Raw genomic sequence first — 576716 nt, 5'->3', positions numbered from 1 at the left:
AGGTAAATACAGTGTAAACTCCATATAATGATATCGATATATAACAAAAGCTCTCTATGATTGTTAATGTCGACAAGCTGATCGTGCGAATTTTTGCCTGCAATACGGAAATGAATATAAGAAACCACAAGTAGGTACCATTGACTGTATAAAACTTGGCACATTGTATCACCTCTCAACGATCCCCAGGAAAGGCTGGACATGTGGACGGTCCGGAGTGCGCCAATATTCATTGGTAAGTAGTATTAGTTCTCTTTATTTCCGTTGTTCTATTTATGTACTTAACTTGAAATCTTCTTCTTCTTCCTCGCGTTATCCCGGCATTTTGCCACGGCTCATGGGAGCTTGGTGTCCGCTTGACAACTAATCCCATGATTTGACGTAGGTACTAGTTTTTACGAATGCGACTGCCATCTGACCTTCCAACCCAGAGGGGAAATTAAGCCTAATTGGGATTAGTCCGGTTTCCTTACGATGTTTTTCTTCACCGAAAAGCGACTGGCAAATATCAAATGATATTTCGTACATAAGTTCCGAAAAACTCATTGGTACGAGCCGGGGTTTGAACCCGTGACCTCCGGATTGAAAGTCGCACGCTATTACCGCTAGGCCACCAGCGTTTCTTTGTTTGTTGAATTGTTAATGTCAAGTTTAACTAAATAACTATGTAGAAACCACAACGCTTGTGAACTGTAGATGTGGAAGGCAGCACCTGAGGCCCTACTGCGAAAAACGAAAAACTAAATTTCTTTCCTTCTATCGATCTATTATTATGCAAGAGAGGCAACAAATTTGGCATGAAAAGTCAATGTCAAGTTTAAGCTTTCTAATCAATCCAAATGGTGGCAGATGTTTCAACGGGATAAATCCCTGTCCTATTGAACTTATTCAACTATACCTCCTCGCCCTTGCAGAGGGTGAACAAGTCTTTTGCGACTGGCTCGGCCATGAGACCAGTGAGCACGTTGCAAGCCATCTTCTTTAAACTGATGTCAATACGCTGAAATAATAAATGGTTATTGTATTGTTACCTATGAAGGTACTTACCCCATGAATTATACATAAAGACAATGCATTTTGATTTAAACAAATGAGAGTTCTCTGAAAAGGTCCTAGTCTTTACAAAAGACTCAGGTATCTGAGCGTTTCCCAAAAAAAGTGTCCTGCATTTCATTCATGTCTTCAAAATATTGACTTCTTGGGCTCATTTTACTCAGAATCATTTGTACATTCACGCCTCATACATGAAAAAATGTGTCCCAAAATTTTGTATGAAAAATGTTTTTTCCAGTGCGTCACGTTCATACAAATAAAAAAAATTTTCATACAAGAATGTGACGATCTGGAAAGGAAATCTTTGGACACATTTTTTCATGTATGAGGCGTGAATGTACAAATGATTCTGAGTAAAATGAGCCCAAGAAGTCAATATTTTGAAAACATGAATGAAATGTACACTTTTTTTGGAAAACGCTCATCTAACAAGTTGAAAGAACTCGAGTTTTGACTTAATTATATGGGTCTGAAAAAATGAATCCAGTCTTAAAGTAAAGGACAAAGGACTCGAGCCTTAACCAACCTACTTAACCTACTACCTCAGATAAATGAGGATTCGACATGGAATAACGTACCTGCAAGATGTTAATCATGTCTTGAACGAAGTCGACATTGAGCATAGCCTTCATGCTCAGATGGTAAGTCTGGAGATTAATGTAGCACTGCACGACTAGACGCTGTGCTTCTAGTGGGTTATCTTTAACTGAAATACCAGAATATTGAGTTATGGGCACGTATAATTAATTAATTACATTAAAAATTTAATATAGGTATAAAATTTATTATACAGGGTGGAAAGGCACGACGATCCTTCCCGGAAGTATTAGGTCGTTTAAGTGATACAGAGACTATTGGTAATGGTAAGAATCGTTAATTGAGTAAAAAATAAAAATTGCAAAAATACTACTTTTTAACTGTGGTGATAACCCTATAGCATGTGCACATGACGGCTAGATTAAGGATCTCCGTCGGGAAAGCTCGGGACTTTACACTTTTTTTCCGATCGTTGACAGTATCGCAATGATGTATGAATGACGCATAAATGTCAAATAAATCAAATGCATGCAAAAATATTACAAACAATTTTATTACTTTCTTAGATAATTACTTTTTTCCAATATTTAATACTATCTTCTTTTCACATACGGTGTTCAAATGTACCTCCGTGTATTACAACGCCGCCGCAGCCCGTACCCGAGTATGTCGATGCACATGCGATATAGTGTATGCTCTTCGTCATTTATCCTCCGCAGAAAGCACCAATTAGCCTTTGTCTCATTTCGTCCGCAGTTTCACATTCCGTTTGGTTTGGTACACCATATCTTTTACACAGCCCCACAAATTTAAATAGCCACGAGCATCTAACATTTTTATTTGAAGAATATGACATTCAATAAGTATAGTTCAATGAAAATTTAATTTCAAACATCAGACGTCTTGTCTATTTCCTACCACGCAAGAAGGTTTGTTAATAGTTTGGTATTGAAGAAGTATTTATTCTTGATTTATTCTTAGTATTTCATTTTTGCAAGTTCATTTGGTGCAACTAACACAACCTACATGTAATTTTTTATTATTTTAAATAGTTTCCAATTATTCGAAAATATTTTTGTGAAACGTGTTAAGAAACTAAAACCTTTTTATCAGTCAAGGAAACCAGAGATATTTATAAGACGATTGCGTACTTTTGAGTGGTTGTCAATGTCACCATTTGAACTGTCGTTGTAAACAATGTTGTGGTTAGTATTATTAATATTAAGGAATAACATAACTATTTCATTCAAGTATTGAACAAGTGGAACCACTAAGAAAGCGAAAATCCTGCAATGATTCTTACCGTGCTGTAAGCAGACCTAAAAATGGTTAGATGGCAACAAATTAGCATAATTTCCTGTCGAATACTGATTGTTTACAAGTAAGTTCATTGACCCTGTCACCTGTTAGGGTTAGAACAAAGTAGTTTTTTGCGTGGATGTTTAAAAGGTCATAATTTAGAAACGGTTGCCCATATTAACATAGTTTCTATGGAGAAAATATAGAGCTTAGGCTAAACTATCTCCCATTTCCGGAAAGGATCGTCGTGCCTTTCCACCCTGTATACCTACTATATTTATGGGTACTTTGTCCTTTCTCATCCCATGTAGGTATTATCTACCTACAGATGTGCAAAGTTGAAAAGTTTTCAAAAACTTAATATAAATCAGAAACTTCTGTAAAAGTTCATAAAAATACAAATTATTTCTGTTTTTGTGAAATGAGAATTTTCCACTTTCAAAACAATTAATTTCATTTCCCGTTCAAACAAAATGAGAAAATATTCTACTTACAGATGTAGTGCATATTTTTTTTCCATAGTGTTTTCTCGGAATCGGAATCGTTTGTATTTGTCATACTACTTCAGTCAATCTCAGTACTTTTTGTATCGCAACTGATTGAAATAGCAAGACACGTTCGTGCGTTTCCGTAATAATACGATGGAAAATAATTATACACTACATCTGTATATAATCCAGTAACTTTGTCGAATTTTGTAACCTGGCTCTTTTGTGTCAAATCCGGTAGATCTGATTTTTTGCAGACTTGTTTATGATGTTGGCCCAATGAATAATCCAAGTTTGTGACTTCGAGCGCCGAACGCAACATTGTCAACCCTGTTTTGGGGGGGGGGGGGGGGGGTCGGGGCCGGTACGATCTTGTGGTACCGGGTCAAATCAGCTTTGATTGACCTTAGAAACAATTGTGCCAACCGGCATCGCCTGAGACAAAAGTGTATACTCACTGCACTTACTTAGCCTACGAATACAAGTTCGAAAAAAATATACATTTTGAAAGGCTTTATCTCGGAAACTATTAGATGTACAGAGACAATTCTAGTGTCTTATTGTAGCAAATTTAGTCTACTTTAAAAACGTAGGAAGTTACTATCAAAAACTAGTACTTTAGGTTTATAATCGCCCAAATCTAAACAAAAATGCGGTTTATTCCATTTTTGACAAAGTTGCGTTCGGCGCTCGAGGTCACAAACTTGGATTATTCATTGGGCCAACATCATAAACAAGTCTGCAAAAAATCAGAACTACCGGATTTAACGCAAACGCAAAATGTATAATTTTACTGTATTAATATGGATATTCTCGCAATTTTAGGCACTGTGCGCCGGATCACAAATCTATCCGAATCCGGCGCCAATCGTTTAAGCCATTTGCCTGAAGGAATAAAGTATTAATTCGCATCACTCGCTTGCTATTGTCCCATGCACTTGAGTTTGGGGCAGTCTTTGAACTTACAATTTTTGTTAATATTCCTCAGAGCTGCAAACGTCTCCGGCTCCACGAGACTGTATGCCGCCTTAGGGATTTTCCCACAGAGGGCGGCCAGAGCCCGCAGCGTGTTGATTCTGGTGTAGAACCACGCCGCTGCGTCGTCGCTTAGTATCGCTGTTGAGGACAAATGTCATCAAAAAGAGCAGCTAATAAATTGTACAATTTATAATTAAACTTGATAGTAATATCTACTCGTAAATTGGAAGCGGTGATGGTTCAGTGGATCTGATGTCCAACTTTCGATCCGGATCCGGTCGCGGGTTGAAATCATGGCTCGTAACAATGAGTTTATTGTGATATTTAAATTACCTACCCAAGGCAAACAAAGAAGTTTCTCGAACATTAGGAAATTCATGTTTTACCACAAAGTGCCTGTATAATATTGGTGTCGGACATGCGCACTGCAGAGAGCCACAGCTTGGTCATGTTGGCGACACCCATCGCTGCATCAGCCAGCAGAGCCACGTTGGATCCGAGGAGTTGGTGGCAGAAGATCAGGTCTGTTCCCGTCTCGTATAGAGCCTGAAGATATACCAGGAGCACTCGTTAAGTCGACACGTTGGGTTTTAGGCGAACTACGAATACGATGTTAGCGCACTTTTTTCATCTAGCCTAGAACTGCTAATTCTAAACTGGTTCCAAAAACATCTGATAAAGAATTGTCATGCATGTATATTTATTTTCCCAATAGGTACGCAGGTATGTAGGGTTTTCAAACTTGCATAACCAACACCGTTCCTCATCAACAGAAGCAGCAGCTGACGTGAATAAGATTTCATGATCAGTTACATCACATCACTACACCTTCTAAAACAAAGTCCCCCGCCGCGTTTGCCTGTTTGTATGTTTGTTCGCGATAAACTCAAAGACTACCGAACGGATTTTCATGCGGTTATCACCTGTCGGTAGAGTGATTCTTGAGGAAGGTTTACGTGTATTATAATTTGTTAACCCGTGTGAAGCCAGGGCGGGTCGCTAGTAGGTAACATGGGAAATAACTCATTATTAATTGCAAATGCCAGTGACAGGTTCATAATATCTATGTTTCGTTCTTAGCTTAGATAAAAAAAATGTGGTTCAGGTTAATCTCAGATACGCGTATATTGTAAAGCACGCTACATACGTCTCTGCCGCTAGAAGAGAAGGATATCTTAGTGAGCACAGCCAAGCAGTAGGGCTTCATCGCCGGCAGCGTCATCTCCAAGTATGCAAGCAGCCGCAGAATACATCCGGACTGGTATACATGAGACACGTTGTCTTCGGTTTCGACGTAGTTCTTGAGAATATTTAACACCACCGTGTGAACGTCACGGAACTCGTACGACTATTCAAATAATAATGTTTAAGGTTAGTTGGGGTTACTGATGTGCCACTGGAAAGCTTCTATACAATAAGGTTGCGAAATTTCTAAAGCATGACCAGTAATATATGATCATTGTCAAGAGGGCGCTGTTATTTTCATGTATGGGGTGACAGTTCAGTATAGTATGAAAATAGTTATTTGTACAACAAGAGATCAAAGTTTGATATTTCTTCGAGTGCTTATTTTGAGTCCCGTGCAAGTGAAAGATTCTATAATAGATTCACGAGCGTAGCGAGTGAATCTAATTTAGAATCTTGAGGGTAGTAAGGGACTCAAAAGCGCACGAGATGTAAATAACTTTGATCTCGTGTAGTACACAAAATTTTTCACACCTTAGCAGTGAGAACATACCTATTAGACAACTTGCAAAATGTAATCCTTCTTCGTCACTTAATAACTATGCACTCATGTTTTCTTAAGATATACAAACAATTATGTTTAATTACCGCAATCGAACACAAAAACAAAACGTAATAATAAATTTCAGTAAAATAATATGAAAATAACGAACATCAAAATTGACACTTCAACCGACACTTTTTTTTTGTAAAAAAAAAACTTTGTAAGATACGGTCCGAATTGTGGATACGTACTATTTGTCAACTATAGTAGAAATTCTTAAAAGTAAAATAATTAATTTTGCGTGATAATCTGTGTATTTTTTGAGTTCATTATTTTAATTGTACAATAAAATACCTAAAATATAGTATTTTCATCAAATCTTAAACTTTATTTTAATTAAATAATTATTAAGAATTCATACTCGTACGGAGCTCGTACGTGGTTTGGAACGATGAGTTCTGAAGTTTTTCGGGGGTCTATTATAAACAGTCAATATACCGTTGAATGTCGTTTGAACTTTTTTTCGTCTGTTTCTTTTTGCTAACAGTGTGAAAGGGACAGAGATAATAGAACCCAAGTATTTCGAACTTGTATTAGACCCCGCATGTTGAAATGACATTTGACTATAAAGGTGACTTGAATGTCATTTTGTCTCACTCAGTGAGCAAAATCGCATTTTGCTCACTATTTTTAAGAAGCAAAGTACCCTTGTTCGAGTTGCTGAGGTGAAAAATTAATTCCAGTGAAATTCCGCAACATGGCGCGTGATCATATATTCCTGGTCAGGCTTTACATAGGTATATTTCGGAAGCTTCTTATGTTTTTGTATGGAGATTGAAACTTTCATGTTCCAAAATAAAATTTCCTATAAAATTTTACAAAAAAAAATCTGAGTACATTTGCAGCTTTTAGGAAATTTGCCGCAATCTGTAATAGTAGTAAGCGTAAAATCTTACAATAACTGTTCAAACAAATTATTAATAAGTTCAGGGAAAAAATTTAATTTACTTTCTGTTTACTGACCTCTAAAATATCACAAAGATCCAACACCCCCGTGGAAGATCTAAAAGTCTTCTGAACTACCTCATTTTTGTACCGACATATCAGCTGATCCACCGTCCTAAGTGCTGCATGTTGTATGGCCAGGAATTTGCTTTGCATCAGTGCTAGAAGTGAGGGCCAACTGAATTGCTTGTTTTTTGTTACTTCTGAAGCACAGACCGGGTCGTCTAGTAGGTTGCTGAGGGTCTACGAAAAAGTAAGTAATTAACTAATTAGTCAACACTTACTTGGTCGTAACGATTGAATCCGCCTGAGTACCTCGAGGGAGACGCGACTAGAGTAATCAAGCTCCAAATCAATCAATCCAAAATAGCAAAAGCGGTAGGAAAAAGGTAAAAATGCCGTCAATCTAGCTTAGAAACCTTGATGGTCACATTAAGGGAACCAAGCAGCTCGCTAGATCGCTTTCTAAAATTCGAAAGTGCTTGACTTCAACCTATAAAGAATATTTAGAATAAAATTGAACACACACACTACACTGCTTACGTACCTGCAGGCAATTCTTCTGCACGTCAGGGTCAAGACTGTTCTTCATCCTCGAGAACAGGCTGCTCAGGATATTGGCAGACACCAGTTGTTCGCAACCGATCGGTTCTCTGGTCAGCTCTGATAGAACTAGTGATGCAAATTCTAGGACGAATACATCTTCAACCTGTAAGTTAAGTTGAGTTAAAAATAAACGGACTCAAATCCGTTTTAAACAAATATCAGCAACAACCTTTGACCAAATTCAAAGTACTTATATCCGTATACAGGGTGATTCAGGAGACGTGAGCAGGACTAACACTGCGCATATCGTTAATTATAAGCAACTGTTTCGTATCAATATTAGTGAGGTTAACGTTAATTTTCTAGTCGTGTTGAAAAAAAAAAGTTATTAATTTTTTTACGACATGCATGGACACCCTAAAATTAGAACACTAAACTACCGATATTCTGTGTCAAATTGAATGTCATTACTGTCATCACGGTCTGGTTCCTTTTGAAAACTCGTATCTCACTCAAGTTTGACAGTTTATTTTCTTCGTAATCAAAATGCCAATTACGGTTAAAGAGGTTTTATGTTTATCCTGTAGGGTGACCATGATTGTTGAGAATTAAATTTGCCCTCACCAAAAAGTAAAAAAATAGGAAAAAGTGTGGTTGTTTCTCCTAAATACGACGGTGATCGATCAATTATCAGTTACTGAGTGTGCAGGATTAGTCCTGCTCACGTCTCATGAATCATCCTGTATACTGGCATAATGATGGAAACGACCAAGCTGAATAATAATGGAAACTTGATGGACCAGTCAGCGAGAATCACTGTCCTTCTCCCTCAAGCGCCTGCCTAACTCCCAAAAAGCTTTAGCGCCTCAGTTTTTGAATATATATGAGGTGATGACGAGATATATTTCTTCTTCGTTGGTAAGGGCGGTCGCGCCTACGCGGAAACAAACAAGCATCGGTACGTGTGTAAATACGTACTGGATCATGCTGAGAATCTGGCTTATTTGTTGAGAGTTACCTTCACCAACATGTGCGCGATCTTCTTCACGTTCTGCGGGTCTTCCAGCACTTGCTCTGGGCCGCGCGGCAGTTGGCAGAGCTGCGCTAGAGCTTTTAGCGCGAACCTGGGGCAAACATAGATTCAGAACTTGTTATAGTCCTATGATACCCCTATGGTACAGTACAGAGGGCCTTCGTGAGACGTCGCCATCCGCTCCTGTCCTTTGCCTCACGCTCCGCGTCCCTCCAACTCAGTCCAGTTGCCCGCAGCTCGGATTCAGAACTAAATACGGCACTCAATAAAGAAAAAAATATAAAGAGAAAGTTCAACATCATATAGAATGTAGAACGTAGGTATAAGTTTTACGTAAGTATTTTAAAATCAGAACTTCGTGATGGTTGGAAGGGTGTGCAGACTACGAAGAAGAAGACGAACCTGCGAACATGTAGCTCACGGTGTTCTATGTGTGGTAACATGTAGTGGATCGCGTTCAGATTGAATAGCACGTAGCGGTTCTGAATATCTTGAGCGGAGAACTTTGTAATCGCTCGAAGTGCCTGCAAGAAAGAAATTGAAGTTCTAGGCAATTTTAATTTAGATAATGTACAAACAGCGACACTCCACTGTAGGTACATCAGTGGACCTTATTACAAAAGGCATAAGGTCCACCGACTTACAGTTAACAATGTGGGCGATGGTATACTCGTACCTACAATTATGTGTTGGTAGGTATTAGTTCCCATTTTTAAAACTTTGAGACGAAGATTTTTCTCTTTTAAAATGGAAACGACCTATATAATTTATAGTACCTAAACTTTTCGATTTTTCGAGTATATTTCCAATTTTTTGTAATCATTCCGCACAACTACCTACTTGATTGGTGTTTAGTAGAATCAAGTAGAATTAAGCCTTGATTGGTTGCTAAGATTAGGTAAATACCTAATATTGCAACATCTGTAGGTAGCAATACGGTTGTTTGGTGGGTTTTGGTCAGAGCGGAAAAACGGTTTTCAATCAACAAAGTGTGAAGATAGAGGTGCCTAACATGTTACCTGACATAGTATCTCCGGTTCAGTAGACTCCAAAAGCAGTATCGAAGTGTGAGCACTCTCCGGCGTTATCGTATACGCGTGGAAACTTAGGTCTTTCTTCTCCGGGGACCTATCTCGTCCCTTTTGCAACGGCTTTGCCATTATCAAAGAGAATGTATTATTTTACATAAATCAGTCCAAAATAAACACAATATCACAAATTGAATCAGCCGTGTGTCAAAAAGAATAGAACACTATGCTGTGTTTCTAAAGTGACATGAGTTTAAAAAGGTTGCAATTGTATTCGGTAATTTTTGAAAGGAAGTTTAGGGCGTTACAGGAGATAAGTACGGCTACCACCAGTTTTGACATTGACATAACGCTCACGTTTACGTAACTTACTTTCTATGCATCTCGCTCGTACTCGCATATGCGAGCAATAGTGGAAGCGAGATGTACAGAAAGTAAATTACGTAGACGTGAGCGTTATGTCAATGTTAAAACTGATGGTAGAGGCTCTGTACGGTTACCATCAGTTTGTCACTGACATAAACGCCGTCGAGAACGTAATTTACTTTCTATACATCTCGCTCGCACTCGCATATTCGTGCAAACGGGATGTATAGAAAGTAAATTACGTTCTCGACGGCGTTTATGTCAGTGACAAACTGATGGTAACCGTACTGGATTCTGCCTTGGTGGGGGAGTAGTAAGTTGGCGGCTTTAGAGTCTATTGGGCGTTGGATACGTTGGTGTTGGTGGTTAAGTTGTGCTCGACTTGTGCTATGGCGGTGTTTCGGGTGCTGGTGCCGCCGGTTATGAAGAGTTTGCATGGAGAAAATATAGGGGAGGATGGGGGAATTGCGGACGTGGAATAAAACCGGACAACCCAATATCTACTGAATCCCTTCCCCCGGTTAGTTCCCGATACGCCCGATCCTATTTTCTCTGGATTCCTGTTCCGCAGGATTTACTGTACTAAAGTACGTCACACTCCGAACATACGAGAATCCGACGAAACAAGAACCCAGCGAACCGGTGAAAGTGGTGAAACTAACCAAATAGCTGGCGCAATAGCAATAACCACAACTCGGTATACATGAATGTTTTTTCTTCAAATCACCCGGGAAACATAATAATGTAGTTTAAAATTTACGTATTCTATGGCGAATAAGTAAGAAGCCTAAGCAGGATGTTTTATAGTTAGGCGGGGGAAGAAACTTTGAATTATTCGAGAACATTACATTGTGCCCTACAGTATATTTAAATTAAATTTATTTGTGTTTGGAATATACTAGAACACTATCTTGTGAATGTATGTGTAAAGTTATCTCTAAAAAATATATTGAGAATTTTCAAAAAAAATATTTTAAAATTTAGTTTTTAATAAGATGTACCTAAACATCTAATTCTACAGTAGGTAGTGATTTTTTATTCAAAGGGCATAACTAAGTATACTGTAACTAAAATTCAATCAAATCAAGAGTAATAAAAATGCTTAAAATAAATAATTACAATATAACATCAACTAAACATTCGGTAATTTTCCACTATATTGTTACGCTAATTATTGTACTCAATCTAAAAAAAAAACCAGGGGATTTTATTTTTACTATTTTTTGAACAATCATAATTTTTATAATGCACCATAAAACCTGTACTTACTGAATGTTATCACAGCGTCAAAGAATCTTCTATTACTTAATACACTGAGTGTTTGACACAATACAAAGGTAAAAATGGTTAAGGGGCCACCCGAGGTTTTCATCGATTTTTGACAAGTTTTGAATCGTATCTCCTTTTTTTGCACTACAGATAGAATTATAAGACAAACGGTTATCGGTTCTTCAATCTTTTACCTCCGGTTTTGTCCTCCGGATTTTAAAAGAAATAAATGTATACTTATTTTTTTTATGATTTTTTTAAACATTGTCTAAAAAAACACTTATTTCGTATCTAGTTTGCTGTGAAGGATCTTACATATACAAAATCTACATATTTGGGTTCGTCTTTGACCTCTCGAAAAATGTGTCCAGTGTTTTAATATTAAACTAATTAACACAAAAGTTATGGCCAGAAAACCAGTTTTTTAGCCTAAAATTGTTCAACTTTGATGCCAAATATCTCGAAGAGAATGAACTTTGAAGTAAATATGGGATAATATATTGCTTAAAGTCGTTGCTGTTAATATAATAAGCTACAAAAAACATTACAAAACTAAGGCCCACTTGCACCATCCCATTAACCCGGGGATAAGCGGTCAAACCTAATAACCTAATGTCAAATTGTACTGGTAACCATGGTAACGCCAGGTTTAACCGGTTATCCCCGGGTTAGTAGAATGGTGCAAGTGGGCCTAAGGGATTCAGATCGAAGGTCATTGGCGTGGGGTAGCCCCTTAATCCTTAAATTATTTAAATGATCGGCGCGGGGCGGGAGGGTAGTCAATGGCAATAACTCAGGAGCAACGCGTCGACTTAGGATGTAGGTAGTACCTATCTTAGGAGTTAGCAAACGCTAGTTATATACAGGATGGAGAAAAATATGGGCTCCGTTTATGTAGTAGAATTAGTATTACATTTAACCTACTCGATACTGGTTTCGACCGTAATGCAAGCTGGATAGAATCCAAGATAGAGGGAAGAGAGAGGCCATTGTCATGATAGTCGTTTCCTGGGTGTTCTTGGAAGCAGATTTTTAAAACGAACTATTTTTGTAAAAATTTTCGGGTGCGGATTTCAAATGGAGAAACGGCTCGCCGTACACGAGTGTTGCCGCCGAAGACTGCACAACACCAAGGGCAAAGCTTCACGCCAGTGAGTACTATAATATTGATCGTTATTGATAAAAACAATATGACACATTATGACAGCTTTTAATTGAGTTGGCAACTGTCAAGGTAGATAAATGGCGCCATCATAGCTTTGCCACTTTCACTACTTTAGTTCTTTGAGATTTGGCTTATACGGCAAGTATCCAGGGCATACAATTCCATTAAAAAACAAAATTTTTACACAAATCTAGGGATTGACAGGGCAAGCTGCGAAGGGCGCCGCGGGCGCCCTGTGTTTGCGTCCGTAGAGTAATTGTATACAAAAAGGTTTACCAAATCTCACGCTAGATGTCGCTGACCCGACCACACAACTAGCTAACGACATTCTTATCAAGTTCATATATAAGGTGTGAAATTTATTTGTAATACATTGGCTTTATTTGTGACAGATTGTTTATTTGCTTCATTGATAAAGAACGCCCTTTTTGGTACAGTTAGGAGTACTTACACCCTGCATGTAAGAGCGCGCGAAGCGCGATGAATGTCGGGCTTAGCCCGAACTTTAAGTGCGATGGTCGCCGCAGCGACCTGTATGTAAGAGCGCGCGAAGCGAGCTGAATGTCGGGTATCGTCTTGGGTCGTCCCATTCGTTTTTCGTCAAGTTCTTAAATTAGTCCTATTCTGCTTTCGTCACTCATTCTACATTGAATGCCACCGACGATTGTGACGAATGTAGAATGAGTGACGAAAGCAGAATAGGACTAATTTAAGAACTTGACGAAAAACGAATGGGACGACCCAATACGATACCGAATGTCGGGCTTAGCCCGACCTTTAAGTGCGAGGGGCGCCGCAGACGCCCCGCGTGTAAGAGCGCGCGAAGCGTGCTGAATGTCGGGCTTCGCCCGACCTTTAAGTGTGAAGAGCCTGTGTGTAAGAGCGCCCGAAGCGCGCTGAATGTTGGGCTTCGCGCGACCTTTAAGTGTGAAGGGCCTGTGTGTAAGAGCGCTCAAAGCGCGCTGAATGTGTGAAACCTTTAAGTGTGACTAATAATGTTCATGTGCCAGCGGCACTCGGTCGGAGGGCGCAGCAGGCACCCTGTATGTAAGAGCGCGCGAAGCGAGCTGAATGTCAGGCTTCGCCCGACCTTTAAGTGCGAGGGGCGCCGCAGGCGCTCCCTGTGTAAGAGCGCGCGAAGCGCGCTGAATGTCGGGCTTCCTTTCCTTTAAGTGCGAGGGGCGCCGCAGGAGCCCCGCGCTGAATGTCGGGCTCCGCCCGACCTTTAAGTGCGAGGGGAGCCGCAGGCGCCCCGTGTGTAAGAGCGCGCGCTGAATGTCGGGCTTTGCCCGACCTTTAAGTGTAACTAATAATGTTCATGTGCCAGCGGCACTCGGTCGGAGTCCAGGACCCGCCTCCCCGACCAACCACCCTATCAGTGACTCGGAGGTATATATACGCGACAGGAAAAATTTCGATAGCGCGATGTTGAACATTCCAATTTCGAATATTTACTGACGCCAAGTTTTGGATTATATGATATATGGAAGGTAGAGTTAAGGAAATTAATCTTCATGTATCAAAAAGTGTCCGTCAAAAAACCTTAAATAGGTAGCGCTACAATACCTAGAATATTCGTTACAAAACGAAACAAATCATTGGCAGCGCACTTCATCCCGTCAATAACGTCTACGTTCTTAGCTACTCTAGCGCTACTCTGGAGATACTTGGAACTATTTCGTATGTATCCAAGTAGTAAACAAAATACCCGATGAGATCAAATTGGAACCAAATGACAAACTGTTTCACAAAAAACTAAAAACCTTCCTAATACAAAAATGCTATTACTCAGTGGATAAATTTTTAAATGATGAAAGCTAGCCGCACTACTTATACCAAAAATTATAATCAAACTAACATTGACATTCAACTTAATACGAAATTCGCTCTGACTAATTATTAATTATACATTAATTCAAAATATTAGACATAATAATAGCATGCATGGCCTGTAATGTACTTTAGTATTAAGCTAGATATAAGAAAATTTGTGTGCCCTGACAGGGTGTCATGGAAGCTTAATGTAATAACATCCCATGTACATGACTATACAAATAAACATCTTATCTTATCTTATCTTATTATTCACAGCTGACTGCTACACTTTTACAACTGTTCTACCATAAGAGATTTCACTCCTTTTACTCTATACTCCATGATATGATACTTTTGCTTCCTCGATATGTTTGTGTCTATCTATAGAAATGCTAAACTGAAAAACCGGACAAGTGCGAGTCGGACTCGCCACCCGAGGTTTCCGTACTTTTTGTTATAGCGGCACAACAGAAATACATCATCTGGGAAAATTTCAACTGTCTAGCTATCACGGTTCGTGAGATACAGCCTGGTGACAGACGGACGGACGGACGGACGGACAGCGGAGTCTTAGTAATAGGGTCCCGTTTTACCCTTTGGGTACGGAACCCTAAAAATGGCCATTATTATTTTTTTGTCCGAAAACTGAGGACCCGAGAGGCCCCTTAACCCGGATCTCAAGTGTTTGAACAAAACGGTCGCCATCTTAATTTTCTTTATTTTCGACCCGATCTTGATGAAAATCGGTAACTGAGGGTCCGAGAGGCCCCTTAACAGGAATGAAGTCGAAATTTCACAAAACGGCCGCCATCTTGATTTTCTTTATTTTCTACCCGATCTTGATGAAAATCGATATCTGACAGTCCGAGAGGCCCCTTAACACGAATCTGAAGTCGAAATTTCACAAAACGGCCGCCATCTTTTTTTTCTTTATTTTCGGCCCGATCTTGATGAAAATCGATATCTGAGGGTCCGAGAGGCCCCTTAACACGAATCTGAAGTCGAAATTTAACGAAACGGCCGCCATCTTGATTTTCTTTATTTTCGACCCGATCTTGATGAAAATCGATATCTGAGAGACCGAGAGGCCCCTTAACACGAATCTGAAGTCGAACTTTCACGAAAAGGCCGCCATCTTGATTTTCTTTATTTTCGGCCCGATCTTGATGAAAACCGATATCTGAGGGTCCGAGAGGCCCCTGACACGAATCTGAAGTCGAAATTTAACAAAACGGCCGCTATCTTGATTTTCTTTATTTTCGACCCGGTCTTGATGAAAATCGATATTTGAGGGTCCGAGAGGCCCCTTAACACGAAACTGGAGTGAAAATCGCACTCTAAGTTTGAAATCGTGTCTTTTCACCCCGGTTTACGGTATGTTTAAAACCCGAGAGTCATTTCATGCTATATATCTAACAGGTACGTTATCTGTTCTACGCATGTTCTCGCAAAAGTGGCGGCGTTTTTAAAGTAGCAGGCTCTAAATTGTTTGTTATTTATTTCAATTTCTCACAATGCACTTGTTTGATTTCCGATATTTTTACCGTTGACTGTACCTAATGTTAATATCCAGAAAGGGAAATGGGGACTACCTACGTTTGTATGAAAAGGCGATTTATGGGCGGTGGTCGTCCATATTTGTCTTAAGGCGGAAATTAACTTAATTAAATAGGCATATAACAATAAATAATATTTTTTGCTGAAACAAGTTTTAAATAAATACCTACGTAGGGGGCTATTCATAAATCACATCATTTCAAATTAGGGGGGGGGGGTCTGGACATCGGATGATGGTTGCATGACGTAGGAGGGTCATTCGAAGCATGACTTTTGGATGATTTTAAATAATATCGGTACCTATTTAACTAAACTTAAGACAAACTCTTTATTTCATTTACGCGAGCGAAGCTGCGGGCCCGTCTAGTGGAACAATAAAAATTAAAAATCATTTATCCGTATACATATTGTATTGTATGTATGTATGCTAGTATGTATTTTATGTATTTTTATTCTATAATATTATTTATGTATTTTATGAGTTGACAATACGTTAGTTTACTTTTTCTAAATATTACTGTACATCCCGTAAGTTTGTCTATCTGACCTGACTGGAGTTTTCCTCTCATCTAATCGAAGGTTAGCTGGAAGAGATCCCTTATAGGGATAAGTTCGCCTTTGTACTTCCATTACTGTAATTTATTTTTGTAAACCTGTGTTGTGTACAATAAAGTGATTACTACTACTACTACTACTACATATTTTGATTAATTTATACATTTTCAATTTTATTTTAAGTTTTAATCGTGTGTCGATAGATGGCAGTGAATATACCGTGACTACAAAATTTACTATGGCAATAGCCCTCTATACTATCTATTCTCTTTGATAATAAATAGATCTCATTGTATCTCAATTGGTCACCAGTAGTGGTTTCCATTATGAATAAAGATTTATATTTTGAACAAATCATCAAATTTTCGAATTGTGAAGGATTTGCTAAGTTACATTTATATCGATTGTTTGAAAAAAAAAACTATAGATTGAGCTTATTTTACACAGCTCACAGGAAATTCTCGGGATTTCTTTGTTCTTAATCATGAACTGACTTAAGAAATATAATTTTACATCCTCCCGACTGTATGACTTTTTCCCTAGGTAGGTAGGTCATTAATTTCCTAAAGAGCTCAATCACGGCACTGGGGATTATCGAACCGTGTGCATATGTAATACGTAATATGTAAACCCTAAATATTGATTAGAAAAAGCTTTCGGAACTGTAGGAATTGATGCAAGGAATTTTTTTTCTTCCCCCGCCTAAGTAGGTATTTAATGTGACATCGCTTTGCGAATTTTGTACTTAAATAAAGAGATTATCGAATTTCCTAAAGTCCACGATGGAAACTCTTTTTGTTTCCAGTGAGCTATAAAGCTTCCAAGGAATTCTTTTTTCACAGCCTTAAAAAGTGGCTGCATATTATGTGCAAGTTTATAAAGGTATACATTTAAATTTAAAAAACTTCTTACCTAGGTACCTACCTACTTCCCCAGGTCTAATGGACTCTATATCGGAAGAGCTCTGCCTGGACGCGTGGACGAAGAACATCCACACCACATCCGTGTATGTGGCGTCTATGGCTACCGCAATGTATCCTACATACACCTTCGCACAGATTCGCCTTTTACTGTCCCGAACTAAAAGACGCGGCTGCCGGCTAGAATGATCATTTCTGAAGGTGAGGCAGAGGCGAGGTACAGATGAAGTGCATAATTGTTTTCCATCGTATTTTCTCGGAAACGTTCGTATTAGTCATGCTCCTTCAGTCTCAGCAGTAGTCGTGCTACTCAGTACTTTTTGTACCGAGACTGACTGAAATAGCAAGACACGTTTCCGTGAAAAAAAAAACGATGGAAAATAATTATGCACTACATCTGTATGTGAACCAGGATCTATTGAGGGTGCGCCATGTTACGGAAATTTGTTGGTACTAATTTCTAGCAATGGCAACAATATTAATAATAGACAACATCTACCCTCTATGATAGTTGTCAATATTGACAATGTAAACATTGCTTTGTCTAGTTTCGTGTGAATTATTATTAGACTGCAATAATCATGGCGAAAGTTTTAGATTTTACAGAGAAAAAAGTTGTAAATAGTGTATATAGTTATTCATTGGGAAAAAAACGTGCGGGAGAGAAATTTCTTCCATTAGAAAACATAACGAAATTAGCACCTGAATTGACGGGTAAGTTTCAAACTTATGGACAAATGTCACTATAGTCAGGTCGTCACGATTTGGTTGATGTCTTGTAATAATTTGATTTGTGTATTAGGTGTATCGCATGCATCGGTATCACGGATTGCTAGCGAAGGGCGTAAGGGCGGAATTAAACGACCAAACCTAAAAAAAAAGAAAACAAAAAAAGAAAATAGATTTGGATGATTTTGATTTATGATGTGTCATACGTCGTAAAATTCACGAATTTTATAGCGTAAAAACCGAAGAAATATCCAAACATCAAACTTCGCACTTATTAAAGTTGTCGGAATAAAACAAAAATCATCTGCCAATTTCCATTGTCCCCACTATACAAATTGTTGCTATATAAAATTCAAAACGAGCGCCCTCTTGACAATACTCCCAAAGTTCTGGTTTACCTATACATCGTATATTGTCACATTATTCTGCCACATATCAAATTTATTTTTATTTTTATTTAACATCTCATTCGGAGATAACACGTTTGGGTGATGTAGAACGAATACAATTATAAGAAAATTCAATATCTAAAAATTAGGTACTTTATTTACATAAGACGAATACACTACAATAAAGAAAAACAAAACTTAAACAAGTTACTTAAAAACAAATTAGAACATGCATGAAAACACCCAAAAACTTTCTAGTTAAATAAAATAATTAACCCACCGCGAATCATTCCCGGTGCAAAAGTACCCAATACGCTCGCAGCGTTTCCGCGTTGAATTGCGTTGTACCTATACCTTTGCACCGCACCAGGAATGACCCGGAGCGGGGATCAAGTCCCCTCTCTTGCAACCGACTACCGACCTCAGGCAGGAATGTGCCTCCGAGTACCACCTCCACAGCGAGTGGAACGAACAAATAGCCTACCCAGCACGCATAATTTTGGGACATTCACTTACATAATAGTTATTTGTTTTAGAATGGGGCAAAGTAGTTGTTTAACCGCTCATGCTAATATTGATACCCGAGCAAGCGAGAGATTCCAAAATTGAACCACGAGCGTAGCGAGTTTTTCGAAAATGGAATCTTGAGCGTTGCGAGGGTTTCAAAGCACGAGGGTTAAACAAAATTTGCCCCCGAGTGAAACACAAAATTTTTCACCACACCAACCCGAAGCAAATATTAAATGTAAAATATCAAACAAAATTAAACCAAATCAAATCCAAATGAATGTTATTAAATATTTATCATCCAGAATCATCATTTAAAAGTCAATTCTGCCAGCAAACATAGGAAAACAACTCAAAATTTGCATTTGATTACTTTGCCTCACATGTGAATTACTGATAGCAAAGTGTAACTTTACTATCCGTTTTTGAAGTGCAAAGTAAGTCTTTCCGAGCTGGTGTGGTGTTTTCCGTTAACATTTTTGTTACGAAGTTTTTAGCGTCTCCGGCTTGCAGAAGCATCCCGTAGCCCCGCGCGACGTATAACTGGGTTGCGAGGGATCACACCCGCACACACGTCTCGCGTCCTCGCCCCCTAGCGGCAGGAGACGCCCCGGATTCACCATCAGGTCCACCACGTAATTAGCGCGGAGTAAGCCTGCAGGGTAGTTCTCTTCCTTCGTCTCATTTTCCTGAAACATCTATTTGTTAGCCTTCGGTAAATATACATTTATGTCTAGTTGTAGTTTGTAGCATAGGACAGTTTATGTATTGAAGGAATAACAATGGCTCTATTATACCTCCTTGCAGTACACCCGTAGGTTGTGTGTAGACTGACATTTTACTTCATTGTTCATTGTTATATAATAGTGTTTAGTTTTAAGTTTATAAAATACATATGTATGTTAGTCTGTAAGGTATTTGTAATATGGGCCTTGTTGCATGAATTAAATTTCTAAATAAATAAATAGTTGGTTTGTTTCACAGTACATGACGCTTCCTTGAAGTAGGTATATCCCTACTTATATGATTAAATACAAAAGCAGCTGTATCTGTATATTACCTCTTCACGCCTAAACCACTGAACCGAATTAGATGAAATTTGGCAGCAATTACCTACAGGTCGGTTCTGGCGGTGACAATGATAGTTTTCACGTCATCTATTCGAAAAAGGGCTTTTTCTTCCCCGCTAGGAGGGATCCCTCCTAGCAGGGAAGAAAAGTGCCACTTTGATCCCTCCTAGCAGGGAAGAAAAAGCCCTTTTTCGAATTGGTGATGTTAAAACTACTATTTTATAATCAGAAGTAGCTACTGCTGGTAATTACCGGGCCCAGCTCAGGAACAGCCACTTCGCACCAAGCATGCGCGCTGCTTCGCCTGTGTAGCGCACACGGCAAGCCGACGCGGTCAGCCAACACCTGAAATACAATATAATATCTTTTTTTTTAATAGTACTGGGGTAAAACAACTTCTGTCACTCGTTGTCATGGTTACGGTTGCCTGGGTCACTCTGTATATTCTGGTTTTATGGCACTTAAATTCAAAATCACTTGTCCTCGCACTTTTTAAACGTCAACCCAAATTGCACCCGTCAAACCGGGGTAAGTTAAGTATGCTCATTATCGTAGGCCTAACACGTTTACATGACATTACAGTGTCTACTGCACCATGAAAGTTAGTTACATTTAAATTACATTATGATACCTGATACGGCAGTATGGGTACCGCCTTTACTCACCTTGTATAAAAGTGCTCTCTCCAACGCGCCACCACAGCGGACCCATCCCAGACCTATCACACAAGAATCCAGGTCATTCTGAAACATAAAAGGGCCTTAGAACATAGACATAATTACATTTTCAACAGCTACTAAACGGAACGAACTCGCACTTAACACGAATCAATGTGTAAACCGGCGCCATTACATTCCTTCTGGCTTGTTCGTTATTCCACGCATGTGCTCCAACACAAATATTGTCTTTGCCACCTACCATTAAGTCCGACAAGTGTAAGGCCACGGAGGGCATGGTACAGTCCTTCTCTTGGGTTGTTCCACACATCTGCTCCACCACAAATTCGGCTAGCAACTGCGCTCTTTCCTTTAGCGACGTGGAAACATTTTCGCATTTTTCTCGATATCTGTATATAAATGATTAAATAAAAAAATGAAAAATCCCCTACGCAATAAAATGGAAACAGTGCTACGGTGGTGCCTCAGACTGACACACACATATAGCGGTCAAACTTATATATAACACCCTTTTTGCGTCGGGGGTTAAAAAACAACGTTTTGTGCTACATTTAATTTAACTGTCTACTAAGCCACTTTTACTGACGTAATTATGCACTGGGTTGAACAAAAATAGTCAACTTTCAAATACAGTATCCTCCTCATTTAAAGCTAAATTAGACTTAGGTACTCGTTTTTAAGCAGTACAAAAGTTAAAAAAGATGAGCTTCATACCTCACTTCTTGTGCGTCTTCTATGTCGATACATCGTAGAGATTTTGTTCTGAAATGAAATAGAAACAAAATAAATTATAAATGAATTATATAATAAGGATGTTGTAGATACCCTACACAACTGGATTGTACTTTCGAAACACGAGCTACGAGCTAAGGAAGCTTGCCAAACAGGTGCGATTTATTCCATTCCGTCCTTTTGTGGTCCATGCTTTGTATGTGGCTTTGCCGAAGGGTTAAGTTTTTCCCTTCATTTATAAATTTGTAATAAGTGAGTGTGTTAACACCAGTTCGTGTTTCTGAACTCACGGATCGCCAAATCAGAGCCACAGCTGCAGAACGTATGATATCATCATTAAGCGGAGGCCGCCGCATTCTCATCGACGTGGAATTCAGACGATCTCTATCTTACTGTATTGGAATAACAGAGACGGAGACAATAATTTTGATTTAAGGACTCACGGATCGCCAAACCAGAATCGATGCTGGAGCACGTATCCTCGTAAGTTGATATCATCGGGGAGCGGCAGCCACATTCTCATCGAGGGGGACGTAGTAAGTGACGATTTACTACGGGCTGAAGCAATGATATAAAATACAATTTATAAATAAAAAAAAACATTTATTATCAGGCATACATATAAGGACAAGGCATAAAGTCAATACGACTCTAGATATCGTCAAGTGGGTTAACTGGGAACTTTGGATATTTTATTGACCATGACCTAATCAAGCTAGTTGAAAAAACTAAGACTGATAAGTTCTGATCCTAGGATTGTAAAAAGTACACTGCTGTCAGCAACGTTCGTATAATTTGGGAATATTTCGTTTGTCTAATGTTATCCCTCATATCCCCAATTACTCTAGGAAATAGATGGTGGGTATGACTCACTCTGAACGGATTGCCGCGGCATTATTCAGAGACGAGATCCTATTTTAGTGTCCAGTGTTTTTATGTCTGCATTATGTTCTTTTCAAATAAATGTTTTTCTTTCTATTGTTACTCAAGTTTGCACATACACTGATTTTGTCCGAAATCGATGCCAGAAGCGACCCCGGGTTCGGAGACTGGGGGTTGGAACAGGGATATGAACACGGCGTCCTCGTGGGGCGGGGGTTTGTCCATCAACTCCTGGATGGTGGGGAACGGAGAGGACAGCCGCTTTTGAACGTAGAAGCCTTCCTGCAATTATAATGATCGGTGTTCACGCCAAATGGACGAGAATTCATAGCTCAATGTAAGTCATTCAGTTCGTTCATTCATTCACTGCCAATGGACGTAGGTTCAGTCCATTGCACCAGCCTGTTCAAATTGGAACCTCGTCGCGAGCGCACGCGCCGTGGTGCGCCGGTGGTAGCCGGTCGGTCATACCGGCTCCGCCATATTGTCAGTTTAAACGGTCAGAATATTCCTGAGTCGCGGCGGCCTAGGTTTATTAGTAACTACGTGTCACTAAGACGTATTGATAGAATTAAGTTACATGTGAATAACAATATAATAGTTCAGTAAATTCAGTGCTTTTTATTACCGACGCCACGTGCGCGTAACCCTGAAACGGGTCACTTCCTCACCTCAGCCGCTAGGGCAGCGGCTGTACTTCACACAGCCGGCCGGAGAGCTGGCGTCGTCAGTGGAGCGCGGCGATAGCACACACGACGGCTGGGAGCTGGTCACGGCAGAGCCACGTGTCGCCAGGTCAAGAGTATACGGAAGGCTAAGTACTAGATCATAGAAAGATAGCTGAAGCAGCCCCTATAGTACATGTGTACTTGCAGCCAGGGAAGGGCTGCAGGGACCGTGTTGGTGGCCCATGCTTTAATAGACAATAGAGAGAGGAGCTGTCGCAGCTGCCTCTGCTGTTTGTCGTCATCATTTTGGTGGTCCAGGTCAGGAGACGGCATTTATCGTCGACAATCGGTAATTTTTTTGTGGTCCTCTTTAGCTAATAGAAGGAAAGATTGCAGGCAAGAGAGGAAGGGGAAGGCCGAGGATAAGCTACATAACACAAATAATAGAATAGGTAGCTGTAATGTCGTATAAGGAAATCAAGAAGGCGGCCCTGGATAGAGTCAAATGGAGAGAGCTACACCGACGAGAGTCTAACTCTTAAATTTACGACGACGACTACGACGTTAGCTAATAGTCTAGTCTCTAGTATATGTATACGTGTAGTGTACGTACAGCAGTAGAAATACCTAAGGGGTTTAGGTTCAAATTATATTACCTACCTATTATACGCCCTTCTCGTCTTCAGGGCATTTTGAACACCTTGCAGATAACGTGTGTTCAATCGAATTGACAAAACTAGTCAGCCGATTTTAATGAATGACAATCGATTCTACATATTTTATTTTACGCTTTCCAAAAACAGAAATTCATCGAAGGTACCCTAGTTTTTAGGGTTCCGTACCAAAATGATACAACACGAACCCTTACTTAAATACAAAGCAAAAAGGATGTAATGTTGTATTGTACTATGGAAGTACCAGTGATATACATATACAGACCCGGGTATAGTCGTTTATATCCAGCCGTCCAGTATAGGCCAGCTTAGCTGAGGGATGGTGCCGGAAGATCGCCTCCAGGGTGGGCTCCCAGGCGCCCACCACGTATCTTGCTAAACGGTTTTCAACCATACTGTAAAGTAAACAGACAATGTTTTTCCGTGTAATCCCAGAACGACCCTGATAATTTGAGAAGTGCGTCGAAATCTGTAGGTTGCTTTGGCCGTTTCACAAGTCGACTATACCATACTCGAAGTATTTTCCATGCAACGACTCGCGAAGGTCCGAAAGTCTCTCAGTATTAGGCATCGGGCCAAAAATATATAATAAAATTCATAATGACATTAAATTTACAGAAAGCAACTCAATAAAAAACTCAAATGTTTACTTCTAGACCAAGCATGTTATTCTGTTGATGACTTTATGAAAGAGATTACTTAAATTTTACTGTATTAACGATCATTATTCATTATTTAGAGATTTGTAAACTTTGACCAATGTACTATTTTTTATCTAGAATTGTATTAACTATCTTATTTCAAATGTACCTTTGTGACCTGTAAAATATTTTTCCCAATAAAGAAACTGAACTGAACTGAACTGTAAATGCAAAACAAAATTAGACGGCCGGCCTCACAGGCTTTAGGTTAGTTTTTGTTCATGTCGTCTCAGAACTCTCAGACATGGGTGAATATGGTGTCGATGCATTCAGTGTAATACATACAGTTTAATAGGTAGGTACTAAAACTGACACATTCCTAATTCTGACTATAAATCTATTCGTGCATATTTGCTAGAACTACGTTTATTTAAAATAATTCACCCATACGAAAAAATTTAGAACAACTTTTAGTTAGGAAACAATCCCGAAGTCCGAAAAAAATTATCTTTCATACAAATCGAATAAATTGTATCACAAAAATGTATATTGCAACTTACAAATGCACAGCACCAAGGCGTAGATACACATCCGCTCCTACATCCGTCACGCTGGCCGTGATGAGAATGCACAACGCCGTGTTAAACCCGACGTGTTTGATGTGCAGATTCGTTGACACCATCTTAGCGCAGTGCAGTCTTAGTTAGTACAATGTAAACTCCCCCGATACTCTCTCTCGATATAACGATTTACTCCATATAACGTCCACATTTTGTTGGATATAGTTGCTTTATTTTAATATAACGAAAACTCTCTATAGCGTCAAAAAACGCCAGTTCCCTTGAGTGTCGCTAATATTGAGTTTTATCATCAGCATCATCATTGATTGTTAATATCGATAAGCTAATCGTGTGAATTTTTACCTGCGATGCTCCCATAATTACGGAAATGAATATAACAAACCACGAGTAGGTACCATTGACTGTATTAACCTTTTCGACGCCGTGTCAAACACAAAAGCAGTCACCCGGACGCCACGTCACCAAAGTGTCAAATCTGAAATTGAACTTTATACATATGCACGCAGGTCTATGTTGCTCTGTGGTCTATGACCGATTAATCAGTCTTTGGCGTTGAACCTGCGGTGCGGATATATCGGTCATTGGCGTCCAAAAGGTTAAAACTTGACACATTATCACCTCTCAACAACCTCTCAACGATACATCCTCAGGAAAGGCTGAACATGTGGACAGTCCGGAGTGCGCCAATATTTATTGGTAGTAGAGAGTTCTATTTATTTCCGTAGATCCTATATATTCCCTATTTATTGGAGGGTGTACAAGTTAATGTACGTTTTCCTTGAAAAACAATGCAATATGAATTCAATAAGCTAAATTATTATGAAACGAGCAAAGAAAGAGCGTGAACTGTAAGAGGCAGCACAGGACAGGAGCCTTCATTTATCGGCGCGAATTGTTAGTATCAAACTTAACTATGTAGACTCAACAACGCGCTATCCTATTAAACGTATTCAACTGTACCTCCTCGCCCGTGCAGCGGGTGAACAAGTCCTTTGCGACTGGCTCGGCCATGAGACCAGTTAGCACATTGCAAGCATTCTTCTTCAAACTGATATCAATGCGCTGAAATAATAAATGGTTATTATATGTTACCTATATACATACTTAACCCATGAATTTTACATGAAGACAATGCATTTTGATCTTTTTGTAAACAAATGAGAGTTCTCTGAAAAAGTCTCTAGTCTCTAAAAAATACTCGGGTTGGTTACAAGTTGAAAGAACTCGAGTTTTGACTTAATTATTTATATAGGTCTGAAAAACTCAGTCGTGTCTTAAAGGTTTGACTTAATTTTTTATATAGGTCTGAAAAACTCAGTCGTGTCTTAAAGCAAAGGAATCGCGAGATTCTGGTAGGCTTCCGTAGCTTAATTGGTTAGAAGAGCTAACGCTCGGATAGCGGAGGTTGCGGGTCCTGCCGCAAGCGTAATTTTTTTTTTTTTCCTTTAATATAAAATTTCAAAGGACTCGGGCCTTAACCAATACTACGTAAGTCACGAACCTCAGATAAATGAGGATTCGACATGGAATAATGTGTACCTGCAAGATGTTAACCATCTCTTGAACGAAGTCGACATTGAGCATGGCTTTAATGCCGACGTTATAAGTCTGGAGATTCATGTAGCACTGCACGACCAGACGCTGTGCTTCTATTGGGTTGTCTTTAACTGAAATACCAGAATATTGAGTTATGAGCACATATATTATAATAGTTACATTAAAAATTAAATATAGGTATTGTAGGTATTCCTTTCGCATACGATGCATGTACCTATTATGAACAGACGTGCAAGTTACAGAAAGCTTCCAAACACTGGGGGGCAATTTTTGAATGTCGGCCTCTCGATTTCGTGTATTTCATTCAATAATATCTAACTCCAATACTAGGCATTTAAATTATACTAATACACTTAGTTGAAAACGAGTGGTCAATACCATTAGATTCCCAATTTCTAATATTTCTATCGCTCGTATTTCAAAAATTAGCATTTTGCCATTTTCCAGCGATTTTCGAGAGACAAAATCGAGCGATCGAAATTCAAAAATCGCGTCCTGAATATAAATTTGAAACTCCTGTAAAAGTTCATAAAAATACAAATTATTTCTGTTTTTGTGAAATGAGAATTTTCCACTTTCAAAACGATTTTAATTTAATTTCCCGGTCAAACAAAATGAGAAAATATTCTATAAATTCACGTCACTCACTTGCTATTGTCCCATGCACTTGGGTTTGGGGCAGTCTTTGAACTTACACTTTTTGTTAATATTCCTCAGAGCTGCAAACATCTTCGGCTCCACGAGACTGTTTGCCGCCTTCGGGATCTTCAGACAGAGGGCGGCCAGAGCCTGTAGCGTGTTTATTCTGGTGTAGAACCACGCCGCTGCGTCGTCGCTTAGTATCGCTGTTGAGGACAAATGTCAACAAAAAAACCAACTACTAAATTATTCAATTTATAATTAAACTTGATAGTAATAAATTGGAAGAATAAGTGGTGGCTCAATGGATCTGACGTTCTACTTTCGATCCGGAGGTCGCGAGTTGAAATCCTGGCTGGTACCAATGAGTTTATTGTGATATTTAAAGTACCTACCCAAAGCTAACAAAGACGTTTGTCGAACATATTAGGAAATTCATGTTTTACCACAAAGGGCCTCGATAATGTTGGTGTCGGACATGCGCACTGCAGAGGGCAGCAGCTTGGTCATGTTGGCGACACCCATCGCTGCATCAGCCAGCAGAGCCACGTTGGATCCGAGGAGTTGCTGGCAGAAGATCAGGTCTGTTCCCGTCTCGTATAGAGCCTGAAGATATACCAGGATCACTCATTAAGCTGACACGTTAGGTACTGGGTAACTACAATGTAAGCGCACTTTTTTCATCTAGCCTAGAACTGCTTATTCTAAACTGGTTCCACAAACATTGCGAGTCACCATGTGCGATCAGTACAAGTATCTGGGTAGTATGATGCACCATTCTGGGAATGTGGATGCAACATTCAACACCGAATAGCCGCTGCTTGGCTAAAATGGCGAGAAGTGACTGGTGTTACGTGTGACAGGAGAATGCCGGTCAAACTCAAGGGTCTGGTATACAAAAGTATAATAAGGCCGGTTCTTATGTATGGCAGCGAGACGTGGGCAACGACTCAAAGACACGTGCATACCATCCAAGTTGCCGACACGAAAATGCTGAGGTGGATGTGCGGCGTTACCAGGCTCGACAGAATCCGTAACGAGTACGTACGAGGAAGCCTGGGCGTGCGCGACATTGCCGATAAAATGCAGGAGAGCAGGCTGCGCTGGTATGGTCACGTAAAAAGAAGGCCTTCGACGAAGATCTAGGGGCAGACCCAGAACAAGATGGAAGGATGTAGTGCTAAAGGACATGAGTGAGTGCAAGCTATCCGAGGACGATGTCGTGGACAGGGCGAAGTGGAGAAGGTTAAGCAGGAAAGCTGACCCCGCCACCATGTGGGATGGATAGCTAGGAAGAGAGAGAGATAATACAATAATATAGGAAATACCTATCTCATATGGAAATATTTTCTGAATAAATTAAATTCATTCATTCATTCATTTCATAGGCCTCCGGGGTCTACCTACACCTCATGGTATAATAATATACTCCGCCTGGTACTCTCTTCTCGTCTTTTCTAGGTCACCTAACTGATACAAGCCTACGTCATCATGCGACAGCGCTATATGATAATATACGATAGCGCTATATATAGCGGCCATGTTATTGTGACGTAGGCCTGTGTCACTCTGGAAAGAGAAGACCATGTTTTATTAGACTATGCTACACCTACAAGAATTATTAATTGCAAATGACACTGACAGGTTCATAATAATATACCTATCTATGTTTCGTTCTCAGCTTAGATGTCAATTTTGTGGTTCAGGTTAATCTCAGATACGCGTATATTGTAAAGCACGCTACATACGTCTCTGCCGCTAGAAGAGAAGGATATCTTAGTGAGCACAGCCAAGCAGTACTGCTTCATCGCCGGCGGCGCCGTCTCCAAGTATGACAGCAGCCGCAGAACACATCCGGACTGGTATACATGAGACGCGTTCTCTTCGGTTTCGACGTAGTTCTTGAGAACGTTTAACACCACCGTGTGAACGTCGTGGAACTCGTACGACTATTAAAATTATATTTTTTAAGGTTAGTTGGGGTTACTGATGTGCCACTGAAAAGTTTCTAAGGTTGCGAAATTTCTACATAAGTAGGTACATTTCGAAAGCTTCTTATGTTTTTATATGGAGATTGAAACCTTACTTTTCCAAAATAGAATTTTCATGAAATTTTCCAAAAAAATCTGAGAAACATTTCCAACTTTTAGGAAATTTGCCACAATCTGTAGCTAGTAGGCGTAAATTCGTTCAATAACTGTTCAAAGAAATTATTGATAAGTTCAGGGGAAAAATTAAATTTATTTTCGGTTTATACTGACCTCTAAAATATCACAAAGATCCAACACCCCCGTGGAACATCTAAAAGTCTTCTGCACTACCGCATCATTGTACCGACATATCAGCTGATCCACCGTCCTAAGTGCTGCATGTTGTATGGCCAGGTATTTGCTTTGCATCAGTGCTAGGATTGAGGGCCAACTGAATAGGTGGTTCTTGGTTACTTCTGAAGCACAGACCGGGTCGTCTAGTAGGTGACTGAGGGTCTACGAAAAAGTTAGTAAGTAACTAATTAAATTTGTCAACAAAACATACTTAATCATAACGATTGAATCTAAATACCTCGTGGGAGACCCGACTAGAGGAGGTAATCAAGTTCCAAATCAATCAATCCAAAATAGCGAAATCGGTAGGAAAAAGGTAAAAATGCCGCCAATCTAGCTTCTTTAGAAATTTCGCCATGTTGCGGAATTTCACTGGAACTAATTTTTTCATACTATATTGAAATGTCACCCCATACATGAGAATAACAGCGCCCTCTTGACAATGATCATATAATTATGTATTACTGGTGGAGTTACCAGGTGCTGACCTGATAAATAGTTAAGTATGTAAATGTGAGATTGTCAGATGTCATGCCATGTTACATGACTAAGTAGGTATATAGACAGTCCTAGCCCCAAGTATACTGTTTTGCATGGTAGATTTTATAGAAAATGTATTCTACAACATTAACTTAGTATATTTTAAGGGCACGTATTTAACCGGTCGAAATTTGGGTAGTTTAAAAAAATAGAAATGGGTACTAAAATTAATAGTGTGGCAACAAAAACGGAGCCTTAAAATATATCAATATGAGTTGTATTTTAATGCCGTTACAGCTTTTGATTATTTTTAGGCAGGTACCAAGTATTTATTTGGCAACTGAATTATTATATTGTAGACCATTTATGAAGCACAATATAAAATGAAAACGGCTACCTATCTATTAATTCAAAAATAAAGTTCTTTTAAAATATTTTGTTTGGTCATTACACGGTCAACCTAACACGCTCCTCCTCGCTTTGCTCGTCGTCGCACCTATCTGTTGACTCTAGCAGAACACAGTGGTAACTATTGAAATTAGTAATTAAAAATTTAAACATCTAATGGTATAATGGCCATTAGGTGTTTTATGATTAGAAATTTCGACTATAAATGTACTGACCATTGGTAAATTAATTTGAGGTGTTTTGTGTAAAAAGTGACCAATATTCTTTAAATTTAACTGCTTTCGTGTTAAAATACTACCTTAGCTGAAACGACATGCTCAGTTATGACTATAGTTGATTACTTAGGGATGAACAACTAAATTTTATTATCGCTTTATAATATTAGTTGCCAATTTATTATTTTAGTCGCCAACCTATCACTTTAAATTCCCTATATTTTTTTTGGGTGGCTTGATTTTGCTGTCAGTTTTTTTAATAATATGATGCTTATATTTGAGGCTAATATATTTTTTTGGCGCTAAAATATTAATGCACTGCCAAATTATATTATTATATGCCAAATGAAAGTACCTGTTTAATATTTTAGTTGCCCGGTTAATAATAAGCCTATTTTAATTTTTTGTTACTAACACTTATATATATGGGTTATGTCTGATTATTTAATTTATGCGTATCTGTAAAAAATATATGATCCTCACACTAACCTCTAAAATTCGAAAGTGCTTTTCTTGTTACCTACCTGAATAAAGAATATTTAGAATTAAATTGAACACACACCTGCAGGCAATTCTTCTGCACATCAGGGTCAAGACTGTTCTTCATCCTCGAGAAAAGGCTGCTCAGAATATTGGCAGACACCAGTTGCTCGCAACCGAGCGGTTCTCTGGTCAGCTCTGATAGAACTAGTGATGCAAATTCTAGGACGAATACATCTTCAATCTGTAAGTTGAGTTAAAAATAAACGGACTCAATTTTACCTAAAGAAAAAAAAATATTTACCTTTAAAGTAATTTTTACTCTAGCCCACCCACAACCGATTCAAAGTTCTTAGGTATATCCGTATATACGGGCGGCATTACCAAGCTGAATAATAATGGAAACTCAATGGACCAGTCAAAACCCAGAGCGAGAATCACTATCCTCCCTCAATCGCCTGCCTAATAAACTCCCAAACAGCTTTATAGCGCCTTAGTTTTTTAGTATAATTATATGACGTGATGACGAGATATGTTTCTTCTTCGTTGGGCGGTCGCGTCTGCGCGGACACAAACAAGCATCGATGAGAGTGTAAATACTTTTTGGATCATGCTGAGAATCTGGCTTATTTGTAGAGAGTTACCTTCACCAATATGTATGCGATCTTCCTCAAGTTCTGCGGGTCTACCAGCACTTGCTCTGGACCGCGCGGCAGTTGGCAGAGCTGCGCTAGAGCTTTTAGCGCGAACCTGGGGCAAACATAGATTCAGAACTTAAGTAATTTATATTCTGCCAATTTATAATTTGTATAAGTATTAAAATATAAAAAAAATATTAGGTACCTACCTATATAGGACATTATTACACAAATTGACTAAATCCCACAGTAAGCTCAATAAGACTTGTGGTGTGGGTATTTTAACAACGAAATATATAAGTATATTAATATTTATAAATACTTAACTAAGGTCACTGTGGACAAGTCCGTCTACAAGGCAAGTCCGTCAACACGTTATAACTTTTGAATTTGAAGGCGTATGCCGCTTTGGAGTAAAGTCAATTAACCAGTTGTTTTGCGCTAGTTCCGTCACTGTAAAATAGATCAACTTCAACTTCAACTCCAGAGCAATCCGCCTAAATAAGTCATTTCGTGTTTTGAACTCGAAGTCATAGTGCGACAGCAGTTCGTAAAAAATTTGTTAAAAATACTTTTTGAAAAGATTGTGCATCCGAAAGTAACTACGTAGGTACGAAAAGAACCAGCTGTCTTTATTCTATGTTTAAAATATCAGAAATTGGCTTAGTTTTGTAATTATACGTTCCTCCATTTATCACATTAAAATTTGACTAAGTTGGAAAGTCCGTCTATTGTGTACAAGGCAAGTCCGTCATATGCCGACTTTCGTTAAATCAGAGTGTCAGAATTATGTATGTTTAGTTTAGTCTTTACGTATAAGTTTACTATTTTTACTTTTGTGTGCAGGGCCGGATTAACCCTAAGTCAAAGTAGGCAACTGCCTAGGGGCCCCGCCTCGGCTTGGGGGCCCCGCCTCGGCTAGGGGGCCCTGGCGGCTCAGCGCGCACCAAATAAAATTTTGTTCCATAGGCTCAAAATTCATGAGTAAATTTTTTATTCTTATAATAATGAATAACAAATTATTGTTTTTTTTTTTCATTCTTTAAATTAATGAAATACTGTAATAAAATTGAAGCAATACGTAAAAGTTTACGAGGCGCATTCTGCGTAGGTACCTGTTGTAAAGTTGTAATTTGAGGTTTTCAGGGAAAATGGTTCGAAAAAAATTTCGAACAACCAACAACTTTTGGGTTATTTCGACTCAGAATCACGAGGATTAGATTGATTAAAACAAAGAAAAAGAAAGAGACGAAAGTGTTCCCAGTTTTTCAAAAGAATGCTCGACCTTCAGCCTCAATTTACCATTGGTTTATTGTGTTCCACATCTCCTCTACTTCAGCTTAGCCTTTGGCGTCGCTGCGCCAAGCTCGGTCTGCGGTCTCACTTTTTAATACAAAGGACATTGGTTCGTGTCTGTGCTGAACTATTTATTCTGAAGCCTGATGAAGCACGGCTTTGACTTTGCATGAAAGCTCGCCTCATGCACTCCGGACTTTTAGAACCAGATGAAGATCGATACCGATCGAGCCTTTTAACACGGTTTCACAATTTGCGATATTGTCAAAAAATTTCGCGCTCGCTGCGCTCGCGTTTATTTTTGCTTCTTTAATTGACCCTGTATCTACATGTTAGCTTGACTGGTGAATTAATAGAGGTACCTAGACCATGAAAAGTCTACAATGATTTTGATAGCATACGCAGTGCAAGTGTTATTTATACGTCATAATTTCGTAGAAGTTTTGACGTTTAAAATAACACTTGCACTGCGATTGCTATCAATATTGTTACAGGCTTATCTTGGTCTAACTCTAGTAAATTAAGTAATTTTAATATATGGAAATTCTTTATTATTAGGTTGATTCTAATCATGTGGCTCGGCGTTTGGTCTTATGGTCGGACAATGGCTGTTCAGCCTCTCAAAATATTAACTATTGAGAAAATCAACTTTGCGGCACTAGTTGAGCTTAGCTTTTAGCCTCGCTTAAAATTGGCTATTAGAGGTAGATAAGAAAGTGACGCTGAAGCTCTCATCTTTGGTATTCCACTGGGAATCGGCCTTAAGCCTAAAGGGCTCTCCCCACACTTGACGCGACGCGGAATCGGCAAAAACCGATAGGATAAAGCTTTATGTCCACGCAATAAGCGCGAAACAGACATCGTTCGATTTGGATCGGCTCGGCCGACGCCTGAAGATTGAAATTAAAAACGCAAACTTTTTTTTCCCTGTACTGAATGTGCTGTGTGCAGAATTTACTGTAGGGGGCCCCGAGCTCCGCACTGCCTAGGGGCCCCGACATGCTTAATCCGGCCCTGTTTGTGTGTATATCATGTTTTACTTGTGTTCGTATATTATGTTAATGAATTGCGTGGAATGTTATGTATCTAGTTATAAGTCTAGGATCCATGTTCCTTTCATACGTGCTAATAATTAATGAGATTGGCAGAAATAAACATAACTGACTCTGCATGATACACTCACTAGTTGAAGAAAGGTACCTAACGGCCGGATATTTTCCTATATAAACCCGAGCCGTTTGTAGCTTATTCAGAGATATCAGAGACATCAAGAGAGCTTCACTCACACTAGCCTGAACACTCTCCAGTAAATTAAATCAAATATATGTGTTTTTATTTCACACAACACATATACCGGTAAATGGAGGTATAGCGGACTTCGAGACAGCACAGCGGCCGGCGCGTTCCAGATTGCCGAGTTTCTACGCTTCACCCAACGAACCCCTCATCACTAAAGTTACAGTCTACACTCCACACAGAGATCACCAACTGTTTTTGCGACTTAAATATTATAACGAATTGATAAGGTATCAAAAAATCCTCCTGACTTTGCGCATGATGTTACTTTATTTAATTTTGATCTCAGTAAATTAACAGAAACGATTAAAATTCATTTTAAAATTACTAGGTATTGATGTTTTATTTCGGATATCAAAAAAATAATTACGTTCCATTTTCGTAGTATATTAGACTTGCCTTTGTATTAGAAAAATGGTGTTTATTTCGAATCTAAACCCTATATTAACAAGTTTAAAGTACACTTTTCGTTGTCTTGATTTGTTCTTTTTAGCCATTTGACTACGAACATATACGCACGCCATAGATTGGCTGATATCATAACTAGACGGACTTCCCTTAAACTGCACGGGAAGTCCGTCTACTCGTCGAATTTTCAAAAATACTATTGTTTTTGCTTAATTTGTGTTTGAAATGATCTGTCACTAAAGCTAAACTATTAGTTATTAAATTCTTCATCGTACGCGATTACAAGCGGTAACGTAGGTGCATAATTAACGGAAATAGACCACTCCAAAGTGAAAAAAAAAAGTATGCCGGTCTTGCCCACAGTGACCTTACATAGAATATAATCGAATAATTTTTTCTATGTGTGTGGTGACCTTAAGGGTATCTTACGTGGATCTAATTATGAGAAAATGATGGTGGCCAATTTCAATAATGAAGAAAATATATTTATAAAGTAAGAGATAGTTCAATATCACATAGGGTGTAGAACGTAGAAGTTTTACGTATCTTAAAATTAGAACTTCGTGATTGGTGGAAGGGTATGTAGACTACGAAGAAGAAGACGAACCTGCGAATATTTAGCTCACGGTGTTCTATGTGTGGTAAGATGTAGTGGATCACGTTCAGATTGAATAGCACGTAGCGGTTCTGAATATCTTGAGCGGAGAACTTTGTAATTGCTCGAAGTGTCTGCAAGAAAAAAATTGCAGTTCTAGGCAATTTTAAATTAGATTTGTGTAGGTAGGTATACTAGGTATTTGTTCCCATTTTGAAAACTTGAGATGGAGACGGTATTTCCTCGTCTTTTCAAAATGGTAACGTCCGATATCATTTATAGTAAAATTTTCGATATTCCGAGAATATTTCCAAATTTTAGATAACACTCCGCAGCTTGTTACTGCTTGGTTGGTGTTTAGTAGAATTAAACCCTGATTGGTTGCCAAGGTTAGGTAAATACCTATACCTATTGTAACATCTGTAGGTAGCAATAATACGGTCGTTAGGTGGGTTTTGGTCAGAGTGGAAAAACAAATTTCAATCAACAAATTGTGAAGATACAGGTAGGTATAACCAAAGGTATAACATAATAGGTGTTATATGTTACCTGACATAGTATCTCCGGTTCAGTAGACTCCAAAAGCAGTATCGAAGTATGAGCGCTCTCCGATGTTATTGTATACGCATGGAAAGTTAGGTCTTTCTTCTCGGCCGACCGATTATCTCTTTCCTTTTGCAAAGGCTTTGCCATTATTTTTGCAAACTTCAGCCCTTAATAAACACAAATAATTGAATCAGTTGTGTGTCAAAGAGAATATAACACTATGCTGTGTGTCAAAAGTGACATGGGTTTAAAAAGGTTGCAATTGTATTCGTTGATTTTTGAAAAGAAAAATAACTGTCATATATTCAGTATGCTCACTGTATTTGTTTAGATGTATTTTATCTTTATGGGAAGGAAGAATTTACTAGTGCGTTGCGTAGGCACTGCGGCTAGGAAGTTCAGGGCGTTACAGGAGGTCTGGATCCTGCCTTGGTGGGGGAGTAGCAGGTTGGCTTTAGCGCCTCTATGGGCGTTGGATACGTTGGTGTTGGTGGTTAAGTTGTGCTCGACTTGTGCTATGGCGGTGTTTCGGGTGCTGGTGCCGCCGGTTATGAAGAGTTTGCATGGAGAAACTGTACTGGTTGGTAGACAATACAGTAAGAGCCAAAGTTGCAGTGCGTTCATGTACAAAGAGTATTCTTATTTCGACATAGACCAACTGGTAAAAAAAATATTTTTACCGCTTCTCCCAAGTACCTAAACTTGGCTGGTCTGTAGTAAAAACATAGAGTTCCAATTATAAAGAAATATGCGAAAATAAACATGTTTCGTAAAATTTACCTGCTTAATGCTAAATAGCAGCTACATAGCCCTCTACAATGCAGTTCAGTAGTTATATATGTCCCTCAGAGTGCTTAGAAAATACTGTTCAGACTCTTCACCGCTCCTTCAACTCATTTTGGGTAGGTAAACCTATGGAAAAAGTTCAGAACCTAATGCTCTGCATAAAATCGTCAATGTTTTTGAAACTTGTAATAGTACTAGGTACTTAATTGATTTTCAGATAACAGGAGCAGGTAATGGCCTAGGCAGAGAGCTAGCGATGCAATTCGCTGAACTGGGTGCGACAGTTGTCTGCTGGGATAAGGATGCGAGGCGGAACGACGCTGTGGTCAACGAAATAAGGAGCAAGGATGGCGAGGTAAACTCCGTACCTACCTGAAGAGCTGACCTGACTGAAGGGGTGAACGCGTAGTGTTCTACTCGCGTATATTCAAGTCACTACACATGACATTTTTGGATAGCGGAGCGCAACCAAATCGTGTCATTCTCAACTCACTTTCACTTTCTTCTTCCTCGCGTTATCCCGGCATTTTGCCATGGCTCATGGGAGCCTAGGGTCGGCTTGACAACTAATCCCAATAATTGGCGTAGGCACTAGTTTTTACGAAAGCGACTGCCATCTGAGCTTCCAATCCAGAGGAGAAACTAGGCCTTATTAGGTGTCGTTCTCAACACAGTTGAGAATAATAAGAAAGAAAGGCTTATATTATCGCGTGTATTAAAATATGTAGTTAAATTACCAATTCGATTGATTTTAGATTTATCCAGAAGCATACCCAGGTATAGAATCTATCTACGACCGCTAAGTCAGCAAATACATGTAGGTATGGCAGTATTAAATTATCACTTGCTCACAATGAGTCACAAGCCGGTGCAGACTACTATTGTTTATTTGCTAAACGTTTTATTAAGCTTCATTTAACTTTTGCCTATTTTACCCTCCAGTGCTTCGGCTACACGGTGGACGTGACAGTTCGCGAGCAAGTATTCGCGCTTGCGACCCTAATGCGACGGCAGCTGACGGAGGTATCAATGGTTGTCAGTAACGCCGGTGCCCTGACCGCTGCACCGCTGACTTGTCTCCGGCCTGAGGCAGTCGCAAAGATAGTTGAAGTCAACTTGTTGGCGCATTTCTGGGTAAGTATATCTAGTGTAAAACCGTCAGCGGCGCAAAGAGACACTACGTTACCTACCTAAGAAAGTATATCTGCGTTTACCAGAACTCACCTACGACACAGCTAATAGTACAGTTACGTTACTAACATTTGAATTTTCATCGACATGGTCCGCATTCATGTAGGTACCTATAATGGCACATACTTTGAAATTTGAATGGTGATCACTTAATCAAATGGTTACTTTAACTTTCTGCCAGGTGTTCCAAGCTTTCCTGCCGAGCATGATCGAGAGACGGCGCGGCCACATCGTAGCCATCAACTCCAGCGCAGGACTCATGCCTTGCGCGGACATGGCACCGTACTGCGCAGCCAAATTCGGTCTTAGAGGTAACATAGACATAGGCTTAATACTAGCAGTTTTAAACGTAGGTAACTACTTGCCATCGGATAGGGCAGTAGTAGTAGTAAAACACTTTATTGTACAAAAATCAAAACAATACAGGAAAAATAACATTCGTCATAGGGCTTATGCCATGTGCCGATATGGCGCCGTAAAAGCCATAGGTACACATTCGTATAAGTCGTACTCTGGGCTTATTCTGTGCTCCAGGTTAACGTTGAATTCTATATTATCCATTGTATTTTGTAGGATCAATAAAAAATAGACCCGCGAGAGTAGCTGGCGCAATATAGCAATAACCACAACTAGGTATATATGAATGTTTCTTCTTCAAATCACTCGGGAAACATAATTATATAGTTTAAAATGTACGGACCTCTTCAATGGCAAATAAATAAGAAAGCTTAAGCAGGATTTTTAACAAGCTTTTATTAGGTCGACCTGTATGTAACGGAATCTAAGGTAACTAATTTAACCATCTTCCAAGGATCGTAGCGTCATGAAAATTGGCAGCTGTGTGTAGTTCTGATGACAATATAATAATATGGTACTGTCGAACTGATCTGATGATAGAGACAGGAGGTGGCCATAGGAACTCTGTGATGAAACAACGCAACCTAATTGTGTTAGGGGTTTATAGAATTGTCTCGATGAGTATTAGTTGTCTGTCGTAAGAAAAGTAGTCAGCGATAAAAGCTTGTACCAAAAATGTAATTTGTGCCAAAAACTTATTTATGGTAGGTATCATATCATAAGACAAGCATTTAATGTGGCATTGCTTTGCAAAATTTGTAAATAAAATGATAATAGAATTTTCCTAAGTCTAAAACGGAAACTCCTTTTGTTTCCAGTAACCTATAAAGTTTCCAATGAATTTTTCAACTTAGTTTCACAGGGCATAAGTCGTGGTTAAATGTGTACAAGTTTATTTAAATAGGTTTAAATTTAAATAAAAAAAACTTACCTACTTCCCCAGGTCTAATGGACTCTATATCGGAAGAGCTCCGCCTGGACGCGTGGACGAAGAACATCCACACCACATCCGTGTATGTGGCGACCATGGCTACCGGAATGTATCCTACACCTACGCACAGATTCGCCTTTTACTGTCCCGAACTTGCGCCTAAAGACGCGGCTGGAATGATCATTGAAGGTCAGGTCAATTTCATGTCTGATACTACCTACTCTTTTAATGAATGAATGAATGAATGAATGAATGAAAATCTTTATTTCAGGCAACTAATGGCCCATACATAAATACCTTAAAACTAGCATACATATTATATAAAAATATATTTTATAACTAAACTTTAAAAAACTAAACACTACATATCACATTATGGCTGATATGCATTACGCAACCCCGCAGTGTCAGGGAGCCGGCCGCGGAACCGCCGAAACTAATGTCTCATGTTACATATGTATTAGAAGCGGTCAAGAATTCAGAAATCATGCCTATAGAACGTGTTTAGGACACGAACAACGTCTACCTATTTCGATATAAGTTGCATGGAAGATCCTACTGACTGCGCCAGTGAGGTTAACGATAACAAATACGAACATACCTAATTACCTAACTATTTGTTGTAAAATCTATGAATTCCATATCCATATGTCTCATAATTTGTTCTTATCATATATATTTATTTCTATAGATCCTATTCCTACTGATGTGCGTTACGGAAAGTTAAAATTTTTGAAACGGGAAGTTTCAATTTGCATACATAATTATGAGAAGTTTCCGGAATTTTCTCGCGTAGGAATTTCCCAATTTTGGAAACATCTGTATTTGATACCAGGCAGGCATCTTCGCAATAAAATTAAATCTGGGACATGTACTCTGCCTCGGTGGTTGTGAATGCAATGCTGTATGCGACTATCTACAGAGGTTCAGCTATATCTTAAGCTATTCTCTTTTACAGGCATACGGCAAAACAATCGCATCGTCTGCATACCATCCTTCATGAAGACACTGATTGACTTTAACAACCTTATGCCGTACAGGATAAGGATCATTTTCACAGACTTCTTCAACTTTGGCCACAGAGGGTGGTTCTGCTTCTGTTGAATTCAACTCTGCCCACAGAGGGTGGTTCTGCTTGTTGAATGAGTTCCAACCTTACGGTTTTGGACTAAAGTTGTTTTTCCTGTCCGCAGGACGTTACTGCCGTTTTTCTCTGCTAAGGGTCTCCCCAGATATGTCAACGCGGAATCGGCAAAAGCTTTATGTCTGCGCAATAAGAGCGAAAAAGTCGTCGTTCGGCTTGGCTCGCATCGGCCGACGCCTGCCGACGCATCGATGGCTTTTTCGCTCTTATTGCGCAGACATAACGGTTTTTCCTAACGGCTTTTCCCGATTTCTCGTCGATATATCTGGGGAGACCCTAATGGAGCTTCTGGATATATCTGACTCTATAAAAAATAGCTTTCTATTTAACTCTTTGGCACACAAGCCTGTGGATTTACAAACTAAAGACAGAAAGGTCACTATTAATATAAAATGTTGACACCTTTAATATGCTAGCAATAATCACCTATAACACCTCTATAAGTGTTTCTAATAGCATATAAGTTTAGTTACCCTATTAGATGATAGCTATATGGTAATAAAAACCTAAATTCACAGTATAGTTAACGTTTTTATAGATGTGTATATTTCATTAGGCGTTATAGATAATTTTAATAGGTAATTATTGGTTTATGATTGAATTTAAACAATTAAATATTGTTTTAGGTATTTCAATTTGTTTTATTTTTAAACAGTAGTCATTATTCATAAACATTTCACTTATTTCATAGCTTGACTTAAAAGGTACTTGCATCACAAGTGAAACTGTCCAGATGCATTGAGACAATTTGAGAAACATGCATGGACCATCTCCAGATGGGTTTCTAAACTAAGATAAATTTGTGTAAACCAAGGTGGCATAGATCTGTCAAAAAAGAATCAAAAGCATAAATGCTTCTCCAACTCACAGCAATAAACATTTTGTCCACATCTCTCACACATTGTCATTTCCCTATGCTGTAATACATGCTCGTCCCTCAAACGCACACATGTAAATGTCTCCTCACACAAAGTGCAACTGTAAGTATTTTTATGCAGAATAGCATGTCGGGCTAAAGATGTGTGAGTGCTGAAGCTGCGGCCACAGGATTCACACAGGTGACGGGTGGGTTCTAATTTGGCTGTGTGGCCTAATATGTGTGTGTAGATCTCTTTACGGTTTGATGAGGTTATTCCACAGACTTTGCATCTAAAAACAAATAAAAAAAAACAAAATATAGATGGAGAATTTGAAAGTTATTACATTATGATATGAAATGTTAAATATAATAAGGGGCATCTAGAAAACTGTTGAATATGTGACACTATTTATTTAACACTTCTGATAAATCTAAGAAACTGATGTTTAGCAAGATAATGTTTGATAACTTAGCTTTAAATTCAACTAGCGACCTGCCCCAGCTTCACATGGGTAAACCTTAACAAATTATACACCTAAACCTTCCTCAAGAATCACTCTATTAATAGGTGAAAATCGCATGAAAATCCGTCAGTAGTTTTAGAGTTTATGGCAAACATACAAACACACAAAACAGACAGATGCAGCAGGGGACTTTGTTTTATAAGGTGTAGTGATGATATATAATATAGATATCTGCTGGTTATGAAGGTAGCTTCCATACGCGTCACACATCCCAGACAAAGTAGACCTTTCTGTGGGATGCCCTAATGTCAATTATAAATGGTAAAATAATTCAAGAAAAAATAATACCTGTACAGAGTTTTATCACTTTTATTATGTTCTTCCAGCTTATGTTTTGATAGAGCATCATCCCCAACAAAACTGTGCCCACAAATATCACAAGCCCTTTCCTGAGCCTTTATAATATGAGCCCTCGCATGACGGTACAACTGAAACCTCTCCTTAAAACACTCGCCACATTGCTTACACCGAAAATTACAACCGAGCAATGCCATGTAATCAATATGACACACACGGAAATGGTCCGTTAGCAATTCTTCACTTTGGAACTGTTTTCCGCAAGCACATGTCAGTGGCATTAATGTATTGTGGGTCATTCTATGCTGCAGCATTTTCCTTCTAGAATCACAGAGAAGACCACATTCAAGGCAAGTTCTAATGGCGTTATCACAAATACTTATGTGTTGGGATAGCTTTTGAATTGTATCAAACTTCATTCTACAAGCAAAGCATACATTTCCTTCTATCTTTGTTTCAATTTTCTTTGGAGTTTCCTTCATTAGAATTTCCTGTACTATTTCTATATCAGAGTCTAATACATCTACCTCCATGCTTAAGCCAGTTTTAATCTTATCTTTCTTTTTTGGACTAGTGTTTTTCATCGATTTAGCATGTAATATTTTACTGACTCCATCCATTGAATTTTCATTATTCCTATCCAACATATTCACTATAGATGGTATATCTTCCTTTCCTAAGTTGTGTAAGTACTCCTCTATGTTAGCAGTATTATTTAAAAACTCTAGGAGCGAATCCGAGTTGTATTCAGAGTCAGGTAGTGGCTGAATAGGCGTCTTGGTCTCCGTCGATTTTTTTGACTGTTCTTCAGCAGAAGATTCCAACCAGTCTTGTGAGCAGCGTGCATTCAGTTGGAAATTGTAGAATTCACTTAATTGTGAGACACAGGAACCACAAATTTCTTTTGGAAGCGTATCTATTGCCGAAATAGTCATTGCAAGGCAAGACTTCACGTGGAGATGGATAATAGGATCTTGAAGAATGGATACGTGCTCTGAATCTACATCAAGACATATTCGACAACAATTTTGAAAGTTTTCACTCATTATATAGGCCAAAATATGCTACGTAAAAAGATAAAAAAGGATTTTCTTTTCAATATTTTTGAATACCAAAACAAAGTTGACAGGTATGATAAGTCATAACTTGAACTTTTAGGTATTGCAATTGCAAAAAAAAAAACAATGAATTTCAAACTGTCATCTTTAAGGCCGCAACGCACTATCGCACCGCACCGCGACCTTGGTGCATCGCACCCATAAGTAAGAGCGAGAAAGAGATATCTTTTAGTGTGTTACCACTTTTATTTTTCACTGACATGACCTTGACCTGTTTTTGCAGCGAAATGCTATACATGGAAGTATTCTGTCCGCTCAATTATGACCCAACGCAAACTACCCCGCGATAGGCGGTACTTACAAACTGCTCGATTGGCAATCTCAGTACCACCGAGATGACAGTCAGTGACAAATGGCTAAATTGATTTATAAAAACAACGTTTTTTTGTAATTAAAAATATATTCATGTGTCGTGAAGTGATGCAGAAATTATTTTAGTTCATACCCAGGACAGTGGAATCACTTTTCACTTGTAGTAAACAGATAACTTCAGTAGAATTTGGAAAAAACATGACGATTTGTTTTCAATACTACCGTGCTAAGCTAAAACGTAACAACTGTATACGACTTTCATAACAACATACGACTTTTTAAATTGCGAGGATAATAGGGATGGTGTTATGCTAAATGAAGTAGACTATTTTATTAACTTGTGTTTGGTTTAGGTATTTTCTATATAATTATAAATGTAGTAATAAATTCCTTCTTACAGATTTGTATTTTCCTTTTTTATTTCATGAGATGGAGCTATAAAAAAACTACCTAGTTATTTCAAATTAATAATCAAATTTGGTATTGTCATTTTACATTACTTTCCATTCAGATTCCCACAAGATGCTATTCGCAGATAACTATGGAAAAATGCTGTCCAATTAGAGAGACATGAAATTGAGTGGATGTCTGGCAAGATATCTAGAATATGTTCTATTCATGAGATATAACCCGTGAGATAATCATACCCGGTTTCCTATATGTAGATACATTTTTCCTATCATGCTTTCACTGAATTAATTTAACAAATACACACATTATCTGAAAATGTTGATCATTTGAATCCACCCTCTACTGTCACATATATGTAGGTTCTCTCTCAAGCCATTTCCGTCAGTAGGAAAGAGCGGCAAACATATTAACTCACATTATATAGACGGGTCTAACGCGAATTATATTCAATTACCTTGATTTACCGACGTAAATCAGTTTCGTTTCGTATAATGTGAGTTAATATGTGTTCAAAACGCGAAAGTTTAAAATATTATAAGAGCGGCAAATTTAGAAAATGTAAGCGCGCGAACGGCTGTGGTCCTATACAAAATTTTAATTTTGCACCTTTTTCTACTGACAAACTTGCTTGACCGGCTATATACATATAAAATATTCTGAACTGAAAGTGGGGATTTATTGTGACTCCGCCTGTTCAAATATTTTTGACCCGATTCGTGTACCCGTGTAAATTTTGCAGACTGTATAGCCAGTCCGATTTCTAAGATCAAGTTCGCCATACATTTACTATGGCGTACTTGATCTTAGAAAAACGGACAGACAGAAATATACAAAATACTTATTATAGCGGAATACATTTATACAACAATGATATATTTACTTATGTTGAGTTAGTCTGTCATGTCATAACAACATTTTAACTAGTTATCTTTTAATCTGCATTAAATTATTATACGTGAATTATTTGACTGGTTCTTCACTGTATGGCATTAACCTATCCCTATCCAAGTCATATTCTAATCAAATATGAACCGCGAACTCTCAGCGGCCAGTACGTACAGCAAGAAGGTTATTAGCGGATTAATGTCGCTGATTGGTAGTTATTGACATTATATGCATTTCATCTACACTTAGCTATGTACCATTAGTGTAATAAAGATGACTCTTATTTTGTTTACGAGCTTTGATTACAGGCTCTGTAAACGCGTTGTCTTATTTGAATGTAGGCGTTATTGTGTATGTGTGCTAATTTGGCCCGAGAATTTGAACGGTAATGTTCCTAAAGGCGGTATCCATGGTTATATATGATCGCAGTGTTTTTGGCCCAAATATTCATATTGTCTCTTTCTCTAGCACCGCTAGACGTAGAGATAGAAGCTAAAACCATTATTTAATTTTGCGAAAATAGGGTCAGGCGAGTTGCCAGCTTATAGTCTTAATTCACTATAAATTTGCGCACTGCAGCTTCGAGCAACACCGGCTTCCGACACAAGCACTGCAGCATAGAACTGCAGTTTGCATAACAAAACGCGAAAATTTCAAATCTGTCAGTTAACTGTCAAATAAATTTAAGGACGGGCGATCGCACTGCGACGTTATTGCTAATCGAAGTATAAATAAATCTCCACACGGCACTTGAGACTTAACGCGGCGTTAATAATTAATTTGAGTTGAAAGGCCAGAGTTGTTCAACAGGCTAAGATCGATGGCGTACTCCTTGTTTACTAAATAAACGCGTATTTGCGTCACCATAGAAAACATCTACCATGGCTACTTCAGATAATAGTGACCCTAAATTGGAAGTGGAGGAGTCTCTGCTGTATTCTGCGAGACATGGTGAGCTGAAGATAGTCAAGGCATTGCTGGAAGCGAGAAAGGAGGGGAAACTGACCTTGGATATAAATTGCAAAGGTAAGTTTTGTGACATGCATTTTAGCAAAACAATAATGTTTGAGTTTATGGTAAGCGCCGTAAGCGGTTGTGTTGTTCGGGAGTTACCTTCTCTGGATTGGTTAAGATTGAATGAGAGGTAGGGAATGGTTTTGGTGGGAAAGTATGTAATGATTTTTTTTTTGGACTTGATAAAAGTAGTCATGCATGAATTTTTGTATGATTTTTGATATTTTGATTGCTTGCAAATGAGTTATTCATGCCTATTTTAAATTTGTAGAAAAACAGGGCCCCCATCCTCAGGGGGCCCCGAAGAACAGACAGTAACAGTATATATTATTACCCATAATAAATAGGAGTTCATAGTAGAAGAATGTTAGTTCATTAATAATGTTCTTTACTTTACAAAAGGGCCCCAAATTCTTACGTGCCCAGGGGCCCCAGCATAGTTTAAGATGGCCCTGGTAATATGCTTAGATTTCTAAAATTATATATAACACAGAAAAAACGCATGAAATAAAGGCTATTACTATTAACTATTACTATAACTTAGAAAACAACTTTGCTTGTATTTATTAGAACTATTATATTATATTATAATATTTAAAACTTACGCTATTTGAACACATATTAACTGTGTTGAAATATCAGTAAATAAAAACATAAAATAAATATGCCATAGACCCGTCTATAAATGTGACTATAGGATTAATAGGATAGAGTAATAAGAAACAAGACCATTTTTACCTGTAATTCTTATACATAATTATTTCTGATTAAATATTAACCTTAATGTCAAAACCAGAACGTTCAAATTGCATGAAAAAGTATTCACATATCTATATTGTAGCCTATTCCAACTTCACTCATATGTTTCCGTGATCAAGATCCACAAGCCTTCTTAACCTTTTCACTGTGACAGCAGGTTCAATATAATTGATTGATAGGTATAAATAAACCTACTTTAACCTATGTTGGCTATTTAAAAACCGTATTTCAATAAAATCACACGTCAAGATTGTTTACCATTTTTCTAATTAATGCTTAAAAAACGAGGTTAACTGTGGCAGTAAATGGGTTAAGAAGTTAGCGCTCTAAAAGATTTTGATCTTATAAAATACATGTGATATATGCTTTGCAAATTATTTCAAACTAAGATCAAATTAATTTATAGTACTAGTTTAGTATTAGTTTATAGACCCTATAAATGTGCAAATAAATGATTATGATTATGATTAAGTTTGGACATTAGTAATGAACTTTAATGGGCCTTCTCAATAGATCACTGCTTGGTTGACGTGGCACTCAAAAGGGTCACAACAATGCAATAAAATATATATCTTTTGACTTCACTTAAGAATAATAATTTACACCTTTTTAATGATAACATACTAGGGCAATTTGTCAATTACTGGCCACTAGTAACATAATTCATTTTAACGTGGCTAGTTATAGAAGGGCGGCCAGTTATTGCCTTATACTAAAATGAATTCTGTTTATAGGCGAATAGAATTCATTTTTAGTATAGGTGGTCAGTTTTTAACCGGTGGCCAGTAATTGACGATTTACTCTATATACATGTGTTTTCTTACAATGTATATGGATAACATTACTTGTTTCTTAGAACAACCTCAGCTTGATGAGTCATTGTGTTTGTTTGAACAGCAACACTCAAAAATTGCTTATTGTGAACCTTATGTCTGTGTAGTAAGGTTTAAAACTGTCAGTCAACAGTGTGGACTATGCATGGTATGTGTCCGTGATTCCGTTTCTTTGTTCTCGAGTATATCTTCCATACTAACCATTATAATCACACGCGGGCGCCTCTCCGCTTGCCTCTCGCATGAGTCTCGAACTTTCTTTTTTTTCAGGCAAAACAAAAAGCAACCTAGGATGGACGCCGCTCATATTGGCGTCATATTTCGCGCACGTGGAAGTGGTAGAGGCGTTGCTGGAAGCAGGCGCGGACGTGGATGACGTGAACGAGGCGGGCGACACCGCGCTGCACAAGGCTTCTTTCATAGGGAACGAGGTACCTAAAGTAATTGATGTTGGTAACAACATGTGGATTCTTCCCAAGAAAGTACTGCTGAGCAGTGCTATGCTCAGCAGTGGGCGACTGAAGGCTAGAATGATGAATGATGATGATGGTGATGAAGAAAGTATTGGAGTGTCTACCAATAGTGAAGCCCTTTAAGGCTCAGTAGAAAACCCAAAACTTATTGGCTTACCTGCGAGAATTGCCATCATCTTAAAATAGGCATGCAGATGGGGAACGAATCCTCTGTATGCCACGCTCCTGGTTTCTACAGGAGTTTATAACAAGATTGAAAGAGTTCACGTTATTCAAAATGAGCGTTCGATATTTTGGGCGAGCCAAGTCGTCACAGACCGAGATTTCCTCGCTAGACGACTGCTAAGGACGGAGTTATGCGACTTATATAGCTCCTTCTTCTTCCTCGCGTTATCCCGGCAATTTGCCACGGCTCTTGGGAGCCTGGGGTCCGCTTGACAACTAATCCCAAGAATTGACGTAGGCACTAGTTTATACGAAAGCGATTGCCATCTGACCTTCCAACCCAGAAGGGAAACTAGGCCTTATTGGGATTAGTCCGGTTTCCTCACGATGTTTTCCTTCACCGAAAACCGGCTGGTAAATATCAAATGATATTAATATATCTATATTAATATATATAAATATCAAATGATATTAATATATCTATATTAATATATATAAATATCAAATGCGACTTATATAGCTCCGTCCTTTAGCAATTCAGTTTAGGTCCTAAACTCCTAAACAGAATCGCAATAAGGACATCATGGTAAGGCCCCTGGTTCTAATTAGTATTTTGTATTGTTATGAGTAAGTGTTCATGCTGGCGCCATGAAACTTACTTTAGGTGATCACATCCACTTTTTTTTGTACATTGTCTCTTAGGTCACTCTTTACAACCATGGTTTTCAGTTAATAGAACCCGCTCATTCCATTATTGACCATCTGCATAGTAGGTATAATAAAAGAACATCTTGTAATACCTAACATGGTTGCAATAAACGATTATGATTATGTTACACATAGTATTGTTTAATTTTTTCCTAACAAACTGTCAACCAGGGGCAAAATAACAACAAAAAATAGTTGATCAAATCAAAGACACTGTTGTCCAGTATCCCATCTTTCTCATGAATAGTGGCAAATATAATGAATACTTAAATATCTGTCTTCTTTTCAGGAACTAGTGATCCTTCTCCTAAAACACAAAGCGGACGTGAACGTCATGAACGGCGAGGGACGTACGGCCTGTGACGTCTGCAAGACGAGAGACGTTCAGAGGCTTTTAGAGGCGGCCCAGCGCTCTGAGCGGCATGAGCGAGAGAGAAAGCTTCTGAACGCTGCGAAAGCGGGACAGATAGAGGACATACAGGCGTTGGTAAGACATATTTTTAACTTTTCATGTGATATTTGTAAGTAGAGACATTCAGAGACTTTTAGAAGCGGCTCAGCGCTCTGAGCGGCATGACCGAGAGAGAAAACTGCTGAGCTTTGCGAAAGCGGGACAGATAGAGGACATACAGGTGCTGGTAAGATATATTTTTAACTTTTCATCTGATATTTGTATGTAGAGACGTTCAGATATTTTTAGAGAGACGTCCAAGCGATCTGAGCTGCATGAGCGAGAGAGAAAACTGCTCAATGCTGCAAAAGCAGGACAGATAGGATATAAAGGCACTGGTAAGAGACTATTAAGCTTCTCCTTTGTGCTTATAAGTTCTAAGTCATGTTGTCTCAGCTGGTCTGAGCGGCATGAGCGAGAGAGGAAACTGCTGATCTACTGTTTCACATATAAAAATTAATAAGCGAATTAATCAATACAATTTCTAGGTAGTGGATGTAGTGTGTGTTAACTTGTTAAGCCTCCCTTTCCACCACCTTACATGGAAAAAATAAAACCGGCCAAGTGCGAGTCGGACTCGCGCACGAAGGGTTCCGTTAGTTCCGTACGCAAGAAAAGGCAAAAAAATCACGTTTATTGTATGGGAGCCCGACTCAAATATTTATTATATTCTGTTTTTAGTACCTATTTGTTGTTATATCAGCAACAGAAATACATCATCTGTGAAAATTTCAACTGTCTAGCTATCACGGTTCATGAGATACAGCCTGGTGACAGACAGACGGACGGACAGTGAAGTCTTAGTAATAGTCCCGTTTTTACCCTTTGGGTACGGAACCCTAAAAACCAACAGCCTAATAGGTATACATCATCTGTGAAAATTTCAACTAGCTATCACGATTCATGAGATACAGCCTGGTGACAGACAGACGGACCCTTTGGGTACGAAACCCTACGAGACAACATAAATTTTAAAATAACAATTTCTTGCAGCTAAGCAGTTCCAACCCACCTAACATCAACTGCGTGGACGCACAAGGCAACACGTGCCTGCACTGCGCAGCTTACCGCGGACACGCGCGTCTCGCCGTACTACTGCTCCAAAATGGGGTGGATACTACTCTAAAAAATAATAGTGGTAAGTTTTTAGGAGCACGAAAATACTTCATCTTCATCGCGTTGTCACCTAACATCAACTGCGTGGACGCACAAGGCAACACGTGCCTGCACTGCGCAGCTTACCGCGGACACGCACGTCTCGCCGTGTTACTGCTCCAGAATGGAGTGGATACTACTCTAAAAAATAATAGTGGTAAGTTTTTAGGAGCACGAAAATACTTCATCTTCATCGCGTTGTCACCTAACATCAACTGCGTGGACGCACAAGGCAACACGTGCCTGCACTGCGCAGCTTACCGCGGACACGCACGTCTCGCCGTGTTACTGCTCCAGAATGGAGTGGATACTACTCTAAAAAATAATAGTGGTAAGTTTTTAGGAGCACGAAAATACTTCATCTTCATCGCGTTGTCACAGCTCATGGGAGCTGCTTCGCTTGACAACTAAAGCGCTTAGTACCCTATTGACCAAGTTTTGCTTGGACAGAATAAGTAATAGAGTCAGACCAAGAAAAGTCTGCAGCGGATTTGATAGCCCACGCAGTGCACGTGTTATTTTAAACGTCAAACTTCTATGAAATTATGACGTATAAATAACACTTACACTGCGTGGGCTATCAAATCCGCTGCAGACTATCCTTGGTCCGACTCTAGTACTACCGTACAGAAAAGAAACTTCCTACAAAACCGAAGTTTGACAGTGAGTCAGGGACGAATCATGCTGTATCTTTTAATGTATGGCACGATCCCTCTCGGCTATTTAGGGTTGTCAAAATTCAAGTCATTATCTTATCTGTGGTCGTGCACGCGAAGGGACGTCAAGTTATGTCCACCCTAATAATTGCTAGGAGCAATGTTGAGCCGAACGGAGCCGAGAATGCCCAAAGGGATCAGTTTCGCCCCACTGGTTTGGAGCAAGGTGATCTGTATATGATAGTTACACATCGGTAACTCGTGGCATTTAGGTAGCACTTAAAAGATTAGTGATGAGCACACATCGGTAACTCGTGGCACTTAGACTAGTGATGTGACAATGTTCTTCCTACACGAGTCGAGAAAAAGAAACCACTAAAAAAAGGAATTAATTAAACTAATCTTTTAAGTGCTACCTAAATGCCACGAGTTACCGATGTGTAATGATGGTCCATAATGATTTATACTTATTTATTTAATTTGTTGCCCAGGTCAACTAGCGATAGACATGGCGAAAGATCAGGAAATGCGTGACGTTCTCAGTGTGAGGCCAGTGCAGAGGTTACAGCGGACGGCGGCGCGATTCGAAGGTCCCTTGCTCAAGAGGTCGCGGTTTCTCGGTTGGAGACCGGTTTGGGTAAGTTATGTTTACTATTATTTTGTACTGTATACCACTTAAATGTTCTGCGCTTGCTTTGCTTCTATTTCTTTGCGGTTCATTCAGGCATCCGAAACTACCTGACGAACCTAATCTATCTACAAATTGACTTAGTGTGACTATCGTGAAAACATTACATTTTGGGGAAAAAGCAACTAAAACTTAACGGTGTTATAGAACTTAGTACCTACACTGAAAATTAACTTACTTATTTACTTAATGGCGCAGCAATCCAAAACGAGTCTTCCGAGCATCCGAGACGAGTAAACGCCAGTGGTCTCGATCCTGCGCAATCTCCCGTCAGTTATGAAAATTAACGATTGGTTAAAATATAAAAAAACTGGTCAAGTGCGAGTCGTACTCGCGTTTCAAGGGTTCCGTACATCACACAATTTATAGCAATTTTTTTTGCGAAGGTCGAAAAGAGATAAACATATCTTATATTTTTAAACGAGCAATTCTGTGCATGGTCCTGGGTTCGAATCCCGGTAAGGGCATTTATTTGTGTAATGAACACAGATATTTATTTGTTCCTGAGTCATGGCTGTTTTCTATGTATATGTATAAGTATGTATTTATCTATATTTGTATGTTTATATCGTCGCCTAGTACCCATAGTACAAGCTATGCTTAGTTTGGAGTTAGGTCGATCTGTGTAAGATGTCCCCAATATTTATTTCTTTATTTATTTTATATATTTATTTATATTTATATTTCGGTATCTCGGAAACGGCTCTAACGATTTCGATTATATTTGCTATATGGGAGTTTTCGGGGGCGAAAAATCGATCTAGCTAGGTCTTATCTCCGGGAAAACGTGCATCTTTGAGTTTTTATGTTTTCCGAGCAAAGCTCGGTCTCCCAGATGTTAAATGCTAAAACAACAGTACAAGTACCTAATCAATCAACAGTACAAGTACCATTGTGGCTGTGTGCCAGATACAGCCTAGTCGACATTTTTTGTCTTCAATCGGACTCACGCTTGAACCTAAAGGCACACTTCTTCGGGACGCTTCAGACCTTCGGCCTTATGCAGATATCGGCCTAGGGCCTTCGCAATAGCTGTCTACACCACTTTTCACTTAAACCATTGCTGCTGCGTCCCTAAAATTACCTAAACGCATTTTTGTTCCTAAATCCGTCTCACACTTGACTGTAGATTTCTAATAGGTTTTCCTGTCATCTTTCGGTAAAGAACTATTTTGTGTATTTTTTTTTAAATTTTAGACCCAGTAGTTTCGGAGATAGAGGGGAAGGGGGGAATGGTCATTTTTTGTCTACTTTCTTGAATAACTTCTAAACTATTTATCCTAAAATTATAAAAAAAATATACTTGAGATTCTCACAATGAGCCCTTTCGTTTGATATATAACACGATATAGTTTGCTAAACTTTGTTTTTTAATTTTCTTATTTACCCCCCAAAAGTAGCCCCTATGTTAAAAATTCATTTGTTTACGTTACATGTCCGTCTTTGGGTCACAGACTTACATATGTGTACCAAATTTCAACTTAATTGGTCCAGTAGTTTCGGAGCAAATAGGCTGTGACAGACGGACAGACAGACGCACGAGTGATCTTATAAGGGTCCCGTTTTTTCCTTTTGAGGTACGGAACCCTAAAAATGCGACTGAGAATTTAGCTACGCGGAGCACACAGCACGGGATTAGATCGAGTTACTCCTAAACTGAAAATCATAATTCAAGACCAAAAAAAGTAAGACAATGCTACTATTAGGTAAGACAATGCCAATTGCCACTGCAATAATTTGTTTGTAAAATAGTAAAATCCTTTTTATAATTAAACACGCTAAGATAATTTATTTATTGGTAATTTTACTCCTACGATTTAAAAAAGTACTTTTATTTACTTATTTTTGCATAAATACAAGACGCGCTAGTAAAAAGTGGCAACATTGTCTTATTTTTTTTGGTCTTGAATTACGATTTTCAGTATAGGAATTTCATGATCTGGCGGATATTATGATAGGCCGACGACATTTTCTACCTACTTTCTTTGTAAGGCGGTGCTCCAACGCGGCGTGCTGCTGTACTACGGGTCGCGCGCGGAGGCGGCGCGGGACACGGGGCGGTGGCGCGCGCGCAAGTACCTGGACGGCGCCACCGTGAGCGCGCCCGCCGCCGAGCCCGCGCTGCTGCTGCCCGCCTTCAGCGACGGCGACCAGCACCGCCTCGCCGTGCCGCAGCTGCCCAACCAGGACGTCGCCGCCACCAGGCAGGTCAGTTCGGCTAAACTACCGAGGCAACAGAATAAATAATAGTACTAGGTACAGAAGATTCACGTTTTAACAAAACGCGTCTGATACGATTAGGACAGATATGACCGCTAGGTGGCGCAAGCGCCACGCGCGGCCTATGGCTAGCCACCAAAATTGGTGTGGGACGGATGCACTTATAGCTACTCGTTGCGACGCGACAAAATCGCGGAGTGAGCTACGCCTGCCGAGGCCTGTGCCCAAGTCTAGACACTTTTCCTACCGCTACCTAGACTCAAGATCAATTAAAATAAAGTTACTATTAATAGCGAAATCCACAGAAAGTAACTCATTTTCATTGTTTTTGAGTGTTTTTGAGTGAGCACAAAAAAAAACATATGAAAACAATGCTATGAAAACTAAAACTACTTATGGATTCTACGTCGACACATCGCTAGCGCGATGTGGGAATCGCGGCGTGCGGTACAGCGACATCTAGCGGACCCTCCGGTAAGCTTTCCCATATGAGTTCGGGGCGCGCGCCACACAGCCCTGGCGCACCAGACAGGTGGAACAACTTTAACATTAAAATAAAAGAACCGACTTCCCAACATAATGTGCCGTCATTTTGTGGCTTTCATCCGCGGCTTCACTTCACCAAACGCACGTTTCTTTTAAAAATAAACACCTTTTTAGGTGTTATAGTTGCAGAAGAGTTCCTTCGATTTTCATCGTCAGAGCCTTGATGAAAATGAAACTTGTGAAGTACAATCCTTTCACCCATCCCCAATCCATCCAATTTTCCAGCAGTGTTAAAAAATAGGCGAACTTATATTTTATAAAAGATCCTGACGAAATGAGAATCTCTTTACTTATATACTCCTAAAGCCCAAGGGCCTACCTATATTATCTCTTCAGTTCGGTGAAATTTAAACCATATTCAATTGGAACAGTTGCATTTCTTATCTTTGTTAAATTTTCTAGCAATTAAAATTCAACTCTATTCCCTGCACTATAGGTTCAAATTTCAGTGGCAAATTTTGGGTTTTTCATTTGTATGACTGGGCCTTAGGAGGTTAAATTGAATATCTTGATGTCAGGACTTTCAGGCTCCAATTTCACCACGGTGACAGGTGCGACAATTGTAAAACATCACTGTTGCTGACGTCACAGGCATCCATGGGCTACGGTTACCGCTTACCATCGGGCGGGCCGTATTCCTGTTTGCCACCATCATTGTTTTATTAAAAAAAACTTTATTATATCGGAAAAAAACAGATATTTCTCTTGCTAAGTTTATGACAATTGTCACAAGAAACACTACAATTGTCACGAAATTCCGACATATAACTCATTACCTGTCAAGAATTACCTACAATTCTTCTAAATCTTGACAATTGTCAGAAACTTCACAAAAGAAATATCTGTTTTTTTCCGATATAATAAAGTTTTTTTAAATAATACAATGATGGTGGCAAACAGGAATACGGCCCGCCCGATGGTAAGTGGTAACCGTAGCCCATGGATGCCTGTGACGTCAGCAACAGTGATTTTACAATTTGTCGCACCTGTCACCGTGGTGAAATTGGGGCCAGGTCTTTCCTATAATAGGTATACCTAACTTTCTTAATTTTTGTTTCAGTCATGGATAACAGCTCTCAACGAGCATATAGCGTATTCGGGGCACTATCTCTGGGCGGGGGCGTCGCCTGACACGGCTAAAGAGGCCACCGAGGATATGGAGGATGAATGCAAACCCTTAGGTTAGTAAACCACATGTTCAGATGCGCATAAAAGGTTTTCCTTTATTGTGGAATGTCTTATATTATATCAATAAGGCCCACTTGCACCATCCCACTAACCCGGGGTTATGCGGTTAAACTGTTAACCCAGTGTCAAATATACTGGTAACCATGGTAACTCTAGGTTTATCTAGTTAACCCCGGGTTAGTGGAATGGTGCAAGTGGGCCTTAGTAAATAAATGCAGCTAAATGATTTATTATTAGCCCCTGCCCACAATTTCGTACTAAACTGTTCATCATATAAAAAGTATCCTTTGGCCATTAAAAATTATAAATTATCTGTGTGCCAAATAACACCCAAATACATTTAGCAGTTTTGACGTAATCCAGCAACAAAAATCTAAACATTCGAACTATAAAATATAGCATTTAATATAACAATTAAGATAAATTATGTTTTGTATGTCACCTTTCCCAGGTTCTATGCAAGACGCCCTGACCGCCGCGACCAACAGTCTCGCGCTACTCGACACGCAACTACGAGAGTGTGGTGCTATAGTCGCAGCTCTCGATAAATCGGTCAACGTTGGCAATTCGTTGCACCACTCCGCTTACATGGTGAGTTACGGTCAGACCACAAAACAAAGAAGTAATAGAAGTGAAACGTACATCTATAGCGTGTGGCATGATTTTTTTTTTTTTTTTTTTTTTTTAATTTATTTAGGAAACAAACAGTCGCATACAAATATGTTTAAGCTTGCAGATATACAATAAAGACCTATAGTTCCATTAAATATAAAATAATGATATTGATAATAAGTAGAAACAGGGCTAGTTCGGTTCTGCCTATAAGTAGGAAGATGCACAGAAGTAACAATTGGATACACAACTCATAAAGTACCAAGTATCGATCATGCTTACAGACGTAAGTACATACATTTCATAAGACTGTAAAACTATGACTTTTTTTTTTCTTTTTTTTTTTAAACTAAGTATGTAATAACATTAAACTGTTATGGAAATATTTGGCTCCGCAGACCACTACTATATTTACCGAAAGACAATGAGAAGATATCTAGATTTATGAAGTTAACATTATAATTTTGACAGGCTCGTCTAAAGAAAGTATTTTTGGCGAAATTAGAACTACAAAAGCTGATATGGAATGTTTGGGGGTGACGAGTGGGAATACGACGCGGCAACTTAAAAACAATTTTTTCAAGAAGAGTGGGAGAATCAATGAGGCTATTTAGGAGTTTATAAAGAAACATTTGATCTATAAATACACGTCTTTTTTCTAGTGGCCCAAGACCACGACGGTGTGTGCTATTCTCTGACATGTTTAAACCGTGGCGGAAGTGGAGCGACTTTAATAACTTGTTTTGAATTTTTTCAATTCTTTTTATATGAACGGTATATTGAGGGGTCCAGACAACGCTACCGAATTCTAAAATGCTGCGAACATAAGAGGAGTATAATACTTTTAAGGTGTTTGGATCTTTAAATGGGTGAGATAGTCTAAGTATCAGACCCAATTTCTTGTAGGCCTTCGTGGTGATGTGGTCTATGTGTGAAATGAAATTGAGCTTAGAATCTAAAATAATGCCAAGATCTCGAATCTTTGTGACTCTATTTATGACCTTTCCTGAAAAATTATAATTGAAAAGAAGCGGACTACGTTTACGAGTGAAAGTAATACAGTTGCATTTGTCAGGGTTTAGAAGTAATTGGTTATAACCGCAATATGTGGCAAAGCTATCAAGATCACGTTGCATGTCCAGGCAGTCGTTCTTTGTTTCTATGATTTTGTAAATTTTTGTGTCGTCTGCATAGACTAGATGTTTAGAACTAGAAAACGATGAACCCATGTCGTTAACATATAGGATAAATAACAGCGGTCCTAAATGAGAGCCTTGAGGGACCCCTGAATCGATGGTTAAGTATCTGGAAGTATAGCCCCTCAGTGATACCGCCTGGCATCGGTTTTGGATATAGGATTCAATCCACCTGTAGAGATCGCCGTGTATACCGAGTTCGTATAATTTGTGTAATAACATAGTATGGTTAATTTTATCAAAAGCTTTTGAGAAATCGGTATACACGGCGTCAACCTGATGACCGTTGTCAATAGCGTTCAGAATAAAATCTGTGAAGGTAATGAGATTCGTGTCGACACTACGGCCACGAAGAAAACCGTGTTGGTCAGGAGAAATTATACGAATGATACAACTTGCCAATTCGGAGGTCACTATTTTTTCAAGAATTTTGCCAAATATGCATAATTTAGATATGGGTCTGTATTGTGTCACATCATGTTTATCTCCGCTTTTGTGTATTGGTGTTATTAAAGCCGTTTTCCAAACAGAAGGGAAACAACCCTCGGATAACGATTTACGGAAAATAATAGTGAGAGGAGTAGCCAATTCCTTACTACAGCGAGAGATTAAAATAGGATGAATACGGTCGAGACCCGCTCCCTTATTTGTATTAACCTGTTGGAGATGTTTAAGGACAAGTGTTTTATTTATGTTAATCGAAGAGATATCTACCGGACTATTGTTTGTGTAAGAATTAGGAGAGACTGGGTGCACGGTACCTTTAACAAAAACTGAATGGAAATAATCATTAAAATAATTAGCTACTGTCTCGCTGTCAGTAGAGGAGTTGCTTCTATAATACATACAGTCTGGGGTTTTGTTTGCGGAAAACTTTGATTTAATAAAAGACCAAAAATATTTAGGACAATTACGAATATTTTTCTCGGCAAAAGATATATATGAATTATAGCAATCCAGTTCCATTTTGTGTTCTCTTGTTCTTAATAACTTGAAAGAAAGATAATCTAAAGGGTTTTTGTAAGTTTTCCACCTGGTGTGCATTTTACGTTTTTCTCGACTTAATTTCACTAACGCCCGGGTATACCAGGGGGGACGATTACTAGAGCAGTTTGTCTTACTAAGAGGAACATACTTTTTTATAAGAGTGTTCAAGATTGAGTAAAAATAAGTGGTAGCCAGTTCCGTATTCATATTTTGCATCAGGGTCCAGTTAGTGGAAGAGAGAGCGTCACGCATTTTTTCGTAATTTGCAGCATAAAAAAGCAATTTCTCTCTAGGGGGATCATGTGCGGCCGAAAGAAAGGAAATCTTGATATCAATGTCGAGAGATTTGTGATGGGAGTCCTCAGGGGTTAGTGGCGTCGTACAATGCGTAATAGAGCAAGACAAATCGCTTAACACTAGGTCTAAGATCCGATTGTTTACATTCGGGCACCAGTTAAACTGTTTTAAACCCGAGAGGTTTAAGAAATCGGTGAGTAAGGTTGCAGTCGCATTGTTGTTTGTATCAATAGTTAAGCTTCCATTAACAGGTGTCCAAACGGCATGACTAATATTAAAATCGCCTAGAATTATGTAACTATCGTTTGGATTATTAATTATAAAATCGGACGTGGAATCAAAAAAGGTTTGCAAGGCGGCATAATGTTCACCGCCGTGAGGGAAATAACAACAAACAATGAATAACTTAGCGCGCTGTGCGGCAGCTGTGGGCCGGCGCGCGCGCGGCGGCGGCGCGACGGTGCCGGCGCTTTCGATGCTCAGCCACAGCTCCTCCTGGCGCGGGCCGGAGCGCATGATTAAGCCTTATTGTACTCAGTTTCACCACAGACTATTGTCAGTCGTGTGTCAATTCAGTATGGCGCTTTTGAGATGTCAGATGTGAAAACGATTCCAGGAAAAATTAGAAATAATTACAAATATGCCGCGCTGCTCCATTTTGGAGTGTAAAAACGCTAGCCGAACAATAAATGTTAGATATGGAGGCATTTCATATCATCGGTAAGTATTATTTCAAGTAATATTTCAATATTTTTTACATGTTCGGTTTCCGCAAGGATTTTTGGATTGTTTAGTGCAAAAATCAAATTTATGTAAATGAGTTAAGGTTGATAGATATCAACCTTATCTCATTTGATTTTTTGAAGTAGATACTTAGCGTCAAAGTCATGCACGGGTGCGCTATTCAGCCACAGTGCGAGGACCATATCAAAAATGTTATCGATGTCGATGTTCGTATAAATACACAGTTCGATTTGTTTATGTTCATACATGTTCTTAATAATTTATTTTTGTTTTGCCGGTTACATATCAGAATACCGAAAACTGATTTACCTAATGTTGAATCACCTATGCTTGATTCACCTATTTTTAAATTACCTATCGATCATTTTACCTAAACATTGACTGACCTAAGTTTATAATACCTAAGCTCAAATAACCTAATGGACGAAACACCTAATGCACGATATACCTAATGCACGTTTTACCTACTGCACGTTTCACCTAAAGCTATTATACCTAATGCACGAATCACCTATAGCTGATATACCTAATGGACGATACACCTAAAGCTGATATACCTAATGAACGATGTACCTAAACTTGATTTACCTAATGGACGAAATACCTAAAACTGTTAAACCTATCGCACGAAATACCTAAAGTTGATATACTTCCTGAACGAATTACCTAATTTCGATATGCCTAATGCACGGAATACCTAAAGTCTATATACCTAGTACAAAATTCATATCATTTTGCCGAATGATCAAGTGGCAACTCCACCCAATAAATCGTATGATTTCCCAACCTTACAGTAGAAACTGTTTGTTTGGATAACAATTTAAAAATACACTTTTTGAAACGCTACTTTTTAGGTAGTAGAATGATTTCGTTAGTCTAATACAAAATTAGTTATGTTATCTTATCTTATCAAAAACTAAAGTTAACATCATGACGATGAATAAAAGTCGGTTTTGGCACTGTTTGGTCGTAGTTAACCTAACACGCTCCTCCTCGCTTTGCTCGTCATCGCACCTATCTCGACTTCTTGTATGTCCTAATAATATTCTACTAAACAATAATTATATTTTTGATTTTAGGTACATATTTCGTTCATTAAGTGCATCGACTTCAGGTATTTCGTGCATTAGGTGTATCAAATTTAGGTATTTCGTTCATTAGGTATGTTAACTTTAGGTAATGCGATCATTAGGTATACCGACTTTAGGTAATTCGTGCAGTAGGTATGTTAACTTTAGGCAATTCGATCATTAGGTATACCGAGTTTAGGTATTTCGTGCATTAGGTACACCAACATTAGGTGTTTCGTGTATTAGGTATATTAGCTTTAGGTATTTCGAGTATTAGGTGTTTCAACTTTAGGTAAATCGAGCATAGGTATTCTGAGCTTAGGTAAACCAATTGTAGGTGAAACGTGCAATAGGTAATTCATTCATTAGGTGTTATGAGCTTAGGTTAACTGATCAATAGGTATTTAAAAAAATAGGTGAAACGAGCATAGGTGATTCAACATTAGGTAAATAGATTTTCGGTATTCTGATATGTAACCGTTTTGCCTCTGGATGATCATATCGAAAAAGTCGTCGCTTATGCACATTTTATATTATGTACAAAATATGTTCTTACTTACCTATTTATTGCTATTCAATGGATTATTTGATTTAAAGTTTTTCTTATAGTATTGCATCCATGGATACATATTTGTCAATTTTGTATATTAAATATGGTAGAAGAGCCGGCCGCAAAATTTCTAACCGACTTGATACCACGATGAAATGCACAATGGTTGCCCAGAAAAGTTATGCTAAGTCCGAATTCGATAGTCTGCCACGGCGGAACTTGCCGAAAGTACGAAAAAGAAGGCCACTTCCGGTGCGAAAAAAGGGGCTGATTTAACCCATCTGATACCGAGATAGTAGTTATGGCAGCAGTTAGAAATTTACATGTAGACACAGAAAAGCGAAGTCTGCCACTATTTTTTTTGCCGGAAGTGCTTGGCAGACGCTCTCAAAGGTGACCATCGGGACCCCTAAATTAACCCATCTGATACCACCATGAAACCAATGCCAGTCGGTAGGTATGAACTCTCATGTCAGGAATATATAAGTCTGCCAAGGCTTTTCCTGCCGAAACACCATGGCAGACGAGATTATGTAAGCAAGGTCGCCATCGGTTACCCTACACTAACCCATCTGATACCACCATGAAACCAATTCCATTCGGTAGGTATGAACCCCCATTTTAGGAATATATAAGTCTGCCAAGGTTTTTCCTGCCGAAACACCTTGGCAGACGAGATTATAAGCAAGATGACCATCGGTTACCGTACACTAACCCATCTGATACCGCCATGAAACCAATTCCAGTCGCTAGGTATGAACCCTCATTTCATGAATATATAAGTCTGCCAAGGCTTTTCCTGCCGAAACACCTTGGCAGACGAGATTATGTTAGCAAGGTGTACATCAGTTACCCTACATTAACCCATCTGATACCTCCATGAAACCAATTCCAGTCGGTAGGTATGAACCCTCATTTCGGAAATTTTTAAGTCTGCCAAGGCCTTTCCTGCCGAAACTCCTTGACAGACGAGATTATGTAAGCAACATCCGCATCCGTGGGACCGGTATACGTGATTACTGGAGGCTTATTTATTACTTTATGCTTTTACATATTTGTATATTATTATGTTATTAATGAAATATATTTATAATTTATTAAACCTATACCTAATACATTGGGAATTCATTACCTGCTTACGGCAGTAGTAGGGAGTAGTGGGTGAGTTCTGGCTCACTTAGCCAGGCCAACAGTCCCTCCCCCTTTTTTTCCCTTGTTGAGGCCCTGCAACCTTACCTTGAACCCAACCTAATGTCATTGTAGCTCGAATCTAACCTAATCTATTTTTATTGCTTTTAGAAAATATTCTAATAACAATTATCTACTTTTGCAAAGTTAAATGTTGAATTCTTTATTTCGCAAAATGGAATTTTAATGTGACTATAATGTATGTGCAATCTACTTAGAAACTGGGTTTAGAAATATAAAAACACACATTTTATATAGGATTATTCAAGTAATATTCTGAACATATGAGATATAGTAACATCATTACTTATTCTGTGTACAGTGGAGAAAACATGCAAGTTGACATTTTTCGTTTTAAAATAAAGATAAACTAAACAGTATTTGCCACAAACCGATGTAAAAAAAACTTTGCAGTTGTTGATTACAATACCATATCTTAAGGCCCCAGTACACAATGGGCCATCGCCGGCCATTCCAAGGGACGCATTTATGCGTTAGAGGGAGCAAATGATATTGCTATCTCATTCTACCGCATGGCTGCGTCCCTTGGAGTGGCCGGCAATGGCCCATTGTGTACTGGGGCCTTTACAATTTCTCTCCATGAACATTTTATGATACCCAACCAACCTTCCGGTTTTCGCCCGAATGAATTAAAATATTCACCAACACCATTGACATCAATATAAATGGCTATCCGATGTCAGCCAGGTTTAAAATCCGGATCTAAATTGATAATAAGCAATTTAAACAGGTGAACAGGTAGCTGAACAAACATTGGCATTTTGTTGGCTGCAAATACATTCGATTCCACGCCTATATTCATTTTATTCATATAGTGTTACACAGAACTCATTTGCTGTCAAGAATTACCGACAATTGTCGTGTTTCTTGTGACAATTGTCATTAGCTTCGCAAAATAAGTACTTAGTATTTGGCGATATAATGGAGTTTTTATTTTATTAACATGTTGGTGGCAAACAAGCACACCGCCCGTCTGATGGTAAGCGGTTACCGTAGCCTATGGAGGCCTGTAACGTCAGTACCAACTGTGATGTCGACAAGTGTCGCACCTGCCACCGTAGTGAAATAGAGGCCGGGCCCCAATTTCACATCGGTGACAGGTGCGACGAATTGTAAAATCACTATCGCTGACGTCACAGGCATCCATGGGCTACGATTACCACTTACCATCGGGCGGGCCGTATTCCTGTTTGCCACCATCATTGTATTATTTAAAAAAAACTTTATTATATCGGAAAAAACAGATATTTCTCCTGTGAAGTTTCTGACAATTGTCAAAGATCTAGAAGAATTGTAGGTAATTCTTGACAGGTAATGAGTTATGTCGGAATTTCGTGACAATTGCAGTGTTTCTGTGACAATTGTCATAAACTTAGCAAGAGAAATATCTGTTTTTTTTCCGATATCATAAAGTTTTTTTTTAATAATACAATGATGGTGGCAAACAGGAATACGGCCCGCCCGATGGTAAGCGGTAACCGATTTTACAATTCGTCGCACCTGTCACGTTGGTGAAACAGGGGCCAGGAGTTAAGTCAAAAGCTAGTAAACAGTAATCTCCTCCATAGTCCTCTCTAACTTTCAGGCAGTTTTATTAACTTCTTATGGTATCAATGTGGAGTATAAATAGTCTACTATACATATATCCCAAAAACTTTAACGTTTACGTTTTTAAATACAGGGTGACCTTAGCCATTGGACAAACCCTGAAATCCCACATAGGGTTACTTCTCAGAAATGCTCTAACGGTAATTTCTTTTTAATCAGAACAAAAGATAAAACATTAAATTATCAAACAAAAGTTAATTCCAATAATCGACAACAAAAAGAAACATACTGTATTAATCATTGGCAGTGCTTTTGACAATTTGTTTGAAAATGTGCGGCAATGATGACATTTGTCAAAAGTCAGAATCTTATTAATGTCATAAATAAAAAAGATAATCAAAACGGTCGAAGAAAGTTTTAATTAATTTAATTTAATGTAATAATTTAATAATTAATCTTATTTAAAGCTGCAACACGACTGATTAATTGACATGATTGTTCTCCCAGAAGGAGGTTCGTGGGGTGTTAGACTTTGGTACGGTCGTATACAGTGTGTTTTTTTTAAGTGGGACAGTATGGGGAAATCCCAAAGTATAAGAGATACAGGGAAACTGTCTTAGGAAACATTAGGTACTTTTTTGTGAAAAAAAAAATGGTATAGTCAAAATTTTGGTCAAGTGTGAGTTGTCCCTAAAAATGATTAATTTTGATGAAATTTTTTTTTGACGCACATCTACTCAGTTTCATGAGGGGATCATTTTATTGTATGGGAAGAAAAAAATCGGGACAGCAGAAGTTAGTCAAATTTAAGAAAATCGTTTTCATTTTTACAACCCGTGTAAATTGAAAACCACTGCCCACTGCAAGGTTTTTATTTAAAAAATATTGCCTATTCCAGTTTTACATTTGAATTTGGAACACTTTATTTGGTTTAAAAAGGATTAAAATACTTTAAGATATTCTTACGCGAGCCTTACCTTACAAATCTAATTTAAAAAAAAAACAAATTTTAAATTTGGAACTTCTTGAAACAAACAGTATTTTACTTGATATTTCATTGTTTAAAGTTAACATTATGTTAAGTTTTCGTCATGGAATTACCAAACTCGCATAAAGTAGATTTAATTGAAGCGTATTTTGTAAATTATCGTAGCTCTGTGAATGCGTTACAGTGGTATCGGGAACGTTATCCGGACCGCGATCAACCGGACCGCAAAATTTTTGACAAACTGGTGAAAAATTTAAGAAAGGGAGGCTGTTTTAAATTAAAACGGAAGAGACGAGCCACAGTAATAAATGAATTTACAACTATCGCAATCTTAGGATATTTTGAAGCCTACCCAAAAGCCTCATTGAGGGAAGCTGCTAACACTATCGGTGTGCATAAATCTACAGTACGAAAGGTATTGAAGGCTTACAAGTACAAGTGTTACATAGAAGGTCATCTTGTACAAGCATTGCTTCCAGGAGACACTGACCGGAGATTAGCATTTTGCCAGTGGTTTGTAGCATGCTCGATTAGAAACCCGTCTTTTCCAAGCCGGATTATTTGGACAGATGAATGCAATTTTTCAAACAATGGCATGTACAATAGAAAAAATAATCATTTTTGGGCACGTACAAACCCCTTCCGAACTACGGCAACCCATAACCAGGTCCGCTTTTCCTTTAATTGTTGGTGTGCAATATTAGATAATAAAATCTTTGCCATTAAAATTTACCATGGAACATTGAATAGTCAAAAATATCAGGAAATATTAAACATGGCTGTGGATTTAGTAGATATGGCAATTCCATTAAATAATTTGAATAATATCATCTACCAACAAGACGGCGCCCCTGCCCACAATAGTATCGCTACGAAACAGTTTTTAAATGAACATTTTCTTGATCGCTGGATGGGCACAAATGGCCCTATTAAATGGCCACCACGTTCACCCGATTTAACACCGTTGGATTTTTTCATTTGGGGGTACCTTAAAGGTCGAATTTATGCAGATACTTACAACTCGGTACAAGAGTTAAAAGACGCAGTGCATTATCATTTGAACAACATACATCACAACGCCTTGTCTAAAGCTACCAGAGGTGTTCTGAAACGCGCTCGTGCCTGCATTCGACAAGAGGGAGGCCACTTTGAACATTTACTTTAATGTAAAATTATTTTATTAAATTTACCTAACTTCTGCTGTCCCGATTTTTTTCTTCCCATACAATAAAATGATCCCCTCATGAAACTGAGTAGATGTGCGTCAAAAAAAAATTTCATCAAAATTAATCATTTTTAGGGACAACTCACACTTGACCAAAATTTTGACTATACCAATTATTTTTTTCACAAAAAAGTACCTAATGTTTCCTAAGACAGTTTCCCTGTATCTCTTATACTTTAGGATTTCCCCATACTGTCCCACTTAAAAAAAACACACTGTAGAGGGCGGTCTCGTGACTTCAGAAAATTCCGACTTTTGGCCTACCGCTTCCGGTCAGAAAAATGTTCGACGGCCCGGCCAAACGGTGGGAGGTAGGTGGGGGGTGCTCGACCAAATGTCATAGAGGACCCTGGCAGTTTTTGACGCCGCCATTTTTTTTCAAAATGGCTGACTTTTTTTTTTAATTTTTTCAAGTTTGTCCTAGCGCGCTGAAATTTTGGTCACGGAATCTCGGGGTCCTCTAGATTCGTATGGGAAAAAAAAATTTCGAAAAAATCCAAGATGGCGGAAAAAATGGCCCCTTTTATTTTGTATAGCAACTTTTAAACGGTGCGAGATAGGTGGGGGGTGCTCGACCAAATGTCATAGAGGGCCCCGAGACAAAATAAACTGCATTTAAAAATTTTCAAACTGGCCGACTTTTTTTATTTTATTTTTTCAAGTTGGTCCGAGCGCGCTGAGATTTGGCATGGCGAGAGATAGAAGCCTCTAGATTCCTATGAAAAAAAAAATTTTTGGAAAAAATCCAAGATGGCGGAAATAATGGTCATTTTAATTTTGTATGGCAACTTTCAAACGGTGCGAGGTAGGTGGGGAGTGCTCGACCAAATGTCATAGAGGGCCCCGAAACAAAGCAAACTGCATTTAAAAAAATTCAAAATGGCCGACTTTTTTTTTTAATTTTTCAAGTTGGTCCGAGTGCGCTGAGATTTGGCATGCGGCGATCTAGGGGGCCCAGCATTACCATGTAAAAAAAATTTTTGGAAAATCCAAAATGGCGGGCGACAAGGGCAAAATTCAAATTTCCAAGTAGGTTAAGCGAGCCCGAAGGGCGAGCTTCAGGCCGGGAGGCCGAAGGCCGACCCCGCGTAGGGCCGTCAGGCCCGGAGCTTCACCCCGAATATCCAAGCGTGCCCCACCCCCAGTAATTTTGGGCGAGGCCGAAGGCCGAGCTGCGGGAATGACGAACAAAGCAAAATCCTATACAAAAAGTGTGTTAAGCGAGCCCGAAGGGCGAGCTTCAGGCCGGGAGGCTGAAGGCCGACCCCGGCGGAGGGCCGAAGGCCCGGAGCCTCCACCCCGACTCCCAAAACGCGAGGCCGAAGGCCAAGCTGCGTGAATGCAGTTCCCCCAAGCGTTCTACAAAGTCAACTGTCTTGATAAGCGAAGCCGGCGGGCCGAAGGCCCGACGGCGAAGCGTCGAGGCTCGCGAAGGCCGAAGGCCGAGCTCCGCGTAGGGCCGAAGGTCCGAAGCGTCACACGAGAGGGGGAAGTTGGCCTACGGCCTTCGGCCTTCGGCCCGCCGTTTCGCTTGTCTAAGACACTTTTCCTATTGGGTCGTGTTTAAGCTCCAACTTCCCGCTTAAGCCCCGAAGCAAAACCAACCCTCCCAACTGTTTTAATAAGCGAAGCGGCGGGCCGAAGGCCCGACGCTGAGCTTGGAAACCCAGCGAAGGACGAAGGCCGAGCTCCGCGTGTCCCTTACGAGTTCCCAAGCACGCGAGGCCAGGCCGAGCTGCGGGAATGTAGTGCTTTCACGCGGATCTTTTCGTCCTAGCAAAAGTACAACTTTATTTCTTTTTCCCTTTGGAAAACAAACTACTACTACTACTACTACAACAAAAACAACAGCACCAACAACAAACTACAAGAAGACCGCGGGGCCCTCGGGCCCCGCGCACAGGGCAAAATCTAGTCATACTATTTATTACCTCAGGAGCTACTAACACATACAGGTTGCTCCAAAGTAAAAAAATCGTAATTTGTTATGATACTTTGTATACTGGTTCTAAATACCATTGACGTGTAAAATTGTATTGATTTTATGAATAAATTATTGAATATTGAATATAAATACCCTAATGCATGGACACCCTGTATATCAACTTGAAAGAAAATGTTCAATATTTCTTTATAGTGCGACTCCTTAGCTCGATTTAGTATGGAGGTAGAGTCTGGCTAATAAAAGATGAACCTGCAAATATGCGGTCCTGGTCTGACCCATCCTAAATCCTGTCCCATCCGGCAGAAAGCACGAAACTTGGCATGCAAACTTCAAACTTCAACATTTATTCAGCAAATAGGCCGCAAGGGCACTATTACACGCCGCTAAAGAAATTTTCACTTCAAAAAGTTTTGAGATGTAATGTGAAACCAAGTCGGTTATTTTAATCAGTGCCAGGGGGTGTTAAAACAGTATCAATAAGATATCTTTAATTTGTAATTTTTAGCGAGTTTTAGCGGTGGGCAAAGTAATCAGGTGATTTGGCATCCATACCAACATTGCCCACCACCAAAAACGGATTAGGGTTGTCACTTTCATCTAATTTACCCAACTTCGCATGTAAAATAAGGTTATGTTTGTACACTAAAGTAAGTTTATAAATATATACTGTATTTAATTTGTCTTATTATCCTTTTACTTAGATGTTTTATCCCGTTAACTAATGAAAAACACAGCAAAAATCATATTTTTGGCCATTAAACTATTGTAACAGATTTTCTCAAAAGTGACAACCCTAGCCTTTGTAAAATGCTTAGGCGAGCCTTATATGGAAATGAGCAGAAACGGGTAGGCAACATTGCCCAGCAAATTTATTTAAAAGTTTTTACACTTATCGCTAAGTTATTAACAGGGAATGGTAGGATTGCCCAAAACCAGTGATCCTTAGACATCATCATCATACGAGCTGTATTTGAATACCAAATTGACGTGGGCAATGTTGGTGAAAACTCCGGATATCTTTGCCCACCCTCTAAAACGCAAAAAAATGGGTAAAAACACGATAAAAATATTTTTTCTTCAAATAAACTGATGCGTTTGATCACAATGGACGTGCTGAGCAAAAAAAGTAATTACGATTTGTTTTTTTTTTGAGAAATTCGTGTTTTTTTTTAAATGCGGGCAAAGTTGGTGATAATGACCGGTACCTACTCTTCGAAGGCCGCAAAAATATATGACATGCTCTTATGGTTCTACAAATAAGATCGTGTCAGATATTTTTGCGGCCTTCGTTGTGTGTTGTGTAACATAAATTGCAGGTGACTGTATATTAAGAATAATTATTTTATTTAGTTTCAACGAAAGTTTCAAGTTTAGTACGAAAATACTTCAGATATACAATATGCACAAAATGTAGACCTAATCGAAATAAAACATTGCTTTTTATAGTAAATTTTTTTAAAAACATTCGATACATAGGTATACATAACAATAACCAGGCCACAGCGGTATTGGCCTTTAAGCTTTATCTCGGTCTCCAAAGCCGCAAAAACTCGCTAGTACTTCGTGCTGGTCTAGCCGTTATTTTTTCTTGAAGATTTTCAGAGAACAGCACGTACACGCATTATACATATAGACGGAACGAACGGCATAATCATAATCATTTATTCGTCGCAATCCATGGTATTACAGATCTAGGTACAAGACTTTCAGGTATTACTTATACGAATTACATAACGCTTCCTGTTAATAGGCAATATTTTAAGATAAAAGTTCTATAATATATTACAAGATTACAATTGTCATCAAAATTAATTGACGTACAGAAGTCAAATACGTTTTTAAAACGACGCAAAATGAAAATTAATCCCAATCAGTAAAGGATGAGTCTTTAAACTTTTTTCATTTTAAGCGAGTTTTGATTTGAAGGAACATAATACTTAAATTCGACTGTAATCGTATTGTTTTAAGATAGTTTACTGAGGTTTTCAACCATTATGACCCGTAAATAACAGCAAATCAAATTTAAAGGAGACGCGAGCTGATATTTATGTACCCTATTTTTTGAAATACAATTTATCTACTGGTATACTTTCTCGTGTGCGTATATGATTTAATGTCAAATCAAGCTGTCATTTTTATTTGAAGAATTATACGTGTGCTCCGGTGCAGCCCCAGCGGGCATCTGACTTGAAGAAGAATTTTGAGTGATGTCGTCAATGTATGGAAATTGTTCGAAGGTTTACATTTGAGATTGAATTTCTGTGTTGTCTTTGTGAGTAAAAATATAAATCTTGAATTGTCTAGCTTTCAAAATCACACAATAATTCAATTACTGTCAAAGACAAAATTGTTTTGCTTCTTTCTCAAACGGAACTCCATATTTTGATATTTTGATACTTTTAGTGTCGATTTGTAGAGAATAACAGCAAATTAAAAATATAATGGCATGAAGAGTCGGTACACGGTTTCTTCGTGAACAAATTTACGTGTAATAATAATAATTATAATATAATATATATTATAGTGGTTTTCCGGGTCAAGGTCCGGGTCCGAGTCCGGGTCCGAGTCTGAGTCTGAGTCCGAGTCCGGGTCCGAATCCGTGTCCGAGTCCGTGTCCGGGTCCGAGTCCGAGTCCGGTTCCGAGTCCGGTTCCGAGTCCGGGTCCGAGTCCGAGTCCGGGTCCTAGTCCGAGTCCGTGTCCGAGTCCGAGTCCGGGTCCGAGTTCGATTCCAAGTCCGGGTCCGAGTCCGGGTCCGAACCGGATCCGGGTATGAGTCCGGTTCTGGGTCCGAGTCCGGGTCGCAGTCCAAGTCTAAATCGAAATTAGAAATCACCAAACGTGTACTATGCGTCGTTGAAGAGTTTTGTTCTGGTCATCATCAGCAGTTCCACTTCATCAAATGCGACAGTTTTTAATGTAAATGCTTGATTTTATGATGAAAATACAAAAAAAAAAATATTTTATTTTTTATTTATTGGTATTCAGGATAACAACAGCCGTAAATATAACTAAGACATATTAATGCTTACATAAAAATAAGGCCAGTAACAGTCATCCATTGAGTTACATTATATAACGATTAAAAATAACAAAGATAAGAAAACAATGAGAATGTACAATACACACAAATGCTCGATACGCTAGAAATACTATAAACCGGTTGTAAAATGTATAAACCGGTTGTAAAATGTATAAGTAATCTAGTTAAAAATACCTACTTCTAATACAAAACAAAACCATGACATTGCATTAGTTGAAAATCAGACACCAGCAGACGTTCACAAAAATATCAAGATAAACATCATAATGTAGTAGTTATTCAAACTGAAAGTTTATTGTTCATAGAATTATTATAGGAGTTAGAATCTAAAAAGTACACCTACCTGAACGTACAACTAACTGCATTTCCCTGGCAACCAGGAACACATAGCTTGAAAAAATTATGATCTTATGATATAAAGAGATGTAATAAAATGTATGTATTTATTTAAGGAGCAATTAGTACCAGTACTGAAGTTAAATGTAGAAACACAATAGTAATAAAAACAGAAACTGATTTTATGTTAATTTTCTTTGAACAAAATGGAATATATATATTTTTTGAATTTATTTTTAGAAGGGTCATTCCACCGTTTCGGGTGTTACACTTGAACTCTTAAAATAAGGTTTTATTCGATATTGTAACAGGAACTAGGAGATTATAACTATTGATTCATCTACTACTTTGATAATATTTTCTTTTCCTGTACACACATAATTAAAGTATAAGAGCAATAACGAGAGAATCACTAAAAAGTAGCTGTTTCGGGCGTTACGGGAATTGGCCTATACCTTCTGACCATCAGTACCAAAATGCATAATTTAGCGAATTTTGTCAAGTAACCTCCAGTTTTATTTATGTCAAGTAATAATAGTTAGTATAGTCTACTGAAACACCGAAGTAACACTTAGTATCACTTTTCAATTAATTTTAATAAAATAAATTACCTGTTTCGGGTGTTACTCATGGTTCGTTTCGGGTGTTACGAGTACGAAGTTAAGACAGATTTATACGAAATTATGGCTCATTTTATTGAAATTATAGTCTTTTTAATAAAATCGATTAAAAACATAAGTAATAAATGCTGAAATATTATAAAATACATTAATCTTAACAATAAAAACTATTTCTCGAAAATATCATAATTATTTTTCTTTCGATGCGAATATTACCGAAAATATTCACTTAATCAAAAAATGGTCGATGGTGACACCTATTCATTTTGAAAGATCTATCCAACGACACCCCACGTCACAGGATTAAAGTCGCAAAAAAATTAAAAATATTTTGTACAGGAGCAAACCTAAAAATTTTTTTTTTTTGTAATTTTTGTGTTACTACTTTGTCGCCATGATTGATTTATGTATCCATGACAAATTGCAGCTTTCTAGCACTAACCATCACGGAGAAAAGCCGGGGACGGACAGGCGGAAAATCAACACGTTTCGGGTGTTACACAACTTCAAACTTTAAAACATACGACTAAAGCAGACGCTAAAACAACAACTATTACACATTTGCATAGGTTCACATCATAGCCTTTCTTTGGCAAAACATGTTTGGCTATAGTTAATTACGGGAAAAGTTACACATACTTTTATCTCTTTTTCGTTTCGGGTGTTACTTTGAGACCACAGTCTAGAATACTCTTCTAAAAACCGATTAATCCATGCTTTTTAATATTTTTAAAGACAAATTATAAAATTACGATATTTTACCTGGAATAACTGCGGGATATTTGTAACAGTTTACAGTTACTTTCTTTTTAATTAGTCTTGCCAATATCGCTGTATAAAATTAGTTTTACGCCTATCATTTAAACGTTGCGATCAAGTACATGAAAAACGTGTAAAAATTGTTTTTTTTTCGGTTTTTTTTTCTGACATGAAGGTTTGGTATGTTTTCTATGGAAATAGGTTAGTGTTGACTTCTTAAACTAATTTTCATTTTTGAACCCTTGGTAGCGTTTATTATGGAATGACCCAGAACCTACAAAAGGATCGGCAGTGCAGAATTCAGTGTTATACAAGTGAGGGATCCGTGATAACACGGCGTTAGAACCATAGTTAGTGGAGTGGAAGGGAACATGAAATAGAGTTGTATGTCGAGTTCGACGTCTTGGAACTCGAAACGTTAGACCAGATAATAATTCAGGGCAGTCTAAACGATTTCTAGTTATATCGAAAAGTAGACTCATATCAGTTAATTTGCGCCTAGCTTCAAGTAAAAGTAGGTTATATTCCCGGCAATTACCTTTGTACCCAGCAGATGGTTTCTTAAATTTAAAATTAAATGAGCTACAAAAATTTTTTGAATTTTTTCGATGCGGTCTTTATGAACAGCGTAACAAACTGACCAGATAGGTGATGCATATTCAAGGATGGATCTCACATATGCGTAATATACGACTTTTAGACATGACAAGCTATGAAAAGGTTTACAGGTCCTCATGACGAAGCCTAACTGCGATATGATCTGTTAATAATGGAGTCAACGTGATTTCTCATTGTCATTTTAGAATCTAGAATTACACCCAGGTCACGCACAACATCGACTCTGTTCACCGCTACGCCATTAAAGTGGTATGAGTAATTAAATGGCTTAAGACTTCGAGTAAAACTTATACACTGACACTTATTAACACTTATTGTTATCTTATTACGGAAGTAATACTCGACTAGGTTATTAAGATCATTTTGCAGGAGTTCGCAGTCTGCTAAAGATTTAACACGCATGAATACTTTTTTATCATCTGCATATAATACATGGCGTGCGGTTACAAAACATGTATTAATATCGTATATATAAGCATTATAAAAGAGAGGACCGAGATGGGAGCCTTGGGGCACGCCGGAGGGAATATTAATGTAATCAGACCTATAGCCGCCAAGAACTACAGCTTGGGAACGATTAGTGAGGTATGATTTGACCCATCTGAGCAAGTCGCCATGAATTCCGAGTGCTTCAAGCTTCATGAGAAGTATAGCATGGTTGACACGATCGAACGCTTTTTCAAAGTCTGTGTATATCACGTCGACTTGACCGCCTCCTTCCATTTCTGTTAAAACATGATTCGTGAAGCAAGCTAGGTTGGAAACTGTAGAACGTCCCTTTAGAAAACCGTGCTGTTTATCCGAGATCCCACAAGAGACAAGGGGGTAAATTTGTTTAAAAATTATGGATTCAAAAAGCTTTCCTATGGTATTGAGGATAGAGATAGGTCGATAATTCTCGATATTGGACTTTGAACCTTTTTTATATATAGGAATAATGTGGGCCCTTTTCCAGATGGAGGGGAAAATACAGTCCTTTAAAGATCGTTGAAATAGAATGGTTAGTGGGCATGCAAGGCTCTCAGCACAAGAAGATAAAAAGATAGGTGGAACGCCGTCACAACCAGGTCCCTTAGTTTTATCTAGTCGCTTTAAGAAACTTAACACGATCTCGCAAGTTACATCGATTCCGGACATTGAATCGCACTGATTGCTGCTCATAGAACTATTGTTAAGGTTATAAGAGGAGTTTGAGGTATCAAAAACACTCTCAAAAAATGTATTAAACGCATTACAGATATCCATGCCACTGTTGTAGTGATTACTACCTAAATTGAAACAATTAGGGTAATTAGAGCCTCCCCGTTTAGATTTGACATATTTCCAAAAGAATTTAGGAGAGCGCTTGATGTAAGATTCGGTGTTGTTATTAAAACGCTGAAAACAAATCTATACTTATGCCTTTAATATTTGAGGAGTTCCCTCGATTCCTTATGGATCCCATCATTAGAACTCGAGCTTGACAAAAATGTGGCTTTAAAACTTGACTTGCTTAACAAACATAACGAAGAGGAAAAATCGCCAAACGTGAACTATGCGTGGTTGAAGAGTTCTGTTCTGGTCATCATCAGCAGTTCCACTTCATCAAATGCGCCAGTTTTTAATGAAAATCCTTGATTTTCTGATGAAAATACAAAAATGTCTATACGCATGCCTTTAAGATTTGAGGAGTTCCCTCGATTCCTCATGGATCCCATCATCAGAACTCGAGCTTGACAAAAATGTGGCTTAAAAACTTGACTTGCTTAACAAACATAACGAAGACGACAAATCGCCAAACGTGAACAATGCGTCGTTGAAGAGTTCCGTTCTGATCATCATCAGCAGTTGCACTACATCAAATGTCACTTTTTTGAATGTGTATGCTTAATTTGATGATAAAAACCCAAAAATCACTATATGTATGCGTTTAAAATTTGAGGAGTTCCCTCGATTCCTCATGGATCCCATCATCAGAACTGGGTTTTGATAAAAACGGAACCAATCTGTATGCATATACATACAATCAAAAAACTAATTTTCAAAATCGGTCCAGGAATGACGGAGATATAGAGTAACAAACATAAAAAAAATAAAAAATAAAAAAAACATACAACCGAATTGATAACCTCCTTCTTTGAGATTTGGAAGTCGGTTAACAAACTAATATTAGCCCAAAATCTAAAATAAATGAAGTACCGATCACATAAAAAGTAAAAAATTAAATTAAGCAAATAAAAACAGGAAGGTATCATAAAATGTTAATGAAGAGAAATTGTAAGAGATGGTATTATGCCAACCAACAACTGCAAAGTTTTTTAACATCGGTTTGTGGCAAATACTGTTTAGTTTATCTTTATTTTAAAACGAAAAATGTCAACTTGCATGTTTTCTCCACTGTACACAGAATAAGTAATGATGTTACTATATCTCATATGTTCAGAATATTACTTGAATAAACTTATTATCCTATATAAAATGTGTGTTTTTATATTTCTAAACCCAGTTTCTAAGTAGATTGCACATACATTATAGTCACATTAAAATTCCATTTTGCGAAATAAAGAATTCAACATTTAACTTTGCAAAAGTAGATAATTGTTATTAGAATATTTTCTAAAAGCAATAAAAATAGATTAGGTTAGATTCGAGCTACAATGACATTAGGTTGGGTTCAAGGTAAGGTTGCAGGGTCTCAACAAGGGAAAAAAAGGGGGAGGGACTGTTGGCCTGGCTAAGTGAGCCAGAACTCACCCACTACTCCCTACTACTGCCGTAAGCAGGTAATGAATTCCCAATGTATTAGGTATAGGTTTAATAAATTATAAATATATTTCATTAATAACATAATAATATACAAATATGTAAAAGCATAAAGTAATAAATAAGCCTACAGTAATCACGTATACCGGTCCCACGGATGCGGATGTTGCTTACATAATCTCGTCTGTCAAGGAGTTTCGGCAGGAAAGGCCTTGGCAGACTTATATATTCATGAAATGAGGGTTCATACCTACCGACTGGAATTGGTTTCATGGCGGTATCAGATGGGTTAGTGTACGGTAACCGATGGTCATCTTGCTTATAATCTCGTCTGCCAAGGTGTTTCGGCAGGAAAAACCTTGGCAGACTTATATATTCCTAAAATGGGGGTTCATACCTACCGAATGGAATTGGTTTCATGGTGGTATCAGATGGGTTAGTGTAGGGTAACCGATGGCGACCTTGCTTACATAATCTCGTCTGCCATGGTGTTTCGGCAGGAAAAGCCTTGGCAGACTTATATATTCCTGACATGAGAGTTCATACCTACCGACTGGCATTGGTTTCATGGTGGTATCAGATGGGTTAATTTAGGGGTCCCGATGGTCACCTTTGAGAGCGTCTGCCAAGCACTTCCGGCAAAAAAAATAGTGGCAGACTTCGCTTTTCTGTGTCTACATGTAAATTTCTAACTGCTGCCATAACTACTATCTCGGTATCAGATGGGTTAAATCAGCCCCTTTTTTCGCACCGGAAGTGGCCTTCTTTTTCGTACTTTCGGCAAGTTCCGCCGTGGCAGACTATCGAATTCGGACTTAGCATAACTTTTCTGGGAAACCATTGTGCATTTCATCGTGGTATCAAGTCGGTTAGAAATTTTGCGGCCGGCTCTTCTACTAATACGAGTAGGTAAGGTGTCAGTTTTAAGCTGTCACATAATTTTACTGCCGGGTATTTGCTGGCCAGTCTAAAGCCCGCTCCACACTCTTGGACAAATCTTAAAGCGGTCTTCACATTCGACCTTTGACTAGACTTTTGACACTTGTTTGACCCATATCGTTTCAATATTTAGTATTTGACGTATCTCATTGTTCGAATACGGCTGTAAAGTCTCCTTTCGGAGTTGGACGGTCAGATGACAGTCTCTTTTGTACAAAAGAGTGCATAAGCCAATTCTTGTGATAAGTTTCCAAGCAGACCCCAGGCTCCGTGCCTGACGCGGGCCGGCTCACGGGCCGTGGCAAATTGCCGGAACAACGCTAGGAAGAAGGAAGATGATGGTTGCGCGACATGTAGCACGTAACTGAGGACGCGGACATCATGCGGGTTGTGCTAAGGAGTAACAGTTTTTATTATATACTCGCTTACAGTTATATGCGTGGTTGGTGGCTTGATTACTTTCAATACGAGCATTTTTTTATTAAAAAGTAAGTAGGTACCTAATCGTCGCCAGAAAATATAGTAATACATATGTATAAAAAACCTGAGTAGTTTACGTGTACACTAATAAGCGTTTATCGATATCACACCGAATCATGCACATCCCTATCGCATGTGTCAACCTCATAGTCGAATATTTTATCCTATCGCATTCACTCTTGGAAAAGCCATGCAAGTGTAAAATCAAAAGAGCATAAATGTCAATTTACAAAAATAAAAATCGTAGTGCATTTTCGACATAATTTTCTTTGCTGTAAAGTTCAAATTATTGAGATGGGCGAGGGCTCATAATCCTTTTCGAAATAAGAAAAATATGGCCAATTTTTGTGACAGCGTTTTGGCGACATAGGTTTCCATACTAATCCAGGCACATGCCGTTTCCCATCAGAGCGCGGCGCGCTCATTCTTTCTTCCGTGGGTCAGACTGACCGCCGCGACCAATAGTCTCGCACTACTCGACACACAACTACGAGAGTGTGGTTCTATAGTCGCTGCACTTGACAAATCCGTCAACGTTGGCAATTCGCTGCACCACTCCGCTTACATGGTGAGTTACGGTCAGACTGACCGCCGCGACCAATAGTCTCGCACTACTCGACACACAACTACGAGAGTGTGGTGCTATAGTCGCTGCACTTGACAAATCCGTCAACGTTGGCAATTCGCTGCACCACTCCGCTTACATGGTGAGTTACGGTCAGACTGACCGCCGCGACCAATAGTCTCGCACTACTCGACACACAACTACGAGAGTGTGGTGCTATAGTCGCTGCACTTGACAAATCCGTCAACGTAATTATAGGTAACACTGTACTTTGTGTTCTGTTAAATAAAAAAATAAAAAACGGTGAGTTACGGTCAGACTGACCGCCGCGACCAACAGTCTCGCCCTACTCGACACGCAACTCCGATAGTGCGGTGCTAAAGTCGCAGCTCTCGATAAATCGGTCAACGTTGGCAATTCGCTGCACCACTCCGCTTACATGGTTAGTTAGATAATAGGGGTATTATACTGTATTTAAAATAAATTATTTTACACCATGCATGAAATAAAGCACCAGATAATTATTAAAAAAACACAGATAGAAGTTATTTTTAAACACAATGTTTTAATGTTTTAATGTTTATTTGGGCACAAACGGTACAATAATACTTACAGATATTAATATTATTCAATACATGAACCAGTGAAGTTGCCACTAACTACTAACACGTATACAAAAAATAAACAACGGAATAACAACTAGAATATCCACAGAGCAAACAAACATTTGTCGGCATTGTTAATGAATTTAAAAATAAAGGAGAATAATGAGAAAAAAAATCAGTTAAAAGTTAAAATATTCTAAACATTAAGTATTCAAAGTATGTACTAAGAACCTCATGCTTAAACTTAACTAACGGAATGTTAAACATATCAATGTGTGAGAAAAGATTATTATTACACTTGCACGCTTTATCAATGAAGGAATTCGCTTTGTATTTTTTTCGCGTAAAGGGGATGTGAAAGAGTTTGTGATGTCGTGTGTTCAAACGAGGAGTTCTAAAATTAATTTTATTTATTAAATAAGGGGAGTCAATATGATTTGTCAAAATTTTATATAAAAAAGTTTGATCCTTTAATGTGCGCCGACCTTCGAGCGAAACCAAATTTCCAACGTTTGGCGGTTGATTAGATTTGTAGGCTTTATATTTTAAATGTTTACTTAGTTTTTTCTGGATTGCCTCAATGCAGTTGATGTAACATTTGTAGCTAGGATTCCAAACGGTGGATCCGTATTCGAGAACTGGCCTGACTAAAGAGTTAAACAACATCCGTAAAGTATCAGCCTCTTTGAACTCTTTACTGGTTCTTAAAACAAAACCGAGTAGCCTGTATGCCCGATTTGTTATGTTCTCTATATGGTTGCTGAATAATAATTTGCTGTCTAAATGTATGCCTAAATCCTTAACATTAGAGACTCTACGTATTATTTCATTATTTAAATGGTAATTGAATTCTATAACCTGTCGTTTTCTGGTAAAAGTTATAATATTACATTTTTTTGTGTTTAAATGTAGGTAATTTTTTTGACAATAATTATACAAACGTGTTAAGGCGCTCTTATACTCGAGTTTTACGTTTTCAAGGGGGTGAAGCAGACGCGTGGTAGAACGGGCAGGCGGGCGCCCCGCGCGGCGCACCGCACCATTCCCGCGTAGCACGTCTACGTCCTTATTCTGACGACATCGGTATTCTGAATTGTCAGTTCCGGGATTTTTAGTTCGGCAATTAATATTGAATAAGATTTATTAGTAAATTCGAATTATGATGAGCACCGAGCCCACCAAGGGTTTCGTACTTTTTAGTATTTGTTGTAATAGCGGCAACAGAAATACATCATCTGTGAAAATTTCAACTGTTCTATCACGCTAGCTATAGCTATCACGGTTCTGTAGCTATCACGGTTCGTGAGATACAGCCTGGTGACAGACGGACGGACGAACGGACGGACAGCGGAGTCTTACTAATAGGGTTCCGTTTTACCCTTTGGGTGGGGAACCCTAAAAATGGTAGGTAAGACGGTGAGTGTACCTAAATAATTATTAATTGTATACAATATGAGTGTATACTTGACAGATCATGTTTTTGTAAAAATCGATTTCGACTGGCAAAACATATTATTTTTTTGCAACCGGGTTTTTTTAACCTAATTAGACCCCGCTGAATCCGAAATTGCCGGTTGCTTGATCGAATTCTTGACTGGAAGTGAGATAGTTGATATTAAAGGTCCCTTTTTTTAGTTTTTCGTAAATAACTCTTAAACGGTGGCGCATAGCAAAAAATTTTCTTAAACATAAGTAATCTGCATAAAATTGCCTACAAGAAAGATTTCGCACAATTTTTCGCTAGGATATTGATTCAAAGAGATATTAAGGCGGAAAAGTTAATTATAATCACTTTTTGAAGGTCTCTTTTTTTAGTTTTTCGTAAATAACTCGTAAACGGTGGCCAATATAAAAAAAAAATTGTTAAACGTTAATAATCGACACAACATTGTCAATAAAAAAAGATTTAGTACATTTTAGCAGGGATCAATATTTAAAAAGATAATGAAGAGGGAAAGTTAATTATAATACATTCTAAGGTTCCTTGTTTTTATTTTTTCGTTAATAATTTGAAAAGTATGACTCATAGCAAAAACAAATTTTACACAAATAATAAACATAACATTTCCTACAAGAAACATGTAGAACACTTTTCGCTAGGATCAATATTTAAAAAGACAAAGCATCCGGTAAGTCAATTATAATCAATTTTAAAGTCCCTTTTTAGTTTTTTGTAAATAACTCGTAAACGGTGTCCCATAGCAAAATAGGTCTTTATGAATTTCTTCTGAATTATGAGTCATACTTTTCAAATTATTAACGAAAAAATAAAAACAAGGAACCTTAGAATTTATTATAATTAACTTTCCCTCTTTATTATCTTTTTAAATATTGATCCCTGCTAAAAATGTACTCAATCTTTTTTATTGAAAATTTTGTGTTGATTATTAATGCTTACAACATTTTTTTTATATTGGCCACCGTTTACGAGTTATTTACGAAAAACTAAAAAAAGGGACCTTAAATATCAAATATCTCACTTCCAGTCAAGAATTCGATCAAGCAACCGGCAAATTCGGATTCAGCGGGTTCTAATTAGGTTAAAAAACCCGGTTGCCAAAAAGTAATATGTTTTGCCAGTAGAAATCGATTTTTACAAAAATGTGACCAGTCTAAATTATTCAATTTGATTAATTTTATAGCCTTTTAAAATATGTTTACACAATTTATCAATCGTGACTGAATTCCGGATTGGTTAGATGGGTGTGTGCCTTTGCTGCCCAACTTGTTATAAAATGACAATATGACGGACGAATGTCTGAAATGTCACCGTATTTAAGAATTATTTTGCTTTTCTTCGTAAGTATGTTGAAAAACATTGTGTGTATAACATATTTGCATATTTATACTGTGGTTACCCATTTTATGAAACGTCCGCTAAACTAGCACAGGTCCGACGCTGACAGTGGTCACGGGCGTACTGGCGTGAGGAATAGGCGCAAGGTATTGCCGCGTAGGGTGTAATTTAGTAGGCAAAATGTTGAATTCATCAAATGATGAATGAAAAAATTAACGTATCGATAAAAGGACAAGCAATAATGAAGATTTACTTAAAAGCTATCGACTGAAGTAAGTTTCATATACATTTTCGTCCTAGTACTTCTAACATAAGAAGATAAAGACAGTGTTAGGCATGTTTTCAACTTAAGATTCTATCGAGAAAATAATGAGCCGTCGTGTTTCTTACAAGCAATAACGTAGTTCAAGGACTGAAGTTATACATACTAGAAAATAATGCATGATATCCTTGTAAAAGTCTGTAAATATGGTGTCAAAAAAGTGCATTTTACTACACACCGCGCCTTAAATCAGCCTGTAATGCAATACAGTCATCTTTATTTTTAACTACTTTCAATATTTTTTTATCATCTGCATAAAGTAAGCAGGTAGACGATTTAAAAACTGAAGTAACGTCGTTTATAAGAATATTGAAGAACAAGGGTCCCAAATGCGAACCTTGGGGGACGCCAGAAGATACAGGGATAAAACTGGAACAAAAGCCTTTGACTGCCACAAGTTCTATTTAATAAATCGGATAGAAATATAAAAAGTAGGTGAGTTGACCGTGACGTCACGATGTAATGTTTCATATAAATTCCATATTAGCAAATCGTTTTGACAGTTCTAAAAAAGTAACTGATTTGACTAGTAGGAAAATACCCTATTATAAAATAATAAGAATTATTATGCCCCACTGTTGGGCACAGGCCTCCTCTCATGCGCGAGAGGGCTTGGGTAGTTAGATTTTGATGAAATGCCTTTATGGTACAGGTCACGTCCATTTTATATACGGATTATTTTTGTTTAATCGTAATATTTTCCAACAGAGGTTCCAGCACGCGTGCGGCACGGGCGCCGAGGCGCTTAGCTCCTTGCGTCACTGCGCAGCGCTCGTTGCTCAAGCCAGAGACGCTGATTCCGCGCGGCTGAACCGAGAGGTATATTTGTGACGTTCTACGAGGAAAGGTACCTTATGGCAGGCGCACCGCGCTCACGTAGCACCGCAACAGTACTGAAGCGTCGTTAATAATAGCATAAGTGCCAACCGCCACGAGGTACCTTTACCCGTGGAACGAGAAAGCTGACTTGTCCGCTGGCTGTCGCGGTTCCGTCGAGACGATTTTTAGATTTGTACAGTCAATGTTATATTGATCTGGGAAATTGCAGTGCCATATTTAGCTGTAATTTCACAAATTCTCAACCTGTAGGAAATTACTAAACGTAAGACGTAGGAAATTACTAAATATACGTTGATAGTTCGTTTTTGAGAAACTTTTGTTTCTCAGTCAGCCAACGTAGCGACAGCTGACATTCACGAGGTTTAACGAATTTAATGATTATCGCCTAGGAAGAACTTTAGTTCTTCAGCCCTCTCTTCCTTTCCATGGGCCGATAAAGGTAGTTTAGAGGCCCCTGATACACAATACAATACTATTAATACTATACTGATATACCTGAATAAAAGTTCTTCTTCTTCCTCGGTCCCTCATTGCTGAGGATCGCGACCATGTATGCTACGTCTCCACAGTGTGCGATCGTAGGCCATATGGGGAGCACTGCATGTTGCCGCCAAGTCTAATGTTAGGGTAATATTAATATTGCCGGTTGCCTTACAAAAGCTGACTTTCATAATATTATATTATTATTTGTTCAGATTGAACGGAACAGGGTATTAGAAGAAGCTCTAGCAGCGTTGGCGAGGACGCACCACGCTTTAGAAATGTCTGTTGCCGAGGAACTCACTAAGGTAAGTCCTTTTTCTTATTTATTAGTCCACGTAGTACTGTCACCCTTACTGTGCATTGTTAATACGTACTCCTTTTTATACGTATTTAAAAAAAAGGGGTCCCTTTGTTTCCCATAAAGTTTTAAGTCATAATGTATTGTTTGTCATATTATCGTTAGTCATAAAACTGAAACCGTTAACTTTTCAGGATTTTCGTAAGGTTATTCTATAGATAGGTTAGGTTTGTTTTATGGCAATCCTGAAAATTTACGCGTTTCTGAGAAAAACCAATTATGACTAACGAAAATTCGGACAAACAATATATTATGACTTAAAACTATTTGGGAAACAATAGAGACCCAAAAAAAAAACATTAAAATCCTTCATTTGATATTTTGTTTTGTTGTAGAGCAAACGAAAGAAGAAAACGCCGTCTCAGAATGGTTCGAAGGAGAATTTCTTCGACGTATTTGAAGGTAATAATAAGTATTAAATTTAATGCACGAACCCTTTTGCTAAATGAATAAAATCGTATAGGTATCATTTAATCAAAATTGAAAGCGTTTTAATCTCCATCTACACCGTATATATTTTGACAGGGAACCCAAAAAAGCCTGCGTGAGTAATCCCTGATTATTATTTCGAGTCTGTCTTGTCCCATTGTTAGGCAAGGGCCCAATTTCTCCGCTAATCTCGGTCCAGTGCTGTGTCTGGCCATTAACCTTTTAACCGCCGTAGACTGATATATAAGACACAAAATCGGGCTCATTTCGCCGCGGTCTGATAAATAAGACAAAACTTCGTGTAACTTCGTACCGCCGGCGACACGAGCGTGCTTGATGAGACATTCTATGTCGGTTAAAAGGTTGAAGGAATTCAGTCCCTAGTCATCCGTGACGGGGTCTGTCATCCGAGTTCCTTATTTATAGTATTTATATATCTACAGATACGGACGATGATGATGACACCCTAGTGACAGCGGGGCTGTCCAGCCCTCTCGGGGCTTTGAGTCCGTGGAACAGTAGTCCTGATCTTTTGCGACGGACCCCTATAGGTAGTCTTGACGGTAAGCATATGACAGAATTTAAGAAAACAATGCTTTACAAAAAATACAGTTCTAGAAAAGAAGCTGATTTGACTAGTAGGAAAGTACCCAATTGTTATTTTACTAACCATCTTCGATTTTCGATGTCATTTCTTCATCAAACCCCATTATCCGCAGGAGACGTAACTCCCACAAACGAACAAAATGGCGGCTCGCCTCTATCCAGCTCTCCCACTTCTCTACACACCGCTCTAAGCCCCGCTTCTTCCCGTGGTACCCTCGTGTCCCAGGGTGGCCATGTGTACAGAAACGCGAGGTATCGGAGGAACAAGAATCCCAGGTTAGTACACAGATGTAACCCCACAGGCAAAATGGCGGCACTCACTTCTCTACACCGCGAAATAATCCCCGCCTCATCTTCTGGTACGGATGTAGTGTATAATTGTTTATTGTTTTCCATCGTACTTTCTCGGTTTGTATTTGTCATGCTACTTCAGTCGACCTCCAGTAGGTACTTTTTGTACTTTTATACCGAGACTGACTGAAATAGCAAGACACGTTCACGCGTTTCCGTGAAATTACGATGGAAAATAATTATGTACTACAACTGTACCCAGGTATAATAATATACTCCGCCTGGTACTCTATTCCCGTCTTTTCTAGGTCACCTAACTGACACAAGCCTACGTCATCATGCGACAGCGCTATATGATAATATGCGATAGCGCTATATATAGCGGCCATGTTATTGTGACGTAGGCCTGTATCACTCTGGGAATAGAAGACCATGTTTTATTAGACCATGAACTGTACCCTCTTGTTCCAAGGCGGAACGCGAGGTATCACAGAAAAAAAAACTCAAGGTACGTTTTAACTTTTAACCAATAAAAATAGCCATAAAACTATTTTCACTTTGCGTGACTTCGGGCGAGTCAATGTCGCACTTAACCCGTTTGTTACTTGATTCCCCTGATCTATTACCTGATAGAAAGAAACATATTTCATATAGAAATAGGCAATAAACGGGCAATACTCCTTGCCCATGAGCCTATTGCCGTAATTTCACAATTATAAGGTGGTGCTCCCTGCAGTTCACGCTCGCTACCGGGCGGTTCACTGGGTAATTTTGGTAATTTTTTCCTTCGTATATAAAATAAATGTTATATACGAAGGAAAAAATTACCAAGGCCTCCAGTGTGGCTTGTATTTCACCTTGTGGCGTAAAGGAAAACTTGAGCCTGAGATTTACACTTTGCGTCAACATTAATAAACACTACAGAGCGCTTCCTGTAGGCACACACGTCCATGTCGTTATACATATACATCGAACGATGTCTACTATTTTTAACCGTCGTTGGCTTGCCGGACAAAATATACTAGTATTTTCTTGGCATCCTCATACATTATTTAATTTATGATATTTATTTTCTCTTCCTGATTTAATTTATTTCTGTGATTATCGTTGTATTAATTTACTTTTTTTCATGTTTTGTTTCAGTTCTGATTCTGATTGGTCCCTTTAGTCAGTAAATGAAGGTGTGTAAAAATATAATGGCGTACGGAAGTTTCAGTATTCTTGGTTATAGCAGTAAATATAATGGCAAAAATGCTTTCTAGACATTGAATTCTTTCAATGGGTTTGTAAAGAGAAGGGTCTGATTCCGGCTTTAGGTGTGGCGTGGTTTTTTTTGCTAAAAATAATAATTTGTTATTTTTACGGTTTTTTGTTGCTGTATGAAATTATTTGAGGTTAAGCGCGTGACATGTTTTGGAGATCCTAGGTTTTTCAAGCACTAACAGTGCGAGTAGCGTTTACGACGGTGTCTAAAAACAGTGACTAAAACACTTGAGTTAAACCGTAAAATTAGCTTAATGTTATGGGACCCACAGATTACCAGTTCGCCGGACGATATCAGCCTGTCAGTTAATCGCAAAAGGTGACAGTTCCGAACAACTGACAGACTGATGTCGTCTGGCGAACTGGTAATCTGTGGGCCCCTTTAGTATATTTCACGACAGTTTTAATTCGACTATTTGAGGTCTAAAAATATCTCATCTGAATAAACTTAGGTAGTGAAACTTCTTAACGCTGTCTTAGAGAACACATGTACAAAGTATTGTAGTGCACAGTATGCCGAAACACAAATAAACCCAGTGATCAGATTTCTTACAGCAAAAAAAGGGATTGATAAATTCTTCTGGACCTTTCCTGTTCTTAAAATTGTGAGTACGGACTATTACTAGGTACTTACTAATAACTTTATTATTCATACGTATTAAGTTTTTTTTTTATCCATAGTGCTTTAAAGTTTTGTCTTTAGTTTACTTTAATAAAAGTATTTAATATATCGTTAGAATACTTTTAATTTTAGTATTATAAATATTTCAATCTTTCAATCACGTTTTTGCTGTGAGAAATTGGAGGTCAAGTATATAGTTTCTCGAATTAATCATAAGTTGACTACAATTTTATTCTATGATGCATTAATTATCAATTATTAAATCATAATATTTATTTTTTATTTATATTCTAATTTTAACACTTTGTTGTAATTATTTCCTATTTTTCCTGGATTTATCTTGCTTTTCAAGGATTGGTTGATGCGATCTCATATGTGATTTGAACAAAATTGTATTTCGTCAGGTGACAAGCAAGACTCACTAATTACCACCACAAGTTCATGGCCATAGTGAACCATATTAGTACTAGAACAAGGTCGATTTTTGTTTAATTTTTTTTTAGTAATTAGTGACTTGCTTGTCCCCTGACGATATGGTTGTAGGTACTATGTTATTTCCTTTTTTTTTTATTAATTCCATCTTATATCAATTAAAAATCCTACGTGTAGGTATAAAAAGACATTGCACAAATAAATTGAATCAACTCGACTACAACGAGGTAATTTGAAGCGCAAACAAAGTTATGCGAGCCGCGGCCGCCTGTGGTCTATTAACATGACGGCATATTCAAGTTTCTGCGCAGTTTAGTATTGCACATTTTTAGGGTTCCGTACCTCTAAAGGGAAAAACGGAACCCTTATAGGATCACTCGTGCGTCTGTCTGTCTGTCCGACCATTCCCCCCCCCCTTTATCTCTGGAACTACTGGGTCTAAAATTTTGAAAAAAATACATAAAATAGTACTTTACCTATAGATGACAGGAAAACCTATTCGAAATGTGCAGTCAAGCGTGAGTCGGACTTATGTACGGAACCCTTGGAACGCGAGTCCGACTCGCACTTGACCGGTTTTTTTTAAACCTTTTTTTTTGATAATTGAATGGCATAATAAGCTAACTTCCGATATTATTTCACAGAAACTAAAATGTAAGTTTGACTGACCAATTAACAATTATCCAGGTTTTGTGCCCATTTTGTTCTGAAAAGACTGATTGGTCGTATTTAATGGGGTAATATAACTAGCATTTTAGTGTCTGGGATGTAAAAACATCGTTTAAGAAAACGTACTTATAGTTATTTTATTTTGTTTTGTGTGTGTACCTAATATATAATATCGTAATTTTGGTGAAGTGATATTGTATTCGAGGTTCAGTGATTATCTTTAGTCTAATTTGTATTAATTTGCATTTAAATTTTGGTTATACTTTGTGATAACTTTAGTATTTTATTTTATTGAGTTACAAAACTGTTTTATTTTGTATTATGTAAAATAAATTTATTTTATAGTTAAAATGAGTTCCGTACTCCAGAATTTAAGATTGAAAATTGTGATATTCAGCGATATAGTTTTAGCATAATTTGATTTGATATTGATAATTTAAATAAAGATAAAAGCTATTTAGAAAAATTTGGGACCAAAGGATAAAAATAAAAAATATATGTATAATTTGTAAAAAAATATAAATAACGACAAAAAAAATAATGTAGAAAGCTAATTGTGATAACTTTTTTTGATAATTTACATTGCTTATTGTAAGTACAATTATTGACACGTATTTAATGATATATTAAATAAATTTCCATTCAATCATTTACTTATTTTAATTTCCTCTGTATTGACTAAAAAACCTTAAATTATGTTGAAGTCTTATTTTATCTTTCGTTTCGTATTCGACCTTTCGTGATAAGACGAAGGGCAAAATAATTTTCTAGAGAAAACTGATATTGGGACGTTGACGATACCTCGTTCATATTTCTTAATGCGTCCTTTATCACCACGACTAAGTAAACATCTCAATAAAAACTACTCATCAATAGCTAACAATGGACGTTCATTATACCAGCAATATCGTTAACATCAATACTGTTCCATACAACGACTGGTTCAATAGCCCCATAATACCACCGCCGCACATAAACAGCGATGTATGCTAAACGTAATAACATACCGCAATATTAGCTGTCCCACGTTGGGCGCCAATGCCAAGATACAAACAAGCTTACACATGCCAAGGACTTTAGGTATCTGTAATAAGGTTTCATTTCGCCTGATCTGTGCGAAAATGCTTTTCATTAGAGCAGTTCGATGCGGCGGGGGTGGGGGACGACGCTGAGTCTGCCCGAGCCCGAGCCAGTCAGTTGCGCCGCAGCTTCTGCCGAGAGCGCACGCGTTGACGCGGGGACATTACACATGACATAAGACGGATTGTGAGTGTAGCGGTTACATAATTTGTTTTTGTATCTTTTGATTGGCGGCTTATAATAAGTTCATTCAAGTTTCCATTCCATAGGATTAGTCAATTGCGATGTATACCACTAGGTATTCTCATATGTACTACGTACTTATCTAGTATGCAGCGGATTGAGATTTTTAGGTTATACCTACCGACCGCTTAGAAACAAATAGGTAACTAAGTTAGTGGGCAAAACGCGGCGCGTTAATTGTATTAGTTACTTCTAGAAATTACGATTTTCTAATTCTGCGCCATATTGTCCTGCGTAGGTAGTACCTATGTACAACCTATACTATCTACCGTAGGTATCTTTATTTTGTAAATTCTTCAACTGATATATTTTATTGAATATAACAATGTACCTACAAAAATCAATAAATTGATTTAACATGTCCATTATTTTTACCTTATTAAGTACTTGTTACGTCATTTTCTTATTCCAAGTAGGTAGCAAGTAGCTCTTACTTGTACTTTTTTGTAATATGGCTTTAGATTACCCGACTTGAAGAAGGAGATTTTCGATTCGTCAAGATCTTTTTTATTTTTTATGTAGGTAATTGTTAAAAAGGACTGAAAATATTAACAGAAATTCGCAACCTTAGTAGTGTTTTTTTTTTGTTTTTGACAATTACATGTTATGTGATCCAATATAATAGGTATAAATTATTTTTGGGTGTGTTGGTCCATGTCATCAAATGGGTATATCAACTACGCCAATCTCTTCAGTGATCAACAAGACATCAAAGAACATAGAAATGATATACCCATATATATTTAAGTCTGGAAACTCTCTTAATCAATGTCAGTAAGATGTTAGAATCTCCGACTTTTCTAATTCTATGTCTGGATAGAAGCAAATTAGCCTTTAACACCATATTATTCTAAATGCCAAAAAAACAAATCCCAACTTTTACAATAGATACTTACCTACAAAAAACAAACTTCCTAAAAGTATTACCTATCATTACTTTTCGCGATGAAATCCCAGAGCTATAAAAGGTAACCAATGAAAGCAGTTTCGACAGGATCCTTCGGTTTCTTTGCTCGTAAAGTTTTACTGCTAACATGGGCCGAATGGTCTTAACCTTCGCTTTGAGGGTCCTAACGATGATCGAAATACTGTTTCTTATTTGTTGTTGAAAATTTGTACATCTAGAGCCCCTATTCTGCACAGATGTAGTGCATAATTATTTTCCATCGTATTTTCACGGAAACGTACGAACGTGTCTTGCTATTTTAGTCTGTCTCTGTACAAAAAATATTGACGTTGACTTAAGTAGCATGACAAATACGAACGTTTCCGAAAAAATACGATGGAAAACAATTATGCACTGCATCTGTATCTATAAAGTTTTGCCGTATATTATACCCCTCTCTTGCTAATTTGCTGTAAGTACCTTCTTTCCATATTCACGGATTCGAGCGTCTGGCAGTTGTTCATTTATTTATTTATTTAAACTTTATTGCACAAAATATATACTTACCACAATGTACAAATGGCGGACTTAATGCCAAATGGCATTCTCTACCAGTCAACCATAGGGCCAAACAGAGATACCTACAATTGGTGCAGAAAGAGAAATATATTGAGTGATTTAAAAAAGAAAAGCAAACTATACTTATTACTACTTACTTTCATCGGTGTATACTAGAGAACATTAACTAAATTACCATATATCCAATCGCTTCTGTATACTTCGAACGCATGCACTTTTGCCTTTGTTTTTCAAAGTTTCCCAGTGCCTGCAAATATCAATGGCTAAAATATACGGCCACAGTGGCGAGCGTCCAGCGGCATGCTTGGTAGGACTAAGACAATTTATGTGGTATATGTATGAACATCACAAGCCTCTAGTCAGTTGTTTTGTTGTACCATCCCCTAACCGTCTCTGTCTTATTGGTCAACGTGTGCCTTTGATGTTCTTCCATCTCATTTGCGGTCTAAACCCCGCTTTTGTTTGGTTCTCGTTCCAACAAGTCTCAAACAAGCTTTATCCGTAGGTAGTGAACAAAAGTAATCTCATAATGTAAATTGGCTGCCACTTTGAAAGGTAGAAATGAGAAAAAAATACGGGTGTTTTACGAATAAAATATTAAGAGGTAAACTGATGAAGAAATAAAATTGTATCGAAAAGTTATAATGTGGATATGAGTAGGTATACACCAGAACTTTTGAATTTATGCTCATAAGTTATTCGGCACTAAATTGGCCTTAGTTTTTTCAATGTTGGCAGGGTAAATTACCCTATCGTTGACACTCCTGACTCCATCAATGGTTCGCCAACCTTATTTTAAGGTAGCAGTGTCTAGTGACTTTTTTGCAAATTAGGTGCCAATGATGATTACTTTTCCATGTCAGTCAATGGTTCACAATTCGATATGAATTTGAATAATCTCTGGGTTTGGGGTAAATCCGGGTCAATCCGAAATGTCACGCACCTCATTTCGGCTGTTTCCTGCGTCAAGTATAGAAGTGAGAAAATATTGAAGTAGCCTGTATAGGTATATAACGTTATAAAACACTGTGAACATGACATTAATTGTTGTTTTACAACTGCTACGTGGGACAGAACACCCTCGCAATCCTCTTAAATTTGCCTTAGCTAATTATTTTCCTCATTACACTGTTCCACTTATCTGTACTGCCCCCCTAATAGCATTTTCTTGTAGGGATTTTGTTGGGCCTTTGTTTACGTATTAGTTGGGCAACCGTTATATTTGGCCGTACGATTTGCTGGAGGGCCCTCGACAAAGGCCCTCCCGAAGATTCCCAACAGAGGGCCATAAGAGTAATTTTTTCGTTGGGCCTATTTAAATAAATCATACAATTATTCAACGGTGGTGGTTTTGGTTGGGCCGTGGTTGGGCCTATACACATTTGTTTGATGGTTGGTTAATTGTTACATTTGGCCGTACGATTTGCTGGAGGGCCCTCGACAAAGGCCCTCCCGAAGGTTCCCAACAGAGGGCCATTAGAGTAATTTTTTCGTTGGGCCTATTTAAATAAATCATACAATTATTCAACGGTGGTGGTTTTGGTTGGGCCGTGGTTGGGCCTATACACATTTGTTTGATGGTTGGTTAATTGTTACATTTGGCCGTATGGCTTGCTGTAGGGCCAACTGCAAAAAAATAAAAAAGGGCAATTTTTTCGTTGTGCTTCTGTTTGCAAATTCAACAATTACCCAACGGCAAGTCAGGTAGGTCGGTAGGTAGTCGTGCACCAGGTTGAAGGCCCAACACAGCTTGTCCCACAAAGGGCCAACATTGTAACTTTAACGTTGGGCCTTGTGTAGGATTCTTACAATACTACCGTAGGTAAATAGTTGTGTAATTTATAGTGTGCCTACAGTCTAATTATGTAATGGGCTTTTGTTTACGAGTCCTACAGTTACCCTACGAAGTGGTTGTGTAATACGAAGTTGGGCCTTTGCTGATAAATATTACAATTACACTACGGTAGGCATTAGTTGTATCCACATGAAGGCCCTAGGCTAGGCAGCAGTTGTTGTTAATCTTCTCTGTATCGTTTCAATTTTAGTATATGTACTGCCGAAGCAAGTACACTTACTATACACTCTAATTTGTATATATACTAACCGCACTTCGAAACTTCGTAAGCGAGATTTATGTTTTTTTAGATTTAAATTGAGAAAATGTTGGTAAAATACAATTTTTAAAATTTATGTATAAATTTTATAGTTATAGCTATTAGATTTATAAGTTACTTTTAAAAAATATTATGATTATATCCGGAATAATCGAGAAAATAACTATAACTTCGATGTTTGGAGACAGTAACGCCATCTAGTGACGCCACAAGCAAACTCAACTGGTATCGTTGGGCATCAGTACCACAGCCAATGTTGGTAAATGCGATATTTGTGCTCACTGGGCCAACGAATGTTATCGTTGTTTAGCCACCGGTACCAAAATACACAAAGGCCCATTGTTAGGCGTCAGTGCCACAGCCAATGTTGGTAAATACGATATTTGTCATCATTGGGCCATCGGATGATATCTTTGACTAGCCAACGTTACCAAAATACACAAAGGCCCATTGTTGGGCATCCGTGCCACAGCCAATGTTGGTAAATGCGGTATTCGTCACCATTGGGTCAACGAATGTTATCGTTGTTTAGCGAACGGTAGCAAAATACACAAAGGCCCATTGTTGGGCCTCAATGCTACAGCCAATGTTGGTAAATGCGATATTTGTCGTCATTGGGCCATCGTATGATATCGTTGATTAGCCAAAGTTACCAAAATAAACAAAGGCCCATTGTTAGGCGTCAGTGCCACAGCCAATGTTGGTAAATACGATATTTGTCATCATTGGGCCATCGGATGATATCTTTGACTAGCCAACGTTACCAAAATACACAAAGGCCCATTGTTGGGCATCCGTGCCACAGCCAATGTTGGTAAATGCGGTATTCGTCACCATTGGGCCAACGAATGTTATCGTTGTTTAGCGAACGGTAGCAAAATACACAAAGGCCCATTGTTGGGCCTCAATGCTACAGCCAATGTTGGTAAATGCGATATTTGTCGTCATTGGGCCATCGGATGATATCGTTGATTAGCCAATGTTACCAAAATAAACAAAGGCCCATTGTTGGGCATCAGTGCCACAGCCAATGTTGGTAAATGCGATTTTTGTCATCATTGGGCCATCGGATGATATCGTTGATTAGCCAACGTTACCAAAATACACAAAGGCCCATTGTTGGGCATCAATGCTACAGCCAATGTTGGTAAATGCGATATTTGTCGTCATTGGGCCATCGGATGATATCGTCGATTAGCCAACGTTACCAAAATAAACAAAGGCCCATTGTTGGGTATCAGTGCCACAGACAATGTTGGTAAATGCGATATTTGTCATCATTGGGCCATCGGATGATATCCTTGACTAGCCAACGTTACCAAAATACACAAAGGCCCATTGTTGGGCATCCGTGCCACAGCCAATGTTGGTAAATGAGGAATTCGTCACCATTGGGCCAACGAATGTTATCGTTGTTTAGCGAACGGTAGCAAAATACACAAAGGCCCATTGTTGGGCATCACTGCCACTGCCAATGTTGGTGAATGCGATATATGTCATCATTGGGCCAACGAATATTATCGTTGTTTAGCCAACGGTACCAAAATACACAAAGGCCCATTGTTGGGCATCTGTGCCACAGCGAATGTTGGTAAATGCGATGGTGGGCCAATACAAAATTAATGTTGGCTACGGAACGAACCTCATCCCAACGTTTTCCCTACCGTTGGCACCGTGGGCCCCAACGAAAATGCTACTAGGGCCACGGCTATCGATCGAGCGTGGGCGGGCTAATAATATGACTCATGCTCGTTTCTGGAAGGAGATTCTTCAGATCTCGTAAATTATTTTAATCTCTTACATTCTGTTAGTCGGATTTTATTTTCCAATATCTGGGAGACCGAGCTTTGCTCAGAAAACATATAAAAACTCAAAAATGCGCATTTTCCCAGAGATCTACACTTACCCCACAGCCACAGTTGCCTGTATTGACCTTATTAAAAACATTCAGCAATCCAGCAGTCTGATATTTTTGCACGCTTCGTCGTGAGATATATTGCAGTCAACTGCAGTTTATTAACGAAGTCGATCAAGCGGTTGAAACTGCTCAGTTCACCTCAACTCAACGAAACCCGGAAGCTCGCAACTGTTGCTCGCCCCAGCTCGGTTAGCTTACTCAGGCGATTAATCGCTCTAATTGGCTGAGGCGAAGATAATATTGTCTTTGGCTGAGGTTTACTTAACACTGCTGTTTGATACGTAACTGATGACTTGGAGCGGTATAAAAACTAAAAACATGATTTCTGCTAGCTCCCGTGAGCCGTTGCTAACGGCTGTCTATTAACCAAGTCAATCAAGCGGTTGAAACTCCGCTCAGTTCACCTCAACTTAACCCTGAGGACGTTCGCAACTGTGGCTCGCGATCAGTCCATATGGCCGATGTCCAAAGAAGGGGGAGGGGCATACATATCGTTAGAAAATTTGTTCTCCTGTCTTGGCGACGCCCATGAGTCTTAGGTGTCCGCTTTCTGACTTTCTCTTCCCCACCTTGCACTTCGGCATCCCTTTCAATGCCCAATGCATTGCGTCTTCAACGACGTCGACTTAGGGCAGTTAAAAGAATATTGCTGCACGAGTATAGGTATTATAACGACAATATTATTTCAAACATCGCTTACGCTTAACCTAACTTTCTTTATATCTTACTCCGTTACGTGTGGAAAGGTCAAAGTTAAGAGTATGGTTAAAGTGTAATGACTCGATTGCAGCAAACTTAAGTCAGGCGAAGAAAGTTCAATCTGCATTGCAGACATGAAATAAGTACGTTGCTATCTAAAGCTTTGTAAGCAGTTTGCATTTAAGAGATACTTGCTACAGATGCAAGTTTTCAACTTAGTCGAAGTCGCTTGCACCTTCAATCCTTAGAAATTTACTCCGTACCTCCTACAACTTTATCGTAGTTATTGGCAAATATCTTGTTTAGTGGAATTTCATGTCAATATTTTTTCGAAAGTCACACAAATTACTATAAGATGTATGTACCTTAAGGATAAGGAGAGCGCCCCTTAATATTTGTCTCAAGCTTCGTCAGCAATTACGCTTAATACTGTTTCGTCAACTCCGCTAAATCAGATAGTCAAGTAAATCCTATTACGCTTAGTGAATGCAAAGTGGTTACGTGGGTTGCTTTACTAAATGGAATGTACCTCAAGTTTAATACCATTAATATCTGGAGACCGAGTTTTGTCCGTACAATATATAAAAATTCAAAAATGCGCGTTTTCGCAGAGATTTGTTTAGCATGTTAAATACTCTATAGTTTGACAAGTTCGATGTTTTTGTATGGTGTCGGATTTTTTCGGTGGTTGAGAGAACTTGTAGCTAAATGAGTTATACTACTACTCTCTTAATTTACCACTAATCACCCTTATCACGTTACGTTAAGGCTTACTTTGGACTGTTACCAGATTCATTCGATTCCACAAGCGAATAACGGTTAATTATTTTCATACCGTTCCATTTTTGTCACTGTCTGCCCCATAAAATAAAAATCCTTCACCGCGGAATGACGGAGCAGTTCGGAACACTGCCAGGGTAGATCGATAGAGCTTGTTGGCGTGTGGTCACTTTTGTATCGTATTGTTTTAATAAAACGAAGGAAGTGAAAGTTATAATATCAGTAATTTAACTGTTTATTACGTTCCATAAAACCACCCAACTAAATACCTACCTACAATAGTTATTTGTTTTACAAGGGGGCAAAGTTGTTATTTAACCGCTCGTGCTAATATTGATACCCGAGCAAGCGAAAGATTCCAAAATTGGAATCTAGAGCGTTGCGAGGGTTTCAAAGCAAGAGAGTTAAACAAAATTTGCCCCCGAGTGAAACACAAAATTTTTCACCACACCAACCCGAAGCGAATATTAAATGTAAAATATCAAACAAAATCAAACCAAATCAAATCCAAATGAATGTTATTAAATGTTTATCATCCAAAATCATCATTTAAAAGTCAATTCTACCAGCAAACATAAGAAAGCAACTCAAAATTTGCATGTGATTACTTTGCCTCACATGTGAATAAAATGCAACTTTGCTAGCAGTTTTTGAAGTGCAAAGTAAGCCTTTCCGAGCTGGTGTGGTGAAAAAAAGAAATTCGAAATTCAAACCTAAGTCTTGGCAAGTGATTGACTGATACATGATTGTGCGCCATCAGTGGCACTTTTTTTAACACTTCTTTTAAAACTATGAAGTCTACATATATTTGACATGAAACGTGTGACTTAGCTTTAAATTCAAAGGTTTTCGACAGGTAGTGTGGTTCCCGACAAAGTACTTAGACCCTTTTGTTGAAAGCCCCATCGGAGCGGCCAATGTGCTGATAAATATCTGAACATTCACTTTTACGTTTATAACAGAGAGGTATTGTTCCGATATTGCACTGTACTTGTCAGTTTACAAGTCCATAGTATAGGAATATTATATGTATTTTGTAAATAGATTCAAGACATCCTTTAGGCAAATTTAATATGTGAGCTAAACTGTGCGAGTTGGCGCAGCGCCAGGGGATCGATACAGCTTGTTGCAGCCTTATACAATCCACGTGTTCGGCCTTTCATAAAACTTTAAGGAGAAACTAGTACAGATGTAGTGCATAATTGTTTTCTATCGTATTTTCTCGGAAACGTTCGTATTTGTCATCCCACTTCAGTCAACTCAGTACTTTTTGTATCGAGACACGTCCGTACGTTTCCGTGAAAGTACGATGGAAAGTAATTATGCATTACATCACATTTATTCCTTATTCAAATGGAACTTAAAAAAACCGGGCAAGTGCGAGTCGGACTCGCGCACGAAGGGTTCCGTACCATAATGCAAAAAAAAACAAAAAAAAAGCAAAAAAAAAACGGTCACCCATCCAAATACTGACCACTCCCGACGTTGCTTAACTTTGGTCAAACATCACGTTTGTTGTATGGGAGCCCCATTTAAATCTTTATTTTATTCTGTTTTTAGTATTTGTTGTTATAGCGGCAACAGAATTACATCATCTGTGAAAATTTCAACTGTCTAGCTATCACGGTTCGTGAGATACAGCCTGGTGACAGACGGACGGACGGACGGACGGACGGACGGACGGACGGATGGACGGACGGACAGCGAAGTCTTAGTAATAGGGTCCCGTTTTACCCTTTGGGTACGGAACCCCAAAAATTGTACATGGGACGTGGAAAGATGGAACTTCGCTCGGTTTTCTCGCTAGCTCCGACGTCGGTTATATTTGTATATAAATATTTACTGTCTTCTTCATAAGACATTATTAATAAAGAACTTAAAATAAAATATGTGTATTTCTAATTTAGTTCCATAACATTTTATGAGTCGCTTGATACTTTTACCTGGACCTCCCATATTTATTTATTAATTTTCTTATCAAGTTTCAGGTTTTATATAACTGTATAACTCATGCAGTCAGCAGCAGAATTTGCTAAGCGGGCAAGGTGTTCAAAATTACCTTCACACGCTCTTATTCTCTTAACAATAAAGTCGTGGAAAGATCATTTTGAACACCTCGCCCGCTTAGCAACTTAGTACGCAGTGCAATGTCGAATTTAATATGTGTTTACTGTGCATCACGTTTCTAACGGTTTCCGCCTAATACGCCATTTGACATTTACCCTGCAACTCCAAATTAGTATTTTTTATTTATTTAAACCGTCTAATTTAAACAGTTTAATTCACTTATTTTTCACTGTAAATCCTAGCTTGCTTCTTATGCTTGAAAATCCTAGTCCTGACATAGGCTCTTCTTTCTCGGTTAATTACACTTTTCCGCTTAAGACATGCTTTATTGTAATTCCGTTGAACTGGCAATCAACCCTCGACATCATGTACCTACAGTACACATCATAGTTTCAAACGAAATCCAGCTCCAATCTCGCTAACTAGGTAAATTGGTTTTCCATCCGAATGCTATTTTTAGCCGCCATATTGTATTCAACGTTTCCCGTGATGGCTGACGGCTGTGTCCGGTGTCAGCAGTCGGCATACCTATACAAATCTATTCTAGTGGCAATAATACAAGATGTAGTGCATAATTATTTTCCATCGTATTTTCACGGAAACGTACGAACGTGTCTTGCTATTTCAGTCAGTCTCGGCACAAAAAGTACTGAGGTTGACTGAAGTAGCATGACAAAAACATGAGGAAAATACGAAAAACATAAAAAAAGGAAATACAGTGAGTGGTTAATTGGTTATATCTTCAAATACACTGTTACTAAAGCAAATCGTTTATACAATACAGTAGTACAATACATTGAGATATCTATTTTTTTTCGCGATAGCCGCACGCCGCGTACTGCTGCACGCCGCGCTGTACGCCCCTTCGGTTTGAAAGACAATTGTCTTTCAATATTGTGTGTAACTTCATAAGATATTGTATCGTATTGGGCTAGAGTGATGATATGATTAAAAAATGTATTAAAGCTGTCCCAGTGTTCAAAGGTGATATTTCTTCGATCGTCCCAGAGAACAGATAATGTATAAAATGAGATGAAAATAAAGTATACTGGGCGAGATAATTTTAAATAGATGGTTATGTTGAATTATTGCAAAAGTATGTTCGGTCTGGTCTAGACATACCTACCGCGGGGACCGCGTGTTATCTCAATATTTTCAATATAGCTTGGGCAGTCGAATTTGCGATACCCATTACTGTAAATTGAACCAATTTGTAAGAAATTGTACATTATTACAGGTTGCCCAAACATACGCTGGCAATTTTTTTTACTCCGGTTATTACGGTTGCTTTTGTGTAAGGGAAAACCACCAATGATCGACACTTTTAGCCAGTGTTCGACATAAGTACTTTAGGTCAAAGTGACAGGAATTAATTTTGAATAAAGAAAAAAAATCGTTGTTCAAACTTAAACTATATTATTACTTTGACATAAGTGCCATGTCGAACATTGGTGCAGCGTCGATCATTGGTGCTTTTACATCGGCTCAAAATATTTTGAAAATAAAATAATACGTTACGTTTTAGTAAAATGATTGCAAGTTTAATTTTAATGTCATTTTGTAAAAGTCTTAAATAACGTTTTATTTTCTTGTTTTCATTTTGGTTGTTATTAATAAATTTATATATTAATAAGAAAGATATTCCTTATTTTGTCAACGTATTTATGTGCCAAATAGGTGCTTAGGTATAGGTACACAATTATAGTAATTTCTGTTTATAACATTTTAGTATCGGTTAGTATCGGGGTGTAGGTTTTTACTAATACCATGGTGGCAAACAACCTAACGATCCGCCTGATGGCTTAACGACCTCAGTCTATAGAGAAAATTGAAAACATTTTCGTGGTGGACATTTAAAACAAATTATTTTTCAGTAGTAATGTTTAAACAATAAAGTACTTAATGTATTTAAACGGATATATTCATTAGCGACAAGTAAATGTTAAGCAAAACGGATTTACTAAACAATTGTATAGCAACATTCGTACGTCACCCTGTATAAAAACGCTGGTTAAAATCTAGTTTAAAAGTATAAGCAAGTCAAAAGCGGGACGAAGACTTATTAATTAATTCTAGTGCTACGGAATAGCAACGACTCGTAGAACGTGCTACGTCGTAGACGCTCTACGAGATGCTCTTGGGAAATGCTAGCACAGTAAAAACGTTCAAGTAGGGCAACTTAGGAACTAACACGGTTAACAAGCAAAGCTAGAGTTGTTTTTTTGCCAATCTAAGAATATCTAACTCAACTTAAGAATCAACAGAACAAACGAAAAAGAAGTGAGGCATCATTTACTTTTTAGAGTCGGACCAAACTAATGGTGCATGGCATTTGCAAATGATAATGTGTTAAAATGTCAAATTTCTTTAGAAATATGACGCCTATAATGATCTTCCACACTTTTTTCTGTCAAACCCGATGCAGAGCAAGTACAGAGAAAGTTTATAAATTATAAAGTATAATAAATAAACTTAAATTATAATAATTATATCTCCATACAAACGTAGTCCCTATTTTAGTATTGATATGGAAAATATTTTTCTACGTTAGATTTTTTAAATTATTATAAGAGTAAGAGGCTTTTAAAAGGTTGTATGGAATTTGTTTTTCGCTCCTAACTCTTATAATAATCAATAAATTAGATGGCTAATGTAAAATTAATTGTTCAAAAATTATATCTTAGTGGATACCCGCTTTCCCAAACAAACGTACCCTATTTTCCTCCCCGAATATGAAATTATGATTTCTCTCTTTAGTACGAAAATGGGAATTAAATAAACACTACACAGACTTTGAAAGACTCGTGTTTTCGTGTGTGTCCGTGAGTGTCCGTGCGAGTGAGACGGCGAGATTTAAAACGGCGGCGTTGGAGTAAGATGGGCGATAATGCTGATGGGCAGTACAAGAACAGGTGAGTGGATAAATTAAATATAGAATAATCCCTTAATTTCTAGAATAATGTTTTAAAATAAAAATAATATTTTATTTCTATACTTTAACAAAAATATTGTAATCGTTTGAAAACCGCGTGAAACGGAAACTCCAAATAATGTCGGCCACTTTGGTCAGCAACAACGATTCCAACATGTCGGCTGCGATACGTTGTCTTGTTCTAACTATCGCTCCATCGCATTCTGTTGGGCCGATATATCGCAAACGTTTGGAGAGGCCTTAGGCACCAAATTGACTTATTCATAGGTTGTGTATGGTTCTGTTTAGTTTGGCCACAGTCTATAAAACAATACTTACAGTCATTCGACGAAGCCGTCTAGACAGAGCAATCGTGCGGGGTGCGAGGGGCGGGTCGCACGCACCCGAGCTGCATACATCGCCAATGTTAGTAGCTCGGTACTACTTACAGGGCTAACGTGTAAAAAATAAAATATAATAGAAGTAGGTATGTGAGATATTTCATAAGATTTAATAAGGATGTCTGCAGATATTCGGCTTAGCGTCACGTCTGAAACCTCAAAGGCACTTGGAGAGATTACGAGGGTTCCGCCCACACGGCCGTGCCAAGTCTGAATCTGATGGCACTTGACATCAAAGGCTGGATACTAAATGTTTTAACTTTTGAATTCGCGCATCGCCATTTCCGAATTTTATCATTAAGAATAAGAATAAGAATGATTTATTGCAGTACTGTGTACTACATACCAATTAATGCTCAAAATATTCTTTCAGACTATAAAATGTTTTTTTGTCTATATAATAGCCAGTTTTTCAACCTTACCCTGAATCGGTTACCTTCAAGTGCCTTAATATCAGACGTAAGGTGATTATATAAATAATCGCCGAAGCATTAGGTAAACTTTTAGGCACAACTATTACACAAAACCAAATAAAGGAGGTGCATCGAGTCCCACACAATAAGGCGACTGACCGGCCTAAAAACATAATTATACAATTAACCACGCGCCGTCTACGTGATGACATAGTGGCCGCTGCCAGGGTGCGCCGAGGACTAACGGTCGGACATCTGTTCGACGCGGCCGGCTGCTCTGATGCTGCGTCAGCAGCCGGCACAGTGGTGTCGGCATCTCCGATATACGTTAATGAACATTTAACTTTGAAAAACAAAATCTTATATGCTAAAGCCAGGGACATAAGAAAGAATAAAAATTACAAGTGGATTTGGGTAAGGAATGGTACTATACTGATGCGCAAAACTGATGACTCACGCATCCTTGCAATTAAGAGTGAACCTGACCTAGACCGCTTGTGACGTGTTTGTTTACATTCTCCCCTGGTTATTGCTTTGCCTCATCTGCACTGGTATTTATATCTGTATTTGTATAACTATTCCATGACCAACATAGCACTACTATTTATCACATTCAAAATACTTATAAAACAATTCATCAGTGTAAAAAACTGGCTACAAATGTCCGATCTGTTACTTATCAAGCTACATTACCACTTACCGGCTATATATGGCTACAACTTGAGTATGTACATATATTTTTTACTACCAATATTTAAAATTCTCGTTGTTTGTATAAATAATTGGCTGACACGTATAACAACATTATTGCTTACCGGGCTAGATAATAGTTACAAACTGTATATGCGTATTCATAGTTATAATAATATTACACGCAAACAATTCAATTACTATGGAATAATACTTGATTATTTTATTGTATCTGTAACTCACTTTTGGGTTGGCCGGCCGCGCTCGTACCACTGCACGCTTGCTGTTAGATTGTCTTGTGCTTTATATAAACTTTGCTTGTCGTATAATGTCAACTAAAAGTGACTTATTATTTTATTACCAAAATTGCGGTGGATTACGGTCTAAGCTGGTCGATCTTCGCCTTAATATACTTAACTCTGCGTACGACATAATAATGTTAACCGAGACATGGCTACAACCCGGGGTACTAGATGCCGAGATACTGGGTAGTGATTACATAATATACCGTCGGGACCGTGACCTTTCAACTAGTTTTAAAAAGGATGGAGGTGGGGTACTCATTGGAGTTAGAAAACCCTTACAAGCTACCCGTTATATGGAATGGGAATCTACAGGTGTTGAGGACCTCTTTCTGGTCTTACATACCCCTAACCATAACCTCGTTATTTCCGTCGTTTATATCCCGCCGGCCTCGAGTAAAGATACCTACATCAACCACCTTAAATCAATCGAAAAAATACAAGACTTAATTCCAAATTGCAAAATATGTGTTACGGGAGACTACAACTTACCTGAACTCACATGGGCTGTGGATCAAGGTCAACTGATCGCTCAAACCAATTCTACTACTAGTGAGGCCTGCCAATACTTACTTGATACTATCAATCTACTAGACTTGCACCAATATAACTCACTTACTAATCAAAACATGAAAACATTAGATTTACTACTCTCAAATATCGACTGTAAGCTTTCCCTTCCTGATACAATCTTAAGTAATGTTGACAGGCACCACCCCCCATTCCAATTCAATATTATTATACAGCCCTTTGCCCCATTGCCATCAATTGAAACCCCAAAATATAATTTTTATAAAGCTAACTATACTGACATTGCAAATGAAATAAATAAAATCGACTGGTCACGTGAGCTTAATTCATTGAAAACAAATGAGGCTGTTTTAAGATTTTACAATATTTTATATAAAATAATTGATGATAATGTTCCCTTATGCAAGAAAAATACCGGGACCTACCCTAAATGGTTCTCGCATGCTCTTATAAAAACCCTAAAAAGAAAAGAAAAGGTATGGCTAAAATGGAAAACATATAAGTCCCTTAGGGATTATAGTGAATTTTCGCTGCTACGTTCACGATGTAAATCGCTTATAACAAACTGTTTTCGCAAGTACACAGAAAACACTGAAAATGCAATGAGGGCAAATATAAAATCATTTTGGGCTTATATATCTTCGTTAAAAAAGACAAAGTCGAACTACCCCCAAACTATGTTCCTTGAAAACAGTTCGGCGAATACCCCTAAGGACGTAAGCGAGCTCTTTTCAAAATTCTTTAGTTCCGTATTTGAGCCCAAAAGCAGTTGCAATGTACGCGACTTGGACAACTTACCATGCTCAGAGTCGGCTAATATTATTCCTGACATATTTATAAGCGACTCAGATATCAAACACAAGATCCGCCATCTGGACACTAATAAAGGGCCTGGCCCGGATAGAATCAGCCCTCAATTCTTGAAACATAGTTCACCAGCAATAGTTACCCCACTTAAAATATTATTTAATAAATGTCTCCGAGAGGGAACTTACCCCGAATATTGGAAATTATCTCTCGTCACTCCCATACATAAATCTGGGTCCAAAGCCCAGGTCAATAATTATCGACCGATATCAATTCAATGCTGTATATCGAAATTACTTGAGTCTCTCATTCACGATATTATATATCCGCTTGTCAGAAATAATATAATACCACAACAGCACGGCTTTATGAAAAATAAGTCTACATCTACCAATCTGCTTGTATACTCGAACTACCTGTTTTCTTCCATGGATAGACGTGCTCAGGTAGATGTGGTGTATACAGACTTCCGAAAAGCCTTCGATAAAGTGGATCACCTGCTACTATTGCGTAAGTTAGCATTTAATGGGATTAAAGGTAACCTACTGAGGTGGTTTGCTTCCTACCTAGACAATCGTACCCAAAAAATCGTTATTAATGGTTATGAATCGCAAGCAACTCACGTAGCGTCTGGGGTAATTCAAGGATCAATTTTGGGACCGCTTCTGTACTCTTTATTCATTAACGACATTGGAAATTGTTTTCTGAATTGTAATTTTGCTATGTTTGCAGACGACCTGAAAATATATAAAACAGTAAAAAACCAACATGACTGCACTCTCATTCAGGATGACCTAGATCGGTTCCATCATTACTGCCTAGACAATAAACTATACTTGGCGTACGATAAGTGCGTTCAAATCACATTCACTAAAAATAAAAATAAAGTATTCTCTAGTTACCACATAGGAGGGGAAGCGGTCCAAAGAGTTTCACTGGTAAAGGATTTGGGAGTGACATTCGATGAAAAGTTAACATTTGACCAACATGTCCACAAAATAACGGCTAAGGCTTTTCAAATGTTAGGATTTGTTCTCAGATCAGCTAAACCTTTAAGAAAATGTTCTTCATATATGTTACTTTATAATGCTCTTGTCCGTCCTTACCTCGAGTATGCATCAGAGGTGTGGAACCCACATTACGCCGTCTACATTAATGCTGTGGAGGCGGTGCAGAAGCGTTTTCTTAGAGCCCTCCACTACAGACTCGAACATACAACAATGTCATATGACAAACTACTTGACAGGTATAAAGTGAAGACGCTGGCAAGCAGACGCCACGCCCAAGATGCCACAGTGTTATACAATATATGTACAGGTCAGTATAACTGCCCTGAGCTACTTGAGGCTATTAGTTTCCGAGCTTCTACCTATAGGACACGAAATCTGTCCCTATTCGCGGTCCCGATAGCTGCCACTAATGCTGGGGTGCGAGCCCCGCTGCGTAGGATATGTAATAATTACAACAAACGCCTAGTCTCGGTTGACATATTCAATAATACTAGAGTTAAATTTAAACGCAAAGTCAGCTCGTTACTATAACTTTAATTCTAAGCTTCTATTATATTGTGTAGCCTTGTTTCCTTTGTTTCTTTGATTGTTTATTTTGTATCTAATAGCTGAAATTTATATTTATGATAAAACTATGCGTGTGTATGCGTTCACATATTTATACTTGGAACGTGTTAAGTGTCGTTATGTAAATTTTTAGTGTAAGTATAGTATAAGTCTGTTTAGTCCCGATCACACTGCTATCCTAAAACTATTGTCGTACATCCTAGTGGGAATTGTCTTAGGATGTAGGCTAGATCTAAATTTAGTAATTTTGCCTGTAAATATTAATGGCCTGTGTCTGTTTTTTTCCCCAATAAAGAAAATAAAATAAAATAAAAATAAAATACTCGAATAGCTGTTACAAAAGTGCTCTTTTTGTATATAGAAGTGTTTGTTTTTGATACTATAATGTTATATTTATATTGAGTCCCAAGCATTGCACTTAGGAAGAGTGAGCTGTAAAATAATTAGGATTTGGAAAGATAGTGTATGAAGTACGTATAAATAATATGACATGTTGTCGTTAGAGAAAACACGTCGACTTATTTTATTTATTTGAATGTATGTTTCTTAGAGAATATAACCAACGGAGACGCCATGTCTACAATGTTCAGTACAAAATATTCTGCCGTTTTTTGCGGGGGAGGGGTACATCAAATGTATACGTAACGTAAACATAGCCATGTCAGATAAACGTCAGTCCATACATGTGGTTGACCATTGGCCGCCTATTTTCGACAGAGGGGAACGCCTGACCACTCCGTTTGGTTATATTCTCTAAGGTATGTTTCGTATTTTTGCATCGTTGTTCGTTTGAATTATTCTATCCTCGGGTTGAGGTTTTCAGCAAACGTACATTACCTACACGAACCGTTATAATATATCCTGAACATGAAATGGCTCTCGAACACTCAAGGAGCTGTCTATCCTGAGTCAGGTATGTCTCTTACCCTCCTCAACGGTAATTAATGATCTAAACGACATTGACGGCCTGCTTCTAAAACTGAGTTTCTCAGCGTATATAAAATATTGTGTTCCTCTCTAGGGGCTAAAGACAAAATTATAGAAGGGATTCATTCATAAGGCTTAAATATTAGTTAAGTACTAAGTACCAAAAAGAATAGAATACGAAGTTACATATGTCTTTGGTACTACTTATTTTTACTGGCCCAACTGTCTAGCTGTTGCGAACATAAGGCGACATGTGGAATGAGCCGATTTTTATTTTAGTCTATTTTCTTTTACGACACAGACACACGTCTAAAGGATGACTTACGCTAGACCGGGCCGTGTCCGACCCGGAGCTTCCGGCGCATCGTTTTCTGGAAAGCATCACGTGATCGCCTGTCATGTCATAGAAAAGTAAGCGCCGGAAGCTCCGGCCCGGACACGGCCCGGTCTAACGTGAGTCATCCTTAAGTCAGGTCGTTTATCTTCTTCTTCACAGCGTTTATGACAGTATATGCCATAAGTACCTATTAATATTATATACGCTTTCGCTTCAGCTTTATGTGTGTGATGTCTGTGATATATAATGGATAGCTGATACTGCACAATAAAACGATGCGTCTGTAGAACGTGCGGGCGTTTGATTTATGGGCAAGGGTATACTGTAGCCTCAGTTGCGAGAAAGTACTGATTTTGGAAAATTCTTGTAGTTTAGTATAGGAATTAAATTAGATTGCAGTATTTACGAAAACACACATTTTTTAACAAACTGCAGTAATTTTAAAATTATTTGTTCATTATAGTATGAAAATCAGCGGGATTGCCTCTTACTTTATAATTTTATACTTTTTCTTTCTAAAAGCCGCAACAGACTACCGGACCGCATCGCGACCTTGGTGCGCCGCACCACGTAATAAAAGTATTTTAAACATTAAATAACAATTTAATTAATAATATAAGAAATTTTGATCTTGTATTTTATTTAATTTTCATGAATATAGTGCTAAATAACTTTAAAAACCAATTTAATATCGTACAAACGTTTAACTGTGGCTGTATAAGATTCTGCCTTTGCTCATTTACGCAAGTGTAAGGTTTAAAAAATATTTTTGGTGTATTCCTTTTGGTTCCCGCCTTATGAAATCGAGTAAATTGAATTCAACGAAAGAAATCAAGAATAATTTGTTTTTAACAATTTACTTACATCATTTTTTATAAAAAAAGGATCAACGTGGGATTAGTAAAATTAAACAATTACCAATTGTTCCAGGCGAGGAAATAAAGACACTATTTTTCCATTTTGTTTCCACCCAGTTGTTCGTGGGACGGGGACGCAGAGGAGTACACCACTTTTCTGCGCTAGAGCATAAACGTATCACTTTCTGCGCACCTTTTAGAACAACAACGACCCACTTTCAGAGCATGAGATAAGAAAATCAAATTACCTACTTGATTGTTCTTATACATGGTCAAGCAAATCTTGTCAGTAGAAAAAGGCGCGAAATTCAAATTTTCTATGAGACGATATCCCTTCGCGCCTTCATTTTTCAAAGTTGCCGCATTTTTCTACTGACAAGATCTGCTTGACCATCTATACTGTAAAAGATATAGTACCTACTTTCAATAAACAGATCTAAGAACAAACCTTCAATCGTCTCCTTCAGTCCCGAGCCACTGTGTGAATGAGATAATGCTAGAGAGAAATATATTGCCTCACCTATCTATTGGACCGTGCCGGAATATTATACTATATACTAGCGACTCGTCCCGGCTTCGCACGGGTTAACAAATTATACACCTAAACTTTCCTCAAGAATCACTCTATTGATAGGTGAAAACCGCATGAAATTCCGTTCAGTAGTTTTTGAGTTCATCGCGAACATACAAACACTCAAACAGACAGACGCGACGGGGGTCTTTGTTTTATAAACGCGGGATTCCACCAGTGTGCCACACTGTGCGGCACAAACATATTCAGTGCAAAAATACTTGTGCCGCACACTGGTGGAATGCCGCCTTAAGGTCTCTGCCCACTACACCGTATGACCGTACTATGAACGTATCAGGCACTGAATGTAACGCGATACGGCCTACTATGCCCACTACACCGTGTCCACATTGTACATAACGGGTTTAGTGCCCGTAGTATCCGCGCATCATCCCCATATAGCATCCGCCTATAATTCCCGTAGCATCCGCGTTTCATCCCCTTAGTACCCGCGTTTTATTCGCGAGAGCAATACTCGTCAGAAAGAGCCAGCGAATAGTTATTAGACTGGTAGTACGAGCAAGAAATATAGCAACGCGTTTATAACGGGCTTAGAACGGTCACCATGCGCGGTTAAAACCCGTATTCCCACCGTTTCGCCGCCTGCACGCACCGTTCTGGCAACGTTGCGTGCCATGCGCGGTGCGTTTCGGCACCGGCAAAATATCCTCGCCGACAATTTTTGACGGTCCGTGCATGGCACGCTACGGGTATGGTCGGTGACGGAACGGGCTAGTGGGCATAGTCTCATACTTTTTCATACAAAGATATTTTTTTGCCTGACTCGTTCATAGCACGGTCAATACGGTCATGGTATGATACGGTGTAGTGGGCAGAGACCTTTAAGGTGTAGTGATAAATGGTCATCGACCACATCCGTCCAGTATAGCGTGACGTGCGCGTATTATGGATAGCCTTATCCATCGTTATCCACGTGATAAAATAACTGACACTTTTTAACACCGTGGGATAGAAAGTGACGGACACCGTTTTATCACGCTGTCACGTAGACAAGAACGACCATCATATCCGTACTGGTCTTCCTAAAACAGTATTTAATTACCTCTCAGCCTTGGAGAAAATGTAATCGAATAGAGAGCTCTCTGTAAACGTGGTAACAAAGCCTTTGTGAACTTTGTTTCTAGGAAAAATAAACAGTACCTAAATCTATTACGATAAAGGCTAGATTTGATTGGAGTGCCATTTACTGATTGCGGAATAACTGCAAATGAGATTGCGTTGAAGTTGAATCGTGATCTCATGTTCCTTTATCATGATAGGTAGTACTACATCTACATCAAAGACAATCAAGATACCTACATACATACATCACTGGCTCAGTGACCCAAAGAGGATCTTGGCCTCTGACACAAGAGAGCGCCTCTCTGCCCTATTCTGCGCCACTTCACGCCAGTTGGGTATTCCGAGGGCGGACAGGTCTTTTTGGGCTTCGTCACTCCAGCGGTATCTGGGACGCCCCGACGGACGTTTTCTCACAGCACGATCCTCCCCCATCCTCTCCAGGTGACCGAGCCAGCAGCTTACGGGTTGCGACGAGCGACGACGTTACGAGATATAAAGAATCATTTAAAGCACATTTATACATTTCCCTCATAAAAATCTAGGTCCATATTTTATGAAAGAGATCTTATTTTTATTAAGTCACGCAGCGAGATGCGAGAATTTTAATGAAACACTTCAAATAAATGCGCAGTAAATAAAACGCGTAGGGGTACTATTTGACATATGAATGTATGACAAATAGAGTCCGTAGCTGATGACATTTTGCGGAAAACCTTTCATCCGTAGGTAGTTAAAATGCATAAGGTACAGTTACGAGTATACATTGACCGCTTTGCTTTAAGAATATTATCGCCATTTCAAAAGTTGAATATTTAAGGATGACCCACGTTAGATCAGGCCATGTTCGAGCCGGAGATTCCGGGGCCTACTTTTCTATGACATGACAGATGATCACGTGATGCTTTCCATAGTAAACGATGCGCCGGAAGCTCCGGCCCGGACACGGCCCAGTCTAACGTAAGTCAGCCTTTATACTTAGAAAACAAACATATTATGTAACGCGAAATATACTGAGTTAGACGTTAAAAGCCTCCTCCTGGTTTCCTCCTGGCTTAAAGAAAACCTCCTCACATTAAACCTGGAGAAAACAAATTTCATGTGTTTCGCGAAATACCAAAATACCCAACCAAAACCAGATCTTAAATTAAGAATGCATATCTGTAACGAAAATGAATATTCTTCTTCTTGTGAATGTACTCAACTTACAAAAGTGGCATCCATTAAATACCTCGGGGTCATATTAGACCAGCGACTGAGCTGGCATCCACATATTGAGTACATTAACAACCGCATAAGAAAACTTATATGGATATTTAAAATCCTTAGGCATGTAGCCGACAAAAAATTGCTGGAACAATTATACAATGCACTTGCGCAGTCAGTAATGAGCTATTGTATTGTCGCCTGGGGTGGAGGTACAAAAACAAAATTCTTGCAGGTTGAGAGAGGACAGAGATCGTTGCTTAAGGTCATGCATAAACTCCCTAGAAAATATCCAACTAGTGATTTATATAAAAAGAGTGATATCCTGAGCATGAGGAAATTATATGTGCTTCTCACTGTACTAAAACTGCATAAGACATTAAATTTTAATCCATCCCTATTAAATCGTAGGCGAAGTCACGCAGTAGCCCCTAAATGGCCAACAAAATCTTTATTTGCTAAAAGACAATTTAATGCAATATCATCACAGATGTATAATAAAATTAACAAAGCTCTCAACATCTATCCAATGCAACGGATAAATTGTAAAAGAAAAATCACAGAATGGTTACTGACACTTACCTATGATGAGACTGAATCGCTTCTTAAGGCTTAATGCCTTAAATGATAAACATAAATGCACACACAAACACACACACACAAACACACACACACACACACACACACACACACACACACACACACACACACACACACACACACACACACACACACCGAGAGATACACACATACACACACACACACACACACACCGAGAGATACACACACACAAACTTACACCCTATGTAAGACTAGAGTTAGTAAAATAGTATAAGGATAAAGTATACCTACGAATTAATTCTTGATTGTAATTATAAATTAAAAATTTAAATTATGAATTTGTAATTGTAATTATAACAAACTAACTTGAACAATATTTTTCCCTGTATGTATAATTTATTATAAATCTCTGAATATTGAATTGTAAAAATATAATTAAAAAAAAAAAACTTATATGAATTAGCTATAGGTATAGTTATAGTTATTGTAAAAATAACAACTATGTACCAATTATAATATGTATCTGGTATTAAACCTGAATCACTCCGTTTGGAAGGAGCGGTACCTCCTAACACAAGTATTGCTATACTTAACAGGAGGTATCCACCACAAATTATTGTATAAATCCACCTAGATACCAAATAAATAATTTTGAATTTTGAATTTTTGAATTTGAAAAAGCGTATTGTACTAATTCTATTAGCCACTTAGTAAGCAAAATATTCTGGCCATGAGCGCGACCTTTTCCATCAGGCGGTGGGGATTATTTCTGGAACAACAACAGGGCCTTGTGGAAATAAGCCGTTTTTGGGCCTTTCGTAAGCGTTAATTCATAAATCATAAGCGTTATTATCTTTGCTTTCATTCAGAATAAAGGTAAAAATAAAAATGAATGAATCTTTCACTTTGGTTTTTAGATAATTTTAACAAAAGTACGTGAGCTGGCTTTTGCACGAGACGAGCAACACTAACCTAGATCGCAACTCGGTCACACTATCTGTTTCTGGCCGGATATTTAAATCCAGACCAAATGCCATGTTATTCCAATCGTAGTCTTTGATGTAAGTACGGTCAGCCAAGAAAGTGGTTTACCACTTTTCGACTCTATTATCTGATTGATAGAGTGGTAAACCACTTTCTTGGTTGACTATACCTACTTGGAACGGGAGGTCGATTCTGATTGAACAATTTGTTAAGATTATGATCTTTTTGTACGACCTTGACAATCGCTCACGCTGCTGGTCTCAGAGTTGAGAGAAGTCATAGATTTGTGTCACTTTCGCTTGCACTTATTGGTGCGCGTCAATGAACTGTGAGCAAAAGCCGGCCAAGTGCGAGTCGGACTCGCGCACGAAGGGCTCCGTACCATTACGCATAAAACGGCAAATAAAATCACGTTTATTGTATGGCTCCACTTGAATATTTATTTTATTTGGTTTTTAGTATTTGATGTTATAGCGGCAACAGAACATCAAGATTCATGACTTACAGCCTGGTGACAGACAGATAGACAGACGGACGGACGAACAGACGGACAGCGGAGGCCCGTTTTTACCCTTTGGGTACGGGGTTCAAACCCTAAAATAAGCAATGACCATATTAAACAGAAACCCCCTTATTCATAAACGTCTACTAAAGTTGACAAGCCGATAATAATCGTTTGTCCCTTTCCGACGTATTGGTATGATGGAAAGGGACAAAGATTATTATAGGCTTGTCAACTTTAGTAGACGTTTATGAATAAGGCGGAAAATCTGTAAACAAAATCCCTACTTAAACCTCAATTAATATTATAAAATCAATTAATTATTCGTCGTATCAGGCCTTTTATTGTTAAAACCGCCGGTAATATTTTTTTCTCAAACATGCAATGAAATATTGATGTTATGTTCCTTATAATAGGCTGCGAAGTATGACGTTTCAGGTGCGGCTAGGACAAAAGGTCGTTAATGGAATTTCATACACATCTTGCAGGCCTAGGCCGGCAAAGTCCTCTTTTTTAATTTTCATTTCACAGATATTTGTGACACAGCATCGTGGCATTCATCCATTAAAAAAAACTAGAGGCAGTATTTGCTTTATGGTTCGTAATGACACTCTGCCACTACGCCTATAAAAAAAAACAAAAAACAATGTTTGCTATAATTTGCAGTTTTATTTGTATAAAATCAACATGAACTTAATAAATAATACATTCAATAATTTTATAATTTTAAATTATAAATTTAACTACACAAATAAAAACATTTAAAATATTTCATCTAAACGTTAGCGGTAAAAAGGTCTACTCAAACACGCGTAGTTATATTTTTTAAATTGTTATGGAGGTAAAGTTGAAAAATATTCATTCTGTTTTATTGGATTTATGGTGCGTTGTTGATTTTTTGACTTTAATATGAATTCAGACGAAATAATGAAATTAATATTAATTGTAATCGTAGGTGTTGGAATTGGCAGCGTAAGCAGAATTGATTTTAATAACTTGCTGCCTCTGCCGCCAAGTCAAAGGCGAAGTATGTATATGGTTGCTTATGGCAATTTTATTATTTGAGAAACTAAGAAAAATGGCTTACAGTTTATTAGAAACAGTTTTGTGGCATATTTTAAATGAATGTAACTACAAACTCGTCAACACTGTGGAAATTATACTTATTTACTCCATGCATAAAGCAACGATGTATGTGAAACATGATATCAACATGAAAGACTATGTAAACTTATGTGACGAAAACGACAGTCAGACGGATACAAGGCGAAAAAATCAAAGATATATGAAAATATACGGGTAGTAAAAATACACGACTCGTGTAAAACATACGCGTGATAATGATATAGGTACGTGTTGGTTATATTTTGGGTGTAGTTTACTTTTAGTTTTTTCTATAAATAAAACTTGGGTTTCGTGGATTTTTTATTTTATTTATTTTAATGCATGTTTGAGAAAAGCACTATACATACCTCGGCGGCAAATGGGGTTGCCCGCGCTCAGACCTATCCGGCCTCGCTTCGCTCGGCCGTCTATATGTCTTCGGCCGGCAACCCCTTTCGTCCCGGCCTCTGTAGTAATGTACTATTAAAGGCTTGTTTTACAGTCTCGTCGTGGCTATTTGTGTCCGTTAGGGAATCTTCGCTTTGGTTTTATAAATGTTCTGTGGGTTGTATAATAAGTACTTTTTGGCGACGAAATTAAACAAAAGAAAGTGCTAAATATAAATGTAGTACAGACGTTGACTGACATAATGTATCTACCAGTGCATCATTAATTTCCTTTTGTTCATCGAACGGTAAACTATAGAGATAAAAGCAAAACAACGTCTTCAATATTACGAACAACACTGTAGGCGCGTTACACGAACGCCCATTTCCTTTTGTCTGGCTTTCATAAAATGGCCGCTATAGCGCGGGTTGTACATTACCATAATGACTTGGTTTATTTACTTTTTTATGCCAATTTATTTACTAATCCCTCTTTTAGCTGGCGAGTTCTTTGATGGTATTAATAGTAACAAACAAACCATGAACCATAATAAGCAAACCATGAACTTTGTAAACAGACTGAAGGTTTAATACCTATAAAATAAAGTTTGGTGGAGACAGTGGAAGAAAGCGTAATCTTGTAATATACTTATGTATGAGTGGTATTACCATTATGGGACATTCCAACTGCAAAACTTTAATGTAAGACATATTAATAAGAGACAAAATATATTTGTGACTTCATTTAAGGTTACGGTTATTTTGTTTTACGGAATGCAGTTTTGAAATAAAGGTTAAAAAGTTTCTTAACACCGCTTGGTTCAACAAAGATTCAAATATTTAGTTTCAGGAATCAAAAAGCTTTGAACTTACTCGTAAGATATCAGGTTACCTTGATGTAAACGTACCTACATATTATTTAAACATAATAATTGTTACGAAGTAAAAGAAAGTCCCATAATTTTCTGTTTTCACATGGCAATCTCTATTGTTTTACGGTACTCGTAATACCTACACCTACCTTTCCTACTCTTGGGTATTTAATCTTGAAGAAAATTCAACGGTTTTAATAACACTAAAGACAGATACTTGGCACTGGATTTACCATTTCCTGGACTTGAAAAATATGTCAAATCTAGTCTACTGCATAAGGTATATTACACAGTCGAAGATTATATCATTTATATAAATGATAAAGATGCATGGCCGTCTATTAATAAATGAATTAATTATTATGAAATGTATTTGTATCGGTAGTAAATTGTAATTGTTGAATTTTGTATTTTGTAAGCTGTTATTTATTTTGTAATTTAATTTTAATTTATTTATAATGTACTTCGACGATGCAAAAGAGATTGTAAAATCCTACTTGATTAAATGATATTCTATTCTATTCTATTCTAAACGATTCTTACTAAATCGTTTAAAGTGCGTTGCCGACGAGTTGCGATTAGCATTCCCTGCATATGCAGTTGTGCAGTCTCATGAATACGGTGCAAGCTATTACCGCTGCATTCATTTGAATTAAACATCTATTCGCTATTAGAAATAAAATAACAGAATATTACTAAAGTTAAAAACTAAAATTAAAACTAAGCCTAAAAATAAAACTATAAATAGAAAATTTGCCCCAAATCGCCGTCTATTGGCAGCGTGCCCAGAAGGCTGGCAGCATTGCCACGTTGTATGGCAATTACTTAACTGATGTTTCCATGAACGATCGGCACGATTAACGTAATTCTAGAAAATTTAAATCTGTAATTAAAAAAATGAAGAATGAAGCATTTTTTACGGACTTCTTGGAATTTCAAACAAGGAGAAACTCAACTTTCAAAAGAGCCGATTTTTATTTTATTTTGTAACCTTAATTTCATGTAAAAATACGCAAATATTATAAGTAGTAGTAGTAACTAGCACGTTATTATATCTCGGTTTAGCAAAGTAACACTTTTGTTTTAATTAATAAGGATTATCGCCAAGTAATAACGCCTGATCCTATTAATTAATTAAACGCGTTCACAACGCGTTTTCAAAAAGCTGTTACGGTTGTTATGCGAGAGGCAGTGGTGGACCGGATTATAATAGGCTTGCCTGGTTGTGCCCTGTTCTATAAAACGCGACCCAATAAAACAGTTCCAGTAGTCACGTGTTATACATACACACGTGTTTAACCAACACATGTAGGTAAGGTAACACGTAGACCGAACGGAAGCGAGCGCTAATCCAGTCATCTGTTGCCTCCATAGACTACCATTTATCGACTCTACTATATAGCGTTTACAAAGATTTTCATAAGACTTCACACAGTTCGAGCAAGTCATTGTGGCTGTCAAGGGGTTCTAACTTAAATGCGAGAGTGACGCATGACACTTTAGACCAGTGGTGGGCAAACTTTTTAAGAATAAGAATTCGTTTATTGTTTACCGTGTCAAACAAGATGTTAAAATGATACATAGTCACAACGGCTACCCTGTTCGGGTATACAATATTACACAATTACAATATTATATACAGATCACTTAAATTTATAATAAGTACATCTAAAATTACACATTTATATGGGGGACCAAATAATTTAAGAGATTTCAGAGGAGGTCCAGAATTGCAGCTAAAATGCATTAAAATTTTTCGCGGGCTATATACTAATTATGTAGAAGGACCGGCGAAGGCGCCGCTGTGTCTATATCCTTGATATCTAAAATAATACGAATTGAACGTTATAACCCTGGCAATAATGCGGCGATGAATTTCACTAATTTTTCAAACAAATCGACGGAAATTTATTGAAGAATTGATAGAAAAAAAAATTGTGATTGGTCAATAAGTTTTATTCGCTTAACAAAAATCATATACCTCTTGCACGGCATTACAGATGTAGTCGTAATGCCGTGCAAGAGGTATATGATTCACGGAAACGTACGAACGTGTCTTGCTACGTATTTCAGTTAGTCTCGGTACAAAAAGTACTGAGGTTGACTGAAGTTACTTATTCAGTGAACCGAGCTTCAGAGCGTTGTGAATAACGCTCATTTCGAGGCTTAAAGACTCGAACCCTTAAGGCTCTCGAGGCTTAACGCTTAAATAAATAAATACAATTGTCAAATATAGTCGAGTCTTCAAGACGTCTTGAGGGCTCGAGTCTTTAAGTCTAAAGCGTTATTCACAACACTGCAGAAGTAGCATGATGACTACGAACGTTTCGGAGAAAATACGAGGAAAAAAAATGTTCTACATCTGTACACTAATTGAAGTTGTCAACATGCGCACAGTACAGCTGTCTTTAGAGCTCTAATCAGACTTCTATAGTTATTCTAGTTCGTCGCGTCCGATCAATAGAGTGAACAATTGGTTATATCTAGTAGATCCGTTCGTGGTCTGTGATTCCCCCCGGTAGGGTGACGGTGGGAGGGGGGCGGCGGGAAAATTAAATTTGCACACGGCGCGGTCTGTCGGGATTGCGTGGTGTTAAGAGCGCTCTTACAAGAAAAGTCGAAATAATGCAAAATTGATGATACTAGTCGACAAAATTCAGGACTTTGCGCTCATTATTAGAAACAATGAGTACTTGTTCCAGTAAAAGCGTCTTCTTATCTTTATAAATATCGTTGTAAATATTATAAAAAGGACTTATTAAATTAGTAATGATTTTTTTTCTGATGGTCGTTTCCGAAAAACCCCGTGAAGCACTGAATGGCGAGCTCTTATTTGGAAATGTTGAGAATTTTACTCTGCTAAACCTGGCTATTTTGTATTACTAATACCCTGTACTTTAGGCATATCAAACTATATTTTTCCTACATACCTTTGAGAAAGAGAAAATCAAAGTAAAACGAACTCGATTTTCTCTCCGAAACAAGTGTCAATTCCTACGAAAATCTACTTAATATCCAAGTCATTTTCATACTCAAGCAATCTGCAACGTTTGCTTATACTGTTGGTATACATTAGTGTTTATGAAATTCTACTATAATTTTTTGGCAGTTTTTTGAAAACTACTCTATATTACCGATGACGCGCGCTGCGCCAGCTCAGTGCCGCGGCAGAGCTTGTAGAGGCAGGACGTGTGTCGGTCGGCTCCGCACATTTTCAACGGCGACGACGAGGTTTTTTATCATTGTGTGCGGCGGGCGCCGTGTAAAACGCTATACTGTGTGCGTGTAAACCGCAAAGAGAGACTTTGATCCTAGCACTGTTTTTATAGTATTATAATTTATAATGGTACAGTTTAATAAACTACCGGACAGGATTAAAAATATTTGAAACGACCTGACATTCTATATGTATTTATTTGACTCAAGATAGTACTCAGGGTCTGATGATGGAGCCGGAAGGTGGTCACCGGTACCAATCAACCATGCAACTAAACCACTTCGTGTTTGGGCTCGTTTGATTCGGCTCAACAAGATCTTTGACTTAAGATAGTACTCAGGGTCTGATGATGGAGCCGGAAGGTGGTCACCAGTACCAATCAACAATGCAACTAAACCACTTCGTGTTTAGGCTCGTTTTATACGTCACAACAAGATCTTTGACTTAAGATAGTACTCAGGGTCTGATGATGGAGCCGGAAGGTGGTCACCGGTACCAATCAACCATGCAACTAAACCACTTCGTGTTTGGGCTCGTTTGATTCGTCTCAACAAGATCTTTGGCACAAGATAATACTCAGGGTCTGATGATGAAGCCGGAAGGCGGTCACCGGTACCAATCAACCATGCAACTAAACCACTTCGTGTTTAGGCTCGTTTGATTCGTCTCAACAAGATCTTTGACACAAGATAGTACTCAGGGTCTGATGATGGAGCCGGCAGGTGGTCACCGGTACCAATCAACCATGCCACTAAACCACTTCGTGTTTAGGCTAGTTTTATTCGTTTCTATAAGATCTTTGACACAAGATAGTACTCAGGGTCTGATGTTGGAGCCGGAAGGTGGTCACCGGTACCAATCAACCATGCAACTAAACCACTTCGTGTTTAGGCTCGTTTGATTCGTCTCAACAAGACCTTGGACACAAGATAGTACTCAGGATCTGATGATGGAGCTGGAAGGTGGCCACGGGTACCAGTCTACCATGTAACTGAACCACTTCGTGTTTGGGCTCGTTTGATTTGTCGCAACAAGATCTTTGACACAAGGTAGTACTGAGGGTCTGATGATGGACCCGGAAGGTGGTGACCGGTACCAATCAACCATGCAACTAAACCACTTCGTGTTTGGCTTCGTTCGATTCGTCGCAACAAGATCTTTGACACAAGTTAGTACTCAGGGTCTGATGATGGAGCTGGACTGTGGCCACGGGTACCAGTCTACCATGTAACTGAACCACTTCGTGTTTGGGCTCGTTTGATTTGTCGCAACAAGATCTTTGACACAAGGTAGTACTGAGGGTCTGATGATGGATCCGGAAGGTGGTCACCGGTACCAATCAACCATGCAACTAAACCACTTCGTGTTTGGCTTCGTTCGATTCGTCGCAACAAGATCTTTGACATAAGTTAGTACTCAGGGTCTGATGATGGAGCTGGACTGTGGCCACGGGTACCAGTCTACCATGTAACTGAACCACTCCGTGTTTGGGCTCGTTTGATTCGTCGCAATAAGATGTTTGACACAAGATACTACTCAGGGTCTGATGATGGAGCTGATGATGATAGACAGGTACCCGTCGCCACTTTCGCGCTCCATCATCAGAACCTGAGTACTACCTTGTGTCAAAGATCTTGTTGAGATGAATAAAACGTGCCTAAACACGAAATGGTTTAGTTGCATGGTTGATTGGTACCGGTGACCACCTTCCGGCTCCAACATCAGACCCTGAGTACTATCTTGTGTCAAAGATCTTGTTGAAACGAATAAAACGAGCCTAAACACGAAGTGGTTTAGTTGCATGGTTGATTGGTACCGGTGACCACCTTCCAGCTCCATCATCAGACTCTGAGTATCACCTAGTGTCAAAGATCTTGTTGAGACGAATCAAACGATCCTAAACACGATGTGGTTTAGTTGCATGGTTGATTGGTAATGGTACCTTCCAGCTCCATCATCAGACCCTGAGTACTGTCTTGTGTCAAAGATCTTGTTGAGACGAATCAAACGAGCCCAAACACGAAGTTGTTTAGTTACATGATAGACTGGTACCCGTGGCCACCTTCCAGCTCCATCATCAGACCCTGTGTATCTTCAGTGTCAAAGATCTTGTTGAGACGAATCAAACGAGCCTAATCATGTTACTACATGGTTGATTGGTATCCGTGACCACCTTAATCATCATCAGATCCTCAGTACCAGTTCGTTTTTAAACCCTCGTTGATACAAACTTTACAACCTATAGGTACCAAATGCAATGACGAAACATGTAAATTATAGGTACCTATACCTATAATTTCTTTCGAGTAATATCATCATAAGTACGAGTATGGGGCTATTCATAAATTACGTCGTTTCAAATGGGAGGAGTGGGGGGGGGGTCTGGACATCGGATGATGGTAACATGACGTAGGAGGAAACAGATTCATCCGAAGCTTGATTTTTGGATTATTTGAGGGGTGGGGGGGGGTCAAAAATCGTCAAAAATAGATGATGTAATTTATGAACAGCCCCTATGTACATTTGCACTGCATTTAGTATTTTCGTACTTACCAAATAACAGTTTTAGAACTTTAAAAGTTAAGTACAGTTAGTGTTGTTATGGTTGATTTCAATATGCTTCGCGAAGGATCAAGAATGTTTAATCCATCATTGTAGTGCGAGTGTGGTAGAAGGGATCGGCGTACTGAGCTCGCACGGCCTGCCGCAGCGCGTAAAATACCTAAACTCGCTCAACGCCGAAATGTAATAGCGCTCTTAATAAAACCTAATATGGCTACTGATTGACTTAAACAGAAGCTAACTCGATTTAGACGTACTTTAGATGTATGGCTACTTTTATAAAAGGGGTGATGCCATTATAGTTGTTCTTACTTATAAACTCATCGTGCAAATATCATATTTATTGATACCCGAGCAAGCGAAAGATCCCAAAGCGTAGCGACTGGATCAAAAAGTTGAATCTTGAGCGTTGCAAGGGTTCGAGGGTTAAACAAACTTTGCTACCGAGTGAAAACAAAATTTTTCACCACACCAACACGAGAAAAATACTAACTGGAAAACCTAAGGAATCATATCCAATTAAACGCTAAGAAATATTTATTGTTTAAAATCATCACTACACTCATCATCATCGTCAGTCAATTATACCAGCCATCTCGATGAAACAACTCAAAGTATACCTACTCTAAATCCATCCAACATTTCTTCGGTTTCAATGACGGTGCAGCCCTACCCAACCCGTTTATCTCTACCCTGCACTAGCGTCATTTATATGGACTAATGTAAAAGCGGGCGGAGCGGCGGAAAGCGCCGACATTTTAAAACGTAACAAATATAAGAGCCTCGGTAGAGAGTACCATTTTGTACCATTTGGAGTTGAAACTCTAGGTCCATGGGGTCCCAGCACGCATAAGTTGTTCGCAGAATTCGCGAAGCGTCTGGTTGACGTAACTGGTGACCGAAGAGCTGGCGGCTACCTCGCACAGCGTATCAGCATTGCGATACAGCGAGGAAATGCCGCCAGCATCCTTGGTACAATGCCTCAGGGGCCTATTTTAGATTTAAGCTAGTTATTAATTTCGTTTAGTAGTACCACTGTATATATACTGTATGCAAATAAATGATTTCCCCCCTTATAATAATAACATTAAAGAGTACAGCATGGACCCTGCTAGGGTGGGTGTCGTGCTCTTGTTGTTGCTCATTTCTATTTTTTTTATATCAACACCGTCGGATTCTATATACTCGTACCAACTTAATACCTAATAAGATGTAATTTATTTAATTTATCGTTTGGCACACATACAACCTACTTAATAAAGAATTAAAGAGCTATATTAGTCTAGAGTGTCTTGGCCCATAGAACTGACTAATTATGAGTATGTCGGGAATTGTGGGCGTATCATACTATCGGCAGCACATCAGAACCTTCAATCGTGGATGACGAGGGCCTTCAATGAAATACGATGTTCAACTCACAATCTTTACTGCACAAGACTCATTACAAATCATAGCACGCGTTACGTTTCTTATCTTAAGCAAACCAGTGGATTAGACCCAGGAGCCGCCACAGACGTCATCTTCTCCCGTTCCTTCTCATCGTGCTCCTTCTGAAGATTGATTGACAGCATAACTTCAATTGTTCTGGACTTCAATTGTTTTAAGAGCGCACTCTATGACGTCTTGGCTGAACTGCGTCGAACGCCACTCAAGTGTACGTAACACCCTAGTTTGCTCTATTTGTCAAGGTTTGCATGACAAAACGCCTCTTGAAGGCGATAGATGGCACATTTCAGCCATTCTCCGACACGGCCAACCTGACATTGTACGGGTCCCTCCGTACGTTATCCATCCCACTTCTGATGTCGGGAATTGTGGGCGTATCATACTATCGGCAGCACATCAGAACCTTCAATCGTGGATGACGAGGGCCTTCAATGAAATACGATGTTCAACTCACAATCTTTACTGCACAAGACTCATTACAAATCATAGCACGCGTTACGTTTCTTATCTTAAGCAAACCAGTGGATTAGACCCAGGAGCCGCCACAGACGTCATCTTCTCCCGTTCCTTCTCATCGTGCTCCTTCTGAAGATTGATTGACAGCATAACTTCAATTGTTCTGGACTTCAATTGTTTTAAGAGCGCACTCTATGACGTCTTGGCGGAACTGCGTCGAACGCCACTCAAGTGTACGTAACACCCTAGTTTGCTCTATTTGTCAAGGTTTGCATGACAAAACGCCTCTTGAAGGCGATAGATGGCACATTTCAGCCATTCTCCGACAAGTATTATAACGGATCCAAAACAAGGGTGATAATCCTCCCTACGCTACCCCCTGAGGGCGAGGCTCAACAGAATCTAGATTAATGTTTGCTTCCCGTGCCGTCTACCTAGGTATAAACGTTGTTAAACGCTTCGTTGAAAACTTTATTGTCTGTAATATACAACCAGCAGGCGTATTATGGATAGCTCTATTCACTTAATATATGTAGTAAAAGTCCAAATCAGCTATGACTTAACTTACTAGGGTATGAAAAGACCGCAACATAACCCGTAAGACTAAAATCAGACTGGAGTATGCGTTAGTTTTCTCAATCTTCTACGGCTCCGAATCCTGGACAATAATGCAGAAAGAAAGAGCGAAAATTAACGCATTTCAAATGTGGTGTTGGAGCCGTATGCTGCGAATTCCGTGGACCGCACGCCGGACCAATGTGTCCATACCTACTCAAGGAGCTCGGAATAACCAAAAGGCTGTCCACTATCTGCTATCAGAGAATCCTTATGTATTTCGGACACGTCGCTCGTAGAGACCCGGGTGAAAAGCTGATGGTAGTTGGTAAGGTCGAAGGGGAAAGAGGGCGCTGTCGATCGCCTACCCGGTGGTCAGACTTGATAAAAACCATCACCAGCTTGGCAATACCTGAAGCAATTTAGACCGCCGAGGACTGGAACACTTGGAAAAGCATGGTACATCGAGCAGGAAACTCTTCAAACTAGACACGACCTTCAGCAATGAAGACGCCGACTAAGAAGAGATAGTAAAAGTACGCAGTAAAAGAAGATTCGGTGTTCAAAATTAAATGCACACGCTCTTATTCCCTTTAGGGCGTCCGCTAGCTGGCGCGGTGGAGCGGATGAGCGGGTTAACGAAAAATAGTATGAGCATGAGCAACGCTATGCATATATATGCTACGATGGTCAGCCGGCGTCACACTCTTAGATAGGATCCGGAATGAGTACATTAGGGAAAGTTTTAGAGTCGCACCAATAATCGATAAAGCCAAAGAAAAACGCCTTAGATGGTACGGGTACGTCCAAAGACGCGAAGAAGACCACCTCCACTTGGCTGACGACGGTCGAAAGAGACCTCAAAGAAGCTCAAATCGACACCAACGCCGCACGGAATCGTGCTCAGTGAAGGATGCGGACGAGGAGGACCGACCCCAAGTAAATGGGACTACCGGTCTAGGGGAAAGAAGAAGAAGAAGAACGCTAGCTGGCGCGGACGCGTGCGACGGATTTTACCTACAATGACACCCGCGTGCGTGCGCCCGCTCCTATGCGTGCACCCGCGCCAGCTAGCGGACGCCCTTAAAAATTGTGTCCATATCATACCTACCTATGTACTACCAAACTACTGTTACTGAGTGTAAAGTCAGCAGCAGAAGCTGCTAAGTGTTATTCTCTTAACAATAAAGTCGCGTCAAGATCATTTTGAACATCTCGCCCGCTTAGCAACTATTAACATATTATGAAAGCATGAAGGTTAGAAGTCTCATATTCTTATCACTGTGACAAAGTACGAAGCGTCGCAAAAATCAAATTCCTGGACCGTGCCTACATGAAATGAACGACTAAAAATACTCGTAGCTTTTAACTAAATCGGAAGAAACATTAAAGGACTGCTGTACTTCAGAGATATAACGTAGGAAGACACGATTTATCAAATAAAGAGACTTCATGCCGGCGAGCGTACCTAATAGAATATCTCGAATCCAATATTTCATCGGGTGGCACTTACAAATTCAGCCTCACTTAAATGGCAACTTTGAGAGCAAAAATGTACGCATCTGAACCTTTCGAAGGTCGACTTAGGGTTGCCAAACTTCAAGTATCCGGATTTATCCTGGGTAATAATAGCCTTTGGGTAATACCTATGTGCCGTGTGATATAAGCGGTTTACGAAAACTTTATAGGTATACCTACATATTTTTTATTACTGGCTAAGTACCTATTTTATTCTACTTTTGGCGTTCTCTCTTGGTTGGCGACCAGCCATAATAAGCCATATCGGCAGGACAGTTGAGGTAAATGATTATCAATTTATTGCCTACATATTCACATAGCTGCCTAGGGTGCAGAAATCGCAAAAACGGTTGTGAATGAATGTGACTTAATACAATATTAAAACTAAAATACCTCGAAGAAAACATTTTTTGTAAGTCTTGCAGTTGGTTTTTCAACTTAGGTACTACATATTTGTACAAAACAAGACTCATCTATTCATCCCTTTCTAATTATTTATATATTAACCCTCCTTTCTATAAACACAACTGGAAAAGACTGTAGTCTATCTCGCACGCGAGATACTGTGGCGGCGTACCCACTTGTGCTAAGGCCGTTACATAGGTACTAAGTATTAAGTTTTCGAACAACACAATGTTCCCAACATCAATGGAAACCAAATCCATCACGAGCCAGTTACATTCCCGTCAAAACAAGCAAACAAAGGCCCTTTGAGTCCCTGGCGACGGGTGTGTTTGACAACCCTAGCCTTCCTTATTTCCAAAATGGCGTAACTAATATATTTTTGTGAGTAAAATAGGTCCTTTGGTAGCGTTTTCGGGAATATCGACCGCCCTTGCGACCTTGACACGGCACTTCATCTCTCAGGGTTGTGAAAGGGAATGGATTGAAAAATAATTTGATTTTCTTTTGTAAGGCTTTAGTGATAGCTCACCCAGATTTACGTTCGCGTTATTAGGCAATTAATTACCTACGTTATATAGATATAGTGTTATTTTTTTGCCTTGTCTGACGCGCAGCTTCTAGGGTGTCTGTACCTACTACCTGCTGCTGGAGTAACTTGACAGACAGCTGGACGGACGGACGGACGACAAAGTGATCCTATAAGGGTTCCGTTTTTCCTTTTGATGTACGAAACCCTAAAAACTGAGGAGTACACTGGGCTTTTTCTTGTTTTCAAGTACTTTGAGGTCGTCTGAAAGAAGTGCTTTGTCTAAGGTTTGTTAGTCCGGCATAGATTAGATAATTACATGTCGTTTATCGTAAAATGTGAGCGTAACCACAGAATAAATAATAGTACTAGGTACAGAAGACTCACTCTCTAACAAAACATGTCTGTTAAGATCAGCACAGATATGGCCGTTAGGTGGTGACAGCGCCACGCGCGGCTTATGGCTTTCCCCAAAATTGGGGTGGAACGGATGTACTTTTAGCTACCTGTAGCAAAGCGACGAAATCGCGGAGTGAGCCACGCCTTTTTTTTTTTTTTTTTTAAGAGGGGAAATGCTTTACGCATACCACCCGGCGCGGGGACGGGCCGGGATGGTTATGTGGGACTCCCTGTTGTGGGCTAATGAGACCCCAGGTTTACCCACTAAAACCCCTCTGTTGCCGCCTCGCTGCTATATGGCGAGGTCCCAGGAACGCCGAAGTACTCTTCCGCAACCTCGCCAGGAGTGAGCCACGCCTGGCGTAACTTCAATGAGGGTTTCCGCGATCGAGATTTTCACTAGATGGCAGCACCGTGACGAGAAGTCTTTTTGACAGCTGCTGTTAAAATCCACCAATAAAAAAAAAAAAAAAAAAAAAACATGGTTAAACATGATTGGTGGATTATGACAGGTAGACCTCTCGCCACGGTGCTGTCATGTAGTGAAAAACTGGATCGCGGAAACCCTCATTGTATGCCGGCAATTAGGACGTCTCTTGAATCGGTAAAAAAAAAAAAAAAAAAAAAGGGAAGCGAAGGGTCTCCCTAATGTTCTTTATGTCTATCTACTTATGTCCGATTTTTCCCTACCTAACCCTACGCATAAAAAGTACCTATTATCGTATTCTCTAAGTCCCTGTTCCTATCGATCCTTCCTGTCGACCTTGATACAGCACATAACTCCAAAGGGAAATGGATTGAAAAACGTTAATTTAATTCTCGGTTGATTTAGATTGATGCTGTTATGACGGCTTGTAAATTGAATTTTCTTGTGAATTTTATAAATTATTTTTCGAAGAATCACGCCAATTCTCGGTATTTGCGGAGTCTAACATAATATATAAGTTTTCCCTCATCATTTTTAAACTGCGCTTACTTTTTCTTTTTTTGCGTTTATGTATGATATGACTTTAATGACTTTATAAATCCGTAACATTAGACTAGGTAGTCTAGCACACAAAAGTACAATGCAAGCACAATAAAAAAAATTCACAGATTTCGTGCCTCACACGACTATCGAGCACATTGGAAATGAATCTACGGAATTCGAAAAAATATTGAGAAAAATGACGAGAAAGTCTGGATAAGGAAAAAGTTACAAAATAAAACTACAACGTTGAATGATAATTATTTTATTCTTAGACTAACACAAGTATCCTGGACATAACGCATGTGAACAAACAAATTGCAAAATTTCCACACGCGTATCCAAGTTTGAATAATTGTCGCCGTGGCGCATAAGTATAGGTACATATTTCATTTTTCGATTAATAAGCAGGATATATTAATGTTCAAAGTACAAGAAAATTATTACACGGCAAATCCGTAGTCAACTCGAGATGTGGTGATCGGCAGCGGCGCCAGCGGCCCATTTGCTGCAAGAAATGAAATTTTCTTGACAGCAGTTTGACGCGACGAGAGATGACCATAACAGCGTTTGTCTATGTTGCACCAAACCTGAGTTCCAATAGGTACTACCAGGGTTCAGCATCAGCTATCTTGGGTAATGCTCATCATGACGAATCGGGTGTCCAAAACAGCGTGTGCCTATGTTGCAACAAACCTCTCCCTCTCCCTCTCCCTCTCCCTCTCCCTCTCCCTCTCCCTCTCCCTCTCCCTCTCCCTCTCCCTCTCCCTCTCCCTCTCCCTCTCCCTCTCCCTCTCCCTCTCCCTCTCCCTCTCCCTCTCCCTCTCCCTCTCCCTCTCCCTCTCCCTCTCCCTCTCCCTCTCCCTCTCCCTCTCCCTCTCCCTCTCCCTCTCCCTCTCCCTCTCCCTCTCCCTCTCCCTCTCCCTCTCCCTCTCCCTCTCCCTCTCCCTCTCCCTCTCCCTCTCCCTCTCCCTCTCCCTCTCCCTCTCCCTCTCCCTCTCCCTCTCCCTCTCCCTCTCCCTCTCCCTCTCCCTCTCCCTCTCCCTCTCCCTCTCCCTCTCCCTCTCCCTCTCCCTCTCCCTCTCCCTCTCCCTCTCCCTCTCCCTCTCCCTCTCCCTCTCCCTCTCCCTCTCCCTCTCCCTCTCCCTCTCCCTCTCCCTCTCCCTCTCCCTCTCCCTCTCCCTCTCCCTCTCCCTCTCCCTCTCCCTCTCCCTCTCCCTCTCCCTCTCCCTCTCCCTCTCCCTCTCCCTCTCCCTCTCCCTCTCCCTCTCCCTCTCCCTCTCCCTCTGCCTCTGCCTCTGCCTCTGCCTCTGCCTCTGCCTCTGCCTCTGCCTCTGCCTCTGCCTCTGCCTCTGCCTCTGCCTCTGCCTCTGCCTCTGCCTCTGCCTCTGCCTCTGCCTCTGCCTCTGCCTCTGCCTCTGCCTCTGCCTCTGCCTCTGCCTCTGCCTCTGCCTCTCCCTCTGCCTCTGCCTCTGCCTCTGCCTCTGCCTCTGCCTCTGCCTCTGCCTCTGCCTCTGCCTCTGCCTCTGCCTCTGCCTCTGCCTCTGCCTCTGCCTCTGCCTCTGCCTCTGCCTCTGCCTCTGCCTCTGCCTCTGCCTCTATTTCTATTTCCACCACCACAAGAATGCATAGATTGTCGAATAGTGCGTTATCTACGCCCGTCTCAAACAGGATAGATAGAGTTAGACCAAGAAAAATCTGCAGCGATTTTGAAAGCCCACGCAGTGCAAGTGTTATTCTGCCGTCATAATCCCGATAATTCACAACAAACACCGATAACGAACTCTGCGAAACATGAAGTCATAAATGTCCTGTGAAAAATGTCGTTCTGACTTTTTGACTATTTTAAGGTTAGGCTACAGGGCAAACCCTTAACCCGATCGTCTTTGTTTTAGGCTCAAATTGTAGCTGACTAAATTGTCCAGAGCCGTTTTTCTCAAATTTTTGATATCATTCTTCGTTTCCAAATTATCGAGCACCAAAATCAAAAATTCGGAAAAAATTGAATTTTATTTTCACTATTTCGACCATAACTTTTTTTGTTTTTGACTTTCTCGAATAATTATTTTTGCACCTTACAGCTCTCGTGATTATGCGTCTTTTGAGCGTATTTTTTAATATCATATCTTCACAACTTTCCGAGATATAAGGGATCGCACTTTTTCGTGAAATCGGACCGTATACTGGAGCGAACGAAAAGACATTTCCAATGTCAAAAATTAAGCATGACTATTTTCATTTAATGGCGCCCTCTCGTAAGGTCTCTAAGCACCACTTGCACCATCCCACTAACCCGGGGTTAAGCGGTTAAAACGTTAACCCAGTGTCAAATTGTACTGGTAACCATGGTAACTTAAAGTTTAACCGGTTAACCCCGGGTTAGTAGAATGGTGCAAGTGGGCCTAAGCAGGTTAAAAAAGTAGACCTCCTTAACTACTATAAAACAATAAATTTGTTAATGTTAAACTAGCTTTGGAATATCAGAAATTTTTAACCAGTGGACCATGGAATCACCTGAAGTGGTCCCCGAATTTACAATCAAAACAACACTTTGTTGACTTTATTCGTCTTGGGTACTTATGTACTTCCAAACAGGTCCTTGTCAAACAAGAAATTTTGTCGAGTTCGTAATTGAAAGGTTAAGAACCACTGGTTTACAATTAGGGTGCGCTCCCAGTACTTTTTTTGCTATATAAAGGTATACTTGAGCCTAAGAAGCCCATCGCTTCTTTACTTTCATTTTTCTTCTTTTTTATATAAACTTGCAGGTTTGTCTATGGTACTAGCGAACATGGGTGCAAAATTTAAACCAATTCACACCGTCCACACTTATAAAAGTATGAAATTCCAGGAATTCCTGGTTCTCGCCATACAATTTCACTACCAGCATACCAGCAAGCATCCACCAGTTTACATAATAATACACTTTTAAGTATTTATTATATAATTAAGTGTTATAAAATGATTATAAAACTAAAATTAACTACAACTAATAAGTAAACCTAAAAATTAAAAATACCTATCAAAATTTTGCGCCCTTGGTAAGGTGCCCATCACGTAGGCAGCGTTCCCGCGCTGGATTGCTATGGCCAATCTTTGCGCGAGAAAGCTGCCTGTGGCCTGCCTTAGGCGTTTGCTGAGCGCCTTGTGGAGCCCCCGAGCCCCCCTACCCCACGGACCTTAGTGTCTGTACTTATAATGTCCAATAACATGCGTGTAATAGAATGTGACCTAATACCCTTTCCTAGGGCAACAGCAGGAATTTTCATTGTTAGGGAATGCGAACGGCGCTGTCCTTGGAGCATGCGACCTTGAAGGAAATTGTTGATATACATTTAAAACTCGTAAATGTCAGTCATGTAAATAATACTAATTTTATAGTACATAGAACCAAAATACTCCAATGTGAACCCAAGGTAAGGTTTATAATATAAAAGTAAGACAACGTAAAGAAGTGTTATTTATGTCATAATTTCATAGAAGTTTGACGTATAAAATAACACTTGCACTGGTGTGCTGTCAAAATCGTTGCAGACTTATCTTGGTCTAACTCTAGAAACTTAAAAAGTTATTAAAGTCTGTATCATGCTTACATTCCACGAGTCTTGTCATTCCGCGCAGACTCTTAGAGGTACAGTCGCCATCAGATATATCGGAGCGGCCAAGGTGTTCACAATATCTGAACACGCGCTCTAACGCCCTGACAATAGAGGCGTGTTCCGATATTTGTGAGCACCTTGGCCGCTCCGATATATCTGATGGCGACTGTACCTCCAACACTTTCCAAACGTTTGAAATCTAGAGATAAACAATTGAGAGTAGGCTTAATACTATAGAAATATTTACTTAGATAACTAAATACCTACTTTAACTGTTAATAGAAGTTTTGAATAGAGTTTAGAACTTTCTCGGCCAAAGTTATGTTATTTACTGAAGTTCCCACGTAGTTAGTTTGGAACTAAAACAAAACTTAACGGCTTTCAATAGAGACGTATATAAAATATGACTCGCGTTATACTTTAGAAAGACAAGGTTAAGTGCTTTATATTTTGGGTTTAAAGTAAATAGGCAAGGCTCATTAAGGCTATGTAAATTTTTTAAGACACAGAAAGTAAGTAACCAGCGATATTCTCTTGCGCAAGAAACGTATTGTGTTTATATACCTACTTATATATCCTTTTTTATTAAGAGAGGTTTATGTAACAATAACAAACTTTCTTTATTAGGTATTTAACAAATGAATTCAAAAATGGAAAGTAAAATTGTGTCAATCATAAACACCCACATTCAAACTTACAAAGGAGAGCTTAAGTTTAGGTATGAAACAAAATTTACTACAGTAAATTTAAATTCTGATAATGATTATTTTAATTTGACATTTATTGAATAAGAAAGGTCTATACACCTTCGACTTTGATGTTATTTCATTTGAACTCTCGAGTTTCAACGATTTGCTCGGCAGCAAATTAGTTTCAGTGCTTTGAGCCGCGTATTTTTATTGTCGATGCATTTCAATGGCTTCAAATATTAGCTTATAACATCTGAGATAGAGTACTAAATAAATCTATTTTTTACCTCTTGACTGGACTCTTCTTACTTCTCTTGGGCGAAACTGAAAGCACCTATTAAGTACCTAACCTACCGGTAAAATATACGTTTTTGCTCAAATATATACGATGTAAATGCTTAAAAACAAAGACTGTTTTTAGCATTAAATTATTTATAATTTTTAAACTTTATACAGTTATAATACTTTTTATACTTTTGTAGAGTTTATTATTAGTGTATTAGTATTTTACATTTCCTCTAATTTGCTAAATATTAGCATCACCAATCACAACTAATGTATTAAAATGACTAAGATACGTCTACGGATTAAAACTAAAATACCTACACTCGACTCTCGAGAAACAAACGAACGTGGCTACCTACGTGTCGAACCTAACAAGGTGTAAGAAAAAAAAGGTATAAGAAAAGGAATAAGAAAAGAAACTTATAAGAAAGGTATAAAAGGTATAAGGTCCACCAATGGACAGTTAAGAGTGTTGCTGGTTGTACTTTTACCATATTTTTATTACAATAGTCTTTTTAAATACCCAAAAACCATTGAATTTACCCCGGGCAAGCTGCATCGATCTGTCTTAGTGACCTTGTAGCGTGGTTACCCATGCAATTTTAATGTAAGTACCAAACTTTCTAACTCCCATAAATATAAGTTCGGGTGACGATTAATCCATTTGACAAGTTGTAGACCAATTGTGTTAACTTATAATAATTCAGCTGTGAAGCTTAAAAGTTCACGAACGTACATTTTCTAAGTGATTTATTAATATTTCTTTGTTAGCTTTTTAAGTAGGTATAGGCTGTTGTGACTAAGCAGTATAATAAAATAATAATTTTGTAAAATCTTAGTAATTATTGGAAAAATAAAGTATAATATTGACTTATGAATAAGATTCAACAAAAAATCCAATTTATTAGGTAAGTAATTTGATTCAACCCTTAGCCTGAAGCCTTATACAAGATTTTTCCATTAAAAATTAGGTAAACAAAGGTTTAAGTCGAACAAAATGGTATATTACTTGAACGCTGTAAGTCTAACGCTACTTTTGATGCTGACGGTATGTCATCGTCATTTGCTAAATTTATATCAGAGTCGGAAAATTTTATTGATCTTTCCTGTGAACATGTAAGTTCGGTTTTTTTTATTTATATGAGAGTAGACGCCGATTATGTTTATTATACTTTTTAAATCCAACTCAAAATTTGACTTGGATAAATGCCTGAACTTTGACTATGCTTGCAGGAAATAAAGTGAACCTAAATCTCTGTATGACATAAAATAAAATGATTCTGCGCTCCATAAACATTTAGCTGTCATAATAATTTCCTGTCCCCGGTAAACCTGAACACAAAACATCAAGGTTGACATGTATATCAAAATAATTTATTTACAAACAAGATATACCGGGTGTGGCCTGTAATATGAGCAAAAAATTAAACTGTAGGCTGTACTCCTCATACTGACCAACATTTGTTCAGCGACTTTTAAAAATAACTTGTTGTTTGATTTTTAATACACTTTAAGTTTATTAAGACGCAATGTATTGCGAATTTTGTTATGTTTAAGGCGTGACAAGCAACGTCAAACACAATGACATGGCGTGGCGATGGCGTCCATTGAAGATAATATTTATTTTGTATGAAAAATAGGGAGTCTATTTAGACTAATAAAATATGAAGTAATACTTCATAATTTTTAAAAGTTGTTGAACAAAAGTGTCACTGTTTGAGGAGTACAATCTATGTTTTAATTATTTGCTCGTATTACAGGCCACACCCGGTATACAGTGGTATTACTAAAAGAAATTAATAACTAGCTAAAATCTAAAATAGGCTCTTGAGGCATTGTACCAAGGATGCTGGCGGCATTTCCTCGCTGTATCGGAATGCTGATATATACGTTGTGCGATGTGATATCTAAATGTATATTAAATCTTACAGCTTAATATCAATGACAAGATTCAGCAATACATACGAAAATATGTAGCCGTTGCTATCATTTCCTGTTCTCCCGGGACTATCGACCGGTCCCGGTGACCTTGACCGCTTAGTCACCCTACCAGGAGCACGATTCAGATGTAACGCATTTGTTACGGTTTAATTTTATTTTGATTTGACCTTGAAGATCGCACTAGCTGATTGGTGTGAAATAGGGGGTAGAGTCTGGCTAGCCAAATTTTGTTGACAGATATTTCCTTGTTGCATCACCAATTGTCTATGCTTTTAAAAAAAGTTAAAAGTCTGTTGTCAATTTATGTCATTCATTCAAATTGTTCGCGGTTTATACGGCGTTTATTTTAAATAATACTTAAATAATATTAATAATGACTATACCGAGTGACGTCCGCAACCTATTATTTAAGCTCGTAAATAATTACGACAATGTGCGAAGTCGATGTGAAGCGTTTTATAACGAAAAACTGCAATGTTTACAAGTCAGAAACAATTCGCGTAGGTTGGTGCCAATGACCTTTTATTTGTGTAGACGTGTGACGTTCATAGTTGACAAAACTAAAATTTGATCCAACGATTTTGACAACTTGACAGGTTGGCGTCACCCATACGACTAACTAAATATAGGTTCCGGAACCTATATTTGATGGCTCACGATCGTGCGCCTGGTACCATATCTACCTCTTTTTACTTACATCCATGGTTGGTGCTCTATTAATATTTTGATACTTTAAGTACTAGTTCTAAATTGCTAACATTTCCCTATAACTTTGATTAAGTATGTGAATTTATTAATAACTGAATCTCATAAACAGGACAAGTGTGTAAAAGAAACGGATAAACTAGAAGTTCTGGAAAATATTCAGATTCAGATCTTTATTTGATCTTTATCAATAAAATCAAAACATTGGAACGTAATCATATGTGTTTGTCGTTGACTATACTTTACATAGTGGTAGAAATTAATGTGAGCTGACTTTGAGTGCAGTCAACGTATATTTAACTTATTTCCTTATTAGGTACCTACCTTACGTGTGCACAGAATATAAAAAATATTTTCTAGTATCAAAACTATAATTCCTACTACACACAGTGAGACCAGCCCAAGATTTTTTGAATTTCCCGCCAAAACTTTGGGTAATATTTCAGTAGCCAGACTCTATTACTGCAAATTTCTGCCGCCAGAGTGCAGCTTTAAGCTCAAGGCGATCGTCAAGGTCGTATCAAAAACAGTTCAAACCTAATAAATAAATTAAACCTAATAAACCTACCTATTTAACCTAATAAATTGTTAAATCTTAATTCGTAAGTCGCAGCACGAATTAATTTTTTTTTACTTGTTTGAACTTCGAGCAACACGGAAGGGAGGCGGCATTCGCACTATTTCCCCTCTGCCGACGTACAAGATTAGCGCGTCAATCTAATCTAGCGCGGGTAATAAAACTAGTTGCACTTGGATTTTTCACTAGACCGAGTCCAGACGCGCGCGTGAATACTGCTGCACAAAAACGCCTGTTTGCTCGGTTTTTTGTTATAAAAAGAGGTCGAGGACATCAAATTTACAAAAAGAAAGTGTTACATTTCACATGTAATATTTTTTTTTACATATCATACGTTTAATTACATTCAAACACAATTATTATATTTTAGTCTCATGTAATTGTTGGATTTATCGATTTTGCTCGCTCAGTACAAATTGCGGATCGGTCGAGCGACAAATCCGACTTCTCATCTCTCAGAATACAATAACATACTTCAACGAAAATGTGTTAGTGTGCGTGTTGTGGCACTTGTCAGTCGTCCGTACACAAAAAGAGATCGAGGTTTGCAAGATTTGTCTTTGACGTGTGTCATTTTCTATGTATTTGTGTCGTCATTACAGATTGGATTTTGTATGTAAGTGTGTGAGAAGTGCGACTGTGTGCACCTTTCCCCCCGCGAAAAATGGCAGAAAGATTTGTACGGTGAGATATCGCTAGGGCCCCTCCCTTCCGATGTGTCGGAAGCCGGTGTTGCTCGAAGTGTTTGAATATCAAGAATAAACATCGGCCAAGTGCGGTTGGACTCGCGCACGAAGGGTTCCGTGCCATTACGCAAAAAACGGCAAAAAAAAACACGTTTGTTGTATGGGAGCCCCACTTAAATATTAAATTTATTTTGGTTTTAGCATTTGTTGTTATAGCGGGAACAGAAATACATCATCTGTGAAAATTTCAACTGCCTATCACGGTTCATAAGTTATAGCCTGGTGACAGACAGACGGACGGCGGAGTCTTGGTAATAGTGTCCCGTTTTTACCTTTTGGGTACGGAACCCTAAAAAAAACAGTGTACAGTGATGTACACGCGTACCGATTTATCAACACAGCTGAATGTTGTCGAAATGTGTCAATAAAATGTGTCTCATTTTAACCGATGACACATAAAACATACCGTACATAGTACATACCTATATGTAGAATCTGGAGGCCGTAAATGTAGTAATTATCTGTCTCTTAACTTGATGTCTACAGAAAAGACGAGGACGAGTTAAGCATACTATAAAATAACTTATCTGTATACCGCTTCACATAAATATTTAGCTAAGTACCGCGATAGTCTCCCGTGCTCCCGGGACTATCGACCGGTTTCCGACCTTGAACGCTTGGGCACCCTACTAGGGCTGGGGTGCAACAAGTATTGCTTTGCATTTGCGTAGGTACCTACCGAAATTTCTTTTAATATTTGTACCTACATTCTTCAATTAGGTAGGCTTTGTGACATAATTCAGATTTAGTTTAGAAGGAATAGAGATGTACTTATTTAAAGTACTACCCTATTGTGTGTAGTGTAGGTAATAACATTAAATAAATGAGAGATAATAAATTATACCTATTGTGATTATGTCTTATGTAACTGTGTATATTGAAGATAAAGATTAAACTTTAAAATTTCCAGGCGAAAAACTCCCTTAACCAATCTACTTAAAAATTACTCGCTAAAGCTTCCAAAAGTGGAAGTTTCTAAAATGATTACATTTATCGGAAATGAATTCAGTCCCTTTCCGATGTGATCCTTCACATCGACCCTTTATATAAGTTGGGCGTACTTGTACAAGTCATTCATCTTCGTTCCACCCCTTGTATTTTATGACAGCCATCGCAGCTGGTGTTTGACTGTGGGTGTGACCTTGATGAAGAAGAGGGTAATGCATTTTAAACCTATGTAAAAAAACAAGAATATCGAAAACCCGCTGCCTTTTTGAAGCAAAATTAACTTTTCACGACATACTTATTCGTTCAACCAATAAAAGTATAGGTAATTATATAAGTAACTCTAAAAAACCCAACACAAGTCTTGGTAGGTCGATATGTAGGTGCCTAAAACCTATTATTTCGCCATTTCCTTCGTAAATGAATTCATGAACATTTCATGAATATACTGAGAGTGAATCAAAAACTTTGGTGAATACCTACATAAAAGGGAGCGTAAATATTTATTCTTCTCAACTTCGAGTTGTCGAAATTTGAACAAAGTTATAACAACAAATTCTAACAAACTTGGTAAGGTAAAGAAAAGATTCAGTAGGAACGTAAACATAACTGGATATTTTTCTCCACTTAAAACTCTTGACCACATAATTAAACTGGATTATAAGATTCCATATTAAAATATGTCCGAAAATGCTCAACTTCGTGCATAGTTTCTATGGTTCATTTGAATAAAAATCTATAAAAAATTGAGGGCAAGAAAATCTTACGTTTATATCATTATTCATTAATGCACGCTCTCAAAAGTGTTAGGTAGTTTTTGATCCTTCCTTGTCTCTTGTTGTACCAATTTTGTATAGGTACCTATCTCATACATTATACATTAGGTATATAACCCTTTTACTCCTGAAGACAATTCAACTTTCATTTCAATAAAAATGTCACAAACAAAGATATGTAAAACGGATTTTAACGTGAATTTTATTACTTTTGACGTTCCAGCACATGTAAAGAACGAATCAACATTACTATGAATTACCTATCCCATTAACTATCTAACTAACTTCTAGAACTGAACGTTATCAGTCCCCTAAAATAAAAATAAATGAAAAGCTTTCAAAGCCCTCAAGACTAAAGAGCTATTAACCTAAGTTATCAGAGGCGTGGCCCTGACAGTCGGAACATTCGGAACAAGTACTTGAGAATGGCGCGATATTCGCGATAAATTGCCTGCTTTGTGAGCCGAGAGGCCTCGAAATTGCGTAAATTGGGCAATATTTCCATTTCAAACCTGCATTTATTTAAGAGCATTTAATTGTCTTGAGGTGGAAATAAATTGGTGAGAGATAGAACCTAAAGTATCTATACCTACCATAAATTTAAGGAAAATTATATAGTTATAGGTGTCTACGTATATAACATCAGTTTTTTAATCACTTCCATGTCGAGTTTTTGTTCCAAATTAAGGATGAATCACGTTAGACCGGGCCGGGTCCGGATGCTGCCTCCGTCACTGGAGGGCTTTTCTTTAGAATGACATCCATTTCAGTTTATAAACTTGGGATTGTACCTAAGTGATGTGTAAATTTATAAATGAGTGAATGAGACATGTAGTTGGTTCTAATCCTCACTCGTGCCTTTCTCAAACTTGATACACTTATTAAGAAATGTTGTTAACACCGTTTTATCGTTTACCAGTTGGTTAAATTAGATTCGTTAGCAAAAATTCGTGGTAATAGTGAGCTGACGATTTTTGCCAGAAGGCACGTAGCGTAGGTACGTATTGGAAATGATTGTTCGGTTAACAAACCCCTCTTTTTCGATTCTAGTCACGTTCCGAGCCCAGTTTCACGTCGTGTAGTGGGTGGAACATGTAAACTGTAGTTTCAGGTACCTACATTAATTATGTGGCTTCACATATACTTATTGGATGCAGATCCGCACGCTGCTCCGGCGTGTAATTTGTAATTTATTTGCTAGAATCATGGTTAACACAGATGTAACATCGAAATATTAGTCCAGCACAATTCTGCCGACTTACGGCGTGCAAATTTTACTAAACATACTTAATTACTAACGTGCGACTGATGTTATATGAACTGGTTTTGATACGACTTTAACGATAGTCTTGGTGATTGGCGCGCATCTCACGCACGACTTTCACTTTATCTCGCATGCACTAATAAGGGGTATTACTGCAATGTTCTGCCGCTAGAGTGCAGCACTTTTATCTGCCTCTTTATCGCTCGAATATGCAAGAGTGATAGAGAGGTTAGATAACGAAATTTCGATTTGCTTGTTTCGCGGTAGACCCCCAGATTGTGATGAATTATGGTAGTGGCGCCCCCTACGCAGAGTTTCGCGTAATATTCCCTATAAGCGTGAGCGATCTTGAAGGTCATATCAAAATAAGATCAAATCCGTAAAAAAATGTTTAATCAGAATCGGTGCCCGGTACAACATCGGCAGTTATTAACCTCCGACGCAAAAAGTTTATATATGTTTGACGCCAATGTCTGTATGTCTGTCTGTCTGTGACGTCGTAGCTCTCCATCGGATGGATCGATTTCAATGCTGTTTTTTTTACGTGAAAGCGAGTTTCTTTGCGGTGGTTCTTAGCTATGTTTGATGTTTGATAAAAATCGATCTACCAAGAGTATCAGCTCTTCCAAAATAATGTAAGGCATTTTTAGCATGAAATAGATTTTTTTGCCATAGACCGTAGAGGGTAGTCTAAATTTTTAAAATAATAATTATTTACGACGAGTTTGTGACGAGTGGCGAAAGACAGGGGAGGCCTCTGCCCAGCAGTGGGACACAATATAGGCGACAAAAAAAATATTTACGAGTATCAATTAAGTTAATACTTCGCATGAGACCTAACAGTCCTTATTTTCAACTCGTGTCCTATTTAATCTAACTTCATAAACGAGTGAATATAGAACAAAGCCGAGCCAATTAAAAGTTGGCAGCGACGAGATTGGACGCCATCGATTATGGGGGCCACACGACTAGGGTTGGACCATGCCAACTCTGCATGGTATTTGCAAGGACAGTGCTGGAAATATAGCATTAATGTCAAATTTCTATGAAAATATGACGTTGATACCGACACACCCTCACTTTGTTAAAGTAGATTTATATAATTAATAAAATAATAAAATATTATTACTTGAATATTTTTTTGTAGCTCTGCTACCTTAACTACAATTTTCAATAATCCGAATTAGTTTGCCGATCAGGGCTATAACCGCGAAATACGAAGTTCGCAAATTGTGGGCAATTGGGCATATTTTGCTGTCACTCTAATTACCTTGCCTTCATTGTAGAAAAGGAGAAAGATCCTCGAGTTAGTTAACTATCTCTGTCGTGAACTATATTTCTTAGTTTATGTTTTGGAAAATACACAGGGAAAACACTATTTAAAATCTAACCCTAACTCTAAGTTCTATCAGTAGCAAAAAACTCTTTTCGCATACTTGAGCTCAACAATATTTTCCCCTTAAAAATGGGCTACAAAAGGGCAGATCTGACCTTGACCCAAATCCGGGGATTAGGCCAATTGGAACCTTACACGAAGGATGTGCTTTCTCTCGTAAAAATCTAAAAGTTCTACCTAGGACTTTTCATAGCAATAACGGGGGATTGACAAAATGAAACATCGACATAACTGCTTGATACGTAAGTACCTACCTCAACTATACAATATATGTACGTATAAAATACCTACTAACATTGTTAAAGATTAGTAGCTAACGCCAGAGATATATATAACTCCGTATAAGATAAATAAAGTCTAAGAAAAAAACGTGCCTCGGACGGCCAAGGAAAAGTCATTCTCGAATAGATGGCGCCATTACCTTTGGCCTATTCTCGGCTAGATGGCGTTAACGACACCGTTTGGTATTTAACAATTTTAACTCATATCAGTGAAAGAACATGGGTCAGTATGGAACAATAAAAAATAAGAATCATTTATCCGTAAACATATTTTGATTATTTTATACATTTTCAATTTTATTTTAAGTTTTAATCGTGTGTCGATAGATGGCAGTAAATGTACCGTGACTACAAAATTGACAATGACAGGACCCCTCTATACTATCTATTCTCTTTGCTACCGCGGATTAGTAGGAGCTTATCTTCTTTAATACATAAGCCATTTTTATGAATTTCGGGTACCTACTATACACAATAGGGTTATTTCCTCTACTTAAAATAAATTATTTCACACCGTGCACGAAATAAAGCATCAGATAATTATTAGAAAAACAGACAGCAGTTATTTTTAAGCACAATTTTTATTTAATTAATCGAATTGAAATATAAAAAGTAGGTGAGTTGACCATGACGTCATTATACTCATTTTCATATACATTTCGTATTAGCAAATCGTTTTGACAATTCTAAAAAAGAAGTGGATTTTACTAGTAGGAAAGTAACCTATAGGTATAGTATACGGAACCGCCGATATATTCTGGCTCCGTCTGTGACGGGCTTTACATCCTATACCCAGGGGCGTATTTACCCTAGGGCCATCCGGGCCATGGCCCGGGGCGCCAACCCCCAGGGGCGGCATATAGGGGCGGCATCGGATCGCATTTTGCTTTTCTTCATTGACTTCTGGGGCGGCGAAACGTATTGGCCCGGGGCGCCAAATTTCAAAATACGCCCCTGCCTATACCCACAACTGAGACCCACAACAACCCACAATCAATATATAACTAAAGACCTTGACCCAACTGAAGTTCCCGGGGTAATCCCGTGGATTTCGAGTTAATGGACGCCATACGTCACAGATGTCACGGGATTAAAGCGATTATTTAGAACACGGAAGGAATATTCATAAAACCTACATTTCATTTATAGTTGACTAACAATTTTCACAGAAATGTGTGCAATGGAGCTCGGGAAACTGGAGACTGGGAGGCCAATTCAAATTGAACAAATTGTCACAGTTATTCATTTTGTTTTGATTAAGGATGAAAATTCCTGGAAAATTCAAATGATTTTTTTGGGAATTTTACAAAATTTGGTTTTTATTGGTTTTTTCCAGTTTTATTTAGAAAAAATAAATACGTCATACACAATGCTACTGATGGTGACGAGTGATGACAGTGTCGAAGTCTATATGTCGCAGTCAAAAGTGTGAACTGGTTAAAAGAACTTTTAACCGACAAAAACAGGCAAAACTGCTTTTGACTGAGCATGTTGGTCAAAAGTAGTTTTACCTGAAAATCATTGGTTAATAGTAATTGTGACTGTTACTATCAGTCAAAAGTACTCCCAGAAATAGGTAGGTTAGGGTTATTTTTTTTTGCTACGCCCAAAAACGAAACTGTTCCTAGAGATAGGTAGGTTAGTGTTATTTTTTTTGCTACGCCCTAAAAACGAAACTGCTGCCAGAAATAGGTATGATTTTCAGGTAAAACTACTTTTGACCAACATGCTCAGTCAAAAGCAGTTTTGCCTGTTTTAGTCGGTTAAAAGTTCTTTTGACCAGTTCACACTTTTTACTGCAACATATACAATGCCAGAAACTAACATATTAGTCGTGCAACCTTAACCTACCTGTTAAGTGTTAAAGATTCCTAATAATTATGTATATTGAATAATACAGAAGTTTAAAAAAAAACTTGGTATTTTTCAGCTCAATTTATTGTTTTCGGAAATATTGTAACCGAAATTTGTATTCTTTTTCGAAAGAAAAAAAACGTGCGGTTTTGAAATGTTCCCGTATTTTTCCGGGTTTTTTCAAAGCTAGTTTTGATACGATTTTAAGTTCTTGACATCCCTTTAAAATTCTGCTTCGGTTTCGGCGCCGGTCGGACACTACTTAACTTAATAATTTTTCGGAAAGAGCTCAGTAGGTACGCTCGTGCAATACAGTGTTCACTATATTTTCTACAAGCTGTGATGCTTCAAAGCATAGTTGCAGTTGCCTACTTGTTAGTTGCCATGCCGTAGTACAAGGTTTAAGGTTATACATAATGTAGTCGATCCCGGCTACGACCGAGCTGCACTTGGCCTAATTCCGACCACCCGATGCTGTTAGGGATGCCGCAAATAATTCTGTGTTTAGTTAATCCCATACTTTAACAACTAAGATACATTTAAAATAATATTGAAATTTTCAAACAGCTTGGGTACGGTGGCAGATGTCATCTCAATTAAATTTTGCGAGATTTTGGGTTTTTAGGTTATCAAATTGTATAGGTACAGGTATATTTAGGAGAGGCCAAAATGTTCACAAAATCTGAATCTAGCGCATTGACAATACTTAGAGGCGTGTTCAGATATTTGTGAGCACTTTGGCAGCTCCGATAATATCTGATGGCGACTGTACATAGGTGTTTGTCCGTGTGTTCATGTTTAAATCTCTTATAAAAAATCACAGCTGATAGAATCTAAATGATTCATATTTTAATTCCTATTTAGATTTATACTGTCCGATTCGAACTTTAAGATACGATACTAATAGAAACGATTATGATATGGATTAGATGTGTCAGTGTCAAAAGTGACGTTTTTGTTTGAAGAATTGTCACATTTGACACTAACACATCTAATCCATATATTTTCTAGATCTATTAACTGACGTATCTTAAAGTTCGAATCGGGTCGATAGTGGCGAAAAATGGGCGAAAAAGGTTAGTAAAAACAAATCTTAAAATTGAATTGTTAGTTGACAACCCTGTTTTTCATGTATATTGTAGGCACGTTTGCAGCCGTACGAGTAAGTACCCTTTTGAGTGAAGTGGAGATTTTTCATAACTGCCCGTAGGTACACCGCAAAGGAGTGGTATGAAAAATTGCGATAAAATTCTTGGCCGTAAGTTTAGTATTGTCTAGCTTATTGTAACAATTTTGTTTGTGGTCAGAAATGTGTGTTAGTTTTAGGATCATTCCTAACGACGGATAATTCTCACGAATACCTGTCGAATGCCTAGATCTTTTTGTAGAGGTACTTTCGTTTCAATCATGAATCGACCCGTATTTCGTAAAATTTCAACTGGCTTGCTATCACGGTTCATGAGTTACAACCTGGTGACAGACAGACAGCTGCTTCTTAGTAATAGGGTCCCGTTTTTACCCTTTGGGTACGGAACCCTATAACGTACCTACCTTAGTATTTCACGAAAGAGAGAGATTTTGCAACGCCAAACTACAACGTGAGCTAGACAAGTTGATACGCATTCAAACTCCGCGCTTGAAATTCACGTCGCTTCGTTCCCGACTCGTAATGAGATGAGGGATGCTTTGGACACGGAATTTTAGATATTCGCGGGGGCATGCGGAATTTGATGCACGTGTTTTGCTGGCTGAGATGGAATACCTACAGTAAAGAGAATTTAGACTAGAGGTATATTGTCAAAGTAAATTATGTAGTCAGTACATTTACTGCTATCTTTCGACACAAATGACTAACACTTTTAGAACGCCATTTGGTTTTGATCCTTATTTTTTCACTGATATGTGTTAAATTTGTTAAATGACAAAAGTATCGCCATCTACTCGAGAGTCGAGAGTAAGCCAAAGGAAAATATGGCACCATACCTTTGTCCTATCCTGAGTAGATGGCGATACTTTTTGGCGTTCTAAAAGTATTAATCATTTGTGTCGAAAGATGGCAGTAAATGTACTGAGTGCCTACATAATTTACTTTGACAATATTCCTCTATTCCAAATTCTCTTTGCCTACAGTTACTAGGTTAGGTTCATTTAAATGTACCTACGCAAGCTCTGTGCTACTATTAGATGTAGAATTAATTTTTTTTAAATGGAATATTTGAATTTCGCGCCTTTCTCTACTGACAAAGTTGTTTGACCGGCTAAAAAGAATTTGTAGAATGTTGGCAATAGATGGTGAATTTTTTACGAAGGATTTAACACCTAAATATTAAAGTTTGATGAGAAATCATTGTGAATAAACGAGCGCTGGCAGACAGAAAATGATGAAAAATCGCGTTTCTTTAATAAGATTGAGTCCTTTTGCATTGGCGCCCAATATTTTTTATATCGGCAATATTTTTATGAAAATTTAACTACTTACATAATTATAACCTATCATGAAATACATGCAAATCTACTTATCATGACTAATATTCTTTTCTTCAATGTCCCTTACAAATTCAATACAAAGGTCTTAAATAATATTTAACCACGCGTTCGTGGGGTTCCACAAGGGAGCATCCTAGGCCCGTTGCTTTTCTTAGTTTATATAAACGACTTGCCAACACATGTTCAACATCCCATGATACTATTCGCAGATGACAGCACAGTTTTAATAAAATCAAACGACCCGACTACATATGAATCTGACATAAACAATACACTTAAGACTATCATCAACTGGCTGGAAACGAACAGACTAAAAATAAACATAGATAAAACAAAAATTATGCAATTCCATCAATCAAAATCAAAACCATTAAATCTTGACGTAAAATATAATGATCATAATGTTGAACACACAGACGTAACTAAGTTTCTAGGCATTGACATAGATAATCATATAAGCTGGAAAACACATACCTTAACGTTATGTAAACGATTAAATAGTTTTGTATTTGCCCTTAAAAGAATCGCTAAAATTTCGGATCGAAAAACTGCGTTACTAGCCTATCATGGATATGTTGGATCAATTCTTCGTTATGGTATGGTTTTCTGGGGCAACTCTATAAACAAAAAACTAGTTTTTGGTGCTCAAAAAAATTGTGTTCGCGCCATCTGTGGTGTAAAACGAACTGAAAGCTGTAGACCTTATTTCAAAGATCTTAATATAATGTCATTGGCCGGTCTTTATATTTATGAAGTGTCAGTTTTTGTTAAATTAAACCCCGATTTATTCCCATTAGTATCAGAAAACTCCAGGAACAGGCGTTTCAAGTACAAAATTAACCCAGTAGCTGGCAAAACTGCGTTATTGCGAAACGGCATACTGGGTATGGCCTCTAAAGTATATAATCATTTACCAGAAGAGTTAAAAGAGTTACACCTAAATCTATTTAAAAGAAAATTAAAGGCAGAGCTAATTGAAAAAACATATTATAAAATAGAACATTTTTTTAATGATAAAATTTAATGTAATCCTATTTAAAATAATAATTCAATAATGTATTATAACGACATGTAAGATGGAAGTCTATTTTGTATTAACTCTCTTCCTGTTTCATATTTTTTTGACTATATAACATTATACCTAATTATTTTTATTACTGTAATGTGTTTTTAGTACTGTGGGATGTAAGGGAGAACAAATATCACCTCAGTGCTCCCACCAACCTCACCTGCTCGTGGTGCATCCTGCCGGACAACAGACGAGGCTCTGGACCGACTGATGGCGGTATAACCATTTGTAAACAAGCGTAGCAAAATCCAACAGACCAGTGTCGGGCAGCAGTGACACTGGTGCGATATGTTACGCTCTGCGATCGCCAACCCGCCTGCCCAGCGTGGCGATTATGGGCAAAGCCTCCATGGAAGCACACCAAAGACCACGGCCCCCAGTTCCCGGTTGCCCTGTCGTCCGGGACCATGGCGGCGGTCTCGGTAACGGTAGGGTAGGGGGTGCGAAGAATCGCCGGGTGACGGAAGGCCGCCACAAACAACTGACCTTGGCGACGTACAACGGACGCACGCTACGGCTGGATGAGCACCTGGCACAACTCGAAGAAGAACTCGGAAGGATAAGGTGGCACATTCTGGGACTATGCGAAGTCCGAAGACAGGGGGAGGACACAGTAACCCTTGAATCGGGCCACCTTATGTACTTTCGAGAGGGAGACCAGCTATCCCAAGGTGGCGTAGGGTTCCTGGTAAACAAAGCCCTCTGTGACAACGTCGTAGAAATGTCGAGTGTGTCGAGCAGGGTTGCGTACCTCATAATTAAGCTCAATGAGAGATACAGCCTCAAGGTGGTACAGGTTTACGCACCGACCTCGACACACACGGACGAAGAAGTGGAAGATATGTACGATGACATATCGAAGGCCCTACATCGCACCACCAAGGCCCACTTCAACGTTGTCATGGGTGATTTCAACGCTAAAGTGGGAGTACAGAATTGCAGCGAGTCGGTAGTAGGATCCCATGGTTTTGGTAGCCGGAATCATAGGGGGCAAATGCTTGTCAACTTCCTCGAGAGAGAGGGGCTTTTCTTGATGAATTCGTTCTTCAAGAAAAGGCCCCAAAGGAAGTGGACATGGCGGAGCCCCGATACTATGACAAAAAACGAGATCGACTTCATCATAACCGACAAAAAGCATATATTCAGAGACGTCTCAGTGATCAACAGGTTCAACACCGGTAGTGATCACCGACTTGTTAGAGGCTCTCTGAATATCAACTATAAGCTCGAACGTGTCCGTTTGATGAAGTCCAGGCTCCGACCTAGCCTGCTCCAAACCATGGTAGGATCTGAAGCATTCCAGTCGAACCTGGAGAACCGATTCGCTGCCGTGGAAACCACAAATGCCGTTGACATAAACCAGACCCTCAAGAATGTGGTTGGAATCCTCAGGGATGAAGGTACGAGATTTTGCGAAGTACAGCGTAAAGCCGGGAGGTCGAAGCTTTCGGAGGAAACCCTCAGGCTCATGAAGGTACGACGGGAAGACCCACCTGCCACTTCGTCAGAGCGACGGGCTCTAAACAAGAGGATTGGCAAACTAGTACGACGTGACCTCCGGTGCGCCAATACACGCTTCATTGAGCAAGCGATTGAGCAGAATCGGGGGTCAAAAGTTTTTGTCCAGTCCCTTGGAAGAAGCCACCTGACGAAGCTGACCACAACTGGTGGGGCTGTTGTATCGTCCCGGTCGGGGATTCTCTCTGAAATCGAATCCTTCTATGGCCAGCTATACGCTTCGCATGCATCTCAACCAGATCCCGAAAATGAGGATTCTAGAGCCACATTGATCCGCCACTTTACCGAAGACTTGCCAGAAATCAGCACTGACGAAATCGAGATGGCCCTCAGACAGCTAAAAAATGGAAGAGCCCCCGGCGAGGACGGCGTTACAACTGAGCTTCTGAAAGCGGGAGGCAAACCTGCACTGAAGGAGCTCCAGAACATCTTTAACGCCGTTCTCTTCGATGGGAGAACTCCAGAGGTGTGGAGTAGGAGTGTTGTCGTGCTGTTCTTCAAAAAGGGAAATAAGGCCCTATTGAAGAACTACCGACCCATTTCGCTCCTAAGCCACATCTACAAGCTGTTTTCGAGGGTCATCACGAACCGCCTAGCACGAAGACTCGACGAATTTCAGCCACCGGAGCAGGCCGGATTTCGAGGAGGATACGGCACCATAGACCACATCTTCACAGTGCGGCAGATTATACAGAAGACTGAAGAGTATAATCGGCCCCTGTGCTTAGCATTTGTGGACTATGAGAAAGCCTTTGACTCCATTGAAGTTTGGGCTGTTCTGGATTCCCTGCAGCGATGCCAAGTCGACTGGCGATATATCCAAGTGTTGAGATGTCTGTACAACGCAGCTACCATGGCCGTCCAAGTCCAAAACCAGCAGACTAAGGCTATCCCCATGCATCGTGGTGTGAGACAAGGGGATGTGATTTCCCCCAAATTGTTCACAAATGCATTGGAGGATATGTTTAAAACGCTCGACTGGAAGGAACATGGTATTAACATTAATGGCGAATACATCTCACACTTGCGATTTGCGGACGACATCGTCATCATGGCTGAGACGTTGCAGGATTTAGAGCATATGCTGACCGGTCTAGCTGATTCTTCTCAACGCATAGGTCTCCGGATGAATTTGGACAAAACGAAAGTTATGTTCAACGAACGTGTTGCTCCGGGACCTATTGCAGTACAAGGGGCTGTTCTCGAGGTTGTTCAGGAATACGTCTACCTCGGGCAAATACTGCAGTTAGGAAGGAACAACTTCGAGAAAGAGTCGAATAGAAGGATACAGCTGGGCTGGGCAGCATATGGGAAGCTGCGTCGAGTCTTCACGTCATCAATCCCACAAAGTCTGAAGACAAAAGTCTTCAATCAGTGCGTCCTACCCGTGATGACATACGGAGCCGAAACGTGGACACTCACGGTAGGACTGGTCCATAAATTCAAAGTCGCTCAGCGAGCTATGGAAAGGGCTATGCTCGGAGTCTCTCTGAGGGATCGTATTCGAAATGAAGTCATCCGTCAGAGAACTAAAGTCGTCGACATAGCCCACCGGATTAGCAAGCTGAAGTGGCAGTGGGCCGGTCATATTAGCCGTAGAACCGATAACCGTTGGGGTAGGCGAGTTCTGGAGTGGAGACCGCGCATCGGCAAACGTAGCGTAGGACGCCCTCAGACTAGATGGAGCGATGACCTTCGCAAGGCGGCTGGCAAGAGCTGGATCAGAGTTGCCGCAAATCGTGCTCAATGGCGTGCAATAGGAGAGGCCTATGTCCAGCAGTGGACGAGAGTAGGCTGATGATGATGATGATGATGATTTTTATTACTTATTTAAATCAGTAATAATATGCATGCACTAGATTAAGTAGTTAACTAGGTTAAACATACTCTAATTTTCACATGCCTAACGGCCGAATGTATTAAGGTTCAGTATCATTATTGTAACATCTCATGTACCATATGTTCTTGTGAATAAATGACAATTCAATTCAATTCAATTCACAGTTTAGGTTATCTAGTCCTACAGTATGGGATTCTTCAAAAAAGTAGTGTATAGTTTTCGAAATGGTGTGCAACACGCATGTGGCACTTGCCGGCGTCCATAGGTATGCTAACCACTTACCTATATATTAGATATATTAGCCGAGCCGTGTGCTTGTTTGCCACTGTCATGGTATGTAAATAAGTATTCAATATTTCTTCTCTTTTGTCCCCAGAACAACACTCCCTGTTGCCCAATTCAGCCGTGGCGACTTCTCCCTGTGGTCAGTCCTGAAGAACTGCGTCGGCAAGGAGCTGTCCAAGATCACCATGCCGGTTGTGTTCAACGAGCCGCTGTCGTTCCTGCAGCGCATGCTGGAGTACTTGGAGTACGCGCACTTGCTACGCATGGCGTCCGAGCAGACGGACCCAGTGGCACGCATGGAGTACATCGCGGGTGAGCATATAGCTTAACGTCCTAAGGATGGTATTCCACCTGTCCAATTTCTTGGTCCAATGTCATTGCGTCTCACTCTCTCATTAAGCAAAATGTGAGACGCAAGTACACAATAGACAAAGAAATTGGACAAGTGGAATACCATCCTAACGTACCTACTGAAGCGAGTGCAGTGATTCACAGTATTTCAGTTTGGATTAATTTTTCGCACACGTATCTACATCTCGTCAACGTGGTTTCTTATATGTTCAATCAGCTTAATATGTATTTTCTGCCGCGTATAGAATCAGCACTATAAAGCGTTTAAAAAGAGTAGACGCAGAAGTCTTGGCATCCTCCTGGGGTAGATTTAGTACGGTAACTGAGACAGAAGCTGTTGAAGATCAATGAGCTGATACTGGAATGGAAAGCATTTTACAGAAGAGCAAAATAATTACTAACTTACTGGGGAAACAAGCAACAAAATGGCAGTTTAGACCATCCCAACCTCATTTTTTCCCAGAAAACTTATTTTCTAGTCATTAGACAAATGACATTATTGTGGCATGGATGAAGGATATCAGAGTTTTGCCCATTGAATTGTAACGTTATTTAACTCCACTTGCAGCATTTGCGGTGAGTGCCCTGGCTTCCAACTGGGAGCGCCTGGGCAAGCCCTTCAACCCACTCCTTGGAGAAACCTACGAACTCGAGCGCCCAGAATTCAGGGCAGTCTGCGAGCAGGTTTGGTGATACTTTTCTATTTTTATCTGGCTTTAATTTTTATCTATCCCAAAAACTCTAAAAGTTGATTGTAGTTGTAAACACTATGAGAAACATTCAAGGCAAGTCTTCTTCTTGTACCAGATGTACAGACCAGATGGACAGACCAACTAAAAGAGTTCTACTCTTTTCTAAGGAACGCCACAAACAAAGGCCGATGTTAAACATAGTGATTAATGATTAAATTCGCTTTGGGCCGATGTAGACGAATCATACTACTCGTATGAATTGTAGATCATCCGGTGATGATGATGATCAGTCAGAAGAAATGGTTGAATAATAAAATCTAATTTTATTGTTACTTCTATTTCGTATGCTACATCAGAACTGAACAAACTTGTGCTAACAGAATGTTTAAACTATCTTAGGTGTCCCACCACCCCCCAGTGTCTGCGTTCCACGCTGACAGCCCCCACTTCGTGTTCCACGGCTCCGTACACCCCAAGCTCAAGTTCTGCGGCAAGAGCGTCGAGATCCAACCCAAGGGTCATGTCACCGTTGAGCTGCCGAGGTATGTCATAATGATTGCATCATCTTATCTTATCTTATGGTTTTCGGTGGCCCTTTCGGATACACTTCCACCCATAGGGATCTTTTGTGCAATTACCCTCTAGGAAAACGTTAACTACTCAAGAGCCTATTCCACCATCTCCGTATGCCGGATGATGGAGCTCATGGGGTAGCGTTTTAAATTCCTTCGGTTCCAGATATCCTGCTCTAAAGTCCTTCATTCTTTGTCTGGCGAGGGCGTGACATTCACACATTAGGTGTTTTACTGTCTCTTCCATGATTGCAATATCACGGTTCACTGCTGAGAACAGGCCTCGTTCTTTAATGTACTAGAGGATTTGAGCTAGCGAGAGAACTATAGCTCAAAACCTAAAAGGTTGTAGTACAATGTCACATCTAGACAAGTCTTTATCATCTGAAATGTTTGTTAATACTTACTGTGGTAGAGATCAGGAACTCCGTGTTGAAGTTATATGGCTAAAATCTAGTCTAAGGACTATATTTACTTTTATATCATTTATTTACATACAATATATATACAGTGGTACTACTAAACGAAATTAATAACTAGCTTAAATTTAAAATAGGCCCTTGAGGCATTGTACCAAGGATGCTGGCGGCATTTCCTCGCTGTATCGCAATGCTGATACGTTGTGCGAGGTAGCCGCCAGCTCTTCGGTCACCAGTTACGTCACCCAGACGCTTCGCGATTTCTGCGAACAACTTATGCGCGCTGGGACCCCATGGACCTAGAGTTTCAACTCCAAATGGTACAAAATGGTACTCTCTACCGAGGCTCTTATATTTGTTACGTTTTAGAATTTCGGCGCTTTCCGCCGCTCCGCCCGCTTTTACAGTAGTCCGTTGGAGGTGGGACGGTGCCAGTGTGTCTACGCAGGTAGCATCCCACACCAACATCTGTCCCAAGCTCCAAGGAACTAAGGACACCCCATCGGGCCTCTTGCCATCATCTCTGATAATGCCAGTCGGCTCAAGAAGAGCAGGCACATTGATGGTGGCAAGAGACCGACGGATTATGTCATTAAGCGACGCATGTCTCGAAAAACGGCCTGCACTTTTTTGACAAGATAATCCGTGGTGTCCCAGTCGGTCCACGTCCGTGCCACAAGAGCATATGTGTGGCGTACACACCGAAACCCCAGGACTATATTGTACCCCGAAATGGAAAAGAAAAGAAAATATTTATTAGTAACATCGTTACAAGTCGGTTTGTAAACATTTAAAGCATTCATACCTGCAATTCATTTTTTTCAGATGGGGCGAGGCCTACACCTGGACTAACGTGAATTGTTGCGTTCACAACGTGATTGTAGGCAAACTGTGGATCGAGCAGTATGGTGCTATGGAAGTCACATGCCATGGTGGTGCAGGGCTCAAAGCGAATCTGGCGTTTAAACCTGCTGGCTTTAACAACAGGGATCTGCACCGAGTTGATGGCTTCATCACTGACCAGAAGTAAGTCCTGAATGGAGCAATGGTGAAATGCTGATGCGTGTGGATCATGGGCCAGCAATCATAAAAAAATTGCAGGATCATGATGCAAAATTACTCGTAACCTAGCGTTCAACCAGCTCAGCAGCAAGTTCAGTAGCGAGGTAGCTTGAAAACTTTTATTTTTTTATTGTCAACTAATGAAGCACTAGAACTAGTTTCATCCCACCATACTAAAAAATAAATGCCTCTTTTTTTTGCAGTAAAAAGAAAATCCGCTTCCTCTACGGCAAGTGGACAGAGTTCATCAAGGTCTGCAGCGCGGCCGCGCACGAGCAGTGGGCGCGGGAGCAGGAGGCCAGTGCCACACCGGCGCATACACCGAAGAAAGTGTTGGCTAAGCTCAACAGCTTCAAAGTGGGCGCGCTACGGTCTATGTCTATTCAAGATGTAAGTTGATTCCTCTGGTTAAACTATGCATGTGGGTGCGCGAGCTAGAAGGTCATGCCACACTGGCGCATACGCCGAAAAAAGTGCTGGCTAAGCTCAATAGGCTTCAAAGTAGGCGCGTTGCGGTCTATGTCTATTCAAGACGTAAGTTGGCTCCTTTACTAGTAGTTGGTATCTTAAGGCCAGTCTAACTACAAATATTATTACGTATATGACTGCGCGGTTAAAGTTTTGTGTGAGAGCAGCTGCCGCAGCTGTAAATTCGCTTGACATTGCCTCAATAATTGCTACCCTCAATATTAATCGCTAGCAATGCACATGGCTGTCAATAATTAGAATATTCAGCTACCTTAATTACCTTATACAAGTACTATTTTTGTGCTTCCAAAGAAGTATTAAGCACTTGCGGTTGAGTATTGATTGCCACACAATTTCAAGTTTTGGTAGAAATACCTGTAATTATTTAAATAAATATCTGTTTCAGCCTGAAGACCCAGACAATGACGAGGTACCGAAGTCAGACGACACGTATAACATCGACATTCCTGGCTCTACCACCCTCTGGGAAGCGAGGAGCCGACCCACCAACAGTGCACAGGTAAAATACCGTTTTTTCTGACACTTATAGTCACAGAGGCATTCTAGCTAAGTGCCATGAATAAAGGAATAAAAGTGAATAGATGCACGAGAGTAATAATTCTTAATGACAAAGAAAAATGCTTGTGAGACAATGTAGGTAGTTTTTTCGTAATTTTTTTCGGCGATCTTGTTTACTTGAATATTGAACTAATTACCTATACTAGAAGATCGGACGAGAAATCGGTAATAAACGTCGCCAACATTAACTTGATTATTGTCCTTATCCAAATCTGATTTTTTTACAAATCCACAACACATCTAACAAACTTTTTTCTGTCATATTCCAGTATTACCAATTCACTGAATTCGCCATGTCGCTAAACGAGGTGGAGCGAGACATGAAAGGGCAGCTCTGCCCGACGGATAGTCGGCTACGTCCAGACGTCAGGCTTTTGGAGCAGGGAGACATTGATGCCGCTGCTGCCGAGAAGACCCGGCTTGAGGAGAAGCAGAGGACAGCCAGGAAAGCGCTAAAGAAATCTCCTGATGGATGGCAAGCTAGGTAAGTTAAAATCATTGGATATTAGTAAAAGACTGATGACCGTGCGCAAAAGACAGTTGGCTGCGTCTGTTGGAACAAGTAGACATTGATGCTGCAGCTGCTGAGAAGACCCGACTTGAGGAGAAGCAGAGTACAGCAAGGAAAGAACTAAAGAAATCTCCTGATGGATGGCAACCTAGGTAAGTTCAAATCAAAAAGGGGAAAGGACAGGGTAGTTTTTATCAATCATTATCGTCGTTCCACGCAGACGCAGTCGCAGGCAGAAGCTAGTAATATATAGGTTAACTACATACTAAAATCAAAATAATAAATGTAAAATATTTCATTTGTTATTCCAGGTGGTTCAGTCAAGGCACGAACCCCTACACGAAGCAGGAGGACTGGCTCTACAACGGCGGTTACTGGGACCGCAACTACCAACATCTAAAGGACATCGACATATTCTAAGGTCTCATATTATCAGATCTACTGTGTGTAACATTTGGTGTATCACCGATGTGTAGCCATAGTTTTTTTATGCGTTCGTGCTTAAAAGTGCAGTACTATGTAGATTATGTAGGCATCGCTGCTTAATCTACATTGAAGCAATATTGATGTAGAAACAGCAACACTCGGAGTGGGAGTGGTAGGAGGTCTACATCGGTAGACCTTATTACAAAAGTATGGTATGTATATCAGCTAATGCCTACACTACACATGTTCAGATTTTAAACGTATGATATACCAATCACTGATATGCAGTCGGTAAGTTTCCTAAATTGCGAAATGACCATTTGGAAATATTCCGGAAACATCGGAAAAAACCGGGCAAGTGCGAGTCGGACTCGCGCACGAAGGGTTCCGTACCATAATGCAAAAAAAAAAACAAAAAAAAAGCAAAAAAAAAAAACGGTCACCCATCCAAATACTGACCACTCCCGACGTTGCTTAAATTTGGTCAAAAATCACGTTTGTTGTATGGGAGCCCCATTTAAATCTTTATTTTATTCTGTTTTTAGTATTTGTTGTTATAGCGGCAACAGAAATACATCATCTGTGAAAATTTCAACTGTCTAGCTATCACGGTTCGTGAGATACAGCCTGGTGACAGACGGACGGACGGACGGACGGACGGACGGACGGACGGACGGACGGACAGCGAAGTCTTAGTAATAGGGTCCCGTTTTACCCTTTGGGTACGGAACCCTAAAAAGGAAGGGATCGAAATTATCCATTTCTAAAATGAAGGTTTGCTTTGTACTTACTGAATGAAATTTTCCTGAAATTTCCGGACACATTTCCAACTTTTTGGAAAACTTGCGCATCTGTTATACAATACAAATTGTATATAGATATTATTGATCTCACTTGGTATGAGTAGGGTGCAATGAAATTGATACCTATCATATTTTAAAAATCTAAATACGCTTCGCAAAGACAGCAAAATAAATAATATCACATTATGGAAGCAATTTTCACCATATTTATCAAATGATCATTTTACATGAATAAGTACGTAATGATTTAATGAATGAAACTACGAGTATGTGAGTGACAAATATTTCTTAAGTAGGTATTTATACTTTCAAAACTACTGCCATTATTCATTTATTTTATTTCTCCTTAGTTGAACTGGAAGCAAGTATAATACAACATACTATACCTACTTTAATTTGATTCTTCCTCATTATCTAATAGATATTTGTTAAAACAGTTGACCTAACTTCCAATTTTTTTTTTAATTTAGTGACTATAAATTAAATTTTGATGTAGAAATAATAGGTTAATTATATAATACGATTGAGAATCATTAGAAAATAACATTGTATTGAATATTAAGTTAAGTATAAACATTATTTAGTCTAAATAGTAAAGAGGCGTCTATCTATACACGCGTGTATACAAATATACATATTTGATTCGTAAACACGAGAATTTCTTACTGTCTGTCTAAAATAAAATATTTATAAGGTCAATCGGGACACGTATCTCGTTTGACTTTATATTTTCACATGGGGTAACTGCGCCTATTTTACGAATATAAGTATGGCATAAAGTTAAGACTTTACATGCCCGTTTTCCCTTACGCGGTAAAACGGTCGCGATGGAAGGACCTACGCCAAGTATTTTATGGAATAATCGCACTTGCCCCAAGTGTATATAGTTTCACTGTTAATATTTTAAAGTAATGCAAACATATTAACAAATTGGAGTCAATTATTAAATAATTGTTAGATAAACTGTGGGGTTTAAGGGCATTGCTACGAGTAGTTGGATGTCCATTTAAAACTATTAGGTACAAACAGCAGAACTCCTAACTGTACATCGGTGGACCATATTACAAAACCGGACAAGTGCGAGACGGACTCGCCCACCGAGGGTTCCGTACTTTTTAGTATTTGTGGTTATAGCGGCAACAGAAATACATCATCTGTGAAAATTTCAACTGTCTATCTATCACGGCTCGTGAGATACAGCCTGGTGACAGACGGACGGACGGACGGACAGCGGAGTCTTAGTTATTGCTAACCCCCCTACCCTAACGGGACCCTATTGGGTCCCGTTTTACCCTTTGGGTATGGAACCCTAAAAAGCATAAGGTCCACCGATGTACAGTTAACATTGTGGGTGATGTTAGGTACTATCTTTAGGTATCATTCTAAAGTTGTTCTTACAAATGTTATAATGCATTGACATTGCGTTCAATGTAAATATAAAACAAAATGGTGGCGAGATGATCTCAAATATGTAGTGTTATATAATAAGCATTTGATGCTACAAATAATAGATGCAAGTTTGTATAGCTTTAACACGTACGTCGTACTAGACGTGGCTTAGGCTGCCTTTCCACTGAAGCGGAGATGAACGGGGATGAGAGGAAATGAGAGGACACGTGTGGGTATCAACCGGAGGGAGCGAATAAGAGATGTGGATTCCCCTCCACTTCTCTGCACCTCATTGGAAAGGCAGATTTATTCATTTGTGTTTAACTGGGTCTTTTGTTGTTTCAATTTGCATTTTAGTTAAAATCTATACTTTTAGCTACATAATTTATATTTTATGAAAATATTATATTTTTCATAAAATATAATTAAAAATATACATGTTGTCATCGATATAGTGACATGCCGACCTTTATTTTATTTTTTTTTGCATACAATTAGGAAGGTAGCTTTTTACCACTCTAATAATTTAAGTTTTACAATTTATTGATACACATAGTATTCTAATTTTAATTAAATGATATGACTTGATCGATATCTAATTCAGATGGAATTCATATCCTAAAATTTTAATTTGAATACGCCTGGCAGATGTAGTGAATTTATAATCCTTCTTCGTCGTATTTTCTCTGAAACATTCGAATTTTTCATGCTACTTCAGTCAGTCTCAGTACAAAAAGGGCTAAGGCAGACTTGCAGTAGCATGACAAATTTATACGAACGGGTCCGACAGTGGATGACTACGTCGACTACTGTGGGCGCAGCACGGTTCCATTTTTATCGTCTATCACTATGCGCGTCCCTTTCGCACTTACGTACTTGTTAGAACGTGACAGGCATGGTGACAAGGGATAAAATAAAAACGCGACCGTGCTAAGCCGCCTGGACGTACTTTTAGGGCTAGTTGCACCAACCACAATTAGAGTCGGACCAGAAAAAGTCTGCAGCGGATTTGATAGCCCACGCAGTGGAAGTGTCGTTTATACGTCATAATTTCATAGAAGTTTGACGTTTAAAATAACACTTTCACTGCGTGGGCTATCAAATCCGCTGCAGACTATTCTTGGTCTAACTCTAACAGTCTGAGCAGCAATGAAACTTTCCATACAATTAAATTAAGCGAACGCTAAAACGGTGACAGACGGTTTGGTGCAACCGACCCTTAGACAGTAAACTGTTTTTTGATCACAAGGTGTATTAAAAGCATTTATTTATTTATATTAAATAGTTCATCCGAGTTGATTTTGCTAAAAATAGTACGAAAAGTATAGGTATTCTAATTGTAAAGGTAGTAACTACCTGCGGGCTCAGCACGGTTCCATTTTTATCGACTATCACTATGCGCGTCCCTTTCGCACTTACATACTTGTTAGAACGTGACAGGCATGGTGACAAGGGATAAAAACGCGACCGTGCTAAGCCGCCTGAAAATATTATTTTAAGCATAAAGATTGGACATAATGGAAATAGTTAGGCAACCCTCCAATAAGAAATTGTATAAATACACTGAAAAAAATATGATCTACCGAGCACACATTAAAGTGATTCCATTAAGATTAACTGCTATTACAATATCAACTAATGTACGTACGTATGTACGTAACGTACGAACAGTAAACTTTACTGCTTGGTTCGATAGGCTCATATGAAACTGTTTAAAGCATTAAACGTTAATGCAATTTCAATTGTTTTTAACGATTTTTTTTCTCAGTGTATGGTTAGGGGCATTTAGCTAATTAATTAATATTTAATAACGAATAAGTACAATATACAGTCAAAAGCAATAAAAATGGAACGATTACCAGTATGAGAATAGAATACAAAAGATGTCTATTTTCAATGTCATGATTTGTGCTTTACAATTCTTTACTTTAGTTTACTTTGAGACAGTTTTGCTTTATTTTTTAGCTCCTTTTTTAAATGCAAAAATGTACAATAAATTCCACTATAACTTTTCTGTCGAGACTATTTCCATAGAAAATTTATAATCTTGCTAATTTATTTTTTGACTAATTAATTCCGAATTAATTGTAAACACCGAAACTTCTTACTACTTGTGTACTTTATAGTCGTGAGGTACTTACTATATGGAACCCAAAAGCGTATGCTTCTCAAACTTTTAAATAGTTCGAAGGGTTCCGTATGAGCCTACGTGCGCTATTGATATGATGAAAAATTTAGCTTTTAATGACGCACTGTGTGCTGTAAATGTCATACAATACAAATACAAAAATTTTAATTGCTTTTAGTAATTGTTTACCTACCTTATGAAGCTAAAAAAATATTAAATTAACTGTGTGCTTCTGATATCTACTCTTCAATAGAAATAATTAAAAGATTGTTGGATAATTATGACTTTAACTGAAAAAAATGATAGTGTCTTCAAACTTTTCTTTGAGAACTGCATTGTTTAAAATCGTTTTGCCTTGTTTCAAAAAAAAGACCTATAATTACAAAGAGATAAACCCACAAAATATTTAAGGCATTTTATAGGACAAGAACCGTTTCGTAAAATAAGTGTTCTAGTGTTAAAGAATTGTCTCAGTTAGTAAATAATGTGAAATACTCTTCTAGCAATAGACTGTCTCATGTGTATAGCTATGTCCTCAAAGGCAGTAAGTATTATCAAATTTATAAAGTAGCAATTTGATTAGAGTATTGTATTAAGAATAGTGAGTTAGAAACAAATTCGTCTCTTTTTCATTTAAGTACCTACACATTAACTACTACGTAGGGTTTCACGTTGACGCCTTGCGTTTTTTTCAGCGTCATATTAATCTATACAATCAAACGAGCAGTTTTTTTTCTAAAGCCGCATTTTCACATAGCACTAGCCGCCCAGACGTGCCAAGTCAAATGCAATTTTGATTTGTCAAAATACAGATTCAAATTGGAATGGAACGGGAGACCTTTTAATTACCATAGTGTAACACATTTATTACATTAAATAATACAATTTTAAACGTATTTTAAAACAGTTGTACGGTAGAAAGAAGAGAAATCTAATCTTCAAGGATGGGTATTCCACAGCCGTCTTCAGATCCAAATCTTTCTATCCTTCTTCTCGTTCCTCTAATTCTTAGAGAGACCGCTCTGATGATTGATATTTGTATTTTGACTTTGATCCAGTTGATTATTTGTGAGTATGGTTTGGACCATTTTTCACGGGGCTTAAGGGATGTTCTTTTTATGAATGATTCATATTCCGTTCCGACAGCGCCATCACAGACCTTTTAATAGGCCTCTGGGCGGCTAGAGGATAGCGTTCTGAGTGTCAAAACAAAATGTTTCCTCTTCCCATTTACTATTGGAGCAAGTGTTTCCATTAACCGAACGAACGATTGCGAACGATTTCTCGCTCAGAAATTTTCGGAACACTAAGTGAAAACGTAGCTTAAATGATTTATTGAGTTGATAATGATAACGGTTCCAATAATTATATCCATAACTTTTTAGGAGCAATATCGTTATCGATATTTTATATAATCGTCATAATTTTGGCCGCTTGCCAGTCGGTTGGACAATTATATGATAACATTCAGCAACATTTCAGTAGGAGGTATTAACGATGATTCATTTTAGACCGGACCGTGTCCGAGCCGGAGCATCCGGCGCATCGTTTTCCATGGAAATCATCACGTGATCAGCGTTCGGCGTCAACGGAATACCAAAGCGTGAAGGCATGCTATTTTAAATGATAAAAAATAAAATATAAGAAGAGTATGAATGATTACTTGGGTACTAAGTAGAGCGTGTTTGAAAACGAATAAAACAATTGGGATTAAGAGAAAAAGAATACTTTTAGGATACGTAAACATTTTCGTTTGTCTAAACATTTTCTCACTTTTGAACGCGTCACTGCTGAGCAGCAAATTAAATATTGTAGGTAAAATATATTATTATAACTAGTCAAGTAAGAATAAAATGTTAAGACCAAAGAACGGGTATAGTGACCAAAGAGATGTCGGTTGTAAATGTAGCCAAAATAGGCTTTATATTAGCTCGTGTAAAAGTTCTAGAAAGATGGTTATAAAAATATTCAAATGTGTATACCTTGAAATAAATATGATTATTACGGTATTTAATTGTTTCCTTGAACCTCGACAAAACCTCTATTTTTTGCTGTTTTTGTGTTTTATCTACCAAAAAGAGAGTTAGCGGTCCCGCATTTCTTAAATGATGCCTCGTAGACCATTGGGGAATAGTCAATAATCAGTTTTACAAACGTCTTGAGTATTTAATATGAACACATCTATCTAGCAAGGGGTTCCCTAATAAAAATCAAAAGGATTCCATCGCTTAGAACGTTTGAGAAGCACTGGGCTACAATACAACAAAAATAGCTCAACCGTTTACGGCTCCGCCACTACATTGCGCGACTGGCGACGGCGGCGGTGGCAACCACAGGTGGAAATGAAAGGTCCGATCGCTGTGGCTCGCTCCAACCTATGGTTGCCGCCGCCGCCATCGCCAGTCGCGCAATGTCGTGGCCAAGCCGATGCGATGAGTAATACATTTTACTTTATTATTATTCTAGGCACGTAGGGTCAAGTAAATAGAGTTTAAATTAAACAATTTTTAATTTTCTTCTACTTGTATATATTAAAATTCCCATTCAAAACTAATATACAAACCCTAACTTATCTATTTACAAGTTATTAAAAACAAACATCACTTTAGAAATGAAAAGTAATTTTCTTGAAATAATAAGGCAAGCTAGGACAAAAATGCAAGTAAAAAATATATTTCTTTTGTGCCTTTCATTTTAAGAAAGATGATAAACCCGTAAAATTATTACCAAATGATTCGTTTTTTTACTTCCAAAGTTATCCTATTTTATAGAATGAATAACAAAAATTTTGGGGATCCCTTTAAGACCCGTATCCGTATCGTGGTGTCGTGTTCCAATCAGGAAAAAGTAGAAGGAAAATCTAATTGACGAGAAAAATTGGCTTTTTTATGGAGTCTTTCTTCTACTTTTTCCTAATCAGAACACGATACCGATATGCCCTTAAACAAGCCTAAATGGATCCCCACTATTTTTGTTACATCCTGTATATTCAAGTCACATGGCACATCATACACATACCCACATAAGTTTCTATTATTGCACATATATACTTTGACTTATTGTTATGGAATAATATACAAAAAGAATTGATTCTTGTGATGTTAGTTAATTAAAATGATGTTATTGCTATTATAATCTACTTATGCCCAAACAAACAACTATAACAATTAATTAGGTACTTACAACCGGGCTATCTCAGGCACTAAATAATATCACTCTTATAACACTTAAAACTCTCGCGTTTTGTACAAATATTTAATTACACAAACGGGTCTACCGCGACATAATTACATTGTTTTTACCTTAAATACGGACGTTTCAGCTGAGTTGCACCAGCTGTGGTCACGGAAAGACTGGTCAATCTTTGGTCAATGGTCAAACAATGAAATTATATAGCGGTAGACCCGTTTGTGTAATTAAATAAATATCACTCTTATCTTGTTCATAATGTATTCATTATGGTATTTTGTAATAGCTGGTATTTATGATGTATTGATGTATGACTTACGTTAACACTTCCGCCAACACAAATTACATACATATTTAAGTGTACGACGTTTCTAAACATTATAAATACGTACATTAATGGACCCATTTCATTATACTAAATGCCATTTCCTGAATTTCCACAAGTATTTTCTAAATTATGTGATTTGTTTAAGATTCTCAATTACGGTAGTAGAATTTTTCATTTAATTTTTATGAAAGTGAAACACACAGTGACAGTGAGTGAGAAGAGCCATGAGGCTTCATGTAAAAATTCGTAGCATCACAATTAACCTTTAATATCACTAATATTACACAATTAGCTCACTGGTATTTGAAAGTTTCATTTACCTCCTTTGCATAGTAACTATAAGTAACTTCATATTGTCTTTCTTTGAAATTATTCCAGAACGTGCTATTTTAAAAAATCACATCGCAAATAATATCAGTTAATAATATCCAACCACACGTTATCCTAGAGTTCTTAACTTAAGATATGCGGCGCGATTCGGGAAATGAATTAGAGATTCACTAGATATGAAATAGTAAAGATATGTGACGTTCCACGGCAAAGGGTACCTTATGACGGCCGCAATAATATTGGAGCGACGTTATTATATTATATCTAGTGAATCTCTAATTCATTTCCCGAACCGCGCCGATGGTTCATGAGAACCCATTATAGTCATATTTGGTTCTATAAGAATAACGCTCAGATGTGTGTAAATCGTGGTTACTCTAGCTCTAAGAGTTACTCCGTATGGCTGCTAATGGTATACGTTGCCTTATAAACTGATACCTATAGATGTCATTAGATGTCATAATATATATTAAAGAAAAGTCCTCCAGTAGTAAAGGACGGATACGAACCGGCACCCACCCGTGCCGTGGTGGAATCCGGCCTTCGTCATTCGTCATCTATATCAGTTTATAAATAATTCATAGTATTTGTGACTACTTAAAAAACACTAATCAAAATATTTAATAAAAAATAATTTGATTTGTTACCAAAGTAATCAACGTTGCCTTCTTGGATAAATCTGTGCAAAAAATTGAACAGACTCCACAGCAATGGTAGTTTCAAGGCCTTGTTTTATTTAAATAGGCACAATTTTATCGGACATTGCTTCCTCCTAGAGCTAAAGCAATTGGAGTTTACAGTACCAGTTATCACCTCACGTTGGTATCACGATATTTAACATCCATATTATCGATTCCGACACTAACAGTTTAAACAAATAGTTAAAGGCTCCATTTATTTGTCTTAAGGGGCCCACTGATTAACAGTCCGCATGTCAGTTAGAACAAAATTTTGACAGTTCCGAACAACTGACAGGCCGATACCGTCCGGTGGACTGTTAACCAGTGGGCCCCTTTAGGAGAGGAGTAGCTTAGGTACTCGAAGTACAGATGTACCTAGTGCATAATTATTTTACATCGTATTTTCACGGAAACGTACGAACGAGGTTGACTGAAGTAGCATGACAAATACGAACGTTTCCGAGAAAATACGATGGAAAACAATTATGCACTACATCTGTACTTCATTCACTGTAGAGAAATGTATTTGAGCTTGTTAGCTGAAGTCTCATTTAAATTTAAATCAACACTTAATTTAATTATTGAGCCTCCAAACCAGAGTCCAAGAAGTCCTTGAGATGAAGTGGGACAGTTTTAGGCAGCGGTCGTAGGAACTGAAACAGAAACAATCATTTATCAAAAACTTTAAATCAATATTGTAACAAGCAGAAAATTCTGCGAACGATGCTTATAAGGTTAGATACAAATAAAAAGTGGAAAAATTCACTGTCTTGGGTGGGACTTGAACCCACGAGTACTGGATCGCTAGCCCGGTGCACTTCCATCCGAGCTACCAAGACCTTACCCAATACAGCGAATATTTCCACCATAGGGAAGCCCTATTAGCGACATCTGCAGGGTAATAAAGTAACTAGGTGAAAATGAATATTACCGAGTTAACATAGAACAAGGAGCTAGGAATGGTGATCTCGGAGTAGTTCCTCCTCACGGCATCAACGATGTTGTCGGCCGCCTCGTCCGCTGTGACGATCTTCATCAGTGTGGGGAACCGGATCTTGGGGTTCTTGCACAGGCCCGTGTCCACGATGTATGGGCAGATTACGGTGATTTTGATCTGTGAAATTGAAGCGTTTATTTTTATTGTACTTATATTATTTCAGACACCACAGAAAAGTCTCCCACAAGTCAGCTAGAAGGTGTCGATTTCATATTTTCATAACCTTCTTGATCTACATTGGCCAGAATGTCGCTGGCGTAGTGATTCATTAACGTTCGTCAAGTCTACAGCCAATAAGATTTTATGAATAGAGATTAAATAATAAAGTATGCTTTACGCTAGAAAGGTCAGAGTGCGGGCCCAGGCGTCCGGTACTACCTTTTCTATAGAAAGGATCACGTGATCACTGATCACCGTACATACGAAAACGAAAACGAAACCACTATCACGAAAATGAAGTGTCAAACGAGGCCACTATAAAATCTACTTACACCACTGTAATCCTTGGAGTCCTCCCTCAACTCCTCATGCAGAGCTTCCATCATGCCTCTAACTGCGAACTTGGACGCGCAGTACGGCACCAGGTTGCGGAGACCAAGCATGCCAGCCATCGAGGACATGGCTACGATGTGGCCGTGGTTCTTCTCCATCATTGATGGGAGGAAGCTCTGGAGCATCTGGAAGAGGTTATCACGTGTTCAATTTTATAACTATTATTTCTTCAATGGAATGTTCTAATTGAATAACATGTATAATTGACCAAAAACGATATAAATATGTTGGTATACAAGAGAAATAGTAGATAAATAAATGGATTATGCCGATAAACTACGCCTGCTGAACCACATAATGCCGGCCAGTCTGGGTGGTCTTCAATCGGAGGTATAATAAATAAAAGACTTAAAGGTACGGCTACAAGTAGCAAATAGATTGCTGCACAAAATTAGCTCGGAGCGTCGTTTCAAAGACAAAAGTTTGGTTCAAAAATTGTCAAAGCAAGAGCAACCCTCACACGGTTCTGTTCTGACCTGTAGTTGTTTATTTACTAACATCAATGAACTATACCTATAGGTGATGCGCTGACGTGGCCAAAATGCGCTCGAGTATTTAGCAAAAAGCCACCACCACCCACCACCCACCTAAGCCACCAAACCAGCCACCTAAGGGCGCACCAGAGAGTGGATCAGCTACACTCATAACGTGAATTAAAAATTGCCTACTCCAGAGCACACAGTTGCTGCGGCCGAAATCGGTCAGGAGCATCATCATCATCAGTAACATCATGAATTCATGACTCTTACCCAGAAGTGCGCCATTACGTTGACTTCCATCATGGTCCTGATGTACTTCTTGCTGTGCTGCGACAGAGGCTTGCAGGGTAGACATGTGTCGTTCATGAGTGAGTGATTTAAATGAACTATATCTTTTGATTGAACTCGCTCACTCTTCAACTCACTGATGATTTAACTCGCTCAGTAGCTCATCTATCTCAGTGTTCCTTGCGCGCTCTTTCTCACTCATGATTCGAATGAGTCGGCCGAGCGTGACGAGCGAGAAGCGAGTGAGACGATGCGAATAGGTTTCGGAGCAGTTCGGAAGAATTCGGAGGGTGTCGGGAAAACATGGCGGGATGTATCGCGTGATTCGCCATCTTGGTCGCACTTATGGCTGTGTGTATCTGATTGATTGACATATGGGTCAAACAGATCACTGTGTTATGTCTTTCCTGTAGACATACACAAGAGTTAAGGGCTATAAAGGTTAATTTTCTTATTTAACCCTTATCCACGTGAAAAGGTCCTCCTTTTATTTAGAGAACTATGATAAAAGCATTGCTTACATGCCCACAAGCTGTTAACTATTGCCCACAGGAGAGAAAAATGTACTGTTCGCGATAACACACTAGTTTTCTCTCCTGTGGGCAATAGTTAACAGCTTGTGGGCATGTAAGTAATGATTTTATCATAGTTCTCTAAATAAAAGGAGGACCATTTCACGTGGATAAGGGTTAAATAAGAAAATTAACCTTTATAGCCCTTAACTCTTGTGTATGTCTACAGGAAAGACATAACACAGTGATCTGTTTGACCCATATCCCTCTACTCACTCTTGAACAATATATTAGTCTACAGATTCACTAAGTGAAGTGAGCGAAATGAGTGATATATATCGCCGCGAGCGAAAGATATGATTTTTTTTTTCAACTCAGTGAAACGTTTTGCGCATCTCTATTGCAGGGCATGATCTCAGCGTTGTTAACCAGCATCGTGACGTCACCAACCTCGCGGCGCACGCGCTCCGCCAACGCGGCCACCGCTTTGCTGCCTGTTACGTCACACCACCATCTTACAACACCTAGACTATCGTAAGATGCAACCTGACTCTAGGCATTTTAAGCCATCGTATCTCGTACCCAGAAGTGCGCCATAACTTTGACTTCCATCATGGTTCTGATGTCCTTCTCGCTGTGCTGCGACAGAGGCTTGCAGGACATGATCCCGGCGTTGTTGACCAGCATCGTGACGTCACCAATCTCGCGGCGCACGCGCTCTGCCAACGCGGCCACCGCTTTGCTGTCTGTTACGTCACACCACCATCTTACAACACCTAGACTAACGTAATATGCAACCTGACTCTAGCCATCGTATCTCTTACCCAGAAGTGCGCCATAACATTGACTTCCATCATGGTCCTGATGTCCTTCTCGCTGTGCTGCGACAGAGGCTTGCAGGGCATGATCCCGGCGTTGTTAACCAGCATCGTGACGTCACCAACCTCGCGGCGCACGCGCTCCGCCAACGCGGCCACGGCTTTGCTGTCTGTTACGTCACACCTGAAGACATAAGCTGTGTTTTATATCAAAATAATAAGTTCTGTAAGAGTAAGTAGGTACCTACTTATATAATAATATATATACTTATACAATTTAAAATTTTGCTCGCCACGTCCCTCGGCTTACTCACTTGCTATTTTATACTAAAAATTTTATTATACTGCTGTTGTAAATTAAACGAAAATTAGATAGTTACAGTACCTATGTTTAGATTTTTTTTTCTATCGATCCAACTTTGATCTGGTAAGGTTTTGGTTGGAGTCTGCCATTGCAAATATGATCTAGTTTCCGTGAGATTATTTTTCATGGCATTTGGCTTTAAAAAAAACTTGTAACGATCAATATAAAACCTATAATTTTAGCCCCCTCTTAATTTCAGTTAATTGCTGTAAATAATAATAGGTACTATTTATCATTCCTACGAACTTGTAATCACAAGTCGCGTAATAATTTTTTAAACCACGTGTTAATATTTTCGATATTAAACTTTCGTGAGACATATTTTAAATTGTTTATACGACAACGGTTTCACTCACTTGAATTTTTAGTCGCTATTGGCGACATGTTTCGGGCCCGTCGGGGGTCCTTTATCAGGCTCGAGTACTCGCGGCGGCTGCAACCATGCAGCCGCCGCATGATGGCTGTGCAGTGCACGAGTTGCAGCCGCCGCGAGCACTCGAGCCTTTAAAATTCATGTGAGTGAAACCGTTGTCGTATAAACAATTGTTAATATTTTATCCTTATTGTATTTTATCACGCGATAAAGACAAGTACAAAAAATTTATCCATGCAAATACAACTACAGATACACTGATTTAAATTTTCCCGATTATTAAACATTATCAAACTACGTCCTGGATGCAATACTAATAAATATAACCTGTTTGAGAAGGTCGAGGAGAAAATTCACGATGGTGACCTTAAGGGTGCAACTCGGTTACTCTTCTCCAACGACACTATGGCACCTGATACACCCGAAACCGCGGCCGCTCTACAGTCCAAACACCCGCCAGGCCCTTCCACCCCTATTTTCGTGGACCCTCCATCTGACCCTTCGGCATGTCTCCAAGCCACTGACAAAGACATTTTAGCAGCTCTGCTATCGTTCCCAAAAGGGTCTGCATCCGGCCTAGACGGCATTTCCCCTCAGCATCTGATTGACCTCACCAATTATGGCAGCGGTGTAACTGGTGAGCACCTTGTCTCCAGCATTACAAAATTAATCAATCTTATGCTGATGGGAGATGTGTGTCAAGAGGTGACGTCGGTAATTTATGGGGCGAACCTCATTGCCCTCTCAAAAAAAGACGGTGGCGTACGCCCTATCGCCGTAGGGTCGACTTTACGGCGATTAGCGACCAAAGTGTGTGTCCGGCTAACACGCAAAAAACTACAAAATCTTTTTGAACCTATTCAGGTTGGCTTCGGCACACGCGGTGGCTGCGAGGCGGCGGTCCATGCCGTACGCACCTTCGTACAAAGCGACGCATGTGAGGTACTTTTAAAATTAGACGTACAGAACGCCTTTAATTCAGTGAATAGAGACACCCTGCTGAACGAAATTAAAATGACGGTTCCGGAAATTTATAACTTTTTACTACAGTGTTATCACTGTCCATCCAAATTAATGCACAAAAACAATGAGATCCTTTCGGCAGTGGGTTGTCAGCAGGGTGATCCCCTCGGTCCAGCCATATTTAGTTTGACAATTAATTCAATAATTCACAGTCTAAATTCCAAATTAAACGTGTGGTACCTTGACGATGGGACTCTAGGTGGCGATTCACAGACTGTCTTAGCAGATTTAATACAAATTAAAAATAAGTTTAAAGATATTGGGTTGGAATTAAATTTCAATAAATGTGAATTATATATTTCCGACAATGTAGATTCTTCTTCGGCATCCCAAATTATTCAAAGTTTTAATAACATCGCGCCATCCATCAAAAATATATCTAAAGACAGTCTACATCTTCTCGGAGCACCCATCTTCAATGAAGCCATCCCTCCCCTTCTGAGTAAATCTATTTCAAAATTTAGTGACTATTCGGACCGCCTTCTCAAAATTAGCAGTCATTCTGCACTGTTTATTCTAAAATTTTGTTTACTCATTCCAAAATTCACCTACCTGCTCCGCTGTTGTCCTATCTGGAAATACCCCCATCTACTCCGACCTCTTGACCTACTTTTAAAATCCCAAATTGAATCAATTTTGAACATCCGATTTAGCGAGCAGGCATGGACTCAAGCCACCTTACCGATAAGGTATGGTGGCTTGGGTACCCGTAAAATTTCAAGTGTTGCTTTGCCAGCATTCTTGGCCTCAATTCATAGCACCTCCGATCTCGCAGGTAATATTCTCAAAGCCTCTCCGGCTACAAACTGCGAGATCGCGTGCCTAGTTGAGGCGTCGAATGCTTCCCATTCAACCATTTCCAGTCGCCGTTACGACGCGGTGTTGACACATCTTGTGTCGACACCGTCTGTTTCGGTCACAATTCCAGTCGCAGAGTCGTCGCCGTGTCGACACAGTTACCAGAAATGGGGAAGGGTCGACACATGACACAAAGTGACATAAAGTGTGGTCGCCGTGTGCACACATTGTTTCGGGTTTGCGACTACTTTATGCCAAAATCATTCGTTCATTCGTTCATTTTGTTCCTGTCAAATGGAAACTGTCAGATGGAAAAATACTTAAATAAAAATAAGTGACATTAATACGCCATCTCTAAAACGGATTACAAGACGTAATTATATATTGTTTGCATTTATATTACAATAGGACTTAAATTATTATGGGGAATTAAACTGCTCGAGTGATTTGATAAACTAAGTGTAATATAATCAACGCGCCACCACATTGTTTTAGTTTAGCCGGAAATGAAATTGTTTACTTCTCAGTGCCTGTGTTCATAACTATATTATTTGAAGCATTTTTAGTACTTCGATGCGTATACTATACTTAAATAACAGAAATAACGCTTTACATACTACGAAACTTGTTAATTATGATGTATAAATATGGTTTAAGGCTGAGAAATATTGCAGTCACAAAGTAGTTGCAATGTTTCGACTTTGTGTCGACTCTGTGTTGACACATGACACGCGCTGTCAAAAGTAATAACAAAGTTACTGGTATGTTACTGGATTTGCAAAATGGCTCCTTGTGTTGATTTGTTTTCAGATATTCTCAAAGTGTAAAAATTCCGTGGTCAGAGATGGGCATTAATCGATTAACTGTTTATTCGACTAATTCATGGAATAAAAAAAGTTAATTCTCAAATTTTAATCGCGATTAGTTTAGTCGACCTAACATAGATTGAAATTGAATTAATCTGAATATTAATCGAATAAATTATCGATTAAACCTCGATTGAAAGTTGACAGGGGGCCATTTTTGTACGTAAAAATAATAGAAATGTCTTGCATGCAGATGGTAGCAAAACACTTTGTCATAAAAGTCGAGATGGGTGTCGATATATAGGTTTTAGGGAGTGCCGATTTCGAAAATAATGACCATTTTGGAATCCGAAATGGCGGCCATGCACTGTGTCATAAAAGTCGTCATGGATGTCGTTTTATACGTTTTAGGGGGCCCCAATTTTGAAAATGATGACCATTTTGGAATCCAAAATGGCGGCCATGCACTATGCCATAAAAGTCGTCATGGGTGTCGTTTTATAGGTTTTAGGGGGCGCAGATTTCGAAAATGATGACCATTTTGGATTCCAAGATGGCGGCCATGCACTATGTCATAAAAGTCGTCATGGATGTCGTTTTATAGGTTTTAGGGGGCCCCGATTTAGAAAATGATGACCATTTTGAAATCCAAAATGGCGGCCATGCACTATGCCATAAAAGTCGTCATGGGTGTCGTTTTATAGGTTTTAGGGGGCGCAGATTTCGAAAATGATGACCATTTTGGATTCCAAGATGGCGGCCATGCACTATGTCATAAAAGTCGTCATGGATGTCGTTTTATAGGTTTTAGGGGGCGCAGATTTCGAAAATGATGACCATTTTGAAATCCAAAATGGCGGCCATGCACTATGTCATAAAAGTCGTCATGGGTGTCGTTTTATAGGTTTTGGGGGGCACAGATTTAGAAAATGATAACCATTTTGGATGCCACTTTTATGACAAAATACGTAGCCGCCATCTTGGATTATAAAATGATCATCGTTTTCGAATTCTGCACTCCCTAAAACCTATAAATCGACATCCGTGACGACGCAAGTTATCTTTATTTTCAGATCTAACAAATTGCTACAGAATACAAAGGACAAAAAAGAAGCGAGGAGGTAATGAAACAAGCAAAAATACAGATGATTCCTCGACGCAATTGGGTGATTCTTAAATTGTGTCCAGATTTTTTTTGTCATAAAAGTTTTTATTTTTCACATATTACTCTCACAAGTTCCGTGACATTTCGACCTTGTAATTTTTTAAGTAAATGTTTTTGTTTATCTATGAGGATCTCACTAGAATAGTATAATCAAGGTATGTTTATATTTTATGAATGAAATAGTAACGCAAAAAAAAAGTATATTTGTGTCTTATATTCCTGCCGAAGACTTTTATTTTACCTTTTCCTTCTACACAAGTTTGGCCAAGTAATAAGAATTTAGGGCTCTCAATTTTATTTTGACTTCTACAACAGTAAAGCTACGAGGCCATGTTTGGTATCGTTTTCGTATAAATTCGCAGTACCAAATTTTGTTAAGGTATCACATTGACACCATTCCGAAGTAAAAACATATAAACTTATTAAAATACTTTCTTTTAAACTCCTCTGCACGCTTAAACTGCTGAACAGTTTTAATTTAAATTTGGTACACATATATTTTGAGTCCCGAGACAGGATATAATAAGTTATCTCAAAAATCATCCTTTAAAGGTGTGAAATGAGGTGTAGGGGGGAATTCAGAATTGACTTCTTGAAGTTAATACTGTTTAAGTTTAGGTTTGAAGTCATGTTTTTTCATCATTTTTAACTAAATCAAAGATGTAGACCATCCCAAATTTCATATAAATCGGTTCAGCGGTTATTGATTTCCCGTACAAATTTCCACGCCACTTTTCACACCTTCAAAAGATGATTTTGGTTATAAGATCTATCCTATGTCCTGTTCCGGGACGCAAACTATTTCTATACCAAATTTCAACGAAATCGGTTCAGCGGTTAAGCGTCAAGAAGAGTTTCAAAAAACCGGCCAAGTGCGAGTCGGACTCGCGTATTAAGGGTTCCGTACATTAAGTCCGACTCGCGCTTGACTGCACATTTCTAATAGGTTTTCCTATCGTCTATAGGTAAAGAACTATTTTGTGTATTCAGACGGACATACATACAGACGCACGAGTGATCCTATAAGGGTTCCGTTTTTTCCTTTTGAGGTACGGAACCCTAAAAAGATTTATTTTTATTTTGTGGAATGGTGTCAATGTGATATCTTAAATGGATTCAGCACCCCAGATTTATACGAAAACGATACCAAACACGGCCTAGCACCTTCACTGATATAGATATATCAAGATAAAATTGAGAGCCCTAAATAAACTTTCCAGAGCGGATATCTCAAAAACTATTCAACATATCGAAAAAATTGACGGAATAAACTTGTAACAAATTAAATTAACTTTCATTTTGTATAAGTGGCCATGTCGCTGAGATGCATAGTTTCCGAGATATAATCGAAAAACGGGAAAATGGGACCTTCAAAGCCCCCTCTCTCCCCCCCGCTCAAGGGCTACGGCCGGGGACTTTTGATATGTTCACCTCCTAACTTGTCAAACCGAGTTACGGAGTCAAAAATTGTGTTCCGAGCATTTCCCTCTACAACTTTTAGAGCATTCGTTGCCTGACCTAAGTAGCTTATTGAATTTCTTTAAAAACTTTTCTGTAAAAGGTTGACGGGTGTTGGGTGTTTATATGGTTTCGGTCGATTATTATCATTTGCATTGCCCATGATGACTTACTAGAATACACACGAGACACTAATAGTAGTTTGACAAACCTTGGTTTTCAAGAGGTATTTTATATTGACATTTGCTGTCACAAATTTGCTGTCAGATTTAGTCGCAAACCGCACGCAAAGTGCACACAAATGTGTCGACACCTTGTTACTGAAAAGTGTAGACACGGCGACGACACTTTGTTTCGAAACAATTCTAGACACATTGTGTGGACTCTGTTACGACACATCTGACATTTAGTTACCACTTTGTGATTCTGCGACTGGAATGGTTATATGGGTTGGCTAGCTGGACCGAGTCAAAATTTTCCGTCTCGACCGAAGATACAAAGGGCCTGGGATAACATAGCTTCAGTCTCTACTCTAAACTCACTTCTGGACACCGTGACAGGCAGGGATCGAGCGAGGCTTCTGGCTTCATCTAGGCCAGAGTCGGGTCAGTGGCTACACGCGTACCCCTCGCCTAACACCGGCACCTTTATAGACCCAGGGACGCTACGCATAGCCGCTGGTCTCCGGCTAGGTGTTGCTGTCTGCGCCGACCACAACTGCGCTTCATGTGGATCTGAAGTGGATAGCCTCGGTCACCACGGGCTCGCCTGCTCTTCGGGTGCCGGCCGCCTGTCTCGCCATTCCGCCCTCAATGACATCCTGAGAAGGGCGCTCGTCAGTGCCGGCGTTCCCGCCGCCCTGGAGCCCCAAATAGTGCGGAACGACGGTAAGCGCCCTGACGGGATGTCATTGATTCCCTGGAAGATGGGTCGTGCGTTGGTATGGGACGCCACTTGCGCTGACACGGTAGCGGCGTCCTACGTCCCATCGACCAGCAGGCGTGCTGGCGCGGCGGCGGACACTCGGGAGCGTCAAAAGGTAGCTAAATACAGCTGTCTCGGCGCTCAATACGAATTCGTCGCATTTGGCGTCGAGACGCTTGGTTCGTGGGGCAGAGGTGCACAGATGCTCCATAAGGCGCTCGGGAAACGGCTGAGGGAGGCAACGGGCGACCCCCGCGCGGGCAGCTTTCTCGCGCAGAGAATTGCCATCGCAATCCAGCGCGGGAACGCTGCCTGCGTGTTGGGCACCCTCCCGAGGGCACCAAATTTTGATAGGTATTTTTAATTTTTAGTTTTAGTTAATTTAATTGTAGTTAGTTTTAGTTTTATATTCGTGTTTATGTCTTTTAGTAATTTATATTAATAAATTTCAGAATATAAACTACACAACGGGACTTAATCGCATATTTAAGTTTTAAGATTTACCTCCGACGTTTCGAGGACGGCGTTGTCCCCGTGGTCTCGGAGTCTAAATACGCGATTAAGTCCCGTTGTGTAGTTTGATAGCTACAGATATAGTCAGCATCAAGCGTTAGTTCTAGATGAGATATATTAGATATATACATATCAACAAAGACATATGTAACTTCGTATAAGACGAATAAAGTCTAAGGAAAAAACGTGCCTCGGAATTCAAGCAAAAGTCATTCTCGAATAGATGCCGCACACACCTTTAGCCTATCCTCGGCTAGATGGCGTGACGACACCGTTTCATATTTAACAATTTTAACACATAGATATCAGTGAATGAACAGGGATCAAAATGATATAAAAATAATAAAATCATTTATCCATATATATACATTTTTTGATAACTTTATACGTTTTCATTTTGAGTTTTAGTCGTGTGTCGATAGATGGCAGTAAATTTACAGTGACTACAATATTTACAATGACAGGACCCCTCTATACTATCTATTCTTTTTGATACATATATAGTCTAAAACCCCACTAGGTACAAAGAGAATTTAGAATAGAGGCGTATCGTCAAATTAAATTTTGTAGTCACAGTTTTACTGCCATCTTTCCACCCAGGATTAAAACTTTTAGAACGCCATTTGACTTTAATCGTTGTGCTTTCACTGATATGTGTTAAATATCAAAAGGTGTCGCCATCTACACGAGTATAGGCCAAAGGTATGGCGCCATCGCTAGAAAATATGCAGGTGCACGGCCTGTGTGCTTGTGTGTCATCCTACAGCTCGTAAAAATACGAACCATATAAACCAATCATACTCGTAATTAATGTGTTCAAAGTAAGACTCGTATTATATGTATATTTACATAAAAACTAGCGACGTAATCTATGCTAAATATTGATTAAATGATACTTCCCTGTTAGCCTGCTTTAGAGTGTTTGCGAATATGCATACCTAATGGATGTTTGCTGTAGCTTTTAACGGGATCCAACATAATCAGTGTTAGAGTATGCCTATTGGCTATTATATACAAGGTGTCAAATTCAAATATGACTATTGGTGGCACCTCGTCACTCTGACGTTTGTAAAGTACAGCCAGCAGCAGAAGTTGCTAAGCGGCCGAGGTGTTTAAAATGATCTTGACGCGACTTTATTATTAAGAGAATAAGAGCGTGTCAAGGTAATTTTGAACACTTCGCCCGCTTAGCAACTTCTGCTCCTGACTGTACTACACTGACTTTTAGCTTGATCCGACTCTAAATAGTTTATGTAAAACTTTTACAACTTACTCATATCGGTGCGCCTTCCCCTTATTAGCCTTGATGACGTCCACAGTTTCCTGGTTGCCGGCGGCATTAATATCTACGCAGACGATGACTCCTCCCAGCTTCCCGAACCTCAGCGCCACCTCGCGGCCCATGCCGTGACCGGCGCCTGTGATCTGAAGGACAAATATTTTAATTCGTTTTTAGTAAAAAAGATCTTATTTTTAGTAAAAAAAAATATTTTTGATACTAATTTTTATAGCTGACTGTACTTTTCGTTCAACAGACAACTAATACTCATCGAGACAATTCTAACAATCCTAAACACAATTAGGTTGCGTTGTTTTATTACAGAGTTCCTATGTCCTCCGGTGTCCATCGTCAGATCAGCTCGGTGGTACCATGAGGGTCTCCCCAGACATATCGACGCGCATTCGGCAAAATCCGATACGAAAAAGTTTTATGTCCGCGGAATAAGAGCGAAAAGGCCGTCGACGCGTCGGCAGGCACCGGCCGATGCGAGCCGAGCCGAATGACGACTTTTTCGCTCTTTAATTGCGCAGACATATATATGTATAGCTTTTTCCTATCGGATTTTGCCGATTCCTCTTCGATATATGTGGGGGAACCCTTATATTTCATTAACACTCAACTTACATATCGTCAGGTGACAAGTAAAAGTCACTAATTCTAATTACTAAAAAAAATTAAACATAAATAGACCTTCTTTTAGTACTAATATGGTTCACTATGGCTATGAACTTGTGGTGGTAATTAGTGAGTTTTGCTTGTCACCTGACGATATGTATGTGAAGTTTCAGTAAAAAAGCTATAACTCCCTGGAGACGCTTTGTTTTCTACAAGCCCGCGGGAACAATATAGGCCTTTGTCAGCCGAAAAACGGTTCACTTAACTTTAATCTTACCTTGCCTATTTTGCATAAAACATTTCTCAGATTAGAGAAAAATGCTTGTTGTTATTGTATACCTAATATAAATTGTTTTTACATTTTACGAAAAATCTTAATCCTGCCATTATAGAAACATCTTTCAACTTTTGTCTACGTAAGTACGTATTGTAGGTACAGTCACCTGCAATAATATGTTACTCTTCGAAGGCCGTAAAAATATCTGTCAAGAACTTATTCGTAGAGCCATAAGAGCGTGTCATATATTTTTGCGGCCTTCGAAGAGTAACATATTATTGCAGGTGACTGTACCTATTGTTGCTCATATCATGAATTAACATATCCTGGCAAAGTTCCAAGTTCAAAGTCACACAATAATGCTAAAGTACATAAATTTAAATGCTAATTATTTAGATAGGTAGAAGCTGTGTTTTGCTTACGAGTTTTATTAGTATGTCTTTCCCATCACGGAATAATCGTGTTTCGGACCTTTGGGAGGCGTGCGCGGAGCCGAAGCCAACACGTAGAGGCCCTTTTGACACTTTAATGAAATGTAAGGGGTACACCGAGCGGATGCTGCCCTTGCCCGTGTCATGGGGTGCACGCAGAGGTAGCAGTTTTATTCTCTTTATTTATTTTTCGTCTTAAGTTAGGTTTGTTATAATATGAATATAAAAGTAAAATATAAAAACACTTACAAAACAATAAAAAATATATATAAACACATTATAAAAAACCTAACCTAGGGTGCCGCCGGCAGCGGGGCTTGGCCCAAGCTGCCGGTGGTCAGGGCCGCAGAGTGAGGAACCGACGTACTATACGCGCCGTGTCCAATATTACCGCCTTCTGCATCTGACCCTTGATCCAACCACCCAGCGAGAGTCTCTCTAGGTGTTGGTCGAGACTCTTCGCTATGAGACCGTTCGCTGACACAACTATCGGAACAATGATCGTCGAGTCAACATCCCAAATTAAAATATATTTGAATTTCGATCGATCGATTTCGTCACTCGTAAATCAAAGGAAAACAGCGAAATGCAAATTTTTAAAATATGAGCGATAGAAATTTGGAATCTAGTGGTATTGACCACTCATTTTCCATTCTATTAGTAGAATTTAAACGCCTAGTAGTGGAGATATTATTGAACGAAATACACGAAATCGAGCGGTCGAAATTCATAAATCGGCCCCCTGGAGGTCATTTAAAGTCGCGTATCTGACTGTCTACTGAACTGAGTTATTGCGTTTCGCGCGCGAGTCCATACTTGAAGTCGCGCAAGATGCAAGCCACGCGCGAAAACGCAACTCATGCTAGCCTAGCAGGTCTGGTGCAATCTCAATGATATAAAATAAATTACTTAAATAAAACCATTAGCCATATTTTGCTAGGTGAATACATACTAATATGTGTAGGTACATTTTATTGAAATTATATATATAATACTTAATAAGTTCTTCTATATTTTTGAGATTTTAAAACTATAAATAAAAAAAAATAACTAACCTGTAAAACTTAAAAACTAAATCTTAAAATAAGTATATAAGTATAAGTATAAGTATAATAAGGAATGGTGCCGTAGTCAGCCGTAGATGCTGGCAGCATTTCCTTGCTGTATCGCAATACTTATTCTTTGTGCAAGGAAGCTGCCAGCTCTGTCTACGATCACCAGTGACGTCTGCTATTTTACATACTTAGGTCAACCTAACTAAGTAACTTTTAGTATGACGTCAACCCCAAAATAGCAAAATGTTTATGCTATGCAATGATGAAAATAGTTATACCTACTATAATCTATGGAACACATTTTTAGTTTTTTGTATTTTTTGACAAAGCGTGTTATGGATATTATTTTTGGGTGTAGCAGCTACGACGAAGCCTGCGCTGTGGATTGAGAATTATTGTATTTTGTGGAATGAAGTTTAAATAAAAGATGAGGTTCTTTAGGGTTCCGTACCCAAAGGGTAAAACGGGACCCTATTACTGAGACTTCGCTGTCCGTCCGTCCGTCCGTCCGTCTGTCACCAGGCTGTATCTCACGAACCGTGATAGCTAGACAGTTGAAATTTTCACAGATGATGTATTTCTGTTGCCGCTATAACAACAAATACTAAAAACAGAATAAAATAAAGATTTAAATGGGGCTCCCATACAACAAACGTGATTTTTGACCAAAGTTAAGCAACGTCGGGAGTGGTCAGTACTTGGATGGGTGACCGTTTTTTTTTGCTTTTTTTTTTTTTTCATTATGGTACGGAACCCTTCGTGGGCGAATCCGACTCGCACTTGCCCGGTTTTTTTTTGTTTCGTTGCCGCTTAGCAAATTTGGATGCTAAGTGGCTTCAAAGGCTGCCTAATTTGCTAATATAGTGCCAGACTTAAAGTTGCTAATTAAGTGCCAGACTTACCAGAATAACCTCTCCTTCGATACTCTTCGGCACGGGTGGCACGACCAGCTGGTACATGGCGTATATCCAGGACACCCACATTTTGACAAGCAGCAGTAATATCTCCAAGGTGGTCACCACGCCTTCGTATATTTTTACTGCAATGCCTTGCTCGTCCGTCCTAGAAATAAGGAAAAAAGGAATTAAACCATCAGTTCTGAACCGGTAATTACCTACTTTGGGAGTAAATCAGTTTCAGTGATAAGGCTAGAAACTATTTTGAATTTGTCATAAAAATTAGTCTAGATAGTATTTTGAATTTTGACGTAAGTAAAATTAGGGGGGTGATAATAATAAGACACAATTTGTTCCATAAAACATCAGAACATCACATAAAAGAGTACAGCCGGTACAGATTGAAAAGTTTAGGAACCACTGATTTAGACAGACTGAAAAACAAAGGCTTTTTCTAATACTAGGTACCTACTTCTACCGGTGACTGTATTTAATTTAAATATTCAACATTTATTGCACAAAAGAAAATCTTACAACACAAAAGGCGGATTAAATGTCATCAGGTACAACATGATTTGATTCTATTGTCAGGTAAAGTAGAATGATTTGTACCGTCGCCATCAGATATATCAGAACGGTCCGGACCCGGGACGAGGCTTCCGACACACCTTTTTTATGACAGGTAATCGGTAATCACGTGATGCTTTCTATAGAAAACGTGAGTCATTCTTTATCATCTTTTCCATTTTTTTTATTGAACTAGGTAGGTACTTGTTTTTTCTCGGTACAACAGTGTTTACTTATAGTAGTTAATTGTTTGCTTAGCTATTTGGGTTATTCCTAAGTAATCAAGTATACTCGAAAAACGAGTTAAGTATTTATCAACGATTCGGAAAACCCTTGGGAAGTGGCGAGAAGTGTATATAATAGAAGAAAATGTGATTGAAATGTTTTCTTTGCGGGACTTTTGTTTTTTTTTATCAGAGAGCGTGATATTTTTCCTTACATTGCTTGCCTGGGAACAAACTAGCTAGGTTCGTAACCCCTGTGCCCTGTACTGTACTAGACCATCGGCGCGATTCGGGAAATGAATTATGTAGAGATTCACTAGATATGAAATATGTGTATGTAATATGTACCTACCTTATGGCGGTTGGCGCTTACGCTATTATTAACGCCGCTTCAACATTATTGCAGCCGCCATAAGGTACCTATTGCCGTGGAACGTCACAATATCTTTACATGAAATAGTAAATCTAATGAATCTCTAATTAATTTCCCGAATCGCGCCGCAAGTAATTAAATGTTGCTTTCCATGAAGGGTCCTTTTATGTTTCATTTGCAATAAGGACCTATTTTCCAGAATTTATTTTGGAATTTCTGATGGAAAGGACCTTAATGTACTTGAAGCAGGCGTGGCTCACTCCGCGATTTCGTCGCTTTGCTACAGGTAGCTAAAAGTACATCCGTTCCACACCAATTTTGGTGGTCTAGCCATAAGCCGCGCGTGGCGCTGTCGCGACCTAGCGGCCATATCTGTCCTGATCGTAACAGACGCGCTTTGTTAGAGAGTGAGTCTTCTGTACCTAGTACTATTATTTATTCTGTGCTTGAAGCATAAGGGCCCCTCTGTGATGGAAAGCCAGAAATATACCTGCTAAACTTGTAGATACCTATATCTTGTAATGTAGTTGTAGTATACAGGATGATTCATGAGACGTGAGCAGGACTAATCCTGCACACTCAGTAACTGATAATTGATCGATCACCGTCGTATTTAGGTGAAACAACCACACTTTTTCCTATTTTTTTACTTTTTGGTGAGGGCAAATTTAATCCTCTACAATCATGGTCACCCTACAAGACCTAATTAATAAACATAAAACCTCTTTAATTTTTGATTACGATGAAAATAAACTGTCAAACTTGAGTGAGATACGAGTTTTCAAAAGTAACCAGACCGCGATGACAGTGGTGACATTCAATTTGACACAGAATATCGGTAGTTTAGTATTCTAATTTTAGGGTGACCACGCATGTCGTAAATAAATTAATAACTTTTTTTTTCAACACGACTATAAAATTAACGTTAACCTCACTAATACTGATACGAAAGTGTTGCTTATAATTTACGAAATGCGCAGTATTAGTCCTGCTCACGTCTACTGAATCACCCTGTATTATCAAGCATATCGTGGTTTACGATAACCTTTTGATACCCAGAAGCAGTTGTTTTGTAGCATAACTCTTAGTTACGCTGCAAAACTTCAGAATAGATTTTAAAATATGTACAAAAATTTGTATGTGGGGTCTCAAAAGGTCCGTAGGCGCGCGGAATGCTGACAACGCATAAGCTGTCCCCATACGGAGTTCGCTAAGGGTCATCGCTATTTGTACACGAATTGTGTCTGTGTCTGGACTCTTGGACCTATCGCTAATATTTCTTTTCCGTTAATACCTATAACATTACTTTATTACTCGTGGATACTTAATATTATATTATCATCATTTTTAGTATTCATACAGATAAAATTGGTTGTAGTAGGAGATCCCAGATATGGTCGACCTTCACCAATACGTCTGACAGATGAAACTTATATTTTATGAAAGGAAATATGTTCCAGAACATAAATAAATAGGGTTGCCTAAAGAAATATGGTCAAGGCTATTTTTAATAAATTTTTGAAAAAAAAAATTTTTTCGTCAAATTTCACCGATTTGTTTAACGAACGAAATAAGTTTCAATGGAAAGTATACAACTTTTAATATTTTACAAGCAGAAACGTCTGCGAACGATGCTATTAAGCTTAGAATAAATTTAAAAGTGGAAAAATTACTGTCTTGGGTGAGACTTGAACTCACGGCCTCTGGATAGCCTCTGGCCAAGACAGTAACTTTTCCACTTTTTAAATTTATTCTAAGCTTAGTATACAACTTGTACAACATAAATCAACTAGGTTACCAATCTTTTTCCGGTCACTATTATGTGATTGCCGTGTTTAAAGAGGTGATTTTATATCGATAATTGCACTCATCTGTCTGACGCTTGAATTATACATCAAAATGGTGGTAATTTTATTGCAAATACAATGGTATAGGGTTGCCTGCGAAAATCCGGTCACAAATAAGGGTTGCCAGGCTTTTAAATAAAATAAGAAGGGAAGACTTTTAGCAATAACTCATAAACTGCTGAACTGATCAAGTTTGTTTTAATTTTATTTGAATGAGTTTTTTAAGCACTATTTTCATGATTTTTTCATATTTTTTGGACCGATGGTTCAAAAGTTAGAAGGAAAAACCTTTATTTTCTTTCTAAACAATTATTTCCGAAATGATTCACTTTATCAAAAACTGTTGTTTAAAGACCCTTATTATTTATTCTGAAAGGCCTATCCAACAACACCCCACACTATAAGGTTGAAACGATAAAAAAAATATCACACACATTTTGTTTCTTTCAAAGCGATTATTTCCGAAAATATTCACTTTATCAAAAAATGTTCTTCCAAAACCCCTATTCATTTTGAAAGACCTATCCAACGACATCCAACACCATAGGGTTGAAATGAAAAAAAAAATCCTCACATATATTTTGTTTCTTTCGAAGCGATTATTTCCTAAAATATTCACTTAAAAAATGTTTTCTAAAACCCGTATTTATTTCAAAAGACCTATCTAACGACATGTCACACTATAGGGTTGAATACCTATGTTATGAGATGTCATTTGATATGACTTTTAAAATGAATAGGGTTCTTCCAAAAACATTTTTTTATTGCGTGAATATTTTAGGAAATAATCGCTTCGAAAGAAACAAATTGATGTGAGGATTTTATTTTTCATTTCAACCCTATGATGTGGGGTGTCGTTGGATAGGTATTTCAAAATGAATTTCATCCGTCAGACGTATTGGTGAAGGTCGACCATATATCCGGGATCTTAGACTATTGTAGACGAGGATAAGCAGACATCACTTTAGTCATCTTTTCTGACCTTGGTCATAATCACAGATCAGTTTCCTGCCAGATGGCGCATGAAAAACAACTGGAGAAGACCAGGTACATAGTATGATAACGTGCCCGCAGCCGCACAGTCTCAGTTGTGCCTACGTTTATGATTCGTATCGTATTATCATGGAAGCAAAAATTTAGTTTTAGAGGTAAACATTGGCTGTTTTATAAGCTACTTAATACTAACCCAATAGTACAATTCGTTTTAGCGTTTTTAAAGAGCAGTTCATTTGACTTGATAGTAATTATTGCAGATTGATTAACTAGTAACAATGACGGAACACTGGTCAGCACAGCATTTTGTAGTATATGCTATTGAAGCGTATCGTACCAAAAGATTTTAACTAAGTACTTACCGCTAAGCGTAAATTTTGGAATATGCGGAAAAAGTTGCACTGCTGCAGTCTAGGCCGATATTTAGAAAATATTATTTTCATAAAATTTAACCAACATTCATGTACTTTTCATAAAAATAAATGGTTTAGTTTAATTTGTTTTAGTTTTTCTAATCAAGATTTGAAATCGGTAATCTGCCGCTGGACACGCTGTAGAGTGTATATTATACGGTGTCTGTGTGCGGTAGTCCATGGACACATGAATAGTGTATCGTATTCAACATGTATTCAACGCATATCCAAATTATATGCCAACTTCCTCGAAGTATTGTATTGACATGTGTTTATACACACAGTGTTGACCTACGGCGGACAACCAAATATCTGACGCGGAACATTGTGCGTACATTAGTGTCCTTTATAGTCCGATAAGAAATTGTAGAACATTATTGAGGGCGCCACTTCCTACCTAACTGTTCTATTTTTGACGTAAAGTGCTTAAACATGGCAACAATTTAGTATGATTTTTTTTGGTTAAATTTTATTTAATTTCTACTATTTTATGTCGTACCTACCTATTATATAAAAGCGGACAACATAGGTATGTATTCAGGCCAATTCGAACATGTACTGATATCAGAATGACACCTAAAGTGGAGTCCAGACGTGGTGATCAAATCGACCGATTTGATCAGAAATTAAATATGCATCAATTTCCAATTTAATCACCAATTTTAGGTTTATTGTGATAATATATTAGCCCTCTAAATTGAAAAAATGCCCCAAAACGAAAATACTGGCGTCACAAATTGGTATTATTGCGTCCGTACTCCAGTTTATCGGTAATATCGGTCATAATCGGCGGTTGAATTCGGCGAGCCAAATTGGCTTTTCGTCCGCACGGCCTGATTCGATCGGACAATTTAATCAGATTGGCGAAAAATTGACTCGTCTGGACACGCCTTAATAGGATGCCATTTAGTTATCGTGCATTTGTATTGACGCGGGCGAGACGCACGATAACTCTAAATAACATGATTCAAATATCAGTGTACGTTCGAATTGGCCTGATTGTAGGTATTTTACGAAAAAAATAACTCTTTTATCTGCAGCAACTACTTGTTGCGAATGTGAATGTGAGTTAAATAGTAGTTTGTGTTACAAGGGATCAAAATGATATATTTCCGTCAAGGGCGTACATTGAATCCTGAGCGTAATGAGGGATTCAAGTGTTAACGCCCAAGACGAAATAATTTTGATACCGTGTGACACATACTGCTTTTCACACCAACTATGAGGAAAATAAAAAAATCTTAGTGTTGACACAATCTGATGCTTAAACAGATTATTTAAGCTAAAAAAATAATGTGCAAAAAAAATGTAAAAATAGTGTGCTAAAACAGAAAAGTGTTACTTTGATCCCTCCTACCAGGGAGGAAAAGTGCCACTTTGATCCCTCCTAGCAGGGAAGAAAAAGCTCTTTTCAGAATAGGTGGTGTGAAAAATAAATAGTTTAATATCGTGCACTTAAGTCACATTTACTCATTCATTCATTAAATACTGTTTTTGCGATTATAGACCGACCGCTTAACTGAGTCGCAGGCGAGGACTCAGTTAAGCGGTTTATAGTACTCTGTGTCGCTGTGTGTGTAATATCAGCTCAACTCTCCTGCCGATATCTTTACGTTCTGCCGTTGACAAATGGAATGCTCATCTCATCTCATCAGTCATCGTGTAATTAAATATCATTTGCGGTTTTGTATAATCACACCGCAGGACTCAGCATTACATCACTTTAATCTGCGGATTAATTTCCTCCAGAGATCCGTGTCGGTGACATAATAGTTGTTTTTGTCTAGGAGTTGGATCGGTCCAACTTTGAGGTTGAGAACCAGTCTAAATTGGAATATTGTAAATGTTATTTATAACCTAATTACCTATTTTTAGACTCCAAATTAGAATATACCAAGGTTCAATAAACCAACAGATATTAACCACGTGTTCCTGACGGTATTAGGTATGTAAATGTCGTGGCTAGATGTTGGAATTTATCATTTGATGATGTGGCAATCATTTCATGAAATAATTGGTTGGCCACATGATGAAAAAGTGTGTCGGAACATATGTAAGTGGAGTTTGTGTACAACGCAAGAGTTTATAGCGACGAAAGAGCTTGTATACCGTCTTACCTTATCACGTTCAGACCCGCAATCACAATTAAAGGATCACGCTAGACCGGCGGCGCTAGCTTCCGGCGCTTCGTTTTCTATGGAAAGCACCACGTGATCAGCGATCAGCCGTCATAGAAAATGACATGTTGGACGCCTCGGCCCGGGCCCGGCCCGGTCTAGCGTGAAACATCCTTGAGTTGCTGTTAAGTTAAGATATTTCAGGCGACTTGAGCAAGATGCTTATATGCACAATTGTATTTATGCATAGCCATAAGTACCTAAGTTTAATAAAAACAACTTTATTTTCCAGGAAGTCATGGTCATGAATCTGCTAGCTACAGTATAATATAAAGGCTTCAATTAATAGGGCGTAATGTCACATGTGCGTAAAACACCTATTAAAGTCGTTGTCATTGTGACGCACGGGCAATTTAGAATTACTGGTCTTGTGCACTACGCCGCATTGTTGTCACGCCATCATAGCTCACCAGTACGGCTACCACCAGTTTTGACATTGACAGATTAACTCGCGTCTACGTAAATTACTTTCTATACATCTCGCTTGCACTAATATGCGAGTACGAGCGAGATGCATAGAAAGTAAGTTACTTAAACGTGAGTGAATATGTCAATGTTAAAACTGGTGGTAGTGCTTCAGTACGGTTACCATCAGTTTGTCACTGACATAAACGCCGTCGAGAACGTAATTTACTTTCTATACATCTCGCTCGCACTCGCATATTAGTGCAAACGGGACGTATAGAAAGTAAATTACGTTCTCGACGGCGTTTATGTCAGTGACAAACTGATGGTAACCGTACAGAAGCGGAACTCATATTTTAACATCTGTTAAGTTTAGACTACAACACTATACACGGTACACTCAGTGTATATGTTGCAGTCAAAAGTGTGAACTGGTCAAAAGAACTTTTAACCGACAAAAACAGGCAAAACTGCTTTTGTCTGAGCATGTTGGTCAAAAGTAGTTTTACCTGAAAATCATACCTATTTCTGGCAGCAGTTTAGTTTTTAGGGCGTAGCAAAAAAAATAACCCTAAGCTACCTATCTCTGGGAACAGTTTTGTTTTTAGGGCGTAGCAAAAAAAACATAACCCTAACCTACCTATTTCTGCGAGTACTTTTGACTGATAGTAACAGTCACAATTACTATTAACCAATGATTTTCAGGTAAAACTACTTTTGACCAACATGCTCAGTCAAAAGCAGGTTTGCCTGTTTTTGTCGGTTAAAAGTTCTTTTGACCAGTTCACACTTTTGACTGCGACATATACACCTAAGTATGTGGCTACCACCAGTTTGGCCCTGTCATAAACGCTATAGAAAACGTAACTTACTTTCTATGCATCTCGCTCGTACTCGCATATTAGTGCGAGCGAGATGAATAGACAGTAAATTACGTTGACGTTAGCGTATATGTCAGTTTTGACACTCTCAGGAACTCATAGTACGGGTACAACAGGTGTCTCTGTATGTACGAGTGTCTCCAATCTAATGGCTCCTCTACACGATGGGCCAACGCCGGCCACTCCAAGGGACGCAGCCATGCGGTAGAATGAGATAGCAATATCACTTGCTCCCTCTAACGCATAAATGCGTCCCTTGGAGTGGCCGGCGTTGGCCCATCGTGTAGAGGAGCCATAACACTCGCGTTTATATACAGACACTACGAGTAGGTGTATACGTATAGGTACACTGAGTGTACCTTGCATAGTGTCGTAGTCTAATCTTACCTTTATACCGGGTGTGGCATGTACTGTAACACGGGCAATAAACTGACCAAATGAGATCAGCGACTTTTTAAAATTGTTATAACTTGAAAAGACGCAGGTTTTCCCGAACGTTTTAGTTTTGTTTCACACCACCACTGGTAGAGTTAGACCAAAATAAGTCTGCATCGATTTTGATAGCACACAAAGTGCAAGTGCTATTTTAAACGACAAACTTCTCTGAAATTATGACATATAAATAGGTAACACTTGCACTGCGTATCAAAATCGCTGCAGACTTATCTTGGTCTAACTCTGGTACCTAAACTATGAATGTGGTTGCAGTAAACAATGGAATCACAGTGCGAGTATAAATGATTGTAATTTCGTACCATCATTTACCTTATCATTATATTATTTTCCTCTAGGATTATTATATTGTTATTTCAATAATATACAATTACACACATACAAAAAACATTGCGTTATCACGATAGGCTCGCTTTTATTTACCAACCCAAATGACTGAAATTGTTTTAACTATAATTATGCTTTTGTATAGGTACTTATCATAATTGGTTGTTTGAGTAATAGTAGGTAATTTTCACGGATCACGGACGACGAACCTCTATCTATAATAATAATGGTCTGGGAAAAGTAAGTGTAAAAAATAGATGATTGTGTTAATTATCTAGACCAGCGGTCGGCAACCTTTTAGCAGCCAAGGGCCACATAGTAGTTAACGGAGGTGAGTCCGGCCGTACTTTGTTAATATTTATGACTTTATGAGACATTGTTGTTTGTCACTATTACATACAAAATAGCCAAGGCGCCTCTCGGGCCGCAAGTGACAGATTCGCGAGTCGCATGCGGCCCGCGGGCCGCAGGTTGCCGACCGCAGATCTAGACTAAGTAACTCTACTTAGTATTGTCTACAGTCGTAGACGTCGCGATAATATTTATTATACTTCTGCAACGATTATAATTTCATAGAAATGTGACGTTTAAAATAACACTTGCACTGCTTGCCCTGAGAGCCATAACAAAGAGGAGGAAACAGATATGACATCTTTGACTGATACCTAGTGAAAGCCATAGATTCAATAGGTACTTATTTTACAATAATAATAATAATAAGTGTGTGTATCCCTTGCTTTTGAGTAAACTGTCTTAAAGGGGCTCTGCGCTGTTGGCTTCGGCCCCACGCATGCCTCCCAAAGGTCCGGGACCCCATGGTCCCGAGATATGGAAAGGACAAACAAATAATAATAATATGTTTATTGCTTTCATATTGGTGTTTACACAGATGTTCTTAACTAATAATGTTTCACAATATGAGACCCTGTAAGGGTATGGCAATTTTATCTAACACTAACACATAAAACAATTTTTTTAGATAATATATCGTCAACGGCATACACAATATATTTCCAACAATCATCCGTAATAGGTAAACTTCGGCCAATCAAATAATAAATGCAGGTGAAACACGATTAAATCCCATGTAAGATTTTCCCCAAATTATGGAGGGTAGAGGTAAGGAAAATACTCTTTTATGGGCGAACATTTGCAAAGATGTCCAGCCCTGCTGTCATCTATAAATAACAGTTCCAAATCTCTCCAGAGTAGCGCTAGAGTAGCTAAGAACGTAGCTTTTATTGACGGAGTGAAGTCGCTGTCAATAGGGGATATTACTGCAATGTTCTGCCGCCAGAGTGCAGCACTACCGACTCAGTAAATTCATAGACTAACTTATACATACTGTGCCTTAAACTGTTTTTTGACAAGTTTTCACAGACAATAAAATATGACATTGATGCATCAAGGCGGTTTGTTAACAAGGGTCTACCGGTAAACGCGAAAATCGAAATTTAATTATCTGCCTCTTTATCGCTCGAATACGCAAGAGTGATAGAGAGATTAGATAACGAAATTTCGATTTTCTTGTTTCGCGGTAGGCCATGTGTCAATGTGGTTTGTTTACTGTACCTATGTGCCACAAAGGTGCCACCTACGCAGAGCTTTGTCTAATATTCCCTATTATTTGAATTTTTTTATCCAATATTCTAGGTATTGTAGCGCCACCTATTTAAGGTTTTTTGACGGACACTTTGATAGATGGAGATTGTTCTCTTTACTTCTACCCTCCATCATATTTAAATTTATCAAGCGCCACTTCACTAACCCGGGGATAACCGGTTCAACCTGGCCCCAATTTCACCACGGTGACAGGTGCGACAATTGTAAAATCACTGTTGCTGACGTCACAGGCATCCATGGGCTACGGTTACCACTTACCATCGGGCGGGCCGTATTCCTGTTTGCCACCATCATTGTTTTATTAAAAAAAACTTTATTATATCGGAAAAAAACAGATATTTCTTTTGCGAAGTTTCTGACAATTGTCAAGATTTAGAAGAATTGTAGGTAATTCTTGACAGGTAATGAGTTATATGTCGAAATTTCGTGACAATTGTAGTGTTTCTTGTGACAATTGTCATAAACTTAGCAAGAGAAATATCTGTTTTTTTCCGATATAATAAAGTTTTTTTAATAAAACAATGATGGTGGCTAACAGGAATACGGCCCGCCCGATGGTAAGCGGTAACCGTAGCCCATGGATGCATGTGACGTCAGCAACAGTGATGTTTTACAATTGTCGCACCTGTCACCGTGGTGAAATTGGAGCCTGGAGTTACCATGATTACCACTACAATTTGACACTGGGTTTGACGGTTTAACCGCTTATCCCCGATTACTAGGATGGTGCAAGTGGGCCTTAATGACAGTAATAATCCTAATAATTGTCAAAAACATTTCCACTCCGTATTTACAAACACGATAGCCGGCATGCAACGTGCAAGTGTGTCAATGCTGAGATTTGCGCAAGCGTTGCCGAAACGAACGGGTTCGGTTCTCGGCCGGTGGCATTGACCTCTGTTCCGGCAGTGGAAGTGTTTATGTTGGCTGCCGAAAGATTTGGCAGAATATGGATTATAAACTATTTATATCTAATGTAAGCAATTTTGGAAACAGAGCAAAAAATGCTTCACGCTTTATCATAATCAGTGTAAGTTTGTCTACTCCTATTTATTTTACTAAAAATAAATTATTTAAAACATAAACAAACAGCTATGACATAGGGAAATAACCACGATCATCATAAATCATAGTTTAGTACCTATCCAACTAAGGGTCACTTGCACCATCCCACTACCCCGGGGTTAACCGGTTAAACCGTTAACCCAGTCTCTAATTGTACTGGTAACCATGGTAACTCCTGGTTTAACCAGTTAACCCCGGGTTAGTGAATGGTGCAAGTGGCCCTAAGAAGGGATAGGAAACAATTATTTTTTATGTTTTTTTTTTACTTGGACTGGGTCACATTTTCTTTGGTGTATGATATTGATTTCAAACAGTTTATAAGCATAGTTTCATATATTTCCAGACAGAGCAACAAATCGACGAAACGTAGATTTTCGAGATTCACGGTCTCCCTCAAGGGGTCTAACCAAGATAACAATCGAACATCGACCAACGCCAAGAAAAAAGAAAAAATAATCAGTATAACAGATGCTGCGAAAAGTCACGTACTTAACTATTTCCATGCATTGTTTAACTTTCGATCGGTGTTTTCTATTAAAGATTGTCATCTTGGCTAGGCTCCAGGTATCAATGCCGTTTATTGCACATTCAAATTCAGATCTTGGCTTCTTAGAAAAGATCTCTGCCGGCTAGTCTAAAGTGTAAGGTCGGTTTCAGACTAGCGTTTTATACGCGCTTATAAGCTCATTTTTGGAAGCGCGTATAGCGTATATAGACCAAATGTAGCGAAATATAGCGCGCGTGTAAGCGCCTAACGCCGAAACCGACGCGCAGAAAAAAACGCTAGTCTGAAACCGCCCTAAACGAGCTTAGTCTCGTAAGGTGCAACCAAACTGAAGGGTAGGTACTTACCTATCCCAAAAAACCGGGCAAGTGCGAGTCGGACTCGCGCACGAAGGGTTCCGTACCATAAGGCAAAATACGGCAAAAAAGAAACGGTCACCCATCCAAGTACTGACCCCGCCCGACGTTGCTTAACTTCGGTCAAAAATCACGTTTGTTGTATGGGAGCCCCACTTAAATCTTTATTTTATTCTGTTTTTACTATTTGTTGTTATAGCAGTAACAGAAATACATCATCTGTGAAAATTTTAACTGTCTAGACCAGCGGTCGGCAACCTTTTTTTGCGTAGTTTTAGTAGCGTAGTTAACGTTGAGTAAGTTGACGCGGGCCGCACTTTGTTAATATTTATGACTATATCAGACATTGTCGTTTCTCAATATTACATAGCCAGAGAGGCTCGCAGGCCACAAGTGACAGTTTCACGAGCCGCATGCGGCCCGCGGGCCGCAGGTTGCCGACCGCCGGTCTAGACTATCACGGTTCGTGAGATACAGCCTGGTGACAGACGGACGGACGGACGGACGGACAGCGGAGTCTTAGTAATAGGGTCCCGTTTTTACCCTTTGGGTACGGAACCCTAAAAAAAATTTTTTCTTACCCGAATAATCTATGCCGCCTTCTTCTGCTATTCACAAATGATAAGTTGAACCACATTATCACAAAACTGAAAGTTATTTACGAAAACCTCTTATCTCGAAGTTCAATAAACCTACCGATACTCAAGTATAAATAATTACGCAAATTCTGTCTGATTATTGACACACTTTTAACGATGTTTATTATGTTTAAAACACGTTTTGTTTACAATTTTTAACTAGTATGTGTTTCTTTTTCTTATAGTTCGATCTCTATATTCTCTATAAGGTAAGGTATAAGGTTCTTAGCTACATGGATAAATTAAAGATTTACTTATAGCAATCTAACTAAATTTAAGAAAATACACTGAAAAATCACAAACAAACATGACGAAAGCACTAAATTTTTTTGCAAAAACCAACGTAGGAAGCGAATGCATCATAATGTATGAAGTCTAGTTTTTTTGCACAAATGTAATCTTTTAATACAAATTTTACTGTAACAAATATTTAGTTTTGACATTTCATAAACAGTAAGTTAAATGTAGCAGTAAATGTGGTTAAGAAAATAGAATATCCTTGGCACAGCATATTCTAAGTTTTGACGATAACGTCGTAGACTCAATGTGTCAATAACTGGAGATGGGCCAAAAATCACTAGACAAACCTAGGCTGAAAGTAGGTACCTACCTCTAGGTATGTTACAAATACATGTAGGTACTTAAACAAATGAATATGTGACGTTTTCAAGCAAAAGGTACCGCTTTGTCGGTTACCATAAGGACGAAAGCTTGGATCTTAATACGAATAACCTGTCAATGCGTCCTTATGGCAAGCGACAATATGGCACCTTTTGCTTGAAAACGACACATATATTTAGGCGTTGCACGAGACGCTCAAGTCTTACGACACGCATTGTTAGCACGTTGAACTCCAAGTTACCTCATATTTACTTATGTACTAAGCTTGGAGCCAGTAATAGGAACTGATGTTAAAAACATAAAGTTAATGATCTATTCTATACAATGAATGTGCTAATTATTGAATAAAACTTGTGAAATAAGTATTTGTATAAGTAATTAAGACTAAACTTAAACCCATGAACAGAAAGAACAGTAGGATACAAAAACAAGAGTTATATTGAGAGATTATATGTGGCAATTTTAACCAACACAACGTACTATAAATCACTTTTCCGAGGTTGCACCCTTAGTCAAACCTAGCTAAACCGACCCGCCCGCGCGCAGCGGGAGACTTTCACTAATGCGCCGGCGCATGTGCAGTTGCAGTTGCACAATTAGCGGAAACGTTTCGACAATGGCCGTCGTTCTCTGTGCAAACAGTATTTTACTCCGCCGGGTTATATACCGCAACGATACCCGTCTTCAAATTGGCTGTAGAAGAAATAGTACGAGGACATGTCTAAGGCCAGGAAATTAGGGGCTACAAGAGTAGAATATAAAGGGTCAAGCCGTACCGTTTTATAAACTCAAAGCCGGAAAATCTTATCCAAGTATTTATTTATAGTATTTTTCTCAATAATGCACAAAAATACAACCTGGAAACTATTCATAACCTAAAAATACAATGTAAGTAGGATCAATTTGCCGGCCTAGGCGAGCAATGTTTTACGAAAATCCATTAGGTACCGTAAAATGGGGTGAGTTGGGTGAAATTTGACTTTCAAACGTCGATAAAATTTTATTTTTACATGTGAAAACTGAATGGTGTATATAATAAGTGGTTCGGACGTTTGTATTTTATTTGAGGTAGTTCCATTTCATAACTTTGACGATAAAGAGGAAAACCCACCTCACCCCGTAGTGCCTCGTATTTGGGGTGAGAGGGTTTTTCATACAAAGGTGATTTTGGAAGATTGTTGGATCGATTTTTTTTTATTATGCGTATTACTATAGCCCCATTTTAAATTGGAATACATTATTTCTGTAGCAGTAGCCTTAAAAACACACCTCACCCCCCTCTCAAACCTTCTCTCCCCATTCATAACCCATAGCTCCCCGCGAAACCTACTCACCCCGTTTTACGGTACCAGCGATCCTCATTTCGCCTAAGTTAGAGAAATCGTTTTAGTTATTAACGTTATAATGAGAAAATCGATTAGTTCCGCTAAACACGGTATGTTATACTTTTTTAACTTAGTAGGATTCAAAATAATTTGTTTGTATTTCTCGTTGTATACTAATAAAGCGTCAGTCATTACTTATTTTATCACAGCATAACGGATGTTTTATTTATAAATACAGTGATATATTTACTATGACGTCAACCATATTACTCTTACTACAGGTTAGTCAGGGTCAATGGAAATTGCCAAAGATCTAAATGGTAAACAAACCTATTTAGCAATATTATTTCGTGCAATATTTTGAAGGTATTAAACAATATCTACAGTTGAATACTAAGTGCATTTAATTGTTAAGTTTAATTCGTCTACACCTCGAAAATATGTCTTATTATTCATACATTTTCATACAGTAGGTATATATGAGTCGAGTTAAAAACGATAGACAATTAGACCTTAATCAAATACCTATCTTATTTTTGTCTTGCGTTAATCATTTTTCCTAACGTTGACTTGTATTATAATTATTGTGGATAAATATATTTAGGAAATACGAGTTTATTTAAACAAATAAATTATTTAAAAGTGTAACATACTTTGCATCTAGGTATTTTTGTAAATAGTTAACGCAACGTAGAATCCTTCAAACTTAAGGGGCCCACTGATTAACAGTCCGCCGGACGGTATCGGCAAAATTTTGACAGTTCCGAACAACTGACAGGCCGATACCGTCCGGCGGACTGTTAAACACTGGGCCCCTTTAGTATATATGTGACTTCAAAACCCGTTTAACGAGATCTTATACCTCATAGAAGTCACAGTGAGTACAGCTTTATCATAAATCAATTTTATGGCTCTTAAATATATGCTGCTTGTAATATACTTAATTACTTGCTGTATTACTTCTTGAGCAGCCATATTTTCTTGAAGAATACATTGTCATATTCATACTATGTATGTATGTAAAGGAAATGATGCGTTCAGTCAAAGATCATACTAGGTAGGTAATTAGTAAATACTTATACAAATTTATTGAGTTACAGTTGCATTACAGAGAAACACAGACAATGATCGGTTGCAATTAAAATATACTAAACTTGTATCGTAATGTACTATTAAATATTTGTATATGTACAGTCGCCATCAGATATATCGGAGCGGCCAAGGTGCTCACAAATATCTTCACACGCCTCTATTCAGAGGCGTATTTACAAATTTGGCGCCCCGGGCCATTTTGATTTGCCGCCCCCCTTCATCAGTGACGATAAAGTATTTTATTTAAGAAAAAAAAAACCTGCAACAAGTACCTTTGGGGTGTGAAATAAAAAAAAACTAAACATTTACCATTTACTCACATAGGCATTTACATTGTTTTCCTATGTACAAATTGGTTGACAAAATCATCAATAACGCTGTCGTAATTTAAAACGTTTGTCAGCTCAGCTTCTATATTAAGAAGAGCTAAGCTATTCAGGCGCTCTCCGCTGATAGTGGAACGTAGATATTTTTTTATTCTTTTGAGTGCAGAAAGGTGACGTCACTAATGTCACTATTCTAGATACAGATTTATATGGGCCGTTTTTGTCACTCAATGACGATGCGACCTCGTTATATTTGCCTGATCTGATCGGTGACCGGTGGGTACTGCTGGGTTTTGGCCATTGAGAATCAAGGTGAGATATGGCAGTCAGGCTGGATATAGCTAAGGAGTTCGGTCGGGTCTGGCATCGAGTCTGCTCGAGGGACTATATGTTATACAAATGGATCGCTAGCTTTCACATGAGCCGTATAGTAGACGGAAGCTGCTCCGATAGTGTGGACATTACCGCTGGCGTTGCACTAGGTTCTGTGCTGTCATTGCTGCATATCAATGATAATCATTGCTATGCAGACGACAGTAGTAGGGATGCGTATTACACAGGCCGTACCATTATCCCTCATTCTGTGGTGCTGGAAAGTCATGAAAAGTATTGTATTTGTACCTGATATCGAGAGCACTCTATCTGTACTGAGTTTCGGCATGGGATCGGAACAATTTAGTGAGATTCAATACCACGAAGACACAAGAACCGCCTGTATGTATATAGTCAGATGGGTAACAAATAATGTTAGGTACGTACGTGAAAACGCGAGCGTAGCGAGCGCGAAATTTTTTCGAGAAAATAGTAGGTACATTTTTAGGGTTTCGTACTTTAAAAGGAAAAAAACGGAACCCATATAAGATCACTTTGTTGTCCGTCCGGCCGTCTGTCTGTCTCAATATAAAGGGTCTTGACATGACAGAGGGCGGCAAAATCGACAAGGCTTGTTATTTAAATTTTACAAATAAATAGGGGAGCGACAAAATTCTGGTCGACCCTATCTGAACAGCTAATAAAATATTTTTTTGACCCAAATTTGCCGCCCCCTAAAATCTGCCGCCATAGGCTTCAGCCTACTCAGCCTAGTGGTAAATCCGGCACTGCGCCGTACTAATACTTTTGAACGAAAATGTTGCTTAATTTAGGTACTTGTTGGTAGATATTTTTAGCAATTGGTGGGGTTTGAAGCGTTCGTTTGTTTATTAATTTAAATGTCAATTAAAATATAATAAAAAATATAGCTAAGTTTGATTATAAAAGGCGCCCAGAAAAAGCCGCAAGGGGGCGGCTTCGCCGCCCCCCTGCGGCCTGCCGCCCCGGGCCATGGCCCCCTTGGCCCTATGGTAAATACGCCCCTGCCTCTATTGTCAGGGCGTTAGAGTGCGTGTTCAGATATTTTTCAGCACCTTGGCCGCTCTGATATATCTGATGGCGACTGTACCTATGTTATTTTATATTTATAGGATAAAACATAGATTATTATTTCTAAAACTTGACTATTTTTAAAAGTTTATGACATTGTTGAAAAACCCTCTCTAAACTATATGTAATATCCTATGCTTAACAAAAACATAAAATAAAAATAGTTGAATTTTAAGTACGATATAACCGTTGACAGTTATGTAGGCAGTCTCTAGGTAAATACTAAAGTGTCTTATTGCCCATGTTACGGTTCAAAATAATAAATTATGAAATGAATGTAAAGTTAGTATAGTCGCAATCAGATATATCGGAGCGGCCAAGGTGTTCACAATATCGGAACACGCACTCTAACGCCTTGACAATAGAGGCGTGTTCAGATATTTGTGAGCGCCTTGGCCGCTTCGATATATCTGGTGGCGACTGTACCTGAGCGTTTTCCAAAAAAATGTACATTTCATTCCTGTCTTCAAAATATTGACTTCTTGGGCTCATTTTACTCAGAATCATTTGTACATTCACGCCTCATACATGAAAAAATGTGTCCCAAAATTTTGTATGAAAAAATATTTTTCCAGTGCGTCACGTTCTTACAAATAAAAAAAATCATACAAAAATGTGACGATCTGGAAAGGAAATCTTGGGACACATTTTTTCATGCATGAGGCGTGAACGTACGAATGATTCTGAGTAAAATGAGCGCAAGAAGTCAATATTTTGAAGCCATGAATGAAATGTAGGTACATATTTTTTTGGAATTCGCTCACCTGTACCTACGCTACCTATGTTTTTTTTTCTAATTAAAATGATTCGGAGAATGTAGACGACACCAAAATTATCCAAAACTGGATGGCCTTGGGCCTCGGATTCATTGTCACCGGGTCAAGTCGGTCACGTAAAAGGCTAACGACTGACGCATGCGCGTGCGGCTAAATCGCGCCTGATCGCGACTCGCGAGCCGGTTGCCAAGTGACTTGTAATGGAGATTTTAACAAAAGAATTATTTATTTTATATTTGATATTAAAAATAACCGTGACCGCAGGGCTGGGTCGCTCCTCGCTCAGCGCATTGGCATTGCCATCCAGCGAGGAAACGCGGCCAGTCTTGTGGGCACACTACCAATTGCCAGCGGAATATGAGATATTTGTAGCTATAATTTAGACCGCATATTATTAAGATAGGTTTAGTTTAGTTTTAATTTGTATATTATGTTTATTAAATTGTATCAATTAAAAATATATATAAAAAAATGTACTATGTAATTAAATATTTTTTAATATATTTTTTCCTTTATGCTACGTAGGTATAGTAATTTTGACATTTGGTGTGTTTTCTCGGAAAGCCACACCCCTAATAAACCTATAAATACTTTGTGTTCAATGATGATCACCTCGATATTTCATATTTTGCACAATTTTTGAGAAACTCCCAATGGAACACCCAGGATCGTCCGCTTAAATGTTCACTCTATTTGCAAATGTATCTATTCCCCATGCCTCATTTGCCCCCATAAATGACTCACGCTAGACCGGGCCGGGCCCGGGCCGAGGCGTCAGACATGTCATTGTCTATGACGGCTGATAGGTGATTACCTATACTCGTATTCCATAGAAAACGACAAAAGCTTGTACCAAAAATGAAATTTTTGCCAAAAACGTATTCACACTTGTATCGTAAATAACTATTAAACTTGTGACGTGACGTACTGCCACATACGGCCCGATTCGAACATTAAGATACGTTAATTAATAAATCTAGACACGATATGGATTAGATACGTCAGTGTCAAATGTGACGTTTCTTCAAACAAAAACGTCACTTTTGACACTGATACATCTAATCCATATCGTTTCTAGATCTACTAAATGACGTATCTCAAAGTTCGAATCGGGCAGATAAAGGTTAATGGCGGAGACATGCGTGCGCGCCTAAATCGCCGCAGCTTCGATCAGCTCTTGCGCCGCCTGCAAATTGACTTATAAATCCATTTCCATTGGACTAGAAGGCCGAATCAGAGTGTGTATACTAATAATAGATGTTTTACGTATTGTGATGACTTTTCTTAGAATATATGTTGACGGTTGCCTAAACCTATGAAATGACCTTTTTAGGGTTCCGTACCCAAAGGGTAAAAAACGGGACCCTATTACTACTACTACTACTAAGACTCCGCTGTCCGTCCGTCCGTCCGTCCGTCCGTCCGTCTGTCACCAGGCTGTATCTCATGAACCGTGATAGTCAGATAGTTGAAATTTTCACAGATGATGTATTTCTGTTGCCGCTATAACAACAAATACTAAAAAGTACGGAACCCTCGGTGGGCGCGTCCGACTCGCACTTGTCCGGTTTTTTTAAATAGTATGTTTGTGTATCGCTGTGCTTAAGGTTAAGACGAAAGTGGAGGACCCGCGCAATCGCCTTGTCATACAAACGTAGTCCTCATTATCCTCTCTGGATATTAGCATTATAAAAAAAAATATACAATTTGTTGTCTATCAACCAGAGCTATGCCTCTACGTTACGTTACTTCGTTAGATTTTTTCGAATTATTAATTATTATAAGAGTTAGGAGCATTTCAAAATTTGTATGAAATCTGTCGGTCGTAATCTTTACAAGAATCATAAAATCGAAAAAAGTCAAAAGTAGGGGCATAGCTATGATTAATATACATCAAATTATGTACAAATATATTTTATAATGTTAATATCTAAAGAGGAAAATGGGATTACGTTTGTATGGAGAAACGGCCGCCCCGTTTCCTCTTAATACAACTGTCAAAAAGAGTTATTTTTACACCAACCTGTATAAACTTAATAAAATTATGCTTATGTAGATTTGAGTTGTATTATTAGGCTGTCTGATTACGTCTCCGAAAACCGGTTTTACGTTTTTAGGGTTCCGTACCTCAAAAGGAAAAACGGAACCCTTATAGGATCACTCGTGCGTCTGTCTGATGTATCTCTGAAACTACTGGGCCTAAAATTATTAAACAAATACACAAATTAGTAGTTTACCTATAGATGACAGGAAAACCTAGCGTGAGTCGGACTTATGTACGGAACCCTTGGGACGCGAGTCCGACTCACACTTGACCGGTTTTTTACAGCCCATCCGATGTATTAATCTTTACTTTTTTTTATTTTTTGTTTTCTTTACTTTTATGTTTCTTTTTTTTTATTTTACTTTTATAAATAGTGTTTTTCCTGGTAAAGTTTAGTTTCTGTGCACTTTTCCTTGCCTGCTACTGGGATATATTTCTTGCGAAACGAATTGAACCCTTCACATCATTATGCCAAGTGTCCTTGACCTTTGATAAAATATTACCATTAAACGTTTTTAGAATGTTTTAAAACCTGTTAACCAAAAATAAACATTATGTATATGGCTCAGATTTGAATAAATTTAAGTGCAAAAATTACTTTACAGGCATTGCTTTACAGGCAAAATAAAACTTCATAATAGGATCAGGGCATAATTCAAGATAAAACAAGATAGAAACATACTTTTCACATCACCTATTCGAAAAAGGGCTTTTTCTTCCCCGCTAGGAGGGATCAAAGTGGCTCTTTTTTCCCTGCTAGGAGGGACCAAAGTTGTATTTTTCTGTTCTAGTATACGATGTCTGATCTGACTGATTAATTTGTCTATATTTCTATTGTATAGTTGCTTTATATCGTTCTAATTCTTTCCAATTTTTAGTGTATTTTCCCCATTCCTTTTTGTGTAATATATGTATGTTTATCCTATAAATTTTGTATGTATTTATATCCTTTATCTTTCTGGTACCTTGTTGTACATTTTGCTGCATTTGTCACCCTCTTTTCACTTTCTCCTCTCATCTACTCAAAGGTTAACTGGAAGAGATCCCTCAAAGGGATAAGTTCGCCTTTGTACTTCTTACTAATTGTATGTTATTTTTGATATGTCTTTTTGTACAATAAAGAGTTTACTACTACTACTACTACGATGTTTTCTTTCTTGCATACTATTTTTTTTGGTCAAATAATACATATTTTGGAACATAACAATTTCCTCATAGTTGATGTGGAAAGCAGTATGTGGTCACACGGTATCAAAATTATTTCGTCTTGGGCGTTAACACTTGAATCCCTCATTACGCTCAGGATTCAATGTACGCCCTTGACGGAAATATATCATTTTGATCCCTTGTAACACAAACTACTATTATTGTGCTCGGGAAAAGGAAATTCCTTCGACGTACGTTTTAATTTTATTTGTGCATTAGTTTTAGTGTTATCATTAAATTTAGTTTTTAATATCATTAAGTAGCTTTGTTTATTTACCCTACAAGTGTTTTTCTTGCCCCATAGTTTATCTTATTCCATCTAACCATTGCAATTCAGCGAGGTAATGCTGCCAGCGTCTACGGCACCTTGCCAAGGGGTGATTTTTTATTGTAGTTTACGTTTAGAGATGTTTTATTTTTATTAATTTAGGATACTTACTATAATTTAGTTACTTTTAGTTTATAAGTTTTTATACAATATTTATATTTATTTGCTTAATGTTTCAATAAACGAGCATCAATTAAAAGTAAAACCAACATTCAAAGCGAGATTCATTCGTTGGCTGACAACCGATTACTTAATTGCATACTTTTTGTATATACCTATTTGCTATGGTTTGAACATGACACGTAAAAATTTTTCACACTTTTTGCAAAGCACACATTTTTTTTAATGTGTTAATTAGGTACATAGATTACATTGGTCCTTCGAACCGGATGGAATTATTATTATTTATACATTTGGGATTCTTTGTGAAGCTCATTAATTTCAATATCAAATAACATTTGAAATCTCAGCAATGCATAGAAATACAAAATTACGATCAAAATAATAGCGAAATAAATTACACACATTCGGATTTAAAATTGATGAAACATTCCATACCTCAAGGCAGCTCAATAGGATGTCTCCTGTTCTTGATATATATCAACGACCTTCCAAAAACTATACAGCAGACGTGTACTTTATTTGCCGACGATATCTCCATCCTCACTTCGTGTACAGACGATTATAATATAACACAAGACTTAAGCACTTTATTAACAAACGTAGTTGACTGGTTATCGGATCACAATTTGGAAGTAAATTTTTCAAAAACAAAAATCTTACAGTTTAGGCCTTATCAAAAAACACCCCTTAATATTAATTTCACCTTCAATAATATAAAATTAGAATGTGTAGATACCGCTCCTCTTCTAGGTTTCGAAGTTGACTGCAATGTTAACTGGAAAGCGCATGTAGCAAAAATAAAAACGAAATTGTCCCAGTTCACGTATGCCTTACGCGAATTAAAAAAAGCATGCGACCTCAACACCGCCTTAACAGCTTACTATTCCTATGCCCATGCTTGGCTTACCTATGGTGTCATTCTATGGGGGAATAGCACAGATGTGGAAAGCCTATTTATATTACAAAAAAAATGTGTTCGAATCTTGGCTAACATAAATATACCGGAAAGTAGTAAGACACACTTCATCGATCTAAAAATACTTACCCTAACATCAATATACATTTTGGAAACATGTAAGTTTGTAAAAAAATACCCTCAATTTTATACCAAACATTCAGATATACCCCGACGTTACGCCAGTAGGTTTCAAAATAAGCTGGTGCAGGTTATCCCCTCAAAACTCAAACTACATTCAAAAAGTCCTAACTCAATGGCAATAAAAATATTCAATAAAATTAGTAACGAAATAAATAACACCAAGTCCGACAATGAATTCTTTAAAAAACTAAAAGATCACCTCATTAAAAAAGCTTATTATACTTTAAATGAATTTTTTCACGACCAATAATTGCAATTAATAAAGCACCTATACAATAAATAACACTAATTAATATAATCTTATTATTTTGTACAAAAAACTCGATCTCCTCTTATTAAACTGTTTGCTGTGCCCTACAGGGTGTCATATTGTACACAATTCTATGTAATAGGTTAAGATACAATGTGATATGCAATAAATATTATGAGTATGAGTATGAGTATGAGTATCTCTGAAAATGAGCCACGCCTATTTTTTTATAATTAAAAGTTAATATTATAATCAGGCTACCTACTTTTACTATATTTAAAAAAACTCCTTAGTCGAGAGGAAATTGTGGTTATGAAAAGTTAAAGTAAACTTACCATGGCGCCTTGGCAGCTAATCCTTGGACGGATCCATTTTTAGTGGCTGTGGCTGAAGACATGATGAAATCTGGAAAAAAATACAACATTAACCATGTAAATATATTCACCTTCGTGATATATATTCATCTCGTCGTATGTTACTAATACGACAAGATAAAAAACCTGTAAAAACCACCTGACAGTACCAATTAAAAGTACCTAAATTATTGAAATAGTGTTTTGCAATTTTCGCTCTCAAAAACTTCTCACTACACAACAAATCACTACACTTTATAAAACAAAGTCCCCCGCCGCGTCTGTCTGTTTGTGTGTTTGTATGTTCGCGATAAACTCATAAACTACTGAACGGATTCTAATGCGGTTTTCACCTATCAATAGAGTGATACTTATGGAAGGTGTAGGTGTATAATTTGTTAACCCGTGCGAAGCCGGGGCGGGTCGCTAGTTACTTAAATAAATACGGATTGAGTAGTCAAATGTCCTTCTCATTGCTTTGCCTTATGTTTGACGTATTTTAATGACATGTAGATTTAATCATATTTATTTTAATTTTCTTAATATTAATGTTATGCTAGGGAATAAATCAAATTCTTTCTAAAAAATCTGTTTTTATTATAAGTACTAATAAAAACAGATTTTTTCCTAAAAAAACAACAATTCTACAAGATTCCATGGTCATCTGTACCCTATTTATCAAAAGCTTGTATTTAACTTGTAAATTGTAATACAAGTGGAAGTCCCTTTCTAACAAAAGCTGTCAAAAAGGGACTTCCACTTGTATTATACGAGTTACAAGCTTTTGATAAACAGGGCACTGATTGTGATAATTTGTGTAATAACAATTGAACAAACTATTTATTTAAAATGTACTAGCATCTAATTTTTAAATCGAATAGCAACAAGATTCCTTGACCCCATAAGGGCAAGCACGCCACACTCAAACTATGTACCTACCTACCACTGTAATTATTATCGGAACTGGGTCTGTTGATAATGAATATATTAGCATATTATTCTCTTTATTCATTTCATATCTTGGGTTAGGTTATTTACAATATGAATATAAAAGTAAAATATAAAAACACTTACAAAACAATAAAAAACTTATTATATTTATTATTACAACTAAATTTCATTCGATAGCGTGACGTGACATACGCATTTGCGTTAAGTGTCATTTTGTATGGGATTTTGAGTTTTCATAACGTCCCGCTTGGCGCGCTGTTCAAAATCCCATACAAAAATAGACAACGCAAACATGAACGCACGTTACTCTATTGAATAAAATTTTACACCAGGGGTTCTGTAAAATACTTGGTGCCAATGATAGATAGTAATTACCTGAACTTAAACAGGTGATCTATCATCTAAACTAGAGGGGTCCTGTCATAGTAAATTTTGTAGTCGCAGTAAATTTACTGCCATCTATCGACACACGACTAAAACTCAAAATGAAAACGTATAAAATTATCAAAAAAATATATATATATATGGATAAATGATTTTATTACTTTTATATCATTTTGACCCATGTTCATTCACTGATATCTATGTGTTAAAATTGTTAAATATGAAACGCCGGTGTCGTCACGCCATCTAGCCGAGCATAGGCTAAAGGTGAGTACGCCATCTATCCGAGAATGACTTTTTCTTGATTTCTGAGGCACGTTTTTTCCTTAGACTTTATTCATCTTATACGAAGTCACATATGTCTTTGTCTAAACTAAGGTCTCAAGTAGATCAATAATTGGTTCGACAGATTCGAAGGTTTTTGTAGGATATCACATTAATTAATAAGAATTATTTAGATTTTCCATTATTTGAGAGAGTTTGTTCAAAAACAGTTTAACCTCTTTATGTGTCGATAAGGATCCTGGCCGACTTATTTGTATTTTTTGCATTTTTTTTTCTAGAATGTTTTTTTCTGCTTTCGTGTCGGACACACGACTGACGTATGAATCCACGATTTTTGACCACCACACGAAATACGAAAGATTAATTATAATTTTGCATTTCTTTAATTTACCAATTTTAAAATTCTATATTCAAAAATGAATTCAAAATTCTGTAAGTAGGTAGGACTCAACGGCTGTTTTACAAGTCAATACATTTACAGTAATTATCATATACCTACTTAGCTTAGTGTCATGAAAAATACTTAGCAACATTTATATATACAACGGCCAAAATCTGGGTAAATATTACATTATAATAATCTTAAAAATAAATACTTCATTACTACAAAATATAACAGACATGTATAGTCTAATATGATACTGAAAACGAAGCTGAGATGTAATGTAATTACCGATAAAAGGTACCGATTACAATAAAATAAACTTACATTCACGTCGGCACAGTTTCACTTGTTTTCCAATCAATGAAATGTATGATTTAGGCATTTTTGTATGAAAAAAGTTATTTCCAAATGTTTACACACACGTTTCGAATAACACGAGACCTATGTGGCGAGAAAAGGGTGACTGTGGGTAGTAATGAATTTCGCTGACAGCTGCTGTTGTTTTTTTTTTTTTTTTTTTGCTATTAGTGTTGGGCTTAGATCGTAGCTGATTAAATTTGTGCAATTTTTAAGGATAGGTTAATAGGTTTAATAATATTATTATACAGATAAAATAATATGTATGCGTTTCTTAGAATTTTAGCAAGGCGTTACATTACGGGCAAAGAATATAATACTTTCACTAGGAGATTACGGGTTGTTGATGGTATATGGTCAATGTCATTAGAAAATGGCGGCAAATAAAAAAATTAGAAACTGCGCTTAGTATTAACCGCACCATTATCTATTTTATACCAATAGGTTATTGGATTTCTCGACTATAGTGACAGGATGCTTGACCTGAAATAAACATTAACACCAACAATTTTTCAGTAGATTGTTGTTAGGTTGACCGCATAGACCATAGAGTATTCAGAAACGTTTTACCTATAGTTTTACCTTCCTTGAATACCGTGTGTACTGGAGACTACTCTATAGGTAATGACTGTCATAATTTAAAATTAGAAGACTTTCTCATTTTAAATTATGACATTCAACTTGCACGGGAAATGGCAGCCTGTCATTTACTTTTCCCCGCCTGGGGCGTGAAAATGTCATGTTTTCCATCCACCTATCATATCATTACGGTGGTTTTGAATGTCATGAAAATCGATAGTTGACACTTGTACACTTGTAACTGTCTATTTAATTTAGTACTACTATTATAGGTACGTTTAATCTAGTTTTTAATTATAGTAGAAATTGCGTGATGAAGTTTTTTCTATTTTATTATTACACTAAATTACATTTTATTGACATAACACATAATCGAGAATTAATGTACTCAGTTAAATAGGTATCATTATATCGCTATTAAACAAATTAAATTTATATGAAAGGAAAAAATATCATTGCTTACTTTTTTTAAACATAGATTAACTCAACTATTTTTATCGATGTCGTAATATAAATATTATCCTTAAGGAATATGCGTAAAAATAATCTTGTAGGTATTGTCTTTATTGTAATTAATTATAAGCAAAACAATCATCTACAAAGCCAATTTTAAAACATGTAAAATTGCCCAAATACTTACAAAGCGAACGAACACGAGTTCAAATTCAAAAATGGAACACAAACTTTTTAATTCCGGCGCGTTGTATTTTTAATCGTCTGACACGGCCGCGGCGAGCGGGCGGTGCGAGTGACTGAATGTATCAACGGAGTGTGCCGGCGAATTAGGTCGAGCCACATGCTGCAGCTTATCATCAATTGAGATGTTTGCGATATGGAGCTAATAAACTGCAGTCATAATATTTCTTCGGCGATTATTTGAATTTTTTGCGGCAACCAAGCTTCCGTCACTCCAAAGTCACCCTGACCTTGGTCGTAGGGCAAATACTTTGGTCGGCATCGGCATCCTACTACGCGGTCTGTACAATGTACCAATGTCAAGTGGTCGGAAGCCTCGTTACAGACTGTGTCAGTAATTCACGCTTTATATGTACATATAATATAATACATTTTTAAATTTAAAATTAAATTTAATACAAAACTTACAGCTAGTAAGCTAGTATAGTTAGTAGTTTTAAGAGCCAACGGGAGTGGTCATTTCTGCATACAAACGTACTCCTCGTTTTCCTCCGTGGTTTTTGAAGCTAGAGCAATGATTTTTTCACCTCAGCAGCTCGAACAAGGGTACTTTGCTTCTTAAAAATAGTGAGCAAAATGCGATTTTGCTCACTGAGTCATTTTGTCTCACTCAGTGAGCAAAATCGCACTTTGCTCACTGATTGTGTCTCACTCAGTGAGCAAAATGCGATTTTGCTCACTGAGTGAGACAAAATGACATTCAAGTGACCTTTATAGTAATTTCAACATGCGGGGTCTAATACAAGTTCGATATACTTGGGTTCTATTATCTCTGTCCCTCTAGGTATGTTCTCACTGCTTAGGGTGAAAAATTTTGTGTACTACACGAGATCAAAGTTATTTACATCTCGTGCGCTTTTGAATCCCTTACTACGCTCAAGATTCTAAATTAGATTCACTCGCTATGCTCGTGAATCTATTATAGAATCTTTCGCTTGCACGGGACTCAAAATAAGCACTCGAAGAAATATCAAACTTTGATCTCTTGTTGTACAAATAACTATTTCAACACAGATTAATATTGTCAATATCTGTGTCGGCCCGTTTTGCTTTTTTTTGATATTTTTGTTTTTTAAGGCGCTAGAGCCCTTCAAAAATGGCCAAAATGGCCTAATTGACTATGCCGCAATGAGAGGCGTGGCATTCAAAACTGATATCAATTAGCCAAAAAATTCACTGATTTCGTGCCTCACACGACTATCGAGCACATTGGAAATGAATCTACGGAATTCGAAAAAATATTGTCGCTGAGCGACGAGAAAGTCTGGATAAGGAAAAAGTTACAAAATAAAACTACAACGTAGAATGATAATTATTTAATTCTTAGATTAACACAAGTATCCTGGACATAACGCATGTGAACAAACAAATTGCAAAATTTCCACACGCGTATCGAAGTTTGAATAATTGTCGCCGTGGCGCATAAGTATAAGTACAATATTTCATTTTTCGATTAATAAGCAGGATATATTAATGTTCAAAGTACAAGAAAATTATTACACGGCAAATCCGTAGTCAACTCGAGAAGTGGTAGCCACATCGCCGTTATCGTCACTCGAGTCTTGATCGGCAGCGGCCCATTTGCTACAAGATATGAAATTTTCTTGACAGCAGTTTGACGCGACGAGAGATGACCATAACAGCGTTTGTCTATGTTGCACCAAACCTGAGTTCCAATAGGTACTACCAGGGTTCAGCATCAGCTATCTTGGGTAATGCTCTACCATGTGATCATGACGTTCGGCCTCGGTTCAAGCTCTATCATGACGAATCGGATGTCCAAAACAGCGCGTGCCTATGTTGCACCAAACCTGAGTTCCGCTAGGTACAACCAGGGTTCAGCATCAGCTCTATCTTGGGTACCTACTACTCTCCTAAGTGCTCATCAAGACGAGTCGGATGACCAAAACAGCGTGTGCCTATGTTGCAACAAACCTGAGTTCCTTTAGGTACAGCCAGGGTTCAGCATCAGCTCTATCTTGGGTACTACTCTCCTAAGTGCTCATCGAGACGAGTCCGATGACCAAAACAGCGTGTGCTTATGTTGTATTAAACCCGAGCTCCACTAGGTACTGCCAGGGTTCAGCATCAGCTATCTGCTAGCAGCCGCCAGCAACATGCTGAGGTGAGACCATTTCGTGGCACTTTTTCTTTTTTATGTTTCTCTGTATAAGTTTTTATTTTGTGTTTGTGGTCACGAATAAAATTATTTCTATTTCTACCTCTACCTCTACCTACCTCTACCTCTACCTCTACCTCTACCTCTACCTCTACCTCTACCTCTACCTCTACCTCTACCTCTACCTCTACCTCTACCTCTACCTCTACCTCTACCTCTACCTCTACCTCTACCTCTACCTCTACCTCTACCTCTACCTCTACCTCTACCTCTACCTCTACCTCTACCTCTACCTCTACCTCTACCTCTACCTCTACCTCTACCTCTACCTCTACCTCTACCTCTACCTCTACCTCTACCTCTACCTCTACCTCTACCTCTACCTCTACCTCTACCTCTACCTCTACCTCTACCTCTACCTCTACCTCTACCTCTACCTCTACCTCTACCTCTACCTCTACCTCTACCTCTACCTCTACCTCTACCTCTACCTCTACCTCTACCTCTACCTCTACCTCTACCTCTACCTCTACCTCTACCTCTACCTCTACCTCTACCTCTACCTCTACCTCTACCTCTACCTCTACCTCTACCTCTACCTCTACCTCTACCTCTACCTCTACCTCTACCTCTACCTCTACCTCTACCTCTACCTCTACCTCTACCTCTACCTCTACCTCTACCTCTACCTCTGCCTCTATCTCTATTTCTATTTCCACCACCACAAGAATGCATAGATTGTCGAATAGTGCGTTCTGACTTTTTGACTATTTTAAGGTTAAGCTACAGGGCAAACCCTTAACCCGATCGTCTTTGTTTTAGGCTCAAATTGTAGCTGACTAAATTGTCCAGAGCCGTTTTTCTCAAATTTTTGATAACATTCTTCTTTTCCAAATTATCGAGCACCAAAATCAAAAATTCGGAAAAAATTGAATTTTATTTTCACTATTTCGACCATAACTTTTTTCGTTTTTGACTTTCTCGAATAAGTATTTTTGCACCTTACAGCTCTCGTGATTATGCGTCTTTTGAGCCTATTTCTTAATATCATATCTTCACAACTTTTATAAATACTTTACTTTACTTTACTTTACAGTATTTGGTCAAAAGGTCATAACAATTAAGTAGACCGTCGACTATATTTTCCTGAAATTCCGTTATTATTAATTACTAGATAAGTAATAACTTCTAGCAATGAGTACTACTGTTATATACATAGTATGTTTTAAGAAACTAAATTAAATATTTTAGAAATATATTTTTTTTAGAAAGTGATCTATCCCGTGTTATTTAGTTTGGTAAGCCATTTCAATCAGCAAATTAAAAAAATGTAGGCGGGAAATGTAAGTCTTCGCACAGAATATTTGAAACGTTATGCCTGTCAATTTCTGGGATTTAAAGTAAACAGACATACAAACATCGGATCGATAATTGGCCATCTTGTCGGCCTCGCATAGCGATTGCGCTTTCTAGTACAAGGTTGCGTGCACGCATGGCGCCGGCACTTTTAGTTGACGTTTGAGCTTATAGGAGGATTTATTAAAATCGTATGACTTTAACAAACTACCCTTAAAATTATAACCATTGAGCTTTTATTGTACACGAGAAGGTTTCGTATTTTAGCGCCTCCTTAGTCTTCGCTGTTTGCCTGTGTTTATTTATTTTTAGTAAGGTATTACCATTCCCCTCGCCTTCTTATAGTTCTTATACCTATAGATATTAATATACAATATATAGATATTAATATATATATAGATATTTTGGCTACGCGCAAAGTGCCTGGTGGGGGTAAGTAAAGCGATCGCAGCGCATGCGGTGGTGAAAATTGGAACTAACGAATGATAGCGTCTTTAACATTTCATACAAGTTATAAGGCTCGAAGTCCCATAGGTACTTTAATTTACGATTACTCCTGAGATATTCATTTAAATTGCCAGGGGGGAGTGTAAGGGACCATTGCAATCTGTATGAAATGCTTAATATAACCAACGTATTTAATTTGATAATTATTTATACTGTATCCGTGTAAATAGCTTTGCAAATGCCACATATCATGTGATCTTTTTCTAGAAGTTAAGAAGTGGTATAGTAAATTATCCTTAAAAGATAGACCAACACCACCGCGGACTTTTTTGTAGACCCATGAAAGAGAGACAACCCACGAGACATTGTGTTGTTATTACTCAAACGTATTAGGCAGCGTTTTCCGATAACATCGTCATATTTCAACCAATTTAAACAAAACCTTAACAAGTTATATACCTAAACCTTCCTCAAGAATCACTCTATTGATAAATGAAAATCGTGTGAAAATCCTTTCAGTAGTTTTTGAGTTTTGGAGTAGTTTTATAAGATACAGTGAATTGACGTTTTCCCGTAGATTTGCGGATGCACCCCATTCATAACCCAACTGCCCTCGTAATCCCTATTCACCCCATTTTACGGTACCTATATATTATAGGACAATATTACACATATCGACCTATTCCCACAGTATAAAGCTCATAAATACTTAGTGCAGGAAGTAGGTTTAGAAAACGGAGTTTTTAAAAAGTCGTAGCCCTTATTTGGTTCACAATACGCCTGCCACAAATTTAATTAGCAATTTTGAGGTTGAGGCCTTTCACGAGGGACTGTATCGATTCGAATACTCAGTTTTTGGCTTTCCCTCGATAGGAAAAAAACACGAACATAATTACGTCTAAAATGCACTTTAAAAAGTAACAAATTATGCACAATAGCCAAAAATGTGATAATTGGTTCTAAATATTGACAAAATCATAAGGGAGGGAGGAACGTATCGTTTTTTTTTTCGTACAAAAAAATAAAATTTGAAAACATGATATCCGCGCTCCCGGTACGCACAATACGCACATCCATCTCGCTCACGCTTACGCTCAGTGAGAGTAAGAGATCACGAATTTACTGGGCCTTAAGAATAAAATGACAGTTTTATGGGGGTTTGTAATGCTTTTGCGTTATTCCGTCCGTGTAAGTTTTTGAACCTCGGCTCACATCAATAAATGACCCTCAATCATTTGCTGAAGCTACAAGTACCTACGTCAGGACACAAAATGGTCGCAAAACACGCAACTCACCAGACACTTAATACGGCTAAATAGTTCAAACCTGCGCGACCAGTGGTTCACCTTGCACGGGCATCTTTCAACACCGAGCCCTGACCGTGCAGGTCACTGTGACTGTGGCGCCGCCCTGGCGGGTTAGGGGCACATTACCTAATGTAATCTGACTTTGACAGGGCTAATCCTGTACTTACAAAAAAACTCCAAAAAAATCGGTGTTATGGAGATTATTGACAAAAAGCGTAAGGTAACCTACCTATGGTGGACGGAATTATCCATGTCACTTTTTATTTTTAACCTCTTGAGATTTACTGACAATGAGACAGGGACTAAACAGTTCTTTGCTAACACGCTGCAGTAGATACCGTATGATAGTTATATAGAACTCTACAGTAGTATATCTTTGTTTTCATCTTGAAAATTAAACATATATTTTACTACGGCACATAATTATTTCGCAATTCGCCAGAACTCAGTGGACCTAACTACTAGCCTTGTTGCTGTACCCTTGATTATTAAGTTACTAAAGTTTATTTTTATCCTATAAAGAAATAGCGATGAAAAGTATTTTCGTTTACCGTCCCCCGTCGACCCATTTTCGCCAAAGTCGCCTCGCGCCCAATAAATTCGATACCACCGTTACCAAGCAACGAAAAAACGTTGTCGATCACCGCTTCCCGGTTATAAATCATAGGCCACCATTATACATGTGTATGTGTATTGTGTAGTGACTTGCGTGCATAAATCTATGTAAGTATCGTGGGCATTTAAGGTTAAAACTTGGATGTATGATTGTGGGAAGTTCGCGGCGAAATCAATAGTTTTCGTGTCAACTTCGTCTTTCGTTTGTTTCTTCGTTTCAACTTGTCTTATTGATTAGGCTTTTTGACTTTTGTGTACCTATACCTACTTAAAGTCAAGAACGTACCATAAATATATGTACATATCGGTGCTTATCATGAATAGTGACACAAAACAAAATGAAATGCCATTCGATTTTAAATCTTACCAGTAAAAGATAGAATATTAAATGCAATAGCATTTCATTTTGAGTTGTGCCACTGTTCATGATAAGCGTCGAATTATGTATTTAATACCCTCACCCAAGAACTAAGTGTCACTTTTTATAATCCCCTAGAATAGAAAAGACTAACTCTGTCTTGATCTCACTGTCGCGTAGATAAATACCACCATCGTAAGTCGTAACCGTTCTATATGACGCTGATTTTTACTAAAAAGTTGACTAAAAACAATGGTATTTTATCTAGATAGGTGCTCCCTTTGTAAAGTTGGTGTTTTAATTTAAAAGTACCTAAGTATAAGTATGCTAAAGAATCGTAGCTTTTTACTAGGGACTCTAGGGAGTTTACGTAACTTGTTACCGTTTAAACTTCAAGCCAAACTGTCTGCCCGTTTGGTTTTTACGTATAAGCCCGCTTAATAACTTATAGAGGTAGGTAATCGTAATATATAACCAGGCTGTTTCTAAAGTGCCTGTATGTGGAACGCGGAATTCGGCCACAGTAGATAAATTTCCGCAGTAAACCGTGTTTTATACGCCACACATTTTATGCACCAGTAGACTGAGTAGACTGATGACGTATCTTGAGTAATCACCAAACGTCTACACTATCTGTCCATCAACGGCTAAACTCAGTGACCCTACGTAACGTTTAGATTTAGATGTCAATTACAGCTGCATTCGCAGGTACAAGTCGCAATTCTCAATCGATTTTCGTGAAATTTTGTAAGGTCTATAGTTAAGTTGCCAACTTTCGACAGCCGTACTGTTCATAAATCCATACTGTTCCCATACTTTAAGCACATGGAATCGCGTGCATTTGCCCTCATTCGCATTCCCATGTAAATTCCACCATGCACGGCCGATAGCATCTTACTCGCTGTGATATACGTTCCGAAGCACAAAAAGAGTCTATTATCAATATGGGACTGTAAAAAGATTTGCCAATTTAGGTATATTATTAGTTCAGCGAAATTGTGGGGCTATAAATTCATAGGGTAATAGGGACCTTTGTATAAAAATTGTAGGTACCTATTTTAAGATATGTCCTTAGATGTGAAATTTTGTGTATTTTGTTAAACCTTTTTATTATTTGTAACATGAACACTGTCATGGTTTTTAGGGTTCCGTACCTCAAAAGGTAAAAAACGGAACCCTTATAGGATCACTCGTGCGTCTGTCTGTCTGTCTGTCTGTCTGTCTGTCTGTCTGTCCGTCTGTCACAGCCGATTTTCTCCGGAACTACTGGACCAATCAAGTTGAAATTTGGTACACATATGTAAGTTTGTGACCCGAATACGGACATGTAACGTAAACAAATGAATTTTAAACATGGGGGCCACTTTTGGGGGGTAAATGTAAAAATGAAAAAAAAAATTTTTCAAACTATATCATGTTACATATCAAATGAAAGAGCTTATTGTAAGGATTTCAAATAATTTTTTTTTATAATTTTCGAATCAACAGTTTAGAAGTTATTCAAGAAAATAGGCAAAAAATGACCATTCCCCCCCCCTTATCTCCGAAACTACTAGGTCTAAAATTTTGAAAAAAATACATAAAATAGGTCTATACCTATAGATGACAGGAAAACCTATTAGAAATGTACAGTCAAGCGTGAGTCGGACTTAATTACAGTTTTTAATCCGACCCCTACGGATTTTTTAAAGAGATTTCACTCACGTTTCACATAAAAAATACATTGTTAACAGTGCCGGATTACTTAGAGTAGTAGTTTTCTTAGAGTAATTGGTGATAATTTTCTGATAAGATAATCATTTTAAATATTTAACGGTCTTACCTACTTACGAGTAATTGTAAGGTCAAATTAAAAATAATGTTTTAAAAAAATGTTAAATTGAGAGCTAGCTTAAAGTTTTTTGTACTCGTCGACTTTAATGGTTGAATTAATAAAGACTTTGTAACCAATAAGCAAAACAAGCACGTGCTTAGGGCACCACGTTCAGGAGGGGCACCAAAATGCCAGGTTGAAAAAGGTGAACAAATTTTAAAATTAGGTACAGACACATCGTTTTTACCACACGATTTTTTTTAGCTGTCCAAAAGCTAATTTGCAAAAATAATGGCGCGTAATTCTTTGGGAAACAATCGGTAGCAGTAGAAGAGTCGTGATTACATGCATAGATTCGATTTCAACCCACTCTTTTGCGGTTCGGCGTTAGGTCTTATGCGAGGCCTTCTGCCTTAATTACACTTGGGCGTGGATCCAAATCTCGCAAGCTCTGCTTTCTTGCATATTTTATGCATGTAAACAACCTCGAATATCGAAGCCTAAGAAATATCGAGCCCTATGCGAAGCTAGGCTGATAGAAAACTGTCCCATCCCTTCTCTGTATGAAATCCTGGATTCGCGCCTGGTTGGGACTAAAAGTAAAATTGCGTTTGTATATCGAAAAATTTTCGCGCTCGCTTCGCTCGCGTTTTCAATAACTTTATAAGGTATGATAAAGGTGACATTCGGGTGGCGACTGCAGCAACATTACTCTGTTGCAACGTTACTGCTGCAGTACTGTCAACTTCCGTGATAAAATGATGTGACTGATTTCCATACTAAAAGTAAAAATTTACAACTGTTTATCATATTGCGTTTTTATATCGAAAATTTTCCGCGCTCGCTTCGCTCGCATTTCTATTACTTTCTAAGCTATGATAAAGGTGACATTCGGGTGGCGACTGCAACAGCATTAGGTACTCTGTTGCAACATTACTGCTGCGGCACTGTCAATTTTCGTGATAAAATGATGTGACTGATTTCCATTCTCAGCTGTAGCGCGGCAATGAACTTCTCTCAAATTACCAAAAAATCAATGTAATCTTGATGACCCGAGGGAGAGGGGGCACCTAGAAATCCTTAGGGCATCAACATATCTTAATCCGGCACTGATTGTTAAAAATTGTGTAATATACGGAACCCTTGGAACGCGAGTCCGACTCGCACTTGTCCGGTTTTTTTTTTTTATATTTGTATTTTTATATTCATATGTTTTATAAGTGGCATTCTTACTTATCTTCTCATTGTGTAAACGTGATACTATGTACTTTTTTATTAAATTATTTCTAATAATATTCCACTGATTTCACTACTACTTTAATAGGTTATGGGCCCAGCACGCTTCCACTGTATTTAATGCTCAATCACGCGAAAACGCGTTTACGCATAGGATATTTTTTAAATATCAGAATGCAAAATGAAATATCATGCTCTAAAAATATGAAAAGAGGGGTTGAAAATACGGTACCTACCGCACGACGGAGTAAAGGGGCAGAGGTTTAAGTGGTTGAAGACGAAGTCGCAGACAGAACCTACTAATAACATAATTTAAATTCTAATTAAATTGTGATAACTTGATACAGTGCATAATTATTTTCCACTGTATTTTCACAGAAACGTACGAACGTGTCTTGCTATTTCAGACAGTCTCGGTACAAAAAGTAGTACTTTAGGGGCCCACTGATTACCAGTTCGCCGGACGATATCAGCCTGTCAGTTGTTCGGAGCTGTCAAATTTTGCGTTTAACTGACAGGCTGATATAGTCCGGCGAACTGGTAATCAGTGGGCCCCTTTAGGTTGACCGAAGTAGCATGACAAACCCGAACGTTTTCGAGAAATATGATAAAAACCAATTATGAATATCTGTACTGGATATTTGGATAGCATAATTTAGTAACGCCTATATAAAATCACCGTGCAATAAATGCCTCATCCGCAACTCCGTACTTCGTGCCGCGTTAATAGTAGGCGAATTAGTAAACTTTGACGTTAATAAATTGCTTCAGCTCCTTACTTACAGTTTAAATGCTAGTAAAGCCCCGCTGAGCACAATATACGTACCTACATAATTACTAGTACCTATGTACGTATATTGTGCTCAATAGCTACCTATTTTTTGTTTGCAAATATGATGACTCACAGCTACACATTTTTTTTTAATCGAGCAGTTCTAAAAAACCGATTTAAGTAACGTATTTTATTTTGTTGCCAATTTTTTTTTAATGCTTAACAATAAGGTGCTTATAATCTTGTGTCAGTAACTTCAACTTAATTTCGTACATTTTTCGTTCGTAAGAGTACTTGTTTAAAATGTAATAAAAGTAAGTATGTTTATGCATCTCAATGTATGTTATTTTCGCTTTGGGAAAAAAATACGCATGCTTTTGTTTAAAACCAATATAATTACACCTTAATTAAACTTCCTGCACTAAACTAGTGCTTAATTACTTATACCAACTAGATAATAGATCAGATAGATCACGCAGTATCAAAGCAGTATATTATACCTTATGCAGAAGCTTTAAGATCCAAAATTACCTAACAAATTTCCCGAGCTGACCGTACCTCGCACCGCCAAGCTCGCTTTCCTTAATTATGAAGTTGCTAATCCCCGACGTTTGTCTTCATTATGAACTTTGCATTCTCTACCAATTGCATGGGCTCGTGCACGAAGATGGCCTAGTTGAAGGAATATGGAACGGCCTAATACATAAAACTACACATCAGAACAATCTGAATTCCCGCCCTCACGCTTTGTGAAGGGTGGGGCGCCCGGAAACCTGGAGCCATGTTTGGAAAAAAGTCACATGACTTTTAGCATCTTTCATCATTCTACAATTTATCTGTTAGTTTGTCGTTCGTCAATGTGCGGTTGTCATCTTGGCTAGCCAGAGCGGCTACCGCGAACATCGAAAATTGAACAAAATTAAGTTCAATTGAAGAGAAATTTCTATGTTCGCGGTAGGCCGTAGGCTGGCCGGTAGGCCTCTGAATTCATGCACTGAGGCTTAGAACGCACTGCGATTAAATTTTTGCGGTTTCAGAACCGCATGCAAAACTTACGCCATGCTTCACTTGCAAGACTGAAACCGCAAGAAATTAATCGCAGTGCATTCTAAGCCTAACAGTAGACAAAAAAGTATATGTTCCTTCCAGAAAATGACAGAAAACAAGCAACTAAGCATGGCTGCGAGCTTTATCGCGCTCCGCGGCGTGAAAATCTTCCTGAACGCAGGCCGAGCCGCGGCGGCAAGGAAGGCGTCTTCACCTCCAGTAGTGAGACGCAAGCCTAAACCACCTGTACCCGGAGCTAAGCCACCCCAGAAAGTGTTTGATGCTCTGCTTAAAAGCACTAAGTTTAACAAGTAAGTTTCTTCTAAGAATCAACTGAGCGGCAAGAAAGGCTGCACCTCCATTAGTGAGACGCAAGCCTAAATCGCCTGTGCCTGGAGCTAAGCCTCCGCAGAAAGTATTCAATGCACTGCTTAAGAGCACTAAGTAAGTTTCTTCTAAGAATCAGCTGAGCGCTAAGTAAGGCTTTACCTGAGTCGTGAGGCGGAAGCCTAAACCACCTGTACTCGGAGCTAAGCCACCGTAGAAAGTATTTGATGCTCTGCCTAAGAGCACTAAGTCTAACAAGTAAGTATTAAGCAGTAATCTTCTTGAAGGGAAGGCAAGTATTAAAAGCACTAGAGTAGGTACTTTACTATGTAGATACTTCATCGTGGCACTGCTACTTCTTCAGATTGTAGACTGATTGATGGCTAGACGTCAGTGTTGTTAATCCACGTATTAAAAAGCTTTATGACCCAGTCTACTTCTTTCATATTTAACTAGTAGCACTTTTCCCTCGCATTTCAGCACCTCACTTGTAGCGCTTCAGTTGATCGTAGCGACTCGAGCCGGTCGCTCGCGCCATGGCACACCGGAAACTTAAAGATAAGACGCTCGAAACTTTGCACAAGTGTACGAATTTTAACAAGTGAGTGCACTTTTATATTATATGCATCGCACAGCATGAATAAATCACTCATACCTATAAGGACAATGCAGCTAAATCCATCTGCGGGAAATTCTTCAACAACACGTGTTTTCTTTCTGAAAAAAAAATTATCTAAGTATACAAACAATGAAAATAAAAATACTTTTTGAAGCATAATACGTAAACGTAGTCAGTTGTTTTTATTTACATTCTGTATGATCCATACATAATATACCTGCTTACTTAGACTAGACTAAGTAGGTGTTGGGCATTTCTATTTAAAGGTGTACCTACCCCCAACTTGCATTTTACTCTTTCGATCCTAACAGAGATAAAAAGTCTGTCCCAAGAAGTTACGGTCATAGGTACGAACCATACTGCTCTACCTTAGAGATGGACAGGGGGCGTCATAAGCCCTCAGGAGATTGCATTATACTCGTACGACCCGAGTAGAAATAATATAAAAATTCCCAATTAGAATTGGGAACACAAAAATTTTTAGGTTACTGTAACTAAAATGCCCTGCAACGGTTTAAATTCTTCAGAAAGCAGTTTTATATATTTTATTACGTTTTTTTTATAAATGCAGGTACGAATTAGAAGCGCTGTACACGATGTATCGAAACTTGGTAACGGCCGCGCAGTCGGCAGCCCCAGGTGGCATTGGGCAGCCAGCTCCCAAGGCCGACGTGAGTTTTAATTACTTATAAATTATCTATTTTTTTTAATTTAAACTTGATTACACAAGATAATGGCATTCTCTATCAGTCAACCATCAGGCTAAACAGAGACATGTAAAAATGGTGCAAGGAGAAAGAAAAAATATTGTTAGACCAAGATAAGTCTGCAACGATTTTGATAGCATACGCAGTGCAAGTGTTATTTATACGTTATAATTTCATAGAAGTTTGAAGCTTAAAATAACACTTGCACTGCGTTTGCTATCAAAATCGTTGCAGACTTATCTTGGTCTAACTCTTAGAACTATCGAAAAGAAAACTACAATTATTACAAATAGTCTGAAGAATTCATATATTGCTGAACTTTCCTACATAGCACAAAGAACATTTATCTTGTATATACCTACATTTATTAAATGATTATTTCTTTGAATAAAAATTATAAGCTAATTTAGATTTAAAAATAAAACATTTTAAATTGATAATTCGAAATCAAAAATTACCCGAACCCACATAACGTGGGATAAGGACAGAGAGAAGAATTCGCAATCAAAAAATGTTCATAAAAAAAAATCATAAAACACTGAATCTGAGTTACGGAATCAAACAAGTAGGTAAGTTGGTTTATTTATTGTTACAGGAAAAACCAAATTTGATATGGCAATTTGCCTATGATCTTATGGCCCCCTATTTAGATGGCGACCTCGATTCTGGCACGCAACCTAGGTCGGAGCTTAGGACTTATGAGCAAAAGATAGATTATGAGTGGGAAGATTTAGGGGGAGTGAGTCATGGTAGGCAGAGGCAGTTAGCGCTGTAGTGTGAGCAAACAGGTCTTACCTGCAATTTCTAGGTACTTGTGCAGGATTTAGTTTGGTACGAGACATGGACTTCATTGCAGATCTGTCTGTAGTAAGCCGGAGGACTATTCTAACTTTGAAAATCTTAACGTGACTTGTTATTGATTAGACATTATTAGATGATTATATTGAATTCTCATACTCCCAGAGAATAGTGCGAATGAGATGCACTACGAACCATGCCAAATTAATATGAATGCATATTAGGTTGTAATACATATTATACATGTAGGTAATATAATAGACCGCAACGTGCTAGGGCTACGCTACGCATTGAAGCCCCTTTGGCTGAACAAAAACTTTGTGACAATCGTGTGAGGTGACGTAGATCGTTTCAATTGGAACCCCGATCGAGTTCAGAACTCACTTTTTATATCGTATCGACTTACATATGTATTTCATTATAATACGGACCAATAAAGTAATGGTAGCAATTTCGTTAATGGAATAGCTGGTATACACTTGATTTCAATTTAACCAAATTGGTACTAATCAACCAGCGACCGGATATATATAGACGAAACGAAGCTCTCAGTACATTTTTGACTTCGAAAATCATACCATATGACTTATACATATATGGTGATATCACTGAAAGTTGGATGTAGAAATAATCATCTCCGTAAATATAACCCGCCCGCAGCTTTGCATATTACCCAATAACCCATTTCCCGTTATTAAATAAAAGTTGTGCTGGAGCAGATCGGTTGTGACATCCTCGTTTAATCAAAACTAGCCAAGTTAAAGCCCAGGCGTTTATGTTTCACCATCAATTACTACTTTAGAAAGAAACAAGCGAAAATAGGTTTTATTGTTAGGAGTGGCCAATTATTATGTAGTGGCCAGTGGCCACTAATTATAGCTGCAGTCACCCTATACGTACAAACGAAATTACCTATAAATACACTGTGTTCAGTAAATCATTTTTTACATTATTTTATTTTACAGGGCATAGACCAGAGCACCTTCCGCGACGTAATGCACAACACCTTCGACCTAGTCACCGAAGAAGCCATCTTGGAGAGGATCTGGGTGACTTGGGAGCGCCCTTCAGGGGGCGAAGGCGCCATAAAATTTGAAGCCTGGGCTAAAGGCCTGAGCCGACTGCTAAGGGGGGCTGAGGATGAGAGAAGAATGCACTGCTTCGCGGTTTATGATCTTAATGGGGACGGATGGATTACGAAGGACGAGATGTTTTTACTGTTGAAGTAAGTGTTTTATACTACGTCGGTGGCAAACAAGCATGCGTCACGCCTGGTGGTAAGCGTGCAACTCTAGAGGTGTTACATGTGCGTCGCGGACCCTGACACTCCGCACCCTCGAAATCGTTACTAAATCATCAATAAATGTTGTTTTTAAATCGTTATTAGTGAGCAAATTCCATCTGAAAAATTATTGGCTTCAGTACGGTTACCATCAGTTTGTCACTGACATAAACGCCGTCGAGAACGTAATTTACTTTCTATACATCCCGTTTGCACTAATATGCGAGTGCGAGCGAGATGTACTCGTATAGAAAGTAAATTACGTTCTCGACGGCGTTTATGTCAGTGACAAACTGATGGTAACCGTACAGGTTGTCAACAGTACACGGGCCCCGGGCTTCTTTAGCATGAGACCAGGAAAGCGTTAAAATTAGGATGAAATAAAAAATCTGAAATATTCATTGTGTAAACGTGTTGTATAAGAAGACTTAAATTGGTACATTTTTGATGAGTAGGTATCAACCGTTTTTCCCTTTTCGGATCTCTTTCCGGTTCTTTTTTTTTTAGTATGATATCGTTAGTTGATTAAAATACATAGACGTTTGTTACAAAATCCGACTGCATATTAGATCCATTAAAGCTATCCACGCAGACTCTTCTGTCCCCTTGGTTGGAACGTCATATATGGCAGTCGCTTACGTATAAACTTTTTTTAATACTACAGCAGTGGCAAACAAGCATACGCTTGCCTGATGGTAAGCGGTCTCCGTAGCCTATGGATTCCTGCTACTCCAGAGTCCCAGACCCTCCGCACCCTTCTCGTTGAGCTCGTTGCACTGGTATCATATGATATCATTGATATTTCAGGAACTCACTCTTGAAACAGCCAGGGGACGAAGACCCGGACGAGGGAGTGAGGGACCTTGTCGAGCTGGTTCTTAAGAAACTGGACGTCGACAGAGACGGCAGGGTGTCCTTCGAGGATTACAAGTTAGTTGTCTAATAAGTATATTTAGATAAGGTCTGTTTTTTTATACTACGTCGGTGGCAAACAAACATACGGCCCGCTTGATGGTAAACAGGTTTCTGTAGCCTATAGACGCCTGCAACTCCAGAGGTGTTATTTCCGCGTTGCCGACCCTAACACTCCGCACCCTCGTTGAGCTCTGGCAATACTCACCGGCAGAAACATATGAGTACTGAGTAGGGTGTAGTGTTATTTTATTTGGCTGCGGTTTTCTGTAAGGTGTAGGTTGACTTATCTCTGTATGGAGAGAACAGATATAAAAAGAAAACTGGGAGGATATTGCCGAAAACTCGCCGGTGCCAACTTATAGGTACGGAGGCAAAGACCTATATTTAGTTTCTTAGCCAGCAGAGAAACAATTGCTTCCATTATCCGCGTGAACTTGACGACACCTAGAGTGTTTTTCCAAAAGTTGACGCTTTTAATTTGGGAAAAAAATCTTGTTTTCCCGACGAATATCAATATGTCCTATTTAGTTTCCCTTCTAGGCTGGAGCGACAATCGATAATTATACCAATACCTGCACTAAATCTTGGGATCAGGAGCCAAGCTAACTAAAGTTTTCAATAGATATTTATGTTATTCTTTTCAGACAAGCGGTGGAACAAGAGCCCCTTCTGCTAGAAGCCTTCGGCCAGTGCCTGCCTTCCAAGCGACATTCCGCTGCCTTTCTTAAAACACTAGTCACTAAGTAAAACAATAGTAGCTACTTATAAGGAATGTATGTACAATTTGTTTTAGAATTGTATTTTCTCAGGCTATAAATACTATTTAAAAATTGGAGTTTATACCTAAGAAGTAAGATATCATGAAGCAGAAAATGATTCAGGTTTGGCCATATTACAAAAGGATTGACTCGAAATAGGTAGTCTCTGACTATGAAGTATGAAGTGACTATTACCTATACCAAAGTCGTCACTTCCTGAAGTCGAATAGGGGATAGGGGTCGAGATGCAAAAGTTATAGACAACATTCGCGCATAAATAAAGGGCGGTAAAGGATGACTCACGTTAGTTAGACTGGGCTGTGTCCGGGCCGCAGCTTCCGACGCATCGTTTTCTATGGAAAGTATCACGTGATCGCCTGTCATGTCATAGAAAAGTAAGCTCCGGAAGCTCCAGCCCGGACACGGCCCGGTCTAACGTAAGTCATCCTTAAGGCTTATTATACCTAATGTAATGACTAAAATAGCTGGTCAACTAGATAATTTAGATATCTCAGTTGTCGACCCTTCACCTAAATGATAAAGAGCTGGCGGCTACCTCGCACAACGTATCAGCATTGCGATACAGCGAGGAAATGCCGCCAGCATCCTTGGTACAATGCCTCAAGGGCCTATTTTAGATTTAAGCTAGTTATTACTGTACAGTTACAGTACTGTATATATATTGTATGTAAATAAAGATGCAGGAATTGTAAAAAAAAAAAGATAAATATAAAATATATACTTAGCTTGAAATCTTTCATTTGTGACTAAGTAGGAATCGATGTAATAAATATTTGCTTTCTTTAATTAGGTTCATTGATTTAACTCATTTGAGTCTTTTAGTCGTGAAGGTTTACGCCATCTGCGATGAATTTGTGTAGCATTCTAAATGCAGGTTCATGCTAATTTTTATTTCTAACCAGTTTTTTAACGTCATTTGATGTGCAAAAATATGTGTTGTAAATATTAAGCTTTGAAAGGGATGATTAAATTTAAACATATGTGATCATGAAATTATAAAAAAACACTTTATTCCAATATCACGTTTTGGGGTAGGTAAAATATAAAAATTATCAACAAATCAGTCGTGAGGCTCCACGGAGGTGCCGAAGAATTTGTTGGTGATTCTGGCAGCGGAAGGTGAGATCAGGCGGGCAAAGAACTGGAAAGAAAAAAATATACTAAATTATAATAGTTACTAAAGTTAATTACATCGAAATTATAGGATACATTTTATAAATTACAAGAAGTAGTAGTGGATGGTGTGATTCTTGTATACTAACCAATATGCTTAAGCCAATGAGCGACTGTGTACTTTCGAAGGTGTCCTATCCATCATCAGGGACATAGAGCTCTCAAAACTCCCATGGACAGTCCTGCGTGGCCAACATCCATGGTGACCTAATTTTCTTTTTTCAGGATCTTGTTTAGATATGTTTGCCTTTTATACCGTGAAATTTTATACTTTTACTTTATATCATGAAATTCCTTAATTTCTTCCTTCCTTCGACTCAGTTCAAAGGCGCGGCGCGTACGAATCGTCGATGATCCCAAACTCAAAAGCGGTATTGAACCTGGTGTTCATCCTCACATCCTAGAACCTAAATGATCGCGTACTGTACGATTTAAGCTGAATTTCCTCCCGCGGACGCTCCGAGGTTTTCCCGAGGGTCTGCATCTACTGTATGGGGTTCTTCAAAAAAGCAGTGTACAGGTTTTTAAAAGGTCGACAACGCGCATGTAACTCTTCTGGAGTTGCAGGCGTCCATAGGCTACGGTGACTACTTACCATCAGGCGGGCAGTATGCTTGTTTGCCACCGATGTGGTATAAAAAATATCATGAAATAATACTTACCCTATTACCATAATGCATGCTGTTAGGTAATGTGACTTCATATTTATCCCGTCGTACGGCGTCGATGATCATGTCTGCAGCCTCTCCTGGCTCCACCATCTTCATCAGGTTCTGGAAGCGGATGCTGGGGTTCTTGCATAGACCCGTGTTCACCATGTAGGGGCAGATGGTGGTGAATTTGATCTGAAAATATTTGAACAGTGGAGTAGTTGCAATTTGGAAAAATAAAAGAGATAGGAGACAAAGGTGTCAGCAAATGGGAAAGCACTGTAGAGGACACCAAACACCAAGACCCCCTAAGAAGCATCAGAGGAAGAGTTGGAAGTAACTAATATTTTAGAAAGAGTTCCTAATTCTTAAGGCAGACAGATATTAGATTGGTACAACATACTATAAAAAAATATCAAACAACAACATAGGTATTTAGTATTGGCCTTTATTAAATTTTAATCACTCGTCGCCAGGTCGGTCGTTACTGGTTCATTTACAAATTCCTGCGTGGAATGTACCTACAGTCGCCATCAGATATATCGAAGCGTCCAAGGTGCTCACAAATATCTGAACACGCCTTTATTGTCAAGGTATAGAAGTGCTTGTTCAGATATTGTGAATACCTTGGCCGCACCGATTATATCTGATGGCGACTGAACTATAAGTATTGTTATTTGTAATGTACATGTATTTACCTAGAATGTAAAACTATACATCAATAAAGGAACTTACATTGCTCTTGCCATCGCTTTCATCATGCAGTTCATTTACCAAAGCCTCCATGATCCCTCGAATAGCATACTTGGTCCCGCAGTACGGGACCAGGTTCTTGACGCCCATGAGACGAGCCATACCCATTGACCAGTTGTTAATATCAAGTTCAAAACTATACATCAATAAACAAGGAACTTACATTGCTCTTGCCATCGCTTTCATCATGCAACTCATTTTCCAAAGCCTCCATGATCCCCCAAACGGCATACTTGGTCCCATAGTACGGGACCAAGTTCTTGAAGCCCATGAGACAATTCATACCCATTGGCCAGTTGTTAATATCAAGTTCAAAACTATACATCAATAAACAAGGAACTTACATTGCTCTTGCCATCGCTTTCATCATGCAACTCATTTTCCAAAGCCTCCATGATCCCTCGAACGGCATACTTGGTCCCACAGTACGGGACCAGGTTCTTGAAGCCCATGAGGCCGGCCATGGACGACATGGCCACTATGTGCCCGTGGTTGCGCTTCTTCATCGCTGGCAGGAAGGCTTGGATCATCTGGAATAAAAAAAAGTAAAATATGTTTTTAAACTGTAGACCTGTACTACCCTCGCCAGAACACCTACGCCCGAATGTAAAGTAATAAAATAATAGTAATAACTGTGCGAAGCGTTAGCGAAGTGTCACCGTTTCAACCTGGGCGAAAATGCTTTCGTGTATCCGGTCTTGCTGTTTTTCTCTAGGTACACGTCGCATTCCTCAATCAATTCTCGTGAAAATTTGTGTGCAAGTTTGATTATTAAGTTTTTTGCGAATCGTGCCTGGTTTTATTTTTTCAAAGTTCCGGATGTGGAGTCATTTGTTTTTCGAGGTCTGCAACTCTTACAAACATTAGTCTTATGGACATAACGCTCAGAAACTGATGCGCGGTTTAAAAATGGTTTAGAGTGTTTAATTACTTTGATTTTGAGTTTGTAGTTATTCTAGTACAATCAATCCTTGATTTCTAATCATTCGACAAATCGATAGGTACATTATCCAATTCTCTTACCCAGAGGTTAGCAGTGATGTTAACATCAATAGTGGAGCGAATCTTCTGTTCTGTCCACTCCAGTATGGGCTTGCTGGGCATGATGCCAGCGTTGTTCACCAGAATGCTGACCTCTCCAACCTCTTTAGTGATTTTCTCGGCGAGATTGAAGACCGCGGCGCGATCTGTTACGTCACATCTGAAATAACAAAATGAATTGGGTCATAGATATAGGATTTTTTGTAGAAAATGCTTCTAGCCAGTAGCCGACCTCTACTTATTATTATCATCTCCAAGCCGCATTCAGCCATGGCTACATTTTTTCGAATTGAAAGTTTATCTAATAATAGTAATAGTTTCTACTATTGCATATTTTTGCAGTTGAATACGAAGCCATATTCTCCACAAGGTAGCACTCCTCTGAGAGAAGTAGTTTGTATAGAATCCAGGGCTCTGGTCTTTTATCTCATGTCTAGGCTCTCATTATACCATGATTTACTCGGATTTGCAAAACAGAACTTACTCGTATCTATGCGCTTTCCCGCCATTATCTTTGATCGCCTGAACAGTCTCCTCGTTGCCTTTGGCGTTGATATCTACACACACTACTATGGCGCCCAACTTAGCGAACCGTAGCGCCATCTCTCGGCCCATCCCATGACCGGCGCCGGTGATCTGAAAATCAGTCAGAAGTAGCTTATCAACTGGTGCTTAGGTCACACTTGCACAAAAAACAAACAAAAATGGCTATACTGCAGTTATGTTCGCGAAAGATATAGGTAATATGATATCTTAAGAATTTTCCCAGTTTTTTGTTTAAAAGGAAGTATTAGGTCCGCGCCGCAATCTACTTCCAAAATACAAATACAAATACAAATGCGTTTATTTCATTACTTTTTACATAAGTTCTTAGGTATAGTATAAGGGTTAGGTAGGTAATTAGTCCATCTTAAAAAATATCATAATTTGGCGTAGGCATAATATTACATTCCAATCTTGTTTTCGCCTTATAACAATCGTATCCTTAGTTAATTCACCGAAACGCGACTAATAAATTATATTTGATATTTAGGTAGGTACACACAGCAACACTCTTAACTGTCCATCGGTTTTGTAATATAATAAGGTCCACCGATGGACAGTTAAGAGTGTGGGCGATGGTACGCGTCGCCGGCTAAATATCAAATTACTCCAAATTGAAAGAGTTCTAAAGGCATCTCTTATCATCCCGGCAGAACCAACCCAAACAAAGTTCCTTCCAAAATGTGTTTTTCATCATTTTGTCCCAGAAAGTAACCTCGTTATAGATACTTACAAGAGTGATTTCTCCATGAATGTCCTTAGGTTCAAGAGGCACGAACGTCCTGTAGATACAGCGGATGTTCTCCACATTCATCTTAATCAGCGTCCAGATTAGCTCGAGGATTAGCATCGCGGCCTCTATGAAGTCGGCCCTGAAAACAGTACACAACTTTACTATATTACTAACATACTTACAAGAAGAACGTAACTTTTTGGTACAGTCAAGTGTAAAAATATGGGTGTAGACAACTTACTCAAAAATATGTCCCATAGTTCTTAATTGGCTGACATAAAAGCTATGGGACATATTTTTGAGATGATTTATGCACCCATATTTTTACACTTGACTGTACCGTAAAATGGGGTGAGTAGGGATTACGAGGGCAGTTAGGTTATGAATGGGGTGAGGAGGAATGGTAAAAGGGTGAGATGGTATTTTTAGACCAGAGTTATCACATTGTTACCTAAATAAGATTCTCTTGAGAAGTCAAGCTATTGTAATATTGTGTCAATTCTAGCAATTGTCCCATCTCACTCAATTCCTATCACCCCTACCCAGACCATGGACCAAATGGTGCTGTACGGCGCTAGAGTCAGACCAAGCTCACTTGGCAGCGATTTTCATAGCACAGACTGTGCAAGTGTTATTTTAATTATAGAAGTTTGACACTAAGTACATGAATTTAAAAGTGGAAAAATTACTGTCTTGGGTGAGACTTGAACTCACGACCCCTGGATAAAAAGTCAGCCTGGTTCAAGTCTCACCCAAGACAGTAATTTTTCCACTTTTAAATTGATTCTAAGCTTAATAGCATCGTTCGCAGACGTTTCTGCTTGTTAAAAATTAAAACTAAGTACATGTTTTATGGACTTTATGGTAAAGTAACTAAAATGTCGAACGCCAACTTTTGAGAACGAGAGAACTATAGCATTTTGTCGTGATTTTTCGGTAAGTACCTGTAAGGTAGGTAAGCAACTAAAAACAAAAGATTAGCAGCAGTATATACTCGTAGGTACCTAAGTTATTTATGCGTTTTATATTGCACTAAGTAGGTACGTGAGTTAACCTTAGGTAAACAAATACATATTGTCAAAAGTAAAATTGCAAGGTCGACGAGGAGTTATTTTTAATAAGGACTTATGCTAATATCCTTACAATAATTTTAATACAATGTCAATGCGTAGGTAGATATGTGCCCATAAAGGATGACTCACGCTAGAACGGGCCGGGGCCGGGCCGGAGCTTCCGGCGCTCCGTTTTCTATGGAAAGCACCACGTGATCACCGATCAGACGTCATAGAAAATGACATGTCGGACGCCTCGGTCCGGGCACGGGCCGGTCTAGCGAGAATCATCCTTTAACCTTTAGTTTCTGTTTAAGTATTTAAAAGAATTGGCGCTCACATGCTAGTGCTGACACAGTAGTACTGGGGGCCGATTTTTTAATGTCTACCGCCAGTGGCGGATTTGCCCTAAGGCCCAGTAGGGCCGGGCCTAGGGCGGCAAGATATTTAGGGGCGGCAAATTGTGACAAAAAATTCTCTGATGATAACAAGAAATAAGTAAATATGATGGGTGCTGAGAAAGGGGTGGTGTAACAGGTCCATGGGGCCTAGGGCGGCAAAGACTGCAAATCCGCCACTGTCTACCGCTCCATTTCGAGTATTTCGTTCAATGATATTTCCTAGGCATTTCAATTCTACTTATAAAATTGAATACGAGTGGCCAATACCACTAGTTTCTCAGTTTTTGTCACTTGTAGGTATTTCAAAAATAACATTTCGCCGTTTTCCACAGATTTTCAAGTGACGAAATCAACCGCACGAAATTGAAACATCAAAAAAATCGAGAATATTTCCCATAGAAACGGAGAATGTTCTCGAGAAGGGTACAACTTTATCACCTAATATATATACAATCACACTACCAATGCTTATTATACCCTTATCTTGGTAAGTATCACTATATACACCTTATAAAACAAAGTCCCCGGCCGCGTCTGTCTGTTTGTGTGTATGTAGGTATGTTCGCGATAAACTAGTGAACGGATTTTCATGCGGTTTTCTCCTATCAATAGAGTGATTCTTGAGGAAGGTTAAGGTATATACTTAATTTGTTAAGGTTTTGTAGAACCCGTGCGAAGCCGGGGCGGGTCGCTTGTTGTGTATAAAAAATCTTTCTTCCTCGCGTTATCCCGGCATTTTGCCACGGCTCATGGGAGCTTGGGGTCCGCTTGACAACTAATCCCAAGAATTGACGTAGGCACTAGTTTTTACGAAAGCGACTGCCATCTGACCTTCCAACCCAGAGGGGAAACTAGGCCTTAATTAGGATTAGTCCGGTTTCCTCACGATGTTTTCCTTCACAGAAAAGCGACTGGTAAATATCAAATGATATTTCGTACATAAATTTCGAAAAACTCATTGGTACGAGCCAGGATTTGAACCCGCGACCGCCGGATTGAAAGTCACACGCTCTTACCGCTAGGCCACCAGCGCTTGTTGTGTATAAAAAATATAGGTAAAAAAATTACGCATAACAAGCGGTGCACAAATTGCACAATACAAGTGGTTATTATAAGCGTATTTTTTAAAACAATCTTCGATAGGTATTTTTCTTTGTTTTGCTTAATTATGTACCTACTTGAGTAACTCAGTAAGTAGGTATCTTAGAAAAACCTACTATTTAGCGTCAAGCAATAATAAATAAACAAGCACTTACATTTTCGTGTTTTTATTTAGCCGGTCTAAATACACTACTGTACCTAAGCAATGCTAGTACGATAATACAGATAAGCAGAGTTCAAAAAGATATGCCTTAATGAGCGTCATGTATGTGCATAGTACAAGCTCCGAATGTTGATTCTGTGTGTTATCGTTTACCGTAATTGGTTTAGAAAGACATTTCCGATAGTAAACCAAAATATTGTAATTTTGTTTGGCAATGATTGGTTTTTCATTACTCGTTTGATGACGACTATTTCACCAAATGGCATCATAATTATTTCACACTTTAGAATTAAATCAACATAAGTTATGGATATGGAAGCTGAATTATTTATTTTAATTTATTTTATTTGTTAGGAAAACTTACAGCTAGTTTAACAAGTAACACTTTTATATTCTACTATTCGATTCTTGTGCAGAGGTAAGTTTATTGTGTACCTCTTATTAGTAACTAATGTACATTTCGGGACTTAATAGGACCATCTTCTACGTAGGTAAGTACCTTTCTGACCCCTTAGTATGACTTGCGTTGTGACTACCTACCTACTTGAAATGGCTCTTGACATAATGGATTATAACAAACACAAACAGTCCGCTTTTATCTCATAACTTGATAACTAACATAGTTGCATTTAGGTCGCCATACCCAAGACTATATCTTTGTGTTGAAAATTCCTCGATATGATCGTGCCGTCCCTTTTAGTCATACCTATATTAACTCGCATAGAATGAACGGATTATCATAGTTTGTAAGTAATTATTTACAACGACTCTCATACCTGCTGATAATATCTTTCAAAAGTGATAACTTGATAAGGATTTGATATTTTTATTTAAGTAACAGAAAAATTAAGTAACAAATAAATAAAATAAAATAAAAATAAAAATCATTTTTTTCAGAAAACAGGTTCCATAATATGGTTAGTAACTCTTAACTTAACAACTATGTTAGTTTATTTGTAAAAAGACAGGAGAGAAAGAGCACATAAAAATAGAACTAAAATAAATTCACCGCTTCGGGCAAGAATTATTTGATAAGTGCACAATCTCTTTGTGTGCAGATGTAGGTATGTGCGCACTGCTGAAGATTAGTGTAGGGTGTATTGTTGTTGGTGTAGGGTGTAGATAATAGGTCATTTATCAAAATAAAAGCTCAACACAGATGGCGTTAAAATAAATCGATTACTATTGACAAGAAAAGTTTTGGTGATAGAATAAAAAAAATAATGTTTATGTTTATAACTTTAGCAGGTAACGGATTCATGTTAATAACTTGAAATTCATGACAACATTAACACCAGTACAATTCTATCACTTTGTCACAAACTATTGAAATAGGTTAAAGTAAGACCCAGATAACACTGCAGCAATTTTGATAGCCTATGCCAATGTTATTTTAAATGTCATAATTTCACAGAAGTTCTTGCACAATCTGTGCTATCAAAATCACTGCAGAGTTATCTTGGTCTAACTCTATTTAGTTTCCCAAGTTCATTTTTCGAAATTAAATCGTCCATTAATTCGAAAATAAAAACATAAATCCAACAAATTCACACCTTTTTGGAAACTTCCCGTAACTTGTACTTTTGTAGTCTGCTAGTCTGCTCCACACCACTATTAGGATATTTGGGATAATTAAAAAAAAACTACGAATAACGTATTTATAATATTTATTGGTTTTACTTAGATCTACTATGTAAATAGAAACAAAGGAGGTACATGGTTGTTCATAAGAAGTCTACTCGCATTATGTATAAAGTCTCTGTGGTACATAGAACTAGCAATATCATAGTTTAAAAATATATATAAACCTGTACGGGTATGTAAATACCTACAGATATTTGTCATTTCATTTCACTAGAAAGCCGCGAGCGATATGCAATGTACTTTAAACGCGGATGATACTCTAAATTTAATTAGGTACTCTAAATTCTGATACCTACTTAGAAGCTAAACTAGCTAGACTAGAAGTTTACTAACTTTAAAAAAGTGCCAATTTGTGACGACTATTGTCTGTTTCGTTAAGATATCTAGTCTAGTACCCTTACGTTAGAATAGATGTCGCTAGGCATTCTAGTCTTGGTAACTCAAGTTAGTGGGATCGGTTCGCTCTTATACTTGACTTTCTTCTATATTATCTTTGGTTACCGCGATAGTTAATTCATTCCTTTTTTTAATTGTTACTCTTCTAGTCGTGTGGGTTGACGCCAGCGTCTATAAACGAGTTGATGATCTTGACGACAGGGAATGGCACTAACCACATGAAGTACTGAAAAAAAAAAAACAACATTATTGTAACGTTTTTCGACAAATTACATTTGCTAGCCTTATATTTCGAATCCTTTAGGTCTAGGCTATGACTTTCCTTACCTGTGCGAGGTAAAGCAGGTCACCAGGTTTAGATATCTCTCTTTCTCTTGACGGACAGCATCTTTTGCCTGAGCGTCTGCGGTCTCCACAGTTTTAATGAACGAGAGAAAGCAAGGCTTCTTTAGAAGGCACCTACTTTCAAAATAGGTAATGTCTATCCTTACCCTGACAAGGTAATGCAGGTCCCCAGGTATGGATATTTCTCTAATCTCTCGTCGCACAGCATCCACGATTTTGTCAGCAGCATCAGCAGTCTCTACAGTTTTGATGAGTGCGGGGAAGCGAGACTTCGGCCGGTGGCAGAGACCCGTGTTTACCACGAAGGGACAGATGGTGGTGAACTTTAGCTGGAACACAAATAAAGGGTGTTTAAACAGAGTTTAATTGTACACCAACCCTTAGATAAGATGAGATAAGTTTAAAGTACAGTTTACATGGTTGAAAGGAGTAACTGAGTACCTAGAAGCCATCTACATAAACGCTAAGATTGATACGTAATAACAGCTCTTGTCTTGTTTAACATTTGAACCCATACGTACCTTTTCTGGAATGTCAGCACGACAAAATTGTGTTGCTTTGTAAATCCGTGCTAACATTATAAATGCGAGATTAAGCCATGTATCTTCCGCGTCATCGAATGAAAGAGAAGTATAATATGAGGTAATTGCGTTCAAGTATGAAGCAAGTAGTATTAGTAGGGAAAGTTCTGAAGCCGATGAGGATAATCGATCGACTTACTCCACTGGTATCCCTCGGCTGGCTCTGAACTCCAGTACTAGTGTGTCCATAATTGCCCTGACAGCGAATTTGGAGCCACAGTATGGAACCAAGTTGGGTACGGGCATCATGGGCCACACGGCTACAATCTGGTCGTAGTTTCGTTCCAGCATGGTGAGAAGAAAGGTCATGTTACACATATAGAATAATTGGAACACTTACTCTACTGGCGTCCCTCGGCTGGCTCTGAAACTTCGGCGGCTAGTGTGTCTATAACAGCCCTGAGAGTGAATTTGGAGCCACAGTAAGGCACCAGGTAAGGTACAGACATCATGGACTACACGGCTACGATATGGCGGTAGTTGCGTTGGCATGGTGAGAAGAAAGGTCATGTTACACATATAGAATAATTTGAACACTTACTCCACTGGCATCCCTCGGCTGGCTCTGAAGCTCCAGTGCTAGTGTGTCCATAATTGCCCTGACAGCGAATTTGAAGCCACAGTATGGAACCAGGTTAGGTACGGGCATCATGGACTACACGGCTACGATATGGCGGTAGTTGCGTTGGCATGGTGAGAAGAAAGGTCATGTTACACATATAGAATAATTGGAACACTTACTCCACTGGCATCCCTCGGCTGGCTCTGAAGCTCCAGTTCTAGTGTGTCCATAATTGCCCTGACAGCGAATTTGAAGCCGCATTATGGAACCAGGTTAGGTACGGATATCATGGACTACACGGCTACAATATGGCTTTAGTTGCGTTAGCATGGTGAGAAGGAAGGTCATGTTGCACATACAGAATAATTGGAACACTTACTCCACTGGCATCCCTCGGCTGGCTCTGAAGCTCCAGTGCTAGTGTGTCCATGATGGCTCGGGTAGCGAATTTGGAGTCGCAGTAGGGCACCAGGTTAGGTACGGGCATCATGGACTACACGGCTACGATATGGCGATAGTTGCGTTGGCATGGTGAGAAGAAAGGTCATGTTGCACATACATAATAATTGGAACACTTACTCCACTGGCATCCCTCGGCTGGCTCTGAAGCTCCAGTGCTAATGTGTCCATAATAGCCCTGACAGCGAATTTGGAGCCGCAGTAGGGCACCAGATTGGGTACGGGCATCATGCCAGCCATGGACGACATGGCTACGATGTGACCGTAGTTGCGCTCGAGCATAGTGGGGAGGAAGGCTTGGATCATCTGGAAGCATATTCGGGTTGTACTTTAAAAAACGTAGTCATGAATTAAAGTACAGAGAGAGACAAAAATGTACACGATGTTGAACGAAACTTATTAAAGTATATTTCAGTGAAGGTTGGACTATCTTCTGATGGCTCGCTATGAGTTATTGCAGACGAAGAAGTTTTGAGGAAAAACGTCTATCAGCTAAGACCGTATGCAAGCTCTTTCTCTTTCTAAAAGGAACGAAGCTGCTACTTTCTGATAGCATCTAAGCGAAGCACGTATATAAACGAGAGTTGCCCTACGACGGTGTTTCCTACCAAATTTTTTTATGCCAGTCTTCCCCAGTTAACCTTAGACGTGGGGTCCCTTTGTTCCACAAAAGTTTTTAGTCATATCGTCATATTGTATTGTTTTTCATATTTTCATTAGTCATACTCATAAAACTAAAACCGTTAACTTTTCAGGATTTTCGTAAGGTTATCCAATAGAAAGGTTAGGTTAGGTTTGTTTTATAGCAATCCTGAAAAGTTACGCGTTTCTGAACCAAACAAATTATAACTTAGGTAACGAAAATGCGGACCAACCATAAATTTTATTATGACTTAAAACTTTTTGGAAAACAATAGAGACCTAACAACCAATACAACTTGGCACAATTGTACTACTAGATGTAAGTAACTATAAAAAGAAACCCAGCTCTGAATCATGAAGGGCAGTTTTTTTCACCTTATCCTGCTACGGCCTTTACTTCATAGTTTATTAGGTACTTACATGTTATAACCCAATAGTTACTAAGGAAACACGAATGTCATTGAAAACTACTCACAAACGAATCATTAAGGAACTTTAGTTAACAGGATTAAACAATCGGGTATTATCTGATTAAAAACCCATCTTCCACAAAAAACAGATTTTTAACGGAGTCCTAAGTTTTGATTAAAGACTTTGTATCGCCCTTTAAAACTTTGATAACAAGAGATAAGACTAGACATCGAGATATAAACGCCATTTAATAATTAGTTAAGCAACCTAATTGCCTTAGTAATTTACGCAACTACTTATTTACACATAATTTTCTTATCGTTAGGTATTTGCCTGCTCGTGGTCCTCCTGCTGCTTAACGGAAGAGATAGCTGCAGAGAAGGAAAACTTGAAACAAACCCGGCACGGTGCCAGCCGTTATGCACCTGCAACCGAACCGGCTCCGCACGTATTGACTATGTCATTCCTGTGGGTCTAGCCGGCGAGGTCGAGAGAGTGACGTGGGTTTTGGGCATGCCCGCATTACTTACTCGCGTCCCAGGCGATGCAGCGTCCGTGGAGAGGTCACTTCACCCACTTCAGCTTGCTAAGTGGAAAACAACACGGAGAGTGGCAGTTACCGGTTCTAAGTCCAAACAGATAGGCGTTAGTGCGGACGCCAGGGGTCACTCTCGACAGTGGGAGGGTCCATCGCAGGCCCATTGACAAGTTAGCCTTCTTCACACTAGGCGAGAACTGAGACACCAGCGCGCCGCTCTCCCACCTTCGTCACCGGGCACGGCATTCTCCTGCCAGCTATGCGGTCGCGGCTGCCGCTCTCGCATTGGACTTACCCAAGTAACATTTTAGTCCTATAATTTTAGTTTTTATCGCTAAAAGCTTGTATAGACGTCGTATTAAGGTTTCAGAGATGACCACCTGTCGTATAAAAGCGCTTGGCAACACCTTTTTGCTCTATAGGCTTATACAGCTAATATATTCTATAAGCAATTGATGTAAAGGTTTACATCATCATTTTATAGAGCCGTTACAGGCGTGTACTATAACAGGTTCAAATATAATCACTATAGAGCAATATTACTGTATAATAGTATTTGGAATCACTTTTATGCAACTAATTTGCGCTATTAAGGTTCCCTGCCAAGCCGCTATAGTTTTGTGTTTTAATAGTGACAAAAACCCAACTATACAACGATTTTAGGATATAGTGGCTTTAGAGATGACTGCTATAGTACATAATACTTTAGTAGTTTGCGCTATTAAGGTTCCCTGCAAGCCGCTATAGTTTTGTGTTTTAACAGTGAGAAAAACCCAACTATACAACGATTTTAGGATATAGTGGCTTTAGAGATCACTGCTATAGTACATAATACTTTAGTAGTTTGCGCTATTAAGGTTCCCTGCAAGCCGCTATAGTTTTGTGTTTAAACAGTGACAAAAACCCAACTATACAACGATTATAGGATATAGTGGCTTTAGAGATCACTGCTATAGTACATAATACTTTAGTAGTCATATGAACACTATTATAGAACTGTTTTGCTCTATAGTAGCGTTTTTGGGACATATTTATAGCGTTAAAAAGCGCTTTAGTAGTTTTAAAATCCCTATTATATCTCATCGCTGTAAACGTCACAATGACTCTTTTATATCACAAAACTGTTGTATAGTGGTTTTGTTTTTTCTTTTAAAAGACAACAGCGTTATAGCTGAGTTTTTATGTCTTTTATAAACCGAGTTAGATACATAAAGGTAGAAAACGACTACTTGTAAATGATCAATTTGATCTGTAATGGCTACTTATATCTTGCTTATATAAGTTCAGGCCTAAGCCACATAATGTGGTTCCGTACAAAATATTTTTATATTTTAATGAATTGATAAAAAAGACCCCAGTGATATTAGTGATTGTAGGTGAGATTTATCATCAATGATTTAATACAAGCATAAAATCGTGACGGTTTAGATATTTATCGACATCCATTATTAGCACATTTTTTTTACCAATCTCATTGAAAAAGGAAACAACAGTAATGACTACATCTAAATTAAAAAAAAATCCTATATCTTTCTAAAGAGTTTGTAGGTGCAACTGGGTCACAGCAAAATTCTTTTGGAACCCTAATTTTAATCATGATGGCGGTGAATATTTCCTCCTAAGTTCTATAGTTAGCCTATAAAAGCGTCGGATTTACTTCTTGGCTGTATAGTAGTAACTATGGTGAATATCATAATATTTTATTAAATTATTTTATTAAAAACATAAATAAATCGAGGGGGCATTTAAAATTCCTCATTAACCTAATACTATTCTAACGGTAAAACTTCCGTCCCATATACTTTTTGCACTAAAGACCGAATTATTCGACATCTAAATGGCGCATATTAATATAACGTCTTTATTTATCACCATTTTACTTAGTACCGTTTTTGTGAAGTAAACACACAACAAGTAGTAAAGGAACTATGAATTCTACAATAGTATAAAAAAGCACTATAATAGAATTTCAAATACTACTATAGTATAAAACAAGCACTATAATGGAATCTCAAATGCTACTATAGTATAAATTAACACTATAATGGCGTTTCTGACAACAAATTAGCACAAGAGTCATGCATTACATCACTTTTATAGACCTAAAACGTCACGGCTGACACTGCTACAGGTCTACTATATCACTGAATGGCACTAAAGATACGCCATTTCGGCTTTATACAACCTTCTTAGGTCTTTTATAGGACCTTAGGTGGTATTTAGGAAACGTTCTATTGACCACTATAGTACCACAAATTGTTACTTGGGTAATAGTCATTTGCGGAAGTGCCGCACTCTTAATATGGACGCTGTTTAAACCATCATCTTATTGATGTTACAGGCCAATGATGATGAGGTATTTCTTTATTTAGCCCTTAACCATCCTTCGCGTGGAGTTGGTGTTATAATATGTTTTTATAATTTTGACTTATACTTGGTCAAGCAGATCTTGTCAGTAGAAAAAGGCGGCAAATTTTAAAAATGTAGGCGCGAAGGGATATCGTCGCATAGAAAATTTGAATTTCGCGCCTTTTTCTACTGACAAGATTCGCTTGACCATCTATATCTTTGTACTTGGCCCACGTTTTTTTTTGGAAAAAAATAAGCGGTACACTTTTTTTCTGACAATGCCCATATTCACCTTAGTAAGGCATAGGCATAGGTAGGGGTAGGGTTTAGGCACAGGATAAATAGTACTACCGTACAGAAAGGAAATTTCCTACAAAACCGAAGTTTGACAGCGGTTCAGGGTCGAATCATGTAGTCCCTTTCTGATATATGGCACTATCCCTTGCGGCTATTTAGGGTTGTCAAAATTCAAGCCATTATTTTATCTGTGGTCGTGCACGCAAAGGGACGTCCAGTCGTGTCCACCCTTATAATTGCTCGGAGCAATGCTGAGCCGAACGGAGCCGAGTTTGACCGAAGGGAGGTGTTTCGCACCCCTGGTTTAGGTAGGCTTAGGTTGAAAAGGTGTGAAAAACAACCCGTTAATACTCACCCAAATATTCCCATTGACGTTAATATCCATGGTGGAGCGCACTTCCTGCTCCAACCACCGCAGCAGAGGCTTGCAGGGCATAATGCCGGCGTTATTCACCAGAATCGTGACGTCACCGACTTCGATGGCTACTCGCTCGGCTAGCTTGAATACTGCTTCCCGATCTGTGACATCCGCCCTACTAGTGAAGCAGGCTAGGTTAAAGTCTCACCCAAATGTTCCCATTGACGTTAATATCCATGGTGGAGCGCACCTCCTGCTCCGACCATCGCAGCAGCGGCTTGCAGGGCATGATGCCGGCGTTGTTCACCAGGATTGTCACGTCACCGACTTCGATTGTTACACGTTGCGCTAGCTTGAATACTGCTTCGCGGTCTGTGACGTCTGCCCTAGAAGGAGTTTATGTTTTTTATGTAATAGTCTTCAACTCCTTCGGGTGATTTTAAACAGTAAATCCACATACCATAATGCATCTAAGCTAACTGTACCGACTTAGCTTAAATGGAAAATAGAATAAATAAAAAAATCCTATAAAACCTTCCTTTGTCCCTCCCACTGCGGCTGCCAAGTTAGTAGATGCAGGGTTAGGTTAGACGGACTATATATCTACAAATATATAGATTAGATCAGATAACAGGTACCTAAGTCAGGTTTCGCAACTTACTCGAATCTGTGAGCAGTACCCTTAGCCTCCTTGATCAGGTCTACAGTTTCCTGGTTGCTCTCCTTGTTAATGTCTACACATACGATGGTAGCTCCCAGCTTGGCGAACCTAATGGCCACTTCGCGGCCCATGCCATGTCCTGCCCCTGTTATCTGTAAAATAAATGGTAGCGTAAAGCGTAAGTTTTTTATAATGCATTTAAAATTTCGGGTCCAGTCCCCGCGAAGTAATACGGGCATTGGATCCTTACGGGCTGTGAGATTTTATTTTTCTCATGAATTATGTAACACTAGGATAATGTTGTTTTATAATTAATAGTGATGATAGTGATGACTGTTGTCACATCGTCACATTCATCATCTTTGACTTTGGAGGATGGGTACCTTACAGATACAGATAAAATTGTAGCGTAAGTAGACAACCTCCTTCAAACAATACGATACTTCCCCTCGGACACGTGGAATTTTAATTCCTCACTTAGTTCGACCATCAAACCGCCAGGAATTCTAAAATTCCACTTAGTTCGACCATCAAATCATGAATAAAATAAGTGAAATTTAACATTAAAATTCCGCTTAACTCTTACTTTACTAGTAGGGATAAACGCTCTAAAATAATGCAAAATAAAGTTCTGATTTTGGGCTCTTATTGCTGTTTATGCAGAATTTCCAAGTAGCGACATCTATGTTATAATATAGGACACTCGAATTTGATTGGGGATTATAATAATAATAATAATAGGTGGTTGGATCAAGGGTCAGATGCAGAAGGCGGTGATCTTGGACACGGCGCGGATAGTCCGCCGGTTCCTCTCTCTGCAGCCCTGACCACCGGTAGCTTGGGCCTTGCCCCGCTGCTGGCGGTACCCTAGGTTAGGTTTTTTATAATGTGTTTATATGTTTTTTTTTTATCGTTTTGTAAGTGTTTTTATATTTTACTTTTATATGCATATTATAAAAACCCTAACTTAAGACGAAAAATAAATAAAGAGATAATAATAGACGTGCTCGCCGACGTCACCATCCCCCATGATGAGAATCTCGTGAAGGCCGAGAAGGACAAGTCCAGCAAGTACCTAGACTTAGCTCATGAGATTACCGCCATGTGGGATGTTGACTCGACGATCATTGTTCCGATAGTCGTGTCAGCGAACGGTCTCATAGCGAAGAGTCTCGACCAACACCTAGAGAGACTCTCGCTGGGTGGTTGGATCAAGGGTCAGATGCAGAAGGCGGTAATTTTGGACACGGTGCGTATAGTACGTCGGTTCCTCACTCTGCGGCCCTGACCACCGGCAGCTTGGGCCCTGCCCCGCTGCCGGCGGCACTCTAGGTTAGGTTTTTTTATAATGTGTTTATATGTATTTTTTATTGTTTTGTAAGTGTTTTTATATTTTACTTTTATATTCATATTATAAAAATACCTAACTTAAGACGAAAAATAAATAAAGATAATAATAGCAATAGCCCAGATTTATTTTCCACCCAAATTTAAACCATAGACCAGGACTCTTTCCATTTTTCTATAATAGCTCCCAATGCCTGCTGAAACCGGTTTACGGGTATCTATTTATGTACCCGTGAATGGGTTCCAGCAGGCGTTCTACATGACATCAAAGCTCTCCAAACGGCCTCTACGTGTTGGATCTATATCCCCACGCACGCCTTATAAATGACCGGGCTTAAAAACCCGAGAGTTTGTAACGGAGATACAAATAATAATAATAATGATTAGTAGCCAGGATTATTCACCAGCAACTTGCTCTTCTATATGACCTTGTGGACCGCGAAGTACCGTACTACAAGTACTTACCTGCGCCTGTTCTCGAGAATGGTCGTGCCACGCTCTATTGGGATCGATCTATCATCACTGACAGGACTATTGTAGCCAATAAGCCTGATATTGTGATAATAGATCGATCGCAACGTCGGGCCGTGCTCGTTGACATCACCATCCCCCATGATGAGAATCTCGTGAAGGCCGAGAAGGACAAGTCCAGTAAGTACCTAGACTTGGCTCACGAGATAACCGCCATGTGGGATGTTGATTCGACGATCATTGTCCCGATAGTCGTTTCAGTAAACGGTCTAATAGCGAAGAGTCTCGACCAACACCTTGAGAGACTCTCGCTAGGTGGTTGGATCAAGGGTCAGATGCAGAAGGCGGTGATCTTGGACACGGCCACAGATTAATAAATAGTTACTACGTAACAGATACCTCATTCCCAAACAAAAGCAAAAATACCTACGCTATAATAGCCTACAGAACCCTAATAATAATACCTGCTGCTCAGGACAAGAAGAAATGTACCATAATTACGCGCACAAAGAGTCGAGACTGTGTTGCCCGCCGTTCGAGTCACGTGCCAACGCGTCATCGTAAGAATGCGCTAGGGTTGTAGCTACCCTACCTATGATGATTATTGTAATAAAACGAATGTTGCGAATCAAATATGTTTTAGTTTTAATATAATGATTTATAATTTTTTCACTTCTCGGAATTCTCTGTTATTAAAATTTTATAAGTAGTTGAAAATATCCTAAATCGCGTAAATAATTTTAATAAATATTCAGGAGCAAAGCAACGGACAATCAACGGTTTTTAAAAGTTGTAATACGGTGCTACCAGGCCGATTAATTATTACGTCGTCAAAATTATTTAAAAATACTTTTTCTAACCCTTCAATATAATTATTAAACTTTCAGGTGGGACCTAGCCCGCCATAAAAAGATGAATATTTATTATAGGCTTTTTCCTTTGTTTTTTTGACTTTTTCACCCATCTACTGCACAATAATTACGTGGTTTCGGCATTTCGAAGCATAAGCGCGGGAAACGCGCGATGCAATGCGGTGCGAGCGCTGAGGCGGGCGTTCGGCGGCCCTCTGTCGGTTGTATCGTCGACGATACGCCGAGCGGTAGGCATATAGCGCGTGGCCTTGAGCGTGTGACGGAGGCCTGACACGGCGCGGATAGTCCGCCGGTTCCTCTCTCTGCAGCCCTGACCACCGGTAGCTTGGGCCTTGCCCCGCTGCTGGCGGCACCCTAGGTTAGGTTTTTTATAATGTGTTTATATTAATTTTTATTGTTTTGTAAGTGTTTTTATATTTTACTTTTATATTCATATTATAAATAACCTAACTTAAGATGAGAAATGAATAAAGAGAATAAAAAAAAAAAAAAAAAAAAAACCGCTGACACTGACAGACGTCCTTTACAAAAAATATATTTTTACATGTGGTTTTTGCCCTAAAAGACTGATCATATACCCACCGTGAACCGAGTTATTTGTAAATCTTGCGGACAACTCATATAATTGAGTATTAAAAACCACGACCATGGGTTGCAGTCGTTACTACCGTGTTGACATTTGTCATACACCAGCGGCAAAACCAGGCAATTAGAAATGATAACAAGAAGTCGAACTAAAGCGGTAACAACTAGCGCACGCCCACCACCCCCGCCCGCCTCGTCCACTTCCTCGTCCACATCGTCGTCAGGCGACGAGTTCGCAACGGCGCCTGACACAGACGGGTCCAGTGACGAGAGCGGGCCGCCGCCGCCGCCGCCACGACCACCTGCGCGACGAGGGCGGCCACCGCTGCCGGCACGCTTGGGGCCTGCGGGACATCCTGCCCCGCCCACGGCTCCCGCTACCGGTGGTATAGTGCGACGCATGAGATGGACTCGAGACATGAACGAGAATGTCATGCGCGCCTATTATGGGGCTACAGAGGGGGGAACACAGCTGTCCGCCTATCGTTCGAGAATACTGCCTTTGTTTCAGACTCTTGAACCCACCATCACCGTGTCGGAGCAGCGATTATCGGATCAGGTGCGCGTCATTCAGCGGCTAAAGCGCTTGGATGACGCGACACTTGATCGACTTCGCCAGGAGGCTCTCTCTGCTCGCGCGGACTCCACCTCGGTGCGAGATCTACCCGCCACGTCGCCGGATCCGGTGCCCGTACCCGACCTGGCACCGGAGGCGCCACGGGTTGATTTCTGTACCGACGAGGGGGACTTCGCGAGTCAGAATGTGAGTACGACTGCTAATGAGCAACTGAGGAGGACTTTGGAAGAGGCGATTACACAGTATCGCGTCACAACCAACTCTAGGCCACGATTACCACGTCTGCCTATGAATAGACGCAATCTAGCGCTAATGGGAGCCCTAAACGCTTTACTAGAGCCATATTTACGGACTAGTAAAGATTTAGATGATACGCACTCGATCATGTACTGCGGAGCCATTGCGGCGTGCCGTGTTGCTCGCGTCAAGTTTCCGGACGCTGAACGTGCACCTAGGACCGTCGGTGGTGTCCCTGCATGGCAAGTGCGGATCGAGCGACGTATCAGCTCGTTTAGGACTCTCATCGCAAAGCTGATCTGCTTCAGGGGGGGCAACAATCGCCCCCGAGTAATGCGCTTTGTGAACCAGGCGTTCGCGGGGACGGATATCGGGCCCCGCGACTACATGGCCAATGTCACAGAGCGCATCGACTTTCTAAAGCAAAAAGTCTATGCATGGGCAAACCGTATTCGCCGCTACAGAGAGCGTGTGGATCGATTCCAGCAGAATCGCCTTTTTCAAAGTGACCAAAGGAAAGTGTACCGAAGGTGGGAGGAAGCCAACCTTCGTACGCCCGACACGCAGCCGCCGGATGCTACTGCCACGACTGACTTCTGGCGTAGCATCTGGTCGGTGCCTGCCGGGCACACCGAGGGGAGTTGGATGAGTGTTGTCGAGCATGAGTGCGAGTCCATCGAACCCATGGGGGCAGTCATCATCAGCCCCGATGACGTGAGTTGTGCCATCCGCACGGCCCAGAACTGGAAAAGTCCTGGGCCGGATGGATTGCACAACTTCTGGCTAAAGTGGTTCCGATGCTCGCACTCGCGCTTGGCAGCACAATTTCAACAAGCCCTCGAGCTTGGTTCTCTTCCACCTTCCTTAACAACTGGTGTCACCTTCCTGCTCTATAAGTCCGGTAGTACCACGGAAGCGAAGAACTACAGACCCATCACATGCTTGCCTACACTATACAAGCTCCTTACATCCATTTTGAGAGCAAAAATCAACGCGCACATTGTTGCAAACAATATTCTGGCTTCCGCTCAAAATGGATGTAGGGTTGGGTCCCGTGGTACTAAAGAGCTCCTCCTTATAGACATGACCATCTGCCAACAAATCCGACGGAACAGGGGGGCCCTCTCAGCCGCTTGGATTGACTACGAGAAGGCCTATGATTCGGTGCCTCATTCATGGTTGGGGAGGGTCTTAGAGTTGTATAAAGTTGATGCAGCTTTGAGAGCCTTCCTAAGCACGTGTATGAGGCAGTGGCCCACAGTCCTTCGTCAACCAGGAGGCGGGGATGACCGCCCTGGCCCGCAGGATTTTATAAGGATTGAGCGAGGAATCTTTCAGGGCGACAGTCTGAGTCCCCTGTGGTTCTGCCTAGCTCTGAATCCCCTCAGCACCCTGCTGAAAGATTTGGGACTAGGTTGCCGGCTTCAGAGAGAGGGTGAAGTCATTTCTCACCTTCTGTACATGGATGACCTCAAATTATTTGCACCAAATAGCCAAGACTTGTTGGAGCTACTGAAAACCACCGAAGTCTTCAGTAATGCCATCAACATGGAATTTGGTATCGATAAATGTGCGGTTATGCATGTACAGCGGGGGAGGGTTGTAAATTCAACAAATTTACAACTCTCTGAGACAATGTCTTTCAGATCTATCTCTGAATCAGAAACCTATAAATACCTTGGTATGTCACAGTCGTTGGGTATTGAGGATGAGGGTATTAGACGGTCGGTGAAGGAGCGCTTTTTCAGTCGGCTCACAAAAGTCCTAAACAGTCTTTTGTCAGGAGGCAACAAAGTGCGCGCCTTCAACGCCTGGGTAATGCCCCTACTCACATACTCCTTTGGCATACTAAGGTGGACTCAGACCGAGCTGGACGCCCTGGATCGGAGGGTCCGATCACTGTTCACCACACATCGTATGCTACACCCACGCTCGTCAGTTATGAGATTGTACATCCCACGGAAGTGTGGAGGCCGAGGCTTCCTAAATGCCAAGGATCTCCATAACCGCGAGGTGTACAATCTCAGGAATTATTTCCTTAACAACGAGTGTGGGATGCATCGTGATGTGGTGGCAGTAGACAGGAACCTAACGCCGCTCTCCTTGGCAAACGAGAACTGGCGCAAACCTGTGGTACTAAGTACTGCGGATCGCAAGGCGGCATGGGAGAGTAAGGTGCTACACGGGCGGTTCTACAAGGCCCTCACGGGACCCGACGTGGACCTGCTCGCGTCGGTGAACTGGTTACGATTCGGGGACCTCTTCGGAGAAACCGAGGGTTTTGCCTGTGCAATTGCGGACGAAGTGATGATGACGAACAACTATCGGAAATATATCCTGAAGGACGGTACGGTCGACATTTGTCGGGCATGCCGCCGTCCCGGAGAGTCACTCAGGCATATCATTTCCGGTTGTTCTCATCTTGCTAACGGCGAGTACTTGCACAGACATAATCTCGTAGCCAGGATTATTCACCAGCAACTTGCTCTTCTATACGGCCTTGTGGACCGCGAAGTACCGTACTACAAGTACTTACCTGCGCCTGTTCTCGAGAATGGTCGTGCCACGCTCTATTGGGATCGATCTATCATCACTGACAGGACTATTGTAGCCAATAAGCCTGACATCGTGATAATAGATCGATCGCAACGTCGGGCCGTGCTCGTTGACATCACCATCCCCCATGATGAGAATCTCGTGAAAGCCGAGAAGGACAAGTCCAGTAAGTACCTAGACTTGGCTCACGAGATAACAGCCATGTGGGATGTTGATTCGACGATCATTGTCCCGATAGTCGTTTCAGTAAACGGTCTAATAGCGAAGAGTCTCGACCAACACCTTGAGAGACTCTCGCTAGGTGGTTGGATCAAGGGTCAGATGCAGAAGGCGGTGATCTTGGACACGGCGCGGATAGTCCGCCGGTTCCTCTCTCTGCAGCCCTGACCACCGGTAGCTTGGGCCTTGCCCCGCTGCTGGCGGCACCCTAGGTTAGGTTTTTTATAATGTGTTTATATTAATTTTTATTGTTTTGTAAGTGTTTTTATATTTTACTTTTATATTCATATTATAAATAACCTAACTTAAGATGAGAAATGAATAAAGAGAATAATAATATGGTTTCAACACCTAGAGAGACTCTCGCTGGGTGGTTGGATCAAGGGTCAGATGCAGAAGGCGGTAATTTTGGACACGGCGCGTATAGTACGTCGATTCCTCACTCTGCGGCCCTGACCACCGGCAGCTTGGGCCAAGCCCCGCTGCCGGCGGCACCCTAGGTTAGGTTTTTTATAATGTGTTTATATATTTTTGTTATGTTTTGTAAGTGTTTTTATATTTTACTTTTATACTCACATTGTAAAACCCTAACCTAAGACCCTAATTGAATAAAGAGAATAATATGGTTTTACCAGTGCAATCAGTCAACGCAGGGCAGCTTGTGGCGAGCTGTTGGGGATTAGCGACCTCACGTACCCGAGTGCTCCTGGAGAGTTCTGTTACCCGCAAGGAGGGTGGGTGGGACAGGATTCTCTGCCTCTGGCTTGCCTTAGCCGGCCGGCCAGAGTGGAGTCGTTAGAGCTATAAGCTCCAGGGGTGGAAGTGAAATATGCATAAGACGCGAGTTGGCACAGTGGCTGTTAACAGCCACTGGGTAGAAAGCGGCGCACACCTCTCGACACCCCTGAGCCGCTCACACCGGTGTTGCCCTTGAGCCATCCTAGATGTCGCTTTTTGTGGGGGCCCATCTTGTGAGGGCGAGTCACCGTCTGCCGGAAATAAAATTGCATACCGTTTTATTAGGCAGGCGTCCGGTTTTTTACCCCATAGCTCAGTTCTTAGTCCATCGCTTTCACCCAATAACCTAGTTCATTTTAGATTCCATCAACTCTCAATAGTCCTTACACCCTGGCGGGTGCTGCCTCTGCGTGCGTCCCATGACACTGGCAAGGGCAGCCTCCGCTCGGTGTACCCCTTACATTTCATTAAAGTGTCAAAAGGGCCTCTACGTGTTGGCTTCGGCTCCACGCACGCCTCCCAAAGGTCCGGAACACCATTGTTCCGTGATGGGAAAGACATACAAATAATAATATTCTTTATTGTGCACAATGAAAACATGATTAAATACAGCAAATAAACAATCTCTATTATTTACTTTTCCTTGCGCTTTTTGTTTTCAGTGGTTATTTCTTTGTTTTTGTAGGTAATGTAAATTTTATTCAATGGTTAAAGTTAAGTGTCATTTTGTATGGGATTTTGAATTTCCGAAACGTCCCGCTTAGCCCGCTGTTCAAAATCCCATAGAAAATGAGACTTAACGCAAACGAGTAGGTACGTCCGTTACGCTGTCAAATGAAATTTACACTAGGGGCCCTGATAACCTGTAGCAAAAAGAATAGATAGTATAGAGGGGTCCTGTCATTGTAAATTTTGTAGTCACTGTAAATTTACTGCCATCTATCGACACACGACTAAAACTCAAAATGAAAACGTATAAAATAATCAAAAAAATGTATATATATGGATAAATGATTTTATTATTTTTATATCATTTGACCCATGTTCATTCACTGATACTTATCTATGTGTTAAAATTGTTAAATATGAAACGGTGTCGTCACGCCTTCTAGCCCAGCATAGGACAAAGATGTGTGCGTCATCTATCCGAGAATGACTTTCTTGATTTCCGAGGCACGTTTTTTTCTTAGACTTTATTCATCTTATACGAAGAATCTCTTTGTCTGTAGGTAGATTAACATGTGAAATATTTATTTAAATATAGGTACCTAAAGTTTGTTGACCCGGAATAAAATACCGCATGTAAGTATACGTGATGAAGTATACTATAGTGTGAATAATCTTTGATACGGATACCCTGATGTCTAGCGATAAGTCTGGCGTTAGCTCAAAACAACAAAGTTATCAAAAACAAATAAAGCTATCGTCCGGATTCACAGTTCACTAGCATTACCTATTAAGCCCCCTCCAGACTATGCGCGTGAATCGCGGGCGAAGCCGCGAACGCGAGTGTGGAGTCGATTTCGCAGGTCTGCGTTCAGGACTCCACACTCACGTTCGCGGCTTTGCGCCGCGATTCGCGCACGAGTGTGGAGGAGGCTTTAGGTATTGCAGCGCGACAATACATCAGCAAGCAACATTAATTTTGATCATGTGGCAGTAATGCAGTCGCCAGTTGTCGCGCTGCAATACTGCCGACTGCATCACCAATCCAAAGGTTCAAAATCAATGTTGCTGCCCGGATTTTTGAGCAATTGGGTTGGCAGTAATTTCGTGCCGCAATACTACAGCTGTAATGCCGGCCTACTACCGCAAAAATCGAAATGCGCAAATTGCGGGCATCTTTCTCTTTTACTCCAATTAAGACGAAATTAGAGTGACAGAGAAAGATGCCCGCAATTTGCGAACTTCAGTTTTCGAGGTAGGCCCCCTGGTATAGTCCATATCTTAAAAGACTTCGTCGATCAATGATTATGCTGTATGTGTCATTGAAATAATTGTTTTATGATTGTTATCATCAAGATTGAATATATATCAGTACCTACTGAGACACCTGCGACTGATACGATATAATGATAAAGATTCATAAAGTCTAAGTAAACTTCGTGCTTCGAATGTGACAGCTAACGTTAAATGGCTCCATAGCAAGGCCTATTGACTTCCTTGGAATGACGTGACCCTTCATAATTGTACATGTGTGCTCCGTTCCTAGAGGAGGATTGCCAGTAATTACCATAAAAATATTTTACTACAGCAACATTGCTAGAACTGGCTTCGTCTATACGATTTCTAGGAACAAATCCAATTATTTTATCAAATATATTTTGATTTGTATTTTATGAAGTAGTTGAACTCATATGTAAATTATTATCTATTTTAGTTTGTCTTTGTCTATGTTCATAAAATCTATGAAGGGTAGACGTGCCTCTACCCTCCATGATAAAATTAAAAAAAATCTTTGTCAATAGGCCTCTTTGATAGGCCTAGATTTGGGTCTGGCCGGTAAGAACATAGGCAAGACAAAAGTCTGTAATGTCAATGCTGTCATTAAAGTCATTTAACGCAAAAATATCAGTTTTCATATAAAACGATTTATTCACTTGAAATATATTTATTTACCTATTAATTTTAAAAATAAAAACGATTCATATGTACGAGCAACATATCTAAATGCGTCTTCGCACAGACTTAGTTAAAATTAACCCGTTGTAGTAAACCAGAAACCGCGATAATTTCAAGGTAAGAAATACATAAATATATTAATCTTTAAATAAAAATGAGCGTACTAATTGCCAAATTCAAATATAATAATTTAATCTTACTATCCCCGTAAGTCCCGCGGACGCTATATCGCGTCCGAAATTTTAATCAAAATGTATCATAGATGTAAAACCTCACATTGTTTAAGCTGGTAAATTTAGACCCGGTAGCAATTAGCGACGTTAGTAATTAGGCAGTTAGATTATATTGTTTAATTTGTGACTGTTTTGTTTTAGAGAGTGAATCAGCAGATGGCTTGAGCGTGAGATAACAATATAATCCTGGGCCGTCATATGATTTCTTGGAAAAAGCTCAAAGGGCACGTATCTGCCGCATATCCAGACTACCGGGATACCGGTGAACAAGAACGCTGCGCGGAGCTGTGAAGCAGAAAATGTCCGATAACCGGATAGATGTAATAACAACTTGTAACCATTTGCCATATCAATGTATGTATTCATATGTATTGCTCCTAACATATATACAGTAATCCTAATAGGAATGAAAATATTTATATCTTAATATACTTTTTTGTTGCCGAATATTTGACGAATTTCTAAATATAGTACCTAATCATTACCTTTTAACGTATTTTTTTATTTTTTTGTGATATGCTAATTTAAGAGCCCATCAACGTGCACACTAGCGCCGCTGCTAAATAATCGTGATTATTTAAATTTAATGACAGGTATTTAAAAAAGGGGGCTGCTACGGACTGTATTGTGTATTTAAGTACCTTTTGAATACATCAAACTAGTTTTTATGTTACTGGATTCGTCAATCTACGCGTCCAAAGTTAAAACGGCCGTTTTTGTTTTGAGCTCATAGATCGACTAATCCAGCAACATAAAAACTAGTTTGGTGTATTCAAAAGGTACTTAAATACACAATACAGTCAGTAGCGGCCCCCTTTTTGAAATACCTGTCGCTAAATTTAAATAATCACGATTATTTAGCAGTGGCGCTAGTGTGCACGTTGATGGGCTCTTAAAAACCTGACCCCAACAAAAAAGAAAAAATACAAAAAGAAATTCCCTCTCCGGGATTCGAACCCAGGACCATTAGCTTCCTGAACAGGATTACTGCCAATACCCGCTAGGCTAAACGGGTTGTCAATTCTAATTACAATGGTATCCTACCAGAGCGCTAGTAGTATAAACGAACTTTTGAAAGGGACATTTTTTTGTATGGAGTTATCGTTCTTCTCCTAGTGAGTATTATATTCTTTGCTCCATAGATATACAGGCTTGTATGTTTGTCAAAAAACATAAGCAAGCCTGGGCTATAAGCGCGAAAATCGAAGTTCACAAATTTCGGGCATCTTTTTCTGTCACTCTTATGGTACGCCTTTATTGGAGTAAAAGAGAAATTTCTGTTTCCGCGGTAGGCTCCTGAATCTGAGATATAAAAATTAAAAACACAGTTCATTCGTCAGAGGGTGACGCGATGTAGCTACTCTACTTACCGAAATAATTATAATATATTAGCTGGTCAAACCAAATTGTCAGTAAATAAAGAACAAAAAACTATACTCATCCTTTTCTTTTGGGTGCTAGTACTAGTGTAAGACAATGATAGTATGATTCTCTCTGTCTATGTTTGAAATGAGACAGTCCTTTGACAAACTTTATATTTCGGGGATCTCGGATACGGCTCTAACGATTTCGCTGAAATTTGCTATATGGGGGTTTTCAGGGATGAAAAATCGATCTAGTTAGGTGTTTCTTGTGATTTCTTGAAAACGTGCATTTTTGAGTTTTTATAGGTTTTCCGAGCAACGGTACCTACTTGTATAACTACTGTAGGTACTTGTACTTGTTGTACTTGTATTAACGAGAGCTGACCCCAGATGATGGGAAAAAAGCTTAGGAGAAGAAGAAGAAGAGGTACCTACTTGTATAGGTACCTATAATGGACAATGGTACATACCAGTATAATTTCTCCCGAAACATCTTTCGGAGCAGGTGGTACAAATGAAAGATAAATGCCTCGAACCAGCTCGAAAATAATCCTTAACAGAGTCGATATCACCTCGACCGTCAGTAGCCAGACTGCGATTACTGTTGGCTCGTCTGCCCTGTAAACAAAAGAAAAATAGATATATTATATAATACATATTATGTAGACAGAGTCCGTCTCAGCTACTTAGCACCGATTTTGCAGTAACAATTTACTTTTTTGAATTAAGTAATAAACTTAAAGTAGAACTAATCTTAGTGACAACGCTTTACCTACGCATTTCACTAAGTTTCACTATGGTGTGTAAACAAAGAACTTTGCTTAGTTGGCTGAATCGAATGGACCTGACTTCAGTGTTCAGTATTCATAATTTCTTGCTTCCATGGTACATTTTTGGGTAGTATTTACATGTCTTATGGTAGGTATCACATGGACCCTGAATAGGGTGTAGCAAACACAAATAATTCAATCAAGTTACAGGAAGGTACTTAACACATCTCTAACATAACTCTAGTGGCTTTTACACACTTATAACTAACTCGTGAGTCGTGATATCTCAAATAACCCACTCAAAAACATATTCTACATTGGTATATGTATCTACTTTCACAAAAGAGTATAGATTTATTTACTTAATAACATTTTTACAACATAAATTATTTTACTTTTACTCAATAGGTTCGTAGGAATTAATTAGGTGCACTACACGTTATAAAGATTCGGACCTCGATAAGTTTCCATGCCAAGTGCTACGTCAAGTATGGAGCTTACAGGGATATATAAGCTTGTGCAAAGTAAGCGTGGTCAGAGTCTAGTTTCCTTCCTGATCACTGCCATTACCTACAAAAATATTTAAAGTGAATTAACTTACATTTTAGATCCTGCTCAAAGTACGTCCAGTGAAAGAATAACACTAAAGTGTTTACTCCACTCTCCTACTTAATTATGATAAAATAGTTAGGTACATAATCCTTATCGGTTAATTAGTTGGCCGGAGCCGTATTGATGTATGCGAAATCCATAATATATAAACTTATCCAACATTTCACAACTGGTACAAGAAATAATATAAACAAAGTAAAATTAAAATTTGAAATGTCGAGATAATTTAAACATAACGCATACAGATATTTCCTGTACTTAAGTAATTATAGAATTTAAATAATGTTATTTATATTAAATATAATAAAATAATGAATTATTATTTTACATCATAAATATCATAATAAATATTTTAGGTAATAATTCTCCGATTTTGAAGTTTTTTTACTACTTAACAGCAATTTTGAATAAAGCGCCATCTAAATGTTACACCTGAAACTAATTTTCCATGCTATTTAAGTCAATGTATGAAATGGAGAAAAATACAATTTTAATGAAATATTTACACATTTTTTTCTATGTCTTGAACAAATTCGAACACCAAATGAGTTAAGTGCGTCTGAAAAACTCCTTTTAGCTGTCACCATGGTGACAACTCATTGACAACTGTCAACTTGACAGTTCATAAACTGAACTGCTGCTAAATATTTGCCTTTATTTGCGTGTTTATCTAAAAATACGTTAATTTTAATAATAAATAAACAAAGTGCGTGTGTTTACATTGTTAATTGAGTTAACATTGTTCAAAAAAGTGTAAAAACGTGAGAGTTATGTGACAAACTTTGTGATAGGGAGTATCGAGACTCGAGACTAGTGCTTTTTGTGTTGGACATAAGGTGAGTGCATAGTTACCCATTCGTATTTATTTTCCTTAATTTCATTGAAAACCAGTAAAGCTTCTCATCTGGAGACGGTACGCCAACCAACCAATAACATAACTTATTGTTACAAAGAGCTATATAAAAAAAACCCTTGTTGAAGTAAATAATACCATAAAAATCTTTATTTTTGTAATGCTGCTCTACAACAGTACAAAGAAAAATCCTAGTATTTAATCTTACATTAGACATTATATGAATTTTATAAACTTTTCGACAAGATGTCTCAGTACTGGTTTCCGCAAGCTTCTCTTGTCAGACCTTTGGTCTATTCAGCCACAAAAAACGGTGTTTCTCCAGTGTTACATCATAAATTGTCTGCAATAGACGAAAAGGCCTATGATGATTATCACCCGTAAAGCAAATACAAAACATTTTTTATGTACTAAGGGGGTAAAAACTAGTACCAACCATAGATATATTTTAAGTATGTTGTTTTAAAATAAGAGTGGAATGTTGAATTCTATTGTTGCTAAAAAGCCGCCCTTTTTAGTGACGAGTGTGATTCTTAAATGCTTTCAGTTACTTGAATGGCGGGCCAGAACATCTTTCCACTCTTTTTTCATAATTTTAATAATAATCACTTGATACATCCTGTTTTGTTTAGTTTTAGCAAAGGCGGCAGTTTTAAGTTCTAATCCGAAGATATTTTCCAATGGTCTTAGGAAAATTATGAAGAGGAAAACATTTTCTTTTTGTAACATAATTTAACACCTTTTAAATTGATATTGATGATTATAATATAATAATCGTGAGTGAAAATTGATTTTATGCCGAATATATTTTATTAAAATATCTGCTTGAATTAATATGAATTAACATAATAGTTAAAAAATCAAAACTTTTCTATTGTCACAAAATTTAATAATGAATTATAAAATATTGATTGTTCAATGTGATTTAAATTCTTATGATGACTTTAGTATTAGGTATCAGGTCATTTGTTGTTGATGTTTTATCATCTATAGCCATATGTTTTATAACAAATCTAAAACATAATCTGGCAATTTTTGTATGATTGTTTATATACCATTAACCTTTAAATATCCTATCCTTGTGAGCTTTTAAATATCCGCAGCCGCGGATATCAAAAAATCTGCATCCGCAACATCCCTGCTGATTAGAATATTATTATTATCACCTGCATTATCATTTGAAAGCAAAACATTCAACATACCTACCTAATTTTTTAGATGTGCAGAGTTCGTACTATTTAACGCGTCTGTACCTAAATTATTGGAATATTTAAGGAAGTTTTTCATAATATTACTGTGCAATTATGGAACCAATAATTCTAAAAATATATATTATTTACTACTGGTTTGCTGTGTGGTCTGGTCTAAAGATAGCTTGTTTTACAATCGTGCCATCCTCATTGTATTTTTTTTTTCAAACGCCGGTATTTTTCGTAATCGCTGTAATGAGGCATTGTGTTACGCGGCCGTAGGCCACGCCGAAGACGCCATTATGTGTAATGTAATCATCTGACCGCATCTGGGTGAAGGCATAATGCGGTGGAAGAGGTGACAATGTTACCTATTAAGTCAAAATTTATCTGATGGGGCAAAAACAATAATCAGTGACGTAGCTATAGAGTATTAAATTTGTTTAGGTAGGTATCTGGTAACAAAATGTAAAAAAACACAAGTAGGTGTTTTATTGGATTAAGTATTATTTTAGACCAAAGTATGAGTTAAAAGTAGGTTTCTTAACCTTTTCTTCGACCGGTAGATTACAGCACGTGTCGCATCGCTGCCTACCAACAGTATCTGATTGCAAGCATCGTTACCATAACAACAAGAGAAGGAGACGGAGCTATGCGCGCGAGGGAGCGCGCTGCTCTAAAGTAACTCCGGATGCGGTAATTGGACTTTTTCTTGAGGATTCACGCGTAATGAGCAGCCTTGAGATCTTGAGTACCTACATTGTACGAGCATAAGTTGACCTTCGATGGATCTTATGTCTTTGGGATAAGGTTTAGGAATGGTTAGTTAACAGCGTACAGCTTTGTTTCTGTAGCTTACCGCGCGATTGTTTTTGCTGGGTCAAATTTAAGAGGCAAGTTTGTGGTCATTACTCCAAACAGATGACTTTGAGTCTTTCCTCCATATTAAATTATAGACCTTCCTCAAGAATCACTATTGATGATAGGTGAAAACCGCATGAAAATCCTTTCTGTAGTCTTTGAGTTTATCGCGAACATACAGACACAAAGATGCGGCGGGGCACTTTGTTATATAAAATGTAGTGGTAAAGAGAGCCTTGACGAGCTGGAGCGGTGAAAATTACTATTATTGTACTGGTAAGATAATATTAGGTTGTAGTTGTCACGGATTTCGCATAGGAAATAGGGGTGAATGCGCCTATAATTAAAGGGTAATGTGCCAATAAACAGTTAAGCGGCCGTAAATTTAAATGTTGTATTGCAGTTTCTTGTGAAATTAGATATACACTACCTTCCCTTGAGAGACTGAGAGACTTCGCCTGAATCGAAATAAGTCCGGCGGTGATCCACACCAGCTTTGGCCGACACCGAGCTCACGGAGATTTATCTCCAAGCTATTCCCACCGATTTTTAGGATGACCTGCAGGACGTCCAGTTGGTATGGTATGCTCTTTTGTTTTGACTGCCCAATCTTCAATTCTTCACCCATCCTTTCGAGGTGGCTAAACAGCGGTCAGCGGTTGGTCTCACCTATTTGATTGGTTATGAGTTGCACTTCATTGTTTCGGAATAAGTTACATTATTATTATTAACCGTGCCGCGACCGCTGCAGGGGACTATTCGAGTGCGCCGACTTCTGGCCGAAAGGTGTCGTGTTTCGGAGGTTCCGGCCGTTCCGGGGCAAACTGCCGAATCCGACACAAGACCAGACGATTCAACGGAGACACGCCGCGCCGTTTTGTCGCCTAAATGGTGTTTAGTTGTAAGTTTATAAAATACATATGTATGTTAGTCTGTATGGTATTTATACTATGGGCCTAATTTAAATTTCTAAATAAAAATATAACATTAATTATTAGGTAAGGTGGTGGTACTAGTGCTCGACATACTAATGCCCAGTAGATGACACCCTGCTGTCACCTCTATTGACAATGACTTAAGTTTCAAGATGACATGTAGGTACTGGGACCGCGTCGAGCACCAGTATCACCACCTTAATGCACCCGGGGTATAACTTTCAGTGTGAACTCCATGTATGTAACACGAATAATTCGGAAGCTTACATCGAACTTCGAATTAGGTCACACTGTGCCCGTGCATATGAACTTACACAATCAAGCTGAGTGCATTTGAGCCGTTGCCAAATTATTCGTCGATGGCATATTTCACTAGAATAGGTGTTTTTCTAACGATAGCTAGGTACACCATTGCATCGGCTCTTTATGAAACATTTAAGACGAAACAGGAGCTGAGTTTTAAATATTTTAGGTAAATATACCCGTCTCGCTAACGGAAGCGGCACCTAAAAGTAGTGCGATAAGGACAAGGCGAAAAATCCTGCCTAAAAATCTCAAAAATCGAGGTTTCGTACTCCTCTGTTTCCTCCTCCAAAACTTAACCGATCGTAACCAAATTTGGAAATCTAAATGATTATGAAATTATCTGTGTCGGACCGTTTTGCTTTTTTGGCTAATTGATATCAGTTTTGAATGCCACGCCTCTCATTGCGGCATAGTCAATTAGGCCATTTTGGCCATTTTTGAAGGGCTCTAGCGCCTTAAAAAACAAAAATATCAAAAAAAGCAAAACGGTCCGACACAGATATTGACAATATTAATCTGTGTTGAAAAAATCATTGCTCTAGCTTCAAAAACCACGGAGGAAAACGAGGAGTACGTTTGTATGGAGAAATGACCACTCCCGTTGGCTCTTAAACTATTTGATACAATGGATTTAAGAGATCTCGTATGGCGTCACAATATAGGTACACATGGATGTCTATTCCAAACAAAGACTTATGATTAAGGGGCTAATCCAAAATTGTAGTTTTAATATTGAATTGTTACAGATTTTTACAGAACAAAATACCATGAAACAAATCACACGACCTGATTAGGTTTGCAAGGACATACTTCAAGCAAAACCTTACTAGGCTAAAGTTGGCTCGATAGAAAAATATCCCGAAAACATGTCTTATTTCCATTTAATTTCATTTGTATGTATATAAGAAGAAGAAGAGAGAAGAGTGGCGACGTGAAGCTTGCCACCAACACCTGAAGTGATGACCACGACCACTCTGTCAAGAGTGATACCGAAGAAGAAGAAGAGTATGTATATAGTTACCCTGCATACCAAAGCAATATAATCGTGATTAGTTTTTATGTTGCTGGATTCTTTTTTTTTTTATGAAATAGGAGGCAAACGAGCAGACGGATCACCTGGTGGTAAGCGATTACCGCCGCCCATGGACACCCGCAACACCAGAAGAGTTGCAAGCGCGTTGCCGGCCTTTAAGATGGGAGTACGCTCTTTTCTTGAAGGTTTGAACGTCGTATCGGTCCGAAAATGCCGCAGGCAGCAGTTTGGCTGTGCGAGGCAGGAAGTTTCTGGAGAAACGCACAGTTGAGGACTGCCAACCATCCAAGTGATGAAGATGGTAATGTTGTCGCGTAGGGCGATGGCAAAAAGAAGCGGCAGGGATTAATCCGAACAATTCCTCGGAGCACTCCCCGTTATACATGCGATAGAAAATGCAGAGCGAGGCCACATCTCTACGCAGCGCCAAGGAGTCAAGCCGTTCCGAAAGCCGCTGGCAGTCGACAATTCGAGCCGCTCTTCGTTGGATGCGGCCCAGAGGGAGAAGCTGGTATTGGGGTGCCCCTGCCCACAGATGAGAGCAGTATTCCATGTGTGGGCGAACCTGCGCCTTATAAAGCTGTAGGCGCTGGGCAGGTGTGAAATACCGTCTCGATCTGTTGAGCACACCGAGCTTCTTGGAGGCTAATTTAGCCTTACCCTCTAGATGACCGCGGAACTGGACTTCACTCGAAATGTCGACACCAAGGATTCCGATACTGGCTGCGGCACTCAGGGGAGTGCTCTCAAAACGAGGTGAAGCGACAAACTCTAACTTTTTTGCGGTAAACGCGCAAACCTATGTCTTGCTAGGGTTAAAACGGACTAAGTTAAGTCTACCTCATTCAGAGACTTTCTTTAGGGAAGTCTCAATTCTCTCGTCTCGTCAATCTAGTCTCGATTCGTCAATCTATGCGTCCAAAGTTAAAACGGCCGTTTTTGTTTTGAGTTCATAGATCGACGAATCCAGCATAAAAACTAGTTTGATGTATTCAAAAGGTACTTAAATACACAATACAGTACGTAGCTGATCCCTTTTTTAAATACCTATCGTTAAATTTAAATAATCATGATTATTTTCCAGTGGCGCTAGTGTGCACATTGATGGGCTCTTAAGAGCTAGGTACCGATTTGACCCTCGTGTATGTTCAGGGTAATAATGGTTTCGGAAATATCACCCTGATGGCCTGGTTGCCAAAATTACCAAAATCTTAAAAAAAATACTAACCAATTTTGAGGTTTTCATCTAAAGCCGAGTCGTAATATTAATATTATGTTATGTATAATCTTGACGACAGGTCTGGCCTAGTGGGTAGTGACCCTGCCTGTGAAGCCGATGGTCCTGGGTTCGAATCCCGGTAAGGGCATTTATTTGTGTGATGAACACAGATATTTGTTCCTGAGTCATGGGTGTTTTTTATGTAGGTATTTAAGTATTTATAAATATGTATTGCAGTAAAACAACTGATTTTTGCAGATCTCGTATAATTTTACACACTTTTATCAAAAAAAAAAATACACACTGTTACTTTCACTGTTACTGTTAATTTTCACAAATTCCACTACCCAGTTAAGGATGGATAAAGATCGCGGCGCTAATAAGGTATATCTGGGACGCTTGGTAGGGCGAAGACCGATCGGGCGTCCCAGGTATCGCTGGGGTGATGAGGTTGAAGCGGACTTGCGCGATCTTCATCCTGGATTCCCATCGATTGGTGAGACGCCTCGTGCACACTCTTCCTTAAACGCGCAAATCTGCAAAAATCAATTGTTTTACTGCAGTATATATTATATATATCGTCGTCTAAGTACCCACAACACAAGCCTTATTAAGCTTACTGTGGGACTTACTCAATTTGTGTAATAATGTCTATTTATATATATTTAAGTATTACTCTTCAATTTATAGATAAAATACCGTAGCTGTTTTTATTCGATTTGATAATAATCTTATACCAATTTATATTACTACCCAACACCCCGTTTCAGGTGTTTTTCTTAAATTATCTACGCGAAAATTCGAGGAGGTGTATTTATAGGTTTTAATTTAGCATCCTTGGTACAATGCCGCGAGAAATTTCAACTAATCGAAATATCTTCCATGTTTTACATTATTAACTAGAGTGCCATATATGTCCAGATAGTGAAAAACATATTTTACGAGTGCCATATATGTCCAGATAGCGAAATACATATTTTACGCTATATGGTACTCAGTAGTTAATAATGTAAAACATGGAAAATATTTCGATTAGTCGAAATTTCCCGCTGAAATTGGCACCTTATACGTTTTTACTTTATACAAGGAACCCAAAAGATTTTAGCTTTGTATGTACCTATTCTTGATCATATTTAGAGACTAAATATCACACAAACTTTCCTGAATTCTTTATTAACATAAATCAAACTGAAGATACTTTCGTTTTTCCGATAAAAATGCAACAATACGCTAATATGAAGCTGACCGGGTGATGCAGTCGGAAGCAGCCAATGGAACTCTTCGATGGAAAAAACGTAAACACATTGAGTTTAGGCTCATTTGAAAGATCTCGAGAAGTACCTGATAGACATGCAGGAGAGAAAGTACATCTGCAATAAAAGTTTGTATCAAAAAATATATTTGACGGTATGACGGTAACTTGTTCGTTGTAAGCTAGCCGGTAACTCGGGGTTCAAGGACCGCGGCTGGCCCTTAGTACCCGTTCCTGTCCCAGATAAACTAGTATCGCAGCTGCAGGGCCCTAGGCTAGGGCTGCACCATGGTACCATGGACCTATATTCAAGCTGAGATAAATCGTCTATAACGTCGAAAAGATTCAAAATTTGAAAGCTCAATGTCTAGCGTGATTAAATGCGATGGTGACACGTGTTGAATTTTACAACAAATTCTAGTTAAATAGTTAAAATATAATTAATAATTAATTTATCACAATGCTTTGGACAAAGTAATACGAGACCTAAAAATTCAAACTTCGATTCCTTACATTTTATTGAAAAATATGATATCATTAAAAACGTGTATTGAATTTTTTTTTGCAAAGAAATATTATATTGCATAAATATGAATGTCTAAAGGCAAAGTTAATCTAACGAATAAATACGGCAACGATGAAAATGTTAATATAGCGCCCTAGATAAAAAAAACACGCCCACCTTAAACTTTTATTCAACCGAGAAAAAAAGGGGTTTCTTTATTAGTCACATCAGGGGCCAGGGCGCCTTTGTCGTCTCTCAGTTAGGAAATTCCTGACAAAGACTAATTGAAACATGCAAATCAGTGAAGTTAATTTTTAAAATAATTATAAGTATATTACTTCATCATTGAATGCATATACACCCCTAGTGTTGCATTGCAGACCGGAATCGCCGGTAAACGCTTATAGGTACACTTTGCATACTTTATCTAGGTACTTACTTAGATTATTCACACACTAGCCTCTGCTCGCGGCTTTGTCCGTTTTTTTGGCGATCCGGGTTATTAACCGAGCGAAGCGAAGGTCTCCGTTTTAGCTTGGACATAAGTGATTTCGTATGTCCGACTGTTCTCTCAACACGTCGCGTTTCTCAACAAAATCTCTTAAAATTTTGAAGCTATGGTGCTACGCGAGTATTTACTTGGTTTTATTTTATTTTTATTAATTAAATAAGTCTAATCAGTCTAAAATAATATAATAAGTATTCTAAGAACTTAGAGAAATATGAGACATGGAATTCCTCCCACTTCCCCACCCTTTAACAAGGGGTTGGTTGGTGCTTGAATTCAAATCAATTTCTAAGTGGACAAATTTGCGAGCAGTCCTAGTTACGTAGCACGTTGAATTATTATATTTATTATCATCCAGGTCTATTTAAGAGCGTTTTAACATTGTCCGATCCAATACCGAATGTCTCCGATATGAAGGAAAAAGAGCTTTTTTTATGTTCATCTTATAACTTTAAACGAGCAATCTTGTATAAGTATACATATATTATATATATATTTGGGGGATCTCTGAAACGGCTCTTACGATTTCGATGAAATTTGCTATATGGGGGTTTTCAGGGGCGAAAAATAGATCTAGCTAGACCTTATCTTTTGGAAAACGCGCATTTTTGAGTTTTTATGTTTTCCGAGCAACGCTCGGTCTCCCAGATATTTAATATAAAAAAGTCAAAAAAATAATGTCGTAGGACACTCTAGCATCCGATGTTCTCCAAAGGTTATCTGAAAACACAATGTGAAAACCCTCTAGGGCTGTATGAATGATTTATTATTATCAATAACTAGTCCCAGGTAGCTTCCCCTTCCCAAACTGAGGGCTGTTTACAGACTTGATAATTTATTCATTGCCCGAACTCCTCACTTAGGCAGCTTATAAACTGTCACAGACATAACTCTAAATAGAACACGCAACGCATCAGGGCAGTACCAGTATATCTGGTTGCTGCTGTTAGGGCTGCTGAACCCCTGGAGCCTGGCTCCCGCGGGCCGGACGCTTTGGGTGTCGGCGGGCCGGATTGGAACGCGTCGCGGGCCGTATTTGGCCCGCGGGCCGGGGTTTGGAGATAAGTCATCCACTTAAAAAAAAACAACGGGTTGCACTCCGGGAGTGCCGACAGAAGTGAAAACTCAATAACTAGTCCAAAATGTTTGCAGCACTATGTATAATTGACCCATCCTCCTTTCTATTGAAAAACATTAGTTCCGAAATTGCTGGCCAGTGAACTTAAATATGTAGCGTTAATGGGGTTGGCAACTGTCAAAGGTTTGCCTAGATGGCGCCATCATAGCTTGCCCCTTTTTCTATGAGATTTGGCTTAAAGAGCTGGCATCCAGGGTATTAAAAAAACAAAAATTTGACACAATTCTAGGGATTGACGGGGCAAGCTATGATGGCGCCATCTGCTAAAAACTTCCACCGGTCAACCCCATTGTTTAAAATTCGAATAGAAATTGTAAAGTTACCTTGCAGACCTCGCATCTAAATATATTTGGTCATGATATTTTGAGTTTTATTCAGCAGTACTAGAGTTCACTTTTATTAGCGATTTCATCAAGATGAGACTTTATTGAATTATTGAATTATATTGGAGTGATATAAAGTTAGAATGTAACTGTGAGATCCTCGTATTTCAGCCCGTACAAGATTAGAACATTGAGCTTTATTGCTTAATATAAAAGTCCAGTTTTAAATAATTGACCTGATTATGATACGTTATGACTAAAGTTCTTTGGTGAATAACATTGTCCGTCACACATGACATAAGTCACGCAAGCGCCCTGCGCCGCCTACATGAAACAGCCGGCTCAGGCATACATTTTCGCCGTGCGGTAGAAAGAGAGGAGAGACGCCTTCGCGTTACGCGTTACGCTGTCCCGAGTTTATCATTTTTTCCCCACCTCAAAAAGTGCTCAGCGCCGCTAAAGAAGTTTTCACTTCAAAAAACATTTATTCAGATGAAATAAACCCTATTATACAAGTTTTTTCTTCTGCCAAACTGCAGGGCAGTTTGTTGGCAGAGGGAACTCCCTTAAAACATAAATGGGTAGACTTAGCTAATTGCCTAATTTATTGTTAACTTAAGTACATCTTATTGCTTATGCTGGTAACTTTATCTTAATTTTAAATTATTATGTGTTATTGTGTTACTTCCTAACAAAAAATTGGATCCCTGGCGGTCTAGCATGAGTTGCGTTCTCGCGCGCGAGTCCATACTTGAAGTCGCGCTAGATTAGATGTAGATAAGTATGTTATCTTGAAACAAATGAATTATTTGAGATATATTATAGAACTGTCCAAGTGTTCCATTATTTTCAATAACTAATATACCTGGCGGTCCAAGATATAATAAAGATTTCTTATTAAGACGAAACAGGAGCTGAGTTTTAAATATTCTAGGTAAATATACTCGTCTCGCTAACGGAAGCGGCACCTAAAAGTAGTGCGATAAGGACAAGGCGAAAAATCCTGCGTAAAAATCTCAAAAATCGAGGTTTCGTACTCCTCTGTTTCCTCATCCAAAACTTAACCAATCGTAACCAAATTTGGAAATCTAAATGATTATGAAATTATCTGTGTCGGACCGTTTTGCTTTTTTGGCTAATTGATATCAGTTTTGAATGCCACGCCTCTCATTGCGGCATAGTCAATTAGGCCATTTTGGCCATTTTTGAAGGGCTCTAGCGCCTTAAAAAACAAAAATATCAAAAAAAGCAAAACGGTCCGACACAGATATTGACAATATTAATCTGTGTTGAAAAAATCATTGCTCTAGCTTCAAAAACCACGGAGGAAAACGAGGAGTACGTTTGTATGGAGAAATTACCACTCCCGTTGGCTCTTAACAGCGGTTCCGTTCCGGCAATGCCTACTTCATATATGTCTGCGGAAATTATGCTCCCCGTAGTTCAATAACGCCGCTACTAATATGTGACAAGAAATTTCATTTGACAGCAGCGTTAAATGCTTAGGGGCTTTTAAATTACGTGATCTAATTACTGATGCCGTTAATCATCAACTTCATGCATTAGGTAATATGGTAAATGTAATATTCTAAAATTTGAGTGTAAAAATGTAGGTGTGTACCTATAGGTATTATCATATATATAAAATTGAAAAACCAGAACGGGATAAAAAACGAGCGAAGAAGAGAGATGGCGCCTTACAAATTTCTAAAAAAGTATTTGCCACGTATCTCGAATACAACGCACGTATGATAAGAAAAAACTGTTTAAATCTATTATCTACATATGAGAATAAAACTAGAGCATAAAAACTATCGCTTTCGATGCGTATTTAATTTACAATAAGTAAAAGAAATTTTCATAACAATCTTGATTTTACGATGATCGCCCATTTTCGGCAACTCTCGGTTGTTTTCGTTTGGCGGTGCTACAGACTAGACCAAATTATCCGTAAGTTAAAGTAACCTAAATTATGTTTGTCATGTTGGTATACAGGTATTTCTGAGTTTTTTTACACGAAGTAAAATAAAAAGTGCTGCCAACCTCAACCTTAGTCCATAGCCCATACGAGTATCTTATGCCATTTATGACATATCCATCAAATTAATATTATCGTATGATTATCGTGTTAATAATTTGTATTTTATTGTTTTAAATTTCTTTTTGAGTTATATTATTCAGATTGACTTTCACGGCTTCGGCACACATTGCCATTCGTCCGGGGAACGGGCTGCCGAGATGGGCCAGAGAACCCATCAGTTTAAGGGATGGTGCCCGTAATAATGATAATTATACTTTAATGACTTTACAGATATAACCAATTCGGGAACTGTTTTCTCGCGTAATACGATGCGACTCGACCAGGTAGGATTTTTTCTTCTTGCTGAACAGTCACCATCAGATATATCGGAACGGCTGAGGTATTCACAAATATCTGAACAATGTAAATTATAATGTAGTTAAAGTGCATGCTCAGATATTTTGGAGCTCAAGGGTTGCTCAAGATCTGATCAACCTCGGCCATGGCGACTGGCGAGAGCTATCGCAAGACCGGGAAACATGGTGTGATCTGGTGTCGGAAACCAGGACTCATTTTTGGTCGTTGCGTCACCGTAGCCGTCGTAAGTAATGTCAATATCCAGACAGGGAAATGGGGACTATTTACATTTGTATGAAAATGCGATTTATGGGCGGTGGTCGTACACATTCGTCTTAAGGCGGAAATTATTCTAATGAACGTGTTTGCAATTGGGCTTATAAAAATAAATAATAATTTTGGGTTAGCATTTGAATCACGCATTATAGGGAGGGGTGGGGGGAAGTGTGGCATTTTATAGGGGTTGGTCACCACTTTCAAATGACACCCGATTTGTGTCTAGGAGACGCGTAGTTTTTTTATACGTGTTTGAAGTTGCGTTCACAACACACCTGACTCGCTGTCAAAAACGAAATACAGTGCCAGAGTCACCGTTAGGTACGACGACGAGCGAAGCGAGGAGGAGTGTTAGGTATCTTGCGTTCACAACACACCCGACTCGCTGTCCTACTCCCTCCCCCCTCCCTATAATGCGTAATTCAAATGCAACCCCATAATTTTATGTTGAAACAAATTTTAAATAAATACCTACGTAGATGAAAAAATACAATCTTGCCTTTTATCAAATCACATAATTTTTTGAGAAATTTGCGAAGTAAGTTATCCAAATATCGGTTACAAATAAGAAGTCCCTATCACAGTTATAAACCCTGGCAGGGTTCAATACATAATAATATCGGTATTTAACTAAACATAAGACAAACTCTTTATTTCATTTACGCGAGCGGAGCTGCGGGCCCGTCTAGTATATTTATATAAGACAAAAGCCTCACGATCCCGCCTATTAAAATTATGACGGATGGCGGATGGACTACGGAATCATACAGTACAAAGCAAGGCCTGACATGTTTTTGACCGGTTTTTTTAATTAAAATAAAATATTGTTGACCAACCTCGAGGCCAAAATGCTCCAGCAGAGGTCATTCTCACCCAGTTTCACATGCGATGATATAATAATTCAGTGACAATGCTGTCAGTACGTCGTGAGAAGATGGAGTGATAAGATTGGTCTCAGGGTATTATGTGTTGAGGTGTTGAAAATGGGGTCAAGAAGTCAACTATTATATGTTTCTCTCACGTTAACCTGATTATTAAAATACGAAAATCCGATATGCTAACCTGAATATTAAAATCCGATATGCTTTAGACATCACGTGTTGGCGTTAAAGTTTAGGGAATTAAGGTACTGTTATACGTATTTAGGAAACTTTTACGGTACGAAGGTTTTTAGGGTACGAAGAAAATGTTATACCTAAGTATTGTCGGTAGCTCAGTTGATAGTCCAGTAGGCTGATATCCCAGGATTCGAATCCCCCGAGACAGTTTTAATTATTTCATTTTCATCAAACAGTTCATTTTGTTTGCAGTTAGCTAACATTTTTCTAGGTATAACTAAATTCTGCCTAAACCTAACATGCCAAGTGAACAAAATAGTAGATTGTTAACCAAGGGTGGAAAGTGAACCATTTCACCCGAGATATTTTGGCGCTCGAACGAAGAGAGAGCGCCAATAGTTCGAGGGTGAGATGGTTACTTTTACCCGAGTTAAACACTCTACTTTTCATTTCGACTATGAGGAAAGTCAAACACGAGAAATGTAGGTTTATTATTGGTAAGTATTTATGAAGTTTTTCAAGTTCACTTGATGTTTTGTATTCATCACTGATTTAAGCATAGAGTAATTGCTCCAAAGTGTGGAAGGTTGTAATGATTTAGACATTTCACTGAAAGAAGCCAAAAAACGTTTTCCGACAGCGACTTCACTTTTTTAACGCTTCTCCATTTCATGAAGTGCTCGTATGCCTTTTGGTATCTTTGTTTTCAAGATGCAGGTAAAAGATTATCAACCACTGTTTTTGCTTCTTCTTTAACAGATTCAGGAGTTAATTCTATGTTTAAGTCACTCGAATCACTTGAAAAATCAATTTTGAACCAGAGCAAGTAATGTCTCAACAGTTTATTTAGTACCAATACCTATTCCCGCCTTTTCCTAATTAGTTTATTTTTTTCTATTTTATGAAAATAAAAATATTGGTACTGCCAAAATATTTATTATTGTGTATAAAAATTATACTACTTGTATTTAATATTTAAATGTATAAAATAAACATAAATATTTGTTAATAAATTAATAATATAAGTGACAATGAATGTTTATTAAAATATTATCATTACATTACATTCATTCATTCAGTTTCACTTTTTTTAAGGCGCGTATACATTAAGGCCGTTTCAGACACATCCCAATTTAAGATTGGATTGTCTATGGTTTTTTAGATTTTTTTCCGATGAAAATGTAGACGGCGCCAATTTCAGTCACGCGGAAGCTAATATGAGAGCTTTTAACTGATTAATATGGCATATATGGCTGTTAGCCGTTGCTCGAAGTAAAAATTAAAAAAAAATTACTTTCCACCCTAGGGTGGGAAAAGCAATTTTCCACCCGGTTATCAGCCTATGAAAGGTGAACTTTCCGAACAGGAGAGATGAAAATAAATATGCTCTGAATATGAATTGCAAATACCAACACTCATGAATACGGGCCCAGAAAGAGTAGAATACGGGGAAACAGGCACATGAGCATATAAATACTATCATCATTCATCACGCCTCATTACATAAGGCGTATATGTTATGAATGGCATTCATTACTAGGGCTTTTGCCGTAAATTGCTATGTCGATGATGAGGTTTGTGAGGGCATTATGAGCCTTAATGAAATAGTGAGTGTTATCAGAAGTAAATAATACATATAAATACTGACATTCCACATGCATGGCCGATCCAGGGTTAAACTTGTAGTATTGCCAGATGCAACTTCTTTAAAGTCGGTCAGGACAGGCCGCTTGTAGAAACCATGTCTAACGAAAACTGTTCTGGTGTGATCTCTTAAGTAGTGTCCGACCGAAGGTTCGGTTTCGGTTTCGCTTTCGGCCAGTTTCGGCCAAAAAATCATGTTTCGGCTGTAGTTTCGGTTTCGGCCAAAAAACGGCCGAACCTTTCGGCCGGGCCGAAACTTACGAAATGGTACTTCGGACAAAGACCAAAAGTTGGGGAATAAGTAGGACAACAATATTAATACATACCTACATATACTGATTCATGTATAGGTACAGAAATTAATTGGTTTATTATAAAACACAATTCCACTAATGAGAGCGCCACTGGACGGTCGACGCAGTCTTAAGAGGCTGTCAATACCTATAACGCGCACACTGTCTAATTGTATCGGAGTGAATGAGATAGCACTGTCGCACGTAGCCGTTGGCCGAGTATCAGCTCGGCACGAGTCGAACGATGTCTTTTTCGCTCTTATTCACTCATTTTTCTATCTACCTCTAATGGCAAATTTTAAGCGAGGCTAAAGGCTACGCTCAAATAGTGCCGCAAAGTTGATTTTCTCAATAGTTAATATTTTGCGAAGCTGAACAGCTGACTATTGATTAAAACGAAGAAAAAACCCTTAAAAGTGTCCCCAGTACAGTTTTTCATACGAATGCTCGACCTTAGCCTCACTTTTTACCTCAATTTACCATTGGTTTGTGTTCCAAATGTCCTCTACTTCAGCTTAGCCTTTGGTCTCGCTGCGCCATGCTCGGCCTGCGGTCTCGCTTTTTAATACAATGGACATTGGTTGGAGTCTGTGCTTAACTACTAGGGCTTCCAATACCGGGATCCCGGGATCCCGAAATACCGGGATCCCGTCTTTTTAAACGTATTTTTCAATACCGGTATTTTTGAATGCAATACCGGGATCCCGGTATTTTCAAAAACAAGGAAAAATTGGAGTATAAACCATTTATATCCATTAGAATGGTCATATTCGGCTGTATTAAGGGGCTACCCGAAGTTTTCATCGATTTTTGGCAAGTTTTGAATCGTATCTCCTTTTTTTACACTACAGATAGAATTATAAGACAAACGGTTATCGGTTCTTATCTCCGTTTTTGTCTACCGGATTTTGAAAGAAATGAATACTTATTTTTAAATGAAATTTTTAAACATTGTCTAATAAAACAGTTATTTCGTATCTAGTTTGCTGTGAAGGATCTGACATGTACGAAATCAACATGATTAACACAAAACATAACTTTTGTGTTAATTAGTTTAAAATTAAAACCTCGACACGTTTTTTGAAACGTCAAAGACGAACCCAAATACATATGTTGATTTCGTACATGTCAGATCCTTCACAGCAAACTAGATACGAAATAACTGTTTTATTAGACAACAGCCCGAAAACCAGTTTTTTAGCCTAAAATTGTTCAACTTTGATGCCAAATATCTCGAAGACAATGAACTTTGAAATAAATATGGGATACTATATTGCTTAAAGCCGTTGCTTTACGATAAGCTGCAAAAACATTAGAAAACTAAGGGATTCAGATCGAAGGTTATTGGCGTAAGGGAGCCCCTTAAGAAGCTTACTAGACGTCAGAGGCATCTAACTTGCATCTAGCCCTTATTTTATTATTGAAATAAGATCGTTGCCTGAACGTCAGATAAATATTTGGTGGTTGGTGATGGATGAATCCTGACAGTGAGATTAATATAGTTAGTTCTTAAAATTTTATCAAAAAATTTAAAGAAAAGAGCAAGGAACAAGGAACTGTAGTATGGCAAACTACTTTAGGCGGAAATTAGAAAAAAAATGGCTGGTGGGTTGTTGGACTAAAAATTTGACTGGTGAAGTCAACAAGTTGGATAAAATTATTGCCAATCTGGAGTGTGAAATTAAATTAATGCAGATGGCGACATTGATTGTTTATTGTTCTAAAAGCTTTTAGGACATATCTGGTGTTACAATAACCCTTATTAATAAAACTAAAAAAAATTTAAGTGATTCATATTCAATACCGGGATCCCGGTATTGATGAAGACAGTTTCGGTATTAATACCGGTATTGTGAGAAGTCCGGTATTTGGAAGCCCTATTAACTACTTATCCTGAAGCCTGAAGCACGGCTTTGACTTCGCATGAAAGTTCGCCTCACTGGGGCACTTCGGACTTTTAGGCCCAGGGCTATAACCGCGAAAATCGAAGTTTGCAAATTGCGGGCATTTTTCTCTGTCACTCTAATTACACCTTCATTGGAGTAAAAGAGAAAGATCCCCGCAATTTGCGAATTTCGGTTTTCGCGGTAGCCCCTCAGGTGAAGATCGGTACCCGGCCTTGCGATATTGTTAACAAAAAATTTCGCGCTCGCTGCGCTCGCGTTTTTGGTTGGTTTTTTGGTTGACCCTGTATCTACATGTTAGCTTGACTGGTGAATGAATAGAGTTAGACCAAGAAAATTTTGCAATGATTTTGATAGCATACGCAGTGCTACTAGTGTAATAATTTCATGGAAGTTTTGACGTTTAAAGTAACACTTGCACTGCATGTGTTATCAAAATTGTTGCAGAATTATCTTGGTCTAACTTTAGTAATTTTCTTAAAAAACTGCTTAAGTAACATCAATTTCAAGGACATTGGGTGTTGACAGCCCCATAATATGTGTGTAAAAGCGGTTTTATGACATTTTTTCAACGATTTTAACAAGTCTACAAAAGTTTCGGTTTCGGCCGAAACTAGAGCCAAAGCCGAACATTCGGTTTCGGTTTCGGCAAAAAAACATGTTTCGGTCGGACACTACTCTTAAGGTACTAATTAAAACTCGGCGACGTGTCACCGCCACGCGTTGCCGCGACGCCCGACTTCGTGTCGCTGAGTTCGAATGGTATTTCATAGAAATATATATAAATCAATCGTGACGCGGCGAGATGAAGTCAAGCGACGCGTCGCCGTGTTTCAACTTGTACCCATCTCATTCTGCAATCATACTAGAAAATGCTTACTTATTTAGCATGTCTCGCGATAATTGCCCACATCGCGATAATATGTGACGTTCCACGGGAAAAGGTACCTTATGAGGGTTTCTAGTTTCGGAGATATTAAATGTTTTGTAAAGAGGTGAAAAAATGCTCAATTTTTTTTTATTGTGTGATCTGAAACCTTAATGCGTAACGTTTGTTTACCTGTTTTTATTTTTGTTATAAGTTAGTTATAAGCCTAGTAATGTCGTCTCAGAGTTTAGTAGAAAAGGTACCTTATGGAAAAAAGATTGAAAATTCCCAAAAAAACTAGTCAATACGGGAAAAGAAGTTTGGTAGAGAACTGTATTAGCATTCTGCAAAACTAATTTGATAATTTCAGTTCTGGTTGGGACGCCTCGCAAATATTATAACCGTACATAGACCGACATCACAAATCCAAGTAGACTGCTATTATACCAAAGTTACTCTCGTCAAGTCTTTCTTAACTAGAATAATCTTCATTTGGTTTGGTCGCATGCAGTAAATCAGCCATTGGTTTGCTGAAAAATGCCAATACCCGACGCATTACCTTATGGAATATCTGAGGTCATTGAACCTCAATGCCGCTTATCTTCAATAGCAACCGAAATATATTATTGATAAGAAATAGACGATTTATACCATCTTAACCCCAAAATATTATTAGTTTATCCTAACTGTTCCATCATCATCATGCCTCATCATGTAACTTGACCACAAGGTACCTTTTCATTACATACAAATTATTGGTCTTTTTTAAGATTATTATGACGAAGAACTAATTAAATTGGGGGCAGTTTAATGTAAATTAATATTTTCTATTCATAAAAGATAAACTATAATATGATTGATATTTTGTAGTGATGTATTATTAGATTTATTTCCATAAGGTACCTTTTCGTAAATGTATGGAGCAAATACTGTTATTGTTATGTAAGTTTAAAGTGGCATAAGGGGTTAAATATAGTATTTAGTTGGGGTTTTAGGATTTATTTCATTTGAATGACAGAATTTCTTTCATATGTGCTCAGAAAAATTGATTGTGTGTCACATTAAAAGTAAAAATATTCAATTTTGTGATTTTATATGAAAAAGTCAGAAAATACATTTTCACCTCTAAATCGGTATTGTTTTTTGCTTAAACTGTCTGTCAGTGTCGTTTTCTAATAGATAAAATTTAAATCTTGAGAGCTCATTGCAATCAATCGTGAAAATGAAATAAAACTTTATTTTCAAGAGATTGGTTAGTATACACATAAATCAGTCGATATCAAAAGTTTCTATTTGCATTACAGAACAAGTCGCAATATTTTTTTAATCTCAGATATATAAGGCATTATTATTTGTAGTCAACTATGTAACTTACTTCAGGAACATAGTTTTTTAGGCGGCTAAACTTAAAACTTCTCTATCGTAAAGTTGCTCATTTCACAACATTATTTTCAAAAAATCATATCTCTGTAACTACGCAACCTAGAAGGTTGATCTTTTGTGTTATCGATAGCTTATTTATTGTAGATTACTGGGGTATGCATAACTCCATACCCGCCATAAGGTACCTTTGACCGTGGGACGTCACATATGGACTCCTAGCGAAGGATTTCTCAATAGACTAGACAAACTTGATCAAAAAAGAAGTGTAAGGTCAATGCTCTCAACATAGACCATCAACAAGCTCTTTCGTCGCTTCTAACTTGCGTATGTACACATACTCGAGTTACAGAAGGTCGGTAGAGCAAAAAGAGCGAAGCTCATCCTTTCTGACTGTGCCTGAGCGAAGTACGTATACAAATACAAGAGTTCTTGCCCTACGACCTACGACGGTCTTCCCAACCAAAAAATTTATATGCCGGTCTTCTCAACATTGACCGTAGTTTTCTGCATTGGTCACCACTGGATTACAATACAAGGGTAACAAATGTAACAATACAATGTAATAAGTGCTTACGGGTCTGGAGACCAAGTTATATGGGCGAGGTCGCAGTCGAGGCGATACGTTTTGGGAACGAGGCAGGTATTACCAAACTGCGTTGTGTGGCTTTATGTATCAGTTTTAACATGTTACATTGTTTAATAGTTCAGTGTGCGCGACATTGTGGAAAATGGAAAAAGAAAGAAGAAACGACGATGTAAACATAAAAGGTTATAGTTCGTTTTTTTAGCATTAGAAAGAAGGTAAGCGATCTTGACATGTCTTTTAATTGGAAACGCTTTTTAAAAATCAGTAACTATTACTTATGAAAGCAGAAGAATATAAATGATCGTATTAGATTCAAAATTGTTACATATTTGCCGTGACTTATTTTTAAAACGTGTTTTTCAATAAAAAGACACATCAAGATTGTTTACCTTATTTCTAATGCTAAAAAAACGAGAGTGTATAAGGGAGAAGTGGAAGTGGGAGTTGGAAGGGGTAGACCTCGGCGGACTTTCTCTGATCAGATCGGGGAAATCATGAAGAAAGGCCAGGTCAAGAGCACCCTAAACCGACGAGCGTGTATGAGGAATGTTATGAAAGTGAAGGAAGCGAAAGAGGTATGTCAGGATCGTAGCAAGTGGAAATCCGTGGTCTCTGCCTACCCCTCCGGGAAATAGGCGTGATTATATGTATGTATGTATGTATGTATGTAAAAAAACGAACTATAGGATAAATTTAAAGCAAATTATTTTTCAATAAATACCTAATTAGGTACTTACCTATTACACCCACAAAGATTGTGAATGATTCGAACTGTGCTTGGGTTTATCTCAAAACATTTACAGCCAATTACAGCGATTTAAATAACTTTCATAACAATTGACACTGATCCGGCTCACGGTTTCACAAACACCGCTTTTTTCATTGTTAAAAAAACCTCTATAATCTCTAATTTTTGGAATACCCAGTTTAGGCAAAGAACCCGCGTAGACCCGTCTAGACCGTAGTACTATTTTTAATTTTTAACAAGCAGAAACGTCTGCGAACGATGCTATTAAGCTTAGAATAAATTTAAAAGTGGGAAAATTATTGTCTTGGGTGAGACTTGAACTACGAGTACGTAGTACGAAGTACTATTAACTATTAATACTATTATATTATATTCTGTGCCTAGGCCGGACACGCCGCCGTTCCGCGCCTTCTTCGCCTAAATTCAGTTGTGATTTAATTGTTTTCTTAAGCAATAACACCATAATTGTTTTATTTCTCCAGTGTGGTAAGCGTGTCGAATGGTGAATAATTGATGCTGGTGATATCTTCCGGCTACCGCCACTGAGTCAAGGTCGTTTATCGAACGCGGACATTGGTGAATGTACACAATGTTGTTTTTATTCGAACAATAAGTCATGGGCAATATGACTAACACGCTTGGCATTATTAATATTACCTATATCTACTAGTGCAGTGATAGACCGTCATAAAAATCCGGTGGACACCGATGCAGTTTTGCTTATTTTATCATCATAAGGTATATTGAATTAAAAGAAAAAAAAAACGATTTTTAGGCAAGTTCATTTTGGACGATATTTGGGTGGTTTTGCGTTCCCTTTTTTATTTTATTGGTAGCTAACGGGCGGCATTTTAAAGAAGAATGAAGATTAGATAGCTTTATACTTCTACTTAGATTATAAACTAGGATTTAGATTTTCTTTTTACATTTTTCACGCGTACCAAGTAAAACATAAGTAAGTCAAATCGTATCAAATCAAACTCCAATGCAATCCCCATACAAAGTAGGCTGCAGCCGCAACATGCAGTGCACCAATTAATTATGATTAGCACTTATGCAACTTATGAATAATTATGCAAAACTATCCATAATTAGGTCGTTAGCAACACGAACCCATAATTACTTGATTACTCTTAGTGTGAGAAAATGTTACCTAAACAATGCGGTTGTAAAGGCTGAGAACATGTGTAAAATGTCGTATTTGCAAATGTATCATATACTCGTAGAAGCAAATTCAGCAACACACAATTCAAAAACCGGTCAAGTGCGAGTCGGACTCGCGTTCCAAGGGTTCCGTACATTACCCAAATTTTAACAATGTATTTTTTTATGTGGAACGTAAATGAAATGTCTTCAAAAAAAACCCGTAGGGGTCGGATTAAAAACTAAGTAATTAAGTCCGACTCACGCTTGACTGCACATTTCTAATATAGATGGTCAAGCAAATCTTGTCAGTAGAAAAAGGTGCGAAATTCAAATTTTCTATGAGACAATATCCCTTCGCGCCTACATTTTTCAAATTTGCCGCCTTTATCTACTGACAAGATCCGCTTGACCAACTATAGGTTCTCCTGTCATCTATAGGTAGGTAAAGAACTATTTTGTGTATTTTTTCAACAGACAGACAGGCAGACAGATGCACGAGTGATCCTATAAGGGTTTCGCGCCTTTTTCTACTGTCAAGCAGATCTTGTCAGTAGAAAAAGACGCGAAATTCAAATTTTCTATTAGACAATATCCCTTCGCGCCTACATTTTTCAAATTTGCCGCCTTTTTCTACTGACAAGATCTGCTTGACCAACTATAGGTTCTCCTGTCATCTATAGGTAGGTAAAGAACTATTTTGTGTATTTTTCAACAGACAGACATGGCAGACAGATGCACGAGTGATGCTATAAGTATAAGGGTTTCGTTTTTTCCTTTTGAGGTACGGAACCCTAAAAAGTGGATAGTGCTTGCTTCTATATGGCTCAAGTCCTCAACTGTTTACTCCATCGAGGATAAAGCGAGTGTAATAACTTGTAAGGCCCGGCGCCTTTGACACGTCAGGCGTTCTTAGCATTTCTGGACACCTTGGAATGCCTGAGACCGCCTGAGGGATGCCTCGGCATTCCCTCGGTTTTCGGGCCGGATTCGGCCCGCCGGCAGCAGTGTGGAGACATTTAGGACATCAACAACAACAATATCTGTACCTGTGGGGTGCCTTGGGATAAGGGCACTTGCGCTTCCCTTTTGCGGGTCGAAATGTATGGTTTTGGCTCTCTCACTAGCTTTCCGCGGGCCATAATTTGGAGTATTCGGGCCGGATTCAGCCCGCGGACAATTTGGAGACATTTAGGACATCAATAACAACTAAATCGGTTACACAACACGTAAAACAAGTGAACGTACATGCGCATGGATCTAACCAGTCCAGCGGGTAACGTTCGAAAAAGCCTGATTGGTAATGGGCCGGAACAGAGCCGTAACCCAAGTCAATCACTGCCGGATTAACACGATTTCCATTTAATTTACTGTGGTAACTTTGTATGATAAGCCATGTGAGCATACTTCATATACAAAATAATTAAATAAATTTTATAGAAAATAGACAGTAGGAAGGGAGGGGCGCCTATTCATTTACAGTATTTACACTATCAAACACGAGTTTGAATTTCGACTTTGCTGCGCGAGATACGGATAGCTAAACAATTGAATTAGTTATCCTGCAATGTAATATACTAGGTATTTAACTTCGCAAATTTTACTGCTGAATGAACAGTTTGGTAGATATGACCGGCGCTATTTAATATTATATAGTTAGTTTTCATTCAGACAATATCTAAGTATTCGAAAGTATCGAAATCGATCGTACGTATTTGAAAAAGTACATACGAGTATGTGGAATCGAATGGCGGAATGAAATGGAAAGTACGCGAATCGAGTCAAGGTGTCACGCTATAATCTGTTATTGGCGATTTGCGTAAAATGTAACGGTTTTGCAACATGGCCATAAAACAGAATTTGTAGTATCGATTAAATTTTTAATTAAAATGTTCACGTAAACCTGGGTTTATGTAATAAGATAAACAAAGCTTTTATTAGCTGCTCCTTTTATGGATTTATCACAGCTTACTTTCTCGATTGGTCATAATTAACTACTTAGGATCGGACTTTACTTAGTTTTAATTTTATAATATCTGGGAGACCGAGCTTTGCTCGGAAAACATATAATAACTCAATAATGCGCGTTTTCCCAGAGATAAGACCTAGCTAGATCGATTTATCACCCCCGGAAACCCCTACATAGCAAATATCATCGAAATCGTTATAGCCGTTTCCGAGATCCCCGAAATATATACCTATAAACAAACAAGAATTGCTCGTTTAAAGGTCTTAAGGGGCCCACTGATTAACAGTCCGCCGGATGGTATCGGCCTGTCAGTTAGAACAAAATTTTGACAGTTCCGAACAACGGACAGGCCGACACCGTCCGGCGCATGGTATAATAATATACTCCGCCTGGTACTCCATTCCGAGATTCGCGTAATGACCTAACTGACACGCGCCTACGTCATCATGCTGTTTACAGGTTCTCAAACTTTGAAATGTGGGAGAATTTTAACCAACGGTGAAAATTATTTTAACGGCATTAATTTTAAGTTATTCATGTAGAAACATAGTAAAATAAAACAAATCTAATGTATTAAATTAAACTTTATTTATCTATACAAGACAAACGTTTAAAAAACTAATTCACAGTTACACATTAATTACCAAGCTTACGACGTGAAAAGTTTGGAAAACACTGCGACTGCTGAGCTGACACTGAGCGAGAAGGAAATAACAATTAACACGCGTTCGACAAGGATGACGGTCAGGGCATGAAGTTATCTAGATCCGAATTGTCAAATGTGCACAGCGCTATCCTGTGTTGCCAGTAGTATAAACAGAATTACCCGAAAGTCTGAAATTTCTTTCGTGAATCGGAAGATATTGCTAACGAGTAATTAAAAATAGACAAATTTTACCTAAAAATAAAATTTATATTAAGTTACTTACCTTGTTCCAAGCCTTCAAATTGAGATGGCGACATTCGTTTCATACTGGCAACACCACAGTTCCGATGACGTCAGGCGCAATACCGGCTTTTATAACGGGTTTTTTCCATGCTTTTTCGAATCCAGCTGGCAGGCTGCGCGCCAATGCTCAGGTCATTGGACTCTCAATTTGATTATCTTGACCTACCGTCCAATAGTATGACGGTGGACGGTAGGTAGCCACTGTAGATAGACAGGTGGCAAAATAGCCACTGTGGGTAGACAGGTGGCGAAATTTTGTTATGTAAACAAACACAGTATTCAGAGTTGCTGAAGGTACTTGTTTTGTTTACAGAGGTAGCAGGTATTTCATTGACATAGCTGAAAAGACAAGCTTAAAACTAAACCCTAATGCTCAAATAAAAACTTTAATAAATAATACTTACTCTTGCTGAAATATAAGTATTATAATTATGATAAAATGCGTATGTGAATGAAATTATTCGTGTAGAGAAAATAAAATCTAAAATTTTACAAAATGCCAGCAGGCAGCAATGAAATCAGGCTTGGAACAAGGTAAGTAACTTAATATAAATTTTATTTTTAGGTAAAATTTGTCTATTAAGTTGACTGTACCTTGTTCCAAGCCTTCAAATTGAGAAGTGTTTGTTATCGACTGCTGGATGAGAAAGGATTGTTAATATTAAAAAGATCGCCAATGTGAATAAAAGACTAGATAGATTTATAAGAAAACCTGTATTGCATTACTATAAAAATCAACTAACACCTGATTGGTATGACCTTATATTTATTAATATTGATTAGAATACGTGTATTATATCGTATCAAAACATCTATCTAAAGGATTAGAATGTGAATTCAGAGTACTAACTGTTTTTCTATAAAACTTATGAAATGTAGTCGCACTTTGCCAATTGCCTCTTTCTAAGATATCATTAATATTATGATTATCAAGCCAGCCCGACGAAGCAACTGCGGAACGGACACTGCCCGCACTACTGTTTATATTAGCGTCTTTGAGGACTGCCTTTACCCATCCACCAATGATGGTTCGTGAAGCTGGCTTTACAGGACCACATATAGAAATAAATAGGTTATTTATATTCCCTCTTCGGTTCTGAGACAAGGAAATTAATAATTTTATCCAATAAACGGGATCTATATTTTTATTGTAATCACACGTTAACAATTTCCAACCAGATTTCCTGCGCGATGAACTGTCCGTCTTGGAACCGAATTCGGGCCAAAATATAATACAGTCAGAATCAATCTTACAACTGGAATCATTTATACTCAATAACGTCAGGTCGTGTACGCGTCGCCCTGAACAAAGCAATAACAAAATCGCACATCTCTTAGACACCTCAAATAAACTGGTTTGTACAGGTTCGTTATTCTCCAAATAAGTACACAAATCTCTCACATCCCATATACTCTCCTTACGAGACATTGGTCTACTCAAAGCTATAGCTTTCAAAGCCTGGCGAACAACTATATGCGAGCTCAGCGGTGGGCCTGAACGTACGGGACAAAAAGTTGAGACAACAGATTTGTGTAGGCAAATTGTACTATGCGATAACTTTTCTATTAAGTGTAAGTCTGTAAGAAATCTGGCCAAATCTTGCGGTTCTGGATTGTCTCTGGCGACATTATGGGCAGTACACCATCTGCACCACCTTAGCCACGCTGGCTTATAAGAAGCTAACGAGGATTTTCGCCAACCGCTTGCAAGTAAATCCTTTTGCTTATCGTTCCAAGTACCTAGCAATGCGGCCCACCCTGTATCAGCCAGACTTCTAAAGCTATCCGCTTGACATCGATTGGAGGTCTCAGAGTCTGCGTGTCTACTAACCGGTTCTCCAGGTCCCGAATTTCTATTGGAGGGGCCAGGGATCGGCTCTTCAGGTCGCTGCGCCAAAACACCTTCTCCCAATTCGGCACGATCAATAGGTACATACCCTCTGCGTCGTTCAGGTGACAGAGAACTCTCGGGATTAGACACGGGGGAGGAAATATCCACGCCAGTTGATACTCCCATCTCCGACTGAACGCATCGACGAAGGACGCATCCGGATCCGTCTGGTCTAGAGTCGCATATGCCGGCACCACATGGGCTCTTCTCGACGCGAAAAGGTCTATTTGCGGTGTACCCCAAACCTTGAATATCTGGTGCGTCGCTGGCGACAGCAGGTGCCACTCCGACTGACCGCGAAACCTTGAGAGTCTGTCTGCTTCCGTGTTGTATCTGCCGGGAATGAACTGGATTGTCATGTGAACGTGATAGCGGTCCAGCGCATCCAGTACCCGATAAGTCATCTCCATCATCTGCTGTGACCTCGTACCGCCTTCGTTGCGCAGATATGACACAACCGTTCGATTGTCCGACATAATCATTAGAGACGATTGCGTCAGTGAGTGGCTCTGTGATGTTATTACCTTCTGTACTGCCATCAACTCTAGGAGATTTGAATGTTGACGAGCCTCCCACTGCGACCATTGGCCAGCTAACTGCTTGTTGTTGAGCAGAGCGCCCCAGCCCTGGCCTGAAGCGTCCGTAGTCAAAAAGAACTGGGGCGCTGGAGGGTGAAGAGGAGATGTGGCAGTTACGTTGTTGATCCACCAATCCAGCTCGCTGTATAGGGTTACTGGAAGCTTTACCTTCGTTCTTGGGGACATGTGCAGCAGCTGGTTGCAAAACGTCATCAACAGCCTGCTGTTGAGTCGACCCCTCGGAACAACGAAGCTGGCGAAGTTCACTAGACCCAGCAAAGATTGGACCTGTTTTAATGAAGCGCACCTGTGATTTACCATCTGTCGGCACTTTTGCACAACATTTTGAATCTTTGCTTCTGGGAGTGACTTCAAGTTGCTCCAAGGGTCCCACCGAATACCCAGGAACTCCATGGACTTCTGGGGCATTAAGACGGACTTTCCGTAATTTATAGTCCAGCCTAGACCCTCGAGAATCTGTAGGGTGAGTCTTACTTGAATCTGAAGCAATGATCGGCTCTGGCATGCAAGAAGAAAGTCGTCCAAATATACGATGACCCTGATACCGCGAGATCTCAGCACTTCCGCAATCCAGTTGGTGACTAGAGCAAATGTCCTCGGAGATGATGCGAGACCGAACGGCAAGGAGGTCACCTGCCAAAGCCTGTGCTGAAACATTACCCTCAGGAATCTCCGGTGTGAGGCCTTGACTGGAATATGAAAGTATGCGTTGTGGAGATCGAGCTTTACGAGCCAATCTCGTGGTTGAAGAAAATCTGGGACCTTGTACATATTGATGAGGTGAAATTTGGCCACATATATGTACTGGTTTAGCTGTCTTAGGTTGAAGACTGGGCGTACGCTCCCCCCTTTCTTTGGAACCAGAAACATGTTCGATACAAAACTTGGGGTCAACGAAGCCGGCTCTAGCACACCCTGTTCTATCATGCCTTTCATTTGAACGATCATTTCCGGACTTTCCTTCGTGAATAATTTTGATGAAAGTCGGGAGGGGTGAACTAGAGGCGGTTTTTTGACAAAAGGGTATCCGGTACCCAGACAGAATTTTGACTATGTAGTCTGGAGCCCCCATGGCTTTCCATTGGTTTACATAAAGCTCCAGTTGACCCGCTTGGAAGTTGAGATAGTCAGTCGTAGCGCCTGCGAGATCGCTTACCTTGCCTGTTCCTGTAATATTTGTCGCTTCGTTGATTGGATCGAAATGGCCCAGCCTTTCGCTTTCTGTCCTGAGGAGCCTGAGCGGGAGCAGCAGAGGGCCCAGGATACACGCGGAAACCAGAATAGTCCGCAGCCTTCTTGCTCTGCTCCGGCTGTGAGACTCCTTGCGCAGGAGCTCGTTTGCTAGCAACTCCTTGCGCAGGAGTGCGTGGACAGAAAAATACCTTGTCAATCCCGCCATTCTTCGCTATACAGTCAGAAAACCGCTTGTCATCGAAGAGGTGCTCCTGTGTTGGAGGGATCTTTCGAAGAGATTCCTTCATGTAGCGGTCCTTGACGAAGTGCAGTACTCCATCTCTCCGTTGCTGGATAATGTCTGCGCGACGGCCACAGACCATCTGCAAGAGGTCCAAGTGAATGCGAGAATAGTCACCCTCCGAGAACACCTCGTTGATTTTGTCTGCTACCGCCTCCACCGTGCAATCACCCTGCGAACTTATCCAAGCCACGAAGGTCTCAAAGCCAGCTTTCAATTTCTCATTTTGTATGATGAGAGCATGAGACACCGCAGCTAGAGTCTTTTCCGTAACGGCGAGGGCACGGTTACGATCAAAAGACTTTATCATGTCATTGCTCTCCAAGTCAGTAAAGCCAGGCGATGACACGTACGTATTCTGAGCATCTATGTACCGTACCTGCGACCAGTCGTTTGAATTGAAATGCTGCAACTTGTCCAAAATATCAGCATGCTCCTTCGAGGTTATCGCGCCCGCTGACTTGAGGGTAGTCTCAAGTTTGAAACTAATATCCTTTGCAGGCCCCGGGACAGGCACCGGAGGAGCCTCTGGAGTCTCCAGATCTTCAGGCGAGACAATTGATAGCACGTCCGAATCACTGGAGTATTCCCGCGGGCGAGTAGAGAAATTGTCACGTAAAGACCTTACCTCGTGGGCCAATTTGGACACTACATCCTCTAACCTGGTCATCCGCTCATGCTCAGTTAAAGCCGTTGCACCCGGATCATGTTGAACATTATTTGAACTCTCCATAATGGAACTGAAATTATTTAGAAAATTACTTCGAAAATTTTCTAAACTTATAGGTGTTTCCTCTGCCAGAAACAAATCGCCAATGACCTGAGCATTGGCGCGCAGCCTGCCAGCTGGATTCGAAAAAGCATGGAAAAAACCCGTTATAAAAGCCGGTATTGCGCCTGACGTCATCGGAACTGTGGTGTTGCCAGTATGAAACGAATGTCGCCATCTCAATTTGAAGGCTTGGAACAAGGTACAGTCAACTTAATGACGTGTTATTGTAAAATTTAAGCTAAAATACATATAAATGAAAATTATAAAATTATAAAGAAATATTTTAACTTATTAACCATAGGTATAATGTACCCATGTAACATGTTATGTTGAAATAAAGTGGCAATGTTATTGTGACGTAGGCCCGTGTCACTCTGGGAATGGAAGACCATGTTTTATTAGACCATGGTCCGGCGGACTGTTAATCAGTGGGCCCCTTTAGATTTACTAGTAAATTTAGAAAACTCAATTCATCTCAATAGTATTTCTTATTCTGTGTTTGTGATTTCATTAATTTCATTCGCCGCTCTCTAAATGGCGTTCTATAAGTGATGAGACGACGAGTGACTGAGAGGTGTGGACATAGTCCCGACCCCAAATAAATGAGAAAAGGGCAAGTGAATGATGATCCTATTAACGTGGAAACAAGATTGGAACTTACGATCAATGTTTTTGTCCCCCCGATTTAAATTTGTGTATTTGGATTACGTTGAGTCGGACCAAGCTAACTATGCATGGAATTTGCAATGACTAAGTGTGACAATGTCATCATTAATGTCTAATTTCTATGAAAGTATGACGTTTGTAATGACATTTCCTCATTTTGTTTTGTTCAAGTTAGTGCAAAGTTACCTGAGAGGGATTCTAGTCGATTTGTTAATCAATGGTCTTTTTTTTTCAGATTATCATCGTCAGCCGAAACTAACTGTAAGTCCTTACACACAAATACACACTAATTTGTATCTCTAACTAAACCTCGAATGGGCCCGTATGAATAAAATAGGTAATAAGATCCAAATCTGCTTAGGAAAGTTAAAATCATTCCCACTTTTATTACCTATGGTTTTCCTAGTGAAAAACATTCCCGCACAAAAACACGACTCAAGGTTGTCTTAAGATCAAAACCACATCAAATGGTTAAAACATAATTGGTCTCACGTTCCTAGTTTATCGATCGCCTCCCTTGTACAGTCGACGTCAAAGATATGTTTACACTTTTGCACCTTATGCTTTTGTAATAAGGCGAAAAATGTAAACATATATCTTTGACGTCGACTGTACCAGTAATACGATATCCCGGCTTACGGTGTCTGACGGGCATTTAGCTCTATTGTTCGATAATCCACTGAATAGTGCACAGTTTATAGATATTATCTAAAACAGTATATTGACTTGTGAAAGTGGTGGTAGCCGAGTAGTTTTGTGCGTGCGTAGCTAAACAGCTTTTAGACTCGAATCCTGTGCCAGGAAAAGACGTGCGGGAATCAACCAATAGCATTGGTTGTAATACAGCGGAGCGAAGAAGCTCCCTCAACTCCGTCTCAGTGGAAAGGCAGTCTAAATGAGGTCTACAAAATTGTACTTTTTTACCGTGAAAAAAAAACTTCGCAGGCATCTTATCCCAACAGTGCTAAAACGTCTGCTATGGCTTAAAATAGACGACAGTCGATACCGAAATATAGGCTAATTCTTAAAAAAACGGTTTTTTAAACTATAGATTGACATGACAGTTTTTTTTAAGTTGCGAATCACCACATTGGGGCACAGAATAAATAATAGTAGGTACTAATTGGGGTTAAGAGAAAACATGGTTAATGCTGTCCCCAATCTGTTTCAAAAACGGATCTTTTTTACACATAATTTATTGAACTGAGAGGTCTCACACTGACTTCTAAGCGGCGTAGAACAATAAACAATTCAACGTTTGTATGAAGTTAAGATACTGTTTGAACCTATATAATACAGCTGTGTAACGGTATCAGGTTTCTTTGGCAGGTTCAGGTTATAAAGTTCACTTCTACCCGTAAGTCAGAACCGCCGCTGTACCGTTACAGTAAACAAATCAATGGCGGATAGAGCTCTTAGCTACGTAAGTGGTCCTAGATACAAGTATCATACAATAAATAAGTTATACCCAACCTCTGTATGTGTTTGCTAGTTTTGGTTGCATGGAGTTAATTTCAGTTGTCAAATTACCCGCTACACAGCCGTTTTCTTATGAAATTACACTTTTTAAGGAAACCAAAATCTTAGATTAAGTTTTTAATTAGTCTATTTGTTTATTAAGTGTGGCTACCACCATCACTTTGGCACTGACATAAACTCTATCGAGAACGTAACTTACTTTCTACGATCCCGCTCGTACTCGAATATTAGTGCGAGCGAGATGTATAGAAAGTAAATTACCAGTGGCGGTACTTCCATACAAGCCCAAAAACCGGGCTTGCCTTAGTTGCCTTACCGAAATTACGTAGTGATAAGATCAATAATCAATGTAGATTATTATTAAACCGCGCGCCAAATGAACCCGTATTATTAAATTCAAGCCACAGTATGCAGCGCGCGGACCGCGGCGCCAGCGTGTCGCAAGTTTTTGCCGCGGTGGCGCCTCGTCCGCGCGAAAGAAATCAGGGCTATAACCGCGAAAATCGAAGTTCGCAAATTGCGGGAATTTTTCTCTGTCACTCTAATTACGCCTTCATTGGAGTAAAAGAGAAAGATCCCCGCAATTTGCGAGTTTCGGTTTTCGCGGTAGCCCCTCAGGCGTAGGATGTTCTAGCTATCCTGCTCGCACTCGTCGGCTTGCAACCGGACTTGCTTTTTCGTCCCGCTCTTGGCCCTTTAACTAAGCCTACAAACCGCCATAGAATGATGTAACTATTTGTTGGTATGTATAGCAATTTTATAAGGCGATTAAGCCTGGCTTTTGGTGTGAAGTTAGCTGCATAAGTTCGCACGGGCACGCGTTTACTTCAAGTGTATTATTATTTAGTCGAGTCGAAAGTAACGAAAGCTCAATTTATTTAAGTGAATTTGAATTAAGTAGTGAATGTGGATTTGTTCGTTTGTTTTGAAGTTTATAAGTGTTAACAATTGATGAAGTTGTTCCTTGTGGCGGTATGAGATGCGTCCACGTATTACTCAACGAAGACAAGGTAAAATCGTTAAACTTTGTAGAAAAACGGGATATCATTTCCAACACCCGACTTGTGTATTCTCAGATAAGTCAGTCGCAAGAGAAAATTTTGTACGGCCGTTTACAAAATACAAGGATTGTTGGTTTACTCCAATTAAGGCGTAATTAGAGTGACAGAGAACGAAGCATGCAATTTGCATACTTCAGTGTTCGCGTTAGGCCCTCTGATATGTTTGTAAAATTCTATGTAGTAGTTATTTAGTACCTAGTATGCCCTGTGCGATATGATAGCTCGCCGCGATATTACGCTAGCAAATTAATTTGAGTCCAAAGAGTCAGATTGGACATTTATTACGAAAACATATCTTTCGGCTTGCCTTACTCCGAAACCCTAGGCACTCTACTGTAAATTACGTAGACGTTAGCGTATATATGTCAGTTTTGACACTGTCAGTGACTCATTGGTGCGGGTATAGGAGATAATGCATGAGGTGGTAGCGGTTCCAATTTCAAACATCATATCTCCAATAATAACGTTAAGCACTTCAACATATATTACCTAAGTTTCAGAACGTCCTTCATTTGGATTACTTAAATACATAGTAACTTAATCTACGAGGCTTCAGACCCTTGAAACTGCCGACCAAATTAAGAAGGCCTCTCGTCACCTACATTTTCAACAGAATTTTGGGCCTTTTGCTAAAAGGGCCGTGTCAGGTTACGGGGTAATATCCGTTCTGTCACTTGAAAGGTTTTCCTTTGTTTTCACATCAGAGACTATAATTTCGGCAAGAAATGTGGGGTAGCGGTAGACGGGCAGACTATATACATTATGTTGACCAGTCTCACTCTCTCATTAAGCAAAATGTGAGACGCAAATACACTTGGACCAAAATATTGGACAGATGGAATATCATCCTACTATACCTACAGCTTGCTGACAGCGACGGACGGAAAAACGGGGGCGTTCGTTTGACACCCTTTGGACACCTCAGCCTAACGGACCAATTCGAGTATTAGTTGTGCGATCTGATTCCGATACGATACTGATATGTCAGTGCCATAAGTGACATTCCTTCAACCGAAAAGTAAAAACATCACTTTTGACACTGACGGATCAGTATCGAATCGGAATCAGATCGCATAACTAAAACTCGAATTGGCCAAAACAGTAAAGTTACAAGGCAAACTTTCATTTCTCTCTATGGCTGCACAAAGGTATCTATTCAATTTCAATCGTATTGCAAAATCATATTTTATTCAATCAAATCTGTGAATCATAATCTCTCACGATCAAATTGTACACAACCGTGACGTCACGCTATTGTCAGATCACCCAAAACTTTGTACGACCGAATTCTAAAATATGTATACACGTTCCGCCTTATTATATACTCCCCCCGCGCCCCTACCGCGAACTGATGTTTACACGAACTCTCGTAAATTATATTATAATTTTCGAGTAAATATGGCTAAAGTTACCTTGCAAGCCATCGAAAAACTAATCCAAAAATCAGTAGAACCACTACAAATAAAAATATCCGAATGTCACTTTAAAATCAACGCGATATTAGCAAAATTAGAGTCGGTGAATATAGGGATTCAAGAAAATAACTTCAAAGATGGCGACAGCACAGCTCAACAGACATCCACAGTTCAAATGCCGAAAACGGACGATCTGGGCCCGAAGCTAGGACGCGGAAGCCGACCAGCAGGTACGTCACCAGCAACCACCGCGACAACATCAGCGCGCACCGCGCGTGCAAATGCGAGAGCCATACATGCGCAAGCTACTATCTCCGCCCCCCGGAAGTCTCTCTCGCACCCGGCGCCCGTAGCTGCCGCACCCGTCGCCGTCACTCCTGCCAGTAAACCTGCGACTGCACCTCCAGCGAACCCGTTGCCGAACGTTGCCGAAAGTGTACCTCCGATTAACTGCAGCGATAGTGCGGCCAGCGGTAATGATACACTATCTCCGTGTGGGGCCACGAAACCGACCGCTCAAACCGAGCGACTGGATATGATGCCTTCTGAACTACCAGATGCGGATGACAATGACTCGAACTGGACATCTTCGAGTTCCCGAAAACGCAGAAACACAAACAGGAAAAAGAATAATATAAGAGTAGGTACGGGCGCAAATCACAACAATATTAAAGGGATCGAACGATTGAAATATATTCAGGCCTGGTCATTCAGGCCTGAGACGACTGCCGACAATGTATTACATTTTTTAAAAGAAAAGGTAAACTCTGACGACTATCTTGTAGAGACGCTCTAATAATAATAATGTAATTTTTATATCTTAATGTTGACATGTAATTGAACACTACCAATAAAATGAATATGAATATGAATATGAATAATATGAATATTATAATGGAGTTAGGTGCAAAATCGTAAACTTCGACGTTCAAGCAAGTTGGTCAGAGGGCCAACCGCGAACACCGTCGTTCGCAAATTGCGACCATCTTTCTCTGTCACTCTAATTACACCTTAATTGGAGTAAAAAAGAAAGATGCCCGCAATTTACGAACTTCGGTGTTGGCCCTCAGAAACCGATTAAGCTCTAATGATTTTTTAATTTTTAATTACTCTCACTGGACTACAGATATTACAGCCATATAATATAAGCCTTAAGAGGTTGATTTAAAGCCTATTTTAGCATAGTCTATTTGGTTTAATTTTATGTAGGTTAGGTAAGTCTATTTCGATAGTTTTAAGATTTCAATTTCATTGTTCTTCACGATGGATTTAATGGAATACCTATCAATTTTCACTGGGACACTAGGTTCGTTATAAAGACATTGGTTATTACTGTCATTAGTTCTGAAAGTAGTACAGTGGATTATGTTATATATTTTGAATAAATAATTAAATTTTATGGGCCGATATCTGCATTGTTTCCTATTTAGTCTTGTGAGATATGTAATAAAATTGGTCACTATAGGATCAGTATATGGAAGTTCTATAAAGATTACCTGTTTTATTGTGTTTTTGGTTGTAGACTACCTAAGCAGAGCGGGGCTCTGAAGTGGACAATGGGGTTGGCAAATGTCAAGGGTTTTCATATATATGGCGCCAGCTTAGGTTTTTCCTGGTCTCTATTAGTGTTATATGACCTGACTTAAAGGATTAGCATCCAAGTAATAAAAAAAAACAAGAATTTGACACTATTCATGTAGGTAATTGACTGGTAAATACCTAATATACTGGTAGCCTCTGTATGTATTTTTGAACCGGTTGTAAATATTTCTCTAAATAGTCGGAACTATTTAACAAAACCATTTTAAATTCAACGTCGCAAAGCGAACTAAGTTTTACAGAAAAGACACTTAAAATGTCGCTTTTGTCGGACTTTGAAATGAAATTAATTTGAGTCAAGCCGCGTAACTCCCGTCTGAGACCGTAATTAGTTATTACACTTATTACAAGGGTAAGTGAAACAGGAGACCCTTTTGATCTTACTAACAATTATTCATAGTAATATTATAATTAAGTATGACATATTTGTCTAAATTATCAATTTGGTACACGCTACAAAAGCTTCAACAGTACTTTTCTAATGATCCTAAACTCAATGTGGTTGCATTTTATCACACTGTTTCAAATTTTCTATGACTACCTATGATCTCTATCCTCACTAGGTATTATTAGATTAACAAATTATGCGTATACTAAAAATTCAGGTCTAATCAAACGTATTAAGAGGCCATGATCGATTTTAGAGCAGAAATGTGAAATTGATGGATTTGGTCGTTGAAATTGTACACCTTTAGTTACGTAATATCTAAATAGCAAATATTGGTTTCTATTAGCACGTCTTTTCATCTTGGCTTTTAATAATGAGGTCGCGAGCGTGCGTCATACATGACGAGAAGGGGCAGTTTTTAAAAATTCATTAAAAAATTATGGTAGTAAATTATACTAAATGATGTATAAGAACAGTTTCAGGAAATGTTGTCGATTGTTTAAGTATCAAAATTACGTTGAAATTAAGTCGAGTTTCAAAGAAATTGTCACCTGTTTTGAAGTAGGTAATTTCTGGAGAAAATTGATTTCGTCTAACTTTCATTTACACTACTTCAAAGTCATAATTTTAGATTTAAGCTAGTTATTAATTTCGTTTAGTAGTACCACTGTATATATATTGTATGTAAATAAATTTATAGCTTTAAAAAAAAAAAAAAAAAAATGTAGTCTACAAAAGTTCGAGTACAGGATATGTGTAATACAAATTTACCATTTTTAGCAGTCCAAACTTTACGAAATTTACAAATAAGATCGTCAAAATCAGTGCTTTACGCGCGTTTACCTAAACGTCCTTCAGAAAAAAAATCATTACTAATTTAGTGAGTCTCTTTTCAAAAAAATGATCTACAAAAGTACAAGATGGGAAGACGTGCGAATAGAAACCAGTACTTGTTATTTCTATTAGGTAGCACAAAGTGTAGAATTTCTTCGTCAAAATCTAACAATTTTACATTTTTGCGACTAAAATCGATAACGGCCTCTTAAAGGCGAGTACAGATGTAGTGCATAATTGTTTTCCATCCTATGTATTTTCTCGGAAATGTTCGTTTTTGTTATCATGCTAGTTCAGTCAACCTCAGTACTTTGTACCGATACTGTTCGTACGTTTCCGTGAAAATACGATGGAAAATAATTATGCACTCCATGTGTAGGTATCAGTTCAAATTAATTTAATAATACGTTTATGTACCTACTTCTTAAAAAAAAAGATATGTTTACGGTTTTATTAGTAGAATAACAGCTCAAAATAGTTACATGCTACCGTTTTCAATTGCTAAACCTTTTGTGTACCTACTTAGGTAAGTACTGATAAGGTTTCAAGAATCATTAAATTTCTTCAAGAATCATTAAATTTTGACATTGTTGCGCAAAGTTGAAATGAAAAGATTCCCATTTTCTTTTTCTAAACTTTACTCATAAGTACAAAGTCAGCTCTATTACCTACGAATATAGTTCAATTTACAAGAATCTCAAATTGCAAAATGATATTACAGAATGCAGTTCTGCCTTCAATAATAAAAGATGTTATATTAATAATAAAGTCCAGGCAGTTAAGCCCGTTTTTGCAGAGGATATTGAAGTCAATATAATTAAAGAAAAAGAATCACGATCAGAAAATAATCGTGATGATGTTATTTAAGAGGAAGGAAAGGCGTCAGTAAGTTTATTGAGGGAAATTTATAAAGGGAAAAACGTAATACATACTTATTGAACACTAAGGTAATCTCATTTAGGCACTCATCATCACCATATCACCCGCAGGAAAAAAACCGGGCAAGTGCGAGTCGGACTCGCGCACGAAGGGTTCCGTACCATAATGCAAAAAAAAACGGAAAAAACATGTAAAAAAAAACGGTCACCCATCCAAGTACTGACCACGCCCGACGTTGCTTAACTTTGGTCAAAAATCACGTTTGTTGTATGGGAGCCACACTTAAATCTTTATTTTATTCTGTTTTTAGTATTTGTTGTTATAGCGGCAACAGAAATACATCATCTGTGAAAATTTCAACTGTCTAGCTATCACGGTTCGTGAGATACAGCCTGGTGACAGACAGACGGACGGACGGACGGACGGACGGACGGACGGACGGACAGACAGCGAAGTCTTAGTTATAGGGTCCCGTTTTACCCTTTGGGTACGGAACCCTAAAAAAGTATTATAACTGTAAAGCCTCGTAAATTATTAATTTAACTATATGTTGGGATGTTACGAATTGGGATCGTCTTTTTGGTAAATGAAAACGGGCAAATAGACATCCTAGTTATAATAAACACTTAGTGACAGGGTGAAATCCCACGCGGAAATTGAAACTAGATATTTGACAATGATACCTGCTTGTCAACCTTGATAATCTAACACAAAAAAAGACATTTGTATAACCAGATAATGCTACAAAGAAATCGAATCTAATCGATGTTTGTAAAGGCTCACTAGAACTGCGTAAAAGATACACTTTTTATTATAATGGTAATTCAGGGCTATCACAGCAGTAAAAGTTTGTTAATCAATTCAATTGAAAGGATTATAAGAAAAAAAACAAAAGCGAGACATTGACATTGTGATCTCGATATTAATTGTTTAGAGCTAAACAAATAAACATTTGGTAACAATCTTACAATAATCCTTGTATGTAAAATAGATTCAACCAACCCCAAACCAAGGAAAGCTGTAGGTACTTTAGGTACCAGTTGATAATATTCATGATCAAAATACGAAAATGAATGGCCTTAGCAAGATTCGAAAGTAGGAGCTCCACCTAGCAGATAGGGTCCCTACCGACTAGGTCAGACAGGTCGCCAATCCTTTAGCTATGTAAGACAACCCAAGGACCCCGAAAAGTCCCCATCTTAGCTAATCCCACTTTACAGTGTGTGTATGTTGAGTACCAGGTTAATGACCTATCACAAACTACCCAACAATCCCAACATACCTACAACTACATAGTACAACTACGGATACTGAGCGAGCGAAACCTTTCGTTAATAGTTCAAGGGGGCTAGCGCGTTGGCCTCACCGCCATTGTCATATCACAGCATCGGGTCATTACCCTTAATTTGGCTTAACTCCAAATTCGAAATCTGTATATCATATTGACTCGCTTCCAAGAATCTAACATGCTAAGGGCCACTTGCAGCATTCACTAACCCCGGGGTTAACCGGATAAACTTGAAGTTAACATGGTTACAGTACAACCCCGGGTTAGTGGGATGGTGCAAGTGGCCCTAAGTGTACTTGAACATTATTGAGAGATTATAGTTATTATAAACTAATTCTTTTATGATTTGCAGAAGACTTTTGGGGCTAGAGAGGAAAGAAATATACTGTAAAGTTAAGAAAATCTGTCAGCATCAAAATTTTTGCCGCATTTTTTAAACATGACCTTTGTAAGGTGTTATTTAGGTTCTTAACAAGTAGCCTTACCACGACTGCCTTAGCAAACTGACATATTCGCTAACGTCTGCGTAACTTACTATCTATACATCTCGCTCGCACTAATATGCCAGTACGAGCGAGATGCATAGAAAGTAAAAGTTACGCTCACGCTAGCGAATATGTCAATGTCAAACTGGTGGGAAGTTCACGTTTGATGATACGACATAATTAGCCACTACATTTAAACAGCGTCCTCAAGCAATATGTCTGTATGATGTATGCGTGTCAAATAGACATTACCTGTATTTTGTTGATTGATCACCCATTAACAATTGAAGATCGAAAGCGAATTCGGACGTTGACAAGACCGTTAAAAGATAAACTCACGCGCAGCGACATAATTTCACGATCTGTTTCGCGTAAGCACTTTCCACCGCGGCGGACATGAGCGAAAACAATTAAAAGCGTACGGAGAAGAGAAATGGATGTTATCTTTTTGATCTGCACATGATGGAAAGTTTGATAATGTTTTTGTAACGACTTTGCTTTTACTTATTCCAATAAAAAGGCTCATTAATTCCGAAGATACTATGTGGAATGGCTGATGAGGTAGGTAATAAATATATAGAGTTAGACCACGAAAAGTCTGCAGCGATTTTGATAGCCCACGCAGTGCAATTGTTATTTTAAACGTCAAACTTCTATGAAATTATGACGTATAAATAACACTTGCACTGCGTGGGCTATAGGGCTTCCACATACCGGACTTCTTCGAAATTGTCTTCATCAATACCGGGATCCCATAAAAAATCCCACGCGCGACGGCCATATCTTTCGTTGCAAGTTTCGTGCGGCGCCTCATATATTTGATTTCCTTCTAATTTCTTAGATTTACGTCTTCTTTTAATGTTTTAGAAAGCCACCAAAAATGGGTCCCAGATTTAAAATTAGGTAATAGCCTGTCAGCAGGGCAACCGAAGCGTGGCGCAGTTATGCAAAGAGGGTTCTCTAAAACTCTAAACAAACGCTGTTATGTAAACACTATAGTTTTAATAACAAGCTATGTGCATGCATACGTTTTTGTATTAGTCTGACCAACAAATCGTAGCAATTTGTCCAAGTTCTAGTTACTCATTTCTCATTTATATTGCTTAGCGCTTTTTGCAATGACAACAACAATAGAGCACTAAATACTCTTTATTGCACACCTCAATACAAGTAAAAGTAATGCGACCCCGTTAGAAAATGACCCTACTTGTTAGAGTAAGACCAAAAAAAGTCTGCAACGATTTTGACAGCATACGCAGTGCAAATGTTATTAACTTCATGGGAGTTTGACGTTAAACTGCGACACTTGCACTGCACTGCGTGTGCTATCAAAATCGTCGCAGACTTGTCTTGGTCTAATTCTACGTTTTATATTATATTTACTTAAAAAAATCGAATAAGGAGCGGTGGTGGCCGAGTGGATATGACGTCCGACTTTCAATCCGGAGGTCGCGGGTTCAAATCCTGGCTCGTACCAATGAGTTTTTCGGAACTTATGTACGAAATATCATTTGATGTTTACCACTAGCTTTTCGGTGAAGGAAAACATCGTGAGGAAACCTGCATACATCTGCGAAGAAATTCAAAGGTGTATGTGAAGTCCCCAATCCGCATTGGGCTAGCGTGGGGACTATAGTCCAAGCCCTCTCGCGCATGAGAGGAGGCCTGTGCCCAGCAGTGGGACGTATATAGGCTGAAATGATGATGATGATGAAAACTCAAATGTCAAAATTATTAAAAATACGTGTGTGTGATTATTCTGTTATTAACTAGTTCAGCATGTGTACGAAATTGAGGCTGTTATAATACCTTTATCTTTATATCAATCTTTTACTTTCCCACTTTCATCTTCGTTACCCTATGTTTCGTTGCATTTCCAAAAAGCGTATCAGGCTTTTATCGCTAGATGATGGGAGTTCTTGTAATTCATGTTGTTTAAATATAACTCAAATAGACGCATCTATGGGGTCATAGTCGCCGTTATCCAGTTCGACTTTTAGCACTTGTTTTGTTTGCTGTGTCACTTAAATCCTCTTCATCTTTATATAGTGTTTTAATACATTTAATTATTGTAATCGAAATAATATATACAATACTCAAGTGAATGCAACGCAACTTCCGTAAAACAACTTTATGCAAATCTAATATGCATTGCATGAAACAATTTATAACCAGACTTTTTAAGATAAGATAAAGATAAGATAAAATGTTTATTTGCAAGAATGTAGGTACATATTTACAAGATGTCAGGGTGATAATTCTGGTCTCCATTTACATTCAGCCATTTATTGGCGTGCAAAATTCTGTCGCATTTTATACATATAGTAAAAATGTCAACATATTACAAACTAATTGACAATACAACCCTATCTTATACAAAAATAAATACATCAAATTTAATCTCAATTATATGTCAAAACACCAAATTTCAATTAATATAACCTTATCATAATACAAAAATCATACAAAATAGAAAATATATCATATTACAATTTATATGTCAAGTTACCAAATTTCAATTAATACATAATAGTCACAAACAAATATAAATTAAATGTAATAAAATATCAATCTAATAGGAATTCTTTTACACTATAAAAACACTTATTAATTAACCACTTAGTAAGTTCTTTCTTAAAGATTATTTCTGGTAATTCTTTGAATTTGTCTGGTAACTTGTTATAAATTTTTATGCACATGCAGTAAGAATTTTTTCTGTAGATGTCTGTCTTCTGTAGAGGAATGTAAAGTGCGTGTTCGTGTCTCACTTGTCGTTTAAATACTTCTGAGCTTTTTTTGAACATGTGTGGGTTTGTCTTGACAAAAAGGCAGGCCTCTTTTATGTACATCGATGGCAGAGGTAAAATTTCCATTTCCTTGAATAGTGGTCTACAACTTTCTAAGAACCATGCTCCACAAATAGCACGTATACATTTCTTTTGTAGTCGGAAGGCTCTAGTTATGTCGGCTGAGTTTCCCCATATCAGTAGGCCAAATGATAAAACCGAAGCTACATAGCCATGATATGCATTCAGCGCTGTTTCTATTGATGCAATCTGTCGTAGTCGTTTCAGTGCGTATACGAAGCGGTCGAGTTTGTTACACAAATAATCAATATGATGTGTCCATTTACAGTTTTCGTCGATGATTATGCCTAAAAACTTTGTTGTCTCTACTTGTTCCAGTTTTCTGTCTTTATATTGTAGTTTTATCGGCAAATGATTGGTCCGGTAATTGTGAAATTGCATGAAATTAGTTTTTGATATATTAATCTTCAAATTGTTATCATTTAGCCATGTTATTATATCATTTATAGCCCTATTTATATCTTCCTCGAACGTTTCGGGATCTTCACACTTGACAAGCAGGGTAGTGTCATCTGCGTATAAGATGCAGTCATGTTTCGTAGAATTAGGGAGATCATTGATGTACATTAAGAATAGTAATGGCCCCAATATGCTCCCTTGAGGAACCCCTGCCATTATAGGTTTCAGTTGTGATCTACTCGTTACTCTACTTCCGTTTTCAAGTTTTGTGATTTCTACACTCTGGTTGCGATCCCTAAGATAACTGCCCAGCCATTCTTTACATTTACCTCTCATCCCGCATTTTTCTAGTTTGGTAAGCAAAATGTCGTGATTAACAAAGTCGAAGGCTTTTGTCATATCCAAAAATATACCCACGATAGGAATTTTATTGTTCAAGCTTTCCGTTATTATTTTTAGCAAGTGAAAGCATGCCATTGATGTTGAACAGTTTTTTCGAAAACCGAACTGCTCTGGCGTTAGAAGATGATGTCTTGTGACAAAATTTAGTAGCCGGTTGTACATTGCACGTTCAAATATTTTGGCGATAATTGGTATTAAAGTAACTGGTCTATAATTGCTCAACTCAGTTTTATCGGCTTTCTTGAATAGAGGCTTGACTACCGATAGTTTGAGTGCATTTGGAAATCGTCCCTGTTCAAAAGAAAGATTCAAAATGTAGCTTAGAGGTTCACATATAAATGCAGCACATCTTTTAATTAAATATGTATTTAGTTCATCATATCCTGTAGATGAGGTATTACGCAGGTTTCTTATAATTTTCAATATTTCGTTTCCATCCGTGGGTTGAATAAAAATAGTTTCATTATTAGTGTTCTTAATGTTTTTGACACTTTTGATTAATTTATGTCTTATATCTTCTGAAGGCTCTGACGTCACTAACTTCACAAAATAATCATTAAATGTTTCAGCAATATCCATGCTGTTATTATATGTCACCTCATTTTCTATTATTTTATCCACGCAGGGACCGTCTAATCTTGCACTTACATTGTTTTGTATTATTTTCCAAACTGCTTTACATTTGTTCTTATTATTTGATATATATTTATGGTTTTGTATCTGTTGAGATTTAATTATACATTGCTTAAGTATTTTATTGTACAATCGGTATTGTTTCTTATGAGCCTCTTTGTTACTTTTTGAATGTATGCTCTTCATATATAGTTGCCTCTTATTTCTACTAGATTTCCTGAGTCCGTTTGTCAGCCATTGCAACTTTATAGATCTCTTGTTCATTTTCTTTTTATATTCTGGAAAACATAGTTTATGCAGTAACATCAACCAATTATGAAATTCATTAAAAGCATCGTCCACTTCTTGGTTTTGGTAGACTTCATTAAAAGTAAGTGATGCTACGTGCTGGCAAAATTTTTCGATATTTTCTGGGTGGTAATCTCGCCGAGTTTCAAACCATTCATTTATTTTGTTATTTCTTTTTACTGGTATGCTTACTGTTTGTGCAGTTTCGTGGTCTGACAGTGCAAGATGATGTATTTTTGTTTCTACTCCATCTATGTTGCTTGCTAACAAATCTATACATGACATTTGTCTTGTAGCTTCTTTCGTGTGTATATGTATATTATTATTTAGCAGAATACTGTTCAGTTCGTTACTGGTCTTAGTCTTTTTCAACATATTAATGTTCCAATCGCCACATAACACAAGATTAATATTTTTTTTCTTTGAAAATAATTTATTAAGTAATTGCTCCAATTTACCGAAAAATATATTGACGGCACTAGTTGGCGTTCTATATATGCAGATAATGAAAATATTGTAGTCTTCTATGTATACTCCGCAACATTCGAATGAGTATTGACTAGAGAATTCATTAAGCCACGCAATATTTTTCCACTCTAAGTCATTCTTCACTAATATGCATGAACCCCCTCTTCTTTTTGTTCGTGAAAATGACGCAGCTATTTGATAATTGTATATTTTTAATAGGCATTCTGAGCCTTGTTTGATAAAGCTTTCAGTTAGGCAAATAACGTCTACTTTCGTTTTATGATTTGCTAACTCTAGTATTGACATATTCAAAAGTTCCGACTTATTTATGGCTCCAGCGATATTTTGATGCAGTATAGTAAAACAATGATTATGATTATAATTATTTTCAGTGTTGTTCACGAAAAAATGTTATTTCTGGATTACTATCGCTCTCTTGTATAGTCTTAATCTGTTTCTGGAGGTAATAGAATACATCTTTGATTCCAGTGTTCAAAAGCTTGCCCGTATACGATGAGAACATGTCCAGTTGTAGATTTAGATTTGTGTCAAAGAAAAGAGCGTGTTTATTTGTTGCGATGTCCAAATTCAGTAGGGTATTAAACAATTCTACACGGCAATTATACACTTTAGCTCCGCAGATATACGTTGGAACACATACAATAACATTTGTGTGCTTCATATCTTCTAATGTGGTTCTAATATGTTGAACCATACTTATGTAATTTGTTGTCGTCTTGAAATCTTCTTCCCCAATAAGTATAACACAGAAATCGGATAATGTAAAATTACTTAGTTTATTATCAAAGTTGCTAAAAAGCTCATGTATTCCGGCACCTGGTATTTTGTAATGGCAAAATTCAAAGTCATTAAAATATTCGTGCATATTGCCCAAAATGTTATTTCTTGTGTTGCTACTAATAAGACACAATTTATTTTTAATCACTCTGTCATCTTTTTTCTTTTTGTCATTTGGTTCAATTTTTTGTGTTGTATCTTGTTCTTGTGTCCCTGTCGGGCTGTCAGCCTCGACTATATTGTCACTTGGTGCCATCATTGTGTTTATATCCTTACGTTTTGGTGATACTGATGGTATAGAGTCATCATCACTGTCGAGGACATTGCCTGGATGATTGATATTCTTGACCAATAATTGTTTCTGTAAAGTTGCGATTTTATTTTTCAAAGGCGTTGAATTTTTTGTAGGACATTTTTCAGTCAGGAGCTTTTTAAAGAGCTCGATTTTCTTATTTTGGTCGTCAAGTCTCTTTTTTAGTGATCCAACCTCCGAGTTAAGCTTATCAATCTCATCATGCGCGCTAGACAACTGTACAGAGAGATTGTCGATTTCCTTTTTCATTTCTGTGTAGTCGCCGCTCTCAATCGTTGATATATTTGGCATACTTAGTGAAATATCATCGCGTAAGGTGGCTAGCGATTCCATATCAGATTCTGGGTCCGACAACAGTTCAGGGGTGTTATCAACATTGTCCGCGAGAAGTGCCGGTCTGGTATTTATTATTTCAGGTATATTTTCACTGCAAGAAATGGTATTGTTGCAATCGGAAGTAGAGAATGAAGTGTTCTCCTTCAGTTTCTTCCCTTTCTTCTGTCCAGTTTGATTTTTATTATTCCGACAAGGTATACAAGTCCAGATATTTTTGTCTTCTTTGAACATCGAGAGAAACATCCTTCGAGTTACAGTACTACATTTTAGGTCATATGCACCTTGACATGTTCGGCATTTCAAATACTCTTTAGATTTAATCTCGATTGTGCACTGCGTGCAAAATATTTTTATTTTTGATGACATATTGCCTGGTGTGCAAACTTTCTGAAGTTGTTTTTTTTATGGAACGCACCCGTGCGTAGGCAGCCTCTTAATTTGGTGATTATGGAACGCACCCGTAGGAAATTTTTGTATAGCAACACTGACCTTCGCCGCTGTCAATATCAGATTGTCAATCTAGCTAGTTTAATGTAGGTAGGTTAAACAGCTGTTCTTCGTGATTATTGGGTGTTAATTGGTCGTATTGTTTTTAATTTAAGTGCTCAAGCATGTGTGAGTGAATTTTGTAAATAACGGATCAATTCATGGTACCTTTTTGCGCGCTTTTCTCTCCATTATAGTAGTAGTTCTTCGTTCTTTATGTGTGATTCAGATATGCTTCATTTTATCCAGGTTTTAAGTTGTATTTGGTATGTATCTCTTCAGTATTTACTCGATAATTAAATTTACAAGTAGCGAATTCAAATAACACTGCTGTCAGTCGTACACACGCACACACGCATATTAATTATTAGTGCTGTAAGTTTATTTTTATTTAGATACCAGATATTGGTATTTAGTTTACACAAATACGGGTAGTAGTATAAAATGTCCAAATTCCTTTTTTATTACTATAAGAGTGAACTTTTTGGTACTCTATTTTCAAAATATACGCTAAACGCTAAATATATCGGATGCAATAAGGAAGAAAGCGTAATAGGAAATACGTTAAAAGCAGCAATTGGTTTCTATTGAAGCGATACACAATAATACACATAATAACAATGATTGCTTTTCTTGTAATCCATAGCCAACGGTAAAACTAGCTTTTGAACGTAATTTAAACAAGTCAAACGCTAATCTAAAATCTAAGTAGGTACCCTGTGGTACCCCCTTATTTAGAACACACCCATGATATTGTTTTCTATTTAACTTTTTTATACCATGCAAGTTTTAGTAATATACCTTTTTGATGATGCTTGGTCAGATCTGATATTCCTATTACTTACTGCCTTAAACCAAACCAGTCCCACCGCCACTGCGCCGTTCTAATATTAGCACTAATTACCTACAATGACATTTAACTAATTATTATATAGAACAGTTGTTTTTGTTTTATATCGTTAGGTTTTAAAACAAAACAATTTATTTTCTAATAGGTTTTCTATTAGGTATTGATTCAAATTTGACTACCAATTTTTTTAATGGGCCTTTAGAGGTGAGAGATCCATAACAACCAAAGGCGAAGACTAAACTTATACTGGTCCAATTTGACGCGAGTCCAGTGAGTAGTGAAGTACTTTCAATCGTCCATGACCTGAATCTCACGTACGACCCGCACTGACCTAGGTTTGAAGTTTTTGCACTAGATTTTCTTTGCTTTGCCCATTTGCAGTTTCGCTTTGAGATCTATTTCCTGCTTTTACAAATTGGAACCACATGCAGAACGAAAGGGGTTACGTCAAACTTTTAGGAATGGTTGGTTAATGATATTAAATAATTAAAGTGAAAGAATTAATTTGTTATGTATGTTACTGTAAAAACCGGGCAAGTGCGAGTCGGACTCGCGCACGAAGGGTTCCGTACCATAATGCAAAAAAAAAAAAAAGCAAAAAAAAAACGGTCACCCATCCAAATACTGACCACTCCCGACGTTGCTTAACTTTGGTTAAAAATCACGTTTGTTGTATGGGAGCCCCATTTAAATCTTTATTTTATTCTGTTTTTAGTATTTGTTGTTATAGCGGCAACAGAAATACATCATCTGTGAAAATTTCAACTGTCTAGCTATCACGGTTCGTGAGATACAGCCTGGTGACAGACGGACGGACGGACGGACGGACGGACGGACAGCGAAGTCTTAGTAATAGGGTCCCGTTTTACCCTTTGGGTACGGAAACCTAAAAACCCGTTTTTCTTAGTTAAAACTAGTTTTCCGTAAAGGGGCACTCGTGCCACTGTTACCTTTTGCGAGTAACTGACAGACTGATATCGCCCGGCGCGGCGGACTGGTAATCAGTCGGTCCTTAACGCCTTGGTGGAAAAAGGTGTTAGAAATATTTAATAAAATAATTTGATTTGTTCCCTAGTTGTGTAGATATTTGTTACTTACAACAAACGTGACCATCTGTAACTACGCTTTTCAAGCAAATAAATGATTTATTTATTATCAAGTCGTGGTAAACAGCTAAATAGATTTGAATGAAACTTGGAATACAGTTTTAAACATAGAGAATTTTATTCTAGAAATCATCCTTTGAGGGGGAGATTATTGACTTGAGACCTACCTCCCTACCAACCTAGGCTACCTACGCCACGCACAAACTTACTCGGGCATACCTAGGATAGTTTCTTATTTTTTTTTACCGTATTTAGTTATTTTTGAATAATGATTTTCACAATATTCTGATAACGGAAGGCTTTTAAGTTTTAGCAAATGTTCTCAGGCAACAATACTGTTACGGTTGTCTATTTCGATGATATTAGCCATTCTTTCAGACGTTCTATATAGATAATTTTACAACACCCCAGTTACGTCTTAATAGTTAACAACTTCATTATACACACGTAATCTGTTTGCTAATAAAGTTATCGAATTGAAACTGGAAGGAACTATTATGACTCCAGTTGTAATCAAGTCTTAAACGGAACATATTAATAATAATGTTTCGCATGTCACACTTCCGCCGGCTATAGGTTATATTTGCCAATCGGAAACTAATTATCGAATCTCATATCTGTAGCATATATCTTAAGTGAATTCATTAAGAGTTACATTCCAATGACAAGCAAAATGCTACTTTAATTTCGCTTTCCGTTGTTCACCGTCACTTATGTTTACTTGCATTACATTGCGTTTTAGGCTACATTCATTCTCTTCTCAATACAAACTTGAGCAGTAATGTACGAGGTACAATTTACCCGCTCGTTTCATTTGTTTATTGGTGGAGTTTACCGGGCAAACGTGCCTAGCTCAGTCGCGGTTTGGCGCGCAAACCAGTCGGACGTGTCGTCCGCCATTTTGAATTTCCTAGTGCCAGTGTTGTGGTTCTCGTTTTTGTGTAGCCTGGATGTGCTAGTGTTGTGAAAAGTTGCTAAACTGTGCCTGGCACCTACCCCTGGTTTGACGCAGTTATAGGCGGCGCATTGAAGGTAATGTTTTACGAGTTAAGTTTGCGTTTTCAAGTTCGTTGTGTTTTGCGGCATTTTTCACGTAACGGTGAATCATCGATTTGTTGCATACTTGTTTGCGTTAAGTTACCGAAGTTTTATTGTTAGTTTATATTAGGATTCTCGTATTTAATCAAATATAAGTGTATGCAATATATAGGTAGGTATGCAATTAACAAATGGTCCTTCGTGATCCGGTTCTCAACCAAGTTTATTTTTCATGAACATAGAATATAAATGAATCTCACTGCTAGACAAAACCTCCTCTAAAACGTCTCCAAATATACAAATGTTGAATCCTTTAAATATAATTTTTTTGAAAATTAGGTACACTATTCAGCGAAATTTGGTGCTGACCCTACTTTGCCTGTTGCACTTAAATGCATAACTCACGCTCAAGAGTTTACCAATTATGAGGTAAATGCATAATAATGGGGTATTCCTGTGTAGGCACTTGTCACTCCTGTCAGTAATATTGTCAGCTACACGCTACACCTCAACCTGTGTTCACACTATCTCCGCACCGATGCGGCGGCAGTGCCCGTGTGATAACAGGCTTATACATATTATAGATACCTAGTTTATACATAGATAGTTTATTAGTATACGTTAAAACTGATGATATTGAAAGGAACAACTACTAGTAAATATAGTAAATGTGTTGATGGAGGCTCGGGACGGCGTGAGTGTAGCAGGCTTAATTTTAATTAATTCGGGATTTAGTCGAGGAGCGAAATATTTAAGACCATCGCCATGTTCAGATCAAAGACAATTTATTATTTCTTTTTTCATGCATCAATAGTACGACGACCATAGACAACACAACATTACAGTAAGTACTTATATTTTTTATACCAATCACCTGAACAAACATACAGCTACACTATCAATAGGTATACCTACTAACGTCCGATTTAAATCCGATATTTTACCGAAACCAAAACCGAAAGTTCAGTCGGACACTACGGCGCGGCCGAAAGGTTCGGCAGTTTTTTTGAAACCGAACCTTCAACTGAAAATTGATTTTTATGCCGAAACTGAACCTGAAATTGTCGGACACTAATACTACCTACACTATTAAACACAAAGTAAAGTTGTAAAAACAAAATCATCAACACCTAAAAGTTAGAATACTCTAAAGTTAAACAGAAAACAAATTAAAGTAAACGTGCCTATAATGACAAGACCCATAATAATGAACCCAGTAGTTTGATAGCCAATCAAGGATATTAATGATATTATCAAACCCGAAGTTGGGCCTTGGGATTATCCCTTCAATTTGGCTAAGTAGTGTTTGAGCTGGTCGCTAGATTACGGTATTAATTTATCCCCGATGTCACCCTGCATCGTCCATAAAGTAGGTAGGTATTACCTAATTCAGTTTGCCTTATTGGGGTCAAAACGGTCCATGGTTATGCAACTTAAAAGTACCTATACCTACATATATTAAGTAAAAGATGCAACATGAATATGTACTTGAAACAAGAGGGCGAAGTGAATTGCCGATAAAATTCTGATAGTCTCCAAATATCCGAAGTATCTATTTGCCAACTTGTTTCTTTGATGTCTGATTTGGGCTTTATGTCCAGCCAAGCGTATCTTATTCGGTTCAAGGTGGTGGAGATTTTGGCAGTGTCGGGCTGACTTTATTTGATAACAATACGATTAAATATGAAAATTGAGGACAAAAGTTCAAATTGAATATTGGCGCCGACTGGGATTTTTTTCCAGACTTTCGACTCGAAATGTATATTAAATTGTTATAACTAAATCTTGATGTCGTATTAAGCTGAAATAAATCATGAGCACGAAACAAAACCACCTTGTCCGTATTTTAGCATCCAGAAACCTGGAGATCGCTTATGCCTAAAGCCAAGAATTGAGACCCTTCTGACCTACCTACCAAAGGAAGAAAATAAACTTTTTCGGAAAAAGTTACTTTCTTCGTACACATAATAAAGTTCCAATATACTTACTTATTGGTACGAGATGGAGTTCGAACCCCTGAAGTCGCACACCTTATCTCTAGGCTACCAATTCTATTTACTAAGCCAATACTATTAAAATGCCTTACATTTACAATTTAGTCTAGGGACGGCTTAATAATGAATCGACGACAGTGTTTAGCATAAATTTTAGCGGTTGTATGTTTCGGCCAACTCAATTTGTGGGCTACACAGAACACCGGGCCTATTTCACCAAGCCGACATTTGTCAGTGACATATGTCGAGTGACAATTGTCAAGTGACTGGTGACAAGTGGCAATTTCGTAAACTGTTTTTGTATAGAAGTGCTTATAAACTTGGCAGGCATTTAGTTACAATTGTCAATCTTTCATTTAATGACAATGATTTGGAGAAACAAGAGTAGTTTTTATAAGTCGACATGTTTGTCAATTTGTCAGTAATTCTTGACATGAAATCGGAGCTGTGTCAGGCTTAGGTGACAATTGTAGTGTTTTCGTTGTTAGCACACCCCGTTATTGGTAAACGTTGGCAAAACTTTGTACCCTAAATTCGCCTTTAGGGTACAAATACAAATCGCTTAAAATCGCTTTTAAATTGTTCTTAACAAGCATAAAATCATTATAACACTATAAATAGTAATTGTTGCCTACGAAGGCGTTTAGTACTTCAACATTTAGGATTTGGATTTGGAATAAGTCTCAGTATAGTTTTGATTACGTTGGGGACCGGTAGTGAAATTAGGTATGTTTAGGTAGGTATTGTTTTTTTAATAATTTACTTGGGCGAAGTTGGGCACTAACGGTAAAGTTAGGGTTTTGGTTAGAAAATGAATCTCCACGAAAGCAACAGAGGTGATATATAAAGTAGGTACGAATAGATTTCTACTTTGACGTCACTGTACTTAGCATTTGCAGAAAAAATAACTTAAAAGTAACAAAAAAATAATGATTTCACGCCTTGTCAACAAATAATGTAGGTATACGCTGCATTAGATGGGGTTGGGATCTCAATCAATATCATGTTAGTGATGACAACACGGCACATTGAAAGCTACTAACGATCTCTTGTCAAGAATTGACAAATATATCGACTAGTAAAAATTACCCTTGTTTCACAAAATAATTGTCATTAACACGTTCACTGCGTTACGGGGGCTTTTGAACCCCGTACGATGTCATCATTCAGTGCGGAGGCTAAAAATCGTGTCTACTCGCTGGTGCGGAAGCTGTATCTTGGATATTTTTATGACTACGATAAAAACAAATATACATTTCAGTTTCTTATCAAAAGTATAACCAAGTGGTATATTCAGAATATACGAGGTCTCAGGAACCCCGTACCGACCAGGGAACAAATTTTGCCTTCTAGTGCGATACGGGTTCCAGTGAACCCCGTATAGATTTAAGCTGGCCCGTACGGGGTTATGACCACAAAGTCACTAGTGCAGTCAGCATTGCAAGACTTCTTATCGATAAATTAAAAATAATGCGTTTGGGACGCGTGCTAGAATGGTGTTATTGCAAAAACAATGTAGTTAACAATTGGTATAATTTAGAACAAGCAATTATACTTCACGACATAATCATATTACTGAATGTTACGTAATGTTGACTGCTTATAAAATTGGAAATTTTAAAAAACTAATAATAATAATATTTTTTTTTTTTTTTTTTTTTTAATGAATTTAAATTTAATTTTGAGTGTATTGACGTTCACTATTATTTAAAATTCTACAGTTGACATTCAATTTAATTTAATTCAATTTATTAATTCATTTTACAAAAAGATAAAAATACACTCAATCTATGTAAACAAATGAAATGTGTGCTTTGTATTTGACATTTGTTCCGGTTTATTAATGAAATCTTATCTACTTAAGTTGCAATTTGTATGTCTACTTTATGTTTCTAGCGATTAATGCATGTTAGACATTAAGTATTAATGCCATTTAGCACGTTAGGTTTAGCTGTTAGTGCTGATTGAATGGAATATAAATAATTATAAATATAAATATAACTGCTGCTCAGTAGGTAATCAATTTTGACACCAATCAGTTCGAGACATGTTGTGTCCGAAAGTGACGTTTTTAATATTAAAACTTTAGCTTTCAATCTGAAAAACGATATCTAGTTATTACTATAGTAAGTGCTAAGATATCGTTTGTTTTATTTCCCATCACTATTGATTCATCGACATAAATAAGGTATGTGCGTTACGGGGTTTGCTAAGCCCCGCAGTTTTTCAATTTTAGTGCGATACGGGGAGAAAATAACCCTGTCCTTTAATTTCTCTATAATTTCATACGTTTTTATCGTATCTACGTGCGAAGGGAAAATGACGTAGGTAATTTCATACTCTTTAAGTTTGTCAGAAAAAAATATATATAATAAAATATTTCAGGACTTTATAGCAGTTTTAAGAGACTTGGGTATACGGGGCACTTTTATACCCGTAACGCACCAAGGTGTAAACCACTACGGGGCGGATTAGGCCTCGTAACGCACTACATTTTAGGTAAAGGTTTTGGCTTGCCGCAGTGAACGTGTTAAATTTAAGATGGACAATTGTACCAAAATACCTGTCATGTTTATATGAAATTCTATACAAAACAATTTACGAAATTGTTACCTGTCACCTGTCACTTGTCAATTGTCACTCGATATGTGTCACTGACAAATGTCGGTGTGGTGAAACACAGGTCTGTAATTTTTTGACAATTGTCGTACCTGTCGTAGTTGGTGAAATAGGGGCCAGATACTCTTCTGAATGTGCGTGGGCGTGGAAAAGATACAAAATGTATGCGAGTCAGGTTAACAGCATTAAAGATACGCCTACGAAAATGTTGAGCACAATAAGTATCAACAAAGGAAGGAGACAATATTATAGAAATATGTGCAAAATATTGTAGCCGGAAATTTGACAGCTGATGCAAGTTGTCTCAGGTTTATATATCAAACGTTACTAAACGTTGACTATTTTAATCTTGCTTTTTATTGATTATCATTCTGACAAAAAACAAAATGAGATAGAAATCAAGTTCTATGCCTGTACAGCAACATTTATTTTTAGTAAAAAATATGGGGTCATACATGTTTTCCCATATTTATCTCTTTTTCTCTATAACGTAAAAAGGTTTCACAAAAAGGTCTAAATGAAAACCCTCGAAAAATACAGTGAGCTTTCCAAATGAATCTTTTTACACATTAATATCGTACATTTTAACGTGGTTTTTCCTTTTCAAGTCAAAGCAGCTTTTCACGCGTCTGGATGCCCTGGTTTATTTAAAAATGGCACGTTTTTAATTGCATTACTTTTTAATTCGCGACCCATTTAAAGCTATGATAATGAGGCAAAGGAATTAACGATAAAACTCAGGATTTTAAAGTTTTAAGGTTAGGTCCGACTTACATAAGGCTTAGATTCTTAAATTAATGGTACTTAAACAACGTTGATTGCTTGAGAAATATTTGCAAATTTCTTATCATGAGAATCCATTAAAGTTGTAAAGTTTGTTCTTTACATTTATTTTTGCGATTCCTTATAGTCACGGCCAACTGGGAAGGAAACGTGACTTACGGCGCTCTTCGGGGATTCCAGCCACGTGATCTTCCCCCTGTAAAGTTATTTTCTTGACTATAAAGTCAACATAAAAATATTGTCCTTGGTAAAAAATACCTACTTGTATTTTGTGAACTAGTTGATACTGATTACAAACCGCGACAATGGTCGTGAATTATTTTCGCCCTTTTCTTATTGTTCAAAAATATCCTACATATTTACACAATTTAGCTAGCTGACCCCTATTTCATCAAAGTGACAGGTGCGACAATTGTCAACATCACTTTTACTGACGTCACAGGGCTCCATAGGCTACGGTAACCGCTTACCATCGGACGGGCGGTGTGCTTGTTTGCCATCAACATTTTAATTAAAAAAAAACTCCATTATATCGCAAGTAAATAAATACTTCTTTTGCGAAGTTAGTGACAATTGTCCAAGAAACACGACAATTGTCACGAAATTCCGACATAGAACTCATTTCCTGTCAAGAATTACCGAAAGTTCTTTTAAATCTTGTGACAATTGTCATCATCATCATCATTAACTTCGCTTTTTAAATAATACAATGATGGTGGCATACAGGAATACGGCCCGTCCGATGGTAAGCGGTAACCGTAGCCCATGGAAGCCTGTTGACGTCACAGGCATCCATGGGCAACAGTGACATTTGTCGAATTGTCGCAGCTGTCACCGTGGTGAAATTGGGGCCTGGGCACCTACTAATTAGACAGTTTAATAGCTTCGTTGTTGCCAGCAAACTAAGTGCAATTAGCAAATATGTGACGTTCCACAGGTAAAGGCACCTCATGGCGGTTGGCACTTACGCTATTATTAACAATGCTCGAATACTAATGCGGTGCTACGTGACGTAAGCCATACCGCCATAAGGTACCTTTTCCCGTGGAACGTCACATATGTACATATGCAGCTGGATGCAGGGTGCTAAGCTAATAGTTTTTCTGACTGTATAAGTACATACGATACATACTGACTTTTCTACCGATAAGAATCCAATTCTATTCATCGCGCTGCATTTATCATATTCATATGATACTCCTTCCAACAAAACTTGACCTGCAACAAATTACTCACAAGTTAATTTCAACCGTGTCACGTAACTCACAAAGTCTAATTTCCTTAATTGCGGCGATTGTTTCAAAAGCTTTTGTTTCTAAACAATCTATCATTGGTGTAGAAAGCAGTGCAGTGTCATTACGACCGGTATTGACGATCTGACCTTGCGTTGGTGAAATTGGAGCGAGACCTTCACTTGTTTTGTACTAATTTATATTTTTTGTGGATAGTTTGGTTATTTTATCTACACACATATCATAAACTCTCAATGACGCCTTCAAAATCCGTAAATAATGGCCCACATTACGATAAACTGTTTTGTTACAGGAAATTTCTTATCTGTGAAAATGTGATAATAGCTTCATTACTATATCAAAATCGATTTGGTAATACGTTCAAATTTCGAACATCTCTGAAAAAAAAAGCAATTTGATTTGACCCCTATTCTAATATCAGTCGAGATGACGTTTTATTCGAAATCAAATGACAATTGCATACAATATTGAAATATCCTGCATGTAAGTTGGTATCGGACGATATGGTAATCGACCCCGACTCTAGTTTGTCTCTGAATTAAAAAAAAACTACGGATGCGTGACATGCGTGAAAAAAGTTTTCTTTTGCCGCCATTTGACGTACAGTTTATATTTTAATTAATTTTTAAGTAAAAAATAATTTGTTTTGTTGTTTTTAAAGTAACTATGTATAACAAAAGTTTCGTGTAAAATGTGCGATAAAGATATTTCGGAGACGCAAGCTCATATCCGCGAATTCCGCCAGAGAAGAAAGTGCCCAAATGTCGGCTGTAATATGAGGTTAGTGAATATATCATAGAAAGTTTATAATATGTGTGTAGATAAAGCAGTGTATGTAACTGTACATAATTAGGCATTAAAACACTCGTATGATACTATTATGAAACTCATTTCATTCGTTTCATAAACCCACACTCGTATTTTAATGCCTTTCATTATGTAGCAGTCACATAAACTACTATTGGACTTGTAATTGCTGAACGTTTTTTTTTTAGCTTTAAACTAGCAGGCAGCTAAGGAAATGGTAGCACTAATGAAATAACCTTTTGTTATGCATTGTAACTACCAGTTCATAACTGCTGGGGTATTGTTTTGCAAGGGATAATCTCCCGAATAGTGACGTCATCAGAATGCTATGAAAGCTTTACCGCCACGTTACAAAACGTGTGAATCGCACCTACTACTCACTACTTACTACTTATTCCAAAATATAAATAATTACTATGAACAACACCAATGGCCACAAAAATCAAAATAAGTAATGTAAAAAACGGACAATTTCGAATTTCAAAACTTTGCTGTTAGATTCTTGCTTTTCTATAATTTTCAGTACGAAGCTCCTCAATTGCTACCCAAAAAAAAACAGATAGCTTTCTTGGCAGCGGATGTGCTGAATAAGTAAGGCGAGAAAATATATTTAAGCATAAGCGATGCATACCTACGGGAAGCGTGTTTGCTTGAATAAAAATAATAATTATTATTTAAACCAAATTGGATACTACCGAAGGTAATTCCCTTAATGGGAAGAAGGCGACCATTATTTTTGATAGGAATAATGTACTTTAAAACCTTGCATTTTTTTATCTTTTTAGTAGATAATATTGAGGCAGTTAACTGCACCTCAAATATATTATGTACCTAACCTTGTAAAAAGCAAAATCGACAGGCGTGGATTGGCAGCAAGGTGAGACGATGCCATTGCCACACGAGATGATACTGATATGTATCAAATTGCATCTTGCATTAAATTGAAGGTGCTCTGATTGTTAAGCAACCTGTAAAAGCAAGGGGCCAATTTGAACGTAAGTATACTTCTGATAACAAAATGATGTCATTTTGTTATAATTTGCGCGTGCATTTCGCTCTTACTAGTTCGGACATGTATTGGCACGAGCGAGACGCAAAGGCGAATGATAACACTATAAGTACTACATATAACATAAAAATGTAACTTTGAATTGGCCTCCAAGTCAAGAATTTTAAAAATACCTGTATTAAACATTTATACCTATAACCCTTGAAATTATGAACATACTTCTTTCTTCTTTCTCATTCTTGAAATGTTGTAGAGCTCAACTAAGGATATTTTAAATTCAACCTCTAAGGGGGTGAAAATGAGTTTTAAAGTATATAACAATTTCTGCGCGAAGGAAAGTCGCCAGCGAAGGCGATTTACTAATACCAAAATTCATAACTTGTTTAAAACTTTACAACCCTACCGAGAAAACACTGAGTACTGCTATTATAGTGGCACTATAAATAAAGGATGCCTTAGTTTCCTAATCGGCCATTGTTGTTATTCTACACACCGTATATTTGTACACATATACCTACTTATCGTCTGAATTGAATTCCGAAACACCAGCAAATAGAAAGCTGAACATAATAACATTGCACATATTGTAGAACCCAGAACAATAGACGAATTTACTCGTAGTGGAACCGAATACTGTCTAATCAAAAAACGTATTAACCATCTTTGCTGGTCTTGTATTATACAAATTGTACAATGCAATACTCTTTATTGCATACCTCACACAGTTTACAAGATATGCCTCCACTCTATCCGCCCTACGATATTTAGGATGACCATCAGGACGGCGTCCAGTTGGTCGACCAAAGTATGCTCTCTGCTCGATCTTCACCTATCTTTTCGAGGTGCCCAAGTCAGCGGAGACGATGTGCTTTGGTCTCACCTTTTATATTCGGCTCGGCTATAAGTTGTTCTATTTCGGCATTCTTTCGGATCCTCCAACTGTCGTTTTTCTTTGTCCTATTCTATTTCCTACAATGATACGCTCTATAAAATGTGTAAGACAAGATAATTTGCATCTTTCTTAAGGAACGCCTGCTCAAACGACATGGTGAACAATTTACATGAGTACCAAATTTTGGCAGCTTGTTAGATATGTGCTTATAAAATATTCATATAACAAAAACGCCATATCACGAAAAATACCATAAGTTTATTAAAACTTTTTATGATTTATTTATCCGAAAATAGTAACATTTCATTGTTCGTTGATGCAAATATGTAAGTCATATCACGAGGTGGGTATTTTCAAGAGTCGAATATCGCCTTGTTAGAACGGCAAGGTATTTTAATAAGAATCCGTGTAAAAGGAACTTTTAGTTCGAACTTCCGCTTTAATGAAATTTTCTCAAGAATTCCTCTATATAGGTACCTTTCTAGTTATCTGTAGCTCACCTACCTACCTAGAGGAGAATGGTTGATAATAATTTTAAATAGGTATAAAATTACACATATTATTATAACGTACATCCGTACATCCGTTGGGATTTAAACTATTGATATAAAATAAAGAAGCATTTCCTCTGTCTCGTTATTTTGCAAAGAAAATAAATTAATACCACATTATTATACAACTATTTCAATTTTCACCAGTAAACAAGGCATAACCAGTCGTTAATATAACAATAACTGAAATACTTACTGAATCATCAAAGTTTGTAAGTAACTACGTGTAATACGAGTAAATTCATCCCTCTTGTTAGTTCCAAGATGTTATTGCAACTAGTTCGAAGTTTCTCGTCTAATGATCTTCAAGGGCTACACCGTGAATAATTGAATATACAACGCAATGGGAAAACAAAACTTTACCCATTCTTGGTTAGCGTTGATTCTGCGGGCCCAAATGGTGTAGATAGGTGTGAAGACATTTCGACATTGAGACATGTATACGTATGTATATTTCTTTCCTTCTCGCACTAGGCCAATTTAAACATTTAACTACTTCTTTACTCTTAACTTTTCTTACTATATCCTCATGTTTTTGTTATGCTTTATGGCGGTATGCTCATAAATTTGTTATGTTTTAGTTACAGTTATATTTCTTTTTTTCTTGTATGTGTTGTTAATTTAATTATCTCCTTATTAGTTTTAAGTTACTGATAAGTTAGGTCCCCACCGAAAATCAGCGATGCGGCTTACCGTCGCAGCATTACGAATTACGTTTCCTATTTAACGTCTATGTGTCTATATAATATCTGTAATTCAACTGGTTGGTTGACGTAAATAAATGTATTTTCTTTCTTTCTTTCTTTCTTTCTTTCTTTCTTTCTTTCTTTCTTTCTTTCTTTCTTTCTTTCTTTCTTTCTTTCTTTCTTTCTTTCTTTCTTTCTTTCTTTCTTTCTTTCTTTCTTTCTTTCTTTATATATATTATTAGATTATTACGTTTCATGAAGGTAGTACATAAGTATTAAAAACAGATGCTACTAGAAAATAGTACAATTAGGGTACAGACTACACTGTTAAAAATTATGTAATTTGACATGTCATATTTTTCCGTAAATTTCTCAGATTTTTCGGGAATTTTACAGGATTATGTAATTTTTTTGCATGTAAAATTACATAATTTAATTTAAAATTACATAATTTTTAACAGTGTACAGATGTAGTGCATAATTGTTTTCCATCGTATTTTCTCGGAAACTTTCGTATTTGTCATGCTAGTTCAGTCAATTGTCAGTACTTTTTGTACCGAGACTGACTGAAATAGCAAGACACGTTCGTAAGTTTCCATGAAAATATTATACAAGTAAAAGATTATACAAGTAGAGAAACATAAAAAAGGAGAAAGTGCCACGAAATGGTCTCACCTCAGCATGTTGCTGGCGACTTCCAGCGCTGATCTTCCGATGAGACCATCCGGTGACACAATCACGATTTCTGATTAGGTACCTACAACAATTATTTGATACCTACAGGCCAAAATATTACCAAAATACACCGACAGAATTTCGGCTCCAATCCTTCACTGCCGGGAATAGAAACTTTTGTTTTTCTTTGTCGAGTGTGTAAGTATCTCTTTACCGACACGACATCGACACGTGTAATAATATTACACATTAATATAATAATAATTCAGCCTATATACGTCCCACTGCTGGGCACAGGCCTCCTCTCATGCGCGAGAGGGCTTGGGCTATAGTCCCCACGCTAGCCCAATGCGGATTGGGGACTTCACATACACCTTTGAATTTCTTCGCAGATGTATGCAGGTTTCCTCACGGTGTTTTCCTTCACCGAAAAGCTAGCGGTAAATATCAAATGATATTTCGTACATAAGTTCCGAAAAACTCATTGGTACGAGCCAGGATTTGAACCCGCGACCACCGGATTGAAAGTCGGGCGTCATATCCACTGGGCCACCACCGCTTCACCACATCATATTGCACATTATGCTAATAATTTAATAAACTATGATTAACAATAACAGGGATAGCAATACCTCAACATGACGAAGTATTTTCGAACATTGCGAAACGTTCAAAGTCAGTCAGCTGTTATCGGCCCATCTTATCGGCATCTCCATCACTCCGTTACTTAATTAGGCCCCTCGCCCACGGCGACTTTTTGTAGCGATGCTGTCGCGCTTTCGCATAGATACAGTCGCGATGCGGTCGCTAGCTGTGTGCCCTCGCCCACATAACACGATTCAGTCGCGATGCAAACGCGATACCGTCGCACTTCTGTCGCGACGCAAACGTGATACCGTCGCGCTTCTGTCTCGATGCTAACGCGATACCGTCGCGCTTCTGTTGCTATGCAAACGCGATTCAGTAAAGCTATGTATGTCGTTCGACACGGTCGCGCGTTTGCATCGATACAGTGTAGCGCGATGTTGTAGCGCGTTGCAAATGCGACTAACGCGCGTTAGTAGCGATGCTGTAGCGCGTTAGTAGCGATGCTGTAGCGCGTTGGCATCGCTTCTGTAGCGCGTTGCAAATGCGACTAACGCGCGTTAGTAGCGATGCTGTCGCGCGTTTACGAAACGCGCGACAGCATCGCTACAAAAAGTCGCCGTGGGCGAGGGGCCTTACTGTTCGTTTGTCGTTAATATGTATATCGTTTTCGCTTCGCATGTTGCTTTACGTTAGATCTATATACTGACATCAAACCTTTAAGTTGTCGACGCAAATTACAATCAATGAAAGGAATTCCATGGAGTACAAATGAGTACGTAATAATAAATAAGATAAGAGAAGGTAATTAAGTATGGCGTCTTCTGTCTGAGGGTAATGAGGGTATACCTCGTTACCTAAAAAATAGAAAATCGAAATTTCTTTATCCGCATCGCTCGAATACGCGATCGAATAGAGAGGCGGATAACGAAAATTCGATTTTCCCCTGAACGGCGTAGCGTAGTACATAATCAAATTGCCTTAAAAATGCTAAAACACTTGCAAAAGGCCTAATTGATTAACTGTTTTTACTATGACTGTGACAAAGGTAAAGGTAACCCAACCTTACGATTCTATCCAGCAATTTAATTTTAACCCTTTTATAACTCCACACGTAACGTTTGCGTGGGATCCTCAATGTTTGCATGCAGTGTCTATTCCTATACTAACACATCGTAGGTAAACCTTGTCACGTTGAATTAAGGTTCACGCATGGTCAATTTATTTTGTCAATTGGCTGCTCGCTACTACCAGAACCATTATAAGTGAGATCTCCGGATACGCATAGTTGCTAAGGTTATGGAAGTCATTTTATATTGGATGATAATCAAGCGATGCTAATACAGCCCAGGGTGTCAGTTAACCTTGGACTTGACGAGGGGTTGGTTTGGTCTTCTTTCTAAAAAGGTTTAAGCGACGTTGTTTTAATATGATAGTATGTTTTTGTGGAAAGTGTTGGCTTACGTCAGGTAGCTATTTTTTAATACTGCAGTGTTGATACTGCAGAGTAAACATATGATGTTGAATAAGGTAGTATTATTTGACATACAAACAGCCTTTCTTTAAAAAACCGTTTAGCTTTAAGTTAGGTCACTTATCATTTACTTTCGAGTAAATGGGCCCGTTTTCAAACGATACACGAACATTGGCATATCGACCAACCGCATTGGTTTTCACTTTTTTCATAATGTTTTTGTTGTTGTTATTTTAGTGAATAAATTTAAGAGGAAAGGGGACGACCGCTTACAAGTTCCATACAAAGGTAGTCCTTATTTTCTTCTTTAGATACTCTAGGGATGAGAGCAGGGAGAAAAATATACTCTGACATTATCCTCTTAAGACACCGTGCACCGTATCTAACACCGTAAGGATTAGGAAATGAAGATTTAAAAATAAGAATCGATTCTATACCTATCAATATCACGCCTACGCCAAATTCGAAGCTATCCTTTCCTCTCCCACATTATCTTGTAAACACAAGAGTGACAAAGACAGCCAAATTGCGAAATTTCGGAACAGATGCGCCGGCGCTGGTTCGACGCACGCCATTCATGCCGGTGTCAATGACATTAGAGCGGCCGAAAAACTGGTTCACGGCAATAGTTAGACCAAGAAAAGTCTGCAACGATTTTGATAGCATACGCAGTGTAAGTGTTATTTATACATCCTAATTTCATAGAAGTTTGACGTTTAAAATACTATAACTACTTCGTTCGTTTGTTCGTCTATTTGCCTCTCTATCGCTCGAATATATAGGTGTGCAAGTTGCGGAAAGTTCTCGGAAATATCACAGGAAACAACGGAAACTTTCCTTTTGGAAATGGAAAATTATGATTCTCATACAAAAAAGTGAGAAGGCACCAAAATTTTATCATGTGGAAATTTCACAATTTTGGAAAATTTGCCGACGGCACATTAGTACCTACTTGAATATGCAAGAGCAAGAGAGACAACAAAATTTAAACTTCCTATGTAATTTAAATGTACCTACGACTGTCTCTGGCCATTTAAGGAGGTCCTTTGTTCCGCCGTGGAAAAGTTGTGCTAAGCTAAAAGCTATTACTTACTGATTGTTTTAGTTAGGGCACTTATAGGGACTGATAAGACGTAGCTTAACGTCAACCGCTTCTAAACCTTTAAGGGTATGATGGTCGTTCTTGATGTCTTTGTGACAGTGTCATAATAACAGTGTCAGTCACTTTCAATCGCGCGGTGTTAAAAAGTGACGGTAATTTTATCACTTGTATAAAGCCATCCACAATCCTGCTGTGATAGCAATCTCGACCTGCACGTGTTAGGCAAGCAACCATGTCAGTAGGTAAGAGCCCTTTGGATTGGAAAGATTTTCTTTAAAAGGATTGTCTATTCTAATGTAAAGTGATTAAATTATTGTGTGACAGTTAAGTCGCGTGAAAATGTCAGTAATGGTCAGTTTCAATCGCAGTGACGGTAATTTTATCACTTGTATATTGTATAAAGCCATCCACAATCCTGCTGAGATAGCAATCTTGACCAATAGCCTGCCACGTGTTAGGTAAGCAACCATGTCAGTAGGTAAGAGCCCTTTAGAATGGAAGGATTTTCTTTAGAAGGATTGTCTAATGTAACTGAGATTAAATTATTATGCGTCAGTTAAGTCGCGTGAAAATGTCAGTGATGGTCACTTTCAATCGCGCGGTGTTAAAAAGTGACGCTAATTTTATCACATGTATAAAGCCATCCACAATCCTGCTGTGATAGCAATCTTGACCAATAGCCTGCACGTGTTAGGTAAGCAACCATCTCAGTAGGTAAGAGCCCTTTGGATTGGAAGGATTTTCTTTAAAAGGATTGTCTAATTCTAATGTAATTTATTATGTGACAGTTAAGTCGCGTGAAAATGTCAGTAATGGTCACTTTCAATCGCAGTGACGGTAATTTTATCACATGTATAAAGCCATCCACAATCCTGCTGAGATAGCAATCTTGACCAATAGCCTGCACGTGTTAGGTAAGCAACCATGTCAGTAGGTAAGAGCCCTTTGGATTGGAAGGAAGTTCTTTAGAAAGATTGTCTAATGTAACTGAGATTAAATTATTATGCGACAGTTAAGTCACGTGTAAATGTCAGTGATGGTCACTTTTAATCGCGCGGTGTTAATAAGTGACGGTAATTGTATCACTTGTATAAAACCATCCACTAATCTGCTGAGATAGCAATCTTGACCAATAGCCTGCACGTGTTAGGTAAGCAACCATCTCAGTAGGTAAGAGCCCTTTGGATTGGAAAGATTTTCTTTAAAAGAATTGTCTATTCTAATGTAAAGTGATTAAATTATTGTGTGACAGTTAAGTCGCGTGAAAATGACAGTGTCGGTCATTTTCAATCGCACGGTGTTAAAAAGTGACGGTAATTTTATCACTTGTATAAAGCCATCCACAATCCTGCTTAGATAGCAATCTTGACCAATAGCCTGCCGCGTGTTAGGTAAGCAACCATGTTAGTAGGTAATAGCCCTTTGGGTTGGAAGGATTTTCTTTAGACGGATTGTCTAATGTAACTGAGATTAAATTATTATGCGTCAGTTAAGTCGCGTAAAAATGTCAATGATGGTCACTTTCAATCGCGCGGTGTTAAAAAGTGACGCTAATTTTATCACATGTATAAAGCCATCCACAATCCTGCTGTGATAGCAATCTTGACCAATAGCCTGCCCGTGTTAGGTAAGCAACCATGTCAGTAGGTAAGAGTCCTTTGGATGAGAAGGATTTTCTGTAGACGGATTGTCTAATGTAACTGAGATTAAATTATTATGCGTCAGTTAAGTCGCGTGAAAATGTCAGTGGTGGTCACTTTCAATCGCGCGGTGTTAACAAGTGACAGTAATTTTATCACATGTATAAAGCCATCCACAATCCTGCTGTGATAGCAATCTTGACCCGCCTGCACGTGTTAGGTAAGCAACCATGTTAGTAGGTAAGAGCCCCGGGCGAAGCGTGACGGATTGTCTTAATGTAACGAGATTAGATTAGTATGCGACAGTTAAGTCGCAGTTTTTTTGCGCTGTTCTACTCTTGAGCGAAAATAATAACTTTCAAAATGAATGAAAAAATGTTAGGTATAAGTAGGTATACTTACCTAACAAGTATAACGAGGAGTCTTCTGAGGAATCGTTCGGAGTAATGCCTGCCGCTTTCCGTCATCGCTCTTCGCGAAAACATTTCCATCTTCACTGCTTAGATGGTTAGCAGTCTAAACTAGGTATGCATTTCTCCAGAAAATTTCAGCCTCGCACAGCTAACTATAAAAAGAGCTATAAAGATCGACATTCAAACCTGAAAGAAAAGAGCGTCTTATCTTAAAGGCCGGAGACAAACGTACTCGTAACACCTCTGGTATTACGAGTACGTTTCCGACCCCTAAAGACTATTTTAACAAATATACTGCGACCCTAGATCAGCTAGAGCCATTAAAATTAATTCAAGTAGGTAAAGTACGGTCCCTTTTTAAACCCTTTGAATATCCCGATTTAGGCGGTTATCACACAGGCGCATCCGTGTCGTAAGTAATCCACCTTAAGATCGGCGTAAATTACTTGTGATTATTTTGAACAACACATCTTTGTGGCTACCAGAATAGAATTAATGTACATAATAGGATTCCTCCAGAGACGTTCGTCAGCAGATTAAGTTAAATCCTTTATAATAGACCCTTTAAAACTTCTATTCACGTTCCTGAAGCGTTAAATGTGCTAATGTAACCCTTCTAATATCCTATTACATATTTTCAAAGGATGTTCTAGACCCTTTCCGAATGTTAGTTACGTAGGTAATAGGTATGTTAGCTTAAACCGTCAATTTAGGTCTGGTCTCTAATAAAGCTTTTACCAGGTAATTGCTGTGCCGTAGGTATAATGTTTGGAAACTGTTTAAACATTTTCAATAGTACATTATTGTCGAGGCTCGGAAGTAGCTACTTGCAGGCTGAGGATTCGTATTAAACGGACGACCTTAGGAGTCCGTTTAATTGAATCCGAAGCCAGCAAGTAGCCTTCCAGCCGAGTCATATATAGTGCTTTTCTCAAAAATGGTGCGAGAAATATACATATTTTAGAAATATTTTACAGAAGCAACGTTCTTACGTATATATTTTCACAGAAAAAAGTAGAAACAATTGAAAAAATTAGCTTTGCCGCCTTTTTATTTTTTTAATAAAAAAATAGAAGTGCCGAAAATACGCCAACCTATTTGAGACAGCTAAATAGTTGCGGTACTAATCATCTGTTTGGCTGTTTAATGGGCCTGTGCCTTCATTTGATATGGCCATTTCAACTTTTAAAAAGTTTGGAACTCGACAAATAATGGAATTTGTATGCAACATTGCAGTCCCAAAATCGAGACTGCAATGTTTTTAACTTTTTAATTTTTGACTGACCATAAACTACGCGCTTCGCGACCTATTTTTTAGACGTCAAAGTCGACTTTGCCGTCCATTTTTGAGAAAAATCATTAACTTATTTTCATAATAACGAAATCTTAAAAAATGCACCATCCATACATTGAAAAATAAGTGAATAAAATTATTATTAGAGGTAGTTATTTTGTATCAATATTCCAATTTCACCTAAGAAAACTGGAAAAAATATTTATATATTTCCATACCAAATGAATCGTAGTGCTTTAGAGTAGATTTTTTTTTACTAGCCTTAGAGGGCTTGAAAGCCTTCACCACACCTTACTCGCCATTTGATCCTATCCTAAAATGTATCAAGGATGAATCTAGCTAGAGTATGAAGGATGTATCTCCAAAGATACAACTACAAAAATAAGGTTACAAAACAGATGTATCTCGCAGTCCTTCCAGTACCTAATCAATATGGTATGGATAAAAACATCGGCTTAGAGCCCAAAAATGATAAACGCGTTAGAATTAACACGTTTCGTGTCCTCATTATAGGTTTAGCATGTTTTACCAGTACCACAACATTAGTATTCGTTTGAACGACCACTTGGCTTGCGTGCGGTGTTTGCGCTTGTAAGGCCATGTTAGGCAAATAGGCAATTGTTCGTTGTGAGTTCTGATCAGTTCTTCGTTCTTCAACACTACGTTTCGACTTACTGCGATCATTGTCCGTATCAGGTGCCGTGTGTCCTCGAATCATCTGACTTGCGAATCTTACAATAACTACACTGAGACAAAAAACTAACAAAAACACACTTAGAATTACAAAAATAAAACTTAATCCGGGGACAAGGAGAGTCAACTAATAGGAACAAATTGACGTTTGCAATTTCCATTTAGTAGGAAATACAACTTCTATATTTGTAATTTGAAGTATGCTAGAGTAATTTCAGAATTTTGGTTTTGTTATTCCGAGAGGTGCTTTAGCAATATCGGAGGTGATGACGTCATGGGTGAAAACTAATCGTTTTGTAATTCTAAGCGTGCTTTAGCAATATCGGAGACGATGACGTCATAGGTTTTACTAAACTATACTGCGATTCCAAGCTAGCTGTTGTTATTCTAGAGATAATGACGTCACAGGCAAAAACTAAACTGTTTGCAATTCCTCCGCCCCTAGCAAACGGGCGCCGCGAGAGCATGTCGCGCGCGTGGTAGCTACCCGTCTATTTCTGTCTGTATGAATAAAAAAGCATTTGGTAAGTATATCTCTGTACTAGACATGTGCGCCGCGCCGCCGCGCCGCCGCCGCCGACGATTTTTCCACGCCGCCGCCGCCGATAAATTTGACCGGCGTATAATCGACGTGGGAAATTTTGATACCTATCGTGTCTTATTCCATGTTGCGTAGTGAATAGATAGTGTCAGAGGTATAATTTAAAGATCCTAATGCATTTTCGCTTATTATTTGCCGGTGAACCAAATTAGCATCATTTTTGTCATTGCGGTGTTAGCTGTGATAACGATTTAGTGTTAATTTAAACAAGATCTAGTTTCTGGATCTCAGGTTATTATTTGATATTTTGTCGCACAGCTTTTTTGTAGAACGTAAATGAAATTGTATATTATGTGATAAATAAATATGATTTATTTATTTATCACATAATAATTTAAAAGTACACACGATCAATTCTTAATCATTTTATGGTGATTATCAGCTTCTTTTACTTAACAATATATATTTCAATCAAAATCATAAAAATCAGTTTAAAGCTTCGCAATAAGCTATACTTAAACAATTATACCTACTTATAGGAACTTAAATCACCAACTATCATCACTAAGCTAGCAGTAAAGAAAACAAAGTAGACATTAATATTCCATAAAAAGGGACACTTCAAAGACATTCTGTTGAGCGAATCTACCTGCCAGAGACGTTTTCTTTTGAAAACGATGACATCTTTAATCTAACATTACATTTCTGTTAAACTTCAGTTCAGACAAATGTAAAGTATGTACATCATTATTTCGTAACAAATCTTAGGTGAGGCGACAGCGGCTGGGAATAGTCAATATACATAGATTTAAGACTTAACTTATAAAGTTTTTTTTTGTGTTTTATTTGTATTCCACTTACAAAGTAAGTAAAAATACTGCCTAAAATGTAGCGTTTTAAAGTAGGTATCCTTTTTATTTTAATATTTAAACATACCGTTGGTAACCGTTAGGTTGGTATTGGTAATAAATGGTTGCCAAGTGTCATGATGGGATATAATTTTCGGCAATAATTTAGAAAACACACTTGATATGTTTTGGATAGCCTAGTAAATACTCAGAAGGCTTTAATATAGAGTTTCTACAGCCACGTTCTCATGCAGTATCAAAAATTATGCCACGCCGATTTCACGCCGATCACGCCGCCGCCGCCGGTCATAAAATCATCGGACGCCGCCGCCGATGATTTTGCCATCGGCGCACATCTCTACTCTGTACTAAAGAGGCACTATAAAAGCCTGTCGAGATATTCTACCCATTCCTTTCTTATTCATACAGTCAGAAAGAGACTAGTAGTTATTACGCGCGCAACATGCTCTCGCGGCGCACCTGTGCTAGGGAGGTTGGAATTGCAAACAGTTTAGATTTACCTATGATGTCATTATCACTAGAATAACAACAGCTAGCTCGAAGTTGCAGAACAATATATTCCTGTAGACCCCAACTACACAGTAGGTCGCGGGTTAATATGTCCATGGCCCACAATATATCCTAAATTTATTATTTAACTTAAGTATGTTTTAAACAAAGAAGACACAAGACACGCCCGCCCGACATCCGACACAATACTAACTCTAACCAAATGAAAGTAGCAAGTAGTAAATTTTACTAAAATCACTAACATTCGTTTCGCTGTGTTGGTATTACAAAACTCGTTTAGTGATTGGTACAACAATGAACATAAACACAACAAGTCTATCTACTAAATACCAGTAAACTTTGTAATGTCGCTATAGTAACAACTGAATTGTTATTTTAAATGGGGTAATGTTATTCCCGCGAACTCGTTTTTTAGATATTACAAAACTATGTAAGTGAGACATTTACTAAAATCATAACTTGAAATCACAGATGCTTTTTTCCAAAAATCACAAACTTTAGTAGTAATAAAAATGGATTGTAACAAATACTGAACTTTGTTTAATGCTCCATTTACTAAAGTCTGTTTGCTGAAATTAGATTTAGTATTACTGAGCTGTTTGTAGAAATTAATAAATTTTACAGAAATAGTGAAACTTCCATGATTACTACTAAAACTTCATTTTTTCCCCCAGTACAGAACTGTTTATTAATTCCTGGTGATGATTTTTCTCTCAGTGTAGCCTTTAAATGTTAAAATAAACTTAAAGTTAACGAAGTGTCTGGAGGATTCAATCATCTTACACCATAGCTGCACGTCTGTTTACCGCAAATATCAGAATTTAAACGGACCCAAGCCGTGACCCTCAATTTCCCATCAACGATTGTCATTTTGTCTAGGCCCCAGTATATCAAATAAATTCGCTTTAAGCGTTTTTCCGCTGCCCTCTAGTCACCATTACTAGGTTGCACGTAGAAAAAACCGGACAAGTGCGAGTCGGATTCGCCCACCGAGGGTTCCATCCTTTTTTAGTATTTGTTATTATAGCGGCAACAGAAATACATCATCTGTGAAAATTTCAACTGTATAGTTATCACGGTTCATGAGATACAGCCTGATGACTGATGACAGACAGACAGGCGGACAGTGGAGTCTTAGTCATAGTTTTTACCCTTTGGCTACGAAACCCTTAAAAGTATCAGAAGTAATTTTTAAAGTGACTTGTCTTCAACATCTTCATTTTCCTCGACATTTATCGGTGTCAAAGCCGCCGTTATCGACCGAAACGCCAAAACAACTTCCTTTGCCGGACCCCCGCGCTCAATGTCACCTTGTCACCAGTCATTGTTCTTTAGGCAAAACTCCATTAACCTTGTATCCATTCCTTTTACTAATCGCCAAGTTTTGCTTTTACATCAAACTTGGCCTGTTTTCGTTATCTCACGTTGGACCCGAAAAGTTTTGTATAACTTTAATCTGGGAAACTTAGAGAAAAGTATTGGGAATAAACTTATAAACTCGTTGAGAGCATTACGTACTATCTTGTATAAAGGTAGTGTGCACTCCGTAACTTTTTCATTTAAAAATACTTACCTATTGGCTATTACCTAGTTACCGACTAGCTTTTCTGTGAACGAAAACATGGTGAGGAAACCTGTATATGTACATTTGCGCAGGGACTCTCGCGGAGAGGAGGCTTTTGCCCAGCGGTGGGACGTATATGTTTAGGCTGAATTATTATTATTAATTATTATACTTACTTTAATATGCATTATACAAAGGTACTTTAATATCCGAAAGGTACCTTAATACCTGTTTACACTACACAGCCGTTTTTGTGATAATTTAGTAATATTAGTCTAATAGATTCCTTCACGCTAATATCTCCACACCACAAGTGCAGTGCCAACTAAACCCTTACCCGCGAATTATGAGATCTCATTCTGTCAAACCAGTACAAGAGAAACTCTACCTTATCCGCTCTTCCAAAGAGATCAAATTAGAATGGGAATTATTTCCAAAGGCCGTTAAAATAGTCGCGGTTAATGGAAACTGTTCCATTTTCAAACGGCTACGGATTTAGTGTTGTTAAAAGACTAGTCTTGAAGACTTTTAAACCTTAAAGACTTGCATACCTTGAAGGTTCAAGCTTTGAAGACTCAAGCGTTAAAGGCTTGAGCTCAGAAACGGTTCAGAACCTTAACGACTCAAGCTTTTTATGAGCTCTTAAGAGTGAGTCTTTAAGACTCGGGCTTCATAAAGAGCTAAAGCTTTAAAAACTCGGGCCTATTGAAAGCTCAAGCCCCTGAACCTCGAAGGCCTGAGTCAAGCGTTAAGAGCTCAAACAACGAGCGTTATAGGCAGAAAGTATTATTGTGTATTTATTTTTAACCCTTAATTTGACGGTGTCCGGTGTGGCGGTCTACCTAGTTTTTAGGGTTCCGTACCCAAAGGGTAAAAACGGAACTCTATTACTAAGACTCCGCTGTCCGTCCGTCCGTCCGTCCGTCCGTCACGTCACCAGGCTGTGTCTTAAGCTTTTAATACTTAAATGCTACAAACCTTATAGACTTAAACCTTCAAAGCTTAGGAGGCTTTAAAGCTTGAGGCTTAAAGACTCGAGGTTTCTGTGCTCGTAAGCAGCAACGCGAACTTATTAAGTTGAGGCTTATATGGTCGAGGCTTTAAGGTTCGAGGCTTCTAGACTCAGAAGTCGCGACTCGAGTCTTGTAGTTTACGCCTCGAAGCTTAAATTCACAACACTAGCGCTTGCGCAATGGCGTTCGGGAATATGTTTAAACAGTTTTCGGTTACATGTGAAAATTTAAATTGAATGTAAACACGTGAAATGTCGGTTATTTTGTGAATACTGATTTGTTACACGTGAAATGTCGGTGATATGTACTTCGGTTTAGATGTCATTATAAAATATAATGTGTAATTTGTGTAGGTACACCCGATAAATCATTATTTTTGTAATGGGGGCATTACCTACAGTATTTTGTGGCTAAACTACATTTGGAAGTGTTCAAAACTCACACGGTTGATGAGGTAAATTTATGTATAGGTAAAAACTAAACTAAACAAGAGCGGCTACTACATCACTACACCTTATAAAATAAAGTCCCCCGCCGCGTCTGTCTGTTTGTGTGTTTGTATGTTCGCGATAAACTCAAAAACTGCTGAACGGATTTTCATGCGGTTTTCATAATCTATCAATAGAGTGATTCTTGGAGAAGGTTTAGGTGTATTTGTTAACCCGTGCGAAGCCGGGGCGGGTCGCTAGTTAAAAATAATTACATACAAGCGTGGTTTTAGCTAAGCGTTTACCATATACGCCGTAGTTTTTTAGTAGTACCTTTAGATGGTTAAGCTTACTTTGTAAACTAGATTCTAGTTAATTAGTAACTGCCTAATTTTAATAAATTTACAATTTTTTGAGACTGGTCGCTCTCTAGCAATCTGAGTTAAGAGACCTTAAGATACATTTTCAGTTGCCTAAAGACATCACCGTGTCTAAATTCATAGGGAGCAATTAGGTACTACTGTTAACGCCATCTAAGACAGTCTGGTCGTTTTGGATTCCGCTCGAGTACCTCCATAATAACCCTTAAGCCTACTCTAATAAGGTCTTAAGTCTTAACACCCTAATAAGTGTGGGCATTAAGGCTTTAAGAATTTACGCGCAAGGAATTTTGAGCAGCAATGGTAACTTGGATGTTGTAAAAATGTAATAATGCAATGATTTACGTATTAAGAATTCTGAGCCTTTATACTAGACTCAAATACAATGGAAACGGGTCATTAATATATGTGCATTTAAAACTAGATTATTCAATTTTATTGCTCTTAAATATAAATGACCCACCATAGCGAAAAAGTCGTTGGACTATGTCGTTTATTGTGAGCTTATTAGAATGACAAAAAGCCATATGTCTCTAATATGTCTACTTTTGTGTAAGGGAGCGTTCAAGTCTTACGTAACGCAATTTTTGGACATTTTTGACCCCCCCCCCCCCACCCCCCTATTTTCCAGGTAATAAGGATGTTTTAAAGTTTTCATTATTTTAGATGGTAGAGGCGCTGGGATTTGATGTATTTTCATTGATATTTTTAATGGCAAGTAATTAGCAACAATTGAAGGCATGACGTTTGTTCTCATTATTATTTAGCATTTTAAAACTAATATTTAACAAAATGCTCGGTATGTTGGTTGTTCTCAAATTATAAACACGAATTATAATGGTTCGGAATCATGCTTATAAAGTTAGCTCTCTAGAGTTCGAATAAGATTTTTAAGTACCTAAAACGAGAGTGGATTCTCTTCTCTATACAACTTCGTCCCGTTTCCTTTGAAATACAGCGTATAAAAAATGACTGCAGTGTTGTTTTACGTCATTCTGTCACGATATGCATCTAAATCGCTAAGATGGGTACACATTTACACTAGCCAAACACGACAAAAACAGACAACCAAAGTTTTATTTCGAAACGGTTCGCGTAATTGCATAATTTCCGTGGCGCGGTGCATAATTTCCGTGCCATCCCGACTTATAATTGTAGTGCGCACGTTCCTAACAAGGCGAGTTCATATTTTACCAGGCGGCCTTGGATACTAAAGTTTCGAGCTGTTAAACTAATAAAAGAAGTAATAACTCTTCTGTAATAAGAATAAAAGTCGTAAGCAAATTAAAACTATAATTAGCGATAAGTTCAGGTAAGTTCAGTTCAGCTAAATTGCATTTATGTCCTTGATACTGATTAATTGATTATAAACTCGTCTATTGATGAGATTATTTAGGTACTAAAGAACTGGTAAAAAGTAACTGCAATTAGAGGACAGGTATGCTTTTTTTCTATTAATCTCGCAACTGCATAGTAGATAATGTAATGACCATCAACAATAATTATTATCATTATACAGATTAAGAAGTTAGTTAATTGGCTAACTGTTTACACTTGAAGCGACCATAACGTTGTTTCCACAGAAACGTTTTGATCCTCCTTTGTAGACATAATGCTGATGAGGAACATATAACAAATATCATTTCGTCATCAGAACACTTCTTAGTCAAATGAAACATCTCATCACCAGAATACAAACGATTAACTCTCAAACAGGAGATGAATCATTGCGGTTAGGAACCGGTCACACCCTATAAAAACCACAATGTCTTTGCAACTCACTTAGTTTTTATTACGCCCACAAAAGGTACAAAATTAGTTGACTCAATAGTATTATCCTAGTTTTATATACCTAGGATTACATCCAGTATAAATGTTCCTATAGTTTTAATACTGTTGGTTGCGGTACAAAGTTCAACATAAGCTGGGTAGTCTAGTCTATTGACTGACGGATAATCTAGAGAGGTGCGATAGGACTGATTGAACCGATATTGCTGTCTGTGCTATTACACGTGTTGGGTAAATTTACTACACACTTTGTGTTTACTAGTTGACTTTACAAGCTTTTATTTAATTTCACTTAGTTTGTTGTCTATTTGTCTTTTTTATGTAGACGTGCGCGCCGCCGCGGCGCGCCGCCGCCATAGAGAGTCAGCGCGCCGCCGCCGCCGCCGGTAGTCTAAAATTCGCGCCGAATATTTTTTTATAAGACAGTATTATGCAGCGTTAAAAAATGTAATAGGTTATAGACCGATAAGAAATATTTGAAAATTATAGCGGGCGCCACTTCCTACGTAACTCTCACATTTTGTATGAAAATACTTACTTACTTGGCAATAATTTAGTACGGAATTTTTTTGGTTATTGTATATTTTTTTTTCTACAATTTTATGTCCCACCAACACAATACTAACTATTTCTTATGTGGCAGTATGATTTACATAAATATGTGTTGTATGTATGGGTAAAACATATTTACAAAGTATAATGTCCAGTGTTTTAACCGTTCTCGATAACACGGTCTGATGAGTTGGTAGTTAAGCTAGTTAAGTTTTCTGTCGACGTGCGCACAACGTGTGGCACGCGCTGCAAATAGGGAATATTAGGCAAAGCTCTGCGTAGGTGGCACCTTTGTGGCACATACAGTAAACAAACCACATTGACACATCTACCGCGAAACAAGAAAATCGAAATTTCGTTATCTAATCTCTCTATCACTCTTGCATATTCGAGCGATACAGAGGCAGATAACTAAATTTCGATTTTCGTGTTTCCCGGTAGGCCCTTGTTAACAAACCGCCTTGATGCATCAATGTCATATTTTATTGTCTGTGAAAACTTGTCAAAAAACAGTTTAAGGCACAGTATGTATAAGTTAGTCTATGAATTTACTGAGTCGGTAGTGCTGCACTCTGGCGGCAGAACATTGCAGTAATATCCCCTATTGCAACATACATAATTGAGGACACTATTCGACACTTTTAATTTTTATATTATATTATGACTTCTTATGAAAATTATTTATGCTCGAAACGAAATAGAGTTTAGCGACAACCTTTAATAATTATGAATGATTTAAATATGACTGCTACTGAATTGAAAAAAAAAATGCTGGCTTTTAGAGAAAATTAAATAAAATACTAAATTACACGTAGGATTTACATCCTATTGCTGCGTGGCTGGCCGTCCTCGGCTTCGTCTTCGTCCGGTCCGGTGCGAGTTCGCGACCGGCATTCTTGGCAGCTGTTGACGCGGCCTGGCGAGCTGGCACCTCCACGTGGCACTCGCTTGACGCTTCATATGGCTGGCTGGCTCTGCTTCCGATGATTATGGTGGGCCGGGATAACCGTGGACACCTCTTGGTTTGCGAGCCGGGAAACCCTGGACAACGCTCTTCGATCTTCGCTCTTCTTGATTTCTTTTCCTAACTTGGTTTCCGTTTTTTGATGTTGGGTGGTTCTTCTTTTTTCTTGGTTCTTAATGGTGGTTGGTTCTGACTGCGTGGATTCTTGCGTTGAAAGTGTGATTGGTTATCTGGGTTGATCTTGACTGCGTTGGTTCTTCTCTTCTTTTGTAGTCTTGGTAGATTTTCCTTTTTAAGTGTTAGTTCCTTGGTTCGCTGGTTCGGGTCGCCATCAAATAACAGGATAGTAGTAGTTATGTATATGGTTTCGAGCGGGTGATGGGAGTAGAAGTCAAACACCTTATGTGTGATAGTATAAGAACGTATATTCTCTAAATGCCTGCCTATATATACACGTTAGGTTGCGCTGACACAAGCAATACGCGTTTATGTCGCAGTAAACCAAAGTGTTACTGCTAAACACTAAAAGTGGACAATCGCCATATTACACCTCCCCCGAACGTTCCTCTCAACGGCACTTTTGCTAAGTCCAGTATGTTGGACATTGCCAAGTATGCGAAGAGTAAAATTATCAAATTTTCTGGTAGTTTTTATGGTAAATAAATTAAACAGAGGTATGTTAGGTGTTTCAAAACGTTTTAAAAATTCATTACTTGTCGGTTTACAACGTAATGAACGAATGAACCAAATAGATAAAAAAATATTTTTACGGATTTTTTTCCTGTGCGTTCATCAAGACATCAAGAGACAGACCCGATTTCATTTGAGAAATTCCTTACGAAAATATTGATAAAATTGCATGCATTATTGTAAAAACCATTGCTCAGACTGCCTCCTAGTCCTCCTACGATACCCCGCTAAGTTTGATAAATGACAGTAAAATTTTACCACCTACGAGCTATAAAGTTTTTGGAAAAATATAAAAATAATAGGTTTGACTTTAATTCATAACATAAGTTGACATTATCAGTAAGTGTATTTGTAATTAAAAAATGCAATTATTCTATATTTATTAAAAACATGAATTTGACAAAAAAAAACCTTATGCACATAAAGTACTGTATGTATCCAAAATACTGGACGTCTTTTCATTATGCGGCGTATCTTTTTATTTACACCGAACCTGGCAACATCCAACATATTTAACATACGTATGTTTTTTTCGGAACTATTATAAATAATTTTTTTTCATGATTTTTCTACAATAAACAACCACATAATAAGATAATAATACCAAAAAAATTATACTAACACAGTTTTTTGAGATTTTTTCCCTTGTCGAGGGGCTACCCGAGGTTTTCATCGATTTTTGACAAGTTTTGAATCGTATCTCCTTTTTTTGCACTACAGATAGAATTATAAGACAAACGGTTATCGGTTTTTCAATCTTTTATCTCCAGTTTTGTCCACCGGATTTTGAAAAAAATGAATAAGTACTTATTTTTTTATGAATTTTTTAAACATTGTCTAAAAAACACTTTTTTCGTATCTAGTTTGCGGTGATCTTACATGTACGAAATCTACATATTTGGGTTCGTCTTTGACGTCTCGAAAAAGATGTCCCGGGTTTTAATTTTAAACTAATTAACACAAAAGTTATGGCCAGCAAACCAGTTTTTTAGCCTAAAATTGTTCAACTTAGATGCCAAATATCTCGAAGACAATGAACTTTGAAGTAAATATGGGATACTATATTGCTTAAAGCCTTGCTGTTAATATAATAAGGTACAAAAAACATTAGAAAACTAAGGGATACAGATCGAAGGTCATTGGCGTGGGGTAGCCCCTTAAGGGTTAAGCGTAACTTTTCATTATACGTCTTAATGTTGAAAAATCCCACGCCGCCGGCGTTACGCCGCCGCCGTGGATTTTTTCGTGGCGCGCCGCCGCCTGATTTTTTTCGACCGGCGCGCACGTCTATTTTTATGTATTAAAAACTTCAACAGTGTTTGATTAAAATATAACTTTGCAGTACATAAGTATGATGTCAATCAGCTGATCTGAAAAGTTCATCTTAAATACAATGCACATCCCATTATTTTCTACATTCATTGCGATTGCTACGATTTTCATCACTACTAGTGAGTTTTGGGTGTTATCTTCTATAATATTTTTCAAAAAGCTTTGGTATGGTGATTACAAGTTAGCGACACTTTGCGTTTAAAGGTATTGCATTGCACGTAGATTGTAAATAACACCGTACCAAACCTTTTTGCAAATATACCAGCCAATTCCAATGCTATTTTGATTGGCCAAAACGAAGACTCGCACAATCGGCACAATAGAATGAAAGCGGCTATAGGTTATAGGAAGGTAAGATAAAATCACACAAGAACATGTTTTATACCTAGCCTAGATACTTCAGTCTATTCAGACCCTAATTGGTGACATGTCACGCTGACACACATTTCCACAATTCTCCACATAACATATCACACATAGTCATTGCGACTCTTCAGCCCGTGACTCTATTACGCCGAGTATTGTTCTTAGACGGGTTCTGACACTTGACTGACATGCTATTGTGTCATGCGAAATTAGATTTTGTGAGACGATAGAGTTGGAGGTAGAATTAAATGTAACAATGGATGTTCCTGGAAACACAGTCACAGTTCTGGTATCTTAGCGATTTGGTAGACCAGTACCCAAAATCCAATGAAGAAAATACCACAGTAAAACCCGTGTGTGGGTTTCTTTCGAAATAGATTAAACTTGTGTGTAGAAGAAGAAGCGTTTTAGGGTTCGTATCCCAAAATTATAATAACAATATATTTTAATATATGTATATATATATTTTATTATTATTATTTTTTATAAGAATTGTTAAAGATGCGTATTAGTTGAAAACTTTAAGGGCCACTTGCACGTTCCAGGGTTTCCAACTAACTTTAAACGGTTAACTCCGAGTTAGTTGGCTGACCTTGGAATGCGCAAGAGGCCCTTAATCTTTTAAAATTTTCGTTGAAAAGTCAACCTTAATTTATCTACATAGAGTGTGTACTTCAGGTAGGTAACTAAAAGCCTGAAAATTACGAAGGTATTATTCAGGTGAAGAAATTTCACACGTGACGACAGGTGTGACAGGATTGCGTACCTACTCGTATGATTAAACGTAACATGAAGGACGGGGAACTTCACGCGTTAACGTAATAAGTGTTGCATGATACGATTTTGGAGCTGAATATTATGACAACAAATAAAAACAACGCTGTTAAGGTTTCGCGTTTTGAACACATACCTACATAACTAACTACATGACATTTTTCATAACTTTTCTTCGGGTAACATCTTTGTTTTGACGAAGCTGGGACATCAGTTTTCCGCGACCTAGACCAGTGTAACTTCGAAACGTCGAAAATATTGACGAGGTTGTTTTATTTGAAGGATTATGTCCTGCCAATTCTCTAACCGAAATTTATCCAATAACACGCTATCATTGTTAAATTATGGGCATTACATTACAATACATAAGTCGTTGCCGCAAAATACAAAAATACCGAAAAGTCATAGATAATTAAGCCTTATTGCGACTAAAATTTAAACTAGTTCCCCAAAGGAACGTTCTGCAAGTGATCAGAGTAACAGAGGAGGCACTAAAATGCACAAAGGGCATTGTTTGGTTTCGGCCATATATCCCGATTAAATTGTCCAATGCACGGACCACGCTTGACTGCGCATTCACAAAGGCTGGGTGCAGTTTGGGGCATGAAAACGAAAAGATATATCATGAATCATGACTCATGAATAAAGAAAATTGTATAGCCCACAGCCGCACAAGTCGCACAGACATCAAAACTTGCCAAGACTAGTGCAATTTTGATTAGTCTTAATTAGGTTTCTAAATTAGAATGAAACGGTAGACCTTTTTATAGGACTTAAAGCGGCTAGAGGATTGTGATTCTTTACAAATCTCAAAAAAAAAGTATTTAAATTGTACTGCTAGTCTTTTGATTAAATTCTGTGTTTACGCTACACAAAAGTTACTTAGTTATTTAATACATATATATTTTACATTTAGGTACAGTAGAATCCGCTTATAATGACATCAAAGGGAAATGACAAATACGTCATACTAAGCGGATGTCATATAAAGCATAGGTGATTAACTTCTTATTTTTGTTAATTTCTCCATATTAATCTCAAATTCCTTTGTGAGAGATGAGTTTTATTAAACTTGTACCAATTATCAACTTGTCATTGAGCATCATGCCACGTACGCCGCAAACGTCCTCGCAGGGAAAGACGCGGGGACGGTCACGAAAACCAGCGAATGTGTCAGTATAACCGGACATAATTTCATGAAAACAGGATTTATAGGTCATAGTAAGCGGTTTGTCACTATAACCGAAGTCATCTTATCCGGCTTTGTCACAAACAATTTTATATGAAAACCAAACATCGCACAGTAATTACGTCATAGTAAGCGGTTGGTCAGTATAAGCGGAGTCATAATAAAAGTATTCCACTGTAGTAAAGTTCCTACCTTGATGAGCAGACGAGTATTTGGTACCTTTTATATTTTTGATCGTGCACTATTTGAGTTTATTTTGTTTGTAAATTTTATATCTTTACCATTGTTTATGTTTTTTTTTTCAGGTAAGTACCGATCAGACACTACACTAAGCGTTTTCGGGAGCTTCGCTGATTAGGGCGCGGGCAGAGGTAACCTAAGCTTTTGTTGAGATCTATCTATATTTAGAAGCGCTGCTACACTATTTATATGTAAGTTTCTGTGATTCTTACTTTCTTAATATTTGCATTATTTTTCTATACTAATCTGATGGTGGGCTGCTAGAGAATGCCTTCTCGCATTTAGTCCACCTTTTTTACTTTCACTGGCAATAAAGATAAAAGTACTTCTCGTCGTTGCGACTGCTCATTATTCCGCCTATAATCAAATTAAAAGCGATTCCTTTACGCAAACTGAGCATTTATTCCGACAGCGGATCGAATGGCAGCGACGGTGGCAATCGATTTCAAGGTCAAAGTAGTCAAGAAACTGTCTTAACTACCCTTTTTACCATGGCTAAACTAAAAGGAAGGGATATATTTGACTTTTGCAGTCTATATTTGTGGATGGATGGCCAATTGGGCATCTGAGTATCCCTACTGTAGCGCCAGAACTACAGGGGGCATAGCCAAGACTACAGCCGTTGATAGAAAACGACAATAGAAACTTGGCGTTTGTCGACAATCATCTTGGCTAGACCCCCTAAGCAGATTTAGAAGAATGAGAGGACCACTGACAAATAATGTTTACAAACCGAATGTGTATAAAAAGGTGTTTAAGTCTGTCTAACACTCAACAGCAATAAATACGCGTTACGTTTAAATTAATTATGTATGAAAACGGACCCATTTTTACCGTTCTTAAGTGTAGACAGAAAAAGCATTGGTTTTGAGAAAGACAACACAGAACACAATATAGTGAAATATTTTTACGAAACAAAACTTGAATATTACAATAATGACTTATTTTCCATTTTGCCTGCAAATCATTTGTCTCACAGACTCGTCGGTTAATCACAATTAGGTGAGTACAGCGTTTATAGACTCACTAACCAAATCACAATTAGGTGAGTACTGCCTTTTTCAGAAGGCCAAAAGTAAGTGCTCGCACAAAAGCTCAAGACTGTCGAGACTCTTGATAAGTCCATTGTCGTTCGTTAGATAATTCAGGAAAATCATTACGAGCGCTTTGTTGGAGCTGAATAAGTCACCCTCGCTTCTATTGAACGTTGATTAAGAAAAAGTGATTTTTGCCATTTTGCGTGAATTGGTTTTGTAGTGCTTAGCTTTTGCCTTTGTCTGGTTTTCGTGAAAATGCCTTTAACTGCTGTCAATTTCTAAATAAAAATGCCTCTAACGCTTTATATTAACGAGAAGCGAGTAGTTCTACTTCTACTATGAGTACGTCTTTGTTTTTCCGACACAACATATCTAACACAATTTTACCTGTTACTTTTTTGCGTAGGTATATACTTCACAGGCAAAAAAGACATTAAGTATATAACAACCCATAACAGCACCCACCTTTGTCCTAAATGACTCTTAAAACCAAATCCAGCAATTATGACCTCATGTAGGTATTGCGATTTTTCTTGGTGTTTGTTCTCTCAAGTTGAGTCATCGGTGCGAACGTATTTGGTGTGAAACTTCGACTCTCCTTTCAAGGTTATGAATTTGTTACTTACGCAGATGAGGCGAAAACTCAAGAAACCAGTGAAACAACGATCCTGAGATTCGTAACCTCGTTCCCTTTTAGTGCTCTCCCAGAAGCCTGGTTTCTGCTTTTGGCAACTGTATCCCCATTATTGGCGTAAGTTATTTCAAAAGCCATGGCTAAGGGCTATAAGCGAATGTTGGGGTTAAACGACGATATCACTTCCTTGACCAAAAATAAACCAGTAAATATCAAATGGGACACATTCTTTCCGAGAAATCAGTGGTGCCAGCCGGGATCCACTCAGGTTGGACTTGGAAGCAGCATGTAACAAGCTACTAACTTCAATCTCAAGATATTCTAACAAGCAGAAATGTCACAAAATGACGGATAGGGAGAAACGATTATCAACGGTTTGTTCGATTTGCCATAATTTTAATTTTTAACAAGCAGAAGCGTCTGCAAACGACGCCACTTTCCACACCACTTCCAGTTTTAAATTTGGCATAAGTTATTTGTTCATTTGATTTTATATCAATAGTTGGTAATTTAATTCCATGAGAGTTCTTGCACCGTCTATCGTTATACCGGCTGGTCTGAGCGGTCGACTCGTTTGTCCTCGTATGTTTACCATAACTCCCAAGGTTGCGAAATTCACAAATTATCTTTCCTTCGAAATGTTTGTTTGTTTGATCCATAAACGTTAATTACATTCGGTTCGAGTTGATTTAGGAATGGAAGTTTTAGAAGGACAGCAACGTTTCAAGGATACCATTTACGTAAATAATTCCGGTATCTATGAATTTGATAGTCTTCTCTCATCTAAATACAGTACCTACACTTAAAATTAGTGGCAAAATACAACTGCAGCATTTAAATATACATTACGTTAATAAAGATTGTTTGCGACAATAAATGACCCTTTTTTAAAGCTGCAGCAAGTTACAATTTTACAACTCTAAAACTATCAACACAGGACAAAAGACCTGTAACCTTAACTCAGGCGCGTGCAATACAAATCAAAGTTGTACGTTTTACTTACTTTCTGAAGTGGATCTTGACCCCCGACTCCCACCGTTATGCTACTCTATCCAAAGCGATTGTGCAGTCTGGAGAACCACCTAAACCTTACTCATGAAATGTACACATACCTGTATTGTTCTGTTCTGTTTATTTCAAACTGAAATAAAACAGAGTGACCATCGACTTTCATGCTTTTCAAAGAGCAATAAAACAGCCATCAAAAGGAATCGTAAATTAGCATTCATAGACTAGAGACCATAACTTCTGTTCCGTACGGTTTATTTATTGCCGCGGTGAAAGATCGCTGGTGGGATAGTGATGAATGATCGCAATGATAGCATATTTATAAACCTTGGAAGCCGTGGGTGTGAATCCAGACCTGTATCAATGAGGTTCTCGCAATTAATGTATGAAATATGATTTTATATTTGCAACCGGCTTTTTAGTGAAGATTATTTTAGCTGATGCTTTCTTAAAAGCTTTCACTAAATCTGACAATTAGGTAAGTCAGCAGATACTATTCTTTGAGAACCGGCCAGAAAGCCAGAAAGGGGCTAGTATAACGACGTACCAGTTGTATTTCAGTCGCTCTATTGGAAAAAGATTATGATCGTCCACATCGGTATATTTTTATTTCATTGTTTACGGGCAGGTTTCCGCAACTCGATGGTTAACGGCTATTTTGTGTGGGAATTGGTATATTTGGATAGGGCTATTATAATTTAGTTATGCTATAAGAGCTAAATATTCTGAAGGAACAATTTTCAAACTTCGAACATCATCTTAATGCACTGACAACTAACCCTGCCAAGAACGCAGGCGACTAAATAGCCTTTCGTGGGTTTGTTAAAGAACAGCCTGCATGCATGCACGTGTGGACGCCTGCCAACTATTGGAGTGGATCGATGGAACTACCCTTGAAATTCTAAATTGTGTTAGACACACTATATTTTATTTACGGCGGCTCTAAACATGCCAATTTTAAAGGTTTTATTTTTTAAAAACCTTGAACGCCAGTGCATGCAACTTCAAACACTGAATACACGAAGAGTCTTTGTTAGCGTCTGCTAATAAAGACTGTCCAGTGAAAATCTGTGAAAAATGTCACTGATGTCCAGTGACATTTTTTGGCAATTCAAACCAAAGGGGTAGCATTTCGTTTTTGGCTATTCAACCAAAGGTCGACCCTGGTCGTACTTCCAATGAATTTCTTGTACTTATGTACTAAATGTCATTTGATATTTTACCAGTAGCTTTACGGTAATGGAAAACACATCATAAGGATACCGGACTAATCACGAATGTGATATATTTTCCCCTGTCGGTTGGAAGGTATCTGCAATTTTTTGACATCTGGCGGTTGTTTTTTGTAAAAACTAGTGCCTGCTTAGTCGTCAAAGTAGATTTTGAGATTCGGTTGCCAAAGCGGATACTAGGGGGCTTTAAGAGTGCAAGTGGAAAAGCGCTAAGATGAGGACGGATTACATTTTTGACAGATATCTGTTATAAGTTTGTGGTAACGTTGTTACGAAAGAATATAGCTTCAGCAGGTAACGCGTTGATCGGACAGAATAACGTCGCCTAAATCTAAATTAAAGACCAAATCATAATACTCCGGGCCCAAGATAGAGCAACTTGAAGAGCACTTGTGAAGAGTGTCCACAGTCGTCACGTCCCTCAGTCAAGAGGATACCACAAAGAAGAAGAAAAAGATCGCTTCAGTAAAGAATTAAAATACCTTACCTAAGATCGCGTAGCTTCAGCCAAATAAAACACTCACGCACACGGCGCACACCCATTTAAAAAAGCAAAGATGAGTCATTCACACCTCACAATTAGTGATAATCACTAACTTCGCAGAATCTATTTAATTAATGTACATTTTACATGGTTGCGTGCAGATATGAAATAATGAAGCGACGACAATGTGTATTAACGGTGACAGCTTGACAAGTATCAGAAGTATAACTTAGTTTTGCTTTTTAATAATAAAAAAGTACTTGTAGCAATGGTGGCCACGGGAATTTAAGTTTTGATATTTCAATCTGTTGGAGGTGTTTTAAAGATATCACATTTAGATTTTTTCCATTAAGTATAACAATTTAAACTAGAACTATATATTTTCTATTACCTATCCTATAGAAGTATAGACCAATAGATAGATAGAGTGTCAACCGGTATACTATTCCACGGGGGCCCTTGGTGAGTGTCAGGGTTATTTAGAAATCAAATAACCACTAAAAGCTAGCGCTGGCAAAACAGGAAAAGTTTAGCTGTAGCTACAGTATATGGTGGCGCTAAGGGGAAGGGGCTATAGTGGGGCTATTGTTTTGGAATAAGGGATTCAAGCGCTTTGTAGACTGGAGAAATGATCAATTTATAGGGTGATGTGCAGAATTTTGTCAGGAGATTTTTCCATATTAAAACCCTAGCAATGACAGCCATTCTCATTATCATTTAATATAAATGCCTCTGGTTAGCCGCAACCACGTGCATGATAACAAACGTGAATGTTAACCTCCAACCCCGCCTCAGACCGCACCGCGACCTCAGGCATCGCAATTTGTGGTATTCCTCATTTGTAATAATATTATTTTTGAAAATGGCATGTATCATAAGCATATCAAGGCATAGCGATAATATCGCTGACTGTGTTACCTCTACTTTTAAGTTCTGTCTGTACCTCCGTTTCCCTTAAATATTGAAGGTCTGACCTTCGTCCAGTACGTATGTTGATGATGACAGTAGGTACCTCTGTTTTATTTACACGACAAATAAGTCCAATGCCAAGTGCATCACCACAAGAGGTCAAGGGTCGATCAGTGACGAAATTTACATTAGAGTTTTGATAAATAATTCATTAATATTCTTATTACATATGTATACGGAATGGATACCATATAAGGAAATGTGTGCCAATAAGAATGACTAAATTAACCTTATTTTGTAAGCTGTTTATATTCGCATTTATATCAGATCTACATAAGTTATGCTTTATTAAATAATGAAATATTTTTTTTGTAAATTAGTACTTCACTCATAGCACTAGAAAATGGGTAACTTTGTGGGCTGAATAGTGGCCTGTTCTTTTATCTTGAGTGAAAAATGTGTACTGTATTACTATTGACGTATTTCAAGGCCATGCAGCCGGCAGCAATGCGGCGCTACAATGCAGCCACATATCCACCATTTACGTATGTAATTAGGCCAACAAAGACGCAATTAGCATAATTTTTAAGTCACCATTTTTTGTGTACCAAGATTTGTGTACTTAATAAAATTTCAATCACCTCATGAATTCGTCACAACCCTCATCGACTCAAAATGTTCTTAATTATAACACTTTAAACTCTCGCGTTTTGTATCTATTTAATTACACAAACGGGTCTACCGCGATAACGTCGCAGGTAACGTCCAAATTTAAGGTAAAAACAATTAAATTATATCGCGGTAGTCCCGTTTGTGTAATTAAATACATGTTCTTGATTACTTCGTAGAATCTCGCAAATTAATTTCAAAATTTTCAAATTTTCTCACCATCGTTGATTCCATTGCTCTTCGATGCCCGATTTATGTAATTTGGCTTTCAAACTCGCATAATTCGCCTCGGGGGACGTATTCATGCTGTATCTTAATTGCGTACCTAAATGTTAATTAATATACCAGGTTCTTGTTGAGATACATTTAAATCAAGTACTTACTTAAGTTAAAATAAAATGTGCTATTTGAGCAGGCGTATGAATATGATTACTTTATATAGAAGTACAAGAGTTAAAATTGAACTTTTGGCCACAATTTGTTACATCCTAAAATTTCGAGCACAAGCCAAGATCACTGGTACAGTCAGCAGCAGAAGTTGCTACGCGGGCTAGGTGTTCAAAATCTTGATGCGACTTTATTGTTAAGAGAATAAGGTGTGTCAAGGTAATTTTGAACACCTCGCCCGCTTAGCAACTTCTGCTGCTGACTGTACATAAACTAGCGAATGTATTAGAATTATATACCTCACCTTGCATGTTGTTATTAGAACAAATAGGTAAACCACGTTATTTGCAGATAAATACGCGCGTGTATAATGTGTATGTAGATAACCTAACTTAGGATACACACCTTTGTTTTGAATTAGTCATATTACGACGTAAAATGTTAAATAGTTTCATGACAAATCACTATTTATTGCCCGTACATTAAAGTAGTGTGTACATATTTTAGGCACTTTGTCCGGGTCTCTGTCTCTATCTATACCTTGACTTGCCTATGTTAAGTTTCACGTGCATATCATTCTAATATTGTACCCAAAGTATTGGCCCATACTGAGTCGCGCCTCTAACGTTCGCGCCACATGTCACCTGGCTACCAGCGCGGAACCGAACGGCAACAGGTTTTTAAACATTGTATACATTTGCATAAACTTGCTCTAGTTTGATCCTGTTTTATACGGTAAGCTACCCTCTGGCTTTGGGTCATTGACCGGGTATATTTACTATTAGCGACCCGCCCCGGCTTCGCACGGGTTAACAAATTATACACCTAAACCTTCCTCAAGAATCACTCTATTGATAGATGAAAACCGCATGACAATCCGTTCAGTAGTTTTTGAGTTTATCGCGAACATACAGACAGACAGACGCGCGGCGTTGGACTTTGATTTATAAGGTGATAAATGATTTCGCCAGTCCACAGAATAAGTAATAGTGTCCATTGCTCTTCGATGTCCGATTTATGTTATTTGGCTTTCAGACTCGCTGAATTCAACAGAAAGATTTGCACAGACTCCCTATGTTTTTGTTTTTCTTTTTAAAGAATCGTGTAGTTGTTTTGCATGTGGTTGACATTGCCGTTCTAAGGCTAAAATCTTCAAAAGTCACACATTTCTCATCACGTTTGCTATTCAACCTTTCACCTCTACGTTGTGCAAAACACGAACTATGGTCGTGCTCTTCTGTCTCTACCGCGCTGTACTAAATAGCAAGAAATAATAGATAAATTGATTAGTTTAACCCTGCGTTCCCATCTGGTTTAAAAGCTACACCAAAACTTAACGCAACATAAATAATAAATAATCATAATTTAGCCTATATACGTCCCACTGCTGCTTGGGCTATAGTCCCCACGCTAACCCAATGCGGATTGGGGACTTCACATACACCGTTGAATTTCTTCGCAGGGTTCCTCACGATGTTTTCCTTCAACGAAAAGCTAGTGGTAAATATCGAATGATATTTCGTACATAAGTTCCGAAAAACTCATTGGTACGAGCCAGGTTTTGAACCCGCGACCTCCGGATTGAAATTCGGACGTCATATCCACTCGCCACGCAACATATGCACTGATATTCAGCTTATGTGTATGATAATTGATAACCGCGTAAGCCTCGTGATGTACTGAATTCCTTACATTTGCGTGGGCTACGCGAATACCGTGGGTGGAATCCACAAAAACTAGTAAAAGAAATTTCTACCAAACTAGTCTGGGTGTCTGGTGACCTACGAGCTGCCCCTTTTTTTGCACAAAAACTCAGTCTCACTGTGCAGAGGGGGAACGCGGCCAGCGTCCTGGGAACAATGCCACAGGCTAATTTAGTACTAGATTTATGATTTATTTATTTTGTTATTTAATCTCTGTTTTATTAATAAATTATCCCCAAAACACTTTGTTTATAACTTGTTTTACAGAAAACCTACAAATACTTCCGAGTTCTCGATCCACGAGCGCTATTATTAGACTTCCATTATGTTCGCAAACTTGTGCTTTTAACGATGGGCGGATTTGTTCCAGTCAAATTGGTGTTCGGAAAATATGTTGGATATCGTCACCGAAGCATTTATTACGATGCGGCTAAAGATAGATTAGAGTGAGGTTGGGAGGGGCCGATATGGGTCAAAAACGTTCGGGAAAACGTGCGTCTTTCCTGTAGGCAGTATAATACTTAAATATTACATTTTTCTACGGTTTACAAAAAAGGTCAATTTTATCATAGAGCTTTTAAGAAATAGACGGGTTTTAACGTGTTTGTTTGTCAAAATTAGGCTATATTTAATATACGATGTTTAACAGGAAGAACCTTAAACTTAACCCGTGTGTTCAATTCAATTCAGTGCAATCAATTTATCAATTCAATCGATTTTCTATCTACCATACATAAAAATCCAGCATATAGCTAGAGTTAGACCAAGTTAAGTCTGCAACGATTTTGATAGCACACGCGGTGCCAGTGTTATTTAAACATCAAACTTCTATGAAATTATGACGTGCGTGATGAAATCGTTGCAGACTTAACTAGGTCGACTCTATGTCGCTTTATAAGGCAGCAACTTTCAGATACTAAGCTCTAAAATTATTATTAAGAAATGGGGCTATGAATGACAATTTTTTTCAAAGTTCCGACCTTCAACATAAAAGCTTTATTTACAAAAGTAGTCAATAGAATAGTTGCAATATTCTTTTACCGAAACCTTTTACTTTATCTACTCGTGCACGTCATGTTTACCAAAAGAATCGAGCACAACATAATTCAGATCATTGGACACCCAAACTGCCCTCCTACGCTAAAAGGACGTATTTTCAATGAAAATGTAATGCAAATACGGCTTTTTAGCTTAGGAGGGCAGCAAAGGCGTCCAAAGAAGAGAATCGGCCAAGTCCGTGAAAAGAAACAAGGTCGCGATTAATCAACGCTACACTTTGGCAATAGATCAATTTGGTGCGCTATTGTAAACTGGGTGAAACTCTGGCTTCGCTCGCGATTGCGCGATCGGTGAAGATGCACAGTTAATCAGCCATGTGATTATGTTTAAGTAAATAACTGGAGCGGTATTCGGATACAAAAAAAATATCTTGATTTAATATTAATTAAGGTGCATTGGGGCATTGGAAATTCAATTTTGAAAATGGCAAATATCTTCTAAATTAGAAATACTTCTGTGGCAACGGTAAGCAAGATGCCGTGGTAGGTTAGTAGCGTAAGTGTCGCTAAAGTATAAAGTGCTTTTGGTTTTATACGTGTTTACCATTTTCAAGAATTACCCCGCCATTAAAAAAAAAACAATTCCATTACAATCACATCCGCGATCCCGGGCACGCTCAGTGCTCAGTGCGTTCGGAGAATGACCTGACTTCACTGCGCTTTAAATATAATCAAGACAAACCACATACATACATAAGCCTAGACTTTTCATTGTTCCCCTATCTGCACAGAAAACAAACCTCTGTAAATATATATGTTATCTATGCACCAACTAGACACAGACAGAATCCAAAACGCGTAAGGTTTACGAATATTCAAGGCAGTTAACACCTTTTTAAGTTGAACCTAAAAAAGAAAAAGCTTTGGAAACAATACGGGTACGTCGTTTAAGCCTGCGTAGAGCAAAATGACTGATTTTCTGATGATGCGTCTCTTTCATTATACGGTGGGGTGAAAGAAATGCTATGTGCACTAGGATTTGTAGATATAGGTTGAATAGCTATTGCTATTTTTAACGGCCACCTAGCCTAGTTAGCAACCCTGCCTACGAAACAGGACGTCCCGGGTTTAAATCCTGGTAAGGGCATTTATTTGTGTGTTCATCACAGATGGATGTTCTATGTATCTATCACAACACAAGCCTTATTGAGCTTGCTTTGGGGCCAGGTCGATTTTTGTAACGTTCTCCCAACTAATTAGGTATGTATTTATTTAGCAGATATTAGCTAGGTACGGTCAAAGGCTTTGTTGATCCATCTAAGGTTCAAGCTAATTTGGTTGTCAATACTTACGGTATGAAATGTCCAATGTAAAGTAAACCCTAAATGGCTCAACAAGTAAAGTCCGTGCCCGCCTCGTCCTGCCTTGACAAGGTGATGTTTTTTTTTATAAAATAGATAAGTATCTAACTTATTATAATTTTATAATGCTTCGTATGTGCACTAAAAACACAATATCCTTTTCCCTTTAATTACTTTAAAACCGCTTCTGATTAGATAAGCATATGCGTTTACTAATTAAGACGAAACGGGAGCTGAGCTAAAAGTCAATTTTGAGATTTCAAGCTGAATATACCCGTCGCTCTGACGGGGCGTGAGAGACTGTATTTGTGTGTGTAATGCACGCACACAGATGCGTACGCTTGCACCCGCGCGCGCCTCATTGCCGACAATTTGCAATGTTATTTTTCGTGCGTTACTGCCACGAGGCGTTCACTTATTACTTACTGTGTTGCGATTGAATTTTTTGACCCGGCTTACGTTTACGGAACTCGATAATCTTTCTACTACTGTGACTTGGCTTTGTTTACTTAACTTTGCTGATCAGCTTATTGTTTTGGACTCCGTGAGTTGTGGTTACCTATTGGACCGCACGCAATTCATCTACCTTTATTCAAGTAATTAAGCGTAATTAGCCGAAACCTTTATAAGAGTGTAATTCATAAGAAGTACATAAGATATAATTTATGTACTGGTTTGCTGTTAGCTTTTAATTGTATCACTTTACATATATGTTACTCAAATAACTAACACGGTTACACTGTTGTAAGAACATTATTTTTCAGGTAGGCCTTATTATACCTACTATAGGCCTTATTACCTCCTAGTACCTTAGTAGTAGTAGTACTACTACGGAAATTGATTCAAAGACTCAAGACTGACTTAAGTGGCAGTAGGGTGTAGGGTTTTTTCTAGGCTTAATGAGTTCGCTGAAGCTTATTTTTTATACTTAGCGCACAGAACCACTAGTTTAACAGTATCAGCTCTAACCACATGTCACCATTTTGTCCTTTACGTAACAAACTCAGGGGCCCAGAATATCCGATGTACCTATCAAATCAAGGTTCTGTACCAAATAAGGCCCGGTTATTATAGTTCGTTATTTTTTAGCATTAGAAAGAAGGTAAACAATCATGACGTGTATTTTTATTAATAATTATTGAAAAACGCTTTCAAAAATTAGTTTATATTACTTATGAAAGCAAAAGAATATAAAAAAAGTATATGATTAATACATACATACATACATACTATCACGCCTATTTCCCGGAGGGGTAGGCAGAGACCACGGATTTCCACTTGCTACGATCCTGACATACCACTTTCGCTTCCTTCACATTCATAACATTCCTCATACACGCTCGCCGGTTTAGGGTGCTCTTGCTCATTAATATGATTAATATGATTTATAATTCTAACATATTTGCTATGACTTATTTTTCAATGGTAATTTTTAATAAGACATGTCAAAATCTGTTACCTTAGTGCAAAAAAAAACGAACTTTAAGCGTGCTAACTTTCAAAATTTCATTTTTTATAAGATAGTATAAGTAGATGGGCAAAAATTTTGCGTCCATGTCCACCAGTGAGTAAGTGATTGAGATACCTAAACATTTAACTTTATAATGTAAAATGATATAATTTACTAACCTACTCGTTTAATTTCAGGTAGGTTGAATAAGGAACCAAGTAACCATGGGGAGGAGCAGTATTTACTAACATTTTCTTTTTGGGTCTTCAGAGTGTATCGTTTCCTTTTTTTTGCACATTTTACACTTAAATATATATTCTCTGTGTAAACCCTTACGTCTTTCAATGACAAAGGCAAGATCAGCAAATGTACAATTTGTATGATCGTGCCTGATATTTGAGATCACAGAAAATAAATATTTTAAATCCACTATTCTGCGACCTTCTAAAATTTTGTTTTATCATGATTCATGATCAAAAAGCTCGGATTCAATAGTCATATCAAACGTCGATTATGCAGTTGATGATGAGCTTGCATTTTCTACCATTGGTGCTGCAAATGCATCAACCGGTGGCGATAAACTTTGCCCTCTTGTAAAACAAATTACTATTGTGATTGTGTCCAGCAAAAGGCCAAAATTCGGTTTACTTTCCTATTTAAAATATTACTAATTTATTCATATTTCAGATTAGGTACATAGGTAACTGTCTGAATGTTACAATGCCAGCTGGCAAATTCTATCACATTTGTTTGTTTGGTAGTCATGGTAACATTCACTTACATTGATATCCTTATTAAGATCTGTATCTTATTATCCAGACCTTAAAATATTGCCACCGTTGCCCTTTAAAAAAATACTGTTTAAATAATTGGCTACTCAAACAATGCTTCTATAGTATAAATAATGACTACACAAAAATGGGTAGTATTGTATATAATGCACGAAATAAGGCCCGATTCTTAAGCGGGTTTAAATTTTGAGGCCATGTCCGCTAATACTATAGACAAAATATCAAGTTTAATAAACACAAAAAAAAAACATTGATGGGCCTTATTTTATAATTTAGGCCTTACTTTGTAATTTAAAGTAGAGTTAGGCCAAGAAAAATCTATAGCGATTTTGATAGAACACGCAGTGCAAGTATTATTTCAAACGTCGCTTCTATGAAATTATGACATATAAATAACACTTGCACTGCGTGTGCTATCAAAATTGCTGTAGACTTTTCTTGGTCTGACTCTAAAATATTCTTTATTACACCACAAACATAAAAACAAATTTAAAAAAAACCGGCGAAGTGCAAGTCGGACTCGCACACGAAGGGTTCCGTACCATTATTTATTAGGTCCTTACCTATGAAATTGGCGTTTTTGTTCATAGATATAAGTCTGATCCTAGTTTTTTTTTTTTTACAAAAGTACATACACAATTACAATAAAACTACAGTGCACTCAATAAACAACGATTTTACATACAATTAATTGTTATTTTTTATTGTTAAGTGTTCAGAATTAAGCCTTGAAAATAGGTCTTTTCATGTGCTGTCGGTTCGAGTATTAAAATTACTTATATTTTTCTAATGGTACCAATTTTCAAGAAATGGAGATATTGAAAACATACCTTAAAGGTGTCAAAAATTACTGGAAAAATTTTGTTTGGTTTGAATTAGCCATCAAAAAAATATCCGCAAAATTAATTGTATGGAAATTCGTGTTTCGTTGAAATTCTCCGAACAAAACGCCAATTTCATAGGTAATGACCTAATATAAAAACGGTCACCCATCCAAGTACTGACCCCGCCCGACGTTGCTTAACTTCGGTCAAAAATCACGTTTGTTGTATGGGAGGCCCCACTAAAATTTTTATTTTATCCTGTTTTTAGTATTTGTTGTTATAGCGGCAACAGAAATAAATCATCTGTGAAAATTTCAACTGTCTAGCTATCACGGTTCGTGAGATACAGCCTGGTGACAGACGGACGGACGGACAGCGGAATCTTAGTAATAGGGTCCCGTGTTTTACCCTTTGGGTACGGAACCCTAAAACCGATTTACAATGTAGATAAAGGTAGCAACAGGCGGTCTTATCGCTGTTAGTTCTTATTCTTCGTTTGTTTAGCATTAGAGTGAAGGTGACGTGTCTTTTTTAAGCATGCAATCGTATAATTATTTAGCTTTTTTTGTAATAGTTATGTACTTAGTGGTTAATATTAGTATTTACTATTTTTTTTTTCAATAATGCTTAAACACGAAGTATAGACATGACAACCAAATATTAACGCCATTGTAGGGCAGGCTATACAGAACATGAATCATTTGTACTGTCACGCTCCGTGATTGTTGAGCCATTTAGGGTTCTAGCTAAATTGGACATTCCATAGAGCACGAGTAAGTATGGAACAACCAATTCAGCTAGGACCCTAAATTGCTCGACAATTACGAAGCGTGCCTGTAGGTACCTAAAAATTTTGTTAACCCATTTTAACCATGCAATAAAATATTTTTGATTTTGATTTCTAATTTGAAATATTAGAATCAAAAAGTTCATAATAGATTGTATATCATAACTACAAAAATGTGTTCCCTACTCTCAACCCAAAACCCCTTGTATCTTAGGATCTAGATATTTTCACACAAGACGGTTTATCGATAACTTCTTACATCACTAGATTATCGACATTAAATGTCGACTATTGCCCATCACTTTTCTGGCTGTGTACGTATTTAGAAACTTGACTCCGCCCCTAAAATTAGTGCGATAGGGACAACTGCAGCTGAGGCGAAAAATCCTGCGTAAAAATGACAAAAATCGAGGTTTCGTAGTCCTCTTTTTCCTCCCCCAAAACTTAACCAATCGTAACCAAATTTGGAAATCTAAATGATTATGAAATTATCTGTGTCGGACCGTTTTGCTTTTTTGGCTAATTGATATCAGTTTTGAATACCACGCCTCTCATTGCGGCATAGTCTATTAGGCCATTTTGGCCGTTTTTGAAGGGCTCTAGCGCCTTAAAAAAGAAAAATATCAAAAAAAGCAAAACGGTCCGACACAGATATTGACAATATTAATCTGTGTTGAAAAATTCATTGCTCTAGCTTCAAAAACCACGGAGGAAAACGAGGACTACGTTTGTATGGAGGAATGACCACTCCTGTTGGCTCTTAAGACTAAGGTACAACAGGCACTAATTAAAACATTTCTTGTGTTAGCATAAGATAAGAGAGCGTTAGGTGCAAGGTAGGTACTAGGTATAATGTATTATTTATGCTCAAGGAAATATAAGGGGAAATTAAAACTCTTACGTAGAAGATATTTAGGTACAGTGAGCAGCCTAAGTTATTTTAGCAAGTGAGGTGCTGAAAATTTTCTCAATAGTATTGGAAAAAAGTTTTTACCTATTTTTTGTGTAAGTAGTAAAAAATATTTTTCTCAAAAATGGACGGCAAAGTCGACTTTGCCGTTTAAAAAATAGGTCGCGAAGCGCGTAGTTTATGGTCAGTCAAAAATTAAAAAGTTAGAAACATTGCAGTCTCGATTTTGGGACTGCAATGTTGCATACAAATTCCATTATTTGTCGAGTTCCAAACTTTTTAAAAGTTGAAATGGCCATATCAAATGAAGGCACAGGCCCATTAAACAGCCAAACAGATGATTAGTACCGCGACTATTTACCTGTCTCAAATAGGTTGGCGTATTTTCGGCAGAAAAATACACTTCTACTTTTTTATTAAAAAAATAAAAAGGCGGCAAAGCTAATTTTTTCAATTGTTTCTACTTTTTTCTGTGAAAATATATACCTAAGAACGTTGCTTTAAATTGTAAAATATTTCTATGATATTTATATTTCTTGCACCATTTTTGAGAAAAGCACTATATATGACTCGGCTGGAAGGCTACTTGCTGGCTTCGGATTCAATTAAACGGACTCCCAAGGTCGTCCGTTTAAAACGAATCCTCAGCCTGCAAGTAGCTACTTCCGAGCCTCGACAATAATGTACTATTACTTACTAAATATTAACAAAACTTTTGTTACACAATCATTTCTTTCATTTAAGTTGTGTTAGTTCAGTCATTTTGAATACCTCATATTTAAATATTCCTTTTATTTCATTTTTTAACAGCATACACCTTTTAAACACTAGGAACATAGTTACAAGTACCCACAGAACACCGCCTCTAGAAACCTAATATTGGCCATTTTGTTCCCGACGCAAATCACCAAACTGTGAGGTGCGGGAGGGGTGCTCACGGCGTTGCGATTGGTCGTTTCAAACATGGCGCGCTGACACGTGCAAGCGTAGGGATGGGACATGTTCATTACAGGTAGTGGGTACTGCTACCAGTGATACCGAAATTTATTGTGGTAAAATTGTTACCAATTTAGAATACTTAGAGTAAACTTACTTAATAATTATATTGATTAATTTAATATTTCATTAAGTAATTTAACAATGTACCTGAAATGTTTACTTAACATATTAGGGCATTTCTGTTTAAAGTACCCAGAACATGAATTTTAAATTTTAGAATTTTTATATTATTTCCACTCAGAATCGCAATCTCTTTCGATACGAGAAAAAAGTGTCGCCAAAATCTCATACAATTATTTTCTTTTGTCCGTTTTATTAAGGTCATAGAAGGTTGTATTGAAAACATATTCAAATGGACCAATAACATATGCCTATTACAAATCAACTCCGAGTTGTCTCGCACTTCTTTGAAGTTCATCATCAGGTCCATCTCGTGACATGAGACCTAACTGCTCACCTAGAGGATTCTAAAAAACCCATACAACATATGTCTAAGACATACCAACACCGAGTTCCCTCGCACTTCTTTGAAGTTCATCATCAGGTCCATCTCGTGACATGAGACCTAACTGCTCACCTAGAGGATTCTAAAAAACCCATACAACATATGTCTATCACAAACCAACACCGAGATCCCTCGCACTTCTTTGGAGGTCATCATCAGGTCCATCTCGTGACATGAGACCTAACTGCTCACCTAGAGGATTCTAAAAAACCCATACAACATATGTATATCACAAACCAACACCGAGTTCCCTCGCACTTCTTTGAAGTTCATCATCAGGTCCATCTCGTGACATGCGGCCTAACTGCTCCGCCAGGCCAGCCTAGAGGATTCTAAAAAACTTACACAACATATTACCTATATATTATGTCTAAAATGGTACAATACGGTATGACGAAGCACGAAGTTTCCGCAACTGAAAAACCATCATCTTCACATCACTAGTCGAAAGGGAAAGGGATAGCGCATTGCATTTTCAAGTTGACGAAAAGGGACGGACATACTTCGCCTCTGCTTACGACCAGTATAAAATGAACCCCGCGGACAAGAAACATTATTCAATGAAATAATGAATTTGACTTTCCTGTGGGATGTTATTCCATCTGTTTCGTAAGTCGATGTCTTAGATGACTTGCCACACCATTTTACGCTGCAATATCCCATGATTTCCCAATGAATTCAATAGTTTACGATTTATTTTCTTTGACTCGTGCACACTGCTAACAGGTCGTAACCTTGGGCGCAACTGATCGGAGCGGCGCGCGAACAATCTTATATTTGACCTATACACCATACGGGCGGTGGCCGCGAGTCGTCCTATAAGCTCGGTCTATAGGGGTTGGTCTGTGCAAGTACCACATGCTTTAAATAAATAAATAAATATTGGGGACATCTTACACAGATCGACCTAGCCCCAAAATAAGCATACCTAGCTTGTTATGGGTACTAGGCGACGATATAAACATACTTATATACGAAAACACCCATGACTCAGGAACAAATATCTGTATTCATAACACAAATAAATTCCCTTACCATGATTCGAACCCAGGACCATCGGCTTCGCAGGCAGGGTCATTCCCCACTAGGCCAGACCGGTAGCTTTAGCCCTAATATTTCTCCTATATTTATCTATCTCTTGTTTTATTTCCAGGTACGTTGCCATCGCGCTTCGAATGATCCTACGGTGAAGGCACAGTCCATTGACTGTATTTTGTAAGTCATTTCATATCAAGCCATTAGGACGATTATTCTCAATCCGCATGCAAATTTGATTAGATATGTTTATCAATATGATATCAAGTGTTTTAGTCATTATTAATTACTCGCATTTAATGTCGTATTTAGTGATGTGCCGTGGGAATTTCCCGGGAACAAGGAATATTTCCATATGGGAAATTCCTGGGAAATTTCCCGGTGTTCCCGGGAAAATTCCCCAAACAGGGGAATATTGAAACAGATTAAGTGTATTACAATTTTAATTAAAGCTAGCTATAACGACAAGTAACTGCGTTTAGTAAAATAAAGTAGCCAAAAACCGTAAAATGCAAAGTGGCTTCCCAAAAAAAAACTTGGAAAGTGGATTTGCTTACATACAACATTCGACACTTTGGATGTTTCAAAAAATATATGGCATCACTTTAAGCCCCCGATGTACCTGAATGCGAAGTCAGATCATTTCGAAATTTTCTCCATACAAATAGATACTTATAATTTTTTTTTTTAATCTCCAAAAAAATATGGCTACAGATTTTTTTTTATTAGATATTTTGATAATGTAATGCAAAAACATTCACAAGAACCCGTCCTTAACACTCGTATGTATAAAAATTTCTTGGTAAAAAGCTTACGGAACTCCACTATTTTTATTAGTACCTAACTTATCTTGACCCTGATTAAACTGTGATGATTTGTATCGATTTTGTTGAATAATGGCGTATTATTGTAAAAAAAAAATTTTGGCCGAGAAATCATTCCCAGCATCTATGGGAAATTTCCCAGGAAGAATGGGAAATTTCCCGGGAAGAATGGGAAATTTCCCGGGAGTATAGGGAATTTTCGTAGGCGGATGAGATACAGTTTATAATGTTTTCAAAAAAAGTTTAAGATGCTAAGTGTTGACTGAATTTCTGATAATAAAATAGTATATCTATATATGGGCCATTTCAAAATTCCCCTACTTTCCCTTCATATGGGAAATTTCCCGGGAACGTTTCCGGGAAATCTCCCACCAAGGGAATTTTCCCGGGAACGGCACATTACTAGTCGTATTACATGCATATAACGTTCCTACAAAAATATGAAAGTTTTATGCGCGTGCCAAGAAATATCCGCAATACAATAGTTGGATTAAGTAAATGATAATATAAAAACCGGCTAAGTGCGAGTCGGACTCGCACACGAAGGGTTCCGTACCATTATCTATAAAAACGGTCACCCATCCAAGTACTGACCCCGCCCGTCGTTGCTTAACTTTGGTCAAAAATCACGTTTGTTGTATGGGAGCCCCACTTAAATCTTTATTTTATTCTGTTTTTAGTATTTGTTATTTGTTGTTGGAGAATTGCAATTCTCCAATCCGGTTTCGTTATTGCTGGATTGACATCAACTGTACTGATTATAATTGATGCGCCGTCGAAAAGTTTCCAAAATTCGGATATCCACGTGAAAAATATCGGAAATTTATTATATTTTTGTATGGGAATCGAAATTTTCCATTTCTAAAATGAAAGTTTCGTTTGTTTCCTGTAATTTTTTCTTGACAATTACGAGAACTTTCCCAACTTTTTAGAAACTTTCTGCAACTTGCATAATTGCATATCTATAGTAGGTACCGATCTACTTATCTTTTTAAACTAAATAAATAAATATTAGGGGACATCTTATAGGACACAGATCAACCTAGCCCCAAACTAAGCAAAGCTTGTACTTTGGGTCGGCGCCTAGCGCCCATATACGAGTAAGTATGTGTAGATAAATACATACTTATATACATAGACACAAATTCTTCTTATTTCAGGGCTACCTATGTTTGATCATGAAAAAGCCCGGGGTCTCCTAAAGGCGTACCTAATCTCAAAACATGGCGTAGGTACTACATAGTTATACGAAAGCAACTTTTATTTTATTATATGCGTTTTCACATTTGACTGGAATGTTAAGAAAATATATACAACAATAAAACTGGTTATAGCACTTATAGCGATAAAGCGATCTTATAGCGAAAATTTGTATCAATAAAATACAAATTTTGGCATAAAGTTTCGCACGAACATAAACCATTTCACGGAGAATAATATAAATGGCTTCTTACCGCGCATGTTCATATGTATCCGTGAGAGTTGCGAAAGATTATGGCATTCCAGTAAATTTGAAAGTTTTGGTAAGTGATTATACATTTTTATTGTCGAGAGTCTAAAGTGCACGTTTCTCTAATGAAATAAAAGAGTAATGTTATTTTAACAAATTAATACGTTAATCTTTGCTCAATAATGTTTGAAATGTTTATCAATCGGATTGTTTATAAGTGCATCCACTGCGCAGTTAACTTTTGTGTTGTTAACACTGTGCAACAGAACCCCTGAAGCTCTACCATGAGTTCCGTGAATGACAGTCGATAGTGAGAAAGTTAAGGAAAATGTATGGAGTAATTGTACAGTGCCTCTACCGGTTACCTAAAGAACTAAAAATTTCAGTTGGTACCATGAGTTACAAACGTTTTTACGTGAGTTTTCCATACGTGCCTAACTTCGCACCTAAAACGCTCTCTTTCTAACTACCGTAAAACGGGGTGCAAAGACACGATTTTGAACTTCAAGGACGATTTTCGCCAATAATCCAAATGATAAAAGTAAAAATGTTGATATCATTTTTTGAGTCTTGGTTAGTTTTTCAATTTTGCATTTGTGAATTTTTTTTTTACATATCCAATTCAGAGAAAATCAAAGAAAACTACCTGTTTTCTCCATATCCTTAAAACGGGGTCGATAGACACAAGAAAGGGATGAATAGAAATATTAAGTTTTAGTTGTCATAGGTTTTAGTTGTTTTAATTTGGTCATTATTATGTTGATACTCTATTGGCAAATGGTATATCTTATCTAACAGCTATTTCACACAAAAATTATTTTTTCGTGTCTTTTAACCCCCAAGGAGTGTCTTTACACCCCTTTGTTGTATCTAATCACCCCCTGTGGCGTAACTATTCACCCCATATGCGTGTCCACTGACCCCTTTATCACGTAAAATTGCTTGTTATTAGTTTTTTGCAAAAAAAATGCTTCTTTATAGAGAAAATTAATGATATTATTTATTATGTAGGTACTACAGATACTATATTACCAGGTTAGCTAACTTTTACTTAGTTATTGTCAAAACATTTACCGCTAGAACAAAGTTCAGACAGGCTTCATTTCTTACCTCGGCGAGACCTTACTTTAGAGTCAAAAAAATCTAACTTTTAGGCAGTTTGATTAAGTTTTTCTGGTATCAATGTAGAGAATAAATAGTCTACTATATACGCATTCCAAAAAATCTTATTTCAGAGATGTACGTTTTTAAATATAACAACTTAAAAGAAAAAGTTCAAAATTTCTCTATTCACCCCGCGATTTCTGTTGACCCCGTTTTACGGTATATAATGAAAACTGAGCCAGAATTATTCTACGTAAATACGTGTAGGTAAATTTCATTCGATGGCGTGACGTGACGTACGCGTTTGCGTTAAGGTTAAGTCTCATTTTGCATGGCATTTTGAGTATCCAAAACGGCTTGGCGCGTTGTTCAAAATCCGATACAAAATGAGACTTAACGCAAACGGGTACGTCACGTCACGGTATCGAATGAAATGTACACTACGGGTACACTCGTACAGGGTAATATATTAGATAGCTTGCATAGTTAGTCGACTAAAATGTTCTAACTGTTCTTACACGCTTACGTTTTGATATAATACATGTTTGATCGCTGGAAGACTGGCAAATCGGGTGTAGTATACTATAGACCGACCGTTTAATTCAGTCCTCGCCGTACGCCTTCCGCTCGCACCTTCCCCGCCACCCTTAGTCGTCCCGCCCCGTTGCCCCCGCACCGCGCAGGCGAGGACTGAGTTAAACGGTCGGCCTATAGTTATTATATCAAATAATTCCCTTGTCAACAACCCCTTATGTAATTCGGACAGCACATAAGACAGGCCCAAATTTGCACACTGATATCAAAAATATCTAAATTATGTCATTTGGTTTTCAGTTTGGCGCGTGCATTTCGCTTGTAATTGTCCGTACATTTGACGCGAGCGAGATGCATGACGCATACGTACTGACGGTATCGTCTTGGGTCGTCCCATTCGTTTGTCGTCAAGTTCTTAAATTAGTCCTATTCTGCTTTCGTCACTCATTCTACATTCGTCACAATCGTCGGTGGCTTTCAATGTAGAATGAGTGAGGAAAGCAGAATAGGACTAATTTAAGAACTTGACGAAAAACGAATGGGACGACCCAAGACGATACCGTACCGACGAATGAGAACAAAATTATATCATTTCGATGTCAAATGTAACTTTGAATTGGCCTCTGCCTCTATGTCGAATGTTTGAGCTTTGCCCTTGGAAACACAAACCTTAATTACCAAATACCTAGTTCTCAGTGTAACAGATAACAACGTCTCGTTATTACCGAGAGCGTTACAAGTTCTTCATTTAATTTACGTAATGAGTTGATGGTTTCAGGATTAATTACGTCAAGCATCTAACGCGTTTAGAAGTCATGTCCATAGTTATTACAGTCAAAGAACGCTTGGAAACTTTGTGTGAATACAACTTTATTGGCATTTACAGTGTATTAAAGTCAAAAGGGGTTCTGTCTCTGACTTTTACAAAATAACAATGTAGGGTAATTCGCCAGTAACTGGCCACCCTAAACTAAAAATGAATTCTATTCACCTATAATCAGAATTAATTTTAGTATAAGGTGTAGCCACCTTGAGGAGGGGGAGTGGGACACGTAAAGCTCCAAATAATAATAATAATATACCTATTACGTTGTCTGAGTACCCAGCTTACCTGTTCACTTGACTAAATAAAACATCTAGCTATCATCAAAAGTAATTTATCGCCATGTTTTTCTCAAATTGAGTTTACGTGAATGACTCTATGAACAAACATCAGACATGAAAGCTTCTATTAACCCAAAAACTTGCGTACTTTCTTAGCAGACATGAAAAATAAGGTGCGGAGTCGCGTCTCATTAAAGTCAGGAGTGTTATTCCAACGTTCCAGTCACTCGCCCAATGCAGGTGTTTTTATTTCTTATAACAACCAAATTTAAATGAGGACACGAGATAAATTAAAAACTTAAATTACAAAATAAAACGTGTGCCCCGTTCCGACTATCACCCAGTCCATACGTGCCAAACACTGGTAGCGCTGTAGCCACATTGCTTGGCATTCTTGGCAAGACATATGTGCTAGACATGTGCTGAACCAAATAAGAGCCGGAACTGGAGATGCAGTCCCTATCCCTCAAACTCCGTCCCAAAGTTCTTATGAGTATTTTGGCCTCCGCCCACCGAGGCCCAAGGCCCGGCCGATTCTATAGCGACCGGAACAAAGTCGAAGTCATATTTATGGGCGACGTTTCAGTAGAGGACACGTCCGATCGTGCGAAGTGGGGAGAAATGACAAGAAAAGCAGACCCCACAATCACTTACTTACTTACTCCGTTGGCTCAGCGACCCAAAATGAGACTTGGCCTCCGACACAAGACAGCGCCACTTTTCTCGGTCCTGTACGACCTCTCGCCAATTGTTGACTCGAAGTTCGCGCAACACGATCAGATGGTAAGTATTTGCCATGTATGTAGACGGCATAACGTATACCATGTCTACCTGTTCCCTTGCTCTTGGTAAGCAATGGGAACACATCTGGGCGTATATCAAAGCGACTGGAGATAGAAGTCGGCTTTTGAGACGTCTCCGCAGACGGGAAACAAGGCCCTTTGCGATATAGACGGGTTCTACACGGTGTACTTAAGAATGACGGCTGGAATATATGTGGGTAGAAGCGACCACTATTTCAGTAGACTTATACTCTGTATCTTTAGGTATTTAAATAAAAGTAAACATAATCTACCCTCAAATGGCTCCTTAACTTACTTTGGCGTACAGTCAGCCAGCAAATACAATGGCGTGTACTTTAAGTAATAAAATAACGATAACTTTTCTCGCTCCAAATACTGATCGTCCATATATTGTGCAAAGTTCGCTCTGATCCGGAGCAAACAACCTTTCAGCGCGGCTGGTTATTGCCGGATTCAGATCCGGGTCAAACCGGACTAATCCGGATTCCGGATTTAATGAGGATTTACACGAAAGCGGGCTAATACTATTAGCCAAGAGGGTGTCGCCCATGCAGTGTGTAAATATACAATATATGTATCATCTATTGAAAAACAGGTTATCAACTTTATGAAAATTCTAATGTAATGTAAGTATAGGCACAGCGAGCTGCAAAACTGCATAGACATATTATGAATGGGATACTCTTTTGTACCTGGGTGTCCTGGGTGTAGGACACAGATAAGACATCCTCCAGACTGAGAATAGTAGCTCTACCCCCTCTGCCACGCCTGCGGTAGTTTTAATCCATTTTCGAGTCGAAAGTGTCTTTGTGTGACGTCCGTGTCTTTGAACGGACCAATCACGGCACGGGACTTCGCTCACCTCATCCCCCGCACCCACGCATTTTTGGCAGCATCGGTTTCATGAAATAATTGCTCTAAACTCCGTCTAGAGGATTCCTAGTCTATGGTGTTGGACAAGGACGCTTTCAGCATTCTTACACAACATTAAAACACTGTCTATGGATGACTAAAAAAATATTGTTTCTATACTGCTGCCAGTCATCATTTTCATCTCATCATCATCACTGACACACGTTCGCAATTTTTAAGCACTCTTTTCATTTCACTAGTGTTAAAATCTAAATATATATGCCTCTGCTCAGTAATGACTAATGAACTCTTCTAGAATCTCCACGTAGACTAAATATTTGTGTTGCTTCGCTTTGATCGTGGACAATCGCTTTGATGGCTTCGATGTTGATCAATCACGCCACTTTATACGGTTATCCGATACGGGCTTAGCATCCATACAAATAAACTCGTGATGAAACCAATATAAAGTTGCTTCTTGGGACTGACCAGATCAATGAACGGATCATATTTTTACATATCATTAAACAAAACTATAACTATAAGTATAGACTTATGAGTCTATACTTTTTAGTTTTGTTTACGCTGTTTATTTTCTATTTAATGGTGTTCCCGCACTGGCTGTTATACAGGGTGGCTAAAAAGTAACTGCATTCCCGTTGCCAGGGAGGTTTTGGGATTATACTGAGCAACTTTTACTATGGGACCAACCCCAAATTCGCGAAAAAAAATTATGCTGTTTCATACATTTTGGCTGGTCCATTTTCTATGGGAAGATAAAAAAAAAATCCGCGATTTTAGCCACCGTGTATAACGTAATATTAAATATTAATATAACATTGTTTGACATGGACAATTTAATAAAAACACTATCAACGCTATCATGTTGTAACTGTCACACCATGTTATACCCATAACATTGTGGCACCATTTTCGAGTCACACGAACCCGCCGTGAAAACTTCGCTCCCATATAATCGAAGTTAATACCTACGAGGTCAAAAAAAATCCAAGGCTGTTCCAGATGTCAGTGCCAATATTATCAGTCAGTCTAGGCCGGGTCGGGGGCAAATCGGAACTAAAATTCATCTCTCTTTTTTTTTACAAGCGGAAACAAATTGAAAAAGCCTTGCTATCATTTTCAGACGCCCGATTTAAAAATAAACATGGGCCCCTTTCATAAAGGACCCATTTCAAGTTTGACGTCATGACATAAAAGTCACTTGTAAGAAGACAGGGCTACTTCCACAAGGAGCCGACCCTAAATTACAATGGCTGTTGTGTCAAGTGCCGGCCCTTTGGGCGTAATAAATGTGTACACGAAATCTATTTTAGTCCGGTCTTTTTGAGGTTCATCTTATATTTTTACTACGGGTTTTATTGTACTTAGAAATATCCTTCGCCGCTCCGTAAAAACGGTGGTCATCCGGCGTATTATGGATTGCTTTATCCACGTGATAAAATAACTGTCACTTTTTAACACCGAGGGATGGAAAGTGACGGACACCGTTTTATCACGCTGTCACGTAGGTAAGACCGACCATCATTTCCGTACAGGGAGATATTATGAAAATAGCTTGAAATACACAAGAACATTGGGGTTGCCAAGTTGTACGTAGTAACGAGGGGGCTAACGCAAAATTGTAATTTTTATACTGAATTTGGTGTAATTTTTTTTCTTAAATTTTTTCAAGGCATTAAGGGCAAATGCTATAAAGAAACCGCACGGAAACTAGAATATTTGCAACCTATGATACGAGTATAATACTCCAGACAAAACCTTATATCGTTTAAGTTGAATCGACAGAAAACAATCACGAAAGCATGTCTAATTTTCAATTATTTCCAGTTGTATATATTCCCCTGCATACTTACCATAGCAGTATTGTTTTAGTATTACGTTTTAACGTAAAATGAACATATTCCGTCTATCGTACGAAACTCATTCAATACAGTATACAGTCTATTTGCACTATCCGCACTTAACTGCCAAACCTGCCCATCCGAATTCAGACACGACACTAGAAAAAAAGAATCGAGATTGCCGCCTCGCCTAAACAAGTTTGGGTTTTCTTTTCTAGTTCTTTTCCATAATGTTTATTGGGAGAAAAGGGATGCTCTAGATAAACATAAAGGAACTATACTTGTGGAAACGGCATTGAAAAATGAGGTTCCTTTTGTGGAATATTAGCGATCCGTGACGTTCGAACCATACATGAAATATGGACATCAATTATCATGCTGAAATCTGCCTCGAAAGTTTACACGTCAGTGGAAGTTGAATCATTAATGCAGTGTATCTTAGTTTATTGCGATCAAATATACGGACAGAGTATGCTTTGCACTTTTACTACTATTAATATTTAAAAGTTTACGTTGTTTATGATATTGGTAGGGATTGCAGAGTAATTAAAGTGAGTACCTACACTTTGCACGGACATTTTTTGCAAAATACCTAATATGACGCGGGCGAGACGCACTTTAACTAAATAACATCATTCAGATATTATTCTGATGTCAGTGTACAGACCTTCAGATATAACTTAACCTTCTGCATATAAACTTATCTGCGGGGGGTCAGTTATCCATGCAGCTTACTGCTTACTGTATAGTCAGCAGCAGATGTTGCTAAGCGGGCGAGGTGTTCAAAACGATCCTGACGCGACTTTATTGTTAAGAGAATAAGAGCGTGTTAAGGTAATTTTGCACACCTCGCCCGCTTAGCAACTTCAGCTGCGGACTGTACGTTCGAATTGGCCTGACAGTAGTGACAGTTGGTTTCCCGTCAGTAGCAACGATAGCTTCTCTCCAGTGGGTATGTTTTCATTCAATTTAAATTCGTTTTTGCAGTGCAAATTGACCCCAAGGTCGTGAAACGACCGGATACTATTGTTATGTTCATAGCAATGCGTTTTATTACACCAATTTGTGAATAACATTACGTACCTATACACGGTGGTTAAAAAATAACTGCATTCCCGTTGCCAGGGAGGTCTTGGGATTATACTGAGCAACTTTTACTATTGGACCAACCCCGAAATCGCGAAAAAAAAATTACTTTCCAATAGAAAATGGACCAGCCAAAATGTACGAAACAGCCAATTTATTTTTCGCGATTTCGGGGTGGGTGCTATAGTAAAAGTTGCTCAGTATAATCCCAAGACCTCCCTGGCAACGGTAATGCAGTTATTTTTTAGCCACCCTGTATATAACAAAACAACATTGTTCGTAACACGAAACGTTACTAAAAATAACGTGACTAATGTCTTGATTGTATGTCGGAGGGTAATACTGTTGGGCCCGTAATCATTCTTTTCCTTTACATTTTCTAGCCTGACATAGTGTGCCACTGCTGGGCAAAGGCCTCTCCCCTCGCTCTCCACAACTCCCTTGATCATTCATAAGTTCATAACTTCAATTAAATATTTAGTTTAGTTTAGTTTTTGATGTTGTTTCATTACTAGCTAACGTAAAATATTACTACTGTTTATTTCACCACAATCCAGCGTAGAAATGAGATCTCATTTCTTTAACACACTTAATGTTATTATCCTTCTGAACACACATGTTTAGTGTTGTAGTCTAGTCTAGGTCTGAGCCGTAAGCTAATATTACAATTTCTACAATTTTAATGTCTGTAACTTGTTTTGTGAGCCGAATAAATGAAATAAATTAAGAAATACATAAAATGTACGTAATCTCCAAAATTCTACCTTGGACATGTACATCGAGCAATGGAATTGATTTATAAAGTGGCCATGCACTTTTGCAGCTTCATGGTGTACGGTCAACATCAGTAGGAGCGTATGAAACAACGCACCACAAGTATCTGCCACCAGTGCCATTACTTTTCATAATAGAAATATATCTCGACAGTTCATGTGCGATACCTATGCTTACTGTATAAGTAGGTACATTGACAGTGTTGAAAGGCTATTAGAGTCCAGATACAAGTACGACACATACGTCGTCTGCATGACAATGGCGTTTGATACATGAAGGTCATTAGCTTAAAGTAACTGTTATCAGGCGTGGTACCCGTTATACTTTGAAATGTCTGGACAGATAACTGTACGCGTACTTGTATTTATATATTATGTTTTGGTTTTGTTTATTAGATACGTACAAGATATATTTTACTTGCAATATTCGTCAATAACAATTAAGTATTATAAAATCACTCTTGCCCTGGAGACACTAATGGTAATACGTAATATGTCGGCAGCTTTCATTGTATTTTTTCTATCTAAGTACTATTTTTAAGGCTACTATTTATTTTAACGCATCAAAAAAAACTAATAATCGTTAGGATGTTCCCACCGGAAAGTATCGAATTGCCAACTAATTGTTTTTGAATGAAGAACGTTAGCACGCAACGGCCGTCCAACAACTACTATATTGATAGCTCGATATGCATACGACACGACAACGCATTTTGTGGCGATGCATATTCATTGCTGGCGCGTATCCTGTACGGAAATTTTAACTTTGTGAGCGTGACAATTTTCGCTTGTATGCAGTGCAAAACGCAAAATACATTTATGTTGAAGATTCATTATAAGGCAATATTTTGCTGATCTTAGGCTTTTGTTTCACATCGAAATGTTGTTTCAGCGTTCTATGAACTCTCAAGGGTTAATTAATTGTTCCTCTAAAGAGCCGCGGTTTGCCGACCCCTGCCCTAGCTTATCTGATTCTAAAGTAAATTACAGTGGTAGACAAACGTTAGAGAATTTAATAGAGTTTTCGTACATGTATTTCATTATAGTTCAGTTTGAACTAAAATACCAATTAGCTTGTGTATGTTACGGGTAATGTTAGAAGGTTGATTAAACTTAAGTTTACCCGGGTATTTACGCAAGCCTTGTGGGTAAAGTCCGAAAATTTAAAATGTTTCCGAGCCTGATCGTCAGTTTGGTTTGCAGATAGTGTAGTACTTGTACATTCCAAGCACGTGTCAATGGCACGTCAACATGCTTTGCTACAATAAGCCACTTTGTGTTGCTCTTGCTAATATAAAACGTGTATGTTTCAACGAGTTTCATAGTGACTTAAGCCGTTTTGGATTAGATACATTTAAGGTTGCAGTTTCTCCTTTTCTATTTCTGTGTCGAATTTAAATGATATCGATTTGAACGACATTGAAGTGTAGATTCACTTATTAACATGATTTCGACATAGTTTAACGAAAAGAGATCTCTCATCATCATCATCATTCTAGCCTTCAGTCGCCCACTGCTGAGCATAGGCCTCTCTTCGTGTACGCCACTTATCCCGGTCCTGGGCTAGTCTTATCCAAAAGTGCCCCGCGATTTTCCGAATGTCATCCACCCAACGAGCTAGCGGACGCCAGGCGCTTCTTTCATCCGAAAGCGGCCACCAATCCGTCAACATTTTGGTCCACCTGCCATCACTCTGCCTAGCAACGAAAAGAGATCTCTATGTAGAAGAATCAAGACGCGAACTTTAACGATTTACCTCTACACCTCCTCCTCGCGTAGGTTTCCTCAATGCTGAGGGTCGTGACCATCTCGTCGAAATAGTTTTGTGCGGACCACTCGGCGCCATCCTCTTCTATCTGCTGCCTCGTGAGAGCGGCTAAACACAGTGGCTAAAAAATAACTGCATTCCCGTTGTCAGGGAGGTTTCGGGATTATACTGAGCAACTTTTACTATGGGACCAAACCCAAAATCGCGAAAAAAAATTACCCTCCCATAGAAAATGGACCAGCCAAAATGTATGATGAAACAGCCAATTTTTTTTTCGGGATTTCGGGGTTGGTACCATAGAAAAAGTTGCTCAGTATAATCCCAAAACCTCCCTGGCAATGCGAATGCAGTTATTTTTTAGCCACCCTGTATATGGAAAAATATGCCAGGGTGACCGATACTTTTGGTGCGTTGTTTCATTCGCTACTATTCATTACTAATTGGTGCTGACTGTACAGTGGCGTTCAAAAGTGCATGAATAGATGTCGACCGTAATGCCTTAATATTACGGTTGAAACATCTCCATGCACTTTTGAATCCCAGTGTACACCGCTAGTACCTTGAACCATCACAGTTTTAAGTCATCCCTAACAACTTTTGAAGCCGAACAAAATTGTTACTTTTTGTTGTTATTGTCATATTTCACAGCAAGAATACCAAGAACAACTTTAGGGTTCATAATTACTTGTCCGCTTTATCGCTTCTATTATGGCTCTCGGGAATTTTGAGATTAAGTTGTTCGGGTAAGCCTTAGGCCGGGTGCCCAAACCGTCCGTCATTGGCATCGTAGTTCGGTAAAATTTGCTTGTTTGACAATTACCTATGGAATGACAGCTGTCTCTGCCATATTTAACTTTGATCAGTCAGAACAGTTCTCGCAACACACCCTTCATCATCATCATCATCATTTCAGCCTATATACGTCCCACTGCTGGGCACAGGCCTCCTCTCATGCGCGAGAGGGCTTGGGCTATAGTCCCCACGCTAGCCCAATGCGGATTGGGGACTTCACATACACCTTTGAATTTCTTCGCAGATGTTGTATGCAGGTTTCCTCACGATGTTTTCCTTCACCGAAAAGCTAGTGATAAATATTAAATGATATTTCGTACATAAGTTCCGAAAAACTCATTGGTACGAGCCAGGATTTGAACCCGCGACCTCCGGATTGAAAGTCGGACGTCATATCCACTCGGCCACCACCGCTCCCACCACCCCTCGCTCGCACACACCCTTAGTGAAGTGCAATTACATTCAATCGGTCAGTTTTTGACCCCCGTCGCAAAAAAAAGGGGTGTTATATATATATGCATGTTTGACGTCAATGTCTGTCTGTCTGTGGCATCGCAGCTCTCAAACAGATGAACCGATTTCGATGCAGTTTTTTATACGTGTAAGCGAGTTTCCTTGCGGTGGTTTTTAGCTATGTTTGATAAAAATCAACCCAAGAGTTTGAAGAGTATCAACTCTTTTCCAAAGTGATGTAAGGTATTTTTAGTATAAAATGTTTTTTTTGGAATAATGCGTAGGAGGTTTTTTTTTCAAATCATATCTTAGATATATTTAAAGAAATTCTATATAACATACAATTATTGCCAACCAAGAGACCATCGCTCGTACCTTGCTCCATCTTAAACTCGGCCTTTCCTAACGACCCCTTGAAACCAACGAATTGTTAATGCATTCTGTTATTACTATCATATTTTACCGACGAAATTCCAAACCCGACGGCCGTTTCGCTTCCATGCTGGTTTATTTTTACGAAGTTGTACTGTGGCTAGGAATTTATATTGGACTCGAGGTGCCCGTGCATAAAAGAACGCAACTTGAAGCGAATTCCAAGGAATATAGCCTTTAGTATTGGCTTACACATTCACGAAAAACGTTGTCTGGACCTGTACGGTTACCATCAGTTTGTCACTGACATAAACGCCGTCGAGAACGTAATTTACTTTCTATACATCCCGTTTGCACTAATATGCGAGTGCGAGCGAGATGTATAGAAAGTAAATTACGTTCTCGACGGCGTTTATGTCAGTGACAAACTGATGGTAACCGTACTGACACTGCTAGTGTAGTCTGTAATAGACTCGAAGGTATCGTCTTGGGTCGTCCCATTCGTTTTTCGTCAAGTTCTTAAATTAGTCCTATTCTGCTTTCGTCACTCATTCTACATTGAAAGCCACCGACGATTATGACGAATGTAGAATGAGTGACGAAAGCAGAATAGGACTAATTTAAGAACTTGACGAAAAACGAATGGGCCGACCCAAGGTGATACCGACTCGAAGGCCAATGATGACGATGATAGCTTTTAGTATAAACACGGCAAAGATATGGCGAATACCCCTTTTTATTGAGCGTAGGTTTATTGAACTATTCTCACGTCTTTTTGAAGATGAGATATCGTTAAAACTGTATTTTGTTCAGCTATAAATAAGTGTGATAAACATGTAATAATAAATTAAAAATGTATGACCACTTGGCTTAGAAACGCATATTTAGTCCAAAACAGTTTAATCCCGCATCTGAAGTCGTATACTTGAATAGACCAGCAAAGCTCAGCAATTTTCTCCACAAAATTTGCAAATTTTTACTTGGTGTAATATTTTACCTAGTACCCAATATAATCAAAAAGGCAAAGAGCTGGCGCAAGATAGGGAAAGCTGGTCTTCCAGCTTACATCTTTGTAAATTAATGATGATGACCCAATATAATAATACAAGCTGTTAAAAAAGCTGTGGCTATCGGACCGGAATTAACTTATTCGTGACTATAGATATTATATATTTATTTATTATATTTAACGTAGGTATTCTATATATTTGTTATATTGTTACGTCAAATTTTTATCATATATTATTTATTTTTGCCCTCTTTTTTATAATTTTATTGACTTTCCTCTAGTCTATTGTACTCAGTGCTATATTTGTCTACCGTTCTTCTTCAATTCTCATCTACTCAAAGGTTAACTGGAAGAAATCCCTTAAAGGGATAAGTTCGCCTTTGTACTGCCTATCCTGTGCCATAAATTTGTGTTTTGTGTTTTGTACAATAAAGAGTTTATACATACATACATACATACAAGCTTAACTATTTAAGGTTCTGTAAGGTTCTGGTCCCGGTCCCTTGAGACCAAAAGGCCTCTATAATTGAAAATGTGGAACCTCTATAATTGCAATTTAGATTTTAGGGCTTTTCGTAATTTTGCCTCTGTAATTGACCACATCGCAACTAAGACCCCTATAATTGACAATGTGCTAAGAAAATCCGTTATTTTTGCTCTTCTTTTTAACCGACTTCAATTTCATAGAAGGAGGAGGTTCTGTATTCGGTTGTGGCTATTTTTTTTTTTTTTTTTTTTTTCTATGTACGTTCACCGATTACTCCGACATCCGTAGTCCGATTTGAGTAATTCTTTTTTTGTTTGAAAGGAGCTACCTCCGAGTTGGTCCCATTTTAATTTGGTTCTGTTCTGATGATGGGATCCATGAGGAATTGAGGGAACTCCTCAATTTTTAAAGGCACATGCATGGTGTTTTGGGCGTTTTCTTAAGCAACTCGAGCATTTTCTCCCGAAAACCACTAATTTGATGAAGTAGACCTGATGATGATGATTATTTTGATGATAATGATGATGATTTCTTTAAATGTAAGTATGTTCACCGATTACTCCGGCACCTGTGATCCGATTTGAGTAATTCTTTTTTTGTTTGGAAGAAGTTACCTCCAAGGTGTTTCCGTATTATTTTTGGTTCTGGTCTGATGATGGAATCCATGAGGAATTGAGGGAACTCCTCAATTTTTAAAGGAACGTGTTAAGTGATTTCGGGGTTTTCTAAAGTAACTCGAGCATTTGCTTCCGAAAACCACCAATTTGATGTACTGCAACTGTAGCCTTACCACGAGTTTGACATTGACATATTCGCTAACGTCTTATGCATCTAAATGTAACTTTTTATGCATCTCGCTCACACTAAGGTTAGTACGAGCGAGATGCATAGGAAGTAAGTTACACACATGCTAGCGAATATATCAATGTCAAACTCGTGGTAAGCTGGTAAGGCTACTGATCGGGGGTTAGGGTTAGGAGTTAAGGGGTCAGAGATTAACGGGTCGGGGAATGGCGGTTGAAGGGTTGCTGGTTCAGGATCGAGGGGTTCCTGGATCAGGGGTTGATGTGCTGTGAGGTTGAGTGATCGGGGGGCTGAGGGATTGGGTCAGTGGCGGGGCGGGCGGATGGATTTAGTTGACAGGAATTATAATTTCCCAGACGGACTCGAGAAAATTCCTGGTTCAGGGTCGAGGGGTTCCTAGATCAGGGGTTGATGCGCTGTGAGGTTGAGTGATCGGGGCGTTGAGGGATTGGGCCAGTGGCGGGGCGGAGGATGGATTTAGTGCAGTAGTGACAGGAATTATAATTTCCCAGACGGACTCGAGAAAATTCCTTATTACATACATATTTATTAAAGTAATAGGTACACGAATTTAGTGTTAAACATGATCTTGTTTTTCATTCATGCGTCGCGCTCTCAACAATGCGTTAAAACTAAAAATGGAAAAATAAAAACTTTTTACAAAAAAAAGCAAACCGACTTCAAAAAGGATGAAATAAAATATTATCCTTTTTGAAGTCTATGCGTTACCAACTGATATGTTTGAAGTCGGTGCCAAGCCAAGTAGTAACAATACCAGTCAAAAATAATCAGCTTTATGGCTATAAATCCCATTAGAACTGTACTAATAACTATTACAAATGTGTAAGTAATTCTGTCTGCCTCTTTGTCGCCTTTTCATAGCTAAACAACTGAACCGCTTTAAGTGAAATTTGGCAAGAAGGTAAATTTCTTGAATTGTTTTATATTTTTAAATGTAGTCCTCTGGATAAGGGACGGGAAATTACTCAGTCCCAATCTCACACTTGCGTGCTATAGACTATTCGAGCATTAGTAAGAAATGCTCTTTAAAAAATACGACGACAAAAAATGCATTGGATTTCCACTAATGTGTCGACAAACATGGTACAGACTGCACCAAGAAGGTTTGATCGTGTGTTCTGAGGTGTGTTCTTAAGCCTCCTCCACACTCGTGCGCGAATCGCGGCGCAAAGCCGCGAACGCGAGTGTGGAGTCCTGAACGCAGACCTGCGAAATCGACTCCACACTCGCGTTCGCGGCTTCGCCCGCGATTCACGCGCATAGTCTGGAGGGGGCTTTAGATACAATCGACGTCAAAGATATATTTACACTTTTGCACCTTACTCCTTTGTAATAAGGCGAAAAGTGTAAACATATTTTTAACGTCGACTGTACCTACAGAAAGTACGTTCATTGTCATCGTGTAAGGCAATCCAACGTAGGTACATCCTTATCGAATCGCACCAAAATCATGGTATGCTTCAAAATTTGGCTTGGCACCGACTTCAAACATATCAGTTGGTAACGCATAGACTTCAAAAAGGATAATATTTTATTTCATCCTTTTTGAAGTCGGTTTGCTTTTTTTTGTAAAAAGTTTTTATTACCTCTATTATTGAAACGAGTCTTACTTATTACCACTGTAATTGAAATAATGTAGTTGTAGACAGCAGAAACAATATTTTAATAGCAATGATCATTTCATTTATATCTTCATCCAGAATTCAATTTATTTATTGGTTATCTATCACAGCCTGTAGTAGGTGAAATAGTTTTGATTAAAGCAAAAACAAAGTAAGTATGCTTTTTACATTCTAATAAAACTTTCTTCTACAATTCAAGGGATTTTTTAAACTCAAATGAGTAATAAGAAAATAAAGTATTAATTAATGTAGTGTAAAAATGCAAGTATGAACAGAAGCTATATATACACCAGAAACCCAGAACGCGACGTAAGCGTGTAAATCTACTTTCAATGGTTATTTGCACCCCCATAAAAAAAATTATCAGAACGCAACCTTTATTAATGAAAACCTCTATAATTGACACAACGATTTTTTGAACCTCGTTAATTGACACGACCTGCTTAAATGAAAAACCTGGTTAATTGACAAAAAATGGCCGGTCCCTTGAGATTGCAATTATCCAGGTTCCACTGTAAATAATATATAAGGCTTTCGGTAACAGAAAACACCGTGCGAAAACCTGTATACCTATTTACATGTGCCAGGGAAACCAAATGTAAATGTATATGTTAAGTTCTTAATTCTCAATTAATCGGCATTGGGACTGCGACTAATCCCTCTCGTCCATAAGAAAAAGGTTTGTGCTAATGGGACGGAAAAGGCTGATGGTGATTAACTAATGACTGTAATGGGTATTTACCACAGGACTTTTAGAAATGGGAAAACCAAGCAGGGTAAGACAATGTGGAGGGGATATACGGTGCTAGGTGCCTAGCCAAGATACCATTTACGCCGTAGCGAAAGATACTCGTACGCTAATGTCTCTCTGTCGCACTAATATGGAAGAGTGATAGAGAGAGATTACCGTTTCGTTCGCTACGGCGCAAACGATTGGCATCATGGCAATCATCAGGGCTATAACCGCGAAAATCGAACTTCGCGAATTGCGGGCATTTTTCTCTGTCACTCTAATTACGCCTTCATTGGAGTAAAAGAGAAAGATCCCCGCAATTTGCGAATTTCGGTTTTCGCGGTAGCCCCTCAGAAGGCCTATCGCGAATCACGTTCGACGTGTTGCCTCTCTGTCGCACTTGTAAATTTGTACGTAAGTGTGACAGGGAGGCAACACTTCGAACGTGGTTCGCGGTAGGCCCTCTGGTTCCTTGTGACGATCGACAGTTGGCCTATGATCAGAAACGGGTTCTCCTGTATATAGGTTGTATATAGTATAGGTTGATAGATATACAATAGATACTGGTTCTGACAGATTATATATGTTGTCCACAGATTGGCGGAGACAACCCCCGCCACGCTGCCGTCATGACACTGCACTGGTGGATGCACTGGTTCTGGGTGACGACGCTGCTCACCATACTATGTAAGTTCATTTTTCCGTATTCAAATTTTTTTTTAGCGGATTTCGGGGTTGGTCGCATAAAAGTTGCTCAGTATAATCCCAAAACCCCTGGCAACGGGAATGCACTTATTTTTTGGCCACCCTGTACATATATATGTATATGTTACGTGAATGTTCATGCTTCATGTAGTTTTAGCATGCTCTTTTTAAAAAGAGAAGCGTAACTACGATACCTACCGAACCTACTCGAAATGTAAAACTTCACACACGCAGACCAATTTAACATATTTCGATTTTATGTCGCAGTAATTTTCTATCTAGACAGCTAGGCACCTATCTAGTAATTACTAAACTTAATTGTACCAACAAAAAACTTGAAACAGAGTATGTAACTCACAAACGTCAGTGTTTCTCAAAATGGATTGTAAAAGGAGCCATTTACGTCGAGGGTGAAGAATTCAGCATTTTTGATGAACTATGCAGTTCTCAATTTAGCTCCGCATATTTTAAGACGGGAGATACTGTATACTGTACCTAAGTACATCAAATATTCTGCTCGCCGCCATCTCGGGGCTAATCAGGGATTATATTATAATGGGTTGAAGACTTGATAGTTTTGGCAAACCAGCTTAAGTTACCAAGACTTTTACAGACAATATATCAAAGGTCTGCTAAGTTTTATGAATAAGAGGATTATTTTTTTTAATAGAATGATACATTTACACAAAGCAATCTTGCAAAACTTCCTTGTGTATGACCGAAGCGCCCTAATTCGTGATTTTGTTCTGTTCGTATTTTTCTTTACGCACGCGACGTAGAAAACATTTCCGTTTCCAATACTGTGTAAATCACGAATGCTTGATTTATGGCCTCAATTCTCGTGTTTCCAATTACCTACTTATTAAGTTATTATTAATGTTGTGTTGATGTTATTTTGTCCTTGTTACATTTTTATCCAACATATTCGCATCCACTGGTAGACATACCTCTCTTCTTCCTCGTATCATTGCTAAGGATCGCGACCACATGTGATTTTTCTCCATTTTGTGCTGTCATAAGCCGTGTGGACTGCACGGTGCAAGCTGCCGCCAGCTGACCTCTTCGCAGCGTTGGACTATATCATACCTGCCCCCCGCCGAGCACGTTTGCCATTCATTCGGCCTAAGATCATATATCTCTCCACACAGCTTGACATACCTATGCATCTTTCAAAACACATCTCCGCTCTTGGTCTTTCTTGACCACAAATATTACAATGTAGCAGCGCCTGTGAGAAACGTCACTCAACATTCACCCCTCTCGTCACATCCGTCGACGGAGTCTTCGCTCCTCAAATGTCCACCTTCATCAAACACTTCGGTGAAGCTATTGCTGACCGCTGGAACAGATCCTTAAGTGTCGTAATGGGCTGGCTTAGATCAAAAACCATAATTTCGATAATCAGAGCCACAAGCATGTGCATACGTGGTACACGGCACAGATTTAAATCCACACAAAAATTCCTAGGCTTCGACGACAGGGCAGCCCTACCGCAGTCCTAGCCCTAACCCACCACTACCAACCAACTCGTTTCATATATGTATTTTGTATTTCCTTACTACAGTTTAAATAAACTTGTTGTTGTCATTACGGTTGGAATGTGTGTCATATGTAGGTACATCCAGCCACAAAGTTTGCGTATCTATTATAATAACGAATGGCTAGTATTTACAGATCACCAGATATAGTCAAATATAACATCAAAAACATTTTTACTACCAAAAATAGTAAATGTTCATCAAAATTAAAACTCCATTTTTGTGCGAAATTATAACCAAAATTTTTACATCTTGCTGTCCTATTAAAGCAAATGACACCAAAATAATCATTGCAAACCCAAAAATAGATAATGACCGCTAAATTTTTAACCTAATTTTAATATTTTTAATTAAAAATGTCATGCAAATTTTGTTATTCCACTTTTCTAAAAATCAACCTATTTGTTCAGTTAGTATGCTGAAGCTGTCTGTTCTGATGATTTTCGTTGTTGAAAACACGGATTTCCTTTTACGAGCGCTGTCATTTTGAACTTAAATATTAAAATGAGCCAAAAGGTTGAAACGTCGTCATTTATAATGTCCCATAATTGGAGAAATTACATTATGTTGACGAGACAGGAATGGCCCTGACCTTGACGACAAAAACTGGATACCTTCAGAACATTTTTTTTTCAGAGAAAATATATATTATTTTGTATTTTTGAATACTAATATAGCGTTTGCAACCTAAGATGCGTCGTGCGAAAAGACCCGAGAGTAGGTATGAGGTTATATTCCAATATACTAATAGACTTCAGGTTATATTCCAATCCAATTTTCGAGGAACTTCTGCTAGAAGCACCAACTGCCTTTGTTACCTTAGAAATAAGGAGGTTTTCTGAAATATTTGCAACTTTGGCCTTCACTGACTTTATAAAAACAATATGTTATGTTTTCGCTGACCGCGTGACGTAACTGACGCAAGTAGTGCATTAGGTATGTCTGCACCTGTGTCCTAGCACACGAGTGCATCTGCTGATTAAATCGTTTAGCTGGGGCGCGTCAATTCCTGCTCATAATTAACCTAAATAGATAGCTGTACGTACTTAGACATGCATGACACATACTATATTCGCACGTCCTACTGTTTTTACTAATGGTCTTTCGGAAAGTTTCCGTAATTGAGCACCTTACGAATACAAACTGAGGTACCTTTCCACCAATGACGTCAGCGCCTTATTTTGTATCAGGTCTGTGGAAAACGAGCATACCTACATCCGGATGGTAAAAAAATGTCGTACATACTATGGGTGATCGCAACTCTTAGGGATGTCAAACGCGCGTTGCTTTCTTAAAATCCTATAAGTACTTACTGTATTTTCTAGAGAACATCTCAATAGGGAGTAAGTACATTCCACAGCCATTTCTCCAAGTAAATCCTAACTAAACTAATAACCGACGCGCTCCAATCAGAGTTAATCTGCATTGCAAATGTACAAACATTAGGGCATGCTCCCGGGAATTCCCGAGACTGATTTTTCTCGAGAATTCCCGGGAACGGGCACTTTCAGCCAGTATCGGAACTGGAGACAAAATTCCCGGGAAATATCGAAATTTCGGGAAATTTATAAATGTTATGTTATATCGATTTATGTCTAATTGCGAATTGGCTACAAGCCGAAATTATGTTGTACATATATATATTTTTTCTATGACAATACTTTGTTCAACAGAGCAATGGTATAATATGGGTACGTTTTCTTCGACTGGTTACATTTGTAACCAATTAAGATCCAGTTTAAGTGACAGAGTTTAGATGCGATCAGTTATTTACCCTCATATTACCAGCAAATGAGAGCTTTAATATGGGAGCAAGAGGAACAGCCACACGAATGGAACGGCGGTGTCATCTGTCCAGTCCACAAAAAAGGCTCGAAAAAGAGATGCTCAAACTATCGAGGAATCGCTTTACTCACTACAGCGTACAAAGTTTTGTCCAACGTACTGCTCAAGAGGCTGGAACCATATTCTGAAAGAATCCTTGGGGATTACCAATGTGGTATCCGCAGAAACCGCAGCACGACGGACCAGATTTTCTTGCTCCAGATTATGCGGAAGAAGTGGGAGTACGCCCAAAGCGTTCACTCTTTGTTTGTGGACTTCACTAAGGCCTATGACAGCATAGATTGGGACGCTCTTTATGCCATTCTTGTAAACTTTAACATCCCTAGAAAACTATGTAGTAGCCATGATCACTACAGCAACAAAAGAGAGTAGGATGCGTGTGCGGTGAGCTGACCGAGGAATTCAAGGTGATGACCGGTCTACAGCAGGGAGATGCCTTATCACCCGTGCTCTTCAACTTAGCCCTTGAACATGTTGTCCGAAAAGTGTTAGCGTTGGACATAGGGCTGGAGATGAGCGGCAAGCACAAAGTGATAGGGTACGCCGACGACCTGGCTTTATTAGGGGAAAGCCGCGAAGAAGTAGTACAGGCAGCCAGTGTCTTGGAGCGAGAGGCCCCTAGGATAGGTCACAGGATTAACCAGTCAAAAACTGAATATATGAAGCGCTACAAAAATACACAAGTTCAGCGCAGAAGTCTCCATGTTGGGGGTACCGTCTACCGTGTAGTTGACAAGTTCCGGTGTCTTGGGTGCACCATTACCGATACAAACACAAGGGAGGAGGAGATCAATATTCGCATCTAAAACGCCCTGCGATGCAGCGCAGCCCTCCATAAAGTGTTGATATCCAGGCTTCTCAGCAGAAATACTAAGTCAAGGATATATAAGGATCCGACCAATCCTTATGTATGGGTGCGAGGCCTGGACACTAACACAAAAAGAGGAAAGCTCCTGGTAGCGGAAAGAAAGATCTTTCGTAAGATCTCTGGGACCTATCAAGAGAGACAGCGGCACGTGGAGGATACGGGAGAACGTCGAAATCGAGGAGTTGGTGGCCGGACCCAATATCATCGGCGAAACGAAATCCCACAGACTTCGCTGGTTCGGTCACCTATTAAGAATGGGAGAGGATCGGGCTGCCAAGAGGGCGTACCTGGGAAGACCGACTGGTGGCCGCCCGGTAGGTCGGCCCAGGTACCGCTGGGGAGACAGTGTGGAAGCGGATGTGCGTCAGCTTCAAGCCGATAATTGACAGGAAACGGCGCAGGACCGGGAAAAGTGGCGTGCTTTCGTTTCGGAGTTCGGAGGCCAAGACCCTCTTTGGGTCGCTGAGCCGTATTAGTTAGTTAGTTATTTGATTCTTAGAAAACATCAGAATTTGAATATTGACATTTATTATAGATAGGTATATTTTAGTTAATATATCAACCGTTAAGTTTGATTTAGTTTAAAAACTAATAGAAATATTAATTAATCATTTGATTTTATAACCATTTCAATCAAAATAATAACTTTTTTAATTTTCCCGAAATTTCCCGATTTCCCGGGATTTCTCGGAACTGGTCCTGAGCCAATCCCGGGAAATTTGAAACCTTTCCCGAGACTGATATTGCATGCCCTAACAAACATTCTGTATGTCCCTAATTGCTGCTACTCGTAATCCCATCTCGTCGGCGCATCTCGTGCAGATGCATGTGTATTGATGAACTCGGGTTAAAAGCTGGCTATAGACACGCGAGAAAATCTTTGGAATTATGTTTTAGTATCACATTCAGTGCCAGCGCGAGCTACGCGCTACGAGTGTAGCCGATAACACAGGAAAAACCGTATGTAGCGAAAAGCGCCTACGAACAGAGAACCCGCCTAGCGGGCCGCTGGCACTGAATGTGATAAAAGTTAGTTTACTTATAAAAATAGTTTTTGCAACATTGTACAATATTTCACTTGCAACTTTAATATGGTAGTTTGACTATTTGGTCCTTTTTTTTGGTTAGATAAATCACCATCATTCTCTTTCCCTTGTCTTCCATACCTCTCTATCAGTTTCTTTTCATATCATCTCAATAGTTTACCTAATTATTAAAATAATAACAGGGCCTCTGGAAACTTGAAGAAATAAATTGTCAGAATCTCCTGAATATAAAGTAAAATAAAATGGCATACCTAGAGAAATCTTTTCTTCCTAAAATTTCAATCTTGAAATTATTGAGTTGAATAAAACTCTTTGAATAAGTAGTCAAGTTCAGAACCTTCACCAATCAAGTGGCACTCCAAATAAGCTGACACGAGTCTGAAAAACCTCAAGTACCTACTCTCGCGCTCAACTCAAGATTAATTTACATTGTAAATTTATGTAGATTCGTATATTATGTAGGCATCTTCCTAATTGTACCTAGTCTAGCTTTCTATCTGAGAGATTATGTTTTTACCAATGAAATTTAGGTATATAATACCTTAGGTATAGGACCTTTCCGATGCACGTTTAAAATTTAAACACGAAAAATCTCTTGTCAAAAGAATATTGATACGCATATCTAGAGCCAGCTTTACTCTTAGTCCTAAAAGCGTTTCTATATTCGGAATAAATCGAGCGCACATACAACACGAGAATATTGAATAAAATTGTTCACTCACTATTTTTGGTATGTCGCTTCTTTACGTTGAGCCTCATATCTAGAGCCATATTTAGGGCTCATTTAGACGATGCGACAACTCGCATGCGACTTTCATTACATTGCGACTTTTGATCGGTCGGTTCAATTGGACGTCACCAGCAGTCCGCAATGTAACTAAAATTACATGCGAGATCGCACGCCGTCTAAATCAGCCCTTACTCGTAGCCTAAAAAAATATTTAAGTATTGGCGATAAATGAAGCGCACATACAACACGAAGATATTGAAAGAAGTTGTTCACTCTATTAAGTTTGAAAGTCGCAACGTTACCTTGTGCATTCGAATAATGTTAAAATATTAGTGAAGGTATTCTATCTTTGTTATCTTTGTTTAAAAATACAGCATCACCTTTCACGCATTTAAAAAAAGAAGTTCATTCAATCTTTCGTATAATCATATTAAGCTGATGTATGTTCTGAATTCACTTACAGTTTTATAAAGTTTCTCTCTAGTTGGCTGTCTAAAATTGAAATCTATGTCGAATTTTACTATGTTTTGGTAACCGGATTTTTCATTCCTACTAAAACATATGGAAGTGGGATTGAGTTGGAAGTGTCGACTAGGAGAGTAACTTCTCTTTAGGATATTGATGATATCTATGTTAGAGTAGTTAATAATTTACCCAAAATCACGAGCAAAATATTTTTAGAGAATAAAGGTATTAAATGTAGCCGCCCAGAAGTCTAGAAAAAGGCCTTCCATTCCATTGTATTTTGGATCTTTATTATGTCACCTCAAAATTGCATTTGTCTTGGCATGTTTTTCTTCGTTGTTGGCTAGAGGTTAAAGCTTAGTCATATTTTACCTCATGTTTGGGATGATCTTCTACTAGTTTGCCTAGGTTCAAATTCGTGAGCATCGTGCAAGTGAAACTAATCCTTGCCTAATAAGGCACGTAGCCTGGGAAATGGCACATCTCGATGCTCTATACCAAAGGGCACTAGCGTTGCGTCACAATTCAAACGGTGACAGATGACTGTCGTGACGGTACCCACGAAAATATTCAATTCAATTTCTATTTATTTATTTAAAAGACAACAATGGCCCATAATGGTTAGTAACAATTAAGATTAAAAATGCAATAACAATAAGTCAATAACCATCACCTCGTACAGTCAACAACAGAGCTATTATGAATACAGGCAAAGTGTCAAAAATATGTATACAGTAGGTACTTTATTGCCTGTACATTAAGGTCGTGTATACATATTTTTGGTACTTTGCCCGTATTCATAGCTCTGTTGTTGACTGTACCTAGCGGTCATGACACAGTCAAAATGCCGCATTAGGGCGATTGTGCACTACAATGAATTTTACTGTCCGGCAGTCTGGGTTTTCATGGTCCGATATGGCATGAAAAAAACGGATGATTGGCTTGTGCACTTGTCCGTCTTTTTACTCGCAGGTGCGGCGCAGTGGCATGAAAAAAACGGATGATTGGCTTGTGCACTTGTCCGTCTTTTTACTTGCAGGTGCGGCGAAGTGGTATGAAACACACACCCCCCCTAGCCCGCCCCCCCGCCCGGCCAAGTCATGAATAATACTAATTCCAGACGCAGTGCACAAGCATAAACACGTTTTTCATAGCTGTCATCTCGGACCGGAAAAAAACGGTCCGGAATGGGGAAAAGTAAAATGTCGGACAGTAAAATTCATTGTGCACAATCGCCCTTATTGTAGGTGAGTCGCATTGCTGTGTATTCGTACTCAAATTATATCAGTACTTTAGTATGCGGATTTACTTATATGTTGATTGAAGCATCACATGGTTAAAGGGTTCACGTATGTGCCGGCTGTTTTGTTTAGGGAAAAACTGCCTTCTCAAAATACTTTTAGAACTTTCTTAATTTTTTGTGGAATATTTGAGAATTTCTGCATTTGCACATTTCAAACATAATATCTGAGCGAGTAACTGTCTCAGGATCGAAATAATTTTCTAAATTTATTGAATGTGCTATACTATGCATAGGTAGCTGTTACGAATCTAGAATGGAATTGATATCAGAGAGGAATATTTATGATTTTTTAACAACGCCATGCTCTTTCGGTTTTATCATAAAAGACAACTAAAATAGTAGCGCAAATTGATGGGGTTTACATGGAAATGGATATCCACCAGCTAGTCTATTTTTTAGACGGATGAGATATTTTCCTTAAAGGAAAGTCTTTTTTTTTTTCATTAACTTTCCCTTGCGAAATTTCTTCATGAGCCAACACTGCAGCCTAACAATACAAATAGACATAAAGTTAAAGAAAAAAAGAGTCAAAATTTTATATTTTTCAAACAAAGCACGTAAATAAAAAGTGTATATCCAAATGAAATGCAAAACAACATTGAACGGCTCTCTGTCACAGTTTCCAACATTCACCACAGCCCCACGGGACAAACTCTCATGACAACGAAAACATGACCCAGTTATGTTTTCCGCGGTTTGATGCCAGCATACAATTAGTGAACAACATACAATAATACTTTGTGTTGTTTTTATTTACAAAAGTTCGGTTTTGTTACTCCCTGAAATATGTTTATTTGACAAAAGTTAACTTTGTAACATTGTTTTATAACTGACAAGTAGATCTGGCCGTATATTTACAAATATAAAGATACATATAAAATTACAAAAATAAAATGTTTATTCATTTTATCTTATGGACACCTAAAGGTGATATGACATTATTGGCCGATACTGTAATTTGCCTTGAATAATTTACATTTTACAACTTCACATATGGTATAAGAGCGTTATTTGATTTGACAGACGAGAAGATGGTCCTAGTCCTAGTATTATTTCTTGGTACTGTGTGTGATCTTCAAAATCCCACTAGGTTAGACAAAAAAGTTCTAGTTAAGTAGTGTAATGTCTGAAGAATATATTGCTGCGCAAGAAGCTTGTACCTACGTCTGGGAAATCTAAGTAATTAAAACTTTTTATTAATCTTTTGCAGTTAACGCCTAGGGAGACGATATTCTTACAGCGAAACAAGACCTATTAAACAAAAGAAACGTTTCTATAAAACACAAGACGATAATTCGGAATGTATTTGAGCGCCAAAATATTCCAATTGTTATTACGCTTGCTCTTTTCTGTAGAATCTTCGTAACTTTTGATATTTTGTTTTATTTTGTTGCTTTTCTTTTTTGTTTCGCTTTACGAAAAGAGTTTTACCAAAAGTCTCCGCTGATGAAATTGAACTAAGGTTCTTAAATATTTGTGTCGTAAATGTAAAACCCCAATCAAAATTGACATAGATAATTGGGCTTTACGGGGGTAAAAGTGGTTAAGATAAGGCAGAATAGGGTCCCGTTTTAAGCCTTTGGGTACGGAACCCTAAAAAGAGACTGCAAAATTAAATTATAATAACGTCGTCATTATACGCACTCCGTTAATATATCAACGCCCACGGTACCTACGTTATTTCCCTACAGCGTTATTTTGACAACAACACTGCTCCATTGCGCATAACATCAGCCATTGAAAAACCAGTTTGAATTTGGAATTTGTTACAATAGAATAAGGTATATAATTGCGTGGACGGCAGAATGCATTACGTGACATTATTTCCCGGCCTTGACTTATAAATGGTGACCGGACTTATGTAATGCTCGGAGTGAATGAGTCAGCTTGACCAGGTTGTAGGGTTTCGCTTAAGCTAAGTCCACACGTTCCACAGATACGATTAGGTAAAGGGCAATTTATACACATTACGTGAGTCAGCGCATTATGTTGGTGATGCGGGGTTTCGCATAGGTCGTGCGTAAAAATGGGTAAATATTGAAATAGAACCTTTATTTGATTATGTGTGTTTATTTCGAGTGCAATAGTGCCAAAACCTTTGCCTCAAATAATATATACTTACCTACCTCTTAATATGCATGTCAGGGGGCGTTTCGTTTTTTGCAAACGATTACCACCTTCGCTAGGCCCTCAGGTAACTAAAAATACTACGAGTATTCATCTTGTTTTAATTCTCCTTATGTATATCTACCGCTTAACATAGCCTAGATGTGATCCGGTCTTAAGCTTGTATAAGTTTTAAGACTTCGCTTTTAAAGTAGGTATTAGGGATAGATTTAATATTGATCTAATACTTTGCCGGTCAATTTTCGATCTAGACTTAGGTATATCGACCGGGACATGGACCATGATTACCTTTTTGTATTGTTTTCGAGCTCCCGATATCGCTCGAAAACAATACAAAAGGTAATCACGGTCGATATAGGTAAGTCTAGTGACACTGACCATGAATCATTCAAAACTGCAATTTTCGATCGTTAAAAGAAAAGTACAGTTGGCAATAAAAACTTGTAACAAAAATAACATGACAAAAAAGCAATTTCTAGCAGTATTATAGGTAATGTCGCCGACTCTCAGGCTGTACTTAGGTTGCCTCAGAGCATTTAATAGCGTAAATTGATTGAGTTGTAACCTTTTAGTAATTTTATTTTTTTGCTGGAACGTAATGGGTAGGTAAGTGCTTTCGTTTCCTCGACAAACGCCAGCCGACTTTTTATTTCTTATTCTAGAGGTATTTAGCTTTAAGCTGTAGCTTTTAGCTGTAGTTAATCTAAAAAGATGTTCTGATGAGTTGGTAGTTGGAGGGTCGAATGGAGATTAAGTGAAACGAGACATTACCGAAGATGTGTTATATTCTCGGTATCCAAGTATAAAGAGAGAGCAAGTAAATCTAAACATAACATATTTATAGGCTATTATTGCTTACATGCTATTTATTCAATTACGTGCGTCGCATATTTATGTTGCAGACAGTAACGTATAGTTACTGTTAATATGTTAACTTAGGCATATAGTACAATGTACACAGGAAACTACGATAAAAGAAGCTTGCCTCTGCTCGCGACTTTATCCGCATTAGAAGTAGTCTCCTCCATTTTGCAAATATTTCATAAGCTGGGGCCCGTTTCTCTAAAGCTTGTAACTTGTAATACAAGTGGAAGTCCCTTTCTAACAAAAGCTGTCAAAAAGTGACATCCGCTTGTATTACCAGTTACAAGCTTTTGAGAAACGGGCCCCGGGTATAAATATGTGTGTGCGATAAAACAAATCTATCGCTTTCCCGTCACGATTTTCTAGTTCGTTAACGATACATTTATTATTTTTAGGCGTACATGCGTATTATTCAGAGCCTAGCAATTTCTCGCGAAAATACATATCTAACCTAGGTTTCAGACTTCTGAAATATTGCCTATGTTTCTTAACAACTAAAAAGATATAGCCTATAAGTAGATATATTGGATGAAAAGTAGGAATACCGATGATTTTGCATTTAAACCCCAAGGGTACAAGTAAGATTGCCTGTTCAGTGTAAACTGCATATTAAAAACCGTGGTTAACACCATTTTATCTCACTTAATTGTATTTGCAACAACGTAAAGTTGGCTTAAGATGGATTTAATTCCGTTTTCAATTTAAAATTCAATTCAACACACAAATAAAGAAACCAGTTAAGTAACTGAATCTCGAGTTAAGTCGCTTCTGAAGTTGTTTATTTTTTAACCGACTTTAATTTCATAGAAGGAGGAGGTTCTGTATTCGGTTGTGGCTATTTTTTTTTTTTTTTTTTTCTATGTACGTTCACCGATTACTCCGACATCCGTAGTCCGATTTGAGTAATTCTTTTTTTGTTTGAAAGGAGCTACCTCCAAGTTGGTCCCATTTTAATTTGGTTCTGTTCTGATGATGGGATCCATGAGGAATTGAGGGAACTCCTCAATTTTTAAAGGCACATGCATGGTGTTTTGGGCGTTTTCTTAAGCAACTCGAGCATTTTCTCCCGAAAACCACTAATTTGATGAAGTAGACCTGATGATGATGATTATTTTGATGATAATGATGATGATTTCTATAAATGTAAGTATGTTCACCGATTACTCCGATTTGAGTAATTCTTTTTTTGTTTGGAAGAAGTTACCTCCAAGGTCTTTCCGTATTATTTTTGGTTCTGGTCTGATGATGGAATCCATGAGGAATTGAGGGAACTCCTCAATTTTTAAAGGCACGTGTTAAGTGATTTCGGGGTTTTCTAAAGTAACTCGAGCATTTGCTTCCGAAAACCACCAATTTGATGTACTGCAACTGTAGCCTTACCACGAGTTTGACATTGACATATTCGCTAACGTCTTATGCATCTAAATGTAACTTTTTATGCATCTCGCTCACACTAAGATTAGTACGAGCGAGATGCATAGGAAGTAAGTTACACACATGCTAGCGAATATATAAATGTCAAACTCGTGGTAAGCTGGTAAGGCTACTGATCGGGGGTTAGGGTTAGGAGTTAAGGGGTCAGAGATTAACGGGTCGGGGAATGGCGGTTGAAGGGTTGCTGGTTCAGGATCGAGGGGTTCCTGGATCAGGGGTTGATGTGCTGTGAGGTTGAGTGATCGGGGGGCTGAGGGATTGGGTCAGTGGCGGGGCGGGCGGATGGATTTAGTTGACAGGAATTATAATTTCCCAGACGGACTCGAGAAAATTCCTGGTTCAGGGTCGAGGGGTTCCTGGATCAGGGGTTGATGCGCTGTGAGGTTGAGTGATCGGGGCGTTGAGGGATTGGGCCAGTGGCGGGGCGGAGGATGGATTTAGTGTAGTAGTGACAGGAATTATAATTTCCCAGACGGACTCGAGAAAATTCCTGATTACATACATATTTATTAAAGTAATAGGTACACGAATTTAGTGTTAAACATGATCTTGTTTTTCATTCATGCGTCGCGCTCTTAACAATGCGTTAAAACTAAAAATGGAAAAATAAAAACTTTTTACAAAAAAAGCAAACCGACTTCAAAAAGGATGAAATAAAATATTATCCTTTTTGAAGTCTATGCGTTACCAACTGATATGTTTGAAGTCGGTGCCAAGCCAAGTAGTAACAATACCAGTCAAAATAATCAGCTTTATGGCTATAAATCCCATTAGAACTGCACTAATAACTATTACAAATGTGTAAGTAATTTTGTCTGCCTCTTTGTCGCCTTTTCAAGGCTAAACAACTGAACCGCTTTAGGTGAAATTTGGCAAGAAGGTAAATTTCTTAAATTGTTTTATATTTTGAAATGTAGTCCTCTGGATAAGGGACGGGAAATTACTCAGTCCCAATCTCACACTTGCGTGCTATAGACTGTTCGAGCATTAGTAAGAAATGCTCTTTAAAAAATACGACGAAAAAAAATGCATTGGATTTCCACTAATGTGCCGACAAACATGGTACAGACTGCGCCAAGAAGGTTTGATCGTGTGTTCTGAGGTGTGTTCTTAAGCCTCCTCCACACTCGTGCGCGAATCGCGGCGCAAAGCCGCGAACGCGAGTGTGGAGTCCTGAACGCAGACCTGCGAAATCGACTCCACACTCGCGTTCGCGGCTTCGCCCGCGATTCACGCGCATAGTCTGGAGGGGGCTTTAGATACAACCGACGTCAAAGATATATTTACACTTTTGCACCTTACTCCTTTGTAATAAGGCGAAAAGTGTAAACATATTTTTAACGTCGACTGTACCTACAGAAATTACGTTTATTGTCGTCGTGTAAGGCAATCCAACGTAGGTACATCCTTATCGAATCGCACCAAAATCATGGTATGCTTCAAAATTTGGCTTGGCACCGACTTCAAACATATCAGTTGGTAACGCATAGACTTCAAAAAGGATAATATTTTATTTCATCCTTTTTGAAGTCGGTTTGCTTTTTTTGTAAAAAGTTTTTATTTATCTTTTAATCAAAAGTCAATCAATGAATAATTTCAGATCCTTGAGCAACCAAGTAGAAGATCATGGATAAATTATCACTTTGTCAGTAATACTTACATAGTTTGCTGTGAGTCAATGTAATAAAAATGGAATTAACATTAACGAATCAATTAACATGCGTCCAGCGTCTAGTAATGACGTCAATCAGTCATTCGTGCAGAGATGTACACTATGCACAGACAGACATAAACTATATATAGGTAGGTACTTTTTTAACGTACCTCTATGGAATACATTTTTAAATTAAATAAAGGCGGCCCAGAAAGTAAGCTTCTTGAGTGTTTCTACTTAAGGGTTTAACATTATCATACGCCGTTATAACTGAAGACATGAAAAGTAGGTAGAGTCACCTGCAATAATAGATATACATATTATGCTATACAACGAAGGCCGCAAAAATATTTGACACGATCTTATTTGTAGAACCATAAGAGCGTGTCACATTTTAGTGGCCTTCGAAGAGTAAACATATTATTGCAGGTGACTGTACCTATTACTCCACGCAAAGCGACGATTGCAAGTTTGCAACGTTCATTAAGTAAGTATTAGGTACAGCGAAGGTATCTCATAAGGAAGCATACATATGAGTAATATACACGGCTAACTCCACGAACTGTGAGCAAAGTAGGTACTTTGTTCTGAGAAGTATCGTCTAAGTTTTCCTATTATACGAGTATCTCACGGCGGAATGTCCGGGTATTGTGTATTCTCTCACTAACATTTGATATTATAGTACCTTTTTGCCTACTGTAATGTTTATTTATACGAAATATATATTATAGGAAAACGGGAGGCCTTTGCCCAGCATTGGGATACTCTTATAAGCTGGTAAAAAAAAATATTTATAACGAGTACAGTATACGAAACAATATGTTAAAGTATTTGTCACCCTCATTACTTTTCCAAATAGAGATATATCTCGACAGTTCGCGTTAAAAAATATATGCAGCAGTTGAATTATTCTGTATATAAAACTTTTTCTTTAGCTATCAGAGAATGGTAGATACTTTCGACGTTTAGTACCTAGTTAGGTAGTACTAAAACCTAAGTAAACGAGCACTTGTCTGTTCCACGCAATAGTTAGGTAAGTAAGTACCTACGTTAAATACACGCACTCGTACAAAAAACACAAGTCTCCACAAGTTAATTAAGCCCGACCCCAATTTTAAACACATAAACTTTTTGTTGTTTTTCCGCTTAACCAGGTATATCTATATAGCCGGGCTAGCACAGGATTGGCGGCGAGATAGACTACCCGGCCCTCTTTTATTAACATATGTAGTTCGAATAAGACGGGTAGGTACTCTATCTCGCCGCGAGATACTGTCGTGCCAATCATGTGCTAGGCTTACAGCAGCGGTCGGCAACCTTTTAGCAGCCAAGGGCCACATAGTAGTTAACGAAGGTGACGCGGGCCGCACTTTGGTAATATTTGTGACTTTAGCAGACATTATCGTTCGTCAGTATTACATACAAAATAGCCACGGAGGATCGCGGGCCGCAAGCGAGAGGTTGGCGGGCCGCATGCGGCCCGCGGGCCGCTGGTTGCCGACCGCTGGCTTACAGGATAGATAGGTACAGTCACCATGAAACAGGCAGTGACGGCCCAAGTGGCCAAATATGTCACTCCTTTGTCACAATAGATATACATATAAGGATGTGTTCCGATATATCTGACCACTTTACTTACTCACTCTTACTCCGTTGGCTCAGCGACCCAAAATGAGACTAGGCCTCCGACACAAGACAGCGCCACTTTTCTCGGTCCTGTGCGACCTCTCGCCATTGTTGTTGAGTTGTTGTTGTTTTTGACCACTTTGGCCTTCACCATCTATTTGATGCTGACTATACCATCATCCAATGCTGTGGACAATTTCTTAACACATTCACTGCCCCCGACGCACATGTGCGTCCACCGTCATACAAGTTTGTTCCTAGGCCACGCCCCCTGGCAGTGAATGCGTTAATCTTATTGCAAAGGTCACCGATGCTATAGGGGGCTGAAATCTGAATACATAAGAATAGTTGAAAAAATCGTCTTGCATGTTTATGTGTAAAGTTTATAAAAACGCATTAAATATTATCTTCCATTGACATTGACATTGAATTTTATGGGTATTAATTAATTTTTAATTTATTTGGTCATTATTATTATCGTGTAATTGACTTGTGTATATGTACAGTTGTAGGTTTAATTAGTTTTAGGTGTGTATGTGATTTTATTTTTATGTTTTTGACATGTATGTTTTTACCGTATTAAACGCTCTGAATCTGAATCTGAATCTGAATCATGGAATATACCTGTTGAATCTTGATGAAAATAAATTAGAAGTAGATAGGATTACAATTTTTATAGCAAAGTAGGTAAATAATGAATTTGCAAAACTTAGGTTTTAATGTTTTAATGTTTTAATGTTTAATGTTGTAATTATGTTTCTACATAATTATTACAATTTATAAACTTACGAAACTTTGTGTTTAATATATCATTACATTACACGCATATTTTTTTCATAACGTACTTTCATTTTTGCATTGCCGTTAATTTTATTATTAATCGGTCGTTAATTTTCGAAGTAATAATTAGTAGAAAGTAAAATCTCATGGTCTAATCTGATGATCAGCGCTGGCTAACTCTTGCAAACAGACTGGGAATTAAAATATATTATATTCGACTACTATGATGTCTATGATATACGACGCAAATATAAAATATAATTATTTAATAATCTGCACTAAAACTACAAACTCCGCCATAAACTCGGAATTTCCGAGATAAAACGAGGGGTCCGCGAACTTGCGAACTGAAATAGCCACAATTTCGCTCGTTCAATATTTGATGAAGGCCTTAGTTTGCATTTAATCTGACTACGTAGCTTAGTTTCAGGCCTTTATTCAAGTTTATTGTTATATTCTGTAATAATTTAGTCTCAGCAAAATATTAATTACGGTAATAAAATCCGCACTCTTCAATACCAGACCGTCAATATTATATAAAAGAACACGATTTCCACCCGTCTGTTTGTATATTCTGTGGTAATTTGATTGATTTCCTAATACAATCACCCTATACATTTAGACTTATTTAAAACTTTGGAGATAAATGGTCATAAGTAGTGACCCATTTTCATTGATATATTAAATCATTTCATTGCTTTATAGTGTATAACGTATAAAGTAAAAGTCACCGATTCTCCACGGTATTGAACTGAAGAAAGGGGTGGTTAATGGTATGGAAAAATAGCGTGACGTGGGACGCGGTGACGTCACTGTGAATTATAGAATGAACTATCATTGGTACTTATACTTACAGTTCGTCATGAAAAAGTTGAAGTTTGCTTCACGTGTATCAATTTAGCAGCCGAGGTTGCAATGGCGACCACCCAGTTTGGCGCATTTATTGTATTCTTATCTATCCACTTACCAAATTGTGTAACGGCAGTTCCATATTACATTTTGATGTACACATTTTTATAACAATTGTTTAGGAAAAACAATTCATATAAATCTTGCTGCTATAATTTACAAATTATATCACAAGTACGTGGGAGTAGTATTCTGATTCTATAAATTTTGTTTGTCTTGAAGAATTGCAGAGAATGAATACCGCTTTAGGTAGGTATCGAGAAATATTTTCGCGTATATGTTTCTAAATATACATGAAACCCTCTGGAACTTTCTATTTGAAACGGTTGCCCAATATAGGCAGAGGACGCGGAGCAATGGACTTACAATTGTGCCCAGTCGGCCTTTTGGACATTTGCACGTGTTATACCGGTTGCACACAGATGCTACTTCATACATATTTTTAGATCTAGTATAGCAGAAGTTTTGTTCGATGAATACACAAAGTAAACCAGTTCGAATGCAGGTGATAAGTAGTACGTCTTTTTAGGCCTAGTAGCAGATGGCAAGGCAAGCTGAACTCCTTTTTAATTAATTGGCCAATGATAGCTAAGGATCATCAGGAGAAATGTTGAAAGAATGCATGTTTTTAAATTAAAGAGTGGAAAAAGTCACCGCTTCACGCAAGACTCGAATTTGCAACCAACTAAGCTACCGAAGCCTACCAGAAGCGTGTGATTTTTTCCATTCCTCCCTTATACCAGACGTATCTGCTTATTTAAAAATAAAGGAAAAGTCTTTATCCAGTAGTGGAACTGTATTGGCTTTGACTCACAATAATAATTATGGCAAAAAATGTATATGTAAGTATAACGTATCTACGAATAAAGGTATTGAATCGTGGAGTGACCACAAGAAAATAATTCTGTCAACGACAATTTAAATGTTAATCTCTTATTTTATTTGCATCCATCCATTAATTCATCGTTCCGTTTGCCTCTCTAAATTTCAAGACCTACACATCTACAGACATACAACTAACATATAAGGGATTGTGGAATAAAAGCCCATAGAAATCGGGATAAATGGTCGCTCCACCACTTCGACCTAGATTGCACCTACTGCTCTAGAAATAAAGTTTCAATTTGATTGAAGCATTCGACCGACCGGACACTGTCTAGTCCTTTAGCTGACCCACTTTCAATTTGTAAGGGTCCTTTAGCCTAAACCTCCTTTATATGTTACCTTTATTTGATCCACTATTTTGCCCCACCACGCAAAAGAGCCGTATAGTTAAACCAAGATAAGTCTGCAACGATTTTGATAGCACACGCAGTGCAAGTGTTATTTTAAACATCTGTGACGTCCGTGAACTCGTTCGTCGTTTGAACGGACCAATCACGGCACGGGACTTCGCTCACCTCGTCCCGCGCACCCCCGCATTTTTGGCATCATCGGTTGCTTGAAATAATTGCTCTAAACTCCGTCTAGAGGATTCCTAGTCTATGGGCTAAATTAACATTTTCGACGCCGTGTCAAACAAAAAAGCTGTCACTCGGACGCCACGACACTGAAGTGTCAAAACTGAAATTGAACTTTATGCATATGCACGTAGGTCTATGTTGCTCTGTGGTTTGTGACGGATTAATCTGTCTTTGGCGTTGGACCTGCGGTGCGGATATATCCGTCATTGGCGTCCAAAATGTTAAGGGTAATACAATACAATTCTCTTTAACATCTTTATTGCAAACCCTAAGAAACGAAAAACAATACCTACTAAAACAACTGACGGTCTTAGACAAAAACCTTCTTGATTTGAATTTAAGTAGACTTTAAATGTTACCTGAAAGTGCATTTTTGTTAGCGATAAGACCACTTTACGGCTACCACCAGTTTTGACATTGACATAACGCTCACGTTTACGTAACTTACTTTCTATGCATCTCGCTCGTACTCGCATATGCGAGCAATAGTGCAAGCGAGATGTACAGAAAGTAAATTACGTAGACGTGAGCGTTATGTCAATGTTAAAACTGATGGTAGAGGCTCTTGTAATCACTTGTTTTCTGCTCTCTCTAGCTCTCTACGTTTAAAATTGATTCCAGTTGTTCAAGTAATAAAACTGCTGGTTGTATTGTATTGTATGTGTGTATATCTTCACAATGTTTGCATTGTGAAGATATACATACATTCAATACAATACAACCAGCAGTTTATCGTGTAATAAATTCAATATAAGGCACGCGCCACTTCGACACAAAGTGTCTACTTAATGATTTGTATATCGTATCATTTCATACGATCCTCCATATACCGTCATAGCGTCGGTAAAATAGAACACACGAAAAATTTAATTCGCATACATTTACGAGTAGGTGTATGCCGGCGTTTGGATATAAAGGAATTTCAAATATTCTGCGTTTTAGGGAATCTGGGGTGTGTCATTACACACTTCACAGGGTACCTATTTATATATGCATAGGTAGCGCTCTTAGGTACAGAATTTGTTGTATTATTTAACCACAATACAGTGTATCAACGCAAGTTATGGTTTTTGACACTCGGTATTAGCAGGTACTTCTGTATGTATTATATTTTGAAATGTATGGTAGCTTGATGATAATGAATTGGTAGATGAATCAAAGAGCAATTGAATCCAAACCTTTTACTTGAAAATACTATGCGAAGTGACCTGTTTTCATTATTCTTCAGTGTATTTAGCTTTCACTATACATATATTGTTTATACTTATATGGCGCAGTTGGTAGGATGTTAAGTTTTTTTTTCAGTTAAGTACTTAATAATTTACCGCTTGCACATCCGCCATCACGTTACACTACCTACTTATTAACATAGTATTATTATAAAACCCTTGATTCATATATTAATTACGAATGAACCACACTTTTCCTACTTGCAAGATTGAACCCGAATTATCCCTTTTCCAAATACAAAATCAACGTTATTAATTTCATCGTCCTCGTCATTAATCCTTTCATTATTCAATATTTTGTATGGAGAGAATATTATAATATGTAAATTGTATTCGGAAATCATTCCGTAAATCATTCATATTCTGTTGTTATAAGAGTCCCTTTTCAGAATTATCCGCCACTTTTTTTGTGTTTTATTTTTCTTTCGGAATTACCCGAATTCACAGTATAGACTTTTTTCACATATACTCATTTATCTACCTATATCTCTTCCTACGTATGTAACTTAAGAGCAACATCTTAAATGTCAACGTTTTTGTGCTCATAATTAAATAGCTATTTGGCAAGGACCGCTTTAAAGTTTCGACCACTTTAAACGAATTTCATTCATCTTTTGTTTAAATTCATCTGTTCTACTAAGAATGCGAAGGTCCTTTACCAAGTTTTTATTGTAAATTCTTAATTATTTTTATTTAGGCTGGTAAATAAGCTTCGGGGTACTTTTAATTTAATATCTAATTTTATTAAATTCTGGGAGTCTGCAACAAACATCCAAAATAAATATATTTTCAATTAGAACTTCGCAGAACAATATTTGCTTTGGGTACCTAATGAAAAAATGAAACCCGTATTCCAAGTAATTTGCGAGTATCAGGGGAAATGGAACGGGACAAAAACATTTGTTGATTTTAATTGTAGCACAAAAAGTGTAGACGTTTACAAATACTAAATTCTGCCAGCAACTTCATCTGCGTAAGTAAGATAATGGTGATAATTGATAAAAGATCTATATAGCCAAACGCGAGATAATCGCGGACAAACAGACATACATACAAACATACGGGTCAAACTGAGAACCTCCTTTTTTTTTGAAGGCGGTTAAAAAGTACCTTCCTCAAGCTTCAAACTATCTCCATACCAAATTTCATCTAAATCGGTCCAGCGGTTTAAGCGTGAAAAGGTAACAGACAGACAGCGTTACTTCTGCATTTATAATATTAAGTAGAGATTATAACATGGAAAAGATTGTGTCTGTCTGTTACCAAATATCTATAAAACTCCTATTAAAAGCCTATTAAATATTGGGAAGTTAAATTTATCACTGAACTTTCTCTAAAATATGTAAACGCCGTTAATGTTGTCCCCTAAATTGGCAAACTCCCTAAATTCAGGCAGTTATGTTCATAAATAACTAATACTCGGAAATATTCCTGAATATTACTCAAATATTAGGAAGCTATTAAAACTCTTAAATAACTTGAAAAAAACATTAGTACTTACTTTTTATTTTTCAACCTTTCTCCTGAAGTCAAACATCGGGCCAAAGGCTAATAGCTTTCTTTCAAGACTTTATATTGAAAGATAATAAGAAAAATTCTTAAATAAAAAGTTTCAGCCACCATTTCCTTTGTGCTATTAATGTACCTACTACAACTACTACAAGTACTTACCTACTATTACTACTGTTTATACACGGTGGTTTTTATAAAATCCATTAATTTCAAGGGTGCATTTCTGAGCTTAATTTAAGTAACTTTCTCAAAAAAACCGGTATTCTAATTAACTCAATTTATTTTTCTAATCGATTTATTTTTATGTGATAAGGCCCCTACGCCTACGTCGAATATTTTTTACGAAAAAAAAACGTTTAACTATGCAGGATTTGAGGAAGTTACTTAGCTATACCCCGGAGATAACAGAGTAAAAAAATGCACCGTGTATAATAGATAAAACTAAAGTTCCAGAAAATAGAATTAGATAATGCTAACAGCTTTCATGCTTTGTTATTAATGACTTGTTAACAACCAAAGAATGAATTAAATCAATAACTTATTACGTCAAGTTAACATACAGATTTTACGTATGGAAATACATGTTATTGTAAAGATGTATTTAACATACATTTCACAAGACACCTGCCTCGTGGAATATGTTACGGCGAGAAATGTTCTATAATCTGTACCTGTTCCGGATGCATTTATCTTTAAAGCAGGATTTCCCTCGCTTACTATACAGGGTAGCGCCAGCGTGAGCGCCAATTACAAAAAAAACTTACCACGTATTCTTGACCATCATCATCTCATAACATACTGCATAGCAACTGTAACAATTTGTACAATTCTAAGTGATTCAATTTTGGAACGCCATCTCTGGAGTTAAAATATCATCTAGTTAGGGGGAAATCGTTTTTTACTTCTATTTTTCGTTCGTTCGTTAGAAGTCGTGTAGATTTTTGTAAATGGCGCTGTAAGGCCGCGCTCCAGAATCAGAATCAAATCATTTATTTGCTTTTCACATATAAATACATGCAAATATAGTTATAAAATATACTCTAAGGTACTTACATGCTAAAATTGCTTATTCTAAGGTTATAATAATATGTGTAATTCCCTCACGTAATAACAATTGACTAAATTACTAACTAAAAATACACGATTTATGACATTTCTTTTAAAAAAAATATTGTAACAGTCTCGTCAATCACACGCTAGATATTCGATTAGTCGTAAATAGAAAAAAAATCTAGATGTTTGTTCTTGAACTTAACTAAAAACCGGAACAGTAGTCACCATGTATAGCTTCTGGGAACCAACCAAGAGCTGCACGAGCTTATACGTGCTTACCTATAACTCGACAGGAAAGGAGCATTTTACGGCGACGATAATGAGCAAGAATTTTTCTCATAACGTTTATAATTTTATTACTGTGTGCTCAGTTATGTCGCCTAGACCTAGAATTCTAAACCGATGCATGATGACTACAATCAATACATGATGATGATGATGATGATTACTTGATTACAAACTAGATTGTTGGCGAAGATACTTAAATAATAAGACTACGCAGCATATGGTCCAGAATCCAGAATACCAACTCCCCTTGTTTTTCATAACCCTGATGCTAACATGACAGTCGGATTGCCTTAATAATACAAAAGCATTAGTAGAAAGCAAATTTATTTAGGTAGTAAATTGACCAATCGAACTTTGAGTATCTCTAGCCAGAATACCTACAAAACACAGCTCTATTTTATAGAAAAGTTCAACAGAAACACTATGGAACTCATCTCAGTAAAGCTTGTAAAGACTAATTAGTTCTATAACAGTTGAATAAACTGTTCGTTACGCCGTACGAATTCATTTGCAGACGAATCCATAAATGGATGACACGCGAGACTATATGAATGTGTATTTAACCATTTGTTTCTCTGTTTTGCACGAATGAACTTAAGTTTGTACAGTTTAATGTTAAAATGATAGTGTTAGAGTGCAAAAATAGAAGGATTTGATGCCATGGAGCACTCTTTAAAGGCTGTCTTTCTCCAAAGATCTTCCGACATCCGATATCATCGGGTTGTGGTGTACTAGATTAGATTTTTACCCACAGACTAATCGACACCACATTATGAAGCATTTTACAAACAGAGAGAGAATGAATCACCTGCAAAAATCCATGTTAATGCCTTGAACTTGAACTTGATTTTTGAAGTCGTAAAATTAAAATGTAATTAGCGGTCGCGTAGGTAGGTGATATCGAGTTGTCTTATGTCGGCATATCGGCAATACCTTAAGACATGTAAGTTGAGGAAGTTTACCTACCTAAAATGACAACTACTATACTCAACACTTGAGGGTAATGTAGGGAAGCCCCATTACGTACAAGGACCGGTGCTCACCCTCACGTTTTCTCATGCTGGCTGTACTGTACACACTTGTCGAGAGACCCCGAGACAGGACGAGAACTCGCTCTTACTCGCTCCTTCCCCGATTGGGTCGGATTTTTCCCGAGGCTCTCGGCGAGAGGCTCTCGACGAGTGTGTACAACTACAACCGACGTCAGCTTTAAAACACACGAAGCTCTTGCTTGAACTATAATTAAAATGTCTAATGTCTGTTATTCATCGATTGAGACGTAAATGAACTATTAAATAATAACAGTATGTTAACACTGCACGCACTGTCATTCCTAAGAAGTCATTGCATCAGTAGCAAATGGCTCATGACAGACTGATGTCCATTATGTCCAATTACATGTAACTTACATACATGTTTGTACGGTTACTAATGACAACAGATTGAGTTAGAGACCTTTGGGTGGCTTATGAAATTATCAGCATCAACAACAATCAATCAATTTATTTATTTTGTCATCACAGGGTAACAGTTAGGTGACAGTTCATATATTATTGTGTACATCAGCCATGATGAGCCGTTTAAGGGGCCGACTGATTAACAGTCCGCCGGATGGTATCTGTCAGTTGTTCGGAACTGTCAACTTATTGTTCTAACTGACGGGCCGATTCCGTCCGGCGGACTGTTAATCAGTGGCCCCCTTTAGGCATACGAAATTGGAATTGCATTTATATATACAAAGCAAATACTTATTGTAATAATTACATTAACCTTAACATTCTATAATGAAACTTAGCATTTATGAAAATGAAAAATTATTTTTTCGCTAACATGGCATTGGCATGAAAGAGAGATGAGCGTGAGAAGGTGCATTCTTGTATATTCTTGCACTGCGGGGTTGCGAACTGCATCGCAGCCATAATTGTGTTTTTAGTTTTAAGATATATTTTGTAATAATATGTATGCTAGTTTTAAGGTATTTATCTATGGGCCAATAGTTGCCTGAAAATAAACGTTTTCATTCATTTTCGTTTTCATTCATTCATTTGGATGATTATAGGGGGGGGGGGGGGTCAAAAATCGTCAAAAATCGATGACGTAATTTATGGACAGCCCCTAAACCATTTTCAAAAATATAGGAAAATTAATGACTTGGATTAATGCAAAGGAAAGCAAAGGTCTGCTCGTTTGCTGACTATCACATAAAAAAAGGACTGATAAACAAGACACACACATAAACATTACATGACTTTTACTAACGTCATTATCTTCTTCTTTCCAGGGAGCTGCCAAATAACCGCTGCGCCCCAGTCCGAAGAACTCCAGCACCTAACCACCGACGTAGAAATAGAACCCAGCGACCGGCAGGGCCGGGCCATGTACTTCACAAAAACAATCTCCACCACCAAACCCCCCAACATTACTGCCAATCAAACTGACGAGCTTATACAACCAATTCAGAATGTAACAAACGCCACAACTGAGGCACCTGTAGTGCCCCTAAATGCGACAGATAACAAAAATGTGACAGAAACGCTGACAGCGCCAAACGCGACGCTTTCCAACGCTACAGCAGCGCCAGAGCTCACTAATTTAACTGACACGCAAAATGCAACATTCGCATCGAAAAGGAGGAATCTAACGCGGCTCGATGTAGTAAAAGCCGATACTATAGAACGGACATCGGAAAGCAGAATAGTGACTGACAAACCTTTGTCTTTAGAAACTCAGAACTTCCTGCAGACTCGCATCCCGCCGAACATAGAATCTTCTCGAAGAGTGATCGAGCAGGAAGGCGGTATGGACACGGGTGCCATAGCTGGGATATCGTTTGGTGCTTTAGTTCTGGGCGCGCTGGCTGGTAGCACGGCCTTCGTGCTGTACAGACGGAGGTACCTGAATAAGCCACAGACGTTGAATGATAAATGCTCGAATCCAGACTCAAGCGGGTATCTTGATGACAGCACTATACGGGTATGTATTTCAATGTACATATTTTCTTTTCATTTCTGTTACGTCGCTTGCACCTAATTTTATAATTTTCTTATCATCGTGGTCAAAAGAAAGTAACTCTGATTGTCTGTTATTGACGCTACAGCCGCTAAATCGATGTAGATGAAATTTGGTGTGGAGACGATTTGGGGCCGGTGGGAATATCAATCATTAGCATTATTATCAATCCACACAGAAGAAGTCGCAGGCAGAAGCTAGTTCTGTATAAGGGCCACCACAAGCACATCTATTCGCGATTTTGATCTTTATTCACGTCTATCTCAATTGGAACGTCAGTTCTTCAAAACCTCTCAATTCTATCTAACAGTTTTCCGTGATCATAGCAGTCATGTGGCGTTGAATAATGAAAATTTATTTACCCAATGCTTAAAAAAATCGTTTTACTTTCCAGGACAACTCCGAGGAGATGTACAGCCTCGACAACGACTCGTTCCTCAACTCGCTTGAAGCCATGACCATCCAGAACTACTGGACGGACACCGTCAAACACACCAAGCTGTAACTGTACCAGCGTTGACTAGCCATTTATGAACGTTACTGCGGCGACATAAGGTATACCAGCAGCCAGGAGACCGAGATGCACAGCCTCGAAGCCTCGTTCCTCTCGCTGGAGGTCATGACCATCCAGAACTACTGGACGGAAACCGTCAAACACACCAAGCTGTAACTGTTCCAGCGTTGACTAGCCATTTATGAACGTTACTGCGGCGACATAAGGTATACCAGTAGCCAGAAGACCGAGATGTACAGCCTCGAAGCCTCGTTCCTGCTCGCTTGAAGCCATGACCATCCAGAACTACTGAACGGACACCGTCAAACACACCAAGCTGTAACTGTTCCAGCGTTGACTGGTCATTTGTGAACTTTTCTGCGGCGACATAAGGTATACCAGTAGCCAGAAGACCGAGATGTACAGCCTCGAAGCCTCGTTCCTCTCGCTGGAGGTCATGACCATCCAGAACTACTGGACGGACACCGTCAAACACACCAAGCTGTAACTTTTCCAGCGTTGACTGGCCATTTGTGAACTTTACTGCGGCGAGATAAGGTATACCAGTAGCCAGGAGACCGAGATGTACAGCCTCGAAGCCTCGTTCCTCTCGCTGGAGGCCATGACCATCCAGAACTACTGGACGGACACCTTCAAACACACCAAGCTGTAACTGTTCCAGCGTTGACTGGCCATTTGTGAACTTTACTGCGCCGACATAAGGTATACCAGTAGCCAGGAGACCGAGATGTACAGCCTCGAAGCCTCGTTCCTCTCGCTGGAGGTCATGACCATCCAGAACTACTGGACGGACACCGTCAAACACACCAAGCTGTAACTGTTCCAGTGTCGACTCGACGAGGTCATTTGTGAACCTTACTGGGGCGACATAAGGTCTATATTTAGGATTTTAAGCGTGAAGAATTTCGTACATTGACCGGCCAATTCCTATTTATATCGCACACGCAAAATTATATTGCTGTCCCGCTCGCTCAGTGGCATTAACCGCTGGCATCAAGGGGAGGCAGCAATATATGTAATTACGCGCGCGAGATAGAGATAGGAAATGGCGGATCATTGTACGAAATTATTTGTGGATAGCGTCCTTACTCTATCAGTGGTCAGTTGAGTTGCTGCTAGTAGGCGTGATGTTTTAGAAATGTACGGCGCTATTGGAGGGCCCTAGGCAAAATATGTTATTAATTTTGTATGAGGAGAAAAAAGCGCGCTTTACCTATGGAACCCATCGAGCTATTTGGAGCTATGGATTCGGATATTTAATTCCATATAGGTAACATACCATCGTAACAGTTGGAATAAGTCTGTCATACTTAGGTAGATTCGTATTTTTTCCGACTATAACCATGATCGCAAAATTCCAAATACTCTAAACTCGATGGTGCTTTAACCTCGGAAGACCCAGCATATAAAGTTTTCATATTTTTAATTTGAACCTTATTCTATTAGTAAATTGGAACGAATTTCGTTTGTTTTAAAAACGAATGAAACAAAAGAAATGCTACTTTAATTGGTTCATGAAAGGTTCAAATTAGATTGCACGATTATGTACATTGTAATGTACATAGTCTCAGGAGGTTAAAATAAATATATTTAATTCACATGCAAAAATGATTAGTACAGAAGTAATTACTAATTTTAATGTCATGATCGAGTGACATTTACGTTTTTGGGATTTGTACTCAATGACTCGTCCGGTTTTGGGCTCCCGATAGCAAAGTATGTTTAGAAATGTGAACTCGATTCTTAAAGAACCCTTCCAAAGTGAACTGTAGTTAAGTAGATGGTAATGTTTTACTTTCATTAATATTTAAACTGTCTACGGCCTGGCTTGAAATTGACAGTGGAAATTAAAGGATTTTTCAATGTAAGGTAAGTAGGATAAAATACAGAACTTTGAAATTGCTTGTATTTCGTGCTATCAAGGATAAATTTATGAAGTGTCCAATGCAAATGATAAAATACACTCTTTTTGTTTGGGCAGTCGTGTAATAACATTATGAAATATAAGTGATATTCAAAGTATTTATTGACGACATGTGAATGTACTATAGGTACGAGTACCTATACCTATATAGTCTTGACTTTTGTAAACGACATTAATCAGAACTCCATAAAAATATTGACATTTTTGACTTAAACCAGAATTGGCCGCATTGGCAAATATATCGTAAGAGAAATATAGTTTATTTTGCTAGTGCTAGAGGCAAGAGAAACAGTATGGAGATTTCCTTTAAGTGTTTTTCTTGCCCCAATGTTTCTCGTATCCCATTCAAACTTATTTAGAATTGATATGAATTGTTCTGATGTCGATGGTTTGAGTTTTCTCCTAAGCTTATCTGCTTTAAGAAATTGCGACTTCAGTACCTATAATATGAAATGAGAACAATAATCAGATTCGTCAAACGAATGTCTGTAGAAATAAACCCCAGGATATTACATGTATTGTCTGTTATTAATAAGAATGTGACGATTTATTATTAATTAATATTAATAATCGGTGTGAACTTTTAACTCGGGTAATTATTAATTTATATTAGTAGTTGTCGATTCGTCAACACTTCTGTAAATAGTACATAATGTGATAATTATTTTTAAACTTGTTGTAACATGATTTATTCTAGATTTAGTATTATAATATCTACTATTATTTCTTACCGCTTTTACACTATTTTTAAGTTTTAATTTAATCGATTTATTAAACTAACTGTATAATTTGACGATTGGAATTGACATTTGATTATTTATGCTATTGCTTATTTAATTATTGTTTGACAGTGATTTTCGATGTCTTTTAGCTTAGGTATGTATTAATGATCTCAATTATTTCAATGTACTGTTAGAAGATGAGGTATTAAAGCTTTTAATTAAACCCCTTCTTCTCTTGTACTTACTACTAAGATGTGGACATTTGTGATCATTGTGATTATGACTGGATCATGGATGTGTTATCTTTTTTTTTATCAAAATCTAGCGATTTGGAAAAAGCATGCAATTGGCGGTTTTCTTATAAAATTATTTAAATATTTTACTGTGTAATTATGTCAAAAGCAGCGTTCTGATCTAGCTGGTATCGCCCATGTTAAACGTTTTTGAACAATGTGACGTACCAAACATACTTTGATATTATGATTTTTATACCTACCTATTAATCTTATTATGGTACGTAAAGTATACCTATCTCACATTTTGCAAATTTTTATTTTGCTGAAATACGGCTGCAATGTCTCAATGACATTTTTTTTAAGATAACATATTGTTCACTGTCCACAAATCTTAGTGCATTCATCTGTGTTTGTTACTTTATGTATAATAAATATTTTAATATTTATAAGTTTTATATAACAACTATTATCTCTCTTAGTTTTCATTGGTCTTTTAAAAATAGCGCGCATTCCGTGTCCTCTTTTGTCCTGAAAGATAATATAGGACAACGTGAATTATAAAGTAGAATCGGTGAAATGGAAATCCAGCCCATAGAGCATGGAACTTCTTTGTCCAATGCCAGTGCATCTCACTCTCTCATTAAAGCAAAATGTGAGACGCAATACACATTGGACAAAGAAATTGGATAGGTGGAATACCATCCTCAGGACAGAGTTGACAAATAGACAGAGATAGGGTCACTAAGTGGGTGTCCAGGTGGGACAATTTTCCGCACAAGCTGAAATTGACAACTTAATTGTGTGGTTTGAACGCATAAATGATAAGAAAGGACACTGGCTCGCCGATTCCAATATAAACACATTCATTGCCACTAAGTGCTACGGGTTACGCTCGTAGCGCGTAGCCACGTCTTTGCCAAATGGAGCGCATAGTCGCTACGAACAGTGTACCCGACAGTCGGGTTCTAGTTGCTGAATGTGTTAAATTGTATACGCTAGATAAGATTGATAATCAGATTTCTAATCAACTTGGTAATTTAATTGTTCCGTTTGGACGGGCCTTAAGACAAAATTAACTGAGACGAGACTGTTTAGAACGCACACATAGGTACTTATCGGCTTTAGGCTACTGGCCGCCCAAGTACCTAAGCACGTGGAAATCGGCTAGTTATGAAATACCCTCTGCCTATCTTTCATCTCTGTGCGACACTCACAGCGACAAAAAACATGACATGATATTTAACTAGGTACCCTTAAGTATGTATACATAATCCCATAATGACCTTTTTTGCTGACCGTATATGCGCGTTGTTTCCTAGACTAGTGTGTAAACACATTTATGCATTATTTCGTTTGATTGTTTAGACATCCGTCCATAACTTGTTTTGTCAAATGATTTGTTGCATTTACCTTTTTTTTCGTTATTAATTTGCATTGCACTAATTGACCTATCAGGAATTATTTGAAAACATAATTTTCGTAGCCACTACGGTCATATCAAACTTAGTTGTACCTAACTTAGCGTTTCAAATAAGATTTGAAGTAATATATTTATGTAAATCGTGTAAACTGCATAAATTTGTGTGATTTAGAAGTAGTTTGATGAGAAAATATTTACTACTAAGTAACTTTTGCACTTTCTGATTCAAAACTTAGCGGTATACAAAAAAGCCCAGAATCGTAAGGCGCCAATCGCACGACAGCTTTTTCAACGCGCGTTAATAAAGCGCAGCAATCTGTCCGCACTCTAAATTCGATTTAACGACCAAGGCTTAAAGTCGAAAATCCAACAACGCTTGATAAAAAGCTCCACCGCTGTTGTGTGAATAAATACACATGTATCCATTTGTGTCATTCAAACGCTTTTTTAACGCGCGTTGTAAAAGCGCCCGTGGTAATGGGGGCTACGTATTTAAGTTATTAAAATCAATCAATCTTAAAAAAAATTCATGTGGGTAGTTATAAAAAGTTAATTACCTTGATATAGGCCTACCTTATTAAATGTTTTGATTGTTATAAATGGAATAATAAAATTGTTTATTTGTAGGTACCTACATATTATTTTGACAATGGATTATATAAAGTGATATAATTATCTAATTTTAAATTATGCGTTATTGTCTCACAGCAAGAGTGTTTTAATATATACTCAAACACATCCACCTTGTCAGTAGAAAAGGCACCGCGTGAAATTCAAATTTTCTACGGAAAGTCTACTCTTCTCGCCTACATTTTTTAAATTTGCCGCCTTTTTCTTCTGTCAAACTGGGTGTGCCAGAGTAGGTAAATATAACCACTTTTGTCTATCAAGGTTCTATATTAAGTACCTACCCTCATAAGTACCCGTATCGGTGCTAAGAAATTACACTACATTGATACATAAACCACCAAAACATACATAGATGTATCCTACCATAGTCTAATAAAACATGGTCTTCCATTCCCAGAGTGACACGGGGCTACGTCACAACAACATGGCCGCTATATATAGCGCTATCGCATATTATCATATAGCGCTGTCGCATGATGACGTAAGCCCGTGTCAGTTAGGTGACCTAGAAAAGACGGGAATGGAGTACCAGGCGGAGTATATTATTATACCATGTATCCTACATAGTTTGCTCATTAAATGCATTAAGTTGTAACACTAGTATTATCTGGATTAAATCTATTTTTACTGGAATTGGACGATGTTTCATTTATTCTACGTAACCACAACCACATTTCCTTGTGACAACAGTTTTCGGAAATCAATATAAAATATAAATATAAAATGTTAACCCGGCGACCCGGCCGGTGACTGTACCTATCATAATAACCCACCTAGACACAAAGCCACTATTCATAAGGCCCCTGTACACACTGGGCCAGCGCCGGCCAGTCCAAGGGACGCAGCCATGCCGTAGAATGAGATAGCAATATCACTTGCTCCCTCTAACGCATAAATGCGTCCCCAAGACTGGCCCACGCTGGCCCAGTGTGTACAAAGGCCTTTTCACCTCAGCAGCTCGAACAAGGGTACTTTGCTTCTTATAAACAGTGAGCAAAATGCGATTTTGCTCACTGAGTCATTTTGTCTCACTCAGTGAGCAAAATGCGATTTTGCTCACTGAGTGAGACAAAATGACATTCAAGTGACCTTTATAGTCAAATGTCATTTCAACATGCGGGGTCTAATACAAGTTCGATATACTTGGGTTCTATTATCTCTGTCCCTCTAGGTATGTTCTCACTGCTTAGGGTGAAAAATTTTGTGTACTACACGAGATCAAAGTTATTTACATCTCGTGCGCTTTTGAATCCCTTACTACGCTCAAGCAAGGAAATGGCTTGACAGATTATATTTGCCGCCCTATTTTCGTTATACGATGGCTGTCCAGGTCCAGGATTTAAAAGTAGCAAAATAAATAAATCATTGATTTTATTTATGGCTAAAACAGAACATGTACACGCTTGCGGTTATCAAAGTTAAAAGACGCCTTATTCCAGTGTATCCATTAATCAAATACCCTTAAATTAGTGATAAGACAGAGACACTGCATCATAAGAAAACCATCCTAATTTTCAAAAATAGGGTTGTACACATTACAATCCCGAAATCAATCAAACCAAACTTGGTTCACAAGTTAACTTCGACTTACGTGAACCTAATTTTAATAAATTTAATTTAGTTTTTTATATATAAATTTATTTTTGGGGATTTATTAATTCATTTGACTGGCAATGACAAGCAAAGCGATGTCATGTGTCAATGTCATGCTATTATGCCAGATTCGGTCATTTTATGTTGCCCTTCGGTACTGTGAATTTACTATTTCTTTATTTATTTATTTGAATTTACTTGTTACAAAATGGTGAAAGCCTGGTATATGGACGACGATAAGAATGATCAGCGCGCGGAACATCACAGGAACCCGCCTCAGTTTGTATCTCTCGATGAATTGTATAAGAAAACTGGTGTTGAATACTTTAACGTGAGTTTTTTACGTCTTATTTTTATCTTTATTCAGATTATTCTCTTTGAATTTATATTTAATCAATTACCAACAGCTATGTCGTTATTACTGAAGGGATTTTATCTGCTTACGTTTAAATAAACGGGAGTAATGTTCGACCCAAAGACAATTATTGTTATCTTATCTTTTCAAAACAATGTAAGAGAAGTATTGTTACTTCGACTTCTTGCTTTATCGCATTGAAATATCAGTAACTTTGGTAAACTATAATACATAATAAATACTACAAATAAGCATCAAAAATATAAATATTTGCACTAATTAAATTTAAATGAATGAAAATCAGCTTTTTGGTAGGGCCACAAAAAAATGATGGTGAAGCTTTGACATGCGATACGGGGTCCATGCGGCCCTGTACATATATGGATAATTGATGAGCATACTAAGTCAGGACACAAAATAATCATGTGATGTTTGTTTTTGAAGTTTATTATCTGGAGAGTCTTAAAATATCACACATGATATTGAACCTCTTCACAAGGGATTTTCAATGCTAAGGCCTATGCTCGGCAGTAGGACACAATAGGCTAACAAACAAATGAACAAATAAATAATAAATGTACAAATATTAAATCAAGATCTTATTTAGTTGATGTCAAATCCATAGAATATACTCCGAGTTAGTATACATAAATGAATGACTTAAGCTAATTGTCATAGTGAATGTTAATTTGTTAATAACTTTGCTCTCTGTACTTAATTTTGCAGCTAAATGTCGATACTCATGAGACTGATGGAGTCCTAGATAAGATAAAGAAGGACCGCGGCTACACCTACGAGGATAGGATGGAGGCATCCAAGGCGACTCTGCCCAACTATGAAGAGAAACTGGTTGCCTTCTACACTGAGCACTTGCATACTGATGAAGAGATAAGGTACTATTTATATATTAACACATGATTTCAAGACTTCCGAAGTATTAAATTGGAAATCAGTAATTTCTCTGATAATACTGTGGCATTTGGTATGAGACTTTGTACATAGGTTAGAAATACTGTAATCAACACGTCCTATTAATTTATGTCCAGAAAGTAGAGACATTGTATTAAATAATAAATAAATATTAGGGGACATCTTACACAAATCAACCTTGCCCCAAACTAAGCAAAGCTTGTATTGTACTATGGGTGCTAGGCTAGGATAAACATATTTAAATAGCTAAATTCATATTTATACATAGAAAAACACCCATGACTCAGGAACAAATATTTGTGTTCATCACACAAGTAAATGCCCTTCTGGGATTCGAACCAAGGACCATCAGCTTCACAGGCAGTGTGCTGTGTGGCGCAGGCGGGAACGGAAATATGAGTGAAAACAACGTGTTAGGACTACGTCTCTTTAATCACTGTCTTACATGGAGTCGTGCATATGCTTAAACTATATCTATACTTAACTTACTAGCTACATACCACTACACCTCTGGGGTGAAAAAGAAAAATAAAAAAAACAACAAGTTTTTTTTTTTTTTTTTTTTTTTTTAACATTAAGAAAATGCTACTATTCGAAATATTGTTTTATTCTATTTTTATGAACTAATTCCACTTTACCGTCCTTGAATATTTTAATATTAAGTCCACAGTCTTCGACGACACTGTATGGTCCTTGAAACACTTTATCCATTTTTGTACCTTTTTCACTTCTTAACAATACTAAACTGTCTTTTTCGTACACATTTGATTTAGCGTTTTTGTCATACACTTCTTTACGCTTAATTTTATCTAAAATTATTTTTTTACGTGCGTCCTTATTAGCTAATTGTATCCTATATCTTAACTCTATAGCATAATTATCAATATTGTAAACCGGTTCAACAATATCATTACTTAATCTACTTGGTAAAATACATTTCTTACCGAAAACAATTTCAAAGGGTGCATAGGATGTTGAAGTATGTACAGTATTGTTATATGAAAAACACCAAAACGGTAGCCATTGTCCCCAAGTATCTATATGTTCATCGCATTGTATGCGCAAGAAGTTACGTAAGCTTTTATGAGAATTTTCGAGGGCACCCAAAGATTGGTGGTGATAAGCTGTGGAATACTGTTTGTCAATATTCAATAACTTACATACCTCTACCATTACTGAAGACATGAATTCTGCCCCTCTGTCAGTCGCTATTGCCTTGGGAACACCGTATCTTAGTATAAAATTACTTACGAACGCCTTTGCGACGGTCACGGTGTCCTTCGCGGGTAATGCATACGCCTCCACATACTTACTGAGCTCACATTGTATTGTGAGTATATATACATTACCATCAATATCCTTATCTAAAGGGCCGACGATGTCTAAATATATTTTGTCAAATGCCGATTCAGCTGTTGACGTTATGGCCATTGGCTCCTTTAAAATAGGTGAGTGTTTCATTATTTGGCATTTGGAACATTCTACATCGTTCTCTAAAGTAGGCCAAAAATACTTCCGTTTTATATTATTCGTCATTCGCCTTACACCCGCGTGCCCACTCGTAGGCAGCAAATGATAGTCTTGTAATATAAATGTTTTCTCATCATTGTCGACAATTTTCCTAACACCTTCAACAATTAATAATTGAGGACCGGTCCATTCTTTTCTTGAATATATTTCAGTCGAGATTTCTTTTATAAATGACGCGTTTTTAATATCTTTTACTATGCATAGTTTTTTTATATTATTTTTTTCGCAAAAATCTTTCAATTCGCTCACAAATACGTCTCGCGTGAAATGTGACTGGAATTTTAGATTTATATATATCGTTTTTTCGACTGCTACAAACACTAAACATTTTTCTTCAGAAGTTACTTTATTTTGTCGTCTTAACTCGTTTATGGTTTTTTCGTTCACAAACGTCAAATCGATAATATCGCTCGGCTTCCGTAATACATCTGCAACTCGAGGTTGATCAGGCCTCTCGTCCGAAGATATATTAGGGTTACTTTGCGTATCCTTCTCTACACCATCTAATCTCTTTTTCTGTGCTCTAGTCAATACCGTTAATACGTTATGATTTATCTCTTTTAAATCATCGGAAGTTATAATTACTCTTGACAATGCATCTGCTATTACGTTATCCTTTCCTTTTATATATTTTATCTGAAAATTGTATTCTTCTAGCTCTAACCGAAATTTTGTAAGTCTACTTGAGGGATCCTTCATTCCAAAAAGATACAATAATGGCCTGTGGTCGGTCATTATTGTAAATTTTCTACCATAAAGATAAGGTCGGAAATATTTTATACTCCAAACTATAGCTAAAAGCTCTTTTTGTATTGTTGGATAGTTGAGTTCCGCTTTATTAAGGGGTCTGCTCGTATATGCTATTGGTCTCATATTTGAATTACATAGTACTGAAGCAATTGCGTTACCGGAAGCGTCTGTTTGTAATATAAATTCATTATTTTCACTGAAATCTGGGTATTGTAAAATTGGTGGTGTAACTAATGCGTTCTTAAGATGTGTAAACGCTTCCTCACACTCCTTAGACCATACGAAAGGTATATGCTTTCTACTTAAATAATTTAATGGTAATGTTATTTCTGCAAACTTGGGTATAAATTTTCGGTAATAATTACAGAACGCAACGAATCTTCTTACTTCCTCTGCGTTTGTGGGTACCGGGTAATTGTGTAGTATTTTTGTTTTCGCTGGGTCGGGTAAAATTCCTTCGGCAGAAACAACATGGCCAAGGTATAAAATATTTTTCTTAAGAAAGTCACACTTTAAGGGATTAAGCTTCAAATTAACTTGTCTGAATCGCTGAAATACCTTGATTAAATTTTTGTTATGCATTTCCAGATTTCTACCAAATACAATGACGTCGTCACAATATACGAAACATTTTTCATAAGTTAATCCTGACAGTGCAACAGACATTACCCTTGAAAACGCATTCGCTGATATCTTTAAACCCATCGGGAGACGCTTCATATGATATTGACCTGTACTAGTGTTGAATGCTGTGATTTTCCTACTTTCTGGCTCTAGGCTTACTTGGTAAAACCCTTGACTTAAATCTAGATGACTGAAGTAAACACTTCCTCTGAGTGCGTCTAGAATTTCCGTAATATTAGGGAGGGGAAATTTGTCATCCTGTATAGTTTCATTAACTTTTCTAAAATCCACTACTAATCTCCATTTTTTATTACCTGTGCTATCCTCTTTTTTTGGAACTAATAATATAGGGCTTGACCATTCACTATTGGATTTCTCAATAATATCTTCTTGCAACATTTTATTAATTTGTTTATTTATTTCTGGTTTTAATGCTTCTGGAAGCCTGTATGGTTTGGTATATATAGGTTGACTATTGGGTTTTAAAGTGATGGATTGACTCATGATATTTGTTGTAGTTAGTTTATCTCCTTCTAAATAAAATATATCTGAGAATTTTGCGCATATAATTTCTATTGATTTCCTTTCTTCTAACGATAAGTGACTTAAATTTATAAGTGGTAGTAATTGTTTCACCCTATTAACGTCCGGTTTAATTTTATCGTCAGCGAGTGTACATAACACAAAATTATCCAAAATATCCGTCTCTATGTCAAATACCGGTAATCGAATCTCTTTTTCACTTGTATTTAAAATTTGAACGGGGATTTTCCCATTTTTCGGTCTGACTATACCTCCTGCCAAAAATATATTTTCCATAAGGTGTTTATTTCTAACTACGTAATCGCGTTGTTTACTCGTATGAAATGGTAGTAAATGAATAGATTCACTCCGCGCTGGAATTACTAAATAATCATAATCGCTACTCTTATGAATTGGTACCATACTCTCTCCCTCACTAGTAAACAAGGTTAAAGTATCGTATTTAAAGCTGATATCCGCAAAGTAAGTTCTCATGAAATCTAAACCTATAATACCATCCTCTATAAATGGCAATTCGTCGAATAAGTGAAATTTATGTTCGAACTCTTCCTGGTTCTCAAGCGTTATCGTTATGTCAGCATAATGATTCGAGCAAAGCGGTCCGCCGATGCCGTTTATTATTACAATGTCTTTGTTTACAATATCGGTCTCAGATATCACGTTTCGTTTTAATATAGATATACCTGCTCCAGTATCTAAAATTAAAGTTCGTTTCTTGTTGTTAATATAGACCGTAATAAAATCGTAACCGCCGTTATAAGCAAATACGTTAAACTCGAAAAAACTGGATCGATTCATTATTTTGTGAATGTTCCCTATTTACGTCGTTCGGCCTGGGGATTGCTGTTAAAAGGTGTTTGCCTCGGCTGCCTCGGGAACCCCTATAATTGCCGTTTCTCCCCCTAAGGTTTTGCGGATGTTGTAAACGAGGTTGTCGCATATACTGGTTGCCTCGATGAGCGAAGGTTCCGCGTCCTGGCGCTGCACCTGGATACCTAATATCATAGCCTCGGTAGCCTCTGTTCGTGTAACCCTGATAACCGGGTCTGTGTCGGTTATAAAAATAGTTGGACTTACCTCTGCTTCCTACGGAGTTCAGAAATACGTTTTGCGATGGCTGCTGGGCCGATTCTTCATCTTCGGCCGCTCGCACCGCGTCCTTGAGGCACTCGTAGTCCCGGGCTGAAATGATTGTTCCTAGCCTCCTATTCCGTAGGCCATCTGCAAATCTTTTTACCGCCATTTTCTCGTTTATAGGTCTCAAAATTTCGTAAGCGCTGTCATTGGAATCCGCTTGCGAAATCGTGAGATTTACAAACATTTCCTCTATTTTGTCTCCGTATTCCTTTACCGACATTTCTTTCTGAGTTATATTGTTAAGCTGCGTTAAAATGGAACATGCTGATTTTTTTGTAAGCAAGTATTTTTTCATATCTGAAATTAAATCTGAAATTTTATCATAAGTTTGTTTTAACTTAAGCTTTGCAGCTTTGTTGAGACGTGTTTTTATTACGAAAGAAATCAGCATTTTTTTACAACTATCGTTGGTCAAACATGTTTCATACATTTCTACGCTTTCTATAATTTTTTCCGTAACTTCCTCCGTGCCATTCATAACGGGGATTAAAGTGGCTGCCGCTTTGATATCGAATTTATCCATTGTGGCTGAGTTAGTAACAGTTTCTTGAATCTCAAATGACAAAATTTTTTTATATACTAAATTTATATTTTCTATAACTAAATCTAAAATATACGCACTTTCGACCACTATCTCACTATCTAATAAGCTAACAATATTTTCATAACTATTGTAAAGTGATTTTGCTCTATCTATTTTCTGTCGTACATAATCTTTCCGCTTTAACCGTTTATCAATACCTAACTTTCGCAGATTAACATGGATTACTTGTAACTCACTGTAAATGTCCTGTAACCGCTGCTCCATCTACGATTATTTCAAATTTCCGCTTCTCCTTCTGGTTGCTCCGCCTTCTTTTTCCATGATAATCTTCTTTGCAGACCTTCTAACACCTCCGATCGAATCTGGCGCCTAATCCATTTCTTCTGTTGATCCTTATACTTTTTGTATAAATATGCAATTACGGCTAATCCAATAATAGCCAAAATTGTACCCAGAAGCCAGTTATTGATGTGTATTTGCTCTGACTGGTCCGTAGTTGCTGCATTACTCCCGGCTGCATTTTGAGTGATGATCACCTCTTTTTCTTCTTCTTTTGAATATGACTTGCCCATAATTTATAAAATAAATTGTCCACGACGTTTGAAAATGCACCACACGAATGACAAGTTCATATAACACACCATTAATTTGAGTCCTGCACTTTTATATATCTGTTCATTTTTAGCACTTCCTTTTAATCACAATTAATGTCCTTGTAGCGAGGCGAAACGCGTTCGCGCGACGATGGCAAGGTCGCCATGTGCTGTGTGGCGCAGGCGGGAACGGAAATATGAGTGAAAACAACGTGTTAGGACTACGTCTCTTTAATCACTGTCTTACATGGAGTCGTGCATATGCTTAAACTATATCTATACTTAACTTACTAGCTACATACCACTACAGCAGGGTCACTACCCACTAGGCCTACCGGTCCTCAATTATTTACCATAATTTAGAATTTATTTTAAAATCTTGAAGTTAAATTTTGGGAAATCATGCATGACAATACATCCTTACTTATTAAGTAAAATCATATCAGTATTGAATGATTCACAGTTAATTTCACTAGACTTATATCAACTGGGATATGGACCGTGATTACCTTTTGTATTGTTTCAACCAAAATCATATTGTCAAGCCTCACTGTATGTCCATTGGTGGTGTCCCTTTAGACCAGCAGTCGGCAACCAGCGGCCCGCGGGCCCGCAAACCTCTCACTTGCGGCCTGCGAGCCTCCCTGGCTATTTTGTATGTAATATTGACAAATGAAAATGTCTGATAAAGTCATAAATATTAACAAAGTGCGGCCCGCGTCCACTTCGTTAACTGCTATGTGGCCCTTGGCTGCTAAAAGGTTGCCGCCCACTGCTTTAGCCCTCTACATATCCATTGATACTTCCATCTCGGTCTGTGTTCTGCTACAACTTGAGAATTGCTCTAGGTAGACAGAATAACCCCCTTATTCATAAGCACGCTACAAACCTCAATTAGCTAATAATTGTTTGTCTTTATCTGTCATTTTGATGTATGTATTTGTAAGAAAGGAACAAAACATAATTTAACACATATCAGGTAAGGGGCTATTCATAAATTACGTCATTTCAAATTAGGGCGGGGGGTCTGGACATCAGATGATGGTAGCATGACGTAGGAGGAAACGGGGTCATTCGAGGCATGATTTTTGGATGATTTTAGGGGGGGTCAAAAATCGTCAAAAATCGATGACGTAATTTATGGACAGCCCCTAAACCGTAAAGTTTTATGAATAAGGTGGGTAAATGTTCACAGAGTGTGCATCTATCTAATACCTTTAAACGAGCAATTCTTGTATAGTTAATATCTAAAACGGCTCTAACGATTCCGATGAAATTTGCTATATAGGGGTTTTCGGGGGCGAAAAATCGATCTAGCTAGTCTTTGGGAAAACGCGCATTTTTGAATTTTTATATGTTTTCCGAGCAAAGCTCGATCTCTCAAATATTTATCTCTATAACAAACAAGACCCTGACCTTCTTTAAGTTGCAAAAGGGAACCTTTTTAAAAGAATTGAAGAGATTTCAATCTTAACCAATTCATATGTGATTCCAGGTTTGTGCTGGACGGCTCCGGCTACTTTGACGTGCGTGACCGTGACGACCAGTGGATCCGCATCGAAGTCACCCCGGGGGACATGCTGGTGCTCCCCAGCGGTATCTACCACCGCTTCACTCTTGACTTCAATGTGAGTACCTAAATATTTGTGACAGTGGTACTAAATATAGTGGCTACTTTTTACCCCCCACGCAAAAAGAGGAGTGTGTTTGACGCCAATGTCTGTATGTGTGTCTGTCTGTGGTATTGTAGCTCTCAAACGGATGGACTAAATTCGATGAGGTTTTTTTAAGTGAGACGTTTTCTTGCGGTGGTTCTTAGCTATGTTTGTTAAAAATCGATCCAGCAGTTTGAAGAGTATCAGCTCTTTTCCAAAAAGATGTATGGTATTTTTGACATGGATTTTTTTAAACAAAGCCAAGTATACGCGATTAAGGGCCAGTTGCACCAACCACATTTGACAGACTGATCAACGTCAGCCGGCGCGCCCCTATTAGTACGTTGCTTCTGGAAAAAAATATATGGAAAACTTGGCATAATTAATAGAAGACTTTTTTCAATTGGGTTATGTACGTTATGGACCGTAGTTATTTTTCATCAACCCTCCCCAACCCTCCCCCCTCTGCGTCACCCCCCCACACCCCCGCAAAGGGCTCGAAACGCGGTTTTTCTAAATTTTTAAGAAAACCGTTCAAGATATAGAAAAAGTGTGTAGGAACGCAGTGATCCTTAGTAAATTTTCTATTTATCTCTTATACACACTATAGTGCTATCACTTATAGTTTTTGTGAAATCTGTCACCATGTATGCAATTTTTTTAGAATTTACGTTTTTTTTCTTTTGTAAGATAACTTTTCTCAAAATATACTTACGATATCGCCAAATTTTGTTTAATTTAAATAAATAGTTAATATGTTCTTTAAAATGGTGTATTATTTATTATTAAACTCCTTCATTTGACGATGCTATGCCATTTTGAACATACATCGTCTTCAAACATTTTTAAGCTCACCGAAGATCGTTACTATTAACCACTTGACTGTGAAACAGATCGCACGGTCGCGTTTTTATAGCTTGCCTCACATAGAAGGTAGCCTATAGAAGTGGTGTACGCGTGCCTCCGTGAGGGACAAAATATACGCAATGCGACAATATTAAAAACACGTTTTAACATTCCTGACAATATACCAAAAACAATAATCTACGTATTTCGGTCGGGTTATTGAAATGAAATGAAATTTTTTATTTGTTGCCCACCATAACCCATACTAAATTTATGATGGGGAACAAACAAAAAGTGAGACTGTGACAAGGACAAGCAATAGTATCGCTTTCCTGCTACTCCTACTGAAAGTTCTATCTCGTTCGGTCATTTGGCCCCTCCCACGTTTCCTCTCTATTATTGTACCTCTATGTTGCCTCACCATGCCTGTCACGCTCTAACAAGTATGTAAGTGCGAAAGGGACGCGCATAGTGATAGGCGATAAAAATGGAACCGTGCTGCGGGGTGAACCCACGATTTTTGACCACCACACACATGAAAAGTTCATCATCTTCTTCGCGTTGTTCCCGGCATTTTGCCACAGCTCATGGGAGCCTGGGGTCCGCTGGCAACTAATCCCATGATTTGACGTAGACACTAGTTTTTACGAAAGCGACTGCCATCTGACCTTCCAACCCAGAGGGGAAACTAGGCCTTACTGGGATTAGTCCGGTTTCCTCACGATGTTTTCCTTCACCGAAAAGCGACAACTAACGCGAGGAAGAAGACGTGTGTGGTGATCAAAAATCATGGGTTCACCCTCGGTTGTGCTGTAGGCAGGGTTGGGCAGTATTTCAATTACATGTATTTGAAATACATTTTAGTAATTTGTATTTGTATTTCAAATACTACCTGGAAAAGTATTTTGTATTTGGTATTTCAAATACTGCACTCACATGTATTTTGTATTTTGTATTTCAAATACTTCAAGGTTCAAAATACATTTCTACAAAATACATTTTATTAAATTCTATGATCCTAAAATGGAACATTTTTTTAAATATAATGTACGACTTGTACGAGCGCAAATAGGTACATTGCGCGAGCTATTCTGCGCAGAACTTTTCGTCAACAGCCAGGGGATAGAGTCATTGTAGTAGTTTCCGTCCATGCTCTAGTTTTCGACCACTTGACAGATTAGCATATAATATATTTCATTTTTAATTTACTATTTGCGAAATATATTTTTTATATGTAGACAGATATATTGTTTAGCTAAGGATTGAAATCAGTCCAAATTTGTGCAGCAATGTAGGTTTATATTCAAATTTCGTCAAGTGGACGAAAACTAGAGAAGGACGAAAACAAGCGCAATGACCCTATAAGTTTTAGGAAAGGATATTCGTTAAAAAAAACTAAATGATTAAACAAAAAATAAGAAAAGTATTTTGTATTTGAAATACATTATTTTAAACACTGTAATTTGTATTTTGTATTTCAAATACCAGTCACCAAAGTAGTTTGTATTTGGTATTTCAAATACTTTTAAAAATGTATTTTGTAATTTGTATTTGAAATACGTGGAAGCCAGTATTTTGCCCAACCCTGGCTGTAGGTACCTATAAATTTCGGTCAGGATCCGTTTCATATACAGACAAGTGGTTAATAACGATATTAGCTGACATTGAAAATATTTGAAGGCAATGTATTTTAAAAATGGCATAGGATCGTCAAATGAAGTAGTTTAATAATAAATAATACATACATACATATAATCACGCCTATTTCCCGGAGGAGTAGGCAGAGACCACGGTTTTCTACTTGCTACGATCCTGACATACCTCTTTCGCTTCCTTCATTTTCATTACATTCCTCATACACGCTCGCCGGTTTAGGGTGCTCTTGACCTGGTCTTTCTTCAGGATTTCCCCGATCTGATCAGAGAAAATCCGCCGAGGTCGACCCCTTCCAACTCCCACTTCCACTTCTCCCTTATACACTCTCTTTGTTAGCCTTCTTTCACTCATTCTTTCCACATGTCCAAATCATCTCAAAATACCTTTCTCAATTTTAGTCACTACATCAACATTCAGTCCACACTTTTCCCTTATCACACTGTTCCTAATTCTATCTTGCAATCTCACACCACACACACTTCTCAGCGCTCTCATTTCCACTGCATTCACTTGGCTCTGATGCCTCTTCTGCCATACCCAACTTTCGCTACCATACATAAGTGTAGGCACCAACACCCCTCTATGAACAGCCAACCGTGCTTTTTGCGACACCTTCTGGCTGCTCATAAAAGCGTTAAGTGCCCCATTCACACGTTTTCCAGCATTCACTCTCCTTTCAATGTCTTTATCATGCTTACCGTCCCTAGTGAACAAGGTTCCCAGATACACAAACTCTTTCAATAAATAATACCCATTTTAAATAACATATTAACTATTTACTTAAATTAAAAAAAACGGTCAAGTGCGAGTCGAACTCGCGTTCCAAGGGTTCCGTACATAAGTCCGACTCACGCTTGACTGCACATTTCTAATAGGTTTTCCTATTATCTATAGGTAAAGTACTATTTTGTGTATTTTTTCAAAATTTTAGGCCCAGTAGTTTCAGAGATAAAGGGGGGGGGGGGAATGGTCGGACAGACAAACAGACACACGAGAGATCTTATAAGGGTTCCGGTTTTTCCTTTTGAGGTACGGAACCCTAAAAGCGTGAAAGATATCGTAAGTGCTATTTGAGAAAAGTCATTAGAAGAAAAAAAACACTGAAAATGCTAAAAAATAGCATCTTCCGTGACGTATTGCGCAAAAACTATAAGTGATAGCAATATAGTGTGTATAAGAGATAAATAGAAAATTTAATAAGGATCACTTCGTTCCTACACCCTTTTTCTGTATCTAGAACAGTTTTCTTAAAAATTGAGAAAAACTAGGTTTTGGACCCTTTGCGGGGGTGTGGGGGAGTGACGCAGAGGGGGGAGGGGAGGGGAGGGTTGATGAAAAATAACCTCGGTCGACAACGTACATATCTCAATTAAAAAAAGTCTTCTATTAATTATGCCGTAATTTTAGCTAATTTCACTGAACTATATGAAACTTTCCATACATAAAAATTTAGCGAACTCTTTAACGATACGAACAGTTTGGTGCACCGACCCTAAGTCTCATTAAAGTAAGTAATAATGTGTGAAAATCGTGACAGTTTAAATCAGTGTCTCCACACCATTCCTATTATAATATTTTTTAAACTGAAACGGTACAACGATAAATGTCAATTCAATACAATTTTGCGACAGTTGGCATTTTTAGGTTATAAATTATATGGAGATGACATCTATCAGTTCCCTTCCAGTTTGAAATATTACTCAGCCTTCTACAGCTACACTCGGGGGTATAAATCTGTAATTACTTTGCAGAACTACATAAAAGTGAAGAGGTTCTTCATCGGCGAGCCGGTGTGGGCGGCGCACAACCGCCCCTCCGACAACATGGACGCGCGCAAGGAATACGTGGAAAAGCTTACCAAGGGATTCGTGGCCGCTTGCTAACAAGGTTTCACATTCCGACTTTCCGAGTCACAAAACTTCCGTAAGAACAGACATAGTAAATATAGTTTGCCAAGCCATTTCCGTCAGTAGAAAATTAAAAAAAGTAGGCGCGAAGGTTAATCCTCCGATAGAAAAGCTAAGTGATTGTACCAAAAACTCTCTTTTTTAATGAGAATTTAAAAAATACGTCAATTAAACAACACTTTTGGTGAAATGCCCCCTTTTGAAGACAAATCCACTCTTCAGAAATCTTCTACACGTTTTGTCGGCTGACGTTCCATAAGTCACCAACGCAGCGGCAGCTGGCGTCCACCAATTCTGAGATATTGCTTAGCCATAATTTATGAGCAGGTTTATTTGCAATGTTTAATTTAAGGTTATATTCTTATATTAAGTTTTATTTTAAACCATCATGGCCATAAAAATGTGATCGTTATTGCCTTGCTTTTTTTATAAAAAATACTTTTAAAACTATGACAACATATCACATTATTTAGATATTAAGATAAAGGAAAACTAAGAAACACACTTGATAAAACAGAATTTGCTCAACATCATGATTGAGTTTTTGATATAAATAAATATATGTAATATTGTTACTCTATTTTATATGAATTTATGTTAATAAATATATTGCATGTTAGTTGGTAGTTTTATTCTAAGCACTAAAGTAACCATATCTTTTATTTTAGTTAACGAATAAACGTAGCCGCCGCCATACAATCGAAGTCACGCTCTCACACAAACATATTAATAATTAAATATATTGAAACTGATCAATCACGTTCTTGAGTGGAGACCGCGACTCGGCAAACGTAGTGTAGGACGCCCTCCGACCAGGTGGGATGACGATCTGCGGAAGACTGCAGGCAGATGCTGGATGCGGCAAGCTGAAGACAGGGCGCTATGGCGCTCTTTAGGGGAGGGCTATGTCCAGCAGTGGACTACTATAGCCTGATGATGATGAATCACGTACTTCAGGTCGAAATTTGCTCGATATGTTTCACTCAATACTGAGCAGCATTATCAAGAGCACGCGATGGCCGACCGACACAGACCGAATGTAAATGTTTATGTCAAGTTTCAAGTATGTTATTATGGTTTTTAAATAAGAGTATCTCCGAATTTAATGTTTTTGCAATAACTATAACATCGCCTTATCGCTGCAGATGCAGAATCTACGTTTATTTATTTAATCTTTATTGCACATAAGAAAACACACTGTACAAAACTGTACGTTCATCTACCTCCATCTCTGTCACTCCAATAGTGAAATAGCGATTGAGACAGAGATAGAAGAAGGCCTGTATAAAGGCTTCTATAAACGTCGCCGGTAAACGCATGCGATTTTAACTACATTGCGGCAATTTATCGATCGATTGAATTCTTTTCACCTACTAGCCGGCAATTATCTAAAATCAGATGCAATGGGGTTGGCAACTGTCAAAGGTTTGCCTAGATGGCGCCATCATAGCTTGCCCCTTTTTCTATGAGATTTGGCTTAAAGAGCTGGCATCCAGGGTATTTAAAAAACAAAAATTTGACACAATTCTAGGGATTGACGGGGCAAGCTATGATGGCGCCATCTGCCAAAAACTTCCACCGGCCAACCCCATTTGTTGCAACGTGTGTAGAGACCTTAAGTATAACCCAATTCAACTACCAATCATGGCCTAGTAGATAATTATTATTTGGCTGAAAGGGAGGTTGACGTAGTTACTACATTTACTTAAATAAATCCGTTTGACTTCATAACAAGGGTAAGTGTTTGTATCATCATCATCTCAGCTATAAGACGTCCACTGCTGAACATAGGCCTCCCCCTTGGACCTCCATTCGTACCGGTTGGAAGCGACCCGCATCCAGCGTCCTCCGGCGGCCTTAACAAGGTCGTCTGTCCATCTTGTGTTTGTATAATTCTCTATAATATAATTCGCCACTGCTTTTAAATCTAAATGTGTAACCGTAGGTATTGTGTCGATATTAAATAAAGAACTTTGGTAGCTAAACGGTAAGAGCATGTGACTCACAATCCGGAGGTTACAGGTTCAAACTCCGACTTGTACCATGACTTTATTAGGTATGTAGGTGTACCTACGACATATAGGGAGGTGAGGTAGGTAATTCGATATTTACCAGTCGCTTTTCGGTAATGGGAACATCGTAAGGAAACCGGACGAAATCCAACAAGGTAGGCCAGCAGAGAAAAGACATGCTGCGCCGACCCCAACTGAATGGGATAAGGGCAAGCGAATGATGATGAGGCCAGATGGCAGTCGTTTTTTGTAAAAACTAGTGCCTACGTGAGTTCGAGGGATTAGTGGCCAAGCTGAGCCCAGGCTCCCATTACCCGTGGCGAAAAGCCGAGACAGCGCGAAAAAGATGATGATGTAAAACTACCTACTTAGGTAATAGGTACGTGTTGTTATGTTTACAGTGGTCAGGTGGCCGGTGGCGGGCTGGCGGGTTATTTCATATTTAAGTAGAAGATGTAGTGCATAATTGTTTTCCGTCGTATTTTCTCGGAAACGTTCGTATTTGTCTTGCCACTTCAGTCAACCTCAGTACTTTTTGTACCGAGACTGACTGAAATACCTACTTATCAAGACACGTTCGTACGTTTCCGTGAAAATACGATGGAAAATAATTATCAGTCTCCGTCATTATCAGTAATAAGTATCAGTTATCATCATAACTCTTTGTTAATCTCTCACCATAGTATTTTAGACCATTCTACGAAAAATCTAACACGTCAACTGACAACGTCAGTCAGTATTTTGCACCCGTGTTGCACCACGTATTATGTAATATTTAGATTTACAAAATATAAAAAAAAATCCACAAAATGAACAGGCGACCGCCTCCACAAATTAACCCGTAAGAAACAGAGGTAACTAATAAACATTATTTATATTTTACTGGTTTAGGCACTCTTCTTGGTGGTTGGTAAATAAAAACAGACTGCAAGGCAGTACCGCTTTTACCATAAGGGCACACGGGGCCCTTGCCCATGGCCCTCATCCTCAGGGGCCCCAAACGACAGACAGTAACAGTATATTTGATTACCCATAATAAATAGAAGATAGTAGAAAATGTTAGTTTAATTAGCTTTCGGCCCTGCTGCAAGGTTAGGGCTGAATAACTTTCAAATCTTGCTATATTAAATTAAACCCTTAACTCCCAAGGTCTTAATTTGCCAGCCAACTCTCGACGACTCGAGATTGAATGGTAAATCCTTTACCGCCCTCCTCTTTACCGCATACGCAGCCATATATGGCAGTTATAATTATCAACTCCTCCTCCTCAGGATCCTCTCTTGCATAGGACTATACAGCCACGAACGCAAGTCGTCACCAGGATGCTGCTTAAAACACCTGACACAGATGAAAAGGCCTCTTATATATAATATTCAACTCTATTGATAGCTATTAAAGTTGAAATTTAAACAAAAAACATTATGGCATGTAATATAAGGGTTTTAGGAGTCACACGATACCTGAACACGACCAAAGATAAAATAGAGAGTTTCGTAAAATTTCTACCTATTCTTATCTCTCTTCCATCTTATCGTTGCACCCTCTGAAACTGCTGCTTCGAAGCACTCATGTCTGATCTTTGAATTTTGTTGCCAACAGAAGATGGTGGAGACCACAGGCATCATAACGTTCGGATTATGGTACATCGCGATCATGTTTAACTACATAAAGTAAGTGCCATTTGATTACGCACATAAAACACTCAATTATTATGCTTCGATACCTATACCTATACCTATACCTTTTATTTTTCTTAGTTTTTAAACAGGCCGGGAACCAAACCTATATTCGGTTTAACCAGTCAAAACTTGTTAACGTCTCCTCCACCGTAACGCCTATTTTACTTTATGCTGGTGTTTTTTATCTCATTTCATACCTGCCTATTTTTGCAAAGCAGTGCCTAAGTATATTACAATACCTACTCTACAGATGTAGTGCATAGATAATTATTACCCATCGTATTTTCACGGAAACGCCCGACAGTGTCTTGCTATTTCAGTCAGTCTCTGTACAATAATTTTTAAGAAAAAAAAACCGACTTCTATGGGGGCCGGTGAAAGATTATTGTAGATGGTACACTATGTAGAAAAGGAGGTAAAACCACCCACTTTTCTACTAGCATTTCGCTTCTGTAAGGGTCATAGTTCTAGCCTAACCTAACCCACTTCTCTGATAGCAGTTCGGTTATGTGAGGATCGCAGTTGGAACCTAATCAAACCCACTTTTCAAGTAGTATTTCGTTTCTGTAAAGGCTCGCAGTTCTAACCTAACCTAACCCTTGTTCGGTTCTGTGAGGATCGCAGTTCAAACCTAACCTAATCCACTTAACGGCGCATGCGGTGCGGTGTACGGGGGTTTAAGCGGGAGGGGCTAGTAAGATTGGCATCATCACACTTTATACCTACGTTTTGTGGTAGGTAATCATAGTGGTTTATTTAGTTAAGGTATGATAGTGGTTTTCCGGGTCCGAGTCCGGGATGGTCCGGGTCAAGATCCGGGTCAAGGTCCGGGTCCGAGTTCGGGTCCGAGTCCGGGTCCGAGACCGGATCCGAGTCTGGGTCCGAGTCTGGGTCCGAATCCCGGTTCGGGTCCAAAAAGGATCCGGATATGAGTCCGGTTCTGGGTCCGAGTCCGGGTCCCAGTCCAAGTCAAAATCGAAATTCGTAATCACCAAACGTGTCACTATGCGTCGTTGAAGAGTTCTGTTCTGGTCATCATCAGCAGTTCCAGTTCATCAAATGCGACAGTTTTAAATGTAAATGCTTGATTTTATGACGAAAATACAAAAATATCTATACGTATGCCTTTAATATTTGAAGAGTTCCCTCGATTCCTTATGGATCCCATCATCAGAACTCGAGCTTGACAAAAATGTGGCTTATAAACTTAACTTGCTTAACAAACATAACGAAGAGGATAAATCGTCAAACGAGAACTATATGCGTCGTTGAAGAGTTCTGTTCTGATCATCATCAGCAGTTCCACTTCATCAAATGCGACAGTTTTTAATGAAAATGCTTGATTTTCTGATGTAAATACAAAAATCTCTATGCGCATGCCTTTAAGATTTGAGGAGTTCCCTCGATTCCTCATGGATCCCAAAATCAGAACTCGAGCTTGACAAAAATGTGGCTTAAAAACTTAACTTGCTTACGAAACATAACGAAGAGGACAAAACGCCAAACGTGTACTATTCGTCGTTGAAGAGTTCCGTTCTGATCATCATCAGCAGTTCCACTTCATCGAATGTCACTTTTTTGGATGTATATGCTTGATTTGTTGATAAAAACCCAAAAATCACTATATGTATGCCTTTAAAATTTGAGGAGTTCCCTCGATTCCTCATCCCATCATCAGAACTGGGTTTTGACAAAAACGGGACCAATCTGTATGCATATACATACAACCAAAAAAACATTTTTCGAAATCGGTCCAGTAATGACGGAGATATGGAGTAACAAACATTAAAAAAAAAATTATAATAAAAAAAAACATACAACCGAATTGATAACCTCCTCATTTGAGATTTGGAAGTCGGTTAAAAAGTACTGAGGTTGACTGAAGTAGCATGACAAATACGAACATTTCCGATAAAATACGATAGAAAACAATTATGCACTTAGTTACTTATTATGCAATTATGTATAGGTAGGTACCTACATAATGGATTAGGTAAGCGTCCCGCAGAAGGATTATGGGATATGGATCTATCCTTTGACCTCTGCGTATGCATATATATATACACGTCTACGTCTGCATATACAGTACAACCGAGGTTTAAACCCATGATTTTTGACAATATTACACACCTACGCTACGAATGGTTAGATGGGCAGTTCGTTCTAGGAACCTATATAGTTTCTCGTACCTAAATAAAACAGATTTATGTTTGTTAGCACATTTATATTAAGTTGGTTTTGAATATGGGCTTATCGGAAAATCTATATGGATCGAAGTGATGTTTACATAGGCTACATTAACTGACAGTAGACATTTTAAGTTTTTTCTTATGAAGTAAAATATCTGTCTGTGTGAATGTCTGTTCTTTTTCATTATGTGGTGCACAATAAAGAATATATTATTTATTTATTTATTTAAAATATAGGTATAAACGTGTCAAATAGTCTAACATTGACATGCATTCGTAAGTTATTTTGCTAAGTACTGTACTGTAAGTAAGTACACAATAACGGGCCTAGTTTCTCATCTGGGTTGAAAAATCAGAAGGCCTAGGCAAAATGCCAGTCGTTTGCCAGCCGTAGCGAACGAAACAGTCGTCTCTCTTTAGCACTCTTCCATATTAATGCGACAGAGAGACATTAGCGTTTCGTTCGCTGTAGCCCAAGCGATTGGCATCTTGGCTAAGCACCCAGATGTCAGTCAGTCAGTGTCAGATGTCATTCCAAAGGCATATTTTCGAGCTTAGGTCGCTAAACTCTGCATTCCTTTATGGCTTTACCGGGAAAATAAGAAAGCAAGTGCTATGCGTTTAACTTCGTACGTAGAACTCTAAGATGGAGCTGCAATTTAATCGGCTGACAGCAGCGTGTCAAAGTAACCGTCAGTTGTGTAGTCTCCGTAAACATCTCTTCGTTTTCAGGGTGGGAAGCGACTGGCCGAGGAAATGTAAACGTAATAAGCGCTCGGTACACTTTGATGAGGGAGGCACGCAACCGTTAAAGATTACGTTTTACTCTGATGAACAAGGCACTCAAACGCCAAAGATTACGGTAGACTCTGATGAACATGGCACTCAGACGCCAAAGATTACTGTACACTCTGAAGAACATGGCACTCAAACTCCAAAGATTACGGTACACTCTGATGAACAAGGCACTCAAACAAAGATTACGTTACAGAACAAAGCGTTCAAACGCCAAAGATTCCGGTGATGAGCAAGACATTGAATTGCTAAAGATTACGGTACCTATACACAGATTAGCAAGGCTCTCCTGAGCCAAAGAGCACGGTTGGACAAGCAATATGCTCAAAAGCCAGAGAGAGCGGTCCTTTGACGAGCAAGGCGTTGAAACACCGAAGAGGACAGTACACTTTGTCAAGCAAAACTCTCAAGCGCCAAAGGGCGCAGTACACTTTGAGCAAGGCGCTTAAGCGGCTTGGCAAACACTTGACATTTGTTTTAATTTTGCCACAGTGCCTTTACGAGTACAAATGCCTGATGGTCCTACCAAATCTCTGTTTGGATGGCAATGTTGGTTATGTAATGTTACGTCTAAATTGTGAATTTAATAAAGTCAGCTTTTGTGGAAAAACCGAAACCATGACAAATTATGTCTTATTTGAAAAAAGTAAGCTTTATTAAAAGTCAATGTTGACCATAGCGGCTAAAGTGGTCAAAGTAATTTGCACACGCTCTTACCCCTTAATAATTAAGTTGTTCTTTAATCATTTTGAATACCTCGTCCACTTATCAACTTTTGCCGCTGACTGTAGGTACTTACATCACAAGCCCCACGTTTCTTTCTCCCAACGGCAGTGCGGCAAAGTTGAGGCTAATCAAAGGCGTCTCTACAGCATTGAAGGCTCTACACATCAAAGCTATGAAAGCTCTTGACGTGCAAAAGCGAGCCGGCTTGTTCTTCCAGAATCGCTTTAATAAGTTTCATGTTCTGCAGGCGTATTATGGATGTCTTTATCCACATGACAAAACAACCGTCACTATTTAACACCTCGGGATTCAAAGTGACGGACACCGTTTTATCACGTAGACAAGAACGACCATCATATCCGTTCTGCACTAGGCGATAAGAGGACGAATTTCACTTAGTTTTTATACATGTGTAACCTGTCAAGTTTGCTGTAAACAAACCAACAAGAATGGACTAGACTAGGGAAACTATACCTTCCGGAAAATTTTGAAAATTCTTTTGATTCTCTTTTTCAGCACACACCTTAAAACAGATTTATTGGGCCATTTGGGCCCCATGCATTCCACGACTCTTCTCTTTCCGCACATACTCTATAACGACATTGACTATAATCATCGCAAGCGCTATTCATCTTACCATTGACGCCGTCATCTTATCAAATTTTATCTCCCGCGCGACTTTCACTTATCCCTAATTTGCATGCTCTGACTTCGCGACCGTTATGCAATAAATTCAGCAAAATCCATACTCGGCCCTATATGAGTCTCCCTCGCTCTGTAGGCACTCTTCGGATCTAGGTCACGAGTTACGTAACAGGGGGACCTGAATGCAGGGAGGGGGGAAAGCGGTATAACTTAGGATTGCTGAAAATGCTGCGTCAGGAGATTGATAATTCGCGCCTTCGTGAGCTTTCGCTCCAATACGGCTTGATGTTGTGCATGCTATATTTTTACCTATGCGTCTACTGGCACACGCTTGATGGTAGCATAAAGATGATAAAAATTTGTTGACCTGATAAAAACTTGTACATACGTATTATACATACATTACGTTACAGTAAGGAGTTTAAGAAACATATGTCGTATGTTTCTTAAACTCCTTACTGCCTCCTTCCTAAGTATAAATTATGTATGTAGGTATAAGCAAGAGAGCGTGCATTGCATTTCTTCTTACACGCAATTTATAAAACAATATATGTAATATATACATACAATAATATATCTGATGTTTCGATTAGATTGTGACTGAATAATGAATATTTTCTAAGTGGATAATAAAACATTCTTTTTTGTAATAATCGAAATTCAGCATTGAAAAAAGCTTGTGAGAGCAGGTGGACAGAAGTTCCCGTGAAGTATTCATTATTTACCTATATATAAAATGTTCAATATGTCGTATATTTCAGTTTCTCACACATGCCATGTCATGTGTGACCTTTATCTTCCGTTCACTGCCTTTACCTGCTCACTTTCTTAAGCATAGGCAAAGTCAGACTTTTTATTCTTCGAGATTACTTTTTTACAATTCGATTACGTTTTTCACGCATATTGTAATCTATTTTAAACTTTATTGATGAATTATTTGTCTCCACTCCACTCAAAGCGACGCTAAAATAAGGTATCCGAAATATCGAATTCTAAATATTCTTTTCACCCAGCTAGAGTTACATACTTTTGCGCTGGAGACTCGCTTGTTTTGGCTTCCTACTCGTTGTGAATTGCGCTTATATACACATGTATACATGTATACTCCAGGCCAGAATGTATAATATAATAGTACTACGAGTCGACCAGTCTTGGCAACGTTTTTACGACACCGGTTTTATTCTGCTTGTTTGTATGTATTTGCTTGTGGATGAATGAAATGCTTTTGTGTACTTACATTACAGTGCCTCATTCGCGCTTATATCATGTGGGTATGAGGGTATTGGGAATATTAAAGAACTGTAGGTATTATGTATAACTAAGGGTGGTATTCCACTTGTCCAATGTGTATTTTGTCCCACATTTTGCTTTATGAGAGAGTGAGACGCAATGACATTGGACCAAAATATTCGACATTAAATGAATGCCATGAGCCTATTGAGAGCCGTTAGGTTTAAAAATGCGAAAATCATGAAACTTTTTTGCCAACGTCAATAAAAATTAGCCGGTGAATATTTTGCATGTTCGGAACATGTTGATGTAGTCTCCATACAAATACAATTTTTCTATCGGTAATAAAAAACCGGCCAAGTGCGAGTCGGACTCGCGTTCCAAGGGTTCCGTATATTACACAATTTTTAACAATCAGTGCCGGATTAAGATATGTTGATGCCCTAAGGATTTCTAGGTGCCCCCTCTCCCTCGGGTCATCAAGATTACATTGATTTTTTGGTAAATTGAGAGAAGTTCATTGCCGCGTTACAGCTGGGAATGGAAATCAGTCACATCATTTTATCACGAAAATTGACAGTGCCGCAGCAGTAATGTTGCAACAGAGTACCTAATGCTGTTGCAGTCGCCACCCGAATGTCACCTTTATCATAGCTTAGAAAGTAATAGAAACGCGAGCGAAGCGAGCGCGGAAATTTCATATAAAACGCAATATAATAGACAGTTGTAAATTTTTACTTTTAGTATGGAAATCAGTCACATCATTTTATCACGGAAGTTGACAGTACTGCAGCAGTAACGTTGCAACAGAGTAATGTTGCTGCAGTCGCCACCCGAATGTCACCTTTATCATACCTTATAAAGTTATTGAAAACGCGAGCGAAGCGAGCGCGAAAATTTTTCGATATACAAACGCAATTTTACTTTTAGTCCCAACCAGGCGCGAATCCAGGATTTCATACAGAGAAGGGATGGGACAGTTTTCTATCAGCCTAGCTTCGCATAGGGCTCGATATTTCTTAGGCTTCGATATTCGAGGTTGTTTTCATGCATAAAATATGCAAGAAAGCAGAGCTTGGAATTGAATTGGCGAAGTGTGAGAAAGGCAGTAGGCCTAGCTGCGAAAGAGGAAAGCTTGGATTTGGATCCACGCCCAAGTGTAATTAAGGCAGAAGGCCTCGCATAAGACCTAACGCCGAACCGCAAAAGAGTGGGTTGAAATCGAATCTATGCATGTAATCACGACTCTTCTACTGCTACCGATTGTTTCCCAAAGAATTACGCGCCATTATTTTTGCAAATTAGCTTTTGGACAGCTAAAAAAAATCGTGTGGTAAAAACGATGTGTCTGTCCCTAATTTTAAAATTTGTTCACCTTTTTCAACCTGGCATTTTGGTGCCCCTCCTGAATAGGGTTGCCAACTTTTTTTTGGTGGAATATAGTATTTTCCAGAATAAGGCATCAAAAATATAGTACATTTCAAAAAAATATAGTTCTTTTAGATAAAATACTAAACGTGAGTCTAATATACGTTTAATCGGAAAGATAGTATTTTAGCGTACTATATATTTTTCCTAAAGTATATAGTACAGAGAGCCAAAATATAGTACAATACTATATAATATAGTACGGTTGGCAACCCTACTCCTGAACGTGGTGCCCTAAGCACGTGCTTGTTTTGCTTATTGGTTACAAAGTCTTTATTAATTCAACCATTAAAGTCGACGAGTACAAAAAACTTTAAGCTAATAGCTCTCAATTTAACATTTTTTTTAATTTGACCTTACAATTACTCGTAAGTAGGTAAGACCGTTAAATATTTAAAATGATTATCTTATCAGAAAATTATCACCAATTACTCTAAGAAAACTACTACTCTAAGTAATCCGGCACTGTTAACAATGTATTTTTTATGTGAAACGTGAGTGAAATCTCTTTAAAAAATCCGTAGGGGTCGGATTAAAAACTGTAATTAAGTCCGACTCACGCTTGACTGTACATTTCTAATAGGTTTTCCTGTCATCTATAGGTATAGACCTATTTTACGTATTTTTTTCAAAATTTTAGACCTAGTAGTTTCGGAGATAAGGGGGGGGGAATGGTCATTTTTTGCCTATTTTCTTGAATAACTTCTAAACTGTTGATTCGAAAATTATAAAAAAAAATATTTGAAATCCTTACAATAAGCTCTTTCATTTGATATGTAACATGATATAGTTTGAACAATTTTTTTTTTCATTTTTTCATTTACCCCCCCAAAAGTGGCCCCCATGTTTAAAATTCATTTATTTACGTTACATGTCCGTATTCGGGTCACAAACTTACATATGTGTACCAAATTTCAACTTGATTGGTCCAGTAGTTCCGGAGAAAATCGGCTGTGACAGACGGACAGACAGACAGACAGACAGACAGACAGACAGACGCACGAGTGATCCTATAAGGGTTCCGTTTTTTCCTTTTGAGGTACGGAACCCTAAAAATGGGTTTTAAACATTTTTATTGGATTTTTTAATGGGCATTGGGCATATGCCTCGCTTCAATGTATTAGTTCTAATTATATTCTAGGCCAGGGCCACACTACGCCACGCTACGCCGTAGCTCGTAGCATAGGTAAGAACCAAATTTAAATGAATTTTGTGTACTTATGAAAAACGAATTGAATCGAATATTTGAGAAGAAAAGTATAGGTACTAATAGTAATCGATTTATTTATTTATGCTGGGCCTAACGACTGATAGAGAGATTCTTCCTTCTGGCATTAAATTTAAAATATTTTGTTTAGGTACTTATTTGTATTTTCATGATTTAAGGAAGATTAATATCCTGGTAATATGAAACTTTCAGGCGTATTCTAATTTCAATTATAGGATATGAATGATATTATAAAGCCTGTTTATGTTTTATGTATTAGCATTTGTTCAACCGGCAAACGGGCGCCGACGCGACGACCTGACTGACGTCTGAAACCGTACACCTGACCACAAACAATACCCTTATCAAATACATATGTAACTTCGTATAAGATGAATAAAGTCTAAGGAAAAAACGTGCCTCGGAAATCAAGAAAAAGTCATTCTCGGATAGATGGCGCACACACCTTTAGCCTATGCTCGGCTAGATGGCGTGACGACACCGTTTCATATTTAACAATTATAACACATAGATATCAGTGAATGAACATGGGTCAACATGATATAAAAATAATAAAATCATTTATCCATATATATACATTTTTTTGATAATTTTATACGTTTTCATTTTGAGTTTTAGTCGTGTGTCAATAGATGGCAGTAAATTTACTGTGACTACAAAATTTACTATGACAGGACCCCTCTATACTATCTATTCTCTTTGCCCTTATCTAAGGTTAATGGTGTTAAGGCGGGATTCCACCAGTGTGCGGCACTGTGCGGCACAAGCATATTCAGTACAAAAATGCTTGTGCCGCACAGTGCCGCACACTGGTGGAATCCCGCCTTTAAATCCTCTCATTGCTGTTTATTTTCTTACAAAATTATGGCAGTGATTTTTATCCTCGTGTAGCTCCTATGTACATTAAATTGAAGGTAGAGAACTTATCGAAATTAAAAACGGACACTTATTTATTATTATTTACGGAATCACCTGAGCGTTTAGTAATAATAAAAAACTAAGCCTCCACAATTAGAACGATACACGCGCACCTTTTTATTTTCTTTAATGAATAAGAAATATCACGGTCAACCTTAGACTTGCTAGCATGAGTTGCATTCTCGCGCGCGACCCCATAGGTACGTCTAGCACGACTTCAAGTATGGACTCGCGCGCGAGAACGCAACTTATGCTAGACCGCCAGGTTTCCACGTGTACCGTGCGCTCTGAAGTCTAGCTGTGCCTAGGCACCGATAGTGATCTCCCTGACGACCCTGACGTCCCAGTTATGTAATGAATGCAAACTTTGGCATTTTCTCTTTAAGTTGCACGCACTTTCTGCAACTTTCACTAAACATTTCTAAATGCCATCATTTTAAGTAAGTACGGTAATAGTTTCGGATACCATACCATCGGCTTACCTTCAAGCGGGCCGTATGCTTGTTTGCCAACGGCGTGGTATGATCTTCAACAGCAATTTCATTTCATCAAATGTCTTCTACATATTTCGATTATGTAGGTACCTACTTATAGATAAAAATAAATAGTTCCCGGCCTCTTCAAGAAATCGAGGAACTGAGATTTTTTCTAAATTTTAAAGTAGGTTAAAAATGAATGGATATCGGTACCTCAGACCTCAGGTTTCCTCGTGTACCGCGCACTAAAGTCTATCCGTGCCTAGGTACCGATAGCATCCCCGTTATGCAACACCACGGTCGATACTCGACCCACTGCCGTTGCGTAATGGGCTTCTGATGTTTGGAACTGGGTTACTAAGTTTGAAAGTTTTGATAATTTTTACGTTGGGAGTAAATTTGACGGAGATATTAGTTGGACGTAGTTTAGCGAAAAAGGATACATCCCCAAAAATTTTGATTGAAATGAATGACTTTGTCTTGACAAAAAGTTCAATTTTATTATTAATTATTGTAAATTACGTCCAGTTGTTTGCAATTTCATGGTAAGAGTAGTTTTTATATATAATGTAGCTTTCTTCAACTTTATTTAACTAACGGCTTTTGTGGTGATTATTCTACAAAATAATTACTAATTTATTAATATATTTCTGATGTCGCCTGCTATCCATATTTTTTGCCTTAACCTTTAAACCTTTTTGCGTTAAGTAGGTACTCAGGTATTTGCCGAATCATCTGTGTTAATAGTGAAGTTACCTTTACAAGGTTAACCTAAGGTTACTAAGGTTAACTTAAGCATCACGTGGTTCGTTTTTAGGAATATTTTAAGAATCGTTATTTAGCGATTAGTCTCCACTAGGTACCTATATAATTTAACTCGATGTCAAAAAACTGTGTTCTTGAACAAATATTTGTTTCTTTAATTTAATAGAGTCGAGCCAATAGAAAATTGCCCACTTTGTATCTATAGGTACCTATTTTTGACTTTCTTTTCTTTAGTCAGACACCGATTACCTACATTCAAATCCTGAAGATGCCTGGTTGTATTCCAGGTTTCCAGGCTCAGGCACGGCAGTTGAAGCCTTGGCCATTTTACTTTCGTATATATTCCCATTTATATTGTAGGTATCAGATTCGCAATGCAAGAGTTATAACATTTCTATCATGTTTACACAGCAAGCGGCGGAATAGTTGGCGTGTTGTTGTCTGAGTTGAGTCGTGACGCGGGCGCGCCGCTGCCAAATTATGCTAACCGTTTATTGTCGCGTGTCTCCATTGTCATCCGTCACGGGATGAAACTTTGAAGTCTTCAAATCCCAGACGGGCTAACAATTCGAATAAATTCAGGTAGAAGTCCAAACAAAATAATGTAAGATTTATGACTTAAAATTCTAGAGTCGGACCAATCTAACATTTGCAATGACAAAGTATGGAAAAAAAGTTATCATATTTCTATTAAAATGTGACGCTTATAATGATTAATCCTCACTTTGTTAAGTGTTAAGTTAGCTTAAACGGGCTCTGTTTTTTATTTTTCTTCGGTAGATTTGGGCTAGTTTGTGTTAGGCGGTGGAACTAACGTGTTAAAGTAGTTGGACGGTCTTAATTGTCTGTCCAGCCAGAGCTGGACCAGCATAGAAAATAAGTCTCAATAATAATAAATAAATAAATATTATAGGACATTCTTACACAGATTGACTAAGTCCCAGAGTAAGCTCAAAAAGGCTTGGGTTGTGGGTACTCAGACAACGATATATAATATATAAATACTTAAATACATAGGAAACAACCATGACTCAGGAACAAATATCTGTGTCATCACACAAATAAAACTGGGATTCGAACCCAGACCATCGGCTTCACAGGCAGGGTTACTACCCACTAGGCCAGACCGGTCGTCAAAGTCTAAATCTCAATGAGTCTAAGTTGACACGAAATTGTTAAGGAATATTGAGCTGGCGTAACTATCGCTGGAGAACCTACGCAAGAGTGATAGAGAGCCAGATAACAAAATTTCGATATTCGCGGTAGGCCCTCGACTTTATTCGACATAAGGAACATTTGTGCCAAGCAACATGCAACCAGACAAATGTTCAAAAGCGCTCACTAATCTGTCGATTGTGTGACGCGTAGATTTGGCTTGGCATTTGGCTAGGAGTCGATGGGAGATGACCACCACAGTTTGCCGAATGTAGTATGGTCATATCAAATATACTGATATAAGTATCAGTATATTGAAATAAGTTTCACTGGCTCAGTGTCCTAAAAAGGATCTTGACCTCTGACACAAGAGAACGCTACTCTGCCCTATACTGCTCCGAGGGTTTCGTCACTCCTGCGGGATCTGGGACGCACGGACAGACGTTTTTCACCCGGTCATATTAGCCACGTCAAATTAACACATTCAACACCAAGAACCCGACTGTCGGGTACACTGTTCGTAGCGACTACGCGCTACATACGACGAAACCGTGGCTACGCGCTACGAGCGTAACCCGTAGCACTTAGTGGTATTGAATGTGTTAAGCCGAATTTGGGCAATCTGCGGAAATAATTCGTGTAATTTTGAAAATTGGTACAGGCATACCTTGTGGTGTCCAGATAAACATACTAAAAGTCCTCGAGGGTAGGGGGTGGGCTGAGGGTGTAGGAGAGTTTATTTTGACAGACGGGTAAATACGGAACCCTACACTGAGCATGGCTCGACATGCTCATGACCTGTTTTTTTTATATTTTATGAGCAGGTCGCTTAGCTTGCTTATTCTAAACTAATTGTTTTATTTATAATGAACAATTACGAAAAAACTATTTTTTATCCCTTATTTAAATTTAACAGCCTGTAGCTCCTAAAGTATTGATCGCAGAGTAAAAATAAACATAGCCAAATTTGTAGGAAATTTAATGCAAATACTTTTGTCCGAAGTAATTATAATGCTATTCGTACAGACATTCGAGATATGAGCAAATATATGAAAAAAGGTACCTTCAACCCCCTCCTACACCCTCAGCACACCCGCTACCCTCGAGGACTTTTAGTATGTTTATCTGGACACCACAAGGTATGCCTGTACCAATTTACAAAACTACACGAATTATTTCCGCAGATTTTTCTCATTTGCTTAGGCTATAATATCTAAATATAGGTATGACGTGTCGTAGAAAACCAATGGAAACAAGCAACTCTAATATTTACAGTGTTGGATGATACTCGTATCTCCAACAAACCGAGATTTATCCTCGGCCTCGACTGAACGCGGCTGAGATCGTTATATATTCAATTTGTTACTAGATGTTCTAATCAATGTTCGTAATCAGGGCGAAGTGGTTATTTTCTTAGTACATTCTGTCGTTGTCGTATTGATTATTCAATCTCGATTCTAAATTTCGAGAATTGATGTTAAACGTTAACGTTAGGTATTTCTATAGAAATTAAGTTTAGTTTTAAGCTAATGCCACCTGAAATAGATCATAAGGGTGAACTTGGTAAGGGTTTTAGTCCAAAACGTATCCAGTCCTACCTCACAAAATCTAAAAGTTGCATTTATCTGTCTATCCTATCGTAGTATAAGCGTATAGGCAACATGACATGATATAGCGCATGTCTCTTACAGATGCGTGATGTCAGAAAAAGCCCTACTTATCCTATATCACGTCATGCACATTGTCATGTGCGAAAAGCTCTTTAATCTTTATCAACAATTCATTAAAAATCTATGCCCATTCCATACATCGATATGTAGAAATTTTATGGAAAGAGTACCCTAAGAACACGATCTTTTGGTTCATCAAAACTTTTCAGAACTTGTTGGAATATTTTCCACTGACACAAACATTTGGTTACTGTGACGAATCGTTTAATCCACTGAACGACAGGATGAATTATGCTAATCGTAGTCCCGAGGCCGTCCGTCCGGTAAACAGATTATGATCCGTTTTATGATTTTGATCAACGGCAGAGGAGAACAATTCTTCGTGAATTTTACTCTTGGTAGAACAATCGTGGTCCAGTGGGTCTATAGTTATCCGCCTCTCGACCGTTCGTACATATTTGAGTAATTGAGAGGCAAGGTATCGAAATTTAGATTTACAGTGTTCGCGGTAGACCTGCTGATTTCAGATGTTAGTGGTAACTTTGTAGTATCATAAGCGATATTGCGACCCGTTGTGCAATTTAATAATATATTTCTCTTTTCATGGAAATCATGGAAAACTAAGAAATCATCAACACGCTCATATTTTCCCAAGCAGCTTAATGTGGTAAAATATGTCTAAGTAAATTCCAAGATTTTTTCATCGACATTTGGTAACCTTCCGCTTGTCAATCTACCTTGTTATGTCAAAAACACAGAAATAAATTATAAAGCAAAATTCCTTTCTCTGATTCTAAAATCGACTCGTAAACAATACTACTGAAGAGCAGTGGAATCGAGTAATTTATAGAAAATTTTCTGTAGAACGTGACTCACTTTTATTGCTCTTGAGTGTAAATACCGTCAGTTTTATAATGAGGTGCTTCTTTTAACGACTTGGCTTTCAGATTGTAGGAAACAAGGCGAGAGGGCGCGTGGCCAAACCAGGGCCCTCATTAATTATCTATTTTTGTGACAATATTCACGGTCAGCATAACTATAGTAGGTACCTATCAATACTGGTAAACACAGCTGGTATGCTTTTTTATAGATTGGACAGATGGGTCATACGCAGATTTAGATTCATTGTTGTTTCTTTTTTTCCGAAAGTTAAGGATGATAGTTTTCATACAGCCCGAAATTAACCAAGCAGGGAGCGGTTTTGGTGGTAAGTAAGTAAATAAATATTCTTTATTGCACCAATAATTATACATTTTACATACATGTAAAACTACAAAGCAATTTTAACGGAAAAATAGAAGGAACCAGGTAATAAGTAGGTATCAACTAGAAATTAACCTTCAGTATCTTTAATATTCAGGAGCAGAAGAAAACTTTTGTTTTTCAGCGTGTGTATGACCCAGATGCTACGAAGTTAGAATTGACATGGTCGCCTGTCACCGCTCGAAAACAGAAAGGTTATTTCTGGCGACCATGGGTTTTTTCGAGCAATCTATTTGCTTCAGCCATTGTCACTTTAATTTATGTACACAATACGTGTCATCATCATTAACTTAAGAGTTATTCTCATGTCGGTGGAGTATCTTCCAGCTTTCCCTATCTTGCGCCAGCTCTTTGACTTTTTGATACGACACGACCCCTATACTTTATTTTCTTTCACTTGCTCCAAAAAGCTGCGTCTGGGTTTTCCTCTTCCCCGCTTGCGTCCCATCCGCCCCTCCTAGTTTTAAAGAAGTGGTCGTGTCGTATTAAGTGTCCAATCATTTTTCTGCGTCTATTTGCAATGGTATTCAGGATAGCTCTCCTTTAATTTACTCTTCTTAGCACCTCCTCATTCGTTATCTTGTCTCTCCAACTAATGCCTTCCATACGCCTCCAGCACCACATTTCAAATGCTTCCATTCTCTTTCTATTTCTTTTTTATTCTTTTTCTTTCTTTTTATTTATACGTGTACGTACCTGTATTATATCTACTCTTGGGTCAATCGATTACCCCGGTTACGCTAGTCCCTAAACGATACTTAGTGGCTGTTAACATCGACCTTTCATGGGCTCGACATTTGGGGACAAGTCGTTATTCGCTGACCTTCTAGAATTGCTGACAAATGGCACCACAAATCGGAATCAAATTGGTTGGATGGTAATAATATTTCCTGACCGTTCGGCATTTTCATGTGCCAAGATGGAATGCTAGAAAAGTTTAAGACCAACCATAGCACAGGATTGGCGCGATAGTATCTTGCTCGTGAGATAGACTACACGTCACTCTTTAATTAATACAGTAAGTTCACCTTGAGGGGAGGGATAAGTTCGCCTTTGTTGTATTTAATTCACTCTGTAACTGTGTTTCTCGTGTTTTTGTTTCTATGTATAATAAAGTACATACATACATACATAAAGTAAGAAAAAGGCGGGTAGTCTACCTCGCGGGCGAGATACTGTCGTGTTCCTCCTGTGCTAGACCTACTGAATTGAGATAAAACGCGTACAAAAAGAATACAAAGTTATCTTAGATACTTTCATTGTCATTTGACGTTATCATACATAGAAACGATATCATACATAGAAAATCCGAGGAAGTCAGGTCCGACTGTCTTAAAATATCTGGTGGATTGTTACACAATTTATTTCGTGATTAGTGCTATCAGAACCGTGTCAAACTTTATCATTTTTATCAACCTCAGGTAATTTTTCGACGCTCATAGTTGACGGTAGATAGATAGATAGATAGATAGAATACTCTTTATTGGCACACCTCAGTAAAAAGATACAAAAGAAAAGTACAATTGATTAAACGGTTCTTTCATCTTCGTCGGTATATTCCACTTCCGTCACAGAATAAGTAAAAGTACAAATTTTCATACTTATCCGCGAAAAACCATAAAAATAATGAAGACGTAATCATAAATCGCGACCTGAATATATACGCGATCAGTCCATTACGGGCAACGTTGAATGCAAATTCTAACGTTTATTTATGACGACTATAACAGACAAACCGTAAACTCTTCAGCTGAATAGACAAAAGTTCTACATAGTATCTTCTAGTGATGGTTATTTGAGACTTATGACAAGAGCATAGAGTCGATATTTCTTGTAATATTTAAATGGAATTAAAACCTTAACGTTGTCAAGCCAGGCTAGTCAAACGAAGCCATACGCTGCAGGTCATATTTATAGCTCCGATTGTTTCTTTGATCTAAGCTCGCCTTATTATCCAATAGGTTATCATAGGATTTCTTTGTTAGATTGATAAATATTCCGGGGATGCTCTCTGAAAAGTCGAATGCTTAATATTAGAAATTATTTTGTTTGATCAACAATTGTACTGAAGGAGGTCCCTTTGTGTTTTAAAGTTACCATCAGCTTGCCAGGTCTGTCAGTTTTTAGGCTGCCTTTCCACTGAAGCGGAAACGTATGGGAACTAACCATAGCATTGGTTTTGGTTGTAATCCACATCTCTTCTCCGCTCCGCTCATCCCATATTTTTTGGTGCTGAGCACAGGCCTCTCTGCGAGTATGCCAGCCATCCCAGAACTGTATATTACTTATTAAGAATGCTCGCGATCTTAGACTTTTGGATCTTATTTCGGTTTGTCTGTCCAATTAATTATTCTACCTAGCTCGCAATTCAGGTCGCTGTCGCTAGTCGGTGTAGCTATTTCAGGTAAATTAATGTTGCCAGAAAAGGAACATTAGGAACAACAACAATTACATGTAGCCGTTAGCCAATCAATAATTTGAGACGGGTTTGGAATCCGATTTGGAGAGCTGCCACCGGTCTGCGGTGGGTAATGAACTTGCGGTACGAATCGTAGGTAATGCTAGGCGGTCTAGATGCTAGATTTGAAATGGCGCCAAATACATTGGGATAATTGTAATAAACCAATAATAATATAATATGAACCTGTACGGGTATGATCAGTGGCGGATTTGCAGTATTTGCCGCCCTAGGCCCCAGGCCCTGCAGCCGCCCCTTTCTCAGCACCCATCATATTGACTACATTTTGAGTTATTTCTTGATATCATCAGCGAATTTTTGTCAAAATTTGCCGCCCCTGAATATCTTGCCGCCCTAGGCCCGGGCCTACTGGGCCTTAGGGCAAATCCGCCACTGGGTATGATGGCCGTTCTCGTCTACGTGACAGCGAGATAAAACGGTATCCGTCACTTTCAATCCCGCGGTGTTAAAAAGTGTCAGTTATTTTATCACGTGGATAAAACCATCCATAATACGCCGGCGAAGCAGTAACTGAGGACGCAGTCGGAATAAACGCGCAGACGAGAAAAAATTAAACAATATAATAAGTTTTATGGCTTATTATCGAAACAATATTTTTTTAGCTATAATAAGAATAGTTTGATATATCCATAACCAATAACAAGTAACAAGGTACTCTGACAACTGTGTACATTTTTGAGACAAAAAAACGGTCGCTTAAATTTCTACCAATGTATTTGTAAATTACTACTCTTCCTACAACTTTGTCTCCGTAGAGTGATGATTTACGTGATAAACATTATTTTATGGGTTTCCACGGAACTAAAACTGTCTCTATAGCAAATTTCATCGAAATTGGTTCAGCGGTTTAAACGTGAAGAGGAAGAGGTCACATTTATAATATTATTAAGAATTTATATTTCAATACTTGATCTCCACTCCAGTCCGAAAAAAAATATTTAATTCAAACTAGTTATATTTAATCTAACTAGTCCATAAATTTTAACCAAAACATCAGCTACAATTTAGTAGCTTGTTTACCTACGTTAAAATTTTGAATAAATATAGCAGAGAGATTCTATCCCACGGAAATCAACTAACTAACAATGATTGCGAAATTAAATTTGCGACATCACGAGGCAATAAGTGCCGAAACCGCAGTGTTAATTTGATATAATTCTGCCAATTACTCTGGGCACTGTTCTGTAGACATTCTTGTTGGCGAGAGCTGGATAAAAGCGGAATAAGGTCAGGAGCTCGGGACAGAGTCAATTGTTTCGGGTTTTGATATTCGCAAACGCAATTGTATAATTTGATTAAATATTCTAGCAGGCAATTAGTTTAAAACTTTGTTAACTCACTAATAGTCGCGTAGCACTGCTACGCTACAATGCGACCTTTGGAACAGCCTAACGATGTGATGATTCATACTCGTATCTTTTACTTATTGAGTGTGTTATCGCCCGGACCTCTTGGCCGCCACCGGATAGCGCCAGACCATGGGGTCAGGTGGGTCCGAAGTCAATTGATTGAGGTCAATCGGCGCGTGGTAATCAAGAGATAACACAGTAATTGATTTTAATTTGAACTTGCAAATGTTTGGCTAGTCTGGAGTTTGACTCATACTCTGAACAACAGTGTGAGTGGTTTCTTACTCTCAGAAAAACTTGAGTTTGGTTTTATTAACTCGGTAATATTGTTTTTTTTTTTCATGAATTACTTTTTATATTATGGAACACAGTCCTACTGACTGACTATCCTCGCTCGTCTGTTTAAAGTTGGTTTACAGTTACACCCACAGACAGTGTTATCGATCTGACTGCTTGGCGTCCACCGGATAGCGGCGGAGTATGGGGTCAGGCGGGTCCGAATTACTCCGAATCAATTGATTAGCGTTAAACAGCACATGGCGTGGCTATCACACAGGTTATATGGAAGGAGATACGTGATCCCTAATGAATACGAAGTCGTAACTGCATTAATCTTGAGTACTCAGTACCTACAACCCCAAATGTTCAGCTATACCTTTTGCCTTCGATTGTTGCCTTAATCAAACTGTAACTTCGCCGCAATCACGCACAAAGCGACTTTGATTGCCTCTGCCCTCTGCCATACAAGTTAATATACAAATTATACGAGTATTAAGTTGCTACGCTTTTGTGTTCCCGTTCAATGGAAGAACGTAATAAGTCTATGAAATGTATCTATGTTAGTGTCTTTTGGTTTTCGGGGCGCCGGAAAGGACGCTCCTAGACCTTGGCGGCGTGGGAACCGACAGCTGTGCTGGTATTCATGAAGCATACTAAAGCTAGACCAGTGTAATTCTGACCTACGTTTACGTATATTTGTTATGAATTTCGGGTTTTGATGATACCTTCTACGAACAAGGCCATGTCGAGTCAAAAATGTGTTGCATGTGGTTGTGGGCGCCACGGTTGATGTATTCTGGACAATTTGAGAAGCCGAGTAAGTATACAGGGCGCTGATAGCATGGATTTGCTAGTGTGTGGTGGGAGCTTAAAAGCCATGATCGAACTCGACGTAGCAAAAATGATAAGAATTGTTTGCAATATAACACTTTACACTCTCGCGTTTTCTACACATATTTAATTACACAAACGGGTCTACCGCGATATAATTTCATAAACAATTACATTACATTTTTATAAACTAATTTCGGGTAGTTTAGTGTTGTTTTATTAATATCTCCGTTGACATTTGTTGGGACGTCAGTCTTTCCGTGACCACAGCTGGTGCAACTCAGCTGAAACGTCGGAATTAAAGGTAAAAACAATGAAATTATATCGCGGTAGACCCGTTTGTGTAATTAAATATAAGAATTGTTTGCTCAGACTTTCTTGTTCTTTGATATCTGACAACTATCATAAAGGTAACTAATGTGACCTATAGCCGGAACGTCGCTACTGTCGTGTACGCAATAAAAACTTGTGCCCTTATTTTACGAATCGTTATTTCAAGAGGGCTAATATAATATACAAACTGGTAACTTCAGCGCAGACGGGTGTTAGAACACCAGCTGCCTAAAATAAGAGTTTTTATGAGTTGATAGGTACCTACTTTGTACTGTAGGTACTTTTGAATTAGAATATTCAACTTTGAAACGTTTCATTGCACATAAGGTATTTTTAACTTGTTTATCCGTTTTCGTTGCTCGATCGTATTCGGAAATCTATTTTCGTTAAGATTTTTGTTTGGACACTGTTATGTGCCAAGTGTTTTGGGTATGAACTATTTTCAAAGATTTTGTCATTTTTCACGGTGTCGCTCCAGAAAGGTGGATCAAACGAAGGCCAATGTATGCATTGTCAACCCTGCAAATGGCATGAGGGCGTGACATGCCAATTTTCCCAGAACTTTCTGATGCTAACGTCAGATCCTTGGGAACAGCACAACTTGTGTGTCTATTCTTGTAAAATCGATAAAAATTAAACACGTCTACAATATGCCCATCAAATTTAATGGAAATTACTTTGCGATTTTCCCTTGAGGTTTGTGATTACACAATCCGCTGTGTAATTTAGAAAAGTCTTGTCAATCATACTTTAAATTATATTTTATATCAATCGAATATAAAATGTACACGAGTACGTATTGATTTATACTCAGGATCCTCATACTACGACTCACGAACTTACTCTTGGCCCGCGGCAATGATGACCCTCGGGTCACAAGGTTTCAGGACCCCTGATTTAATACCTAGGTATATCGTCAGCGTTAATTGATCTTTCAAAAGCCAGACTCTCTCTTTACGATTGCCAGAGTTTCTACAAAACAGCTGCCACGCCGTACAATTTATTGTAAACCAATAAAAGCTAAATGCACTTTAGTAAATATCTCATTTTATCGAAGCAATAATTACACAAGTGAACTGACAATATATATAGCGTAAGAAAGCTGCTTTCTCCGAGCAATTTCGATATAAAAAGTGTGTCATTAGGCGAGTGGGAATTGATAAAGACTTGACCACTTGGCTACTGTCACGGACAGCGATTTTACTGCCAGAAGTAAAAAGGACTTATCCGTCCAAGTTTTTATATGCTGTTGTAACGTTTTGTCATAAGAATGCGGCTGGCGAGTCGCCAGCAGCGGCTGTTGCTAGACGCTTCGTGTAGATGGTATTATTCTGCATATTGCTAACAGCAAGCACTGACCGGTGACCGTCGGTCGACCTTACGTCTTTGGCATAAGGTTTAAGAAATGGCATTCTACAGTCTAGACGATGGTACTCGTACATACGTACCTACTGAATTATTAGTAGCGTTTTATTTGATGACCATTCGTTTATGACGAATATTTACGAACATATTTTATGTCAATACATTACAACCACTCAATAACATTACCTACTAGGTGGAAGAAGTTTTCAAAATAAGGGGTCATCCATTAATTACGTCACACGTTTAGGGGGAGGGAGGGGTCAAGAAAATGTGACATGTTGTGACATGGGGGAGGGGGAGTCACAAACATTGTGACGTCACTTTAACTTCATCAGTAACCGAAAATTAATTTAAGTATATTTTTTTATTCGCTGCATGTACAGTTAAATAATGAGTTTTTGGAAGTAATTTTCGTTCCTTGGTTTTGTGTTATAAAATTACTAATATTTCTTTTACCAATAATATTTTTTTATTCAATAAATAATGCCGAGTTAACAAAATTGCCTAAAATGTGACGTAACACCAGGTGGGGAGGGATTTGCAAAATGTGACAAGGAGGGGGGGAGGGGTCAAAAAACCTAGAAATTCGTGTGACGTAATTAATGGATGATCCCTAACCTGTACGTATCTCTATTCTCCTGACGACTGGGTGATGTGGGTAACAACATTTTCCAGTTTAACCCGTGTACCTATGTCCATTGGATCATTTTCGATCCGCTAAAAAAGGCTAGTTGCTACTCAATGTAATTAGTAAAAGAGAGAAATTATAACTTCTAGAAATTCAGACCAAAAACTAGTTCGATAACTCATTTAATTTTTTACAAATATTTTTAAATAAAAAACCAGGAGCCTCTTTTTTTAAACACACATTACGCGAACCTAAAAAGGTTTTTATAAACATGCCCAAAGTACGCTCTTTTTCTATCCAGAACTTTCTAATATCGACAGAATTATCTTCATAAAACAGCGACCTATGCCAACTCAATGCACATTACACGTATCCACCACTCCTAGCGCCAACTTACACACCAATACAATATTGACCTTTCATCAACCCTATTCACTTGTAATAACGCATAATAAGGGCTAGTTATTTTTGTACGAGTTTGAATATAATTAACCTGATCATTCTTGAACCTTATTCCCTCGTAACAATGCCTACTTTTGGTTGTATAAGTGTGTTTGTATTTAGATTATCCACATGTCTGCGAGACGCTGTCTGGTCGTATAAGGAAGCTACGCAGGATCCTATTAATATCTTGGGAACTTGATATAGGTACCTAGAGATCGAAAGATTCACGCCTCAATAACATCAAGTTATTTGTACCTACTGATAAATAAAAAGTTTAAGTGTACCCCAAATAAGATACATCTGCACCACATACCTATACCTAAGTACATATACTTTTTAGGTCAAAGGTTCAAACCTCGGTTGTGCTTCAAGTATGGAGGAAAAACTGTTTTCGAAAAAAATGCAAAAGATAACTAAAAATTCGATTAGTTTGCTTATCAAGTTATCATATACACAGAGAGATTTGAGGTGAGATTGTGTGCTCATCTTATATTGATCCTACATGACCATTGATGCCTTCCACAGCCAAACAACTCAGCACAATATTCGGTGCCATCTCCTCGTAACTCGTAACGGGCAGGAAGTTGCGCAGGATCGGGACAGGTGGCACTCGTTTCGGAGGCCAAGATCTTTGGATCGCTGAGCAAAAACAGTCAGTTATCTCCTCGTACTCCGTACGCTTTACACTCGCAACCTTCACCCTGATCATCAAACCCATTATAGGAGACCTATGTACGCTGTATCCTGTAAAAGTGTATCAGAGTACTCGGAGTAGAAGTAGACTTTCCCAAAGTCTGCGCGTTTTACCTAGGAAATTACCTTTCTAATTTACATCCGATACTTATTATATGACAACGGTTGATCTGCCACCCACTTTGTGGTAGAATCCGCGATCCCAGGACGCAAAAAAAGGCACATTCTGAGAAACGCTGGTGTGATGTGGGTTTAATGGGTAGGCTCCTCCCCTTCTCAATAGTTAGAAGGAGCCCGTACGTGAGAGTCCCACATAAACCACTTAAATGGGCCCACTTCAGGGGGACAATGCAAAACTGCATTCATACACCGTCAAAAAAAGATCTGCCGCCCACTAGACTAGAGATTAAATAGAAAGCAAGACCATAAAGAGTGCAGCGGGTGGGGCGACCGCCTGCTATTTGCGTGCGCGGGCGCGGGTCGTTCACCCGTCTCCGGCGTAGGATGGAATTATCCTCTAATAGTCTAATCTAATCGCCATGGGGCTGGGATTCAATCGTGCTGGTCTGGGGACCTAGTGATAATCGTTTAATGTAAAATGCTAATCGAAGAGAGAAGAACGGAATGGCGATTACTCCACCGACAAGAGCCAGGCTCTTAAGAATTATGATGATGAATGATGAAGTCGAAACTTAAAAGGATGGAAAAGTAGACGTTACTTACAGTTTACGCTATATTATTTTAATTTAATTTTCAATTGACAATCGTTGATCGAAAAAGCCGAACAAAACTCAAATAATATACCATCGCGTTCCGCGATTGATGCGCCATTTAGGGTCCTAGCTAAATTTGTTGTTGAATACTTACCAATAAAAGACCAGCCACCAAATAGTATGTAGGTATATTGTTGATCATCAGTTCTGTGAAATGTACTCTAGTGGTATTGCGAGTAGTTTTGCGATTTCGCATAATATTTACAATACCAATTCAAGTACCCGACTGCAAATTTGCCAACGCAAATAGTCGAGCATTCAAATCAACTGAGGCGTATCGCAGTTACAATCTTTGATTGAATTCCGAGCCCCACCCACGTTCGCATTTTGTCACAAATCAGTGCTTAACTCTTCCAAAAATGAACATAACTCATATTTACTCTCTCTTTTTCTCAAGTACATTACTCTTGGTGATAGAAAGGGACGGGATGGGTGATGTCTGGAGTTTCGTTTTGCGACGCATCGGTAAAGCAGGATGCAGTAACGAGGGTATTATGCAGTTGCAGTTACATCCGTTGTCGCACAATGGGTTGGTATTCTGTATGGACGGATTTTGCGAAAATTGTTGACTTTACAGATTACACACACTGAACTTCACTCGACAATTAATGAGCACGAACACAACAAGCATTGCAAAATCAAATCAGCTGATTAAGATGGAATGTGGCCCCACATGAGATGATTCAGCGTCTCAATTTGGACAAGAACCGGGAAGTGGCAAATTTGGTTTGTTACAGTAGATTGATACATCCATCTGCATCACCACTTAATGGCACAAACTAGATATATCACCTAAAGTCTCAGATAACTATAAAATTAAACATTTTAAACCCTTTACGCAATATTAAAAAAAAAACAATTTGATGCCAAAAATGCCTTACATAATTTTTCAAACTGATGAATCTATTTTTATCAAACATAGCTAAGAACTACCAAAAGGGAAACTCACTTTCATCTATAAAACCGCATCGATTTCGGTCCGTCCGTTTGAGAGTTACGACGCTACAGACACACAGACAAACATTGGCGTCAAACTTATAACACTTTTGTGTCGGGGGTTAAAAATATTGATTTAGAATATAGTAACCAGAAGCCTATGGAAGAGACTGGTCAGCAACATTAGGACATGATGTCACGATCCTCAGCATTGAGGGAACGACTGATGATGATGATAATAGTAACCAAAAGAGGACAGTTTTAAGTCTGCCTCTACTCAGTATTTCCTAAATATCCATTCATTCCTAGTATCATCCGGCGATTCTAAAGTCTACAGTTAATGTAGGTCCGAATAACCCTGCTGTACCCGTCAAGAAACAATAAATAACGGGCGAGGAAACTGCTCCTCCCGTTTGAGCCTATTCCGATTGGTACAAGCGGTCGTGTCGAATTCCTCAGGTAACCAGAGGGCCTACCGCGAAGTACGTTCGACGTGTTGCCTCTCTGTCGCAATTGTAAATTCGTACGTAAGTGTGACAGGGAGGCAACACGTCGAACGTGGTTCGCGGTAGACCTTCAGTGTAGCATCATCTTCAACGAAATATAACACTTAAACTCTCGCGGTTCGTACACATTTTTATTAGTGATAAGAACGGGTCTAAAGCGATATGTGGCTTTCCATCGGAGAAAGGTCACAAGTCTAGCTCGTGTGGGCTAAAATTAATAATCTTAAATTCTTCTGACGTTACTGCCTAGGTAGTTCGAATACTACCTAGGCAGTACTCCATACCCTCATTTGGTAACCATTTTTCTCTTCACTGGCTAGTTGGTGGTTCACACAGTATAAAGCGATGGGAATGCCCCAGCCTCTAGCTCCATTTGTCCAGGCTTCGATACAAGTCTAGTTCGTGTGGGTTAAAATAAACGATGCCTAGTTTCTAGACTGCTTTAATTGGTACTGCCGCACAATAAATAGTACTAACGACACTACTTCTTTGCGCAAACCGCTTATTAATCTCCATCCATCAAGTCAATTAGAAGAAAAAACTTATTATTGGAACTAACGCGATTTTCACTTATAATTTATAACTGAAACAAGTCTTGTTTCGCGTGTACTTTCTTTTATTATTTGCCCTGAAGTTTCGGACGTGGCATTACGTTCGTGGTCACAGGCAAACCACCAATGCAACCCAAGGCAGAAAAGTAAGTGCACGTGATTAAGTAAGCGAACAGTTAAATTACTTATTCGAAAAACTTACTGTGTATTTTTTTATTAGCCCCTACCCTAGTCGGTAGTGACTCTGCCTACTAGGCCGGAGATACTGGGTTCAATCAAATCCTTCTAAGGAAATTTATTCCTGTATGATTACTGTTTCTAACCCCCGACGCAAAAAGAGGGGTATTATATGCTTGACGCCAATGTCTGTCTGTTTGTCTGTAGCATCGTAGCTCTCCAACGGGTGGACCGATTTCGATGCGGTTTTTAAAGTGAAAGCGAGTTTTCTTGCGGTGGTTTTTAGCTCTGTTTTATATAAATCGATCCAGTAAGTAGTTTGAAAAGTATCAGCACTCTTCCAAAATCAAGAAGAAAAACTTACTCCACTAATTAATTGGCTTCATAATCTATCGTTTATTTTTTTTTTGCACGATCCATCCTATTCATGTTTATCATTGCTAATATTACTGCATCATTGAGATTCCTATCAAAGATATCTATCGAAGTAAGAGATTATCCAACAGACGTCAATTGCCTATCAACCGTCGGTAGCTTACTTTACCTTGAATAAATGGAAAACGCGTTTATTTGTATATCGACGGAGATTCCACGAATCACGTGCAAACAGATCAATATATCGATAGAATTAGTTTGGAGCAAGATATAGATTCGATGAAATTTGAGAATTATAGTAATGTACATTTTACGAGCACTTGGTGTGTGGTGTGTAAAGTTTATAGACAGCCAAAATGTTTGAGATACTTTAGCCAGAATTGTTTATTGAGTACATTAAAAACGAAAACCTGTTTCGAATTCGATTGAAATGTAGCTCAAAGGCTACACACCCGCTCTATAAAAACGCTAATTCATCATAATGGGCTGAAAAGTTTCGATGTTACAGCGGAACAAACAAAAACATACCACTACACTTACCAACATAGAGGTACAAAAACTGCATTTTAAACGTCAGCGACGTTAGCGTAGTTCAAAAGCAGGTAGAATTGCTGATAAGCATGCTTATCGCTTTGGTTATACTCTGAATACTCAAATCTCTGTTTTCAAATTCCGAATACTATGGCGTTCTAGTGTTCATAAGAAAGTACATAGATCAATTTGAGCAGCAGCGTCTGTAGTCCCTGGTGTTCACTTAATTATACGGCAAATGATGATGATGGAATTTCCTTTTGCAGAGTTGCTTCCTTTGACTCACAGATTGATTTAGGAAGGGGAGCCAATCGAATTTTTGATGCAAAATTTTGACTTAAGGGGGGGTGCCCCCCGATATTTGTAAAAAATAAAGTTTTGCCATGTGGTCAAGTTTGGTATCATTTTCGTGTAACTCAAGGATGCTAAATTCGTTTCTGATATTTAATTTATACGGTTTCATATGAATAATTTGACATAAATGAAAAATAAAAAAAATCTATTTAATTTTTTTCCGAATAAAAGCCTATATTTTTCTTATTTTAATATGCACATAAAAAATAAAATGAAAATGAAAAATTTCATGAAATAGCCCTATTATTCCTCGTTATAAAAAGTATACATATGGCATATTTATTTCACATTAATGTGAACAAAAATATTTAAATGTAGACCTACTTTCGACTACTCATTGAACAAGATACATACAACCATGTGAGCTACAGCTAAGCAATTTACGACGTTTGATGATGATGAGATCCCTTTTTAGTATACATAGTGAGTCCTTAGAACCCTTAGATTATTTTAGGAAGGAGATCCACCTTGATTTTTGATATGGTCGGGATGAAAGGTGGGGTGATTTGTCCCATACAATCATAAATTTATATAAGCACCTGTTTAGGTTTCTGCAATACGTTTGGTGACATTTTAAGAGTAAATCAAAAGACAGAAATCATTTAGGTAATTAAATATTCAAAATACAAATTAATAATGTAAATATTGACTAATATTTAAATTATTTTCTTCCGTATAGCTACGTCCCTTAAATCGGATTACGTTGTGCACCAAGCATAAGCAATGTTAAAGAGTATTTACAAATATATAGGCAGCAAAATCTTTAAAAAACGAAATAATGTAATTATTAGTCCATTTCTCTTTTTTTTTCTTTTAATTTACTTAATAATGACACCAAACTTAATGCAGAAACCTAAACAGATGCTTTCATAAATTTATGATTGTATGGGACAAATCATCCTCAACCTTTCAACCACACCGCACCAAAAATCAAGGTGGCTCCCGTTCCTGAAATGATCTAAGGGTTCTAAGGACTCACTATTCTAAAGGATATCTCATCATCATCAAACGCCGTAATTCTCATAGCTGTAAAGTTCATATCTTTGTATACTATTCAGTGAGCTGGTGGTCGAAAGTAGGTCTACATTTCATTTATTTTTCTCTACATTTTTAGATATAAATATGCCATGTGTATACTTTTTATAACGAAGAATAGTAGGGTTATTTCATTAAAATTTTTATTTTTATATTTATATTTTTTGTGTATATATAAAAAAAGAAAAATTTTGGCATATATTCGGAAATAAATAAAATAGAAAAAAAATTTTTTTCGTTATTTTTTTCAAATTATTTATATGAAACCGTATAAATTAAATATCAGAAATGAATTCAGCATCCCTGATTTACCCGAAAATGATAACAAACTTGCGCACATAGCCAAACTATTTTTTTTACAAATTTCGGGGGGCATCCCCCTTAAGTCAAAATTTTGCATCAAAAATCCGGTTGGCTCCCCTTCCTAAATCAATCTGTGAGTCAAAAGAAGCAAGTCTGCAAAAGGAAATTCCATCATCATCATTTCCCGTATATCACACTTTTTTGTCGTGTACGCCACGGACTACTGTGGGCGCAGCACGGTTCCATTTTTATCGTCTATCACTATGCGCGTCCCTTTCGCACTTACGTACTTGTTAGAACGTGACAGGCATGGTGACAAGGGATAAAAACGCGACCGTGCTACGCCGCCTGGAAGACCTAGATGCTAAGCGTCATATCCACAAGACGCAACCTAAGCCCTCCTACACATACACCCGCAACTCGACTGGACAACTCCATTGCGCATCGTGTGACCGCATCTTCAACACAAAGTTTGGTTTTGCGAGCCACATTAGGGCATTTCATAATCCGGATAAGAATTGTTGATGGAGTCGCCATTGCCGGACACGGCAAGGAAGGAAGGATTTACAAAATTGTAACCAATACAGGATGGTTGGGTAGTAAAGTTGGCGAATTAAACTGTCATTTTAGTAGGTATCTGGAATAAAACAGAGTAGCTTCTTATGTGTTTTGCATCCCATCCTATCTGCATCACTTGGGGTTCGTACGGATACTCCTATGGAAGATAGGTGAGCACGATAGCTATTTCTGTATTAAAGACAATTTTAGGTTGTCCATCCAACTTCTCTCTCAGCACACGAGTGCAGTAATTTACGGGTACCATTTTAGCTCGTTTCCAGCCTAGCAACGTGTTAAGCTCGGCGGAGACAATCCGCTATATCGGGGCAGGCCTTTTAAGGAGCGCCGCGTGCGCAGACGGGAATAGGTGCATCCTTTAGGGCTGCGGATAGTGTTTCAAGACGTTCAAGGGTTGTGGGACTTGCAAGACTTTTAATCTAGTGCAGGGATAACCCGCAGCTCGTGTTATGTGGCTCTGTTGGGGACTCTTGGTGGCTTTTATAATTTCTCCTCGAGGCTTTTTAAACTACAGAAACTTTATGTACTAGCGTGCGGCCTTATCCTTGATAGATCTACATGGAAACTTTAGTCAGCATCAGAAATACAACACAACATACTTGGGGACTCTTAATGATCTGGTATTTTTGTTTAAACCAGAAGACGAGGGGGGACACAAAGGATCTCCTATTTACTACTCGTTCATGCCTTCAACATTAGGAAACCACTTTCTCCCGCTGGCAACCCTAGCTTCAGCAACCAATGACAGTGCTAAAAACAACGTCCATCGTATCCGCGTAGGGCTGCGCTTTTAGAAAGCGTAAAATTAACCTTCCCAGTAACTCAAGTAGGTGGTTGTGTGTGTTACCGTAGCTCGTAGGTAATAAATAATTCAGATGCAACAGCTATTTCTCTTAGCACATCGTTAAATTAATTAAAATAATTGTAGGTTTCTACATTCAAACAGATTTAATTATAGACCCTAGCCCTCAACACTGTCATGTCATTTTTGTTGTTCTTACTAGATTAGATATTCTTATATGTAGAGTTAGACCAAGAAAAGTCTGCAGCGATTTTGATAGCCCACGCAGTGCAAGTGTTATATATACGTTATAATTTCATAGAGGTTTGACGTTTAAAATAACATTTGCACTGCGTGGGCTATCAAAATCGCTGCAGACTTTTCTTGGTCTAACTCTACATATAAGAATATCTAATCTAGTAAGAACAACAAAAATGACATGACAGTGTTGAGGGCTAGGGTCTATAATTAAATCTGTTTGAATGTAGAAACCTACAATTATTTTAATTAATTTAACGATGTGCTAAGAGAAATAGCTGTTGCATCTGAATTATTTATTACCTACGAGCTACGGTAACACACACAACCACCTACTTGAGTTACTGGGAAGGTTAATTTTACGCTTTCTAAAAGCGCAGCCCTACGCGGATACGATGGACGTTGTTTTTAGCACTGTCATTGGTTGCTGAAGCTAGGGTTGCCAGCGGGAGAAAGTGGTTTCCTAATGTTGAAGGCATGAACGAGTAGTAAATAGGAGATCCTTTGTGTCCCCCCTCGTCTTCTGGTTTAAACAAAAATACCAGATCATTAAGAGTCCCCAAGTATGTTGTGTTGTATTTCTGATGCTGACTAAAGTTTCCATGTAGATCTATCAAGGATAAGGCCGCACGCTAGTACATAAAGTTTCTGTAGTTTAAAAAGCCTCGAGGAGAAATTATAAAAGCCACCAAGAGTCCCCAACAGAGCCACATAACACGAGCTGCGGGTTATCCCTGCACTAGATTAAAAGTCTTGCAAGTCCCACAACCCTTGAACGTCTTGAAACACTATCCGCAGCCCTAAAGGATGCACCTATTCCCGTCTGCGCACGCGGCGCTCCTTAAAAGGCCTGCCCCGATATAGCGGATTGTCTCCGCCGAGCTTAACACGTTGCTAGGCTGGAAACGAGCTAAAATGGTACCCGTAAATTACTGCACTCGTGTGCTGAGAGAGAAGTTGGATGGACAACCTAAAATTGTCTTTAATACAGAAATAGCTATCGTGCTCACCTATCTTCCATAGGAGTATCCGTACGAACCCCAAGTGATGCAGATAGGATGGGATGCAAAACACATAAGAAGCTACTCTGTTTTATTCCAGATACCTACTAAAATGACAGTTTAATTCGCCAACTTTACTACCCAACCATCCTGTATTGGTTACAATTTTGTAAATCCTTCCTTCCTTGCCGTGTCCGGCAATGGCGACTCCATCAACAATTCTTATCCGGATTATGAAATGCCCTAATGTGGCTCGCAAAACCAAACTTTGTGTTGAAGATGCGGTCACACGATGCGCAATGGAGTTGTCCAGTCGAGTTGCGGGTGTATGTGTAGGAGGGCTTAGGTTGCGTCTTGTGGATATGACGCTTAGCATCTAGGTCTTCCAGGCGGCGTAGCACGGTCGCGTTTTTATCCCTTGTCACCATGCCTGTCACGTTCTAACAAGTACGTAAGTGCGAAAGGGACGCGCATAGTGATAGACGATAAAAATGGAACCGTGCTGCGCCCACAGTAGTCCGTGGCGTACACGACAAAAAAGTGTGATATACGGGAAATGATGATGATGGAATTTCCTTTTGCAGACTTGCTTCTTTTGACTCACAGATTGATTTAGGAAGGGGAGCCAACCGGATTTTTGATGCAAAATTTTGACTTAAGGGGGATGCCCCCCGAAATTTGTAAAAAAAATAGTTTGGCTATGTGCGCAAGTTTGTTATCATTTTCGGGTAAATCAGGGATGCTGAATTCATTTCTGATATTTAATTTATACGGTTTCATATAAATAATTTGAAAAAAATAACGAAAAAAATTTTTTTTCTATTTTATTTATTTCCGAATATATGCCAAAATTTTTCTTTTTTTATATATACACAAAAAATATAAATATAAAAATAAAAATTTTAATGAAATAACCCTACTATTCTTCGTTATAAAAAGTATACACATGGCATATTTATATCTAAAAATGTAGAGAAAAATAAATGAAATGTAGACCTACTTTCGACCACCAGCTCACTGAATAGTATACAAAGATATGAACTTTACAGCTATGAGAATTACGGCGTTTGATGATGATGAGATATCCTTTAGAATAGTGAGTCCTTAGAACCCTTAGATCATTTCAGGAACGGGAGCCACCTTGATTTTTGGTGCGGTGTGGTTGAAAGGTTGAGGATGATTTGTCCCATACAATCATAAATTTATGAAAGCATCTGTTTAGGTTTCTGCATTAAGTTTGGTGTCATTATTAAGTAAATTAAAAGAAAAAAAAAGAGAAATGGACTAATAATTACATTATTTCGTTTTTTAAAGATTTTGCTGCCTATATATTTGTAAATACTCTTTAACATTGCTTATGCTTGGTGCACAACGTAATCCGATTTAAGGGACGTAGCTATACGGAAGAAAATAATTTAAATATTAGTCAATATTTACATTATTAATTTGTATTTTGAATATTTAATTACCTAAATGATTTCTGTCTTTTGATTTACTCTTAAAATGTCACCAAACGTATTGCAGAAACCTAAACAGGTGCTTATATAAATTTATGATTGTATGGGACAAATCACCCCACCTTTCATCCCGACCATATCAAAAATCAAGGTGGATCTCCTTCCTAAAATAATCTAAGGGTTCTAAGGACTCACTATGTATACTAAAAAGGGATCTCATCATCATCAAACGTCGTAAATTGCTTAGCTGTAGCTCACATGGTTGTATGTATCTTGTTCAATGAGTAGTCAAGTACTAGCGTGCGGCCTTATCCTTGATAGATCTACATGGAAACTTTAGTCAGCATCAGAAATACAACACAACATACTTGGGGACTCTTAATGATCTGGTATTTTTGTTTAAACCAGAAGACGAGGGGGGACACAAAGGATCTCCTATTTACTACTCGTTCATGCCTTCAACATTAGGAAACCACTTTCTCCCGCTGGCAACCCTAGCTTCAGCAACCAATGACAGTGCTAAAAACAACGTCCATCGTATCCGCGTAGGGCTGCGCTTTTAGAAAGCGTAAAATTAACCTTCCCAGTAACTCAAGTAGGTGGTTGTGTGTGTTACCGTAGCTCGTAGGTAATAAATAATTCAGATGCAACAGCTATTTCTCTTAGCACATCGTTAAATTAATTAAAATAATTGTAGGTTTCTACATTCAAACAGATTTAATTATAGACCCTAGCCCTCAACACTGTCATGTCATTTTTGTTGTTCTTACTAGATTAGATATTCTTATATGTAGAGTTAGACCAAGAAAAGTCTGCAGCGATTTTGATAGCCCACGCAGTGCAAGTGTTATATATACGTTATAATTTCATAGAGGTTTGACGTTTAAAATAACATTTGCACTGCGTGGGCTATCAAAATCGCTGCAGACTTTTCTTGGTCTAACTCTAATAACTTATTGGTACGACCCGGAGTTTGACCCACCATCTCCGAATTGAAAGTCACGCGTTCTTACCTCTAGGCTACGCACGCTTGTTGTTGTCTTGTAAACTCTACATATAAGCATAATATAAAAAAGTCTATTCATATGCAAGTCTTCCAACAATCTTTATTATCCTATCTGATAATTATTATCGTTATTCAATCAAGCGAGATGAGTGTGATGCTTGGCAGACGCCCATCCATATCCAATGTTTACAAAACACATCAAATTTGCCGATAATGTGCCAGTGCATGCTTCAATATAACATTACGTAATGTTTAGCTGCTAGAATAGTTCCTATAAGTAACCTTTGAATTCGAACACATTTCATGCTATAAGAAGTATAAGATATTACATAACTTTTGCCAACAACAGACAATGAACGAAACTAAATCTCTTTACCTATCTATATCTATCTAATATATTTCGGGGATCTCGGAAACGGCTCTAACGATTTCGATTAAATTTGGTTTTCAGGGGCGATAAATAGCATAGCTAGGTCTTATCTCTGGGAAAACGCGCATTTTTTGAGTATCTATATGTTTTCCCAGATATTTTATTCTTCAGATAGTGACGCATAGTGGTGATAACTATTGTGTAGTGATAAGCAAAATAATTAGTACATATCGCTACTGTATCGGTAATTTTATTTATATTGTAGGTACTTAATATTGAAGATAGTGGAGTTTGTTGAGATAAAAATAACCTGGAACAGTTATCTCATAATTTTGACTAGGTATCAACCCTACTAATTAATTTTATCGACATGTGTATATAAACAAATTCTCTGTTATACATGTTAACCTTCAGATAAATATATTGAGGACAGTTTGTATGGAAAATCTCGTGACCCATTTTTATTTCCTCGTTTTTATTTAATAAGCTTTTAAAATGCATCCAATCTAAAGGGGCCCAATGATTAACAGTCCGCCGGACGGTATCGGCCTGTCAGTTGTTCGGAACTGTCAAAATTTTGTTCTAACTGACAGGCCGATACCGTCCGGCGGACTGTTAATCAGTGGGCTCCTTAAGTCGTCTGTTACACGTCGCGTGGGTTCCGCCTGCAGGGTATATAATATAACAAAACAACTAATCCTCTAAATTAACATCTATCAAAAGAACCTGAACTTTATTTTCATTATAACAAAACACTTTATCGCTTACTTGTTCAAAGTAGATACGAGTTAACTATACAGTAGAAAACTAAAATTTATTAACTTCCAAATCAACTTCGTACGTCCTTAACGTCATAACTCAAAATCACAGTTTAGTGTAATTCAAACCTTATTGAAACACAGCGAGGTTGATTTTTGGATACTATATTCGAGATACATAAGTGCATGGTAGTAGTGGTGCGGTGGAAATGAACCCGCATACCGACCCACGCCGGTTGGCGGAAACAGGCAATACTAGACTGAGTAACTTAGCTACAGTGACATTCCAGACGTTAGTGCCCGTTGTTAAAACGTCATAATAGACAATTGTTTATAGAATAGGTCTAAATGGGGTTGGCAACTGTCAAGGGTTTGCATAGATGGCGCCATCATAGCTTGCCCCTTTTTCTATGAGCTTTGGCTACATGGCATCCAGGGCATAAAATTCAATTAAAAAACAAAAATTTGACACAATTCTAGGGATTAGCTATGCTGGCGCCATCTACTAAATACTCCGGCCAACCCCATTTATAGAAATGATCCCGTCATTTTCGTGGCATCAGTCATCCTTCCTGGTGCATTTTCTTCAGTGTCATGAATCTCTAAAACGAATCTTTCCCAATAATCCCAATTTATACGTACTCCAATGATCACTCCTCGTAGACGACGTTTTGAAAAATTGAATAAAACAAATATTTAAGTGGGGCTCCCATACAACCAACGTCTTTTTTTGCGTAATGGTACGGAACCCTTCGTGTGCGAGTCCGGCTCGCACTTGGTCGGTTTTTTTCTGAAAGATCGTGACTGTAACGCAATTAGGACGAGTCATACTGAGCCGAAACTCGCAGAGTCACGCGACTGAAGTTGACATCATCCACGTCTGCGTTTTCTCATTTTACTCGCTTTAAATATTTTCATTTAAAAAATACCTACTACAAATCAAATAAGTATGAACTTGTACCCTCATATTTTCTCAAGATACATATATATATGTACCATCTGTCATCTGCTATATAAGATACATTTTATGACCCCATTCCATGTGAAAACAACTAAACTCATCAACTTTTATGGTAACATTCAATATATCGCTTTACATTGAATTCATGCCCGAGGAGACCCTCCCAGTCATTGTCTATTATGTAAAGTACAAACGGACATACAATATAGTGTATCAAAACGATTGTAATGCTGGTTTCAATCACAATTACCTTAATTCGCCCTCACTGCCCTAAAGGGCCTCCAAAATATGCCTCAAGGTCAAATTAAATTTGTAAACTTACTAAATAACATATTCTGTTATCATATATATACCTAAACTTGTTTCCATATAAAATTATTTGAGGTACCAAGGGGCCCACTAATTAACAGTCCGCCGGACGGTATCGGCCTGTCAGTTAGAACAAAATTTTGACAGTTCCGAACAACTGACAGGCCGATACCGTCCGGCGGACTGTTAATCAGTGGGCCCCTTTAAGCTAGTCAAACACGGGTTTAGTTTTGGTTATAATAATATTATACAATAGATATAGATTATCTAAAAATATTTTCCATAATATTAATATCGAAGTACCTAATACCACTTCGATATTAATATTATAGAAAATGTTTTTAGATAATTTTATAATGTTATTATAACCAAAACTAAACCCCTACGTTTGACCAGCGTACCTCCAATATTTTTAGACATACCGCATAAATGCTCCACTATAACTCTGACAAACAATCATACCATTTGGACCCTCTCCAACTATTCTTGAACATCAGCTGATAGCAAATACCTAGTTACTAACCCAGTATGGGAGACCAATTCAGATATTACAACGTTACGGTTTTGATACGACCTTGACGATGGTGATGCGCATCTCACGCACGACTTTCACCACAGAATAAATAATAGTAATACTGCCGTACCACGCCGTACAGAAAGGAAACTTCCTACATAACCGAAGTTTGACAGCGGTTCAGGGTCGAATCATGCTATCCCTTTCTAATATATGGCACTATCCCTTTCGGCTATTTAGGGTTGTCAAAATTCAAGTGATTATCTTATCTGTGGCCGTGCACGCAAAAGGAAGTCAAGTGGTGCCAATCCTAATAATTGCTCGGAGCAATGCTGAGCCGAGCGGAGCCGAGTTTGCCCGAAGTCAGCAGTTTCGCACCCCTGCTTTCACTTCATTTCGCATGCACCAATCAGCGTAAACGATTTTTAAAGTCGTATCAAAATAAAATCAAAACCATAAAAACGTTGTTAAATTAGAATCAGGCTCAGGATTACCGTACTGTATATTATATCAACTGCCAATGCCATTTGGCATCTGAATACGCCCCTTTTCGTACTAGATACATAAAACATTAAATTTAAGCTCTGTGCCTCAATTCTACATGCTTTAATGACAGCCGTGACATCGTTGTTATAAGCAAGTGTGATTTGCCAGTGAGTTATTAAGTGTAATAGAGACCCTAGTTTGACAGCCGAAACAGATGGCGCTGTACTGCGCTATATATCAGGCGTATTCTGATTTTAATAAGAGGTTATAAATTAGATATAGAACTGATCTGTCAGTCAAAAGTGACGTTTTGGTTGAAGAAATGTCACTTTTGACACCGACAGATGAGATCTCTATATCGAATCCAGATCGAATTCATAACCTGTCATTAACATTAGAATACGCCTGTATGTTGCGGTAACTGAACTGTCAAACGTCGACTTCTGATAACCAAAAGTTACCGCATATTGTATGGAGCCGTACAGTGCCAACTGCATCGCCTGTCAAATTCGAGGCACTTTGTTTTAGACGTTAAAGTTAGACCAAGAAAAGTCTGCGGCGATTTTGATAGCCTACCTACGCAATGCAAGTGTTATTTATAAGTCATAATTTCATAGAAGTTTGACGTTATCTAAATCTCTACAGACTTTTCTTGGTCTAACTCTACACATCTTACACAATCAGTGGATCTTTGGTATTGCATATCTACTACTTGCTACTACGTTACATACCTACATCATACCACAAATTTTGTGGCAGAGTAGCAATGTCGCTGTTGATATGTCATTGAGTTTGTCAAAATGCAATATGAATATGACATAGAAATAATAACAAAGATTAATACGTTACAAGTTATAAAATTAGCTATGTCACTAACTGTAAAAACATCCGTCGAAACACGTCCATGAGAGAATCTAAAATAACTTTATCTCTAGTACTCCTTTATTTATCTTGAAACGAGTACAAAATCTTGTAAATATTTTCTTGTTTTTCTCAAATCTACAAAATTCTACAGATGTGTAATATAACTGATATTTAAAGCGGTGAAAACGCCAACAATATAATCGCATCAACTATTGCAACGGTATGTTTATTTTTGTTTTACTTTTCTTTATTTTTCTGTACCATAAAACCGTACATATTATTAGCAATTTGATGTTAATCTTTGCTACCAATCGCATGTTTATTTGCGCTTTTATTTTGCTTATAATAAAACAAGCCGGATTATTAGGCTATTTAGTGAATTTATAGTAATGTGTATGTTTTTTTTCAGCGAATGGTATGAGTCAGGGGGCAAGGCGTCCTTGGAAGCGTATTTATCGTCGAGCGCGCTGAGCAAGGCGAGTATCCCTAAGGTTGCTTCGGCGGCTGGAGCTGATCTTGACGGTGGACATTTGATGAATGTGGGCCCTGTTGAACTTGAATTGGAGACTGAAGATACTGAGTTAGCTGAAGAATAATATTGACAGTTATAATTTTACGGTTTTATTTTACGTATTTTTAGTAGAGATGCACCGAGTATTCGGTTACTATCCGGTATTCGGCCTATCCGGCCATTATTTTAACATCCGGCCGGATACCGGATAGTGAGCTGCTATCCGGCCGGATACCGGATAGTAACGTTGCTTGATTTCGGAGTAAACAAAATTGGAATAAGAAACAGTCACGGTTATAATCGTACTCGTTTATTATTTTAAAACAATTTAAACATTCCACTCACTTGCACGCGCACTCATTTCGAACCTAGAAATGAGTTCGCGCGAACGTTCACTACGAAACAGGTCAAATCCTGCACAATGAGAAATTGAGCACCTGAAAAACCTAAAAATAGGTATAGTTCCGCCGGCCGAATATTCGGCGGCCGGATACCGAATATTCGGCGGCCGGATACCGAATATTCGGCGGCCGGATACCGAATATTCGGCCGATGGACAGGCCGAATATCCGGTATCCGGTATCCGGCCAAACAACTATCCGTTGCATCTCTAATTTTTAGTCACGCGCTTTTAGTTATGTTTTAAAGTGTGTTGAAATTGTAATTTGTAACCCATTCTCGTGGATGACACGGCGGGGGAAAAATGTGTGAGTAGAACCGTAAAATGATTATACCATTAGTATGACTCACAAAAATTTAAATTCAAAAACGAATATGTCGAAAGTAGGTTTTTCTTGAAAACAAAAATCTTCACTAATCTCTGGATACTTACCCTTAAAGTTCCTGGACACTTTAGGTACCTGTAATTTTTATCTATAATTTACGCCTGGGAAATAGTAAGGAGCACTTATTAAATTTGTATCTTGCATAGAAAATGTATGGCGCACTTTGTAGTTTAAAAAAACAGAGCATCTGGATACACAACATTGCAGCATTAAACGTATACAATTTTTATATGGTTTCTGCGTTTTTATAATGATTTTGTGTATAATAAATGATATTTCTTGTTTGATTTGGCTTTATTTTCCCTTAATAGGTGCATAGATAGAGAACAAGTCTAATCTCTGTACTATTAGTAGGTCCCTAGGGAGTTATAGCTTTTTTTTTTACAATCTATAACTCCCGCGAAAACAATATAGGCCTTTACCCTTCAGCACACCTGCATGAAATAAGATCTTTTTCAAGCAAGTGTTAATGAAAACCATATTACAACATTTATTAGACACCGCAAACAATATTTTTTGAAAATGGCTTTTCATTTCCTGAAACTACATGTCTTTGAGCTATTATACCGAACACATATTATTAGTCTCTTGATCTTAAGTAGACAAACATATTACTTATAGTTTATGTTTTTTTTTTGTTCTTCCCCTGCACGGTCGCATTATCTTTAATTAGGTATTGAACAAATGCGGTTCCACTTGAAATGAGAGTAAATACAGAGACGTTACTAAGCTTCTAGAAGAGTAAACGTATCTTCTTTGCAACCATAAACGAAATTCAACTTTATCATCTTACCTGTAAAGCCGCAAATGGGAAATACATTTAAGCGACATCATATTTTCCAAAAAACATCTGAGAGCGATGCAAAATTTCCGTCACAATTAAAATAAGACTTAAAAGAAGAGCTATAAGACTGAAATTCAGTATATTTTAAAATAAAGCCAATACGATATGCATTACATGTGTTTTCGCCTCTCAGTTAGCACATGTCATTTGACTACATTTAGAGGCTGTAGCTACCCAAATATCATCATTTTAATTTGAACCTAATCACTTGTAGATATAGTTATCATTCGAATACGATGTTTAAGATAGATACGAGGTTGTGAGAAACATTTGTATGTTTGCCTGCATGTCTGTCAAGGTCTGCCGGAGGTGATAATTTACTTACATCTGTTATGCGACGCGACCTCCACTGTAATTTGCCACTGCCATTGTGGGAAGCCAAGTTCAATGTCAATTTTTGATCACAAAAACAGCTAACGATTCTCATAAACAAGTACTGTACACATTTTGTACTTATTCCGACCAGCTACTGTTCTACGGCTAATATGCCCGGCCCACTGCCACTTCAGCTTGCTAATCCGGTGGGCTATGTCGACGACTTTAGTTCTCTGACGGATGACTTCATTTCGAATACGATCCCTCAGAGAGATTCCGAGCATACCTCTTTCCATAGCTCGCTGAGCGACTTTGAATTTATGGACCAGTCCTAGCGTGAGTGTCCACGTTTCGGCTCCTTATGTCATCACGGGTAGGACGCACTGATTGAAGACTTTTGTCTTCAGACTCTGTGGGATTGACGTCGTCATAATCTGTTTCTGAAAAAGAGATCCATAATGATTTTTGTAGTTCTATCAACAAATCGAGCATTTATATTAAAAAAGTGTCATTTCATGAAGTAGAACTGCTGATGAAGACCAGAGCGTAACATCTCAACAAATTTTTAAGCCTAGGAACATAGATATAAGAACGGAAGTAACTTATCGTGTAGTTACTAAATTTCTGTGCTTTATCATATACTAAATGCAATAATGCCTTTCGCGGTAGAAACGGCGGGCTGCTGGGGGGCGGACGCGAAAAACATGGTGCGCGACATAGGCCGTCGACTTAGGCAGAAGGGGGAGGACCCCCGCTCCGAGTCGTTTCTGGTGCAAAGGCTATCCATAGCCATTCAGCGCGGCAATGCCGCGAGTATTATGGGCACTTTTGCACCGGAAGCGTCTAGGAGCGGCAGCAATGTTTAGTTAGTAACTTGTGTGTGTTTAGTTTGTAAGTATGACTAACTGTATGTATGTTTTGATATAAATAAATCTTTCCTTTTTTTTTTATCATATTAAATAATACTTTTATTATTTTATTTTGCGAAATTTTGTTGCCTGAGAATTTTTTTAAATGCAATAATGCAATCTTCAATGCAGAAGACAGGTCATTTAAAATGGCATTTCATTTCCTGCTACGAACTCAATCACTGATTTGAAAAACTATTCAGTAGGTACCTTGTTATTGCTTGGAACTAAAACAGCGTAAGCACTCCAAAATTTCATGCTTATACGTCTTTATGTAGTAGTTAAAAGAACCAGACAGATCGTCACCGCGCAAGGCCGTGTTTTCTAAAAGAAGAAAGTCTTAAATGTATATGTAAAGCAATTGTTCTTAATTCGTTCTTCTATAGGACAGCAATGGTATTGGGTAGCGACAAACAGTTTCCGATGAGTGAATCATCTGTTGCCATACTTGTAATATTGCTTGCATTGTTCAAATCACGTACGCCCGTTCTGATATTCTTTATCTGTCTTGACTATATTTGGGTGAGCTATAAAGTCAGCCCTTTCCACTCTATTTTAAGGCAGCAATGGTGACAGTTATTAATAACGAGTACCGTTATACCGTTGCTTTAAATTTTCATTACGTGGATAATGAAATGAAGGGGCCTAGTCGTATCAACCGATCATCATAAACATACTAAAAAAGTGGACAATAGTATCCATGTTACAATATGTCACATCTGTAAATTTTAACAACTCAAATAGGACCTCCGGCCAAAATTATATTCGGCTCTGTCGATAACCATCTTTCAGGTTTGTAGTGCCGCATTTGACACAATATTGAATTGTTGACACATTCACAACATTTGTTATCTAAGCTTTATCAAACTAAAAGGTTAACCACTGTTTGATTTCTTTGAATTACTGTTCCAATCTTAATTTCTTGGAATTATGACACTCTATATACTCACATAAGTCACGATCAATGCACAACAGTGCAAAACGAGTCACTTTCAAAGATTTCCATAAACAGTCACCCGTTTTCATTACTCGTTAGTGTAAGTATTATTAAAATACCAAAGCATGTGACACACATTACGAGGACGTCCCTTGTTAGTAAACTATTTACTTCAACCGCAACACAAGACAGAAATCGTTTAAACAATTCTAAATAGCTAGTTGAAAAATGTACTTAAAGAATGGTAGATCCTGATTTAAAGCTTGTAGAAAGTACACTGCTGATATCAGCCACGTTCATACAATTATAAACTAAGTATATGTATGTATTATCTACTATTAGTATTACCCCTTCAGTCCCCATTTATCCCACTTAACGGTATGAGCATTATGGTTGTGGTTTTCTGTAAGTACCCTTGACGATGACAATGACTGTAGTCTAGGGTTTGCAATCCGGATCCGAAATGTATGAAATTATCCGGATCTGGATCCGGATCCGCGGATATTCCCATACATTTCGGATCCGTCGTGCAAACCCTACTGTAGTCTGTAAGACCAGCATGAAATGTCTTAAAAAACAGTCGTATATTCAAGAAAACAAGGTAAATATATCTTTAAAAGATGGAAACAATAGCTATTTCCGATTATCGAGGTACTCTTCAATGACGCAAACTGCCTGGACCGCGACCAAGAGGAGTGCCCGTCCAGAGCGTAAACACCAAAAAATATCTCTCAAAACCCCGTAATTTTTAGCTCTTTATTTTAAAAATTAGACCTTAAAATAATGGATGAAGATCGCTTTTGTAACAACTTTTCTGATCGAGATAAGATACTGTGAAAGGTAGGGCACTATTGCTATGATGTACTCAATATTTGCCTAAAAATAACCCTCAAATGCTTTCGCAAGCGTGTGAGATAACTGTTAGCTAATCCTTTCGTTTATAAGAAAAGACTATCTACATTCATATTTCCATTGGAGATATGTCTTTCTTTCATTGGCACAGTAAACATTTTTGGTTTATTAGATTCTTGGGCTGTTAAGACCAAGGTGTTTTGACATCCGGTTTGGCAGTGGAAATATTGTTTTCTGTCGTTTTTCATGCGCCATGCTTTGTTTTAACTACCTAATGGATGTTACGACATCTACATAGGTAATCTATGTAGTAAAACTTTGGAAAGGACCTGGCTCATGTCATCACCTCTTTTGAGGTAGTGGAGACGCAGACAGGAAATACAAAAAAAGTATAGTGATCTGCAGAATTTTTATGTTTTCTGTACTGCCTCCGCGCGCAGTACAATGTCGTATGCATGTGTTCGTTGTTTCCCTACCTGAGTATCAGTCTATTACAAACTGATTACAAACCATACAGTGTCAGGCAGAGAGACAGTAACTGTACAAAAGAGCTCAATAATAATCCAAATACCTAGTAAAACATGCCACAATTCCGGCTGTTTGCTTCGAGCCACGAAGTCATGAGGCCAAAGACGGAATTACTCCTATCCGGTTTGACCTAGCTGCAGAAGGACCGAGATAGGACACTGATCTTATCTTATCTTATCTTATTGTTTTCGGGGGCCCTTGCGGATACACTTCGACCCATAGGGATCTTTTGTGCAGTTACCCCCTAGAAGAGATCCGTCAACTACTCAAGAGCTTTTCCCACCATATCCATGTGTCGGATGATGGAGCTCATGGGTAGCGTTTTAAAGTCCTTTGGTTCCAAGTATCCTGCTCCAAAGTCCTTCATTCTTTGTCTGGCGAGGGCGTGACATTCACACATTAAGTGTCTTACTGTCTCTTCCTCTTCGCCACACATACGACAATCGGTGTTGTCAGAGTGTCCCATCTTGGCCAGAAATCCTTTGACCCCGTAATGGCCAGTAAACACCCCCGTTATGATTTGGAGTTGTCTTTTGCTAAGTTTCCAAAGCTTTTTGCTCCAGCCGGAGTCTATTCCTTGCATAAAGAGCTTTGCATGCTTTAGACCCGTTAGACTATCCCATTCTTCCTGGTGTTTGGTCTTGGTATGGTATTTAATAGCTGTTGTGATGGTTCCCTGTGAGAGCCCCACGAATGGTTCCGGACCTATAAGGTTACTTACAGATCCGGCTCTGGCGAGTTCATCTGCATTTTCATTGCCTATGAATCCCTCGTGCCCTGGGATCCATACCAGTTGCACCCTGTTTTGCCTTCCAAGCTGGTTCAGTGCTTGGACGCCATTATATACCAGTCTAGAGTCCACTCTGGGCGCTTCGAGCGCTTTGAGAGCGGCCTGACTGTCGCTGAGTATATAGATATTCTTCCCTTGGGTTCGCCTAACTATATTCTCATGCACACAGGCAATTATAGCGAATGTCTCGGCTTGGAAGACAGTGGCGTAATTGCCCATGCTTATACTACTACTAAAGTCATTTGCATAAATGCCTGCCCCCGTACCAAATTCTGTCTTAGACCCATCTGTGTACCATATGATGTCGTTTTCATCAGAGATTGGTGCTTCAAGACCTTCGGTCCACTCAGCCCTTGTTGGAATTTTAACGTTAAAATTCTTATGGAACACAAACTTGGGTTGCATCTTATCGCAGCCCATGTTCGTAATCCTTTTCATGAAATTGTCACATTCCATGTTTGTGTGTTTGGTCTTTGGCTTGCTATCGCTCCAGAGGCCTGTTAGGGTCAACCTGTGTAGCGATTTCTGCGCCTCAGATTGTATCACTAGATGTAGCGGCGAGAGGTCTAGCAGTACCTCCATCGCCGCTGTTGGCGTCGTTCTAAACGCGCCAGTAATAGCCATGCATGCCGTTCTTTGTATTTTCATAAGGGCATCCCTGCATGTGCTCTTTAGTGTCCTTGGCCACCATGCCAGGCATCCGTACAAGATGATTGGTCTTACCATCATGGTATAGATCCATCTTAGTACCTTTGGGTTTAGACCCCACGTTTTGCCATAAGCCGATCTACACATTCCAAACACTCTAAGTGCCTTGGTGGTTGTTAGTTCGACATGCTTTCTCCAGTTCAGCTCTTTATCTAGTGTAACGCCTAGATATTTCACTTCATTGGACATTTCCAGTACCCTTCCATAAAGCTTCAGCTGCTTCATGCCATTAAGGGTCTTTTTTCTGGTAAACGGTATTACCACTGTTTTGCCTGGGTTTATGGAGAGTTGATGACAGTTGCACCATCTCTCCACTTGCTTCAGTGCTTTATTCATGATTTCCGATACTGTTCCCGGGAATTTCCCGTTTACAAGAATCACTAAATCATCTGCGTACCCTACCGTATGTATTGGGCCTTTGTTTAGTTCTTCCAACAGTGAGTTAACTACCAGACTCCAGAGAGTTGGTGAGAGAACCCCACCCTGTGGACAACCCTTCGTGGCCGTAGCTAATATTTCATCTCCCATAAGGGAGGATTTTATTAGTCGGCTATTTAGCATAGTACCAATCCATCTACAGATTGTTGGTTCTATGCCATGTTTAGATGCTGCAATATTGATTGCCTGATACGTGGTGCGGTCAAATGCCCCCTCCACGTCTATAAAAGTGGCCAGACATAGTTCTTTGTTCTCTATCGCCTGTTCCGCTCTGGTTGTCACCAGGTGTAGTGCCGTTTCAGTCGATTTACCCGGCTGATACGCACACTGCAATTGGTGCAGCGGATGCCTCTTAAGAGGACCATCCCTTATGTGTCTGTCTACCAGTTTCTCCAGTGTTTTGAGGAAAAACGATGACAGACTTATCGGCCTGTATGATATGGCTTCTGTGTAATCTGCTTTGCCTGGTTTAGGCAAGTACGTTACCTTTACCATCCTCCACACACGCGGTACGTGTCCGAAGGCTATGCACGCTCTGTACAGTCTACCTAAGTGCGGTGTTAGTACATTGGCGCCCTCTTGTAGTAGTATGGGGTAGATTCCATCTGGCCCCGGGGCTTTGTATGGTTGAAATGTGGATAGTGCCCATTGTATCTTATCGTGATCTACTACCTTTTTAGACGTGTCCCAGTTGTACCTGGTCGTGCTGATGGATTGTTCCATTGCACCGGTTGCTACATCGTCCGTTACGCTCTGATGTATTATCGAGCCTGGGAAGTGTGTGTCACACATAACTTTGAGGGTTTCTAGCCCCGTTTCAGTCATTCTTCCGTCACTTCTTCTAATGGAAGTGAGTGGAACTGACTTCGTTGCAGCTAGTGCCTTTGTAAGTCTCATGCCTTCCGGTATGGACCTGATTTGATCGCAATGGTTCATCCATGCTTTCCTTTTTGCTTTCCTCACAGCTTTGCTGTATTCCGTGAGTTTTCACGCGTAATGCTCGAAGTCATTGGTCCTTTTAGCATCATTGAAGACAGCCCTGGTTTCCTTCCGGAGTTTTGCAATCTCCGGGTTCCACCAGGGCACCTTCTTCGCCAGGATTTTCTTTTCCGGGCAGTTGTTTGTCCAAGCTGTATAGACAGCTTGTGCTATTCTGTCTGTTTCAAGTTCTATGTCAATAATAGAGTTTAACTTGCCTTTAGGGTCTCCCAGTTCCACCTCCAGGTCGCTTTTGAACGCTAGCCAGTTGGTGTTCCTGGGATTCCGTTTGCGTATAGTTTCTAATTGGATTTTAGTCTTATACCTGAAGCATATATATCTGTGGTCCGATAAAGAAATCTCCCCAGAGACATGCCATGAGCTAATCTTATTACTCGCGTTGTTGGACGCTAGCGTTATATCAATAACCTCACCCCGCCTTGCATTGACGAATGTCGGTTCATTGCCTTTATTTAATAGTTGTAAAGAAGAGCTTACCAGAAAATCCAGTACCTTCTCCCCTCTTCTGTTGACATCCGAGCTCCCCCAGATGACGTGGTGAGCATTTGCATCGCAGCCGATGATCAGGTCGGTGTTCGCCTGGCTGCCGTAAACCGCGAGATCCCTTAAGCCTCTTATCTCGCCTTTGTAAATGTATGGTTCTTGAATAAGAGCAATATCGAATTTATCGCTTTCTAACAGCTTAGCCAGAAGGGCAGTGGCTGCTTTATTGTGCTGGAGATTAATCTGTACGCACCTTAAGCCCTCCATTGCGGCGTTTATTGTTTGGTGGTGCTGAGATCAGCAGCCACCTCCTGGACCGTGTCGTCGAAAGACATGGGTGACATGGTACCCTCCAGGTAGAGTTCCGCCAGACCACGCAGATCCTCTGAGCCCGCCATCGATGAAATCGGTGACGATGCTCGAGACATGCGCGGTCCAGCATGGTCCTCTCCTAGCTGCACCATGCCCCCCGCCTCCTCCGACTGATCCTCCGCCACCTCCACAGGTGCGTCACCGGCTGGTGGCGCCTCCCGTTCCGGCCCCCCCCTGTCGCCACAGCGACCGTAGCCTTCTGAAACGTAGAACGTAGTCGGCCTCCTTGATGACGGCGGCCGACACCCGGTCCATCAGTACGATTCGCCTGGTGCTCGGCCCCGACCCCACGGTGTCGACTACCTTCCACTCGCTCGTGCGCAGCCTAGGGTTCCTCCTCTGCAGCACCCTGAGGGCTCTCGCCATGTCCTGAGTGCCATCGACCACCGTTCTCCAGGCCATCTTGACCGGTTTCGGCAGATCTTTGGCACTCACGACCTTCAGGCGCAGCCCGGCAATCTCTCCACCTCCGATTACCGTGCCGAGCCATGCCGCGGATTCCCTCCCCTTGCAGGTGACGTTGAGCGCGCCCCCCACGAGGTTGCCGAGTGTGATGTCGGGCATGGGTTCTTCGGCCTCGTCAAGAGATAGGAGCAGAGCTCCTACGATGGCCGGCATATGCTCCTGCACCACTTTCTCGGCAGGAAAGGCCACTGGGACGATGGCCATCTTCTCGCTCGCCGTGACTTCCGCTAGGACACTGATAGTAACTAGGTACTGACTAGCGCGCGCAAGACGTTTTGTGTACTCCATTGCGCCTGCGTTCCTAATATAGCCTTCCCATTTTTTCATCACCAAGTGAAGTTAGATGTTCTTTCTGTCGCAGAGGCACATTGCCGGCCGAGATGCGCGTCATCAGGCCCAAGATGAAATCAGAGTGCGAATGCGCGCAAGCCTGGCGCGAGCTGCTGGCTGAACGCCGTCGGACCACGCGCGCGTACGAAATATAGACTTAAAGAACATGCAACTTGGCTTTTCATGAGGTATTTACTTTACCTTTTAACCCGTTTATTCATAAAACTTAACAACCTCTTATCATCATTATCATAGCATTATACAAATGTTTATCAACAACAAGAAGTTTATAAATACCGAATGCCTTAAAACTTTACACTGTTTCAGAGCATTTCAAAAAAAATTCTACATTTCTCGTAAGTTGGAATGCGAAAATTTTCGAGGTTTCGAAAATTTTTAAAATTTTAAAATTTTCGAAACGAAAGAATTTTCTAGGGTTGAGTACCAAAAAGATAAAGGAACCCTTATGATCTGTCACATCACATCGCTAAATATACCTATTTATTTATTTATTTAATCTTTATTGCACAAAAGAAAACCTTATAGTACAAAAGGCGGACTTAATGCCATAAGGCATTCTCTACCAGTCAACCTTAAGGCTAAGCAGAGAGATTGTGAGCGGTGCTACAATTACAACAGCAAAAACAATCAATAAATTACGGATAACATATTAATTACCTATACAAATATACTATACACATATACTATAATATATATGTACATATATATATATTATATACCTATGTATGTATATATATAAATAACGACGAAACATATTATGAAACTAATAATACACTAAGATTTTTTCATTCTGCTAGCAAAGAAAGCACGTACGGATTTTTTGAAAGCGAACTTATTAGGCGCATTTTTTATGTTAAAAGGAAGTCCGTTCCAAAGACGCGCCACCTGCACAGTGAACGTAACCTATGTATCTAGCGAACTGCTAACGCTATCGAATTTCTAATTAGGTACTTTCTTTAGCACCAGTTCTGATTTTATACAATGCGAGTATTCGTGTTACAAAAAAACGTATTCGTGATAAATATTTAAATAGGAAAAAAACAATGAAATAAAGCATTTAAGAAATTGCTTTCACTTTTCAAATCAATTGAAAGAGAAGGTGCGACAAAAACGTGCCAATCTACTTACTAAAAATCTCCAATTTCTAGTCAGTAGGCCAATTTATATCTGAAATTCCGTTATAAGTATCAATGTCCGATTGTTCGAATTCAATTCGCTTTCGGAAAATAGCCAGCCTGTCGAAAGTGTCGTTGCTATTATACCAAGAGGTCGATTCTAATTTATTTGTTATGGTTTTGTTACAATCTTGACGATCGCCTTGATGATTGGTGATTGGTGCACATCTCACGTATGACTTACACTTCATTTCGTATGCACCAGCGTGAGCGATCAAGGTGGTATATATAAGGCTTATAACGCACTGCGATTAATTTCTTGCGGTTTCAGTTCAGTTGCAAGGCGCTTATAAAGCATGCCGTACTTACGTGAAACTTGTAGTTCTGAAATTTATCGCAGTGCGTTCTAAAGCCTACAATAAAGTCAAAACCGTTTTTCGATCGACATTTTCCAATAGGTATCCAAGCTATACTGCAACATAATGCATGGCTACTCGTAGAAATGGTTGCAAAAAGCCGTCGTGGCGATAAATGGAGTGGACTAGACGGGCACTTTCACTGGCGGGGAGAATGCTGCATTCAGCCGAGATATGAAAGGATATTTGATACTGCCTACAGCTATATAATTGTGCTAAGTAGGTAGGTATATTACCTAATGTAAACTGAGAAGATATTTATTAAATATATTACGAAAGTCATGAATTTATTACATTACCAACATTACCAGAATATATTTGAAACAACCTAGAATTATACGCTGTTTTGACGGAGTACTGATGTGTCGTCTGAAAGTTTCCAAAATTGCGAATTTTTCACATTGAAAAGTTTCGGAAAATACTCATAACTTTGTACGGGGATCGAAATTTTCCGTTTTCAAAATGGATGAATGAATGTCAGTGTCCCACGGAAGGTTTGTTATAAGTAATTGTTATAAAAATGAGAATTTACTCAATAAGATTTTATTTCAAATTTCCGAGAACTATTCCAACTTTATCAACTTGCACATCTGTATACCTATGGTCCCATCTTCTGTCATTATATATTAAATTTGATGACCCATTTATCCCCTAATGTAGCAATAAAGTAATCTTCAGACTTGTTTATCGACAACGGAAGATCGTATGACATTGACAGTGCAATCACTGTACACTGGTCTTGCCTTCCTATGTCAAATACTTACGTTGACATTGCATAACCGGTGAATGCAACTGCACTACTGCATCGCATGCGCATGGCATGTCTGCGGCGAGTCTGCCGGTCGTTGACCTCGTGAGTCACGACTGCTGAATGCGGTTTGGGGCCTACGCGTGCCGTCACCGGCGGTGGCGAATTATTCAACGTGCGCTCAGGCCACTTACCTACCGGAAAGCGTAGGTATAGGGCCTAGGTTCCAGGTACCTGATACTTACTCCTACAAATATGCAAAATGCGAAAAAATTCCAAAAAGTTGGAAAAGCTCTCAGATAATTCAGGAAAATTTCGAAGGGAACGAAACACCTTCATTTTTGTAATGAAAAATTTGGATTCTTTTATTACAAAAATTTGAGAAGTTTCTGAAAATTTCGCCATTTTGGAAACTTTGCAATGACCTCGGTACTTAGGCACTCCTAAGTTTCCTACAAAATAAAAGTAGCTTCGATCAGTGCAATGTTACCGACAGTTGAAATGTGATGTAATTATGATATGATAGTGTGCACTAGGCAGGTATATGTAGTTACCTACCTAAAAAGGTTTACCCATTCCATAACGTCAGTTTGAGTGCAGTATATACCTAATTTACTTTCTGAAAAATTGAAATTTTAACAACTTTTCATTTTGGGCAATCGATAGTCTGCACGTGTGGCTTTCAAACCGACAAACACTTAAGAAATCGAACAGTCTCCTGCAATGTTAACTGTTCTCTAAAGTGCCGATTATCGATCTAGGTACGTTCTGTCACGAGTGATCTTCACAAGATATTCTGATAAAGCTAAGAAGCCGATATTTGGCATGATAACGTTTGATAACTTAGTTTTAAATTCTACTGTAGGTAGTATGTAGGTAGCTATATAGGTATTATGTTAGCTGCCATGCGCGTGACATCCCTGACAAAGTAGGCCTTCTTGTGGAATGACCCGAAGCACGGTGTTACCAGTTACCTTACTGCTCTTATCTGTTGTTACAGAGGTTGGCTTCCATCGCAGGAGATGATCCAGTTGGCCGCCGCGCCACCACCCGCACCGGGCGCGCCTCCCGCACCGGGCGCGCCTCCCGGGCAACCCCCGCCGCCACAGCCGCCCGCCAAATAACCAGCCCAAATAAAACCTCCGTCTATGGAAGATTTAAAGACTGAAACTGGGATTCGAGGGTCGTGAAAATGGGACCGTGGCCCGCCAAATAACAAGTCACATAGCACTTGCATCTTCCAGAAAGCAGAGGTGAGCAGTTGAGCACTGTGTCCGGTCTCATGGAGTGAGGGGCAAGGGGCGTCCCGTCGCTACTCGACCAAATAACCATTCGCTTTCGAACAACCCCTCCGAGGGTCCGAGGATGAAATATCCGTCCGTGGAAGTGAGTTATTAGAAGGCCGTGAAAGTGGGAGAGTGAGCGCTTTGACCGGGCACCTGAAGTGGCCAACCGTTCATACGTCGCTGGACGGTCATCATACCTCCTGATGGCCTCCGCGCCGTCATCACCCACACGGCCACCGCTACCACCCTCAAATAATTCAATTCACTCAGCGTTGAGACATACGTCCATACGTCGCGTGAGAGTATCTAAGCGGTTATTACACTGATGCCAACTCAATATTATGATGACTGCCCTATTACGTTGTTAGCATTAAACATGTTTTTATATTTTAGATTTCATCCAAATCGGTTCAGCGTTTATTGATTTCCCATACAATCCTACACCTTATCTTTCATTTTTAAGGGATTATTTTTGGAATAAAAACTATCCTATGTTCTTCCCCAGGACTTAAACTATCTCTATACCAAATTTTATCTAAATCGGTTCAGCGATTTATACAAAAACGATACCAAACTTGGCCTAGTAACTAAGATGATATAGATATCAAGATAAAGTTGAGAGGTACCTATTTATCCGATAGATATTGATGTAAGTATCTACACCGACCTTAATAAGGGCATGCTTATATAGGAAGGGCATACCTACATTGGAAAATAACATCGATGGAAATGACTGAAATGAGGCGTATCCAGAAAATTACAGTGACGCGACAAACCGGTCTATTCTGGACAAGAAACGGAAATCGCAACTAATGTGTCCGTATGAATAGCCTGCAAAAGGCGGGCCTGTTGCCGTCGAAAATAAGTCTAATTTGTGCACCTTATTACATTGAGATACAGTTGAAAATTGCACACATATTTGTGCCACAGATCGTACGTGGGTAACATCCGGCCGGGAGCGGCAGATGCATTCAGGAAATATATTTTAAAAACAGCTTATGTTTGGCTGCAATGCTAGTCGAATTTGAACTGTAACACGGGGATGTAAGGAAGAAATTTCAATGAGAGGAAGGTTAAAATGCGTCTTTCAAATTAATCGCCATTGTATGCCCTAGGATATACTATGAAATATGCGTTTCTGTCGACCTTCATTGTAAAGAAAAATCTTAAGATATTTAACTAGAGTATAATTTTAACCTATCGCTGCCCTGTGAGGGAAACATTTATGTGAACTTCGAATATACCTACCTTGGAATGTTCCTGAATTAAATAATGTAATTTAAGGAGCTAGAAATAATGTAGGTACAGAGCGAAACAATACTATTATTTATGCGGGCATAATTAGATTAATTAGTTGCTTATGCAAACTACCCACATATTGTGTTTTTGAATGCCAGCCTAGGTATATAAAATCAAGGGAATCGGTTCAATAAATTAATAAATTTTGGTATTATGTATAACGTCTTTTTACCAGTTATTTGTTTGCCTTTAATCCAAACCAAATCCTTTCACCGGTTTTTGCGTGACTCAACAACAAACATTCAAACAGTTTTACAATATAAACATGTTATGACAAGGATTACGCATTCCGACAGACAATTTATTTAAATATAATTTTAACGAGTTACAAACAAACAATAAGAATATACTCGTGGAAGTCATCCAATGCAACATCGCACTTACCGTGAAGAGTTTTTGCTAGAACACCATTGACATCGCCTTTTTATTAATGGTATTTTTGTCATAATTTGTCTTGGTCTAATAACCACTGGATATTTATATCATTCTTATTTAAAATTAAGGAATTTAAACTAAAACGATTATGGATCATTAAATATTAAAGTTGAATAGCAGAAAAGCGGGTAGTTTGCGAAAAAATATGGTTGCGACACCATATTTTTTCGCAAACTACCCGGAAAGACCCAGTTAATTATAATAGAGCTATCTAGACAAGAACCAAGCTGCACTTGCACTTGCATAACCGGATAAAATCTGCTTTACCAAAGTATTTCGACAACGAAGTACATTTCTCGACTTTTATGTCTAATTTACTTATTGTCATATATAGTCACGAGGTAGGTGCCTAGTGACAAAATAACTATGCACCTACACTTGACACTTAAACCTAAATCATTCAGTAGAGTGGAAACATCTTTCTGCAGATTCTCGTTTCTCCAAAGTGTAATAGTACCTAATTAGTATAATGCCGCTTTTGGGCAATAATCACCAATGCAGTTCGAGTTCAAATAAGGTATTTCAGACTCACTGCGAAATTATAACTTTATGTTTCATTCAAACGCAACACCTAGAACCTGTGCCTAGAACTTACTTAAAGTTGTCACAATCTCTAAACTACAAACGATTCGGGAAAAAAAGCCGTATACGCCCTAATTCTTATCACAATCGACTCAATCGACTGATTACGAGTTATCGGACAGTTTGCGACGGCTCCGATATCGGACAGGTTCGCGAATGTTCTGCCATGATATCCTATCTCAAAGTGCTTGTGCGTAAGTGGGTGCGACTGTACCTAGTTGTTGTGCTGTTTTTGATGACGTGTCTGCTGGTGAGGGTAGGCGATGTGAGGTAAGTAAAGATGATGATGAATTTTGTTCTGATTTTGTTCGATTAAGTGGTAAAACGGCAATATTGTGGTAAAGTGTGCGGAAGAAAATGATAAGCTGATAACTCAAGCAGTACCTAATGTACTTGTCTACTTACGTGACAGCGTGATATAGGCAGAGTCTGTCTCTTTCGTGAGGGGTTAAAAAGTTACACTTATTTTATCACGTGGATAAACCCATCCTTCATTCGGCTGCTGCAGACGTATTAAACGTATATGGCGCATTATCTATGAAAAGGGACCTTATTGTCGATGGCGCTTACGCCGCACAGCGTCGCGCGGCATTGTATTTAAATCGGAGCATCGTTAAGAATGGCGTAATCGCCATCGACAATAAGGTCCCTTTTCATAGATGTCACATATAGGCGTATTATATAGATATCCACGTGATACAATAAACTTATCACTTGTTAACACCACGCAACTGAAAGAGAGTCGTGGTGTGACAGAATGATAGACATTTCGGAGTGAAATACTAACCTTCGATTCGCAAAATCATGTCAAGTGTTTGCACGTTACTTACCTCATGTTATAGGAATTCCCATAAGTAAGATTTTGATTAGATGGCAGACTAGTGCCTAGCCTATAGTAAAAGGGTCGTACCAGCGCACTTAAAAGATTATGTAAATTAAATGTATGTGAATAGGTACACGTAGGCCATCGTAAAATTCGTAAACATCTTCCTGCTATAAATCTACGTAATCAGCGGAATAAACAAATGTTCGTGAATAATCTTCAAGGCTGTCCTGATATTGACATTGGCCGGCCGCCCATGATTTAGACCAAGGCTGGAGCTTCGCGAATTTCTTAATCACTGATAAGATAACATGTAAATTCCGTGAGATGACCAGATGACTTATTATATCTTAATCTTATAAATATAGCAAGTATTTAGCTCAATGTAGGTATGTATTGTTGCTTGTTAACAGAAGCCAAACAGTGTAAAAAGAGGCTCGCATGGCAAGTGCGTCGGGACCGTTATTCAAGGCTTGCTCAGTCCTCACTGCTACTGCATTGTCTGCATTGGCAGCCATACACGACCACGACGACGTTTTAAAGACCATACACGATGAAAAGCTTAGGCAGTTCTTTAAGGTCGGATGGTCTGCATTTTAAGTTATTTAAATGCACTTTTGCCTTTGTGATGAGCGCTTTACTTTAGGCTAGAATGGGTAGATGGTAGTACGTTACTACCCTGCCTTCGGGGGCTTCGGGGCTATTAGGCTCTTCTTGTGGTAATTGGTATTCCCAACAATCTGAGGCCACAAACTATTGTCTCCACATCCGTCCATCAGTCCAAATTAGAGTTCCGAGCCAGAAAGTTAAAAAGGAACCCTACTTATATGTAGTGCGATTCTATCTGTCTGCCTGTCTCATTGCTAAATATCTCGTTCATTCCTTTTTACTCCCTCAGAGACCCATCTACGGATCAGCATCAAGTTGATAAGTTAAACAATCACGTTACAATACTGTTTTAAATAATTATAATGGCTGCTATTTAACTGATCACCAGATTTAGTAAAATTTAATACCAAAAAAATCTATTTTACCACCCTAAAATCATGAATGATCACCAAAATTATAACACCATTTTAATGTGAAATGATTACCAATTTTATTACATTTTACTATCCTTTTAAAGGAAATGACACCAAAATAATCATTATTAACCCAAAAATAGTCAATGATTACCAAATTTCAATCCCCATTTTAATGTGAAATGATAACCAAATTTTTACATCTTGCTATCCTATTAAAGAAAATGACACCAAAATAATCATTGTAAACCCAAAAATAGTAAATGACCTCCAAAATTAGAACTCCATTTTAATGTAAAATGATAACCAAATTTTTAAATCTTGCTATCCTATTAAAGCAAAATAATCATTGTAAACGCAAAAATAGTAAATGATCACAAAATTGTAACCACATTTTAATTAAAAATGTGCAATCATTTAATATATCGTTATCCTATTAAATTAATTAATCCACTTCGTCACCTTTTTCTAGTAGCATTTTATTTCTGTAACAGTCGCAGTTCTAACCTAACCTAACCCACTTTTCTAGTAGCATTTTGTTTCTGTAAGGGTCGCAGTTCAAACCTAACCTAACCCACTTTTCTAGTAGCATTTCGTTTCTGTATGGGTCGCAGTTCAAACCTAACCTAACCCACTTTTCTAGTAGCATTTCTTTTCTGTAAGGGTCGCAGTTCAAACCTAACCTAACCCACTTTTCTAGTAGCGTTTCGTATCTGTATGGGTAGCAGTTGAAACTTAACCTAACCTACTTTTCTAGTACCATTTCGTTTCTGTAAGGGTCGCAGTGCTAACCTAACCTAATCCACTTAACTGATAGCCGTTTAACTTACTTTTCTAGTAGCATAACGAAATGCTACTAGAAAAGTAGATTAGGTTAGGTAGGTATGCGGTGCGGGCTACGGGGGGTTGAGCGGGAGGGGCTAGTAATTTTGGCATCAGTTTACTTTATTTGGTAATATGTATAAATTTTTTGGTAATCATAGTGGTTTATTTAGGTGAAAATATCGCATTAATTTGGTGATCATTAATGATTTTTGGTGATCATTCAATATATTTGGTATTTGAATACAATTTGAAGTGCAGTCGTAATTAAAGTGGTGGTACTTTTGTATTTTTAGGCCTCATTTTTTTGGTGTTCAGTATTTTTTTTTGGTAAGCATGATTTTTTTATTTAGGGTACCAAAGTATTTTTTGGTGGTCATTATATTTGTAGCCAATTATAATAACCTCGTGCGAAGCCTTCCCACGGCTTTTTTCAATTGTTCCCCTCGACAGAGTTAAAATAAAAGTCGTCTGAGTAGTGAATGAGTGACGCTAAACACTGGAGCTGCTAATTATCCCAAACCGGGTCGCCAATCAGTCAAACTTTGACAGTTGCCAGTTGGCATGATGACGATCGGTCTGCGTAACTCATAACTGTCGAGACAAACTGACGAGAGTCACGAGACACATATTCTTGGGCGTGTAGTGTCGAGCACGAGTATTAAAATATGGAGAAAATTTACCTACGAGTAGGTTACGTTACGTGTGTTGCGCTAGATTATTACTTCGAAATTCTGAACGGTGGTTAATATACCCCCACCCGATATACCCGCGTTTTGTCATACATAAGTATGTTAGTCTGTATATAAGGTATTGGTAATATGGGCAATTGTTGCCTGATTTAAATATCTAAGTAAATAAAATAATTAATAAATACCTACATGTTGATGTTACTAAAACATCTCAAAATAGGTAGTGGCGCGAAATATTTAGGTATTATACCTAGGGTTGCCAGATGGTCGGGATTTGGCGGGATTCTCCCGATTTTTAGCATGTGTTCCCGATTCCCGACAAAGTGAAAACTGTCCCGAAATCAGCTTCACGTTATAAAACAATAATTTTAAGTTCCAAAACTGTCTTCGAGTGAGCGAGTGACCCGTTGATAATATATACTTAGTTCGTTTTTTTAGCATTAGAAAGAACTTGAAAGAAGGTAAGCGATCTTGACATGTCTTTTAATTGAAAAACGCTTTTTAAAAATCAGAAACTATTACTTATGAAAGCAAAGATTCATAATTGTTACATATTTGCCGTAACTTATTTTTAAAATGTGTTTTTCAATTAAAAGACACATCAAGATTGTTTACCTTATTTCTAATGCTAAAAAAAACGAACTATAGATAGGTAGATAATGAGAAGGCATTTTTTTTTGTTTGTTCAAGATCTCAAAGAATTTATACTATATTTTTATATATCTATGGGCCGAGCAGCTGACGTAGTTCAAATAATGTAAAATATCGTTGTTTTTAATACAATTACTTTAATTTGAGTTTTCTTTTTTCCCGACTTAAGTCCCAAAATCCCGAAAAATTTATATTTATTCCCGATAATAGCGCCTTTCGATCTGGCAACCCTAATTATACCCTATACTTTATACTTCCACAAAATAACTTCGGAGAAATAAGTTCAGACCAAGTTCAGTTAGGATTAGGATGTCTTTGATAAAATGTTATTTAGATTGAAGGATGACTGTACAGAGAATTTCCTGTTATGACGTGGGTTGATGACGAATCATGCCATTCTTTTTAGTTTCAGATTGTACGACTTTATTGCATCATGTCATTGTGATGGCCAAAAATTAGTCTGTTATCCTATAAAAAATAGTTTACCTACTTTTAATACTTTAAGCACCACTTGCACCAACTAACCCGCGGTTAACCGGTTAAACCGTTCACCAGTGTCAAATTGTACTGGTAACTCCAGGTTTAACCGTTTAACCCCGGTTTAGTGAATGAAGTGAAGAAAATATTCAGCCCTATTTATTATTTGTGTAGAAGTCTAGTCAAAGATCCCACTTTGTCGCTTACCATAAGGACGAGATTTGCTTGTATCTTTATACGAATAACCTGTCAAAGCGTCCTTATGAAATAAAGTGGGTATTTTTGCTTGGAAACGACAAATTTATTATATCGATATAATGAGACATTAGCTAGTAACAGTATTTAAAGTGTCATAATGCATCAGTCACACGGTTGATGCCTAATTTTCCTTCCTTCAAAAATTCCGTACAAATACCGACGTTGATTCACTTCTTTACTTAGTGTTTCATTGAAGGTTAATGATGCATACAATGTTAATTACCATTGAACACTAACTTTTTGTCTAGCTCGAATAAACGTTCCTAATTCACCATTACCTAACTTTATTTTATAAACAACATTGCGTGATAGAACTACGTCAAAGTAAATACAACTGCGTGCAGAGCCCCAAATTTAATATACTTTATACAATAAACCTTCAAAATATAGCATAGGAAAGTATGGAAAGGGCCTTGATTCGACAGGAAATCGTTTCAAGGGTAGTGGGTTAAAGTGTGCGTGGCAGGCAACTTATGTACGACATATTATTTGATAGGTATTTACCAGTCGCTATTCGGGGAACAGAAACATCGTTAGGAAACCGGACTAATCCCAATAAGACCTAGATTCCCCTCTGGATTGGCAGATGGCAGTCACGTTCGTAAAAACTAGTGCCTACGCTGATTTTTGGGATTAGTTGCCAAGCGGACCCCAGGACTCCCATGAGGAGTGGCAAAAAGCGGTAACAATTCGAGGATGATGATTATGAACCGTTGAGATTGGTAATACCTAATGTTGTAGCCTGTAGGTAAGGTAAATGTACGGAGCAGGAATCATTAACTCATTATCCTGTTTACGACTGGGAAGAAGTTTAATTAGCACAGGTTCAGTGAAACATAACAATGTAATACACAATTTTAATAAGAACTCACGGCTTTGCACTTTTACGTAGGTACCTAACACTTATATCTAATTGTTTTAACGCCGGATACAAGAAGATGGGTACCTACCTATGTAATGTACCAGTGTGCCTGTCTGTGCCATCGTAGCTTCTGAATGATTGATCTGATTTGAGTGTTTAACTTTTATTTACTTAATCGAGAATTTGTCTTGAGAGACGAGACAATTATTAGGAAAATCTTCAGGAAATTATATACAGATAGATAGGAAATTATATCAGTGCTGAAGCTCAAGAGACGTTCTCTAAAGCAGCCATTCTCTAAGTGTGTTCCGCGACACCCCTGTAGGGGTTCCACAAGAATTTAGAACACTATACTTTAGTCGCCTCGAAAAATTTTAAGTACTATGAAAAAACACACTTCTAAAAACTATTGTTTTATTGTAGGGTTCCATCAAGTATTTCGCTTTCCAAAAGGGTTCCGTCAAAAAAAATGATTGAGAACCGCTGCTCTAAAGCCTACAGATGTTTACGTATGATGCTAACATCACTGTGAAGTGCCAATAAGTGTGAAGTGTTATAAGCCCTATACTTACGTTACTATGTAATCAATACTGTTCCCTTTCAACTGAACACTCCACAGCAATAAAGATAGGTTACTAAGCCGTTTCGGTGCTTAGTAAAAGCCCTATAAATACTTACTATACGGCTTACCGCTTACCGCACTACTTAGTGGGGTGAAACTTTATCCTGCAGATACTACGACACTCTAATAACAAGATATTTTGCATTAGTTATATATGTAGGTGTTGTGATGGTATATTCAATTTCTGAAATTTTAGCACTGTTTTCTATCATGGTGTAATACTGATTGCTATAATACCTATAGTTATTTTTCCGAGCCGGGGACTCCGCTTTGGAAACTAAAAAGATAACCAATAAAGACACGAAAGCTACTGGTATCTGCCAATCGAGAGGGCAGATTGGCCTAATTGCCGATATTTGTTAAATTACTAAGTTCTGGTAAATATCAAATGATTTCGTAAGTACAAGTATATAGTTCCAGCCTGGGTTCGAACTACCATTCTAGTAGGTACCTACTTGTCGGGTAGTGCCTAATTTATAATAGGTAGGTATGTAGTTATATACTTATAAAAAAAGTTATAAATCTACTAATCTTCGTTTTGACAAGCTGAAGGGTGATATTGTTTTGTAAATAGTTAGTGTATCTATTTATCTATATTTCCGTCTGGATGGTGTTGTAGGGTTTCTCTGTGGAATGCATGTTAGTCAAGGGGAAGGTTATCGCCGTGGCTCGTGAGGCAGGCTTGTAAGATGTTAATAAAAATAAATATCTCGTCACTTTAAGATCATATGAATATGACAGAAATGTTGGATATCTTATCTTGCCTTTATTATGCTACACCTTCTTTACTGAGAAAAATAAGATGTGTGTGATAAATAAGTGACTCACTACATAGCATATACAGTATAGGTAGGTATAGGTACCGTTTATAAAAATACAGTAAACCTCACCCTATAATGAGCTATGCTAAAAAAGGTAAACAAAAAAGGTCAGAACAGCGGATGCGCAATTTTTAGGGTAAGGGTTCAAATTACTTTCCCCTTTATATTATACAAACGTACCGCCTTTTCCTACTGACAAATTGGTTTCCCAGCCTAATAAACGTTATCATTGCTAAGGAAAACCGTCCTAATAACCCCACGCTTTAGAGGCTTCTTCCTATATAGGTCAGCTACTCAGCTGTTTCTACGAAACAAGGCCGCCTACAAGGACATATTGGGTAAGGCCCGGGTTGCGGCAAGGGTTACTTGTAGGGTTGCCAGATGGTCGGGATTTGGCGGGATTCTCCCGATTTTTTTATTAGCATGTGTTCCCGATTCCCGACAAAGTGAAAATTGTCCCGAAAAACAGCTTCACGTAATAAAACAATAATTTCAAGTTCCTAACTGTCGTCGAGCGAGCAACCCGCGTCGAGCGCGTCAGCGCGCGCGAGGGGGCGCGCGTGGCGAGAGACCTGAGCAGCTGACGTAGAGCCAATAATGTAACATATCGTTGTTTTTAATACAATTGCTTTAATTTGAATGTTTTTTTTCCCGACTAAGTCCCGAAATCCCGAAAAATTGATATTTTTTCCCGATAATAGCGCCTTTCGATCTGGCAACCCTAGTTACTTGGGGGTTGCCTTAACTAAACTTTTTCGATCGATTTTAACACGCAACAACTTGACTTAAGATTGTATCATTATTTGAAATTCGAATGAGTAATTTGATTGATGATCATGAGTCATTTGATTGATCATGGGATTCGTGGGTGATATAATGAATTAATGATATTATTGAGATTACCATTGCCTACGCTTTCCATAGAAGAGTAAACGTTGAGGTAGTTTTCTGTAATTATTGTCATGGTTCTAGTCCTGTTCATGAATACTTTCATATAAAAATACCTGCTGCTTATAATAAGGCAATAAAAAATGACTATTTTATTCGACAGTCAAAACTAAAATTGTGTCTTCTGTTTCTAAAAGATACAAGGTCAGTCTAAAGGCGCCCCAATGTAGTTTTCGCCTGCACCAAAATTGTGGGTACCGTAAAATGGGGTGAGTAGGGAGAAAACTGACATTCAAACCTCGATAACATTTTATTTTTACATATGTAAACTGAATGGTAAATATATATGTTGCAGTCAAAAGTGTGAACTGGTCAAAAGAACTTTTAACCGACAAAAACAGGCAAAACTGCTTTTGACTGAGCATGTTGGTCAAAAGTAGTTTTACCTGAAAATCATACCTATTTCTGGCAGCAGTTTCGTTTTTAGGGCGTAGCAAAAAAAAAATAACCCTAACCTACCTATCTCTGGGAACAGTTTCGTTTTTAGGGCGTAGCAAAAAAAAATAACCCTAACCTACCTATCTCTGGGAACAGTTTCGTTTTTAGGGCGTAGCAAAAAAAAAATAACCCTAACCTACCTATTTCTGCGAGTACTTTTGACTGATAGTAACAGTCACAATTACTATTAACCAATGATTTTCAGGTAAAACTACTTTTGACCAACATGCTCAGTCAAAAGCAGTTTTGCCTGTTTTTGTCGGTTAAAAGTTCTTTTGACCAGTTCACACTTTTGACTTCGACATATATAATAAATGTTCCGGACGTTCAATTGTATTTTAGTTTTTTATGATTTTGGGTAGTTCCATTTCATAACTTTACCGATAAACACAAAATCCCTCCTTACCCCGTAGTACCTCGTAGTTGGGATGAGATGGGATTTCATAAAAAGGTGATTTTGGAACATTGTTGGATCGTTTTTTTTTTCTTATGAATACCTATCACTATGGCTCCATTTGTATTATTTAGGTAGCAGTAGCCTTTAAAAACCATTTCACCCCCCTGGCATCCCTTCTCACCCCATTCATAACCCAACTCTCCACGCAATCCCTACTCACCCCATTTTACGGTACCTCGTTATCTATTTATTTCACCAATGTTCTACATTTTCTGTAACATAAATGGTAAATCTATGGCCAAAATCAGTGTTTTTATGATCCATACATCCAATAAAGTTTACCTACGTTACGTAGATACCGTAAAACTTAGTCACTATTGCCTACCAAGCCAATCATTGCATGACTTGAAAAATCAGTGGTTTTCTAAATCTAACTTTTTCCCCATAATTAAGGTTGGATTTTTTTTTCCAAATTTATATGGGACCAACTTCGGGGTATACCCTTTCCAATAAAAAAATAATTATCAAAATCGAACATCTCTGTAAAAAGTTATGCGTGGTCATACATAAAAAAAAAGAAAAAAAAAATATACGCGTCGACTTGAGAACCTCCTCCGTTTTTTTTTCGTCGGTTGATAAAAAAATAATTATCAAAATCGAACATCTCTGTAAAAAGTTATGCGTGGTCATACATAAAAAAAAAAAGAAAAAAAAAATATACGCGTCGACTTGAGAACCTCCTCCGTTTTTTTTTTTCGTCGGTTGATTAGGAACTAACTAGATAGCTATATAGTAGAAAATCATTTTTAGGGTTCCGTACCCAAAGGGAAAAAATGGGACCCTCTTACTAAGACTCCACTGTCCGCCTGTCCGTCCGTCCGTCCGTCTGTCGCCAGGCTGTATCTCATGAACCATGATAGCTATAGACAGTTGAAATTTTCACAGATGATTAGGGCGAGCGAAGCGAGCCCTATCACTATTCGACAATCTATGCATTCTTGTGGTACACTTTACGGAAAAACTATCGCACTGTTAGGTTTGAGATTTAACATAGTAATTTATATTCATGTCTAGATGTGTTATCAAGCATAAAAATATCATTATATAAACATAAAAAATAAATAAAAAGGTAAATAATGTGTATTACTACTAACGCCATCTGTTGGACTAATGTTAGTTATGAATATTTCTAGCAGATGGCGTTAGTAGTGACAAGGTTAAAGGTTGTTCCGTTAAACTGCGCTGGGTTTTTGTGGCTCAATATAATTGGGTATTTGACTATACTAGTCAAATGAGTTTCTGTTTTCGAACTGTCAAAACGATTTGCTACTATGGAATTTATATGAAACACTAGCATGTGACGTCACAAGCAAATTACCTACTCTTTATAGTTGTTATCTGGTATTAAAATAGAAATTGTGACTAAAAATAACTGCTATCTACGTTTCTCTATTAATCTTCTGGTGCTTTATTTCTTGCATGGTGTAAAATAATTTATCTTAAGTACAGTCAAATACCCTATTAGTAGGTAATCATAATTAATTTTGGGTGAAATTTAATACGTGTACGTACATATTTTGTGATTGAATCGATAATCGTTTTTACTACTATGGCGGTTAAAATCACACGTGATTGATTTCGAAATTGCGGCAGTAATGCAGTTGGCAGTAATATCGCAGTCAGCAGCAGTATTGCAGCGCGATATTACTGTCTTACTGTTTCAAATGCCAAAATCGATTTCGCTGACAGGGTTTTTGACATTCCAGGCAATAATGTAGTCGGCAGTAATATTGCAGTCAGCAGCAGTATTGTAGCGCGCAAATGTCGAAATCGATATCGCTGCCAGGATTTTTGATATTTGCGGTAGTAATGCAGTCGGCAGTAATATCGCTGTTGGCAGCAGTATTGCAGCGCGATAGTACTGCCTTACTGTTTCAAATGCCAAAATTGATGTCGCTGCCAGAGTTTTTGACATTTGCGGTAGTAATGCAGTCGGCAGTAATATCGCAGTCGGCAGCAGTGTATTGCAGCGCGATATTACTGTCTTACTGTTTCAAATGCCAAAATCGATTTCGCTGCCAGGGTTTTTGATATTCGAGGCAATAACGTAGTCGGCAGTATTACTGCAGTCAGCAGCAGTATTGCAGCGCGACATTACTGCCTTATCGTTTCAAATGTCAAAATCGATGTCGCTTTCCACTCTGGACGACCAGCTAAAGCAAGTAGGTACCTACTGCCTTACTGTTTCAAATGTCGAAATCAATATCGCTGCCAGGATTTTTGATATTTGCTGTAGTAATGCAGTCGGCAGTAATATCACTGTTGCCAGCAGTATTGCAGGGCGATAGTACTGCCTTACTGTTTCAAATGCCAAAATCGGTGTCGCTGCCAGGGTTTTTGACATTTGCGGTAGTAATGCAGTCAGCAGTAATATCGCAGTCGGCAGCAGTATTGCAGCGCGATATTACTGCCTTACTGTTTCAAATGACAAAATCGATGTCACTGCCAGGGTTTATGACATTTGCGACAGTAATGTAGTCTGCAGTAATATTGCAATCGGCAGCAGTATTGCAGCGCAACATTACTGCCTTATCGTTTCAAATGTGTCAAAATCGATGTCGCTTTCCACTCTGGACGACCGGCTAAAGCAAGACAGAGGCAGAGGGCCCTTTTTATCCACCCTTCTATCGGGTGGCAGAACTTCCCACTTCCCAGGAGCCGTGGGAATGTTTCTTCCCAACAGCTCTCCACAAGCTGCCCTGCGTTGACTGATTGTGCTGGTCCATCAGCAAGCGATGGGGTTGTCACATCGCTACGCCCATATTCATGTCTACCGGTCAAGAAGCTATAGGTGCTCCGGACATTTGTAAGGCTTGCTCGGAGTTTAAGCCAACACGTTAGGCCATTTTGACATTTTAATGAGATGTAGTAGTAGTAGTAGTAATAGTAGTAGTAAAACACTTTATTGTACAAAAAGAAACATAAGATAAGACATGAAAAACACACAAAGTTTTATAGTACAAAGGCGAACGTATCCCTTTCAGGGATCTCTTCCAGTTAACCTTTGAGCAATTGAGGGAGAATTGGAGAACGGTAGACATAAAAGTTGTACTAAACGGTATAAAAATATGAGAAGTTTTGGATACATCAAGATATAGATGGTTTTGGTTCCCTTATAATAGATTAAAACTACGTAATGTTAAACACTCATGTATTGAAATGTATAAGTACCTATTGATATAATATAATACAAACACCCTTGATATAATATAATACAAAATGATTTGGGGTATTCATTATTTATAGAAGCCCTTATATCATATAATTTTTAGAGTGCCGTACCTCAAAAGGAAAAAAAAACGGAACCGTTATAGGATCACTTTTGTTGTCCGTCCGTCTGTCTACTAAGACCTTTTATCTCGGGAACGCGTAGATGTATCGAGTTGAAATTAAAAGCATAACTTAGGTCCTAAAAGCTGTGAAAAATTTAAACTTCTAAGTTATCGGAAAAAAGATACGGCCGTTTATGCCGCAAAAAATGTATATTTCGAAACTCTCAAAGGAATCAAAATGTACCTATAAAGGGGCCCACTGATTAGCACTTCGCCGCACGATATCAACCGGTCAGTTAAAAAAACGCAAAATTTGGCAGCTCCGAACAACTGACAGGCTGATATCGTCCGGCGAACTGGTAATCTGTGGGCCCCCTAGAGTATGGTAATTCCCGTTGATCTAGAATTTCTAGAACTATGAAATTTGGCAAGTAATATCGTCACTACAAGTACTGGGAAAATATTTGAAAACTATTTTTTTGTAAATAAATTAATAAATACGTTAAATTTGTACGGGACCCTCGGCGGGCGAGTCCGCCTCGCACTTGTCCGGTTTTTTAAGATGAATCTCTTATTAAAAACTACCTTAGTAATTATAACTCTATAGATAGAAAAACTCCGCGAGCCCTTACAAAGCTCTGCTTTTTGCTAGTGTATTTCTGTTGACGATATAATAAAATCAAATACTAAAAAGTACGGAACCCTCGGTGGGCGAGTCCGACTCGCGCTTAGCTTGTGTTTTTTTACAAGCCAGACAAAGTATTTATTAGATAATGTTGAGGAAAAGTTGCCATTTGCAGAATACCTACTTTATAGTTAAAGTGGATATGGAATGGAGGGAGTAGCCATCTGGTACAGAGGTGCATAGTTGTTAGACTTATTAGCGGGTTCGTGATTGTTTTGCCCTATCTATTAAACTCTATTCAGGAACTAATGAAAATGGCTGTTTCTATAAATACGTACCTACCTATGCGTAGATATAGGTACCTACCTCGTACCTTCTAAAAGGCACGTATGTATGGTATGGTATGCAGGGGCGTATTTACCCTAGGGCCATCCGGGCCATGGCCCGGGGCGCCAATCCGCCAGGGGCGGTATATCGGGCGTATGGCGCCCCTGGCGAATTGCATTTTGTTTTTCTTCCTTGACTTCTGGGGCGGCGAAACGTATTATGATGCCCCTGATGGTATGGGTATATACCTATGTTCTTATTCATTAATCAAACTATACCTATTGTTGTAGTTAATAATTATATAGTTACAGTTAGACCAAGAAAAGTCTGCAGCGATTTTGATAGCCCACGCAGTGCAAGTGTTATTTATACGTCATCATTTCATAGGAGTTTGACGTTTAAAATAACACTTGCACTGCGTGGGCTCATGGTCTAATAAAACATGGTCTTCCATTCCCAGAGTGAGACGCGATTACGTCACAATAACATTGCCACTTTATTTCAACATAACATGTTACATGGGTACATTATACCTATGGTTAATAAGTTAAAATATTTCTTTATAATTTTATAATTTTCATTTATATGTATTTTAGCTTAAATTTTACAATAACACGTCATTTTTAATTACTCGTTAGCAATATCTTCCGATTCACGAAAGAAATTTCAGACTTTCGGGTAATTCTGTTTATACTACTGGCAACACAGGATAGCGCTGTGGACATTTGACAATTCGGATCTAGATAACTTCATGCCCTGACCGTCATCCTTGTCGAACGCGTGTTAATTGTTATTTCCTTCTCGCTCAGTGTCAGCAGTCGCAGTGTTTTCCAAACTTTTCACGTCGTAAGCTTGGTAATTAATGTGTAACTGTGAATTAGTTTTTTAAACGTTTGTCTTGTATAGATAAATAAAGTTTAATTTAATACATTAGATTTGTTTTATTTTACTATGTTTCTACATGAATAACTTAAAATTAATGCCGTTAAAATAATTTTCACCGTTGGTTAAAAGACTTTTCTTGGTCTAACTCTAATTAACAAAGATAGTATAGACACAGACGTAGGTAAAAATACTGACACTTCAGGTTTAGGGTACAAGCAATAAGCATACATCGGCATTTTAATTGTGTAAATGAGACATGAATGCTTCCAAAGTATGTATATAATAGGTTTGGAAAACAATTTCCTTAGTCAGTAATAAATATTTAATGGGCTACCATGCCTTGTATAGACACTGTTGAAACTAGACGCTTGAATTTTTAATACGCACTTTATCCACCCTTTCACTTTGTAAGTACCTACAATGGTAACACCCCAGACCCCATCGGATCCCGTCGTAACCGTAAACAAACAAATGTATTTACGGCGGAGCCTTCGCGATAACAACCAACATAACAACAGTTTTAAAATGTTTTAAAAGAAAGTTATTCTGAAACAAACCCAACTAAAAAGGCTCGAAATTCAAATTTTCTACTGACAAGGTCTCTGTGCCAGAGTATATTAATTTAATACCTATTAAGCTTTTATGGAAACAAAATATGCGACTGCACATGCACTGCACGATACCCAGCATTAAATTATAGTAAAACGCGTATAAAACCAAGGAACGATCGACGTTTGTTATGTAATGAAAGTGAAAAATAACAAACTTGACATTGGCATCGTCGCGATAGAACGTTGGACCCGATCCAGCAACAAAAAAAAAGAACCGGCAACATTCTAATTTTAAATTTCCCTCTCGACTTTGATGTAACCCATCAGAAGAATAGTGCTTACAATCAAGATAGTTTTTAATCGATCGATTGTAAGACGAAACACGATGTCTTGGTTTAAAAATGATGCTTAAATGCTGTCAGTTCCATCAGTGGTAATCAGTAACATTTCGATTTGGCATTAACCATACAAAGCCTAACTGTTTATTTGAATTACTGCTTGTAACTTACGTTGAAATAAATACATTAAACACTTAATGATAGTTCTCTAAAATTATTTTTACATTGTGTACAGTCGCCATCAGATATATCGGAGCGGCCAAGGTGCTCACAAATATCGGAACACGCCTCTATTGTCAGGGCGTTAGAGCGCGTGTTCAGATATTGTGAACACCTTGGCCGCTCCGATATATCTGATGGCGACTGTACCTATCTTATCTAACTAATGATTCGATATTATTTATTTTGTTCTCGGCCATTGATTATGATGGTCAAGACGACGATTTGGACTAGAACTGATGTTGAATTAGCGGCTAGCTACATGGCTGCGGGCAGCCAAGCCGGGGCACCACGGCAAGGCCAAGGTTGATTGAGGAAGGGCTGCGGTGCGGGCGCGGAGCGTCGTGGGCTTAACGCTCCGCGCGCTCCCGCACCGACCATTCTGCACCTCGCAGTCGACTCTGACGGTTGTACATTTGCAAGGTAAGCGGTGGCCACTTTTAACTTCAATTTGTCGCCGTAACCCAACCGCTCTCGGCGCCACCGGCATCTTTCAAACGGTTAATGCAAGTTTATACAGAGTGACAACTTAATCTATACATCAAGATGTGCAAAGATAACGTTCAAGTGTGCAATTTTCCTGATAAAACCAAAGCGCGCGGCAAGTTTTCCAGAGTTACATTTAAATTTCGCCCGCGAAAGCAATTGTGGGGTCTCGCAGTCCCGGACGATTTCCCTCCGAAAAAGTTTTGAAGCGGTTCCCAAAGGGCGGGAAGCGACCGGCTGCGTGCTGTGCGTCGCGCATCGATCCGGGCTCCCCTCGGCTCACCCTCGCCACTCCCGGCTCCCGGCTCCGATACATTCATTTGGACAAAACATCATTCCATCATTGCATTTAGATTTCGCCATTCCTTTTATTTATTAGCAGTAGTTTGTAGTGAATTAGTGGATGGTTTATCGGCTAGTTTTATAATTGGCATTAGTGAAAATGGGTGGTTGTGCAACGAAAGAAAACAAGGAAAACAAACCGGCGGATGTAGCCGACGGGTGCGTATGTTCCTACCGGCGTTCATCTCTGATCACCGGTGCAATTTTTTTGTTAAGATGTACTACAATGCTGTCAAGTACATAGATCAAAATTTGGACGCATCCAAAAATAATGTTACATTGGTCGAGAGAGTGGGCTCTGATGATTCATTCGTGTCGGCCATTGAACCAACTTTGGATGCTGTAATTTCCGGATCCGGATGACAATGTAAATTAATGTTTCTTAATTGGCTTGTTACAAATTTAAAGCCGTTCGATAAAGGGACAATGTGTTGTGTAGTATAAATTATAAAGAAAAATTTCCCACTTTGGTGATAATCGAAAATGAGATGAGTGATCGTTTTTGATTAATATTTCGCAATAAATTTAATTTTTGCGATAGTCCTAAATTACCGGGTAGGTAAATTATTACTGTTTTTTTTATTTGCGTTGCATTTACCTGACGTGCATACCTAGATCCTAGCTTACATTTGATACGTGTCATGTGCATTGCATTCTTTGGCATGTAACGTATCTCAACTTGCGCTATGCATTTGCCGGTATTCATTCATTATCAATTGGCAGTGCCGGTAATCCGACGACTTACGTAGAATCACCGATAAGTTGATACCGTAATGTATCGTCGCTTAATTATTGGTGTACCTTCAGGAATGAATGCAAGTAGGTAACAAGAAACCGCGATAACACGCTCGTTGGGTTGGCTGGCCGCGAGTGGGAGGCGCGGCTGCGCGCGACGACGAAGCAGCGCCGCCGATGCGCAGTGAGCTGACACATCCGTTCGACTTGCGCGTGCCGGTCAAGGCGACCTCTGGCTAAATTACGTAACTCCAACAAAATCGAGTAGACTAGGGTGTGTTCGACAAACAACTCAAACAAAATCCAACAGTCCGCGTAACAACTCCCCTACCTGTAGTTCTTAGACAATTCCTGCATTTATAAAGTGGCTGATTACGATTCTGAAACATGAATTATAAACTTAAAGTCACGATTCCAATAGTGGTTTGTGGTGGCGCTGTTCTTGCGTATTACCTCATCAGGCGGTTTGTACTCTGAACCTTTTTTTCCAAATGCATTTGCATTTCCTACTTTAGTTCACCCGTAACTTTACCTTTGCACATCTTTAATTGCATCTACCTTCCTTTTAGTAAGTCGATTTTATCAAAAAAAAAATAGTTTGAAAGTTTAAACAGTTTAAAGTTTTCGATTATGTTAAACATGTCAAGCACATCACTATTTTTTGAAATTAAAAAAAATCTAGGCGTCTTCGCTTTTCTTTGTCAAAGTCGTTGGAGCGAAAAGTGAAAGCGTCGTGCAATTTTAAACGTTTTAAATAGATTTAAGCTAACTTTAATAAAATGTGCACACGAGCGACATGCGCGGCTTTAAAAGCGTTAGAATCCTGTGTTTATTTTTAGTCGTAGTTAGTAGTTTGTTTCTTGAACAATGCGTTTAATGTTATCGCGTTTTTACAGAAAAGCCGCAGCAATGGTGGACACCGCAACCATCGAGAAGTTGGAGGCTGGCTTCAGCAAGCTCCAGGCCTCTGACTCCAAGTCGCTGCTGAAGAAGTACCTCACCAAGGAGGTCTTCGAAGCTCTTAAGAACAAGAAGACCTCTTTCGGCTCCACGCTATTGGATGTCATCCAGTCTGGTAAGCGACTTTACCAAATTACCCTATCGCTTTATCTTTTAAGTTTTAATTTTTGAAAATATTTATGAAAACATCATATATCACTAGTGATTTCCGAAAGTCTCATAATCCAAATATTCTACAGAACTTGGAACTTGTAAACTAATGTAGCGATTTGATAGACGTAATTTTATCTGATAAGATTGGCACTCGACTTTCACGTACCACTTGGCAATAGCCCACGGTTACAAGATATAGGTTGTTATCTTATTTGCACTGGCATTTTAAATTAAATCTTATTAGGTTCAAATTAGTTATCATAATTTGTTGATTTTATTAATCATTAATCAATTACAATTTAATTATTCATCTTTAACTGTCATAAGTTCCCGTAAATGAAATATAATATTTATAGCTAGAATAAAATATTTGCACAAATGAAAAATGCCAATTTACCCATACCTTTACTTATCTAAAACAATGAAATTGTGCTAAGTGAACTATGATTTAGGGATTTTAGACATGTCATATACTTTATCAAAGAAAACTTAATGTAATTTATTTACTATTTGCTTTTCTTACAGGTGTGGAGAACTTGGACTCTGGTGTTGGAATCTATGCCCCCGATGCTGAGGCATACACAGTCTTTGCTGATCTGTTTGACCCCATCATCGAGGACTACCACAATGGCTTTAAGAAAACCGACAAGCACCCCCCCAAGAACTGGGGTGATGTTGAGACCCTCGGCAACCTGGACCCCGCTGGCGAGTTTGTTGTGTCCACCCGTGTCCGTTGCGGCCGCTCCATGGAGGGCTACCCCTTCAACCCCTGCTTGACTGAGGCCCAGTACAAAGAGATGGAAGAGAAAGTCTCCGCCACCCTCTCTGGCCTCGAGGGTGAGCTCAAGGGTACCTTCTACCCCCTGACCGGCATGTCCAAGGAGACCCAGCAGCAGCTCATCGATGACCACTTCCTCTTCAAGGAGGGTGACCGTTTCCTCCAGGCCGCCAACGCCTGCCGCTTCTGGCCCACCGGCCGTGGCATCTACCACAACGAGAACAAGACCTTCCTGGTCTGGTGCAACGAGGAGGACCATCTCCGCCTCATCTCCATGCAGATGGGTGGTGACCTGAAGCAGGTCTACAAGAGGCTGGTGAACGCCGTCAACGACATTGAGAAGAGGGTTCCGTTCTCGCACAATGACCGTCTCGGTTTCCTGACCTTCTGCCCCACCAACCTGGGTACGACCGTGAGGGCCTCCGTGCACATCAAGCTGCCCAAGCTGGCTGCCGACAAGGCCAAGCTGGAGGAGGTCGCGTCCAAGTACCACCTGCAGGTGCGCGGCACCCGCGGCGAGCACACCGAGGCCGAGGGCGGCGTGTACGACATCTCGAACAAGCGCCGCATGGGTCTGACCGAGTACGAAGCCGTCAAGGAGATGTACGACGGCATCGCCGAGCTCATCAACATTGAGAAGAGCCTGTAAGAAGTTCCGATCTCGCTATCAGTATTTTTTGTATTATTTTATCGTTTTCATGGGGTCGCGGCAACACGAGACTAGTCAGCGGAGCCCCGCGCGGGCGCCTGGGCGCGCTCCCGGACCCGTATACTGTTTGTAAAAGTATTTTCTATAAGGAAATGGAAAATAAAGACAGCTAGCGTTAAGGCCAAGCTCTGTGTATTTATTTCACCCAATCTGGTAGCAAGAGTAGCATGACCCGTTAACCTTTTGGACGCCAATGACTGATATATCCGCACCGCAGGTTCAACGCCAAAGACTGATTAATCGGTCATAGACCACAGAGCAACATAGACCTACGTGCATATGCATAAAGTTCAATTTCAGTTTTGACACTTTGGTGACGTGGCGTCCGGGTGACTGCTTTTGTGTTTGACACGGCGTCGAAAAGGTTAATGCCGTTGCTAGTCTTTCATTTGGATATTTTTACTAGACCAGTTACAAAAAAAATAAGTCTGATAAGTTATCACTGATAATGATAACGTATCGTGCTGTCCCTAGCCCTAATAAAAAAAATAAGTAATTGAATATTGGTTACCGCTACTACTATCTTCGTCAACATTTTTGCAGTATAACAATAAGCACTGTCCTTAGATTCATATATAGTAAGATTAAGATACATTCAACCTCATCATTCGCTTTGCTATTATAATACTATTATTAACTATGACTATCATGACTCACACGCCATCGTCATGATAAATTATAATTATCTATGTACCTAGGAGGAGATAAAGAACTGTGATCGTATGCACCAGAAACAGAAGCAGCACCTATCTGATAAGTATATTATTATAGAAAACAGAAGCATTGCCTTGAATTAAGTAACAACCTCCAATTCAGAATTGGGGAAGACGCCGAGGGTAATGCATCTAATGACTAACGTCGTCAAAAGAGCAAAACTTACGACAATCAATGCAAATTAATTATAACAAGAAAGTAACAAGACCAAAGTGTTCCGTGAACGGTTTGTACGGAACACTAAAAATTTAATAGGAGTATGATGATCGTATATTTAAATGGACAGAGGGCCTACCGCCAACATAGAATCTGCCTCTATCGGTCTTGCTTATTGGAGCAACAGAGAGGCAGATCACGGTTTTCGGTAGGCCCCTCTCTGGGGTCTCCCTCATGCATCTCGCTCAACATGTTATTCTCATTCCTTCTTACCGCGCGAAATAAAGCATTAGAAGTTGTTTGTCAGTACCTACTTGTATAATAATTAGGGATGTACCATAGTCTAATAAAACAATGGAGTACCAGGCGGAGTATATTATTATACCATGGGATGTACCGACTAGTCGGGAAAGCCGACTATCCGGCCACATTTGTAGTCGGCGATTAGTCGGAAAATATAGCCGATTAGTCGGCACTTTATTAGTGAAAGAAAAACAGAAAAAAAAAAGAATTCGACAGTAAATATTTACCATGTTTTATGTTTATTTTACTAAAATACCTATTCAGGGTGCATACTTACTAAAACTTTAGTCATATAATTGATCGTTATATATCGTATGTTGGTGGGCTGGTGTTTTCCTCTACAGGTCGATCTCAACTGATTCTCGCGTAATTTCATGTGCATGTTCTATAGTTATTTTTTTATTATTATTCAGTTTTTTTTTAATGGAACCATGAGGAACGAAGAACTATTAATGTTATTGCAAAATTTAGAGACATAAGGCTGATTTAGATCTCGCATGCGATTTTAGTTACATTGCGGACTGTTGGTTACGTCCAATTCAACCGACCAATCAAAACCCGCAATGTAATGAAACTCGCATGCGAGTTCTCGCGTCGTCTAAATGAGCCCTTAGTCAGGGCAGGATGCTCGTAAAGACGCTGACCACAGGGGATAGGTTCTTAACTGGCGACTACGTACGGGAAATAGAGCCTTGGAAATACCTCCTACAAGCTGTACTGACGGTCTGCACAGTATCGCAAAATAAAAAAACTAAAGACAGAAATTGAACGAGGATTCTTGTGAAAGGTCTTTGAACCTGTAGATAACACCTTTTAGCCTAGCTAAATTATGATGAATAGCGCAACCAAAGGAGCAAAACTATTGTATTTCACCTGAACTTATACGAAACTAATGATCTGGCCGACTAGCCGATTAGTCGGCCGACTAATCGGCCATTCGAGCGCCGATTAGTCGGCCAAATCAATAGTCGGTACATCACTAATAATAATAGTGTTTTGCCTTCGAGCAACACCGGCTTCCGACACGTCGGAAGGGAGGGGCCCAAGCGATATCTCACCGTACAAATCTTTCTGCCATTTTTCGCGGGGGGAAAGGTGCACACAGTTGCACTTCTCACATGCATTCAAAATCCATTCTATAATGACGACACAAATACATAGAAAATGACACACGTCAAAGACAAATTAGTGATTATATTCTCTTTGGACAAATCTTGCAAACCTCGATCTCTTTTTGTGTACGGACGAGTCACAAGTGTCACAACACGCACACTAACACATTTTGGTCGAAGTATGTTATTGTATTCTGAGAGATGAGAAGTCGGATTTGTCGCTCGACTGATCCGCAATTTGTACTGGGCGAGCAAAATCGATAAATCCAACAATTACATGAGACTAAAATATAATAATTGTGTTTAAATGTGAAATGTAACCCTTTCTTTTTGTAAATTTGATGTCCCGGACCTCTTTTTATAACAAAAAACCGAGCAATTACAAATTAGGCATTTTTCTGCTGCTGTGTTCACGCGCGCGTCTCGGCTAAGTCTAGTTGAAAATACGAGCGCAACTAGTTTTATTACCCGCGCTAGATTAGTTGATCTTGTACCTAGGCAGAGGGGAAATAGTGCGAATGCCGCCTCCCTTCCCATGACCTTTTATTTACTTACATCTATGCTCCCTTCCGTGTTGCTCGAAGGTGTTTACAGACGGACGGCCGAATATCTCTTTTTCGCTCTCCCTTATAGCCGCGTCCTTAACGGACGTACGGCGGACCACCTTACGCACGATCGAACTTGTCGCGGACCCACAGAACACCGCCTCTAGAAACCTAATATTGGCCATTTTGTTCCCGACGCAAATCACCAAACTGTGAGGTGCGGGAGGGGTGCTCACGGCGTTGCGATTGGTCGTTTCAAACATGGCGCGCTGACACGTGTAAGCGTAGGGATGGGACATGTTCATTACAGGTAGTGGGTACTGCTACCAGTGATACCGAAATTTATTGTGGTAAAATTGTTACCAATTTAGTATACTTAGAGTAAACTTACTTAATAATTATATTGATTAATTTAATATTTCATTAAGTAATTTAACAATGTACCTGAAATTTTTACTTAACGTATTAGGGCATTTCTGTTTAAAGTACCCAGAACATGAATTTTAAAGTTTAGAATTTTTATATTATTTTCACTCAGAATCGCAATCTCTTTCGATACGCGAAAATGTCCGTTTTATTAAGGTCATAGAAGGTTGTATTGAAAACATATTCAAATGAACCAATAACATATGCCTATTACAAATCAACTCCGACTTCTCTCGCACTTCTTTGAAGTTCATCATCAGGTCCATCTCGTGACATGAGACCTACCTGCTCACCTAGAGGATTCTAAAAAACCCATACAACATATGTCTATCACAAACCAACACAGAGTTCCCTCGCACTTCTTTGAAGTTCATCATCAGGTCCATCTCGTGAGATGAGACCTAACTGCTCACCTAGAGGATTCTAAAAACCCATACAACATATGTCTATCACAAACCAACACCGAGTTCCCTCGCACTTCTTTGAAGTTCATCATCAGGCCCATCTCGTGACATGAGACCTAACTGCTCACCTAGAGGATTCTAAAAAACCCATACAACATATGTCTATCACAAACCAACACCGAGTTCCCTCGCACTTCTTTGGAGTTCATCATCAGGTCCATCTCGTGACATGAGACCTAACTGCTCACCTAGAGGATTCTAAAAAATCCATACAACATATGTCTATCACAAACCAACACCGAGTTCCCTCGTACTTCTTTGAAGTTCATCATCAGGTCCATCTCGTGACATGCGGCCTAACTGCTCCGCTGGCCTAGAGGATTCTAAAAACTTACACAACATATTACCTATATATTGTCTAAAATGGTACAATACGGTATGACGAAGCACGAAGTTTCCGCAACTGAAAAAACCATCATCGTCACATCACTAGTCGAAAGGGAAAGGGATAGCGCATTGCATTTTCAAGTTGACGAAAAGGGACGGACATACTTCGCCTCTGCTTACTGACCAGTATAAGATGAACCCCGCGGACAAGAAACATTATTCAATGAAATAATGAATTTGACTTTCCCGTGGGATGTTATTCCATCTGTTTCGTAAGTAGATGTCTTAGATGACTTACCACACCATATTACGCTGCAATATCCCATGATTTCCCAATGAATTCAATAGTTTACGATTTATTTTCTTAGACTCGTGCACACTGCTAACAGGTCGTAACCTTGGGCGCAACTGATCGGAGCGGCGCGCGAATAATCTTATATTTGACCTATACACCATACGGGCGGTGACCGCGAGTCGTCCTATAAGCTCGGTCTATAGGGGTTGGTCTGTGCGCGGACCGCACCAAAGTGGCGGTCCTGTACGGCCGTCTGTAACGGCTTTAATAATAGTAGTGATCGTTCCAAATGTTATTAAAATACAGTGGGTTTTGTAATAATCAGAGTAATCCCTATATTTTGTACAATTGTGACTCATAATCCCATTTTTTTAATATTTTTATGCTTAAGGTAGTATACAAAATAAAATCTTTTACTTTAAATTTACATCTTATGACTTTCAAATAAAATATCTTATACGAATAAATAAGTCGTTAGAAGCAATTATCGCTTCAGAACCACCCGTTCAGCAAATGACACTGACAGCGATTGTGTGCGCGCGGCGTCGATGTCGATTGCATTATATTATTGTGCGTTACATTTCACATTCAATCAAATAAATACAATGTCTACGCCAAAAGCAGAAAAAGATTTACACTTGCCCCTATCTAGAGTAAAAACAATTATGAAAAGCTCTCCAGATGTCGAAGCAGTTGGCCCGGAACCGCTATATTTAGTGACAAAAGTTACAGTAAGTTCGCTTTATTTTGCCGGACGTCATAGTTAACCTAATTTTATGGCTTCTGATTTCTGATTGTAACTTACTATCTTCAGGAACTCTTCGTGACGGACTTAGCAAAGCGAGCGTATAAAAACAGCGACAGCAAATTTTTGGAATACAAACATATCGCTGACGTTGTTCAAGAAGACGATACGCTGGAGTTTCTCAGGGAGATAATGCCGCGGAAGATAACCGTACGGGAGTTCAAGGAGCTGATGGCGAAGAAGGCGGCGCGCGGCGACCGGTCGGACGACGACTCCAGCGACGAGTCTAGCGACGAAAGCGAGACCTCGAGTGATAACCAAGACTGACGAAGAAAGAAGCGATTTAGACGTTAAACCGTGAACTTAAATATTGTTTTGAAAGGACAACCTTGACTTTATACATCTTATACCAACATTTATAGTCATATAATGAACTATGAACAAAAACAATGTTGTGCAAACTGAACTAAAACTAGAAATAACTGCAACTCATTTTTACAATTCTTGTATGGAATAATTGTGTATTCCCATTGGTCTCCTACATGACCACTGCCATTCCTGATGCGGGGACAGCTGGATGGAATGGATGGGAATAGTCCCATTTGTGCCTGGCTGGGACTAATGGGAATACACAGGAATAATCACAGGATAAGTTGCATTGCTTCACTATTGTGTATGATTTATGGTTACTTAGTTGATTTGAAAACTGTTGCATGCATGACATGTCATAATGAAATTCATATTTTAAGGTAGGTACTAGGTAGGTAATCAGCAAACATAAATTTATAGCTCATAGCTTATAAAACAATGTAAGAACTTCTTTAGAACCTATCAGCTATAAATTTATTTGTTATATTTCCATTTAAATGGTAATGAGTGTAAAGTAGTAATAATGCAAACACTTGGTAGAATCTCTAAAATCTGGCTTTTAAATTTTTTAATAATATGACAATATGTGAATGTTTTGTCCTTAGCTTAAGAGTTCAAACATAATTGTGGAAGTAATGTTGTTCATTTACAGTGATTGAGATACCAAATTAAGTTATATATGTATGGTTGGTGCCAACATACCACCCCAACTACTAGACAGAGCACATAAGTCAATGGAGGTCGCCACACATATGCTCTCCCATACAAAATAGTATCACAGAGCAACCACTTATTTCAGTTGCGCCCACTATTAGGACCACTACTTGGGTATTTTAAAAATACTTATAATTATTACGCTTTAGGAATGTTCTTGGGATTTAGAGTATATAGAGTAAAATACAATGCTATTGTGCTGCTGGATTTGTAGTATTTTACAAGTAAAATTGTACATAGTCATATGTTTGGTGACCTCACGCTCTTTGTGAATGCTTCATAATGCGGTGTCTGAGTAGTCTGTGTTGGTGCCCCAACTTAAGTACCCAAGTTATGACAACTACCTATGCTTAGTATGACATTAATTGTATAGATACATAAAAGTGGATACTTATGTTAGGGAACCAACTATACTAATCAATGCATTGACTCTCTGAAATAATTACTTTCCCACTTGTAAATTAAATCACTTAAGTCAAACTATAACTGTCTTTCACCTCTTGCCACCAAAAGGCCTGTAAAAAGGTTTTCTGTGCCATTCTCAGATGTCCTTTTAGTACAATACCAGACAGGTTGTGTATGGGCAACCAAATTTTTAATATATTATTTATAAAAAAAAACAAAGCTTAGGTAATTGATGTAATTAAAATAATAATACACATAAATCAGGCCATTCATTTTGACGAAACATGTAATTGCCTAGTATTAAAATCTATTGAATATCTGTTGAATGAAACTTGTGTTAAAATAAACGGTTTAAAAACTGTATTATAACAGTAACATTGGATTTTTTAAATACAAAACCTGCTTTTAGATGCAACTTCTGCCACCAGAATCGTAAAAATAAAACCCCTCACTCAACAAAGTGGTTCAGAATAATAAATAGACTGCCAAAATCTTAATGCTGCCTTTTCACTGAGGCATAGGTGACAGGAGAGGAGACATGTCGAAATCAACCATTAGGATTGGTTGCAATCCACATCTCTTCTCTTCACCACTGGATTATTGATTGATTTCTGTATGTGTCCTTTCATCTCTGCCTCAGCCTATTTTTACTGTCCAGACTATTTGGCTTAGCAAGATCAGAATTAGATCTGGATTCGTTATGGATCTGATATAATTCTTATCCTGTTATTAAAATCAGAATACGCCTGTTAGTCTAATTTCAGGTACCTAACTATAGGAACGAAACATGGTGCATAGCGCCATCTATGTGATAAGGATGGAGCTATGTGATTGTGAAACAAGTTTCATCGAATATGAGTGCTAGTGCCACACGTCCACAATAGATGGCGTTCCAGTAGTGTTTTGTTATATACTAATCAAAATATTAATACTTAACTTTCGCTTTTATATGGAATTGGACATAGACTTTCTTCGTATTTCAATTTTCGGGTAATTAGGCCTCGCATTTTCACAAAAGCATTCATATAGCTTAAATCAAATTATATGTAGGTATAGACCCGTGCCCGGGACCATCGCATGGGCCCTTCACAGAACTTCATGTAGGTACTTTAATACTTCAAATTTAGATCTTGATGATGAGGTTATAAATAAACCCACATATTATTATACATAAATGCTTCAAACTGTCAGGAAAACAAAAAGTTTATAGTCAGTGGTTGATGATTGCAGCTTGCAGCGACATCTGCGTTAAGAACTGCCTTTAGGTTAAAACTTTTGGTCTGGAAGTCTTCTGACTGTACTAAGCGCTTTTACCGAGATTTGTTAAGGTTAGTAGGTAAACTAATGAGTACAAGTATGCGGTATGCCGCTGTGCGGTTTACCACGCGCGGCCTTTGCAATGGAGGTGAAGGTCGCTATGTTACGTGAGCATATCCCCAGCTTACGCACCAGACGCTTCAAACAAAGCCCATAAATATATACAACCTGTTAATATTGTATGTACGATATTAATACCTATTACCAATTTACCATGTATGTATTAATTACCCAATGATCGGCAGATCGGCCCTGAATACATAGGTACTTTCAATAACTACAGTGCCTAACTAATCTAACTATATACTCGTAAGTAACTACCTACTTATTTTTGTAAAAAATTACCTCTGCTGTGACAGACAGCTGAGACATAGTGACAGACCATTATTATCAAAGAATATCCCATCAAAAACATTACATGTAAAAAGGTGCAAGTCTCGCAACGCTTTTACTACAAAAAAGTTTGAGATGTAATGTGAAACCAAGTCGGTTATTTTAATCAGTGCCAGGGGGTGTTAAAACCGTATCAATAAGATATCTTTAATTTGTAATACGTATAATGACTTGGCCATCGCACAGCCGTGCGATGGCATAATGACAAAAGGATCATCGTCACCTATTAAAAATAATTCTAATTGAACATAACGCTAGCGCTAATTGCAGTTTGAGCATTACACATATTTACGAGTACGGTACGAGTAAAGCATTATGTGCGATTGCCAAGTCATTATATGTATTACAAATTAAAGATATCTTATTGATACGGTTTTAACACCCCCTGGAACTGATTAAAATAACCGACTTGTGGGCGCAGCACGGTTCCATTTTTATCGTCTATCACTATGCGCGTCCCTTTCGCACTTACGTACTTGTTAGAACGTGACAGGCATGGTGACAAGGGATAAAAACGCGACCGTGCTAAGCCGCCTGGTTTCACATTTACATCTCAAAACTTTTTTGTAGTAAAAGCGTTGCGAGACTTGCACCTTTTTACATGTAATGTTTTTGATGGGATCTCATCTCTTTTTGTAGGCAGTCCTTCTTTTCGGGTACTCGCATACCCATACTATGTATACACATATCATAACTAAACATATCTTCATTCATACTCACATCGTACTCATCGTAGTGTACCTTTACTTTACCTACTATTTGTAGGAACTGCAACAGTAACTTTGTAATCCCATTATATGGGATTACAAACTTACTTATGCAGTTCTTAGATCTTTAAAACGTGACTGATATTGCAATATTTTTAGGTTTTCCCTTTATGTGGCCATTAAACCCTAACACTGTACCAAATTTCAGCTCTCTGAGTTTATGGGAAGTAGGTAATACTTAGTTCTATTCTGATGATCATGAGTGAGTGAGTGTCATAAATGCGAAACTTTGCTTTCGCTTAACTTCGGAACTAAATGACCTACAGACTTGAAATTTTGGATTTTAAGTATGTGATTATAGCTTACTGGATGACCAAAATTTCTGCGTTTTGGTCTTATCCAGAGGTTCTCAAATAGGGGCCTGAAAATGCGGCGAAATGGTTCCAGTAAAGGATGGTACGGCAGTGTTTGCTTCGCGCTCGACTTGGCGGGGGCACTGCCGTGCCCCCAGATAATACTCACTATTATTATAGTCCGCAGAGTATGGTCTAATAACGTATCTTTGGAGTGTGGTCTAAGGCTGCGTTTCTATCAGATTTGTGCGAGGATGCGTAGCGAGGGATGTACTTTTTAAAAAACCAATCGAATCACTTCATTTGTACCGTGTAGTGATTTTATTGGTTCTTAACAAACACATCCCTCGCTACGCATCCTCGCTGATCTCTGGTGGAAACGCAGCCTAATGACATGCAGGTATCATTAACTCATCTTAAATTTCACAACCTGTAGGAATTAAGAAAGGATACCTAAGTATTCAAAAGGTCAAATTGTACGTAAACATAATAATAGGTACATATATTTAATTATGTAGGTATTACAATAGTTACAATGTTTAAAATTGTTTGTAAACTAGCTGAACGTCGTTCTTGGCCCAAATAAGGCTATTCAATAACCAATTTGCAAGAATATTACTATTTGTTCGGATATTCATGTTGACACTTAATATTTACACTCAAAGTGCTTTAACTTCATTCATATTTAGTTAAAGAAAATGTTAAGCATACTCATAGCGCCTTGACAACTTTGTGTAGACTTGTGAAAGAGCCCTTGAGGCCTACTTGCAGAATAAATTATCAAATTATTTAAAAATATTTTCCGTAATGTCAATATCCAGAGGAAAATGGGGACTATTACGTTTGTATGGAGAAGCGGCCGTCTCCTTTATCTTCTTAAGTCCTTAATAATTACGGTAAAAAATAAGCTTAAATGTTTGATATTTCTGTATTTTTCTCTCGCAATCGAAACGACAAGCAGATTACCTATGTAACTCGGCCATAAATGCCCATTTTGTCCTCGACCTATATATAGGCCCTCGTCGCTTGCGCTTGGACCAATAAATTGCTTCGGATAAATTGGGTTACTCTATGCCCTTGTATAATCTACTATTGTTGACCCAATCATTTACTATTTATTACAGAATAAATAATAGTACTAGGTACAGAAGACTCACTCTCTAACAAAACGCGTCTGTTACGATCAGGACAGGTATGGCCGCTAGGTGGCGACAGCGCCACGCGCGGCTTATGGCTAGCCACCAAAATTGGTGTGGGACGTATGTACTTTTAGCTACCTGTAGCAAAGCGACGAAATCGCGGAGTGAGCCACGCCTGGCCACGCCTGCTTTTACCTCAACCAAAGTGTAATAGGTAGAGCTCGGAAGTAGGTATTGCAATTCTCAATCGCAATATCGTAATCAGTGCAACGTGCAACAAAACGCTACTCATTGTTTCCGTTTGGGTAACCGTCGTGTCCGCCATTGTTTTACCTTTCGCACCAATGCTGACTACCTACCTATTACCGTGTTATTCGTCTTTATATCCGCCATCCTCTTAATACGTAGGTATATTTTATTTTATTCTTATTAGGCGCCATTCATTTATTATCTATCTACGTAAGATGATTTAAGGAGGGAGGGGGGTTCGAACATGTCTTATTTACCTACTCTCCCCTTGTACGAAAAAATATGATATGTGCTACCCCCTCCCCCCTAAATCGCCTTCACCGGGCGCCATTCGTTTATTACGTAAGACAAGACGATATTCGGCAGTTTTTGAGCCCCTCCCACCCCTATGTAAGAAAAAATAAGAATAGGCCGATCCCCTCCTCCCTATACCTATTACTTAAGCATTTAAAGGAAAAAATTAGTTTGATTTGTTTTAGTGTTAACAATACAATACAATTTACAATACTCTTTTCACCACACCAGCTCGGAAAGGCTTACTTTGCACTTCAAAAACTGATAGCAAAGTTGCATTTTATTCACACGTGAGGCAAAGTAATCAAATGCAAATTTTGAGTTGTTTTCTTATGTTTGCTGGTAGAATTGACTTTTAAATGATGATTTTGGATGATCAATATTTAAAAACATTCATTTGGATTTGATTTGGTTTGATTTTGTTTGATATTTTACATTAAATATTTGCTTCGGGTTGGTGTGGTGAAAAATGTTGTGTTTCACTCGGAGGCAAATTTTGTTTAACCCTCGTGCTTTGAAACCCTCGCAACGCTCAAGATTCCATTTTCGAACCACTCGCTACGCTCGTGGTTCAAATTTGGGATCTTTCGCTTGCTCGAGTATCAATATTAGCACGAGCGGTTAAACAACAACTTTGCCCCCTTGTAAAACAAATAACTATTATTGCACACCTCACATACACGTAGTTTTCAATAAATGTACAATAACGTTTACCGACCTAATTAAACGTATTACAGTGGAGCCCGTCTAAGCTAACTCTGCACCGTGTTTGATAGCATAAAGTGTGGAAGTATTATTTAAACGTCATCATTTCATAATAGATTTGAAAATTTTCGCATTACTGAAAAATAAGCATACCATACCTAACACCCCGTCCGACGGTAAGCGGTAACCAAACCTATGATATAAGTGTTTACCCAATAGTTCATTAATTAATTAATTAGACTTGACCTGTATAACATTAATAATTAATATATAATATAAATAGAGACATTATTTTATATGTTTTGCATGATAGTTTATAAGTTTTGTACATATTTTGCATACCATTTAAATGGTTAAACATGAACCCTACCACCTATAGCATGAACACCCATTTACCTGGTAATGTTTATCGCAAATAAAAGATTCTTATTCTTATTCATAGAACAAACTACCTTAGTACTAGCGATCGTTAGTTCTTCATTGCTTCACAGATGGCCTAATAGTTCGTTGACTAAGCTTAAACCAGTTTGCAACAAGTGAAAACCTAGATCTAGTTATCGTTCACAAACACTAATCTTCACTGAAAAGTTATGTCTAGTATAACTCGGACTCGATTTGAGTAACAACGTTGCATAAGTAATTTTAGAGCAGACTTAAGTTACTTAAGTATATTGAGAGTATTGAGTAACTTTAACTTCTTGAGTGATGGACGCACATATCTGTTAGAATCATGTTAGAATAAGAGTATGTAGATTTTTTTAATTGCGTTCTATGGTTCTAATCTAACTACATTCATCTATCTTTTCGCCGGAGTTTCAGCTAGCTTACTATTGAGATGGGCGTGAAAGCAACATATGTATGTATATCGGTACCTATGCTATGCCTTTCTCTGTTCATCTTAGCAGAAAGTGTCATGAAAAAGTATTATTTATACATATAACTGATATAACTAACGCCTTCCCTTACAGCGGCTCTATACCATCTTGTAATACGCCAATTATTTGTCTGTTCTGTAGAACTGCTCAACTGGGCATAATATAGTTATTAACCCCGAGGGTTCCAAGTAGCATTAGTAGCAGCAAGGTTATGTGGGGTAAGAAATAGTTATTTGTACAACAAGAGATCAAAGTTTGATATTTCTTCGAGTGCTTATTTTGAGTCCGGTGCAAGCGAAAGATTCTATAATAGATTCACGAGCGTAGCGAGTGAATCTAATTTAGAATCTTGAGCGTAGTAAGGGATTCAAAAGCGCACGAGATGTAAATAACTTTGATCTCGTGTAGTACACAAAATTTTTCACCCTAAGCGGTGAGAACATACCTAGAGGGACAGAGATAATAGAACCCAAGTATCGAACTTGTATTAGACCCCGCATGTTGAAATGACATTTGACTATAAAGGTCACTTGAATGTCATTTTGTCTCACTCAGTGAGCAAAATCGCATTTTGCTCACTGAATGAGTCAACTCTGTGAGCAAAATGCGATTTTGCTCACTGAGTGAGACAAAATGACTCAGTGAGCAAAATCGCATTTTGCTCACTGTTTTTAAGAAGCAAAGTACCCTTGTTCGAGCTGCTGAGGTGAAAAAGATGTCGTTCATTTTAAAAACATCAGTATGAGGATTCCCTTGCCCCAATGTTTCTCTTATCCCGTCTTACCTTGTGTTAAATAGGTAATTTCATGGTAGTTTATAATTTTTCACCACACCAGCTCGGAAAGGCTTACTTTGCACTTCAAAAACTGATAGCAAAGTTGCATTTTATTCACATGTGAGGCAAAGTAATCAAATGCAAATTTTGAGTTGTTTTCTTGTGTTTGCTGGTAGAATTGACTTTTAAATGATGATTTTGGATGATAAATATTTAATAACATTCATTTGGATTTGATTTGGTTTGATATTTTATATTTTATATTTGTTCAGGTTGGTGTGGTGAAAAATGTTGTGTTTCACTCGGGGGCAACTTTTGTTTAACCCTCGTTCTTTGAAACCCTCGAAACGCTCAAGATTCCATTTTTCGAACTACTCGCTACGCTATCAATATTAGCACGAGCGGTTAAACAACAACTTTGCCCCCTTGTAAAACAAATAACTATTGTATCTTAGGTTAATCATATTTTTCTACGCATGTTGTTTAATTATCAAAATAAATTAGATACTGCGTTTGTAGAACGCTTTACACTGGTCGGTCTGCGGTAATGTGGTCAAGAACTTTGTGAAGAAAGGACTGGCGATCACTTGGTCAGTTCTGTAATTCACAAAGCCTTGCAAATAGAAATAAAACAGATATCTTTGAGCTCTGATTATAAATAGTTTATAAGGTTTCTAAGGGCCAAATTATTTGTAGTAAAGAGTAGTTGTACAAAGTTTCAAACCTGTTTAAGTATTGGAATATTTGGAATACGACAGGGCTTTCCTAACGGTTACGTAAAGATTGTAATAGCAGGACGTAACAACCTGACTTACGGTATATTACTGATATTTAATATACGTGCGTAATAAAGCAATCCTTTAAAGTAAGGCAATAGGAATGGAATGTACCTAAGGGATCATCCATTAATTACATCACACGTTTAGGGGGAGGGAGCGCCGCGGGTCAAGAAAATGTGACATTTTGTGACAAGAGGAGGGGGGGTCACAAACTTTGTGACGTCCACTTTAACTTCATCAGTAAGTAACTGAAAAATAATAATTTTTAAAATAATTTTATTCACTATACAGTTAAATAACAAGTTTATTGAACGATAATCGTTTTTATTCTTTTAATTTTCTTTCCTATATCAGTTTTGGGTTATAAAATTACTAATATTTCTTTCGTTAAAAATATTTTGATAAAATATTAATAATTGTACTAACTTAATTCGATGTGCCGATTTCGTAGAAAAAATGTGACGTCACACCAGGGGAGGGGTTTGCCAAATGCGACCAAGTGTGACAAGGAGGGGGAGGGGTCAAAACACCTAGAAATTCGTGTGACGTAATTAATGGATGACCCCTAATAGGAGCGTTAAATTATAGGGTACCTAAGTTATTGGAGTTGTATGTTTTGTATGTACATAATTATTGTGAAACTGCTTTTGCAAAAGTAATAGGTATACCCATTTACAAAAAACCGAAAACAAACTATGGAATACAAACTAATTAATGACACACTAATTTCAAGAGATTTTTTATTTCGTGTGTGAATCAATTTCGCTCAAAAGTAAACTTAAATAAATATTAAAACTTAATAAATAATCTCTGAAACGATTTGCATCTTAAATAATTTACCAATAAACATAAACATAATTATGCTTCTTTTATTTTTGATGACTTAACTTTTAACGTGTTTTATTTTTTGCGCTCATTAACGATGACAAAAGAGTTCAAAAATGCCATAAATGTAAATGAAATTAATAACTGACGTATATACCTACCGACGACGTCCGTACCTAGTTGTTGTAGCATGTTACGTCACATTTACCTAACTCTAATAGATAATTGATACTATATTGATACTAGTAGGTAAGTAAATTAGCATAATAAACAACATGCTACGCAACACTGCTCCCAACGCGAATAAATATTATCCGATTTTCGAATTAATTGGGACCAAACCAAAATAGCACAAAAACACACAGCAGTGAATGCGAATGAGATAAATAGGAATGCCATGTTGCCTTAAAAACTGTCCTTAATTTCTCATATGGAGCTTTTACTGGAAGTCCGAAATAAAAATCAAGGTTTTTACGTAAACGGTGCGCCAAATAAACTGCCGCGTGCATTCGTTCAGCGGCCGCGTATCCGAACGCACTGCGCGGGAAATCCTATTCGAATCTAGCGTCGCGCTTTAAAAGTTTTACCGTGATATGATTGGTTGGTGTTGTGATTTTTTTAATTGTTTTCGATTACAAAAATGACCATCTACAGCAAGATTGTCCAAATTATTTTGATTTCTGTGTGAATTGGATTGGATTATTGGATACACTATTTACACGAAAGGTGCGTAAATACGAATTAAAAATACTATGGAATAATAGTCGTCTAATCTGTATACTTAATTTAATTATTTTTAGGTCGTTTTGACCATACCGCAATAATCGCAAGATATCGCTCTTTCACTTTGTTATTATAATTTTATTTTCTGTGGCACTGATGTCATTAAATTAGCTCAAAATCTAACGAAATTATAAATAACGTGCCAAATCACTTAGTACTTGCATGTATTTACTACCTATACCTAAGTACTGTACGTATTCTTACCTAAACACTGTTGATCTTTAACACAAGCATTGTTGTAAAGTTAAAGATGTTAGTGTCATTTATACCAATTCATAAATATTTAAATTTTTATTAATTATTTGTCTTTGAAAAAGTGATAAAGGAAAAGTTATTTTATTAAGATACTCGGGTCTTGAGTCCGTCTAATCTAACTTAGCATCGATTTGAACAGAACAAAATGTCATTCTAAACGTCATATTTTCATACTAACTTGACATTCACACACTTAATCATTGTAAATTTCAAGCAGAGTTAGCATGGTCCGACTTCAATAGCCTTAATTATCTCTGTTTATATAATATGTACCGTAGAGTTTCGTATCTTTGCCTGCGCTACCTATTTTCGCCTAGTTTGACATAAGTTGCCATTAACAAAATGTTTCTAATGTAAGCCTTACATAAAACTGCTAAATACAAAGTATTTTTTACGGGTGTCAACATTCTTCGAACAATCTGCGGCTAACTTCACACAGTTGACTTTTAGTGAGGTTTTTTCGTGACACCGACCACACGTTTTTTTGAACCAGTGTTTTAACTTCAGTTTTAAACGGTGATTTGGACCCGGTAATGATAAACTTTTTACATGATTATATCCTATAACTATTTCTTTTTCATATGAAACTATTATTTAATGGCTAGCTTACGTTTAGAAGTCACAATTGGATAAAACATTGGTGAGGGTACTTTGCGTCCATCTTGTTGCCAAATTTCGCCTACCCATAGGGTTGACAAATTTTTTGTACCACATTCATTGGTGGATGACATTACTTGTTTCCAAATTTAAATATTATCTTATGTTTGGTTATTTTAGTTTACGCTATATGCAAATGTTTATTTCTACTCTTACCGATGTTGAGTAGGTACCAAATAGGTATTTTTATGTCTCACTTTGTGTAAATAAGGTTGATTTGCTGGCACTTACTTACACTTACGATAATAACAACAATTTTGCAACAATTATACAATTTTGTTAAAAATAATATTTTTTTTAACTTATAAACCATTACTCCCCTTTATTTGGCATGTTGGTTAATTTTTGGCAGCCCTAGCTTCATTATAGAAAATGTATGAAAACAACTTCAGACTGTTACCAAACTTCGCCTACTACCCCGTTTTTTTTAAATATGCCTAGTCTGGTGTAGTTAAGGTTCATAGTATATTAGCACATTCCAAGGAGATATGACTTAACATGTGTAAGTCACAGAAAAGTAAGTATTAGCGGCAAGGCATGCCATATATTTAATTACACAAACGGGTCTACCGCGATATAATTTCATTGTTTAACGGGTAGCTGCAATTTCTTTGTCTACCCCGAACATTTTTATAAACTAATTTCGGGTAGTTTAGTGGTGTTTTATTAATATCTCCGTTGACATTTGTTGGGACGTCAGTCTTTCCGTGACCACAGCTGGTGCAACTCAGCTGAAACGTCGGAATTAAAGGTAAAAACAATGAAATTATATCGCGGTAGACCCGTTTGTGTAATTAAATATGTGTACAAAACGCGAGAGTTTAAGAGCGCTATTACATTTCGGCGTTGAGCGAGTTTAGGTATTTTACGCGCTGCGGCAGGCCGTGCGAGCTCAGTACGCCGATCCCTTCTACCACACTCGCACTACAATGATGGATTAAACATTCTTGATCCTTCGCGAAGCATATTGAAATCAACCATAACAACACTAACTGTACTTAACTTTTAAAGTTCTAAAACTGTTATTTGGTAAGTACGAAAATACTAAATGCAGTGCAAATGTACATAGGGGCTGTTCATAAATTACGTCATCTATTTTTGACGATTTTTGACCCCCCCCACCCCTCAAATCATCCAAAAATCAAGCTTCGGATGAATCTGTTTCCTCCTACGTCATGTTACCATCATCCGATGTCCAGACGGGTACCAGTCTATCATGTAACTAAACAACTTCGTGTTTGGGCTCGTTTGATTCGTCTCAACAAGATCTTTGACACAAGACAGTACTCAGGGTCTGATGATGGAGCTGGAAGGTACCATTACCAATCAACCATGCAACTAAACCACATCGTGTTTAGGATCGTTTGATTCGTCTCAACAAGATCTTTGACACTAGGTGATACTCAGAGTCTGATGATGGAGCTGGAAGGTGGTCACCGGTACCAATCAACCATGCAACTAAACCACTTCGTGTTTAGGCTCGTTTTATTCGTTTCAACAAGATCTTTGACACAAGATAGTACTCACGGTCTGATGTTGGAGCCGGAAGGTGGTCACCGGTATCAATCAACCATGCAACTAAACCATTTCGTGTTTAGGCACGTTTTATTCATCTCAACAAGATCTTTGACACAAGGTAGTACTCAGGGTCTGATGATGGAGCGCGAAGATGGCGACGGGTACCTGTCTATCATCATCAGCTCCATCATCAGACCCTGAGTAGTATCTTGTGTCAAACATCTTATTGCGACGAATCAAACGAGCCCAAACACGAAGTGGTTCAGTTACATGGTAGACTGGTACCCGTGGCCACAGTTCAGCTCCATCATCAGACCCTGAGTACTAACTTGTGTCAAAGATCTTGTTGCGACGAATCGAACGAAGCCAAACACGAAGTGGTTTAGTTGCATGGTTGATTGGTACCGGTGACCACCTTCCGGATCCATCATCAGACCCTCAGTACTACCTTGTGTCAAAGATCTTGTTGCGACAAATCAAACGAGCCCAAACACGAAGTGGTTCAGTTACATGGTAGACTGGTACCCGTGGCCACAGTCCAGCTCCATCATCAGACCCTGAGTACTAACTTGTGTCAAAGATCTTGTTGCGACGAATCGAACGAAGCCAAACACGAAGTGGTTTAGTTGCATGGTTGATTGGTACCGGTCACCACCTTCCGGATCCATCATCAGACCCTCAGTACTACCTTGTGTCAAAGATCTTGTTGCGACAAATCAAACGAGCCCAAACACGAAGTGGTTCAGTTACATGGTAGACTGGTACCCGTGGCCACCTTCCAGCTCCATCATCAGATCCTGAGTACTATCTTGTGTCCAAGGTCTTGTTGAGACGAATCAAACGAGCCTAAACACGAAGTGGTTTAGTTGCATGGTTGATTGGTATCGGTGACCACCTTCCGGCTCCAACATCAGACCCTGAGTACTATCTTGTGTCAAAGATCTTATAGAAACGAATAAAAAGAGCCTAAACACGAAGTGGTTGATTGGTACCGGTGACCACCTGCCGGCTCCATCATCAGACCCTGAGTACTATCTTGTGTCAAAGATCTTGTTGAGACGAATCAAACGAGCCTAAACACGAAGTGGTTTAGTTGCGTGGTTGATTGGTACCGGTGACCACCTTCCGGCTCCATCATCAGACCGTGAGTATTATCTTGTGCCAAAGATCTTGTTGAGACGAATCAAACGAGCCCAAACACGAAGTGCTTTAGTTGCATGGTTGATTGGTACCGGTGACCACCTTCCGGCTCCATCATCAGACCCTGAGTACTATCTTAAGTCAAAGATCTTGTTGAGACGAATAAAACGAGCCTAAACACGAAGTGGTTTAGTTGCATTGTTGATTGGTACTGGTGACCACCTTCCGGCTCCATCATCAGACCCTGAGTACTATCTTAAGTCAAAGATCTTGTTGAGTCGAATCAAACGAGCCCAAACACGAAGTGGTTTAGTAGCATGGTTGATTGGTACCGGTGACCACCTTCCGGCTCCATCATCAGACCCTGAGTACTATCTTGTGTCAAAGATCTTGTTGAGATGAATAAAACGAGCCTAAACACGAAGTGGTTTAGTTGCATGGTTGATTGGTACCGGTGACCACCTTCCGGCTCCATCATCAGACCCTGAGTACTATCTTGAGTCAAATAAATACATATAGAATGTCAGGTCGTTTCAAATATTTTTAATCCTGTCCGGTAGTTTATTAAACTGTACCATTATAAATTATAATACTATAAAAACAGTGCTAGGATCAAAGTCTCTCGTTGCGGTTTACACGCACACAGTATAGCGTTTTACACGGCGCCCGCCGCACACAATGATAAAAAACCTCGTCGTCGCCGTTGAAAATGTGCGGAGCCGACCGACACACGTCCTGCCTCTACAAGCTCTGCCGCGGCACTGAGCTGGCGCAGCGCGCGTCATCGGTAATATAGAGTAGTTTTAAAAAAATTGCCAAAAAATTATAGTAGAATTTCATAAACACTAATGTATACCAATAGTATAAGCAAACGTTGCAGATTGCTTGAGTATGAAAATGACTTCGATATTAAGTAGATTTTCTTAGGAATTGACACTTGTTTCGGAGAGAAAATCGAGTTCGTTTTACTTTGATTTTCTCTTTCTCAAAGGTATGTAGGAAAAATATAGTTTGATATGCCTAAAGTACAGGGTATTAGTAATACAAAATAGCCAGGTTTAGCAGAGTAAAATTCTCAACATTTCCAAATAAGAGCTCGCCATTCAGTGCTTCACGGGGTTTTTCGGACACGACCATCAGAAAAAAAATCATTACTAATTTAATAAGTCCTTTTTCTAATATTTACAACGATATTTATAAAGATAAGAATACGCTTTTACTGGAACAAGTACTCATTGTTTCTAATAATGAGCGCAAAGTCCTGAATTTCGTGGACTAGTATCATCAATTTTGCATTATTTCGACTTTTCTTGTAAGAGCGCTCTTAACGGATTAAAATGCTTTCAAATTTGAGAGATTTTTTGGGAAAAATCCAGGCGAAGATACGAAACTCTACGGTACTTAAATTTCGATTGATCAATAGTAAACTGGTGCAAACGAATTGTCATTTTAGTTTTTCGAATATAAAAACAGAGCTTAAGCTCTACTACTCGAAACTAATGGTTTTTATGTTTGTCTTGTAAGTACATCATGCATTTCCTACTTATAAATTGCTTATATGTGACGTCCCACGGTCAAAGGTACCTTATGGCGGGTATGGAGTTATGCATACCCCAGTAATCTACAATAAATAAGCTATCGATAACACAAAAGATCAACCTTCTAGGTTGCGTAGTTACAGAGATATGATTTTTTGAAAATAATGTTGTGAAATGAGCAACTTTACGATAGAGAAGTTTTAAGTTTAGCCGCCTAAAAAACTATGTTCCTGAAGTAAGTTACATAGTTGACTACAAATAATAATACCTTATATATCTGAGATTAAAAAAATATTGCGACTTGTTCTGTAATGCAAATAGAAACTTTTGATATCGACTGATCTATGTGTATACTAACCAATCTCTTGAAAATAAAGTTTTATTTAATTTTCACGATTGATTGCAATGAGCTCTCAAGATTTAAATTTTATCTATTAGAAAACGACACTGACAGACAGTTTAAGCAAAAAACAATACCGATTTAGAGGTGAAAATGTATTTTCTGACTTTTTCATATAAAATCACAAAATTGAATATTTTTACTTTTAATGTGACACACAATCAACTTTTCTGAGCACATATGAAAGAAATTCTGTCATTCAAATGAAATAAATCCTAAAACCCCAACTAAATACTATATATAACCCCTTATGCCACTTTAAACTTACATAACAATAACAGTATTTGCTCCATACATTTACGAAAAGGTACCTTATGGAAATAAATCTAATAATACATCACTACAAAATATCAATCATATTACAGTTTATCTTTTATGAATAGAAAATATTAATTTACATTAAACTGCCCCAAATTTAATTAGTTCTTTGTCATAATAATCTTAAAAAAGACCAATAATTTGTATGTAATGAAAAGGTACCTTGTGATTAAGTTACATGATGAGGCATGATGATGATGGAACAGTTAGGATAAACTAATAATATTTTGGGGTTAAGATGGTATAAATCGTCTATTTCTTATCAATAATATATTTCGGTTGCTATTGAAGATAAGCGGCATTGAGGTTCAATGACCTCAGATATTCCATAAGGTAATGCGTCGGGTATTGGCATTTTTCAGCAAACCAATGGCTGATTTACTGCATGCGACCAAACCAAATGAAGATTATTCTAGTTAAGAAAGACTTGACGAGAGTAACTTTGGTATAATAGCAGGCTACTTGGATTTGTGATGTCGGTCGATGTACGGTTATAATATTTGCGAGGCGCCCCAACCAGAACTGATATTATCAAATTAGTTTTGCAGAATGCTAATACAGTTCTCTACCAAACTTCTTTTCCCGTATTGACTAGTTTTTTTGGGAATTTTCAATCTTTTTTCCATAAGGTACCTTTTCTACTAAACTCTGAGACGACATTACTAGGTTTATAACTAACTTATAACAAAAATAAAAACAGGTAAACAAACGTTACGCATTAACGTTTCAGATCACACATTAAAAAAAAATTGAGCATTTTTTCACCTCTTTACAAAACATTTCATATCTCCGAAACTAGAAACCCTCATAAGGTACCTTTTCCCGTGGAACGTCACATATGTTACAATACACCGGGTAAGAACCTACCTAAGTACCTAACTAATACCACAAAATAAATAATAGTACTAGGTACCTACAGAGGACTCACTCTCTAACAAAATGCGTCTGTTACGACCAGGACAGATATGGCCGCTAGGTGGCGACAGCGCCACGCGCGGCTTATTGTATGGCCACGGAACGCTAGGAACAGTAGGAACGGATGTACTTTTAGCTACCTGTAGCAAAGCGACGAAATCGCGGAGTGAGCCACGCCTGCTAATACCCAATACCTAGAGTAACTAACTTCTAAACTAATTGCCTATACTGTGACACCGTTTCCTAGGTGCAGATTATCGTAATGACTACTAATGACACAGATACCCATCATCATCGCAAATATGGCCATTATGGCCAAGTAATGAACTGTCTGCAGACTACATTAATCATGGCAAGGACCAATCTCTTGAATATACTGATTATTTACTAAGTATGTGTTAGTAATGTAACTAATGGGGCCGTGGGATAACTACTGTGTGTGACTACTACATTAAAATAAATATGTAAAATAAAAATAAAAAAATATTTTATAAGGTAAACGTACTAATGCTCGGCATGCTAATGACCAATAGATGCATGACACCTTGCTGTGACCTCTATTGACAATGACTAAAGTTTCAAGATAACAAAGTAAGTACTAAGACCACGACGGCCACCAGTATTTACCTTACCTATCTAAAACAGGAAATCATTAATATAATGGAACTAAAAATTCAATAAAAAAAATTTACATACTAATATCAAGGCATGGAATAATTAAGAGATACCTAATCAGATAATTTAAAGCACCTGCGTATTAGTGCGTAGCACTTTTGCAGCTAGCTTTACATGACAGTCATCAAATATAGTTTTAATAACGATTGTATGTATATACTTAAATACCTAAGATAATAAGTAATAACCCACAAAACTTCGTCTGGTCCACATACCTGCTGTGTTCATTTTTACACCACGTCGGTGGCAAACAAGCATACGGCCCGCCTGATGGTAAGCAGTCACCGTAGCCTATGGACGCCTGCAAGTCCAGGTAGATGCTCGTTGCCAACCCTTTAAAAACCATGTACACTTGTTTGAACCCCATATTAACCCATAGGAACCCCACATTGTTTGACACTTCGCGAATTGCTTGCAATGCAACTTGCATCAAGTTCCACTCTGATTGTGTAGTGTAGTGCAATCGTTGCACCCATCCGGGTGCATAATCGGTGAAATCTAGTGTTTAATCGCTCTTACATGATATGGTTGTACTGGTTAGGTACAAAATGGTTAGGATTTTGTCAGGAATAATATCCTGACATTCCTGACAATAGTCGAGACATCACGCACAAACCTACCATTCGCTAATGTGACATCAACCTAAAACTCCTGACATTTCCTGAACCGGGCCGGAAAATCCTGACGTGGCAACTGGCATCCCTACACCTAGTGGAAAGCGACAACAGAGCCTAACATGCAGCTCACTAATTCTGTAACAGCCAATTCACTATTGCTTTAAACCGACTTAAAGTACTTAATTAGATCTTTTAATAAAATTCAAAGGCCTCCGAACGAATGTAGGTACTAGGTAGTAGGTAGAGGTAGTTTGGTTTATTTTAAACTTGATCTACGCCAGAAACCAATTTAGGAATGCCACTCCTTATCACCATACAAGTCTTCTACGTTTTTGGACAAAGCCTAAAACTAACAAGTTAATAAGTATATATATTATGTATAGCTAGGTATTGAACCTAAATACCTCCAAGTGCCCTTTAGGTCTATTCAAACATCAAATACGTTAATGGCTAATGCATACGGTTATGTGGGACGAAATTAGATTACGGAGGTCATCTGCAAGTTTAAGACAAAAAGCCGTCATATGTCTGACTACTTATATGATTTATTGACTTGATGTTCGAATATAATACAATTTAATTTTACAAAGTACGAGACAAAAATAAATATGACCATGTTACGAGTAAAAAACCGGGCAAGTGCGAGTCGGACTCGCGCACGAAGGGTTCCGTACCATAATGAAAAAAACGGAAAAAAATGCAAAAAAAAAAACGGTCACCCATCCAAGTACGGACCACGCCCGACGACGTTGCTTAACTTTGGTCAAAAATCACGTTTGTTGTATGGGAGCCCCATTTAAATCTTTATTTTATCCTGTTTTTAGTATTTGTTGGTATAGCGGCAACAGAAATACATCATCTGTGAAAATTTCAACTGTCTAGCTATCACGGTTCGTGAGATACAGCCTGGTGACAGACAGACGGACGGACGGACGGATAGCGAAGTCTTAGTAATAGGGTCCCGTTTTACCCTTTGGGTACGGAACCCTAAAAACGTATTCAAGCCCAATCATTGAGACTATAATATATATATATATATTGAGAGTCGTACTCGTACGATACGCCTATTAATTTGGGCTTGTGCGGGTATCAGATGGGCGTTCGAAAGTAACTGAGAGGCAAGGTTAACGTCTTTATTCGGCATTGGTTATCATTCCAATGATTATGGTAACGATTTTACTGTATAACGTAGATAAACGAATAAATTTAGGTTTTAAACACCTGCACCTTTGTGAAAACAAAGTGCTGATTTTGTCCCTAGATATCGATAGATATTGTAGGTTATAGGTACCATTTGCAGGTCGAGTTTGGCGACGCGACGTCTTCATTTAACATTTAAAGTTTAAGAATTCATGGTTTAGTATAGGTATAGTATGTAATACCGATTTCGCTAGTGTTTATTACCCCCAATCAACGAACAATTGTAACGTAAATGTGGCATTTTGTAATTAATTTATAAACTAACGACATCATCCCAGGCGTTACCGAACTCGTAAAATGCTGGGCCAGTTCTAATGAACCCTCGTGAACGCCAGGTGCCGCTCCGTTGGTGGGTCGAGGAACGGCATCCACCCAATCACGTAGATAAAAACAAAAGTCATCGCATCCCTATGGAAACATTGGAAACTTTTGAGTGACACCCATGAAACATTGTCACAAGCCGCCTCTGTTCGTGACCAGATAGAAATCGCTTGGTCACTTAGAAAATTATGTAAATTTTCTTATAGAGGCACTAATTTGTTCGTGTATCCATCCGCGAAGGTCGGCAGATTGCATGCGTGACTCAGACCTTCATTGTTTCTTTGGCAATTATTAGGTATCTCGGGTCGCGTGTAAGGCCTACGTAACATATACCTACCTATACGTGTACTTTGTGATATACTTATAGGTCTATACTATCGGTTAGCTGAGACTTGATGGCTGCATGAAGCTGATGAGTATATGATGTTAAGTACCTACGTAAAATGTAACATAGTATAAACTAAGTTTATTAAATAAAAACGCATTTTATTTATTATCAGACAATAAACATATAAAGTATATAAACTAAATAAAATAATTAAAGTATTTGCGTAAATAAATTTAAATTAACTTAATTAAAAATCATATAAAACTAAAATTATCTTTTTAAAGTTAGCCCCCTGTAGCATTGGCATTGTGCCGAGGATGCTGGCAGCAATTCCTCGCTGAATCGCAACTAAGCCGTTTTAGTCCCATCATCTACTAGTACAATTTTGTAAGTAGCTTCGTCATCTTCGGATATTATTTCATGCGACGAACATTTCCACGAAGATGCCAATTTCTCTGATTAAATAATGGCTCACGTTAGACCGGGCCGTGTCCGGGCCGGAGATTCCGGCGCTTACTTTTCTATGACATGACAGGCGATCACGTGAAGCTTTCCATAGAAAACCCGGCCCGGACACGGCCCGGTCTAACGTGAGTCATCCTTAATGGTTATTTCTAGATACTTACTTACCTATGGTAAAATGACTATCATTCATTGATGTTTTGACCTATCGCATGATGTTGACTGCAATTACTTTTATTTATTGTTATTATGACTAGGATTATAAAGCTGTCAAGCCATATTTTATAGTAATCGCGATAGTTATTAAAACGTGTTCGGTAGTTAAAGGATGACTCACGTTAGACCGGGCCGTGTCCGGGCCGGAGCTTCCGGCGCTTACTTTTCTAAGACATGACAGGTCATCACGTGAAGACCGATCATTGTGGCACTCTTTGGGGGAGGCCTATCCAGCAGTGGACGTCCTCTGGCTGTTATGATGATAATGATGATGATTAGAGAATGTTGACTGTACACGGGTACCCACCTATTTCTGCGAAATGCGCAAATGTACCTTGCTTACTCAATAAACGTACCTACGACAGGAAATGTTCTACGATAACTACGATAAGATAAAGATAAATTAAACGTTGAACCTGCCGTAACCTTCGCCGTGGTTGCCTTTAAGAGCGAGCTTTTACTTTAGAGCACCTTGAGAGTCTTGAGACATTTGAGACGGCCCGGCCCAGCTAGGGTTGCCATAACAAAATTGGAATATCCTGACAAAAGTCCGGACATTACACATAATACTGGACAGATCAACAAATAATAATTAAATGAATAAAAAGGCACTACTTCTTGTTGTTTTTTAAACTATGGTTCAGATTTTCGATACCAAAAATGAATTATTATTGATTTATTGCATGGTTTGTTGTTTTATTTGCTTGGAACATTTTAAATCGGGGGTTAAATCCTTTTTCATATCTCATGCTCTGAAAGTGGGTCGTTGTTGTTCTAAAAGGTGCGCAGAAAGTGATATGTTTATGCTCTAGCGCAGAAAAGTGGTGTACTCCTCTGCGTACCCGTCCCACGAACGACTGGGTGGAAACAAAATGGAAAAATAATGTCTTTATTTCCTCGCCTGGAACAATTGGTAATTGTTTAATTTTACTAATCTCACGTTGATCCTTTTTTTATAAAAAATGATGTAAGTAAATTGTTAAAAACAAATTATTCTTGATTTCTTTCGTTGAATTCTATTTACTCGATTTCATAAGGCGGGAACCAAAAGGAATACACCAAAAATATTTTTTTAAACCTTACACTTGCGTAAATGAGCAAAGGCAGAATCTTATACAGCCACAGTTAAACGTTTCTACGATATTAAATTGGTATTTAAAGTTATTTAGCACTATATTCATGAAAATAAAATAAAATACAAGATAAAACTTTCTCATATTATTAATTAAATTGTTATTTAATATTTAAAATACTTTTATTATGTTATTACGTGGTGTGGCGCACCAAGTTCGCGGTGCGGTCCGGTAGTCTGTTGCGGCTTTTAGAACGAAAAAGTATAAAATTAAAAAGTAAGAGGCAATCCCGCTGCTTTTCATATTATAATGAACAAATAATTTTAAAATTACTGCAGTTTGTTAAAAAATGTGTGCTGTCGTAAATATTGCAATCTAAATGATTTTCGCTAGGGGTTATTAATCTTCACACATGTAAAGTCTCTGATTGCAAGTAAGTAAGTTGTAAGGAAAAATATCATGGCCGTAGGTCTATTAGGTACTTCAATTACTGATTTTGCGAAATTGCCTTGTCTTGTTTGGTTTCCTCGCATTCGATATGAAAAGTAGAGTGTTTAACTCGGGTGAAAGGCACCATCTCTGTCTCGGACTATTGGCGCTCTCACTGCGTTCGAGCGCCAAACTACCTCGACAGAAATGGGTGCCTTTCAACCCTTGGTTAACAATCTACTATTCCCAATTAAGTCACGGGGTTCACCGTTCACACTCACAGTATGCTATGGCAACACACAGATGCGTTATTAAGGATGAATCACGATAGACCGGGCCGTGCCCGGGCCGAGGCGTCCGACATGTCATTTTCTATGACGCCTGATCGGTGATCACGTGATGCTTTAGGAAACGAAGCGCCGGAAGCTCCGGCCCGGCCCCGGCTCGGTCTAGGGTGAGTCAAACTTTACTCACGATTTTTTCTAAGTAGACAATTTTTGTGTTAGACACACTCAACACACTCTTAACTTCACAATCATCACGTGCCAAGGCAGGAGGTCAACCGACACGAATCTGAATCTGTACTGCCCACAAACATCTTGCGTCAGTGACCTTACTGCGAATTAGCGTCTCGGTAATAATTTATCGTCTTATGTGTATCTAATAATACTGTTAGAGTATGTAAAGCTAACAACTCTAACAACAGTCATAGGTATCTAATCATACATCAGGTTTAGGTTTACTTTTGATTCTTTGAATCTTTTGTGTCCCATGGCAAAATTGCCAAAACGGAACATTTTTGGTGTTAAATTGGTTGATCCGTCTGCCATAGATTTTTCTTCGATATGTACCTACTAATAATTAAAAATAGAGCTTTTAGTAAAATACAAAATCTCAGTCGTCTCTCCAATTTTCTTTAGATACCTAAGTATAGGTACTCCCCTATCGCCAGGCGTGGCTCACTCCGCGATTTCGTCGCTTTGCTACAGGTAGTCAAAAGTACATCCGTTCCACACCAATTTTGGTGGCTAGCCATAAGCCGCGCGTGGCGCTGTCGCCACCTAGCGGCCATATCTGACATAGCTGTCCTGATCGTAACAGACGCGTTTTGTTAGAGAGTGAGTTTTCTGTACCTATTATGTATTCTGTGCTATCGCCACTATGATCGAACAGCTGTCTTTTACTAGTACGAGTATGTCATAATTCATTAAAGCATTTTCCAGAAAATACCTAATTGAACTAAAATTAAAATTTTGGAAGCATACAATACACATACTTAACTAACATCGTTATTCATCGTAAAGTACCTTCTTCGACGTAGATTTTTTCTTGCTTTTGACATTTTGACCTCTCTCTTGTGTCACGTTTAATGTATGTGCACGACATTTAGCTGTATAACTATAAAGAATAAGGAATTTATTATTTATTATAAATATATTTGTTACAAGAGAAACCTACTACAAGTTATGTAAATACATATCAGTCATATATACGAGTAGACTCTATCACATAAGAATCAAGGATGAAATACACAACAGGCTATGTCAAACTTATCAGAGCGAAGAATAAAGCCCCTCCTTAAGACCGACTCAATTCAATGATCTGTCTCAAGATCCTGTGGTCCCAACCTCAACCTGTAGACCGGTTCAAGGTAGGACTGGTGCGTTGCGTTGCGTTGCGTGGCGTTAACCCGTCGCAGGGATCGCCTGGCCCTAAAACGTATAGCAGCGTTGACACTGCTACGACACTTGCGACGAAACAACGCAACGCAATGCAACGCACCAGTGGGGCCCCTCACGTAGAGTAGATGCATGCATTATAGAATAAGGAAAATTATAGTAATATGACATTTATTATGTTACGTTTACAAAAACAACTTAAAGGCAGCAGTCATCAATTAGATTCCCTATGCTAATTAGGTACCTAGCTCATATGTGTTAATAGACGTTAACTGACTGAATTGAAATGATGTAATATATGCCATAACTAAACAAATATGCCATAAGTATCAAGGTCTAAAAATATTTTCATAAAATTAAACTACTCCCTTTATTAGTGTCGTTATAGTTTCAGATTCGTTTCTCGGATTTAGTCAGCTTGCTTCGTTTTTAGAGTTCCGTACCGAAAGGGTAAAAACGGGACCCTATTACTAAGACTCCACTGTCCGTCTGTCTGTCTATCACCATCAGGCTGTATATCATGACCCGTGATAGCTAGACAATTGAAATTTTCAAGATTATGTATTTCTGTTGCCGCTATAACAACAAATACTAAAAAGTACGGAACCCTAGGTGGGCGAGTCCGACTCGCACTTGTCCAGTTTTTTTACCGACGCGACAAAATTTGGAGAATAGATAGAGTTCTATAATCTATAGTTCTATACAATCATAAAAACGCAATTTCACCTTAAATATGTCCTAAAAAATCTTCCACTAACTTACGAAAACCTATATATAGTTATTATCGTAACTCAACCGGAATCCTTTATCTATAGTCTGTATCTTTAGGTATTTAAATAAAAGTTAACAAAATCTACCCTCAAATGGCTCCTGAAGCCAGGCGAGGGTAGATGAAAACATTACATGATCAAATAATGTAGGTTAAAGTCAGGTCGTTCAGTGACTGCTTCAGGCGGTTGTATTTGGTTGGTTCATGGTCTAATAAAACATGGTCTTCCATTCCCAGAGTGACACGCGATTACGTCACAATAACATTGCCACTTTATTTCAACATAACATGTTACATGGGTACATTATACCTATGGTTAATATGTTAAAATATTTCTTTATAATTTTATAATTTTCATTTATATGTATTTTAGCTTAAATTTTACAATAACACGTCTTTTTTAATTACTCGTTAGCAATATCTTCCGATTCACGAAAGAAATTTCAGACTTTCGGGTAATTCTGTTTATACTACTGGCAACACAGGATAGCTCTGTGGACATTTGACAATTCGGATCTAGATAACTTCATGCCCTGACCGTCATCCTTGTCGAACGCGTGTTAATTGTTATTTCCTTCTCGCTCAGTGTCAGCAGTCGCAGTGTTTTCCAAACTTTTCACGTCGTAAGCTTGGTAATTAATGTGTAACTGTGAATTAGTTTTTTAAACGTTTGTCTTGTATAGATAAATAAAGTTTAATTTAATACATTAGATTTGTTTTATTTTACTATGTTTCTACATGAATAACTTAAAATTAATGCCGTTAAAATGATTTTCACCGTTGGTTAAAATTCTCCCACATTTCAAAGTTTGAGAACCTGTAAACAGCATGATGACGTAGGCGCGTGTCAGTTAGGTGATACGCGAATCTCGGAATGGAGTACCAGGCGGAGTATATTATTATACCATGGGTTGGTTAACCAATAAATGTTATAACTACCCGAAAATTTACAAATTATTTGTTTACTTTTATTTAAATACCTAGAGATACAGACATAAATCTAACATCTCCCATAAAGTAGGCCCCTATGGGTTGGCAGATTATTACGACAAGTGAATGTGTGAATTATGTATACTCGTACATTAGGCCTGAGAACAGAGCAAGGGCTTGTCTGACAATAAATGGGAAATAGTCAACAATAACACGACAATGTCTGCGCTTTTTACCTGTGAGTCTGTGACCAATGATTGATTGCCAACGCATTCCGTCCTAATGTACCTACGGTTATTTGCTATGCCGTGGTAGGTAGGTATACAATATATGTACCTAGCTATACCTAGGTAGGTTAGATACTCAATTAAATCTAGTATAGTTGGACCTCGCTAATCTGGACGGACAAAAAACCGGCCATTGACGGCTAGAGACATGATTTAAACTTTACGATTTTTACTCATTATTATTCACAACGACGGGTCTTAATCGCGTAAAATTAAGTTTACCTCCGACGTTTCGAGGACGGCGGTGTGCCCGTGGTCTCGGAGAAGACTGGCTAAAGTTGACATCACAGACTTAAATATACCATAGATGAAGCAAATATCACGATTTGTATTGAAACCAATGAAACCAAGCGTACCGAGTTTTTACCACCTACTGTGACGTCACAGCCGCAATTTAGTGATGGAAAATCCTAACCGATTCAAAGACACCGATGCCCCTCTGCCCCGCTACGATTCAACTGTCTTGCTCATACTCATAGATTTTATATATGCGGTCTCGCTCGCTCACTCCCCGCTCCCCCGCGAACCACGCCAAAAATCACAAATCGATTGTTGTAGCCGCCTCAAATAAAAAGCTTCGATTTGAAGTAAACTATTATAATTTCAATAGGTACTGGTTTTACAAGGGTTCCTTGACTAAAACGGTTAAATGTAAAAGTGGTGTGGTAATCGTATGGAGGCTGATGAAAGAGTGATTTGCATAATTTGAATGTCCGAAAATAGTGGTTAAGATTTGGGTGCCTCTAATTGGCCGCGATACATAATATGTGGAGCGCTCCTATTGGTGCTTTAGAAAAAGCTTCCAAATACCAGCCGAGCCCGACGGCTGCGTTTAGTTACTGTATTATACAAATAAAGGTTGCGTTCGCAACAATTGTCATTAATGACATCGATTTTCTGACAGACGAATGATAAAGACAGACGAATGATAAAAACAGACGAATGATCTTCTTCCCAACTTTTCCCTTCAATGAAACTGGTATTTTCAAAATCTATGACTGGATCATGTGGAAAACAAAAATAATGAAAGTTTTTTTTAACACAATAGAAATTTATAACCCTACTTAACGTATAGGCAGACATATATAATCGTATGTGGTTAAATTACCCTTCTTTTTAAAGGTGTCGTGTAAAATTAGGACATGATATTTTTTTATCAATAACTACTAATCGTTTTTTTTTAATAGTTAATATCATTCATCTGTCCGATATCGATTAAAATCGATTATTAGAAGCGATCGGGAGAACGAACAACACTAGTCGCTAAATTTGACAGACGAATGATAAACGGCCTGTACCACGAAGTCGAAGCGATGCGCGACAGTATCGCTAGTTCCGATATTCATCGTGTCTTAACTCACAACGTCAGATCAAACGCTCAAAGCAAACGCGCAATGTAATGTAAATATAGTTTTGTAACGTTAATCTATAGTTACTTAGGTATATTATGGGAATCACAACTTGAAATACTTAAAAAATTGTTTTAAAATGAATTTACGCATAATATCATTTTACAATTACTTACCTGCGATAGGAAATATGTCCTTGCCCTTGGGTGCTTGCAATTTTTGGGCTGTTGCAGTTAATTATCATGCAACGAGGCATTTTTTATTTTTTTACGGACTATCGGCGCGCGTGGAATGTCAATAGTTCAATAGCGACGGCCAACCTCGACGCTTGGTCGGGGTTCGGACACGCGAAGTAGATGCATTTGCGTCATCTATGGTATATTTAAGTCTGTGGTTGACATCAACATCATCTAGGCCTATAGTGCGCAAAACGTTCAAGTATATATGTAATACTTATACTTATATAAATACTAGTGTAGTCCTAGGTTAGTTAGTTTTAGTTTATTTTATTAGGAACAGCGCAGAAATCTGTATGACATTTTTGTATTTTGTTTAAATAAGCATCTATGTGCATTCCCTACAGAAAAAAAAGTCTAGTCCTTCTATAAGTATATCTAATTAATTAATGTACCTAGTCAACGAATTGTCTCTAGGTACTCTCCAATACAATGAGAGAAGGCCAGTGTATATAATACATAGGTTGAACTTGAAGGTGACGTTAACAGACACTTAAACATATGTAGGTATTATACCATAATGCAAAATATACACGTTAGGTACATTATACGTGTAGTATTATAACTAATAAAACTTTTTATTGCTTTATGTTGTAAAAGTAAGCGGAATTTTTTGTTTGCCTCTATTTAACAAAACTTATACAAACTATTATTAAAATTATGTATAAACTAAATAAATTAAAACTAAAACTAATAAACTAACTAACTAATTGCTTTATTGGATTTTATAATTTGCAATTTTACGAGTTGAACTTGGTACCTAACTATATAAATGCATAAAACCTAGTAAGTCTAAAGTACCTATAAGTTATTATTATTACTAATAGAAGTTAGTAAGGAAAATCAACACATTAAGAAATAAAAGTTAAGTTATATAATACTAGCGTCTGCTTGCGACTTCGTCTGCGATAGAATGATGATGATTATTGATAAAAACTATCCTATTATGTCCTTTCCCGAAACTATCTTCATGCCAAATTTCACCAAAATCGGTTCAGCGGTCTGCGTAACAGACAGAGTTACTATCGTTAGCGACCAATCGTTAACGAAAGGTCTCCGTATCAGCTTGGGCAAAAAATGCTTTCGTATGTGGTGTTGTTTTCTGTACGTCGCAATTAAGTATATCGATTCTCGTGAAACTTTGTGAGCAATTTGTCGATAGGGGGCCGATTGCATAACAAACTACAACTAATATTACAAGCGGAACTCCTTTCCTAATTTCACTTATTAAATAAGGAGTTCCGCTTGTAATATTAGTTGTAGTTTGTTATGCAATCGGCCCCTGGTTTTCGGAATTTATTCAAAATGGCGGAGCTGGATTTATTCAGTTTTCAGTTATGCTCACGAGGTCTACTCTGTCAGCTCAGCAGCCACTAGTATTAGTAGGTACCTAGGGATAAAATCCTAAAAAACTCTACACCGAATTTAGATTAGATGCCGCTATAAACGTAATATGTATGTTCACCCTATTGAACATTGACTACGATTCGAATTGGTTTCTTTTTTCGAACTGTCAAAACGAATTGCTACTATGGAATTTATATGAAACATTAGCATGTAACGTCACGATCAAATTACCTACTCTTTATACTTTTATACGGGGTTTAAAATAGAAATTGTGTCTAAAAATAACTGCTGTCTACGTTTTTCTTGTAATCTTCTGGTGATTTATTTCTTGCATGGTCTTAAATCATTTATTTTAAATACAGTCAAATACCCTACTGTTCATATTTACCTGATGCACACACATTCCCACCACAACCAGAAGCATTACCAATCCGGGTAATAGCCAACCATAGTCAATTGCGACACTTTTTTTATTCCGCAACGTCCCAAGGTCCGCTTACGACAGCTTTCGTGTTTTAAATCACATTGCTGACAATTACGCTGGCGAAAGAAACTGAGGAAATGGGGATTTTATCATCTTTACCTTTATTTTTGAACCAATGGTTGGTAAACTACGGCTCGTGACTCTCGTGAGCGTTTGCCGTCTCTCGAGAATGATGTAGATAGTGCATAATTGTTTTCCATCATATTTCGATTCCGTGAAAATACGATGGAAAATAATTATGCACTACATCTGTAAAGGCCCCAGTGCACAATGGGCCATCGCCGGCCACTCCAAGGGACGCAGCCATGCGGTAGAATGAGATAGCAATATCACTTGCTCCCTCTAACGCATAAATGCGTCCCTTGGAGTGGCCGGCGATGGCCCAATGGCCCATTGTGTACTGGGGCCTTAACAAGAACACAATAAAACTAAAAGACATCAACGGGCTTTTGATTTAGCGGAATTAGCCCATGAACACAAATATAGTGCCAGCGTATTTAGCACCTGGCAATATGCAATAAATTCTGATGGAACCCAATATTGGAACAGTCATCGGACCTTGGAACATATTGCAAAATGTTGTTAGCTTAGTTAGACCATTAAGATAAAGGTAAGGTATGGTTTGAGTTGCATAACAGTAGGTATATTATGCTATCAAAATAATTTATAACTATATAAGTACCTACAGAAATTACAGAATGATACGGAAGTAATGTAACTACTACTTAGGCCTGTGCTAATTAATCTAACGAAGTACGAATAAAACTAGCTCTAAATCTAAAACATTATTGGCGCTATTTAATCCAGTAACTTAGTCGCCTGTGAATATACGGGGTTTCTTTGTATCAAAACTACCAGATTTGACGCAAAGGAACCCCGTACTTACAGGCGGTTTTGTATTTTATTTGGGCGATTATGCCTAACGGGTCATTCCATAATAAACGCTACCAAGGGTTCAAAAATGAAAACTGGTTTAAGAAGTCAACACTAACCTATTTCCATAGAAAACATACCAAACCTTCATGTCAAAAAAAAACCCCAAAAAAAATGTTTTTTTATATATGGTAGCTCCTGTACAAAAAAAGAATTTATAATTTAGGGTGTCGTTGGATAGATCATATATTATTATACTCTTTGGGATAGATCAAAGAGCATATAATCACTACGTTTATAGATCTTTCAAAATGAATACGTGTCACCATCAACCATTTTTTGATTAAGTGAATATTTTCGGAAATATTAAGAAAATAATTATGATATCTTCGAGAAACAGTTTTTATTGTTAAGATTAATGTATTTTATAATAATTCAGCATTTATTACTTATGATTTACATCGAATTTATTAAAAAGACAATAATTTCAATAAAATGAGTCATAATTTCGTATATATAAATCTGTCTTAATTTCGTACTCGTAACACCCGAAACGACCCATGAGTAACACCCGAAACAGGTAAGTAATTTATTTTATTAAAATTAAATAAAAAGTGATACTAAGTGTTACTTCAGTGTTTCAGTAGACTATACTAACTATTATTGCTTGACATAAATAAAACTGGAGGTTACTTGACAAAATTCACTAAATTATGCATTTTGGTACTGATGGTCAGAAGGTATAGGCCAATTCGCGTAACGCCCGAAACAGCTACTTTTTAGTGATTCCCTCGTTATTGCTCTTATACTTTAATTATGTGTGTACAGGAAAAGATAATATTATCAAAGTAGTAGATGAATCAATAGTTACAACACTTATAACCTCTTAGTTCCTGTTACAATATCGAATAAAACCTTATTTTATGAGTTTTCAAGTGTAACAACCGAAACGGTGGAATGACCCTAACCCTAATTTTTGATAATATAACCCAAGTTTGTGACCACGAGCGCCGAACGCAACATCGTCAAAAATCAAAAATGTCTGCGAAAAATTATATTGTTTTTTTAGATTTGGGCGATTATAACCCTGCGCCACTTGCACCATCCCACTATCCCGGGGTTAACCCGTAACCGGTTAAAGGCCAAGCCACACCGGCTTGCGTGTGCGTGACGTGCGCGTGGGCGTGCGCTAAAATGTTGGAGCCGCACACGCACACGTCACGCAAGCGGTGTGCCGTCTCTCATAAGGATCTGTATACTACAACGCCGCACGCGCACATGCACGTCACGCACACGCAGCCGGTGTGCACAGGCCTTAAACCTGGAGTTACCGTTGTTACCAAGACAATTTGACACTGGGTTAACGGTTCAACGGGTTAACCCGGATTAGTGGGATGGTGCAAGTGGCCCTAAAGAACTAGTTTTTGTTAGTAGGTACCTGTGTACAGTGTGTTACATACACGTACACTACACAGGCACTAACAAAACTGTATATATAATTAGGCACAAAACACTCGTATGATGTTATCGCACTCGCTTTCAGCTCGTTTCATAAACCCAGTTGTATTATAATGCCTTTCATTATATAGCAGTCTAATAAACTACTATCAAACTATTTACTGTAATGCCAACTGACTTAAATGGCATTTAACACACCTGCTTATAGCCGCCAGCTAGTGTTAGCGCCGAAAAGGTAATATTTAATATCAAACAAACAATTTCGCAAGGCTTATTTATCTTGATAGTCTGAAAGTTTTTAGTCATTGTTGCTATTGCAAATCGGTTAGCGAGAACGGCATGTCGAAAGCAACTTTTGAATTTGGAATTCGTTTCGGTAACAAATGTAACATTTGAATGAGTTTTCGAATGACTTATGGCGGTTATGCGTGTTGGAGCAATAAGTGTGTGTGTTGTAATAGTGTGGTATGTTTCGATCTAAACTAAGAAAAGCGACACTGTTACAATGGTCCTATTATCGAGTACCGTTTTATATAAAAACTTTTAATGTAATCGATGGGAAGTATTTTTCTTACAACTATATATATATATATATTTATATACATATGTATATATTTCGGGATCTCCGAAACGGCTCTAACGATTTATATGAAGTTTGCTATATGGGGGTTTTAAGGGGCGATAAATCGATCTAGCTAGGTCTTATCTCTGGGAAAAAGCGCATTTTTTTGTTTTTATATGTTTTCCGAGCAAAGGTCGGTCTCCCAGATATTATAGGTATAAAACACATACAGTATAGGGTACCTACTCCCGGCCTAAGATGGACTCTCTATCTGATGTCATGCTGGCCATGTTTTTCTAATAAGTATGTAGGTAAGTGCGACAGCGCATGGCACGATAGACGATAAAATTGCAACCGTCATAATATTCGTAAAGAATTCAAGTTACAATGGTTCCCAGAGATCTGAAAGCTCGAGCTTCAAATGTAACTCAAGACTCGCCTGTGGGTTTGGCCACGTTTATATGAAGCAATAGTTAGATTGTCTAGATAAAGTAAATTGTTCTGTTGGTTATGTTCAGCTCACCTAAGTAATTAGGTACTTTCTGCATCGTTACTATACAGACAATATAATACCTATATCACTTTCAACAGAATACAGAGTTTCCCAATTCTACACAATGCCGCCTTCGGAATTTATTATAATCCAACTCATAACCGTAGGTACTCTCTTTTTCAGAATCATGGCAGAATCTATGGAGACCGGAACGTCGCTGGCATGGCGGTTGCTCGCTACGCTAGAAGGTGGCTCGCTAGTGCTAGTCGCGTCAGCGCTGCTAGCATATAGCGCCTGGCAGAGGGCGCGTCAGCGGCGCCCGGTTCACACAGTTCTAGTATGTAATTCCTTAATATACAATGTAATTTATTAACCACGACCTATCTCATCATATAAAGTTGGTCAAGCAGATCTTGTCGGTAGAAAAAGGCGGCAAATTCGAAAAATGTAGGCGCGAATAAGGCATATCGATTCATAGAAAATTTGAATTTCGCGCCTTTTTCTACTGACAAGATTTGCTTGACAATCTATATCTAACACTTTCTAAAGTCAAATAGCTCGTCAGTCAGCAGGACTAGCAGCACTAGTCTAGAGACAATCATGATTCTAATATTTCTAATGGAAATGAAAATTTTATCAATATTATTTCTTTAAAAATACCTCTCATTTTATTTCAGTTATCACACACAACAAGCGCGTTAGGAAAACAAATAAAAAGGCGGCTAGAATCGCATGGGTGCGTTGTTAGCGTGCCAAGTGACACGAGCGGAGCGGAAGCGGAGGCGGGAAAAGTCGACGCACTAGTGGTGGTGGGACACGACGCCAATGTTGAAAGTTTGGACGGCCTGGCGGATCTCGTAACGAGAGATGTTTATGATAATTTAAAGGTACCTACTACCTACCATCTTTCATTCTTATTTTTAGTTTTTATTTTACACAAATTATCTCTACTAACAAATTAGTAGTACTTTCTACTTGAAGGCTAAGAAGCCTAGAAAGTGTTAAATAATCAATTCATGTAGGTAGACTCTCTGTTAAAAAGTAAAGTTTGCGAAATACTGTTTGTTGCGACTTGCAAAACCTGTTCGCCCCATCCGCCGAAATCATGTTAGAACGAAAGTGACAAGTGAAATAAATACTCGTATATAGGTCTTACTCCACTATTAGCAATTTTAAATATGACATTTAAGGGAAGGACTAAGTAGTAGTAGGTAGCACAAAGGAGCACATGAAAAGAATGTACGGAATAATCATCATCATTCTCTTGCCCTTGTCCCATTCACTTGGGGTCGGCGCAGCATGTCTTTCTCTTCCACACCTCCTGTGTCGCCCGTCATTTCATCATTCACTTGCGTTCGTTTCATATCATCTCTCACACAGCCCATCCACCTTTTCCTCGGTTTTTTCTTTCCTCGTACTTCCCTCCACATTCATTCGTAATACCTTTCTCGTCACATGATATTCATCCCTCCGCATCACATGCCCGTACCACGCTAGGCGATTTGCCCTTACTTTTTCTGTTTTGGGTACAACTTCCATTCCACATTCATTCTCGTCACGCCACACATCCATCTTAACATTCTCATCTCCGCTACATGCAATCTCTTTTCATCCGTCAACTTTAGGGCCCAACTCTCTGATCCATACATAACGACAGGTCTTATTATGAAAATGAAAAAATGAAAAATGAAAAATTATTTATTTCCTTATTAAGCTTCTACAAATTGCCATCAGTGGTTGGGACTTCCTTTTAGGTGAGTGAACCTGTATCAGGGTGCCCCGCTCCTCCATAACTAAACAGTCTTGTTATTACTTATATTATAGGAAATGTTATACATATGAAAGTAACTTATTTTATTTATTAACTAATTATAACTAATATTGTACATTATTTATTATTGATTTATAAATAATAATCCTGATAACGAAATGTGGAAGTACCTACTCGACTGTACTCGTACTAGGTATGGATATATCACGATATTACGCATCAGCTATTCCTTTATAATTTTCCTCAACCTATCTTATTATATGCAATTTTCTTGACCATCACTATGCCGCCCTAATAATTATTAGTCAGTGCATAAGTATATGTCTTCAATCATCTCATTGTTAGAAATGACTCGCTGTCTCTGCGCACACTATATAGTGCTAAGTGCTACCTATGTCGGAATTAGTAGGTATATCTAATTATTAAAATATCTGCTACTGCGATGTCGAAGTTTTACCTACAACGTTATATTACATCTGATGTTATATTATGATGCAAGTAAAACTTCAAAAACGGATTATGTTTTTGTTATAATCAGATTAACGTAAGTAGGTACGTAAAATTAAGTAGAATAATTACGATTAGGCAATGCACTTCCCTCCAATATCGCAAATAATTTGGTGAAATTACTTTCCGTTCGAGATTCTAATTGTGCATAAGTCTAGATATACAAAAATTAAATAAGTACCTAACCCAACACAATAAGAAACATAACAAGATTTTAAACGAAAACGATTCTACTGAATTTTGCAACCGACCATTGATTTCAAAATGAAAAATAACATGTCTAAACAGAAGCTGCCATTGATTGCAGGTATTAGAATCGTTATCACGGAGTGTGCACCGCGGCGGCTGCGTGGCGTGGGCGTGCGCAGGAGCGAGTGGTGCGAGCGGTGCCGGCGATGCCTTCGACACCGTGCTGAGAGCCAGCCTGCAACATGTCGCTAATAGGTACAGTCGCCATCAGATATAGGTACCTACCGAAGTGGCCAAGGTGGTCAAAAATAGAGCCGATAGAGAAATAATGCCGAGAGTTGGCTTCATTTGCAAGTTTACTGGCTACTACCAGTACCATGTGTTAAACTAGACTAAATTGTATTGTAATATATGATAAAAAAAAACTATTAAAACATAAATCACTTAAGTATTCGGCTGTTTACATCCACTTTCCTAAAGCTTGCCGTTGAAATTTTAATCCCCTTTTAGAGAGTGTTTCTTTTTAGAGGTCATAATTTAAGTTCAAATAACAGTTAAATGAACTCTACCGTTTACGTTTCAGGCACAACTGCTGTCCGATATGGGTGGGGCGACACCCAACGTCGCTGGCAGCGGAGCGCGTAGTCGCTGCGCTCGTCCCTTGTACCACACACTCATCCGCTTTCTCCGTGAGGTAGCTTCAACTTGTATTGCAAGATAATGTCTCATCTTAGCCCTTATCCCGGTTGCAAGCTCTTGTGAGTCGAACAGTGGACCTGGACCCTAACCACGTTTCCTTCCGGCTCAGGAACAACCACATAGATGGATTTTTTCCTCCATTTCGAACTATCTTCGGCTTTCCCGCAACATCAAGGCAGACTACAAGATTGATTGTTAAAATTACGTTTAAAGCATAAGCAATACGTCGCGATCAGCAAAACACAATAGCTCAAGAATTGTACCACACGCCGCCTGCCTACAATACGGCCACATCTCAAAACTCAAAATGTATGATTATTGAACATTCAATCTTAATAAAATTAAAAATTTTACTTTCCTTTAAAAATGTTGGTGCCGTAGTGGCCGTATTATATCCAGGCACGAAACGACATAGCTCATGAATTGTACCACAAGCATAAGCTTTCTCCGTCGTATATATATTTTACCTTGGAAGGCCAAGGAATTGCATTCAGGAAAAATATCGAGGGTCACAAGCTATAACCAAGAAAATGTTGCATCAGACGAGGACAGCGCTACAGGAAACAGAGTGCACAACAGGGTGACGTCACTCAATAGTAGATTATGCGCGAAGTGATAAATTATGGGGTAAGGGCAACTATTTATTAATCTGTGGTAAGGGTGGTCTTCCACTTGTCCAATTTCACAACGCCATCTAGTGAAACTGCTACGAACAATAATCATTCATGCGGAAAATCGAACGCAACATACGTACTACTACCGCCCCTAGCGACGAGTAGATGTTTCAAAACACTAATAATCTTAGTCTGGTTTGTTACAGAAATGCAGCTCACAAAATCGGCGAGTACCTTGGCAGATGGCTCAAAAACTTAGCTTAATCATTTACCTCAATCGGCTCAATCAAATTCAAGATTCTTCTTCTTCTTCTTTATTAGGGGCTATATAAGGCTCCAAAGCCTATGTATCACTGCGAAATTCAAGATACTAAGTTATATTTCAGGATTTAGGGCTATCCTAGAAAGTCACCTAGTGACCTGAGTTTTGGCCGCACTGATGTATCTGATGGTGACTGTACAGCTGTACAGTAAGCTGCATAGATAACTGACCCTCCCCCGTGCATTTAAAGTTTGCAGGAGGGAGTATATTATTATACCATGGCAGGAGGGTCAGTTATCTGAGTACATCAGAGTACATGGACACCCGGTGCAATAATGTGAGTGCAACTAGTGCAAGTGACCACACTTGATCAGAGAGCTACCAAGTAATTTAATATTTTGACGCATTCAACGCAGTGCGCGCTACGGCCGTTACCGATTACGTGGTTTATCCGCTAAGACCGCTTAGTTCTTAAATAGTGAAAAGCGCCTACAAAGAGAAAACCCGCTTAGCGGGTCGATGGAAGTGCATGTGTTAAAACACGTGCATAAACTATATAACCAGTGCATAAACTACTACCTATTAAAGATCTATGGAGCTCAGTTTAAATTAGGGTGGTATTCCACCTACCCAATTGCTTTGTCCAATATGTATTGCGTCATTTGCGTCTGACATTTTGCTTTAATAAGAGAGCGAGATGCACTGACATTAGACAGGTGGAATATCACCCTTTTATACCTGAAAAAAGAATTATAATTAATATAGGTTTCTGTGTTGTAAATACTTAATCGTTTTAGTGAAATATGTAGGTATAATTTTTTCATGTTTTCAATATAATTATGAAGTACATGGCTTTGTTTTATTTACTTTATCATATCACTATTAATATCCTCCTAGCATGCTCCTAGATATTATACCATAGTATCTACTTAGGTACTTTAATAAGTATGTATTGACAAAATCAATCATTATCACATTTTGTTAGATAAGTGTATCAAACTCGTTCCAACATGTAAGAACATGTTACAATGATAATTATGAGCATTAAATTGTAAATAAAACGTGAATAGCATATGAATTTTAGGTTATTAAAGAAAATGTTATTTTTTCTTTTGGCGGTTCCAGAGAATGTTGCCAAATTCAGTAACATCCGGGTTCCAAAAAAACTATTAAGAAATATTTTTAAACGCTCAAAATTATACTCAAATTTATTTATCTACTCAGCTGCTACTATTTCGTAAACAATATTTTATTTAGATTTTTTGAATAGTGTATTTCATTAGCGTATAGAGATGTTTGAGCTACAAAACTTATCCGCAGATCCGTAAGTAAACGAGACCGATATTTTGCCTTTTGTATGGCAACACCAAATCTGTAATGTCATTTTAGTTGTCACGAAATGGAGTGCGATTAGGACGTGTCCGTAATAAATAATTAAACATCCTTTTTATTTACTTGTAATGCTCTTAGCACTTCAATAGTAACATCAAACACTGCTTTCGATTATGTTCATTTCGTGCAAAGTTTTGTTCGACCCAAATTTGCTGCGGAAATATGGACGAGGTGAGTTCGTAGGTTACCATATTTTCATTGTGCTTTAACAACACGGTTCAGCGTTGGTGTTCCATGGTAATTTTGCAATCACGTATTTGCAGGAACTTAACGAAAATGATTTGGAGGAGCGGCTGTATGCTATGATCCATCATGTAGACGGGACGCAAGCAGATGAGAACGCACAACAGAGCCATGACGCAAGTCCGCGTGTTGACGAAGCGCCGCGAAGCACCGTGAGGCGCTACTGGCGTACAAATCACAACAGCGCTTTCCAAAAAGTGAACACGCCTAAAGACGCTCCGACCAACAGAAACACGCCCAATAACAAAACACCTGCAGTTGTAAACAAAAACACGCCCGTGCCCGTCAACAAAAGTCATGCAGCCGCTGCCGTCTCCGACCCAAAGCCGAAAGAGGAGAAAGACGCACCCGACTCACCACCCGCTGGCCTGTTCATATTACAGAACACTGTACCTCAGAATTATACAAAAACAGTTGAAATATTAGAAATCGATGAAAGACCGAAGGTTTTCGAACTGGAATCAAGCGATGAAGATGAAGTTGTTGAAGTTGCATTACCACCCAAACCCACCATCACTATTGAGAGCTCTGATGATGATGAGCTGATCATCCAAAATGATAAAAACATCAAAGAAAAAGACAAGAACAGTTCTAAAGAAAACAAGTCACCAAATAAAAATACAAGAGATGTGTCAGCGAGTCCCGTTCCATCAGTCCAGTCATCAATGTCTGATGATTTCATCCGTGGTGACTGCTTAGCTCTCAACATATCCTCTGCACAGCCGGACAACCAAAGCTTTGATTTCAGCCTGCATGGATCGGATCTTATGGGGGTTTCAACTCCCTCTAAGAAAAAGAAGAAGAAGAAATCTAAAGAGAGGTTGACATCCACTCCCATCAACCCTGAACAGACGATTCAGGATCTGAATAATACAGATAACATCTTTGCCACACCAAAGAGTAAAGCGAAAAACAAGAAAGTGAAGACAAAGTCCTATACTGTGTCTGAGAAAATCATTCCAAACCCAGATGTGTATGATTCTGACAGCAATCAGTCAGCTATTGACATAAATAAAAATCATGATGCTTATGCAGTTACGGATAAAAGCTTTCCAAGTGTTGATGTCTACGAATCAGACTCAAGTGTATCTGAAAGTATCAAGGTAGTGGGAAAACAGCCAGCACCACAAAAAAAAGCAAATGAAAATGATAGTTCCGGCATATCCAGGGATCTATCAAACAACACTATAAATGCGACAGACAAGACCATTGTTGTAGATCTGACAAGTGACTACACTACACTTGATAGTACTCAAATTGAAGAAAACATTGTTATTGGTAATATATCTGGCTATTCCGATGTACATGAATATGGAGACAGCATTGAGAACACAACTCGTGAAGAGCTGGGAGAGTTTTGTTCAACGAAGGTACCACAGATATTGTATGAAGACCTGGACTTTGACAACCTGAAGGGGAAGGATAAAGTGTGTAAGCGCCGACGGTACTCGCTGACCACGCTGCGAGCCGAGATGGACAAGTTTTACAATGAGAGCTGGGGCGGAGAGAACTTTAACCATCAGGAGATTCAGAAGAACATGTCACGTGAGTTTTTTTTTAAATAAATTTTTAACATATTTATGCAATTTCTGTCTTTGTAAATATGGTGCAATATTTTTTTTTTTTACTTTGCTTTATTAATCAAATTTCATATCAACATTAAACCAATGCACTTCCGAAATCGAAATACTCTATTTTTATACACTCGGAATAACAGATTTTGGTTATTTATAGTTAGTTATATTTCAGTCTTGTGGGTTGTGATTGCTATTATTTATTTAAACTTTATTGCACAAACAAAGAAAAATTTAGAAATGGCGGACTTAATGCCAAAAGGCATTCTCTACCAGTCAACCATTGATTATTAGAAGATAATAAAAGCAAAACAAGTATCCAAATATTTACAAACAGTCGGCATGTTATAGCATATGTATTTCTTATTTCTATATCCTACAACAATAGCAAGATAAATACGTCTGAGTTGTGTAAACAAAATATTTGTTCTCTCTAACAACTTATAGTTAGAACAAGTGATGCCTAATGTGCCCATTAACTAATGGCAAATACTGTTAGCTTCTCATTACCTAATTGTAGTGATAAGGATAAGCAATAATGGTTGTAGGACTATTATGTAACATGGAAATATTTAAATATCCGACATAATGGATCCTACATCCCTTAGAGGGTGGTTTTCCATCTGTCCAATATATTGGTCCAAAGTCATTGCGTCTCTCCATTAAGCAAAATGTGAGACATAACAGAAATTGCACAAAGAAATTGGACAGGTGGAATACCACCCTTAAGGGGCCCACTGATTAACAGTCTGCCGGACGGTATCGGCCTGTCAGTTAGAACGAAATTTTGACAGTTCCGAACAACTGACCGGCCGATACCGTCCGGCGGACTGTCAATCAGTGAGCCCCTTTACTAATATAAAATGATCCTAGTTTGTACCAATATACCTAAAAGTTTTTATTGTCACCTGACAATCTATAAACTATCTATATCTCAAAGCGCTTTTATCACTTTACTCACAGCGGGCCCGAACTGGAGAAGAGTGGCCCAAGCAGCACACTGAGCTTAGAGACATACTCTAACTCAGAATAAAAGGGCTTTATAGATAGATATAACTTGAGTATGAGACTAGAGTACATCTGTTAACTCAGTGTACCCCTTGGCAAAGGCCTCCTCTAGTCTGTCATGGGCCATTCTCCTCCATATCAGGCCCGCCGTTAAAGTTCGTCCTTGCATCTTGATAGAGACATTCTCTGGCGCCATTTGCAGCCCCTTGGATAGCAGTTCGTTAGGATTTGTCTCCACTTTTCCTGTTTTTCTCTCAACATATGAAACTGACAGATAAATTAGATAAATACAATACAATACAAATACTCTTTATTGCACACCTCAATAAAAGAAGACAATACAAAAGAAAACAGAAATACAAGCAGAGGTAAACAACAGGCGGTCATACACTAAAAAATAAATTAAATAAATAAATAAATTGGGGCAAACAACCGGACACGTGCGAGTCGGACTAGCCCACCGAGGGTTCCGTACTGTTTAGTATTTGTTGTTATAGCAGCAACAGAAATACATCATCTGTGAAATTTTCAACTGTCTAGTTTCAATCTGTCTATCACGGTTCATGTTCATGAGATACAGCCTGGTGACAGACAGACGGACAGTGGAATAGGGTCCCGTTTTTACCCTTTGGATACGGAACCCTAATAACTATCAATTTAAGTAGTTTAATTTTAACTCGCATATAAAACAAGAATTAACAAGTCTAAGTGCAAAAAGGACTAATAATTTGAGTACATAATAATCGGCCAAGAGTAGGGCATGCTCCCGGGAATTCCCGGTTCTCAAATTCCCGGGAATTCCCGGGAATTATATAGTGTCAAAAGAACCGGTACTAAAGACCCAGTACCGGTACTTCCCGGTTCTCATCATATGACTATTTATTCCCATTTCAATAGTAGTAGTAATGTTTAGTACTTTAGCTTAAATAACATTTAATAATGGTGATATGAAATGGGGGACCCAAATAACCCGACAAACTAACCTAGTAAAGTAGGCAATCCAATATTTTCAATCGATATTACGGATAATTTTAAATTGACAAAAATTCACCCAGTTTTCTATTTCAATTTTGTTTTTATCTGAAACATCGCTCAGTAAGGTAAACATACTGGTACTCGACGCGGTCCCAGTACATATATGTCATCTTGAAACTTAAGTCATTGTCAATAGAGATGACAGCAAGGTGTCATCGATTGGGTATTAGCATGTCGAGCACTAGTACGTTTACCTTACTTTTATGCCGGTAACATAAATTTAGTAAAATAAGTTGGAACGCCAATTAAAGTGTCTTTTTTTTAAATAAAATTAGTAATTTATTAATACTTCCGCAATTATTTATATGAAAATAAGTCATTTATAATGATTGTACGCTAACACAAACAATTTCTTACAAATTATCATAATATGCCTTGAGATTTGAGAACCGGGAAGAACCGGGAATCCCGGTTCTGGGCATGGCCAATGAAATTCTTGGTACCGGGACCGGTACTGCATGCCCTAGCCAAGAGCATGTCGGGCCATGCTCAGTGTAAGGCTTCGTAGTTACCATTCTGTCAAAATAGGCCAAACGGGGGCTATTAGTAAGTATCATAAGGGCAACATACCTTTGCAGCGCTTTGTACTAAGTACGTCTTTTTACTAAGAAAAGAAGATTTTTCGCAATACTACATAGATCAAAAAATAGATTTAGGAGACCCTTATTCGTTTTGAAAGACCTATCCAACAATAACCCACACTATTGGGACAAAAAAAAAATCATAAAAAAACTTTGTATGGGAGGTACCCTAAAAAAATTTTTTTTATACTTTTTATTTTACCGTTCTGTCGCAATGCATGATTTATGTATCTATGCCACATTGCAGCTTTCTAGCACTAACGATCACGGAGCAAAGCCTCGGACATACAGACAGACAGACATGGCGACACTATAAGGGTTTCTAGGTGACTACGAAACCTTAAAAACTATCATGTACTTTAAAAGTACATTTTTCCACCCATTGTCCATCATCATCATCAGATCACCCATAACCCATACCAATCCAAAAAATAATTTATTTGAAACAAAATACAACGTTACCTAAAAGAAGAGAACATTACACTAAATTTACAGCTTTCTGAACCATTGTATTTTATATGTATAGCCTTGTTTACTAAATACCAAAGTTAAAAATAACAGAGACTTGTTTCTATTTCAGGAGATAAGAGCTTGTGGGTGATCGACCCAAAGGACAGAATGCCAAACCCGCCGAAAAGGAGAGTCACGTAAGTGTTATAAATCCGAACCGAAAAAATATTTAGGTATATAGAAAAAGGCGCGAAATACAAATTTTGTATGGGAGATCAGTCCTTCGCGCCTACATCTCTACTGACAAAGCTGGCTTGCCAGAGTATACATGTTATGTACGTCTATTTGGTGATGAAATATAACAATTATTAATTTTATTAACTTACATTAGATGATACTTAGAACTCTGAAGTCTCCTAATTTCTATGGGTTATGATTGTTCGCAAGCAAAACGAAATATATTTTCGTATAATTGTTTATTACAATAAAAATGGTTCCCCTAAAGTCCCATGAATCACTCTTCTCATGTTTTATTATCTGTTTTAAAAATGCAAATTTTAATAAGGTATTTTTTTTTAAATAAATATTTTTATTCTTATATTCTTAAACTTTCAGCTGCAACTACTGCAACCGCGTCGGCCACCGCGACGACACGTGCCGCCTGAAGCCGCCCGTGTGCTACATGTGCGGGCACACCGGCCATTATGAACCGCGCTGCCCGCGCAAGATCTGCGTCAACGTGAGTTGCCTTAAAAAACTTAAAGGCTTGCAGCAAAAAGCGGTTCGCGATTGCTCCAAGCATGGGAAAAAGTACGAACATGTGGTTATCGCGCTCGCGTTCTTGTCTTAACATACGCAACGCAAGCTACATGCGTCGTGTGCAAGCGCTCATAGACAGTTTAGAATAGGCCGCGTCTCAACATGCTAAAGTTACACGCGCAGTGGCTATGTTCCGAAACACGCTCACAACGTTTACAGTGCTGGCTGCCGGTCCGAATCAGTTAGCTAACTGATTTTTTTTTCGCGCCTGTCCTGTCATTGTCAAATGTCACCTTGTCGTTTGCGCTCAAGTGCTTACGCCTGGGAGTGAGCACCGTGAGCGCCGTCCATTGACGTCACGATATCTCATGTAAGCGCTATGAGTGTGAATCGGTTCGATCGTCAGCGTAATTCGGAACATAGCCCGTATTCAAGCGTCATTAGAACCATTTTTGAATATCCCACATCTTAAAAGCTACAGGCCGATCGGACCACTAATGTGGTTCGGTTAGCATATCTTTCTCTCCTTAACAGACGTTACGGTGGACCACCTTCCACTCGATCGAACAGGCTTCGGCCCAGACCGAGATCGCGGTTCGGTACGCCCGTCTGTTACACCTTTAGCATAATCGAGCCACATGCGCCATGTGCAAGCGACAATTGAACCCTTTGTTTTATATTCCAGTGTGGCTCCCCCAACTTCATGTACTCGACGTCGTGCCGCGCATGCGCGCCGTGGCGCGGCCTCGCCTGCGCCGAGTGCGGCGCGCCCGGCCACCCCGCCTCGCACTGCCCCGACACCTGGCGGCGCTACCATGCCACGGTACCAAACTCGCTTTTAACCACAGAGTCTAGACGTGTGCGCCGATTAAGAAATGATCGGCGGCGGCGTTTGCCAAAAAATCGGCGGCGGCGGCGTGTTTTCGGCGTGAAATCGGCGTGACCTTGACTTTCAGGTTTCTTAAGAAAAATCATTAATTTGTTGTTTTTCTTGAAAATATGATCAATGCAGGTTGCTGGTCAGTGAACTACGTATAGTTTGAATATGCTGTGAGTAAAATAGGGTTTGTAAATGAATATAGGATAGGTATAATAACTTGATTTCCCTAACACAGACTTGCATTAAGACCTTTTTTTTTACGTTGGGGAAATGCGTTTACGTATGCCACCTGGCCCGGGGGAACCAGGAGCGATGACGGACTAACCAGTAATAGGACTACCGTCGAAAACCACCAACGAATGCCGACTCCGCCTTGTAGAGGAGCGCCGCAGGATCACTATCAGCATTCGACTGCGTACGCCCCCGGCGGCCGGCCCATGAGCCGCAGACGATTGTGGGTGCCAGTTGGTGAGGCACCCCTAGTCCTGTGAGCCTTTAACAGCAGGGACTCCCCCCGGAGCCCTGCACAGCCCACTACGGTGGATGCAGCAAGTGCGCATAGCGCCTGGCTCTGCCTCCAGCCCGTCGCCGGCGGAGGGGGTGCGCGTCAGGGTCATTCTCGCGCGCACGTTCCGCTGCCTCCTTCTGTGACATTATTTGGTCACTGAAGGAGGCCATCGCTTTCCATGCCTCTTCGCTGTCGAGCATGGCATTAACAACGCTCGGCAACGAAAGGTCTGCTCCTAGTATTGCCTGAAGGGTGGTCCGCTGAAACCCCCATGCAGGACACTCCTCGAGAGTATGACGCGCCGTGTCTACCTGCGTGCCACACTCATGGCACATGGGGGATTCCTCGCTCCCTATATGGTGCAGGTACTTACCAAAGCACCCATAGTCAGTAAGTATCTGCACCATGTGAAAAGCCAGAGTTGCCTGCCGCCTTTCTACCCATCGTTCCAGATGCGGCAGTATAGCCTCTACCGTTGTCAGCCCATATTCTGCTCCGCCGAGCTTTACACTCCAGCGGCGAAGTGTCTCTACTTGGGCTAACGCCCGGATGTTTCGCACTTCTTCTTCTTCCGGGAATTCTGCCGCCGCTCTTCTCCCAGCCCTGTAACGGTGGACCTCCGCAAGAATGTGAGCTTGCAGATGTCAGGGAGGGTCTGCAGCCAAGATAGTTGCCGCTGTAAAGGATACCGTCCGATACCCGCGGACGGCTCTCAATGATATTGCCCTCTGTGGCCTGCACAGTAGAGCCCTATTTTCCGCAGAAAGGGCATCTACCCATATAGGAGCACCATATAGGCCCATACTACGCAGGACGCGAGAGTAAAGGAGCCTACATGTGGCGTTCGGCTTACCAACGTTGGGAAGCAGCCGGCTGAGGGCTGCGGCTGTAGACATCAGCCTGAGGGCAAGACTGGCAAAGTGCGCCTTAAATTGCCAACGGCCATCCAGAATAAGGCCAAGGTATTTCATTTGGGCCTTAACCGCCACAACCTCCCCATATACTCTAATATGGGTATTGTGAGGGGGTCCTCTTCTTGGGCCATGGAAAAGAAGAGCTTCCGTCTTTGGTAGGGATACCTCAAGACCCAGCTGGTGGATTCGTTCCACCATAAGTGAGGTTCCAATAGTCACCTTTCTGGCTGCATCTTCATAAGAGATGCCTCGGCACGTAATAAGTGTGTCATCTGCATAGGCCAGCACATTCATTCCAGGCAGGACTGGGCCCCGCAATTGGCTTGCATTAAGACCTGGTCCCAATGACCTTCGATCTGATCTATAACTCTCCGTTTTCTCAAGCTTTCCATGGCTTGTCCTGTTAAAAATGACATACTTCAACAAAACAGAACTCCACATATTCTTGAAATTTGCTAGACATAGTGGACTGCTATGGCTTTTTTTTAATGGTTTTGCTGTCGTACAAGCGCCAGGCTCACTGAGACGTATCTTCTTTCTCGTTTTATCACTGCTGAGGATCGTGACATGTAATTTGTCTCCATTTCATGCGGTCATAAGCCGTATGGACTGCACGGTGCAGACTGCCGCAAGCCGATCTCTTCATAGCGTTTGACCATCTCACACATGCTTCAACTCGAGCACATTTGCCATTCATTCGGCTTTAAATTCATATGTTTCTCCACATCATACGTTGGATAATATGTCCGAAGAATCTAAGAACTCACCCATGGCATGTTGGGAAGAGCTGAGTGGCGATATAGAGCTCTCTGAGAATGGAGGGGTTGGTTCTCCTAGCTGTCCAAGGTATAAGCAGCAGTTTTCATTCGTTGGTTATCAGTAGACGGTGAATACTTAGGATTACTCATTTACTTTCATTGGTGTGTCAAATAGTTTCTGCAACTGGCTATTCAGTTTCGTTTAATTAATAATTGATGTATATTTGACAACTGTAACATAAATAACACAAAAAATCCATATTGTAATCGAAGAACCAACTTGGAATAGCTAATTAACAACACTCAAGGTCACGCCGATTTCACGCCGATCATTTATCGGCGGCGGCGGCGTGGTCAAAAAGCCCGGCGGCGGCGGCGCGCCGGCGCGGCGCACACGTCTGCCACAGACTTAATATACCATAGATGACGCAAATGCATCTACTTCGCGTGTCCGAACCCCGACCAAGCGTCGAGGTTGGCCGTCGCTATTGACATTCCACGCGCGCCAGTTGTTGCAGCCGGTAGTCCGTAAAAAATAAAAAATGCCTCGTTGCGTGGTAATTAACTGCAACAGCCCAAAAATTGCAAGCACCCAAGGGCAAGGACATATTTCCTATCACAGGTAAGTAATTTTATCTACACACATATCATAAACTCTCTATGACGCCTTCAAAATCCGTAAATAATGGCCCACATTACGATAAACTGTTTTGTTACAGCAAATTTCTTATCTGTGAAAATGTGGTAATAGCTTCATTACTATATCAAAATCGATTTGGTAATGCATTCAAATTTCGAACGTCTCTAAAAAAAAAAGCAATTTGATTTGACCCCTATTCTAATATCAGTCGAGATGACGTTTTATTCGAAATCAAATGACAATTGCATACAATATTGCTTCAATATTGACAAATCCCGCATCTATAAGTATCGGACGATATGGTAATCAACCCCGACTCTAGTTTGTCTCTGAATTAAAAAAAAACGTGCGGATGCGTGACACGCGTGAAAAAAGTTTTCTTATGCCGCCATTTGACGTACAGTTTATATTTTAATTAATTTGTAAGTAAAAAATAATTTGTTTTGTTGTTTTTAAAGTAACTATAACAAAAGTGGTTGTCTATTGTTTGTCCGAAAATTATATAAAATAATACTCATATGCCCGAATTTTATTTGCCCGAATTTCATTTGCCCGAATTGTTTGTTTACCATAAAAATGATGTGACATACTCTTTGTTTACCCGATTATTAGATTCCAGAACGTACGAGTGCCATACGTGTTGTTGTCCATATTATTAATTGTAATAATATTATTTAATAGAATATTTAACCTCACCTAACCCACTTTTCCAGTAGTATTTCTTTTCTGTGAGGGTCGCAGTTCAAACCTAACCTAACCCATTTTTCTAGTAGCATTTGGTTTCTGTAAGGGTCGCAATTCAAACCTAACCTACCCCACTTTTCTGATAGCATTTCTTTTCTGTAAGGGTCACAGTCCAAACCTAACCTAACCTACTTTTCTAGTAGCATTTATTTTCTATATGGGTCGCAGTTCAAACCTAACCTAACCCACTTTTCCAGTAGCATTTCTTTTCTGTAAGGGTCGCAGTTCAAACCTAACCTAACCCACTTTTCCAGTAGCATTACTTTTCTGTAAGGGTCGCAGTTCAAACCTAACCTAACCCATTTTTCTAGTAGCTAGCATTTGGTTTCTGTAAAAAAATTATATTATGGCTAGTGATAATTATGGCTTACAATGATGATGACAAATGATATTATTGAAATTGATTTTATGGGAAACAAAATTTCTGGCACGTGACTAATATAGTAAACAATAAATATTGCATATGTTATTATGGGAAACAATATAATGGCTGTTGACTATTATGGCAAATGATATTATGGCAAATGAAATTCTGGCAAGTGGGTGTATACCAACAAAAGTTTCGTGTAAAATGTGCGATAAAGATATTTCGGAGACGCCAGCTCATATCCGCGAGTTCCGCCAGAGAGGAAAGTGCCTCAATGTCGGCTGTAATATGAGGTTAGTGAATATATCATAGAAAGTTTATAATATGTGTGTAGATAAAGCAGTGTATGTAACTGTACATAATTAGGCATTAAAACACTCGTGTGATACTATTATGAAACTCATTTCATTCGTTTCATAAACCCACACTCGTATTTTAATGCCTTTCATTATGTAGCAGTCACATAAACCACTATTAAAATGATATTATGCGTAAATTCATTTTAAAACAATTTTTTAAGTATTCGAAGTTGTGATTCCAATAATATACCTAACTATAGATTAACGTTACAAAACTATATTTACATTACATTGCGCGTTTGCTTTGAGCTTTTGATCTGACGTTGTGAGTTAAGAGACGATGAATATCGAAACTAGCGATACTGTCGCGCATCGCTTCGACTTCGTGGTACAGGCCGTTTATCATTCGTCTGTCAAATTTAGCGACTAGTGTTGTTCGTTCTACCGATCGGTTCTAATAAACGAGTTTAATCGATATCGGACAGATGAATGATATTAACTATTATAAAAAAAATTTTTTAGATAAAAAAAAAACATGTCCTAATTTTACACGACACCTTTAAAAACGAGGGTAATTTAAACATATACGATTACATGTTTATACGTTTAGTATGTTTATAAATTTCTATTGTGTTAAAAAAACTTTCATTATTTTTGTTTTCCACATGATCCAGTCATAGATTTTGAAAATACCAGTTTCATTGAAGGGAAAAGTTGGGAAGAAGATCATTCGTCTGTCTTTATCATTCGTCTGTCAGAAAATCGATGTCATTCATGTTCATGACAATCGATTTGTGATTTTTGGCGTGGTTCGCGGGGGAGCGGGGAGTAAGCGAGCGAGACCGCAGGTATAAAATCTATATGAGTATGAGCAAGACATTTGAATCGTAACGGGGCAGAGGGGCATCGGTGTCTTTGAATCGGTTAGGATTTCCCATCACTAAATTGCGGCTGTGACGTCACAGTAGGTGGTAAAAAGTCGGCACGCTTGGTTTCAATATAAATCGTGATATTTGCTTCATCTATGGTATATTTAAGTCTGTGCTTTTAACCCTTTGACCGCCAAAAACTTCAATAGGGAATATTACGCCAAACTCTGCGTAGAGGGCGTCACTAGCTCAATCACGTGGCCTCCCGTGAAACACGACAATCAAAACTTCGATTTCTGCCTCTCTATCACTCTTGCCGAAGATATCCCGGACATCAGCCTGTACGACAGGGGTCACCAAATGGCGGACCGCGGTCCGCATCCGGACCGCCGACCTATTTGATTTTTTTGCTCATTTAATAAACTCAAGGAGAAACGGACCGCGATGGTCATTTTATTTTAAGAACCGGACCCCTCAAGAAACTAATTGGTGACCCCTGCTGTACGAGATTAGAATGGCTCTCAAACAGCTCAAAAACAACAAGGCACCCGGTGAAGACGGAATCACAGCCGAACTTCTGAAGGCGGGTGGTAAACCGGTCCTTATGGCCCTTCAGAAGTTGTTCAGAATCAGAATCAGAACTTTTATTGATAAAATATAAGTATTTTACACGTCAACACATTATATCTGTTACAGCACACATTATTATTTCATACATTAAAACATTTACAGAACATAATAATTAACTATTTTAGGTCAAATTATTTTAACTTACATACTACTTCTAATTCAAATTATAATCCATTTATTTATTATTATTATTATCCATTTAATTTAAAATTATTAATTTTAATTATCGATTTAAGTCAATTATTAGTATTTTTTTTTATAAAGTCTAAAATAAAAATAAAATAAATAAATAACAATCTTAACATTAACAACTTATATTTAATTCTTTGGTGGTATATCATCATTATACCTTATATTAGTGTTAGGCTTTGGCAAGTAATCAGATGGTTCCAGATGGCTGAAAGAAGTCTTTTACTGAATATAGTGCATCCGTAATTAACTTTGCCTTTAGTTTATTTTCGAACGACCTACCACTATTTGCATTTCTAATATCATCCGGTATTGCGTTATACACCTTTGGACCAATTGAGTGTAGCAGCTTTTTGGACTTTGCCAGTCTAGTCGGGGGTGATCGCAATTTATGTCGCTGCCTTGTATTGCGATTGTGAGCGTCACCGTATGTTGCGAATTGGTCTAAATGCGTTCGTACATATTTTGCGATTTCCAGGATATACAGACTTGGTAGCGTTAGTATCTTGTACTCCTGGAACAAGTTTCTTACGTCGCTGTCCCACGGAACTCCCGCCACAACTCGCATCGCTCGTCTTTGTAACCTGAACGGTCTTTCTCGCTCTGCAGCATTACCCCAGAGGTCAACGCCATAAGCAAGAAGTGAATGAAAGTAGCCGTAGTAGGCTTTTTTCACATTATCGGTGTTAAGGCTAGGACGCAATCTACTCAGTGCGAAACATGCAGATGAGAGCCGGCTGCACAGTGTTTCCAATAATAACCTTCGTGTATTCCGACAACATTCACGATGACGGGCCGCACACGATACGTCTGGCGTTCATAGGACAAAAAGATAATCGAAAAATCTGACAAAATTTAAAGTGTACGACTACCTAATTCCGAGTAATAAGGAAAGGGTGGCAGGAAAAAAAGGGATTTCCTGTAGAAGAGAATGCATAGTACTTATAAAACACAAAAACAAAAAAAAATCTAATAAATCATAAATCAAGGCCTAACTTTTACTAGTGATGTGAATAAACCGGTATTTTCTGATAATCGCGTTTAACCTTCTATTCCCAAACTGATAGGTCGCGGAAGTCCATTTAATTATAAATTTTTCTAAATGTTTGTGTCGACAAAACTTTTTAATCCAATTTTTAACGTTTCTTTTGATTTTTTAATATCCAGATTTTAAGGTCGCCTTCGCAGGTAATATTTAAAAATTTGCAGTTATTACTTAAAATCCCCTTCTATAATAAATATCAATATCTACTTATCTAACATCCTTAATCAATGAAAATTTTCCTGTTACAGATCGACGAAAACATGCCGTTGGAGCAATGTGGAGAAAAGCCGCTCTACCAGCTACAGTGCAGCGGCTGCACCCGCCGCGGCCATCTCGCTCACACCTGCCGCACCTTCCTCCCTCTCTGCTCTCTCCCCGTCCCCTCCCCCCGCGTCGCGCGCTACTTCCGCCTCTACCCCCCCACTGACACACCCAAGACCCACAAGCGGCTCTCCAAGTCGCCCACCACACATGAGACGCATGCCAATAAGAGGAGAAATATTTCTGACAGCGATCTCAATCGGTCGAGGACGGTTTCTGAAAATGAACAAAATCGTCCGAAGAAAAAATCCGAGGATGGATGGATCGCGAGGATGAGGAAGAATTCCGAAAGTGAAAATCGGACGAGGAAAAACTCTCATAGTGCGCCCGCTAGCGAACCGCAGGAAGCCAAGAATGCTGAGGCGGAGAAGGCGCCCGATTTTATTCCTATTGGGACGAATACGGACAGCAACGGACAGGTGATTCAGGACAATGAGGTTTCAGACACGAGCGAGGTCAAAACATCGGCTCGCGTCTATATGACTTCTGATGCAATGAAGAGACTATCCACACTGGATGGCCAAGATTGGCTCAATCGGTGTATGGACAGATTCAACGTGGATGTGCAATTCAGCAATGACAGTTCTTTCCTAACTGTAGTCGGCACAGTAGGTGACCAAGAGGCTTTTCATTCAGAGCTCAGGGCGTGGAGCGGCAGGTCTGAACCCATGACACCCGAGGTTGAAAAAGAGAAGCCACAATCACAATTCAATCTGATGCCCAAGAAGAAAAACGACGTTTTGCGCAAACTTAACAACGCTTTCGAGTTGCTCAAAAACGAAATCGGTGACCCGAAAGCGATTTTCAAAGAATTAACCTATTTGCGAAACCGTCATCAGACTATAAAGAAACAGAAGGCCATCAGTCCTGTGCAGTTAAGTAAAAACCGAGCAAAACTAGATGAAATGCTTAAGAAACTCAACATGGTGCTCCTTGGGCAAGCCGGTCTAGCCGGAGGGGCTGAGCATTTGTATGCGCTCCAATCTTTGCAAGACAAAATCATCAACATCAGAAATCCAAAAGTACCCCCTCCCTTACGCTCGGAAATAAGCCAACATTACCGAGTCATATTCACGCCCATGGCGCGCAACGACTACCCGGATTTGGTGAAAAAGTTTTACACCACGCGCCCTCTTACTCTCAAAAAAAATTCACCGGGCAAAAACAAAAAGAAAAAGAAGAAGAGGATTGACCAACAACAAAAACCTGTTCTGACGGTTAAAGAGATAGTGAATATTCAACCCACGGATTTCAATCCGATGTCTATCATTGCAGAACAGCGATCCCGGCTGAAAAGCCCACGTGAGAAGGTTATCAACCTGACGAAAAAATTGTCGTGGTTCTACTCGCGGCTGTTAAAAAACCAGCCCCGAAACGAAGCCCACGATCGCAACGCGATGCGACTCGACATCGCCAACAAAATACTTGACGTACAAAAGTGCTTGAGCGAATTTGAAGGCCTGTCAAAAAGAAAGCAAATATTAAAGATGAAAAATGCTTATAAGATTCAGCAGCAAGTAAAAGAATTCCTATACGGGGTAAATCAAAAAAAGAAAGAAAAGAAATAACACTTTTCATGAATAAAGTGTAAGGAATTTGTTACACATAGGCCCGGCGTGGGGCGAAAGCGGAAGGTTTTAGAAAGAGGGTGCGTCGTCAGATCCGCTTTTGTTATGCGCCGGTCATGTGTCACACCACTTTTATCGTGTATGTGAATTAATAAACAAACTTAGTGTAAAGCATAAAATGTCTTAATTATTCATACCTAAACATTACCTGACATGGCACAACTTTTTGTTTTATCAAAAGTGCTATAAGAACTATAGGCACTTACTGGCCTTAAGATCGGTTTTCCTAGGATAGCGGTGCAGTCATATAGCGGCCGTCTCCATACTAAATAATACGGCTAAATATGGATGTCGTAGTATTTGTATGGAGACGGCCGCTATATGACGGCACCGCTATCCTAGGAAACCAGAGCGTTACTCTACAGACGTTTTCGAGAATCCTTAAGCCCTCGTATGCCGGAGCGCGGATCCGCGTACGAGGAAAATATTAGAAAAAAATAATCACGGCACACGAGAGGTTAAATTCCCACCCTCAACAAATATGTAAGTTATCCAATCAGTTTTTATATAACTACCAATAGCACCATGAATACTGAACTCTCCCAAGCCAATTATGTCCGTAGATAAAGGCGCGTAATTCATCATTTATCACTTTAACTGTCAGCGACTCCCTAGGGGAGTTCACTGTTCGTAGGCGCTTTTCGCTACATACGGTTTTTCCCGTGTTATCGGCTACGCTCGTAGCGCGTAGCACGGGCTGGCACTGAATGTGTTATACGAGAAATTACCTTTCGCGACTACATTTTTCAAATTTACTTCCTTTTTTACTGACAAACCAAGCCAGGTTTGTCGGTAATAATAATTAAAAGAAGCAAATTTAATAGTACATTACTACAGAGGCCGGGACAAAGGGGGTTGCCGGCCGAGCGAAGCGAGGCCGGATAGGTCTGAGGCGGGCAACCCCATATTCCCGCCGAGGTATGTATAGTGCTTTTCTAAAACATGCAATGAAATAATAATAAAAATGGATGATGATGATTGTTTCATGTCTTAATGTAATAGGTTGTTCAGTGCGTGGGATTCCTATGGGGAACGAAAATTTTATTATTTTTGCGCTACGACGCACGGTTTAGGAGATACAGCCCTATAAATATTTTACTTTCCCTTTTTTCTTTTTTTTTTCTTTTTTTGTGTTTTTTAAATATGACTTAAGGGTTTTATAAAGGGGAACGAAAATTTGATTATTTTTGCGCTACGACGTACGGTTTAGGAGATACAGCCTTATAAAGTTTTTTTTTGTTATTTTTTTTCTCTTTTTTGTGATTTTTTTTTAATATTAATAAGGGGTTTCTTACGGAGGAACGAACATTTTATTATTTTTGCGCTACGACGTACGGTTTAGGAGATACAGCCTTATAAATATTTTTCTTTCCCTTTTTCTTTTTTTTTTCTTTTTTTGTGTTTTTTAAATATGACTTAAGGGTTTTATAAAGGGGAACGAAAATTTGATTATTTTTGCGCTATGACGTACGGTTTAGGAGATACAGCCTTATAAAGTTTTTTTTGTTATTTTTTTTTCTCTTTTTTGTGTTTTTTTTTAATATTAATTAGGGGTTTCTTATTTTTTTATTATTTTTGCGCTACGACGTACGGTTTAGGAGATACAGCCCTATAAAGATATAAAAAAAAAGAAATCGTACCATAAACCAAATACTGCCTATATTTTTTTAAAGTGGTAACACACCATCGCACCTCAGCACAGCCGCATGTACACCAAGGCCTATTGACTTCCTTGAAACGATGTGACCCTTCAAAATTGTACATGTGTTGTCCGTTCCCAGACGAGATTGCCAGTAATTAACATCAAAATATTTTACTACAGCAACATTGCTAGAACTGGCTTTGTCTATAGATACGATTTCTAGGAACAAATCAAATTATTTTGATTTGTATTTTATGAAGTAGTCATATGTAAATTATTATTTATTTTTTGATATATGTATATTATTATCTATTATATTTCAGTTTGTCTTTGTCTATGTTCATAAAATCTACGAAGGGTAGACGTGCCTCTACCCTCCTTGATAAAATAAAAAAAAATCTTTGTCAATTGGCCTCTTTGATAGGCCTTGATTTGGGTCTGGCCGGTAAGAACATAGACAAGATAAAAGTCTGTAATGTCAATGCTGCCATTTAAGTCATTTAATGCAAAAATATCAATTTTCATATAAAACGATTTATTCACTTGAAATATATTTATTTACCTATTAAACAACTGTACCGATATTCGAAACCTAAGAATAATATTGAGAATGGCAACATTGTGTTGTCGGTCGTATTGTCCTTTTCTAGCATATACGTCCCTCTCTCTCTCACATTCCCACCACAGAGCAGTTGGTTTTGACAGGTGTTTGACAGTTACCGCCAAAACAAATTTCCAAGTCATTGGCTTGCTGTTTTTCCATCTGGAAGGTCGTGAAGCTAAACTGCTGGTGAGTTTTTGAATTTGTACCCCAGTTTAGCTGACTATATTGAAAAACAGTTTCTAACGGCTTTTGCCGTTCGAAATAAATATTTAAATTTAGTTGTCCGATAAACTATCTAGCAAATAAAAACGATCCGGAATAGTGATGTGCAAGTGTTTTCAAAGGCTGCCTGCGCGCACCGTGGCTATGCCAATGAAAATACTAAAACACATGTTAGAAAACACATCGAGCTGGTAAAGCGTGCACGTGTCACCATTATAATTTAATTTTATACCTACATTAAGTCTCTTCAGAGTCTTGTTAGTTTAAATCTTTGTATGTGTGTATAATAACGGTTGAAATTATAATACTTAAATGGTGATCTGTGGAGGCATACCCTTCAGTTTTCAAGTGATTTGTGTTTTCGAATACGAAAGGATCGGATAGTTAATACGTGTTACGCATAACCTACGTATGAAGGTAGAAGCTTATAGACGTGTAGGTTTTATCTGTCCAAGTATCTATCAGCAATTTGTCTTTTTATCCCGTTCCGGGTTAATATAATATTTATTGCAAAATTTATTTTTTGGTAATAAACTTGCTGATAAATAATGTGTACCCGCTTAGGAGTCGACGAAGCCCCGCGAATTTCCGCTCTGAGGGACACAAGGTAACGAACAAACCTACATCGCAAACATTGCATTTATTTTTGTGGAAAGTGAGTACTTCGGCAGTACATAAACTTAAATCTGACTAGACATAGAGAGAGATTAGCATGGCTCTGCGCAAGAATGACATGCGAAATCGTGAAGTATTTCACTCTTTATCTACCAACTTATATCTCTCCAACTAGATCTTTGATTTAAAAATAGGTACCTACTTAAATAAATAACTTAGCAGGTACTTACAGCCTAAAAAGGTTAAGGAAAGAACTCTTGCATGTAGTTGCTATATGTGCTTGTGTTATTTTGGATTTGAATAATTTGATTATTAATTCTATACGTAACTACATACAAGAGGGTCAATTCTTAAGCCTACCTACCTACCTACATAAATAGTACACTTGTAAACGTTTCAAATAAAATCGGAAGCCTGTGATTTGGAAGGGCATTAACGATACGGGAATCTTTAGATTGATTCATTGACGAAGACGCATGGTTTGGTTCATATTGTCAAATTATATTAGTTAACTGTAGAGTTAAAGTTTAGTTTTGGCAAATCTGCGCGTCACCGTGAATGACACTCTCTAAAAGTGCCTGTTAAAGCCTGCTTAAAGCCTTTCACCTTGTCGAGCAAGGAACCCGCAACTAAGGGAATATTACCCACAGGGTATTTGATTTGAATGATATTCTTAAACCTACGTCTGTTATGGTTCCACCTGCGTGAGGTGTGCCTAAGAGAATCTTTTATTCGTTCACAAACTAACGTCATGTTATTTGTGATAAAACCAATATATTATGTACCTATCTAAGCCTGCGCAAGGCTGCCATGTTTCCACCTGCGTAAGGTGTGCCAAAGAATCTTTGATTCGTTCACAAACTGACGTCAAGTTATTGATGATGATATTATAACCTATGTAAGCCTGCGCAAGGCATGTCAGACATATTCACAGAAATATAAATGATATGGTTATAACACAAGCGAGCGAGTAGGCCACAATCAGAAAAATATTACAAAGATGAATTTGTAAATATCTCCTCTTAGAGAAAGTAAAAAGGGTTTAAAATAATGTTTTGGGTAAAAATCAGTCGAAATAGGCAAGGCTTCGTTATTAGAGTTTTCATTTCTGTTTACCAATCTATTCTAAGGGTCCCGAACACCCTGTTGGCTAAACCCAAAATTGGGCTAATTAACTGTGGTAAAAGTGAAAACTACTTACTATTTACAATAACATTTCTAAAATCATAAAAGGTAAAAAATAACCTAAGATTCCAGGCCTATCTCGACTCATTTTTATTTTAAAGATGATAAAATCTTTGCAACCTAATATATAAATAAAATTGTGGTCTGGAGACGCTAAGCCTCATAACTTGGGCGGCATAGATAATAATAAGAAATTTAGTCGCTGAATTTCGACTATAAGCCCAGGCAGAATATTGATAATTAGAATAAGGAGTGCTCAATCCTCCAAGGTCCAGATAATCTGTGGACTCTAATTAAATCAGGCTCGGTAAGCTCACGACACGACAGAGCTTACGATTCCATTCTGAAATAAGCTATGTTTACAATATATATTACTCATAGTGTGAAACAAACAGCCTGCTCAAGGTGTACAAAAGGTCCGTTTAACGGCCCTATGAATATCTAAAAACCTTTGAAGTCTAGGCCTGCTAAGGCAGACTAGAAATAAATACATATGATCCCAACGTAAGAGCAGCTCACAGTTGCATAAATTATATTTGCCTCGAGAGCACTAGTCTTTCAGTTAACATGTTTACGAGTACCTACCTATGTACACGATATGACCAAGGTTACCTCCTATTTAATTATTATATCCCTGACTGCCATGGTATGGGAAATTATTATGTGCTGGCGGTGCTGCACAAGCATGTTTGAAATAAAATATACAAAACTGGCCTAACGGGCGTTTATGAATGATGTATTTTACACCCTTATGTCTGTATTGTGACCCTGGAAGTTTTAAACCACCTGTATCGTAAGTGCTCCCATGCACGGATTAAGTTTATTATAAACTACCCATGCCCTAACCTCAAGGGCAAGTGCTTCTATGCACGGACCAGATACTGTTACCACTTAATTCACTTATCATGACTTGTCATAGTTTGATACTACACGTTTAACAAATTTAAGAACGTGGAATGTACCCACTACAAAAGGTTTTTAAAAACAGTGACTGAATGGTTTGCACGAAAGGTTCTAGCACAACTTCTGGGCGGTCACGCCTAGGGCATGACCCTCTAGTTCTCAATTTATACAAAATTATAGCATTGTGATACTGTTCGCTTGCACAATAAAATAGAGAAACAGGAGCACGCCTTCCGAAAAGGCGAAGCTATTTTGAAACGCCAAACTTTCAAAAATGGATTGAAATATATAAATATGTCTTTGGTGTGGAACATGTACACCCAAACAAATGCAGTCATTTATTATATGTTGGTAAAACTCTGCCAAAGTGTTAGTCTGTCTGTACAGCGTAACCTGAAGGCATCAATGCACATGAATCTCTTGAAACATGGTGGATTAATTAATTTACACCCCGCCTGTGTCTTGCTCTTACCAAATCCACAAGTTAAGGACCTCAACCTATCTAGGTACCCTTCTTGCCCGAGACCTGAAAAAATGTTCACTATAATCTCATGCAGTCAAGTGTCGGAAAACTAGGTCCACACACTTAGCGCTACTGTGAATATATATCTAAAAAGTCTGTAGACTGCCTTCCAGGAGGCGGGATGCTAATAGACTAGCCTATATGGTAGGCCAGAGATATAGTATTCAAAAGCACACTGGTCCAAATCCAGTAATATTATATGTATTTCAAAATATAAAATAATTGACAATTCGGCGTATATTTGATATCAAAAAGTTACAATTATCCTTAGTTCATAAGGAGGATAAGTATACATAAATATCAAATAGATTCGACAAAGTGTTGACTCTAGCATTGGATGAAATAGGTCCCTCTTAAAGGGCCTCTGCGCTGTTGGATTTGGGCCCACGGGTGCCCGGCAAAAGGTCGGGGACCCCATGGTCCGCACAGTTATTGCAAATAATGTATGATCACTAAATAAACACACAATTTTGCATTTTGGTTAAAAACACATATGCGATGAGCTAAGGTTTCGAATTAAGTACCTTATTCTTAATAATTTACACACTGGAAAGAGGAAACTGAATATTCAGAATTAAGCAATGCTATGAATGGTTTACATAAATTAAACCACTTTAGCGTTCAGAACCAATCAAGCTTATGCCTACTAGTAGGCACCAGATAAGGTAAACTACTCTTACTGCATATATAGAAATTAATGAGTACAATTAAGGTCACTTGATGATAGCTAAACATGAATATAAGCAGAATGAGCCTGCACCTTTACAAATATAATTGATAAGGTTCTGTGGCATTTATATATTAACCATTTGAACGCCAAGAGCACCAAAAAGCGTCATAACTAGGCGTGCCCACATGAGTGTTATGTTACGGTTTAAGCTCTCAAAGTAACCTTCACAATTTTAAGTAAGGTTTGTTTAGGTACATTAGCTCGCGTTTGCGTTAGTAAAGCGTACAAAGGATTAAATGCATTTTATAGCTATAACCAAGTATATAGCTCACACTGACTCACAGTCATTAAAGGAATTCAGTAATTCCCTATGACATTTTAGTAAGTAGGTATAGGTACCCAATATTAACTTTGTGGGTAGTGATAGTGAATTATAACGAATATTTAAAATATTCGTCTACTTAATCCCGAGGGATTCTGGAAATAAGAAAGGTCTTGTCCTTGTTATATTCCTGCAACTGCTTACTTTACTAGATAATTATTATCAAATTTGTTAATAATTGGGAGTTATAAATAAAAACTACTCGAGTACTTTATGATTTTATTATTTTCATACTTGAATTACATCACTCCTTATCACAGATGTTGTATGCTCCTTGAAGAGTAGACTGACTTATCTCATCTTTTTTTTGCCTAGTTTTCACATACATATAATTAAGTATAGCACCATTGTGGTGACTCATTTTTTCTCTTTGAACATTTATAAGTACATTAAGTACGTATATGAAATGTAAAGTTAGTAACATAATATAATGGTATATCAAATTGTATGCTTTACATAATACCTTTCTCCTCACAGGTGTTAAAATAAAGGGTGTACTACATAATTAATTAAACACTCGTAATATAAAATATATTATATATACATAATAAGTACATGTATAATCACATTGGCTTGGCGTCTTCCCACCACCAGGCGATAACAAACACGTCTCAATATTATTCTTAGGTTTCGAATATCGGTACAGTTGTTTAATGACAGCGTTTTACACAAAAATAAAACGCTAATTAAATAACTTACCATATTCGAAACCTAAAGTTTTAATCCTGCCTGGTGTAAATATGTATAATTTTGAGACAATGACTTGGAAATTTGTTTTGGCGGTAACTGTCAAACACCTGTCAAAACCAACTGCTCTGTGGTGGGAATGTGAGAGAGAGAGGGACGTATATGCTAGAAAAGGACAATACGACCGACAACACAATGTTGCCATTCTCAATATTATTCTTAGGTTTCGAATATGGTAAGTTATTTAATTAGCGTTTTATTTTTGTGTAAAACGCTGTCATTAATTTTAAAAATAAAAACTATTCATATGTACGAGCAACATATCTAAATGCGTCTTCGCACAGACTTAGTTAAATTTAAACCGTTGTCTCTCTTCCTTCCTTGCTGTATGTATCCGGCAATGGCGACTTTATCAACAATTCTTATCCGGATTATGGAAAGCCCTAATGTGTGTGTGGAAACCGTTGTAGTAAATCAGAAACAGCGATAATTTCAAGGTAAGATATAATAATATATTAATCTTTAAATAAAAATGAGCGTGCTAATTACCAAATTCAAATATAATAATTTAATCTTACTATCCCCGTAAGTCCCGCGGACGCTATATCGCGTACGAAATTATAATCAAAATTCAACATAGATGTAAAACCCCACATTGTTTAAGCTGGTAACCCTAGGAATTAGCGACGTTAGTAATTAGGAAGATAGATTATATTGTTTAATTTTTTGACTATTTTGTTTTAGAAAGTGAATCAGCAGATGGCTTGAGCGTGAGATAATAATATAATCCTGGGCCGTCATATAATTTCTTGGAAAAAGCTCAGAAGGGCACGTATCTGCCGCATATCCAAACTAGTTTCCCGGTGACCAAGAACGCTGCGCGGAGCTGTGAAGCAGAAAATGTCCGATAACCGGATAGATGTAATAACAACTTGTAACCATTTGCCATATCAGTGTATGTATTCATATGTATTATGAAAATATTTATATCTTAATAATACGTAACTTTTTGTTACCTTTTATATTTCACGAATTTCTGAATATAGTACCTAATCATTATCATTTAACGTATTTTTTTACTTATTTGTGAAATGCTAATTTAAGAGCCTGTTAGAATATTGTTATTCTATGTACAAATTGTATTACGTATAAAACTGACCTGTTTCTCTTTGACGTTCAATGTTGATAATATATTACACTATTTAAACACTTAACACAACATTACTTGAATTTTACAGAATTTGCTATTTATGTGGGTAGGTACGATACGAAACCACCGTTGACAAGAGAAACAGTAAGTCTGTTAACTTACTACTTAAATTTGTAAACTACTTTGAAGTAATTATATTTTGAATTAATATTACTGATTAATAATTATGTATAACGGAGTTTATTGAAAATATATTCTAATAGTTTTATTCTGCATGATTCGATAAATGGACGAGGTACATGAGAAACTACTTCTGTGACGTCACTTATCGAATGACAAGTGGCATGATCAACCAGTTGCCAGGTAGAAATGGGTATAAAAGGGACCGACCGATCCATTATTGATTCATTCTGATTCTGATTCTGATTCTGCATTCTGCCTTGCCCTGCAGCACTGAGTTAATCATCGCCAAAGGAATATTGAAAGTTAAGTAAATACTATGTTGGTAATTATTGTAATAATTATGTACCTACTTGATTAATTAGATGGATTAATTAATTAATAATTAATTAAATAATCTCTTACTGAATTATAAACTAATAGTGGTTGTATATATTAGTTGTTGATGATAAGGTGAATAAATTGTATTATTCAATTTAATAAAACAGTTTTATTTTCAATTACATCTGTTTATTATTTTATTTATCTTGCTTAAAACTTAAATAGTATCCAGTTATTGATTTAGCAGTTTTACATAATTAATTATGAATCAAGGTAAATAAATAAATTCCTGACAAGTTTTACCTTGAAAGTAATATTGACTATTAATTGTGAGTTTTTAATATTTAATATTTAAAAAAAAATATTCATTTATCTAACAAGCCCAACAACGTGCACACTAGCGCCACTGCTAAATAATCGTGATTATTTAAATTTAACGACATGTATTTAAAAAAGGGGCCGCTACGGACTGTATTGTGTATTTAGGTACCTTTTGAATACATCAAACTAGATTTTATGTTGCTGGATTCGTCGATCTATGAGCTCAAAACAAAAACGGCCGTTTTAACTTTGGACGGGTAGATTGACGAATCCAATAACATAAAAACTAGTTTAATGTATTCAGCAGTGGCGCTAGTGTGCACGTTGATGGGCTCTTAAAAACCTGACCCCAACAAAAAAGAAAAAAATACAAAAAGAAATTCCCTCTCTGGGATTCGAACCCAGGACCATTAGCTTCCTGAACTGGATTACTGCCAATACCCGCTAGGCTAAACGGGTTGTCAATTCTAATTACAATGGTATCCTACCAGAGCGCTAGTAGTATAAACTAACTTTTGATAGGGACATTTTTTTGTATGGAGTTATCGTTCTTCTCCTAGTGAGTATTATATTCTTTGATGTACACATACTTATTTATGTACTTGCTACTATTTTAGGGCATTGCGGTTATCTCATGTGGCAACTCTCGGAATCAGGTGACTATTCGAAACAATACGATGTGAGCTTGCGACATGGTTTAACGCCGCTCTCGTACTTATGTAAGCAAGGGACTAAATATTATAGCTTTGTAGAGCGTCTTACCGATATGAATCATAGTGATAATCTTCGTAACGACACTTTAAAAAGCTGAAGTTAATACAGGGTGGAACATTTCTAGAGACTGAGCTGAGAGGATAAATGTTATCTAAGTGATCTACAATCGAGTTATTATAATCGTAAAGCTGAAGTAACAAGTAAAACAAAATCACTAAAATGAAATATTTTTATATCAGTGACAACCCTACAAAGATACTTACATTTTAAATTGACACATGTCATGTCATACAATAGGATCTACTTGCTAGGGTTGAAACATAAAGATTTTTGCACTCATGTTTAACAAACTGTATCTCTAAAACGGTTAGAAATATGAACGTGATTAATAAGTGAAAAATAAAGTACGTAGCCTAAACAATTCCCCGTTTGTGTAAAAGTCCTTCGTTCTGTTCCACCCGATATACTACTTTGGATTACTTAGCAGTTATGTCGCAACTGCTATCTTTGACAAACTACTAGTACAAAATATCTTAACAGATATTATTATTATATGTACAGTTAGCGAGAGTTAATAGGTTAAAAATATGCCTCTAATAGGTTTTTTTGCGACAAGAATTCAAATTACCAAGTTAGTGTATAAATCGCGTAACTAATTGCATTTTGTAAATACCAAAATAAACAGTTATGAGGATTAATTGATTCTTCATTAGGTAATCACCTGTACATTAATATTATACTTACAGTTAGCTATCTAAAAACAGAGGAAAGGAAGTTCGTAATAGCGTAAGTGAGAGCGAAACAAATATCTCTTTCTCGCTTTCACCCATGGGTGCGACGCTCCGAGGCCGCGGCGCGGTGCGACAGTGTGTTACAACTTTAATGGCTGAATGCCACGATGGTGTGTCACAAATATCTGTGAAATGGAAATTAAAAAAGAGGACTTTGCCGGCCTAGGCCTGCAAGATTTGTATGAAATTCCATTAACGACCTCTTGTCCTAGCCGCACCTGAAACGTCATACTTCGCAGCCTATTATAAGGAACATAACATCAATATTTCATTGCATGTTTGAGAAAAAAATGTTACATAACGTGGATACACTTACATCCTAATTTTGGAAAACCGATTATAATCGATTTGCATCGCCCATCACTAAAAAGAAGACGTCATCTCGCCCGTGCTGTCACTTATCTGTGGTAGGTGGTAGGTGATAAAATTGATAAGCACACAGTACTTGTTGATTAAAAATTGAATCAATAGCAAAACAAACTGAAACGCGAAGCGTACGGGGATTTTCACAAAATTGTTAGTATGCAAGTTAAGGATAAATTTGTACTAAACTATGCGGTCCAAGTTGTTATCGTGGTCTTCTGTATTATCAATTCCATTGTAGGACGAAAGGTAAGAATTATAATTTAAAACGTATTTTATACAAATTATTTCATTTATTTTATACTTTTAAGGTAAAATCTTATGTTATAAACTGAAATAAATGTCATATACTAAGAAAAAGTGACCAAGGCCTCCAGTAGGTCCTTATATTTTTCTCTAGGTAATGATATTTGTGGAGCAAGCAAAAATAACATAGTTTTATTTATTACCGTGTATTTTATGATACAGTCACGTTTTGTTTGACGTAGGTACGTAAGAAATTATGCCTGTATTGAAAACTAATATTAGTTTTTAAATGTACTGTATAATGAGTCAACACAATGAAGTTGTTAAACTTCTTTATATTATAACCAAATATTTACTTCACTACCTTCAGTTCAGTTAATGTGCATAGCCTCGTACCCTCGTATGACCCAAGCCAATTTTTGAGCTTTTGAATTTGGAACTTTCTTTTATTTCTATAAAAGTTCATAATTCGAATTTAATTTGTACTTGTACAAGTACGCGGGGACTTACGCGGGTAGGACTTACCCTATACCCCTGAGCCTCTACCATCAGTTTTAACATTGACATAACGCTCACGTCTACGTAATTTACTTTCTGTACATCTCGCTTCCACTATTGCTCGCATATGCGAGTACGAGCGAGATGCATAGAAAGTAAGTTACTTAAACGTGAGCGTTATGTCAATGTCAAAACTGGTGGTAGCCGTACTGGTACAGCCGAGTTCACAAACATCTTTATAAGCCAACATTCCAAAAATATACATGAGATATTTCTCTCTAAGATTTTTGTGAAAGATGTGAACTCAACTGTACTTACTGAATTTGTATGGCCGATATCAGAAAAGCTTCCAGTTACTAGTGTTGTATTGCATACCCTATGTCAATTTGCTAAGGGTGGTATTCCACCTATTTCTTTGTCCAATGTGTTTTGCTTTAATAAGGCGTTTTGTGTTTTGCTTTAATGTGTTTTGCTTTTCGACGACCGGTCTGGTCTAGTGGATAGTGACCCTGTCTGCTAAGCCGATGGTCCTGGGTTCGAATCCCAGTAAGGGCATTTATTTGTGTGATGAACACTAATATTTGTTCCTGAGTCATGGTTGTTTTCTATGTATATAAGTATGTATTTATCTATACAAGTATGTATATCGTCGCCTAGTACCCATAGTACAAGCTTTGCTTAGTTTGGGGGTAGGTTTGATCTGTGTAAGATGTCCCCTAATATTTATTATTATTTATTATTTATTTAATAAGAGAGTGAGACACACTGACATTGGGCAGGTATACCACCTGTAGTCAGAAAGCTGACCGCCTCCTCTGTACCTCTTGTTACCGCTTGTTATAGTTTGCCGATGAAGGCTATTACCCTGGAGACTATTACAATGCCCAGCAAGAGCAGTATGCCAAAATAAAAACTGCGCTAGGAAAACTCGAACATGGTAAGTATTACTCGACTTATATAGACCGGGATATGAACCATGAATACCTTTTGTATTTTTTCAAGCTCCTGATAACGGACACTAACCATGAATCATTCAAAACTGTTATGGTAAGTATTTTCAAATAAGAATAAGGATGAGTTTATAAAACAAGTGGTAAGTTTACAACTTTACATATAACACATTGTGAGTAACTGTCTGAAAAGTACTAAAGATGACAAAATACATACAATAAAATTTGTATTATAAAGTTAATAAAAACAGTGTGATCACCTTTTGTTCAAAACTTTGTAGCTCTGTTGGTGTTGATTTTTAAGGATAAAATTGTTAAAAAGTGATAATTATGGGAAATAAAAAAGTCACTGCATTATGGTTTAATCAGTTAAATAGCTGATATTATACAAGCCCATTTTTATTATCTGAAAAATTTCGGTAAAACTCTCACTTAATTCCATTCCTAATCAAATTATATTTCACAGCACCCCAGTACGTCCCAAACTGGCCTAACCCCAACATCAAACTCGGGCAAGTGTCCGGAGTAGCGCTGGATCCGACGGGCCAGCTCCTAGTCTTCCACCGAGCAGATAACACCTGGGATGAGACCACATTCTCCATGCGTAATGTGTACCAGAAGATAGGAGAGCCGCCCATTCCTCATAACACTGTGCTGGTCTTCAACGATACCGGAGAGCTGGTGGATATGTGGGGGAAGAATCTGTAAGTAGCTAAAGATACTTGACTATACTCTGTGTCTTTAGGTATTTAAATAAAAGTAAACAAAATCTACCCTCAAATGGCTCCTTAACCCAGTTGAGGGTAGATGAAAAAATTACACGATCAAATAATGTAGGTTAAAGCCAGGTCGTTCATGCAGTGACTGATCCAGGCGGTTTTGTAATTGGTCGGTTAACCAATAAATGTTATAACTACCCGAAAATGTACAAATTGTTTGTTTACTTTTATTTAAATACCTAAAGATACAGACAATAGAGGCAGACCACGCTAAGTTTTCATGTCATGTGTGATTGATGCCTGAACCGTTTTATTTCTCAAGTACTTAATTTATGTTTAAAGATTGCGCAATTCACGTTGTAAACACTAATTTCAATTGTTTCTTTTTAAATTACGTTTATGCATAGACCGATAAGGACAGTATGGTTATAGTCGTAACATAAATGATTTTTTTTTTTCAATTTAGTACTTGCCCGTTATTTAACAACTTCCGGCACATAACAATGTGAATTAACGTAACTTTAATCCATTTTCGCCCAATGTACCCTGAGTCAGGCTTAATCCCCAAACGGGCATATTGGACGTTAGACGCTAGTGAGCATTCTCCAGAGTTTTGGGTGCGGGATAATGATTTAGTGTATTTATAACTTTGTTCATTGTAAATAGTTGTCAAACTATAAATTAAAAATAGGTAGTTAGCTCCAAATGTGCTTAGAAATTTTAAAGTGGTTTCTGTTTTACCAGTTTTTACCTATTTTTTGGTTAAGTGTAAAACATTCCCGCATCTAAAATCCCGAGGTATGTTAATGAGTTCTGCGCGTGTTGCAGTTTCTACATGCCCCACGGAATCACGGTGGACAAGCAGGGTAACGTGTGGGTGACTGATGTGGCGCTGCACCAGGTCTTCAAGTTCACACCGCGGCAGAGGGAGGAGCCTGCCCTTGTTCTAGGGGAAAAGTAAGTACACGTTTACTTTTAATTTGTTTAATAAAATATGGCATTTATCCTCGTAAAATCCAACGTATAGTCAGTTCCTAACGTAAAAACCCAATAGTACACTATAACAATGGAATTTAAACTATGCATGAAACGAATAAAGTTATAATACGAATAAAATGAAGAAACCGCATTTCTTAATTGAATATACAATTATATTAATAATAGTAGTAATAATGATGTAGTAGTGAAGTATTACCTACACCACTACATCACATTTAAGTATAGTTTGCACATTAACCTGGCCTCGTCTGATAGTGGCGATCCCAGGACGATGTTGCAACTACCTATGTTGGTAGATTTAATAAATGTTATGTCACTCCTCAGCGCCTCATTACGGACACATTCCATCAACACATGGTGAACATCTTCTATTTTATCGCACTCTTGGCAATTTGGTGAAGCCGCTAGTTTCATCAGGTGCTTGAATTTGTTTGATGGACCTACCTGTTTACTATTAGATCTCATTACGGGGGTGACATCGTCACTGCGTGACAAAGCCCCTTAAAAAAAATTATATTAATAACTCCTTAACAATCATTTTGTATGGCGGGCGTTACGACTACGAGTGAGTGATATTACTTACCTTAAAAAACGATCCGGTATAAATAACTAGAAATGATTAAAATTTAATCTGTGAGATCACGTAATTTTGACGTCAGGCATCAAATGTAATGTCGGCTGTACACATTCGTCGAGAGCCTCTCGCCGATAGTCTCGGCACCGCTCCGATCCAGTCGGAGAAGCGCGAGACGAGACAAGGAAGAGCGAGACCGGAAGGGAGCAGCATGTACACACTCGTTCTCGGCCTGTCTCGGGGTTTCTCGACGGGTGTGTACAGCCCGCATAAGGTTAAAAATAAAAACCGACACATTTCAAGATGTTATACTAATCAATAATCATTCCAACTTCGCTAGGTTCGTGCCAGGCAACGACGAGCGCCACTTCTGCAAGCCGAGCGCCGTCGCCGTCCTCGACTCTGGCGAGTTCTTCGTGGCTGACGGCTATTGTAACACGCGCATTATGAAGTTTGGTCCTGATGGGGAGTTACTACTACAGTGGGGTAGCCGTGAGTACCCAACATATACCTAACAATATGTACACAACTCATTAGCGCCCACTGTACCCCCTTTGGGTATTATACAGAACGTCGCGTCGACTCTGGCAAGTTCTTCGTGGCTGACGACAATTGTAATACGCGCATCATGAAGTTTGGTCCTGATGGGGAGTCGCTACTGCAGTGGCGTAGCCACGAGTCACTACAATATGCTTAACAACACATACAGAAAACAAGTTCATAGAGCCCTAGTTAGTTAACTCATTAGCGAAGCGATTACTTTACCCGTTTGGGGACTATTAACACCACTTCGTGACTGACGACTGCTGTACGCACATCATGAACTTAGGGACCTACAGAGAGTTACTACTTACTAGTGTTACTACTGCAGTAGGGTATCCGTGAGTACCTACTTTATGTCATTAGGCAAATACCTCATTAGCGCCCACTGTACCTGTTTGGGGACAATGAGTAGTGAGTACCCAATGTACCCTTTTGGAGGCAATTAACAGTACTACGACTCTGATGAATTCTTAAATAAAAAATTAGAAGCATTTATTCATGGCATTCGCAAACACGTATAGACAATAAAACACCGTTAGTACCTAACACATTTAACACATTAGCGCCTAATGTACCCGTTTACTTTCTGTAAAGCAGAATGGTTGGAGTTATAATTTGGGTTTGTAAGTCTACGATTCGGTGCATAACATTTCGATAAAGTTCAAATTGTAAGATTTGTAAGTCATATTAAACATGCGATTTGGTTAAAAGGTTAAAATCGCCTTTATAGCAGGCTATTTTTTATTTAATTCATTTATTTAAAAAGTCGATTTTAACCTTTAAACAGTTTTAAACACTATACATGTTTAATATTACTTGCAAGGTTTTTGTACCACAAAGGGCCACTTGCACCATCCCACTAACCCAAGGTTAAGCGGTTAAACCGTTATGTGTGAGATTTTACTGGTAACCATGGTAACTCCAGGTTTAACCGGTTAACCCCGGGTTAGTGGGATGGTGCATGTGGCGCTAAATGGATAATTTGATTTTCTTCCTCAGATTCCCGATTCGCTTCCCCATTCTCATTCAACGTGCCGCACGCCCTAACTCTGGCCGAAGACAGAGGCCTAGTATGCGTGGCGGACAGAGAAAACGGTCGAGTCGCCTGCTTCCGGTCTGATAATGGGACTTATGTCGCTGGGTTCAAGAACTGGCTTATAGGACCGAGGCTATTTAGTGTTGCCTATTCTCCAGTTAGAGGTAAATTTTAACTTTGTTTCTGATATTATATCCCGCCATATAACTGGCTTACATGGCCGAAAAAAAATGTATTCCATTGGAAGGTAAATCAGCTTTAACTGCCCTGTATGCGTATGTGTATTAACAACAACCTTTCTAAGCAAAATGTAATGACAATTATCTTTTTGTACTTTTAGTGTAACTCTGGTTAAAAGGTTAAACTTCCCCAGGTGGTCGCCTGTACATAGTCAACGGGCCGTCGGGCAACGTGCCCGTCCGAGGCTACGTCATCGACTTCACGTCAGCTCGGCTTATCGGCACTTTCGCTCCTGAGGCGGAGTTCAGCAACCCACACGATGTAGTTACTACCGCTGATGGGTCTAAGGTCTACGTCGCCGAGCTCAATCCGTTCAGGTGACTATTCTGACTACGTCTGTGACTACCATATCGTCACTATACCATTAGTTATTGGCATTGGCACTTTTGTTCCTGATGCGGAGTTCAGCAACCCGCATGAAGTAGTTACTACACTGATGGCTCTAATGTCTATGTCGCTGAACTCAATAGTGACTATTATACGTAGAAGATAATTAAAAATTGCCATGTTTTTTTTTATCTGCTGTAGGCTCACCACAGTAAACACAGAGAAATGTTTAACTAAATAAATCCTGTTTAAAATGGAAATAAATAAGGTAATCTAGATTTATTTATAATCTAGAATTAAACTTACCATTTTTTAATTGTAGGGTATATAAATTCGAAGACGATGTTTTGCGGAACGAAACGAAAATTGAGAAGAATATGAGCGGGCCAGTCAAACCTACCACCACTATCGGTAAGTAATATTACAACTTTAGCTCGCATTATTGCCCTATATACAGTAGCGGCAAATAATCTATCATATTTTTTCAGATGTATTTGCATACCCACATTTTTTAATAATATTTTGAAAAACGGCTATAGCAGCTATTTACAATATAGGGGCGTATGGAAACGATAATTTGTTCAAACTGGAGGTTCATAGTGTTTTCAAATAAAAAAAAAAATATATAAAACAATAAAATAAACAATATAATATATTAAATTTATTGATGGTGTGTGTAAAGTCCCCAGTCCGCATTGAGTTACCGTTGATGCCCACGTTGCCACGTGCAGTGGGACGTAATTATTAATATATATGGTGGTGATGATAATACAATCATTGTTTATATGATATAGTCTCATTTCACACATTTTTGAATGAATGCCTGTATTAAATAGCATTATGATGGTTTTTTTTGCCACTATTGTCTTATGTGTTACCTATGTGCAAAAAAGTAATCATAAAATTATATGTGAGTATAAGGTTAAATCGTAGTTAGCTAGAATTTAACCTTTTTACCACATACAATGCCTTTACTATAAAAAGATAATAAATACTCAAATAATTAGGAACCTACTTTCGTAATTATCATATAATTCAAAAACTTATTTAATTATGTTAATTTAAGTTAATAGTTTATTAAAATAATTCCTTAGTATTTTATACAGATTTCGTTTAGTTACTAGCGTATTTTTTCGTTTTCAGAATTTTGTTTAACTCACCCCTATAGGTGTTTTCATCGTTAAGGTAATTTCATCGTTCTGAAATCCTTCCTTATTACCCTTCTATTGTTTTAACCTATCGTATCCAAAGTTAATTCTCTTTGTCGTATCCTATTGCTTTATAATTTTTTTATGTACCCGATTAATGATTTATTTATTTAACTATTTTATGTTATTGAAAAAAGGATTAAAATGTATAATTATGGTCGTGAACATGACTAAATATATATACCATATATGTCAATAACTCTATAAAGGGTATTTATATGCTATCGCTAATAAAAATGATAATATTATCAAAGTCCCAAATGAAATGAAAGACGCTTCAATCATAGTAATGATGCTTTTTTTATTGCCCTCAAAACGTAGTAAAATCAAGCTCAAAATCCACACTCGTTATTTCACATGCGTAGGTACATAATGTGCAACGCATTAAGTGGGTCTACCTATATCAGAGCATTTTTGTGCCCCTAATCTCTTTGTACACATTTGTAACGAAGTGTTTTGATGATATTGGTTATCCTGGTAGGTCCCTATACTACCAAACAATAAAAAAAAGTAATACACTGAAAGGCGTTCGATTCGAAACACTGGTGATATTAACCCAGTAACCATAACATAAGTGCGAGTGCGCTGCGACAGTATCTCGCCCGCAGGGTAGACTATTCACCTTTTTTAGGGTTCCGTACCTCAAAAGGAAAAAACGGAACCCTTATAGGATCACTCGTGCGTCTGTCTGTCCGTCTGTCACAGCCTATTTGCACCGAAACTACTGGACCAATTAAGTTGAAATTTGGTACACATATGTAAGTCTGTGACCCAAAGACGGACATGTAACGTCAACAAATGAATTTTTAACATAGGGGCTACTTTTGGGGGGTAAATAAGAAAATTAAAAAAACAAAGTTTAGCAAACTATATCGTGTTATATATCAAACGAAAGGGCTCATTGTGAGAATCTCAAGCATATTTTTTTTTATATTTTAGGATAAATAGTTTAGAAGTTATTCAATAACGTAGACAAAAATTTCCCCCCCCCCCCCCCTCTGTCTCCGAAACTACTGGGTCTAAATGTTTGAAAAACATTCACAAAATAGTTCTTTACCGAAAGATGACAGGAAAACCTATTAGAAATCTACAGTCAAGTGTGAGACGGATTTAGGAACAAAAATGCGTTTAGGTAATTTTAGGGACGCAGCAGCAATGGTTTAAGTGAAAAGTTGTGTAGACAGCTATTGCGAAGGCCCTAGGCCGATATCTGCATAAGGCCGAAGGTCCGAAGCGTCCCGAAGAAGTGTGCCTTTAGGTTCAAGCGTGAGTCCGATTGAAGACAAAAAATGTCGACTAGGCTGTATCTGGCACACAGCCACAATGGTACTTGTACTATTGATTGATTAATAGGTACTTGTACTGTTGTTTTAGCACTAACATCTGGGAGACCGAGCTTTGCTCGGAAAACATAAAAACTCAAAGATGCACGTTTTCCCGGAGATATAAGACCTAGCTAGATCGATTTTTCGCCCCCGAAATATAGCAAGCGAATATAGCAAATATAATCGAAATTGTTAGAGCCGTTTCCGAGATTCCGTAATATAAATATAAATAAATAAATATTGAGGATATCTTACACAGATCGACCTAACCCCAAACTAAGCATAGCTTGTACTATGGGTACTAGGCGACGATATAAACATACTTATATAGATAAATACATACTTATACATATATACATAGAAAACACCCATGACTCAGGGACAAATATCTGTGTTCATCACACAAATAAATGCCCTTACCGGGATTCGAACCCAGGAACATGCACAGAATTGCTCGTTTAAAAATATAAGATATGTTTATCTCTTTTCGACCTTCGCTTTTAAAACACTTGCGGAAGTTTTGGGAAGCGCGAACCCGTCGGACGCACCGAGCTTTCAGCTCTACGCGGAGCTCGGCCTTCAGTCTTCGCATTTGGACACTTGTACTATTGTTCGGCATTTAATATTCCTATCCAAGCTACTTTGCTACTTTGCATAGTTGCAGAGCCATCGCGCCATATAAGCCATCGCGCCATAACACTTCATGTTACATCTGGTTTTTGAACTGACCCATTCGGGTATTTCAAAGTTTCACTCACGTTACACGTACAAAAAAAATTGCTATAAATTGTGTTATGTACGGAACCCTTGAAACGCGAGTACGACTCGCACTTGACCAGTTTTTTATCTGATATGAATTAAAAAGTGACGGATAGTTTATCTCTTGCGCGAGGTACTGTTGCATTGGTACTAAGTCTGCCGGTATGTCATAGCGCTCGGTGACCAAACCGCGATGGTGCCACTGGACACTTGGGACACGTGGCGCGGCGCGGTGGGCGGCGCGGCCGGGGCGGCGGGCGCCGCGTTGCTCGCTGTGGCGGCGCTGGCGCTGCTGCGGGCGAGGAACAAAGGTAAGGACGAGCAGGCCGAGCCGCTTGTCGCCTAATGCCCGGTTACAAGGAGTTTAGCGAACAGTTCGTGATCTTTAACCTTTTCACCGCTACCTGTATTCCTGATAATGAATGAAGTTTAAAATGCACCTTCAATCCCTATGTTGTATAAAATAGTGTTGGTTAATACCTGATAAAATTGGTAGTTATTTTTGTGTTTTATACAACTCTGGTGTAAGCAATCTATTGATAAAAGTATAAAACACGATCATAAAATTCTGTTCTCTAATCACCAATTTAAATTAAGTACAACGACGTGATGCCCGTAAATAAAGTTGGTCTATCTTGTCAGTAGAAAAAGGCAGCAAATTTGAAAAATGTAGGTGCGAAGGGATATCTTCTCATAGAAAATATGAATTTCGGGCCTTTTTCTACTGACAAGATTTGCTTGACCAACTATATATGCTTTAGAGATGATAAAAAGAAAATATTTGACGCATATTGTAATACATAAGCCAACGCGCCTATGTATTTGTACTTAATTTATTAATATGGAAAACCTCGGTTACCAAACTAAAAATCTAGGTCATACGACTTAGGGTTTTCACGTTTGGAATAACCAGTTTCTTACCTAGTCCTCTTGCCCGTCCACTTTACAAAAATGTTATAATATAATTAGAATATAAATATTTTATTTTTTCTCAATACGTATCGTTTTCTATACGTACATATTTCAATACGTAAGTAGCCAATTTACTTTTGAAAGTAGACATCCAAAACCAAACGTTACTCGCAATGTTAGGAGTTACATTTTGTACGCGCTCTTAAATGTATAGTGTGTAACCCGTTTTATATATTTCTTATTTTATTTTATTTTTTTATATCATGTTTACATCTGTAAAGTTAAACTAGATGATTTAATGATTTAAATATATATTTCAATGTTTTAATTTATCTACGCGTATCTAGTAGAATTAATTTCTGTCTCAATTTTACCTAAACTGGTTACCTTAAGTTGTTTTTTTTATACCTATTTTATGCAATTAAGTTTAAAAAAACTGACCTAAATTTGTAAAAACATAGCTCTAAATATGTAACCTACTTTACCTACTTACAACGAAATCGCAAAATGGCCAAGAAATTATTAATTCATTAAATATGATTACGAATATTTTGCATGTTCTAAAACTTTTTATGCTTTTGGGATTTGCTTTAATCCTTTTGGTATGCAAGATTGAACACGACATCTCATTACTGGGCGTGTCGAAAACATTTTCCACACTAAAAAGATCATTATGTTTTAGCTAGTCTTGCATGCCAATAGCCAACTGAGATTTTTTTTGTGCATTTTTACAATTCGAATCTATTATATATTGTAATCATAGTGTTTGGTCTTGATCTCGTGTTACTTGAAAAAGTTATCGCTAAAAATAAATTGGTTAAGTAAACGAACATTCTGTAATTACATATCCAATTTATATTATGTTAATAACAAAGAATCTATAAATCCATAAATAATAATTAGATAAATATGGTAGTAGAAACTTTAGATTTTTTCATTTGTGATCTGATCTCCTTTAAGCTTTGTGATCTGATAACCAAATTTAACCTTTTGACCGCCGTTGATAAATGTAACCATTTACACATTACGATCGAAAAAAATTGCGACGTATTTATTGACTTTCGGTGGACAAAAAGTTATTATTTCTTTTTAAATTTTACACACTACACTATTTTTAATCTTTATATACACCTTTAATATTACGTTACGCTTGTTTATCATTCCTAGCACAATGTGTTTCGTACAGACTTTATTTATTTGTAATGCTAGTATTTATTTTGTAGTACTCAAAGTACGTAATGTTTACTTTTAGTTATGCTTATGCTTTAGTACTTAGTGATGCGATGTAAAAATATTTAATTGAAATACATTTATTGGAAGCAGCTTCTTGTATTTTTATTTTTACGCACCGCATGTGTATTGACCACAGTTTTAGCACACTTTTAAATCACATAGCACTATTAGAAAATAGCTCCATTTTTCGTGCTTATCCAATTACATTTAATATGCGTAAGGAAGGGGTCCGCATACATCATCTTACATAAAAACATGAATTGTAAAACGACTGCCAACCCTTGACTGAAATTAGCAGTTCCTTCGTTGAGATTAGGCCAAGATTAAATTTCATTAAAAGATAATTAAGTTTTCCATTCCCACAAGTTCGGCTCGCGA

General features: G+C 38.4%; 18 protein-coding genes, 2 long non-coding RNA genes and 1 other non-coding gene across 29 annotated transcripts in view; 13 read left to right on the top strand and 8 right to left on the bottom strand.

The window, feature by feature from the left end:
• LOC134789576 (uncharacterized) overlaps nucleotides 1–3396 on the bottom strand; it is a 5439-nt gene extending 2043 nt beyond the window's left edge. The window contains exons 1-3 of the mRNA XM_063760145.1: nucleotides 3384–3396; nucleotides 1632–1759; nucleotides 899–1000 (exon numbers count right to left, since the gene is read on the bottom strand). Of these exons, the coding sequence (XP_063616215.1) occupies nucleotides 899–1000; nucleotides 1632–1759; nucleotides 3384–3396 (243 nt within the window). The remainder of the gene's footprint in view (nucleotides 1–898; nucleotides 1001–1631; nucleotides 1760–3383) is intronic.
• LOC134789689 (armadillo repeat-containing protein 3-like) overlaps nucleotides 1–35951 on the bottom strand; it is a 53544-nt gene extending 17593 nt beyond the window's left edge. Inside the window, exons 1-19 of one of the 2 annotated variants that reach the window (XM_063760294.1) lie at nucleotides 35779–35951; nucleotides 35242–35363; nucleotides 31641–31746; nucleotides 31079–31240; nucleotides 29351–29575; nucleotides 28838–29038; nucleotides 27536–27695; nucleotides 27146–27295; nucleotides 26433–26560; nucleotides 25854–25955; nucleotides 24873–24994; nucleotides 23937–24066; nucleotides 22449–22611; nucleotides 21891–22005; nucleotides 21430–21477; nucleotides 20957–21104; nucleotides 20704–20781; nucleotides 20291–20383; nucleotides 18620–19657 (exon numbers count right to left, since the gene is read on the bottom strand). In XM_063760294.1, the coding sequence (XP_063616364.1) occupies nucleotides 19451–19657; nucleotides 20291–20383; nucleotides 20704–20781; nucleotides 20957–21104; nucleotides 21430–21477; nucleotides 21891–22005; nucleotides 22449–22611; nucleotides 23937–24066; nucleotides 24873–24994; nucleotides 25854–25955; nucleotides 26433–26560; nucleotides 27146–27295; nucleotides 27536–27695; nucleotides 28838–29038; nucleotides 29351–29575; nucleotides 31079–31240; nucleotides 31641–31746; nucleotides 35242–35363; nucleotides 35779–35922 (2604 nt within the window). In that variant the 5' untranslated portion in view covers nucleotides 35923–35951 and the 3' untranslated portion in view covers nucleotides 18620–19450. Of the gene's footprint in view, nucleotides 1–18619; nucleotides 19658–20290; nucleotides 20384–20703; nucleotides 20782–20956; nucleotides 21105–21429; nucleotides 21478–21890; nucleotides 22006–22448; nucleotides 22612–23936; nucleotides 24067–24872; nucleotides 24995–25853; nucleotides 25956–26432; nucleotides 26561–27145; nucleotides 27296–27535; nucleotides 27696–28837; nucleotides 29039–29350; nucleotides 29576–31078; nucleotides 31241–31640; nucleotides 31747–35241; nucleotides 35364–35778 lie in introns of those variants that run through there. The other variant, XM_063760292.1, reaches the window with a different exon arrangement.
• On the bottom strand, nucleotides 4300–9828 carry LOC134789575 (uncharacterized). Its single transcript, XM_063760144.1, has 8 exons — nucleotides 9688–9828; nucleotides 9071–9192; nucleotides 8654–8759; nucleotides 7637–7798; nucleotides 7108–7332; nucleotides 5503–5703; nucleotides 4742–4901; nucleotides 4300–4493 (listed from the first exon to the last, which is right to left on the bottom strand). Exons 1-8 carry the CDS (start codon nucleotides 9826–9828, stop codon nucleotides 4300–4302), a joined length of 1311 nt encoding a protein of 436 aa, XP_063616214.1.
• Nucleotides 35952–36045: 94 nt separating the features above from the next.
• Nucleotides 36046–40814, top strand: LOC134789707 (epidermal retinol dehydrogenase 2-like). The gene is made up of 6 exons (XM_063760332.1): nucleotides 36046–36355; nucleotides 36779–36916; nucleotides 37504–37695; nucleotides 37934–38063; nucleotides 39053–39229; nucleotides 39999–40814. The coding sequence occupies exons 1-6, from the start codon at nucleotides 36107–36109 to the stop codon at nucleotides 40142–40144; spliced, it is 1032 nt and encodes a 343-aa protein (XP_063616402.1). The 5' UTR covers nucleotides 36046–36106; the 3' UTR covers nucleotides 40145–40814.
• Nucleotides 40815–40989: 175 nt separating this feature from the next.
• On the bottom strand, nucleotides 40990–42947 carry LOC134789696 (zinc finger and SCAN domain-containing protein 10-like). The gene is made up of 2 exons (XM_063760311.1): nucleotides 41856–42947; nucleotides 40990–41333 (listed from the first exon to the last, which is right to left on the bottom strand). The coding sequence occupies exons 1-2, from the start codon at nucleotides 42908–42910 to the stop codon at nucleotides 41024–41026; spliced, it is 1365 nt and encodes a 454-aa protein (XP_063616381.1). The 5' UTR covers nucleotides 42911–42947; the 3' UTR covers nucleotides 40990–41023.
• Nucleotides 42948–45225: 2278 nt separating this feature from the next.
• LOC134789686 (oxysterol-binding protein-related protein 1) lies at nucleotides 45226–154492 on the top strand. 4 transcript variants are annotated; one of them, XM_063760287.1, is made up of 21 exons: nucleotides 45226–45616; nucleotides 47467–47627; nucleotides 48832–49029; nucleotides 49987–50131; nucleotides 51296–51441; nucleotides 53485–53700; nucleotides 55319–55439; nucleotides 55898–56037; nucleotides 82350–82460; nucleotides 83177–83269; nucleotides 83658–83724; nucleotides 84195–84314; nucleotides 84471–84633; nucleotides 149419–149639; nucleotides 150247–150362; nucleotides 150770–150912; nucleotides 152187–152387; nucleotides 152627–152813; nucleotides 153298–153411; nucleotides 153740–153954; nucleotides 154293–154492. In XM_063760287.1, the coding sequence occupies exons 1-21, from the start codon at nucleotides 45472–45474 to the stop codon at nucleotides 154399–154401; spliced, it is 3132 nt and encodes a 1043-aa protein (XP_063616357.1). In that variant the 5' UTR covers nucleotides 45226–45471; the 3' UTR covers nucleotides 154402–154492. The 4 variants fall into 4 exon arrangements, with proteins under 4 accessions (XP_063616357.1, XP_063616359.1, XP_063616358.1 ...); XM_063760289.1 differs by lacking the exons at nucleotides 45226–45616; nucleotides 47467–47627; nucleotides 48832–49029; ... (3 more) ...; nucleotides 55319–55439; nucleotides 55898–56037 and adding an exon at nucleotides 77807–78059; XM_063760288.1 differs by lacking the exons at nucleotides 45226–45616; nucleotides 47467–47627; nucleotides 48832–49029; ... (3 more) ...; nucleotides 55319–55439; nucleotides 55898–56037 and adding an exon at nucleotides 78237–78359.
• Nucleotides 154493–161247: 6755 nt separating this feature from the next.
• LOC134789706 (17-beta-hydroxysteroid dehydrogenase 13-like) lies at nucleotides 161248–206423 on the bottom strand. 2 transcript variants are annotated; one of them, XM_063760330.1, is made up of 8 exons: nucleotides 205022–205094; nucleotides 202675–202744; nucleotides 178887–179046; nucleotides 175598–175749; nucleotides 166907–167084; nucleotides 164743–164928; nucleotides 164186–164368; nucleotides 161248–163907 (listed from the first exon to the last, which is right to left on the bottom strand). In XM_063760330.1, exons 1-8 carry the CDS (start codon nucleotides 205077–205079, stop codon nucleotides 163833–163835), a joined length of 1062 nt encoding a protein of 353 aa, XP_063616400.1. In that variant the 5' UTR covers nucleotides 205080–205094; the 3' UTR covers nucleotides 161248–163832. The 2 variants fall into 2 exon arrangements, with proteins under 2 accessions (XP_063616400.1, XP_063616401.1); XM_063760331.1 differs by lacking the exon at nucleotides 205022–205094 and adding an exon at nucleotides 206274–206423 and having other exon boundaries at nucleotides 161249–163907.
• Nucleotides 206424–212082: 5659 nt separating this feature from the next.
• LOC134789738 (calaxin) lies at nucleotides 212083–222847 on the top strand. The gene is made up of 6 exons (XM_063760370.1): nucleotides 212083–212281; nucleotides 217502–217710; nucleotides 218917–219016; nucleotides 220816–221075; nucleotides 221940–222062; nucleotides 222692–222847. Exons 2-6 carry the CDS (start codon nucleotides 217505–217507, stop codon nucleotides 222792–222794), a joined length of 792 nt encoding a protein of 263 aa, XP_063616440.1. The 5' UTR covers nucleotides 212083–212281; nucleotides 217502–217504; the 3' UTR covers nucleotides 222795–222847.
• Nucleotides 222848–223811: 964 nt separating this feature from the next.
• LOC134789711 (estradiol 17-beta-dehydrogenase 11-like) lies at nucleotides 223812–230477 on the bottom strand. The gene is made up of 7 exons (XM_063760335.1): nucleotides 230429–230477; nucleotides 227720–227858; nucleotides 226928–227079; nucleotides 226426–226603; nucleotides 225747–225932; nucleotides 224662–224844; nucleotides 223812–223967 (listed from the first exon to the last, which is right to left on the bottom strand). Coding segments are annotated over exons 1-7 (921 nt in total). The 5' UTR covers nucleotides 230431–230477; the 3' UTR covers nucleotides 223812–223886.
• A 1609-nt stretch (nucleotides 230478–232086) lies between these two features.
• Nucleotides 232087–252957, bottom strand: LOC134789709 (17-beta-hydroxysteroid dehydrogenase 13-like). Its single transcript, XM_063760334.1, has 7 exons — nucleotides 252872–252957; nucleotides 251971–252118; nucleotides 239680–239831; nucleotides 239227–239404; nucleotides 234544–234729; nucleotides 232968–233150; nucleotides 232087–232702 (listed from the first exon to the last, which is right to left on the bottom strand). Coding segments are annotated over exons 1-7 (930 nt in total). The 5' UTR covers nucleotides 252874–252957; the 3' UTR covers nucleotides 232087–232621.
• LOC134789469 (uncharacterized) lies at nucleotides 242913–244292 on the top strand. The gene is made up of 2 exons (XM_063760049.1): nucleotides 242913–244121; nucleotides 244172–244292. Exons 1-2 carry the CDS (start codon nucleotides 243085–243087, stop codon nucleotides 244275–244277), a joined length of 1143 nt encoding a protein of 380 aa, XP_063616119.1. The 5' UTR covers nucleotides 242913–243084; the 3' UTR covers nucleotides 244278–244292.
• A 37324-nt stretch (nucleotides 252958–290281) lies between the features above and the next one.
• On the bottom strand, nucleotides 290282–325886 carry LOC134789742 (uncharacterized). The gene is made up of 2 exons (XR_010144107.1): nucleotides 325506–325886; nucleotides 290282–290588 (listed from the first exon to the last, which is right to left on the bottom strand). It is a non-coding gene; the product is annotated as an uncharacterized LOC134789742 (long non-coding RNA).
• LOC134789712 (uncharacterized) lies at nucleotides 302842–398174 on the top strand. 2 transcript variants are annotated; one of them, XM_063760337.1, is made up of 5 exons: nucleotides 302842–303011; nucleotides 371460–371550; nucleotides 396584–397275; nucleotides 397706–397820; nucleotides 398152–398174. In XM_063760337.1, exons 2-4 carry the CDS (start codon nucleotides 371493–371495, stop codon nucleotides 397814–397816), a joined length of 861 nt encoding a protein of 286 aa, XP_063616407.1. In that variant the 5' UTR covers nucleotides 302842–303011; nucleotides 371460–371492; the 3' UTR covers nucleotides 397817–397820; nucleotides 398152–398174. The 2 variants fall into 2 exon arrangements, with proteins under 2 accessions (XP_063616407.1, XP_063616406.1); XM_063760336.1 differs by lacking the exon at nucleotides 398152–398174 and having other exon boundaries at nucleotides 397706–397899.
• Nucleotides 398175–399818: 1644 nt separating this feature from the next.
• On the top strand, nucleotides 399819–403390 carry LOC134789741 (uncharacterized). Its single transcript, XR_010144106.1, has 2 exons — nucleotides 399819–403124; nucleotides 403325–403390. It is a non-coding gene; the product is annotated as an uncharacterized LOC134789741 (long non-coding RNA).
• Nucleotides 403391–404503: 1113 nt separating this feature from the next.
• LOC134789720 (acireductone dioxygenase) lies at nucleotides 404504–565768 on the top strand. The gene is made up of 5 exons (XM_063760347.1): nucleotides 404504–404681; nucleotides 405432–405598; nucleotides 412852–412984; nucleotides 417265–417400; nucleotides 565757–565768. The coding sequence occupies exons 1-4, from the start codon at nucleotides 404559–404561 to the stop codon at nucleotides 417394–417396; spliced, it is 555 nt and encodes a 184-aa protein (XP_063616417.1). The 5' UTR covers nucleotides 404504–404558; the 3' UTR covers nucleotides 417397–417400; nucleotides 565757–565768.
• LOC134789658 (arginine kinase) lies at nucleotides 490435–494447 on the top strand. Of its 2 annotated transcripts, none has more exons than XM_063760251.1 (3): nucleotides 490435–490582; nucleotides 492619–492797; nucleotides 493361–494447. In XM_063760251.1, the coding sequence occupies exons 2-3, from the start codon at nucleotides 492632–492634 to the stop codon at nucleotides 494260–494262; spliced, it is 1068 nt and encodes a 355-aa protein (XP_063616321.1). In that variant the 5' UTR covers nucleotides 490435–490582; nucleotides 492619–492631; the 3' UTR covers nucleotides 494263–494447. The 2 variants fall into 2 exon arrangements, with proteins under 2 accessions (XP_063616321.1, XP_063616320.1); XM_063760250.1 differs by lacking the exon at nucleotides 490435–490582 and adding an exon at nucleotides 491904–492186.
• LOC134789468 (chromatin accessibility complex 16kD protein) lies at nucleotides 499205–501226 on the top strand. The gene is made up of 2 exons (XM_063760048.1): nucleotides 499205–499395; nucleotides 499479–501226. The coding sequence occupies exons 1-2, from the start codon at nucleotides 499213–499215 to the stop codon at nucleotides 499734–499736; spliced, it is 441 nt and encodes a 146-aa protein (XP_063616118.1). The 5' UTR covers nucleotides 499205–499212; the 3' UTR covers nucleotides 499737–501226.
• LOC134789467 (uncharacterized) lies at nucleotides 532803–537511 on the top strand. Its single transcript, XM_063760047.1, has 5 exons — nucleotides 532803–532957; nucleotides 533298–533507; nucleotides 535206–535342; nucleotides 535671–535781; nucleotides 536607–537511. Exons 1-5 carry the CDS (start codon nucleotides 532808–532810, stop codon nucleotides 536662–536664), a joined length of 666 nt encoding a protein of 221 aa, XP_063616117.1. The 5' UTR covers nucleotides 532803–532807; the 3' UTR covers nucleotides 536665–537511.
• LOC134789684 (uncharacterized) lies at nucleotides 538038–553615 on the top strand. Its single transcript, XM_063760282.1, has 6 exons — nucleotides 538038–538225; nucleotides 538318–539842; nucleotides 543076–543142; nucleotides 543561–543684; nucleotides 544390–544527; nucleotides 551796–553615. Exons 1-6 carry the CDS (start codon nucleotides 538217–538219, stop codon nucleotides 553434–553436), a joined length of 3504 nt encoding a protein of 1167 aa, XP_063616352.1. The 5' UTR covers nucleotides 538038–538216; the 3' UTR covers nucleotides 553437–553615.
• On the top strand, nucleotides 556624–556727 carry LOC134790245 (U6 spliceosomal RNA). Its single transcript, XR_010144175.1, has one exon. It is a non-coding gene; the product is annotated as a U6 spliceosomal RNA (small nuclear RNA).
• LOC134789699 (peptidyl-alpha-hydroxyglycine alpha-amidating lyase 1-like) lies at nucleotides 564787–576429 on the top strand. Of its 2 annotated transcripts, XM_063760315.1 has the most exons (10): nucleotides 564790–565018; nucleotides 566357–566450; nucleotides 566930–567167; nucleotides 568011–568139; nucleotides 569096–569247; nucleotides 570298–570498; nucleotides 570708–570891; nucleotides 571224–571312; nucleotides 572045–572086; nucleotides 574367–574473. In XM_063760315.1, exons 1-9 carry the CDS (start codon nucleotides 564929–564931, stop codon nucleotides 572083–572085), a joined length of 1218 nt encoding a protein of 405 aa, XP_063616385.1. In that variant the 5' UTR covers nucleotides 564790–564928; the 3' UTR covers nucleotide 572086; nucleotides 574367–574473. The 2 variants fall into 2 exon arrangements, with proteins under 2 accessions (XP_063616384.1, XP_063616385.1); XM_063760314.1 differs by lacking the exon at nucleotides 572045–572086 and having other exon boundaries at nucleotides 564787–565018; nucleotides 574367–576429.
• Nucleotides 576430–576716: the final 287 nt, after the last annotated feature.

The sequence above is a fragment of the Cydia splendana genome, chromosome 4, assembly GCF_910591565.1.
Source record: "Cydia splendana chromosome 4, ilCydSple1.2, whole genome shotgun sequence".
Taxonomy (NCBI): Eukaryota; Metazoa; Arthropoda; class Insecta; order Lepidoptera; family Tortricidae; genus Cydia; species Cydia splendana.
The sequence above is the reverse complement of the archived record's forward strand: the minus strand, read 5'-3'. Positions and strand labels throughout refer to the sequence as shown.

Bases quoted from the DNA above. Each gene is read 5' to 3' on its own strand.
- LOC134789575 (XM_063760144.1), bottom strand. From the start codon at position 9,828: ATGGCAAAGCCGTTGCAAAAGGGACGAGATAGGTCCCCGGAGAAGAAA. The intron at 5,704-7,107 runs GTCAGTAAACAG...TTATTTGAATAG, and splicing joins ATCTTTGTGATATTTTAGAG to TCGTACGAGTTCCGTGACGT. The intron at 4,902-5,502 runs GTATGTAGCGTG...GTATATCTTCAG, and splicing joins TCTCTTCTAGCGGCAGAGAC to GCTCTATACGAGACGGGAAC.
- LOC134789707 (XM_063760332.1), top strand. From the start codon at position 36,107: ATGTATTTTATCTTTATGGGAAGGAAGAATTTACTAGTGCGTTGCGTA. The intron at 36,917-37,503 runs GTAAACTCCGTA...TTTACCCTCCAG, and splicing joins TAAGGAGCAAGGATGGCGAG to TGCTTCGGCTACACGGTGGA. The intron at 38,064-39,052 runs GTAACATAGACA...CTACTTCCCCAG, and splicing joins AGCCAAATTCGGTCTTAGAG to GTCTAATGGACTCTATATCG.
- LOC134789696 (XM_063760311.1), bottom strand. From the start codon at position 42,910: ATGAGTGAAAACTTTCAAAATTGTTGTCGAATATGTCTTGATGTAGAT. The intron at 41,334-41,855 runs GTATTATTTTTT...ATTTGTTTTTAG, and splicing joins AGTGATAAAACTCTGTACAG to ATGCAAAGTCTGTGGAATAA.
- LOC134789686 (XM_063760287.1), top strand. From the start codon at position 45,472: ATGGCTACTTCAGATAATAGTGACCCTAAATTGGAAGTGGAGGAGTCT. The intron at 84,315-84,470 runs GTAAGCATATGA...CATTATCCGCAG, and splicing joins CCCTATAGGTAGTCTTGACG to GAGACGTAACTCCCACAAAC. The intron at 153,955-154,292 runs GTAAGTTAAAAT...TTGTTATTCCAG, and splicing joins CCTGATGGATGGCAAGCTAG to GTGGTTCAGTCAAGGCACGA.
- LOC134789706 (XM_063760330.1), bottom strand. From the start codon at position 205,079: ATGCCTAAATCATACATTTCATTGATTGGAAAACAAGTGAAACTGTGC. The intron at 175,750-178,886 runs GTAAGTCTGGCA...TTTGTCCTTCAG, and splicing joins TCGAAGGAGAGGTTATTCTG to ATCACAGGCGCCGGTCACGG. The intron at 164,369-164,742 runs GTAAGTAGATTT...TCAATTTCACAG, and splicing joins ACTCCAAGGATTACAGTGGT to ATCAAAATCACCGTAATCTG.
- LOC134789738 (XM_063760370.1), top strand. From the start codon at position 217,505: ATGACAGAAAACAAGCAACTAAGCATGGCTGCGAGCTTTATCGCGCTC. The intron at 217,711-218,916 runs GTAAGTTTCTTC...TTATAAATGCAG, and splicing joins AAAAGCACTAAGTTTAACAA to GTACGAATTAGAAGCGCTGT. The intron at 222,063-222,691 runs GTTAGTTGTCTA...TATTCTTTTCAG, and splicing joins GTGTCCTTCGAGGATTACAA to ACAAGCGGTGGAACAAGAGC.
- LOC134789711 (XM_063760335.1), bottom strand. The intron at 226,604-226,927 runs GTAAGTTCTGTT...TTGTTATTTCAG, and splicing joins GGGAAAGCGCATAGATACGA to ATGTGACGTAACAGATCGCG. The intron at 225,933-226,425 runs GTAAGAGAATTG...TTTTTATTCCAG, and splicing joins ACATCACTGCTAACCTCTGG to ATGATCCAAGCCTTCCTGCC.
- LOC134789469 (XM_063760049.1), top strand. From the start codon at position 243,085: ATGATAACAAGAAGTCGAACTAAAGCGGTAACAACTAGCGCACGCCCA. The intron at 244,122-244,171 runs GTTCGCGGGGAC...CCAATGTCACAG, and splicing joins ATGCGCTTTGTGAACCAGGC to AGCGCATCGACTTTCTAAAG.
- LOC134789709 (XM_063760334.1), bottom strand. The intron at 239,832-251,970 runs GTATGTACCATT...TTTATTTTACAG, and splicing joins TTTCGGGAGAAATTATACTG to ATAACAGGGGCAGGACATGG. The intron at 232,703-232,967 runs GTAAGGATAGAC...TTTTTTTTTCAG, and splicing joins ACCTGCATTACCTTGTCAGG to TACTTCATGTGGTTAGTGCC.
- LOC134789712 (XM_063760337.1), top strand. From the start codon at position 371,493: ATGACACTGCACTGGTGGATGCACTGGTTCTGGGTGACGACGCTGCTC. The intron at 371,551-396,583 runs GTAAGTTCATTT...TCTTCTTTCCAG, and splicing joins GACGCTGCTCACCATACTAT to GGAGCTGCCAAATAACCGCT. The intron at 397,276-397,705 runs GTATGTATTTCA...TTTACTTTCCAG, and splicing joins TTGATGACAGCACTATACGG to GACAACTCCGAGGAGATGTA.
- LOC134789720 (XM_063760347.1), top strand. From the start codon at position 404,559: ATGGTGAAAGCCTGGTATATGGACGACGATAAGAATGATCAGCGCGCG. The intron at 404,682-405,431 runs GTGAGTTTTTTA...TTAATTTTGCAG, and splicing joins CTGGTGTTGAATACTTTAAC to CTAAATGTCGATACTCATGA. The intron at 412,985-417,264 runs GTGAGTACCTAA...ATTACTTTGCAG, and splicing joins GCTTCACTCTTGACTTCAAT to AACTACATAAAAGTGAAGAG.
- LOC134789658 (XM_063760250.1), top strand. From the start codon at position 492,110: ATGAATTATAAACTTAAAGTCACGATTCCAATAGTGGTTTGTGGTGGC. The intron at 492,187-492,618 runs GTTTGTACTCTG...GCGTTTTTACAG, and splicing joins GCGTATTACCTCATCAGGCG to AAAAGCCGCAGCAATGGTGG. The intron at 492,798-493,360 runs GTAAGCGACTTT...CTTTTCTTACAG, and splicing joins ATTGGATGTCATCCAGTCTG to GTGTGGAGAACTTGGACTCT.
- LOC134789468 (XM_063760048.1), top strand. From the start codon at position 499,213: ATGTCGATTGCATTATATTATTGTGCGTTACATTTCACATTCAATCAA. The intron at 499,396-499,478 runs GTAAGTTCGCTT...TACTATCTTCAG, and splicing joins ATTTAGTGACAAAAGTTACA to GAACTCTTCGTGACGGACTT.
- LOC134789467 (XM_063760047.1), top strand. From the start codon at position 532,808: ATGGCAGAATCTATGGAGACCGGAACGTCGCTGGCATGGCGGTTGCTC. The intron at 532,958-533,297 runs GTATGTAATTCC...ATTTTATTTCAG, and splicing joins GCCCGGTTCACACAGTTCTA to TTATCACACACAACAAGCGC. The intron at 535,343-535,670 runs GTACAGTCGCCA...TTTACGTTTCAG, and splicing joins CTGCAACATGTCGCTAATAG to GCACAACTGCTGTCCGATAT.
- LOC134789684 (XM_063760282.1), top strand. The intron at 543,685-544,389 runs GTGAGTTGCCTT...TTTATATTCCAG, and splicing joins CGCGCAAGATCTGCGTCAAC to TGTGGCTCCCCCAACTTCAT. The intron at 544,528-551,795 runs GTACCAAACTCG...TTCCTGTTACAG, and splicing joins GGCGGCGCTACCATGCCACG to ATCGACGAAAACATGCCGTT.
- LOC134789699 (XM_063760314.1), top strand. From the start codon at position 564,929: ATGCAAGTTAAGGATAAATTTGTACTAAACTATGCGGTCCAAGTTGTT. The intron at 568,140-569,095 runs GTAAGTACACGT...CAACTTCGCTAG, and splicing joins GCCCTTGTTCTAGGGGAAAA to GTTCGTGCCAGGCAACGACG. The intron at 571,313-574,366 runs GTAAGTAATATT...GGTATGTCATAG, and splicing joins CAAACCTACCACCACTATCG to CGCTCGGTGACCAAACCGCG.